The sequence below is a fragment of the Tiliqua scincoides genome, chromosome 8 (assembly GCF_035046505.1).
Source record: "Tiliqua scincoides isolate rTilSci1 chromosome 8, rTilSci1.hap2, whole genome shotgun sequence".
In the NCBI taxonomy this organism is placed as follows: Eukaryota; Metazoa; Chordata; class Lepidosauria; order Squamata; family Scincidae; genus Tiliqua; species Tiliqua scincoides.
In genome coordinates, this window is record NC_089828.1 from 37,360,929 (window position 1) to 37,844,487 (window position 483,559).

At 45.2% G+C, this 483,559-nt stretch overlaps 6 protein-coding genes across 12 annotated transcripts; 3 read left to right on the forward strand and 3 right to left on the reverse strand.

Annotated features, from left to right (window-relative positions):
- The first annotated feature begins 5,403 nt into the window (after positions 1 to 5,403).
- On the forward strand, positions 5,404 to 10,986 carry FEM1A (fem-1 homolog A). The gene has a single exon (XM_066635065.1). The coding sequence runs from the start codon at positions 5,599 to 5,601 to the stop codon at positions 7,591 to 7,593; it is 1,995 nt and encodes a 664-aa protein (XP_066491162.1). The 5' UTR covers positions 5,404 to 5,598; the 3' UTR covers positions 7,594 to 10,986.
- Positions 10,987 to 16,043: 5,057 nt separating this feature from the next.
- Positions 16,044 to 20,754, reverse strand: TICAM1 (TIR domain containing adaptor molecule 1). Of its 4 annotated transcripts, none has more exons than XM_066635949.1 (3): positions 20,355 to 20,519; positions 18,272 to 18,509; positions 16,044 to 17,143 (listed from the first exon to the last, which is right to left on the reverse strand). In XM_066635949.1, exons 2-3 carry the CDS (start codon positions 18,303 to 18,305, stop codon positions 16,173 to 16,175), a joined length of 1,005 nt encoding a protein of 334 aa, XP_066492046.1. In that variant the 5' UTR covers positions 18,306 to 18,509; positions 20,355 to 20,519; the 3' UTR covers positions 16,044 to 16,172. The 4 variants fall into 4 exon arrangements, 3 of the variants coding, with proteins under 3 accessions (XP_066492046.1, XP_066492045.1, XP_066492044.1); XR_010794814.1 differs by lacking the exon at positions 16,044 to 17,143 and adding an exon at positions 17,465 to 17,537 and having other exon boundaries at positions 20,355 to 20,541; XM_066635948.1 differs by lacking the exon at positions 20,355 to 20,519 and adding an exon at positions 20,674 to 20,754 and having other exon boundaries at positions 16,044 to 18,509.
- Positions 20,755 to 25,361: 4,607 nt separating this feature from the next.
- Positions 25,362 to 37,694, reverse strand: LOC136659274 (perilipin-3-like). The gene is made up of 7 exons (XM_066636409.1): positions 37,647 to 37,694; positions 35,076 to 35,271; positions 32,900 to 32,982; positions 31,402 to 31,888; positions 30,989 to 31,188; positions 28,903 to 29,034; positions 25,362 to 26,000 (listed from the first exon to the last, which is right to left on the reverse strand). Exons 1-7 carry the CDS (start codon positions 37,692 to 37,694, stop codon positions 25,362 to 25,364), a joined length of 1,785 nt encoding a protein of 594 aa, XP_066492506.1.
- A 9,770-nt stretch (positions 37,695 to 47,464) lies between these two features.
- ARRDC5 (arrestin domain containing 5) lies at positions 47,465 to 57,693 on the reverse strand. The gene is made up of 3 exons (XM_066636410.1): positions 57,444 to 57,693; positions 50,930 to 51,138; positions 47,465 to 47,944 (listed from the first exon to the last, which is right to left on the reverse strand). Exons 1-3 carry the CDS (start codon positions 57,691 to 57,693, stop codon positions 47,465 to 47,467), a joined length of 939 nt encoding a protein of 312 aa, XP_066492507.1.
- An 8,024-nt stretch (positions 57,694 to 65,717) lies between these two features.
- UHRF1 (ubiquitin like with PHD and ring finger domains 1) lies at positions 65,718 to 126,140 on the forward strand. Its single transcript, XM_066635401.1, has 17 exons — positions 65,718 to 65,827; positions 73,516 to 73,681; positions 94,911 to 95,171; positions 96,897 to 97,072; positions 98,137 to 98,352; positions 106,725 to 106,834; positions 107,285 to 107,471; positions 109,173 to 109,296; positions 112,002 to 112,109; positions 115,989 to 116,093; positions 117,099 to 117,205; positions 119,951 to 120,113; positions 120,243 to 120,380; positions 121,503 to 121,608; positions 121,691 to 121,848; positions 123,424 to 123,522; positions 124,921 to 126,140. The coding sequence occupies exons 2-17, from the start codon at positions 73,529 to 73,531 to the stop codon at positions 125,065 to 125,067; spliced, it is 2,358 nt and encodes a 785-aa protein (XP_066491498.1). The 5' UTR covers positions 65,718 to 65,827; positions 73,516 to 73,528; the 3' UTR covers positions 125,068 to 126,140.
- A 2,071-nt stretch (positions 126,141 to 128,211) lies between these two features.
- Positions 128,212 to 429,854, forward strand: KDM4B (lysine demethylase 4B). Of its 4 annotated transcripts, XM_066634889.1 has the most exons (22): positions 128,212 to 128,395; positions 155,574 to 155,741; positions 158,373 to 158,548; positions 159,791 to 159,905; positions 160,572 to 160,765; positions 221,419 to 221,468; positions 242,576 to 242,679; positions 258,480 to 258,617; positions 327,026 to 327,222; positions 343,759 to 343,952; positions 357,236 to 357,741; positions 384,174 to 384,294; positions 387,226 to 387,404; positions 399,269 to 399,491; positions 408,203 to 408,279; positions 409,113 to 409,168; positions 409,838 to 409,946; positions 418,667 to 418,852; positions 418,945 to 419,109; positions 423,351 to 423,470; positions 423,950 to 424,042; positions 426,519 to 429,854. In XM_066634889.1, the coding sequence occupies exons 2-22, from the start codon at positions 155,598 to 155,600 to the stop codon at positions 426,702 to 426,704; spliced, it is 3,333 nt and encodes a 1,110-aa protein (XP_066490986.1). In that variant the 5' UTR covers positions 128,212 to 128,395; positions 155,574 to 155,597; the 3' UTR covers positions 426,705 to 429,854. The 4 variants fall into 4 exon arrangements, with proteins under 4 accessions (XP_066490986.1, XP_066490988.1, XP_066490987.1 ...); XM_066634891.1 differs by lacking the exons at positions 399,269 to 399,491; positions 409,838 to 409,946; positions 418,667 to 418,852; ... (2 more) ...; positions 423,950 to 424,042; positions 426,519 to 429,854; XM_066634890.1 differs by lacking the exons at positions 399,269 to 399,491; positions 408,203 to 408,279; positions 409,113 to 409,168; ... (4 more) ...; positions 423,950 to 424,042; positions 426,519 to 429,854 and adding an exon at positions 395,708 to 395,790.
- The last annotated feature ends 53,705 nt before the right edge of the window (positions 429,855 to 483,559 follow it).

Here is a 483,559-nt window from a genome sequence, read left to right on the forward strand (position 1 = left end):
GCCCCTGCTAGGGTGGAGATCCAATTCTAATCTGAATTGCAGATGATCTAATAGAGGTGAATCTCCTTGCAGACTGCAGCCCTCTCTTGCCTGCTTCCCCACTGCCCCTTAGTTTTGCCTTTTAAAAAGCTATGGCAACTTTTATACAAGCAAGTTCATTGGGAGATGTCTGCATCCTCAGTTTTTCCTTTTGAGAGGAAGTTTTTTTTTTGCAGCTCTCTCTCTCTCTCTGTGTGTGTGTGAGAGAGAGAGAGTCAAAAGGTGGAATACAAATGCTGCTGTTGTTGTTACTGATTAGATGTTTACTCTTGTTTAGATTCTAAGGCACCTCTGTCGGCCCATCATCTCCGGTGTGGAGGTGAGGGAAGTGGTGAGCTAGTGTCTCCAGTGCTCTAGTCCACCACTCTCACCTCTTCCAATCAAGGGAGTGGAAGGAGCAGACTGGACTGGAACATCCCCAGGTAAGCAAGGAGGAGCATTTGGCATGTCTTTATGGATGCTAGGAGGCCTTGGACTGGCCCTGGAAGTAAGAGCCAGTTTAAACCACAGCAAAAGGAAGATCTTGCAACTCTCTTCTCTCTCCCAGGCCTGGGGGGGGGGGCGGGACGGGACGCCCCAGCCACCTCCAACTCTTGTGTAGCTACAGCATGTAGCATCAAAGCGTTTATCTGGAATTGCACTAGAAGGGTGGGTTTTGAGAAAAAGACGCCGGGGGCAAAGTTAACACTCAGTGCATTAGCAGGGAATCCTTGGAGGCTCTGAGGAAGAACTGCTAATATAGATGTGTTTCCAGGGGACCTCAACAATGAGGGACTCTTCGCTACCTAAGAAAAAGGTGCGGAGGCTGAGAGCTTGAACTGGGGCAGTCTCTGGAGACGGTGGACTCCAGAGATAACCCCAAGATCACTCTATGCTGGATCGCATCATAATCCCGAATGCCATTTTGGAGAGGATTCGGATAGCTGGGTGACTCCCCTCCCCAAGGCCTGTATATAATATGATAACAAATAACAGCTTCAAACTGTGAGTAACCAGCTCATTAAAAGGCTATAAAAAGAACTGCAATCAAGAGGTTGGAAGGAGGAAACGATAACTTTAAGATTATTTATGTTGGCTTTTAGCCACCCAGAGGAGAAGAAAAACTGACTTTGAATTTAAAGAAGCCCCTGCTGGAGTAGCTTTTCTTTTTGTAATAAGGGTGATTGGAAGAAAAGATGATAGACAAGATAAATAAGGGATCACCCTTTTGTAATGGCATGCATGAAAAAGAAATAAACAAGTAAGCTTTAACTGCTGGAAAAATTTTACTTTCATTTTTGTAGCCAGAGGCTTGAATCAGGCTTGAGTCAGGCCTGAGCTTTTAAAGACATACTAACTTGATTTGATATTGTTATTGACTTGAACTGGATTACTGACCCACCCCTTTTGTATATATAAATTTGAGGATTACCCTTGACAAGAAGGGAAGTAAGATAATAAGACTTGGTTGATTCTTTAACTACTGGAACAACTCACCTTCGTTTTTACAGCCAGAAGCTTGAGACAGAGCTCTTAAAGGCATTTTGGCTTGATTTGACATTGGTATTGGCTTGAATTGGATTACTGACCCACCCCTTTTGGATATAAAATATTTGAGATTTTAATTTTGGATTTGAAGAAATTTTGTATAGGGAACTGAGGTAATAGATTCTGTTTTTAGGTTTTTGGAGGAAAAAAAGCAGAAGGGGTCAAGCTATGGCCCAGTGACTCTGACCCTTCTACCTGTTCTCTCTGTGATCCTTGTGGGGTGTGGCCCTAACCCTTTATCCTTCCCTTCTCCTCTGAGCACTTCTTCTTGTCCTCTGACCACCGACCTGTTAAGATGCACACACCAGGGCTCTGATGCCTAGGCCATCTTGAGCACAAGGCATGCAGAGCAAGACAGCTCCAGGGCCTTGCTATCTCTAAGTGTTAGCTGAACCTCTGATCCTAATCAGATGCTGTAAATATACACTCAATGGAACTGATGCAGCCACAACCAGCCCCTTCCCTGGCTGCTCCCTTGCTTGTGCTGCCTGCCACAGGAGGCTCAAAGTAGCCGCTTCTCCCACACGTGGGCATGCAGCTGCTGCCTGCCTCCTCTGATCCTGTGGCACACCTGAGGCAGCCTCGTGGCACACCAGTATTCCATGTCACAGCGGTTGAAAACCACTGCTCTAGAGGCACATGGACACTTTCTAAATGGCACACACAAAGTTGCAATTTTTTAAAAATACATGAAATGCAAAGAAAGCACTGCAGCACTTTTCAGTTTGCTTGATTTCTTTGCTACTCCTTACACAGCACACCCCCAAGTTTCTAATGCTGCAGTAGATGCACTCAGGGTGGCTGTGTCTGCTTGATTTGCTGTGGTTGGAAAATGGAGACAAAGGCAGGAAACAAATGATGGACAGGATGAGAAGGTGGGCAGACAGAGAGGGGCTGGGCTGTGCAGAAGAGCAATGAATGCACCCTATATGGACCTTGGAACAAGTCCTTCTGGGGTTGACTAAAGGACAATGCAGGCAATCTTTGGGCCTCATTAGCAGTCAGCCTTTGGAAAACCCCAAATAGGCATCAGCATGCCTGTGTTACTTACTCTGTAGCTTCTGGCAGAGATATATTACCCTTGAACTTGGAGGCTCTATTTAGTGAAGGTGATGTTAAGGTGGAATAGCACATTCAAGATTCTCTACATAAAAGTGGCACAGGGCATGCTGTGGCTTGGCCATCCCTGCAGTAGGCCAAATAGTAATAGGGGATTACCTAATAGGGATTAGGTAATTATTAGGGTTATTAGGTAATTATGTATTAGGGGATACAATGACAAGGGTGAGGGTGCATTGCAAGAGAGCACTGAGAAAATGTAATGACAGTTCTGCAGTATAGCTATTATCTAGTTTCCCAGGGTGCTTGCATGTTACAGAAGTGCAATCCTAGAGCAGTTGCAAAGCTGATTACAACAGTGCAGTTGAGATGAGTTGATTAATGCTTCCCTGAGGGCTGGGTGTTTGTTTGCTTGCTTGCCTGCCTGCCTGCCATCATCACCCCTGCTATCTGTTTTCTCATATATGGGAGTTGTCCTGCCAAATTCCCTTTCCAAGCTTGTGCTAATGCCCACTTTAAGCTAATGAGTTCCTCTGGCTTAAACACAGCTAGCTCTAGCAGCATACAAAACTGCCACTGTACCCCAGCACCAACAGGAAGGTAACCAGTAGATAAGCTTGTCTGTGGGGCTGCAGGGTACTGCCTCCCAGTCCTCAAAGCAGCAGCTCTTCTAGGTGCAGCAACATCCACTCGGCTCTCCACCACTCAGCAGACTCTGCAGCTAGTTTGCCAGGCAGTCAGTTAGTTCATTAGCCAGTCTGTTTTACTCCCTCTTTCTTCAAGCAATCCTCTTTCTACTACCCACAAACTCTTGCTGCTCCAGGTGCTGCTTTTATCCCTGTAAGTCCTGGCAGCCTCTAGTGGTTCCAGCTGTGCAGCACACCCACTACTAATTAGAGCCCTGGGGTTAAGCCTAGGTTTCCTGGCTGAACTTGAGCAAGGGGCCGCAAGGGGCCACATGGGGGGGGGGGGCTCTTCTGCATTTCCCCCTACAGAAGTTGTCCTAAATTTCTTCTAGGAAAGCAGATGGGGAGAGGGAACTTTGATCTGGGTATATCAGTGGCTATTAACAGTACTAACTGAGTGTGAAAGTATGTCTGTTTTACATCCACAGGTGTTGAAAATGTAAAAAACAGGAGAGAACTTTTAACCATATGCGGTGAACATGTTCTAAAGCAATTTGATGCAGATGCATGGCATACAGTTTATGTAGTTTTTGTATTAATGTTGTTTCTTTCTGTTTTTCTTTTTAATATTATAAAAAATAAATATATCTGTCAAAAAAAAAAAAAACAGTAGTAACTGAATGAAAACTTCATGCATAGAGGCAGGTTGTCTCTGAATATTGGTTGACAGGAAATGGGTCTTGATGAACTTTTGGGGTCGGATCCATCAGCAGGGTGACCAGATATCATAAATTCAAAAGAGGACAAGGCACCCCAAAACATAGGACATCCAAGAAAAATGTAGGACAGGACATAATAAAAGCCAAAAACACATAATGTATATTGATTTCATGTGGTTAATTTAAACACTGTATTTCTTATTATGAAATTTAAAACTATATTACATATAATTTATTACTTACAAGAAGGCTATGAGCTGCCTACAGGGGCTGCTCACAGGGAAAAAGAGAACATTTAAGTTCTTTTCCAGGACATGAGGCTGAAAAAGAGGACATATGGTCTCCTTGTCCATCAGTGCCTAGGATTGAAGACTTAAGGTCCAATCCTATCCAGTTTTCCAGTGCTGGTGCAGCTGTGCCAATGGGGCGTGAGCTACGCTCTGTGGTGGGGAGGCAATCACAGAGGACTCCTCAAGGTAAGGGAACATTTGTTTCCTTACCTTGGGACTGCATTGCAGCTGCACCACTGCTGGAAAGTTAGATAGGATAGGGCCCTTAATTTCTTGAAGACACAAGAGCCTTATAGCCTTAGAGTGTGGATAGGATTGTAGCCTTAGAGCCCAATCCTATGCATATCTACTCAGACATCAGCCCCATTATAGTCAGTGGGGTTTTTTCCCCCAAGAAAGTGTGGATAGGGTTGCAGCCTTAGAGTCCAATCTTATGCATGTCTACTCAGAAGTAAGCCCCATTACAGTCAATGAGGCTTTTTCCCAGTAAAGTGTGGATAGGATTGTAGCCTTAAATAATACATGATGCTCTTGTGTGAAAGAAATTGAGGCTGCAACCCTATGCACGCTTACCTGGGAGTAAATCCTATTCAAGTCAATGAGACTTACTCTTGAGTAGACATGCATAGGATTGGGCTTTCTGTCCAAGGTCCCTGTGAGCTGGAAGTCAGTCTCACCTAACTCAGTGAGACTTACTACAGAGCAGACCCGCGCAGGCAGCCACTAACTGGGCGATCCAGAACTGAAGAGGCTTTTAAAACACGCGCTGCTGTTTTTAAAAAGCAATCACGTAATTTCAATTGTCCTTAATAGCCCATTAGAAGAGCTTACGGACTACATTTCCCATGAGCCTTCAGTAGAAGAGACTTGCTGTTTCCCAGAAACCTTTGCTCCTTTCTCCTCCCTTCTGTGCAGCGCTTGGGTAAACATGCAGTTGCTGGACAACATGTCCCAGAGACCTTGCCTGGAAGCCCCACCTACTGCTATTCTCTAGCTCTCTGGGAAATGTAGTATCTTCTCCAACCGCCGCATTAGAAGCTGCTAAAAGGACCGGAGAGGAAAACTACATTTCCCAGCATGCATAGCCACTTTTTTGCCGGGGGGAACGAGGGAGCAGCCATTTTGTTTCGCCTGATTGCTTAAGATGGCGGTTGGGAGAGCGATGCTGAAGGTTGCCGGTGCAGCTGCGGTCTCCAGGGGAGGAGGAGGGCGGCTCTGTTGCTAGGCTACCGCCTGCCACCCCCTGGGGCCTTTCTGTCTGCACACACGCAGGGGCCGGGGGGAGCCGCGGCTGGCCCATGGGCGCGGGGGGCGGCCCCCGTGGCCAGTGCCGTCACCATGGACCTCCGCATGGCTGTCTACAACGCCGCCCGCGAGGGGAAGCTGCAGCTGCTCCAGAAGCTGCTGGGCAGCAGGAGTCGAGAGGAGCTGGAGGAACTGACGGCGGGCCCCGGGGGCGGGGAGGGGGCCGGTGGCACGCCCTTGCTGGTGGCCTCCCGCTATGGGCACCGCGAGGTGGTGGAGTACCTGCTGGACCACTGCGGCGCCCGCGTGGAGGCGGGGGGCTCCGTCAACTTCGACGGCGAGACCATCGAGGGCGCCCCTCCGCTGTGGGCTGCCTCAGCCGCTGGGCACCTGGACGTGGTGCGCAGCCTCCTGGAGCGGGGCGCCTCGGTGAACCAGACCACGCTGACCAACTCCACCCCGCTGCGGGCCGCCTGCTTTGATGGGCACCTGGAGATCGTGCGCTACTTGGTGGGTGAGCAGGGCGCCGACATGGAGGTGGCCAACCGCCACGGTCACACTTGCTTGATGATATCCTGCTACAAGGGGCACTCGGAGATCGCACGCTATCTTCTGGAGAAGGGGGCCGATGTCAACCGTCGGAGCGTCAAAGGCAACACCGCCCTGCACGACTGTGCTGAGTCCGGCAGCCTGGAAATCCTGCGCCTGTTGTTGGACTCCAGAGCGCGCATGGAGAAGGATGGCTATGGCATGACCCCACTGCTGGCGGCTAGCGTGACTGGCCACACTAATATTGTGGAGTACCTCATAGAGGGAGCGTTGGAAGAGCAGCCGACGGGGCCAAAGGGCAAGAGTGAAGTGAGCGAGATTGCTTGTGGTGGGGTGGGGTGTGATGAAGACCAGGATGGCTGCTTTGCTGCTGCCACCTGTGATGATCAGCCTCGTGTTTACTGTACCCGTGAGGCTGCTGTGGAAGCATTGGAACTTCTTGGAGCCACCTTTGTGGACAAGAAGCGTGACCTGCTTGGGGCTCTCAAGCACTGGCGGAGGGCTATGGACCTCCGACACAAGGGTGGACATTACGTCACCAAACCTGAGCCTCGGCAGCTAGTGCTGGCTTATGACTATTCCCGGGAAGTAAGCACAATGGAGGAGCTGGAATCCTTGGTGACTGACCCAGATGAAATGCGGATGCAAGCTCTCTTGATCCGGGAGCGTATCCTGGGCCCATCCCACCCAGACACCTCATACTACATTCGCTACCGGGGGGCTGTTTATGCAGATTCAGGAAACTTTGAGCGCTGCATTAATCTGTGGAAGTATGCCTTGGAGATGCAGCAAGGCAACTTGGAGCCCTTAAGCCCCATGACTGCAAGCAGCTTCCTCTCTTTTGCTGAGCTTTTCTCTTATGTGCTCCAGGACCGTTCAAAGGGCACCTTGGCGACCCAGCTGGGTTTCTCTGACCTCATGGGAGTTCTGAGCAAAGGAGTCCGTGAGGTTGAAAGGGCCTTGCTACACCGCAAAGACCCTGTGGCAGATTCTGTCCAGTTCTCCAAAGCCCTGGCCATCATTCTTCACTTGGTCTTCCTGTTGGAGAAAGTGGAGTGCACACCTGAGCAGGAACACCAGAAGCGGCAAACTATCTACCGCCTTCTCAAGTGCAACCCACGAGGCAAGAATGGCTTCACCCCTCTGCACATGGCAGTGGACAAGGACACCACCACTGTTGGCCGTTACCCTGTGGGAAAATTCCCCTCGCTCCATGTGGTGAACCTTCTGCTGGAGTGTGGCGCTGACCCCGATGGCCGCGACTATGACAACAACACTCCACTGCATGTGGCAGCTCGGAACAACTGCCCACTCATCATGAGTGCCCTCATGGAGGCGGGAGCTCACATGGATGCAACCAATGCCTTCAAGCAGACGGCATACGAGCTCTTAGATGAGAAGCTCCTCACTAAGGCCATGATGCAGCCTTTCAATTACATCACCTTACAGTGCCTTGCTGCTCGAGCCCTGGACAAACACAAGATACCCTATAAGGGGTTCATCCCAGAAGAGCTGGAAGCATTCATTGAACTCCATTAGAGCTGAAAAGCTGTTGCTGCTCCAGCTAGATCTCCATGGCAGGAGGTGGGGGGGGGGGCAGGCATGAGACTTGCAGTCTCCCTGTGTTCTAAAAACTTCCACTTGCACTAGGCCAGGATATAATCCCTGTCCCTTCCCTCTGTATCCTCACTCACTGCAAAGATATAAAGTTACTCTTTGCCCAGTCCATAGGTGACAGGGTTCTGTGCCAGCTTGCACTGTGAGAGGGTGGCTGAAACAAAAGGTTGGAGTTGTTGCTGCCCTTCATTGTTAACTCATTTTTTTTAAAAAGTACAGTATAACATTTCATTGCTCTAGGTTTATCTGATGCTCTTTTGAAATTTAGCCTGCTGTGTAAGTTTTGAAATAGCTTATTTTTGCAACTTCCTTCCCCTCCTTTTTTGACAATATAGGAACAAAAGTGAGGATTAAAGCAGCCCACAGACATCTCCTAGTCTTAAATTGCTCTTTCTTTTCGCTTAAATTCATAAACTGGAGAGCTAGTTGACTAATCAGCAGAAGGCTATTTAGTGGCTCCTTGTGCAGTTGACAGGCAGGGTGTGGTGCGGATTGGTTCTGGTTTTGTTTTCTTGTTTTTAATGGCCAGGTAGTATTACTAAGAATTTCCTGGCTGCTTTTAGAAGGGTGAAGTCCCCGTCCCCACCACTTGCCCCTCTTCTTTACAATGAAGCAGACACCTTGCTTTTACCAACCCAGGCTGCCAAAACTGCCCCAAACTGGGGTTTAAGATGAACCATCTTTGCCCCAAAAGAGGAATGAGATGGTGTTTCTCTTTATTTGTGGATAAAGATCATTTTCTTTAATTAGTTTTTTTAGGGTCAACCAGCTGTGATGCAGGAGTTCTCTGTGAAACCTCCCCAAAAAGTAACTGTGGAGGAGGCTGCTAGACTGGGGGAGGTTAACTCTTCCCCCCATGAAGATTTGGAAACTTAATTCATCTTCCTCTTACCCTAAGCTCCTGTTACCTGCAAAGGGGGAAGATTTATGGTTACAGTTTTTCCCCTTGTGGCCAATAGCAGCATTGGTGGAGGGAGTTATTTGGACCATGGCATGGGATCAAAGGGTAGAAGCTCCTTTCTCCATACTGCAGCCCAATCCAAATCTCTCAGACACAGCTGGATGTTTTTGTTTGTTTTTAAATTAATGCTGAGAAAATGTCTAATCATGGACCTCCTGCACCCATTCGGTTTGGTCCTGAGTTAAAGATCACCCATTAAGCTTATTGTCAGGATGCTCCTGTCCATGGAGTGTGGACAAGTTTATTTTGGGGGGGGGGGGGCGTTCTCCAGAATGCCTGGCTTGAGAGGCACCTGTCCAATGTGCAACAGATTTTCTACCTAGTAGTAGACTTGGCTGCAGTTGCTCCCTCCTTTGCATGGCTGTTGAAGAGGGTATGGAATGCTGCTTTAAGAAAAAACCAAAGGAGCCAAAGAAAAGTTGTGTTGTGGTGTTGTGAAGTTTTTTGCTTCCTGGTATGAAAGCATGCTATACAGGTCCTCATGGTATGTGGCCCACCAAGCCAAACTGTGCTTGCCAGTTACGGGATTTTGACCTGGCAGATGCTAAGGAGCCACTCTGTCTCTGCCCAGTTTTTGTCATCCCAGGCAGAATGCAAAAGCAGGGGAATTATCAAGCCACTCAGTGGGTTGCCTTTTTCGGTAGGACTATATTGGTTTGGTGGGTCACACCATATGGGAGCCTGCACTGCCCCCATCCTGCTTAGAGAAGTCTCTGCTTAAGTGACTGGCAAAGACCACAGTTCTGAAGTTTAGTTGCAACTCATGCACCCCCATCTACATATGCACTTACCTCCTTGCCCTCCCAACTACAAAAGCCCTGGAAGAAAGAAGCATCTGTATTGTTGGGCTTGAGATTTTATTAAGAGCTGCCACTTTAAGTCTGATCCTCAGATCTGCAGTGAAGAAGGGGATGATGGTGATATATTTTGGGATTTATGTGGTTTATTGAAAGAGAGAGTGCATGGCGCAGTAGTTCAGGAGAAGCTATTAAATAAGATGTGCTAAGGAAGGAATTTGGGGCATGTTGCTTTTTGCTGACAGATATGCATGCACGCACATCCCACTCCAGCATGTGTGGCTAAGCCCCAGCAAACCCCAGAGATGCTGGGGGGCATTGACTCTGTACATTGACTGTATCACAATTGTTAGTTTAGTTTTCAGTGGCTCATTGGGGAGCTAGAAACAGACCTAGGCAACTATAGCTTTTGATTGGGTTCAGTTGTGACTGTTCCAGTCAGTCACAGAAAGGGCTGTCAACTATTGTGTGGCCTGATGAGCTCAGTGTCTCTATGCCTGATGGGAATGGGATGTACCAGAATTGGTTGGTTAGGCCAGCAGTGTTGTACACCAAGTCACAGATCCTCCTATCATCTCTGAATGTATTTTGGTTTTCAATAATGCTTGACTTGTCAAAGTTTGGAACAGTTCAGAGATCCTCCCTCAGGTAGGCTTCAAAGGATGGATTCCAGTGAACAGTGGATTTTCCAGCATGCATGAGCTTTTGCAATTGCCCGTCACTGGGACTGAGTGTATAGGTTAATCCAGTGCATGAGGTTCTCCTCAACCAGTGCCAGCTGGCAAAGCTACAGTTCCAGTACTTGTCTGAGCATGGGGTGTAGAATCTGTCTTACACCAAATCCCCAACTCCAGACAGTCCTCAAAAATGCAACTACCCCAGAATGCAATGTTGATTGAGGATAAGGGCTTTGTCTAAATCCATCTTTCATTCTCTGTTGATAGATGAACAGTACTAGTTGCATAGTACTAGGTGACAGATGGGATGTAAAGGGAGTTTTGCCATCTTTGTTGGTCACCAGTGGCAAATTGAATTTGGTTAGAATCTTAAGCTGCTCAGAAAGATTTCATTATGTGTAGGCAGAAGGTTTATGCAGTAAATAGGTAGAGGGGCCCACTTATGAGAGGGTAACCTAACCACCTGTTTCTCCACCCCGTTCTGCCATCCAAGGCTCTGGGGGTAACTGGGATAATCAGAAATAGAGACTTAACCATACCACTGTGCAGCCAGCTAAGCTGCTTTTCTTTTCTGCTTGGAACTCAACAGTTCCACCAAACAGAAACCTCAGCATTTTTTTTCCTCCAGGTATTTTCAAGCATCCTGTGAACTGGGCCATTTATGGTAGTTCTTGCAGTCTTTAAAAAAAACAAAAAACAAGCAAATATTTGAAGGAAGAAGATTTCAGGGTTTTATTTGTTTGGTGCAAAGAAAAAGTTTAGCAAACTTGGGCAGAAAAACAAGAGACTTGCACAGCAGAAGTGGAATGTGTTACTTTTTTGAGCCAGTGCTCTAACTTGAAATAAATAAACCAACACTTTAAAACAATGCTGCTAAGAACACAGATGTCTCTGACTTGTTATTGCACGTGAAGGTGGGTGGGTTTGCTTTGCAGAGAGAGAGATTTTCAGGCAGAGTAGAAATCTAGTCCTCCGGGGCTTTGTATCCCTAGGTTAAGAGCTGAAGCAGTACTTTGCAAGATTAGACCAAGGAGTCCATCATGTCCAGCATTCTCCTCCTTGCAGTGGCCAGTCAAGTGCCACTGAGAAACCCACAAGCAGGGCATGAAGGCAATAGTATTCTTCTGTGTGTGTGTTCCTGGAAAGTGGCATGTCAAAGTAGATTGCCTCTGAACACTGAAGTTCCATTGTGGTTCCATTGAGCTATTGTAATTGATTTTTTCCTCCATAAATTGATCTACTTCTTAAAAGAATCAGTGATGCATCTTTTAAAGTCTGTTTTCCCCACTACTACCCATGGTCCCAGGGCATGGTTTGAAGGGACAGGATACAGCTGCTTTGATGTAACTAAGCAGTTGTAGACCTGGTCATTGCTTGAATGGGAGGACCACCTTAAGCTTTGTGATGGAAGAAAGGTAGGCTAGAAATCAAAAAATGTAATTTGCATGAGTGTTGCCTTTCTTGTCAGCCTAAACCAGTGGCCTACTGAGTAAGTCAAGAAGTAGAAAGGACAGGAATAGGCACAAGGATTCTGACACCCTGGCCACTTGGTATGTTATACCTGCCTGGCAGGTGGTTCACTGTATTGTTCAATATGGGTTTTTCCCCCGAGTCAAGGGCTTACAGTTGTTTAGATCCATATGGTTATTCCTTGATTTTCATCCTGTGGATGTCCTAGTCATGTGAAGGTATGTCTTCTTTCTGCCTCTCCTAAGTCTGAATAAGCTGTTTGTATATGAATTTAGCTGTAGGTTTCTGAGAAGTTGCAATGGTGCATGGAAAGCCAATTGACTTGTGGCAGACACTATAATCTTACTACCTTAAGCTGTAGTGCAGGAAAAACTTGACTATGGGCCCTCAACTATTCCACACTCGGAAAGGCTCTCTTACCACAGTAAGCAAAGGGGAATACAATTTTTAAAAAAACGTATACTTGCTATATTTTTGTAGCACTGTCCTCCCTTTCTGATGAGCCACCATGGTTAGAATTTATTTTGAGCCTTGCTAGCCCTAGGGCTGCAGGTTGCAAGGTTCTTTGAGCACAGATGTTCTCTGATTCTGCCTATGCAGACAACCCATTGGTTTCTCCTGGCCACTCTTGAGGAGGTGTTTGGCAGCACCTACCTCCTGCTGCTGTTACTGCCTAGCCTCAACTCTGTGGGAGAGTGGCAGTAGGAGAATCTCTTACCCACACTTCTGCTCTTTCCCCCTTGAAACTAACACACACTGAACCCAGCAGACGTTTGAAGAGCAATGTGCCACCATCACAGAGGTGACTGTGACAATGGTGAAGTCCACAAGGGTGGCTGGAAGAAGTGTGGATGAGCCAGGGGGTTAGGTGTGTACAGTATATGTGCATAGGTAAAAGGTATATGCCTAGGTGATTGGGTGGAGAAAAATTCAAAGTTCACTCTCTACTACTTTTCGAGATTTTATGGAAGGGAGTATTCAAAAATGAGATCTCCCAGCTACAACCAGAAGTGGTCCAATTCACCCTGCCACTTTACACTTCATTCTACTGCATGTGTAAACTAGATCTAAGGCCCAGCTTTAGTATCTTTCTCTAATCTTTTCCTCCTCTAGTTATGTTTCCTCTCATCCCTTCTTTCTCTCCCTTCAAAGAACTGTCCCACTGCACGTCACTTACTTATGGGTCTTGACTTTCTAGTTTAAGATGAATGAGCACAGGTTCAGATGGTCTTTCCAATCAGTGCATACAGGGCAGTGATCACAATGAAACGCCTGGTGGTTCAGACCAAAGGTCTACCTTATCTTGCAATGAAGACATAATAAGAGCTAGATCGACCAAGAGTATGATTCTGGGGTATCCATAGATTCATGCTTGAGCACTTGCCAGGTTCAATCTATGATAGCATCTTCAAGTAGGGCTTGCAAAAACCCTCATCTGAAACCCTGAAAAACTGCTGGTCAGTGCAGACAATACTGAGTGAGATTGACCAAGGATCCAGTTCAGTTCAGACCTGGGTTGGAAGTGCCTGGTGTAACCCAGGAAGAAGGGCTCCCTAAGACAGGTCAACACTGTCCTTGACCCTGAGGAACACCCTGCTTAGCTCCAAGCAGGAAGTTCCTCTCTGTTCCAAAAGCTGCATTTGGATACCTTGAGTGCCAGCTATATTGAGTAACAGTCATCATTCGCCTTTGGCAGGGCAAAAGTTAAAAATAGAAAGAGCTACAGATTGGGCCAAGTTGGGAGCCAACAACCAGTAGTATTGTTTGTGTGACAATACGTTCCATGCAGGTTCTGTTTTGAATGAAGGAGGAAGGACTCCAAGTTACCCTTTCTTCCCCCATCCCCCTGCACTTGAGCTTCTGAGAAGTTCTAGCTGTGTGAAGGTTCCACATGAACACTGTCCTCCCAAGTGAATTTGTGCAGGGTAGCAAATAGATACTGCAAAGCTTGCTTGTATACTTAGCATTGATTCCAATGGCAGCTGCCCTTCTGGAGCAAATAGCAGTATCAGGAATCACTAACTAGGCTTAGGCCAGCCACTACCTGTCTCTCAGTTCACCCCCACTAGTGAGAAGTGATGATACCAATTTATGACCATATAAATGCTAAATATTCTTGTTTATTACTGAACAGATATTCTTCCCATTTACCATTGCCTGTCTTCTCCCCCTACTCTGCTGCCTCCTGTGTTGAATTTTAGACCGCAACTTTTAGAAGCAGGGATCAGTCTGCTTGCTCTTTACTCTGTAAAATGCCATGTGCCCTGATGGTGCATAAGAAGCAACTATTACTAATGCAGTAACATGTGATGGTGCAGTGGTGACGAAGGCTCCCAAGTTATGCATTTAGAATTACTAGCAAGGCAGAACTATAAATATTACTGACAGCCCAGGGATGCTGCCAATACCCATGTTCCAATGCTGTACCATATATGAATACTTGCTCATGTAGCAAAACTGTTTTGCACTGTTCTTGGTTGTGATCTTTAAAGCCCTTAAATGGCTTAGAATTAAGGTACTTCAAAGTCTGCCTCCTTCCATACAAACCTTTCTACCCCTTCAGTTCTTCAAGCACCCTACTGTGAGTTCCATTGCCCTCTGGTGTTCGGCTGGTAGTAATACACAAGTAAACTTTGTCAGTGATGGCCTCCTTAATGCGGAACTCACTGGAACTCATTGCCACATGAGATGAAATTGACTTCCTCCTTGCTTGTATTCTGGTGAAGGGTAAAGATGCTGCTCCTTGAAAACGTCTACTTCTCTCAGCATTTTTTGCTACTATTTCACTAATGTTTTAGTTTGTTGCTGTAAGTCAAGCCAGAGTTCTAACACTGACATAAGATAGATTCCATAGCAAGGAAGCAAGTAACAGACTTCTTTCCTTGGCCTTAAATTCTCCTTCATAAGAGGTGAGTGATCAGAGAGCACTCAAAGGTCTGAAAGAATTTTGAAACTGTTACACAGTGGTGAGATACTTCCTCTTTGCCCCTCACTTTCTATGCAACCATACAATATACATGTATATGCTACATTTATATTTTTATAAATAAATATTTTCCTTCTCTAAGATTATGATCACCTCATCAAAATAGAGTTATTTTGAAATAAATAATATCGTTTGTTGGGGCACATTTGTTTTTAAACAGGGTGGCAAACTTTCAAAATTAATTGGTTGCCTGCTGGTATCCACAAAGGTAACTATTAAGGAACACACACAAAATAGTGTTTAAAACACATGCAATGCAATAGTAAAAGGTTCCAAGTCTGATCAGTGCAGGCTGGGACTCAGGAGCCTCTGGTGTAGGAGGTGTCAAGACTCCCTTGCCATACCAAAGGGGGGGGGGGAGAAGGAGGAGGAAGGACATGGAGGGGGGCAGCAAAAAAGAGGAAGGAAACAGCAAGCAGAGAAAGGAAGACCTGGAGGATGGGAAATGGAGCAAGTGGAGATATCTAGAAGAGGGGAAGGAGAAGAGAACCGAAAGTGAAAAGCAGCCTGGAGAAAAGAGAGTGTCTGAGGTGGACAGTGAGGATAGAAGCAAGAAAAGGGCCAGGGAGGAGCATCAAGAGGGTTCAAAGGCAACCCTTTATACAGCAGAGACAGAGGGGAGCCACGCCACCTGAGGCCCAACACAGTACCAACTCACTGGGTTGGGGGAAATGGGTGGTGCACTGACCCACAGGAGCATTTGGGTGAGGACAAAGTAACTCTTGTCTTGAGAACACCTCCAAGCCAGAGCTCTGCCCCAGGGCTAGGAGGAGCCAGTTGCTGAGGACATAGGAACCCATTTGAGTTGCCACATAAGTTGGATTCTTCAGTACCCCAGCAAACCCTTCCAGGATGCTGCATGGAGCCTCTATGTGAGGACAAAAAAAAGCAGACAGGTTGGAGTGACACAGATGCCACCTGGCCCTAAAGAACATGGGAATTGGGAGCTGGAGCCTCTTCTTTCTCTTTATAAGATCCCTTCCCCTTGTTTTGTTAGCTCCAGTAAATGGAACTCACCAAGACCTAGTTGCCCCCACCTCTCTCTCACTTTGTGAAGGCACAGAACTGCCTTGGGACATAGAACTGCTTTCTTGCAAGGAGGGGAAAGGCACTCCAATGATTACAAGACCATAATACAACTTCATATAGTATCATTATAGATCACTGGATCACTGGATCCATGGACCACAAGTGGTTCATGAGACCCTGAGAAGTGGTTTGCAAGGTCTCAGAAAAAAATCACCTTCAATCAGTTCCAATCGCCAAATGAGCACTCCCCCCACAGACCACCAAAGAGGGTGGAGAACTGAAGGCTGCAGCTGTGGGTGGTCCATTTCTCTGTCCTGTCTGGTGGACCATGGGGGAGAACATGCTTAGGGTATACACTTCCCCATGGACCACCAGAGAGGGCAGAGAACGGAGTGTCCGCAGCTGCCGCTGGCAACTAAAATACCAACGTACAAATCTCTATAAATAATAAATCCAACAAATTGTATTAATTTTATTATTGGTGTACAGGAGTGGGGCTGCATGTGGTCCATGACAATTCCAATTTTTACCTCAGTGATCCATAGTCTTCTAAAGGTTGAGAACCATTGTCATTTTAATTTTCATTCCTCTGTTCTGTCCCCTGCACGTTCTCTTTCCAGTACCTGGTTCCTGTCAACCTCTTTGTCAGCTGCGCCGAGTGCTGTGTTAGTCCTCTCCACCTGCATTTGATTGTAGTCTCCAATTTGAACCATTTGAGCATTCTGGATGATGAGGTGGGGCTGAGGTACCCCTGGCGTTAAGCTGGTAGGGCCCAGGGAGAATGAAAAAGGCTGGGACAGGAAAGGCTGAGCAGGAACAGGCTGCGTTTGGGGCATTTCAGGTGCAGAAAATGTTGGTCTAAAAAATTGTTCTGGAATGTGGCCAGGGGGAACATGTTGTAATCCAGGAAAGCCCATCTGTGGTAGTGGAAATGGAATTTGCGTTGGACAGCCAGCAATGTTGATTTCAGACAGGCGCTGTGCCATAAACAGATAATTATGATACTGTTCCTGCAATCTCTTCCTTTTCTGGATCTCCTGCATGTAGTTCCATTCTCTCCTCTTCTCTTCGATCACATCTGAAGTGAAAGTCTTCTTCACCTTCGTAGCAAAAACACGTGAGTTTTCATCCAGTGGCACAAGTGCAGATAGCAGGGTGGGCATCTCCCCTCTCTTTATGGGATTCTCTTTGGGCACAAAAGGGATTACTGAGTTGGTCTTGAGAAAGCGTGTGAAGGAGTCCATCAAAGCAACACTTGTCTGATAGGTACAGATCCGACACTTGAAGTTCTCTGTCAGGAGCAGGAGAGTAAATGCTGAGTTGTCTAGGGCGTTCTGAAAGCAGCTGAGCTGGCAGTGTCCAGGGACCAGGAAGTTCTCACTGAATGTTGCCCCGTTAGAGACACCCATGTCCTCCAGCCGATCCTTTACCCGGCAAGCAATTGCCTCATCTTCGCCAGCATGCAAAACTACAAAACTGAAGAACTGTCTTTCGTCACATTGTAGATCTGTTGAGAGGGATCCTTTTGTAGGAGGAGGAACAACAGGAGAGTCTAAAGATAAGGGATCAGAATCAGTACCTTGTGCTGGAGAATGGGAATCTTCTATAGATATTCTACATTCTTGAGTGGCTGAGCCAGGATGCAATGAAGATGAGACATGCAGATGTGGGGGTGTACTTCCTTCAGGATCTTGTAGCCCTCTTGCCACTATGCTTTGGGCTTCAGTACATTCCATGGGGTGATTAACTCTCTCCTCAAGAGGTGGGGAAGCTCTAAGGGCAGGTGAAACGAACAAACTGCTTTTTGGCTCATCTTGGGCAGAGAATGCAGCTGGGCTCTCAGTCAAGCAACTGGCAGGCAACTTGAGGCTGGCTCCCCCTTCACCAGTCTCTGCTAACTGGCTGGAGGCACTTTCGCAAAGCTTGCTGGACTCAGAGATGCCAGGCTGGTGAACAGAACAAGTAAGAAGTGGCACTGTTAGGGACTGGCTGATCTCTAAGTGGCTGGCAAAGGAGTCCGAGGTGCCTGTGGAACGCAGAGGCTGAGGATCTGGAGGAACTGACACATTCTTAATTGGCAGAGGGCAGCTCCTTGCAGGTGGAACTGTGAATTTCCCTGCACCAGATCTGAGAGCACTGAAGTCATTTACCACTGGAAAATCAAATTCCAGCCCACACTTATCCTGAGCTTCATCTATGAGACTGTTCAGTTTGGCTCCTTCAACACTGTTGCCAGCTTGAGCTGTCTTGATAGCTGCCCTGTAGGCCTCAATTTTGGCCCAGGGATCACACAATTGTTCATCTACCAGAAGCGAGTAGATTTGGGCTACGGTCACTGCCATTGCTGCATCTTGCTTTGGGGAAAGTGGACTGGTGCTGTTTAGCTTAGCACCACCCCTATGGCTTCTGTAAATATGGGCTGCTGTAGCATCATCCCCCAGAGCATCCAAGCTCACCCTGGCCTCCGTTTCTTGCCTCAATGTCAACAGGATCATAGCTTGCAGGAGCTGACAATTCCTCCTGTCTTGCCATGTACAGCTCAGTTTGTGTTTGAACTTCAGTAGCTGGTTTTCTGGGATGCTGGCTAATACCCTGAAGATCCCCTCAATGCTTGGTTGAGCCTTAGTGCTGTGTGCCATCCTATTTAAATGATCCAGGCTGCAATCCTATCCACACTTACCTGGGAGTAAGCCACATTGACTATAATGGGACATGAGTAGATCTGGATAAGATTGGTCTCTCAGTGAAGTAACACTCCGTGGAAGGTGCTCATCATAACCTGCATAAGCACAAAAGAAAGGTTTGCTTCTGCATAGGCATGTTAACAGCTATAAATGATGAATCAGCCTGTTGCCAGAGATATTTCATCTTGTCTTCTTGCTCAGATCTCTTCTGATTCTCTACTTTGCTCTAGAGACCTACAATTAAAAAGTACAAAAATTTAAAGTCATATCTTGCATGGCCTGGCATCCCATGTGCATCCTCATCCAGAGCAGTGGTTCTTAACCTTTTTTAGGTCATGGACCCCTTTAAGCATCTATGGACCCCCTCCACAGAAAAATGCATGTAAGCATTCACAAACCCCTTGAAGTTCACCAGTAGATCCATGGACCCAGGAGAAGAACACCTACTCCAAAGGATGAATTATTCAAGAAATACACACATATAGGAAGCCTTTTCCATGGTGACTCCAAGCAAATCCCTTTTTATTTCTCCAGGATCTTTTATTTTTAACTGTTGCCACCTTTGGAGCCCTTGTCTTAAAGGGCAAGGTGTGCTCCACTTTCTCTTCCCAAGTCATTCCAGAAAGAGACTGCATTACCAGCATTATAGCACAGTTCTAACCCTGTCACTGTGTCCTGTCACCCCCACAGGAAAACCATCAAGTAGGAGCAACAATGACCCTCTTCCGAAGACCACTACAGCACTGGGGCATGTACAGCACCCAGGACTGGCTTTAAGCCAACGGGAGCAATTGCTCTCTATTGGGTTCTGTGCCAGGCTAATCTACTGAAGCCTTCTATGCAATTTTATATTAAAATGTGCTTAGACCCATGTGGCCCATTAACTCATATGCACTTTTTAAGCACACATTTTGATTGCCAGATTCTTCAGGGTTGTGAACCTGGCATGCCCCCCAATGTTTCTAATCGGGGGGCCCCCGCAGCCCTGAAAGCCATCCTGTCCCCTGCTCACTGCCACCATCAGATCTGAGGAGCTGTCAACTAACTCCATAAATACTCGCTGCATTCAGTGAGCTTGGACAAGCCTCTCAGCCTCAGTCCTTCTATCAAACAACCCGGAGCAATAATACCCAGGGGTACCCAGGGGTTCTAAGGATTCCGTCAAACCCCTGAGTGAGCTTAGCACACTCGACAAAGCACCACATAAACATTAAATACAGTAGTATTAGTATGGATAATGGAAAGTCACCTTAAAGCAGTGCTTCCCAACATTTTTTGACTTGTATACCTCTTGGCAGCCTATTTCCATACATTGTACCTCTCATACATTAATCCCGCAAGACATTCTAATGCCTTTTCTGCGGTTATCCAATTCTTTTTCAAGTACCACTGTAGGCTTATACCATAGTCTTTCGAGACTGAAGGTTGCCAACCATTTTCAAGTACCCCTAAAGGTCCTGGCAAGTACCCCTGGGGGTACCAGTACCCCAGGTTAGGAACCACTGCCTTAAAGTAATACACACATGCATAAGCCTATTTAAAAGTAGCATTGGGCTGCCTAATAGTAGATACAACAGGTCGCCTAGCTCAGTGGCGTAGCTAGAAGGGGTGCAAAGCACGAAGTTTTGCAGGCGCCTGAAGCCAGGGGCCCCTCCTCTGGAGTCATTCTGGGCGGGGGGGGGGAACGGAGGCGAATGCCTCGGATGGCTCCGAAGGGGGGGGAGGAGCCCCTTGCACGCTGCGTTCAGGCGCCTGCCAAACTTCGTGCTTTGCACTCCCTCTAGCTACGCCACCGGCCTGGCTCCCTGCAAGCAGCCTTGCTGTGCCACCGGCCCAGCGGCTCACGGCGCGAAGGCGGCAGAGTCCTGGCGGAGGGTTCGGCAGCCCAGCCGAGGCTCCCGTGGCCGCGCGTGCCTGCAATCAGGGCGAGCGCGCTACAGAAAAGAGAAGCGGCTCCTCCTCTCTCCGCACGCGCCCCGGGTGCCTGCACTGAAGCAGCGGACCTGCTGAGCGCTGCTGCTTCGGCCCAAAGGTGCCCCCCACCAGGGCGATCGGCCGCCACCCCGCTGGCAAACCCACCTGGCGCGCAGAAGCCGCCTTGCGAAGAAGGCCCGGGCGCCGCGGAGCTTGCAGGCTCCCAGCCCTGCTGAGGACTTGGCCGAGGAGGAGGAACTGAGAGGCGGAAGTGGGGAGTGGGGCTCCTTTCTCCCAAGCGCAGGCCCTCCTGCTTCCTGGCTGCCAACCACGGGCTCTTTCGGAGCACCGCGCTTTGCAGCACAGCACTGCAAGCACTGGCTGCCCAGAGGCAGTTGCTGCACCGCCACCCACCAAACTGCACTCCGCTGACTGCTCCCCTCCTGCATTCACGTTTCCCTTTCCTTGTGCTGCCTCTGCTCACCTCCGAGGGGTCACGATCTTCTCATTCCCACAGCTGGAGGAGTCAGTCCCAGCCATTAGGCTGATGAAATCACAGTTGGGCTGCAGCCAGGTCCGAGGAGGGCACCAGCACGCAGGTCTCTTGTGTGCTCCCTGTGGTGGGCCACTGAGATACAGGAAGCTCGACTAGCTGGGCCTTTGGCCTGATCCAGTGGGGCTCTTCTTAGGTTCTTATACCAAGAGTACAATCCTAACCCACTTTCTGTGCCAGTGGGGCATGTGCTGCATCCTGCAGATGGGGGGCTTCCTCAAGGTAAGGCAGTGTTTGTTCCCTTACCTGAGAGTTGCATTGCCCTTATGGAAATTGGGTGAGGATTGCACCCAAAGTTTCCTGGGAGTAAGCCCCACTGAACACAATAGGACTTCTATGCCTAGGATTGGGCTGTTGGTGCCGAGAGAGATTAGTATCACTGCCCCCTAATACAGGACGAGACCTTTAAAGCCACCCATCATCATCACTTGGTGGGAGATGATGGTGATGATTTTTTTTTTATCTTAAAATTTTTGTAACCTGCCTTTGCCCTCAGCCTCAAGGTGCCCAAGGCAGCTGACAACGTATTATTAAAAATGCAAACTAGTAAAAACCCAAAGACTACAATACAATGAAAGAGCAGCAGCATAAAATCACTCTCTGTAACAATAACCATAACAAGAGGAGCTAAGCAACAACTAAAAGGGAAAGAAAAGCAAAATGGAAGAGCTTTAAATACCTGCTAGTAGGCTAGCAGGGAGGGTGGATTTCTTAGTTCAAGCAAGAGTTCCAAAGTTGTAGCCCCACCACAGAGAAGGCCCTTCCCTTGTAGCTGCCAACTGAGGGTCCAATCCTATCCAACGGTCCAGCACCGATGCAGCCGCAATGCAGCCCCAAGGTAAGGAAACAAATGTTCCCATACTTTGAAGAGACCTCTGTGACTACCTTCCCAACACAGGAAGCAGTGCATACCCCATTGGCACAGCAGCACCGGCACTGGAAAATTGGATAGGATTGGGCCCTGAGTCTCAGTCAAAGGTGGCACCTGTAGGAAGACCCCCTCAGTTCCCCCAGGGGGAGGATTGTCTGTAATTTAGAATTAAAAAGTCGTATTTTGGACAATACATAACAACGAACAATGAGAGCTGGTGTTGTGTAGTGGTTACACTGAGCTACAAATTGGGAAATCCCAGGTTCAGATGTCACCTTTGTTATGAGCTCATGAAGTGACAGGCAAGTCACTCCCTCTGCGCCTCAGCCTCCATCTGCAATACAAGGCTCTGATAAGGTTGTTGCAAGGCCAGAGGTCTCCCAGCTTTATGGCTGGAGGGCCGTATCATACATCTGGCATGATGCTGAGGGCTGGAAAAACAAATTTAAATAAATACATTAGAGATGGAACTTAGATGAATGAATAAATGGGCTCAAAGTTCCAGGATTTCTCCAAAGTCCAACACACACCACAGAAATATATAACACACTTAATTGGACCCCCAGGCAGCTGTCTTAAATGGAAAGAAATAAGGGTGCAATCGTAACCCCTTATGTCAGTGCTTTCCAGCATTGGCATAGCAGTGTCGATGGGACATGTGCTGAATCCTGTAGTTGGCTGTCACTCACGGAGGCCTCCTCAAAGTAAGAGAATGTTTGTTCCCTTACCTCAGAGCTGCATTGCCCTTATGTCAGTGCTGGAAAGCACTGACATAAGGGTTTAGGATTACACTCTTAGTCTCTCAGAACACAATTCACCAAAGAACAGAGGGGCAAACAACAGAGGATGGATGGAAGCAAGTGGAGGGGGGGAAGGGAAGATTTCTTGAAAAACCAACCCAAAGCACTTTGCTTCCCCTCTCCCAAGTTATTTTCAAAGATCTCCTTACTTGCAGGCCTCTCTTGCAGGCTCTGCACATTGACCCTACAGAGGCAAGGGGAGCTCCGCTCTGCCTGCTGCAGCCTCTGGCCCTCCAAGGGCTTCTGACATTGCTCTTGGGACCCTGTAATCCTCTAGAGGGTATTCTGAGGGCCAGGGAGGTTGTGCACAGCCTCCCTGGCCTTCAGAATGCCTTCTAAGGCCTTTCGGAGGCATTAGAAGGTCTCTTCTGAATTTTCTGGAAACCAGAAGTGATGCTTTAAGGCCTTGAAAGGCCTTTGGAGGACTAGGGAAGCCCTCTGGAAGCCTCCAATGGCCTTAAAACATCACTTCTGGTTTCTGGAAAAATTGGAAGTGACCATCTAAGGCCTCTGGGAAGCCTTAGAAGGCATTCTGACGGCCAGGGAGGCTGTGATGGTGTCCCTGGCCCTCAGAGTACCCTCCAGAGGCGAGGGGAGCAGAGCTGGGGGGCTGTAGGCCAAATTGAAGCTTGTCACAGGCCATGTCTGGCCCATGGGCCAGGGTTTGGGGACCTCAACTTGCATATGATTTTCAGCTTCTAGCACACTCACTACACTGGCAACATTTTCTTTGAGCTCAAAGGTATTAAACATGGAGGCTGTATTGGAATCGTGGAAGATCTGGTGAGGAGGTAGGATGCAGTGTCAGCAGTGGCCTCTTTAAGGGTTAAGGCCTGGGCATTCAGAGGGTGTACCGTACAGCTGCAGCCACTTAAAAGCAATAGGACCCTTAGGCATAAAAGCACCTGATGAAGGGAGAGTGTGGTGTGGGTAGTAGAAGGAAGAAAGTATGAGACTGGATTGATGGACTATAGAACTACTGATAGCTGAATGGACTTTGGAGCAGAAACTGCTGGAGACACTAAGATTGTTGTTTGGCTGCCACACCTAAGACCTGTGGAGAACCAAGGTGGTGTTATAGTGGTGGGAGGAGCTGCTGGCAGGAGAGAGGAGGAAGGAGGATCTCTGCAGGTTGTACAAGTGAGCTACCCTGGTGGTGGGGTCCAGCAGTGCTGCAGGGCTGAAATACAGCCATTGTTGGGGAAAGAAGGGGAGCTAATTAGCTGAAAGTGGGTGTAGGTTCTCTAAGAGGAGCTTTGCCTAGGAATCTGGCAAAACAGTATGAAAGTGCAAAAAAAACCAAACACATAGGGTCCCCTCACCCAGGTGTGTAAATAAACACTTGCCTGTTTGACTATGGATATATTTCCAGGAAATACACACAGAATACTGTACACACAGAAATTTTCTTATTTATAGACCACAGAGGAATCTGTGAAGCACCTGGACTAGCAGATGTTTTTGCTGGCTAATCAGTTTCATAGATCTATCTGCTACATTCTTATAATCACATCTGTAAATATAGTTCAAAAAAAACAAAACTAAACTAAAGTGTGTCAAAAGGACTCAAATACCAGGAAGAGACAAGATTCAGCAACCAGAGTAAGGATAGTTGCATATACTTTATTGTTTCCAAAGACTGAGAGACAAGGAGCCAGGCAGAACTCTTGAATTCCTGCCATGTAGTACATGAAGTTTAGCCCCACACCAAGCTTCCTCCCAGAACACCTCTACAGCACCACTATCATGTCCTTGCCACCTTCAAATCCCATCCCTTCCACAAAAGCTTTAGCATAAAGGTCACATCCACACCTGTTTCCAAGCTAAATTCTGCACCCCATAAGGAATGCAGATTCAGTTTTGTTAAGAAAATACAGATCTGAACCCTATGTCAATTTCTGCACCCAATTTCTTTCTTGCACATTACAATAAGGGATGGATGAAATAATGCAGCCCTGCTGAAAACTTTTGCAATGTGCTTCAGGGAATGGGTGTGTGTGGGAAAATTAGTCCCAAGATTCTCTGAGTTGTATGCTACTGGGTTGTCAACACCCAGATAAGCCCAGATAAGAATGCCTTGCACAAAATGCAGCTAGCCGTATTTCCCAAGCTGAAACATGTTTCTTTTTTGACTGATACTTTTAACTAGTAAAATTACCCTCACCAGAGAGAAACTCGCTCCCAGAGCAGGAACTCATCTTGAGATACAATGGACAGAGGTGCCTCTGCTGCACCTCTGGATTGGAGGGGTGGAATACACGTACTTCAATTGCATCTGAAGAAGCTGATTGGAAGGATGCAAGGCCAGCACAGGATCATGCAGGAATGAAGTTGGCTAGCTCTTCTAGAGCTGGGTCATTTCAATCTACAATTCATTTGTTTGATGGATTTCTTGTTGTACACAAGCTGCTCATTCATGGTACACAGTAAGGGAACAACTGAGATCTACTCTCAGTTTAGAACAGGGGTCTTCAAATTATGGCCTGAGGGCCAAATCCAGGCTGCCAGATTTTATCCAGTCCACAACAACTTTTTTTGGTCAGAGCATTTGCTACTGTTTGATGTTTTTACTCATTATATACGATTTCTCAATTTAATCCCTTTCTGCCCAGCCCAAAGATGTACACATTTTATCCCTGTTGCATATATGCAACATTGGTGCAGAAATGGCTTGAACAAGGCATTGTTTTCTTGTAATTATCACATTTCTCTTTTGTTCCAAGTCACATCATGCTGATTATTAAAGATCCAAATAAAACTTATACTTTTAAATTTCATTCATTAGTTTATAAAACTTATTTTTTTCAGCCCGTGAAAATGTGTAAAATATACGAAGTGGCCCACATATTGAAAACTTGGAGACCCCGGTTTAGAATATTGATTTGAGGCAAGAATCAATGATACAGTCCCTCCTTTTCTTACAATTCCTGCTGAAATGATTCCACAATTTAAGGCTCTTCCTTAGATGCTTCAGATGCCTTATTCAGTGAACTTCTATTTGGCTTCTCCACCTGCTCTGCTTCCTCCTCTCGCAGTTTTGCTTTCTTTGGCTCTTCCACCACCAAGGCCTTGGTGCTTTCTTTGACCTTCTTTGCTTCTACTTTCTTTTTTGCAGATTTGGGTAAAACCCTCACTGGTTTGGATGCCACTATGTTCTCTTTCAGTGCCTCACCTGGCTGTGTCATTGCCTCACCTGCATCCATCTTTGTTGACTCCTGGTTGCTGGGCTTCAACATTTCTATTTCTGTCATCACCACTTCCTTGGTGGCAGGAGCTGGTGATGCTTGGAAGGGTCCCACCACCCAATTCAGGGGTGTGTTTTGGGTGACATATTCCATCAGTGTATCCAGAGCCTCGCGGCCCTGGACAATTTTCTCCTGGCATTGGGTCAGGATGCTGGCGGATAAGTCCTGGAAGGAGGAGGCAGAGGAGAAAGAACCATGAAGCTCAGAGGCGTTGCGGGTGACTTGGTTCAGCCTTTCATAGATATGGCTGGGAAGGCCTTGGATGGTAGAAACAAGCTGCAGGTAGGCTGGTCCCAGGTCTTGGGTGATCACACGAAGCATAGCCAGAGTGCGCGATTCAACCTGCAGAGAGGAAACAAGTCTGTAAAGGACATGAGGTGGAAATATGCATGAACCAACCCAGCAAATGGAATGACAACTAAAATAGCAGCATTGACTCCAAGGCACCAGTGGCATAGCTGGGGGGGTCATCCTGGGTACATCCTGGAGTGTCATGTGAGGGAGTGCCACTGAGGCAAGCCAAGATGTTAGTGTTTTCGGAAGAAGACACTTGGCCCCTGCTTGGAGTGGTCACTTCTTCATGCATTCCCTTCTGGCACCCCCTTCTGATTGAGCCACTCCAAGTGGGTTCTTCATGTTCATGGTGTGGCTCAGCCAGAAGGGGGTGCATGAAGAAGCAAAGAAATGACTTGGGACGAGTGACACAAAGCTGGGACGAGTGACTTTCAGTTTGCATGTGGCCGCCACCCCCTTCCTCCTCCTCTGGAGGCTCTGAACTAGCAGCAGCTTCCTGGCCAACTCTCAGTTTCCTCCAAACCGCTGCAGACCTTCAACACAGCGCTATGCTCGGAGGCCTGCAGTGGCTTGTCAGAAGCCAAAAGTCAGCCAGGAAGCTCTTAGAGACAGACGGAGAGGAAGTAGCCACATCGTGAAGTCACTGCAGCTGTCCTCTTCTGAACTCAGAAGTGACATCGTGGCATTGTGTGAGTGCTGCTAGGCACTCATGTGTCAGTCAGGATACCAGAAAAAGACTTTTTAACCCCTTCCACCCCATTATGAACAGTAGTGGAGGCTTCAGCAGGACCTTCCCCTTATAATTTCATTCAATTGCACATAAGAACATAACAGCCCCACTGGATCAGGCCGTAGGCCCATCTAGTCCAGCTTCCTGTATCTCACCGTGGCCCACCAAATGCCCCAGAGAGACCTGCATCCTGGTGCCCTCCCTTGCATCTGACATAGCCCATTTCTAAAATCAGGAGGTTGCACATTCACATCATGGCTTGTAACCTGTAATGGATTTTTCCTTCAGAAACTTGTCCAATCCCCTTTTAAAGGCATCTAGGCCAGATGCCATCACCACATCCTGTGGCAAGGTGTTCCACAGACCAACCACACGCTGAGTAAAGAAATATTTTCTTTTGTCTGTCCTAACTCTCCCAACACTCAATTTTACTGGATGTCCCCTGGTTTTGGTGTTATGTGAGAGTGTAAAGAGCATCTCTATCCACTTTATCCTTCCCCTGCATAATTTTGTATGTCTGAATCATGTCCCCCCTCAGGCATCTCTTTTCTAGGCTGAAGCACATCAGGGAAAAATCTGGCAGAACCCCTGTTGCTGTTCATAGTGGTAGATGAAACTTAAAAGAAAGAGCCATCTGCCTTTGTCTTGGCATGCATGGGAGAAAGTGGTTAAGGGACATAATAGGCACGTGTGTCCTCAAGATCAGGGACATTGCCGGGGTCTAGACCGAGCCTGCAAGCCTCTTATTCTTAAATTGTGCCATGCTGGTGGTCCAATCAGTCTTGCTAAGCCTTTTTTCAATGGCTAGTGCACAGGCATGTCACAGGGAGGATCATGAGGAAGGCATGATGGGAGAAATCATCATGAGGTTTCTATGCAAGACACTGGAGGGGGTGTTGATCCAGGATTTCCAGCAGTCAGATTCAGAAGCCTTGCTTCCTGCACCACCAGCACTGTTTCCATAGCAAGCCTGATGGACTGAGCTCTGTGCTTGCAGGATGCCACGTAGTCTGCAGTACCAGTCTGCCTGTCAGCTGAACCCCAACAGCCAATCCCTTCCACCAAGTCTATAAACCCCTATCCTCAGTTTCAGCCATTTCAGCCCAACATTGCATATACACTACAGAGATCAAATATGTACACTTGTGAGCTGGGCAGAAACGGGTTAAGCAGCTTGTCTCTTGTGTCACTGCCTGAGTTTTTTTTTCTTCTTGCCTTGGATCATGACCTCTTCCTGACTGTGACCACACACTTGCTTCTGGCCCTCCTGATAATCTCTTGGTGCATTTGAATCCTGACCTTGTAAAGAATTACCCCTTCGTGCAATACATAATTATTCTGTGAATTCATTGCCACAAGATGTGGTGATGGCCACTAGCTTGGATGTTTTTAAAAGGGGATTGGACAAATACATAGAGGACAGGTCTGTTGATGGCCACAAGTCATGATATCTATGCACTACTTCCAGGTGCAATAGTAGCATATCTCTGAATACCAGTTGCAATGACAACTGACTAGCAAGAAGTATGCCTTTGACTCTTGCTTGTCCCCTTCCCAGAGACAACCAATGGGCCATTATGAGAAACGAGATGCTGGATTGAATGGGGTTTTAACCTTATTCAGCAAGGCTCTTATGTTCTTATGGCTCTTATCTCTGATTCTCCTGCCTCTGGTCTGCTTGGACTGACAGCAGGAGCCCCCACCCCTCTGATCCCAGAACCCAGCCACCTGGAGCCAAGCCTTGCTGCAGCCCAAAACTTTGTCTGGGGACAAGAAAAAACTGAAAACAAAACAGCCTTGGCATGTTGTTGGTCCTCTAACTTTCCTTTTTTAACCACACCCATTCAAATGCTGCACTCCTCATCTCTGACTGTGGCTCTCTTTTAGACCCTTAAAAAAACAGAGTGTAATTATCTCATAAAGGAAAATGCTTCTGAGCAAGTACAAATTGCCTTGTTTAAAGCAGTAAGCAATTGCAGCCTTGCTGCCATATCTTTACTTAGGAAGGAGCAGGGCTTCAGCCAGGGCACACAACAGGGCTCCCACACAGATCTGAGCCCTTGCTCCTCTCTTTTTTGACCATCTCCATAGCATTCTTATAACACTGTCCAAATGTGGGTGGTTTGTCTTGTTCTTCTCAAGTTTTCAAAATGTATCATGTAGGAGGACTTCCCATATCATGGCAAAACTTTTATCAAGTGCTACAGGAGCCAGCGTTACCTCTGGTTGCGTGCCTTCTACTGCGGTTTGACTTTCTCCTGGTTGTGTCTGCAGCCATTCTGATAAAAGTTGCTGGAGTTTCTGCAGGCCCTCTTGGAATTGCTGCCCAGTACCCTGTTTCACATTCTCAATCTGCCAAGCCAGGAAAAGACAGAAGGAGGGACTGAAGGTGGGATAACCAAAGGGGTTTGCTTCGATTTCCTGATCAATTTATGAACTGCCTTTCCAAATAAATAGTCAAGGCAATGTAGCAGAGATAAAAACTGATTAAAACAAGAAAATGAAAAAATAAAAAAGATGTAAAATGATAAAGCATATGTAAAAAAACCAAAAATGTCAGTAGTATCTGCCCATGAACAGAAAATAAAAGCCAACCTAAAAATGACCTGCCTGCTGCTAGGGATGGTAGCTTAAGTGATCCTCCATATTTGCAGATAGACTACCTCAGAGTGTGTTATTTTTGGGAGACAAAAAAGAAGTGGAAGGTTGCTGCCTTCATGCTCTATTTGTGGACTTTTATGAGTGACTAGCAACATCTTAGAACAATGGGCTACGTCATGGAATGTTAAAATTGGAAGGGACCTTGGAGGTCTTCTCATCCAACACCCTGCTCATGGCAGTCAGCTACTATAGCCTGGTTGATGGGTGGCCATCTAGCCTCTGTTTGAGATCTAAGGAGGAATGAATTCTTAAGAAAAGCTTTGCTGAATCATCACATGATCTTATGGAGGAAATGTTGCAAGCTATAATAGCTAAATGTGCATGAAGATTCCAATCTCCAAGAAACCCAAAAGCAAGGCATGAAGGCAACAGTCTTCTCCTGTTGTTTGTGCTCAGCACCTAGTATGTAGTAGTGATAGACTACCTCTAGCATTAGTATATGTATATTGTATTAGTATATTGGCAACCTTCAGTCTCGAAAGACTGGTATCGCGCTCTGGATGGTGGTTCTGACACAGCGTCTAGTGTGGCTGAAAAGGCCAATCCGGGAGTGACAATCCCTTCCACACCAGGAGCAAGTGCAGTCTGTCCCTGGTCTGTCTCCCTGGCTATGGGCCTTCCTTCTTTGCCTCTTTGCCTCAGACTGTTGGCCAAGTGTCTCTTCAAACTGGGAAAGGCCATGCTGCACAGCCTGCCTCCAAGCAGGCCGCTCAGAGGCCAGGGTTTCCCACTTGTTGAGGTCCATTCCTAAGGCCTTCAGATCCCTCTTGCAGATGTCCTTGTATCGCAGCTGTGGTCTACCTGTAGGGCGCTTTCCTTGCATGAGTTATCCATAGAGGAGATCCTTTGGGATCTGGCCATCATCCATTCTCACAACATGACCGAGCCAACGCAGGCGTCTCTGTTTCAGCAGTGCATACATACTAGGGATTCCAGCACGTTCCAGGACTGTGTTGTTAGGAACTTTGTCCTGCCAGGTGATGCCGAGAATGCGTCGGAGGCAGCGCATGTGGAAAGCGTTCAGTTTCCTCTCCTGTTGTGAGCGGAGAGTCCATGACTCGCTGCAGTACAGAAGTGTACTCAGGACGCAAGCTCTGTAGACCTGGATCTTGGTATGTTCTGTCAGCTTCTTGTTGGACCAGACTCTCTTTGTGAGTCTGGAAAACGTGGTAGCTGCTTTACTGACGCGTTTGTTTAGCTCGGTATCGAGAGAAAGAGTGTTGGAGATCATTGAGCCAAGGTACACAAAGTCATGGACAACCTGCAGTTCATGCGCAGAGATTGTAATGCTGGGAGGTGAGTCCACATCCTGAACCATGACCTGTGTTTTCTTTAAGCTGATCGTCAGTCCAAAATCTTGGCAGGCCTTGCTAAAAGATTCCACTTAAATATTATACTGATTGCTAGAGGTATTTGTTTCCAGTGAATAAGATAGACTTTTTAAAAATTATTATTTACAAATTTAAACCCCACTTTATCTCTCTGAGGGGCATTCAAAGCAACATGATTACTGCCAAGTCTTTCTGAACACAATGGGCTTTCTTCTAAGTAAATAACACCATTTTCAAACACCTCTACTTAATCGTCAGGAAGGAAAGACAGTTCGAGTGTAAAGCACAAGGAAGAAGGACTAAGTAGTACTTACCAGGTTAATTACCAACTGGAGTTGAGAAAGCATATTCTGAGTTTTTTCCTTTAGGAGTTGAAGCTTATTTACAGACTGCAGGTAGGCCCGATGGCGGACTTTGTGCGAGATGGACCCCAGGCGAATGAAGTAACTTTGCTGCTTCTTCTGCTCCTCCACAGAAGGATCACCAAAGTCCTTAACTTCCATGGACAACTTCACTGCAAAATAGCAAAAGGAGAATGAGAATATATGGGGAAAGAGTTCTAAAGTTGGTCCCTGTCCCTGGTACTGTAGCTACCAACCACATTTGTGTCAAAGGCAGGCCAGAGAGCTAGACCTGAAAGGTCAATTGCAAAGTCCAAGTAGGTTCATATGGGACAGATCAACACAGTTGCTGGTCAACATTACATCACACCAAACCCCAATCTTACCCAACTCCTCCTCCGTTATGGGCAGGTAATGATCCACCAGCTCCTCGGTCTTTTCCAGCATGGCATCCACTCCACTTGACACCATCTGCCTTACGAACCTGGTCATCTCCACACCCTCCTGGATGGCCCCACATCTCTTCCCTACTACTCTGTTCACTTCACCCGTCGCAACATCCTTTGTTCCATGGGCCACTTGGAGGGCCGTGTTGACCACTGACTTGGTCAAGTCAACACTGTCCTTAACAGTCTCTTTGCCCAAATTGACTACATCAACCACCCTATGAGTCATCAGATCCTTGGTCTCGTTGGCTGCATTGACTGTGGATGATACCACTGATTTGGTCAATGTGATGCTGTCCTGGACGATATCCTTGGTGAGGTCCATGGCCTTGGTCACTTTTTCAGTCAGTACGTCTTTGGCCCCCATGGCTGTGGTGACTGTGGAACAAACAACTGTTTTGGTCAAGGTGACACCATCTTCAATCACCTAATAGAGGGAGAACACAGATCATGAAGCAATAGAGAATCATTCAGGTAGAACAGTTTGTTTAATCCAATATCTTGCAGCCAGGGCTGGCTGAAGAGCTCCAGACACCTGGACAGCATGTCAAATGCTGCCCCTCTTTACCTGATATTGCAACAGTTTCTGCTTCCCCCACTCTCCAGTGTTCTCATTCAGTACTTCCCTACCCTCCACATTTCCTCTCTGTGCCCCACTTCCTGTTCCAATCCAGGGAGTGGAAGGAGAAGGATGACCAATGGAGGCTTGTAGGCATACAAAGATGGGCACCCTCTACCAGTCTGTTACCTGAGGCAATCACTTAGTTGGCTGCATGCATGGGCCAGCCCTGCCTTGTAGGATCTGTTAGGCACCAGAGAGCTGAAATGACTGCTGGTATTGTCTGCATGGACTGATGGATTAGAAGCTTTCTCAGAAGGAGCTGGAGATACCAGGTACTGAAACCTGGTCATTTTTCATGTAAGATAGGTACTCTGCTATTGAGCTACAGTATTTTCTTTCCCCCCCCCCCTTATTGCTGAGCAACATGAGTACCTGCCACTTGCCTGCTCTTGGAGTGCCCAGGCTTGGCTTGGCTTTAATGTTGGTTAAAATGGGATAGAAACTCCCATTTTATGGAAAGTGCCATTTTAAAGATTAGGTGTATATTTAGCCAAAATGTGTCATGTACTATAGCTCCTGGAATGTTAGAATTCCTTTCTATAACACAAGGAGTGAACATTCTGCCATACCTCTGACCAGAGGGCACTTGTGGACATGACAGACAAGTTAGAAGGATGAGTCAGAGCAGTTTCATACTAGTTTCATGAGGCATTCCAGCCCCTCTGGTATTGCAACATGGGGTCTGACATTCAAACTGGCACCTCACAGGTTTGGACAAATGTGCCCAATGAGCCCAGACTAGCAAGTTCCAACTTTTACAGGCCAACACAATAAAGCGCTTAAACATCCTTCCTGAGAACATCTAGGCTACATTACCTGATGTGTTGGTTGCTGAAGGAAGGGCAAGGTCTCCTCTAATTTGTCCAGCTTCTGACATGCATATTCATTCACTGCAGCAACTAGGCAGACAAATAGACGATACCAAGTCAGTTTTACAAAGAACTTTGCATTGCTTGGCTTTGTTTCCCCCTCCCCCACCAAGTTTTCATTGCAACAAATGGCACCTTTGGGAATCATAGCAGCTGTGTGGTGGTGCGTGATTTTTGGCAGGAAAACAGCATGGAATTAAAGCGTTAAGCATCTGTGCTGTAATTTGGATCTGGACTGGGCCCCTGGGCAGCTGCTATTTTAAGATAAAACAATGCATGCTAAGTAAGTAGAAAAAAGTATAAAAACAGCTGGACAACAATGCATTGAATCAGAGCCTAGGAGAGGGGGTAAAGGGGGTAATTTGTACCTGGGCCCAGGTCAGAAAGGGGGCCCAGGAGCCAAAGGAGGGGGCCCAGAAATTTTGTAAGATCTTACACTCCAGGCCCAGGAATGCATACATTCCTTAACAGTGCCACTTGTGGGAGGAAACTGACCTGCTACAGTAGCCCTTTGGATCTGTTTACCATGAAGGAGTGTAGAGGAGCTCAGTGACACAGCTGCAGGACTACAGCTGTTGCAGAAACAAGTTTTGGTGGACACTTTCCATTCTAGTGTGAGCCTAAATACAATGACACTCATCTCCTGCAATGATTTTCTATATTTGAAAGATTTTAGAGAGAGTGTGTTTTTAGGGATTTTAGCAGTGTGTTTGGTTTTCCATTTTACTGTATCTAGCTGCCAGCACTGGGCAGGCAGGTAGACCTGAGCTCTTCATTGGGAAGATAATGAAGGCCTGGGCTTCAAAGACCATCCAGCTGTTACTACTTCCCCCTGCCTATTTTGCCCCCATTCTGGTCACTCCCCCACTCTGTTTCACCCCTCCCCCTTTGCAAAGGGGCCCAAAAGAAACTTTGTACCCCCGATAAAATTCTTCTCAGAAGCCCTGCATTGAACATCATATCTAGTTTGGCCATAAATGTTTGAAGCCTGACTCCTGTCAGGTGCAAGAACTTTTCAGTGTGTGACAGTGGCTAATCCCTTTCAATGAGCCAGGTGAAGTCAGCAACTCTGCAACATAAGAACTATAGACATCCATTAAAATAAATCAAGATCTGTTAAATTTAATAGTCAGTGAGATCTTCATTATTCTATGTTGTTTGCTAAAGAGGCTAAGCATTCAAAGCAAGACCTCAGACAACAGCAAGCTCTGCTCTTCAGACAGCATACTTTGGGGAGTGGTAGGGGCAGGCAAAAGGTTGTTTAGGATCTTTAAACCCAAGAATGGTCACTGGGGTTTGAGTCTATCAGGATGCTTCTCCAGTGACTGCACTGGCAACCTATTTCCTTCTGGGCAGAATGCAAGGTGCTGGTTTGAACCTTTAAAGTCATGGGCTGGGATACCTGAGGGACCAACTGCTTCCCTTCTGGCCCTCCTTTTATTCAGTAATCTGAGGGGGCCCTGCAATAAGTGCCTTCCCATTGATGAAACGTATGGGAATGGCAACAAGAAGTAGGATCCTCTGTGGTGGTACTCCGTCCCTTATGATTAAAGAACTGCGTTAGAGACATTATGGCAACTTTTTTTATTTAGGAAAGTGGCTGCATTGATGAGGGTTAATTGGGTGGTTGTGGGTATTGGTTGACTGACTGCTTTACTGGTTTCTTAGACATTCTTTTGACTTTTATGCTGCTACTTATTTATTTATTTTTATGTGGCTGCTTAATTCTGGTTTGATATTTGCTGAGAACACTTATGATCGGTTGTGTATTTTTTATGATTGTGTTGGATTCGATTTTTAAAAAAATCTATTTTGTGTCTGCTTTTTGCAGGAAGTAATTTGCTCCTCCGCCTGCACCACTGTTGTGTACTAGATTCCAGGTAGTGGATCTTGAGATTCAAGTAAAAATTAAGTAGATCCAACATGTCTAAAATCTGCCTCATATACTGACTTTAGTTACCAATAGTAGTATCTAGGAAACATGAATGTGAAAAATTTGGCATTGTGTACCACATTGCAAACACAATCACATTTGAGTGAGCTGTCCTGAACTTTGGTATTCTGTGAAGAGTTTCCACCACCCCCACATCACCTTCTAACCAGCTGTTGGCCTTTATACTTACTCTGGGGCTCCAGTTGGTTTAGAATTGGCTGTGCACCCCCAACAGCACTTCCCACTGCCACAGCAGCCACCATCTCTGCTATGTTGCAGGCAGTGGTGATGTATGGATGAGTCTCTTTAGCGTAGTTGTACAAGGAAGAACACATTTCATATGCAGAGCTGACCAAGGGGAGATTGGTCATCCTAGTCACAACGTTCTGAAGTGGGGAGAATATAAGAGCATCACAATTAGCTAGGACACATAAACTGAGATCTTCCTGCTCCCTAGGCTCCCACAGACTCCATCCAAAGATCTGCCACTGTAGGCCCTGCAGTGTAGTGCTCCAGCTCTATTTCTGACCTAGTCTGAATGTGCTGGAATTTTGAACCTGATGCCTTTTCGGCTGCTTATGGTTCAGTTCTGGCCTGGGTAGCCCAATCCTAACCTGTGCTGGAATAGGCAGGCCAGGTGGCCCTCCCCATATCCAGGGCAGGTTTGGGGCTGCCTGCAGCTCAGAGCAACATGACAGTAGCCCCAATGAGAATACACAGATCTGTGCCACCTAAAGAGATTGTGCAGATCTGAGCAGCCCAGTGCTGTGCCGAGGTACCTGGGAGTAGGGTTAAGATCCGACACAAGAGCTGAATTCTAGCTCTAGAACACCAGGCCCCACCTGCTGCCTGCTCTCCCCTGCCTGGAACCCCCATTCTGCCTTCCCTTCACCCTCTCCAAGCCCCCGTGCTGGCTTGACTCAACCAGTGTGAACCTACCGGTGCGCTGACTCTGCATAGCCCATGTCAGCCTTTGGAGGCTGGTGCACAGACGTGCTGGCATTCCTCCTCTCCCAGTGGCGTGAAAGTGCTTTATGGCATTTTTGCAACACCTCCTGGCCAGCAAGAGGGACCCAAGGGCCAGCTGGACCCAAGGGCCAACACCCAAGGGCCAGCTGAGATTGTGCCCTTATTGAAACAGTTAACTTGAAAAACTTGTACAGCACCTAGAAAATCAGCTGGTATGTAAATTTTTAAGTAGAATCAGGTGGGGTGGGCTAAGGCAAACTGCATAAATATAAATGATATAGTACAAGTTCATACAAATGGTAGAGAAAAACCAAGTTAGAGCAACCAGTTTGTCAGTAATGACCCTGTTCCTCCAGTTTTTTTCTTTAGCAGACAGACACCAAACATGACTTACAGCTCAATTCTATGGTGCTCTGACGCCCACTGGTACAATGGTGCCAAAATGGCAGCTGCTATACTATGGGTCTGGGGCAGCCACTGGAGTCTCCTTGAGGTAAGGGAACAGTTGTTCCTTTACCCCATGTTGAGCTCCACGGTCAACAATGGGTCTCCTCGGAACTGCACTCACTATTTAGCAGGTGCAGAACCAAGGAGACCTGTGTCAGCCTTTCAGGCTTGGAAGGGGGCATAGGATTCAGCAGCAGTCTATGCTGCCGTCTCTGCTCCCCTCCTGCACCTGATCCTTTGTTCGGTCTGCCCTCCCCTTGCCCGAAAAAGCCTCACTGCCAGCTGGCAGGAAACATACCAGTTGGAGCTCCCACAGTACATCTTCCTGGCACTGAAGCCCGGTGCCAACTGGCGCTGGCCTCTATGCCACTGCTGTGGGCTTACCAAGGCAGCCACATGCCTTACAGCACTTGCACAACAGTGTTTGCCAGGCCAGTGCGCTGGCCGCCAGTATTGCTCCAACATAGGATTGAGCCTTTAGGCCATGTTTGAGTTACTGTTTGGCCCTAACATTTACCACTGGGGCTCACCCTTTAATTGCTGAACTTTCCCCCTTTATACTGGGCTCTATCCTGGCACTAGATTTTGCTCCCCATTTTTCAAAGACTGGCAAGGGTTAACAGTCTTGCAGCATTAGCACCTGAGAGTGGCTCTTGATTCTACACTGACCTTTGGGTCAAGCAGCCCTATTGCAGGGCTACTCGGTTTACCCTGGGGAAGGGGATGAAAACCCCCTTCTCCTGAGGAGCCACCGGTGGCTGCCTGGAGCATGTTGGGTGCTGCGGCAGCCATTTTCAGCTGCTCAGGATTGGGCTGCATGTTCCATTGTGTTCAATGGGAATACACGATTGCAGCCTAAGATTTCTTTCATCGGGTGTGGCCCTGAAATTAAGCTAATGCTGATATTGTGTGGTTCATTTGCCTTCAGAGTATCATGGGAAGAGACAAAGGAAACAGTCCCTACTCCCTTAAGCCAGCTTCCTGAAAGTCCCTCTCAACATGGCCAGTGCTGCTATGCTATCCCCATAGCTATAAGAAGCTATTACTTGCTTTTGAGCAAGTATTACTTGCTTTTGAGCAAGTAATGGAACAAAGAGAGCAAAAAAGTCTGAAGTGTACAGAATCAGAACTATAAATAGAATCTGAAAATATAAGCTGTTCTAAATAGATTATCCACAATTTCTATTGCAAGTGGCACCTACCTGTTGAAATTTGTTTGCAACATAGCCTGTGGAGAGCACAAAGTGTTTTATCCCCGAGGTGCGCAGATGAAGTTTTGCTGTTATTCTTTAAAATAAAATAAAAATACTTATGCCATGCAATCAAAGCACAAAGATTTACTCACCTCAGTCTCTGGAGCTTCCTGGCTTTCTCCTTTAACATCAGTGGCCATGGCAAGGTCAAACACAGCTGTAGAGAAAGCCAAAACTCCAAAGCTGAAAACCTGATTTGCAAAGGATTCGTTTTACAAGCAAGCAACATTGGCTCTGGACAAGGTGCTACCTGGAGGCACCTGGAGTAGCTACCTCCAGCAGCTACCTGGAGCGGCAAGAAACAGGGCCTTCTCAGTAGTGGCACCAACATTATGGAACTCCCTTCCCCTTGATTTGAGAATGGCTCCCTCTCTTGAGACATTTCGGCGAGGCATGAAGACCTTTTTGTTTAAACAAGCCTTCTGAGTTCATGGCCTTTTTAAACATCTTTTCTATATCTTTTTAGTATTTTTACAGGCCTGATTCCTCTATGATTTGCTGCATTTTGCTCTTTTTATCTGACTACTGTTTTTATGGGTATCTGTTAATGTGTTTTAATATGTTTTTATTTGTGGTTAAATTATGTTTTTAATATGTTGTAAGCCGCCCTGGGTCCCTTTCGGGGAGAAGTGTGGGATATAAATAAAGTTTATTATTATTATTATTATTATTATTATCTGGTGCTACCTGGAGGCAGCGGAGATCTGGATGAGGGCCAACAAGCTGAGATTCAGAGAGATACTTTTTCCTGTCTGAAGTGGTTCCTTTCAGTTATTACAACTACAATCCATCTCCATCTCTAACTCATTCTAAAAGCTATTTAAATCAGTGGCTATGCCCCCAGTATTCTGTCCTCCTATCCTCCACAACCAAAACTTACTTGCTTCAGGACTCCAGAGTACCTGCTGGGGAAAAACAAATGGGCCTGTGGATTATGAGGCACCTATATTCTCATATTAAAGGGATGAATCATGCCTGAAATAACCCACACAGCCAAATGTTTTACAAAGTCACCAGCCCTGAAAAGTCACCAGACCTCAGTATTTTAATTGAGGGAAAACATTGTTTTGACAGCTGCTGCAGTAACATGTAATTAGTATAATACTTATGTATCTGTCCTCACATTTCACACCCAGAAATGTTGTGCTCTACATTTTACCTATGCAGTCTTTGTAAAAAGAGGAAACCAAACTCATTTGTGCTTCCCTATCCTCATGCCCACACAATGTGTGATGCCGCTGTGAGGCTGAGACATTGGCCAACTGAGCAGTGAGTCCACACAGAGCTGGAGTAGAATCCTAGTAGCCTAAGCCAGGGGTGCCCAAACCCTGGCCCTAGGGCCACTGGCGGCCCTCAGGCACTCCCAATCTGGCCCTCAGGGAGCCCCCAGTCTCCAATGAGCCTCTGGCCCTCCGGAGACTTGCTGGAGCCTGCACTAGCCCAATGCAACTACTCTCAGCGTGACGGCCAACTATTCGACCTCTCGAGTGAGCTGTGAAATGAGGACTCCCCCTACTGCTTGCTGTTTCATGTCTGTGATGCAGCAGCAGCGGCAGCAGTGAAGGAAAGGCTGGCCTTGCTTTGTGCAAGGCCTTTTATAGGCCTTGAGCTATTGCAAGACCTTCATTCATTTACATGTTCCATCTCTACTATATTCATTTGTGTAAATTTATGTAAATTTATTTAAATTTGAAATGTAAAGTAATTCTTTTTTCCCTGGCCCCTGACACAGTGTCAGAGAGATGAGGTGGCCCTCCTGCCAAAAAGTTTGGACAGACCTGTCCTAAGCCATCACTGAATAATGGAGCACCTGTTTTGTATATAGAAGGTCCCAGATTCAATCCTTGCTATCTCCTGTTGAAAAAGGGGATCTCAGGTAGCAAAGCTGGAAAAGATCCCTCTCTGCTAGAGACTTTAAGGATCCAGGCAGAGTAAACAGTACACAACAAGGCAGACAAATGGTCTGAACTGGGGTAAGACAACTTCATATGTTTAGCAAAGAAGCCAAAGGTTCAGTGGTAAAACACCTGCTTTGAATGCAAAATATCTCAGGTTCAGTCCCTGGCATTCCTAAGTAGAAGGCTTGGAAAGGAGCTTGAAGCTTGAGCTTTGCTTGAAGCTTTAGTGTTAGGGCAAATAATAGTGGACTGGACTGACCAATACGCTGACTCAATTGGGTTAGTCACACATTACGTTGTACACAAGTGTCAGTATCTATATATGTGTAGACATTTTTCTGTGAATGACTTTTTCTGGACATGCATTCATTTTCAACCTCCAAGGCATCCCTTGAAAATGTAGAGCAAACTGCATGTACTATGGTAGGGAGCATTGAACATAATGTAAGAATCATTGTATGTGTATGGTTCATGTGTATCTGCACACAAATTGTACATGCTTTAGGAATCAGCCAGATTGCCTCTTGAACCCTCAAGTTCAAGCGTGACATAGGAAGGTGCTATAGAAGGCCCACTGCAGGATATTGCTGCAAGGCTTCTAGCAACTTAGAACTGGTGTGGCATTCACTTAACCTAAACTGTGAACAGCACTCGCTCCAAGTGAACAGGATGAACAAGGCAGCTCCATGTGTCCATTAATTATTCACTGAGTTGCACTATCTCTCAGAGGACAGAACTGTGCTGTTAATCAGTCTGGACATCTGCCTATTGCTTGCTCTCTGAAATATGTCTCTGTTGTCCAATCTGATATGAGTAAGCCTGGGCAAAAATGACCACACAAGAGGTTACATAACCTTGTAATGAGCTTTTACTATCAGGGTGCGACTTATTACAAAGGTGGGAGGATGGTTGGGAAAGTAGAAAAGCACTCAATAGTGCTTTGTGCACATGGATCTTGCCTTAATAACATGTGACCTTCTCATCCAGGCTCCCCACCCATTCCACCCTTGCGATGATCCAGTTGTTCTGATCAGTCATTAGATCTCATTATGGAAGGAGTCAGTCTTTCCAATAGCCTGGACCCAAATCATGGAGGACCTTAAAGCATCAGTTTTCTCTAGGAGAGTCTGCACCACTATAAGTCCTTGTGGGGCTGGGAGGAGGCAGCGGGGAAGGGGGGGAGGCAGCAATGTAATCCCCAGGATTGCACCGCTCAGGAGGACTGCAGGGACTGGGATGCACTCACCAGTCCCTGCAGCAGCCTGTTGGGGGTGTGGGGAGCCTCGCACAAGGGTCTGCAGGTCTCCTCAGCTAGTTAGAAGTGAAAGTGGAGCAATCGTGCTCCACTTTATTTTCCACTTTATTTATCCACTTCCAATTTTGCTCCACTTTAACTTCTGCTGACCTGAGGAGCCCTGCAGATGCTCGAGCAGGGCTCCCCGCACCCCCTGCTGCAGAGACTGGTGAGTGCATCCCAGTCCCTGCAGCCCTCCTGAGCAGTCTGAAAACCATTGCTAGAACTAGCACTAGTGTTAGAACTAGCACTTTGAGTTGGAACTGGAAGCAAATGGGCAGCCAGTGTAGCTGCTGAAGCAGTGGTCCAGCAGAGTCATATCATCTAATTCCTGTAACCACCCAAGCTGCCACAGTCTGCACTAACTGCAGTTTCCAAACTGTTCTAGAGGGTAGCCCCATGTAGAGCATGTTATAGTAGTCCAGTCCAGTCTTGAAGTTACTAAAGCAAGGATTACTGTGGCCAGATCCAAAGGCTCAAGTACGGTCTCAGTTGGTGCACCAGCTGAAGCTGGGTGAACACACTTCTAGCAACTGCTGCCACCTGGTTCTCCAGAGAGGGCTGAGAGTCCAGGAGAACTCCTAACCTGGGCACCTGCTCTTGCAAGGGGAGTGCACCCCCATTTTAAGTGGGTAGATGATTCAGTATCTTGCATAGTGAGACCAGGAGGACTCACTAATAGTCTTCTCTTCCATGAATTTGTCTAATTAACTTTAAATAAGAAGATAATTCTTAAGTTTAATAAGAGCATAATCCTTATTCAGAACATATTTGTGCCCCTGAAGATCCACCTATTCCCCTCCCCGTTATCATTTTGCTGTCTTTGTAGGTTTTTTTTAAATTTGGCATTTGTCATGTATTCAGTCTCAGTTAGAAGTACCTATGTCAGTTATTATTGAACTGTTTTCAGCTGTGGCTTCTCTCTCTCTCATTGATGTTTGTTTTAAATTGATTAATGTAAATTTTAAATGGATTCAGTTTTTAAAAAATTCTCATTGTTGATTGCGTAGGATGCCAAAGGAACTGATTTTAAAACGACTAAAATATTTTAATGAATAACTTAAATAAAATAAGAATGGATCAGACCAAATGTTCATTTACAGCTCAAGCCTATGCATGTCTACTCAGAATTAGTCCCATTGTGTTTAGTGGGGCTTACTCCCAAGGAATTGAGTATAGGATTGCAGTCTTAGCTCAGCATCCTTGGCCCATTGGCCTCACAGATGCTCAAATAGGAAGCCCTCAAGCAAAGCCTAAAGGAGATGGCCTTCTCCTGCTGTTTGTCTGATGCCTTTGAACCCCCAAAGGCATCACCATGATGTGGTATTTCAGAGGCAGACTGCTTCTGAACAGGGAGGCTCCATTTAGTTGTCTTGGCTAACAGCTGTTGACAGACTTCATCTCCATGAGAACAAAAAATAATCCCGGTTGGACCAAACCAAAAGTCCTTCTAGCCCAGCATCCTAGTTCCAGCAGGAGACAACCAGGTACCTCCAGGAAGCCCACAAAGAGGAACAAAGAGAACAAAGAGTGGGTGTCAATGGGCAATTTTCACAATGGAGAGAAGTGAAAAGCGGTGTGCCCCAAGGATCTGTCCTGGGACCAGTGCTTTTCAATCTCTTCATAAATGACCTGGAGACAGGGTTGAGCAGTGAGGTTGCAAAGTTTGCAGAGGACACCAAACTTTGATTCTGAGGAGCTCCAGAAGGATCTCTCCAGACTGGCAGAATGGGCAACAAAATGGCAGATGTGCTTCAATGTCAGTAAGTGTAAAGTCATGCACATTGGGCAAAAAATCAAAACTTTAGATATAGGCTGATGGGTTCTGAGCTGTCTGTGACAGATCAGGAGAGAGATCTTGGGGTGGTGGTGGACAGGTCGATGAAAGTGTCGACCCAGTGTGCGGCAGCAGTAAAGAAGGCCAAATCTATGCTTGGGATCATTAGGAAAGGTATTGAGAACAAAACGGCTAATATTATAATGCCATTGTACAAATCTATGCTAAGGCCACACCTGGAGTATTGTGTCCAGTTCTGGTCACCACATCTCACAAAGGACATAGTGGAAACGGAAAAGGTGCAAAAGAGAGCGACTAAGATGATTACGGGGCTGGGGCACCTTCCTTATGAGGAAAGGCTACAGTGTTTGGGCCTCTTCAGCCTAGAAAAGAGGCGCCTCAGGGGGGACATGATTGAGACATACAAAATTATGCAGGGGATGGACAGAGTGGATAGGGAGATGCTCTTTACACTCTCACGTGACACCAGAACCAGGTGACATCCACTAAAATTGAGTGTTGGGAGAGTTAGAACAGACAAAAGAAAATATTTCTTTACTCAGTGTGTGATTGGTCTGTGGAACTCCTTGCCACAGGATGTGGTGATGACGTCTGGCCTGGATGCCTTTAAAAGGGGATTGGACAAGTTTCTGGAGGAAAAATCCATCATGGGTTATAAGCCATGATGGGTATGTGCAACCTCCTGATTTTAGAAATGGGCTATGTCAGAACGCCAGATGCAAGGGAGGGCACCAGGATGAGGTCTCTTGTTATCTGGTGTGCTCCCTAGGGCATTTGGTGGGCCGCTGTGAGATACAGGAAGCTAGACTAGGTGGGCCTATGGCCTGATCCAGTGGGGCTGTTCTTATGTTCTTAACGAATTGAGATGCATCAAAGCAACCTGCTCCCTATTTCTGGATCAGTTGCTGATCCAGTTGCTAATCCTAAACAAGCTGAGTTATATCCATAGCACCTCTCATATGACTGGAACGTAATGATAGCTTCCAGCTGAGGGAGTTGTCAACAGAGATCAGACCACACTGAAACTGTCTGGAGTTACCATCAGCCACCCACTAATGCATAGTTTATTTCAGTTTTTAATCCTGGAATGTATATTTCATATTTTTTAATGATGCATTCATGACTTGCTCAAAACACTTATCCTCTGAGGTCCCATTCTACAAGTTCCACAAGATGGCTAAATAACTATATAAAAACAAACTACTACAAACATGTTGAAGCAGTAGCGTCACCAAATCAGTAGCACCAGTAGAAACACAACAAATCCACAGAAGGCTTAGTGACTCTGAATTATCTTAAACACTTTCTGAAACAACAATGTCTCAAATGGCTATCTAAACTCCATTAATTTCCATTGGGGTCTTCACCAAGAGGGCCCTGCCTTTTGTAGCCAAAGGAGAGATACAAAGCAGGGTCATCTAAATTGGCTTAGAAGAAAGTCTTGTCCCCCTGTGCTAAAATCCTAAATAGAGTTTTTAGTACAAATGGAATTTAATTATCCTAAAACCCAGGATAGTCTGGAGTTTGATTTAGGAGATTTAGATACAGGTACAGCAAATCCTCACTTAAAGTTATTTCATTCAACAGTGTTGAATGTTAATGAAACTTTCATTTTAAAGTTTGTTAGCAGTTCTCAATCCACAGCTGCACATCATAAGGCTATTGGAAGCCTCTTCAAAGTTGTGCTGGGCCTGCAACCCGTGTCCTTAGCCTTGTCACGTAATACATTCTGAGGCAAGACAATGTGGTGTGGTGCAAAAGGAAAGCACTCAGTGAGCCCATCACTTGAGAGAGTGTTATTGAGCCTGCCTACAGTAAAATTTGTTTCATTATAAATTGTTTCACTTAAAGTTGCAGTTTCCAAGAACCAATCACAACTTTAAGTGAGGACTTGCTGTACTCTGGTACCATTCCTGGTTTCAGTCTGTCCCATTGCTGGCCATTTGGAGAAATGCCTTTTACATTTCTGTTAGAGTCCTTTAAGTTGGGATATCTACAAGATGAATTTCTAAATGAGATGCATCTTCCTCTGGGACACAATTTTGCATTATGAAATATTCCATTACACAGTAAGAGAAAATTACACAGTATGATTCAAATAGACAGGCTACAGTCCCACCACAGCACAATTCATACCAACCTTACCTTCACTCTTCCCTCTTGTTCCTTCCCTTGGCTCCTGTGCAAACTTTGCTGGCTTACCCCTTCTAATATAGGTAATTGCTTAACATGAGACATGTGGAAAAGGAGAAGCCAGCCCAGAAGCTCACCTTCCCTTGCCTGCCCCAATCACAAAGCAGCACAGGAGTGGATGTTGCAATCTCTGTTGAATGACAACAGGGCATTTCAAAACATGTTAGTGTTACCACTATTATTACTTTACTACCTGGACTCTGTAATTAGGTGAGAGGGAACATCTTTCACTTGCCTCCTGTAGGGGGAATCCCTACAAAGAGACTGCCTACAGAGCAAACACAGAATATAAATAGGGGGAGAAAGTGGGGGATTATTAGATTGTGAGCCAGTTTAGGGACAGGGAACCATTTCCCCCCCATTTATTTTGCTATGTAAGCTGCTTTGTGAACTTTTACTGAAAAGTGACACATTAACATTTTTAATAATAATTTATATAATACTAAACATCTACATGGCACCTTATAGCAGCAGGCAACATCAGAATTCCGCTTCTAGTACCTGGAATGTGTTTTATGATTATTATTTTGCCTCTTGTTCTTGCTGCTTTATCTTCAGTGCGTACAGTGGCATCACTAGGATTTGCGTCACCCGGTGCGGGAGGCCTGCGCATCACCTCATGCAGTGGGCAGGGCAACGCCCCAGGTGGTGGGTGTGGTGATGTACCATCACTGGTTTTTTGGCTGTACCTTTTGTTAGAACACAGATATTTCAATGAAATAATAATAATAATAATAATAATAATAATAATAATAATAATAATAATACAGATATTTCTATACTGCCTTTCTTGGTCCTCAGATTTCTCCTTAGACTTTATTCAAGGTGGTTTACATAGGCAGGCAAATTAAATCCCCGTAGGGATTTTTACAATTTGAAAGAAGGTTTCTGTCTTTCAAGAAACCACAACATTCAGATGTTTCTTTCTTGATCTGGTCGCACATTCTGGCCTCCATCCTCCCACGCTCAGAGCAGATGGAATAGCTTGGCTCAGCTTGTCAGCTGCTTCAAGGTTGCACGGTGCTGGTGTCCTCGAACTGGCAACCTTCGGATGTTATCTTCAGGCAAATGGAGGCTCAACCCTCTAGACCAGACCTCCTGCCCCTCAATGTGGATTCTTTCATTGGACCTCAATGTGGACCTCAATGTGGATTCTTTCATTGCATTCTGCATGAAATTATGCATTGATTGATATATAACATGATGGGATTACTCCTCCAAATTCTGATTTTAGTGATTTTGAAAACTTGTAGAGTCTCTCTCACACACACAACCACCTGGTGTCAACTTACCAACACCTTATTACAGCAGTTCTCAAACTTTTAGCACTGGGACCCACTTTTTAGAATGACAGTCTGTCCAGGACCCATTGGAAGTGATGTCATGGCCAGAAGTGACATCATCAGGCAATTAAAATAAATAACTATAAATAAATTGAAATAAAATAATTAAATAAGGGGGAGCCAGTCCTGTTCCACCAAGTGAATCTACTCTGAAGTAAGTCCTATTGTGGTCAATGGGGCTTACTCTCAGGAAAGTGTGGGTAGGATTGCAGCCTGTGAGCCCAAGCCTATGCATGTCTACTCAGAAGTAAGTCCCATAGTGGTCAATGGAGCTTACTCTGTAGTCTGCCTGCAATAACAATCCCCCCCCCCCAAAATCAGTGAGATTTCCAGCCCTCCCCAGTGCCCAGTTTCAAGTTCTTCTATTTCAGGCATATCAAGACAAAGACCCACCTGGCTTTGCAAGTGCAAAACAGAAAACTTTCCCCTCACCATTCAGCCTCTTTTTTGTTCTTTTTAGGGGGGGGGGGGGAGGCTGCTTTCTGTTGCACTCCAGCTCCATCGGATCAGGAACCTTCTGGTGTCCTCACATTCCCCTTTGCCTGGCCTGACCACCAGCCAAGGCATGTCTGCCTATTCATGAGTAAACACGACTGTGAGGCTACTTTGCTTTCCATAGGGAAAGACTGGGAGGGAGGCAGCTGGGAGGGAGGAACCTCCTTCTCCGTGTTTTTGGGGGCTGCACTCATTGGATGAGGACCATTGTGGTGTTGTTGGATTCCTCTCAGCCTGCCCTTTCCGAAGGACTATGGCAAGTGTGCCTATTCGCGAGTAAACGCACACTACCTCTCACTTTCACTTTCCATAGGGCTCCATGCATTTTTTCCTTCTGGATTTTTGGCCATAACATTTGAAGAAAAGGAGCAATTTCAATTCTGTTTTTCCACTGCACTCCGCCGGCCATTCCGCATCCAACGGTGTATGGCATGACGCAGTAGCTCCTAACGCTGCGAAGTTAGCACGTCACCCCCTGGGGCGTCACCTGGTGTGGCCCGCACCCCCCAGCGATGCCAGTGAAGGCACATGTGATGTAATAACAAAGAGTACACTTCTGGCAATGGCCAGAGTGCTTTTCCCATTTCATTACCTAAATTTCACCCAGGGCAAAGCTGGAAATGGTGAAATGGTTAAGTGCGTGCCAGCTGCCTTGATTACTAACAATGACCAGCTCTCAAAGACCAGCTCTCTAGAATCTTGAATTGAACTGCACCCTAAACTGCCCCCAGTTAGTTTGTGCCAGTCTGTAGAGATGGATGCATTTTAAGTGAACTTTAATTTATCCAAACTCTTCCACACTTTCAGATGTCTTTCTTATACCTATATATATATCAGACGAGTCAGAAACCTGTCTAGATAAAAGTGGGAGGAGATGCTCTGTGTTTCTCTATTCATTAAGGGTTGCAGCTTCATTTTGCACAATGATGGGAATCCTAGCCAGCACGGAGTTCATGCACCAGGGGAAATAGATGGTGCTCGTCAGCTCATATGTGATGTCCATGATGTCATCAGACTTTTGAGAGCTGCTGACAGGCATGACCTTGGGCAGCGGGAGGACACTGTGGATCTTGGTGACCTCACAGGCACCCCGATCAATGTTCGATTCCAGGCGTATTAGTTCATCACGTACTTCCAGAGTACGCTTCTCAGACCTGAGGTTGAAGGCCTTGTAGAGGACTATGGAGTACAGTGCAAAGATCACTTTCTTGATGGATTTGCCTGTCTGGTTGGTGATCTGGGTGGTGAAAGTGATGTGGTCACCCGGTGCAAAGATGTTCTTGTTCAAAGAAAGTTTCAAAGAGATGGGTGCGCTCTTGAGGCAGCAGTTATAATTGAGGATCTTCTTGACTTCCACCACCAAGGGGTACTTCAAGGAGAAGGAGGGTGAAAAAGATTACACTCAGTGAAGCTATAAGGGACAGAAGGAATTTCCTTATTTTAAATGTGAGTACAGTGGAGCCTATTTATCTGCGTTAGTTCCGTTCCATGACTCGGTGTGATTAACAAAAAACACATTGTGCTAAATGCCATAGAGTTACGCAAACATGCTGCAGCCTGACACTTCTGGATGGAAGGAAACTAAGGCAGATGTTATCAATCCCCTCCCCTCCGCTCAGTACTCAGCCCTCCTGTTGCCAGCTGTCCTGCTTCTTTCACAGTTGGAATAGTGAGCTTGCTTGGGAAGCCTCATCCTCTGTGTCCCAGGTGGCCTCCCAAAAGCACTGCAGGTTCCCCCCCTCCTCCTCCTCCTCCTTGCTGCTGCCGCTCCTGCAGCCCCCCTGGCCACCATCATGGAAGCTCTTCTGCCCTGGAGCATTCAAGGACTTGTAGTTCAGCTCTCTGCTCACCCTCACCTGCCTCTCCAAGGCTTCCCAAGGCTTGCTTGGAAAGGCTTGCTGGAGCAGGAGAGCCTGCAAAAGGGGGGGGGGTTCAGCAAACACTCCCTGGGTTTTTTAAAGCAATACACTTTCCTCCCCCTTCTGAGCCCACCCCATTGCCAGCTGCCCAGCTTCTTTCACAGGTGGGATACTGAGCTTTTCAGGGTCCAGCCATATATGTTTCTACTCAGAAGTAGGCCCCATTCCAGTCAATGGGGCTTACTCCCAGGAAAGTGTGGAGAGGATAGTAAGCTATATCTCATGCTTTGCTTGGTGGGAAGGCTTGCTTGTGTTGGTGATTGCCTGCATGGGGGGGAGGGGAGTTGGCAAACACTCCCTGGGTTTTTTAAAGCAATCCCCTCTGTTGCTACCACACCTGCCCCTGTGTGTGTGTGAGAGTGAGAGCGAGCGAGCTCCACCTTGCTGCATGTGTTCTGGTCACACAGGGTTTTCTGCCTCCCTCTTTAGCCTCTTTGCTGGCTCAGGGGCTCCAGGAATGTTACTGTTCCTTCAAAAGGGGAACCTCTTCCATGGCTCCAGGGCTATTCCCTGTCTGGGTGAGGCAGAGCCTTTTTGCAGTGTTTTGGGCTGCCTGGAAAGGGAGCAAGACACCATCGCAGGGCAAAGATGTGTGTGACTTTCAGTACCCCACCCCATTCTTGTTGAGACAAATATAAAGAAATCATGGATAAGTAGGCTGCACCTGTACAGGAAAAGATGACGCTGCCTATGGGCAACCCAATCCTAAGCTGCCCAGTGTGTGGGGCTGCCACAGTGCCAAAAATGGCTGCTGCGTTATCCTAAGTGGCTATCCTAAGTTGGGCAGCTGCCAACATTTGTCCCCTTCCCCTGGGTAAGTAGCCCCGCAATGGGGCTATTTGATTCTGGGGCAGCCCAGAATTCTGGTGCAGAATCAGGAGCCTCTGTGTCAGGCTGTGAGACCTGACACAGAGCTCAGGATCTGGTGGAGCTAAGCACCACTGGTTCTGCCCTCCTCCCACCCAGTTCCCACCCTGGCACTGGGCTAGCTCCAGTGCTGAGCTGGTGCTGAAGGTTTGCAAACATGCTTTACGGCACGTTTATGACAGTGCGTGCTGGCAGTGACCCAGCGCACACTATTTAGGATTGGGCTCTGAGTCAGACCATTGTTACATCTAACAGTGTCTATTGCTGTGTCCTCAAATGCCTCATAGCTGAAACATGTATAAGGTTGGAGCATGTTGGGAATTTTTTTAGCATGTGTTAAGAATTTTCTACTCACAGAAAGGTTGCATAATTGAGGAGCTGTAAGTCAGTGGTAGAACACATGCCATTCAGATCACCAGCTGGACAGGCAAATCCATCCAGAAAGTGTAGCACTGGGAAAGGCTTGTGACTGACATCCTGGATAGCTGTTTGCTAGTCAGTGCAGACTATATCCATAGACCTGTAGTCTGGCTTAAGGCAGCTTCATTGGGCTGGTGTGCATGTGCACATGCACACAGGGTAAGGTTGGAACTTTTCTCTCTGTGATGGTAGTTTTCAGTTTGCAGGGGATTTCAATAGGGAAGATCTGAAAAGTGGTATTCCCTCACTGAAGTCTGTCATCCTCATTCTCCTGCATGTAGAAATCTGGCCTACTTTCTTTTGTTTGAGAAGACAGAATGCGTTCCAATCCAATCTTTTCCAGTTTCTCCCATTTTAGAAGACTGTGACCAGAATCCTGGCTCTCTGCACAGAGTTTTGGCCTTTCAAGACTTACTGGCTTCCCCTCTTACAGGGCCTAGGAGAGGGAGGTAAAGGGGGTAATTTGTACCTGGGCCCAGGGTCAGAAAGGGAGCCCAGGAGCCAAAGGAGGGGGACCAGAAATTTCCTGGGATCTTACATTTTCCAATCTCACCCAGAAACACTGCCCATGCGGTGGCAACTACTGCCACAAGCCATACACACCAGGCCCAGGAATGCATACATTCCTTAACAGTATCACATCTGGGAGGAAACAAACCTGCTACAGTTGCTCTTTGCTTGTGGATTCGCTTCCCATGAAGGAATGTAGAGGAGCTCAGGGACACAGCTGCGGGACTACAGCTGCTGCAAAAGTCAGTTTTGGTGCACACAGGACACTTTCCATTCTAGTGTGAGCCTAAACGCAAAGATGCTAATCTCATGCAATTATTTTCTATATTTGAAAGATTTTAGAGAGACATAGGAGTGTGTTTGGTTTTCTGTATTACTGTTATCTAGCTGCCAATGCCAAGAACGCACATAGACCTGAACTCTGCATTGGGAAGACTGGTAGACCTGGGCTCCAAAGACTATTCAGGCTGTTGCCACTTTCCTCCTGCCTGTTTTGCCCCATTCTGCCCACTCCCATTGCCACCCCCTTGTTTCACCCCTCCCTCTTTGGGAAGGGGTCCAAAAGAGACGTTGTAACCCCTGAAAATTCCTCTCAGAGGCCCTGCCCTCTTATTAAAGAAAATGTCTCCAAAGCCTACCTCAGATTCCAAAATGTCAGGGCGGAAGATGGATGTTCCTTGCACCTGCAGGTATTTTGTTTGTTTCGCTAGGATAAGCTCCCGGGTTGCACAGAAAGCCTGCAGGAAGTAGGAGATACGTCCAACTGGACTGGTGAAAGTTGAGGGAACCCTGGGAGGTAAGGTGAAGTGGAAGTCAAAAGTGTGGACACCTGGATCCAAGTAGTTCCCTGCAGGCCAAAAAAGAAATTCTTCTCATTTTTCATGCTTTCTTACATGGATATTTTTGGGTCATATGCCTGGGATGAATCTGGCAATTGTTCATACTCAGTGAATCTGGCAATTGATTGGGATGGAGGGGCCCATTTCTAATTTTAAAAAATCTCTCCTCATTGGGTAGAGCTTGCCATTTTTTGTCAGGTCACAGACAGATATTGGCATATCATGGGGAGGAGCCCATCTCACATCTCTAGGTGTGGGGACATGGAGAAACAAAAATGAACCCCCATGGTATAAATAAACCCATTATTTATGAACCCAAAAATAATGGGTTTGTTAAACAAAACACATGACACTGAATCAGAGACAAAAATACTGAACAGATGGGCAAAATATGTGATGGCTAATAGCTCTCAAAGGGGTATGATAATGCTAAATAGTGCCCTAAACCTCCCTGTCTCCTGGGCCCAGCCCCGGTGACCAAAAGCTCCCCAGGAGCAGGGATCTCCTCTAGGGTAGAGGCCTCCTGGGGGGGGGGGTAAGACCCAAGTGCATCAGGACTGGGGTCCCTGGCAGAACACCTACCTGGGAGTAGGGGCAAGGACCAGCTGGGAACAACAAGCAGGCACGTGGTCAGAAGGGGTGCGGCTAGACCATCCGGGGTTTGGCCTCATAAGAAGCCTGGAGAGGGAAGAGAGGGCAGGCTCCTCTCCAGAGGGAGGGAAGGCCCAAGGGAAACCTGAAGGGGAAGAACACCGGGGGGACTGACTGACTGGGGTGGAGATCTCCCTGGCCCCAGACCAACCTGGCCCCAGAGGGTGACCCTGGAGAGATGGGGTTATTGGGACAGGGGCCAGCTGCCTGGGGGAGAAGCTCAGAGGTATTGGGTCCCCCCTAAAGCCAGCTAGCCTGACCCTGACCAGCTGGGTTGCAGCCCTCAAGAACCCTGACCCCCTGGCCCAGAGACAATGGGTGAAAAGCTTGGGCTGAGGCCGTCAAGGAATGGGAAGGGTCGGGTCTGGAACATACCAGATGATGGCATGTATCAGCATAATGTACTGTGGGCTGTGATGTAACAGTCCACGTGAATGTAAAATGGCTGATGTGATTAAACCACCTGTGTTGAGCAGCTATACCTGCCTCCCATCCCTTAATCCACTGCTGACCTCTGTTCATCTGTTGCACGGTGTCTTCAGGGTTCAAGAACAAACTCAGCAGACTGAAGTTGTGGTGATTTCTAAGCATTTATTCATTGCCAGCAATGGGCTTCTCTCAGTGGTTCAGAATGGGAAACACAGAGAGCTGTGGTCTCTCAATGTTCCAGAGAAAAAGCAACATTCCCTTCTGGGTGTGACCATTTATACCTGTAGGTTCTTTGTCTCGAGAAAACTCCAATCATATTTGTTAGAGCCCATGATGTTAAAAATGGGGATTTTTCATTGGCTATTGCCATATATGGAGCATGCCATATTTAGAGAACTCCTCCCTCCTAGTGCTATCATATTTCCAGAATGCACTGTTCACAGGACCAGTGGGCAGTGTGCCTCTATCCTAATTTTCCTAATCACACTAATCTGGTAATAATCCATTTATTTTAATCCGTGTTTATACTTATTTTATTCACCATTTTATCCTCTTTTCCAATCTAATTTAATATTTTTTGTATCTTTTTCCCACAAGAAGTTATATAGAAATTTCTGATTTCTATAAAATCTCTCTTCCCTGATATAAGTTGCATTTTCAAAAGAAATCTCTAGCTGGAGACCTCCCTCCCACATTCTTGAGGCGTCTTCCTTATCGGATTCTGTCAATTTTGATATGTGTAGTTCCACTAGTTTCATATCTGTTCTGTCAACTTTGAAAATGCACAGACTCTCTGCTAATGAGTCCATGTTTTCCAAGATTAATTAGTCTTATTACTAGAAATATTCTTAAATTCACTATCTATTCTGGCGCCTAGGAAAGTTATTCTCTGTCTGGTCTCCTCCTTAGCTTTCTATCTGTCTTGTGTCTTATCTGTAAACTTATTAACTTTTCTGGAGTCACCTGTCAGACTCTTAATTAACTCCAGGCTGGCTTGTGATTTAAAGCATATCTGAATTTTAGCTATTTTCTCATTTAGCTTTCTAGCTCATTCTATGTTTTAATTTTAACAATTCTAAAAGCTAAAATAAAATCAATTCTAAATACTTTTATATTTGTTACTAGTATTCTTTAATTATTAGGCTGTGAAGAATTCTATCATACATGCTGACTTTTAATTCTTATCTGTGAGATGCAATAAATTTTGACAAGTTCCAAGCTGGCAGGGAGCTAGCTTGTGTCTGCTTTCTACATTCCAAATTAGCTGTGTTGCCTTTATTTTTCAAGCTTCACTTTAAGGCAGACCCAAGTCTTTTCTTATTATTGATTAAAGAATGCATGCAAACATATTGCATTGTGCTTTTGGTGCTATTCTTATTTCTCAATTAGAAGTTTTAATTGAAATATCTAGATCTGGTAATGAAGTTACAGAGCTTCTGGCTTTTGTTAAACTAAGACATTAGGGAACATGAGCTCCTATGGTTAGAAGCTTTTGCTCTCCAATTCCTGAAGCTGTGCAGCTTCTGTGTTGTTTGGTTAAAAGAAACTTTATTTTAAGCCCTGAATGAATACAATTTAGAAATCCAAATTGCTTCTCTCTTGCCTGTGAGGGCTGTCAGCTCCCAGATAATGACTTTATGACCTGAGGCATTAAGTTTTATTGGTTCAGTAGCAGAATCTATAATTGACGGTCTAGCTACTTTTCTGCTTGCCTCAGTCTATAGAATGTCCTGTTTAAGCACTGCTAAGCCTTTCTTTAAATCCACATATTTGTTCTTCTATTCTCTTTGTTCAGGAGCAATTTTGGTAAACTAATCTGTTACTGTTACTTAGAAAGCTTAAAACCAAAAATCTTATTTTCTGCTTTTATGCAGTCTGGTATGCAGAGGGGCCATTGATACCAGCAGCGAGTAGTTTGAACTCCAATACCATAACTCTTGTCAAGAGGGTTCCTTTGAAGCCCGTTATCTAATCAGGTGTCAAATTGTTTTATGACTGGGGAATCTCTTGCAACATTCCATTTTATTACTCCTGCTTGCTACCCCTAGCTCTGATTCTAAGGGTCACACAAAGTTTATTCTGATTTTCCCTTTTGCATTTCCCTCTAAGGCTTCTGGGCAAAATGGATTCAAACTATCTATATTTTTTCTTTATATTACTAAACTTATTGCTTTAAACTAATTCACTTAGGTAACCTTAAGTGTTCCTTACAACTTTGTAATGTTTTTGTACAAACAGCCTCTCCCAGAGAAAGCAAAATTGCTTTTCTGGGCCTGGTTAAACTTCTTGCTGAACCAATGTTTGTGAATTTCTATCCCAAACCGTCTCCCTTAATATAACATCATGGCTATAACTTTGGCATAAGTTTGTTTTGGCCTTTCAAACCTTCATTTGAACAGCATTAGCACATGAACATGTATACAGTTTGGATTACCCCTGCCAGCTTGCCTCACATCGACCGGGTAATCCCCTCGCATTCGGTAGCAACCCCAGGGAAGGGACCTACTCCCGCAATGGACATTACACTCCCATATCTCAGAGATAAGACTTTCAAGATATGGGACATTTCATGGTAATAATGGTGAACTACTCCTATTGTAAGGATAGCTGGAAGGCAAGCTACTGGAACATGGCTACCTCCTCCCTCCCTTTCCCTTTTAACTAGATAAACTGGGAATGAACTGGGAAAAGGTACTTCATGCTGCCACTACCAATGCGAGAAAGTGCAGACAGGAGGAGGTCACCTTGGGAAAACATCAGGTTAACAAAGAGCTGCCAAATTTGGAGCTTCCCTTAAAATCAGACTGTACTAGAGGATGGGCAGTTTCAGCGTCATGGCAACTTGCTCCCTCCCAAATGAATGAAGACTAGGCAAGTAAAGCATACAAAAAAGTATATTTAAAGACTGTAAACCATCCAGAGCAATGGAAGGAAAGGTGCAAGGGATGCAAGGAAGACACGACTGAACTAGCAAGAGGAGGAAAAGTGGGGCAGGGCAAAGGCTGGCAAGGATATTAAAATGCAATTAAAAAATAAAACAAAATCTGATTGTCTGGAATGCTTTCTCACATTCATGTTGGTCTTTGCACCCACTCTTAGCAAAGCAGGCAGGGGAGCCTCTGTGATACTCCTGAGCCTGGGCACAAGTTTTATAACATGGAGGTGTTAGCCAGTTTTCATCTGTGGGATTGTGTACTGGGATCTCATATTACCTGAATATGTCACCTGAATTTTTGTCACCTGAATTTTTGAACTTCCTGCTCCTGGTAATCAGATGGGCTTCACAGACCAATGAGCTGTCTCAAAATCAAGTTCTATTTTTGCAGGTCATTTGGGGAAGAAGAACCTAGCCAGGCCAGGCAATCATCCTATCAGGCCATGATCTCTGACTCGTCTCTGAAATCATGTTTGCTTTTGTGGGGATTAGGAACAGGTTTTTTTCAGTGGTGATGGTGCCTAATCTGTGAAACTCCCTTCTTAGGGAGACATAGCCATCCCTTCTCCCTTGCTCTTAAGCAGGCAAGGAAAAAAGCCCTCCTCTTCTAGAGAGTGTTTAATTGCTGGTTTAAGAAATGCTATCTGATTGGTTCTCTTTTTCTGGCTTGTATTGTATTTATACTGTGATTTTATCTGTTTTATTTCATTGTTGTTCACTAGGAGGATGTATCAAAAAGCAGGTGTGGTTTGCTGCTTCAGGGCTGTGGAATCTACTTTGCATTTTTTATTTGAATCCTGGTCCAGACTTGGAGTGGTGATGATGGGGTGAAGCCAGATGAAAAATGCTAGATCAGAAGAGCCAATGATCTGGGATAATCAAATACAGATCAACCTCATGGGTACTACAGTTTAGAATCCTTACAGTCCAATTTAGGGATAGATATCAGCCTTTAAAGTGCCAGAAGACTCTTGGTTCATAATAATAATAATTAGTCCTTTAACTCATAATTACATATTACAATTATTACTTAAGCACCAGATGACCCAAGACATGGTGGAATATAAATCACACTATGCAATGGAGCCTTGCCTGTAGGTGTATGGTGTAACTTTCTTGAGAGGCAGAGGAATTTGCTTAAAGCGGAGGTGGCAGTTGCACACTATCATTTTTATGTGCACCTCCAACATTTTCCCCAAAGGCAAAATAAAGACACTGCCCAGGGGTGGGCACCAGGAAATGGGTATTATCCCTGGTGACCAGAGATGGTTTGAGTTTATATGGTGCATAGACAACTCCTACAGATATGGTTGGTCTCTCCAAATGGCCTTGAATTGTGTTGCAACCCTTATCATGACTAGTTTGAAGCAGCAAAGCTTACTGAGCATTACTTCTAATTGCTAAAGAGAGAAGTGGTGCAGTTGTTTGAGATCAACCTAAAATGCTGCTTTGCATGCAGAAGATCCCAGATTCCAGTATGATCCATGAAGAAGGCCTCAGGCTTGAGGCTAAAAAACTGAGCAGTTGATCAGGATTTCTCTGGCTTGAATTTCACCCCTGCCCTGAACTCACTAGGTGACCTTAAGTAAACCACTCCCTCTCAGCATCACTCCTTCTACCTCCAATATGGAGATAATAATTACTGTACAGGGTTGTGGTAAGGATTATATCAAGCTAAAATGTGTGAAGCACATTACACACTCAGAAAGCACTATACAATTGCTAAGAGCCAAACTGCATGAACATGTAAGCATGTGCTGCAGAGATGCATTTCCTGCTTTCTTTTTCTGAAATACAGCTGGTGGGGAGCAATCTCTTTTGGAATGAAGATTTGCTCCCAAGGTGAAATTGCCAAATTTCAGGAGCAAATTACTGCTTCAAAGGGGCAATTTTAAGTATAAAAACAGCATGTAGCACCCTATCCACAAACTCTGATTCTGACCAAGATTGCTCCCTCTCTTGACTCTATTTTAGAAAAAAGAGGCAGGCACTTCCAGTTGGACCATATCTCTGCAGCATACATTTGTGTATGTAGTTTGTTCCTAAGCATTATTATTATTATTAAATCAGGCAGCATCTCCAGGCAGGACCGGGAAAGATTCTTACCTAAAATCCTGAAGGTGCACTGCAAATCACTAGAGAATACTGAACTAATGGACCACTGATCTGGTTCAATACAAAGCAGCTTCACATGTTCCAGGACTAGAGTGGAACTTGGTATTAAAGTGATCCTCTAATTTGTCCTGCCCCTCTTCTTAATTGGAATGTTCCAAAAGAATGGGTTCCCTTGCTTCTCACCTTCTATTTTGAATGTTTTTGTCCTGCGGACGTAATCTGCCTTGTTGACACAGGTTGCAGGCCGGCTGTAATCCTTGTCAATGTTGTCCTCTTCAATCCACTCCAGGTAGCCTCTTCCAATCAACTCAACTTTCACCAGAGGATCAATAAGAGTGTTATGTAGGCTTAAAACCAATTGCCCATCCACATTTGAGCCAGAGGTGTACACATCATGCGGGATCACCAGCTCAATGGACTTCACCACAGTCATGAATGAGCAAGAAGCCAGAAGCTGTCCTCTCCAGCCCTGGAATTGCTAAAGGGTTGGTGTGTTAGCACTTTGGGTGATGTCAGAAGGCTTATGACATCACAATGTCTGTTTCAAGAAATGATGGACAAAAGGGAAGTTAGCAGCTGGTAGTTTGGAGCAGATAGGAGGAGTTGTGACCTAGGGTGCCCTGTGCTCCCATCCCACCTCTTCAGTATAGCTGCCCAAGACTGCAGAGTAAGGGGAAGGACCCTTTGGCTCTGCTGCCAACAAGGGCCACTGGAAGCAGGGATTGGCTAACCATGAGGTGACCTGATGAGGCAGATTGTGAGGGAGTGAGTGCCCTTCAGCCTGAGTATGCCACTGCCTCCCACTACAGGCACAAGCTGCATTGATCAGTTTCTCACTTGCTTGAACAAGAAGCTGATCATCCACCTCCTGGATGATGGTGGTGCAGTTCCTTGAAATGGAACTGGCACCACCAGAGGTGGTAGTGTCTGCAATGTTGGGTGTTGTCCAAAGTCATGTCACCCTAACTGGAAGATTGTATCCTCTCCCTCCCCAGGGGGAACACCACAACAGGGAAGAGCAGCCTAACCCAAGACATGAACCAGAGAAGTTGCAGCTGCGGGGCATGTGCTTCCCACATTCCTCTTACTGCCACAAAGAGCTCTGCTCTCATTGGCCAAAGGACCTCCATGAAAGAACATCAACCTCACTCAGTCTGGATATCCATGCTCTATTCCAGACCCCCACTTTGTCCCAGTACCAGCAGTTTGCTTTCCCACCTCTCCCTTTTCTTGCCTGAAAGCAAGTCCAATGTCTGTGTACCAGTTATATACACTGCCTGGTGTGTGTTGCCTTTCTGACTGGCATGAACCTCTTGGGCTGATCATCATCATCTGAAAAATGGGACAAAAATACAGTAAAAACAAGAATAAAAATCATCAGGTCATTCTCTGGAGACTGTAAAATTTTGGAGGGTACTTGTATGCATTGTGTAGTTTTGATATGGATGCTGACAATAATGTACAGAGGATCTCAAACTAAGGCTGCAATCCTAACCACACTTTCCTGAGATTAAGCCCCATTGAACAAAATAGGACTTACTTCTGAGTAGACCTAGTTAGGCTTGTGCCCTATGCTTGCAATTACAGTTCAGTTGGATCATAAGCATGCTGATTGATGCAGGTGAGCTCTGAGCCTGTCAGAACACCTTGAGAAAGAGTTGAAAGGTGTGCTTAGGGAGGTGCCAAGTCAGCAGCCACAGTTGAGATGGCTTTGATAGTTTCCTTGCTGGAGGGGGTCACACTCATGACAAAGAGGTACATCTTCCTACTTAAGATGGAGGAGATTAAGAGGTACATCTTCCTACTTAAGATGGAGGAGAAGAGCCACAGGAATGGTTGGGAGGAGCCAGCTCATTCTGCATTCCAAAATGGAGGAATTCAAAGTGGAGTCTGAAAGAGTTGGACCATCATGCCTAGTGACCCACAGGCGTGCTTCCCATGGTGAGCAGGTAGTGCTTGAAGGAAGGGAGAGTAGCAAAGATGGGAACTCAAGTGACTTGAATCTGGGGCTAATGACCTGGAAAGTGCCATGAATTTGGATGACTTGAGTTGCCCAGACACGATATGCGGGTGCTGCTTGCGTAGTCTGATATTGTACCCAAAAGACCCTGTGTGGTGATCTGGAAGCTGGGCATTCAGATTTGTGTGAGCAGCAAAAACCAGCAGCAGGGTACATTATGTTCAGTCAGGAGGCAGAGACAGGGCTGGGAGTGGAGGGTAATGGTTAATTTTTTTTGTTTGGGTTTAAGGGTATAGGGTTGCAGAAGTAACTAGTTGCAGAAGTAACTAGCTGGGTGCTGCACATGTCCAGAACACAGTGGAGGGAAGTGTTTCTTCTTGTCCCCTGTCCATTGGATAGAGGATGTCCCATAATTTTCTGTCTGGCACAATGAGACTCTTGGAGTTCTGAGCAGAGCTGCAAAGGCGAAGTGGGTGGGTCATAAGCTAACCTCCCAGCTGCTCTGGGCACACAACAAATCACGCCTGCCTGGGGCCGCTTCTGCCCCCTTGTTCACTTGCTTGTGCTGCCCCCATCCAGTGGTGTCACTAGGATTCGCGTCACCGGGTGCGGGAGGCCTGCGCATCACCCCATGCAGGGGGCGGGGCAATGCCCCAGGTGGGCGTGGTGATGTACCATCGCCCCGCCCCCACTGGTTTTTTGGCTGTACCTTTTGTTAGAACATAGATATTTCAATGTGGTTTGTTTCATTGCATTCTGCATGAAATTATGCATTGATTGATATATAACATGATGGGATTATTCCTCCAAATTCTGATTTTAGTGATTCTAAAAACTTGTAGAGTCTCTCTCACACACACAACCACCCGGTGTCAACTTACCAACACCTTATTGCAGCTGTTCTCAAACTTTTAGCACTGGGACCCACTTTTTAGAATGAAAATCTGTCCAGGACTCATTGGAAGTGATGTCATGGCCATAAGTGACATCATCAAGCAATTAAAATAAATAACTAAAAATTATTAAATTAAAATAATTAAATAAGGGGGAGCCAGTCCTGTTCCACCAAGTGAATCTACTCTGAAGTAAGTCCTATTGTGGTCAATGGGGCTTACTCTCAGGAAAGTGTGTGTAGAATTGCAGCCTGTGAGCCCAAGCCTATGCATGTCTACTCTGAAGTAAGTCCCATAGTGGCCAATGGGGCTGCCTCTCAGGAAAGTGTGGGTAGGATTGCAGCCTGTGAGCCCAATCCTATGCCTGTCTACTCAGAAGTGGTCAATGGAGCTTACTCTGTAATCTGCCTGCAGTAACAATCCCCCTCCCAAAAAAAAATATCAGTGAGATTTCCAGCCCGCCCCAGTGCCCAGTTTCAAATTCTTCTATTTCAGGCATATCAAGATAAAGACCCTCCTGGCTTTGCAAGTGCAAAATAGAAAACTTTCCCCTTACCAGTTCAAGCCACTTTTTTGTCCTTTTTAGTGGTGGGGGGGAGGAGGGAGGCAGCCTCTGGACATTTGTTGCACTCCAGCTCCATTGGATCTGGACCATTCTGGTGTCCTCACATTCCGCTTTGCCTGGCCTGACCACCAGCTAAGGCATGTCTGCCTACTCGCGAGTAAAAGCGACATGAGGCTGCTTCATTTTCCATAGGGCTCCATAGACTCACATCTGGGAGGGGGGACCTCCTTCTCCGTGTTTATGGGGGCTGCATTCATTGGATTGGGTCCATTGTGGTGTTGTTGGATTCCTCTCAGCCTGCCCTTTCCGACGGACTATGGCAAATACCCCTACTCGCGAGTAAACGCGCGATATGGCTCACTTTCACTTTCCATAGGGTTCTATGCAATTTTTCCTTCCTTTTTTTGGCCCTAACTTTTGAATGAAAGGAGCTATTTCAATTCTGTTTTTTGCCCTGCACTCCGCCGGCCATTCCGCATCCAACAGTGTAGGGCATGACATGGGCGCGTCAGCCCCGTGCACATCACCTGGTGTGGCCCGCACATCACCTGGTGTGGCCCCGTGCACATCACCTGGTGTGGCCCGCACCCCCCACACCCCCGTAGCGACGCCAGTGCCCCCATCCCTTGGCTGAGCTGGGATGCTTCATCCCTCCCTCCCTGTAGGTCTGCCCGTGATGTGAAGGGGGGTGGGTTTCGTCGCAGATGAGGATTGTACAGAAGGAACTGATCTGCTTGTTCTGCACTGCTGCCTTAACTCGAAGACCAGCAAGCCTTTTGTTTACTGATGGAATGGACATGGACATCAGGGGAGTATTTAAATAAAACTCTGACACACAACACACACCTAGGCAGCAGCTCTTTTTTCCCCCGCGAATCCGCATCTGACTTTCTACAGAAAAGACTTGGGATTTGAATCTTTTAGAATCCCCAAAATGGTCTGGGTGATTTGGAAAGTCTACCTGTTAGGACTTGTTTTCAAGTCGAGTTAAAGGGGATTGAGATTTGTGACTCGACTCAAGTCAAGTCATACTGAATTTCCCCATATCTGGAGAGTAGTGAGTGGAAGCTGTACAGGTTTAAATTCTCAAAAATCTTGGGTTCCCCATGTCTCCAAGTAACAGGGAGTTCCAACAACAACCTTTTTACAAATCTAGTTTCTTTGGGAAGAGTCAGTATTGGATACTCATGGTGCCTCTTTGAATATATTCATGGCCACCCCTAGATCAAACAGCATTAAAGGCAAGGAATGTCTTTGATGCCCCTTCCACTCGTACAACCTTTGAATATCTAATGTTTTTCTTGCACTTTTGTCCCCTTTCATCGCTTTCATAAGTGACCTGCAGGCATGACTGTCCCTGTCATATATGACCACATATTTTCAGTTGTTTTTAGTTAAATTGTGATTGTTATGCTGCTGTTATTGCATTTATTCATTATGTTTTATACAAAAAAAACTTGAACTGGACATCTTGGACATCTTCAACTGGATATCTTGGACTGGACCAGAGGTGCTACCCCCAACACTCCCTTGACCACTGAGGGCCCAATCCTATCCAACTTTCAAGTTCTGGTGTAACCACAATGCAACCCCGAGGTAAGGGAACAAATGTTCCCATACCTTGAGGAGGCCTCTGTGATTGCCTCCCCATCAAAATATGTACTGTGCACCCCATTGGCACAGCTGCACTGGCACTGGAAAATTGGATAGGATTGGGCCCACAGTTATTTAGGCAGGAAAACAGTTTCTCGTTGCTTGAGTTGTATAACCCAGTATGGGCCCAATCCTATCCAATTGTCCAGTACCGGTGTTGCTCTGCTAATGGGGTATGCACTGCTTCCTGTGTTGGGGAGGCAGTCATAAGGATGACCTTGAGTAACATTTGTTCCCTTACCTTGGGGCTGCACTGCGGGTGCACTGGTGCTGGAAAGTTGGATAGGATTGGGCCCTTTGTAAACGTTCTCTTGAAGTGTTGTTTATGAATATTTAATATTAAATAATATTAAATAATAATAATAATTTATTGTATTGGCAACCTTCAGTCTCGAAAGACTATGGTATCGCGCTCTGAAAGGTGGTTCTGGCACAGCGTCTAGTGTGGCTGAAAAGGCCAATCCGGGAGTGACAATTCCTTCCACACCAGGAGCAAGTGCAGTCTGTCCCTGGTCTGTCTCCCTGGCTATGGGCCTTCCTTCTTTGCCTCTTTGCCTCAGACTGCTGGCAAAGTGTCTCTTCAAACTGGGAAAGGCCATGCTGCACAGCCTGCCTCCAAGCGGACCGCTCAGAGGCCAGGGTTTCCCACTTGTTGAGGTCCATCCCTAAGGCCTTCAGATCCCTCTTGCAGATGTCCTTGTATCGCAGCTGTGGTCTACCTGTAGGGCGCTTTCCTTGCACAAGTTCTCCATAGAGGAGATCCTTTGGGATCCGGCCATCATCCATTCTCACAACATGACCGAGCCAACGCAGGCGTCTGTTTCAGTAGTGCATACATGCTAGGGATTCCAGCACGTTCCAGGACTGTGTTATTAGGAACTTTGTCCTGCCAGGTGATGCCGAGAATGCGCTGGAGGCAGCACATGTGGAAAGCGTTCAGTTTCCTCTCCTGTTGTGAGCGGAGAGTCCATGACTCGCTGCAGTACAGAAGTGTACTCAGGACACAAGCTCTGTAGACCTGGATCTTGGTATGTTCTGTCAGCTTCTTGTTGGACCAGACTCTCTTTGTGAGTCTGGAAAACGTGGTAGCTGCTTTACCGATGCGTTTGTTTAGCTCAGTATCGAGCTTAGGTGTAGGTGTAGGTGCAGGTATCGAGCTAAGGTGTAGGTGTAGGTGCAGGTGCAGGTATCGAGCTTAGGTGTAGGTGTAGGTGTAAGGTGAAAGGTGTAGGTGCTGGGGGGAGGGGCATTGTGGGTACCTGGAAATTGGAAAGAGTGATGTGTGAGTGAAATGGAAGGTGCGGGGGCGAAGGGCATTGTGGGTACCTGGAAATTGGAAAGAGTGATGTGTGAGTGAAACGGAGGATCCGGGGTGGGGGGGGGGAAGGCAGCTCATCTAGGAGAAGGAAAACTCTGATCCCAAACCTCCACTGCCTTGTGGCTATATCCAGTTGTGGAAAAGGCTTCAGGAGTCAACCTCGAGGAAAAATCAGGAGCCGGAGTCCCTGAGGCAGTTCGTGGCTGAACACAGTCACGTTCTGGCAACTCCTGCGACGACGCTGGAACCAACCGTATTGGCTTCTGCCTTTCCATTGGACCAATCCAGCGACGTGGAGAGGGGGGCTTTGCTGCATGGGTAATAATAATTAATAAGGAATAAATCCGTAGCTCCTCTTGGATGTATCAGTGGGGTACAAGAACAGTCACCTGTGCAGACACACATAAGCAAAGGCTTTGATGTATCAGCTCCAGCTTGCAAGGTAGCTGTTCTCAGTTCCTTTTTTTGGAGACATTTTGGGTCTTGTATTGCCAAATTTGAAATTTCTTTTGCCTATGTGCTAACTCAGGGTTAATTCGAGGAAATCCATGTCTTCAACCATTCATCTCTCATCCCCTATAGATGCATGGAAATGCCATCCTTGATTTACTATATTTATTTTCAAAGTGTTTATTAATTTACATATTTATACCCATAACTAGAGGTGTTCGTTTCTGGTGAACGAGGGCCCAATCCTATCCAATTTTCCAGTCTTGGGGCAGTTGTGCCACTGTGGTGTGTGCTGCATCCTATAGTGCAGCGACAGTAACTGGGACCTTCTCAATGTATGGGAACATGTGTTTCCTTACCAAGGGGCTGCATTGTGGCTACACCAGAGCTGGAAATTTGGCCTATCCAACTTTCCAGCTCCGGCGTAACCACAATGCAGCCCCGTGGTAAGGGAACACATGTTCCCATACCTTAAGAAGGCCCCAGTGACTACCCCTCAACTACAAAATACACCCCACTGGCATAACTGCACCAGCACTGGAAAAGTGGATAGGATTGGGCCCTAAGATAGGTTTACAGCCTAAGGGCCCAATCCTAACCAATTTTCCAGCACCGGTGCAGCCGCAACGCAGCTCCAAGGTAAGGGAACAAGTGTTCCCATAACTTAAGGAGGCCTCTGTGACTGCCTCCCCACCACAGGATGCAGTGCATGCCCCACTGGCACGGCTCCACTGGAACTGGAAAATTGGATAGGATTGGGCCCTTTCCAGCACTGACATAAGGGCAATGCAACTTATGGGTAAGGGTACAAACATTGCCATACCTTGAGCCTCTGTGACTGCCCCCCAACTGCAGGATGCAGCACATGCCCCACTGGCACAGCTATGGCAGTGCTGGAAAGTTGGTTAGGATTGTGTCCTAAGGGCCCAATCCTATCCAATTTTCTGGTGCCGGTGCAGCTGTGCCAATCGGGTATGGACTGCATTTTGTGGTGGGGTAGCAGTCACAGAGGCCCCCTTAAGGTGGGGGATCGTTTGTCCCCTAACCCTGGGGCTGCACTGCAGCTGCACCTGAGCTGGAAAGTTGAAGGGGGCTGGGCCCCAACAGCGGGGCTGCTGCTGTGCTGGTGCCTCCTGGGGAGAAGGGGGTGTGCATCACCTTCCAGGGGTAAGGGAAGCAGCTCCACCCAGGGGCCCCAAAGAAGCCTCGTGCACCCTGCAGAGCCCCTGAGCTGCCCTGGAAATTTTCTCTGCAGCAGTGGGGCAACTGCAAGAAGCCCTTTCCCCCCGAGGGACTGCTGGAAACCAGCCCCAGAGCCGGATGGAGGCGGATGACCACCTCCACCACCTCCCACGACAACGACCACTGTCTCTAGCGCATGCGCACCGGCGCTCTGACAGCTGGAGAAAGGCGGGGAGTGGAACGGCCGGGCAACGTTGCATATGAGACGCGCGGAAGCCACGCCCCTTCCCCCCAATTCCCGCCACCGCCGGCCAATCAGGGCGCTCCTGGCTCCGCAGCCAGATTTTCCGCGCCAAACTCCAAAGCCGGGAGGCGTAAAAGCTGCTTTTTGCGCGCGCTGCTGCTTCGTCCCGGGTCTGAGCCCTTCGCGGCGGGCTCGAGAGCAGACTCGCGCTCGTCCTCTGCCGCCGGCCGCGTCCAGGCTGCCTCCGAGGGCTGCAGCCGGCGGCGCCTTCTCTCCGCTGCAGGGGTCCGGGAGGGGAAAAGGTGAGTGCCTGTCCAGCCCTTCCGCAGACCGGGCCTGGGGCTTCTGTGCGCAGGAGTGGTTCCCCTGCACGGAAAGTCTCCCCCGCAGCGTCACCTTCCCGGCTTGGAACCCAAAGTCTCCTTGGCTGCCTTCGGGTTGCCCTTTGCGCACTTACTCCCGAGTAAGCCTAGTGGCTTCTGTGTGTTTTGATTCGGGAGAAAGCGCGCCGAGACTGTGTGCCCCCAAGTGCGTAGGATTCCCTGCATTACCGGTTTGGGCCTCGGCTGAGTCAAGAGTGCTTAGGAGCCGGATCCTGTCCACCTTTCCAGCCCAGGTGCAGCTGCATCGTAACCCCTAGGCAAGGGAGCAAGCGTTTCTTGACCTAGTGGAGGCCTCGTTGACTACCCTCCCGCCGCAGGATGCGCTGCACCCCTCTTCGTGCAACTGCATCAGGGGTAGAAAGTTGCGTAGGACTGGGTCCTAATAGTTGCATGGGATTTGGCCACCACAGGATGCAGTGCGCTTCCCGTTGGTGCAGCTGCACCAGGGTTAGAAAGTTGCATAAGATTAGGCCTAAGCCCCTTGACCTCAATGGGCTTAATTAATTGTGTCACTCTGCCTTCGGTTCTGGCGCACATAGGAGTTCCCATCCCATAGGGTGTAAACGCGCATAAATGTTTACATGAATATTAAATAAGTAGGAGTGGTGATGATTTTGGGTGTGTGAGTTTAAGGAGTGTTCTTAGCCAAATGTGGAATATAGACTTCACTTTAGCTGTAGCAAAGCCAACTTCCAGAGGGGCCGCTGTGCTGTCTTGATGCAGCAGCAGCAAGGAAGTCTGATTGCACTTTAAAGAAGGCATAGATAAAGGTTGTGATCCTAAACTAATTCATTAGAGCAGTAAGTCCTATTGAACCCAGTAGGACTTACTTTTGCATCAGCATGCTTAGGATTCGACTCTTAGGCTGCAGTTTTGAACTTGCCCAAGGTGGCTTGTTCAGGATTGGCCATTTGGCATGGGAAAGGCAGGATGCAAGTCTTAAACACACATACTAGGAGGCAACATACACAGGATTCTGCTGTTAGGAAGTCAATGTGGCCTAATGTGTGCTGGATTAGGAGCTGTGAGACCCAGGTTCAGTTCACCACTTGGCAATGAAGCTGACAGGGCTTCTCCCTTCTACTTGTGGAGTTGTGAGGCTAAAGTGGAGGGAGAATGTGCTACTCTGAGCTTCTTGGAAGATGAGGGAATAAAAATAGGATATTGTGGCAGAAGCTTTCTGGACTGTTTTAGAGGTAGGGAATTGTCAGTAGGTAATGGAGAGTAGGTTGTGTAGTTGAGGTGCGTGGGCTGCTGTTGTACTCTTGCAAGTACTTGCCAATTCAGCGGTACCATGTTAGCTTCTTTCTATTCCTCCCCTTGCCTGTACAGTATCTAGCATGTGGTTGGAACTAACCAACCTGATACTTAAGAGTTCCTTTCAAAATGATCAGTAAGCACAAGAATGGCTTGTTAACTTTTTCTGGATCAGAGTAAAACTCCAGTTTCCTGTTGCAAACCTTGGGCAGACAGATATCACTGGCAAGTTCATGAGCAGGGAACGAAGGAAGCTGTCTCTCCACCCCATCTCTTTGCATGTCTCCTAGCAAATGGTATGCAGAAGTACATTGATTCTGAACATGGAATTTCTATCTATCCAAATGATTTATATCCCACCTTTCCCTGTAAGTTAATGGAGTGCTAATAAAGAGTTATTCCATGAAATTGGCTAAGCGTTTTTATTGAAAGCCATCCAGACTGTGGCTGTTGCTGCATCTTGTGGCAGCAAATGGCATGAATTGATGTATGTTATGTGAAGAAATACTGCCTTTTCCCAGACATTATCTGCATGGAGGTCACACCCATGCAATACTTAAGGCCCAAATTGGGGGGGGGGGAGATATCAGCCCGACTATGATAGGTAACTAAATTCTCAGCTAGATCAAGCTGTAGTACAGATGGTTCCCTATTATCTGGAACTGATTTGGTTCTTCAAACCATGTTGTGTTGCTCAAATAAATTTCTTGAGCCTTCTTTCACTATTTTTAGACTGTGTAATGTTGTAGTTCAGGGTTTCTCAAACTTTGAGGAAGCTTTACTGCCTCAGTAAGTTCTTGTGTGGGCTAGGGCTAAGGGTCGCAAGGGGGGAATCTTGTGCCTTACTTTGCATGATGCTGGGCTGCTGCAGGAGGTGCAGGGAGCCCTGCACAGCACTTGCCAATGCTTGGAACCTACAAAAGAAGCAGGCACAAAGCACCTCCTGCAAATTGGAAGTGCTTTGCGCCCGCTTCTTTTGCAGGTTCCAAGCACTGGAGAGCACTGTGCAGGGCTCCCCTCACCTTCTGCAACCTGCTGCAGCCCAGCATCATGCAAAGTAAGGCACAAGCACCCCTACTCACCCCCCTTAGCTACACGATCCCCATGCTACCTCCCTCCCCTTCCCCCGACCCTTAAAGGGACGGGGGAAGTGTTACATGAACTGTTGGGTCATGACCCATCAGTTTGAGAACCACTCCTCTACTTGTTGCTGAATCCAGTACTAATGCTGGTATTTAACCCTCTGATTAGGTGCATTTGAGAGGCTGTGCTGCGTAGTGGATAGAGGCCCACTCAGCCTAGAGGCCCACTCAGCCGTGAAGCTCCCTGTGTGATGTTAGTCTAGTGCAGCCTCCCTTTCAGTCCATCCAGTCTGGTGGGGCTGTTTTAAGGGTAAACATTCCCTATATATGCCACTGTATTCCTCCTGTAAGGAATATGAGGATATACTGTACCAAACTTTTGGTTGCTGTACTTTGGGAAGTGCTGCATAGTGAGAACTTGGTACACACCATCATTGAGAGAGGGTACATGTTGGAATGAGAGGGGAAAAATACAACAGAAGGCTTTCCAAAACTGCATAAATGCCTCTAGTTGGGAGTGGTGAGCACAGGAACTGGTCTTTCCAGGTGCAAGTTGAAACTGACATATACACACTCTTATATGTGGCAACAAGATTATGAACAGGAGGTTTGTAGAATGTGAAGGAATGGCAAATCAATGCAGGAGAGGGTATTTTGTGTTTTCTGCTTAGGGCTGTTGTGACATTTTGAAAATACAGTATGTAATTTAGATCATCTTTGCCAGCTTGCAGGTACAGCTTGCCATCCTGTACACAAGCAGGTGCCTTGTCACTAAGCCTATATAGTTGCTCCTCTGGAACTGATTCCAGATCCCTAAACCAATCTCTGCCACCTTCCAGATAGTACTAGAAAAAAACCCCTTTCTGGCTGACATCTTGGAGAGCAGCTGCAGAGAGTCAGTGTAGGCACAAATGGAATTAAGACACAGCTGTGACTTGGTAGAAGGCAGTTCCCTATCTTAAGTCTGTTATAGAAAACTGAGTCCTGTGGCACCATAAAGACTGTCAGATTTATTGCAGCAGAAGCTTTTGCAGGCCATGAGCTCCCTTTAATTTCAGCCTAATGACCTAAAGCAGGAGAAACACAGGGGGTAGAGCAGCCATTTTCAAGCCACTGGTGTGCCGTGGATGGTCTGCAGGTGTGCCTTGGGACTTTGGGGAGGGTCATTTATTAGTAAGACAGTTGGGGAGTTTGAGGCCCCTACCAGCAGAATGGTGTGCCTTGTCAGTCGTCAAAATATTGATGGTGTGCCTTGACAATTTTAGCACCTTGTCAGTGCACCATGAGATGAAAAAGGTTGAAAATGGCTGGGGTAGAGAAACAAAAAGATGGGGCAGGTGGAGGCTGAAAAATCAAAAGAATGGGTTCAAAAGTATAGAACAGGGGTGTCAATCTTGTTTCAATCAGTGGCTCAAAGAGCATTCATGGCACCTGCCAAGGGCTGGAAATGATATCATTAAGCAGGAAGTGATGTCATTAAACAGATGATGGCCAGAAATAAGCACTTTGTTCTCATATAGAAACTCAGCTGCAAATGACAGAACGTGTGCAAATCTTGATCATATTTTCATGATACGAGAGACCCCCAGTTATGCTGAGAGCCCAATTATCACAAGGGATACCCTTTCAGCAGCACTGCTTCTACCAAGGTATCACTCTGCAGCTCAGCAGCCAAGAGGTGGGCTGCGATGTGATACCTTGGTAGAAGCGATGCTGCTGAAAGGGTGGCCTGCATGATATTTGGGTTTTTCCAGTAACTCAGCAGTAACCCTTTCTCACTCCTCTTGGTCTGCCCCTTTCCTTATAGCGTTCTTTGCCTTCTAAAGCTGCCTTCTGTCTCTCCCTCCCAGAGCCTGAGCAGAAGTGGCACTGCTGAAAGGGAGCTCTGGGAGATTATAATGAGGGGTGGGGGCCGCATCCAGCCCACAGGCCTTATATCTGACACCCCAGTATAGAGTATAAATGAGTATTAGTACAGAATCCAGTCAGGTAAGCATAAGAACCAATCAGTTGTGGGTGTCTGCCATACCAAGGAAAGGTACTGAGATGAACAGGCAAAAACAAAATCAGAAATGTTAACCATTAGGACAATTACCTTCCTGGATATAGCTGGATATTTCCAGAACTGAGACTCACAATCACAGTGCTTTAAGCACCTAGTCCATATTCCCAACAGGAACATTTTATATAGGTGATTTAAGTGATGCCATAATCTTGTTTGGCCAATTCGTTACTGGTCAGGAGTGAATGTTAATTGTGTTCATCTGATTGGATTTTGTTCTTCTGGTAAGAATGCAGACACGTCCACTGCCATCTCTTACACTGCAAATGCTTTCTGTGAGGAGGCTACCCCACCTTAAGCCATTTCTGCCCAATGTTGCATATATGCAACAGGGACCAAATGTGTACACCTGTGGGCTCGGCAAAAATGGGTTTAAGAAGCAGATTTTCAGTTGCATGTGTTTTGCAAAGTTTTTTTTCCAAGGAATTGAACCAACAACTTTTGTAAAGTTAATCTCTTAAAACTGCCACTTGAAAAAAAAAGGACCCTATACTTCTGCTTTAATTTCTGCATCCTGATCCACAGATCTCCCAAAAAGAAGCCTCAATCAATTCATCCACACTTTAATACATATACTTGTAATAAGAGTTACAGCATAACTGTTAATAACAGACTATATACCTAAAATAGGTATATACAGACTAGGTATAAATAGGTATAAAACAAACTATACTACAGTATAACAGTTAATAACAGACTATATACCAAAAATAAATTTTAACATCTAGATTCACAAGCAAATATATTTAAGTCTTATTCACTGCAACAGAGACAAGGAATTTTGGCCAAATATTGCAATTTCAGTCAGTTTGTATTTTTCTGCCAGAAAAATTATGTAAAGGGATGCCTATTTTAGGATGCACTAAAATAAGCTGGCAAAAATGATCTAAATTACATACTGTATTTTCAAAATGTCACAACAACAGCCCTAAGCAGAAAACACAAAATACCCTCTCCTGCATTGATTTGCCATTCCTTCATATTCTACAAACCTCCCGTTCATAATCTTGTTGCCACATATAAGAGTGTGTATATGTCAGTTTCAACTTGCACCTGGAAAGACCAGTTCTTATGCTCACCACTCCCAACTAGAGGCATTTATGCAGTTTTGGAAAGCCTTCTGTGGTTTTTTCCCCTCTCATTCCAATCACTGCGCCCTCTCTCAGTGATGGTGTGTACCAAGTTCTCACTATGCAGCACTTCCCAAAGTACAGCAACCAAAAGTTTGGTATATCCTCATATTCCTTACAGGAGGAATACAGTGGCAATGCACCTCACACGGCGGCGGCGCTGCTTTTCGAAGGACTACGGTAGGGAGCCTCTGTCTCCCCACCCACCGCATGTCCCTGAGAGAATGCAGGGTTCTGGTTGGACCTTTCCGTAGCTCTAATTTGCATAATATCGCGGTGCCTTTCCAAATCTCGTGCCAGAGCGGTTTTTTCAATTTGTGGCGCGCGCCGACTCCGCGAGGACGGGAGACAGAGAATCGGATTCCCCCCCCCCCAGCTTTAGGTAGAGCGCAGTGAAACTTGCTTTGGGGAGGCGGGTCTGTTGTTTAGGAGGAGACCAATGGGGGTCTAAGGTGGCCGTAGCAGGGGCCAATGGGCGGAGGAGGAAGGCAGCTCAGTGTTGGGGGGGAGGAAGGAGGAGTCGGGGTCCGTTGGGAAGCGTTTTTGGGGGGGAGTCAAAGTTAGTGTGAGAGGTCACGTTGATGGGTGACTGGCTTGGGGGGTTCAGTCTGAGGTGAGTGGTGGCCTAAGGGGTTAGATCAGTAGAGGTCTACTTGATGGGGGCCACCTTGGCTTTGGGGGCAAGGTGGGGTGGCCTCTGAAGGTTGTGAAGCTGCTTGTGGGGGGGCCCAAGAGGTTAGGAAGGGGGAAGTGGTTGGAAAGAATGGGGGTGGGGTAAGGTGAGGTGGGGACAAAATGGGGGCAGGGGACAAAATGGGGGGCGAGGGTGTGTGTACCAGAGAGAATGGGGCAAGCGGAGGATTTGGGGGTGATGGGGGTGGGGATTTTGCCTTGAGTTGGGGGGGCAAGGGGCCATCTGTCCTGGGTCTATGGAAGGAAGACTGCACAAAGGGGGAGCCGCGGTGTCAATGGTGGGAGATGGGAATGGGAGAGCGGTGTGGGAGTTTTGTGGGTTTAAATGGGGTCTCGGGTTGGGATGGGCATGGATTTTGGGGGTGGGTGGCAGGAAAAGGGAGAGCATCACTGCATGGAGAATCCCTTACAAACTGTTTCTCAAACTGTGGGTCGTGAGCCCATATCAGCAGGGTCCCCATTCATTTCAATATTTTATTTTTAATATATTAGACTTGATGCTACCATGGTATGTGACTGCATTTGGAGAAATATTACAGATCTGTACTTTTAACAAGCTACTATATATATTCTTTTAACAATGCTAGTGAATGGGACTTACTCCTGGGTAAGTGTGGGTAGGATTGCAGCCTAGGATTGTTAAAAATTGTCCTGCTTAATGATGTCACTTCTGGTCATGACATCACTTCCAGTGGGTCCTGACAGATTCTTATTCTAAAAAGTGGGTTCCGATGCTAAGTGTGTGAGAACCACATCCTTAAAACACAGAGGATGCAAGCAATATACAAAGCAGTTGGTTTTCTTGGATTGTGTTGAGGAATAAGAGCCCAATCTTGTGCGTGTCTACTCAGAAGTCCCATTAGAGTTAATGGGGTTTATTCCCAGGAATGTGTGGATAGGATTGGGTCTCCCCCCACCCAATGCTTTTTGGTGGGGAAGTAATGATATTTGCACACAAGGGCACTCTCATCCTGGAATTGGACAGAAGAACTTAAAAGGGTAGAAATAAATAGTATAATAAGACTTTTAAAACAATTTGTGTGTATAGAATGGTGGTACTGTGGAGTTGAGGGCTAATGTAATAAAATTGAAGCTCTTTTTGTTTGAAGGGATTGAAGGGATAAATGTATTGAGGGACAGGATGGAATATGGATGGGGTATGGGACTGAGGTATCCGTGTGCCTGGGGAAAGAGGAGATGATGGGTGAACGGTGACAAGGAAATGGTGACTGCTTTGAAAGTATACGGGCCTTTATGTGGAACGGTACAGAGAATGAGTGTATCTGCAGATGGGGGGACACGATGGGGAGAATGGGCACGTCTCTTCTGCCCCATGTTCTTTTCTATATTTGTAATCTGCTCTTTGAATTTGCCATTTGTCAGAGTTACCAACACAATGTGGATTCAAGTGCGCACCATGGATGGGAAGGAGACGCGTCGGGTGGACTCCCTTTCTAAGCTTACCAAGGTGGAAGAGCTCCGACAGAGGATACATGAAGTGTTTGGGGTGACACCTGAGAGACAACGGCTCTTCTACAGGGGCAAGCAGGTACCTGTCTCCTGTTCTTCTTTCCTCCTCCAAACACCTACACCTTTTCTCCCCTAGCAGGTCTTTGTGTGTGGTATGAAACAATAAATTGTGTATTTTGTTTAAATTTCATTTATTTATAGTAATAAAGAAAAAGGGAAGGAAAAACACTATAAGAAAAAACAAATATTAAAGATATGTAAAAAAGGAGTACAAAGAATACTTCTAATAGCGTAACACGGGTAAAGTCAAATGTTCTAATTACTTACAGCAGAGGTTCTCAAACTTTTCCAGGCTGCGGCTCCCCTGATCCTTGTGGCTATTGGCCACCGCTCCCCATTACATCACCTCACCTCAGTTACCCCCAAAATTGAGATGAAGGTGTTATATTCTTATTTTGTTGTTATTGTATAATTATAACAGTAGTTTAATTGGTTTAAAAACTGTAGTTTTATTTCCAACAATTATTTCTGAACAACCTTAAACAACACACATTTGATTACACACAAAAAGTCCTAATGAGATGGATGTGCCTGTTTTTCTTTGCACAACTCATCGAATCGTGGTGTTATTTTTGAAATTACCACACGCATTTCTCTTTCACTGTTCACTTTTGATCTATATTTTGATTTAATGACAGCAACAGCAGAAAAACCAGCTTCACAGAGATAAGTAGTGGCAAATGGGATTAAAATACGCAGTGCACTTGTACTTATCTCTGGGTACTCCTCTTTAATCTTGCACCAAAACTCAGGTAGTGACTGAACCTGGAACCTCATTTTCAGTGTCTTGTCTGTTGATATGTCAATGAGTTGTTCCACTTCCTGGTTTGTGAAACGTGGAGGTATCTCAGCACTGAAAGGGTCTCTCACCCATTGCACTGGCTCAACTTCATTATCAGGAAAATACTTTTGGAGATAAATATGCAGTTGGGTCAAATACTGCACAATAACAGTCCTTAGATCCTCCTTTAATACCATCTCATTTTCTTTCAGAAATTGATCCAAAGAAGGGAAATATGTACAGTTGCCGTCACTTATGCTAATTTTCCAGTGAATCAGTTTCTTCTTCAATCCATCAGCTTTATCTGAAAGCTGCAAAATGTTGGTATTGCAGCGTTGCAAGGACTTGTTCAATATATTTAGTTTTTCAAAAATATCACAAAGAACAGCCAGTTGTGCTATAAAATCTGGATCAATAAACTTGTCAGCCAAACAGTGTTCCTCCTCATGCAGATATGAGTAGATTTTGTTCCTCAGCTCATACACTCTATGCAGGGAGTTACCAAGAGATAGCCAGCGAGAACTGCTGTAAAACAAGAGGCATGAGTGTTCAGCACCCATGTCTTCACACATCTTTGCAAAAAATCTTGCTTTCACTGGTCTTGTTTTAACAAAATTTACAACTGTAATGATGGTTTTCATGATACCATGCGGTTCTCCACTGAGGCTTTCTGCTGCCAGCGCTTCCCTGTGTATTATGCAGTGTGTCCACACGGCATGAAGTGTTTTGAATTGTATTCGAACTTGAAGTCCTTTGTAGCATCCTGCCATTGAGCGGCCCCCATCTGTACAAATGCCAACACATTTCTCCTAGTCAATCTGATTCTGCACCATAATATTGTCCACAACCTCAAACAAATCTGCACCAGTAGTTCCTCCTTTTATTTCTTTATAGAACAACAAGTCCTCCACAAATTGTTTTTCATTAGCAAACCTAACATAACAAATAAGATGGATGTCTTTGTTATCTGTAGCTTCATCCAACTGGAGTGCAAACTCCTTGCCTTTCAAAGTACAGATGAGCTGGTTGTTAAATGTCTTCAGCCGTATCCTCTGTCCTCTGGCTTATTGTACTGTCAGAGGCACTTGGAGCAGCTGTTTAGCTGCATCTTCACCAACCATGTAACCATTGTAAAAAAGCAGCAGGCAAAACCAGCTCCTCTACAATAGTGTGGGGTTTCTTGCACTGAGCAACACGGTAGGCCACTTTATAGGAAGACAGAAGCACATCAACATTAATTTTGATTTTTTTGCGTGAAAGTGGACTGTTGTTTGGTTTCTTTAAGCTTCCTTAAAAAAAGTCCCTTGGCTTTCCAACCACACTTGGGTGCAGAGTTTCAATATGACACTTTAGTTTGTTTGGAAGCACTGATGCTGTAGCCAAAATTTTTAGACCGATTACACATTGAGCCGGTCCTCATTCTGAACCTGCACACATGTGAAGCCATAATCTAGATAGCTGTCATCATACTTCCTGCTCTTGGCTCTTCGTTTCCCACCTACTTTTTCCTCAGAAGAACTTTGGACTTCACTTTACTGAGATGGTTGGTGTTAAAAACCTCTTCATCATGTATGTGGAAATTGTTGGAATTTATATGCGCTTGTTGAATGTTGGGGAGAGATCCAAACACTGATCCACACGGCTGTGATCTCTCAAAAAAGAAATACAAAAATTGAATTAGATTTAAAAGTAGTGTGCCTGTGCTAAGGAGAAGCAACAGAGAAAGGCTGCTGCTGCCTCTGTGATTTGTAAGCTTGTCTTTCCTTAGAAAACTGGATGAGATTGGATTTTTGACCAAATACAGCAGGTCACTTCTTATGAACTCACCCTGGTTAACAGCATGACAACCTCTACTGATCTGACACTAAAATGTTCTGTTTACGTTTCTCATGAAAACAGGAGCATTTGAGATGGAGGTTTTGCAGGGATGGTGCCAATGTGTGCCCCACACACATTATTTACTCGTTTACTGGGCAAAGAGGAGGAAAAGAGTCTTAATTGTAACTTAAAGACTGGAATTCCTCCTGAAATAGCCTCTAGTCAAGTGTGTGGGTGATGGGTGGGTCCCACATCGCCCCAAAAGACTCAGGAATAAAAGTGATGAACCTCTCTAGGGGTGAGATGAGCTTGGATTGAGCTTTCATGCACAAGTCTTTTTGCATTGCTATGTGCATCCTGTGACATCTCAGGTGATATAGCATGACAATATTCAAGCAGAAAACCAAATTTTTTAAATCAGAGCAGAGCCCAAACACAAGCTGTAGCTATACTGAGTTTTACAACTTCATTCACAAGCTGCAATACTGCATGCCTTTCTTTGATGTTTCATGGAGGGAGGCTTTGATGAAATACTGGGGCAAGGCAGAGGAAGGGTGACCCTTCTTTTCTTTTCTTCCTTCAGTGATTCTTTTCTTCCTTCAGTGTCTTATGATGCAATCCTATCCTCACTTTCCTGGGAGTAAGCCCTTAGTCTACTAGTTGACATGCATTTGCTTGGACATCTAGCCTTGCAAAACAGCACTGGAAGGGAAGACAGGCAAGTATCCCTGCACTGAGGGACTCCCTATCTTTCTGTGCTGTGACTAGTGGTACGTGGCTGTGAACTTTGCAAACAACCACAGCGGAAGTGAATTTTAAGGCACCTAGAAACAAAAAAACAAGAGAAGTGAAATCTGCAGCCAGCACTCTGAGCACACAATCCTAACCAGGTCTGCTCATAAGTAAGTCCTATTTTGTTTAATGGGGCTTACTCTCAGGAAAGTGTGGTTAGGATGGCAGCCTGAGTGTTAGCAGCACACCTGGAGAGTTTTGGAAAGGGACATTTTTTTCTTGTAAGGGGGGGGGCAAGAAGTGATGAAATTTGCTGGGGGAGGGGAAGACTTTGTTTTGTGTGTATCTGCTAATTGCAAACTGATGCAAACCAAGACCCAGAGACTGTTTGACTGCAATCCTAACCTCACTTTCCTGGGAGAAAGTTCCATTGAACACAATAGGACTTACTTCTGAGTAGACCTAGCTAGGATTGTGCATTTTGTCTTATAATAGCAACAAACATGGGAAATAACCCCCCCCCCAAAAGGAGGCAGGAGGAAAAAGGGGGGTGACTGAAAGGGAATGGGTGTTTTTATTTTTTAAACAATTTTTGGAGACAAAGCCATAAAGAGTGGTTTTTTTCTCTTTTTCTGAAGGGGGAGGAAAAAGAGAAAGGTGAAGATCTTTGTTGCTTAAACTGACACAGACCCCAAGCCTATACCTGTCTACTCAGAAGCAAGTCCCATTTGCGTCAATGGGGCTTACTCCCAGGAAAGTGTGGACAGGATTGCAGCAACACAGAGCAAGATTACAACTCACCCCCAAGTAGATGGGGCTGCTCACACACATGCACCCCAACATGCAGATGCCACCCCTGTTTCCCCCAGGCAAGATGGAGGAATGCAGGCTGGGGCATTTGGACACTAAGAGCAGACTGGGCTCCCTCCTTCCCTGTCTTTACTGGTGGGGCTTTTCTCCCAGTTTGGCGCCTGCCAGGAGGATGACCACAAACAGCAAGTGCCTCCCTTCTGACTGGGAGGGAAATCTAAGTGCAACACCTGATCAGATACAGCACCTCCTCTGCAGCCCAGCCAGCCTTCTCTCAGTTTGGCTTTCTCCTGCTCCAGAGAGGAAGCAGCCAGCAAGAATGTTCAATGCGGGTGGCAAGAGTTGAGCATGCTTGCTGGTAGGTCCTCCCTGGAGCACAAGTGAGATTCAGAGGTGCTGTGCTGCGTGCGTGCATTTCCCTCCAAGCCTTCTCTAGTGTCACAGGATGCTGGAGAGGGCTCAGCTGGTAAGCACACACAGCGCCGCCCAGCCAGCTTCCTCTAGAGTTGGGCTTCTTTCCTGGTATGGAGAAGGCTCGTGCTTGCCAGTCCAGCCTTCTCTGGACTGAGAGGTGATCCCTGGGTTTCCCTCCCAGTCAAGAGAAGGCTTGGCTGGCAAGCACAAGCCTGCTCCTTATTATGAGAGACCAGAGAGGACCTGCCTGGCAAGTGTGCTCAGTGAGGGACCTTGCTTATCCAGTCCTCTCTGACTTCAGGTTTCCTTCCCTGTACAGAGCAGGCTTGTACTTGCCAGCCAAGCTTTCTCCTGACCAAGAGGGAAGCCAGGGACAGTACTACTCTGCACAGCGCTCAGTGCAGTCGCTGGCTGAGCCTTCTCCAGATGGGGAAAGAAGCCCAAGCGCAAGCAGCGCAGGAGGCTGGAATGGCTGGGCTGGCGATCTCTGTCAGCTGGGGAGGCTCCCCCACCTCCCCCCACCATGTTTCACAGCCCTCCCTGCCTCACACTGCCCCACTCACCTCATTCACAGCCAAAGAAATGCAGCAAGTAGGGAGGTGGCACGTGCAGCTGAGCAGAGCGGCCACCTCTCTCCCCAGGATGACTCAGGACGCCCCTGGAAGCTAGCCACACCTCCCTAGACAGCTGGGACCCACAGATTGAATACCTCAGACTTACAGCTTTGTATATTAATAATCTAAATCAGGGGTGCCCAAACCCCGGCTCTGGGGCCACTTGTGGCCCTTGAGGACTCTCAATCTGGCCTTCAGGGAGTCCCCAGTCTTCAATGAGCCTCTGGCCCTCCGGAGACTTGCTGGAGCCCGTGCTGGTCTGATGCAACTGCTCTCAGCATGATGGCCAACTGTTCGAACTCTTGCATGAGCTGTGGGATGAGGGCTCCCTCCACTGTTTGCTGTTTCACATCTGTGTTGCAGCAGCAGCAGAAAAGGAAAGGCTGTCCTTGCTTTGTGCAAGGCCTTTTATAGGCCTTGAGCTATTACAAGACCGCCACTCATTCTTATAAGTTTCATCTGTAATATATTCATTTATGTAAATTTATTCAAATTTGAAATGCAAATGTAAATATAAAAATGTTATTTTTTTCTGCCCCCCCTCTCAGACACAGTGTCAGAGATGATGAGAGATGATGTGGCCCTCCTGCCAAAAAAGTTCCATCTCCCATATATTCATTTATGTAAAAAAAATTTCAATTTGAAATGGAAATTAATTACACAGGCCAACACACATTTTTGCTTCCTTAAATGTTACACCAATTCCTGGGTATATTTGGGGTGCTGATTCCAAAAATGGCATCCGTTTTGCCCTATCACGTCTAGTTTTGGAGATATAGTACAGCCTCTTTAGTGAATGGTTCAAGCAGCTTCCTCATGAGGAAGCCTACACCAACTTGTAGCCTCAGCTTGCTGGCACTGTGAGGCAGACAAATGCATACAAGCAGCACCCTGCTTGGCTGTTTGATCCTCTGCTGCCCTCCTTTCCTCCCTACTTTTCTCTCTCTGTTTCTTCAAAAAGGGAAATGTTTGCATCTCCCTCACAATGGCAACAGACTTTTGGCAGCCATTGATGCTAGTAATGGCAGAAGTAGAAGCAAAGTTTTGTTTGAACACTCCTGGCTTGGCAAACCAGTAAAACGTGAAGGCTGCAGCCAAAGGTAGAAAAAGTGCTTTTATCTCTTGGAGGAGGGGGCAGGGAAGCCTACAGGGTTTCTGTCCCATCTCCCTCCCTATCTGCAAGTCAACATTGTGAGAATGCCTTTATTGCTAGCCAGCACACCAAAAGGGTGAAAGTAAAATAACAGGAGCGGAAGCCTCAGCTGGGCTAGGGCAGGGTCAGTGAACCAAGAAGGGGAGAGAATGCTGCAGTCTCTGGCTCTTCCCCTGAGAATGTTGGCTTTGAGGAAGGGAGGACCTCAAGAGATGGTTCCGTGGTTCCCCTGATTGCTTTCAGAGACTTCCGGTGGAGTCACAGTTGGGGAACCATTGGCTTAATGCTGAGGTATTCAATCTGTGGCTAGCCTCCAGGGCCGTTGCCAGGCATCTAAGGGAGAGAGGTGGCAGCATCTGCTCTGCTGCATGTGCTGCCTCCTGACTTGCTGCTTTTCCGAGGCTGAGAATGAGGTGGGTGGGGCAGTGTGAAACATGGTGGGGGGGAGGTGGGAGAGAAGGCTGGCTGGGCAGGCAGAGGTACCACATCTCATCATGGAGCTATCTCCATGTGCAACCTCGCCGCAGGGACTACATTTCCCAGTGTGTCCCTTACCCCGGGCATCCCGGGATTGGTCAAGGCTGGAGGAGAGAAGAGTGTGGAAGTGCTGCATCTCATCAGAACAGGGGTGCTCCTGGCAGGCTTCAAACTGGGAGGGAAGAGTAAGTACAGGCAGTGCAGTGCTTTTCTCTGCTTGTAGGGGGGGGTGTCCAAATGTCCCTGGCCTGCATCCTTCTGTCTCGCCTGGGGGAACAGGGGTGGCATCTGCATGCTGGGTGTATGTGTGTGAGCAGCCCCCATCTACTTTGGGGTGAGTTGTAATCTTGCTGTATGTGGCTGCAATCCTTTCCACACTTTCCTGGGAGTAAGCCCCATTGACTCAAATGGGGCTTACTACTGAGTAGATCTACATAGGCTTGGGGTCTGTGTCAGCTTAACCCACGATCTTCACCTTTTTCCTTTTCCCCCTTCAAAAAAGAAAAAAAGCCACTCTTGATGGCTTTGTCTCCAAAAATTGATTAAAAATAAAAATCCCCATTCCTTTTTAGCCATTTCCCTTTTTCCTTCTGCCTCATTTTGAGGGGGGGGATACTCTGTTGGCTGCTATTGTAAGACAAAAGGCACAATCCTATCTAGGTCTACTCAGAAGTAAGTCCTATTGTGTTCAATGGGACGTACTCCCAGGAAAGTGGGGTTAGGATTCCAGCCAAACAGTCTCTGCCTCTGAGTTTGCATCGGTTTGCAATTAGCAGATACACACAAAACTTAGCCCTCCCCCAGCAGATTCATCACTTCCCCCCTCCCTTTCCGAAACCCTCCAGGTGTGCTGCTAACAAACTCAGGGCACAATCCTAACCAGATCTACTCAGAAGTAAGTTCTATTTTCTTCAATGGGGCTTACTCTCAGGCAAGTGTGGTTAGGATTGCAGCCTCAGAGTGCTGGCAGCCTTGTTTCTCCTGTATAACACCTTCATCCCTATTTTGGGGGTAACTGAGGTAAGGTGTTGTAATGGGGATCCATGGCCAATGGTTACAATGAAAAGTTAGAACCACTGGCTTAATGTAATGTAAATTGCAGGATGGAAGTAGTGCAGGTTTTCATTCAAGAGCTATCTGTAGTAGCTGCTAGTTGTTGCATGGTGATGAAAACTAAGGATGGGCAAAAAGCAGAATGTAGCTAACTGCATTAACTTTAGTGGCTTAAAGTTAGTGATGTCGTGATTTTGAATGAATGCAAAGTTGAAAAGTCTGGCTAGCAGTGTCTTTGGGGAGGGGTTTGGGTGGATTGATTTGAAAATGTTAAAACTTATTTTTCTTCTAAAAGGAAAAAATATGACTTGCTCTGCCACCTAGTGACTTCATGTAAAAAATATTTATGCTTGTGCATGTTATTTCTTTGGCTCTTGGTGTTATTAGGGTGCTTTAAAAGGTCCTGCATCTTCTGCCAAGGTCCTGTTGATATAAGGGTTTTAATATTAGCTTGATGCTACAGAAAGTTGTTGGTGTTTCAGTCTTAGTAAATGAGACTTAATAAGTAAAGTCTTTATCTTTTATTTAGATGAGTCTGCTATTCTCTTTTATTCCACTTGATGATGTACTATATTCTGTGAATTTCAAAAGCTTATAAGCCTCTTATATTAGAAGTTGCTTAAATACCTGTAACCAGTGTTAGCTCAATAATTTTAGGAATGTTTTCAAAATGAGAACCTGTGGTCTGCTTAGCACAAGTCTACTTTTCCTGTTGACCTGTGTTTTATGATGCATGTGCACTGGAAAGAATGTTGCTGCAAAGACTATAGTAATAGTGTGTTTTCCTCTTCTCATGGACAGAATATGAGGTACTAGGTTTTTTTTTGCGTGGTTGACTTTGACTCAGTGACTTTGTCCTTGCTTGCTTAGACGATTCATATGCTTTTGAAGATCTGACACTGTTGTCTGGAAGTTACCATATTTGTGTCATTGAGATTACTAGGGAATCAAGTGAGGTGTGATAACATTATTCTTTGTCCCTGAAGAATTACAGAATCTGAAGTTGATACTGTTTATAGCTTTTGCAATATCTTTCAAAATGTGTTTTGGTATCTGTTTTTAGCTGTGTAAATTGGATTTGTTAAATATTTACATAGTCTCCTAAGCTTGTAGTAGGGGATAATTTCCTTACCATCCAGTGGTTCACAAATTGTGTTTTGGGGCACAATTTCTTGTGAAGTTTCTTGGAAGCATACTGAAGGTTCCTCAGTAGAAAATATCAGTAATGGTGGGTAGACGTCTCTGAAAGTCATTCACCTCTACCACTGTTTTACTGAAATGTGCAGTTCAGGGAAGTGTTAGGTAAGTTCCAAATGCATAATCAGTTATTGTGAGGCAAAGACCCATGGGAATGGACTGTAAACTTTAGAACAGGGATGTCAAACATAAGGCCTGAGGGCTGGATACCACCTCTTTATCAGACCCAAGGGCTCTCCCAGCACTTCTATCAGCTGCTGAGCTGTGCTGAGGTGTCACTGCTAAAAGGGCAGCCCAAATTATTATTGGGCTTTCCCTTATCTTGAAAATATGGTCAATATTTGTATATTTTTTCTTCTGTCACAGCTGATGAGTTCCTAAGTGAGGAAAACGTGCTTATTTCTGGTCATGACCTGCTTAATGACATCACTTCTGGCCCTCAGCAGGCATCATAAATGCTGTTTGACCCTTTGTATTAAACAAGTTTGACACCCTGCCTTACAACCTTTTACAGCAATAGTGGAGTACAGTGGAAGACGAGTGGGGTCTCTTAGCAGTATGCTCAATATGGAAAGGATCCCTTCTGAAAGAAGCGCATTTGCAAATTGTTGCTTTTTGGGCAAGACATTTTGAAATGTATGTTTTATTGCTAGTATTTTATCTACCCAATTGGAACTTGCTTGAAAAAGCAGTAAAGATCTTAAATCAAAGGAATTGGTCTGTTGATGCAGGTTAGCGGTGAATTTGAGGTGCTTGACTTCATGATAGATGGTAAATGCTTTACTCATGACTAATACTATGTTATTTCCTTGTGTCTGTATAAGTAACTTTTGTGTGACTTACACACTGCTCCACAAAATGTTAGTGTTTTTCAAAATAAGTGGATTTTGAATATTAGTGGACTCCTGGCAGACGTTCCCAGAAATTCTCCAGGGTTTGCCTTACAAACTTCAGGTGATGGGCTGTGAGTTCACCCTGGAGTCTGTGTCACTTGCTGGCTGAGCTGCAGCTGCTGTTCCTGCTGCAGTTGCTGCTCACAGCCCCAAGCCAGGATTGCCAGCCTTGGCATCTGTGCCGCAAGGCCCTCTGAGGCAGATGCCAGAAGACTGGGCAGTTCCTGGCAGTGCACGCTCCTGGAAGAGGTGGGCATGGCTGGAGGCCAGGACCGAAGTGCATCCTCAGTGCTGCCTTGACAGATGCTGGGAAATGCTCCCTACTGGGCAGGGTGGAGGGCAAGACCAGGGGGAGGGGAGGGGGATGCTGAGGGAATTCCTTTTGGAGATGGCTAAACTGAAGGAAGGGCAGACACACAGGGAGCTTGAGAATATGTAAACATCTGCCAGGCCGATAAGGAGAGGCTTAGTGAAAGGATAGTGTCCAGGTCACCCTGGGGTGTGTTGGCCCTTCCTGGAAGTGTACACCCACAAATGGTGCATTTGTGATACTGACAGTACAAAAATGTGTCTAAAATTATGAAACTTGGTCCACTCTTATAAAGGGAGATTTGAGTAAATCTGCTTACACTTGGCTCTGTGGTCTTTTGCTTTCATAGAGTTCTTGAAATTGTAAAATGAAAATGTTTGGTTTGTGAAACAACTATGGTCAACTTCTTCAGTGGGGGGGGGGAGAGGAGTAGGGCTGAACTTATTCCAAGCAATAGTGTCACTACCCCATCTTCCCAAGTAACTTCTGAAGAGACTCTTGCTTATGGAGCCAAAGAACCTGGTGGGTGCGTTTTTTGAGACCCAAGATACAATATGTGTCATTTTTGCCCTGGTCAGTATTGATACTGAAGGAAAACCATTTTTACTTGGGTATCAAGCAAACTAGGGCAAGAGCAGCATACTAAGAAGATTCTCAAGTGGCAGGTGTTTCTTGCATCGCCCTGGATGCCCCTGGGGTGACTGTGAAAATATTGCTGCCTAAGAAACGGTGATTCATACTCCTTCATTTTAGTGTTGTGAATGATGGTTTTCTCTTTTGGGGAAGGAGGTGGAATGACCAAATTCAGCTGATGGTCTTAACAGCTGTTGGTTATTGCTGCATTATAACCAGGTGGGAGAAAAATCTGCCTTTTGATAAAAGAGTTTTGAAAATGTTACAGTGTAAAAGCAACTAGTTTACTGAATTAAGACAGAAATATGACTTGCAAAAAGTACATCTTCCAAATAATTACGCCCCAAAGTGTAACTGTGGATCACTGGAGCTGCCTTGAACAGGTGCTTCACCCCTCAGTTCCTTATATTTTAAAAACCAAAAATTTGGTTGCAGTCTTATGTATTCCTGGGATTAAGCTCCTTTGGGTGTTACTTCTGAGTAGACATGCATAAGATTTCACTGTATGTTATCTGAATATTTAGGTCATAAGGTTCTGTGGGTGGGAATAAGTTTAGCCCATAGCCTGACCCATAGGTGTACACATTTGGTCCCTGTTGCACTAATGCAATGTTGAACAGAAATGGCTTAAGAATCTTTAAGCTGAAAAGAATCTTTATACACAACATTTCTGTAGTATTAACAGTTGCATGAAATCTGTTACAGAAGTAAGTTGAAGATGGGGGCTGAAGTGCCATTAGTATACTGATACTCGGCTCGATCTACATCAGATCTCTGGAAGGTTGTAAAAGCCTGGCCTAATGCAGTGTTTGTGTGCAGTTGTCCACAAATTTAAAGTTAATTAAAAAATAGAAATCCTAATGACTAATATTCTGGCACATAGTGTCAAAAGACTTAAATAGATATCTGCATTGTGTTGCTCTTGGAGTGGAGTTCTAGCTAGATATTGGTGAAAAAGCATTGCTTTAATGCAGGGGTCTCCAAACCCCGGCCCGGGAGCCAGATGCGGCCCACAGTGTGCCTCTATCAGGCTGGTGGCCAGCCTCTGATCCCTTGAGTGCCTCTGGCCCAGATAACCAAACATAACCAGAGTTGTGCTTGTGGGGTGAGGGGAATGGGGTCCATGTAAGTGTGTGCTTTATTTCTTGGGCTGTGTTCATGCTTGGAGAAGTCCTGGACATTTGAATCCATTCATTTATTCATTCATCTAAGTTCCATCTCTAATGTATTTATTTAAATTTTATATTAAATTTTTTCCCCCGACCCTCAATATTGTGCCAGATATTTGATGCGGCCCTTCAGCCAAAAGGTTTAGAGACCCCTACTTTAATGTGCCATGAGCACAGTAGTTCAGTGGTGTAGCTAAGGGGGGGTGGACTCCACGCCAACTCAGAATGTACTTTTCACACCAGTTGGAGTTCCAGCATGAAGTGGCTCCTTTTCTTGCAACCTGGTTCCTCATGGGCTGGGCTTTCCCCACTGCTCTTTGCCTCTCCAACCACCTGCACTATCCAATTGGGCCATTTAAGCCCATTGTGAATACCTAAGCAAAGAGAGGGGATATGACCAGCAAAAAGCTTCTGTTGAAATCTCTGCTGTTTATAGAGAGGCAGGACATTTGACTAAAATTTATTAAAATGAACAGAAAAGCAGGCTTGATTTTAGTGTGTGATTGGTTGTTCTCCCCACATCAAAATAATTCCCCCACTATTGAATTATTTCCTGATTTATGAATTGGTTCCTTGTCTAGGGAGTGAGGAAGCCAGCATGGTGTAGTGTAGTGGTTCTCAAACTTTTAACACTGGAACTCACTTTTTAGAATGAGAATCTGTCAGGACTCACTGGAAGTGATGTCATGATTGGAAGTGACGTCATCAAGCAGGAAGTTTTAACAATCCTAGGCTGCAATCCTACCCTCACTTACCCAAGAGTAAGTCACTCACTGCAATAGCTGAGAAATGTTTCATAGATGTATGTTCTCTGGGGGTGGGAAATAAACATTGTTTACAAACCTTAAAAACCTGTACTATGAAATATAAAGAAATACAAATAGGAGACAAGCTTCTCAGCAGATGGTTTTAACATCATTTGTTTGCTGTCTACCTAACAGTGTATTATCTTGCAAGAGAACATCTCCTTGCCCTGAAATTGCTCAGTTTGCAAATGAAGGGGATAATTCTGATAAATAAAAATAAAACTGGCCAGACAAATATCATCTCCCTTTTTGATTAGGTTACAGGACCATGGGAATGCTGTGCATGTCTTTTAGCTTGACTTCATTAAAATATTTGCCAAGGTTCCACATGACATCCTAATCAGCAAGTTGGTAAAATATGGGCTAGATGACACAATCGTTAGATGAATTTGTAGCTGGTTGGATGGCTGTACATGAAGGGTGTTTGTCAATGGCTTCGCATCAACCTGGAAGACAATTTAAAGTGGGGTGCCCCAGGGCTTTGTCTTGGGTCTGGTTCTCTTTAACATCTTCATCAATGACTTGGACGAGGGCATACATCGACTCAGAAGGGGACCTCATCAAATTTCCAGATGACACCAAGCTGGGAGGAATACCTAATACAGTAGAAGCCTTCAGGAAGACCTAGGCAAAATGGAATCCTAAGCTGAAATGAATAAGATGAAGTTCAACAGGGACAAATGCAAGGTTCTTAGGCAAAAATAACCAAAGACACAGGTATAAAATGGGAGATACCTGGCTTAGCAGCATAGCAAGGGATCTTGGAGTTGTAGTGGATCACAAGATGAACATGAGTCAGCAGTGTGATGCAGCTGCAAAGAAGGCTAATGCAATTTTAGCTTGCATTATTAGAACTGTAGCTTCCAAGTGAGGAATTAGAAGTGTAGCTTCCCCTGGGGGCTGGGGATAAGAATAGGCCCTCAGTTTGGCTGTACTTGTCGTAAGAGGCGACTAAATAGCCACCGGGTAGATGGGACTCGTCAGCCTGGGAAGGCAGCTCATCTGAGAGAAGGAAAACTCTGATCCCAAACCTCCACTGCCTTGTGGCTACATCCAGTTATGGAAAAGGCTTCAGGAGTCAACCTCGAGGCAAAATCTGGAGCTGGAGTCCATGAGCCAGTTCATGGCTGAACACAGTCACGTTCTGGCAACTCCTGCGACGCCGCTGGAACCAACCGTATTGGCCTCTGCCTTTCCATTGGACCATTTCAGCGAAGAGGAGAGGGGGGATTTGCTGCATGGGTAACAGCCTATCCTCCATACCTACTTTACCCAGGCTTCGCGCACTGGAGAGGACACTGTTCCAGAACCACCATTCAGAGTGTGACACCATAGTCTTCCGAGACTGAAGGATGCCAACAACAGCTTCCAAGTCATGAGAAGTTGTGGTTTCGCTTTACTCTGCATTGGTTAGACCAGTGGTTTTCAACCACTGTGACGTGGCAAACTGGTGTGCTGTGGGGCCAAGGAGTCAGGCAGTGGCAGCAGCAGCAGCTGTGTGTGTGGGAGAAGTGGCTGCTCAGAGCTGCGTGTGGCAGCAGGAGAAAAAGGAGCAGCGGCGCAGGGGCTTGGACGCTCCTGCTGTTGCTGGTGCCTGCCCCGTGTGCTAATTGGGCAGCCAGCCAGGCACTAGAGAAGCCTGGAAGAGCAGGCGGGAACATGAAGGGAGTGAGGGCGAGCAGCAAGAGTGAGGAGGGAGTGAGCAAGCCTGAAGGTGGAAGCAGGTAGGAAGGATCCTGGAGAGACCCTATTCCTTGCCTGCAATGCCCCAAAGTGACCCTGCCTGCCTTGCCTCCCCTGGCAAGGCTTTGGCAGGAAGGGAACTGGGCCACAATCCGATCTGCACTTACCTAGGAGTAAGCCCCATTGACTATAATGGGGCTTACTTCTGAGTAGACGTACAGAGGCTTGGTCGCACTCTTTCTTGAATACAAGAGCAGCAAATGATGTTTTTCTTCCCCCACCCACCTCCTCCCCTCCTACACACACATCCCCCCATCATAACTGCAGTTAACCCCCCTTACTGCCCCTCCCCACCCCTCCTTCTTCCCCACCTTACAAAGTTCAAAACTAGTTGCCTCCCATTCTTTCTCTTTTTCTCTCCCCCCACCCCAGTGAATCCTGCACTTGTTTTAGCCACATCTCCTTACTGCCCTTGACTCCTCATCGCCCCCCCCCCTTTCTCCAGTATGCACAATCTCATCTCTCTTTGCCAGCACCTCCTGGCATATCAGAGCATGTCAAGTGATAACAGTTTGAACAGACCTGCTTCAAAACATTGGTCTTCCTTTCCAGAAACCACATACACCTCTCCAAGCCTCTGGGGAATTTCTTTCATTGTCATGTAATGATTTAAGGCTGCAATCCTAACCACACTTTCCGGAGAGTAAGCCCCATTGAACAAAATAGGACTGACTTCTGAGTAGACCTGGTTAGGCTTGTGTCCTTAGTTATATTAATTAAATTAATTGTAACATAATAATGTAATTAAAAACTAGTAGTGTGCCCTGACAACTTTAGTGCCTTGTCAGTGTGCCGTGAGCTGAAAAAGGTTGAAAATGGCTGGGTTAGACCTCACCTGGAGTACTGTGTCCAATTCTAGACACCTCACTTTAAGAAAGATGCAGCCAAAATGGAGCAGAGGAGAGCAACAAGGTTGATCAGAGGGCTGGCGGACAAGCCCTATAAGGAAAGGTTGAGTGAACTTGGTATTTTCAGCCTGGAGAAGAGAAGGTTGAGAGGGGATATGATAGCACTCTTCAAATACCTGAAGGGCTGTCATATGGATGAAGGGACAAATTTGTTCTCAACTGCCTCTGTAAGTTGAACTAGAACTGACAGGTACAAACTGCAAGAGAAGAGATTCTGATTGAATTTCAGGAAAAAATTCCTGATGGTAAGGGTGTTTGGCAGTGGAACAGGTTGCTGAGAGAGGTGGTGGACTCTTCCTCACTGCAGATCTTCAAGCAGAGGCTTGACAAGCACCTGTTGGAGATGCTCTAGGACAGGGGTCGGCAACCTTTAACACTCAAAGAGCCATTTGGACCCATTTTCCGGAGGAAAAAAAACCTCAGGAGCCACAAAACCCTTTTGACATCTAAAATGAAGATAATACTGCATATATAGTTTTTCTTTCACCTTTATGCTCTTATAGGTCCCATTTTTATAATGTAGCCCCCTCTTGTAGCTTTTAGTTAGTTTTGTCATACATTCTTGTCCTGTGTTTTCACATGCCTGGTCCTCTATGGTGTTTTGCCTGATTCCAATGCCATTCTCTGCCTGGAGAATTAGGCCCACTTTAAGCAAATTAGCTCCCCTTCTTTCCTCCAACAAGTGACCCTGGTTCTGCCCTGCAGTCCTGCTGGACCCCACCTCCAGAGTAGCTTGCCTGTTCAACCTGCAGAGGTCCTCTCTCCTGCCAGCAGCCTCCCACCCCTACAGCAGACCCTGGGTCCTCAGCAGGTCTTGGGCACAGCAGCCACACACCAAACTCCAGTGTCTCCAGCAGTCCATTAGGCACAAAGTCAGTCAGAGAGCATCCAGGGCAGAGTCCAAAGTCAATAAGCCAAGTCACAGTCCAAGATCAGATTCCAAAGTCAAGCAGCCAGCCAGGTCACATCTCCTCTCCTCCCTCCAACCTGCACTCCTTCTACAACCCACTCCTTATATCCTTGAGGGCCCTATTGCCTTCAAGTGGCTGCAGCTGTGCAGCACACTCTGCTGGATGCCCAGGCCTTACCCTTAAAGGGGCCACTGCTGACACCACATCTACCTCCTCACCAGATCTTCCAGGATTCCAATACATATGGTGGTTATGACATCTGCTTATCTTACATGGATACTAAAGAACTCCTCCCACCTTCCAGAGGCATCCTGCTGGAAGGAAAAAAGGACACAGACTCCAGAGGTGGGGAAGAGAAGCCAGAGCTGGGGGGGGGGAGAAGGTGGGGGAGGCAACCACAGGCCAGCTTCTTGCCTGCCTGCCTGCCCTCCCTCACTCAGGCTGCAACCCTCTCCACACTATCCTCTGAGTAAGCCCCATTGGCTACAATGGGACTTCTGAGCAGACAAGTTGGTTGGAGCTCTCAGGCTGCAGTCCTCTCCACACTTTCCTGGGAGGAAGCCTCACTGACTACTTGTGAGTAGACCTGCACAGGATGAGGCTGAGGATACAGCTCTCCACACCTTCCTGGGAGTAGCCCAGGGACTACAACGGGGCTTACTCTGGAACAGACCTGCGCGGGCTCCCACTCACCCGTCCTTGCGCTTGGCCTTGAGCAGGCTCCACGGCTGCAATCCCAGGCACCCTTTCCTGGGAGCAAGCTTCATCCACTGTAATGGGGCTTACTCAGTACTTTTTTACTACTACTTTTTTACTACTCAGTAGTAGACACACAGGATGTCTCCTCTGCTGTGGAGGAAAAGCCTCTCCTTGCACTGAGTGGGGACCTGCTCAGGGAAAGGTGGGCTGCAAGGGCTAGCAATGGCTGAGGAGGAGGGTGGCTCAGGATTGGCTGGTGGTCAGCCAGTGAAGGGCCCTGAGCCATTCCAACAGAAAAAGCTAGGAGCCTGCTGGATGCTGATTGGCTGAGCCTGCTGGAGAGTTGGGGAAGGGAAAAACAGGGAGCTTAAGCCTGCAGAGCAGGCAAAATTGAAAAGGGAAACCAATGCGGGGCAGGTGGGGGTGAAGGGAGAGGAGGGAAGCAGCCTGCCCTCCCAACACAGGTGCCTCCTGTCACACTCTTTGCCACTTTCACCTGGAGGAGCCGCAGCAGACAGCTGAGCCGACCCCTGCTCTAGGAGTATTTCCTGCTACAGGCTGAGGGTTGAACTAGATGACCTATTGGTTCCTTCCAACTCTATGATTCTATGATTTGTTGTAACTTAAAAGATAAGAATATAGTGCAGTTGGACTCTCGTATCTGTGGATGCAGCATTTATTTTATTTTTTTATTTATTAGATTTGTATTCCGCCTTTCTCCCTGAAGGGCACCCAAGGCAGCAAACAATCAAGTTAAAATACAAACAAACAAGGATACAAATAAACATTAAAAATACAAAACACTTAAACAATTAAAACAAGATAAAATACATAGCAGTAGATTAAAAGCACACAGTAAAAGACATAATTTATAAATTTATAAAAACAGCCCTTATAGCGCCTTGAAGGCTTTCCTGAATAAAAAAGTCTTCAGGCCCCGCCAGAACGTTAATAACAAGGAAGCTGCCCTCAATTCAAAGGGGAGGGAATTCCATAGTGCAGGTGCCACCACTGAAAAGGCCCTGTTTCTGGCTGCCATTCCCTTCGCCACTCTCAATGATGGCACAACCAGCAGGGTCCCTTCAGATGACCTTGGAGAACAGACCGGATTATATGGAAGAAGGCGGTCTCTCAAATACGCTGGTCCCAAGCCGTTTAGCATCCATGGATTTGACTCATGACAAATGTTAGAGCAGCCATTTTCAACCACTGTGCCGTGGCACACTGCTGTGCCATGAATGGTCTCCAGGTGTGCCGCAGGAATTTGGGAGAACATCATTTATCAATAGGACTATTGGGGGATGTAAGCCCTCATTGACAGCACAGTGTGCCTTGTCAATTGTCAAAAAGCTGATGGTGTACCTTGACCAATTTAGTGCCTTGCCAGTGTGCCACAAGATGAAAAAGGTTGAAAATCACTGTGTTAGAGGATACCGGAGTCCAATTTTAATTGATTTTTTTTTAAAGTGAAAATTTGGGCTCTTACTGCTTTGTGACCAAACTGCCGTTTCCAAGCCTGAGGAGCTTTTTTAGCCCTGAAGGACTCACTTCTGGTTCCTGTGCAGGTTCCTTCCTTCTCTCCCAGGTTCGCCCCAGAATGCAGTGATGAAAATGTTTCCCCAACAATGAGATTTGTTACCATTTTAGTAGTTGTTCTTGGCTGCTGCTCATTTCAGTGCTTTAAGTGTTCTGTCCTTCACTCGCTGCTGGATTGTGGATCGTGTGATTGCATTGATGTAATCATCAGTGAGTAACAACCCTTTTTTAAACAGCAGCATAGTGCTTAATTTTCATTACTTTTCTAGTTTTTTTAGATTTTGTCTATATTTTATACTGCGGGAATAAAGAACTTGCATTGTCACTACAAAATGGTATAATAATCAAGGGTCTTAACTGAATTTCTCTACGACTGTGACAAATGCATGAGGATATCTTTGTCACAAGATGCTAGACAAATGGAAAATGGGTCAGCGAGCTACCTACTGGGAGGCCAATATAAATGAAGGAATTTAAAATGTTGAATCACTGTATAGACTTATGGTGGGTAGGTGAGTGTGAGTTAGTGAGAGGTACTAGACACTTTTAATAGAGCTCTAATAGAAAAAGAGTCTTGCTTTATTGCTTGTAAGTGTCAGAGTGGACTTCTCATTCTGATGCAGCAAAACCAACAGGTTCCTGCAACTCCTCAATTATAGTCACAAAGTGTGGCATAAACTTTTGTGGGTCAGGTACATGCAACAAAGTGGGTTCTAGTTTAGAAGAGTGTAAGCTATAATTTGTTGGGCTTTAAGTTTCCACAAGAATTTGTTTTGTTTAACTTTGAGTTTGGTTGTGTGAGAAAATAAGACTCCTTTTTGTGAAGGGCTGTTCCACCATGAATAGAACTTGGTATTAGAGCATTTCCGAAGTGTCTTGTGTGCATTTACAGTAATACTTTCAGAAATGCTGAACTATTACTGTTCTCACAAATGGGACCCACAACAAAATGTAGCATCTAATCAACCTCAGTCCACTTTCAGGTACTGTAGTTGTTAATTGTCCCCTTGAGACTTTCCCTCTTCTTCCTGTGCCTCCTTTGTATTGTATTGTTACTGCTGCTGATTTTTTTTCTCGAGGGTTTTGGCTTGCTTATACTGCTATTTAATTAAAATTGATCTAGAGCCTCTATGAGTTGAGTGGTGCTTATGTAAGGTTGCTTTTGAATGTTATTGTTGTGAATTTTATCATATTGTATTTTATATTGTATATTTATGATTTTATTCTTTTGTGATGATTGTTAGCCCCTTGAGCTTTTGGAAAGCTCAAGGATATCATTGTTTCTCAACATTTATCCCCCGCTGTACCACTTTGCATGGTTCACCTAATTGAAGTACCACCAGAAGTAACTGGTGATCAGGGTGACCAGAATGCCTATACCTTTAACCATTACAGTGGTGCTGCACCTGCCAAAATACCCTCCTTATACAATGGTTAAAGGTATAGGCATTCTGTCCTCCATTGCATCTGGTCACCGTGCTGACGATGGTGTCATTTCTAGTTACTTCTAGTTTAGGAGGCCAGATACAATGCAACAAACAGTGGTAAGAGGCTCAGGGTGAACAGGAGGGGTTTTTTGAGTGCATGAAATGTGTGTGCTGGAGCTCTGCTTGATGAGCTGAGTTTCCTGCTGTTACTTGTTGCATTGCTAGTCTTGCTGCCAGGTGGTGCAGGGGTTTGGTGATCCCATGCATACCACTGGACACCACCTAAAGTACCACAATTGGTATAAATACCACTGGTTGAAAACACTGCTGTCATTCTTAAAAAAAGAAGTCTCTTGTGAATGTGGAGAAGGAAACCTAATTTGAAATGTTTCTCTGATCTTTAAGCTAAGGGACTAAGCCAGTGGGACTTGATCCTACAATGTGCTTTAATCCATGGCTTAAAGACTCAAGAAACATTTCAAATTGTTTTGAACTCATCCAGCCATGAAAACCTTAGTATGTTTGTAAAAGGAAACCTGTTGCCATTTCTTTTCTGTATTTCTCCTTTGTCCATTTTTATTGTTAGATTTAGAAGTTGTGGAAAAATGTGCAATGAAATTAGTGACCTGAATGCCTGTTTGCTTTCTCAGTCACCATACAAGTTTTTTCAAAAGGAATGAAGCAACTTGCTAGTGATGTTTCTGAAGTTGTTGATAATGGGAGGATATAGTGTGTGAGTGGGAAAAGTAGCCCATTAAACACTCTGATGAATTCCCAGAGAACTAAAAAGAAGGTTGTTGAGAAGTACATGAGAGAAGTGTATGATGGACTTGTTATTCCAGAAGTTGCTTATAAATTGGAAGCTTTTAACTGCATGTATGAATGAAATTGAGCACACCAAGGTGATTAGAACTTTGTTTTAAAAAGTGCTGCCATGAAATCAGAGAGGATATTAATCTAGCAATTAAAACTGAGCAGAGCAAAACACTTTGACCTTTTTATAAATGCAGTGGGACCTTTTTATAAATACAGTAGAACTTTGGTATCCAAAGGGGATAGCTGAATTGTGAATGTGAGAGAGAAAAGTGTACCAATTCATATAAACTTTTAAATCGCTATTAAATGTCTTAAGTGACGTTTGTTCTTCTAATCCTTGTTTTACAGATGGAAGATGGCCATTCCCTTTTTGATTACAGCGTTGGCTTGAATGATATTGTTCAACTGCTGATGAGGCAAAGCCCTGCCATGCCTCTTGTGAACAAAGAAAAGGATTCTGAACTTTCAGACACAGATTCTGGCTGTGGTTCAGGTCAAAGTGAATCAGATAAAAGCTCCAATAATGGGGAGGGAGCTGTGGAAATGGAGGGTCAACCCAGCACAGCTGCTCAGGCTGACCTGGTGGACCCAGGCTTTGGATATTACAAGGTGAGATGACCTTGGATTGATGTTAAAATCCAAAGCTTTTTGCAAATAAGAATGTAGGAGCTATTTTTTTTAAGCAAAAGTGATTAAAAATATTTTTAAACAATATTAAAAAACTACTTAGTCTTTTTAAAGTCTAAATTTAAAACCACTGGACTATGAACACTGGTGTGCCATGGGGCCAGCTGAGGGAGACAGCAACTGCTGGGGAGATGTGGCCGTTCTAAGCCTTGTGTGGCAGCACACGTAGAAGCAGCTGGAAGCAGCCGCTTTGAAGCTCTTGCGTGAGAATGAGGTGGCCAGCCTTTGCCTGTCGTGCACGCTGATTGGGCTACTGAAGACCCTTCCTGTGTTGCCTCCATGGACAGTGTACTTTTTGTCCCTTACAGTAAGGGCATTACTTGTTCTTTCTTTCATACACAGGCAGGCAATGACACATCTCACTTCTCTTCTCCACTCCCTCTCACACAAACAACTCATTCCTTCCCCCATCCTAAAATCAGTTAACATCTCCCTTCCCCTCCCCTCCCCTTGCTCATCCCCACTTTCCAAAGGTCTGGAATCCTTTGCCTCGCATTCTCTGTCTTCCACCCCTGGTTGAATCCCAAATCTTATTTTGATCATGCCACTCCATTGCCTCTCATTCTACATTTCTCCAGTACACTGTTTGCTCAGTCTGACTTCTTTGCCAACAAGTTCTGACACGTCTAATAAAAACTTGACCACCCTGTTTCTAAATATGTTTTTTCTGCTTTCTAGAAATCACATACACTTCCTTCTTCCATTTCTAATTATAGAGTTCCTCAGGCTAACTTTATTAGAAAGATCTATGCAGGTTCAGAGAAGTTTGATTTCATCTTTTTGTGAATTTCTTTGTTGTGCAATGATTTAATTGTATTAATTAAAATGTACTTATTGTAATGTAGTAATTTAATATAACTAAACTGGTGGTGTACCTGAACAATTTTAGCAACTTGTTAGTGTGCTGTGAGCTGAAAGGTTGAAGATCACTGGTCTATACTTTGCAACTTTTAAAGAAAACTTCTGTAAAGAATATGACTATTATGTTCAAGGGCTTGTTCACTGCACACATTTGAGCTTTATACCAATTTAACTATTGTGGTTTCCCAAAGAAATCCTGGAAACTGTGGTTTGTATTCAGATAATTCTCTTTTGGAGAACCCATAAAATTGGGGTTTCCCTGGGCAAGGGAGTGACAAGACAGTTGACTGTATTGTAGATAAATTATGAGATTGACTAAAGAAGCAGTTCCCAAGTTGTGAGTCCAGGACCCACCAGTGGGTTGTAACCCAGTTTTTATGGGGTTGCAATACTGACAGGGCAGGTTAGGCTATATGTATCAAAAGTTACATGCTGCTACTTGGGGCGGGGGAGCACTGGTGCCTAGTTACTATTACAGCCACATCCCTTGGCATTTAACAATCAGACAGCAGCCTCTAGGACCTCTAAAAAGTTTGGTATTCTATGCCACAGGCCTTCCTATTCTTGTCTGGGACAGCCACAGATCTTTGCTGTCCTGTTGCTTGTGGCCATCCTATGATAGAGTATGTGAGATTTTCTTGTGGAGATGTTTCAGCGGAGTTAAAAATGACTGATTTTCTATTATGTGAAAAACAAGCAGATGCAGTGTACCTCTTGTAACTGCTAATTTCATGTTTAGACTTTTGGACAGCAACTGAACAGTTTGACTTTTGGCTTCTGTTTTAGATCAATGAGTTGGTGGATGCTCGTGATACGAGCATGGGAGCTTGGTTTGAAGCTAAGGTTGTCAATGTGACCCAGAAAGGGAAGGCAGCAGAGAAGGCAAGCGAGAGCGATGAGGAATTGGATCTGCAAGAAACCATAGCTGAAGAGGACATTGTATATCATGTGAAATATGAAGAGTGAGTTGTTGGATTTTTCTTAAATAACAACCTAGTTTGATATGCATTTTGCTCCTGAAGCTGGAGTTAAATCTGACATTGTTTTGGTTTTTTTAAAATTTGGATGTGACTGTAGCAGAAAGTTGCAAGCAGCTGAATTCTTCCCCCCGTATCTGTGGGGTTTCTGTTCTGAATCCCCCTGCAGATATCACAAATCTGCAGATACTGGGGGTCTAGTTTAAAAATGTGTAGAAAGTAAAGAAAAAGCCCAAAATAGCTTCCATTTGGCAGCAAGACCGCTGTGTTTTGAGGGCTCCAGGCAGCCTCTTCTGGGTTGTGCAGAGACCACCCCCCTTCACCCAAGCTTGCCCCAGAAAGCATTGTCATTTTCTGCATTGATATCAACAGCTGAAATTCCTTGAGCCAAATCTGTCTTCCCTCATCTGAGGAATGTTACCATGCCCCTCCATGCCAGTCAAATGAGGTGCAAGTGTTATCTGTGGTACCAAACTTTGAAATGGTCCATGTTAGGTAATTTACTCACATATTTGCCTTCCTTCTTCCAAATGGCCCTACCAGGAAAACTAATTGCTGACAAGCTTCTGTTTCAGATGTAGAAAATGCTGTGGGTAAACATACCTGTCATTGTTACAAAACTAGCAGAGTACCTGAAGTAAACAAGCATCTCCTGCAAGTGGTGCCAGTGAAATAACATAATAGCTGTATGCAGTGTGGAGTAAATGGGTCTAATCTGGCCTGTGGTCTCCCACTACAATCTCATTGTAAGATTCCAGTTAGCAGATTATCTTTCAGCACCATTTCAGGATTGGAGCCGAGGTTAATTGAAGGCCACCAGGAAATGTTGATTTTGCATTCTTCCCACATTGTGTTTTGTTTTAAAGGTTGATTCTGTAGCAAAGTTTGAGAACATTTGGTTTAAATAATGTGCTGTTTTTATGTTTCTGGGGCATACATCTGGAATTTTGTGCATTTTAGACTCACTTGATTTGAGGTAGGCTAATTAACTTTTTGTAGGACAACCTTTTTTTATTTTGTTCTAAATCCACTTTTCCCCCTCAATAAAGCTATCCAGAGAATGGCATCATCCAAATGAGCTCCAAAAATGTACGTGCTCGTGCTAGGACGACTCTGAAATGGGAGGAACTACAAATAGGAGACATTGTCATGTTAAATTACAACCCTGATGATCCAAAGGAGAGAGGATTTTGGTATGATGCGGAGATCCTACAAAAGCGAGAAACGAGAACTTACAAGGAATTGATTGCAAAGATAGTTCTTGGGTAAGTGACCCGCTGAGCATGAGTGAAATCAATCCATCAAGTCTTTTCAAAAGAAATGCTACTATGTGGCACCCAAATCCTTATTTGTTGCAGTCCGTGATGGGGGGATGGGATGTGACACAAGAACACCAAATCTTATTCTCTTGACTTATAGAATTATAAGACAAAATTACTGTGTATACTTGCATGTTTATTCTTTTTTATTTCTATCTTACCCTCTTGCAGTTGCTTTATAGCAGTTCACGTAGTAACAGTATAACATACGTAATTAAAACATGAAATGTGCAAAACAGAGACAGATGGGACCAGAACAAATCAACACATTCCAGCGAATATCTGGCCTCAATTTACCAACCAAAAGTTACTTGAAAAGACTTCGGTTCTTTTTCATGCTTTAGGGTGCAAAAATTGAGGCTGTAAGACTACAGACCTGAAATTGTGACTGAAACTATTTAATTTATACCCCACCTTTCTATCCTGCTAAGGACACTCAAGACAACTTACAAATAAAACAATACTAAAACATGCATACAGTCTATACCAGGGGTTGGCAACCTTAAACACTCAAAGAGCCATTTGGACCCATTTTCCAGAGGAAAAAAAACCTCAGGAGCCACAAAACCCTTTTGACATCTAAAATGAAGATAATACTGCATATATAGTTTTTCTTTCACCTTTATGCTCTTATAGGTCCCATTTTTATAATGTAGCCCCCTCTTGTAGCTTTTAGTTAGTTTTGTCATACATTCTTGTCCTGTGTTTTCAGACACCTGGTCCTCTATGGTGTTTTGCCTGATTCCAATGCCATTCTCTGCCTGGAGAATTAGGCCCACTTTAAGCAAATTAGCTCCCCTTCTTTCCTCCAACAAGTGACCATGGTTCTGCCCTGCAGTCCTGCTGGACCCCACCTCCAGGGTAGCTCACCTGTTCAACCTGCAGAGGTCCTCTCTCCTGCCAGCAGCCTCCCACCCCTACAGCAGACCCTGGGTCCTCAGCAGGTCTTGGGCACAGCAGCCACACACCAAACTCCAGTGTCTCCAGCAGTCCATTAGTCACAAAGTCAGTCAGAGCATCCAGGCAGGCAGAGTCCAAAGTCAATAAGCCAAGTCAGTCCAAGATCAGATTCCAAAGTAAATCAGTCAGAGTATCCAAGTCAAAGTCAATAAGCCCAGCCAGCTTCCTCTCCTCCCTCCAACCTGCACTCCTTCTACAACCTGCACCCCCTTCCTCAGGTGCTCCTTATATTCCTGAGGGCCCTATTGCCTTCAGGTGGCTGCAGCTGTGCAGCACACTGCTGGATGCCCAGGCCTTACCCTTAAAGGGGCCACTGCTGACACCACATCTACCTCCTCACCAGATCTTCCAGGATTCCAATACATATGGTGGTTATGACATCTGCTTATCTTACATGGATACTAAAGAACTCCCCCCACCTTCCAGAGGCACCCTGCTGGAAGGAAAAAAGGACTCCAGAGAAGAAGCCAGAGCTGGGGGGGGGGGAAGGTGGGGGGGGGGGAACCACAGGCCCACTTCTGCCCTGCCTGCCTGCCCTCCCTCACTCAGGCTGCAACCCTCTCCACACTATCCTGGGAGTAAGCCCCATTGGCTACAATGGGACTTCTGAGCAGACAAGTTGGTTGGAGCTCTCAGGCTGCAGTTCTCTCCACACTTTCCTGGGAGGAAGCCTCACTGACTACTTGTGAGTAGACCTGTATAGGAGGAGGCTGAGGATACAGCCCTCCACACCTTCCTAGGAGTAGCCCAGGGACTACAACGGGGCTTACTCTGGAACAGACCTGCACAGGCTCCCACTCACCTGTCCTTGCACTTGGCCTTGAGCAGGCTTCAAGGCTGTCATCCCAGGCACCCTTTCCTGGGAGTAAGCTTCATCCTCTGTAATGGGGCTTACAACTGAGTAGACACGCATAGGAGCAGGTGCCAAGGCTGCCATCCCAGGCACCCTTTCCTGGGAGTAAGCTTCATCTGCTGTAATGGGGCTTACAACTGAGTAGACACGCATAGGAGCAGGCTGCAATCCCAGGCACCCTTTCCTGGGAGCAAGCTTCATCCACTGTAATAGGGCTTACTACTGAGTAGACACACAGGATGTCTCCTCTGCTGTGGAGGAAAAGCCTCTCCTTGCATTGAGTGGGGACCTGCTCAGGGAAAGGTGGGCTGCAAGGGCTAGCAATGGCTGAGGAGGAGGAGGGTGGCTCAGGATTGGCTGGTGGTCAGCCAGTGAAGGGCCCTGAGCCATTCCAGCAGAAAAAGCCAGGAGCCTGCTGGATGCTGATTGGCTGAGCCTGCTGGAGAGTTGGGGAAGTTTTCCCTTCCCCAACAGGGAGCTTAAGCCTGCAAAGCGGGCAAAATTGAAAAGGGAAACCAATGCGGGGCAGGTGGGGGTGAAGGGAGAGGAAGGCAGTGAGCTCAGGGAGCGGAGGGAAGCAGCCTGCACTCCCAACACAGGTGCCTCCTGTCACACTCTTTGCCACTTTCACCTGGAGGAGCCACAGCAGACAGCTGAAAGAGCCACATGCAGCTCTAGAGCCGCAGGTTGCCGACCCCGGGTCTATACAATAAACTCAGATTGTGATTAAAATAAGTTTCATAAAAAGCACCTGTTCCCTGGTGTCAGCATACAAAAGCTTCCCTGAATAAAAAGGACTTAAGACTCTGCTGAAAGGACTCCAGTGTTCTCAGTTCCAGGGGGAAGGAATTCCACAGGCAGGGTGCCATCACTGAAAAGACCCTGGTTCTTGCCACCATCACCCTCACCTCTGATGGTGGCTGCATTGTTAGAAGGACTCCCTGTGATGACCTGAGAGGACAGGTTGCTTGTGAATTTTATAAAATTACAAAATAAGAAACAAAATTAATGTTAGTTTTTTAAAAAAGGCAAACATTATCATGAGCAAGTAAAGATACTAAACAGAAGAACTAATAGAGTAACCATTGTGAAATGCAATAAGCAAGGGTAAATAAGCCCAGGATAATTTTCAAAGCAACCAATGCAAATCAAACTGCCCAATACAACATAAACTGAATAACAGTATGTAGCAAACACAGACCTAAATGCCTACTTCCCCTTAACTTAAAGCCACAAACCTTCTAGATTAATTTCAGTCTGCAGTCCTAAACACGTTCCCCAGATAACCAAGTCCCACTGAATACAGGTTGAGTCTTTTAATGCAGTGTCCCTTTGCTCAGCGATTTAAAAACAGCCTTGCTGAGGAGACATGCAGAGACAGAGGAATGCAGAGGTATCAGGCAGACAGTCTCTCTCCAGGGACTTAGAAAGGCTTCACTCTGAGGCAGTAACCCCTTCCTTCACCGGGAGCAGCAGGGCAGGAAAAGAATGGAGGAGGTGATAATCACTTCCACTTTGCATTCTTTCACATACTCCGAGGGAAGGGAGGGGAGTGAAACTGTTCTAAGCGCATGTAGAGAGAATGATTGATGATATGTCTGCTGGCTGCCCTCTTCCACATTAATGAGGTTATTTAACATCTTTTTTCCCCTTTTAAGTTAAAGGGCCCTTCTCATCCTGTTGAGATAAAACTGCCAGTGAAAAATCTGTGGATAATTAGGTTATACCTGTATAGTGGGATCCCTGCCCCAAGCAATCTCATACAGCTGTGGTTCCCGAAGTCTTTTGACCTGTGGCACCCTTGACCTACACTGCTTCCCATTATGTTATGACAGTCAGTAATCCACCAGGTGAAGCTTTCTCCCCAATTAAATAAAAGCTGCATCATTTGAGGCTCTGATTTTTTCACATGGGTACAGAATTCCAGGAGTGGATGGGGGGAATCCCAGGGGAAAAAGTGCAAACTACACTCTCAACAGTTATGAAAAGGAGAGCTCCACCTGTTGAGTGACCAGGTTTCCTCTAGGGCAGGAGCCTCTAACCTGTGACCTGTAGTGGGACAAACATTTTGGGTGTTGCAGTAGTGAAGCCTTACTGTTCTACCCCGCTACCTCCTGTCTTTGCACCTAGTCTTTGTAGCAACTTGCACTGGGCAGCCACTTTCACTGCTGATAGCCTGAGAAGGCTCAGTGCCCCAATTTCTTGGGGGAAGCAGCAAATCAGGAGCAAAGGGGGGTGGTGGTGAGGAGGAACTGCAAGGCTGTGCCACCACTGTGCTGCACCTGAGATGATTTTCTCGGTACGCTGGATCCGGCCCATAGATCCCCAGCTCTAGGGGATCCCTTGCACTGAGGCAATCCTGAGCATTTTGGAGAGGGCACAGGCATGTGTTTACCAGCCAAGCAAGCTATGATAGCAATTCATTTGAGGAGCTGTCCGGTTCTTGGCTCCGCACAGTGGTTGGCTTGAGCTGACTGGGTGATTTGGCTCATGTGCACTTGTGTGCCCACCATGGGTGCCTTTTCTGCCTCTGAACTGCTCTGCAGCCATAAAGATAGCAAGATGCGTGCATCCACCTGCTGGCAATCTCTTTTAACAGAAGAGTACCACGTACCTGCATGCAATTGTCTGAAAGTAGTCTGTGTTCAGTTGAGTGCTGGCTGAGGGTCACAGTGTGTAAAGCTGTGATTATAATGGAGCTGAAAATATTGTGTAGCTGTTTAATATTGTGTAGTTGTGGCCAGTGGGTTGAAACAGGGAACTGAACTCCACTGTTCCCTGTCCTGGTACAGTGTGCAGCACAGGACTGGTGCCCAGAGGAGATGCACTCTCATAGCAGCTCCTGACTTTGAAGGAAGGGGAGAAAAGGGGCAATTCCCAACCCGCAGCACACTGATCACAGTGCAACTTACTGGAAGGGAGAGCCAGCCAGTTGCAGCTGGCAGCCTCATCTTTGCAGCCAATCAGAGCGAGAGAGGCATGCATTCATGGGGAGGGGGCTGTAAAGCCTTAAAGATAGCAAGGTGTATCACTCCATCCCTTGGCTTCTGCATGGTAGAACCTTTATCATTTTGGTATTGGGAGTCATTAGAGTGGGAAACCAGCTCAATTGAAAGCCCAAAGTGCCAAAAGAGACTGTGAAGGGGATATATAATTGCTTGGGTGACTGACTGTTTGCATGAAAAAAGTGAAAGCTCAGCAACCCAGAAGTTTTGGGTGATCAGCATCAAGTGAATGAGAGGATTCTGTAACACCCCTTCTGATTTTGGCAGCTTCCTAGGGAGCAGCAATGCACAGTTTGGGAACCATTGATAAACAGGAATTCCTGATTTAACCCAAATAAGCTGTCCCACTATCTCAAAGGACAATAATAAAACTTATAAGCTACCAGATCTTTTTTGAACTTCTCAAGAGTGGTTGGTGGGAATGGAGAAAACTTCCTGAAGATAGAAAATGAATCCACAAAAGTAGCATAAAAATGAACATAAGTCTACAAAACTAGTTTTTACAACTAGTTATTGAAGAAAAAGGGAAAAGCAAGTGAACACAGAAGTGTGAAAACCAACATCTAAGAGTAATAGAAATCCATAAGATACGTCAGAAAAGAAAAAAATTAAAATTTATCTGATCTTGGAGAAGTTTGGGAAGTGTCAGGCAGAAAAATTAGCAAAAATTAAACAGGAACGAGAGAGAAATTCTGCTTTCTTTCATTATGTACAGGCCCAACCTTGTGATACACTGATTTTTTTTTTTATACATGGATTTGACTCTACATGAATGGCCCCTGCAAATGAGAAGGAATGTGCTGAATCCCTGGAGAAGGGGAAAAATGCATCCCTTTAAAATCACAGTCCTAAAGCCTCCTAATTGGGGGGGGGCAGCTGACAATCTATCATTAATTCTCTCTCTAGCTTCAAGCCAAGGTAAAGTGACCCCTCCCTTCCCCCTGAGCACTTGAAAGAAGGATCACTTTGCTCTGGGTGAAGGGAGGGGTCACTGGCTGGCCTGGAGAGAGACTGATTGATGAATTGTCTGCCTAATAACTGTCTCAACATCACAAAGGTCAGCAAGGCTGTTTGTAAGTCACGCACAAAGGGACTTTGTTTTTTAAATTGATTTGCTTGATTTTTGACATCCACATGAGTTCTGGAACTAAACCCTCATGATTAACAAGACTCAGCCTGTATACAATTTTAATATCTCCTGCTTAAATTTCATGCCCCATTAAGAATTTGTAGATTATGTGAATTTTCCTGGACCAATCCTCCTTCCATATTGTTAGGGGCAGTCTAAAATGGTTTCATTTTTGTGAATGTTGGTGTTATCCTTTAAAAAAAAATACAGCTGAAAGATGTTGTGTTTTTATTCCAAATTTATATTTTAATCAAATCTAAAGCATTTTTATGTAGTCACTGTCATATAGATGGTATATATGTGATTTATGCTTGTAGCTGTTAGCAGACATAGCCACAGGCATAAACACCCCCCTCCCAAAAGAGCACAACTACAAAGATCAGTGGTTCCGAAAGTCCTCCTTTGGAGGAGGTACCCACCTAAGTGCTTGTGGGGGTGATTGCAGGATTGGGCTGCTCCTGGAGAAGGTGGGGGAGGTTCTGGCTTACCTGAAGCCAGTGATGGGATCTGGGGTTTGCGGGAAGCCCTGAGGACACCGCCACAGGGCTACCCAAGCTTGAAAATACAGAAAATTGTGATTGGATATCACTTCTGGTTTTGCAATTGGGGAGCTATGCAGAGGTATCTGTGTTGCTGCAATCCCTCTGCCCTTGTCCCTTAAGGGACCAGACCTAATGCTTCCCTGGTTGGTGAGTTGCGGCCCACCAGTTTGGGAACCACTGGCATAGTCAATTACTTGAATTAAACTTACCGGAGCAGTTTAAAATTTCATGCTACTTGAATGGACAACTACAATGAACCTAATGCTGCCAAACACAAAGAAGAAACATTAAAATATTGAGAAGACAGTAACTCAAACCCACAGAATTGAACATATGTGAATCCATGCTGTGGGGGGGGGGGAAAAAAACTGGTTTTAAGCTGCGGGTAGGAAAAACAAGCGCCCTTTCCATGGTAGGGAGGGTGCCTTCTGGAGTATTTGTTGAGCTTCATACTCATTAGATGTGGACCATTCTGGTGGCCTTGCATTCCCCTGGCCTTCAATTGGAGACATGTTTGCTTAATTGCAAGTAAACTTGAACATGTAGCTATTTTGCTTTCCATAGGGTTCAATGCATTTGTCAGCTTGGAGTGAGGGTTTTTTTTTTTTGGCAGCTTCTGAGCATGCTCAGAAGACTTTACAGTCAGAAGAAAGCAGCAGAGCTGCGTATAGAGTTAGAGGCTTAGTCAGAAGTACTCAGAATGGTCAATAGATGCTTCGCATCAATTTAAGTTTTGATGTTATTTTGTTAATTGAGTAGGTTATTGCATTTTATAAGCCCAATTACATGTTATTTCACATTATTTCTTTTTTGCTGGTTTTAGACTGCCCCTACATATTGTGCATGTTTGTGTTGATCACTTATAGCACACAACATATTTTGGACATAACCTATTTCTTTAAGTGTTACCTTGGGAGCATAGAAAGATTTTTGCCTGGGTGTCTGTTTGGAGAAGTTGGACAATTGTACTCTTTGCTACCTGGTCTCAAAATACCAGAAGGTCTCCTTGTAATGTTCAACTACCATTCCTTTTTCTCTGTGTTTTCTCAATCATCTTTTTGCTATGCTGAAGAAAATACTGAACTATTAAACATAGACAGGTTCATTTGTCTGTCTAGCACCTTGGCTTACTTTTAGGACTTTGGATAATCCTACCTTGCTATGAGCAGACCAGACCTTTCTATGACCAGAGCCTCATGGACATTGGGAGGGAGGGGGAGGGAATGCCACAGCCCAGTGCCCACCACAGAAAACCCTGTCTTGTACGCATATCAATTGAACCTCACTTAGCAAAGGCACACAGGGCAGAGCCTCCGCCAAAATCTTGATGTTGGGACTATCCATCCAGCTGCCATGCCAAAAGAGTCTTATACCTATCCTGACCTGTTCTATCACCATGTTTCTCAAACTGTTGGTCGGGACCCACTAGGTGGGTCATGGGCCCTTTTCAGGTGGGTCCCCATTCATTTCAATATTTTATTTTTAATATATTAGACTTGATGCAACTATGGTATTGTGATTGCTTTTGGGGAAATGTTGCAGATCTGTACTTTTGAACAAGCTACTATGTATATTCTTTTAACAATGATAGTCAGTGAGACTAATTCCTGGTAAGTGTGGGTAGAATTTTAGCCTAGGACTGTTAAAAATTTTCCTGCTTGATGATGTCGCTTATGGTCATGACATCACTTCAGTGGGTCCTGACAGATTCTTATTCTAAAAAGTGGGTCCCGGTGCTAAATGTGTGAGAACCACTTTTCTGTCATATATAGACAATGAGATTTACATGTCTCTTTTGAATAGTTGGCTTTGATATGCTTCCTTTCAAGGGATAATGGGGATACTTTGAATGATTGCCGAATTACTCTTGTGGATGAGATCTACAAGATAGAAGAACCTGGGTGTGCAGTTCCACTTACTGCTGAAAGCCCACTAAAAAGTGAGTACCGTCACTTGCATTTTTTGTAGTTTGTCTCCTCCATTTAGCATTGGAGGACATCCCTTGCTGTGAAAAGAACATGCTATGCTGGGTAATGATAAAGCGGCTTCTTAGTAGTGCACAACCAGACATCCTGAAGAAGCTTGTGGACAGCAGGAAGATGAAAGCTTTTAGTTCTCAGCAGTTGTACCAGGATATACTGCCTCTTAATATGGAAGTTTCTTTTGGTGATTGTGACTAATAGGGGTTGGTAGATTCTTGTGTTCTTATTGCCTCTGGATGTATCTAAGCCTTTTAAAAAAGCCATCTAAGCCAGTGGCCAGTTGCTTCATTCTGTAGTAATTATTTCTATAATTATGTGTTGTGTTGTTTCTGTGCTTCCTCACACATTTCATGGTGTGCTCTTTTTGCCCTGTTCAGCATGATTTGTCTATTTTTGAACTTCTTTAGGGCAGAGTGGACCAGTGTGTAAGCACTGTAAAGACAACCCTAACAAGACCTGCCGGATGTGTGCGTGTCACTTGTGTGGTGGGAAACAGGATCCTGAGAAACAACTAATGTGTGACGAGTGTGACATGGCTTTCCACATCTACTGTCTCAACCCTCCTCTTAGCAGGATACCTGATGATGAAGACTGGTAAGTCATGATGACCGTAGCCCTTACACAGGACCTAGAACAAAATTCTACTTTACCAAGAGGAGCAGCAACTGTAGGCTAAAATCTTTGACCCAAAGCATCCCTATTTTACTCAAGAGCAGTTGGAAAATTATTTCACTGAACTAGACCAGATTGCTTGCTGCCTCCAAAGAATACCCAGGACTTATGAGAAGCAGTGGTAGGATCTGGATCTACAGGTTGTTGAAGATGGCGGTATAGCTAGAGAGGGTCATCTTTGTATTGAATTGGAGGTTCCAGTATGTTTCTAAGAGAGATCTTGTCCCTGTCCTGTTACCTGGGAAATGCTGTGAGTCCAGCTTGATATTTTTCTACATGCAAAGCATTTTTTCTTAACTCTTATCTTTTCATGCATGACCTTGCTAGTTTGAAAAAACTGGGTCTTGTGTCCCTTAGGATAAGCCTTGGCACTTTTATTGTTGGGCAGTGAGCCAGAAGTGCACACAGATGTTGTGTTTTTGGGGATTGAATCACCACCTCATATATTTTGCCAAAGTCTCTACAGCAAGTTTTATAGGCTCTTCCTTGCATCAAATATGGGTTAGTCAATTGCTTTGCGAGTGGTGCACTCAAGAACCGCATTTGGTGTGGTAGATATAATACTGAACATGGATCAGGGAGACTGCTGCAATTGTAGCTCAGCCATGGGTGCCCTTGATTCAATTATTGCTTCTCAGCTTAATCTCTCCAAGGTGGTCATGAGATTAAAATTAGATAAACCCAAGGAAGTTGCCCTGAGTTTCTTTCTGGGCAGAAAAGGTGGGATACAATTGCTCAGCAACTCTGGAACTCCCTTCCCTTTGTAGTGCATCAGAGCCATAGCACATCATTCAATTATATATTGTATATGTAAATGGCTTTCTTCGGGACAAGAATTTAGTGGCTGTTATTTGAGCCAGGTCTGTCTCTTGTTAGGGGTGTGTGTGTGCACATACTGCCAGCTTCTTTATAAACAGGAGGTGAAGGGCCTGTTTCCAGGAGATATGCATACTAGTTGGCCGCACTGTGCAGCAGTGTTGTGATCTTGATCACTAACTGAGTTTTTTGGAACTAATCAAAACATAAATACAGGTTGAGCCTCATTATTTGCATGGGTTCCATTCCCAGAACCCAACTTGAGGATGGTAAAAAAAATGCACTAAAGCAAGTTCATTTAAAAAACAAAGTTTCTTTGCTCTGGTGATTTAAAAACAGCCTTGCTGACCTTTGTGATGTAAGGTAAGAGTCCTTAAGAAGACAATTCATCAATCAGTCCTCCCCCAAGCGCTTAGAAAGTGCTTCACTCAGCTCTTCCCTTCACCAATGCAAAGTATTCACCTTTCTTTCAAGGGGGAAGGGAGGGGTAACCTGGAGGGAGAAGGACTGATAAATTGTCAGCTAGCTGCCCTCTCTCTCTCATTAAGGAGGCTATTGTTAAAGAACTGTTCAGTTTTTTTAAACCTTTAAAGGGATGCATTTTCCCCTTCTCCAGGGATCAGCACATTCCTTCTCACTTGCAGTGGCCGTTCCTGTTGAGTCAAATCCGTATATAAAAAATCTGTGTATAACAAGGCTGGACCTGTACTACAGTACTGTTCGAAACAGTGCTTGGAGTTTTAATGTAAACTTTCTACTATGCAGTTTAAATAACTTTTGCAACCAGTCTTTTCTGTCTAACTTTAGGTATTGCCCTGAATGTCGCAATGATGCTAGTGAGGTGGTTTTGGCTGGTGAAAAGTTGAAAGAAAGCAAAAAGAAAGCTAAAATGGCCTCTGCTAACTCATCTTCTCAGCGGGACTGGGGCAAGGTAGGTGTATCATGGTTTTGTTTGTGTTGCTGTCCTGTATATCAAATTCAAATCCATCAGAATTGTGGGGTGTACAAGCTTCCTGTAAATCAGTGGTCCCCAACCTTTAGGAGCTTGGACCACTAAGGCAAAATTTTGAGACGGTGGGGACCACATGCAACCCCCCACCCTTGCAAATTAAATTTGTAATACATAAGATTATTTAATAATTAATGTGATGGTTGTGCTTGCATTTGCTTCACTAGCTGTGTAAGTCTTGGGTTTACATGGAACATATAATAATTCCCCCCACAACTCAGAGGTTTTCACACCCACTCAATTCAATCCAGTCTCTTTCCCCCCCACACCAGAACACATTACACGCAGCCCTTGCCTCTTTTAAGTGTGGAAAAACACCTCAAAAAGGGAGAGGATAAGCACAAGGGATTATAGACAAGTCATGCAAGGTAGTTAAATGAGCCAACAAAAAGCACACACATTCCTCCACAGTTCATTTTGTTACACAGCCCTGGCCCTGCTCCCCCCCACTTGTGAGTCCAGAGTCCTTAGGAAAGTGTTCACACAATTTAGGCAGGTGGGTCCTGAAGGAGAAGAGACATGTGAAGGAAGCACCAGCTCAGAGAGACATCTCAGAATGGCTGCTGCATATCTCAGGATGAAAAGTCCTTTTGGTGTGCACTGCAAGGTCTTTAGGGGGAAAAAACCTCTCTTCACTTCCTGTTCTAATTGCTGTCATGCTCTAGCTGTGGACTACTTTGGTTGGGTCTAAGAGAGTGTGAGCAAGCTTATAGGTAGGCAGCAGCCACAAAACAACAGCTGCCTACTCTGCCATTAGTCTGTGGAACTCCTTGCCCCAGGATGCGATGATGGTGTCTAGACTAGATGCCTTTAAAAGGGGATTGGAGAAATTTCTGGAGAAGTTCATCACAGCCACAGTGTGACTAACAGCCCCATTCTAGGCATGCCTACTCAGAAGTAAGTCCCATTATAGTCAATGGGGCTTACTCCAAGGTAAGCATGCATAGGATTGCAATCTGAGGAGATAGGGAACTGACCAAGTGTGGGGTGGGGGAGGGCACCCCATGGACAAAGCTGCTGCTGCTCTCTGAGGAGGAAGAGTCAGGGGTTGCACCTGCTGTACTTGGCTATGGTGGTACTTGTTCTGCAAGTTCTGGGATTGCTTCTCCCCCGGTGGTCAGCTTGCAGTAAGACAGCAGAGGTGCTGCCTGTTTCCCTCTCCAAAAGGGGTGTCAAAACCTGGTTCCCTTGCTCCACCCCTGGGTGTTAGAAGAGCACATCCAGGGGCCCCAATCCTGCCGTCTGGAGAGGGGGTACCAGGGCTGGGGGTTGAGCATACTGTTTCTCCCCTCCTGCTGCCAAACTGCCTCCAACTCCCTTCCTCTGTGTTCCCTGACCAGCTGGAGTCCGGACTCCCAGGGAAATCACATTCAGAGAAACCCTCCCCAGCCAGCCAGCCAGCGATACCTTTGGGAGCCTGTTCCTTCTCCTCCTCCTCCTCCTTATTACTCCCATTCCTCCCCTCCTCCAGCCCCCCCACCTCCTCCTCCAGCCTGCCCAAGAGACTTCCCGGGCTGGCTGCAGTCCTGATTTGACTCCTGAAAAACCAGGCTGCCAGGGCTCACCTCAAGGCACAGGGTCAAGGAATGGAGGCAGCAGGCTAGAGGCAGCAGGGCACATCTCCTCTGCATGCAGCTGAGCCAGGAGGCTGCACAAATGCACGCACCTTACAAGGCGCCTGCGCTTCACTTTTTCACTTGTCTGGGCGCTCACAGACAAGGAGGGAAGGGAGGTGGAGGGGAGAGGCAGGAGATGGAGAAAGGTTATACTGTGATTGGCTCTGAGCTGCTCTGATTGGCTGCTGGCGCTGCAGAGGCTTTTTTCTTCCTGGAAGGACATTTTTTTCTTTTTTCACCAGAGAGGTCGCGAACCACCTGGGAGGGCACTGCGGACCACCAGTGGTCCGCGGACCGCGGGTTGGAAACCCTAGCTGTAGATGGTTTGATGCATGCACACAGCTCGGCCAGCATTAAGGACCTGACATGTTTTAGCCTTTGAATAAGTTTGGCTTCTGTGATGTAACATTCTGGAGTGAAAGTCTGTGTCTCAGTATTGTGGCAGCCACAATAGTCTTGTTATCTGAAGGAATGATAATGGGGGATAATGGATAATGATCCATTGCCTTCTGCTGTTATGCTGGTATATGCTCCAGAAGCCTCAAGGCCAAATGTGTTTACATGGTTAATTTGGAAACCTATGCCTTTGAACAGTGTAGGACTGGGACCTGAGAGCAGGTTTGACTTGCCATCATGGAATGTGCAATAGAGAAGGCCTGTAGGCTGCTTCTGTGGTAACCTGAGAGCCAGGGTGGTATAGGGAGGTGGACTTAGACCTGAAAGATCTAGGTTCAAATCTCTCCTCAGCTATGAAGCTTCCTGGGTGACCTTGGGCCAGTCACTTTCTTTCAGCCTCACTTACCTCAGAGGGTTGTTGTGAGAACAAAAGAAGGGGAGCAGCTGTGTACATTGCCCTGAGCTCTTTGGCTGCATAATGGGGTTCTTCATTAGGGCTTTGTAAAGGTTGGTGTGATGTATGGACATGATGTTCAGATTTTTTTCTTATATACACAGTGAACCAGGGGGGTTAATTTATGTTGGTGGTTTATGGCACACTACTTTTTCCTTCAGGGTATGGCATGTGTGGGTCGGACAAGGGAATGTACCATTGTCCCATCTAACCATTACGGACCAATACCAGGAGTTCCAGTTGGCACCATGTGGAAGTTCAGAGTCCAGGTGAGATGCGGCAGCCTTGTTACTGAAAGGGCTGTTTTGTTTTAGGGGGAATTATTACACTACCTTATTGGAACCTCAGGATCGCAGGCTGGATAACAAGATGGCGTAATGCAAAGAAACTCCCTTTAGCTCAAAGAGGCGACTGAGAGAAAGATAACTTTTAATAAAAGATTATAGTTTTATTACAAGAACACAAAGGTAAACATAATGCACATGGAAAAATGATAAGTATATGTTTCTTGGTCCTAGTACTTGAATCTAGCTTTTATGGTGGTTGCATGTGGAGAGTATTTGGTGCATCCTAGGAAATTAGAAAAAGGAAATGTTGTAGGGAAAGATTTTAGGGGTCCCTGGTTTGCCAACTAAAGATGGGCAGAAAAGGGGAGAAAAAAAGGGGGGGAAGAAGGAAAAAAGTTCCAGACGCCAGGTAGTTACCTGTCTTGTAGAGCAGTTGGATGGGGGGGAGTCCTGTGTGGAGGACCCTCTGACACAACACAGATGTGTTGTGTCCTTCGAGGGGGAGCCAGAGAGAGAGAGAGAGAGAGAGAGAGAGAGAGAGAGAGAGAGAGAGAGAGAGAGCGAGCATGTGGCAGGGAAGCCCTCTCTTAAAAAGGGGTTTTTTTTGCGACAGAGCTGAGCTGCATGGTAGCTTCCTTACTACCACACAGCAGGGTAAACATTGAAAAGATCAGGATGTCCCTTATCAGCAAAATTCAGTGGAGTCTAATGGCTGGCTTCCTAGCTGGGGGAACTTAAACAATACATTGAATGGACAACCCAGGAAGGAATTCCCCCAAATGAGGAGGCTGGTTAGAAGGAGGTTGAAAGGGAGGGTAAAAAGAGTCCAATCTCTCCAGAGTGCATGGAGGCTGCTTAAAACAACAGTAATAGAGGCCCAGCAGAGGAGTATACCGCAAAGAAAGAAGGGTTCCACTAAATCCAAGAGGGTGCCCGCATGGCTAACCAGCCAAGTTAGAGAGGCTGTGAAGGGCAAGGAATCTTCCTTCCGTAAATGGAAGTCTTGCCCTAATGAGGAGAGTAAAAAGGAACATAAACTGTGGCAAAAGAAATGTAAGAAGGTGATACGGGAGGCCAAGCGAGACTATGAGGAACGCATGGCCAGCAACATTAAGGGGAATAATAAAAGCTTCTTCAAATGTATTAGAAGCAGGAAACCCGCCAGAGAAGCGGTTGGCCCTCTGGATGGTGAGGGAGGGAAAGGGGAGATAAAAGGAGACTTAGAGATGGCAGAGAAATTAAATGAATTCTTTGCATCTGTCTTCACGGCAGAAGACCTCGGGCAGATACCACTGCCCGAACGGCCCCTCCTGACCGAGGAGTTAAGTCAGATAGAGGTTAAAAGAGAAGATGTTTCAGACCTCATTGATAAATTAAAGATCAATAAGTCACCGGGCCCTGATGGCATCCACCCAAGAGTTATTAAGGAATTGAAGAATGAAGTTGCAGATCTCTTGACTAAGGTATGCAACTTGTCCCTCAAAACGGCCACGGTGCCAGAAGATTGGAGGATAGCAAATGTCACGCCTATTTTTAAAAAGGGAAAGAGGGGGGACCCGGGAAACTCTAGGCCGGTGAGCCTAACATGCATACCGGGTAAGATGGTGGAATGCCTCATCAAAGATATGATCTCAAAACACATAGACAAACAGGCCTTGCTGAGGGAGAGTCAGCATGGCTTCTGTAAGGGTAAGTCTTGCCTCACGAACCTTATAGAATTCTTTGAAAAGGTCAACAGGCATGTGGATGTGGGAGAACCCGTGGACATTATATATCTGGACTTTCAGAAGGCGTTTGACATGGTCACTCACCAAAGGCTACTGAAAAAACTCCACAGTCAGGGAATTAGAGGACAGGTCCTCTTATGGATTGAGAACTGGTTGGAGGCCAGGAAGCAGAGAGTGGGTGTCAATGGGCAATTTTCTCAATGGAGAGAGGTGAAAAGCGGTGTCCCCCAAGGATCTGTCCTGGAACCGGTGCTTTTCAACCTCTTCATAAATGACCTGGAGACAGGGGTTAGCAGTGAAGTGGCTAAGTTTGCAGACGACACCAAACTTTTCTGAGTGGTGAAGAGCAGAAGTGATTGTGAGGAGCTCCAGAAGGATCTCTCCAGACTGGCAGAATGGGCAGCAAAATGGCAGATGCGCTTCAATGTCAGTAAGTGTAAAGTCATGCACATTGGGGCAAAAAAATCAAAACTTTAGATATAGGCTGATGGGTTCTGAGCTGTCTGTGACAGATCAGGAGAGATCTTGGGGTGGTGGTGGACAGGTCGATGAAAGTGTCGACCCAATGTGCGGCGGCAGTGAAGAAGGCCAATTCTATGCTTGGGATCATTAGGAAGGGTATTGAGAACAAAACGGCTAGTATTATAATGCCGTTGTACAAATCGATGGTAAGGCCACACCTGGAGTATTGTGTCCAGTTCTGGTCGCTGCATCTCAAAAAAGACATAGTGGAAATGGAAAAGGTGCAAAAGAGAGCGACTAAGATGATTACGGTGCTGGGGCACCTTCCTTATGAGGAAAGGCTATGGCATTTGGGCCTCTTCAGCCTAGAAAAGAGATGCCTGAGGGGGGACATGATTGAGACATACAAAATTATGCAGGGGATGGACAGAGTGGATAGGGAGATGCTCTTTACACTCTCACATAATACTAGAACCAGGGGACATCCACTAAAATTGAGTGTTGGGCGGGTTAGGACAGACAAAAGAAAATATTTCTTTACTCAGCGCGTGGTCGGTCTGTGGAACTCCTTGCCACAGGATGTGGTGCTGGCGTCTAGCCTAGACGCCTTTAAAAGGGGATTGGACGAGTTTCTGGAGGAAAAATCCATTATGGGGTACAAGCCATGATGTGTATGCGCAACCTCCTGATTTTAGAAATGGGCTATGTCAGAATGCCAGATGCAAGGGAGGGCACCAGGATGAGGTCTCTTGTTATCTGGTGTGCTCCCTGGGGCATTTGGTGGGCCGCTGTGAGATACAGGAAGCTGGACTAGATGGGCCTATGGCCTGATCCAGTGGGGCTGTTCTTATGTTAAGGCAGTTCAAGTTTGCATACGGTACTTAAGCAGTAATTGGGTTAAAACAATACAATGAATAGGAGACACTTAAACAATGATTTACTATGCCAGACTTCTTCCTATAATATGTGAATCCTAGGGAGGTGGCTTTTGTAACCATGAGCTTGTGACTTGACCAGAGTTTTTGGAAAAGTGTGCTGGGAGAAGTGTGGCCTGCATGATGTTTTAGTAACATAACCAGATATAAAATCACAACTAAGGAAAAAGGGGATTTTCACATAACAGCCTGGACAAGCCTTGAAAGAACAGTGGAACCCATGTGGCACTGAACTAGGCTAGTGTTTCTCAACAATGGTATGTTTCCCTCCATTGGTACTTGAGAGGTCGTGCCTGGTGATATTCACGGGACCCTTGGACACCTGCTGCCTGGCAGTGAGACCAGAAACATGACACAACAAACAGGAGCTTGGCAGGCAGAGCTCCAAAGCATGCTTTTCTATGCTTGAAAGAGCCCTCCTGTCCACCCTGAGCTCTTACCAGTGTTTGTTGCCTTGCCTCTGATCTCTTAACCCAGATGTAATTGGCAATGATGTCATCACCAGTTACTTCTGGTGGTACTTCAAACAGATGGACCATGTGAAGTGGTATGGCAGAGGACAAACATTGAGAAATACTGAACTAGGCACTGCAACTATACATAACTCACTGGGTGCTAATGTACAAGAATCGCTTTGAAACTGGAGGGAGGAAGAGCAATTACTGAATATTTCCACATAGATTTGCCTGTACTGAACATTAAGTTCCAAGAACAAATGCCTGACTTTTTCCATTCAGGTGAGCGAATCTGGTGTCCACAGGCCCCACGTGGCAGGAATTCATGGCAGAAGCAATGATGGAGCCTATTCTCTGGTCCTGGCAGGAGGCTATGAAGATGATATAGTAAGTGCCCTTGGTGTGTGCATGTTCATCTCATCTTTCTTTTCCTGAAGTCCAGTCAATAATTAACTTAACTTTTTATTTTAAATGGATACTACTTGTTGGGGGGGGGGAGTAGACAAACACACCCTCTTCACCCCTCAAGTCCAGCCACTTCTGTTCCTTCTTTAAAACCTACTTTAACAAGAAAGCATTTTCTGAACCACCTTCGCCTGTGTTTATCTGCTCCTCCACTACTAATTTGTGTCTTCTGCATTTATCAGCTAATGACTATTCCCCATTTCTCTGTTTCATTTAGCTAATGTCATCTGTATCTTGTATGGATAATTTACAATGTAAACCAGTAATTCCAAAACTGGAGAGTGTCAGTGAAGTACTATGAGAAAAATCAACTGGAGGATTAAAAGGCTGCTTTAAATGAGTCTAAATCATTTCACAGAGCAGGCTGCCCGCTGTGTGTCTGCATGAATAGCTTCTCTGTTTGTGCCTTGGCTCAAATGGCTTCATCAGGTGGTGAAAATTGTCATGTGCCTGCATGTACCTGTACCTGGATAATCCAGTCTCTCCTGGTATAGACATTAAGCAGTTTCTACTTTGAAAAGGATGCCCATTCTTTCAGTCAGTCAGTTTTCCATTTTGGAGTTGGGGTTCAGAACAGCAATTTGCATATGAATACAGGTTGGGTTCTGGCTAACAGGGAAGGAGGCAGGTACTTGAAATGTGAATTGTGCTTCTGGTTTAGCTAGAGGGGAGCAGGGGAAAGGGTCTTAGTTACCTGGGAGCAGAGAAAATGCCACTCCTGTTGTGATTTGAACCCTGCCTGGAACATGTTTCAAAGTTTCTAGGATACGATAATTGACGTATAAAAATAAAATCTTAAATGCAAATTGCTGAGGATAGGCAAATGTGAAGGATTTAGGTGCCAATGTAAATTTTATGTAGGGGTGCAAGTGAACCAGTGATCAAGATTTTTCCAGCCCTGTATTGATCTGTCTGAATATATTTCAGGATCATGGAAATTCTTTCACTTACACGGGAAGTGGAGGCCGTGACCTTTCTGGAAATAAACGCACAGCTGAACAGTCTTGTGATCAGAAACTTACAAATATGAACAGGTGAGGACAACATCTTTGAAAGGATTTGCAGAATGTCAAAAACTGCCAAAGCCTAATTAAGTCTATTAATCTTCTGAGCACATAGTTCTTGTTTTCTTTAAGATATGTCATAAAAGAAACTTCAATTAACAAACCTTCCCTGCTTTGTCTGCACGCATGGCCTTGCAGGTGTGAGGGCAGAGTCTTAGCAGTGTATCATGAAGACATGTCTCTTACCAGGTTCCCAGTCCAGCAGTTTGCTGGGTTTGAATGCCTGTGTGTCTTCCTGAATGGGTGAGACCAGTTTGGGATTCTTTTGGTGTAACAGTCTCCCTACTTGAGCTGGCCGGGGTGATCTTGGTGATGGAGTGTTCCCAGCTGGGGGACTTCAGTGTCCATGCTGAGGTCCGCTGCTGTAGGCACAAGTCAGTATTTCATTGCCTCCATGGCAATCATAGGCCTGTCTCAGTTGAATACAGCCCTGATATATATTGCTGGGCATATGTTAGACCTGGTGTGTCTGTTTATAAATTTCTGTTAAGCTCCCCAAGGCATCTGTTGCTTATGTTTATTTGGGATTCTTTTCAACTTATATGGATGTGGACTGGATCATCTGAAGTATGAAGCTGTCTGCTTGCCCGCTTGAGCCCTTATCCAGTGTGGCTTATAAGATTGGCCCTTAGAAGTCTTACCAAGTTGTTAGTTCATCCTTGGTTAAGGGGATTGTTAATTCATCCTTGGTTAAGGGGTGCTATCAGTGCCTCTAGAGATGGTGGTGGTTTGCCCCCTCCTACCGCATAGTTTGCCACACCATTGACCATGTCATCCTTCTGGTCTGGTTTACACTTGGGGGCAGTGTTTTGCAGTGGTTGTGCTTCTTGGCCAACAGGTCCCAGAAGATGGTTCTGGGGGACATCTGTTCAGCATCCTGGCAATTGGCTCATGGGGTGCTGTGGAATCTGTTCTTTTCCCTATACTTTTTAATGTCTATATGCAACCACTGGGAGAGATCCTCTGGGGATTTGGAGATGGGTGCCATCAATGTGCATGATGACATCCAGCTCTGCTTCTCCTTTCCATCAGGTATTGAGGGAACTGTTGAAGTCCTGGAGGTGGTAGAGTACTGGACAAAACATAAGTCCTCCTGGTTCAGAAATCCACAATGCAGGTATAGGACCTGTTCTGAATGGGGTTGCACTGCCTTTGCAGGAATAGTTTTGCAGCTTGGATCTACAGGTGCTTCTAGATTGTCAGTTGGTGGCAGTGGCAAGGGGACTTCTGCCTAGCTTCAACTGTACCCAAATTGGTCAAACCTGACCAGAGTGGTCCACACTCTGGTGACATCTTGGCTAGATAACTGTTGTAAGAGCCTTTACATGGTGCTGCTCTTGAAGACTGTCCAGCAGCTGCAGTTGCTGGGGTTCAGGAGTTTGACATTATTTAGCGGCTGCACTGGGTATCAATTTGTTTCTGGGCACAATTCAAGGTGATGGTTTTACCCTTTAAAGTACTTTGCCAGTGGTGTACGAAGAGGGTGACTGGGGGGGTCTCCCAGCCCTGGGTGCCAGGCTGCTGGTAGGGTTTCCAAGAGGCTTCCCCAAGATGTTTAAAGAAGATGTTTCTTCTTTTTCAAGAAGAAAATTCACTTCGTTTAAACTTTTTCAATTGTTTATTGTATGATTGTATATACAAAATTACATATAAATATACAAACTTAGAAAACTAATATGTATAGCGATAGATACACGCACACATATATATATACATAGAGTACAACACACGCACAAATTCAATAAAATGTTCACTGTCTGTGCTGACCATTCTTCTCTAGCCATTATTATTCATTTCCTGTCATGACTATTATGGAAAATAATTTTATCATGGGAGGCGGGTGCCAAATTTATGGACCCTGGGTGCCAAACGACCTTGGTACGCTGTTCCCTTACTGTAGTGGTTCTCAAATCGGGGCGTTGTGACGCCCCAACCTGAGGGCCCTGGCTATGCCCCCTTAAGATGTGGGGGCAGGGGGAAGGCAGCAACGCAATCTCCAGGATCGCTTCACTAAGGGGGTGCATGGACTGGCATGCACTCAGCAGTCTCTGCAGCAGCCTCCTGGGGATGTGGGGAGCCCTGCGCGACCCTCCGCAGGGCTTCCTGAGCTTTAGAAAGTGAAAGTGATCGCTCCACTTTTGTTTCAAAAGCCCGAGGAGCCCGAGGAGCCCTGCGCAGTGTCATGCAGGGCACCCCCGGGAGGCTGCTGCAGGGACTGTTAAGCGCATGCCAGTCCCTGCGCCCCCCTTAGCGACATTCCTGGGGATTGTGTTGGTGCCTTCCCGCTGCCTTCACCACTCCCCCACAAGGACTTACAACAATCTCAAGCTATCTGAGAGTTTGAGAACCACTGCCTTACTGTTTGGGTTTAGGGTATCTAAGGAACTGCTCTCTTCAGTACATTCCATTCTACCCCCTAAGATAATCTGAAAGGGCCCTCTTATAAGTGCCATCCCATCAAGGGTTAAGGAAGTGGCAGCAAGAAAGGGGTTGGCTTTTTCTGTGGTGCCAACACAATTCTGGGACTCCCTCTGTGATGATTTAAGAACTGCCTCCTCTTAAGAGTTGTTCTGGCAAAGTTTAAAGGCATTTTTATTTAGAATAGTGTTCTAGTTGTTGGGATGGGTGTTTTGGGGGCTGTTATTTGATGCTTGGCAATAATCAATAGAGAATCAACAAGCAGCCCCCTCCAATACATCTTTGTTATTTCTGCAGGGCTCTGGCACTGAACTGCAGTGCTCCCATCAATGACAAAGAAGGCGCAGAGGCCAAGGATTGGAGGGCTGGGAAGCCAGTTAGGGTGGTGAGGAATGTGAAGGGAGGTAGACACAGCAAATATGCCCCTGTGGATGGCAACCGGTATGATGGCATATACAAGGTAAGGAAGTGTTCTTTTGCATTGGCTTGTACAAACAGAATGCACCATGGATTCAACATTTGGAGAAAGGAAGAGAATCTTGTTCACCCTGCAGCTGTTCTTTTAACTGCTGTACCTCTTTTCTCTAAGGTTGTGAGATATTGGCCTGAAACAGGGAAGTCTGGCTTCTTGGTGTGGCGTTACATGCTCAGGCGAGATGATGAGGAACCCGCCCCTTGGACCAAGGAAGGGAAGGAGAGGATGAAGAAACTTGGCCTAACAATGCAGGTAGAGCAGTGGTTCCCAGGCTGTGAGGCACATTTCTTTGGAATGGCACAGCAAATGCATAAGGGCATCATGGGACACCTGGCAGCAAGCACTCAACACTGAAAAGGCAGTAAGAGTCTTAGCTCGGAGGTCAGGGCTCTGTGCGTGAGTTCACTGCATAAAAAGCCTGCCTGTCTGCTCCAAGCCTTTTATGCCATTTTCAGCATCAGGTCAGGTCCTCACAACCCAGAAGTAAGTGGCAATGATGTAATTGCAATTACTTAGGGGTGCCAAGCTCCGTGCCTGCAGTATGGAGGCCACTGTGATGGAGATATGTTTGGGGAGTACTGCTGTCTAATGTAGGACAGCATAATTCTTTGGAGTACCACTGCAGTGGCTGGTGCATAGTATAACCTTTCTGAGGGAAGCAGTGGAGAACAAAACATATCTGCAGTATGGACACATAGATGTGGCTGGACATGCTGTGTGTCTGTTTCACAGGATCTTTTAGAACTGTAGGATTATGCTGTTATCGCATAGCTTAAAATGGCCTTGTGTCACTTTATCCTGCCATAACATTTTGTGCACAAATGGGCATATTGCTCTCTTGTCTTGTAAATACTTTAACTCCTTGTTTCCAGTAGTCTTAAAACTGAAATCTTCAAATTGAGCAGCTTAATTTCTCCCATGCAACTGTTAACTTAGACTGCCCTAAGTCACTTTTATTTAATTGCTATTTTTTTAGTAGAAAACCATATGGTCATTCTACTGTTGCTACCACAATTCCAGTGGAAAATGTTTAGATTTTGATAGATAATACTGAAAACTTTACACCTGTTCACTGTACAGCCTGGACTTGCATGGGCACTCTGATTTTCTTGGCAGCACTCTTGTTCCTTTTGTCTATTCACAACACCAAGTACTGGTCTTAGTGGCAGTGAGAGCAGTGCTGTGACTGCTTTAAATTTTGTATCTTGGCAGTTGTGTTGGGCATAAGAAGAACCTTGTTGGATCTGACCAAATCTCCATTTCATTTATCATCCTGTTTTCAACAGTGGCTAATACTGGGGAATGATGGTGAAATTTTACAAACAGCATTCCATGGGTCGAATAAAGGCTAACTTTTCCACCTTTCCAATTTAGTATCCTGAAGGGTATTTAGATGCTGTTGCAAGCAAAGATAAAGAAAACAGTAAGAAAATGGAAGAATTTGAAACCCCAGGGCAAGGGAAGAGGAAAAGGAAATCTGGTAGGTATAATTTCTACTGAACTCTTCTGAAGTTTTCCTCTTATTATGCCATCCTTTTATTTATCAGCATTTACTTTTTCAGGAAATGAATTGCAGCAATCTCTTTCTCCTGCTTATACACCAAAAAAGACTAAAGTGGAGATCTACAAGCTCACGTCCCAGCAGAAGGCTCTTATTAAAGATGATGAAGCCAATTCAAAGCTGTGGAATGAAGCTTTAGAAGCCCTCAAGGATGGACCGGTAGGCATGGACTGGGTGGCACTCCCATTTCTGCAGTGTTGGATCATAACCCCATCTAGTGTAGAAGACTCTACACCAGCTATGTTTATTCTACACTCTACACTCAATGTTTATTCTCTGCCATACCACTTCATATGGTCCATCTACTGAAATGCGATGATTTCATCACCAGTTATTTCTGGGTTGGGAGGTCGGATGTAACATGGCAAACACCCAGTAAGAGGCTCAAGGCAAATTTGAGGGTGTTTTTGAGCACATAAAAAGAGCACACTGGAGCTCTGCTCACTGAGATAAGCCTCCTACTGCTGTTTGTCATGTTGCGTTGCTGGCCTCACAGCTGGACGGTACCATCCATTGATCCTGTGCATACCACTGGAACCACTTGAAGTACCACTGATGGTACATGCGCAACTGGTTGAGAAATGTTGCTTCACATTGATTGGCAGAGGGGCTTGTGCAGAGCAAGCTGTCATTGCAGACCTGCAACCCAAGATCCTTTCTAAAATAAGATACTAAGAATTGAAACTAGGATCTTCTGCTTGTAGATGCTCTACAACTGAACTAGAACTTTACCTCTGACTTGATTTAATGCTTTTGATTAGTATTCCCTTTGGTTTAAAGACTTTGTGTATTAAAAATGGTCATTGGCCTGATTGAATAAACCTTTCACCTCATCAGCTTGTGCAGGTGTGCACCTTCTCTCTTCCCAGCCCCTCAAGCTCATTTTTCAAATCTATCCATCATATTGCCTTTGTATGTGGCCTGGTTTCCACGTGGATTAGAAGGGAGTGATAGAGTTCTGTGGTAAAGAGTCCATTATCCAACTTTAGATTGCAGTTGGGAAATGGCCCTTGAAATGCTTTCCCACATTAAAAAAAAATAAAGCAAGCCCAAAATTAAATTCATTCCCTACAAGTAAAAATGTAGCATTTTGGGGCAGGATCTGGAGTTGAGACCCTGCTGAGCTACTTCTATAGTTAAAGGCAATTTTTTACATTAGAGCAGGTTTTTTCAAACTGGGGCATTGCGACGCCCCAGCCGGTGAGCCCTGGCCACTTTCCCCTTAAGGGGCTGGGGCAGGGGAGAGGCAGTGATGTGATCCCCAGGATTGTGTTGCTAAGGGGGCTGCAGGGCCTGGCATGCACTCATCAGTCCCTGCAGCAGCCTGTCAGGGGTGCAGGGAGCCTTGCACGAGTGTCTGCAGGGTTCCCCAGGTCTTAAAAAGTGAAAGCGCAGCAATAGTGCTCTGGTTTTGTGATTGCTCCCCCTGCAAGAACTTACTGCAGTTCAGACTCTCCCTGAGAGTTTGAAAATCTCTGCATTAGTGGTTGACTTGCTGGGAAAGGTCAATTTGGTCCGCCCAGTATGGTCTTTATTTCTCTTCTGTCTCTATGCCTTCCTTGTGCTGCTTTTGATTAGTGTGGTTTTCCTCACTAACCTGCCCTTCAGGCCATTTTAAAATTGTGCCCTTCTAAATAGCACAGCCACATAAAATTTGAATATTTTTGCCAGTAGAAGTGAAGGGAGAATAAAAGTTAGCAGTTCCGTAACTCCTCTGACTGCTTCTCATGGCAGAAATTCCTGAACAAAGTGGAAGAAACCTTTTTATGCATTTGCTGTCAAGAGGTGGTGTTTCAGCCAATCACAACAGTGTGCCAGCACAATGTTTGTAAGGTGAGTAGCTGAGGCTAATCTTCAGGCCTGTCTTGTCTTTTTTTTTTCTATTGTAAATGTCTGAGACCCATGGAGTGGTTTTTGAGAGTACTCTGAAGTGTACAATACCAGTGAAGGTAGGATTTCCCCAATATACAGAGCCCCCAGACTCCACAGGTTCACTGAAAGCAGATTGAAGTAAACAAATGATGTATTTTCATCCAGTTTGAGTTTACTAGACAAAATCCAAAGAGCTTCAGAAGATGCATTTAATGATATGCCTCTGGCCAGTGTCACAAATTCCAGATATGGTTAGTCTGTGATGATGATGTGTTTAAGGGCTTTGCATAGCATCATGTTCTGTAACTGAGTGGGAAGGCTGGCAAGGCCAAGTCAATACCCCAGAGGTTCACAGGGTACTTGTATCTCAGCCCTGAATTTTCTTGGGACAGGGACTGTGAAAGCCCTGATTTAAGTGTTTTTTGTTTTGCTCTTGCTCTCTCACTCTGTGTGTGTGTGCGTGCGTGTGCTGTGTGTGTTGAAGCTGTTATGTAGGCAACCTTCATCTCGAAAGACTATGGTATCGCGCTCTGAATGGTGGTTCTGGAACAGCATCTAGTGTGGCTGAAAAGGCCAATTCAGGAGTGAGAAGCTGTATAAGACCTTGTTTTAAGGGAAATTAAGGGAAAAAATAAAAATCAGATTTGACTTTTGATGACCCAGGGACAGGGTGGAATGTGAAATTTGGCTAATGTAATTAGGAGCTTTTGTTATAAAATTGTTTCAAACCTTGGTATGCAGCAGAGCTTAAGATAGTAGTGAAACAGGAAAGATGGCAGTGTGCTAAAGGAGCTTTACCACTATCACCCTGGGAATTGTCTTATGAAAGGGTTTAGAGATCCATAATAAAGGAGCAGTTTACACAAAAGCTACCCTTCTGATAACATCCCTGAAACATCTATAGATCTCCTGGTTCAAGATGGGTGAAGCAAGGTGAAAGAAGTCATCAGGCAAGAACTGGTGCTTTTGTCTCTTGACTTTTTCCTGGAACAAGTGAGGATGTAAACAGTTGCAAGATGGTGTGGTGAGATCTTGCTGTTTGTGCTACTTTAGTTGGGGGGGGGGCTTGTTTGTAAATTTAAATTTAGGTTTTAAATAGAGATCATTGCAAGCTACCCTGAGCTCTGGAGAAGAGGCATAAGTATGTTTACATACATAAAGTTTGATTCCACTCCATAGTTTGTCAACAAAGATAACTTATATTCACTACTACCATATTTTCTTAGGAAAAATTAAGTGCATTTCAAAGCTACAGTTTCTCAATTTCTTTATATATGAAGAATATTACAATTTGAAGTTTAATAATGGAGTTGTACACAAGTATTGCTATAAAATCTTTCAACTTTTGTTTTCCTCAAGGACTGTCTGGATCGATCCTTCCGAGCAGAAGTGTACACATGCCCAGCTTGCCGTTATGATCTTGGCAAGAACTATACCATGAAAGTAAATAAACCACTGCAGACTCTCTTAAATCAGCTCTTCCCAGGCTATGGCAATGGACGGTGATTCCCAAAGCACTTCAATTTTCCTTAAATTGTTTTCCTTTCAAAAAACTTTATGGGTTTTGGTGGAACTTTATTTAAATAGCCTTTTCAGTAATGCTTCTTACCCTGTTGCCTCCCCCTTAAAAAAAAACTATAGAGGTTAGCAACTTGCTTTGTATTTTTGATAACCCCTGCATAAAAAATATTAACAAGAACACATGTTCTAGGAAATTACAAGTTGCGTAATGTAAATGTGCTACTAAGTTTGACAGAATTCAGTTTCTAATGGGGCAGTGTGTCTTCTGCATTAGAAAATCTAGTACATGGCTTGGTTGCTAGAACAATCTCCTGAAATCTATGGATTTTGGCCATAAAAGCTTAATGCATTTTTTAAATCTTTTGTTAGCATCTTGATGCATGTGTGTGTGTGTAGTTTGAGATGATTCTTGGTTTAGGCCTGCCACTTGTGTTGTCTTATTATGCTATTTTGTAATCTTGTTGAAAGCCTCTCCCTATCAACTGCTTGTCTTTTTAAGGGCCTATATGTAAAGTTACTACCTCAGTCTCTGCATTTGCCTGCCAGGTGCCTCTTTCTAGCCATACCAGGAAAACATGAAAAGCCATTTGGAAGTGCCTTGCCTTTTTCGTCCTTTTTTATGCTGAAAGACTGAGCTTTGAACCATCAATTTAAAAAGCGCACTGAAATGGTCTAAACTGCCAGCAAGATTCTTGTCCTTGGGCTTATGAAACAAAACACTGTAGCTCTAGGTCATCATTAGTGTGGCACCCAGCTGTGGATTTTTCTGCTACTGCATATACTGTATTCTGCTAATTCTGAAATTTCTTCTGCTTAGAATGGATAATTAGACATGTAACTAGTTTTTTAAATGGAAGACTTCCTTGTGTACTCGGTAGTTGGCTGGTTTGGTCTTGCCTCAAAAGAACCAAAACTTTACGGTTCAATACCTCAACAAAAAACAGGGATGATATTAAATCATTTTTCACAATGAACAGACTGGAACAAATGTACTTAATTTTTTTTGTCTCTTTTATAAATGTAATATTGTTTGAGAAAGTAACATTTGTCTTTCTGAATTATGCCACAATTTTTGAACAAACAGAAGTTCTCAAAATAAAATACCTTTTCGTAAAGGAGAGTATGTGCCTTTAAAAAAAATAAATTCTGAAATCCAGCCTTAAGAGTATTAGATCTGTGCATTGGCTGAGTGACACATATCTAATTATTAACCCAGATGTGGTTTCTTTCCTCAACCTTCATTTCAGGAACTGGCAATCTTGTCTTGAAGTAATGGGGGGTGGGGAGAGAGCATGCACACATGTGTTCCTTAGTATTTAAGTGCCAGTTCTTTAGTATTTTCAGAGACCAGATGTTCTGGAAGGCTTTGTTCTTGATTGCATGACTTTGTCTTGGAAGAACTAACTTTAGGGGTGGCTTCTTATGCTGAAGCCATTGAGATATGTGGAGGACAACCAAGATGTCTAGGAGGAGGACAATGTGCAAGTGCATGTTGTACTTTAAATCTTTACTGTTGAAGGTTGATATTTGCCATGCACTGAGACTTTTGCTGGCATTATTGAAGCCAAGGGCTGCAACTCAATGCATGCGTATTTGAAAGTCCCATCCAACCCAATAGGACTTACTGCTGAGTAAGCATGCATAAATATGCTGCAAGAGTGTTATTGGTGTTGAGGACTGTGGACAAGAGCATAGTTGGTCAGCTGTGATCCCCTGAAATTTTCCAGCCTGGTCCTGTTTATTTGGAAGTAAATCTTAATTGGGATTACCCCCCTCCCCAGATTATGGGATCAAGCCCAATTAATCATACAGAAGTTGTTCAGTTCTTTTTGGAACAAAGATTTTTTAATCGGATTTTATATCGCAAGTTAAATTTGTACTATTTGATGGGTGATTGTCTAAGTTTCTGTATTTTTTTTAAAGGACTGCTTTGATTGAGGCAATAGTTTATTTTGCAAAGTCAATACATTAGTTTTTCTCTACCCCTGCACCTTTACATCTCCAACATCGATTACCAACATCGATTACCAACGGAATCTATCAGTGGGTGTGCCACAGCTTCACAGAAACTTCTGCACTTGTGTATACATGCTGCCCTTCAACTTCTAGATGCAAAAATAGTAGGCCTTGCAGGGGGCACACAGTGTTTCCAGACAACCAGCCTTTAAATGCCTCTCAAAAGGCAATTTTATGAATCTTTACTGCAGAGCAAAAACAGCCAAGTGCTGTGGCACCTTTTTGAAAACGAGCATCCTCATGGTGGCCTTCAGCCAGATCACTGGGTGAGAAACAAGAGCCCGCAGCTGTGACTGTCTCTTGGGGAGCCCCAGACTCCCCAGCAGAAAGGCTGTCTCAGCGACTGAAAACCCCTCTCTGCCCTGCCCACAGCTGCACACCCGACCCCGCTGGGCAGAAGCGGCTGCGCCCGCATGGCCTTCGCGTGAGTTCTGCTTTTTGCTGCCGCAAACTTGGGCCAAGGAGCCAGGCAGGCTTGCTGAGTTCAAGGGGAGGTTCTGCAGGGGGCGGGTCCGAGTGGCGACTGTTCACAGGCCCGGCCGAGCAGCTGCAGGCGCTTTTGGAGACACTCGCGGCCCTGCAATTTTCCTGTCTCGCGGGGCTGCGCGTGTCTCGGGAGTGTTGCACGCAGAGGGGGAGGGGCGGCAAAGCAGTTCTGCCCCCTCCCCCCGCCAGGGCCAGGCGCCGCTCCCTGCCCTATTGGTGCGCAGAGCCCTGCAGCCCTCCCCCTCCTTTGCATGGACCCGCGCTGTGCACTTCCTCACGTACGCCTTAGCGATTCAGTCCCTTCAAGGGAGGGGGCATGGCCGTAGCAATCTCCGCCCAGCCCCGCCCCTTCTGTGCCGAGGGGGCGCGTTCCGCCGCCGGCCTCTCAACTTTTCTCATTAGTCGACGGGAGACTGGAAGGGGGCGGGGCGGGCCGACCCACCAGTGCCGGCTGCATAGTTCTCATTGGAGGACGACACTCAGGGGGCGGGATCTCCAGCTTGCGCCCAGACCGCCCCTCCAGACTTGGAGTAGCGAAGAGAAGGTGGCGCCTGGTTGGCCGCGGGGGCTGCCGCTCAAGCTGGAGAGCGAGCCAATCGCGGCGGCGCCGCGGGAAAGGGGGCGGTGGCGGACGGCCGTTGGAGGAGGAAAGAAATTGGAGACGGCTGTTCCCCGGAGCCGCCCCTCCCCCCTCCGCTTCCTTGCACTCGGGCGACCCTCCTCGCAAGGCCGCTCGGCGGCGATCCGCGGCTGGGACCGGGCGCAGCGAAACCGAGCGCCGGTGAAGCTTCGCAGGCCGGGCGGGCGTGCGGTAAGATGCAGAGCGCTGCTCCGGGGCTGAGGGAGGGCCGGGCCTGCGGGGGGAGGGGAGCGACGCTCGCACAGGCCGCCTCCGTCTCCACAGCTGGGGTGGCGGCGGCCGCGTCCTCGGAGGGGGAGGCGGGACGCTTGTTCTCCGCAGCGGGGGTGGAGGCCCTGGGGGGACGCGGACGGGCTCTGGAAGGACGCCCCTGCCCCGGAGACCCCACCGGTGGCTGCGTGGACGCCGCCCGCAGAGTGTCCCGCGCCGAAGGAAGTTTCTCTGGCAGGGGAAGGCCCGGCATGATTCGGGCGCATCTCCAGCGCAACACCAGGGCTGCGGGGGGTGGGAGGCAGGCAGGCGAGGCAGAGCCTCCCCTCCGGAGCCCTCCAGGAAGCGGCACGGCCCTGTGAGGCGCCCACAACCCCCACTCTCTGCGGGTGAGGCAGAGCCTCCCCTCCGGAGCCCTCCAGGAAGCGCCACGGCCCTGTGAGGCGCCCACAACCCCCACTCTCTGCAGGGGAGGCAGAGCCTCCCCACCGGAGCCCTCCAGGAAGCGCCACGGCCCTGTGAGGCGCCCACAATCCCCACTCTCTGCGGGTGAGGCAGAGCCTCCTTTCCGGAGCCCTCCAGGAAGCGCCACGGCCCTGTGAGGCACCCACAACCCCCACTCTCTGCGGGTGAGGCAGAGCCTCCCCTCCGGAGCCCTCCAGGAAGCGCCACGGCCCTGTGAGGCGCCCACAACCCCCACTTTCTGCGGGTGAGGCAGAGCCTCCCCTCCGGAGCCCTCCAGGAAGCGCCATGGCCCTGTGAGGCGCCCACAAGCCCCACTCTCTGCGGGTGAGGCAGAGCCTCCCCTCCGGAGCCCTCCAGGAAGTGCCACGGCCCTGAGAGGTGCCCACAACCCTCACTCTCTGCAGGTGAGGCAGAGCCTCCCCACCGGAGCCCTCCAGGAAGCACCATGGCCCTGAGAGGTGTCCGCAACCCCCCATTCTCTGCAAGTGAGGCAGAGCGTCCCCTCTGGAGCCCTCGAGGAAGTGACCAGCCTAGGGCTGTGCCTCTCCTGCCTCCCCACCCACTGCACATTGCTGATGAGAACTCATGCGTATGTATGTAGTGTTGCTTTCAGTGCACAGTATTAACGGAGAGGTGGGGTATAAATGTTTTGAAATATGACATACACTCCCCTTGCATTTTCCTTTCCCATTTGTGTGAGCTCACAAGCAAGGTTAAAGAAATGCGCATAACCCAAATGCAAGCACAAAGAAAACCTGCTGAAAAACCTGGTTCTTCACAGATGGTTGGGTGGTGGGTATGTACATTGTGGAATTTTCATATTTCATGTTTCACAATTTTACATGCTTTTGGGAACCTTTATGCTTCACTAAATGCAGATTTTTTTTTTATTAATTGAAACAGAACTTAATGCTGACTTCTATACAAAAAACCAGAATTCAAATACCTGCAGTACCAAAAATGTTGTGCTGCGTATACCACAACTGTGACATATCTGCAGTACTATCAGCTTTTAGTACTGTACTATCAGCATTTATTATTCAAAACAAACACAGCACAGTGTCATCTTATTGAACCAACAACTTTTTTGAAGTTCTACCTTTGCTATTACATGATGCCAGGAAGCAATTATGGCCTCAATTAATTGCCTTTTATTTGATGGACTCCTCATTTGTACAAAGTTTGTCCAACAGTGCCACAAATTTTCTGTCAGGTTCAGGACAGGGATGTTTTCTGGTCTGGTCTACAATGGAATGTCCTTTACTGTGAACCACTGTTTGCATACAGCAGTTTCCCTTTATTCATGGTTTTAGAACCCATGGATTCAACCCACTGTGGGTTCTGTATCCACAGCTGGAACTTCACAGAGGATTTCTGGATGTGACTCCAACTTTCCTTTGATTTCATCCAAACTTCCATGACATTTACTGAAATTCTTATGTTTTTCTTTTATTTCTGTTTCTTTACGTTTTGCATGCATTCACATGTGTTGTATAATTACATGTTTTGCTGGCCGAAATAAATTTGCAAATTAAATAAGGCTATGCTTTGACTTTCATCAATTTTTTATAAAAATTTTCATCCCTGCTTTGGTCTCTAACCAGATGAAAGTGCAAGGTATTGCTGTGTTTGTATTTATGCAATTGCCTTTCCATGTTAAAAATGAATTCAAAGCAAACGGATGTAAAAAACAACAACATTGGGTTGTAATAAAAAGACAAAAATTGCTTTTTTCTTTTTCCAAGCAAAATTATTTATAGCTATTTATAGTCCAGTTGAAATTAATGGGATTTTTGGCTTCATTCAGTGGATTTTGGTCATAGTTACTAGGGTAAAAGTCATAGAATAAAACCCTTTCACAGTTAGTGAAACCCTTTCACAGTTAAAATAAAGTATAATAATAAATAAAGTATAATAGTAAAATTAACATTTATTGGCATAGTGCTTAAAATTAGCATGGTACAGAGCTCTTTAAAATAGATATCAATTGTCTGAAGGTTTACAATATATGAAAGGCCAAAAAATCCTGGAAAAGGGTGAGTTGGATAGAAAAAGTATGTAATTTACAAAGCACCTCACTTTTTTAAAAAGGTGAATACTTGTTACAAACCAATCGAAGTTTCTTCTCCCTCACTTACTTTGGTGATTTATTGGGAGGAGGGTCATATATTGAGTGATTATTATTTGGGAGTATGCATGGAAGTGTAACATATGCCCCACTGAATTAGGTCAAAGGTTAATCTAGTCCAGCTTCCTGTTTATGGCCCATCAGATGCCTCAGGGAGCACACAAGATACCTGCCTCCTATTCCCATTCCCTTGCATCTGGCATTTTGAGAGAGACTACTAAATGCTAATAGATAGCCTACCAACATTCTGAGGTAGCCTACCAGGAGATTGCACATATTCATCCTGGTTTGTAACCTGTGATTGACTTTTCTACTAGAAATTTGTCCAGTCTCCTTTTAAAGGTATCTAGGCAGTACATCCTGTGGCAAGGAGTTTTGCAAACTAATTAAATGCCACATAAATAAATATCTTCATTGATCTGTTCTAACTCTCTTGACTTTCAATTTTAGTGGCTGTCCCCTCATTTTGGGGACAAAAATAAGTAGATTCAGAAATACAAGCTGACCCGACAGATAAGTCAAGGGCAGGTTTTGAGTCAACAACCGTGGAATTTTCTATGACCCTCGGATAAGTCGGGGATTAAACTTCGGGGGGTGTCTGACTATAGTTTTGTCTGATTTTATCCGAGGCCAGATCCTGAAAAATAACCTACCACTAATTGTTACCTAAGAACTGTAGTCTCTAATTTATTAAAAACATAATAAAAGATCATAAGATACATTTTTTATTTATTTATCTATCTATCTATTTATTTATTTATTTATTTATTTATTTAATTCTGGTCTTCACCACCTTTTTGTAAACACTATCAGAGTAAGTGCACTGTAAACAACATACCAGTAAAACAGTGGTTCCCAACCTGGTATTCGTGTACTCCCAGGGACACTCAACAGGACCTTTAGGGGTACTTGAAAAAGAATGGAATAATGGCAGAAAAATGCAGGCTGTGCTCCAGAATACCTTGCAAGGCAGGAATGCCTTGCAAGGACCAGCAAGGCTGTGAAAGCCCCACCAATAGCTAGTTTTTGGTCATCAATTCATCTATGAACCAGTGATCGAAAACCAGAACAGTAAAAAAAGGTGAAACATAATAAGGAAAGTGATCAATCACCCAGAATTTCTCAGCACACTTCTGGTGCAAAACAGTGCAAAGGCAGAGTCTTCTGCTCTTCAAACAGATGAAAAGAGAAAATATGTGATGAGTACATGAAGTCTGAGAGGGGATGAGGGCTTGTATTATTACAAACATTTTGCTAATATGAAGGGTACAATTTATGGAAATGGGCTGCCAAGGGATATGCAAGTGCAAAAGGTTGGGAACCACTACAGGAGATCCATGAAACAAATCCACCTTTACGTTGTCTGGTGTGTTAAGCCAGAAGCTCTACATAAAACACACAACCCTTAACACATAACTGAGAGTGTGCAGTTCAGTTCAATTCACAGCAGAGAGATGAGATATTTGCAGCCTTTTTTACTCAGAAGTAGACCCACTGCTTTCCATGGGTGTTATTCTTAAGTAATGATGCACTGAATTGTAGCCTGGGAAGCAGGATCCCATCCTGGTGTTTACAAATAAATACACCTGCTTTGCAAGCATTGGCAAAGCAGAACCAGGCTGCTGCAGAAGGAGGGAGAATAAAAGGTTAACTTTGACTGGAATGTTCCAGGAAAATTACTATAGCAACTAACAGGTGCCTGCCTGAGCTCAGCAGAGAAACTGTTCAGAGTTGAAAAGTTCTGCCCTCTGATTGACCCGGAGGTAAGCCGAAGTGATAATTGGAGCTTGATTACTTGGCAAAAATTTCACCTATGGTATTTATTTAGTTATAAATAATAATAAACAAGAAAGATCCTCAAACATTTCTCCCTATATTTACACAAGCTTGCAGACTTCAAGAGCTCAACTCTTTGCAGGGCAGTTAGCAGCTACCTTGTAAGCTGAGCTCTTTGCAGGGTAATTAGCAACTACAGTATCTGATTTTTGAATAGCCTCAGGGCATGAGACAATTAGTTCCCTGAATTTTTCATCATTCTTTGCACGACCTACCAGAAATCAGGTTGTGACCCAACAGTGGGTCCAGACCTGGGCTAGCTCTAACGCACAAGCCCGTTTCATTGTAAGAGTAAAGGGTTGTTATTGTCATATACTGGGTGAAGGTAATGAAAGCTTTCCAGGTGGCCTGTATGTGTGTTTGTTTATATAGATTAGTGAGCTACTTACGACTTTCTGGGAGATGAAGTGTGTTTTATAGTAATAATTGGTTCAAAAGCCACTATGTTGCTGGTGAGAACACGATGGGCAGCACATATTGTGCTGTTCCTCTGTCAGCTACCAGTTTGATTCTAGTCTCGGCGTAAAGTCTGCAGTTAACCCAAGTTAATCACTAAATCATGGGCATCAAACTGGGTTCATAGAGTGGGCTGACAAGCATTCATGGTGCCTGCTGAGGGTCAGAAGTAACATTAAAAGCAGGTGCCTTGAAAGCTAAGGCTTCGCTTTGCAGGTCAGCAGTGAGAGGTGTTATGCAATGTAATACCTTGGCAAAAGCAGTTCTGCTGAAAGGGTGGCCTGCATGATAATTGGGGTCTTGTAGCACCACTTCTACCCGAACTATTGCATTGGCTGGATAAAGGCTTCCATGGATGGCATCTGGCCCACTGGCCTTATGTTTGACACTCCTGTGTTGAGATCTGCAGATGGTTAGGTCCAACCTGTATTCCAGGTGCAGCCGTACCATTGACTTTTATAGGGACATTGCAATGTTAGCAGTCTTATTCTCCATCCTTTTCCTTAGTGACCCCAGCATGGAATTTGTCTTCTTCACACCTTTTCAGTTGACACTTTTGTTGAGCGCTCCATCATGATCCTAAGGTTTCTTTTCTGATTTGTCACAGATAGCTCATATCCCAGTGATATGTCAAATTGGTCTGTTTTTGGCCCAGTGTGCAGCACTTAGCACTTGTTGACATTAAATTGCATTTGATTACCCATTCATTCAGTTGGTCCCATTGAAAGGACCTGCTTTGGTTGTTAACTTTCTCCATAGTTTGGTGTCATCTGCAAAATTGTCCACTTTTTATCCCTAACTCCATATCATTTATGAACAAGTTAAAAAGCATTGCTTGCTGTACAGATCTTGGGGGATACTTCTTAACTTCCTTCCACTGTGAAAATATCCCATATATTCCTATTTTCTGTTGTCTGTTCTTTAACTGTTGCCTGTTCTGTAACAAAGTTACTGTTTGTTATTGTCATGATTATTGTCATGATTGCTATATTGTCATGATTGCTAAGAACCTTCTGTTAGGGAATTAGTCAAAACCTTTGAAAGTCCAAATCGACAATGTTAATTTGATTGCTACTATCCCCAGGGATACAGAGAAGAATGATGAATGATGCAGGGTGATTCACCCCAGCTCTCTCATCCACCCAGTGGTGTCGCTAGGGGGGTGCGGTCCGCACCTGGTGATGCGCACAAATGGGTGACGCGCACTGGGGGGTGACACGCTAAAATCGCGGTGGTTAGGGGTAACCCCATCATATTATATACTGTTGGATGTGGAATTTCGAGCAGAATGCAATGTGAAATATCTCCTTTCTACCAAAAGTTGTAGCCAAAGAACCAGAGAACAAAAAATGCATGGATCCCTATGGAAAGTGAAAGTGAGTCGTATCGCACGTTTACTTGTGAGTAGGCGAACTTGCCTTAGTTTGTTGGAAAGGGCAGGCTGAGAGGAATCGAACGACATCAGAATGGTCCTGATCCAATGAAAGCAGCCCCCAAAAACATTTGCGAAGGAAGTCCCTCCCTCCAAGCAGATGAATGTATTGAGCCCATGGAAAGCAAAACTAAGCCTCATGGTCACATTTACTCGTGAGTAAGCAAATGTGCCCTGGGTGGTGTGGAAGATCAGGTGAATGGTCCTAATCCTATGCACCTGTGCTACCAGAATGGTCCTGATCCTATGCACCTGCAGCTAAACAAGTACTCCAGAAGGCAGCTCCTTCCCCCCCCCCCCCACACACACTAAAAAGGATCAAAACAGAGGCTTCAACTGATAAGGTGAACCATTTTGAGACTTGCAAAGCCAGGTGGATCCTGACAGTGATCCGGTTTAAACAGAAGTTCTTAAATTGAAGTGGGCACTGGGTAGGGCTGAAAACCTTAGTGATTTTGGAGGGTGGGGTGTTACTGCAGGCAGGCTACAAGGGAAATTCACTTGGAGGGACAGGGCTGGTTTCTGCTTATTCATTTGTTTTATTTTACTTATTTATACTTATTTTAATTTGCCTGATGATGTTACTTCCACCATGACTTCACTTCTGATGGGTCTTGGACAGATTGTCATTCTAAAAAGTGGGTCCCAGTGCTAAAAGTTTGGGAACTGCTGTAATAGTTAGTTGACACCTGGGTGTGTGTGTGTGTGTGTGTGTGTGTGTGTGTGTGACACCACTAGTGACCAAAATCACTGCAATCATAATTTGGAAGAATAATACCATCATGTTATATATCAATCAATGCGTAATTTCATGCAGAATGTGTTCCATCTTTGTTCTATCAAATGGTACAGCCAATAAACCAGTGGGGGCGGAGTGATGGTACATCACCATGCCCACCACATGGGGGGGGGTTATGCACTGGCATCCCACACCGGGTGATGCGAACCCTAGTGATGCCACTGCATCCACCCCCACAATCAGCAGCACTTGCTTGCCTGAAACCAGCGTAGCCACCTCCAGGGATGAAGAGGGCGCTGGTAGCACTGCTGTTAGTAGCAGGAGATGGTGGCTGGCTGGCAGCACCAGGAGGAGCTCCATGGACCCTATCAGGCAGGCTGAATCAAGGGAGGGTGGGAGACAGTATGCTGCTCAGACACAGCAACTGGCAGTTACAGGTAGTAGCTTTGTGTTTCAGGAAGAAAGGAGGGGTGTTGCCCAACTTTCCATGCAGCAGATTAGATACAATGGTGCTACTCCAATGCACACTTGGGCATTTCTGGAAGAAAGGAAGGGTGTTCTTTCCGAGATGGGGAGGGGGCAAAGTACCCACTATCCAGGTATCCAATAACAGCCTAACTGGATGCTGGACATGAGACAACCCTCTGCATGTCAAGCAGGCAGCACACAGGCAGTGGGGAATGGACACCTCAGGTTTGAAAGGTGCTGCTTCACCAGACTCTGAGCTGCCTGGTCAGCATGTGTGTTGTACTGCTCAGAGACACACCTCCAGTCTTAAAGGAATGGTCCGCTGACCTGTAGTCAGGAACGAAGGCAGGGGAGCCAACCTCTCAGTTGCATGGCTCAGACATGCCTTTGGTCTTCCAGGAATGACCGTCTGACCTGTAGAGTGGACCGGAGGTGTCAGAGGGTTGCCACTCCCTGACAACGTTTGTGGTACCACTGAGACATGACTTCGGTCTTCCTAAAATGACATGTGACCTGTATTGTGGACCAGAGACAGGGGAAAGCCAAAGTCCTAGTGGTGTGGCTCAGACATGCCTCTGGTCTTCCAGAAATGACAGGCTGCCTACAATATGATACGATGCGATACGATATGATACAATAGGAAGGAAAGGGTCAATGACAATGACGAGGAGGGCCCAAGGCCATTGGGTCTCCTTCTGCCATCAGCACAGAGTGGTCAGAGAGGTTGCATGAAATGCACCACCGGGGCTGCCAAGTGCACGCATACTGTAGCTGTGCACTGGTGGTCGTCAAGTAACGGCAGGTGAGGTCCTCTGTGAAGGTTGATTGCGGTTCTGTAATACAGGAGGGGTGTGATACGATTCAATACAATACAATAGGAAGGGAAGGGTCAATGGCAAGACCATGATGACGAGGCCCCAAGGCCAGTGGACCTGTGATGGTACACCACAGAGCAGTCTGAGAATGGCAGGATATGGACCTGACCGTGAAGAGAATGTCATGCTTCAAATTTCAAACATACACCTTGTGTGTGTGCTTATGAGGAACAGCAGGTGAAGTCCTAAGTACAGGTTGCATGGTGTTTCTGGAGTACGTGAGAGGTTTGCTAGTATGATTCGATAGAATGGGAAGGGTTGATGATGTGGGCAGACCATGATGGCAGGGCCCCAAGGCCAGTGGGCCTCTGTCTGCCACCAGCACAGGGTGGTGTACAGGACTGTAAGCCCCATGTATTATAATGTTGCCTCCCCTGTCAAGGTGGCTCGACGGCAAGGGCCTGTAGCCAGTGGCCCTGTGGCATCTTATCACATAGCAATCAGATGGGTCCCACATACAGGAGGCTTGGTGTTTCTGGAATACAGGAGGGGTGTGCTAGTACGATTTGATAGGAAAGGAGAGTTGATGAGGTGAGCAGACCATGACAACAAGTTCCCAAAGCCTGTCATTTGTGGACTACATACCGGAGAGGTGTGCAGTGTGCTCTGAAACCACCTGGAGGAGGTGGATAGAGACTCACCCTGAGAAGGGATAGCTCACAACAAACCACAGATCCCTATCAATAATAAACCCCTGGAAAGAGGAGAGGGTGGTGCAATGCTGACTGCCCTCAAGAAAACTCCAAGGAGGGGTCTGACCAAGGCAATGGTGATGGGCTCAGCTTGGTCCGACAAGCAGCAGGTCCTTTCTGGAAAGGCAGGAGGAGTGTCATGCATTCCCTTCCCAAGGGGCAGTTGTGCCCATTGTCGGTTGGGGCTTGGATTGCGTCTACACAATTGTGCAGTCATGCAGACCTGGGCACAGTGAACCAGGCCCACATGGTGACAGCAAGGTTGGATGGATGCCCACTACATGGGGTGGAGGCCCAGGAAGACAGTACAGCAAAAGAGGGCAGTGAGTGAGTGAATGCAGTGGGCCAGTCAGGGAGGGAGTCAGGGAGAACAATGATGACCATGGGCTGGCACCAACTTGTCCATCACAGCAGAGCCCAGTGGAGGAGGAGGACAGAGACCCAGGATGCTCCCTCCTTCCTCAAGTCACTCCCACACTGCCATGGACAGGAAGCCTGTCAGAAATGAGTGAAAATGCTATTGCTGCCAGAACAGTATCATTTACTGAAAATCACAGAACCACTGACTGGTCGTCAGACAAACTTAGTTCCTTTGTACTTGAGGAAGACAATCTTCTCTAGGAGTCTGACCATCAACCTGCTGCGGTGAGGCCTCATCACCAGGCTGCCTTGGCTAAACACCCACTTAACAGAGGCAGAGCTGACAGGAACCAAGAACAGGCTCAGAGAAGCAGTGCTAAGAAGGCAGAAGTCCTGCAGTGACTTCTCCAGAACTCTGCCACCTGGATGGGGCGGCACTTGGTGCTTTGCTTGACCAGGTCACTGTAGAAGAACATCTTGTGCTCAAAACTGACTGTGCTGAAGGAAGTGGCAGAGTGGCGGAATTCTCAGCATTGTGGATGCTTGGATAGTCATAGAGAGAGGAAGAAGAGAAAATGCAGGTTCCTTTTGGGGACTTGGAACCTGGGTATCATGGCATCACTGGTCGTCGCAGGCTGCATAGACCTCTTCACGGTACTTTGTATAACCAGGCTGCAGAACTGCTGCAGTTTGGAGACCACCTTCTCCCTCACCAGGTGGGTGTCTTCCTCTCTGTTGCTAATCTTGCACAGCCACCAGAAGTGGGTATCTAACATGGCAGCCATGAAGTACAGGTACTTGTTGAACTTGAGCAGTTTCTCCCCCAGATCCTGTGACGTGGGCATTAAACTGATAACCACCAGAATGCCACCAAAACGAACTTCCGTACTCCTCTTCAGAGCTGCCACATCTGCGCCAGGTGGACAGGATGCAGACTGTGCAGGTGATGATAGAGTCCCACTATTGAAGGCACCACCACGGAAATTGTCACCTCCCCCTCAGACTGCATGGCCTGTTTGGCCTCTAGAAAGAGTTGGAGAACACTGCTCAGTTTTTTCAGCTCTGAGTATTTCCTGAGGGAAGGTTTCAAGTTGGAGTGATTCACTTCATCGAGCACTGACCTCTGCCACGCTTCCTCCAGAGCCAGGAAGGATTCATGTGGTGCAGGGTGTTATTCCAGTGTGTACTAGTGAGTTGTGCACAAGGCACAACAGCCTCCTCAAAGGGCTGCTTGCGTTTGCGGACTACGCCTGCTGCTTGAGGGGAAAAACCATGTCCTCCACATTGTCTCAGGGGTCTATATTCTCCACTCTGGGACCCCCCCCCCTTCTGGCTCTGGAAGGCCAGCATCGTTGTCCTCGCAGTTGGACCAGTCCTCATGGGAAGGGAAGTTTGTCGTGAACGCTTTCACTATATTGCCTGCCTTGTCTACCACCACATAACTTTTGTGCCAGTATGCTTCATCAGAAATCATTGGCAGGCAAGCAATCTGGTCTTCAGCTCAAAGTTCATGATCATGTGTGCCATCACCCCAAGGAAGCTGCACATTCTGTGGTCTGACGGGATGTCTAGGAGCAGAGCCACATTGCCTGCCTGGGCCAGAGAGCTGCAGACTTCAGCTTTAGCTGAGTACTATTTCACTGCAAACCAGCTTTCCGTTCATCTTTTGACAATGAGGGTCGAGCTCCTCGCAGAAGCATTGAAATTCCTGTCCACCAATGACAGAGGGAGGGAACACCAGCAATTAATTCAGATCAGATCAGATACTTTATTAACGGTCATCTGACCAGCTAGCCACAAATCAACACAACAAAATACACAAAATTAAAACCAACATCCCTTTACACATATATAAAATCATAAAACCATCAGTTTATACTCTCGATTTTCTTTCTTATCAACTGTGCAGCATGGCAGAAACGGGCCACCCTGAGCGATATATCAGGATTAACATCAGATAGCAGAAAAGCAAGCTGCTCCTCCACCTGCATCCCCGTTATAGCGCCAAAAATCGGGGAAATAAATTTAAATCGCAAATCATCATAGTTTGGACATTGCAGAATAATGCGGGCAGTTGTCTCCACCACATTATTACGGCAGGAGCACAGTCTTTCTGAGTAAGGACGCCTTGCATAACGTCCCAAAAGAACTGCTGATAGAAGTGCATTGCACCTGGCTTTAGTAAAAGCAATCCTGAATTTTGGAATAGTGATGTTATCTGGCAGGAGAAAGCATAAAAGCTTGATCCCCAAGAAAAACATATGTAGAAAGTCTGGCTCTCGCAGATCTCAATTCAAGATCCACCAACCTCTGACGCAAAATTTCTTTTGCGTCTCCCGGGCTCATCATCGCTAAAGACTCAGGGGAAAGATAGCAAAAATTAAAGTAGTCCAGGCACCTCTTTTCCCAGGAGCCTATAAAGGAATCCAAAAAGATCAAATGAGTAAAATTACCCTGTCTCGAGAGAATCTTCAAGAAATAATGCAAGGCATTTAGCCACATCGACATCTCTATACTTGGGATGCCGGATTCCAGCCTAACCACAGTATTCGGCACACATTGGGGGACATGCATCAGTTGACGCAAAAATTTGGTCTGGATCACCTCTAAAGATCTGGTGTTTAAATATGGGGTGATCTCAGAACCATAAAGCAATTAAATTTTATTAATTTAACCTGCTCGATGGGTTTCCCATTTAGGAGCCATCGATGGGCCTTATAGCGTCTGGCAAAAACCAACACCTTTTGTTTTATCAGAATTAATGATCAATTTCTCCTGTGAGCTAACCAGGGCTAAATGGCGAAGGGCCCTCCTCATGCTGACCTGTGTTCTTGATAATATAAGTACATCGTCAGCATATGCCAGAACAGGGACGTAACGATCAATAAGCTTTGGAGGATGTAAGGCCAGATCATCAAAGGAGGTAATCAGTGAATTTATATAAAAATTAAATAAAAGGGGGGCAAGAACACAGCCCTGTCTGACCCCTTTATTAACTAAAATTGGTTTCGTTAAATGACCACTAGATGAACACCTAATCCTTATGCCAGAGTTGCTATATAAGCTGACCATAAGCAACAATAATCGACGATCAATAGATGAAACTGCAAACTTATCCCATAGCCTTGATCTAGGGATTAGGTCAAAAGCAGCCTTGAAATCAACAAAGGCTGCAAAAAGTCTTGAGCCCCTAGTGGCCAGATGTTTCTCGACAAGGAATTGCAGCACCAAAGTCTGATCAAGGGGTGATCTTCCGGGGCAAAAGGCTGCCTGAATATCAGCTGGAGGATGTTGCAGGCAGCAGAACGTTCTCCCTGCCGTCTCCAGACTCTGTCACGTCTGTCACATGTGCTCAGTGTGAACCTGCTTTCATCTGGGAAGTGCACAGGGCGCCAGTGGCGAGGTTGCCAATCTTGGTGTTCTCTGGCAAATGCCAAACGTCCTGCACGGTGTCGGGCTGTCAGCACAACCCCCACCTGTGGACATCGGGCCCTCATACCACCCTCATGGAGTCTGTTTCTGACCGTTTGAGCAGACACATGCACATTTGTGGCCTGCTGGAGATCATTTTGCTGGGCTCTGGCAGTGCTCCTCCTGTTCCTCCTGGCACGAAGGCGGAGGTAGCAGTCCTGATGCTGGGTTGTTGCCCTCCTGTGGCCTCCTCCACGTCTCCTGGTGTACTGGCCTGTCTCCTGGTAGCGCCTCCATGCTCTGGACACTACACTGACAGACACAGCAAACCTTCTTGCCACAGCTTGCATTGATGTGCCATCCTGGATGAGCTGCACTACCTGAGCCACTTGTGTGGGTTGCAGACTCTGCCTCATGCTGCCACTAGAGTGACAGCACCGCCAGCATTCAAAGGTCACCCAAACATCAGCCAGAAAGCATAGGGACTGCGAAGTGGTCTGTGGTCACCACCTGCAGAACCACTCCCTTATTGAAGGTGTCTTGTTACTTGCCTATGATTTCCACCTGTTGTCTACTCCATTTGTGCAACAGCATGTGAACTTGATTAATTGGTGTGGCTTCCTAGGTGGACAGTTTGATTTCACAGAAGTGTGATTGACTTGGAGTGACATTGTGTTGTTTAAGTGTTCCCTTTATTGTTTTGAGCAGTGTATATTGAATGATTTGTGGTAATGATATTTGGTAGAGTAATTTGGTGGAGAGCCAGGATTGTGCGGTGTAGTGTAATGGTTCAGACCTGGATGATCCCGGTTCGTATTCCTGCTCAGCCATGAAATGTCCTGGGTGATCTTGGGCCACTCACTACATGGGGCATCCATTCCAGGAACCCCCATGGATACCAAATTCTGCAGATAATGAAAAATGCGGGGGGGGGGGCCATGCTGGCAAGCCAGAAGTGCCTTATAGAAGCATCCTAAAGGTCTCCTGAGGTGCAGGGAGGTTGTATGTATTTGGGAAACACCTACACAATGCATTCTGGCGCAATGCAGGGCCAAGTGAGGGGAGAGGGCCTCTGTGCAATCCAGAGAGTGCTTCCGGAAGCACCACAGACAGCCCTGCAGACCTTGAGTTTGCCATGTTAAGATAAGAGAAGTTTTTTCCACTTTTAAATAACTTGTTCAACTGTTTTTAAAAGGGCATGTATTTTTTAAAACTGTGATGTGATATAACATAGTTTTTTGCATCTGCGGGTGATTCTGGAATGGATCTCTGTGTTGATAACAAAGGTGGACCTATAGTTATATTCTGGGTGTTAAGGGTAGAATTTTTCCTGCTCTTTCATTGTTGTACTGTAGATGGGTGGAAATTTATAACCTGCATTAAATATTTATACAGCAATGCAGAACAGTAGTTAATAGTGCATTCAGAGCAGGAAAGCATGGTCCTTTGTGTAGTTTTACATTTAGCTGCACTGTTACCTAAAGGGGCTAATTTTGTATTTTTTTTTTTTTTCAAATCTGTGTGGCTTTCCAATCCTTATAACAGCAGTACCTTTTAATCATTGCTGTTTTGCATGTAAGAGATTGAAGTAATTAAAGAATGTTTGCCTGTTTTGGGGGGAGGATTTTTGCTAATTTTTTTTAATATGTGTATTTTTTGATACAGTTAAAAGTATATCCTAAAATAGTCTCCTTGGCTGAAGAGGAATTTCTCAAGACGTTTTGAATAATTCTTTCTCCCCCACCCTTGTGCTTTCTGCACTTGCTTATTCTCTCTCTGAGCATTTTCTGGCATTCAACCACAGTGAAATTCTGAATCTGGATCAGTGTGTCACACCCACTGTGGGAGGGCCCTGCAAGCATATCTGTGACCATCAGCACAAATAAGAATTTGAGTTCAGAGAGACAGTACAATAAAGGCCTTTAGACTAGCTTGATGAGTTGAACAGAAGATGGTTGGGTTTGTAGATTATCAAAATGCATAGGGAGAAGTGGATGGATGAATAGTCAAGGAATAGGGTTTCAGGCTTGTAACTGTAGTGGTAGAGGTTACTGGAGGGCTGTTTTTATTCAACACCAGGGACACTGTGATGTCAAACACATGAATAAAACACCACTTCCCTCTGAAATAAAGATGTTGGATAATTACTGTAAAAGTTGTGTTTCCAGTGTATGCTGCTAGCATAGCTAAGGGTGGCTGGGGAGGTACACAGTCCTGGGTGCCACATATTGGGGGGTTACACACCAGCCACTGCTAAGTTGGTGGCGACGAGCGTGCACCCTTCTCCAAGAGTTGCTAGAAGTGCTTTGCTACATCACAGTGGCAGATCCTTGTTTGTAGCAGCTTCTGGCTTCTGTCACCCTCTGGATTGGCCTGCCAGAGAGGTGGAGACCGAAGCAGCCAAAACGAAGGAAAAAAAGGGGATGTGGGAGCACCCAGGAGGAGGGCTGGGATTGGGGACTGCAGTGGAGCAAGCGGGCAAAGATCAGCCATAGTCCATTTTTGCTGCTGCTATCTCCTTCAGTCTCCAGAGGAAAAAAGTGGCACTTTTAAAGTGGTGGGGGAGACCAGGGGGCAGTGGAGCAAGGGGGTGGTGAGCAACCACAGGCCGTTTTTGCTGCTTCTGCCTCCAGTGAAAAAGTGGCACCTTTGCAGCTTTTTTCACTGGAGAGAGACTTACTTAACTGTCCACTTACTGTCCACTTACTGTTCTGCTGGTGAACAAGCCTACCTTGCTGCTGCTGCTGTGCTTTCATTTTTTTTAAAAATGGGATGTGATATCACACCTGGAAGTGATGTCACTTCTGGGTCCCCTGTCACTTCCAGAGGTGACAAATCAAACTGGGCCCTGGGTACGAGGGTGGGTAGCTCTGTCTGAGGTATATGCCCACCTGAAAGGAGAAGGCAGTTGTTGTTAACACTTCTGGGGCCATGATCCTGTATGAGAAGGTGTTCCATGTTTAAAAACTTAATTGAGTCTCTTGCTTTTTGTGGGATTTAAAAATGCTCTTTAATTTTCTGCCTCCCTTTTGGAGTAAATTAACCTTGTAAATCAACAACTGAGTTGTTAATCCAATAGCTAACAACTGACCCCTGCTAACTGAGTAAGAGGCACTTTTTCAAGTAGGTGCTCCTCTTTTATTTAGCAGGGGGAGAGTAACTGGCCCTCCTTACCCCAGCAGTGTCTTTTCTAGTGGCTGCCTGCTGGTGTTTTGCATCTTTTTAGATTGTGAGACTTTTTGGGACAGGGAGCCATTAGTTTTTTAATTTTTCTCTGTAAACTGCTTTGTGAACTTTTTTGTTGAAAAGCGGTATATAAGTACTGTTAACAACAAGAGCAGCAGCAACAACAGCAACAAGGAGTAAATTAACCATATAAATGTTACTGGTGTAGCATAATGACTAAGAGAATGACAGCACGATCCTATACTCAATTTATGCTGGCGGAACGCTGCTCTGCTGGCGCGCACTGTCATAAATGTGCTGTAAAGCACATTGTGACATATGCACTGGTGGGAAGGCCTGCGCCATCTTCCTGGTGCCAGTGCAGGCCTCGATGCTTGCTGGAGCAGGTAAGCTCTGCACTGGGCATCGAGGCAGGGGTAGGGTGGGCAGATTGTGCCCAGGAGGGCGGTGGGATCAGTGGTGCTGGCACATGCCATATCCTATCCACCTTTCTGGGCACCATCTGCTGGCATGGATCCAGCAGTTTAGCAACCGCAGGTCTGATTAGACCTGTTACCATGGCTGGAGTTTTTCCTGGGGCAAAGGAACAAATGCTCTCTTGCCTAGAGGAGACTTCCAGCCTGCAAAGTTCCGCCACAGAATGCAGCATACACCATGTTGGCACTGCTGCATTGGCCCAGTGGAATTTCATTAGGGTTGGGTGTGAGCTGCAGATTAGAAACCCCTCAGTGTTAGTCTTGCCTGTGCTGTGAACTCACTAGGTGACCTTAGACAAGCCATTCCTTTTTGATCTCATATGCAATATGGTTATAGTCATACCTGGCAGGTTTGTTAAGATGAAAGTGAGATAAAATGCATGTGAGACACTTAGAACTCTCAAGTACTATACAAATGCTAAGTATTTTCATAAAGATTTCTCAAAAATTACACCTCTCCCTGCACCCCATATTCTTTAGTCTTCACTGTTGCTTAAAGTGCTCACCTCGGCATCTATATCTATATAGTTCTTTCCTAGTTCCTACTGCCATTTTTCTCTAGCATTAGCACCAACATTTTTTTTTTTTGGCGCAGAATCAGGTTTTCATGACTTGCTGGGACCACAATATTCCTGGCAAAACACTGCAAATACCTTATTCCCTTGCTTCTGAAGGTGGGGGGAATATGAATCAGGTTAATTCTGTTAATTATGCTTTGATCAATTTAGAGTGCAATTCAAAGGAAGTCCCTTGCGCCAGTCTGGGAGGCTCCTAAACATGCCACAAAGCACGTTTGTGCCTCTGAGTCAGCTGGATCAGTGCAGGGGCGCACGCTGGCCTGCAGAAGCCAGATTCAGCCTCTTTTTTGGTAAGTTTTCGCTAGCCAAGCTCGGCCAGCATGGAGAGGAGGTGGGTAGGAGGTGTTTCGGGGTGAGGGGACAGTGGGTGGCAGGAAGACCTGTGGGCGGGCGGTGGGGAGTAGGAGATGGGGCCAGGATTCGGCAGTTATGCTGGATCCTAGTCCCATTCCCGGGTAGTGCAGAGCGGCTTCAGGCTGCTCTGTTCTGCTTAGATCTGCGCCACCTCTTTAGGTGGCGCATATCTGAGTAGACCAATTGGGGCCGCTGCGGCTCCCCGTGGGATATGGGGAATATTTTTCCCTTGCCTTGGGTCAAGCCTCAGCCAGCCTGAAACTTGCACTAGATATAAGCACAGGGCCTTCCAGTGCAAGTTAGGATTGCGCTGTTATTGAACCACCTTTGAATAAATAGATGTTTGCTGTCTGAGCTGATTAGAGTATGTGGCCTATGAAGTATAATAAAAGGTAGCTGTGCTGAAAATTCCAATAGCCCTTATCAGAGAATTTTATTCAATGAATTCTTGATAAATTTGAGGCTGTACATTAGAAAGAGTAAAAAGCTGGACAGTTCTGTAACATCTGTCTCAAATAGGGAGTACAGTGGACTCCTGCTTTACGATGGGAATCTGTTCCAGAGACACCATTTTAATGTGAACCCGATTAACACATGACAGAGAGAAGAAATTGTTCCAAGACCTCACAAGTTGAAGTTTCTGCCACAGAACAATGGTATTTCCCTACTGGTGCCTGCTGTGCTCTCCAGGGGCTCTTTAGGGGCTATTGTTATCAGTTTACACTATGTTGTAATTATAAAACACAAATTATAAGGCTGTATCCTTCCTGCAATACACACAGGCACAATGTTAAAAACAGTGCTATTGACTGAGATGCTGCCAAACACTTGATCATATAGTGAATTTTCTTTTACTATGAACACTCTATTGTAAAGTGATTTGCTTGTAAAGTGAATAATAACTAACTGAATCCACTGTAAAGTGGGGGTCCACTGTACTGTTATATTTCTGGCTTAACGCACACTAGGACTCAATCCTATCCAACTTTGCAGTGCTGATGCAGCCATGCCATTGGGGTATGCGCTATATCCTGTGGTGGTGGGGGTAGTCAGGGAGGCCTCCTGCAGATAAGGGAACATTTGTTTCCTTTCCTCCGGGCTGCACTGTGGCTACATCGGTGCTGGAAAGCTGAATAGGATTGAGCCTTAGACTCTTGAATTGCTAAGTGCTAGAGCAACAATTTTCAATCTTATTCATCTCATGGCACACATCAGTGCAGAATCTGGGGAGTGGCTGGTGGTCACTTGCCTAGCAAGTGCTGCTGGGACTGAGAAGGATTGATGACACTGACTTTGCAGGATCTGCATCCAGACAACACTGCCATGAGACATTCCAATCTGTTTCCTTCCTTTCAGCCAGAGAGAATGGAGTCCTTCTCCTTGTGAGAGGTGGGGGAACTCTCTGAAAAAGAGGAGGTGATGGACCATCAGGACTCAAGCCCATTTTTGCCTGAAATTTTTCCTAAAGTATTGCCCAAGGTGCTCAGAGTCTTGGAGGTCTCCAAAGAACCAGACCAAGGATGGATAGGCAATGGTGTTGAAGCTCAAATATTCAAAGGCAACTTTCCCACAGGGGCATGGGAACCCCTTGATCGTTTCATTCCCAAACTTCTTTGAGAATAAGAGAGTTGATGGCACCAGCAAGGGACAAATTAAATTCAAGTCTTGCTTAGAAGCTCTGCGCTCTTCTGGCAGAAATAACAGAACATGAAGGAGCCCTGCTGGATCAGGCCAAAGGTTCATCTAGTCCAACTTCCTGTATCTCACAGTGTCCCACAAGGTGCTTCAGGGAGCACCCAACAAGACACCTGCATTCTGTTCTCATTCCCTTGAGTTAGCTTGCTTCTAAAACCAAAGAAGCTTAAAACCCCATCTGTTGCTGAGCCAGTGGCTGAAGTAGGGTCCTTGTCAGTCCTGGTGACTGACATGGGTCTCTCTCATGAGGCATGTGACAAGTACATCAAGGCAGCCATGAAGGAATTCAAAGCCCCTCTGGCTGACTTGATGGCCTTGGTAGCCAATTCTTTGTCCTTGAGGGCCATCTTCCCTTGAGCCCTGAACCTGGCCTCTCTTTGCTGACTTAGTTTTCACCAATCTAAAACTATCTGGGTTTGAGTATACAGGCCTGGGGAATCGGCACATAAGTAGCAGGGAATTTGGGTGAGTTGTGTTATGGAAGAAGACCTGGTAAAGTGAGGCTGTGATTGTTCCTGCATTTGTCAAGGAAGAGAGTTGGGTGGCTTTACTAATAACATAGGCCTACAAAAAACAAAACACTTTATAAAAGTTGCTAAGGATGTTTGAACAAATTTAGGATATTTTTATGGCATCATTTTTATGGCATTTTTATGGCATCATTATTCAGCATAAATATACACAAGAATAGGTCTAACTTTTAAGACAACAAAATATGTGTAGACCTATATATCTGTGCTAAAGAAATTGACCTTTTTGCTCAGTCACTTACCAGTTGTTTTTTTTTTTGCATAACATTCAACATTGTGCCAGAAAGAGGCTACAAGTGTTTCCTGGCAGCAGTTCATGGCGCCGACCTGCTGCTTGATCTTCTGCTTTCTGTCCAAAGCTGTTTGGGACTACAGAGAAGGCCTTTTTACAAGTGCCGCCACCTAGGGAGGTACATGGTGCGGCGGCTAGAAATAGGGCCTTCTCAGTAGTGGCACCAACGCTATGGAATTCTCTTCCCCTTGATTTAAGAATGGCTCCCTCTCTTTAGACTTTTCGGCGAGGCCTGAAGAACCTTCTGTTTAAACAAGCCTTCTGAGTTCTCTGCCTTTTTAACATCTTTTCAACATCTTTTAATTTTTTACAGGCCTGATTCTTTTATGACTTGCTGCTCTATGCTCTTTTTACCTTTTTACTACTTGTTATCTGACTACTGTTTTTATGATATGTGTTAAATGCTTTTATCTGTTTTTAAATTATGTTGTTAATCTGTTTTTTAATTATGTTGTTTAATCTGTTTTTAACCTGTTGTAAGCCGCCTTGAGTCCCTTCGGGGAGAAAGGCAGGGTAAAAATAAAGTTTTTACATTAAACTCTGCACTTATTTGTGTACAGCAGTCACTCCCCTGAAGCTGAACTGGAAATTACTGACATCTTGCAAAGTGTAACTAAAAGAAATAAAATGATTTGCGTAGACTGCATGATATGTGAGCAGAAAAAGCCTAAAGAATAGGACAATATGGTGGGATTTAAATTTCTGGAGGTAGTCACTAGGGAAGTGAAAAATTTCAAAGAAATATCAAAAGTGCTACGGAATAATGAGATGGAGGGCCCAATCCTATCCAACTTTTAAGCACTGATGCAACTGTGTTAATGGGGTGTGAACAGCATCCTGAAGTGGAGGGGTTGACAATGCAGCTAGAAAGGGAGCAGTGTTCCCTGCTATGTAAACTTACACCAAACATACATGAAGAACTAACTTTGTAATCAGACTGTTTCTGTTCATGCAGATTGACACATGACCTCCCATCAGTTTATCATAAGCAGGTGTTGTCTTGCTGTGCTTTTTATAATTGAAGTTAGTGAGAATAAGCAGTAACTTTCTCACTCCCTTTTCCTACAGTCATTTCTTTAGTTAACTTTTTAAATGGACGTAAACTGGTTAAACTAATTAATAAACCTCATAGCTAGTATTGTCTGGGGAGCCTGTCAAGAGGTTCTCCTCCAGCGTGAGTCAGGACTTTTCTGAAAGATACAGGTTCTTACCTGCTTGATTTTTGTGCATCTTGATCCAGGAGCTGGGTTGATCGATACTCAGCCTTATTGAATCCTTGCGGCAGTGGTGGCTTCCAGCACTTTAAACCATCTTAATTGTTCTTTTTTTCTTTTCACATGTGTGATGTTTTACTGAGGCAAGAGCGTCTGTGTAGGTGTGGTAACAGTGGTTGGGGTCAGGTTTGTTGGTTAGCCATAATGGTCTTGCATTTTGCAGATCAAACTGGTCAGCTCTTGGTAGCAGTTCTAATGGCACTGGCCCAGCTCTAGGGCTTGATAGTAATCTGTGTGGAATGATGCCCTGAACTGAGTTACACTCGAGGGCAGGAGTAGTTTGACTCCAGTCTTGTGTGGTCTTTTAAAGCCAACTCAAACCTTGAAGAATCTCTACTTAGAATTATGAAAAGGGGCTCATGAAGAGATTGATGGTATAGCAAGTCCTCGCTTAATGTCATAACAAAACAACATTTCATTTTAAAGTTTTTGAGAAAAAAAATTCATTCTCGACTGGGATCACTGTCTGTGTAGAGTTTGCACGTTTCTCTCCATGTCTGTGTGAGGTTTTTTCCAGCCTGGAAAGCTCACATTTATTTCAATGTGAAATATTGAAAATGTGAAAAATGTTTTGGGTCTTTATTTAGAAGTTTTTTTTAGAAGTTTGATTTTTTTTATGACCAGAAATATGCTGTAGGAATTTAACTTGTATGTAGATTGTCTACATACATTGCCCTGAAAGGGCAGAACTGGGAAAACTTAATTATCATGTGGACTGCCTTTTTAGTGGCACAGTTTCTGCTGAGGCACTGGGAGGGACAGGTGAAAGGAAGGCTTCAGAAGGTGAGTAGCAGTACAGGAGAAGGGGCAGACCAAGGGGGTGAGAAATGGCGAAGGGAAGCACTGCTGAGGCATTGAGAGAGCCCAGTCACTTTGTGGGCCCTTTTCTCCAGTGATGCGCTGCTGAACGTTAGGCTCTCCCATATCTTGAAAATATAATCTAGACTTGCATATTTTCTTTTATGCCATTTGGACCTAATAAGTTTCTAGGCAAGAACAAAGTACTTATTTCTCATCATCACCTGCTTAATGACATCATTTCCTGCTTAATGATGTCACTTTCATCCCTCAGAAGTTACCACGAAGCCTATTTGGCCTGCTTTATGTAAATGAGTTTGACACCCTGGGCTTAGTGCAGTGGTTTCCAGACTTTTTTGAATGTCAGCTCCCTTGACCTACTGGACCCTGGTTTTTTTTTGTTAAAAACACAAAACACCACTTTTGTGGTGTTAAAATATCCAAATAAAAATACAAACCAGTGTATTATGGTGTTTTATGATATTTTCCATAAATTAAAATACATGTGGAACCTTTTTATGTGCAGGGGTTTTGTTCCCTGATCCTCTGCAATTGGGAAAATTCGTGTTTGCTAAATCAGACCTGGAAATGAGGTGATTTTACACAAATTGCATAAAGTTATGCAAATTGTGTACAGTTAAGCAAATAGCGCTATAGCTTGACACTTGGGGATGGAAGTAAACTAAGGCAGGGGTTCTCAGTTGTCTCCCCACTCTGCTCCATATTCAGTCCTCCCCATTGCCTGCTGTCCCCACTTCTTTCACAGATGGGATGCTGAGCTTTTAAGTCCAATCCTATGCATTTCTACTCAGAAGAGTAGAAATTGTAGTCAATGGGGCTTACTCCCAAGAAAGTGTGGATAGGATTGTAGCCTTTGAGCCCAGTCCTATGCCTGCCTACTCAGAAGTAAGCCCCATTCTAGTCAACAGGGTTTACTCCCAGGAAAGTGTGTATCGGATTGTAGGCTAAATCTCAAGCTTTAAATTGCTGGGAAGACTTGCTTGCCAGGCTGGTTTTTTGTGTGTAGGCTGGAGCAGAGAGCCTGCACTATCTCAGTCTGAAGGGGGGGGGGATTAGGCAAACACTCTGCAGGTTTTTTAAAAGCAGTCCCCTCTGTTACTACCGCACCTGCCCGTGTGTGTGTGTGTGAGTGAGAGTGAGAGCAAGCGAGCACGCACGCTCCACCTTGCTGCAGCCATTATGGCTACAGAGGTTTTCCCCTTGGCTTCCCCTCCTCAGCCTCTTTGCTGGCTTGGGGTTTATAGGAGTCTTACTGTTTCTTCACAAGGCACACAATCTTCTGGAGCCTCTTCCATGGCTCCAAGGCTATTTTGCTGCCTGTTCAAGGTACAACCTTTTTCCAGTGTTTTGGACTGCCTTGAAACAGAGCAAGACAGCAGCTCGGGGCAAAGGAGCAAAGCTGTGTGTGACTTTGAATTCTCCCCCCCCCCCCATTCACGTTGAAATAAATCTGCAGATAAAAAAATCCATGTATAACTAATAATAATTATATAATAATATAATAACAAGGTTGCACCTGTAGTTTTCTTTTCCATTTAGAAATAATACTGTGGCTGCACCTGCTGATACTATATCTCCTGCCTAGTACATTTTTAAAGCAATTATAATTCATTAAAATGTGCCCTTTGAGTGACTGGGCTAACTTGGCAGCCTGTTTGTTTTTTTTCTTGCAGATAGATTGTGTGGGCAGGGCTTTGGGTGTTGTTATAGGATTGGCTAGGCTAGTGGTTCTCAGAGTTTTTGAGCTGTGGCTCCCTTGACATACTGGCTGGGGCTTCCTTTTTGGGGTGGTGGTGATGGTGGGGTAAGCTCAACCTTGGTAGTACTTCCATTTTTCTCCCTAAAAATAATTGAGATGAAGGGAGCTAGGTGTGTTTGCTTTCTCACTAGAATGTGACTCAAGGCAGCAAGAGCTACTTGCCTCAGTAGCTGTGGAATTTCTTTCCAGGTCTCTGGCTGACAGTCATCAAACCGCTGCTGCTGCTAGAAAGGAAGTGCATGATCGGGTTTTGTTGCAAAGGGAGAAAGGGAGGTGTGTGTGCAAAACAGCCTGAACAAGCACTAACTTGCTCTGTGTCTGCTGCCGATTGAAGCCTCCTTTCTCCCACGAATCAGTTGCTCTCATGTTACAGGGCAGGCTGAAAAAGCAGCTGAACACCCAGTTCTCCTAGCACTTGTAGCCTCAGCTTGGCAGCAATGGCACAGTGAGGCAGACCAATGCATGCAAGCTATGTTTGATCCTCTGCAGCCCTCTGACCCCTTTCTACTTTTTCTCCCTTAGTTTCTACAAAAAAGGAAATGTTTGCGTCCACCTTGCCATGCAAAAGACTTTTGGCAGCCACTGATACCAGTGGCGGTGGGTGCAGAAGCAAAGTTCTGCTCAGATGCTCCTGGCTTGGCAAACAGAAAATCCTGCCTGCAGCCAAAGGAAGAAGTGCTTTGCTCTCGCCTCCTGGAGGAGAGGGTCAAGGGAAGCCATTCAGAATGTCAGTCTTTCGTCTCCCTCCCTTTCCTGTGTTTCACTGTTGTGAGGTTATTACTAACCAGCGCACCAAAAAGGTGAAAGTAAAGTAATAAGAGTGGAAGCCCCAGCTGGACTCAGGTAGCACCAGCAAGCAAGGAGAGACAGTGCTGTGGCCTCTGCCTTTTTCCTCTGAGAAAAGAGTCTTTGAGGAAAGACAGCCTTCAAGGAATGATTCTGTGGTTCCCCTGGCTGCTTTCAGAAACTCCTGGAGGAGCTACGACTCACATTTTGGGAACCACTGGGCTAGGCTATGGTGAATGCAATAATTCCCAAATCCTTTGCTGCCCTCTTATGATTTTGAGAATAATTGCATGCTGCCTTTAAAATACTGTTGCTTGTCAATTTACAGCACTCATTTTGCTAATGCTAATTATGGAAGCCTCTTCTGTCAGGCTAGTGTGCCATGGAGAAAGAGAATCTTGCTTGGAAATTTTAAGGAAATGAGAGAATTGCTTTTCTGACTTATATAGAGAATTTCTGCATGGCATTCTTTCACCTCTGGGATACTGCCATGACCAATGAGTTAATCAGGCTTTGCACAGTGCTCCTTCTGTTACAGGAAAGGATTGGCTTTTTTCTGACTACATGATAGCAACTGTAGAAGCATAGGGAGAAAACAAACTGTTTCTGTACATTTTAAAAGACATCTTTTTCATAGATGTAAGTAAAAGATTGCAGTTGTTGGGGATGAGTTGAGTCTGCCACTGCATACTCTTCACAGATCTCTGCCTTTTCCCACTGAAGAACATAGAAGTTTTACTAATACAATCCCTTATTAACAAATAAAAGGCTGCTTTTATTTTATTCCCTCTCACAAGTTTAGATTCTTTAAACTGGACAGAGCTGGCAAAAGCACTTAAGCAACTTAATACACTGTTCTTATGACAGTTCTTATGACAGTTCTTAAGGCCCTCCACATAAGCATTTCTCTTCTGTTTGGCTCTTTTTTCTTTTTCATCTCATCAGGCTCTTGAACCACAGCATTACTGCCCCTCTGGACAAACTATAACTCTTTCTCTTGTGATATGTTTTATGGGGGTTTGCAAATTACACTGCTGCTTTTTCCTATGTCTGCATGTAGGAAAGAGGCAGCAAATCTCTGTTAAAAATGCTAGGAACCTCATTCTTTAGTTCTGTCTCTGTTCACTTCATTGAATTGCCCTGACCCCCACCGGCTACCTGGGTGATCCAGGGTGAACTGGATCTCAGTCTGCAGTTCAGCCAATTCTGCTTAATGAACAGAAGTGTGACAGAAGGAACACATTTGTTATGGAGAGAGATTGGATAAGAGCTGTTTATATGGAGCAGATATGAATACAAGTCTGTTAGGTCTCAGAAATGGAATTAGGGGAGAGGGCGGCTGATTTTGGAAGCAACTATTTAAACTTTCTAACAAAACTGCAGGAACGTTGAGTGTTTTCCCTAGCCAGATTTAATGCTTTCCCCTTAGATGAGATGAAAGCCAGGTTCAGTGCTCAGCTATCTAGAGCATGTTGTTGTGGTTCAGGTTCTTTTGAGACACTTCCTCAAATTTTACTAAATTGTGATTGTTACTCTGATTCATGGAGCTATTATTTATACCCTCTTTTAAAGTCATTTAACGGATCTGAAATTGACATGGTTAGACAGTTATTAACCAGCAGGAATGAGATTTTATCAATCAGCATGGCAAAGTACCTTTATTGTATTTATACAAGAATTGTTTCAAGAAGTTGAGTCTAATGAATGTGTGATATGGATATTTTTTTCTTGATTAACACTCTGGTTTTATTGTTTATGCCAATAAAGGTTTTAGTTTTGATTTGAATTAGGGGAGAGGTGACAAAGAAGGGCAGTTTCTGTGATACTCAAAAGCTCTTTAAGTGTGACAATATTAAGTGTGATAGTATTTCTGAAAAGGGGGTTGGTATTGACTTCAGAGGTAGAAAACACTGGTTCAGAGCACTGCCAAATGGATTTTGACAGCATCAAATTATGGTTGATCCCTGGAAGCTACAAGAGTTCTGATATGAAATGAAAATAGAGTGAGAAATGTGTTATTTATAACACAGAGTAACTGTCTAACACATATAACAGAGTGATATATAACACATATAACAGAGTGACTGTCAGCACTGATAGCAGTAATTTAAACAGACCACTCAATGGGTGAGTGTGGTCTAGTGTAATAGGCTCTTGGGATTTTATTGAGAAGGGAGTCATGCCAGGCATTGACTCTGAGTTAGAGAGTATTGAATATGAAATACAGATAGATTGCTACCATCCCTTATTTCAGTATTAAAATACTTTACAGCAATTGTAAACTGTTGTTTTAGAATAATATAAAATAATGGATGGTGGCAATCTATCTGTATTTCATATTCCATTGCATAGTCTAATTAGAAGTATTGTTGATATGACTGCAATACTTATTTAATACCTCTTTATAACATTAAGAAAAGATTTTTTTATGCTAATAAAATGTAATTTTCTTTATTATTTAGATAAAAATAAACGAACAGAAAGGTACGTTGCATTCTTTCTTAACTTTGGTTTTCTCTTTTTTGCAGTGCCGGTGTTAGGAACTCACCAGCATGATGGGGTCTGAAAACCCAAGCCCGCAGAATCCCGGCTGCAAAATAATGACTTTCCGTCCAACATTAGAGGAATTCCGGGACTTTGGAAAGTATATTGCTTATATTGAATCCCAGGGAGCTCATAGGGCAGGACTTGCTAAGGTATATTTGTTTCAGGCTTGACTGGTTGGTTTGGGAGGTGCTGTATTAGGGCTGCAAGCTGAAAGAAGTAGGGGTCAACTTCAGTCTACTTCAGGGGTCAACTAGTAGGGGTCAACTTCAGTCAGTAAGAATGGAGAGTCTAAAAGACAGTATGAGAGCAAATGCATACATGTAAGGCAATTTGGGCACTTTAACCAGAAATATATATTTTTTTCTCTTCATTGTTGAAGCTTATTTGCCACAGTATGGCACATGTAACTTTTAATGCAACAACACAGTGCAGCTCCAGCAAGAGATGGAAGTCAAACCATTAAGCCATGAGAGAAAAGGTCTTTATTAAAGTGGGTCAATTACTGCTTCTATTATAATTGCACAGGGGAGTTGGGGTATTGATGAAAGCTTTCCAGGCCATGTTTCCTTGTCTACTCAAGTGTACTAATGAATTTCACTGTGTCTGATTCCTCAGAGGTAGATTATTCTAACTAGCTGTCGGCCAATTCTTGATTGCAGATACAATAACATTTTCCTTTTCCATGGCACCAAGCTCTTAAAGCTGTGTTTGAGGTGCTTCATTCTTGTGTCTCAGCCATCCTTTTTTGGTAGCGAAAAAATCCGTTTTGCAAATAGAGAACACCTTTTTGCCATGGAGAATTTAAACACTGTTTAGATCAGCCTTGCAGACAAGTCTGGTATTTTTAGGCAAGGCTGGTGAATAGTGACTTCTGATCCTGTCCTTCCCAGCATCCAGGGCTGCAGCAGTGCTGAAGTGGTGACTGCTTCATCCTATGGAAATGGGAAGCAGTGTAGCATTAGCTCAGCTGTAAGTATCACAGAGGTGCCTAACAGCATGTTTGTGACATTGTGCACCGGTGCTGAGTGGGCATGAGCCAATTAGAATTGGGTCCTTAGTTGTTTCCCAGACTTCTTGTACATGAGACACTCCTGCACAAGTAAAATTAGAGATATCCTTCACAAAGGTTGTGTATCTTCTTGATAGGTTTCAAGAAAAGTGGGCAGACACCTTACTTGTAACTGCAAGTTAACTAGTTAGTATTGCCTTCTGGCTTCCTCTGTTCTCCTTTGTCCAGCTAGTCAGGGATTTGAGCATACTTTCTGGGCAGTAGGAGTTCTTCTGGGATACCCTTGTGTCTCTCAGCATGGGTTTCATTTTTCTTGCACTAGGGATGTCTGGTGCATCTTTACTATCTCATTTGTGATTATTGGGGATCCACAAATGTGGATGGTTTACTAACCAGCAATTATTTGTGGCTGTCACTAACCCCCTCCTTTCTCCAGAATCTGTGTGCCAGAGAGTTTGTAAGAGAGGTATGGTGCAACCCTAACTTCTTCTTTGTCTGGCCAAAGGTGTCATGAATGTGCCATAAAACTTGTTTGCGTCACCTCAGGAGTAAGCAACACCAGTGGAGTAGCTTGTGCTGCCCTGCTGATGCTAAATCCCAACGATCAGCTGGGCGGCACAAGTAAGGATGTGCCAGATGGCCCAGGGACAGAGTTGTTGGGGAGAGAGTGGAATGAGAGACAGATCAGGCCCAGGAGGAGGATGGGATCGGCAGAGCAGGCCATATCCTAACCCTCTTCCTGGCCTGTCTGGCATTATACTTGGCTTCCCAGATTTGCACCAGCTAAATAGCTTGCATGGACCAAGAAACTCCATAGGTATGGCTGGGGCTTCAGTTGGGATAATATATCCCCTTACCCCAAGGAGACCTCTAGCCGCCTCTTGAGCTGCATTAGCATGTTGGTTAGAATAGCACCGTGGTTAGCATTAACCGGTGTTATTGCCGAACCATAATTAACACCAACAAGGATAGGGAGGAAGATGTTCTCAATAGAAAGGGGTGGTGGGTGTCTGAATGCATTCCCAGTTCACAATTTACCAGCTGTAATTTTCAAGGAGCCAGTGTTTCTGCAATAAAACTGTAAAAACTCAACATTTGCAAGTTTCTCCTTTTTGGAATTTTTTGAGCTTGTGCCTTTTTTTGTCTTGTAAGTTGATGATGAAAAAAATCTATTCCTGACCAGGACTACTGTTTGTGTGGAGTTGCATGTTCTTCCCATGTCTTTGTGGGTTTTCTCTGGCCCAGAAGCTCACATTTATTATCAGTGTTTAATATTAGAAGTCTTTTGGTTCTTTATTTAGAAGTTTGATGATCTTTTTGTGTCCAGCTGTATGCTGTTGGAACATAACTCTTGTTTATGTATACCAATTAGCCAACAGTAAAATTGGTTTTGTTACAAGTTGTTTTGCTTAAAGTTGCAGTTTTCAAGAACCTGTTCACAACTTTTAAGTGAGAACTTGCTGTAGTTAGTTAGTCCAGCAAATAAGCACTCTTCAGTTTAAGAGAGGATGCACTTAGTAGTGTGGTTGGCTTGTTCACTTAGGCTCTTCACAATTGACCTGTATTAAATTCAAAACTTAAACAATTTTTGCTGCTGCTGTTTTACTGTAATATGAGCCTTCTCTGTTTGGAAATTTTAAGTAACTCTGGCTGTTCTTTCAAAAATGATCAGATTTTTTAAAAAGTTTTTTGTGCATTAACTTACTATCATTCCTTATGCTTCTTAATGGTGAGGTCATAATGTTTGGTTTTTCCCTATGCCTTTTTTCAGGTAATTCCTCCCAAGGAGTGGAAGCCACGCAGGACCTATGATGACATTGACAATATGGTTATCCCTGCCCCTATCCAACAGGTGGTGACAGGGCAATCGGGACTCTTCACTCAGTATAATATTCAGAAGAAACCCATGCTGGTTGGAGATTATCGCCATTTGGCCAACAGTGAGAAGTACGTACCAGTTAGGACCAGGATGGAATCATGCTTTAACTGGGTGTGATTCAGCTCCAAGTAATGCAGTTTCTCATTTTGTATTCTTAACGCCACATACTAGCAGTCCAGTGGTCGTGTCTGGTTGTTTTTGTGGCAGGCACAGCCTTAGGAATTGTGGAACCCAATACAAAACATTTTTGCAGCCCCCTTCCACTCACCAGGATGAGCTGCAACAGCGAGGCACGCAGCAGCGGTGCCATTGCCAACTGCTGAGGGGTGTGTGTGTGATTTCAAGCCAATGAGACCCAGGGGCAGGCAGGTGGGAATGGCGTTCTGCAACAATGCTCCGTTCACTGTGCTCTCCTCACAATGCCACAGCATGGAAGATTCTGTGCTAGAGTGTCAGCTACGGAACAAGGTGCCAGTTTTGTCTGCGTGTGCTCTGCCTGCCACTCCAGTGCAGGGGCCCTTCAGGCATGGGACCCAATTTGGCCAAATTGGTCAAATTGCCCTAAGGCTGGCCCTGCATCCTCATTCTCTTTACAGGGTATACACAGACACACCACAATCCCAACTTTCCCCTACTTTGAGAGGCACTGTCACTCCATCATTGATCTTCAAGTCAGCAATGATGCCTCCTTAGCTGCCTCAGTGTGGAGATGGATATGAAGACCACATTTGGCTGCCACTGTCATTAGGCGGGCAATCTGGATTTCTCCCCCATGTTATCTTGCAGTGCTGGGCACATGGATACTGTAGTGTATGTAAAGTATTTGCATCCTGCAGTCATCTTGTTCCCTGCTGTGCCATTCCATGGGGAGAGGAGGCCTCAGCATTCTCCAGTGTACTTGATGTGATCAGTCAGATGGAGCAAAAGTTTTAATAGAAAATACTTGTTTGTGTGCAGCCCATAAGTAGATCAGTGTGGTAAAATGATTAAGAACACCTGCATCATCATCTTCTTGTGCAACAACTACTACAACAACTACTTGCAACAGCTACCTCCCCCCCAAAACCAGGGGGTTACACATTTGTCTCCCTTTGATTTTCCCACATGACTGTCTCCCTGTGATTTTCTATCTGGACCCTGGAAATCCACTTCAGACAGTGCTACAATATATGGACCAATGGTCTAATCCAAATGGTAGTTTCCTGTGTTCCTGCACAGAAGTTGAGATTATGTTTGAAGTATTTGGCCATTGGTTTCTGAACATGTTCATATTATGTCACTTTCTAATCTTGTACCTTCCCCCCCACCAGGTATTGTACCCCCCGTCACCAAGATTTTGATGATCTGGAACGCAAATACTGGAAGAATCTGACTTTTGTGTCTCCTATTTACGGGGCAGATATCAGTGGCTCGCTGTATGATGCAGTAAGTTATGGTGATGTGAAATCAGAGCTCATCCACGCTACAGATTTAGATCTGTTTTGAAATTGGCTTAAATGTAAAGGCAGTTGTGAACATCATAAATTGGTGAGAGTGTTGAAAATTTTGTGAATGAAATTCTAGACCTTTCAACAGAATTGCAGTTTCCTTAGTTTACTGGCTTAAAGTTGCTGTGTAGACAGCTCCTAGTGGCCCCAAAGATCCCAAGACAGTGACCCTTAAGCGGGAACACTGGCACATAATTGTACATGAAACCCATGTTGTATAGACTGCTCTGGCAAAAGAGCTCCAGTTTTGACTCTCCTCATTTATTCTCGGTATAGCCTCTTTCCGGGTATCTGCTTCCTATATTTAGACTTTGAACTGAATCGTTCCTTAAAATGGGAGAGAAGTTCAGATACCTGAGGGTAGCTTTCATAACCCTTTAATGGAATATATTTTAGTCGGCTCTTTCCCTCAGACCTGCTACCTAGTAGGGCCACTATGTATCACACCACAACTGTTCTCAGTGGCTGCTGGCCTATCTTAACCTCACCAGCTGTGTTTTCTTCTGACATTGTCCATGCCTGTGGCCCTTGGTAGTTCATCCTTTCTGAAACAAAAGGAGCTCTTGATTTGCAGTATGTTTAGTAGAGTAATCTTGTCATATAGGATGTGGAAGAGTGGAATATTGGGAATTTGAACACCCTCCTGGACATGGTGGAGCATCAGTGTGGAATTATCATAGAAGGTGTGAACACCCCCTACCTCTACTTTGGGATGTGGAAGACCACCTTTGCATGGCATACAGAAGACATGGATCTCTACAGCATCAACTACCTGCATTTTGGAGAGCCAAAATCTTGGTGAGTACTGGTGAATGTAGTAAGTCTCTAGAATACATCTTTTTCACAGGAGGATCACTAGCGTTTGGTAGTCAGGCTTGCATCCAAATAATAATAATAATAATAACAATAACAACAACAACAACAACAGGTATTTATATACCGCCTTTCTTGGTCTTTATTCAAGACTTATTCAAGGCGGTTTACATAGGCAGGCTTTATTAAATCCCTTATTAAATAGGGATTTTTACAATTTCAAAGAAGGTTCTTTCTTTCAAGAACGACTACATTCAAGGTGTTTCATTCCGATCTGGCTTCACATTCTGGCCTCCATCCTCCCACGCTCAGAGCAGATGGAATTGCTCGGCTTCAGCTTGTCAGCTGCTCCAAGGTCGCACGGTGCTGGTGGCCTCGAACTGGCGACCTTGTGGATGTTATCTTCAGGCAGACGGAGGCTCTACCCTCTAGACCAGACCTCCTGCCAAATACTGCTGCTGAAGTTGTAGCTCATTCTGCAACCTTTACCAAGGAAACTGAGGCAAGAAAATGTTGCATATATAAATTGAAAGAGTCAAAAGATAATGTGGTCCTGTCTCCTACCTCATGGCAGAGCTAAACCAGAGACAAGGAGAGGACCAGATGCCATGTAATGGAAATGTAATAAGATCTGCAGGTGCACATGCACGCACTTTTTAAAGAATTTTTAGGGAAGAGAGGGAAAAGAGAAGGAAAACACAGTAAAAGAGAGAAAAAAGAGAAAAGAAACATTAGAGATACCTAATATATATATGTAAAAAATACAAAGAATTCTTCTAATAATGTAGCATCGGCGATGTTGAATGTTCTAATTACTTACAACTTTATATCCTAATAATCTAACTTTTCCACCCATATTTACGTTACATCTCCAGTAGCCCGTCTTATCTACTCGTTATAAGTATTCCACTTCAGATTATTTATTTGAGAGATTTATGTCCTGCCTTTCCTATGCTAGAGCATATGCCTAGGACATTTTACAAAACTGTATGAATGAGTATGAATGAGTTTTTACAATAATTGTTTTATGGGCAACTCGTAGAATCCTACTCTTCCAGATGGAATCCTTCACAGCGTGATCATCACATCTGGCATCCAGGTATGCCTTCCGGGCTTCCAGCAGGAGCAGTTTCAGGTTGGCCAAGCTGTAAACTGTGACTGTTTTTGGCTTCAGTCTCCCATCTAAAATTCAACCATTACTATTCCTGCTTAGCATTCTTCCAGCAGCTTTCCACTCAACCACCAGGTCACACCTGCTACTATGAACAGTTCAGCTTAATATTCTCTCTAATCTTCAAATCCATAGCTCATTAAGGGCCCAATCCTATCCAATTTTCCAGGGCCGGTGCTGCTGTACCTATGGGGGATACACTGCTTCCTGTGTTGGGGAGGCAGTCTTGGAGGCTTCCTCAGCATATGGGAACATTTGTTCCCTTACCTCAGGGCTGCATTGTGGCTGCCCTGGTGCTGGAAAGTTGGATAGGATTGGGCTCTAACTCATTATTCTCTCTCTCATGCAGAAAGTCAGTAATTGATTTCCAGTTCTTTATGACATTTTCTATTGATTTTAAGTAAAGTTGAAAGTTTCTCCATTTCTGCAAAGTACATAACTTTCATCCACCATTCTTCTATCAACAAAATGTCTGTAGTTTTCAAATATTGTGCATAAAGTATTCTAGCCGCACTTATCATGCATAAAAATAAGATTTTGAATCTTTTCCCCACATATTCCTCTATCATACCCAGCATAAAGACTTCAGGTTTCATTTACACATTTGTTCTTAAAATCAGTTGTATCTGTACATGTATCTGCATCCAATACTTTTTTTGCTTTACTTCATGTCCACCACGTATGGTGAAAAGATCTGTTTTTATATTTCCAACACATATTTTCATACATCTTTGCTAATTTACTTTGTGTCATATACTTATCTATAAATCATCTTATATACATTTTCCTTGATGTTAACACTTAGAGTTAATCTCCTATGCTTTGTCCATTTTTCCATTTAAAGTTCATGACCCACATTTTTAGCCCAATGAATCATATGTTCACCTGTTCATCTTCAGTTTCAAAATTCAACAATTTATAAATCTTAGAGATTATCTGCTGTTCTGATTTTAATTGTTTTTCCAAAATTGACTCTTCCTTTTCAAATCCACATAATTTTTTATTGATTTTAAATCTTTGTGATATTTGTACAAATAAAACCACTGAGAATTAAAACCTTCTTATATTATTTCTTCTCTAGACTTCAACTTGTATTGCCCCTGTGTAAAACTCAGTAGATTTCTATATAGTAACCATTTATCTCCCTGTACTGTATTCAAACCAAAATGTGCTTCCTATGGTAGTCAATAGTGGAATTTTACTGTAAAACCTATTTTTATATCAGTTTTGTATCCTCCACAATGCATGTCTGACACAATGATTCTTAACTTCAACATTTACTTTTATTTTATCATACTGTAAGTATCCATGCCAACCAAATCTTAAATCATGTCCTTTCTAAATTCATCCGTTTTCTATTTTGCAATAACTAATCTTTCATCCAGAGAAAACAATATGATGCATAATAAATTTTCAAATCTGGCAGCTCTAGTTCTCCCCTTTCTTTTGCATTCTGGAAAATCTTAAACTTTACTCTTGGTTTTTTCCCTTCGCCATATAAATTTTGCCATATCTTTCTGCCATTCTTTAAAGGTTATATCAGAGAGTAAACCTAGTATGCAGGTGTAACCTAATTATCCACGAATTTTTCACTCATGGTTTTATCTCAACATGATGAGAAGGCCCTTTAAATTAAAGGGGAAAAATTTTAACAGTAGCCTCATTAATTCTCTCTCTAGGCGCTTAGAACAGCTTCAGACCCAGGTAAATGACCTCTCCGTTCCCCCTGACATATGAAAGAATGCAAAGTGGAAGTAATTCTCACCTTCTCTTTGCAATCTATCCCCATGCTGTGCTCCTGGTGAAGGCAGGGGTCACTAACTCAGAGTGAAGCCTTTCTAAGTGTCTGGAGGGAGAATGATTGATATTTTACTTTTTTCCTCACTGTAAACCCAGTTTTGTTCATCAACTTTACTTGTTCTTGTAGGTTCATGTTCTTAGATCTGAGGTATTCAATCTGTGCATCCTAGGTCCCTAGGGAGGCGTGGCTAACCTTCAGGGGCCTCTTGGAGAGAGAGGTGGCCTTAGCTGCTCAGCTCAGGTGCGCGTGCTACCTCCCTACTTGCTGCTTTTCTGTGGTGGGTGGGGCAGTGTGAGGTGGGGAGGACGTGTGAAACATGGTAGGCGGAGGTGATGGGAGACTCCCCTACAAACTGAGAGAAGGCTGGCTGGGCAGCAGCAGAGGTGCTGCATCTCATCAGCACAGGGCGCGCTCCTGGCAGGCTTCAAACTGGCAGGGAAGCCTGACCTAGAGAGAGCAGAACATCTGCTTTTCTCTGTTTGGGAAGGAGGGAGCCCAGCCTGCTCTTAGGGGGGGGTGTCCAAATGCCACAGCCTGCATTCCTCTGTCTTGCCTGGGGGGGGGAAAGAGGGGTGACATCTGGGTCATTCCATGTCAGGTGGTCTAGGGCTTGGTCTAGAGCACTTTTCAAAAACTAGACCACTTGACATGGAATGACCCATCTGCATTTTGGGGTTTATGTGTGTGAGCATGCCCCCATCTACTTCGGGGGTGAGTTGTAATCTTGCTCTTCGTGGCTGCAATCCTATCCACACTTTCCTGGGAGTAAGTCCCATTGACTCAAATGGGACTTACTTCTGAGTAGACCTACATAGGCTAAGGATGTGTCAGTTTAAGCAAGGATCTTCACCTTTCTCTTTTTCCTCCCCCTTTAAATATTAAAAGAAAGCCGCTCTTGATCAGTCAAGCTTGTCTCCAAAAATTGATTAAAAAATAAAAATACCCATTCCTTTTCAGCCACCCCCCTTTTTCCTCTGGCCTCCCTTAGGGCGGGTGTACTTCCCATGTTGGCTGCTATTATAAGACAAAAGGCACAATCCTAGCTAGTTCTATTCAGAAGTAAGTCCTATTTTGCTCAATGGGACTTACTCCCAGGAAAGTGAGGATTGCAGCCAAACAGTCTCTGGGTCTCAGTTTCACATCAGTTTGCAATTAGTGGATACACACAAAGCAAAGTCTTCCCCTCCCCCAGCAAATTTCAAGAAAGAAAAAAAGTCCCTTTCCAAAACTCTCCAGGTGTGCTGCTAACAAACTCAGGGCACAATTCTAACCAGGTCTACTCAGAAGTAAGTTCTGTTTTGTTCAGTGTGGCTTACTGTCAGGTAAGTGTGGTTAGGATTGCAGCCTCAGAGTGCTGGCAGCTCTGCTTGACTTCTCTTGTTTTTTTGTTTCTAGTGTATAATTATAACACCTTCATCTCCATTTTGGGAGTAACTGAGGTGAGATGATGTAATGGGGAGCGTGGCCAATGGCCACAAGGATCAGGGGAGCTGTGGGCCGGAAAAGTTCGAGTACTTGGATGGTATTTTAGTCTTTTGTTTATTTGTTTTAAAACCTGCAAACAAACCAAATTTCTTCAACTTAACCATCAACAATTCAATATCTTTTAGTGGTCGTTCTACAATCCAAACCATATCATCAGCAAATGCTCTTAATTCAGAATACCTTTATTGGCATAAAGATACAGAAATATGACTTTAAAAAAGTAGATTAAAAAACCTCTGCTATCTTGGGTAACAGTTATTGTAGAACGTACTGTCCTTCTCTGAATAACTAATTTCAAAAATATGGCCACATTCACAGTTAATTCAATATTTACACCCATAAGGAGAAACCGAATTTTTTCTTCATCAGCCCAACCCTTCTTCTTTTTGAGGAGTTCTTTTAAATATACTTGGCGAAGATCTTTATAGAGGGGGCAGTGCAGGATCATATGGTGTAAGATTCAACTACACTCATTGAGCAGCCACTTGTTCTTACCTCCAGGTGAGTTCTTCTAAACCTGCCACATGCTAGTTCAGAAGGTAAAACGTTACATCTTGTGAAAGCAAAGGCTCTGTGCTCATTGGTGCACTTAAAAAAATTAATCAGCCATATGCCTGTATCTAACAGGAAGCTGAAAATATAGGGTTGAGCAGTTCTTATTGGCCAAACACCACAAGTCCTGCTGCTCAGTATCTTGGAGTCTTTGTTTAATCAGATGGAATGCTTGCTCCAGTTGAACTGCACCTATAATATCAGTATCGAGTCTGATAGTTTTAGTTTTTCTTTTAAAGAGAAGCATCTCCCTCAAATGCTCAGGTTCAAGTAAGAGACGATAGAGTAGACCAGTGGTTCTCACCCTTTTCAGCCCGGGACCCACCTCTGAGAATGACAATCTGTCTGGGATCCACCGGAAGTGATGTCATCAACCTAGAAGTGATGTCATGGCCAGAAGTGATATCACTGTGGTGACAGAACCAGAAGTGATGTCATCAAGCAGGAAGTGACATCACTGTTCTTACCTAGGAACTCAAACTGTAAATGACAAGAGAAAATATTCCAGCTCAGAAGCTTCTTACAGTTCTCCCTGCTACCATTACTATCAAGCAAAAAGAATAAAAATAAAACAACATCTGGAACAAAATATTTGTGACATATGCTCAGTACTTACTTTCAGCCCATTTGACGTGCAGCCCTGAAGATCACCAAAATGCTCTCAGCCGAATGCTCTGACCTCGCCTTCAGCCCATTTCACGTACAGCCCTGGAGAAGATCATTAAAATGCTCTCAGCCACATGCTCTGACCTCACTTTCAGTCAATTTCACATACAACCCCAAAGATCACCAAAGTCATGGAATTGGAAGCTACGTAAAAGTTCATCTAGTCCAACCGCCTCTGTAACTTCTCAGACATATTCTCAGTGCAGAAGAGATGGCCAAGGCACTTGGAGAGATACATCATATCCGTATGACTACTTTTAATGGTGTGCATCAGAGAAATGTCGGGGAGCGGTGGAGCATCCCCCTCACTGCTGAAGGAAGAAGATAAGGATGCCCCACTATTCCCTTCCCAGCTGCTAAAAGAAGCCAAAGAGTAGGGTAGCTACTTTGGAAGGGAGCGCTCGCTAGTTGTGGCTGTGAGAGGTGGCGAGGTGGCAATGGTGACAGCATTCTCCTTCATCTTTGCCAGGGTGAGGTGGCCTTCATGACTGGCTGGCTGGCAAGATACAAGCACATGGGGGAATGCACGCCACCCATGCCCATCCCAGGCTTACCTCAGCAGCCAGGCTCCATGCTGAAAAGAGGGCTGAAGAGAGGGAGGAGGGGGCAGGGGGGCAAACCTGCCATGGGGGGGCTGCGCTGCAGTGGGGTCGATTTGGCAGAGGAGGGGTGGGCTGAGGGGCTGCAAAGACCATCACCATCACCAGCAGCAGCAGGCGAGAGGCACCCTGGCACCTGGTGATGAGCGGGAGAGCGCCTGTCCAGCCTCCTCGCCTGCCTGTGCCTGCTGCTACCCGTGGAGCCCATGGGAGGCGAGAGGAAGCCTGAAGCAGAGCCTGCGGGAGGCAGCGGCGGCGGCAGCAGCAGGAGCAGCGGCCACACCTCTCCCTAGCATAGGGACAGTCAGGCAAGAGGGAGCCTGGAGGAGTGCCCTATGCCAGGGAAAGGTATGGATGCTGCCACCGCCTTCCACAGGGTCCACTCCAGGGCGTCCCTCCAGGCTCCCTCTCGCCTCCCATGGGCTCCAAGGGCGACAGCAGTGTGCGCATCTCTCCCAGGCACAGCAGCAGCATCCAAACCTTTCCCTGGCATAGGGCGCTTCTCCAGGCTCCCTCTCGCCTGACTGTCCCTGTGCCAGGCAGAGGTGTGGCTGCTGCCACCACCTCCTGCAGGCTCTACTCCAGGCTTCCTCTCACCTTCCATGGGCGGCAGCAGGCACAGGCAGGCGAGGAGGCTGGACAGACGCTCTCCCGTTCATCACCAGGTGCCAGGGTGCCTCTCGCCTGCTGCTGCTGCTGTTGATGATGGTCCTCACAGCCCCTCAGCCCACCCCTCTCCTTCCTTTTCCGCCAGGCCAATCCGCTGAGGGCTCCCTCTTGCCTGCCTGCAGCCCAATCAGGTCTGCTCACAAGTAAGTCCCACTAGAGTCAATGGGGCTTACTCCCAGGAAAGTATGGATGGGTTTGGGATGTGTACTGGGGGAAGGGTGTGTGGTGCCGCTGCCGCAGGCACACTCACCTAGGAATGAGGCCGGGCAGCAGCATGCTCGCACAGGAAAAGCAGCATGCTGGCTGCTCTGCGCCTGTGCATGCCGCATTTTCTTTTGCTCTGTGCCTGGAGGAAGTCTAAAATGGCAGCACCCAGGCTTTCCCCCTTTCAAAATGGTGTGGCCTGGGTCTCTTGCCCTTTTCCAAGATGGCGGCCACCAGCCTCTCACGACCCACCTGAAATCCTATCATGACCCACTTGGTGGGTCGCAACCCACCATTTGAGAACCTCTGGAATAGACTATTCTGGTCAGGGTTATAGTAAATTTTAAGCCAATATTTAAAGAACCTCAACCAGACCTGCATCTTAAGCCAAGCTAACCCTGCTTCAATGCAAAGCGCAGCATAAGGTGCACATCCTGGCATGCCAAGTATTTTCCATAAGAACATACCCTGGATCTGCTCCAAGGGCACACTGTATAGATTTAGCTCTTAATTTAAAATGTTCATTCTTAATCCTTGCACCCTGTATTCTTTAATCTTTTCTAATATTTCTAAACAAAACTTCCAGAGCAAGTATAAACAGAAATGGTGGTCGAGGACATCCTGCGCAGTTTGTGACATAGAAATTGAATTTTATCCATTTAGTAAAGTTCTCTCCAAAGTTCATCTCTTCTAAGACCTTAATCAGAAAAGTTCAGTCTAGCTTGTTGAACACTTTCTCAGAATCTAAAAATCTCAGTGCTATTCATTTCTCTCTCCTTTTGTCATAATACACCAACAGATCAAGTCCTGTTCTAACATTGTCATTCAAGTGTCTTTTGAGCAGAAAACCACATTGATCTTCATGTATAAAAAAAAATCTTCTTTCCATTTGCTAAAATTGCAGTAAATATCTTATCATTATTTAACAACGAAATAAATCTATAATTTTTGATATCGGTTAAATCTTGCCCTTCTTTAGATATCAATCACATTCCAGGGGTCTGGCATTTTCCGACTAGAATATCATTCATTATATCTAACAAGGGTAGACTTATTTCTTCAGATCCTGGCGCTTTGTTTGTATTCATTTTCTTTATTGCACCTGCAACTTCCCACTGAGTTATTCTGTCATTTAAAATTCTTTTTTGTTTTTTGGATATCTTTGGTAAGTTTCATTTCTCCAAATAACATTTAACTTGTGCTTGATCCATATTTTGACTCTTAGATTAGTTATATTAGTTAACATAGTAACTTGTGATAGTCCAAAGTCCAGCTGAAATGTCTGCGTGACTTCCTCTTTGCCAATGATGCAGCTGTCACTACCCACTCTGCCAAAGTTCTCCAGTAGCTCATGGATCGTTTTAGCAAGGCCTGCCAAGATTTTGGACTGTCGGTCAGCCTTAAGAAAACACAGGTCATGGTTCAGGATGTGGACTCACCCCCCTGCATTACAATCTCTGCGCATGAACTGGAGGTTGTCCATGACTTTGTGTACCTTGGCTCAACGATCTCCGACACTCTTTCTCTCGATACCGAGCTAAACAAACGCATCGGTAAAGCAGCTACCACATTTTCCAGACTCACAAAGAGAGTCTGGTCCAACAAGAAGCTTACGGAACATACCAAGATCCAGGTCTACAGAGCTTGCGTCCTGAGTACACTTCTGTACTGCAGCGAGTCATGGACTCTTCGCTCACAACAGGAGAGGAAACTGAACGCTTTCCACATGCGCTGCCTCCGATGCATCCTGGCAGGACAAAGTTCCAAACAACACAGTCCTGGAATGAGCTGGAATTCCTAGCATGTATGGACTGCTGAAAGAGAGACGCCTGCGTTGGCTCGGTCATGTCGTGAGAATGGATGATGGCCGGATCCCAAAGGATCTCCTCTATGGAGAACTTGTGCAAGGAAAGCGTCCTACAGGTAGACCGCAGCTGTGATACAAGGACATCTGCAAGAGGGATCTGAAGGCCTTAGGAGTGGACCTCAGGAGGTGGGAAACCCTGGCCTCTGAGCGGCCTGCTTGGAGGCAGTCTGTGCAGCATGGCCTTTCCCAGTTTGAAGTGACACTTGGCCAACACTCTGAGGCAAAGAGGCAAAGAAGGAAGGCCCATAGCCAGGGAGACAGACCAGGGACAGACTGCACTTGCTCCCAGTGTGGAAGGGATTGTCACTCCCGAATTGGCCTTTTCAGCCACACTAGACGCTGTTCCAGAACCACCATTCAGAGCACGATAACATAGTCTTTCGAGACTGAAGGTTGCCAACTAATTTGTGATACATGCATACACTTTCCAGGGAGTCCTTTGAGCATAGGTACAACTACTGTTGCAACAAGCCATATAGATCATGGCTTGTTTCTCAAGGTTTGTCCTCCACTGTACTGCTCCACAAAGTCTGTCTATTTGAAATACCACCAGAAGTAACTGGTGATGACATAATAGTGATGATGATAACTGGTTTGGGAGGTCAGATGCGTCATGACAAGTACCAATAAGAGCCTTAGGGTGGACAGGAGGGCTTTTTTTGAGCACAGAAAAGCATATTTTGGAGCTCTGCCCACTGAGCCAAGCCTCCTACCACTGTTTGTTGCGTTCCTGGTCTTACTGCCAGGTGACGTCAGTCCAGGGGTCCTCAAGTACCACTGGTGGTACTCGTACCACTGGTTGAGAAACATTGATGTGTAGACCAAGCCTCATCCTTCATGTACACATCCAGACAATGTGCACTATGTCAGAAGTATCTGCAGTAGAAACAGCTGCAGTAAAAAATCAAAATGAGATTATGAGAAGGATCAAGCCATGTATTTATGAAAACGTGATTTCCCAGTAGTTCTGCAGTTGTCTAGAATGGCAGTACTTGGTGAATGCAAGAGGTACCAGCTGCCCTGGGAAGCTTTCGTGAATGATGTAGGAACACTTTGGAATGGTAGAGGAGGAGGAGGATGCTACAGGTGTTGTACAGTTTTTCAAGATTTAGCTCCAGGATGTTTTGCTTTTAGCCAGAAAGGAATGCTACTCCCAGGCATATCTTTGATTACTGAGTCACACTAGTTTGAATGGAAGATTCTCCACTTCTTCCCCGATTAAAGCATAATCAACACATTTAATACATCTCTTAGTTTGTATCTTATTTTGAAAGCTAGAAAAATCTATAATTTTCTTTCTGACCTCCAGGAGGTGGTGCTAGTGGCACAGACTGGAAGATCCCTCTGTCCTTTGGATACAAGTATATATTCAGTGTTTGGTTGTAATATGTTGGCAGGAGTGGTGCTGGGAATTTGGTAGTATGCCTTTGTTGAGGAATACATGGATTCTAAGAGAGGCTGTTAACAGAGGAAGGGTTACTTTTTTGGTCAGGTTTAATTCCCCCCTCCTGTTTCTAGTTTTCAGTACTGTACAGGTTAAGGGGACAGGAGCAGTGCTTTTCTTTCCTTTACAGTTCTCGTGTTAGATTAGTGTCAGTGAAATTGGAGCCCTCTTTTCACATACAGATTTCTTGGAATGATATTTCATATAAATATTGCAAATAGGTAAAGGTATGTTGTGTGTTTGTTGCATTCTTTTACCTTAGTTCTCCTTTTTTAATCTTCATCGATCTATGGTCTTTCTTCCCAATTGCAAACAAATCAGGAAATTGCTTTACCCCTTATTTCTTCTTCTATATTTAATGCCCATCAGAATATTGGGGAGCAAGTAAAATGAGAAGTACTGGCATTTACTAACCCAGGAATATAGCAAAGGTCTCCAGATAGCTGTCTACTCTACATACCTGGATGACACATGCCTGTGTGAATGGAACACACACTTTTGTTGTGAATCAGAACCACCCTACTAATGAAATGTGCATGCTAAAGAGTATACAATGTGAATTTAAGTCATTTTAAATCTAAGTAATTGTCTTAGCTGCTCCCCCCCCCCCAAAAAAAAATTAACCAACAGCTTGAGAATTGCTGTTTTGTAAGGAGTGCTGATAATTCTTTTGAGAACCTAGGTCTCTTCACTGAGCTATAGTTTGTAGGGTTCCTTGCTTAGAAGCTGCAGCATAAGAACACAACACTGGATGTACCAAATCAGACCAAGTTTTCATCTGGTCCAGTATTCTGTTTCTAATAAGTGGCAGCCAGATACCCCAGGGACATTTTCCAACAGTGCGTTGTAAATGGCTCATGAAGATGATAACCTTTCCTTGCGAACCAAACATGAAGCAAGTTTAAGTCTGTGGCATAAGTCTATGACAGGGCATGAGAGAACACTATTATGGCTTCTCTTGCTTAATTTGTGCTCTGCTTCTGACCAGTGCTTTCCTCTTCAGAGCCCTGCCTGTTCTCTCTCAGATCTGCAGACTCTGCTAGTGAATGCTCTGGTGAAAATTTTTGTTTTGCTTTTCCATAACTGACTTGATTCCATTCAACAGCATATATTCAATTCAGTTTGTCTTGAATCTGGCCCATTCAAGGGATGACTGGAATTAATTGCTTCTGTCCAGAACTCTAGTGAAAGCAGAACAGCTGTCCACTAGTAAATGCTGTGTTAATACTTGGCTGGATGCAGTGCTACTTAGTTCAGCATTAAAGGGATGTCAGAGAAAAACCTCTGAATGCACACACTTTTGATAAGAGAAAACTAATCCTGCTTCCTGACTGGGGTTCTGTAATCAGAAGACCAGTCTAGCAGATGTTGCTTTTGTATTAAGGCCAAAAGCAGTTGGGCTTTCTGGGCAAAGATTTATTAACAGAGATTAGTTGAAACCTCTTCTGGCCAATACAAGAGGGCTTGGGATTTCTAACTCAAGCCTCTGCTGTCCTGAGATTGCTTCCCAAATAAATATAGGCAACAGGTGTCAGTATCTTTGCCAAAGACAGCCACATATTTCTGTAAAGCTGTGGCAGTGCAGATCTGCACACATTAATGTGACTTCTGCCAAGTGACCCCTGCCACTGAGGATAAAAGTAAAGTTTGATGATAAAGATGACATTCTGGACATCAGGTGTTAGTTTGAGGGAGGAAGTGGGTGTTTGGCCTGTGGGGGCTTAAGTTGCTTAGATCAAGTTGTGTGTGTTTCTGCCTATCATGCATTGGTAAAACAGGCAAGTTCCTGCCCATGCAGACTAAGGGCCCAATCCTATCCAACTTTCCAGCACTGGTGCAGCTGCAGTGCAGCCCCAACATAAGGGAAAAAAAAAACATTCCCTGACCTTGAGGAGGCCTCTTTGACTGTCTCCCCACCAAAGGATGCAGCGAAAGCCCCATCAGCATGGCTGCACCAGCACTGGAAAATTGGATAGGATTGGGCCCTAAAGCAGCAGTTCTGCACTGGATTATCATCCTGATTATTCTTAGGGCTTATTCGTACATACATGTTTATCACTGGCTGCACCATGAAGTAGTGACTTACACATGTAAACAGACCACTAAAGCAGTAATGTTTCAAACAGCATAACCTCAAACCAAAACTTTTCAATACAACCAGTTCATACTTTTAGTGGCTGTTTTAAAGTGCTCAATAATCCAAATGCAGAGAAATTTGGTTTTCAAAAAACAACTATCATTCATGACTAAGAAAGTTTGTTTTATAGAGGTCTAGCTGAATGAAATGGGTGGGCCTATATTGGTCCAAATGCTTCAATCTAAATGTTCTGTACAGAAGTAGCATAGGTAGTTGGTGGGGAGATGTACGTAGTTCGCAAAGATGCTATCTCAGTCACAAAGCATCTTGTGTGAGGTGCAGTGTATATGTTTGGTAGTGAGCAATTATGAGTCGTGGTGGCTGAGTGGTTAAAGACATTGGACTGTCAGCTGGAATTCAAGACCCTGGTGCTACAGGTGAGCTCTTGTTACTTGCCTCAGCTCCTGCCAGCCTACCAATTTGAAAGCATGTAAATTCAAGTAGATAAATAGGTGCCAAATAGATAAAACTTGTGTTCTGTGCAATTTGGGATTTAGTCATGCTGGCCACATGACCACAGAAGGTGTCTTCAGACAATGCTGACTTCCTTGGCTTGGAGATGGAGATGAGCACTGCCCCCTATAGTCAGATTTGACTGTGCAGGGGAAACCTTTACCTTTTTTTTTTTTTAACCTAGTGAACTCTTGGACTGATTATAAATTCTGTTGATTTATTGGCCATTCTGCTACTTAGCAGAGTAGGACTTCCTGAGCTGATAGCAGTGGTATCAAAGGAGGTGTTGAAGTCCTCTAGAGCAGGAGTGTCAAACTCATTTCATTGAGCGGGCCAAATAGCTTTCATGATGTCTGCTGAGGGCTGGAAGTGATGTCATTAAGCAGGAGGTGATGTCATTAAGCAGGTCAGGAGCAGAAATAAGCACTTTTTTCAACTTAACTCATTAGCTGCAAATGCCAGAAGATAAAATATGCAAATCTTGATCATAGTTTTAAGATATGGGAGACCACAATTATCACGCCATCCTTTCATCAGTAACACCTCAGAACAGCTCAGCAGCTGAGAGCTGTTGATGGTGCTGGGAGGGTCAGATAAAGCACCTCATGCTAGGAGAGCACAATGGTCAGATAAAGAGCTTCCCTGGGCCACTTCCATCCCTTGAACCTTATGTTTGATCCCCTGCTCTAGAGTTAGGGTCTTAAAACTTCAATCCCTGTTCCAAGACCTCATTCATAGTTGCTGCTCAAGATCACCACTGTCATGACTATTAAAGAGTTGTCTCAATATGTTTTGGTCTAATGTGCATGTCTGGGCAAATCCTTCATCTGCCTTTTTGTACTGGGCAGGTGGAAGAGACAATGATGGCTTCTTTGTTATGTATAGATAACCTGGTGAACTTTGGTTTTCACTAAATTTCACAGGGTGGTCTGCCCTTAAGTAGATGCTTGGTGTTTTTTTTTATAATTTCCCCATCTCACAATAAAGCCCTGTTATAGGTACTACTACCTAGGAAAGCAATAGGAATTTCTCCCAGGCATAGTCCCTTCTCAGGGGTGACTCCTGCTTTGGAGAATTTCTTACAACAGGAATGCTCCTTACACTAGAAAAAAGGAGTTGAAATTTCTTTCTTTTCGTCTTCTCTCAAAATGAGCAACCAAATCCGGGAAGAGGGAATTGTGAGAGGGGGGAAAAGTTAACAAGCACACTATGATTATTCCTTTTGCCAGCCTGATGAACTATGAAAAGTGAAAGCTTGCTCCAGTGTGATATTTCAGGCTGGTTTGTTGCACTGTTGTGATCCTGCTTTCTGCGAGATCAACTTGGCCACCAATTCTTTAATCTTTCTTTCTTGCTCTTACATTTATAAGACCCTATAGGCCAGCAGGGGGAGCTCTTGGATTTCTGAAACCAGAGACTGATGCAACTGGATGCCTTTGTCAGAAGTGACTGTTAATGATGATTCCATGCCTCTCATTCCCTGTCCAGACCTCTGTGGAATTTTCCCAGCTCCCCTCATCCTTTTAATAGACTCTTTGACCCTAGTAGTGATAATCTTAGAAGCAATGCAAGTTACAAACTCCACTAGTTTCAAGGCTATACTGTGCCATAATAGAAGTAGCATTTGTGTTGCATCTATTGGCAGGTGAACACTGAGATGTTGTGCTCCTTTTTACACATGTGCCCTTCTATGCTTTTCAAGTTGTCCCTTCTCCCTTTCTCATGTCAGATTTTTTTCTGATTTAAATAAATGTAAGACCACAAAAGTTTAATCAGGGTAACCAACCAAAGCTTTAGTTAAAAGAGGTGTAATATAATGTGAGAAGGCAAATGGCTTTTCCTTCTTAGAATGTGTGATAACTTTTAAATTGGAAGTTATTTCACATTTACTTTGGGATCTCAAAAAGTTGCATATATTTTGGTAATATGCAGTTCTGTTTAAATATAGGTCATCAATTGGGTAAATGCAGATAGTCAGGTAAACATTCTAAAATCTTGTTAATGGCTCTACACTTTGTTTAGTCTGGAGTGTTGCTTTGGAAAGGTGATCAGCCTACTATTTTTTTTAAAAACAATTTTGGGCACTATTTGTGGATGTTTTGCTTATAGCATTATGTACAGGTGCAACCTATTTATCCACGGATTTTTTTATCTGGGGTGGGGGAACTGAAAGTCGAACACACCTTTGCCCCCTTTGCCCTTCTATGGCCTGCTCCAGGCAGTCCAGAACACTGCAAAAAGTCTCCGCCTTGCACAGGTAGGAAATAGCCTTGGAGCCATGGAAGAGGTTCCCCTTGCCAAGGAACAGTAAAACTCTTGGAGCCCCTGAGGCAGCAGAGAGGCTGAAGAGGGGAAGGGGGGGGAACCTTTGTAGCATGTGCAGCAAGGTGGAGCTCTCTCTCTCTCTCTCTCTCTCTCTCTCTCTCTCTCTCTCTCTCTCTCTCACACACACACACACACACACACACACACACACACACACACACACACACACACACAGTAGCAACAGAGGGGATTGCTTTAAAAACTCAATTCCCCCCCCCCCTTCAGACTGAGATGTTGCAGGCTCTCCATGCTCCAGCCTAGGGAAACAAAACAGCCCAGCAAGCAAGTCTTCACAGCAAGCCAAAGCATGAGATTTAGGCTACAATCCGATCCACACTTTCCTGGGATCCACACTTTCCCCATTGAGTGGGGCTTACTTCTGAGTAGAAACGAATAGGACTGGACTCTTAAAAGCTTGGCATTCCACCTGTGAAAGAAACGGGGAGGGCAATGGGGAGGGCTGAGTACAGAGGGGGGGGGGAGTGGAGTGGAGGGGATTGGTAACAGCTGCCTTAGTTTCCTTGCAGCCCCAAGTGTCAGGTTGCAGCTTATTTGCTTAACTCTATGGAATTTAGCACAGTGTGTTTTTTGTTAATCGAACTGGGTCACAGAACGGAACTAACGCGTATAAATAGGCTCCACCTGTAAGTTCTTTTTCTGGCAGTTTGCCACTAAGTGCTTATGCACAGGTGAGGCTGTGTTGTGGATTTTGCTGGTTTGCCTTGGCCCTGTGTTGCACACAGTATGGAAGTTGCTGCAGTATTTCTGAGGGCAGGCGAATTTTTTGTTGTTGCCAGGCCAAGCTGAGATGGTCACACGAAATATAGTTCTTAACACTTTAACATCAGTGAGCTGAGCAGGAGGACTAGAAGATGGATCCTGAAGGGCAGCAAGGGGAACATACAGCTCTGTTGCCCAGGCAGAAGTCCTGCCAGTCCCAGGGGTTGACTGTTCCCTTCTGAACTTGAAGAGTGCTCCAAGGCATGGACATACAAAGCCTTTCTGATTCTTGCAGGACTTGCTTGAGTCCCAGATGAATTGTCACAGTGTCAGAAGTGTGAAATCAGCAGGGCTTTTCCTTGTCTACCATTGCACAGGAGCCTAAATCTGTGGGGCAGATTATAAAATGGAATTTATGGAAGGAGGGCATGAGACTTTGAAAACCCCGCCATGGGAAATTTTTGTGTTGCTAAGTAATTTTATCGTAAGTGGCCCAAGTAGGGAGCTGCCAAATTGAGCCTGTTGCTTTTCGTGCTTCACTTTCTAATTATAATATATGACTCTTTCATTCTTTGCTGTAATTACTACCTTTTCCCAGCCTGCCCTCAATTTTTGCATTCAGTTGCATTCCATATTGAACCTCTTGTGGTAGGAGATGTGCGTTGTATCAATTAGGTATATTATATATAATTACCCTATATACCGAGATGCAAAGATTAAAATGCAGCAAATTGAGAAATGACATTGCTGGAAAGCTGAACATTTTTTTCTCTTCCTTTTGGGAGACACACACACACCACTGAACTCCTCTCCTCTTTCTCACCCCTTCCCCCAAGAATTGGTCAGAGTAGGCATGTTTGTGTCTTTACGAACTCCTAAATCTTTGGAGGGCCTTAATTATAGTAAGCATAGATAATGTTAGCTGTTCAAGGAGACCAGAATCTTTGAACATTTTTGGTCCAGGGAATGATCAACCCAAACAAGTGATGTAGTGCCTTTTATTTGACCAGTTATTTTTCAGAAATACTGGAAATGGGTCTTGAGTCAACAAAAATAAAAGATGGGAGTATGGAAAAGAGTGGACATACCTGGCCAAAGCAGCAGATGCGACCACTCAAAATATGGGAAGCAATGGTGCCTGGGAGCAGGGTGAAGGAGAAGTAGCCACTAGCAGTCTGCAGCGGTGGAGTGGCTGCTGCAGAGAGCGGAGACTTCACTTTCAGAGCTACAGCTACCTATGCCTTGTAGTGCCTTGAACAGGAAGGGAGTCATTCCAGGATGGTTCTGTTGCCATATTGATAGATTTATTTTCTCTCTCAAAATCGTGGATTCTCTTGTGAGATCAGTAATGGAGGCAGCAAACGGGTATAGCCTTCAGGCTGCACTGCATTCCCCTTGAGGAACCAATTGTAAAGGAGAGAGTTGGGCACTTCTGTAAAAGCAGCTTTAGCGCTCTTTGGGAATAGAGAGATTGTGGGTGACCCCTGTCTCCTAAGGCTCTTGACCTACCTGCCAGCTCCAGGTTTGGTGCCTTTTTGCTTTGCAAGTGCTGTAGGTGCTATGGCTCCATGGTCTGAACTGTGTGATCCAATCCTGTGCTGGGGTTTGCAGGGCTAGTAGGTAGGCAGACCATTTTTTTTTCCATTTGGCTTTGGAAAAAACTGGAAGGCACATATTTTTCCTCTAAGACTCAGTGAGTCTGGCAAAAACTGGAGGATGGAGGGTGGGGGATGTGTTCACCAGTATCAGCGGTTTCATTTAACTGCAGGGGCAGGTTTTCCGGAACTCTTGCTGATATGGGGGAATGCCTGTACTGCTAATGTGTCATGTTGCTTATTGTTTTTGTTTTGTTTATTTTTTATGGAGATCCTATCTTATGCTTTTTTGGAAATTACTTTGTGTACATTTCAATTATTAAAACATTTTTAATAATAATTGAGAGGCATCATCTATAATAATAATAATAATAATAATTAATAATAATAGAGATGACCTTTCAGTCACAGTCATCTTGAATATATGATTAAGAATAGCTTCAGAGAGTGATTTTTAAACTTTCTGGCTGGTGGCTCTCTTCACCTACTGGGCCACTGGCTGTGGCTACTGGCTGTAGCCCTTACGACTACAATCCTATATAGTATTTAATACGTCACCTCTGAAACATTTGCTGTTCGTTAAATCTTTTTAAAATAATTACGTACAGTCAGTTCTCTTTAATGCAAATTTGCTATCTGCGAATTTGATTATACAAAGAAGGCAAAATTTCTACCTCCTCTCATCACCCACACCTCTGTTCCCATTATCTCTCATGTAGGAACCTTCAGAATGGTGCCTGTGACCAGTGCAGATCTTTTTAAAATGACTGGCAGAAGCTTCTACGGGTCATTTTAAAGGGGTCTGCACCAGTTGCAGGTATCATTCTGAAGGTTCCTGCAGTCCTTGGAAGGTTTCTGCAACATTCAGAAATATTTTGGCACTTCCTTCTGCACTCTGCTGGTTTCCTGGGGGTCTTTGCTAGATTCTTCTGAATCTTGTGCCTACCCACTGATTCCATAGGATCAATAGTTACTGCAAATTGGCTATCCACTAGGACAATGGTTTTCAAACATTTAGCACCAGGACCCACTTTTTAGAATGAGAATCTGTCAGGACCCACCGGGAGTGATGTCATGACTGGAAGTGACATCATCAAGCAGGAAAAAAATTTTCACAATCCTAGGCTGCAATCCTACCCACATTTACCCATTTATATCATTGTTAAAAGCATATACATAGTAGCCTGTTAAAAGTACAGATGTGTAGCATTTCCCCAAATGCAGTCACATACTGTGGTAGCATCAAGTCTAAGATATTAAAAATAAAATACTGAAATGGAGACCCACCTGAAATTGGCTTGCGATCTACCTAGTGGGTCCTGATCCACAATAAGAAATACTGCACTAGTGTTTTCAGTAACCTAAGCCAAGCTCAGGGATGTCAAACATAAGGCCCAGGAGGCGGATGCGGCCCTCAGAAGCTTTTTATTTGGCCTTTTGGTTCTGAGCTGCTGAGCAATGCTGAGGTGGCCCACATGATAATTGGACTCTCCCATATCTTGAAATATGATCAAGATCTGTGTATTTTCTCTTCATTCATTTGCAGCTAATGAGTTCCTACACAAGAACAGAGTGCTTATTTCTGGTTTTGACTTGTTTAATTACATCTCTTTCAGCCCTTAGCAGGCATCATGGATGCTATTTGGCCCACTGTATGAAATGAGTTTGACTCCCTTGGCCTAGTGGATAACAAGAATTGAATGTATCTACATGCAGTACAGTACTTTCATCACAATATGTCATCTAGCCTTAAGCAAGTCACCTTAGAAATAAATAGGAGGCTTGTATTTCTCTGGTAACCTAGGCAGGTTATACCTCACTATTGTTGACCTACAGCCCAATCCTGAGCTGCTCAGCACTTGAGGCTGCCGCGGTATCCAACATAGTCTGGGCAGCCTATGGCGGCTCCTCAGGGAAAAGGGGCCATTTATCCTACAATGGGACTACTTGATTCTGTGGTGGTTCTTGAGCTGCCACAGAATCAAGGAGTCCTTTGTTGGGCCGCATGGCCTGACACAGAGCTCTGTCTCCTGTGGAATACCATGTGTCTTATTCTTCATTTCTCCTTTCATTATCTTGCTTTAATCTCTTGTTGACCTGATGCTGCTATGTTAAGCCACCCCATTCCAGCTGTGCCAAACCATTATAGGTAATAACTCACTCCCTTTTCATTACCGCCTTTCTTCCCTATATCTTTCCTTGAATGTAGCCTAAAGCTATTGTGCCAGCGTGAGCTAGACAGCCGTTTTTTGTGAGCCACTTTCAATGTGCCCCCTTATGAGAAAGCAGCTCTTACTTTCTTGTCCTGCTTCTTTTCTTGAATAGTTATGGTACATCCTAGCTCTGGGCTTGCTTCAAAGCCCTTTCCCATCTTTTGAGTTCCACTTGCAACCCAAGAGATCACTTGCTCTTGGCTTGATTCCTGCAATGTGGCACTTGTAAATGAGCAGAGAAAATAATAGATAACTTTGGTCCTTGGTACAGCTTTGCCATCTATTCACAAACTCCCCTCTGTGTCTTGTCTCATGTGCAATTAATCATGTGGATTTATTTTTAACTGTTTTTATTCTGATCCTCCTTCCCTACATCTGTAAAATTATTCCTGCATTTGCACCTTCACCCTTGCCTCCCTCTTCCTTCCCTACCTAAGTACTAAGCTGTGCCATTGGCCACTGCACGTGAGCCTAGCACATGAGGTAGATTTCCCCTGTATGTGCATGTTAATGTGTGTCTGAAAAGCACATCCAGTAACAAGGAATGGGAGACTGAAGGGAGTGCTCAGTACTCCACAGGCCACTTGTGTAGCCTCTCTTATTTTTTTACATTTCTGATGAACTGTGGTATGGTTGACTTTCTTTGCAGGTCCTCAGTGAGAATCTAGCTGACCTGTCTGCTGTATTTCAGGAAGTTCAAGTACACATGCAAGTTATCAAAACTTAACCCTCCCTTCCAAACTACAGATTTTGTGGTGGTAATTCTTTTCATCCTTGCTACCCCCCCCCCCTTTGTTCACATTTACTTCACTAGTACAGAAATAGTCTTTAGTTTCCAGGGAATTGGCTGCATTCTTCACACAGGAGAAATCAGTATGCAGGTGTACTGGGGGTATGTGTTTTCCAATCTTAGGAAGCAACAGTCTGTCAAAGGGGATTTATAGTGGGGGTTGGGGAGGAAAGAAGAGAAGAATATTTAGCAGGAAAGAAACATGAACTGCTTCATCCATTTGCTATGCAATCCCTATATGGTCAGTGTTTTTCCTTGCCCCCCACTCACCTTTTTAAATAATGGCTTTTGAAGAATGGCTCTGCAGTATTGGTTGGAAGGAAGGAAGGAAGATTTATGGTGGTGGTTGACTTATGGCTGAGCCATATCACCATTTGGCAAGCAAGAACTATTTTCAATTGATGAGCTGGTGAAAGGCTGGAGTGACACCTGCTCCTCTTGTTTCTTTTAATAGGCTACAGAGAGGATTTGCTGAACAGTGCTGAGAATCTTATTCATGCCTTTATTTGCTGGCCCAAATGTTCAGGAAAATAATGGTGCTTCTGCATTGTGTGTGGATGGGTGGGTGGGTGGTTCTAGGACTCGCCAGAAGAAATGATGTATAGAGATACAGTGTTTGCATCTTCTAGTAATTTTGTGGTACATGGGAGGGGTGCAGCACTGAGTTATTAATGCAACATTGAGGCTTCATATACTGCAGTCTTAATCAACCTGAACCTGAACCATACCACCACACCTGCTCGTGTTCAAGCAAGCTCTCCTGAATCCAGCAAGATTGTGTTCACGCTGGAGGTGGTGCTGTAGCAATGCTATTTCATGTTCTGGGCCATTGCTGCTTCTGGAAATTAGGAAATCTTGGCAGGAATGCTCATCTCAGAAGGACAGCTAAAGTTTTGAATTGTAATGCATTTAATGGAGCCAAAGCATGGCACATGAGAAGACTTGAGCTTTCTTAATTTTTCTGGGTTTATAGGATCAACAACAGGTGAAATTATGGGGAAAGGGGTGTGTTTAAGAACCATAGATACTCCCTTTGTTACCTAAAATTTTTGCCAAATAATCAAGCTCCAGAGGCTTTCAACTCTGAAAAGTTTCTTGCTAAAGCAGGCTCATTAGAAGCAATGAAGAGATCATTTGTTTCTATAGTAATTTTCCTGGGAAATTCCAGCCAAAGTTAACCTTTTATTCTTTTGCAAATGCTGCTGCAACCTGGTTCCTTTTTGCAAATGCATTTGGCAGAAGTCTTTTTTTTTCAATGCCAGGATGGGATCCTCCTTTCCATTAGAAATAAAGTCCCAGGCTACAATTCAGTTCACCATTACTTAAGAATAACACCCATGGAAAGCACGAGTAAACTTCTGAGCATTACTTTACTTCTGAGTAAAAAGGGTTGCAAATATATGCAGCTGCATCTCTCTGCTGTGAATTGAATTGCACACTCTCAGTTATGTTATAAGTTGTATGTTATATGTAGAGCTTCTGTCATAACACACAATAAACCTTAAAGGTGGATTTGATTCATGGACCTCCTGCAGTGGTTCCCAACCTTTTTCACTTGCATATCCCTTGGCAGCCCATTTCCATAAATTGTACCCTTCATATTAGCAAAATGTTTGTAATAATACAAGCCCTCATCTCCTCCCTATGAAAACCCAGACATCATATATTCATCACATATTTTCTCTTTTAATCTATTTGAAGAACAGAAGACTCTGCCTTTGCACTGTTTTGCACCAGAAGTGTGCTGAGAAATTCTGGGTGATTGATCACTTTCCTTATTATGTTTCAGCTTTTTTACTGTGCTGGTTTTCAATCACTGGTTCACAGATGAATTGATGACCAAAAACTAGCTATTGGTGGGGCTAGTTCACAGCCAACTAGCTATCTTCCTTCCTGCCTTGCTGGCCCTGCAAAGCATTCTGGAGCACGACATGCCTTTTTCTGCCATTATTCCATTCTTTTTCAAGTACCCCTAAAAGTCCTGTTGAGTGTCCCTGGGAGTACACGAATACCGGGTTGGGAACCACTGGTTTACTGGTAGGTTGTTTGCAGTGCACTTACTCTGATAGTGTTTACACAAAGGTGGTGAAGATCAGAATTTGAAAAGAATAAAAATGTATCTTATGATCTTTTACTGTGTTTTTAATAAATTAGAGATTACAGTTCTTAGGTAACAATTAGTGGTAGGTTATTTTTCAGGATCTGGCCTCCGGTAAAATCAGACAAAACTATAGTCAGACACCCTCCTAAGTTTAACCCCCGACTTATCCGAGGGTCATAGAATATTCCATGATTTTTGGCTCAAAACCTGCCCTTGACTTATCTGTGGGATCTGCGGTATGTTTTAGGTTGCTTTCTTTCCCTGGTGTGACTAGATATCCATCCTTTTTTCTACAACTCTGTCTCTAAACTGGTCTTCTGCTCTGGCAGCATGCACATGTATGAGCCATATTCCTTGTTCCTCTGTCCTCCTCCAGTACCGTTGTGTAGTCTGTCAGGAATAACAGATTTTTTTAATAATAACTTTGTTACCAACCTGATTTTCAGGATCATGGAGGCGGGGAAATGTGGGGGCTAATAGTGGGGTGGTGATGGAAGGTTTCTTATGTTGGAAGGAGGGAGATGAGTAGGAGGCAATGGGTGAAAGGATTACTATGGGGGATTATTTAGTGAACTGTGAATTCTGGTTGGAATAGGGACTGGGAATAGGAGGAGGGGTTAGAATAACTCTGTGAGAGTCTAACTATGTAAAGTTTATAATCATAGCAGAAAAAACATTCTCATGGATTTTGCTTATACGCATAGTTTTAAGGCCACACAGAGTCCCTGGAGCTTGCTGAATAGGAAGAAGGGGTTGGAAGTTAATGTTGTGGCTGGGTGTTGGTTTTGGGTAGTGTTGGTATTATTGGTCACTGGCTTAGATGACTTTTAGTGAATTCTAAACATTCATGGTGGACTATAGATCTGTTCATGGGTGTTAACCATGCTGGCTGTATTGTACCTCCAGGTGCAGAGGCAGTATCTCACTGAGTACAACTTGTAAGGGAGCAACGGCTCATTCCTGTTTGTGGGGAAAATGTTCACTGTGTTTATTTTCTGGCCATTGTTCATTTCATGTCATTACTGTTATTGAAAAAAATTCTGTTGTGTATGATTTGGGGGCGTCAAAAATTTATGGGCCCCAGATGTCAAATGATACAGCAGGCATGGTCTGGTGGTTGAGCAGAAGACTGCTGGAAGAATGTTAAGTGGAAACAGTCCTGGTTAAATTTTGGATGGGAGACTAAAAGCAGAGCCAGGAAGAGGCACTGTTTTCAACTTGGCTGACCTGAAACTGCTCCTTCTGGAAGCTCAGAAGGCATACCCAGATGCCGGATGTGATGACCACACCCTGAAGGATTCCATCTGGAGGAGAAGGATTATATGAGGTGCCTGTAGAACAATTATTGAATAAACTCATTTGTACTTTACTATTAAACTTTGTAAGCCGCCTTGGGCATTTGCTTCAACATGGGAAAGGCGGGATATAAATCTCTCAAATAAATAAATAAATAAATAAATAAAATATTTAAAATAAATAAATAAAATAAATATTTATTTATTTATTTATTTAAATAAAATAGTTCAGTGTTTCCCAAACTGTGGGTCACAAGCCGATTTTTTGTGGAAAGCTTTTGAACCATTAAAAAAAACAAAAACTTTGAAAGTACCTTGGCCTGGTTTGCAGAAGAAAATTGTTAGCTAGAGTCAGGGTTGGATCCAGAGTTTGTGTTTGGGGTGGGGCCATGAGCAGTAGTTTAACTCCAGAGCCCAGGTCAACCAAGCTGATAGACCAGCCATTTTGAACCACTGTGCCATGGCACACTGTGTGCTGCAAGTAGTCTGCAGGTGTGCTGCAGGAGTTTGGGGGAGAGTCATTTATTAGTAGGGCCATTGGAGGATGTGATCCTCCCCCACCAACAGCATGGTGTGCCTTGTTAATTGTCAAAAAAACCAATGATATGCATTGATAATTTTAATACCTTGTCAGTGTGCCGTGAAATAAAAAAGGTTGAAAAACACTGAGATAGGCCTGGACAGAGCCCTGATCTACCTGCCAGGTAGACCAGGGATCCCAGTCGAACCTGTGTTCTCCATGGCTGAGATTTGCTATGTGGGTAGACCTGGACTCCCAGTCTGAATGGGCACTCCCTTTTCTCCCAACTTTGCTCCCCATTTCAGTGGGTACCCTTAAATTTACATACAACATAAAGGTGTTTGGGTCCATAGAGTTAGACATACCATTTATCATCATTATAATATGAAATCCATAATGCTCAGAATTGCACATTTACATAGGATACTTTTCAGGGACTAATCACTGCATCCAATCCTGCAAGCCAGTCAAAAAACACCACCTTCTTTTCTGGGGTTCAGCTCCCTATATTTCTAGCTTTACATTTGGCATCAACACAGAATCTTTCCTATGTGAATATGCTCAGAAAAAGACCTTGACCTCATATCATATTTAAATCAGACTTAAAACAAAGGTGAGGCTAATCAATTACAAACTTCCAAACAGGATCATTTAGCCAGATTTCTGCTTCTTCAACAAGCCCATACCATACTTAATGTGGAAAGTGTGCTTTGGAAACTAAATGTTGAAAGCCACAGGTCTCCTGTGCCTTTAATAGTGACATTCTGTGACAGACAAGAATTCAGCAGCTGTTCTTTTTGCACCAAGGAGCAGCTAATCTAATTAAGGGCCCAATCCTATCCAACTTTACAGCACCAGTGAAGCCACAGTGCAGCCCAATGCAACACAATGCATTAAAAGAACACATGTCCCTTTGCAGCCCAATGCAACACAGTGTGTTAAAGGAACACAATTTCCCATATCTTGAGGAGGCCTCAGTGACTGTACCTCCACCACAGGATACATTGGTACAATTGCACAAGTGCTGGAAATTTGAATAGGATTGGGCCCCCAGTTCAAGTAGGAAAGACTGGGATTCTCTCAAAATGTCAAAAGGAACAGAGGAGCACTTCAAGAGCTGCCCCCCTTCCCCCCCCCCCATAGTTTCACCATGAAACATCCTTTATTTTTTCCCTACCCACCCCCCTTTTTGGGGAATGCTTAACATCCAATGTGAGAGTGAACTGAAAAGGAATGTTTGCTCATGCTTTGACTTTTTAGTTGGTTCTAATATGTTTAAGTGTGTGTCCGTGTCCCCTAACAGCTCCAGTTGGCTAATTGCAGTTCTTGCCAGTAGGGATGGGGGCAAGTTCTTGCCTATCAGGGAGGGAACAGATGACTGAGACACACCCAATCCTAGGCATGTCTAACCAGAAGTAAGTCAGTGGGGCTTGCTCCCAGTTAAGTGTGGACAGGAGAGAATTGCAGCCTAGGAGCCCAATCCTCTGCAGGTCTGCTCAGAAGTAAGTCCTATTATACTCCGTGGGGCTTACTCCCATTTAAGTGTGGATAGGATTGCAGCATAAGAGAGCCCAATCCTAGACATGTCTACCCAGAAGTTCCATTATAATCAATGGGACTTGCTCTCAGGTAAACATGGACAGGATCGCACCTGAGACAGCTTGAGAAAAGTCGCTAAGATGTGTGATAGGCAAGCATAGAGCAAGGGAATGGGAGGTGTACTCTGGTCGGTGGCTTACCCGGGTTGATGTCGCAGTTGGAGGGCCCCTGCTCTTTAACACCCAGTTGCCCTGCAGGTTGGGGAAGGTGTAGTTGACTGGCAAGTCTGCCCAGCCCTACTGGGGCTGGAGGAACAGCAGCAAGAGGGGGACTAGGCATGGCTCCAGGCACCCCATGGCTGCACGCAGGAGAGATTACACCAGAAGGCAGCAGGGGAACATGAGGCGGCTCACAGAAAAATCTGAAGAAGCACTGGGCTACCAATGCGACAAAAAAAAGAAAACGGATCCACGCTTTTGCCCTCCGCCACTTTCCCACTAGTGCAACAGCTTGGGGGGGACGACCATGCACCCATTGCCCCCCCCTTGGATCTGCCCCTGGCTAGAATGCTAGTCTGTGGTATGAGATGTTCATACCCCCAAATTAAAATTTACATTTTCCTATGTTCTCTAGTAATTGGCATGACACAGATCACATGTCAATCCAGTTTCAGCCTCGAAGTCCCTAACTGCATGTCTTGCTCTCCTTTTCAGCCTTCTGGATACCTTGGAATGACTTGGTTTTGGGGAACAGTCCTTGAACTCTATTTCTAGGGAGAATCTAGCAAATGTCCACATATACATACTATATGCAAGATCTCTAGCAGCCTTGAGAGCATAGTATCTCATTAGTAATTATTAATTTATTCATTATTAATTAAAATTTAGTTTCTTTCCAGATCTTGTGTGTGTGTGTGTGTGTGTGTGTGTGTGTGTGTACACCTTTGAACCATGTGCTCACCTCTACCAATGTCTATGCACAGAGACAGCTGTAGTGAAATATACATTGCTGCCTGCGCACATTTGCCACAGTTCAGTGTTTGTGTTGGGAAGGGAGCCATAGTCCCATACCACTAGGTAAAGCATCTGCTTTGCATGCATAAGGTCCCAAGTTCAGTCTGCGGCATTTCCATATGCGACTTGGGAAGCCCCTGTTTGAAATGCTGGATGACTGCAACCAGTCAGTGTTTCCCAAATTGAACTAGATGGGCCATTGGTTGGACTCAGCAGAAGATAGCTTTCTGTATGTTTGTAGAACCCTTTCACAGGGTTGGAAATATGAAAATACTGTATGCACATCCAGCTGTACTTTCTGCATTGTTTGCATGAGGTATTTCTATATTTCCTATCCTGTGTACCAGTTGTTGGGCTAGGAATGAAGCAGAATGAAGCCACTTAAAGAAGTGGCTAGCGCTGTGTTGTGAGGGCACTCTGAATTTGTAAGAGCCAGCATTGTAGCTTTAGGCTCTGCCTTGACGCTCAACATTTCAAACTCCTTGATTCTGACAGCAAATATTTGTCCACCTGGAATTTTTCCAGTCTTGGACAAACAGTTGAATGTATTTGCCAGTGGTTTTTTTTTTTTTTTTTTTTTTTTTGCACTGTCTGCCAGGCTACCACAGTGTGCCTGTTGCTATAAATCCATTGCTGTCTCATTTTGTCACTGTGATTGAGTTACACAGACCTGTAGAGGATCCTGGAGCAAGGAGCAAGTTGCTTCTGTAGTGACTGGAATGTTGTGTTAAATGGGAAAGGCAGGCTCACATTCACACTGCTATTAACCCTGGGCAAATCATGTTGCAGTGGTCAGGCACAGTTGTTACTATGAGTTTCTTGGAGGAAGGGTGGGCTACAAATAGAACAAATCCTCTGCACTAGTAAACTCCTAGGTTATGTCACAGCTGGGGTTTTACTTACTTAATAAATTTCTACCCTGCTTTATCTCCCCAAAGGGCATTCAAAACAACTGAATACTGGACAAAGTAAAGGATACTTTACTCATTATCCTACAATGTTTGCCCCAGTAGGTGTTGTATAGAACTGTATAGAAGTGTTAGGTCTGCTGTCCTGAGAACTTGCATGATGAAACATGGGTAACGCTCTGTGTACTGAAAAATTGTCTTAAAGGCATGTATGAGTGTGTCAGCATAAAGACAAGCTTTCTCTTTGCTGAACAGTAGAAATTGATCTTGGGTTGATGTAAGAATAACCAGACAAACTGTCAAACCGCAGAATTGCTTTGGCAGCAGTAATGCTCAGGCAGTATTCAACCCCCTTGAAATGCTGGGTGAGCACTGATTAGTTAGCTTTTATCTATTTGAGGAAGAGGGTTGTGGGAGAAGATGAAAAAGAGGCTGGCAAAATGAGCAGTTTCAGCAAGTCATCGCACTGAACATGTTCTAACCAGCGGCGGACCTCCCCAGCCTCGCGCCCAGGGCTCAGGTCTGTGATGGCACCCCCCTGTGGGCTGTCACCACTCCCTGTGCGAAAATCTACCCCACCCCCACTCACCTGAGGCTCATGGAGCCTCGCATAACCCAGGGCTATGTCAGGGAAGCGTCTCTGAGGTTCCCCAACGCTATAAATTGTACTTCCAGGAAACCGGAAGCACAGTTTCCAACCCCAACAGAACCTCAGAGAGGCTTCTGCGGGGTCCTAGAGGCTCGCAACAGGGGCATTTGCCCCATTGGACTTAATGGCAGGTCCACAATTGGCTCTAACCATGAACCGAGCACTTTTTCAAGTCTTTTTAGCAAGGGGAGAGTAACTGGTCCACCTCACCCCAGCAGTGTCTTTTCTAGTGACTGTCTGCTGGTGTTCTTTTGCATCTTTTTAGATTGTGAGCCCTTTTGGGACAGGGAGCCATTAGTTATTTGATTTTTCTCTGTAAACCGCTTTGTGAACTTTTCACTGAAAAGTGGCATATAAATACTGTTAATAATAATAATATAATATCATCTAATTTGGTTGGACATCCTGTAAACACCTGAAGTCTTTGGGCTTTACGGACAGTGCTTTGACCAAAGTTCCTGTTTTTATTTTAAAAAGGAAGTCTACCTCTAATACTGATGACTTTAGAAATAGCATAAGATATCTTGGCTAGTGTAGATTTGGTGTCCCTGATACTGTAGATTTAGTGTCCCTATCCATGGGGATTCCATTCTAGAACCCCCCCCCCTCGCGGTTAAGTGAAACCACAGATATGGGCGAATACCTCCCCCTTGGAGTCGAGGGGAGCTCTGCTGTCCTCACCTCTGGAGGGTTCTCTGAGCCCAGAACATCCGCAGCCTCTGTCGGGCTCAGACGGAGCTTTAAGTTTAAAAAAAAAGCAACTTCTGTTTCTCCATGAAACTGAAAGTGACGTTTTTAATGCCTTATAAGTAGAAACAGTCTTAAACGGTTATAATTGTTCCTGGATGGTGGTGTAATCAAACCAAAAGGGGGAACTGAAGCGGTGTTATGCCTGTAGCTGTCAAACATAGCCACAGGAATAAAACAGGCATAAAACACATCTCACACATGAACATACCCGAAGAGTGCAGTAATATAGTCAATTACTTGAATTAAACTTACAGAAGTCATTTAAGATTTGCATACTACTTGTATGAACCACTACAATGAACTAATGCTGCCAAACATAAACAAATTAAAACATTGCCAAATTAAAATGTTAAGATAGCAACTTGAACCTACAGAATGGAACATAGCATTGAATTGCTATAGAAACAAACTGGTAAAGTACAGGAAAAATATAGCAAGGAACAATTAAGTCATTTGTGTCCAATGTTGCATATCCACAACAGGGATCAAATGTATACACCTGTGGTTTTGGCAAAAATGGGTTAACAATTTGCTGCCTTGTGAGTAAATGCGACTGTGCAGCTCTGTTTTACTTTGCATAGACTTCAATACATTTATCTGCTTGGAGGAAGGGACTTATTCCTTGAGAGTTTTTGGGACCTGCATTCATAGGATCACAATAATTCTGGTGATGTTGCATTCCTCTCAGCCTGCCCTTTCCAGTGGGCTAAGGCACTGTCACTTACTTATGAGTAAATGTGCACTGTGGCTCAGTTTCACTTTCCATAGGGCTGCATGCATTTGGCAGCTGATGCAGAATAGAAACATCTGTTAGCATATTGCTTTGCCTTTTAGTGGTTCTCTTGACCCCTCCCTCACTATTATATGCCAAGCTTCCACATGTTAATGGCAAACTATGCAAGCTCATTAAATTTGAGAGGTGTCTCTCTTAATCTTTCTAGGCTTCTTGGCAATGCCCAGTGGTTCTTTTAATGCTATTAGTCCGTTGCCCTGTTTAAGCTGGTGCTAGAAAGATAGATCTGTACAGGGCTTCGGAATTGGCAGGCATTTTAAGGTATCTTTACTGGAAGGAAGGGAGTCTTGAGGGAGGGTAAATCTGACCTCCAAAGTCCTGCAGCCGGGACCTTGTCCAGGAGATGAGAGGTGGAAATATGTGGCTTGCGATTGCACGGTTTTATCTAACAGGCGTTCAGTAGCTGATAACACAGGTTGACGTTTTTCATTTTCCCTTGCTAAGAATTTATTAAATTTTCTCTACTGGGACAAAGGAAATAGGATTCTGTGTTAAAACTCTTTGCTCAGATAACTGGATTAATGCTGATTTTGGCAACTAAAAGGGCCAGTGCACACAGGATTCTAGTCTTGGACTTGTTTCTTTCCCTAAACCATTTTTTGTCTTCTATATGACTGTGGCGCAGGGTGGGAGATGGACAAGATTGTGCAGCTAGACTGACAATGAAAGAAGAGTGAGGGGATGGAGGCTTTCCTCATCCCCAGATGGACTCATGATTCTGAAGTACTGTTTGGAAATTCTCTAAGTTCTTAATCACGTCTTTGGAAATTTTGCAACATTTGACAGTCTTACAGCCCAATCCTAAGCTCCCTTGTGCTGTATGGTACAGCGGCGCCAAAATGGCAGCCACTATATCCTGCAGGGCCGGGAAGCTGCCAGAAGTCTCCTGACTTACCTTGAAAACAACTTACCTTGACAACTTGTTGTGCTCCCACAGCTATTGGCAGGAGATCCAGTGCATGATTGTCTTCAATAGCACAGATTTGTGGTCAACAATGGCAGAGTGCTCCAATTCTCAGTCAGAGTATCAAGCACCCTAGTATTATCTTGGACTCAAGGACCTTTTGGTTCTGTCTCTTGAGGGAAAGTCACAGCACAGTCCTGATTTATTGTTCCTGAATACCCCTTAATCAGATACCCTTGTCCTTGCCCAACTATTGGAAATGCTGATGCCACATTCTTCTGTGGGCAAGGTTCAGGTCAGGGCATTTCAACACCACCTACTGCCATAGTAAGACTTCATTTTCAGCAGGATCTGTTGGAAGACACAGATTACCATGTCAGTTTGCTTCAACCTGTTGTGGTGACTCATCAATAACACCTGGCCCAGGGATTGCCTATCCAACATCCTCCTTGGGTCTTGATCTTCCATGATGCCAGCCTCCAGGGATAGGAAGCCCATTGGGCATTTGGCTAAAGACCTATGGTTTGTCTCTGAGTCATCAAGGAGCATCAACCTCCTTGAGCCCCAGACTATGTTTCTCATGCTCTTGTCCTTCCAGTTATAGATCAAATATTAGGACATCCTGATGTATCCAGATAACATCTTAGGCCAGGCAGGTGTGAAGATCTTTCTGCTACCCAGAGAGAAGGAGAGGGGGGTAAAGGGGATAATTTGTGCCTGGACCCAGGGTTAAAAAGGGTTAGAAGCCAAAGGAAGGGGCCCAGAAATTTCCTGGGATCTTACATTTTCCTATCTATTCAGACGTGTTGCCTGCAAGGGATGCTGGGGACACTACTGCAAGCTATGTATGCTTAGGAATGTGTTTGCTTTTCCGTATTACTTTATCTATTTGTTGATGCCACATGGGTTGGTAGACCAGAACTCAGAAGACTTTTCCAGCTGTCTCCACTCTCCCCCATTCTGTTTTGCCCCTCCCTGCCCGCCTATCACCACCATCCCCCTTTGCAAAGGGGTCCCCAAAAAACTTTGTACCCCCTGGTAAAATTCCTCTCCGAGGTCCTGCCAGAGAGAGATCTTCAATCAATCACAGTGTAATGTGCCCTGGGCAGATCAGTACTAAGGCAAACAGGCTCAACAGAGTGGAGATTGGATCCGCTGTATTCATGAATCCAGTTGCATCACCCCCCTCCCCCCCCAATTATTCAGTTTGGAAGTTCTCTAAGAGCAGAGTGATTCAGTTGGTGGGCACTGACGCCCTTCGTTAGTTGTGACCCCCGGGGTCACAACTCCCATCTGATTCTGCAAGCTCTTCAGATATGGGAGGTGCACACAGAGGAGGCAGGGAGAGCCCACTTTCTGGGGTTCCAGCAGTGGAAGCTGCTGGGGAGAGCTAAGCCCCCCAGGTGCATAGATAGAAAGAAATTACTAGAAAGAAACTGTCAGATTATGTTTATTTTATAACCTTGCCAGTGTTATATGCTCTTTAATTGGGCTGGAGCTTAGCTGAGCATGCATACTTGAGGCATTCTGCAGCACCAGCCCCATCTACTAGCCTACTGTATGAGCATCTATAGTAAATGTTTCTGCATTGCACAATCCTTGCTTGCCTATAAGGCAAGAAATTTTACCAGCAAATCCAGTGTAGATTTCTCCTCGTCTTATCTGCGGGTCGCTCAGGGTTAGGGCAATTGCGGCATGTTATGGAAGCAGGCAGAAACCTGGAGGAGCTGTAAAAGTGCCTGTGGAGGGTCTGTGAAGTGTCTGAGGAACATTTTTGAGTGACTGCAGATAGCTTACAAGTCTTTGAGAACACAGGCAGCTGTGCTGCTCCTCCCTTTCTTTGTTTACAATTGTCAGAGGTTGTAGAGTCTTCTGATATTGCTCATTAATTCCAAACCCAGGAGTACCTCTTAAAGTAACAGTGAACAGTATCAAAAGTTGTCAGTCAGTAATGGAAGCAGTGTGTTGTACTGAGGTAAGCTGTTTATGTTGCTTTATATTGGTGGTGCATTTGTTTTGGAAGGTTTTTAAAAGCGCAAATACTTTTGTGAAGTTTTCTTTTTAGCAATTCAATGCAATGTTCAAGTATGTTACTTTAAGGGGAGAAAGGCATACAGTACTGTATAAGCACCTTGTTAATGTCTTCAAAAACAGTGGCATGGCTCACATTCTTTCTCCCCTTTCAGTCAGGCTGCAGCTGCAGCTTCTCCTCACAAGCACCATTCCCTATGTTTTATCCCACCTCCGACTTATCCAAAGGTCATGGAATATTCCATGATTTTTGGCTGAAAACCTGTCCTTGACTTTTCTGTGAGGTTGCCTTATAGGCGAGTATCTGGTGTATTGTTTTCTGCTGCTCAGTTGGAGTTTGTATACCTTTTCCTTTAGAAGTCTTTCAACAAAACCATTTTTCATATAGATTGATCTGCCTTGTTCTGGGATAACAGAGGAATTGTTAGCCTCTTCACTCCGCAGGCGCTACTATAAGAATGAGCTTAATATTCTGAGATCGCAGACTATTCTAGAGGAGGGGTTTTGTTCAGGGAATCCCTCTGGGAACCTGATACCTTGGGCTGGTGGCATCAGATTCAGACTACCAAGGCTTTTCTTCTCTAAGCTGCATATTCAAACTAAGGGGAAGAGTTGGGAATGGGAAGGGAGTGAGTGCTTGGCACTGGGTGTCACTGCCCTGGATCAGCGGGTGGTTGCTGGTTACCCCCCTCTTTCTATGACACCCTCCAAGGAGAGATCTATCTTGGGCTTGTTCTCCATCTGTGTTGGACATGTTTCTGCTCACTGCGTGGAAGTTGAGCAGTAGATTCTGTCCACAATAAGCTATGTGAAAGCAGTGACATCCATTATACTCTTGTCCCAGAGAGCTAACACGAAGAGGGTCTACAATTCAGTGTCGCACATTTTCATCAGATGCTGCCTGGAGAAAGGGGCTCCCGAGGCCCCATTAGTCAAGACCTTGTTGAAGCTCTTTCAGTGTGAGTTGGAAAAGGGATACACTAAGGCAGTGGTTCTCAAACTTATAGCACCAGGACCCACTTTTTAGAATGAAAATCTGTCGGGTCCCACTGGGAGTGATGTCATGACTGGAAGTGACATCATCAAGCAGGAAAATTTTGAACAATCCTAGGCTGCAGTCCTACCCACACTTACTCAGGAGTAAGTTCAATTTATAATTGTTAAAAGAATATACATAGTAGCTTGTTAAAAGTACAGGTCTGTAACATTTCCCCAGATGCAGTCACATACCATGGTAGCATCAAGTCTAATATATTAAAAATAAAATATTGAAATGGATGGGGATCCGCCTGAAATTGGTTCACAACCCACCTTGTGGGTCCCAACTCACAGTTTGAGAAAACACTGCACTAAGGGATATACCAATACGCTAAAGCACCAGGTATCATCCAGTACCTCTGTTCTGAGGTATCCCTAAGGGTGGGATCTACTGTCTTATCTGCATATTCACAGGTTCCTCTGTGGGATGGCACTATTAAAGTCTCCTCCAGTTGATTGGATTCCCTCCTGGGACTCTAGATTGGTGTTAAAAGCCCTCTTGCATACTCCCTTCAAACCCTTTGCTACCTGCCCTTGAACAGAACTAACATTGATAATAGTCCTAGTGTGGGTTTACCTTGTGTGGTTACAATCCTTTTGTTTCCTGTTTGCTTTGAGTCTTTGCAGATACATTCTGTTCCCAGGTTTATGTTGCAGGCTTGAGGGTTGGTGTGCTGTTTTGATTTAAAAAAAACCAAACACCACCACATTGTGTGAAATTATTGACAGTTAATATCAATTAACTGTCATTATTGCTGGTTGAAGATACCTAATTCCACTTTCTGTTGTCCTGCGAAATGATCCATTGAGGATGGATAATCTTGATAACATTCTTTCTTAGACTCTATAGCAAGTTTATAGTTTTTGAAGTTGAGAATTATTAGTCTTTTCAGCATTGGCCAATTCCAAATGATGGCAACAGGTTTCTGGGAAGAAATGTAGACTCTTTCGAAGGCGAGATTGTTGAATGTGTTTCCAGCCCCCCTCCCCCCACAGGAAAGGGGCTGCTGTGGAACTAGTTTTCTCAATTTGGTGAGTTATTCACTCATTCATTTTATTACATTTATATTCTGCTTTTCTCCTGAAAGGGCACTCAAGAAGAGATGTGTAGGATTTGAGATGCCAGAGAAATCCTGTGGGGGGTGGGATCTGAATCTGTATACCCTCTGAGATTTCTAGATTAAAGCAGGAGGTACTCTGTCATTGCACACTTTGGGGAGTGGGGTATTATTAAAGAATTGCAATCAGTCAACTATTTTTTCCTGTATTTTTACAATTATAATTTGGATGCTCTGCTTTGTGTGTAGAAATGTCTTGAACTCTCCTTTGTCAGGGGATGTAGATGATCGGTTTTTAATAGGATGTATTGATTCATAAAAATTGGGGAATGTTGCATTGCTCCTTTCATGTTGCTTATGTGGCAACTGTTTCCACTTTGCTCGCAGGTGTTGGGGTCACACAGTGATTGTCTTTCAAAGTGTGTTGTGTAATTCTGTCCAATTAAATTGCTTATATGGGTTTCTGTCTCTGTGTGTCTTTCTTTTTAAACTGTAATGTTAGTTATTATTCCTAGCCCATTTTAACATAAGCATATTGCAATATGTCTGTTTTCTTATTCCCAGTATCTGGGGCATAAAGTGAAACCTGGAATAGTTTCATCAGATAAGTTGCCTTCCCTTGCTCTGTGCTCTTCTTCTGCCAGAGTAGAGTGGCTGGGGTGTGTGTGTTTTCTGGTTGGCCTTCTGGTATAGGTAGATGTACAGTGGCTTCTTTCATCAGTAACTCTGTTTTGTTGGACCTTGCAGTTCTTGGGGTAATTTTTTTCCAACCATCAAACTCATAAGCATGAATTCCAATGTTCAGGTTATCTTTCCCTGTGCACATTTCCATCTTGCAGAGACTTTTCTGTTCTTGTCACCAAAAGGAGGGCATGCTGGTATTTGTTTTTTAAAGGGTTGGTTTGTTTGGCGTGAGTGAAAGTGCTTTTATAGATACTTAGCCTTACTTACTTTGACTCATGGTCTGTCATTTTAAATGCGGAGCTGCTTATTCTGTTTCTTCTGGTTACTGTTTCTGATTTTTGGTAATTACAGCTTAAAACTACATGGACCCTCTTTTGTCTATGTGCAGGCACTGTGACAACTTTTGTACCTTCTAACATTCGTTGGTTGGAAGTGACATTTTCCAAAGCCTGCCAGGTGAACCCTTTTGCTCTTGGTGTTTGCCCTGTGATGGTAGAAAGCCTGCCATTGAGTGAACTAATTGCCTGCTTAACTGCTGTGTACTTGAAGCTTTGGGCCAAGGGGGGCGGGTAGTGGAGAGAACAAGAGTAGAGGTATAATGGCTTTCTAAAACTGCATTTCCTGTAACTTTCATTAAGAAATTTTCAAGGATGGATGTGCAGAGAACCCACAAAGATGGCAGTAGGCCAACTACTATATGTGGTAAAATCCTGAAGAAGTGTGATGTGTTCAGTATAGGAAGGAAAGAGTGATTTCTTTTTAAAATCTTGTTATTTCTCAAATTTTTGATACTTGGGGCATTGCTTTTTTTCCTATTAGAGATAAGCTTCTTGATGCCCCTGCCTTCAGAAATACACATTTATATTTTATTATTTTATGTATTTTTCACATTTTTATACCACCCTTTCTCCAAGCAAGGTGATACACACAGTCCTCCTCTCCTTTTGTCTTCACAACAACTTCGTAAAGTAGATGAGGCTGGCTGAGCAGGGCTTTGAACCAGGATTTTCCAGATCTAACTCCAACTCTTAAACCACATTATTAGTTACCAGAACTATGGACAAACATCCTCCTTATGACTGCAGAATAGTCCATTTAATAATTTCACTGTTTTGCCCAATTGGTCTGGGGATGGACTTGCACTCTCTGGGCATTGGTGATGCTTCTAGGGTTGCTCCGACATCTTTTAGATGAAACTTGTAAGTTCTGGAAATCCTAGAGAAACCTTACTACCTCCTTTTGATGATATCACCAACCATATATACAGCATGAGACCTTCTTCATCCAACAAGTATAGCCTTGTGTTTGAGGCAGGGGCAGCAATACAACCTCAAATGGGCAGTGTACCTGTAGTCCTGAACAATCTGTTGACATTAATGTAATCAGAGTAGGCTTGTGTCACTCCTCCAAAGTACCTTTGTACTGAGAGAAGTGATTCCTTTATAGAAGGCAGCAGAGAATAGCACCATAATATTCCCCTTATGTGGTTTGGTCTGCTGGTTGTAAAGTGTGTAAACTGGTCAGGATATGTGATCTTCTAAACAGCTGTTACAAGGATTTAGAATACTTTTTCTTTATTCATATGAACAGCACCAAAAGAGAGGCAGGGCTTTACTCGATATTATTATTAACAGTATTTATATACCACTTTTCAGTGAAAAGTTCACAAAGCGGTTTACAGAGAAAAATCAAATAACTAATGGCTCCCTGTCCCAAAAGGGCTCACAATCTAGAAAGATGCAGAAGAACACCAGCAGACAGCCAAGAGAAAAGACACTGCTGGGGTCAGGAGGGCCAGTTATACTCTCCCCCTGCTAAAAAGAGGACACCCACTTGAAAAAGTGCCTCTTACCCAATTAGCAGGGGTAATAAGGGGACAAAAGTCTCCTTCCCCCAGAGAAACCTACAGCCTGCTTTGCATCCAGCACAGGGTATCACAGTGGCTGTTTAGAGCTGCTGCTCCTGTGCTGGATAGGATTGGGCCCTTAGGGGGCCCTTAGGTAACTAGGTCTACTCAGAAGTAAGTCCTATTTTGTTCAGCGGGGCTTACTCAGGAAAGTGTGGTTAGGATTGCAGCTGCAGGGCCCAATTCTATCCAATTTTCCACTGCCATGCCAGTGGGGCGTGTGCTGCATCCTGTGATGGTGGGGCAATCACAGAGGCTTCCTGGAGGTATGGGAACATTTGTTTCCTTACTTTGGGGTGCATTGCAACTGCACCGGTGCTGGAAAATTGGATAGGATTGAGCCCTCAGTCTCCTGTCTAGACGTTCTTCCGGGAGCCACAGAAGAATGTCTAGGCAGGAGACTAAGATCCACCCTGGGTTTTGTAATGCCCCCCTTTCCCCCTCCAGAACATGAATTATCAAGTAAGAAATTTCTTTTATCTTAAGGATGCAGTGTTGAATAAATTGTTTCAAATGGGAACAATTAAGCTTAAACAGAGAACCAGTTGAGTTCATAGGTGTACCCAAGACTGCTGTGCTCTGATGAGAATAAGAATTTAATAGCATTCAGTGCTTGGGAATCAAACAAATTAAACTTTTCCCCCATTGTATGACCCCCTTTAGGTTTACTTCTTGTAATGTAGGCTAGATGAGATGGTCCCTGTAGAGCATTTGTGTCAGTGATGTGTCTGCATTTGTGAATCTTCTGCCTTGCTATCTTTTATAGGTTTTCTGATTCAGTTCTTGTACTCCAAGATGGTTTGTCTGCCTTCCTCATTCTTGACACACTCATTTAATTTTTCAACTCACAGGGCATTTGCTTATTTATTTTCATTGTTCTTGGTAATAATTCTAAGCCGTTAGAGGGGAAAATTGTATTCAAAAATGCTGTTTCACACTTTATTTTTTTGATGATGTGGAGTGATAGAAAATAACACATTTTCTTGCTTTTATAGTCTGATAATTATTCACATCCATCAAGCCATTCCAAGGGAATAAAGAAACACCAGGAAAATTGCAATATTAATAGCATGCAAGAACAAAGGTACAAATGGGGCTCGGTATCCATGGGGGATCTGATCTTGGACCCCTGTTGATACTGAAAATCATGGATAATCAAATCTGCAATTTTTGTCCCCATAAGCCAATGGGGTTTTAAGCTGGTTGCTAGGCAGAAGAAGACCTGAGGCTGTTCATATGTGTTAATTTGTAATCTGGTGTATATAACCTGGGTATGGGTTTACTGAACAAGGCTTAGGTTAGCAGTCCTTGTGCTGGAGTACGTTAGAAGGAATCTTATGTGGCTGACTGTCCTGTGGTATTGGAAACTTATTATCCTGTTAGGTAAGCTAGCTAACCTTTCTTATTTTGTATGCTACTGAAATGCATGATACTAATGTTTATGGAGCAACTAGCGTTCTCTTAAGAGCTAACATTTTCTTACAGTAAAATTCTTCTATTTTGAAGATTAAGTGCAACTCATTTTATTGACTATGGGAATGTATTTCAAAAGAAACTGGGCACCTAATGGTGTTATAAGCGGACCACATTATCCTCAAGGGTTAGGTGGATTAGGCTGGTGATAGAGGGTGTGGGTTGCATTTTATCAGGGTTTGGGAATTCACCCTAATTTCTCCCTGACTCCTTGGGTGATAATTGTGACATGAAGGGCTTTCTGAAGCCCACAGATGCAGCACACATCCACCCGCTGCGTCTGTGGGCTTCAGAATAGTAGTTTTGGCCCAAAAAAGTTACTTCCAGTTTTCATGCCATATAAGGCATTCTGCGGCTTGGGGAAGCCCCTGGAGGGAGCAACAAGGGAGCAGTTTCATCTGTTTATATAACGAAGGAGCAGGGAGAACAGCAGTAGCTTTAAGCCTGATGAGTTGCTGGGGCAATTTGGGAATCTTGACTTGTAAGTTAGTAGCTTTGGAGTTAGGAGCTGACTGGAGACAGCTGAAATCTGAGAGATGAAAAGTAGCTGGTGTTGAAACTGATGAAGGCAAGGAATATCTGGTGCATTTGAAGTAGCTGTGAGAGCAATGAAATTCTTCTTTGCATGCTTTTTTTCTTTGAAAGAGAAGATCTTTTGTGTGGCCTCCTGGATAGCTTGGGCAAGGAAGGAGTTTTCAAAGGAAGGGTGGGAGCAGTGGCAGCCCATATTCAGCCTGTGGACACTGGGTTATTTATCCATCCATCCCACCTTTCCTCTGCCAGAGCAGATGCTGGAGAATCATGGAACTGTGCATTGCTTTGTTAGACATGAGACAGGTGTTTGAAGTTCATGCAGGTGTGCTTTTTTGGAAGAGAGGGTCTTGTGTTTGGTTCCAACTATTGAGACAAGGAATGAGCAAATTTATTTGAAGGGGAGGTTGTTTTAATCTCCTAGAACAAAGCAGTATGTGTTCCCAAGCAATACCTACCATGTTATAATTGCTTTGCTCCACACTACTGTAGAGTGAAATCATCCTTCCTGGTCATGCTGTCCTGGTTCTTAGATTTACCAAAGTGATCTTCTAGTTGTGGAGATAAATACCTGCTGTAACTATTTAACAGTGGCATTCTAAAGGGTGCAGAGTTCTCATAAAGCAGTGTTCTTCAGTCTGTGGGGACCCCAGTGGAGTTGTGAAGCCTTGTTTTGGGAACTGTGGCAAACTTTCAAAGCTTGTGCAGGAGAGGTTTTGGATCCAATCCAATAATGGTTAGTTGGCATCCTTCAGTCTCGGAAGACTATGGTATCGCGCTCTGAATGGTGGTTCTGGAACAGAGTGTCCTCTCCAGTGCGCAAAGCCTGGGTAAAGTAGATATGGAGGATAGACTGTTACCCATGCAGCAAATCCCCCCTCTCCACATCACTGAAATGGTCCAATGGAAAGGCAGAACCCAATATGATTGGTTCCAGCAGCGTGGCAGGAGTTGCCAGAACGTGACTGTGTTCAGCCATGAACTGCCTCAGGGACTCCGGCTCCGGATTTTGCCTCGAGGTTGACTCCTGAAGCCTTTTTCCGTAACTGGATGTAGCCACAAGGCAGTGGAGGTTTGGGATCAGAGTTTTCCTTCTCTCAGATGAGCTGCCTTCCCAGGCTATCGAGTCCCATCTACCTGGTGGCTGTTTAGTTGCCTCTTACGACAAGTACAGCCAAACTGATGGCCTATTCTTATCCCCAGCCCCCAGGGGTACCCCCAGGATACCAATAATGGTACTGCCTTATCAAAAGAGAGTTCTTGATATAATCCTGCACAGCCTCTTTTTGCTGTCTTTTTCTCCAGCTCCTAAGGCTGGCTCTGCTTAGGCTTTACCTCACAGGATTGTTATAAGGATGCAAGAGGTAAGGTGAAATGGGGGAGGGGTGAGCAGTGATGGGGCAGATCAGGTCATGGGAGAGGGTGGGATTGGTTCTGGGTCCCCAGGCCCAAAATTCAGTCACCGCAAACACCCGCCCATAAGTCGACCCCACAGATAAGTCGAGGGCAGGTTTTGAGCCAACGATCATGGAATTTTCTATGACCCTCGGATAAGTCAGGGGTTAAACTTAGGAGGGTGTCTGACTATAGTTTTGACTGATTTTACCCCAGGCCAGATCCTGAAAAATATACCTACCACTAATTGTTACCTAAGAACTGTAGCCTCTAATTTATTAAAAACATAGTAAAAGATCATAAAATACATTTTTATTCTTTTTAAATTCTGGTCTTCACCACCTTTTTGTAAACACTATCAGAGTAAGTGCACTGGTGTTCCTGTACTCCCAGGGACACTCAACAGGACCTTTAGGGGTACTTGAAAAAGAATGGAATAATGGCAGAAAAAGGCAGGTCTTGCTCCAGAATGCCTTGCAAGGACCAGGAAGGGAGGTAGCTAGTTGACTGTGAAAGCCCCACTAATAGCTAGTTTTTGGTCATCAATTCATCTATGAACCAGTGAAAACCAGCACAGTAAAAAAGCTGAAACATAATAAGGAAAGTGATCAGTCACCCAGAATTTCTCAGCACACTTGTGGTCCAAAACAGTGCAGAGTCTGTTGTTCCTTAAACAGATAAAAAGAGAAAACACTGTGATAAATACATGAAGTCTGGGATTTCATATAGAGGAGATGAGGGCTTGTATTATTAATTACAAACATTTTGCTAATATGAAGGGTACAATTTATGGAAATGGGCTGCCAAGGGATATGCAAGTGAAAAAGGTTGGAAACCACTGCAGGAGAACCATGAATCAAATCCACCTTTAAGGTGTCTGGTGTGTTAAGCCAGAAGCTCTACATACAACATACCACCCATAACACATAACTGAGAGTGTGCACTTCAGTTCACAGCAGAGAGATGCAGCTGCATATATTTGCAACCCTTTTTACTCAGAAGTAGACCCACTGCTTTTCATGGGTGTTATTCTTAAGTAATGCTGCATTGAATTGTAGCCTGGGAATTGTTGCTTCAAATGGAAAGGGGGTCCCATCCTGGTGTTGAAAGAAAAAAAAGACCTCTGCCAAATGCAAACCCTTTGCAAAAGGGAATCAGGTTGCAGCAGCAAAAGGGAATGGAGGAGAATAAAAGGTTAACTTTGGCTGGCAAGTCCCAGGAAAGTAACTATAGCAACTAACCAGCTGCCTGCCTAAGCTTAGAGGTGAAAGGAAACTGATCAGAGTTGAAAGACTCTGCCCTTTGATTGACCTGGAGATAAGGAAAAGTGATAATTGGAGCTTGATTACTTGGCAAAAATTTCAGGTACTATACCTGAGTATCTATGCTATTTTTTTATTGGGGTCACAGCATAAAAAAGGTCGAAGACTGCTGTCAGAGAGGGAATGGATGTGTTTACCTTTCCACAGTTCTATTCACTACCTTGCCATGGCCCTTTGCTCTCTGGTGAAAGTGATGAGAGGAGCCCTCCTTCAAAGCCTTGAATTTGAAACTGAGGAGTGGGGGTTGTCTCCATATAACTGTGGAGAAGGTTCCTCTTGCCTTGTCCAGTTCCAAATGGGAGGCAAAGATGCATGCTGAGCAGTGGGCAGTGGCAGTACTGGAGAGTTTTGTTGCTGGTCTCGTTTTTCCTTGCAGCTCCAAATTTGATGCTGGGAGGGGAATAGTCCCCTCCCAGCATCAAATTTGGAGCTGCAAGAAAAACCCTCCTGCAAGGAAAACCCTGCAAGGATAACCCTGATATTGTGCTAAGTTTCCAAAGCCTTCTAGTGCCCAGTGTATCTGATGGGACCATTCCTGATTGTCCCCTAAGGGACAGGGAATTGATGAGGAGGTGCAGTGGACTAAAGCTGCAGTCCTATGCACACTTGCCTGGGAGCAAATCCTAATGAACTAAAAGCCAATCCTAGTTGTGCGGAGTGTTGCCGCTGCAGTTACTGCGCTGGCACTAGGTGTAACAAACATGTCATAAAGCATGTTTTGGGGATGTGTGAGTAAGGAGCATTGGTGGGAAGGCCTGCACTGTCCCAGCAGCACCAAATCCAGGTGCTGAGGAAAGAGGAACAGAGGGCAGGAAGAAGTGGAACAGAGGTGGAGAGGAAGATAAGGCTTGGGGGGGGGGATTAGCCAAGGAGACCTGTACCATATCCTATTCCTCCTCCCAAACCTCTTGCCCCGACTCAGGACTTCTCAGGCTTTCCCTGGCGCAGATCGAAGTACACTGTAGCACCGTTGGGCAGGCTGGACACAAAGTAAAGGAAAAAATGCAGAACAAATGCCAGATCAAATGTTTCCCCAAGGAGATCTCCAGTCTCCTCAAACCCAGTGCTGAATGCAGCATTGGCCGTGTGGCCTCACTGCACCAGCGCTGGATAGGATTGGGCTGTCCATGGAACACTTTCCCAAAAACACACACAAGACTGTGCGGAGGGGGAGGCTCAGGTTTGAGTTCTGGCTACCACAAATTTTGGCTTGGCTATGAAGGCCAGCCAGAAATTCTAGAGATGTGGGCATTTACCATATCCCCTTTTATAGAACATGTTAGTATTGTTGAATAAATGTTTTAGATTTCTTGGTTGCTAGGTGTGATCACAGTGATTGGTGTCTAACTTTTTTGGTCCCAGGTCCTACTGAAACATCTACAATACTATTTCAGACCAATGTTAACATGTGCACTATTAACCTGTGTCCTCAGCTCTTCCCACGACAATGACACTTCAGAACTTGCAAATCATTGAGGAGGCTGGGTGAAAGCATTTTGTTCTTGATGGTATTTATTGTAGTTATACCCTGCTTTATTTCCCCAAAGGGCACTTAAAGTGGCTATGTTAAACAAAGCATTCAAAAATGCAGTTCTTTAAAGGCAAGCATTTTATATGAAGCTTCCTTATGTGATCAGGCCATTGAATCATCTAGCCCAGTCACCTATTATGACTGGCTGTGACTCTCTAAAGTAGTGTTTCTCAAACTGTGGGTTGGGACCCACTAGGTGGGTTGCAAGCCCATGTCAATATTTTATTTTTAATGTATTAGATTTGCTGCTACCATGGTTTGTGATTCCATTTGGGGAAATGTTACAGACCTGTATTTTTAACAGGCTACTATATACAGGTGCGGCCTATTTATCCACTGATTTTTTTTATCTGCTAATTTGTCTCAATGGGGTGGGAGAACTAAAAGTCACACACACCTTTGCCTCCTTTGCCCTGCACTGGCATCTCGCTCTATTTCCAGGCAGCCCAAAACACTGCAAAAAGGCTCTGCCTCACCCAGGCAGGGAATAGCCCTGGAGCCCTGGAAGAGGTTCCCCTTGCAAAGGAACAGTAACAGTAATACTCCTGGAGCCCCTTCAGCCAGCCAGCCAGACTGAAGAGGGGGGCAGAAAATCCTGTGTGACCAGAACACGTGCAGTGAGGTGGAGCTCTCTTTCTCTCACTCACAGATACACAGGGGGCAGGTGTGGTAGCAACATAGGGGATTGCTTTAAAAAACCCAGGGAGTGTTTGCCCAATTTCCCCCCCCCCCCACTGAGATGGTGCAGGCTATCCCTGACACAAGCAAAAAACCCCCACCACCACCATGGTGCAGGCTATCACCTACACAAGCAAGCCTTCCCACCAAGCAAAGCATGAGATTTAGCCTACAATCCTCTCCACACTTTCCTGGGAATAAGCCCCATTGACTGAAATGGGGCTTACTTCTGAGTAGAAACGCATAGGGCTGGACTCTTAAAAGCTCAGCATTCCAACTGTGAAAGAAGCTGGTCAGCTGGCAACGGGGAGGGCTCAGGCAGGGGAGGAGAGGGGATTGCTTTAAAAAACCCAGGGAGTGTTTGCCTAATCCCCCCCCCCCCCATGATGCAGGCTCTCCTGCTCCAGCAAGCCTTCCCAAGCAAGCCTTGGGAAGCCTTGGAGAGACAGGTGAGGGTGAGCAGAGCTGGACTACAAGTCTCAGCATGCTCCGGGGCAGAGGAGCTTCCATGATGGCGGTGGCCAGAAAGGGCGGCAGGGGCGGCAGCAGTGAAGAGGAGGAGGAGAACCTGCGGCGCTGTTGGGAGGCTGCCTGGGACACAGAGGACGAGGCTTCCCAAGCAAGCTCACCATTCCAACTGTGAAAGAAGCAGGACAGCTGGCAACAGGAGGGCTGAGTACTGAGCAGAGGGGAGGGGATTGATAACAGCTGCCTTAGTTTCCTTCCATCCAGAAGTGTCAGGCTGCAGTATTTGCATAACTCTATGGAATTTAGCACATGTTTTTTGTTAATCGCGCTGAGGCACGGAATGGAACTGGTTGAAAAGCAGTATATAAATACTGTTAATTAATAATAATAACTAATGTAGATAAATAGGCTCCAACTGTATATGCTTTTAACAGTTATAGTAAATGGGACTTGCTCCTGGGTAAGTGTGGGTAGGATTGCAGCCTAGGATTGTTAGAAAATGTTCCTACTTGATAATGTCAGTACCGATCATGACATCACTTCTGGTGGGTTGTGACAGATTCGCATTCCAAAAAGTGGGTCCCAGTGTTAAATGTGTGAGAACCACTGCTCTAAAGATTTGAGCAGAGAACTTTACTGTCCTGACTTTCTGAAATCTTTAACTGGAGTTACCACAATTGAACCTGGTAGCTTCTACTTGTGGATGTACCCACCATCTCACCTTCTGGTCAAGAAGGGAAGCCTTCTTGACCAGATGCATACCACTCCTCATCACTGTTGTCACATGGACTGTGGTTTGGAAAAGGTAAGAAGCAGGGATTATCTTTCCTCTCCTAACCCTATCACAAATGTGAGAAATGCCTGATTTTTGGTGGTGGTGGGAATAGGTTTGGTGGTAAGCACAACTAGAAGCTGGCTAGTAAACCAAGCTAATATTTGTGTTGGGGAGTGATCAACTATGGTTTTTCCCATCCCCAAATTATGAAGTGGCGTTATTTTATGGCGAGAGGCCCTACCATATGCTTTTTGCTAGATACATTAGGCAGTTGGCAAACTTCAGTCTCGAAAGACTATGGTATTGCGCTCTGAATTGTGGTTCTGGAACAGCGTCTGGTGTGGCTGAAGAGGCCAATTTGGGAGTGATAATCCCTTCCACACTGGGAGCAAGTGTAGTCTATCCCTGGTCTGTCTCCCTGGATGTGGGGCTTCCTTCGTTGCCTCTTTGCCTCAGTCTGTTGGCCAAGTATCTCTTCAAACTGGGGCAGGCCATGCTACACAGCCTGCCTCCTAGCGGGACGCTCAGAGGCCAGGGTTTCCCACCTGTTGAGGTCCATTCCTAAGGCCTTCAGATCCCTCTTGCAGATATCTTTGTATCACAGTTCTGGTCTACCTGTAGAGCGCTTTCCCTGCACGAGTTCTCCATAGAGGACATCCTTTGGGATCCGGCCATCATCCATTCTCATGACATGACCAAACCAACGCAGGCATTTCTGTTTCAGGCAATTTCAAGTATATACATGCTAGGGATTCCAGCTCGTTCCAGGACTGTGTTGTTTGGAATTTTGTCCTGCCAGGTGATACTGAGGATGCGTCAGAGGCAGCGCATGTGGAAAGCGTTCAGTTTCCTCTCCTGTTGTCTGCAAAGAGTCCATGACTCAGTGCGGTACAGAAGTGTACTCAAGACCCAAGCTCTGTAGACCTTGATCTTGGTATGTTCTGTCAGCTTCTTGTTGGACCATACTCTCTTTGTGAGTCTGGAAAATGTGGTAGCTGCTTTACCGATGTGTTTGTTTAGCTTGGTATTGAGAGAAAGAGTCTTGGAGATCGTTGAGCCAATGTACACAAAGTCATGGACAACCTCCAGTTCATGCGCAGAGATTGTAGTGCAGGGAGGTATAATGCAGGGAACTGGAGGTTGTCCATGACTTTGTGTACCTTGTCTCAACGATCTCCGGCACTCTTTCTCTAGCTAGATACATTAAGCATTGAGAGTTTTGAAATATTTGTTTCAGCGCTCTCTCTGTTTTAAAATAGGAAAGATCTAGGGGACAGAGCCAACACTCGGCGAAGTAGCAGTGAACCTCGGGGGCTCTCGAGGGGACTGCTAAATAGATGTGTTTTCAAGTGCCTGAACAACTAAGGCACGCTTCGTTGCCAGGAAGACGGTACGAAGAGCTGAGAGCTTGAATGGGGGAGTCCTTTGAAATAGGCAATTTCAAGGATTTCTCTCTGTTTGCTCTGTGCTGAATCACATTCTATCCCGGTCGCCATATTGGAGAAGATTCGGAAAGTCGAGCACTCCCCCTCCCACGGCCTAGATACAACAACATCACAGTGAAAAAGCTTAAAAATGTGAGTAAACTTGGCTCATTAATTTAAAGATTATTTATGTTGGCCGCTTGCCACCCAGAGGGGAAATAAGCGAATTTGGATTTCCACTGCTGGAGTAAACATAAGACTATTTTGTTTTATGGTATGCACCGTAGAGAAATAGAAAAGTAATCTTCAACGGAGGAAATAAAGTCTACTTTCGTTTTCCCAGCAAGAAGCCTTGATTCAAGGCTGGTCATTTAAAGGTATACTAACACAATTTGAAAGTGTTAGTAAACACTTGCACACTTGTAAAAAGTGATGCACTTTTGATGCACTTGCAAAAAGTGATGCACACTTTTTGGAAGAAGAGATTTAAGATAAAGATTTGGATGACTCTTGGATTGTTTGATTTGACATTATTGATTGGACTGGGATCATTGATTTATATTTTTTGGACACAAAAACTGGAAATTAGCCCTACAAGAACTGGCTGGATTTGATATGGACAAAAATGGCATTTGAAAACTTAAAGGATGTTAGTAAAAACCAGTCCTTTTTAATGGATTTCTTGATGGATTTTAGAAGTGAAATGGAGCAACAGGTCAGAGAATTATCTGAACAAATCAACCAGACAAACTCCTCCCTGTTAAGCAAGCAGGAACAGATTATAAATAATACACAAGAAAAAAGAATGGATCCAGTATTGGGTGAATCTAAGGAAGTGGAGTACTTTCAAGTGAGACAGGAGATGGAAAAAGCAACTCTCACTATAAAAATTAAGAATTTGAAGGAAGAAAATAGAGGAAACGTCCAGAGAACACGCTGTCTCAGGAAGAGGAAGAACTTTGGGATTAAATTCAAAAAACAGGAGGGGGAAAAAGAGAGGCCAAGAATTTTAAGAGACTTAAGAAAAAAAGAAGTGTTGTGGGAGGAGCAAGAAGGAAAGCACCAAGAAGACAGAGAACAAAACAACTATCAAGACAGAAGTTAAAATGGCTGAATAGCAAGTAGAAAATTTTTTTTTATGTAGCTATTAATGGTTTAAATTTTTTTGTTAGAAATCAAGAGCATTTTATTAATTATATTAAATTAAAGTAGATGAGAATTATTGTGAAAACTAAAGTGGTAATAAGATAAATAAGTAATAAATAAATTAGTATCAAGACAAGTTAAAATGGCTGAACAGCAAGTAGAAAATGGAAATTTGGAATATAAGTATTGTGAAAAACAAAGTGGTATTAAGATAAACAAAAGGGTTATTTTTTGAAAAGAAGTTATAAAATAAATTATAGATGGTAATTTATTTTAGAGAAAATAGTAAAAGTGTATTTTGGGTCATCAAATGTTGGATGAGTAAAGAACTGAGGGAATTTGTTATTATATGTGGTGGATAGGCGAAAAAATAAGAATTTTGGAAAATGATACATAATATAAGAAATATTGAAGTGTGTAATACCATTGTAATTGGAGACATTCCTTTTAGATGTGATATTAGAAGCTAAGAATTAGATAAGAGAGATTTTATTTTAGATATTAGTTTAGTGGTAAGAAGAAGGTATAAGTAAAATTTGAAGCCTTTTTATGATTGGATAGATAAGGTTAGAGAAAAAATATTGATTGTTTAGTTAAATTATTAATCAGTAGATTAATCAGTAGATTAACAATTATGATAAATTTTGTATTTATGAATAATTGTGTTTGGATTAATGTATGTTGTAATCGATGGCCAGTATCCTTGTGTGTGACCTATGTAGTCCTAGCCCTAAGTCTATCCAATGTTTCTTACCTGTATCTGTAATAAATAATTGCAAAAAAATATATAAAAAAAATAGGAAAGATCTATAGAACCTCTTTTCTAGGAAAGAGTATATATTTGGGTGACTGATTCATTAAGGCAAATGATCTAATGAGGAGATATGGGGTAGTACTGCACCTGAGCTTTACTGCCACCATAATGAAAAGGTTTCAGAACATCAGGCAGGAAAGATATTTCTGGTATTTGGACATTTCCCTTTGATTTTGGCACTTCATCTTGAGATTAATCAGTGAACCATTTGATCTTCCCTGACATTTTGACTCTCTCTCTCTCCAAGGACAACTTATTATTACCACTGTCTCTTTCCAAGAATGCGTAAAAAGAAAATAGCGTAAAAAAGAAAATTTAAGCACTGATTGAAAGGAAGGTAGGCCAAGTGCTGGAGAAGTGAGCTGGTTGCCATGAGGGTGAAGGTTTCTGTTGGCAAATTTGATTTCATTATTGTAGCAGAGCTGGTGAGACATGTGGGGATATTTAATTTCCATTTTGGAGGCAGGAGCTGATTTCGAAGAGCAGGGCCAATAACTACCTGAAATTTTGTATGAAAACTAGTATGTAAAGTGGGGGTCCACTGTTTCCGGCCAAAATTTGGTTTCCTGAAAATCTTGGGAGTTAAGGTAGGATAATGTCTGAAAATTCAGTTGGAAACCAGGAAGACCTAGACTTTCATCTCACCTCTGCTATGAACTCTATTTATGTGAAAGAGGCAAGGGGCAGTAGCCCCTTAAGGTCATTGTCTTCCTGCTTCTCTCTCACAAGTATTCAGCAAGATTTCTCAAACTGCAGTGGATCACGGAGCTTTAGCTGATAACTGAGAAGGCAGATAAATGGAGTCCTATGGAAAGTTAAACTGAGCCATATTGCGTGTTTACTAGATGAACATGCCTTAGTCCATCAGGAAGAGCAGACCGAGAGGAATCCAATGCCACCAGAATGGTCCTGATCCAATGAACAAAGCCCACCCCCCAAAAAAACCCGAGAAAGAAGTCCCTCCCTCCAAGCTGATGAGCTCAATAGAAAGCAAAACTAAGCTTCATGTTCATTTATATTTGTGAGTAAGCAAACCTGCTTTGGCTGGTGTTGAAGGTCAGGCAAAGAGGAATGCAAGGTTACCAGAATGGTCCTGATCTGATGAAAGTGGAGCTCAACAAATACTCCAGAAGTCAGCCCCCTTCCCACAAAAAAGGATAAAAACAGGCTTCAGCTGGTAAGATGAATCTTTTTCTTTTTTAGACTTGTAAAGTCATGTGAGTCCTGATAGTCCAAACTTCTCCCCTCCCTCCTGTGAAGCCTAATTTTCTCTCCTCATCACTCTGAGGCTTTAATGCTGTTTAGATGGAATATTGAATATCAATTGGATTGAGTATCAATCTAGCCCAAACAAAACACGCTGAATTTAATACTGATTTCATCCCAAATCTCATCGAACTGGTTTAAATATAAGAACTTAAAATTGAACTGGGGATGGGGTACAACTAAAAATCTTACTGATATTTTTTGGGGGGAGGGGTTTTGAGGTTATTGCAGGCAGGCTGCAGAGATAATTCAGTTGGTGGGATGACTTCCCATCTCACTTCACTTTATTTATTTGTTTTACTTTAATTTTTTACAATTATTTATTTTAATTTTCTTGTTGATGTAAATTCTAGCCATGACATCACTTCTGATGGGTCCTGGACAGATTGTTGTTCTAAAATTGGGTCTTGAGCTAAAAAGTTGGAGAACCACTGATCTGCAATAATGGGACAGTAATACAATTCTTACAGGGCTGTTGTGAAGATTATTGAGAAAATATATGAAGAATTCTTTGAAGTGCTATGCAGAAGCAATTGTCTGCATGATAACTGAGGTATTTTAGTCAGCAGTGCTTAGAATGTTTTTTCCTTTGGATTTAATATAATATTTCAGAGCTCTGTGTTTCTATCGAATAGAACTGTTCAGGGGAAGATCTCCTGAACAATAACTGGCTCCTGAAAAACCAAGATAGCCATTGATACTACATTTTATGCATTTTTTCCCCACCAGATATACATTTTAGTTTTTCTTATTTTCATGGGTAGGAGTAGAGAAGATGGTGAGAGTGCTGTTTTTGCCCTCCCATCCATTTGCACTGCTGGAAAAAATTGGTAGAATCACATTGCTAGGCTCTACTTCTTCCAAAGTCAGGCAGGAACAGTTGGGTGACTCTGTGGCAGTGGGGCCAAATGTCTGTAGTCAAGTACCACCAGTGTAACTCTTTCCACTGGTTGAAAGACACAACACTAAAATATCCTCAGGCTCTGGACTGGTCCAGCCCACTCTTCCTGTTCTGACATTCTCTATATCAGTGGTTCTCGGGCATTTTAGACTGGGACCCACTTTTCATGATGACAATCTGTCCGGGATCCACCGAAAGTGATGTCATTAACCTGAAAGTGATGTCATGCCCAGAAGTGACATCATCAAGCAAGAAGTGAGATCACTGTGATACCAATGCCGGAAGTGAGGTAATTAAGCAGGAAGTGACATCACTTCCAGGTTCTCGCATAGAAACTCATAAACTTCAAATGACAAGAGAAAACATTCCTGCACAGAAGATTTTCCCAATTCTCTTTCCCATGCTACTATTGCTACCAAGCATTCCACCTGTAAAATTCAATATACTTCTTGAAATGAGGTGCGTATGAAGGGTGTGCTTGCTTCTGGCATGGCATTGAGCATGGCATTGATATATTTTGAATATGCCTATCAGTGTTCATGGCACCTTGCTAACTAACTAACTAACTAACTAACCTGAAGCCTCCTACAGACCCAGCAAAACCAGACTTATCTGCACACCTTTAAGACGTGAGTCTTCCATCTCATCTAGCCCCCAGATCACTCACATGCTCAGTCCACTCACCCCAGTTCCCCTACCTCGGATCACCCACATACTCAGTCCATTCACCCCAGTTCCCCCACCCCATCTCACCTAGCCTTCAGATCACCTATATGTTCAGTCCACTCACCCCAATTCCCCCATACCTCCCTCTCCTGGGTGTCTCAGTGCTTTAGTTTCTGTATTTGCTGTGCATCAAAACTTTCACCAAGTGAATCCTTCATTATGGGAGGGAAGATCCTTTTCTGAGCCCTGAATCTTCCCTTCCCAAACTTCAGCAAGAATCTTTTGAAAGGAGCCCATCCGAGGCGGGGGTGGGGGAAAAGGGGCAGCTTCAGACTCACACCTGAAATTCCAAGAGACAGGCTCTGCTCTGCTCCGCTCTGCCATAACCCGCTCACTGGAGAAATGAAACAGGTGCTTCCTCGACCTTTTGTGCCTGCACATGCTGCTGTTTCAGACCCAGAGGAAGAGGAGCTTCTCTCTTTCTGCAGGACTGGTGCAGGCTTGGAAGATAGCAGTGCACATTGCCAGTATCCAAGATGTTGCCGCCCAGTTCATTTTGCCAGTGTCCGAGATGGTGCCACCCAGCTCATTTTGCCAGTATCCAAGATTGCGTTGCCCTGCTTTTTGTGATCCACCCAAAATTGGGTTGTGGCCCACAGTTTGAGAACCACTGCTCTGTATTGGGGGGGTCTCCAAATTTTTTGGCCAAAGGGCTGCATCAACTATCTGGCACAGTGTAGGGGGCCTAGGAAAAAATAAATTTTTAATATAAAATTTAAATAAATAAATACATTAGAGATGGAACTTGGATGGATGAAAGAATGAATGGGCTCAAATTTCCAGGATTTCTCCAAGTACAAACACACACCACAGAAATAAAGCACACACTTATGGACCCCATTTCCCCACCCCATAAGCATAGCTCTGGTTGTGTTTGGTCAACTGAGCCAGAGGCTCTCGGGACAAGAAGCTGGCCATGGGCCAGATAGAGACTCACCACGGGCCACATCTGGCCCCCGGGCCGGGGTTTGGTGACCCCTGCTCTATATGGCAGGCTTGGGCTCAGTTGAGTTTTTTCCATTTTAATTTTGTATTACTTTGAACAAAGGCATACGTAGATGGAAGTAAGCAAAGTGTGCTCTTGACTGGACTCTCTGTTTTGGTAGCTGGGGGGGGGGGTCAGGGCTGCAGAGCTTTTCTTCATCCTCTTCTAATTACAATAATGCAATTGCTGGGTTCCTGTCCAAGCAACTCCCTTTTAATTCTCTCCACGGAATCCCTCTCTAAACTCGGCTCAGTGCCTCTGCAGTGTGCAGGCTCTGATAACACTGTAACCATGTTCCAATGTATTAAACTTTTAACATTCTTAAGATTCAATTAATCTTATCTTAACAACTCCCAATTTTGGGCACTAATTAAGTGAAAGTAGCATAGTAGACGAAGGATGTGGCATTAATCATCAGCTGCCTTATAGCCGTGAATTAGCCTTTTTTTTTTTTCCTAAATCCTTCAGCACATTCCCAGAAGGAATGGAATGGTTTGTTTCCTGTTTTGTTTTTTATAGAAAGTTATTAATCCCACAAAGGAGTGTTTGGATCAGGATTAATTTAGTCATTTGTTTCATGTTAGTGATAAATGGCTTTAAAAAATAAAAAGCAAAAGTAACCCAAGCTTTCTCCAGGAGAAACAAAATTAAATCATTTGATAATTATTTAGTATAAAGGGCCATTATTGCAGCTTTGGTCAAAAGGTTATCAGGGCATGCTAATATACTTTTTTTTTCAAACTGGCTGTTAACAATGTTTTAAATTTCCTGAAAAATTGTTTTTTCTTTCTGTTTTAAAATACCTGTTTGAATCACCTTAGAAGCTAAATCTTGGAGTCCCTGTCTGTATAATTTTTTTCCTTGGGCATCATATTTAGATTATGAGTCTTCAGATCACTTAAGGAGGAGGAAAATCACTTTGGTCTAGAGCAGTACTCCCCAACTTTTTAATAATAATAATAATAATTAATAATCAGTGCTTTTTTGTAAAAATAAAAAAGGTGCAGGAACTCACGAGTTGTTAATCTTTTATTTATTTATTTTTAAATTTATTTAAAATAAAATATTTTATTTAATATATATAAATTTAAAATAAAATAAATCTTTTATTTATTTATTTCATTTATGTATTCATCTCATTTCTCTCTCTTTAAATCCCCATTCCCCAACTACTTAAGAACTAGAAAATGATGGGAGATCTTCAAGAGAGAAGAACAAAAAGAGATGGACCACCTTGGAAGCGCACACCAAGGATTATATCAAGGCTTGTTGCATGTATTTGCAAATATGTAACAACCAAAAAATTTAATTAAAACTTTAAAACATTTAATAAATATTGGTTAAAACAATTGATGAAGGCAAAATATAAAAAATGATTACATTACATCACTCTACAGATTTATTTGAACCCAAATCAATTAGCACACAGGGAGAGGGGGCACAAAAGATGGGTTAATTAATAGATTAATAAACAAGTTATGGATCAAAAATCATGTGGTCACACACCCTCTATTGGCTCAAGACATTGAAACATGATTGGTGCAAAGAAAAGAACATCCCCCTGCCCACTCTATCACCACATCCTGTGGCCAGGAGTTCCACAGGCATTCAGTGTGAGTGGACATCCCCTGGTTCTGGTGTTCTGTGAGGGGGAAAACAGCATCCCCCTATCCACTGTATTTATCACCATGTCCTGAGGCAAGGAGTTCCACAGACACTCAGTGTTCCAACCCCTAAAATTCAGCCACTGAACTGAGGGCAACAGATTCAGAACAGTCCAAAGAAAGTTCTTCTACACACATGTATAGAATTTGCAGCCACAAGCTGTGGTGTTGACCAATCCTAGGCATGTTTACTTAGAAGTCAGTCCCATTGGAGTCAGTGGGGCTTACTCCCAGGAAAGTGTGGACAGGATTGGGCTGATGGGTGGCTGGATGGGTGCAGGAAAGTTGGTTAGGGGCGGGCTTGCCAGGCCAGCACCTGCTGCAGAAACAGACTGGGATAAAGAAGACAAGCAAATCAGCCTGGATGCTGCAGAAGAAAAGTGCATGGAGGGGAAGAAGAACACTGGACAAATGCAGACCAAGAGCCCCAGCCTATGCATGTCTACTCAGGAGCAAGTCCCACTGTAGTCAATGGGGTTTACTCCCAGGAAAGTGAGGACAGGATTGCAGCCTGAAAGTCCGCTCCTATGCATTTCTACTCTGAAGTAAGTCCTACTGTGGTCAATGGGGCTTACTCTCAGGAAAGTGTGGGTAGGATTGCAGCCTGTGAGCCCAATCCTATGCATGTCTACTCAGAAGTAAGTCCCATAGTGGTCAATGGAGCTTACTCTGTAGCCTGCCTGCAGTAACCCCCCCCCCCAAAAGAATCAGTGAGATTTCCAGTCCTCCCCAGTTTAAAGCTATTTCAGGCATATCAGGATAAAGACCCTCCTGGCTTTGTAAGTGCAAAATAGAAAACTTTCCCCTTACCACCAGAAGCCTCTTTTTTGTCCTTTTTAGTGGGGGGGGGGGGGGAGGAGAGGTTGCCTTCTGGAGTATCTCCAACTCCATGGGATCGGGACCATCCTGGTGTCCTCACATTCCCCTTTCCCTGGCCTGGCCAACAGCCAAGGCACGTCTGCCTACTCACGAGTAAATGCGACGTGAGGCTGCTTGCTTTCTATACGGCTCAATAGACTGCAGCTGGGAGGGAGGCAGGGACCACCTTCTTCCTTTTGTGTTTTTGGGGGCTGCATTCATTGGATCAGGACCATGCTGACATCCTTGGAGTCCTCTCAGCTGCCCTTTCCGACGGACTACTAGCGAGTAAACGCGGCCATGTGGCTTCATTTCTGGCTCATGCTCAGACTCGCAGCTGGGAGGGATGGGACCTTCTCCGGTGTTTTTGGGAGGCTGCATTCATTGGATTGGGGCCATTCTGGTGTTGTTGGATTCCTCTCAGCCTGCCCTTTCCGATGGACTATGGCAAGTATGCCTACTCGCGAGTAAACGCGCGCTATGGCTTACTTTCACTTTCCATAGGGCTCCATTCATTTTTTCCTGCAGGGGAGTGGGGGCTGCATAAAAAAGGTGCAGGAACGCTGTTCCGGTGCGTTCCATTAGAAAAAAAGCCCTGATAATAATAATAATAATAAACTTTATTTATACCCCGCCCTTCTCCCCAAAGGGACCCAGGGCAGCTAAGCACCGGAACCCACTTTTTAAAATGGCTGTCTATCATGACCCACTAGACACCCCCCAAAAAGAGATCTTGAAAAAATACTTTATTAATTAATAAATTATTAATTAATAATAGGATCATGAACTGCCTTGACTGCTAGAAACTTATATATAGTATGTGTATAGATATTTGTTAGACTTTCCCTAGAAATTGAGTTCAAGGACTGTTCTCCCAAACCTTTACAATCAGTCCAGGGTACCCAGAAAGCTAAACTGGAGGGCAAGACGTGCAGTTCGGGACTTCTAGGTCAGACAAAAGGCTGAAACCGGTCCCATATGTGATCTATGGCATACCAATTTCTCCAGAAAATGTGACATTTTAATTTGGGAGTATGAAGATTATCTCATACCACAGATTAGCATTCCAGCTAGCAATTTTCTTTTGCAAATCAGGCAAGGGTGCTTGTAAAGATTTTTAATGTTTTGAAAACTTTCCACAATCCACCAGAAGTTGGCTAGCAACCCACTGGTAGGTCCCAACCCACAGTTTAAGAAACACTGGTCTAGAGAGAATTTAGGATACAAGTTCTACAAGTCCTTTCATTTGCAAAAGAGACAACAGCTAAGCTGGGATAAACTGGCTTCCTGTGGTAATGGTGACGGGGCTATGTGTGCTTAGGTATGAAATGGGAATTCATAATTCTGCATCAAGACTGTCAAAATTCTGAATCCTGCAACTTGTATAAATTGCAACAAAGAATCTTCTAGCATCCTCAAAGCTAACCAGTTTTTTTTCAGCCTATGATTTTGTGGACTACAGTCTACTTCATCAGGTGCATGATAAATTGCATATGTTGAAGAGGACCATGAGTCACAGAAGCATATGCTGCAATAAATTAGTCAGTCTTCAAGATGCTACATTTTCTGTGGTGTGTACTGTGACAGACTAATACGGCTACCACTCTAGTTAGTTGATATTATGCAGTGATGCAATTTAAGCACACTTATGTGATTTCATAATTGATTCAGCCGATTTTGCTTTTTGACATCCTTCTGGTTTTGTTAGTTGGTGTGGGGTCAAAGAGCTGTGTCTGACCTTGAAGCACCCCAGCCCTCTGACTGTCTCTTTGGATTTTACCAAGTATTGCCCACACAAGCTTACCTTCACAAGAAACAAACATATTAGAAAAGGTGAAAATTTGCTTAGTAAGTTGGAAATCTGCAAATCTATATGATTTGTGACTTCATGCGCTCCAGTGAAATTGTAGCATACCCTCAACTCTACTTTAACTTCAACTGGGCATTTTCAAAGGACTAGAGGAGAGAACATAAACAAAGGGGTTAAGCAGGGATGCATTTTGGCTCCCATGCTATTTAACCTGTTCCTGAATGATTTAGCCCCAGCCTTGAAGACAGTGGATGGTCACTGCCCGATACTTGGGTCCCATCCAGTGCCGCTATTACTGTATGCGGATGATGCGGTTCTTATTTCTCGAACAAGAATTGACTTAAAACATCTACTTAATCAATCTATAGAGTATTTTACATCCAACAAGTTACAGATTAACTACTCTAAATCTAAAATCATGGTGTTTGCCAACAATTGGAATCCATTTAAATGGTCATTTATGGGCAACAAAATGGAACAGGTAAAGACATTCAGATATTTAGGCATTAATTTCCACTATAAGCATTCGTGGGTTTCTCATCGTAATGCAGTCCTAAATGCATCAAAAATCTCATCCCTTGCAATTTCCTGGGTTTTTTTTAGCCAAGATAACAGATACGTCCCGGCTGCTTTAGAGGTATTCAAGGCTAAGGTACGAGGTATTCAAGGCTTGTACTTTCGCAAGTTCTTTATGGCTGTCCAATCTGGCATAAGGCCTTGAATCATTCAACTGAGAGCATACAGGCCTCCTTCCTGCGGAGGATCTTGGGTTTTCCCAGATGTGTTCCATACTCTGCTATGTGTCTTGAAGTGGGTTTTATTAGACTCAAAACATTGGCTTGGTTGAGATCAGTAAAATTTTGGCTTGCAATCTTCAATGCTGCCCTGTATGGGCTAATGTACCAGCTTCTGGCTGATCCAGTACTGCCTGTGGAGGTTGCGGATTTACTCACCAAGCTTAAATAGATAGGACTAGACACAGCAAGCCTGGGTATGATTGGTTTAAGCGAAGCCTACAGGACTATCAAGGAAAGATTGCTTGATATTGAGCGTCAAGAGCTACTCTGTGCAGCTAACACCATTTGCTCCCCTCTCCATCTGCACATCCCAGTCAGCTTTGGGAAGCTGGCTTCTTTCCTTTATCATCTGCAGTGCCCACAGGCTCGCAGAGCATTCTCCCTTGCGAGATGCAATGCCTTTCCATCAGCTCTGCTAGCGGGCAGGTTTTGTGGCATTCCCTACTCAGAAAGAAGATGTACCTGTGACAGGAATTGTGTGGAGACATTACATCATATATTTTTTACTGCCCACTCCATGATACCCTTCGTAAGATCTATCTGGCTCCACTGCTGAACAAAATGCAGGGCTGGGAGGGTTCATTTAAATTACAAACTCTTCTTTCCATAGAGGAAACTGACTCTCTTGAACAAGGTTGCCAACTTTGTTTCTGGGATTCTGGCAGGATGGAATTCTGGGCCTTCCGCTATATTATGGTGAATGGGGGGAGGGTGTATTGGATGATTACGAGTGTTTTATTTTATTGTGTGTGTGTTCTGAATGTTTAATGTTTGGTTGTTGTTTCGTATTTCCATTATCTATGCCAATAAAGGTCTTATGTATGTATGTATGTATGTATGCATGTATGTATGCATGCATTGCACCCACAACTACGATGGGCATTTTCAAAGGACTAGAGGAGAGAACCACAGGCTGTTCATCTCACCCCAGAGCAACCAACTGTCCACTGAACTTGTTCACCATGTGTTCCTTAAAGGACTATGTACTTCCTTTCCAGAGTCCAATTCTTTTCCTGTTCTCAATTCCTGGATTCTAGCATTTCTAAGGACTGGTAGCCAACCATTGCTGATGCTCAAAGACTCTTCCTTCCATATTGTTCCTTCCAACACCTTATTGTTGTGGCGTTTTTTTATATTTATTGCTTCCTTGTAACTTTAAGTGTGATGTTGGATGGTTGTAGATAATACTTGTGCATGTTGGAGCATAAGAGGCACTATCGGTTGCTACAGGTTAACAAATCAGTGGTGGCTGAGCACATGGCGAAGACAGACCATAGGATGGATTTCCAACATGTACAAGTACAGGTTGTGTCTCATTGTTCACTAGGGTTCCATTCCCAGAACTCACATGGATGGCAAAAAACGCACTAAAGCAAATCAATAAAAAACAAAGTCCCTTTGTTCCAGTGATTGAAAAACAGCTTTGCTGACCTTTTGTAATGCACGCAGAGGCAATCAGTCTCCAGGTGCTTAGGCTTCACTAGGAGACAGCAGTCCCTCCCTTCACCAGGAGCCACAGTGAGGGGAAAGAGGTGGTAAGAATGTAGGAGGTGATAATCACTTCCATTTAGCCGTCTTTCACTTGCCCAGGGGGAAGGGAGGAGTGAAGCCTGGAGACAGAATGATTGCTGGATTGTCAGCAGGCTGCCCTCTCTCACATTATTAAAGGACCGTTTTCCTTTAATTTAAAGCGTACTTCTCATCAGAGATAGAAAAATCTGTGGATAATTGGATTATACCTGCAATCACTTGCGGGACTGTCTCTCTACAACAGTAAAAAGCAGTTTTTTAAACTGTGATTTTAAGGGGATGCATTTTTCCCCTTCCCCAGGGATTTTTCCTCTTCCCCAGGGATCAGCACATTCCTTCTCATTTGCAGTGGCCATTTGTGTCAAATCCATGTATAAAAAATCCATGTATAACAAGGTTGGACCTGTATTTTCTATGACCACTCAATACCACACTCAAATTTACAGGGAAGCAGTGGCAGATGTCCACCTCCATGGTGTGAAGAGTGGAGGAAGGTGTGAACCTGAGACCTGCTTTTAAAAAATAAAAATTTCCTCAGTAAAAATTGCAGGGGTGGAATAGGAAGTAACTTACAAGTAGGTTTTCAATGGATAAGTGTAGTGCTGAGTTTGTCTGTGTTAAAAATGTCAGTATGACTAATGAGGATTTTTGCTTTTCTTGTCAGGTATGCCATTCCCCCAGAACATGGCAAGCGACTGGAGAGACTGGCAAAGGGTAAGCTGTGCTTGTTGTCCTTGCTTAAAACGTTATATTTGTCAAGGCAATATGTGCACAGGGTTATGTTTGAGGATGCATGAGCTAATAACCTTGAGTTGCTTCAGATGGATACGATGCTGAAATGGATAACAGTTCCACCTAGGAAATAGCATGTAACTTGTGTTCATAGTTACTTGATGGTTGCCTGCATGCATTTTGCCTCATTATTGCTGTATACAACAGCTATATATAAAAATTTACCCCGAGTTTTGGCATCTTTCTGAACTTTGAACCAGCTGCATGTCTTGATGTGACCTCCAATAGAGAGGGACCTGGCAGTGGTGTACGAAGGTCATTTGGCACCCAAGGCCTATGAATTGACATCCCCCAATATGACAAAATTAATTAATCTGGGCTGCAAATCCAGGTTGGGTGCCCAGGTCTACCTGCCCAGCAAACCTTGGCCACGGATGTCAAAGTTAAACCCAGAGCCCTGGTCTACCCACCTGGAAGAGGCAGATCCAGAATCAGTCAGAATGGGAGCCCTGGTCTACCCAGCAGGTAGCTCTGAGTTCCAAGTCCAGGTCGAGGGATCCCAGGTCTACCCACCTTGCACTGACAGATAGGCGAGAGATCTTGGGGTGGTGGTGGACAGGTCGATGAAAGTGTCGACCCAATGTGCGGCGGCAGTGAAGAAGGCAAATTCTATGCTTGGGATCATTAGGAAAGTTATTGAGAACAAAATGGCTAATGTTATAATGCCGTTGTACAAATCTATGGTAAGGCCACACCTGGAGTATTGTGTCCAGTTCTGGTCGCCGCATCTCAAAAAAGACATAGTGGAAATGGAAAAGGTGCAAAAGAGAGCGACTAAGATGATTATGGGGCTGGGGCACCTTCCTTATGAGGAAAGGCTACGGCATTTGGGCCTCTTCAGCCTAGAAAAGAGACACCTGAGGGGGGACATGATTGAGACATACAAAATTATGCAGGGGATGGACAGAGTGGATAGGGAGATGCTCTTTACACTCTCACATAACACCAGAACCAGGGGACATCCACTAAAATTGAGTGTTGGGAGAGTTAGAACAGACAAAAGAAAATATTTCTTTACTCAGTGTGTGGTTGGTCTGTGGAACTTTTTGCCACAGGATGTGGTGATGGCGACTGACCTGGACGCCTTTAAAAGGGGATTGGACAAGTTTCTGGAGGAAAAATCCATTACGGGGTACAAGCCATGATGTGTATGCGCAACCTCCTGATTTTAGAAATGGGTTATGTCAGAATGCCAGATGCAAGGGAGGGCACCAGGATGAGGTCTCTTGTTATCTGGTGTGCTCTCTGGGGCATTTGGTGGGCCGCTGTGAGATACAGGAAGCTGGACTAGATGGGCCTATGGCCTGATCCAGTGGGGCTTGTTCTTATGTTCTTATACCTAGCAAACCTCAGCCATAGAGGGTGAAATTCATCAAGGAGTCCAGGTCTACCTGTCTGGTTGACCTAGGCTCTGAAGTTAAGGTAGTGCTCATACGTTCCTGTGACATACTGCCCTGCATCTGGCGGTTCAGTGTAATTATCATGGTTAATAACCACTGATAGACTAGAGTCCACCATAAATGTTTATAATCCACTTTAAAAGTCATCTAACCCAGTGTAGAACACCCAACCTTCCCACCAATGGCATCACTAGGATTGGTTTCACCTGGTCTGATAACTCATGGTGTCACCTCTGTTAAATTTATTTATTTCACTATAGAGCAGTAGAGGTTACCCAACCAATCAGTAACCAACAAAAATACTGACCAGCTTGATGACACTCACACAACTGAATAGGAATTCTAGTGTTCGCTCTGATACATGGAAAAGGCAGCTAACTCATAACATCTTCTTGATTCCATGCTGTGTCATCATCACTTCATTAAATCTCAAAACACTCAGACACATTAGTCAGTTAGGAGTTAAAGAAATCCAATTTTTGTGGCATAAGGCAGTTGTGTTTTTCTTTTCTGGTTATTTGGCTGTAGCTTTTGATAGAACACAGATATTTCAATGCAGTTTGTTTCATTGCATTCTGCTGTATGCATCAAATGGTATAGAACATGGTGGTGGTATTCCTAAAAACCACAATTCCCACAATTTGGTCACTAGTGATGTCACCCCCCCAAGGGGTGTCTCCTTACTAACATTTTATTGGTTCCATTCTGTGTCATAATTGCATCTCATTAGCTCTTCAAACACTCAGTCTCATTGATTCATTTTCTGAGTTAAATGTACTTTTTGTTACATAAGGCAATTGCTTTTTGGGTTTTTTTTGGGTTGTTGTTGTAACCTTTATTGGCATATACATCAAAACAATATATGAATAAAATTCAAAATTTATATAATATCAGAAGATGTCCATAATCCATAAATGCATGTCACACACAGGAAAAATCCAATAGTCAATAGTGTCCCCATTAGCTGATCTCATACAGGGCTAAGCTTCCAGTCTCTTTTCCTGCGTACTTATGACTGTGGTGACAAAACAAGAGATGTTGATAAGAGTTTCTCTCTTTTCTACTGACAAAAGTGCTTGTAGCACATCTGCCTCTGCCCATCCCCAGAAGCGCACTAGGATGGGCATAAGATGTTTCTGATGCTGGGTCTTATGCAAGGGACAGAACAAAAGGATATGTTCAGCTGACTCCACATGGTTCAGATCACAAAGACAGAGCCTTGTGGAAAGAGGTCTCCCTTTAAACTGGCCCCATAGAAGGGCTGAAGGAAGGGCATTACATCTTGCCAGCATGAAGGCTCTTCTTAACTGCGGATTATACAGCTGGGATAAATAAAATGGCATCCTGCCTAACTGGACAGGTACATGTAAGTGCAATGGGGAGCAGGAGGTGTTGGCCAAACTCATTAGCTCTTGACATTCAGTGTCCATGATTCTCTCCCAGACAACTCTATATACTGCTGTTTGACACAACATACTCAGACACTCAATATCGAGACCAATTGATTTTAACTTGGTGTATAAAATGGTGATCCCACAAGGCAGGACTGAGTCTAATACCAATTGGAACATCAAACTGTCATTCACCACATTTGAAAAGGATACCAAGCCAAAACTTTGCAAATCTTAGCCATGCCATTGTGTTCAACCTGACAAGACCTGTCTCAAGGCATAAAACGGAGTACGGGACACATCTCGGCATGCCTAAAATTTTCCTAAGGAAAATACGTAGATTGAATATGCTCCATAGCTAGATTTAATGCCTTGAACCAGACTGGAACACCATATAAAACTTGAGTAACAGTCTTGACTTTGAAAACCTCCGGGGCTGCAGGAACATAACTGTTGCCCTGGGTATGATAAAATTGTGCAATTGCTGACAATGAAAGCTTAGCCAAGTTAAGCACTGAGCTGCGATGGGAAGCCCATGAGTGCCTATAGTGAAATGTAATACCCAAGTATTTAAACTGGTGGACTTGCTCAATCTTATTACCCTTACAGATCCAGCTGTAAGACTGCCAACTCTTTGCAAAGATCATAACTTTGGACTTGGTATAATTAATCTCCAGCTTGTTGGTTGCTAGATATTCAGCACATTTATTAAGCAACCTCAAAAGGCCAACGCGGGTGCAGGATATTAGAACCATGTCATCTGCATATAAAAGCAGTGGCACCCAAAGGTTGCCCAGCTTAGGACAATGGCTGTTAACATTCTCCAAGGCTGGAGTGAGGTCATTCATAAACAGGTTGAACAGTAGGGGTGCCAGGATACAACCCTGTTTGACCCCTTTATTGGTAGTTATTTTCTGGGACAAAGTCCCAGATTGGGGACGCCGCACCTTACAGGATGTGTTGGTGTACAGAGATCTGATTAGAAGCAAAAGTCTTTTATCTATCCCTAGTAAGGTAAGCTTGTTCCAAAGCAATCCTCTATCTATTGAATCAAATAACCCTTTTAAATCAATAAAGGCTACATACAGCATTGCCTTGGATGCCTTAACTTGCTTGTAAATAAGATGCGAGAGAATCAGGCAGTTGTCAATGGTTGATTTACCTTGCCTGAAACCTGCTTGCTCCGGTCCGAGAATGCAGTGGGAGCTAACCCAGGCCCTGAGCTTATTATATAGGTATCTTGCATAAGTTTTGCCGACAGTCGACAATAAACTGATAGGCCTAAAATTGGCCAGGGAGTCAGGATCACCTTTCTTAAAGATTGGGACAATGATTGCGGTCAACCAATCTTGTGGGATTTGTCCCGTTCTGTTAATTTCAGAGAAAAGAGGAGCAAGTAGTTGTGCGCACCAATCAGGATAATTTTTCAGCAATTCAGGGGGTATTGCATCAATTCCAGGGGCCTTCTTACTTTTAAGATGTCCAATTAATTGCCTAACCTGGTTCCACTGGGGCCCACACAGGAAGCCAGATTCAGAAAAATCTACACATCCTTCCTGAGGGAGGTTAATATCCAAGAACATTTTTTTTCAAAGTGTTGTACCCAAAGAGAGAGAGAGAGAGGGATTTGGGCTGAAACACCTCCTTCTAGTCTTAGTGAGCTGTTACAATAGACCAGAAAACTCTGTTATTTTTTAGAGAGAATTGCTTGTAATAACTTCCCCCATTGCTCTTGGTAATACCTCTGTTTCTTCTCCAGTGTTATTTTACCCAGCTGTTTTTTAAGTTCAGAGTACTTAAGCAGGTACCTGGGATTGTTGGATTTTCTAAAATTGCGATATGTTTCTCTAATTTGCTGTTTCACATCCTTCCATTCATAGTCAAACCCCTCCCTTTTGAATCCCGTTCTCTGGGTACCCATCAGCCCCATCTTGCATCCTAATTCCTGACGAAGCCAGCTCACGAGGGATTCGTAAGATCTAATTATAACTATAGAATGAATGAATGAATAAACCTTTATTAGGCATAGATAGAGAAATCATAAAAGCAAACATAATTGGTCCTAGTCCCGTTTATCAAAAACGGAGTTAAGATACTAAATTACTAATAAAACATTTACAGTTCAACATAAAATATCAACATTTTTGACAAATTACATTAAGAAGGCTTGGAAATCACCAAAAGTAAAAATTTAGAAATTCCCCCTAGCACATCTGGTGAGCAGTCATTTAGGAGACACTTCAGTTTTGCCTCATCGGAAAGCCCATTCATTTTGCCGAGAAGTGGAGTCATGTAAGTGTGGCGGGATCTAGTGTGCCGAGGACAATAAAAAAGAATGTGTATGATTGATTCAACATTTCCCAAATTACAAGGGCAGAGGCGTTCTTTATATGGTATTTGCCTATATCTGCCTTCTGTGACCTTGAATGGAAACACATTGAATCTTGCCAAAGAGATTGCACGACGTTCAGAGGGGTTGATCAGAATACTCAGATAAGGAGCCATTTGCCCATACTTTAGCGGGATAGAGAAATTAAGAGGAGAGCAAATTCTAGAAGCAAGTTCAAAGAGGTTTTGTGCCTCAATGTCTAGCATTCTTTGCTTTACTCTTTGATAAACTTCAGGGAATGGATAGAAACTTTAAAAATCCAATGAAAAACCAATTGATTCGATTTTTGATTTAATTTGGCTATACCATTTAGAAGAACCAGACTCAGATAGCATTCTGGATAGGAGACTGCCTGGTTTCACATTATAATGTAATTGGAGCCAATAATGTATGGTTAAAAGCCATGCTCTTGATACTAAGAGCGATTGTCCGGTCTCCAAACATAATGCAGAGTATGGTACAGATTTAGGTAAACCCAGGATAGCCCTCAAAAATTTAGCTTGGATACTCTCAAGGGTGTGATTTATAGAGCTAATCCAGATAGGGCACCCGTACAGGAGCTGTGCCGATACCTTGGCATTAAATACATTGAGAGCAGCTGGTATATAACGATTGCCCTGACTAAAAAAGAATCGATTGGTGCTCTGCAAATTGACACGGGCCAAGTTGGTAACCAATTTTTGATGAGTACCCCAGCAAAGATTGTAGTGGAAGTGAATTCCAAGGTATTTAAAACTTTTGACCTGTTCCAGTTTCTCCCTTCCAATAGACCAAGTACCTGGGCTCCATGATTTTGAAAAGACCATAACTTTGGTTTTCTGAGATAACTATAGTATCCTCCTCTTAAAATATCTGAAAGGTATTTAGTACATTGAGTTCCCATAATTAATTGTTGGAATTTTGCAGGGGAACTACTATCCCACCGTATTTTATAGCTATGTTCCACACTAGCCTAGGTAAAGTCTCTAATGTGGGGACATATAGGTCCAAAGTCATGATAAGAGGCAGGTGGTCACTCATGGTATTATCACCTATGTAGAAATCTGTCACAAAGGGTCTCAGTCCTATAGGGACCAAAATAAAGTCCACCACACTAGCACCCAGGGCCACGAATATGGAAAGTCTTTTAGACCATTTAGCCATACCTTATCAAGGCTGATGCTAAATTTAGCAAAGTCAGTGCCAGCAACATTAAGGTGGCAGTCTTTAGAATGTCTATTAAGCAAGCAGATGGGGGGAGAGGGTTTTTTGGGGGTTTGTTGGCTCCTGAAGCCTAAAAAAGTAAAAAAAAAAATTTTTTTTTAACTTTTTAAGAGGCTTGGGGAGGCTTGGGGGCCCCTGCAGAGGCTTCTGCAGGGCTTGCCATAGCCCAAGAGGCAGGAGCTGGCTCAAGTAAGTGAAAATCAGCCCCAGCAGCAGCAGGATTGTGCTGCTACCTTTCCCTTCCCCTGTTCCTTAAGGGGACAGAGGCAGAGCTTCTCAGGCTGGGGCATCCTGACACCCCAGTTTGAGAACCTCTGTCCTAGCCATTTAGGGCTTTAAAGGTGAGTGCCAGCATTTGGAAACTGGGAGGCAATGTAAGATCACTGTAATATGATTTCTCCCACCAGTTCTAGCCACTGCCACATATTGAACCAGCCACATATTGAACCAGCTGAGATTTCCAGACAGCCTTTAGAAGCAGCCCCATGTAAAGGCATGACTATAGTCTAATTGCATCATAGGGCTGGGAATGCAATCAGAGAGGGGATTACATGTGTACATAGACGCTTATCCCCATGCAAAGTGGGTGCTGGTCTGTGTGCTTTTGGAATGGTGTAGGAGCAGTTGGGCAAGTCTAACATCTTGTTCTCTCTCCTACTGTTTATTGAAATATTAATAACACAGGATACTTTCATGATAAAACATTTTTTTTCCTTCATTTGTTTTGGATCCATTAAGTATAAACACTATTCATATTAATTGCTGGATATTTTTCACTGCAGTTTGTTTAAAAAGTGCCTGCAGGTTCAAAAATTGTGGATGTAGCAAGGCACAATTATTGACGTTCTCTCTTCATGATATATACAGTGAGTTGCATGTTGGTTTAATGGCAATACTGTGGTTGGGATGTTTATTGTGGGGATAATCTTTCTCTCCCCCCCATTCACCCTTTTTGCTTATATTATTGACTTCATAATATCCCACCCATCCATGAATAAACGTAAAAAGCCAGAGTAAAAAATAACTATAGACTTAGTTTTTGAATGAAGGGAAAGGGGTTATAGCAAGAGATCCACACCTTCTAAGTTCTAGTTCCCCCTTTCATCTGCCTTTTGTCATCCGAAGTGGTCTTGTTCTGCCTGCAGTACCCTCTAGGCTTTAGAGCTAGCTGCAGGGAGGGGTTGGTCATTACTTTCAGTCCTCCTCTGCTTGAAGTAGGCCTCTTTGGGAGTGGGGCTTTCAGGGGCTACCCCCACCAGTGGCTTTCTCGGCCTTGGCCCACTTGACATCATCCCTGGCCTGTCCCTTCCTGTCCCATGCCCTCTAGCACCTTCTTCACCTCCTGGCTAGGCCCAGCTCCTTCCCTCCAGGAGGGTCTTACCACGTGTTGATTCTGGCCAGCCTATAGAGACCTGCACCAGGCCAGATCTCCTGCCCTCCCTCTTCTGTGGACCTGCAATGGAATCTTTATATGCAGGTTGGGCATCCCTTATCTGAAGTGCTTGGGACCAGAAGTGTTTTGGATTTCTGATTTTTCCATATTTTGTAATACTTGCATATTCATAGTAGATCTTGGGGATGGGCCACAAGTCTAAACACAGAATTCATTTGTGTTTCATATACCCCTTATACGCATAGCTTGAAGGTAATTTTATACAATACTTTTAATCATTTTGTCACTGAAACAAAGTTTGTGCTTGAAATACAGTTTGTGATTTTATTTCTTTAGGCAAAAAAGTAAAAGAAAAGGCATGTTGGTACTCAAAAATTTCCCTAATTCAGAATGTTTGTTTGTTTAAAGAATTTTTACCACACATTGGGGCACCCAAGGTGGTTTACAACATAAAAACAATACAAGGTAAAAGATTAAAACAGTATTAAAACACTGAAATATAAACAGTTAAACCATAAGAAATATCCTCAAAAGCACTAAATATCCTGACCACTAAAAGACTTTTGGCTTAAAACAGTTGAGAAAAAGCCTTGTTTTATTCAATCTTCTAGCTTTCTCTTTCAGATTTTGACTGATCCCAAACTGATTTCCACTTGGAAGTTCAGAAACCATTGCATTTGCATCTCTAGCCCCTTGAGCTAAAGGCAGTTTGCTCACTTACTCACCCCACAAGGGATAAGCCACCAAGGAGCATTATGAAACTCCAGAAAACAGAGCAGAGCCATTCTTTGTTATTTTATTTCATTGGCATCCTTCAGTCTTGAAAGACTATGGTATCATGCTCTGAAAAGTGGTTCTGGAACAGCATCTGGTGTGGCTGAAGAGGCCAATTCGGGAGTGACAATCCCTACCACACTGGGAGCAAATGTAGTGTGTGTCTGGTGTGTCTTCCTGGCTACGGGCCTTCCTTCTTTGCCTCTTTGCCTCAATCTGTTGGGCAAGTGTCTCTTCAAACTGGGAGAGGCCATGCTACACAGCCTGCCTCCAAGCGGGACGCTCAGAGGCCAGGGTTTACCATTATTAACATTATTAACAGTATTTATATACCGCTTTTCAACTAAAAGTTCACAAAGTGGTTTACAGAGAAAAATCAAATAACTAAATGGCTCCCTGTCCCAAAAGGGCTCACAATCTAAAAAGATGCAAATGAATACCAGCAGACAGCCACTAGAACAGACAGTGCTGGGGTGAGGTGGGCCAGTTACTCTCCCCCTGCTAAAAAAAGGAGCACCCACTTGAAAAAGTGCCTCTTACCCAATCTGTTGAGGTCCATTCCTAAGGCCTTCAGATCCCTCTTGCAGATGTCCTTGTATCGCAGCTGTGGTCTACCTGTAGGATGCTTTCCCTGCACGAGTTCTCCATAGAGGAGATCCTTTGGGATCCGGCCATTGCCCATTATCACGACCTAACCAAGCCAACGAAGGCGTTTCTGTTTCAGCCGTCCATACATGCTAGGGATTCCAGCTCGTTCCAGGACTGTGTTGTTAGGAACTTTGTCCTGCCAGGTGATGCCAAGGATGCGTCAGAGGCAGCACTTGTGGAAAGCGTTCAGTTTCCTCTCCTGTTGCGAGCGAAGAGTCCATGACTCGCTGCAGTACAGAAGTGTACTCAAGCTCTGTAGACCTGGATCTTGATATGTTATTGTCTGTTGAATAGCAGCAGTTCTCCAGTGGTCCAGGCAAGGACCATTCTTGAACGCAGAGCAGATGCTGTACTAGTGGGTTTTGCACTCCCTCCCTCATTGGAGCAAAGCTGCCTAGACCTTTTAGGAAAAAATGCTCAAACTCCATTTCCTTTTCTTGAAGTAATACAGGTGGGGCTTCAGCATCCGCGGGGGATCAGTTCTCAGACTCCCTGCTGATACCAAATTTTGCAGATAATTTCGCATGCAATTTGCCCCATTAACCCCATAGCCCAGAGAGGCAAAAAAACGCCACTTGTGGATTCCTGAGGGCTTCCCCAGACCCTATAATGCCTTAAAACAGTGTTTCTCAAACTGTGGGTCAGGACCAACTAGGTGGGTCCCCATTCATTTCAATATTTTATTTTTAATATGTTAGACTTGATACTACCATGGGATGTGACTGCATTTGGGGACATGTTACAGACCTGTATTTTTTAACAAGCTACTATGTATATTCTTTTAACAATGAGAGTAAATGGGACTTACTCCTGAGTAAGTGTAGATAGGATTGAGCCTATGATCGTTAAAAATTTTCCTGCTTGATGATGTCACTTCCAATTCTGACATCAATTCTGGTGGGTCTTGACAGATTATCATTTTAAAAAGTGGGTCCTGGTGCTAAATGTGTGAGAACCTCTACTTTAAAAGGCAAAAAAGCTTTATTTCTGGTTTCCCTTGGGAAACCGGAAGTGACTTTTCTTCACCCCTTTGGGCTATTCTGAAGTCCAGAGAAGCAGCGAGCAGATGCACACTGCCTCTCCCGACTTCAGAAAGCCCTCCACGGGGGACCGGAATACAGCTCTGGTGGAGCTGAGTCTGGCTTAATGCGAGTCCAGGGGACCCACATTGAGTCAGATTCAAGGATTCAAAATATTCAGAGTGTGATACACAGACTGAAGAAACATGTGAACAGGAGTCTTCCTCTGCCACTAGGAATGTTTTGGAAAGAAGGGTCCCTTCAACCAGAGGAGAAGAGATTTCAGGGGCAGCCTTAGCTCTGCTCCGCCTTGCTCCAAAAACAGCCACCGCTGACCTCCCATGCCTAACCACCTTTCCCAGGAACTATTGTCTTTTTGTTACTCCATCCTCCTCCTTTTGTCTATTTCAAGATCAACTGCTGCTTTGGGTAAATAAACTAGCTGATGTGGGGTAACCATGTGCCCCCTTCTACTCTTTTTTATTTCCAGGATTGCAGGACAAGTGGGGTGGAAGCAAAGTCTCCTTTGCTTTTCTTATAAATATGGGTGGAAGGGAAATCCTTCCCCTTCAAATAATTCTAGCAGGAGGATGAAACCAAGTTTTGTTTAGTAAGACCAAATTACTGCTACTGAGTAGGTGTACTGAGTGCTATCCAGACAACTGTTTTATCACTCTCATTCTCTGCGCTCATAGTATGCTGTATTCATTTTCAGCATATCCATAGTATGCTGTCAAACTTGAACCCTTTTCATCAACATGCCTAACTGACCATTTCCTTTATATGAAAGGGATGAATGAAGGAAGGCTGGCCAGTTATTAGGTTGAAATTACAGTGTCAAGTAAATATAAAAACATATGAGGTGCCTAGATGAAGGAAGCAATTGTCACCTTGTCTCTTGAGGGAGCTGTTCACAGTAGCAGCAACATATAAAATAGAAATAACATATTGAAAACCACTGACTGGAAAATTAGAGCTTCAAAGCAATTTTATATTCATGCTATTTTCAATGGTTCGTATGTCAGGCTTTACAAAAACTACTGTTTCAGCAAGCATAAAACTACAAATCCCCTTTGCCCACAGAGGATATGTGCTTGGTGTCCTCTTTTCTTTTTTTCTTTCAGTAAGTAAATCAAATTTAGGAGTTCTCAACAAATAAACCACATGGAGAACTGATTCCATTTTTCTCCTTATCTCTCACTAGAGTTGAAATCATTTGACAATTGGAACATGGTTTCCTTTATAACTTGGCCATTAACAAACCAATAAAAAGAATTTCAAGAATTTCTGGTCTGGTTGAGATTGAAGGTTTATTTAGGCCAGCACTCAGTGACCAGTTGGATATCGATCGCTCTAACAGGCAAGACAAGTTGCATTTAACCAGCATCTGGTAATTGAACATATCTTGCCTCTTATGAAAAGACCAGGAGAGTTTATAATGAAATATAAGAAAGCTTATGGTCTTTTCATAAGAAAGCTATCACTTCGTCTCTCTCTCCCCAACTCAAAGCAATTTCAAAATTTTTTTATAATGAAGGTAACCAGTATGTCCCTGCTGCTATTCAGGTTTTTCAGTCTAAAATTCTCTCCCATTTGTTTTACGGTGCCCCAATATGGATTAAAGTAATCAACAAGGATATCGATCAGATTGCAGCATCTTTTTTCGTAGAATTTTAGGGATCCCAAATTCAATTTGTGTTTCCACAATTATTTTAGAATTAGGTATACATCTTCCAACAACCACAGCCTGGTTACTTACTTTTAAATTTTGGCTTAAACTGTGTTTAAATTCTCATTCTGGGTCCCTTTTATACGATTTGTTAAGAGACTCTTATTTTTTTTCTTGGTTTCGTTTGATAGACAACAAACTTGCTTCTCTTGATCTTCCATTAGAATCCCTGGCAGATATGAGTCTTTCTAAAGCATATTCATTGATAAAAGGCAAGCTTTTATCATCCGAATTCAATTATCTAAGTAATAACCTTAATCCTACTTGTTCTCCTCTTGGTTTGGCCCCATCTTTCGATCATGCCCCTAATTATTTCTATACATTAACCAACCCGTTACATAGACGAGCCTTTATGTTAGCTCGTTTTAACATTTTCCCTTTGGCAGTCCATTCTGGCCACTTTTTTAATATTCCACAGGAGAAAAGGCTCTGTCCCTTCTGTCACGAGTCTCCTGATTTTTTGTCTCACATTCTCTTTTTTTGTCCAGTACACCTTGATATTCGTAACCATTACCTTACTTCTTGGATTTCCTTTGATCTTACCCCTTCTGATATTACTCTTTCCAAGTTCATGAGTGATGTTTGTGTTTCTCTGACTGCAGCTGTGGCTGGTTATTTATCTGAGATTCTTAAAGTAACGTTGTCAGAATTTAAATAACTTGATATCCTGCTTTTAATTGTCCAGTTTGTTATGCAAATTGTTGTGTCAATTGTAAATTTTAATTGCAAACCGTGTTGACATGCCAGTAACGGTTTCAGAACAGAACAGATATCTTGCCTCTTGATGTGGGAGGTTTGATAGCTCATAACTGCCAGTGAACTTATCCTGTATTTTTATCCTTAAAAATAAATCCCTCTGCTTTTGTTTATTGTTTATTCCACTTTCAAGCTAACATGCTCTGACCAGCTAGTACAATCAATGTTGCATAAAGCAATTACACTAAATCAAAACAAAATAAGGATAAGCATCTTATGACAATTCTTTAAAATATAAAATTTGAGGGGTGACCCATATCCCTGCTGAAGCAATTTATATTCTCTCATGATAGAGCTTGAGAAACTCAGATTCCAGAAAATAACTTTTATCTTACATTCTTAGGCTCTAGCATGAAGTTTTTAGGAGGCTTTCCCCTAATTCTCCTTGTGAATATAAGAGCACTTATACTCTCTGGTAATTACACAGATTAACACTGGTTTGTACATAGAAGTTCATCTGTGGAGAGTAAAAATTGCCTCTAGGTGATCAAGTGGTTTTTTTTTAAAGGAATAGATTCTTGCTTCTTCCCTCAGCCTCTCAGTGATTGATTCACAGATTACTTACATTGGTGTTTGCCCAGTACAATGTTTTGTGAGGTATTTGTTTTGGTGAGCATATTTGAAATGTTAGATTAGTGTATTAAGCCACTTACTATCTAGACTTCCTTATTCTGATTTGGGGGAAAAAAATCCCCTCCAGCATTTGTCATTTAGGGGTGGGTGGGCTTGTTGTTTGCTATGAAGAGCAACAAATAGCATTAACTCTGCACCCCCAATGCATCATCATTACAAAGATATTTTGAACAGAGGAATGAGCTTGCGATTAATATGGAAAATGAATAGCTGAGCTATAAATGGGCTCACTGGGAGAGTTGCAGAGCACATGGAGGAGCTGCTAATGTGTTGCCAAGTTATTGGTGCTAATCACTTAAAATGTGCTCCTTTATTAGTAGCTTTAATGAGAGCCACTTAAACTGTGCATTAAAAAGAGGAACTGCAGAGAAGGAGGATAAGCTGGGTGGCAGGCACTCATCATTCTAATTGAAATGCTTTTAGTATGGGAAAAAAGTTGCCAGAAGCCAATAATTATTTGCTCTTTATAAAAAAAAAAACACACAACCCACCTCTATTATGTAGCATCAATTAGTGTTTTGTTTTTCAAGCCTTGGAATTATAGTTTCCTCCTTTGAATACCTCTTTTTTCCTCCCTTCTCCCCCATCTGTTTAATCAGCAGCATATACAGTAGAAACACTGACTAATATGGAGTCCTTGAGGGTGACTGGGATCAGGAAGGATCCATGCAAAGCTGGAAAAAATAGATTGTGTTCCTGAATGTCACCATTGTGCATCTGTCTTGTGCAGGAATGAGGAAAAAATTTAGTCTTCCTAGAATTTTTCCAAGTTATCCCACTGGGTTTCATCTACCTTGCATGTGTTAAAAGCCAGATTCTATGATGGTATTTACCTTAGGTGCTAGCTTCTTTCCAGTCTTTTATACAGTACATGTACAACCATGTACAGAAGGCACCCTATATAAGTTAGGGTTAGGGACCAGAAAACCAGTCATTATAGCAAAATGACTTATAAAGGGGAATTCATAAGAAATAATGTAAATAGGCATTAATGAGGATTTTACAGGAGCCCAATAAAAGCTTCCCCACATCTTAACTAAAGAGAGGATTTTTCTTCCATAATAAACAATGAAATAAGGTAGGGAAAGGAAATGAAGAGAATGGCCTGTAGTCTTGAACATGTATAAACTAGTACAGGTCCAGCCTATTTATACATGGAATTTTTATACTAGGATTTAACTCAACATGAATGGCCCCTGCAAATGAGAAGGAATGTGCTGATCCCTGGAGAAGGGGAAATGCACCCCTTTAAAATCAGTTTAAAAAACTGAGCAGTCCTTTAACAATAACCTCCTTAATGAGAGAGAGAGAGAGGGCAGCTGGCTGACAATCCATCAATCCTTCTCTCTCCAGTGGACCCCTCCCTTCCCCCTGAGCACTGAAAGAAAGGTGATCATTTTGCTTTGGGCTGAGTGAAGTGCCTTTGTAAGCTCTTGGAAAACGACTGATTGATGGATTGTCTTCTTAATGACTCTTATCTTACATCACAAAGGTCAGCAAGGCTGTTTTTAACTCACTGGAGCAAAGGGACTTTGCTTTTTAAATTGATTTGCTATAGCACATTTTTTGTCATCCACATGAGTGCTTGGAATGGAACCCAGTGAATAATTCGTCTCAACCTGTATGCCTTCCTGAAGAGGCTATTTGTCTGTGATGCAAGTTGAAAAATTCATGTCAGGCAGCAAAATTGGACAAGGTGGCAGGTTGGTGGGAGCACCCTGCACCCATTTGTCACCTCCCCTAGCTTGTGGTCCAGATTGGCTCCACCTCTTTATGCACTGTAGTGTCTCAAAGGAAGACGAACAGGCCTTGCTGAGGGAGAGTCAGCATGGCTTCTGTAAGGGTAAGTCTTGCCTCACAAACCTTATAGAATTCTTTGAAAAGGTCAACAGGCATGTGGATGCGGGAGAACCCGTGGACATTATATATCTGGACTTTCAGAAGGCGTTTGACACGGTCCCTCACCAAAGGCTACTGAAAAAACTCCACAGTCAGGGAATTAGAGGACAGGTCCTCTCGTGGATTGAGAACTGGTTGGAGGCCAGGAAGCAGAGAGTGGGTGTCAATGGGCAATTTTCACAATGGAGAGAGGTGAAAAGCGGTGTGCCCCAAGGATCTGTCCTGGGACCGGTGCTTTTCAACCTCTTCATAAATGACCTGGAGACAGGGTTGAGCAGTGAAGTGGCTAAGTTTGCAGACGACACCAAACTTTTCCGAGTGGTAAAGACCAGAAGTGATTGTGAGGAGCTCCAGAAGGATCTCTCCAGACTGGCAGAATGGGCAGCAAAATGGCAGATGCGCTTCAATGTCAGTAAGTGTAAAGTCATGCACATTGGGGCAAAAAATCAAAACTTTAGATATAGGCTGATGGGTTCTGAGCTGTCTGTGACAGATCAGGAGAGAGATCTTGGGGTGGTGGTGGACAGGTCAATGAAAGTGTCGACCCAATGTGCGGTGGCAGTGAAGAAGGCCAATTCTATGCTTGGGATCATTAGGAAGGGTATTGAGAACAAAACGGCTAGTATTATAATGCCGTTGTACAAATCGATGGTAAGGCCACACCTGGAGTATTGTGTCCAGTTCTGGTCGCTGCATCTCAAAAAAGACATAGTGGAAATGGAAAAGGTGCAAAAGAGAGCGACTAAGATGATTACGGGGCTGGGGCACCTTCCTTATGAGGAAAGGCTACGGCGTTTGGGCCTCTTCAGCCTAGAAAAGAGACGCTTGAGGGGGGACATGATTGAGACATACAAAATTATGCAGGGGATGGACAGAGTGGATAGGGAGATGCTCTTTACACTCTCACATAATACCAGAACCAGGGGACATCCACTAAAATTGAGTGTTGGGCGGGTTAAGACAGACAAAAGAAAATATTTCTTTACTCAGCGCGTGGTCGGTCTGTGGAACTCCTTGCCACAGGATGTGGTGCTGGCGTCTAGCCCTAGACGCCTTTAAAAGGGGATTGGACGAGTTTCTGGAGGAAAAATCCATTATGGGGTACAAGCCAAGATGTGTATGCGCAACCTCCTGATTTTAGGAATGGGTTAAGTCAGAATGCCAGATGTAGGGGAGAGCACCAGGATGAGGTCTCTTGTTATCTGGTGTGCTCCCTGGGGCATTTGGTGGGCCGCTGTGAGATACAGGAAGCTGGACTAGATGGGCCTATGGCCTGATCCAGTGGGGCTGTTCTTATGTTCTTATGTTCTTATGTAAGATGGGCAGGGTTTGTCTGTCTCCTGTGGTGTTCAGTGGCACCATCTCCTTCTCTAATGCCATTGGAGGGAATGCTGGTAGCTCAGCATTCCCTCTACAGCCTTTAGAGAAAGCTGGCAGGAGTGATGCTTGAAGAAGAGAGGTAACCCCCCTAACCCTCCTTGTTTCACCTCCAGTGCCCCCATGCTTCTTTTTTGTCTTCAGAAGGAATATTTGTTTCCCAGCTTTTCCACCAGCCATTGGAGGAGGAGGCAACAGGAGCAGCAGTGATACTGGATACTGAGGGGGAGAGGTAAGCCCTCCTATTCCTCCTCTCAGTGTCCAGTGCTGCTGCCTCTGACTGGCAGAGGGAATGCTGAGAGCCCTGCTGGATGCTGCTGTTTCTGCTGTGCTTTTAAGCTTTAACCCTTTACCAGTGCCAATCATTGTTAAATAGTAGCACAGGAGGAGGAAGGAATTATTGGCACTGGTAAAGGATTAAAGCTCCCCTCACCTTTGCTGAGGTCAGAACTCCCTTCCTCTGGGAGGGGGGAAGCTGTATTTAAAAATAAAAGCCCATGCAGGGCCAAAAAAGGCACTTAATGTTTTCTTGTGTTTGGCTTAAAGAGTGAAGCTGTGGTTGCCAGAATCCTTGATATTTATTTTCATGCATATTAACATTTGAAGGTGCCTTGTATGGAATCAGTCAATTGGTCCATCTAGGTCTGTCTTTTTTTTTTTTTTTTTTTTTTTTACACTGACTGGCAGTGTCTTTCCAAGTTTTCAGACAGAATGTTTTCCACCCTTACCATGATATTTATTGTTATATTAACAATATTTATATACTGCTTTTCAATGAAAAGTTCAGGATATGCCAAAAGTTTAACCCCTGAGGCCTTCTACTTGAAAACATACTGCTTAGATAGGGCCCTTTGTCAAAGGTGGTTTGCTACCACAGGGTCTGTTGAATTCCAACTGAAAAGTAGATGAAAATAAAAAGATTATGCAAAGAAAACATGAGAGAAGTGAGGTACTTTCCTCAATGTTTCAGTGCCTGTGTACTTTTATTAGATGGATAAGGGAATCCTTGAGGCTTCTGCTACCAGTGGATGTTTATATAACTTACCCACAGATTTTGGATCCATGGATTTGGCTTAGTGTGGGTCCTCTGTATCCCAGTTGAGCCAGATTTGGCCTAACCTGAAGCCTCCTGAGGCAACCGGAGCTGTGGTTCGAAAACCAGACTTGCCCTTCTAGGACGTTTGGAGGCCTATCTGGGGCCTGTGGAGGCTGCGCGTGTCCTGCATGGGCCTCAGATAGGCCCCCGAAAGGGTTCAGTGGTGCCCAAAACCTACGTTCAGATCTCAGTGGTGCCCAAAATCTACGTGATTTGGTTTCACACGGAATTTGACATCTGCAAGGAGTCCAGGAATGGAACCCTCCTGGTAACAAGGGTAGTTGATACCCCTCATTGATAAAACAAATTGGACAACTGCAGTGCCCAGATGCTGTAGGAACATTCACTTCACAGCACCTGAAGTCTTTGCTGTACTATGGAAGTGCTATATAGGTCATGGAGTCTCTGCATCAAACAATCATATTCAAAAATTCAAGCAGGGAGAGGTGGCTGTGAGAGAAGCATTCACTGAATTGGAAAGGCATGAGCATTCTTGTAAGGCAGCGGTTCATGTAAACCCCAGCCTGCAGGCCACATCCTGCCTGTGGGATGATTTTATCTGTTCTGTGTGTCATCCTGTAGCCTGAATGATAGGGCTGCCTACTCCAGTTCCTGGAGCATGCGAGGCCTTTCTGCAGTGAGAACTGGTCCTCACAGCAGCCAAGGGCTCACTGCAACATGAGGATCACACACCCAGTGTGGCTAAGAGCAGGCTGCTGGGCACATGCTGGCCCTTGCTCTTGCAGGAGCCAGGAGTTAGATGGCAACCCCAGGGGGCATAGTTTTAGCAGCTGGTGCCAGCCTTAAATGGGACCATCCAGGCTGCTGGAGAGGAAACTCTCACTGGGTGACTTCCAACTCCAGGTTAAAAAATAAAAAAGAGTAGCACTGCTTGAAGGGAGGATGTATGTATGTGGGGGGCGGGGAGTCAAGTGGTGTTTGGAGTATGCTCAGTAGTGGAGTTGTAAGGAGGAGGGACTGGCTGGAGAGGAGGCTTGCTGGTTTCTGGAGTGCTGGGCATCAAGCTTCAAGTGAGGGAGAAAAAACGGTTGCAGCAACTACTGGATGCTTGATTCCATTACTATCTTCCATGTTGGGGGGGGAGTGAGCGAGTGAAGATGCAGGGTGTATGTGTGTGGGGGAGCGGGGGAGCCAGTGGGGTTCAGAATATGCTCAGAAGTGGAGTTGGAAGGAGTAGGGATTTTTCAAAATCCATTCCCCCCTCTTCTGTCTCTAATTTTTTTTTCCTGACCTTCAACTCTATGTCAGGTAGACAATGTGGCCCTTGAGCCAAAAAGTTTGGCGACCCCTGATGTAAGGAATGTAGCTTTTGCTCTACATAGGGAGATATTAAATGCCAACAGCTACTGTCTTCCAGACAGCTTCAGTGGCATGCTTGGGGAGTCCATGGGCGCATGTACTCCAAGGCAGGATAGCTGGGGAGCCTTGCTGCCCCAAGGGCTGCCTGCACCCACTGCACCCTTGTCTGGATGTCATTCTTAGGCCTTTTGAGGGCCTTAAAACGTCACTTCTGGAAAAAATTGAAGTGATGTTTTAAGATGGGAGGTGGTACTTCTAGGCTCGCCCCAGGGCAGCACAGTAGCCAGAACTGCCACTGCTTAGCTTCTGAAGCATATTCTGTTGAGGAAGAAGCTGATGCTCCAGACTAATGGAAGACATTTACACAGTTCATTACAGATGTATGATGAGCCCAGTCTCTGCATTTGTGCATGTGATTAATCAACACACCTAGGATGGTGTGTTGGACCAGTAAGTAGTAGCCTGTGAGTGAGAGGGAAAGCAAACCAAAAACAGATCCCCAGTTCTTATCCAACCATCAACTGTCGAAAATTGATGGAGGTGCTTCTCCAGCTTGAGTTACTGCTTTTACTGCTTTGCTTGATTCTATAACTCAGGATGATATATGCTAAATTGAAGTTCCCTGGTATTTTAAAGAGCCTAGTCACTGGTTTAATTCTACTATGTTTTGTAACCTATCTGTCCCCACATTGTTTAAGAAAAATCAAACTTCGAGGGGGGGGGGTAAATAACTTCAACTTTAAAGTCAAACCTTAAAAGCTTGCTCAGCATACTAACCAGTTAACACCCAATTCCTACTGCAGATGCGTTTGCACAACATTAAAAAACTTGGGTTTTTACAACATTTTCAGGAAACCTCCAAATGCACAACTAGGGTCAATAAGTTAAATTATAAGGTACATTTTCATTCATTAACTTTATCTTCATTTAACACAAAGACAAATTGATACTTTATATTCATAGTGTCACCCAGTGTGGGTGTCAAGTGCCAATTTGTAATAGTATCTGTGTATCATGTGATTTCACTTTTTTACTACTCTTTAGTAAATTTGACTGTAGAGTTTTTGGTAACAATTCCTGTTAAGTTGTTTGATGTGCAGGAATGACTGCCAGCTTTTCCAGGATCTGGCCTCAGTTAAAATCAGACAAAATGATCTAATTCAATGAATTTCATAAATCCTTCAGTTTTATTTATTTAAAAGATTTTTATCCTGCCTTTCCTCTGCCAGAGCAGATGCCCAAGGTGGCTTATAATTTATAGATAAAATATACAATTTATTTTAAAAATGAATAAAATCAGAAACTGGAAGTGCCTTCTAGAGGCTTCTGCATGCCATTCTGAGGCCCACAGAGGCCCTGCACAACATGGAGGAGGCCTCTAGAGCCTTCCATGAGGCATCCCGGCACCCAGTACGTAATTTTCAGTGACCAAATAGCTTAGTAATGGGGTTCGTGGACTATAACTCCATTGTTAAGCAACATTTACCTGTACAGAACAAAATGCAAAATGGTGAAAGCAACTATATTTCTTTACAGGTGCCAGAGCTGTCTCATTTCTGCTGCAGAATCATTCAGGGACTGAGTGCTTGAAAGTACAGTATAAGAAAAGTTTCAGATGTAGAAAACTAATATGACACACAGAGTTTGTGCTTAGTCTGTTTTCAGATACTCAAGTTTTTATTTGCAAGAAATAAAATTTTTGTCAGGGGGTAAGCTTACAGTACTCATCTTCCACCTGCAGTATGAATCTGTGTAGTCTTCCATCCGCAATCTGTGATATCTACCTGGTCAGGTCACACTATTCATGGGTTGCACCTTCACAAGAGTCCTTCTGATTGTGCTGCCTGACCCTCTTTGTGTGCATAATAAATGTGATGTTTGGATAAGTGACAAGCATGCAGTTATTTGTCACTTGCTCTGTGCAGTCAAAGAGATATGTGCATCCCTGAGAATTTTTGTCTGTGGTAGTAATCATTTTTTTTTCTCCTGAATCTTCCTACAGGGTTTTTCCCTGGGAGCTCCCAAGGGTGCGATGCCTTCCTCCGGCACAAGATGACCTTAATTTCACCTTCTATATTGAAGAAATATGGCATTCCCTTTGACCGGGTATGTATGTAGAAAGATGTACCACAGTCCGTCTGCTGGTTGTCAAGGAATGTCAGCCTTTATGTGGAAAGGGCAGGCAGCACCAGGAGATTAATGCTGAATTCTCCAGCTCATTGTTTTGTTAAAACAGTTGCTATTGGTTTAAACCAAATGGGTTTCTGTCCCTCCCCTGCCCCCATAAAAAAGAAGGATTTAGATATAGGATTCTAGTCCTGGCTATGAGATGAATCTTCATGATGCTGAAGTACTCACCCTGGCACATCAACAGAGTCTGCCAAAGTGTTGCTTTTTTTAATCCATCTGAATGACATACCCATCTCAGTTTTGTGGCCACAACATCCTCTTAAAATAGCATTTGGATAATTCAGCAAGTGAAAAATGTGGAGATCTTTGGATAGGGATTAGTGGTAATGTAGGAAGGTCAGAGGTAGGCCTTGTTCTTCCAGATATAATAAACATGTCTGGACCATACCACTGCAGACTGTAGAAGGGGACTTGCATGACTCTATACAGAAAATAAAATCCCTTCACATAGAAAACTAGCATGTGCACGAGAGGGCTATACTGCAGTCTGAAAGTACTCATACCACTGGTAGTACTTGAAGTGGTGTCTGGTGGTACTCGTGGGATCCCCAGACCCCTGCTGCCTGGCAGTGAGGCCAGCAACAAAAAATGGTGGTCAATCACCAAGAATTTCTTAGGACACTTCTGGTGCAAAACAGTACAAATGAGGCAAGGCTAAAGAAAGCTATAAACACAAACATATTATAGTTTAGCTACACTATAGGTGTTTATGGATAAAATGTTCAATTAAACAAATTATTAGTTTAAAATTCCATGTTCACATGCTTGGCAGCTATAGGAAAAAATGGATCTCATTTTGTTCCTCTGTCTGCTTCAAGCAGGTCAGCAAATTGGCTGTTATCTAAGGAATGTGGCAGCCTGCTGGAGAGATGATCCCTCTGGAGAAGTTTAAACAGAAGGCTGAGGCAAAAGCCATAAATCTAAGATGTTTTACTGCTAGGCTGGCACATCATCAGATAAGAATGGGCCTATGCCGTAGCTTCACTTTGAAGTCAGGAATGTAACCCCCAGAGCCTGAATGGCTTGTAGGAAAAACACATAGAAAGAAGGATTTTTGGACAGAAAACATCTTGTATTTTAAATATAATTGAATAAGCTTTCTATAAAACAAATTGAGCACTGGGAAAGGCTATCAGAAAGAAGAGTTTTGTGTATGCATTCTACCAAAAGGTAACATCATGAGGTGTGACTGCATTTAGGAAAGTGTTATAGATCAGTGCTACTAACAGGCTACTGTGCTAAGCCTAATGCCTCTAAGGTCGTAAATTAACGGAGGAAGATATCTGGAAGCTGCTAAAGCCTTAAATGCCAAATAAGTTATAGAGTCAGCATGTATGTTAATATTCTTCATTGCCTTAAATAAATATAAAGTAGGATTAACAATATAAGGAAGAGTGAATTCTAGCTGTTAAAATTAGTTTAATTAAACCATGAAAACACAGAATAGGGGAAGCTAAATTGAAAAGACTTAAGTCTCAGATGTGTCTCTATAGCCTTGAAAATGCAGATACCTAATTAGAAGTTTGACAGGAAGACTCTAGAGAAGTTACAGTTTACTGATAAGAACTCTGTAGACTCAAGTGACAGATCTAAAGACTTATAATTGGAACTAGGAAAATACAAAGAAAGATTAAACACAACGCAGAGTCAGACTATAATTCAAAGACGCCAGACAAGAGAATAAGGGAGTGATCAGACAATTAATGTCTTTCTTCTGGCGCCAGAGGCAGATAGTGGACCCAAGGAGCAGATAGTTAGGTCCAGAAGAGTTAATCCTGTTTGACAGAGCTTGGTAGATACAAGACACCTATAAATCGGCTGGACAAGAACCGATAAGTAAGAGCATCTGGAGAGTATCACTAGAAGCCCAAACTAACAAAAACATTCCAGAGACACAGTCTGCATTCTAAAAGTTAACAGAGAAAGCAGGCTTTAACACAGAGAGAAAGTCACTTGAAAATCCTTGTTTTTAAAGAAGAATTTGGATTGTTTTGTATCAGATTAAGTTAATAGGCATACTGAGAATGATAGAGAATCAAAAGTTCAGTTAATAAAGAGTTTTATATTGTTTGATAAAGAATAATTCAGACTAGATCTGAATAAATGGGTAAACAGTGCCACCTACAGGTTGTTGGAAATCATGCTGTAACCTGAGACTAACCAATCAGATGTCTGAAACTTATAGCCAATCATAAGAAAAGCCCCATTTCTGATGTCACCCACTCTTAGCCAATGACAGAGAGATTTTTCAAACAAAGAAGCCAGAATCCTATATAAACCAAGGATTCCTATTGAAACATTGCTATTCTCTGGAGGGTAATGAGAGTCACCACACAGCTCTCACTACTCTCATCACTTTGAAGGAAGGAGAGGCCCGTTGCTGGCAACGAAAAATAATGAGGCTTGCAGATGAACACCACTCTTGTCTACTGAGTCTGCTTTTGAACCCTGAAGTTACCTTGCAACACAAAGGCTGTTCTTCAAACAGATAAAAAGTTCTTCAAACAGATAAAAACAGAAAATACTGTGATGAATACATGAAGTATGGGTTTTCATATAGTGGAGATGAGGACTTATATTATCAATATTAATTACAAACATTTAGCTAATACGAGGGGTGCAATTTTTGGAAATGGGCTGCCAAGGGGTATGCAAGTAAAAAATGGTTGGGAACCACTGCAGGAGAACCACTAATCAAATCCTTCTTTAAGTTGTGTGGTGTGTTAAGCCAGAGGCTGGCTCTACATATAACATACAACTTATAACACATAACTGGGTGTGTGGAATTCAGTTCACAGCAGAGAGACAAGCAACAAGACAGTGAGCAAGTGCAATTGCACATAGTGGTAACCCATTTACTCAGAAGTAGACCCATTGCTTTCCATGGGTGTTACTCCAAAGTAATGGTGCACTGAATTGTAGCCTGGGACTTTGTTTCAAATGAAAATGAGGATTATATCCTGGTGTTTAAAAAACAGACCTCTGCAAAATGCAAGCATTTGCAAAATGGAATGAGGCTTGCTTGATTTCATTGGATACCTCTAGCCCTTTTCACAAGAGGAGAGTAAAAGGTTAACTTTGACTGGAGTTTGCCAGGGAGGTTACTGTGGGGATTAACAGCCCTCTAATTATGTCTGCATTGCTTCTCTGTGCTCCCAGTTGCTTGAAAAACCCTACCCTCTGAGTGACCTCAGAGATGAGGGGAGGTGATGATCTAAGCTTGATTTATTGGCAGAAATTTCTCACCTTATAGGCCATATAATCTATGATATATGGTATGTATAAATGTTGGTCTTTCTGCTATTTTTCACCGCCTATAGACTAGCAGTGGCAAACTGTGGCTCCCCCCTCTCACACACATGCGCACACTCAAACACAATTAGCTCAGCCTGTGTTTGAAAGTGTCTGCACAGTGGGGAGCTCCTGAGCTCCTCTTCTGCCCTCTGTGATTTTGAGACCCCTGGTGGTGCGAGCAATAGCATGCGGATTAGGAAGGAAGAAGAGCCTGGAGGCAACTCGAGTGGCAGCTCTGCTAGCATCAGGGGCTGGATGGGCAGTGAGGCTGCCGCCTGGTGAAAGGCTTGTCTCTGTTCCCTCCCCCCCTTATCTGTTTGAAGCAAACAACTGGAAGCAGGAGGCGTGGGCGGCAGGACTGTGGGAGAAGAAGAGGACAGTCACAGGATAGGAGGCAAAAGGAACTGGGGAGTTGGAGCTGGGAAGGGGGAGGGGTAAGGCAGAGTTAATGATAGACTTATTGAGTGGGGGTGGACAAGAGGCCAGGGGGTTAATTATGAGGGGCAAAAAAGAAGGGAGGGATTGGTGAAGAAAGCTGCACCTGCTGAAATTCCCTTCAGCATTTTACCTGTTGAAATTTCTTAAGCTCCCCTCTCTTTCTGATTTTTAGTTCGTAGTAAAAATCCTTCTGCTCCGTAAAATGTTTAATTGCTGGCTTTAGTTGACATGTTTTACTGCTATTTTTACTATTTTAACTGTTGGTTTTTGACTGCCCTGTCTTAAGACACAGAGCACAAACATTAAATAAATTACTAACTGGAAAAAAATATCTTTTCACAATAAGGTGAAATTCCCTATATAAATAAATGGGTTGTTGTTTTTTTAATTAAAGTATTTGTTCACATTTTGCAGCTCTCAAACATCTGAAATTTATCATATGTGGCTCTTAGGCTGATCAAGTTTGGCCACCCCATTATACACCCTTGTGAAAAGTCTCCTACTTGTGTTAACTGTGTGGAGAGACAGTCACAGAGTTTTATTTAAGAGCACACAAAGAGAAAGAGTGAAAGCAGATCTGAAGGGTTAGTGAATCTCTAAAGCAGGGGTGCTCAAAGTTTTTGGCAGGAGGGCCACAACATCTCTCTGACACTGTGTCGGGGGCTGGAAAAAAAAGGAATTGATTTACATTTCAAATTTGAATAAATTTACATAAGTGAATATATTAGAGACGGAAAATGAATGAATGAATTCAATCCAGTTTATGCTCACATTCACCCTAAGAAGGGGGGAATCTTCATGCCAGTTTATGCTCACATTCACCCTAAGAAGGGGGGAATCTTCATGCCAGTTTATGCTCACATTCACCCTAAGGAGGGGGGGATCTTCATGCCAGTTTATGCTCACATTCACCCTAAGAAGGGGGGAATCTTCATGCCAGTTTATGCTCACATTCACCCTAAGGAGGGGGGGATCTTCATGCCAGTTTATGCTCACATTCACCCTAAGAAGGGGGGAATCTTCATGCCAGTTTATGCTCACATTCACCCTAAGGAGGGGGGGATCTTCATGCCAGTTTATGCTCACATTCACCCTAAGGAGGGGGGGATCTTCATGCCAGTTTATGCTCACATTCACCCTAAGAAGGGGGGGATCTTCATGCCAGTTTATGCTCACATTCACCCTAAGAAGGGGGGGGGATCTTCATGCCAGTTTATGATCCCATTCACACACACACACACACAAATGGAGGGGGGGATCTTTCACACTTTCACATACCCATATGCTCACCTGCCCCCTCGCACTCCCTCCTTCCCTCGCTTGGGCTGCCTGCCTGCTTGCCCAGCTGTCTGCCTACCTGCCTGCCCATGTGCTGGTGCTGTTGCCTGCCTACCTGGCTGGCTGGCTGGCCAGCCAACCAGCCCTCCCTCCCTCCCTCCGGAGGGAGACGTGCTGCTAGCTGGGCTGGGCTCCCCTCCCTCATGATCTCTCTCTCTCCCCCCTGGCTCAGGTTGCAGGAGGGGAGGGGAAGGGAGCCGAGCAGAGCCAAACAGAGCTGCTCCCAGCCCAGCTCAGCCCAGCCCATGGGTAAGGAAGAAGAGACTAGCAGGCAAGGGCGCAGGGTCTTTTATAGTGGGAAGTAACGAGAGCTGTAAGTCTCACGTTACCTTCCCTCTATAAAAGTCCCTGCACGCCGGCTGGGCTCGTCTTTCCTTCGCTGCCACTGAGCTCAGTGGCAGCGAGGGAGAGCAAGGCGCGGAGCTTGCACAGCGGGCCAGCGCGGGCTGGGGTGAGGGCCAGGTGCCCTTTGGAGGAGGGGGGACCCCCTGGGGGCCAGGTGGGGATCCGCAGCGAGCCGCAAGTGGCCCGCAGGCCGGGGTTTGGGCACCCCTGCTCTAAAGGCTGAACTTTTCTTTTGAAGATAAGGCTATAAATATTCTGAAGGTGTCTGTGGAAAAATGTGAGCCACTGACAAGAAAAGGACATTCCTGCTAGCTACTCCCCTCTTCTCTGTCGCTTTGTGCTTAGTGGTGAGGCAAGTCAGGAGGAAAGGAGCAAGAAAGGCTCAGACCTGAGCAAGCCCCTCCTAACCTTGGACCCAATCCATTTGTACCGTAGTGCCTGTACTGAGCTCCAGCACGGCACTAGGTGTAATAAACACGCTTTGAATCACATTTTTGGCATCGAAGGAGAAGGGAGTGCCTGCACCGAACCAGCCCAAGTTGGTGCTGGGCCCAGTGCTGAAAGGACACCACCCAGAGGTGAGTGAGAGCGCTGGGTGGCAGTGCAAGCTTTTGGGATGGGGGAGGTGTTCTAGGGGAGGAACTGGCTCAGGAGAGGGGGGTGGGACTCTTGCAGAGGCCTCCGCTCCTGGATCTTCTCCTCCATGTTGGGCTGAAAAGCAAAATAGCTGGCGCAGACTTGAGAAGTCCTGTTGCGGGGCCTGCACTTTTACTTAGCGCATGAACGTCCTCTTCCTCGAGGAGGCCTCTGGTGGCTTCCTGGCACCCGCAGGATACAGCAGTAGCTGCTGGGAAGCTTAGGATTAGGCTGCCTAAGCCAGGGGTGCTCAATATGTCGATTGCAAGGCAAAATGAGTCGATCGCAGGCTTCTCTCCCATCCACGCATCCTTGGGAGTGAGCCCCTTTGACTCTACTGGGGCTGACTCGTGAGTAGACCTGGAGAGGAGCCGCTGGCAGGCTTCTCTCCCGTCCACGCATCCCTGGGAGTGAGCCCCGTTGACTCTACTGGGGCTGACTTACCTTTCCCCTGTTTTTGCACTGGTATGTATGGAGAATTGCCCCCCCCCCCAACTTCCATCTGTTGGTTCTGTGTGCAAGGGGTTTTGCACTGGTCTTGCCATGATGTCTATATAGAGATCTTCCCTCCCCCACACCTTTCCCCTGTTTTTGTACTGGTCTGTATAGAGATCTGCTCCCCCCCCCCACTTGTATTGGAATCGAGGAAGATCTGGTGAGGAGATAGATGTGGTGTCAGCAGTGGCCCCTTTAAGGGTAAGGCCTGGGCATCCAGCAGAGTGTGCTGCACAGCTGCAGCCACTTGAAGGCAATAGGGCCCTCAGGGATATAAGAACACCTGAGGCAGGAAGGGCTCCACTTATTTATGTGAGTCAGCCTTTTCCTACATGAAGATCATTAAGTTCCACCATGACTGATGAACATTTGGAAGTGTGCTTGAGGCTGGCTGTCAGCAGCTACTGTCCTGACTATACATCCTTGGCTGATTCACTTCAGTGCAAGTCATCAAAGTAAACTCAAGTAATTACAAAAATGTTTATAGTTAATTATGTTGTGTTGTGCAATATTGGCTCATGTGGTTATGCAAGCTACACCAACATACATTGTACACATAAATGTTAATATGTTATGATGGCGTGAACATTGTAAAAAAACTCTGGTAGATCTCCGGGCCTTGCTGGATTTCAAAGTAGCTCTCGAGCCAAAAAAGTGTGAGCACCCCTGGCCTAAGCAGTAAGGGTGGCCTCAAAGCATGCCACACAAGTCAAATGCCTCTTCTGCTCCTCCCTCTAGAAATGCAGCCTGGAATCCCTTCATCAGAATTCCTGGCAGGCTTCAAAGAGGGCAAATGCCTGGGCGTTTATAAATCCTAGTAGTGGTATTTACTTCTCGAAAGAAATCAGATCAATATCCAAGGTTTTTAATAATTAAAAATGTGTATTTCTGTTATCCGCTATTGATTTTTCCATTTATTCTGTGAAGGCCTTGCAGAAGTCAGTAAATTCAGGGCTTTTCATAGTGAGTGGCAGTTGGTGCTGGCTTTTTCCTCAGTAGTTATTACTTTTCTACACAGGCCTATCCATCAGATGGAGTGCTTTTCTAATTTGTTGGTGGGATAATGTTGACAGCAGTGATGTGAGAAGGATGTGCACTGTGGGGTTTAAAATGAAGACGCTGGGACGTAGATTTTCTGACAGGAGCATAATCTCTCTGTCTGCTTAGCTTAACCATCTGCAACTTCACCTTGATTTATGATTGGGTTCAAATGGAGCTGGACTCTAGAGGCAAAATTTGAGCTCTTCTCGCCTGTAAAGGTGGGAAAATGGAAAGCCTATTGCTGTCTGGTTACTCCCTGAGGAGAATAATAGAGGTCAATGAGTGGGGGCTTAGTTGTCTCTGCTGAATATTCTTTTGATTAGATAGTGAAATTCCTGTGCTTAAGAACGAGACTATGAAACCACATTTCCTGGCACTTTAGTATTTTACATGTGTTGTCATTGGAACCTGATGCTATTTTTTGGGAGGGGTGGGACCACCACCATGATCAGCGGTTATATCTGTGGAGTATGCTGGAACCAGTCATACCAGGAGCATAACTTCTCACCCCCTCACTCATGGCTGGCCCAGGACATTTTGATGCTTAAGGTAGGATCCCCATGGTAGGAACATCTCTGACTCTGTCATGTTTTCTTCTGAAATGGTGTGAGTGCCATGAACAGTACAGGAAGGGATTAGAGGTAGTGATAAGGAGGGAAAGGTTAGGCTGGGCCAGTTAGCAAAGCTCAGCAAATCTGCCATGGATCCTCTTGAGCAGGGGTGCTCAATAGGTGGATCGCGATCTACCGGTAGATCGTGAGGCAAAATGAGTAGATCGCGGAGTGCCGACCCCCCCCCCCTTTCAGGTGCCTCTGGGAGGAAATGCCAGGAGTAAGGCCCATTGTACTCAATGGGGCTTACTCCCAGGTAAGTGTGGCTAGGATTGCAGCCTCACAGCCTAATCCTAGGCATGTCTACTCAGGAGTAAGTCCTGTTATACTCAGTGGGGCTCAAGGTACACCAACATACATTGTACACGTAAATGTTATATGTTATGATGGCGTGAACATTGTAAAAAAAAAACTCTGGTAGATCTCTGGGCCTTGCTGGGTTTCAAAGTAGCTCTCGAGCCAAAAAAGTGTGAGCACCCCTGCTCTTCAGGAACAGATAACAATGTTTAAGCAAATGTTCACATTTCCAGGGACTACGTGGAGATGTCCTGCGTTTGTACTTGGGCCTGTGAATCTCCCATTTCTGTGGAGATATTTGGGAAAGAATCGACTTTTTCTCCCCTTCCCAGTAAATGGTTAGAGAAAATAAACTCTTTCCTTCTTTACTCTGAAATGTATTGTGCCAGATGTTTTAAGACCTTAGCTTCCCGGTTATGTAATAAATAAGGATTAGATTTTTCCCGAACATCTTCATCGGATACATTTATAGTTGTGAGAAAGACTGGTGCCAGATCTTGGACTGTGTATAAATCTAGTTCTGTTGCAAATGTGGAGGATATGAAATTGGTGTTTGATGTTGTGACACCTTAATCTAATTCTGCAGGTGTTTATTTCACTTTATGTTCTTATTTCAATACTTTTGATTTTGATCTCTCATTTATATAATCTAAGGGAAGGGAGAGAAAGTGATTTAGGGGGAAGGAAGAACAGTGTTGTGAACTGTGCAAAAACTTGCAAGTCAAGTTACTGTAGCACACGTCTTTGTGGGTAATTGAAACTACAGTACTTCTCTAGGATTTGATTGTGCTTTTGTTCAAATGCTGTGGTTGTAAGCATGTGTAGTTAGGTTTAATAGGACATGAACCACGTGTGTGCCTGATATCAAGGGACTGGCAATCTTCTGCTGCTTTAAAACAGCACATTACTATTGTATTGGTTCAAAATATAGTGGTGTGCCTCAAAACAGGCACATCATACGGTACATTTTCTGGGATAATATTTTTATTCTGCACATGAAGAGTGCAAACCTCTGGGTTATTGCAGACAGTCCTTTTTCTTACATTAATTAACTGCTTATGACATTGCAGGAGAAATTAGGCATTGCTGCCCATCCCTATGAGACCCTTTTGAGCAGTGCCACCTGGTATCGATCTACCAACTCCCTCCACTTTCCTGACCTGAAGTGGTAGGACTGGGGTACATACATATTGTTATGATTTTATGATAACTTCCTTGCATAAAAAGGGAGAATTAAAAATGCCTAAAATGAGCAATCAAGAAATGGGAGCTGTGGTGAGTGCTCTGGTTTTTTCCTTATTTTTGAACACTTCTAATTACCCAGAAGTGCATGGGCTGGTTCAGCAGTCCAAAAAAAATGCTGGTACATCTTCCTACAGCATTTTTTTTTTCAAATGCTATTATCAGCAACACCATGTGTATTTGTAGATTCAAATAATTCTTCCCTGATTCAATTAGCTAGGTGTCAACAATTGGGCAGCAAAACCTGTCTCTAGGTAAGGGGTGGAGTGGCCCATTGGGCTTCACTCCTTCAGTCAGGTAACTGTATAGCATCATTAAACCTCAGTTACTGAACACAGGGGTGCTTATTTGTGTTTTTCATAGAATCATAGAGTTGGAAGGGATCTAATAGGTCATCTAGTCCAATCCTCTGCCTTAGGCAGGAAATCCTCTTAGAGCTTCTCCAACAGGTGCTTATCGAGCCTCTGCTTGAATATCTCTAGTGAGGGAGAGTCTGCCATCTCTCTCGGCAATCTGTTCCACTGCCAAACCGCCCTGACCGTCAGGAATGTTTTCCTGATGTTTACTCGAAATCTCCTCTCTTGCAGTTTGTAACCTTTGGTTCTAGTTCTACTTTCAGAGACAGATGAGAATAAATTATTCCCTTCTTCAATATGACAGCCCTTTAGGTATGTGAAGAGAGCTGTTGTATCCCTTCTCAGCCTTCTCTTCTCCAGGCTGAACATGCCACGTTCCCTCAACTTTTCCTTGTAGGACTTGTCCTCCAGCCCCCTGATCATCCTCATTGCTCTCCTCTGAACCTGCTCCAGTTTGACTGCATCTTTCTTAAAGTGGGGTGTCCAGAATTGGACACAATACTCCAGGTGAGGTCTAACCAGTGCAGAGTAAAGTGGAACCACAGCTTCTCTGACTTGGAAGCTACGGTTCTGTAAATGCAGGCTAAAATTGCATTTGCCTTCCTTGCAGTTGCATCACACTGCTGACTCATGTTCATCCTATGTTCCACTACAACTCCAGGATCCCACTCGCATGTAGTGCTGCCAAGCTATGTATCTCTCATTTTATACCTGCATCTTTGGTTGTTTTTGCCCAAGTGCAGAACTTTGCATTTATCCTTGTTGAACTTAATCTTATTCATTTCAGCCCAGTATTCCATTTTGTCTAGGTCTTCCTGAAGGCTTCTACTTTCTTCTGTTGTGTTTGCTACTCCTCCCAGTTTGGTGTCATTCACAAATTTGATGAGGCTCCGTTGTATTCCCTCATCCAGGTCATTGATGAAGATATTAAAGACAGAGCCCTGGGGTATCCCACTCAAAACCACCCTCCAGGTTGTCATGAAGTCATTGACAAACACCCACTGTGTATGTCTGTCCAACCAGTTGCGAATCATCTAACGACTGTATCATCGAACCCGTATTTTACCAACTTGCTAATTAGGATGTCATGTGGGACCTTGTCAAATGCTTTACTGAAGTCAAGATATATTACATCTACCGCATTCCCACAGTCCAGTAAGCTAGTAACCCAATCAAAAAAGGGGATGAGATTTGTCTGACAAGATTTATATTTGACAAATCCATGTTGGGTTCTATTGATCACTGAGTTGTTGCCTAGATGTGTGCAAACTGTGTGTTTTATAATCTGTTCTAATATCTTCCCTGGTATTGAAGTCAGACTGACAGGTCTGTAATTTCCCGGGTCTTCTTTTTTCCCCTTTTTAAAGATTGGGACCACATTAGGCCACTTCCAGTCTAGTTGCACTTCCCCTGTCCTCCAGGATTTTTCAAAGATAATTGACAGAGGCTCTGCAAGTACCTTTTGCCATGTTTGCCATGATATTTAATGCTGCTTTGAGGAAGGCATGTCCATGTACTCTCCAGTAGGTGCAAGGGCCAGGACACTGATAAGTAGTTAGTGATAATACAGTTAGATATACTGTAATCTTAGCTAAATGCATTAAAGAATTTATTGTTTTCTTTCATTCCAAGCCAGCTTGGAAACTTCACTGAATGTGTTTGAGTGGTGGTGGTTGTGTGCTTTGCTCTTGGGTAGCACCCTAGCTCTATCTGCCTGGCACTACTAGTTAATGCATCTAATTTGGTCAAGATTTTTTTTGTCCCCATCCAGCCAAGTTTGGGCATTTTCCCAGTTTAGATCTGTCTTCTCATACCACCTCCTTCCATCCCCATTTGATTTAATTCTTTTTCTTCTGGATACTTAATATCTTTTGACTCTTACCTGCTTAGTCCATGTTCATGGATAATTCAGTGGGTTGAGACCTCTGATTGCTATTGTGGTTTTATTTCAGAGCCACCCCTCTCCTTGATCTCAGTAGTTTGGGATGGTGGCAGTGGATGAAAACTACAGCAAGTCTTCACTTTAAAACTTTAAAACTTTAGTTTTAAAATTGGTCAGCAATTCTCAATCTTCTGACCTCCACGTCCTCCACAGCTGCATTTTGTAGGGCTACTGGAAACCTCTCCTGGGTTGCACTGGGCCCACAACCCATTTCCTCTGCCTTGTCACACCCAGAATGCCTTGCTCAAGGCATTCTGGGGTGCAACAATGCTTAGTGACGTGATAGGAAAGTGCTCAGCAAGTCTACCACTTGAGAGAGTGTTATTGAGCCAGCCTACTGTAAAAATGGTTTCGTTATAAGTCATTTTCTTAAAAATTGCAGTTTCCAAGAAGTTATAGACAACTTTAGCTAAGGATTTGCTATACAAGTGTAGTCCTCCATTCAACTGCCGACCCAGTAAAAAAGAGCAGCAGAGAGCAAGAAGAGGTGTGTGAGTACCAGCTGCTCGATGCTGCACCATCCAGTCAGCCTATCTTCGCCCTGTACTATCCCTGAAGAAGCCCTTATGATGAATCAGAGCCCTTTTGCTCCTTGGTAAAAGCCTTTCTTGGGTCCAGAATGGAGTTGTGTGAATAAATTTACATACATTTACATAAATGAATATATTAAATATGAACTTATATGGATGAATGAAGGTCTTGCACAAAGCAAGGCTGGCCTTTCCTTTGTTGCTGATACTGCATCACAGACGTTAAACAGCAAGCAGTGGAGGGAGCCTTCATCCCACAGCTCACGCGAGAGGTCAAACAGTCACCCTCACGCTGAGAGCAGTTGCGTCAGGCCAGTGTGGGCTCCTGCAAATCTCCGGAGGGCCAGAGACTCATTGGAGACTGGGGACTCCCTGAGGGCCGCATTGAGAGGCCTCGAGGGCCACAAGTGGCCCCAGGGCTGGGGTTTAGGCACCCCTGGCTTAGGGAAAACCCTGAAGTTGTTGGGTTTCCTGTCTCCAAACTAGCCAAAAAGAGAGGCTGAACCACAATTCTCCTACACTTCATAAAAAGTAAAATGGGGTCAGGGAAAGTGAGTTCACTTGAAAAAGCAAGGAAAGAAACAAAGTCTAGTCCATCCCTCTGTCACGGTCAAGAGAGGGGCTGCCAGAGACTGCACGCTGACCAGGGCAGTGGTATCTAGTGATTAGCACTTTTATTTCTGTTCTTGATCCCCTATCTTCCCTGTTTGGACTTGCAGTTTACTGAGGGAAAGCCTTGGTAGGTAGACTCTGCCACCAGCCCAGGAGATCAGGGTAGCCAGAGGGGCTCCCCCCAAGCAACATTGAATCTTGGGGGTCTCTATCAAAATCACTCTCACAGTAGTGCAGCCATTGTCAACCACTGTGCCGTGGTGCACTGATGTGCCACGAGTGGGCCACAGGAATTTGGGGGAAGGTCATTTATTAGTAAGTCCAATGGGAGATGTGAGCCTCCCCCCCCCCACCAACAATGGCAGCTTGGTGTGCCTTGTCAATTGTCAAATACCTGGTGGTGTGCCTTGACCATTTTAGTGCCTTGTAAGTGTGCCCTGAGATAGTAAAGGATGAAAATCACTGTAGTAGCGCATGCAGAGTGAGGAGACACGACAATCCACTGAATTTCTCAGAACAAGACAGACTCAAGGTTAACTTTCAAAAATTTATTAATCACCAGCAGTTAATACTGAGCAGTGCAATAACACAGATGGTCAGCAGATTGCGATGAGGCATAGTGTTGTAGCTTAGAGCAACTGCTGAGAGTTCTGAATGAGTTTATAATGCAGATAGTCTTCTTAATATGGCTAGAGAAGACTAGGATGTGCTCAAGTAACTGAACATGAGTCCTGAGTCGAGTCTTGAGTCAACGAGTCATAGCACGTGTCATAGCACACAGCCGTTACAACTTAACCCATGAGAAATGTATAGAGTCTGTCAAGTTGCACACGAGTCAAGGGCTTCCCTGAGCTTGACTTCACAGGAAAAAGGAGGTGATGGTGGAGCGTGTGTGTCGGAGTTGTGATGTTCCCATCCCTTCTGGACTGTCAGCTATGTGTTGAAGTCCTTTGCAAACTAAGCCACGAGGGCTGCAGGTGTTCTTCCTCTATTGCAAAGGTTCTTCCTCCTGGTTTCCCCACTTCCTTTTTCTCCTCTATTCTTCTGCAAACAAAACAAAACTCCAGCCATTTGTTCCTATCACAAGAAGAACCGCTTCCTCCCTAGTCTTTGGGCACCTCCTCCTTCTCTCCCCTCCCCCCTGCAGAAAAAAATAAGCAATTCATGCTATATCTTAAAAGAGAGTCCCTCCCTCTATGTCCTGGCTGCCCCCACTGTTTGGTCTGTGCCACCAGTCTTGTGCAGCAAAAACAAAACAAAAACCTTAAGCCTTCCTCCTCCCCTCAACCTCCCAGCCCCCACCTCCTGGAACCACCTACCTTCCTCCCACCATGTCTACTGCTGCCATCATTCTGAATGTCAGCTTCCAGCTTACTCATGAGGTTTTCAGCATGATGCGGAAGCGGCGTAAAAAGTAAACCCAAATGAACAAACACTCGCACATGCACAAAAGGGCTGGAGTTGAGTCGAGTTACTGGCTGCGAGTCGAGTCAGAGTCAGCACGTCCATGATGCAGCCCAAGTGGTCAAAAGCCATGGGCTTGCGCGACTCAAGTCTAGTCAGTCCGAGTCAAATGCCCACCCCTGGAGAAGACAAACTCTGAAATCAACAAAATGCAAATGATTTCCCACTAAATAACTGTTTTTTCTGATATCACCCGGGTAATGTAACCACTACTCTCCATCTTGCACTTCTCAGGGAGTCTGATAGGATGGATGAAGGAAGAGAGAGTTTCCTGCTGGGGAAAGTGCTTTTTTTCCTTGGCTGGGTTGAGGTCATCCTCCTTGAACCTGCTGACCCAGTTTGACTTAGAAATTGTTTTTGATTTTTTTTGTATTGCGTCTGATTACAAGTATTTCCCTTTTCTTGTAATTGGTGTGGTCAATGGGTTGCTTGCCGACAGGATAAAAGGTTTGAGATGGAGCCTTCCCTCTGAGGGTTAATGTCCCCCCATTGGGGCAAACCAAAGATAGTAGAGTCTAGCTGCTCTGACATGCCTTGGTTTCCTATGAAGAACCAGAGAGTGAATGGAAAGCATGACACTGGGGTGTATCTGTCTCCCCTTCATTGCAATCCTTCTGCTCAGGTTTGCCCCTTCCAGTTATTTCAAGCAATACAAAAGGTGGAATAGAGAGAGAGAGACTGTGGGAAAGTTAGTGGGAGGTGGCTAGACTTAGCAGCAATGAGGGGTGCCTCCCAGCAAAATGACTTTTGCATTTGTTTGCTCTTATGAGAGCTTCAGAGTAAAAACTATGATATAGGAAGTGTTTGCAACCTTGCCTAACTGGTCATGTAAAGATATAAGGGGAATTCTGGAAGGAGTCCTGGTTACATCAGCAGCTCCACATACAAGTTTGAGCACAAATATTTTTCTTTGTGTTTTGTAGTAGAAATATTCCTGTACATTCCTTGTGTAAATGGCACATTGCTGGGAGCAGAGCCATTGAAATAATTTTTCAAAAACTAATTGTGCTGCCTTGATATTGTTTCCTGCCTACTTTGACACTGCATTCTTTTTATCTTTATTCCCCTTTCTCAGATCACCCAAGAGGCTGGAGAATTCATGATTACCTTTCCTTATGGCTACCATGCGGGATTCAACCATGGGTTCAACTGTGCTGAGTCCACCAACTTTGCCACATTGCGGTGGATTGACTATGGCAAGATGGCGACACAAGTAAGTCCTGGCATCTTGTTGCTTAGCTGACTAAATGTAAACTAAACTTGAAGAAAAATGCAAGGATGATATGGTGCAAACACAATGCTGGTTCTTGAAAGTTGGGAGCCGATTGATGCTGCCAACACAAGTAAGCAGCCAGAAGAAAAATCAATTTCCATCTCTCTAGTCCCCTTGAAATGTATTTTATTTTTATACCTTCCATTGCATGAATATAAAACCAGTTGCTTGTCTTGGATCCAACTTACAGCGCAATCCAAACCCCCTCCCCCAAGCCGGCATAAGTCCCTTGTGCTGGTTCCAGAATGTTACAGATGTGCTGTAAAGCACATTTGCACCTACTTGGAAGGAGAGTAGGCCAGAGTACATCTGACCTCACTACACTGGAACAGCACTGGGATGAGCTGAGTTTGTAGATGGGAGAGGGCGGGGGAGGAATGGAGGTGGGGGAAGGGCAGCCTAGGGGAGATCAGGCTTAGGAGGGGGGGGTAGGACTAGCCGCAGCAGCGTGGGCCAGATCCTAACCCCGGCCCGACCAGTATTACGCAGGCTGGTCAGATTTGCACATGCAAATCCAAGTAGCCCCATAGGGCTGCCTGGAGCATTTCTTGGTGTAAGGGGAATAAAATCCCCTTACTCCAAGTTGTGCTCCAGCCTGCACCTACTTTGCACTGGATACAGCACAAGCCTATCTTCCTGCCTGTACCAGTTCACGTTAGGGTTGTGCCCTTACTGTCTTGCCTTTTGGGGGTATCTGTTGCAGTGCTTGCTGCCGCTACAGAGATATTTGCAAACCTGGCATTATCTTGTGCTCTAGCCACTTGGTAGCCTTCAAACTGTGGTTCCCTCTGTTTTACTCTCAGCAAACATTTCGAGAGACCTGTCCACCAAGCTACCTTGCTGACTTCAGAGTGAATTAGTGCTGGCTGATAAGTTTTCTACTTTCTTGATCTATGTCAAATGAATTACATCTCTTCTGCTGTGCTCAGGGGTCTCCTTGCTGAACAAAGATGCAAATACCCCCTTTCTCCTTTCCAATTTGTTCCATAACTCCCTCAACAAATACAGATAGACTGAAAGTAGCATTTACCACAAGAGCAAACCCATCCTTTATAAAGCATGTCCATTTCTGTAGGCGACCAGAAGGTGGGCATCCTGTCTCGTTTGTTTTTCCCCAGTAATTCTCAGCTCTGGGTCTCAGGGGCCCTATTACAAGCTGACAGATTTTTGACATCTGAACTCTCCATGCTTGTTCTAAAATAAATTCCCTTCAATCTTGACAATTTTCTTTCCCATCAACATATCTTGGCAGAGATGTGCATCTGCTTGATAGAAATTCCATTGGGCTTTGACTTGGAGCAGGCAGGATATTAATCTGGCACCCCATTTCAGCTTGCTGCTTTGGAAGACTGGCTTTTCTACCTTTCTGGATCCTCCACCTCCTGGCCTTTCAGGGATACTAAGGATGGGAGGGGGAGTTTTGTGTTGCTATTGTTTGCTGATGTTCCAATAAGATTAATTATTTGTGAAGTTAAACTTGATGCTGAACACCTGGAGCCTCTGCCTTATGTGCTCAAGGATTCTTTTACCCTAGATGGTGCTGTATCAGTTCTGTTTTTGACCACAAAATGAATTTTTACTCTCCTGTAGAAACGGCAACCCTTGTTATTTCAGTTTAACAAATCTTTTGCGTGCTTTGGCCCCCTGGACTTATTTTGCTCAATAAGGAGCGGGAGGATGGATTTCTTGTGTAAAAGAAGTAACTATCCTTAGTTGTGAGTTATTGATTGAAATCAACATACCCAAAGTACAGCTTGCTCTTAGGGCCACAAATTGGAGTTTTAGGAACTGAAGGGTACAAGTAAACATTATATGGAATGAAGAATGTAAGACTTGAGGAGGTGTTGTATAGTAAGACATTGTCTTGCCCCTAGGTGGTCCTGAATGCCAATAACAAGGCTCAGGCCGTCCTGTCAGTCACTCCACTTGCTCCACTCTTGAACTCTGCTTATTTTCCCCAGCATCCTCCTTGGCACTGTATGAGTGGATGAATGAATGAGAGAGAGAACAATGAAGCCTGCTGTGAAAGAAATAAACATTTTTAAATAAATTAAATGAGTCCCAACTACGTATCCAGAGAGAAAACTGCTCAGTGTATCTCTGCATGATGTAGTGATCTAGCCTTGCCACCTTATTATCAGTTTTTTACTAGGGCAGGTAGTTCTGCTTTGTGTCTGTATCAGGTGTAATTGGATCAATCATTTATTCCTGAAGGAAAGATGAAGCAGAATTACTTGCCCTTCTGACAACCTGTTGTAGCTTTGCAGGTGCTGTGGACCTAGGGGTACCTAGAATAAATGAATGAATAAATGGAATAAATAAATGGAAAAAAACTGGGGTAGGCTTTCCTGTGAGCAAGTGAACTTGTGCACAATGTCCTGGTAAATATTTTAAAGTGTAAGAGTAAAGTGTGCCCTCTGGTTTGATTCTTGGGGGGGAAAGTGCCTCCGCTGTCAGATCATTTAGAAAACATGGGTATTAAGCATGCAAGGAGGACCAAAAACCCCAAGATTCAGTCTTGCCATAATACTGAGAGTTTAGAAAAGGCAACAAGTCCTAAATATCTGCACACCTTGGACTTTAAAAACAAAAACAAACAACTTAGCAAATTTTATTAAAGGAGCTACACGGTGATCCTGTCTGTACTGTGACCTTGCACTCCAGGTTTTCAGCACAGCATCTCTCAGTCCATCATTGTGGACCCCAGAAAATGGCAGTCTGTCATAGAAATTCTGACAAGAATCTTAACTACGGCAGTGCCAACAGGCAACTGCTCTAATATTAAAAGCAATTTTGGGCTCAGCCATGTGTTCACAAACAAGTGACATTTGGGAAGTGGCAGCTTTAGATTGAGGCTCTATGCTTACATTGTCGGGCACCATAGCGTGAAATTACTGAACAAGCAATGACAGGGTGAGTTTCTGAGCTATTCGGGCTGAAGAAAGTTGGAGAGTGGAAGGAGATGCCCAGATTTTTTTCCTGTCTTCACTGCAAATGACTGACCTTCTTTGTTGAAGAACTTGCCTTTTCATGTTGACAGTGGCCCCGCGTTGCATGCCTGAAGCTTTGTGGTGGGAATTGTTGTATAGTTTTTCAGACTTTCTAGCTCCAGAGATCCCTGTCTATATCAGCTTTATGAACCTTTGGGCGCAATCCCAAAGGATTGCTACTTCTCCCAGTTTGGTGCCATCCGCAAATTTGATGAGGCTCCCCTGTATCCCATCATCCAAGTCATGGATGAAGATATTTATAATGTCCTGGAGCATTGCCTGGAGGCAGTTTGGATCTGGATGAGGGCAAACAAGCTGAAATTAAATCTGGACAAGACAGAGGTCCTCTTGGTGCAGAAATCCACAGTGCGGGTGCTGGCCTATTGCCCTTCTCTGAATGGGGTTGCACTCCCCTGAAAGAGCAGGTTCACAACTTGGGGGTTCTCCTGGACTCGCAGCTCCTCCTGGATGTCCAGGTGTTGGCTGTGGCTAGGAGCGCCTTTGCCCAGCTTCGGCTGGTGCACCAGCTGTGGCCGTACCTGTCTCTGGCAGATCTGGCCATGGTGGTCTAGGCCATGGTGACATCAAGTTTAGGTTATTGTAATGCGCTTTACATGGGGTTGCTCTGGTGGCTGCACTGGCTGCCAAGTCATTTCTAGGCTGAATTCAAGGTGCTGGTTTTGACCTTTAAAGCCCTAAATGGCTTGAGACCAGTATATTTGAGAGACCACCTTCTTCCATATAGTCTGGTTCATTCTCTGAGGTCATCAGAAGGGGCCCTGTTGGTTGTCCCATCATTGAGAGAGGTGAAGAGGATGGCAGCCAGAAACAGGGCCTTCTTGGTGGTGACACCTGCACTATGGAATTCCCTCCCCTTTGAATTGAGGAGAGCTTCCTCGTTATTAACTTCTTCAGGCAGGGCCTGAAGACTTTTTTTATTTAGGAAAGCCTTAAAGGCCTTATAAGGGCTGCTTTTATAAATTGTCTTTTATTGTGCGTTTTTATTTGCTGACTGATATGTATTTTATCTTGTTTTAATTGTTTTTAATTGTTTTTTATTTTTAATGTTTATTTGTGTTTTACCTTATATTGTATTTTCATCTTGATTGTTAGCCACCTTGGGTGCCCTTCGGGGAGAAAGGCAGAATATAAATCTAATAATAATAATAATAGCATACATACAACAAACCTTTATTAGGCATATAAAATAATAATTAAAGTGAACTGGGCCCAAGACAGAGTCCTGGGGTAACCCACTTGAAACTGGCCTCCAGGTTGACAGGAAGCCATTAACAAATGCCGTCTGAGTACGGCTGTCCAACCAGTTGCAAATCCATCTAATGATTATATTGTCGAACCCGTATTTTACCAACTTGATGAATATATGAAGTATGGGTTTTCATATAGAGGAGTTGAGAACTTATATTATTAATATTAATTACAAACATTTAGCTAATATGAGGGATACAATTTATGGAAATGGGCTGTCAAGGGGTATGCAAGTGAAAAAAGGTTGGGAATCACTGCAGGAGAACCACTAATCAAATCCTTCTTTAAGGTGCCTGGTGTGTTAAGCCAGAGGCTGGTTCTACGTATATAACTTATAACACTGATTGGAGCCTGGGACTTGGTTTCAAACAGAAATGGGGATTACATCCTGGTGTTTAAAAAACAGACCTCTGCAAAATGCAAAATGGAAGGAGGCTGCAGCAGCATTTGCAAAATGAAATGAGGCTTGCTTGATTTCAGTGGAAGCCTTTATCCCTTTCCTCAGGAGGAAAAGAAAAGGTTAACTTTGGCTGGAATTTGCCAGGGAGGTTATTGTGGAGATTAACAGTCCTCTAATTATCTCTTCATTGCTTCTCTAGTGCCCTAACTTACTGAGGGACCTCAGAGATGAGGCGAGGTGATGATCTAAGCTTGATTTATTGGCAGAAATTTCTTGCCCTATAGGCAAGTATCTATGGTACTTTTTCCTGTGTACCCAGTTGGCCAAAACTATGCTATACTCAAGTACTTTTGGGTGCAACAGTTTGCAGCTCTGTCCTTAGCAATGGATAGATTTATAACTATTGTTTTAATAAAACAAAGACATTTATATGCATAAATTTACCAAATAGTACATTTTTATGTGTTTGTGTATAATAAATTACATGTTTTAAAGCAACAAAGTAAATTTAGGGTTGCTGGGAAAGTAAGTATTGCATATATTTCAATTGCCTTTGAAACCTCCGTGTTTTGCTCCTGGGGTGTGTGCGAGTGTGAAGGGAAGGAAAGTGTTTTTCTTTCATTGCTTCAAAATGTCAAGAGTTTGTACATTTCAGCTCCTGCCTGCATTCAGAGCTTCTTTTGTCAGTGTGTGTTCTTGAGTTAGCCACACTTGAGTGATCACACAGAGAAGCTGAAAGCAGGCAGCACTAATAAACTCACTGGGCTGATACTACTGCTAACTGGCAGAACCCAATTGCCTGTGCTCCGGAAATGCATGTAAGGAGAGTTAAATGATCACCTTGTTGGAAGTTGGTTCTGTTGTAATTGTTAAGGAAGCCTTGGAATTAACAGGAAATAATCAAATAAATGATTCTAAGAAATGGGTTCTTCTGTTTTGGGTTGAAAAATGCTGTGTCTATCCAATGTCTACGCTACTGACTTAAATTGGGTGACTGTTAGGGCTTTTCTTCCTTTCTTCTTTCTTTGCTAAGGGATCCCTAAGAATAGTAGTCTAGTGGCTGCTGAGACTTTTGTTAGAGATCACTGTTTCCCTTGCAGAGTGAGTTCTATGGTGGGAGAAGGAAGAGATGCAAATTATTGTAGGTAGCTGCATCACAGGACTAAAGCAGCTTTGTGGGCAGAGTTCAGAGCAAAATGCCAGGTTTTTGCAGACTCGGCCATGAGTGATTTGTCTGTTTCAGGTTGCTGTCTACTTTCCTCAGTTTTTTTTTCTGATAGCGATTTTTAGTGGATCGGAGGCTAGGGGAGCCGTGGGGAGGGCTCCGTGGGGCTCCCTGCACTCCCGAGGACATGGCAGTACCTGCTGGTAAACACACCCTTCTATCCCAGCAGTGGCGCAATCCTGGGGATTGCATCACTGCTGCAGCCCCGCCTCTGCAATGATTTAAATCATTCCCTCCTTCCACAAAGGACTTTGGGAACCACTGCTCTACTGCTATCTAAATGCATATACTTTTATGTGTAACCTTATTTAATATTCGAAATAATGGAAACATATTTCCACCTTCATTTTACTGAATACTGGAAGGACTGTGGGTGTATCTGAATCCGGCCTAACTGTTCAACCTTGCTACCAAAACACTGTCTAAGACCAGAGTCTTACAACTGGGGCTCCTGCCTGCTATAGGATGCCAAAAGCTGAAAGATCTGGGGGAGCCTGTAGGCCTCAGTTTTCTCCAGGACAGATTGGTCTGGCTGCTGTGGAGTGCTGATAGTAAATTTGACTGGCACAGGACTTGATGCTTGAGGAAACCCAGGTCCTCCTGTTAGCAATTGTAGGGAGCGAATTTGTTGGACTTCTGAAATCTAAATATTCATAAATATGCATAAAGAACTGTTACCCTGCTGTCTCTGATTTATTCCCTATCTGAGATAGCGTGGAGAGGTAGAAACTTTTGGGGAATAATAGCCACGTCTTCCAGGAATAATTGGTAAGAGGTTGCTTAGAAATTAATTGGGAAACTGCATGTCTGACCCACTGGAGTGTGATGGCAGTGAGTCAGGAGTGTGCCAGAAACTGTTCAGGTTACAAGATCTGGAAAGGAGTAAGACCCTAGCCTGTGACAAGAGGACTTGAAGCAAACATGTAATTGGGTTCAGGCTGCAGTCAAATTCCGGAGTGTTAGTCAGGTTCAGGCCCAGAGTCAAAAATTACAGTCTAGTTCAATCTGGGATGAAAATCTAGGAAGTCAGTCCAACAGCAGTGTGAGGCAAGGCCATCTGTTTTGTTATTCAGATTGCTGGATTACCTTGGAGGCAAGGATTTTATAAGGATCACAACCTGACTGAGGTAGCTGACTCGATTGGATCTAGCCTGACACTGGCTCATAGATGTCATTCTTCTCTGGAATTTCTTACTGAAGAAACAGGGCAAGAGGTGCTGGAGAGTGATGTAGATAGGCCTGGCGTGAGAGACACATTCCTGGGCACTTAGGGTACGATCCAGAGGGGTCCCTTGCACCAGCCAAAGAGTGTCGCAAAAGTACCGTAAGGCACTTCTGCGATGACTCTGGAGGAGAGAGTATAGCCCAAGTCTGGTTGGCCAATGCAGGGTCTAGAGGGGTGGGTGGGCAGAGGATAGGGAGGTGTTTTGGGGCGGGGGCAGGCAGTGTGGGGCCAGGATCAGGCACTTGTTCTGGATCCTGACCCTGATCCTAGGTAGCCTGGAGCAGCTCTGGGCTGCTTGGATTTGCTCTACCTCTTGAGGTGGTGCGTATCCAAGTAGCCTATTTGGGCTGCTGTGGCTTTACCTGGGATAAGAGGAAGGAATTACCCTTGCCCTGGGCTGAGTTACAGTTGGCTCCCACACTGCTCTGGATGCAGGACACAGCTGGTGGCTTGTCTTCTCCAGGGCAGGTTAGGATTGGGTTGTTAATCACTTTTGTGACTGGCTCTACAGATAAAATACAGCTTAATAACATGTAGCTGGGAGTGTGCAATTCAATTGAGAGCAGAGATGCAAGCAACAAGGAGTGACTGTGAGCAAGTTGCAACAATGGAAATAAGGATTACATCCTGTTTAAAAAAAAAGACCTCTACAAAATGCAAGAATTTGCAAAATGGAACAAGGCTTGCTTGATTTCAATAGAAGCCTTTAGCCCTTTTCTCAGGAGGAGAATAAAAGGTTGGCTAGAGTTTGCCAGGGAGGTTCCCGTGGAGATTAACAGCCCTCTAATTATCTCTGCATTGTTTCTCTGGTGCCTTGACTTACTTGAAAAACTCCAACCCCTGAGCAACCTCGGAGATAAGGCAAGGTGATAATCTTAAGCTTGATTTATTGGCAGAAATTTCTGGCCTTATAGGCGAGTATCTACCTAGATCCTTGTGCTTCCAATCAACTTAGGGTTGGTGGACTAGTTTGCAGGTTTTGGAATTTCATAAATGTCTTGAACAGACAGAATTAATGGTTGCTAAGTTTGGGGTCATTCTCTCTCTCTCCTAAACAACTTGTACATTCATATTGCAGGCAGTGGGTGGGTATTGTTATGTATCTGTCTACAGAGTAGGTTATAAGCAGTTAAGAACATGATCATGTTGTACAACACCAAGTAGCATGTCTATAAAGTGTGTGTAATAGTACTTTACTCAAGAATGCAAGCCGGGCTCTGATCTCTCTGTTGCACAAACTTGCTCTAGTCTTATTTACTCTTGGGATGAAACTTGAGTTCTTAGAATTGATTTCTCACTCCCCAACCCCACAGACTACAGCAGCAGGAGCCCTATCACAAAATTCCTTCTTGCAAAGCAAGCCTGACTCTGTAAGTAACAGGTAATGTTCTCACTGTTTACGCTGTGCTTAATTCTATTTTACTTCAATTCCAAGTGTTGCTTGGAAGTGTTCAATTCCAACAGTTGTTCACGGCTTGCTTGGCTATTATTGAAGACCAAGCAAAGTAGAATGCAAGGGCACCAGGATGGTCCTGATCTGATGAGCATGGAACTCAAGAAATACTCCAGGAGACAGTACCTACCACCAACATAGTAAAAAGGATAAAAACAGAGACTTGAATGGCTGGTGAAGTGATTGGGGGGGGGGAGTTGTCTGGTAAAGCTAGGTGGATCCGGATAGAGTGTTGTTTTTAAAAGTGTATACTGGTGCTAAAAAGTTTGGAAACAGTGTCATAATGTGTTATGAGGATATTCAGTGTCTTGGGAGATTACTTGATGTAACCATATCTAGGCACAGCTGCCTTTTCTTTGTTTTTCTAATAGACACCTTGAGGCACAGTGGGAACTCTGATCCATGTTGACAATACCATATGGAACTAGAGAAGGTAGTTTTTTTTCGATCAGGAAGTTCCTCCCTGGTTTGCCTGGAGTTCCCAAACTGCACCCCCTGCATACTCTGGTTCTGGCCCTAAGAAAGTTAGCACCCAATTTTCTCTAGCCAGGTCTTTTTTACAGATTTCCTTGTGTTCACCACTGTTGCTTCTAGAATATCCAAATTAGTTGTATCTTGGTTTTGTTAATATGGTTACCTTTGGGAACACTATGCAGAGGCCATAACCATGTTTCAATCAGGAAGCTTAACTGGCTAGACTTTCCTGGGAGGGGAAACTCTTCAGTTCACAAGAATAAGATAAAGTGTGGAAGCAAGAGCCTTAAGGTTCGATTGTGAGGTCTTTGCGCCCGCCCTCTGTCAGTGCTGAGTGTTGCAAATGTACTGTAAGGCTGCATCTTTGGTGCAGGGCCATATTTTTAACAGCTCTTCTGAACAGATCCCATTGAGGTGTGCTGTGCTCAGACTGCTAGAATCATGTGAGACACACACCTCCGCTTTCACGGAAGAAACCGGAAATTCTGTCTCTCGCGTGATTGGGGCAGTGTGAGCCTTGTAGAGGCAGCATGCAAACAGGCGCTGCCTCTGGGAAGCTTAGATAAACCTCTATAGAGGTGAGGGGAGCAGAGCTCCTCTTGCCTTCAGAGACTTGGGGCATGTGCCCCACAACAACCATGTGACCAGCGATGGTCATCACATATGTGATCTGGCATTGGCCGGAACATCGCTGAGTGGCACACCCCTGTATATCTCATTCAACCACTAGAGGTGCTGAATGTAATGAAATAATTTCTTTCCATTACATTGCATTACATTTCGCAGCTCTAGTGGCTGAATGTGATATATACCTGGAAGTGCATCTTCTGAGTTATTTTTTGCCCTGAGAGGTTAGGGAACCTCAGGGGCCAGATAAAATCCTCCCGAGGGCCAGAATTGGCCCCTGGGCCAGAGTTTAGAGACCCCTGCTCTTATTGATCCCATAGTGCAAATAAGGTAGCAGGGTAGCTTCAGGCATGACCCTTTTTTATGGGCATATTCCAAACTGGCGTGGGTGAATCCTCTCTACATCACTATGTATGAACACCTGGCATGAGTATTGGCTTGCTACATGTACTGATGTTGTAGGTATAGAAAAATGTATGGTCTTTGGCTATCATTACTTATATGGTTCCTCCATTCCTACACATACGTAAGAAAATGTTCTTTTGTGAAGTGGCCCTTGGCTTAATGAACAAAGTTGTAGTCCATGCTGCAGTTTGATTTCTGGTCATTTTCTTAGGACTGTACTGATGCTTGGGCTCCTGGGATAGTCTAACAAGCATATGTGGGGCACAAAACAGCTCTTTGGATCTTTTGAATTGTGAGTTATCCTTTCATGTGAAAATAGAACCCTCTTTTTTGGAAGACATCAATAAGTTTGTCTGAGCCAGGTTTGTTTGCTGAAGTAGCAGTTCTCTGAAGGAGGAAGGGACTGTCATTCCTGAGTCCTGGGAAGCCCCTCCCCTTTGGGGGCAGAATTGGTCCTCGAAGAAGAATCCTCCTTGTGGGTATCCTCCCCAGAGACTGGTCCTGCCCTCAGGTAACACTGTTGTGTCCCTCAGGTCGAGCCTAGCTTGACTCCAAAACCAGAAAAAGGAAGAACAAGAAGAGAGGAAGGAGAAGAAGAGAGGCTATCTCCAGTCTTGCGCTCATGCAACCTCGTTCTGCTTCGAGGCAGGACTGGGGAGAAGTGTGTGGATCCGCCATCTTCCAGCAGACCCTCCCCTCCTCCCACTAGCACTCCAGCCCAGCCATGTGGAGCACAGAGCTTTGGGTCACAGCAGCAACTGGCAGCAGTGGTGGAGAGCTCCTAACTTAAGCCGGGGTGCCCTTTGGCAGCAGAGGCCATCCCCAGTACCAGGAGCACGGCCACGGAAGAACCAGAGGCCCCAATGGCTGTGACTCCCCTCCAGCAGCAAGTGTGCCCCGGAGTCACGCAGAGGCCCACAAACACAGCAGGGGGGACCCAGACATCGACGGAATGCAGTGAGTGCCCCACGAGCACCAGAAGAGCCACGGCAACAGCAAGAAGGGAGGTGTGGCCCCCCAGTCGAGCGCATGTCCTCATCAGTCTTGTTCTGGGTGCACCAACAACCACCATACTTTCCCCTTGCTTTGGGGGCGCAAAAATCACCCGGTACCATCGCCAGCCGCAGTTGCAGTGAGGCCCCCCACTCATGTGCCCTGCTGCGCGGATGAATGCAGGGGGAGAGCAGCCCCAGCAAGTGCTTCCTCCTTATGAATAGGCGGCAGACTGCGCCCACCTCACTGCGGCAACACAGCTCAGTCAGCCAGATTGACCAGCAACATCCTCCCAGGCAACCATGACTGCACAGGAGCCCAGCTGGTCTTCAGGTACCTTGACTCCAGGGGAGGTCAAGTCCTGTGGGCAGTCCAGTGACGCCAGCTCAGGTGAGCTTAGGTGGAAGGGGCTTTCACCTCAGTCTCAAACCCAAATAGAGGACATCATCGAACAAGTCCTGGCTGAGGGTAGAGGCCAAAATCCAAGTTGGGGGGTAAGCCGGACCGCAAGCAGACCCCCCCACCCTCCTCCTCCTCATCCCACTCAGACTTCAGCAGCCCAGAGAGTGAAACCTGGCACCTGCTAAATGGTTAAGCACAGGCAATACAAGTCATACCATTGTAAGCACTATAAGGTCTCCTCAGCCAGGCACAGGCGACCCTGGAGCAGGGATGGGGGGCTCTCCAAGCCTTGGGAATCTGATACACCAGAGCCATCAGATGACTCCAGGGAGGAGAGGGAACTCGTGGGCAAAGAGGAGGAACCCACTGAGGAAGGGGAAGACAGGCTTTTCCCAATAGATTTGTTCCTTCACATGCTGGGAAAGGCCCACATTGTACCTTCCACCAGAGGGAGAGCCAGCCCCAGCTGAGTCCTCCAGTGCCCGGAAATCAGGTTCCAAGTTCCCTTTTCCCCAGGGCAACTCCAAGCCCACGGTGGTCCCTTTCCCTGAGCCCTTCAAGAATATCATCAAGGCAGAGTAGAAGGCACCCAGCCGGTCCAAGCACATTCCACACTCGGCCACCAAACTCTACTCACTCCTCACCGAGGCCATAGAACTGCTCAGGGTCCCTGGGGTGAATCCCTCCCCCGTGCCAGCCCTGTCATCTCCCACATGCCTACCTTCCAAAGGTGAAGGTGACCCCAAGGACTCCTGTGACAGAAGGGTTGAGGGTGTCCTCAAAAGGTACTTCGAGGCTTCTGCCTTGGCCCTTGGGGCTGCAGCAGTCAACTCCCTGATGGCTTGAGCTCTTTTGGCCTGCATTGAGGACCTAGCTGCTTTGGACCCCAAGCTATCCAGGCCCACTAGAAATACCCTGAAGATGATCTCTCTAGCAACAGCATTTACCACAGATCCCTCTCTTGATGCTATGCAGTTCAGCACCGGGGTGCTGGCGGGAAACGTGGTAGCCAGAAAGAACATCTGGCCGCCACTGGGATGTGGATTAGGGTTCCCAGGCCTGACTAGTAGGGGTTCCCTTCACTGGCTTCAAGCTTTTTGGCCAGGTCCTGGACCCTCTCCTGGTGGAGAACAGAGACAAGCATAAAGTGCTTCCCTCGGCCCTTAAGGACACCAGCAAGTCTACCAGGCCCCCAGCTCCTTTCATGACCACCGCCCTCCTTTTGCCCCAGAGATTCCTCCTCTAGGAGAAGCAAGTGGAATAAGACCAGATACTTCCCCAAGGGCAGGTCCAATGCTGGGGACAAGCCTGCCACCACTGGCAAGCCCCGCAGGTCTGCCCAACTGTCGTAATGCCAGGTCACTTGGGAAGGGGGGATACAGATAGGTGGCTCCCCAGTGGTACAAGATCAGCTCAGATGCCTGGGTCCTGAAGACAGTCTCCAAGGGGTACACGCCAAGTTCAGCGCCAAGCCTCGCAACAGATTCTGGTAAGTGCCAATTTTCAGGAATCCCTAGAAACATCAGCACATGTTAGCGGCTATTCAGCACCTGTGGGACATCAGGTTGATAAAGCCAGTGCCAACCACACAGAAGGGCAGGGAGGCGGTTTTACTCCATCGTGCTGAAGAAGAACAGCGATGTGAGGGTGATTCTCAGTCTCAGGTGGCTCAACAGGTTCCTGCTGAGAAGGACATGCAAGATGGAGACCTGGAAGTTGATAGTGGCAGCCCTGGAGGCTGATGATTAACTGGCGTCGATTGACCTATCGGAAGCTTACCTCCACATCCCCATCCTGCCCAGCCTAGATACTTCCTGCGCTTTTGTTATGGATTTGCCATTTTCAATACCGGGCGTTGCCGTTCAGCTTAATGGTGGTGCCCAGAGTCTTCACCAAGATTCTTGTAGTGTTGGTGGTGCATCTGCACCAAGTGGGTGTGTTCTTTATAACCTTATCTGGACGATGTTCTGATCTGCTCCCCATCCAAACAGCAGGCCGCGAGGGATATGCAAATGACGGTGAGCCTGCAAGAGGCTGGGTTCTTGGTCAACAAGGACATGAGCTGCCTCCTCCCCACCCGCCAGCTGGAACACCTGGGCCTCCTGCTGGACACAAACAGGTTCACCATCTCACTGTGCCAGGACAGACAGGACATGATGCGGGCCCTACTGGGCTAGGTTCTGTTCAAGTAACTATTGAACCTCATGACACTGGCCCACCTGATGAGGATGACAGTTTTCTGCCAGGATATGGTCCTGTAGTCCTGGTTCCACTCCAAATTCCCACAGGGATTCCTCCTTCCTTTCCAAGAGAAGATAGAGACCTGTGTGCGCATAGCCCTGATGCTACCCTGCCAGTAAGGCGGAACCTGAAATGATGGAGGAACCAACTGAGGCTGTCCTCTGGGTTCCCCTTCAGGAATCAGACCTGGACTGTGATCATGACTGATGCCAGCCTTATGGGCTGGGGAGCCTATATCCAGGGGGACTTTGCGCAGGGGACCTGGTCTGCAGAGGAGAGCCGCCTGGAACTCTGAGTCAGCTCAGTCTCCTGGAACTCTGAATGATCTGCATCATCAGGTACTGATCAGGGTGGACACGACCACAGCCAGGGCTTATGTCAACAAGCAGGGAGCCCTGTGCTCCATAGCCCGACACAAGGAAGCTGCAGCCCTAATTGGACTGAATTCCACCTCACCACAATCTGGGCTGATCATCTGACCAGGCTGGACAACATCATAGCAGAGTGGCTCAGCAAGCAGCAGATCTGGGAATCCAAGTGGCAACTGAACCCATGGGTCTTTGCCCTGGTGACAACAAGGTTTGGGACTCCACTGGTGGACCTCTTCACAAGCAGAGAGAATGTGCTGCTGCCAAGGTTCTTTGCAAGAGATCCACAGGAGGGCGCCAAACCCTGGACATTCTCCAGAGCCCCTGGCTGAAGAGACTCTTACACCCCTCCTGATGGCACTGCACCTGTCAGTGCAAGGCCACTGGGTCCTTCCAACCAGAGACAGCCTGCAGGGATCCACAGCCACAGTTCTTCCATCTGACTGCCTGGAGATTGAGCAGGATATGCTTTTGAGCCTGGGCTATTCTAACATACACAGGAAAGTATACAGCTCCACCTAGCACATCGTTACCCAGTAGGTCACCTCCAAGGGTCTAGCACCACTCAGGCCCAAGGTCAGGCACATCCTGGCCTTCCTTCAGGATGTCCTGGACAAAGGCGTTGCAACCAACACCCTGAAAAGGCAGGTGGTGGCCCTAGGCAGCATTTTGGGTGTGTTTTCTGGGGAACATTTTTCTCCCACTCCCACATCAGCTGTTTCCTTGGGGGGGGGGTAGCCCTCCTCAACCCCCCCCCCCGGTGCACAGGTTCCCTAACTGGGACATCAACAAGGTTCTTAGAGGTCCTTATGGGGGTCCCCCTTTGAACCCTTTTCCAAAGCCCCTGTCAAGGAGTTGACTTTAAAGGGCCTCTTCTTGGTGGCCATCACCTCCACAAGAAGGGTGTTTGAGCTGGGGACTCTGTCCATGAACCCCAAGCTCTGCATTTTCCACAAAGACCAGGTGGTCCTCAGGCTAGACCCTATCCCTAAGGTCAGCACTCTATTATTCCATAGGGCCTAGGAGCTCATCCTTCCCTCCTGTTGCCCCAATCCCGTCCACCCTAGAGAGAAGGTGTGGCACACCCTGAATGTGCTCGGGGCACTCTGTTGCTATACAAACAGTTCAGGATGTCAGACTCCCTGTTCGTCCACAGGGAGGATTCTTCTTTGAGGACTGATCCTGCTCCCGAGGGAGTGGGCTTCCCAGGAATTAGGAATGCCACCCCTTTCTCTCCCAGAACAGGAATTCTCAAGGTAAAAAAATTCTGCTTTTTTCCTCTCAAAACTCTTGTGCATCACTTCCCTTCCTTTGTAGGCATGTCAGGCATTCAATTTCTTTTGCAAAGCTTGACTGGAAATCAGAAAGGAGAGCAATTTATTATAGTCTCTATTACATTAATAGTAGCAGACGCTGGGAGATAGCATCTGTGCTGTCTCAGTCTTATATTTTCACGGCTTCGTTTTTATCTCCCATTTGCTCCTAAGAGGCCTTAAAATTATCTAAATATGGAATGGGTCAATTTCCCCTTGCATTGCCTGACGCCCATTTTTATGTGTAAGGTGCAAATAGCGTTTATCCATTCCGTCCCCCACTCCTTTTCTCTTTGACAAGCTCTCTATTACTGATCTCTGTTGTACCTGCTTCAGTTCCAGAACTGATACCTAGCCTATTTCTTTAAAACAAAAAATGTACCTTAAGATTCATGTCAGTAAAACTGTTATTTCATTCTAATAAATATTTAATGCTTTTGAAGCCCTTTGGCATTGTCCCTCGAAGTGGTTGTGTGGTCTCCCAGCAGGATCAACGACTGAAGGCGCAATCCTAACCCCTTTTGTCAGTGCTTTCCAGCACTGGCATAGCGATGCCAATGGGACATGTACTGCATCCTGCAGTTGGGTGTCACTGATGGTGGCCTCCTCAAAGTAAGGGAATGTTTGTTCCCTTACCTCAGAGCTGCATTGCCCTTATGTCAGTGCTGGAAAGATATTCTGAGGTGGGGGGTGGAGAAGAGGTGTGGCAGGGGAGGGAGTGGGGCAGGAGGGGGTCGGGACTGGTGGCAGGGGAGGGAGTGGGGGGAGGCCGGGTGGAGATATTCTGAGGTGGGGGGTGGAGAAGCCCCATGTTGGACTACACAATCCAACACCAGACTCTCTGATTCTGTGCTGCTCAAGAGCTGCCACAGAATCAAGCTGACTCATTGTGGGGCTACTTTCCTTACTTGGGGGAGGGGGATGAAAATCCCCTTCTCCTGTGGAGGTGTCAGTGACTGCCCGGGGTACATTGGATGCCATGGCAGCCCTGTGCTCCGTACAGCTCAGGATTGGGCTGCCCGCTGCACTACCTCCTGTAAATGCTTACCTCGGTATTGCCCAAGAAATGCAAATAGCAGGCAATCGTCACCTTCTATTAGCTAGTTTGCACAGAGTCTGAATGTCAGTTTCTTGGGTCTAAATCAGGGGTCTCCAAACCTCGGCCCGGGGGCCAGATGCAGCCCACGGCAAGCCTCTATCCAGCCCGTGGCCAGTCTGATCCCTGGAGAGCCTCTGGCGCAGTTGACCAAACACAACCAAAGTTGTGCCTGTGGGGTGGTGGAATGGGGGTCCATTTAAGTGTGTGCTTTATTCTTGGGCTGTGTTGGTGCTTGGAGAAATCCTGGACATTTGAACCCATTCATTCATTCATTCATTCATTCATTCATTCATTCATTCATCTAAGTTCCATCTCTAATGTATTTATTTAAATTTTATATTTAATTTTTTTCTGGCCCTCAACACTGTGCCAGATATTTGATGTGGCCCTTTGGCAGAAAAGTTTAGAGAACCCTGGTCTAAATGCTGGAATTCTCGACTTGAGGCCACCCATCATTTTACAAAAATCTAGGAACAGTGTACAAGAGTACAAGTCAGACTCCAGTATCCAAGAAGGCATGAAAATTGGGGCTCTAACTGTTTTGTACCAAAACCATGCTGTTTCCAAGCCTCCACAGCTTTTTAGAGCTGAAAAACTCACTTCCTGATCATAGTGAGGGTCCTTGTTCCTCCCAGGTTCTCCCCAGAATGCATCATTCAGCGTGAAATGGTGCATCGATTTTCACACCTTTTTTGTTGTTCTGCAGGCACCATTAGCATCCATGTTAAATCAAGTGTGCAAATGTACTGTGCTTTTTTTTAACCTTTATTAACATGAACACAGCTTTGATGTTTCTGTTGGGACTATTTGTGTCAGAATGTCTTCATGTCTACAAAATTGCCTCTTTTTATACTATTCTGGCCACAAACCTGCATTTGCCTAAAATTTAAGATTCTTCCAAATCCCCAGCATTACAGTCAGAATAAGTGAAGCAATTTAACACTTATTTCCGAAGTGTGGAATTAGGTGGCGGATACTGGAGAGGAGCACAGAGCCTTGGATCTTCTGAATTAAGCATCCCAGGCAAGTTTAACAAGGGGTATGCTAATTCTCAACCATTTTTTTTTTTTGTTAAGTATTTCACAGAATAAATTTCACAGGTTTGGTTCCACTGCTCTCACAGATTGCTTGCTTCTCTCTGGTTAATCAGTGTGATTGCTTTGGGTGATTACCCAGGCAGGACCCTGGGGAAGTAAAGCACCTCTTCTAAAATGGAAACGACTAGCTCCTGACCCAGTTGAATCTGGAGGTATCCAGGTTGCCATGATCTTTCTTCTCTGCCTCACTAACCATCTGATTTATCAGGCCAAGTGTGGCATGTGCTTTGTGGCTGCAGTAAAGAGCCAACTGAAGAATGACTTGCCTGCAGCTTATTCTCTCTGTGCCTTATTCTCTTGTCCGCTAGTGGGGTGATCTCTTATTTGTCAGGAGCTCAAACACTGCAGAGCTTTAAGGAGGGACAGGACTGGCTGTAGATATGCATCTGAAAGTACGCATCACTTTTGTTTTTTGGGGGAGGGGCATATCTGCATCTGTTGGGTTGTACCTCTCATTAGGTTCAAAAGATTATCCTGATCTCTCCCCCCCTTCTTTTTTCATAGTCTTAGACTGTTCACATGAATGAAATGGGTATTGGCAACCTTCAGTCTCGAAAGACTATGGTATCGCGCTCTGAAAGGTGGTTCTGGCACAGCGTCTAGTGTGGCTGAAAAGGCCAATCCGGGAGTGACAATCCCTTCCACACCGGGAGCAAGTGCAGTCTGTCCCTGGTCTGTCTCCCTGGCTATTGGCCTTCCTTCTTTGCCTCTTTGCCTCAGACTGCTGGCAAAGTGTCTCTCAAACTGGGAAAGGCCATGCTGCATAGCCTGCCTCCAAGCGGACCGCTCAGAGGCCAGGGTTTCCCACTTGTTGAGGTCCATCCCTAAGGCCTTCAGATCCCTCTTGCAGATGTCCTTGTATCGCAGCTGTGGTCTACCTGTAGGGCGCTTTCCTTGCACGAGTTCTCCATAGAGGAGATCCTTTGGGATCCGGCCATCATCCATTCTCACAACATGACCGAGCCAACGCAGGCGTCTCTGTTTCAGCAGTGCATACATGCTAGGGATTCCAGCACGTTCCAGGACTGTGTTGTTAGGAACTTTGTCCTGCCAGGTGATGCCGAGAATGCGCCGGAGGCAGCGCATGTGGAAAGCTTTCAGTTTCCTCTCCTGTTGTGAGCGGAGAGTCCATGACTTGCTGCAGTACAGAAGTGTACTCAGGACGCAAGCTCTGTAGACCTGGATCTTGGTATGTTCTGTCAGCTTCTTATTGGACCAGACTCTCTTTGTGAGTCTGGAAAATGTGGTAGCTGCTTTACCGATGAGTTTGTTTAGCTCAGTATCGAGAGAAAGAGTGTCGGAGATCGTTGAGCCAAGGTACACAAAGTCATGGACAACCTCCAGTTCATGCGCGGAGATTGTAATGCAGGGAGGTGAGTCCACATCCTGAACCATGACCTGTGTTTGAAAATGAATGCAGATAAAGGTGGTGGCTTGATATATGAGGGGCATCCATTCCAGGAGCTCCCCCTGGATATAAAAAAAACCATGGATAAAAAAATCTGGGGTTAGGCACCCCTTAAAGCCTCCGGAGGCTCTTCTGAAGCTTGTGGAAGCCTCTGGGATGCCTTAGAAGGTCACTTCCTGTTTTGTGTCAAAACCAGAAATGACATTTAAAAGCCTTTGGCCTTTGGAGGACTGGGGGTTACAGGCTGTACCTGTAATTTCTACGAGAACATGACCTTAGTCATCGGAGTCTTAGAGGAGATTCCGAAAGAGTATCATAAATTGTTCATGGGATAGATAATACCCACCCCCATCTTGGTTGACAGATCAGGTTGCTGGCCAGCTTGCTCAACAGTTTGCATTACTTCTAGAAAATGTCCTTTCCTGCTGGCAGGTGCTCACTTCCATTTCTCTGTCTCTGGTTGGTATAGGGGAGTGAGAAACAAGTGCATGATGGGAGAGCTCTGTTAGCTCTCCAGCTCCTCTGGGGAGGAGGAGGTTAAAGACTCCTTTGTCTTTGTTACTGGTTTGAGTCTGTGTGCAGAGTCAGTGTTCATGGTGGGCTGGCTCATTTTAAAATATAGTTCTTGTGGCTGAACAGGACGTGTCTTGTTATTGCAGCATTGAGACTAGCCACATTGCATACCCTTCTGGGCACCTCCACTCCTGTGACTTTTTCTCCCAAGTTACAGGGAACTCTGCAGGAGTCTCTGAAATGAATCCAGTGCTACTAAAAACATCTTTGTTGTTTTGTGGCCAACCCACTATGGGTAGAAACAAGTTGGCTGTAGTCTTTTTCACAGTGGGGCCTGGGAAGCAGGCAGCTCTGTCTGTACTTGCTCAGTAGGAAATGTCTGAGGATATCTGAGGGAAGAGGTGGGGAGAGAGTGAGTGGGTGCGTACACGCCTGTCCCTTCAGAGCTGCAAGAGGGCAAATTGAAGAACTCTCTCTGTGCTTCCTTGCAAGTGATAAATGTGTGCATTAAACTGATGTCACTACAGCCAAGACACATGTTCTCCATTTGCAATCCTCTTCCAGCCTTTGTTTAAATCACTTGGCTGCTTAGCCTGACCTCTTGTTTCTCAGCTCCTGTTTTCCTTCCCTCAAGACCCTCAATCCACCAAACAATTCTTACTCCTCCCCTCCTTTGTTAGCAATCTAACTGGCAGTTTTATTGTCAGCTGTCATGTGTGTTGAAATAGGTGCAATTTGGCTGGTGATACTGGAAGACCTTGCAAGGAGAGAGAGAGAGAATGTAACTACTCTGATCCTGCAGTTTCATTGTTGCACAGAGGCTATGCTCTGATTTTCTGGATCTGAGACCCATGCAACTGCAGAAATGCTATTTGTGCCTCTGTAGCAGATCATTGAGTGCAAATAGTTTTGCCCTCCTCCAGCTGGTTTTATTTTTTTCTGAGTTTATTGTTTTTATAATTTGTATATTTTATCTATAAATTGTAAGCCACCTTAGGCATCTGCTCCAGCAGAGGAAAGGCAGGATAAAAATCTTTTAAATAAATAAATACACCTCCACCCACGCACATGACCCCTGCAGAGTTTTGGATGTGATTTTGGATATCTTTGGTTCTGGGTAATTTTGTAGTATGCATTCTCGCACAAAACAATTTCTGAATAGCGGAAGTCTTGTGAAGTGTCATTGTCTATAGAAATTGTTGCTCTGAACAGCTGCACATGCTCTGATTGTTAGGGGAAGAGGCCCTGTCCCTGGAACTCTCTTTCATCCCCTAACTTGCACTTTTAGGTGGTAATTGACACTATCAGGCTAAAATCAGGTATAAAGGAGGCTATGCTGAAATTCCTTTTTCTCTCCCTCCCTGGTTTGTGATGGAAACCCAGTTTCCTAGCAGTTCCCAAAATGGATGCAGTATTATAGAGCTAGCTATCATAGATGTAAGGAACTTGCTTCCTTCTGAGTCAAGTGTACTAGGAAGATTAAAGAGAAAAATAAAAGGGAAACTTTTTCAAGAACAGCAGACAAAAAGGGGTGAAAGTTAGTTACAAACAGATAAAAACAGAAAGATATAGGCAGTGAAAGTCCTAGGCATAGTTCTTATAGTGCACTTACTGGGAGATCTGATGGGACTTTCTAGATTTAATCCCTAATCTTTCTTACTTCTGACAGTAGTTCCCAACTGCCATGGCATTTCTCTTCCAGAAAGATAACTGAAACTCCACAATATACCTGTTACTTGGTCAGAGCTGCGGCCAAGAACATTCTTTGGTTTAACTTTGTATGCTCTTTAGTCAAGTAATGTTATCATACAACCTCACTGGTCAAGTCACAGTCACCTGGGCATTCTTTGGGGAAGGAAGAGGTGGCATTCCAGTCTCTGGGGCTGCCTCTCCCTCAGGGAGGCAGTGTCAGTCCTCCAAGTGGACTTCCCTTGAGGCGCCCCTTCTCTTTCCCAGTCCAGCCCTGCCTTGCAGTAGAATGGTTGTGTCCTCCAGGTCATGCTGAAGTCCGACCATTCAAAAAAAAGAGAAAAGAATAGAAAAAGAAGCAACAGAAGCCAGCAAGGGATCTCCCTACCCAGCTCCCCACTGCAGGCTCCTTGTTTCAGCCAGAATTCAACGTGGCACGAGGAAACACGTTTCCTCTAGCCTCGCAGGTCAAGCAGGCTACTACCATGACGAAGAAGAGGGGAGTCCTTGCCCCTCATCCTGCTCGGATTCCAGCAACCCAGCCCCATGCCAAACGGGTAAAGCTCAAGCATCCCAGGTTCAAATGCTCCAAGACTCATAAGGTTTCCTCAGCATAGTCCAGCAAGCCATGGGGCAGGGACATAATTATCTCAGATCCCTGGGAGTTGGAACTCCCAGTAAAGAAAATATTTATTTACCCAGTGTGTAATTAGTTTGTGGAACTCTTTGCCACAGGAAGTAGTGATGGCATCTTGCCTGGATGCCTTTAAGAGGGAATTGGACAAATTAAGTTCATTATGGGTTACAAGTCATAGTAGGTATGTGCAAGCTCTTGGTTTTAGAGGCAGGCTGCCTCTGATTGGCAGATGCAGGGGAGGGCACCGGGACGCAGGTTGTGTCGGTTGTCTTGTGTGCTCCCTGTGGCATTTGTGGGCCACTGTGAGATACAGGAAGCTCGACTAGATGGGCTTTTGGCTTGATCCAGCAGGGCTCTTCTTATGTTCTTACCTAGTGAGCCATTATCCTTGCACCATCTGCACAAGCCCCAATTGTGAATAAGTAGCAGTGCCTTCCACCAGATTGGTAAATCCCATATACAAGTAGGGGGAAACGGAACTTCTTGCTGCAAGTCATTGACCCGAGTATCATTCAGTATAGATTTATAAAGTGCTGTACAAAGTAGACAGATTTTTTTTTAATCCATGTGCTGAAGCAAGACTGTCAGCAAAGGGAGAGGACTAGATATTTCCCTGGAGTCCCCAAACGTATGGCTCCTTAGAAGGATTGTGTCAGAAATTATGCCTTAATTCCAAATCAGACTTTGACTTAGGAAGAAATGCCAGGGTTCTGCTAAAGTAGATCAGGAGCACTGAGGTCCTGCTCAGAGGTGTTCCAGGAGGAATCTAAGCCTTGATTCAGGTAGCTTGGAGTTGTGTTTTGCAAGCATTTAACAAAAAGGAAAGGGCTGTGGTTTTCATTTTATTTACTTATGTTAAAATAAAATTACAGTACTGAGTGGCTTCCAAGAAAATCTGAATTTTCATGTCATTTCTGGACTTCTCAGAGTTATCTGCTAGTGGAAATGGTATGGTATTTGTTCTTAGATTTGCTTGGTTTTTTTAGCAGAAATTTTGGCCATATAATAACTTGCTTCCCCGCTGGAGGCTGGGGATAAGAATAGGCCCTCGGTTTGGCTGTACTTGTCGTAAGAGGCAACTGAACAGCCACTGGGTAGATGGGACTCGTCAGCCTGGGAAGGCAGCTCATCTGAGAGAAGGAAAACTCTGATCCCAAACCTCCACTGCCTTGTGGCTACATCCAGTTATGGAAAAGGCTTCAGGAGTCAACCTCGAGGCAAAATCCAGAGCCGGAGTCCCTGAGGCAGTTCATGGCTGAACACAGTCACATTCTGGCAACTCCTGCGACGCTGCTGGAACCAACCGTATTGGCTTTTGCCTTTCCATTGGACCATTTCAGCGACGTGGAGAGGGGGGATTTGCTGCATGGGTAACAGCCTGTCCTCCATACCTACTTTACCCAGGCTTCGCGCACTGGAGAGGACACTCTGTTCCAGAGCCACCATTCAGAGCGTGACATCATGGTCATCCGAGACTGAAGGATGCCAACAATAACTTGCTTGCCACGGGATTATATGCTCATTAGTGTTTGCTCAATATGTAACCTATTCCCATGTATTTTTGTTGATAATATGTCCTACTAGATTCAAGAGGGTTTTTTCCCCAGGAAAGGATTGCAGAGGATTGTGGACTTGATTACGCAGGCCTACAAAAAAAACACGGTTTTTTTTTTAATTTGCCAAGGAAGATGGAATAAAATAGGATATTTTTGGGCTGCTGAATCAAAACATGGCATAGTTTTTGCCCAGTTGGCTCAGCATAGCCACCTTATATGCTGATTCAAGCAGCTTCCTCGTGAGGAAGCTGATGCGATGCCGTACCCCCAAAACTAGAGCGAATGAGGCAAAAATGATGCCATTTTTGGATTCAGCAGCCCAAATATACCCAAGAATAGGCCTAACTTTTAAGACAACAAAATGAATGTATTATCAGTGAGTAACAGCATTTACTGATGATCCAGAAAGACACAGCTGTGACAGTGGAGTCTAGACCCAGCAGGCCACTTTCCTGTGCAGCTTACATAATTGGTTCGCCTGCAAAACATGGACACAACTTACAGTTATCCATTCTTGTATTTTGTTGCAGTGACCCATAACTGTATTATTTTCCTAAGATTTAAGTAAGATGACTGTTGATTTTTCCTAGTTTGAGAACTGCTTGGGCATTTGGCAATTAAATTTTAAAATGTTGTTCATATAAGCACATACAGGTGTGTGTTGCTTAGCAATGGGGATATGTTCTCTGAGCCCCATCATTGAACAAAACTGTCCTTGGGAACAGCAGTCTCCTGCATGCTCCAAAAACAAATGGTGCTTATTACTACCAGGCTGGGGGAAGCGGGGAGCAGAGCAGTGGGAGCTTGCCTGGAGAGTCCTGCAAAGCAAGTTTTTTTTTTCTAGAGGCCTTGCAAATCCTTTATGGTTGGTGAAGTGGAATAGCTGAACTCACAGCCTCTTGTCTACCGACCCTCCTGCTGAGTGTGATCATTTGATCTCCCAGATAGGCAGAAGTGAAGTGTCTATGGCTGCCTGTGACCTCTTGCCTCAGTTCTGGAGATCATAGGAGTTTGCTCAGTAGGAGGGTCAGCAGACAAGTGGCTGATATAGCACGAGTTCAGCTGTTCCACTTCAGCAACGGTTAAATGATTTGCAGAGACTCTGAAAGGACTGAAAAAGAAGAAAAACAAAGTTGCATGGGATTTGGGTTACAGGGTATCCAGTCAGTCGTTCTTTATAAGGTCGCTAAGCGACATAGGCCTGTACGTTTGAATTAGTTGGAAGTCTGAATTAAACATTCGTATTTAGATTTTTTACAGGCATGATGTTACCATTATTCAGTTTCTGGCTTCCTTTCCCCCCTCCAGCTCTTGACTTTCTTACCCATGAGTTCCTTGTAGACCCAAAGTATCCACGGGGGATCCATGGGGAAGAGCCTTACCAACAAACCAGAAATGCTTTTTAGAAGCATTCAGGAGACCTTCTGAGGGTGCAAGGAGGCCACATGCGACCTCCCTGCACCTCAGAAGATCTCCTGGAAACTGGAAGTGCCTTTCAGAAGCAACTGGGAGGCCCTCCAGCTATTGGTCAGTATCTGCAGATATTCAAATCCACAGGTGCCAAGTCCACAGATTTGGAGGGCCCACTGTATTTTCCAGCCTGATTTCCTGAGATTTTTTAAACTAATATCTGATATCTGATATCTGATTACCTGATATCTTTTTAACTGGAGATACTAGTGATTTTTAAACTGGTGATGGAACCTTCTGCATGCAAAGCATGTACTCTGTCACTGCGTTATAGCCCCTCCCTGGTGTCACAGCAGGGTTTGAGCCAGATGATCTCCTGGAAAGGAATTGTCACTTACTTTGGGCAATATAAGCCTTTTATGCTCTATCATTCATTGACTTGAATGTAATAGAACACAGCTGTGAATGCCAAGTGTTCTAGGAGGGCAAAACTCAGATTGTGTTGCTTCTAGCACACCCAGCACAAGCACAAAATCAAAACTGGGGAGAACCAGAGAAAGGGGTGTGAGAAGAAACCTAAACTTTGCAAGATGGGCATTTGTGCCCTCTTCTGCCAGTCCTTTGCTCCTAAATATCAGCACTGAACAAGCTCAGAAGCCTCTGGGAGGTTGTGTGCCCTACGGCCAGGACTGAGGGGGTCCTTGGGAAGCTCTGCGTAATTGCTTTGTTTATGAAGCGCTTTGTTGTTTCCAGTGGATTTCCTAATGGACTGGAATGTTGTTGAGACATGCCACAGTGGTGGTAATTACATCAGAGATGGGCTGGTCAGGGCTCATCTTCTTCTGCATAAGCCATCAGCTACCTGCTGGCAAAGGCATAAGCTGCACTTTGTATATTCAGTTTTCCTTAAATTTTTTTGTTCATAATTTAACTTTTCATATATCTCTGATTGTATTGATTTCTCCTCTCTTAATGGCACCTTTCAGTATGTGGGCTCATATTTTTTGCAAACTGTGTTGATCTCTTGGAAATGAGGTCTAAAACTTAAAATCTGAGATCTTAAAATTGGAAGTCTTTTAAATTATTTTAATAGTTTTATTTTAACAATTGATTTTAATGTTTTACCTTTACGTGTTTTGTCTGTTGTACACTGCTTTGGGTTTTTACAAAAGGGGTAAAAATAAATAAAACCTAAGTAAATACTATGGTTGGCAACCTTCAGTCTCGAAAGACTATGGTATAAGCCTACAGGACCCGGTACTCCCAGGCGGTCTCCCATCCAAGTACTAACCAGGCCTGACCCTGCTTAGCTTCCGAGATCAGACAAGATCAGGCATGTGCAGCATAACAGTTGCTGCTAAGTAAATACTGTAGATACTAAAATAAACATGTGCAAACAAAGTGCATTGTTTTTTGAGTTTGTTTGGGTATGCGTGGGCACAATACACAGAGTCTATCTGTGAAAGGGGCATGCCAATCAAAGAAATTATAATCCCAACCATCCAACTAGCTCTTCAGTTTCCTTGCTTTGATTACTGGTTTGCATGTAGTATGGATGACTCCTCTTGTCATATTTAGTAAATACAGAGAGCCAATTACCAAGTGGTAACTTGCTCTAATGTACCTTTACCAGCCCAACCAGGTCTACAGCCTAACAGCAGGTCTGACTCATTGTTACTGCCTTTGCTAGGGAAGGGTGTGTGTGCATGCACCCTTTCCACCAAAAAGAAGCTTCATAGTTCCTCACTTTGCCCCATTCTTGCATAGGGTTTAAAATTTAAAAACTTTAGACTTTAAATCCTGTGTGAGGGCAGAGCTTGGGGAGGGAAGCGGATGATCTAATTCTTGCTCACTTTTATCCGGGCACCCTGAATCCGCTTCCTGCTCACTTCCCCCTCCATCTGCTGATAATGCAAACTGCATCAGCTTGCTTCATGGCTGGGCCAACTATGTCTTTACCTATGTGAGGAGGAGGATTTTTGCACACACTTTCCAGTTATTGGATGTTCAGTGCAAAGGATTGCAGTTTTCTTCATCAAAGTATTAAAGTTTTCTTCTTTATATGAATGGATGCTAGAGGTGAACTGCTTATTTGTGGTTTGATTTATCATTTGATAAATAGGTTGTCTGTATGCAGTGGCCCAGTGGGATAAACCACTGAGTCAACAAGCCTGTTGACCACAAGGTTGGCAGTTCGACTCTGCGCAGTGGGATGAGCTCCCATTGCTTGTCCCACTCCTGCCAATCTAGCAGTTTGAAAGCAAGTAAAAATGCAAGTAGATAAATAGGTACCACCTTGGTGGGAAGGTAATGGCGTTCCGTATACTTAGTCATGCCGGCCACATGACCACGGAAACTGTCTACTGACAACGCTGGCTCTTCAGCTTAGAAACGGAGAGGAGCACTGCCCCTAGAATCGGAATCGACTAGGCTTAATGCCGGGAGGAACCTTTACCTTTTATTCAGCCGTAGTCTTCTGGACTTTCATGGTTAGCTACTTTGAGGTAAAGTAAAAGCTTCTAGCATCTGCTCAGCATTTTCCAAGACTGCAGTTTGATGCTCAGCAATTTGCTGGTGTGGAGCTGCTATGTGCCTGCACAGGTAGGCAAGTGGCAAATCACATTGCACTTGTTAATCTCTGACTGTTTCTGGAACCTGGTGCCAAGTATAAGCCATTTAGGAACAATACTGTATCATTTCACACACTCTAAAGTAAGAGGAGCCATAGCAATGTCCCTTTCTTTCACTTATCTTTAATCTGCTGTTTCTACACTACAATAAATGAGGTTTATGTTACTGAGCAGATAGCAGATTTTGGCTTAATGGTTTATTGTTGAAAAGAGGTTTCACCTTTTGAATAAGAAATTCAGAACTGGGCTTTGCCTTATGTTTTAATGCTATTTTATTACTTATTTTTTAAATAAAAACAAGCCATTGTCCTTCATTACATTGAGGATTATTACCAGGCATAAAATAACAATAAAACGTTGGTGAATTGCTTGCCTTCTACCCACTCTTGAGAGGCATATGAGGGGGAAGAAGCTTCTTGGTTGTGGACAGAATTAATTTGTGTCTTAGCTGATTAGAGAAGCTGAGGAGGTGAAGGAAAGGCTTTGAGGCTCTTTGGGGACAGGTTTATCAGTCTCACATCAAGAAGCAAATATTATATTATTCATTGACTTTCAGTCATACTCTTCTTAATAGTTTAGGACAGTGGTTCTCTCATGTACCTGGGTCACAACACCCCCACAACTTCCTTGCGCAGCCATGTGCCTCCATCTTGCATCTCATAAATGATGAGGATCCAAGATGGTGGCGCCCGGGGGAACAGGTAGGAGGAGCCACTGGGGAAATCCCATGGCTCTCCTGTGAGTGTGTTTGGCTGCGGTTTTCAAAGTCTCAGGGAGTTTGAAAACTGCAGTAAGTCCTTGCAGGGAAGGGGAGGGAGGCGGCAGGGGGGAGGGCAACAATGCGATCCTCAGGTTCTCCAGTGGGATCTCCATGTTCGGGTTTGTTAGACAGATGGGTAGCTCCACTCTCTCAGGTGGGCAAGCCAGAGTCCAGAACTTCCTGAGGGGGAGGGGCTGCCTGGACTTCCCCAGTCTGACCTTAGCCTTTCGGCATTCAGGAAAGAGTTGGGTCAGCCCTGCTGACCCCCCACTGGAGAACACAAGGGGGGTTCTTTATTTTTTCCTGGGAGTATCTCTGCTCTCCCCCCACCTCTCCATCCGTTGTAGCCAGGAGTTCTGTGGCTGGCCACCCATCAGGCTCCCACCTGCCTGGTTTTTTTTTTTTTTTTTTTTTAGTCTGGGCAGCCTGCCTCTAAGGGCAGAGCAGCAACCTTTTAAATTTGTTGCTCTCTCACACCTTGGCCTTGTGCCTCCCCTGACTGGCTGAGGCGCAGCAGGCCCGCCTGTAGGCTCCCTGAGCATGGGGAAGCCAGGAGCAGGCTCTTGCACGGTGGGGCAGCCGCGCCTCCAACCGCATCCCAGCAGATCACCCCCGCCCGCAGGCAGGGGCGATGCCGGGAAGCTGGAGAAGCCTTCCCTGCTGCCGCCGCCACCACCACAGCCACCCGCACACTGAGCTGATTGGCCCCCCCCCGTCCGGCAGGAGCAAAGCAGGAGTCTGCAGGGAAGCTGGAGCAGCCTTTCCCGCCACCATTGCGCATGTGCCAGTCACTCGCCCCCCCACCCAGCTGGGGCGAAGCAGGAGCCTGCAGGGAAGCCAGAGACAGCTTTTCCCGCTGCTGTGCATGTGCGTCAAGCCGCTCACGCCCCCCCCCCCCAGCTGGGGTGAAGCAGGATCCTGCGGGGAAGCCGGAGATAGCCTTTCCTGCTGCCAGGCGTGTGCGCCGAGCCGCTTGCCACCCCCACCTGGCCGGGGTGAAGCAGGCTCCTTTGTGAGCGCTCCGGTTGCCCCTGGCCTCCCAGAGTCGCTCTTCCCCAGCCTCAGCGGGGACCCAGAACCAGCCTCCCTGCCCACCAGTTGATTAGCTCCTGAAGAGTGCAAAGATCATAGCGCGCCCCCCCCAGCGGGCAGGGGTGGTGGAGGCAGGCTCACAACGGCAGCGGCGCTGCACCAGTCGCTGGAGCTGACTCAGCCACCAACAGGAACGGGATCAGAGGGAGAGAGCATGTGTGGTCTCCATCTTGGCCACGTGGCCAGCAGGGACCACGACAGCAGCGCTTTGGTGAGACCCCCCCCCGCCCTAGCAGACGTGCCCTTTTCAGCCATGGCCACCTCTGGTGAGGCCCCTGAGGCACCCCCCCCCCACACTGGACTCAGGACTGGGGGGAACTCTCCAGCACCATTAGCCAGATGGTCCAGGCAAGCGTCTCTGCTGCCATGGAGGCACACCAGTGGCCACGGGAGGGTACCCAGGAGCACCCCCTTTCTGGGCTCCCAGTCTCCATCCCAGAGGAGGAAGAGGATGTAGAAGAGAAGCCCACACTGCCCCCTCCCAAGAAGCATCGGGCTCCCTCAGGGTGCAGTGCCACCTCAGAGCGCACCCCTCCCCAGGATCAGGACCTGGAGGAGGAGGACTCCCGTGCCTCCTCTGTGGAGGAGGAAGAGATATCTGGGGATGAATTTGAGGTCCTAAAGTCCCACCTCTTCTTCCCCCAGCAATTTGATAAGCTGATCTCGGGTGGTGCAGATTCTAGATCTGCAGCCTGACCAAACAACAACTGAAGTCTGTGGCTCCAAGTCCAAGCGGGGGACCCCCTCTGTCTTTCCCAACCCCACAGTGGTTCCCTTTTCCCCACTTCTTCCAGCGACTGGTGGACAAGGAGTGGAGCAACCCAGCCAGGGGTAGGGACTCCAGTAGACCCTCCACTAGGTTCTACAACCTACCCCCCCAGGTCATGGCATGCCTCAAGTCCCCCCTGGTGGATGCCAGGGGGGAACTGGAATGTGGACGCTTCCTCCCAATCCAGGGTTGCCAGCCTCCCCTTCCTGGGAGCCAAGCTCTTTGGGGACTCCTTGAACTCACTCCTTGTGGAATCTAAGGAAAAGAAGAAGGTCCTGCCCACCAGGGAAAGGAACCCAAAACCCACCCAGAGAGTCCAGCACCGGTCCTTTAGTTTCCCAAGGCCCCCTCCCTCCAACCCTGCCTCCTCCTCAGCTCCCTATCAAGGACAGAAGCTTGTGTGGCACCCACAAAAACCAACCCACAAGCCCAGAGGGCAGCGGTCCCAGCGCTTCGGTGCCAAGGGCACCAAGTGATGTCCAGCCGTCCTCGTCCCTCGCCATTGGAGGAATGCTGCAATTCTTTGCTGACAGATGGGACGAGGTCACCACTGACAAGTGGCTGCAGGACACTGTTCACCTGGGGTGCTCCCTGGAGCTCCGCACCATTCCACACGACTGGTTCCAATGGGTCCCCAGACCCAAGTGTCCCCTGTAGCACAAGACCCTCGAGGCGATCTAGCACCTTCTCCTCATTGGGGCAATCAAACCACTCCCAAGGGATCAGCAAGGTTCCGGAGCATCGTTCCACTTCTTCAGTGTGCCCAAGAGGTCCGGCAGCACCAGAGCCATCCTTGATCTCAAGTGGCTCAACATGTGGATGCTCCACCAAAAGTTCAAGATGGAGACCCTGAGATCAGTGTCACCGGAGCGAGGGGCGCTTCACCTTCACCAGACCATCCAGTGCCTCAGACATCATGGCTTTCTTATCAACCTGGAGAGGAGCCACCTGATGCCCTCTTGGACGATAGAGCACCTGAGTGCAGTCATCGACCCCTCCCAGTTCAGGGTCTTCTTGTCACAGAACTGGCGAATCTGGACGGCCAACCTGCTCTCCACTGTTCTCCATTCCCAAGATAGGACGTACTGGTTCTGGCCTGCCTACTCGGCATGTTGACCTCCTGCCAGGACATCATCCCCTGGGCCAGGGCCAGGTCGCTCCAGTGCCTACTGCTACCATTACAGGTCTTCATCGCCAGACAAAGGAGCAGGCATGTCAGGCTGGACCCCCTCATGGTCGTGGACCTCAGATGGTGGACACAGCCACGCAGGCTGGCGCAGGGGTCCCCCATCCAGGTACACCACAGAATCGCGCTCTTCAGGGATGCGAGTTGCCAGGGCTGGGGGGCTTACACCCTCGAGGTGGTAGCTCAGGGCCGCTGGGATTCCAGCGACAGGACGGCTCTCATCAGTCTCCTCAAACTGAGGACCATCCACCTGGCCCTGCAGACCTTCCTTCAGCTTCGAGACAAAGACATCCTCGTGTACACCGACAACATTGCAGCAAGGGCCTACATGAACCGGTAGGGGGGCACCAGGTCATCAGCCCTGCAGACGGATGCATGCAGGCAGATGCTGTGGGCGGAAAAGAACCTCAGCTCCCTCAGGACCAAGCGCATCGCCAGTCTGGACAACATGAAAGCGGATTGGCTGAGCTGTCAGGACCATGACCAGTCAGAGTGGAGGCTCCATCCACAGGTCTTCACGTGGATCAGTCACCAGTTCAGGCCACCAACAATAGACCTGTTTGCCGGCAGTCACAACCATCAGCTGCCGAGGTTCTTTTCCCGCGGAAGCTGTCTGGGCACAGAAGGGATCGACGCCCTCCATCAGAAGTGGCCTCAAGGGGTAATGTATGCTTTTCCCCCCACAAAGCTCCCGCAGAGGGTCCTCACAAAGTTCAGGCTAAAGTGGGCTGACGTCCTCCTTATAGCCCTGAACTAGCCCCGCCAGCCCTGGTATTTGGACCTGTGGGAGCTAGCCACCACCCCACCCATTCATCTTTCCCAGTGGCTGGACCTCCTGTCTCAGGGTCCAGTTCTGCACCCCCAGATAGCCATCCTCCACTTGGCTGCCTGGAGGTTGAGCGGAAGAGGCTAGCCAAGGAGGGCTACCCCCCTTCAGTCTTGGCTACCCTCCTCTCCAATAGGAGGTGGTCCTTACAAGAGGTTCCTGACTCTGATCTACTCCAGATGGTGGTGCCACTCCAGGGCCTTAACCCTCGATGTGCGTTGGGCAGTGAGCTTCTACCTCTCTAGGACCTCAGCCCACCGGCGCTCTGATCTTCTCTGGGACCTCAGCCCACCGGCACTCTGAGGCCTTGTTCGTCTCCTACCGCCCCAGCAACCAGGATAGGAAGGTGTCCCCCTCCACTATCTCCAGATGGGTCAAGGACGCCATAACCAAGACCTACAGGGCCTCTGGTAGGGACCCACTTAGGGGCATCGTGGCTCAATCCCTTAGGGGAGCCGCCACTTCAGCAGCTTTCAGGGCTTACCACTTGGAGCTCGCCCAGTACCTTCATCAAAATTATAAAATAGACGCCTTCGTTTCGGGGGACACGGCCTTGCCAGGCGAGCCCTCCAGAGCGTGGTAGTATAGATACATGGCAGCTCCCACCCTTGAGTACCGCTTGGGCACATCCCATCTGTTGACTAACCCAAACATGGAGATCCCACTGGAGAAAGGGGAGATTTGTACTTACCGTGAATCCCCCTTCTCAGTGGCCTCCATGTTCAGGTTAGTCTGCCCGCCCTCACAGCCGTTAGAAGAGAAGGAAGGGGTAAGGAGACTAGAGCACCAGGAGTCTTCTCAGGTGACAGAGAGACCAGGGCACGCGGGCACACCCTATGTTAGCAAGCCTAGAGTATTAACTGGCCCCATCACAGCACTCACCACTGGGGCCGCAGCACAACTGTGAAGTGCAGCACACCTCAGCAACTCGCATCAGCAAGGCTTCACCGTGGACGTAGCCAGACTCAGCGCAGTCTACCTCGGCATCTGAATCCATCCGACAGGGGACGGGTTCCTCAAACTTGGACAACCTGGGGAAGTCCAGGCAACCCCTCTCCCTCAGGAAGTTCTGAACTCTGGCCTGCCCACCTGAGAGGAAGGAGCTACCCATCTGTCGACTAACCTGAGCATGGAGACCACTGAGAAGGGAAATTCACGGTGAGTACAAAACTCCCCGATCGCGTCCCTCAGGGGGGCTGCAGGGACTGGGTTGCACTCAGCAGTCCCTGCAGCAGCCGTCCTGGTGTGCAGGGAGCCCTGCACGAGCGTCTGCAGGGCTCCCCAGTCTTCCAAAAGTGAAAGCGAAGCAATTGCGGAGTAGGTCTATGAGGGGCAGTGTTGCAAAACCAACCCCCCTTCCCATTCCCTGGGTAGTTCTTGCCTGATTTTATTTTTTTCCCTGACCTCCATGTGTATCTCTCTGACTTCGATCTCGGAGGTATGTGCGAATATGAGGCTGTCTCCCCATGGTGTATGGCCATCCTTAATCTTTCCTTTCCTCCCCCTCCTTGGTAAACTTGTGATCTTTTTGCTTGCCTCCAAAACAAGGGCTGATTGGTTTAATGTCTGCTTCACATCCCAAGCCTGCTTCCCTCTCACTTCAAGCATTCCCCCCTTGTCCTTCACCCCTCCTTCGTCAGACATATGGCTACCTTTGCTGTTGCTAAAGGCAATTTTCAGTTTTCCTTCTCCCCACTGTGGGGTTTTGGGTTTGAGGATTCCACTCCTGCTTTTGATAAATGTTTCTTAAGTTATTGGTATGTATCATCCAAAAGTACTTGGCTATTTGTTCAAGGCTAAATTGACATTGGGTGCAATCCTATTCTGTGCTGGAACAGGCAAACCAAGAGGCTTGCGCTGTATCCAGCGCAGGATAGGGACCATAAGCGACTCATCCAGAGGCAAGGGAAAACATTTCCCCTTACCTCTGGGTAAGGGCCACTGGCCCTATGGGTCTCCTCAAACTTGCACCATCTCTTGAGTTGGCACAAGTCCGAGGAAAGCAGAGTGGCTTGGAGCCTCTCTGTTCTCCCCGGGAATGAGGGGCCGGGATCTGGCATAACTGCCGGATTCCAGCCCCGCATTCCACTCCCCGTCTGCCCACCCTCAGGATTGCCCGCCCTCCCCTTGCCCAGGAATGCCTCCCTCCCGCCTCCTCCCCACCACCCGCCTACCTTAGAACCTTGCGTCGGTGCAGCCATGCTGATGCGAGGCACTTGGAGGAAGCCAGCAAGGAGGCTTCCATCAGCCTCCACAGGCCAGCGCTTCTCTGAGCGCCAGCCCGGCTTTCTCCTGAGGAGGTGCAAACATATGGTATGGCACTTTTGTGACCCTCCTGAGCCGGCCGGCTCAAGGGACTTGCACCGGGCCCATGTCAAGGGCTGGATTGCGCCCATTGTTTGCTAATTGCTGAAGTAAAGCAATCAAATTACTTCATTTTATAAGGAAGCAAGTAGTTATGAAATTCAAATAAACATTCCACAGACCTGGAAAAATTCAAGTCATCCTTCTGGTTTGAGTCCCCCTCTCCCCCTCTCTGTAAGTTCTATGCAAGAACAATAATTTTAAAATAGACAATGTATCTTTAAAAGAAACTTCTCATCATATTAAGAGGATACACAAGTCATTAGCTAGGCTTATTGCTGGGACATTATCTAAGCCAGGGTTTTCTACTGTTGCATCATACCTGGTCCTTGAAGCAGTTTTCCTGACTTGTGGAAGCTTTTCAAATTGTAATCAGGATGCAAAAAAAAAGTTTACTGTATGTAAGAGAGCAAAACAGCAGCATTGGGATGGGACTCAGTGGTTTGTGAGGAGTTCAAACTTTTTTGGTATCAAGATATACCTTTGTCAAGAGAAGAAAGATAATCCTAATAATATAGAACAGCAATTTTCCATTTGCTCCATTAACTCACTTATACTTTTTAAGCACGCATTTTAACATGACATATATGCAAATTTGTATTTACATAAAATGCAAATCCAGCACGACTTGAGTTGAGTCACACATCACTGTCTCCTTCAACTTGCCTCAAAAATAAGTCATAACAGGGGCACCTTCTGATTTGCCAAGTCACCTTTTCAGGACTGTAAAAGACTTGAGTTGAGTCACCCCCTTTAAAAAGCCCGCCATGGCTCTGTGGAAAAAACGAGGCTGCTTCCAGTATGTGTGTGTGAGCTCTCTTTAAACACTCCCCTGCTGCTTGTCCCATTTATAAACAGTGCAGGAGGGGGTGGGACAGACTACAAGAGAGCAGGGACAGAAGTGACAAGAGGGAGGAGGGTTGTGCACAGCAGTTACAAGGCTTACCAGGACGACCCAATCCTTGGCAGCTCGACTCAAAAGTAGTTCCACTGCAGCGGGTCATTCAATGACATGCCCTCCTCCCAAGCAATAGTGGAACTTACAGCAGCCATGCCAAGCAGTTGGCAAGCGTGATTGCTACTAACTGCCCCTCTCCCCTTCCCTGGGCTTCTCCAGCCAGTCATAAGGCAAGAACCCCCTTGGCTCCTCCTTCTGCCCTACCTCAGCCAAAGATCATCTGTTCCTTCCTATCAGAGATGGGCAAGAGAGTCCACTCCTGACTCTCCCCCTCCTGCTCAGATGCAAAAGCAAACATTAACCCTTCCCTGCCTTCTGACTGGAACTTCCCTGCTGCTCACCCAGTCTGAATGATGGCCCCAAAAAGTTTTTCATGCCGCAAATACAGTAAGCAAAGCACACCCATACACCCATACAAAGTCTGTGCGCATGGGGATGAGTGCCAAGTCAAGGGGTCCTTAACTAGAGTGTTTTTTTACACCCACAACCCGAGTGTAAATGACTCAGCAAAAAACGCTGATTTTTACAACCAAGTCGAGTCACCTTACTCAAGTTCCCATCCCTGTAAAATGTTTTATATGGGGGGCGGGGGGGGGCGGGGAAATGTTTCCAATTGGGCCTGTAGCTCCTAATGCTCGCTTTGTCTGAAACAAAATTGATGTAGCAAGCCTGTTGGGACATTGAGTTTGTTGAATGATGCCCTATAACATTCAAATAAGCCAAAACTTTTATCTCATTTATCTTTATGCTTCCATTTTGCACATGGGGAAAAGGTGGTGGGAGATAAGATTGAGGCTGCATGCTATACACACTTTCTTGGGAGTAAGCCTCACAGAACACATTAAGACTTACTTCTGAGTAGACATGCCTAGGATTGCTGTGTGTGACTTGGCTGCCCAGATAGTCCATGATTTAGCTGGGATTTGGACTTGGTTTCCCAGACCCAGTACAGTACCTATTCACTGCACTGGCCCTCCATCCCTCAGCCCCACTGCATTTTTGGAATGCAGTAACCAATGTCCTAACAAAGTAGTTTGATGTTCTTTTTTTATTTTTATTTTATTCTATTACATAAACAGAACAAAACACAAACAAAAAAGAGTATATTACATCGATACATGCTTATGAGTTACTTTTTTTAAAAAAAGGGAAAAAGTATTTATACATATACACGACCAGAGTATTTGCATAGCCACACTTCATGCGTTTCATGTTATTATGTCAGCAATGGCCTCCAGATATCCTCAGATATATCCACATGCAGTTGCCGCCGATACGCCATTCGTTCAAATACGGATAAATGCAAAACATCGTTCTTCCTTTGGGCATATGTAGGTGGGCATCTCTCCTTCCAATGGAGTAATATAAGTGTTTTTGCTACGTGAGGGCACAGAGAGTCCAGGTTTGTCCAGGTGATTTCAGTTGTCCAGGTATGAGTCTCCAGATAACGGGTAGGTAATTAAGAATTACATACATCTCTGTAAAAATTAAAGATTGCTGTAGCACTGTCTTTATAATATTAATTATTTCATCCCAAAAACTTACAATAACAGGACATGACCACAATATATGTGTAAGTGTAGCATTCAAACTAGAGCATCTCCAACATCTAGATTCATTGCCAAGTCCTTTAAGGAATAGCCTCTGTGTTGTCCAGTATATTCTAAAGAGTATTTTTTGCTGTATTAGGCGTAATTTAAGATCTCTCGATATTGCATGTATATTCTTAAGTGCCACATCCCATTGCTCACCCAGGATAGGACATTCCAATTCAGAATTCCATTTAGTTCGGAGTAAATGTGTATCAAACTTAGTACATGACATTAGATATTTATAAACAAATATTACTGGTTTCTTCATATCAACAGACTGCATAAGTATGTCTAGGAGTGGGGGAGTTTGTGAAGCAGATAGTGCAGAGGGACCACATTTAGAAACTAATAAATGTTGCAACTGTAAATATTGCCAGCTAGTGGACTTTGGAAGGTGATACTGTTCACTAAGTCTATCAAATGAGAAAAATTCCTGATCCTGATCAATAAGTTGATCTGATGTAAAAATTGCCCTATCAGTCCAGCTCCTCCATAAAAAAGATTCCCTATTAATCTCTAAAGTTGGATTCATCCATAATGTTAATCTACAGTGGGAATAGGGATCAAATTCAAACTTCTGTGCCATCATATTCCAGACCTAGCTGAGACTACTAGTTTGGTGTTCTTAGGTCTGCAGCTACTCCCATAATCAGAACAAAACCCAGCAGTCCCTGGGTATTTGCTTTATCTCCCTATCTAATTTAGAACTTTATTTGTCCATTACCGCATAGCTACTAGAGTAAAAGGAACAGTGATTTGGCAGTGCACAGTTGCTAGATGTACATGCTGTATCCCTCCCTCCCACAAGAACTAGACTGCAGCTCTAGTTGATCTGTTGGTTGAGGTCTTACCAGCCATTTGGGTTCGTTCAGGGGGTATTCAAGACAGGCAGGAATTCTTCATTTTTTTTTTCTATTCTTGGGTCTATCCCAGGGTTTCTCAACGCTCATCTCCCAACGTATCATTTCCCAAGGTCGAATTATCATATGTACCATTGGAAATAACTGGCGATTACATAATCACCAGTTACTTCTGGGTTGGGAGGCCAGGCATCACATGACAAACAGCAGTAAGAGGCTCAGGGCCAGTGAATGGGCTTTTTCAAAAGCACAAAAACTGTGTGCTGGAGCTCTGCCCGCTGAGCCTCCTACCACTATTAGTTGTGATCTTGCTGCTGAGCAACTGGTGTCTGCAGGTGCTGCACATACCACTGGTGATATGCATTCCACCTCTTGAGAAATTCTGGTTTATCCTATTCTCAGAATTGTGACATTTGATTGGCTTTTTATGATGCTGTGCTCTCCCTCCTCCCTTCTGCCAATTCCCTAAATTTTTAATGCTGGCTGTGTAGTTTTATTCGGTTTTTATAACTTCAAGTTTTGTTGATTTTGTTACTTTTATATATATTGCTTATTTTTATATTGTTGGCCACTTTCAGGATTTGTTGATAAGGTGATATATCAGTCCCCCAAATACACTCAGGGCAAAATCCTATCCATTTCCCAGTGCCAGTGCAGCTGTGCCAATGGGGCATGCACTGCATCCTGTGGTGGAGAGACAGAGGCCTCCTCAAGGTATGGGAACATTTGTTCCCTTATCTTGGGGTTGCATTGCAGTTGCATCAGTGCTGGAAAGTTGGATAGGATTGGGCCCTTACTCCCCTACTTACGAATGTTTGGGTTATAGATGTTGGTCTAGGATCACTTCAGCCTCCCATCCTTGCAGGCATAAGTGCAGACCCAGCAGTGCCAGGGCCACCAAGAATGCTGAAAAAACTTGTTGAAACTTCTACAGCAACCTGTTCATTATCTTTGGAAGGTGACCCCTGAGGCATAGCTAGGTCATAAGAACATAAGAACAGCCCCACTGGATCAGGCCATAGGCCCATCTAGTCCAGCTTCTTGTATCTCACAGCGGCCCACCAAATGCCCCAGGGAGCACACCAGATAACAAGAGACCTCATCCTGGTGCCCTCCCTTGGATCTGGCATTCTGACGTAACCCATTTCTAAAATCAGGAGGTTGCGCATACACATCATGGCTTGTAACCCGTAATGGATTTTTCCTCCAGAAACTTGTCCAATCCCCTTTTAAAGGCATCTAAGCTAGACGCCATCACCACATCCTGTGGCAAGGAGTTCCACAGACCAACCACACACTGAGTAAAGAAATATTTTCTTTTGTCTGTCCTAACTCTCCCAACACTCAGTTTTAGTGGATGTCCCCTGGTTCTGGTATTATGTGAGAGTGTAAAGAGCATCTCCCTATCCACTCTGTCCATCCCCTGCATAATTTTGTATGTCTCAATCATGTCCCCCCTCAAGCGTCTCTTTTCTAGGCTGAAGAGGCCCAAACGCCGTAGCCTTTCCTCATAAGGAAGGTGCCCCAGCCCCGTAATCATCTTAGTCGCTCTCTTTTGCACCTTTTCCATTTCCACTATGTCTTTTTTGAGATGCGGCGACCAGAACTGGACACAATACTCCAGGTGTGGCCTTACCATCAATTTGTACAACGGCATTATAATACTAGCCGTTTTGTTCTCAATACCCTTCCTAATGATCCCAAGCATAGAATTGGCCTTCTTCACTGCCGCCGCACATTGGGTCGACACTTTCATCGACCTGTCCACCACCACCCCAAGATCTCTCTCCTGATCTGTCACAGACAGCTCAGAACCCATCAGCCTATATCTAAAGTTTTGATTTTTTGCCCCAATGTGCATGACTTTACACTTACTGACATTGAAGCGCATCTGCCATTTTGCTGCCCATTCTGCCAGTCTGGAGAGATCCTTCTGGAGCTCCTCACAATCACTTCTGGTCTTCACCACTTGGAAAAGTTTGGTGTCGTCTGCAAACTTAGCCACTTCACTGCTCAACCCTGTCTCCAGGTCATTTATGAAGCGGTTGAAAAGCACCGGTCCCAGGACAGATCCTTGGGGCATACCGCTTTTCACCTCTCTCCATTGTGAAAATTGCCCATTGACACCCACTCTCTGCTTCCTGGCCTCCAACCAGTTCTCAATCCAGGAGAGGACCTGTCCTCTAATTCCCTGACTGTGGAGTTTTTTCAGTAGCCTTTGGTGAGGGACCGTGTCAAACGCCTTCTGAAAGTCCAGATATATAATGTCCACGGGTTCTCCCAAATCCACATGCCTGTTGACCTTTTCAAAAAATTCTATAAGGTTCGTGAGGCAAGACTTACCCTTACAGAAGCCATGCTGACTCTCCCTCAGCAAGGCCTGTTCGTCTATGTGTTTTGAGATCCTATCTTTGATGAGGCATTCCACCATCTTACCCGGTATGCATGTTAGGCTGACCGGCCTATAGTTTCCCGGGTCCCCCCTCTTTCCCTTTTTAAAAATAGGCGTGACATTTGCTATCCTCCAATCTTCTGGCACCGTGGCCGTTTTGAGGGACAAGTTGCATACCTTAGTCAAGAGGTCTGCAACTTCATTCTTCAATTCCTTATTAACTCTTGGGTGGATGCCATCAGGGCCCGGTGACGTATTGATCTTTAATTTATCAATGAGGTCTGAAACATCTTCTCTTTTAACCTCTATCTGACTTAACTCCTCGGTCAGGAGGGGCCGTTCGGGCAGCGGTATCTGCCTGAGGTCTTCTGCCGTGAAGACAGATGCAAAGAACTCATTTAATTTCTCTGCCATCTCTAAGTCTCATTTTATCTCCTCTTTCCCTCCCTCAGCATCCAGAGGGCCAACAGCTTCTCTGGCGGGTTTCCTGCTTCTAACATATTTGAAGAAGCTTTTATTATTCCCCTTAATGTTGCTGGCCATGCGTTCCTCATAGTCTCGCTTGGCCTCCTGTATCACCTTCTTACATTTCTTTTGCCACAGTTTATGTTCCTTTTTACTCTCCTCATTAGGGCAAGACTTCCATTTACGGAAGGAAGCTTCCTTGCCCTTCACAGCCTCTCTAACTTGGCTGGTTAGCCATGCGGGCACTCTCCTGGATTTAGTGGAACCCTTCTTTCTTTGCGGTATACACCTCTGCTGGGCTTCTATTACTGTTGTTTTAAGCAGCCTCCATGCACTCTGGAGAGATTGGACTCTTTTTACCCTCCCTTTCAACCTCCTTCTAACCAGCCTTCTCATTTGGGGGAAGTCTGCCCGTCGGAAGTCAAGGGTTTTTGTTAGAGATTTGCCTGGTATTCTTCCCCCAACGTGCATGTCAAAACTGATCGCAGCATGATCACTGTTCCCCAATGGCTCAGTAACGTTTACATCTCTAACCAGGTCCTGCATACCGCACAATATTAAATCCAGAGTCACCTGTCCTCTGGTGGGCTCTGTGACTAGCTGCTCTAAGCCATAGTCATTTAGCACGTCAAGAAATCCGGTTTCCTTATCGTGACCAGAACACAAATTGACCCAGTCAACATGAGGATAATTGAAGTCCCCCATGATTACAACCCTGTCCCTCCTTGTCACCTCCCTGATCTGTTTCCTCATTTCAAGGTCCCCATCCGATTTCTGGTCTGGAGGACGATAGCACGCCCCCAGTATTACATCGCTGCACAAGCCTGGTAATTTAACCCACAGAGATTCTACAGTGGAGTCGGACCCACCTTCAGTCTCTACTTTGCTGGATTCTATCCCTTCCTTAACATAAACGGCCACCCCACCTCCAACATGCCCCTGCCTGTCCCTCCTGTAGAGTTTATAGTCCGGGATTGCGGTATCCCACTGATTCTCCGCATTCCACCAGGTTTCCGTTATGCCCACTATGTCAATATTTTCCCTTGTCACCAGACATTCCAGTTCTCCCACCTTTGCTCGTAGACTTCGGGCATTCGCATAAAAGCATTTGTTCACGGAATGCCCCAGGATGCGCTGCTTATTCGCTCCTTTGTCCCCGCATCCTCTCATTGTGCCAAACCGTCTATCACATCCCATCACGCTACCTTTCCCAATTTCTTCTCCTACCCTGCTTTTGTCTTGTTGTTCTCTAACCTCCCCATCCTCATCCCATAGGGATGAGGAGTCCCAAACCGGATGCCCCTCGGCTCCTGTCGGCCTTCCCCCAGGGATCAGTTTAAAAGCTGCTCTGCCACCTTTTTAATGTTATGCGCCAGCAGTCTGGTTCCATTCTGGTTCAAGTGGAGCCCGTCCCTCTTGTACAGGCCCCGCTTGTCCCAAAACGTTCCCCAGTGCCTAACGAATCTAAACCCCTCCTCCCTACACCACCGTCTCATCCACGCATTGAGACCCCTAATCTCCGCTTGCCTAGCTGGCCCTGCACGTGGAACAGGTAGCACTTCAGAGAACGCTACCTTTGAGGTCCTGGCTTTCAGCTTTCTGCCTAAAAGCCTAAATTTGGCCTCCAGGACTTCCCAGCCACCCTTGCCCACGTCGTTGGTGCCGACATGCACCAGAGCCGCTACCTCTCCCCCAGCATAGTCTACTAGCCTGTCTAGACGAGAAGTGATGTCCGCAACCTTCGCACCAGGCAGGCAAGTCACCATGCGGTCCTCACATCAGTCACAAACCCCCCTCTCTATGTTTCTAATAATCGAATCCCCCACTACAAGAAGCCCCTGACCCCCCTCCCGCCGAGGAGTATCGCACGTGCGTTCGGATACGGGCCCATCCCCTGGAGAAGGGGTCCTCCCTAGGGGATTGTTTCCCTCCTCTCCAGGATGACGTCCTCCAGTCCCGAGACTTCCCACCCGGGCAGCCGAGGAGCTGCACGCCTGAGGTTGGGACAAAGCCTGATCGTCCCTGGAAGTCTCCCCACGGTCCTCCTCTGCCTGCCTGCGCTTCTCCAGGTCGGCCACCAAGGCTTCAAGGGAGCGGACGCGTTCCCTAAGACCCTGGAGCTCCTTGCACCGAGGACACACCCATGACTTATGCCCCAGAGGCATATAATCATACATGTGGCACTCAATGCAGAACACTGGATAGCCCCCTCCCTGCTGCTGGCTGCCTGACTGCATAGCTTTTTTGTTGTTGTTGTTGTTTTATTTAGGGGTACTTTTATAAACCCTACACTGGTTAGCAGCCCTCTTCTCAAGGGAAGAGGAAGGGCAGTGTATGGGGCCCTGGCTTCCTCGCCCTGCTGCTGAACTCGCCCTGCTGCTAAACTCAGTTTACCTGGCACTTAGGGTTCCCAGAGGCCACACGCTTCTGCAGAGAGCCTCACGCGATGGCAGGCCTAGCTTTATGCTCCTGGCTGGCTCCTCTTCCCTCCTTCCTTCCTGATTGAAAGGGGGGCTGGTCTTCCCAGGTGAGTTTACAAAAGCTCAGGAAGACAAAAGGCTGCTGATGGGCGTAACCTACACTGCAGGCTCCTGAATGGGAATTGCCCCTTACTAGGTTCTTTCCCTCCTAGTTCTGTACTCTTAGGCTGGACTGTTTTGTAACCTCAAGCTAGTTTTTATTTGAGTTTTTAATTATTTATTGCTGTCTAGATCCTGTGTCCCAATTTACTGAACTGTTTAGGCTATGTTCTAACTTAGATTAAGTTTAACTTGGGTTAAGTATAGGGTTAATTTAAAACAAAGTAGAAAAACCTGCTTTCCACTTTATCCTCCTCCCTTCTTTCGATTAGGTGCTACTTTAGGTGCAGCTAACTTTCAACTTTGATTTAAGTGCCTGACCCTTGGGCTCTTACTCACGAGTAGGACTCTGCTCCTGCTCAGAGTAGACCTACGTACCTCCCTTAGGTGCTAACTTTCAGTTTTGCTTTAAGGTTGATTTAAAGTTAAAGTTAAGGTTAAAAGACAGGGAGTTCGAAAGACAAAGAGTTAGAAAGAGTACACTTACCCTCTCGTCGTCTTCCTCCTCTCCTTCTCCAAAACTCACATGCCTTCTCCTTGCCCAGATGCTAAACTCTCAGTTTACCTGGCACTTGGGGTCCCAGAGGCACTTAGGGTTCCCAGAGGCCACACGCGTCTGCAGGTCATTTGACACCCAGGGCCCATAAATTTTTGTCACCCCATATGACATAATTAATTAATTAATTAGGCCGGTCAGCCTAACAGCCATACCGGGTAAGATGGTGGAATGCCTCATCAAAGATAGGATCTCAAAACACATAGACGAACAGGCCTTGCTGAGGGAGAGTCAGCATGGCTTCTGTAAGGGTAAGTCTTGCCTCACCAACCTTATAGAATTCTTTGAAAAGGTCAACAGGCATGTGGATGCGGGAGAACCCGTGGACATTATATATCTGGACTTTCAGAAGGCGTTTGACACGGTCCCTCATCAAAGGCTACTGAAAAAACTCCACAGTCAGGGAATTAGAGGACAGGTCCTCTCCTGGATTGAGAACTGGTTGGAGGCCAGGAAGCAGAGAGTGGGTGTCAATGGGCAATTTTCACAATGGAGAGAGGTGAAAAGCGGTGTGCCCCAAGGATCTGTCCTGGGACCGGTGCTTTTCAACCTCTTCATAAATGACCTGGAGACAGGGTTGAGCAGTGAAGTGGCTAAGTTTGCAGACGACACCAAACTTTTCCGAGTGGTAAAGACCAGAAGTGATTGTGAGGAGCTCCAGAAGGATCTCTCCAGACTGGCAGAATGGGCAGCAAAATGGCAGATGCGCTTCAATGTCAGTAAGTGTAAAGTCATGCACATTGGGGCAAAAAATCAAAACTTTAGATATAGGCTGATGGGTTCTGAGCTGTCTGTGACAGATCAGGAGAGAGATCTTGGGGTGGTGGTGGACAGGTCGATGAAAGTGTCGACCCAATGTGCGGCGGCTGTGAAGAAGGCCAATTCTATGCTTGGGATCATTAGGAAGGGTATTGAGAACAAAACGGCTAGTATTATAATGCCGTTGTACAAATCGATGGTAAGGCCACACCTGGAGTATTGTGTCCAGTTCTGGTCGCCGCATCTCAAAAAAGACATAGTGGAAATGGAAAAGGTGCAAAAGAGAGCGACTAAGATGATTACGGGGCTGGGGCACCTTCCTTATGAGGAAAGGCTACGGCGTTTGGGCCTCTTCAGCCTAGAAAAGAGACGCTTGAGGGGGGACATGATTGAGACATACAAAATTATGCAGGGGATGGACAGAGTGGATAGGGAGATGCTCTTTACACTCTCACATAATACCAGAACCAGGGGACATCCACTAAAATTGAGTGTTGGGAGAGTTAGGACAGACAAAAGAAAATATTTCTTTACTCAGCGCGTGGTCGGTCTGTGGAACTCCTTGCCACAGGATGTGGTGCTGGCGTCTAGCCTAGACGCCTTTAAAAGGGGATTGGACGAGTTTCTGGAGGAAAAATCCATTATGGGGTACAAGCCATGATGTGTATGCGCAACCTCCTGATTTTAGGAATGGGTTAAGTCAGAATGCCAGATGTAGGGGAGAGCACCAGGATGAGGTCTCTTGTTATCTGGTGTGCTCCCTGGGGCATTTGGTGGGCCGCTGTGAGATACAGGAAGCTGGACTAGATGGGCCTATGGCCTGATCCAATGGGGCTGTTCTTATGTTCTAATTAATTAATTATCATTTATTAATTATTGATTGATTAATTAATTCACTTTTTTATACCACCCTTCCTCTAAGCAGCTCAGGGTGATGTACATGGTTCTTCCCCTTATTTTTTCCTCACAACAACCCAGTGAGGTAGGTGAGACAGAGATAGTAATAGTCATGACATGGAATGAATAATAATAATGGCCAGAAAAATAAATGCAGTTAGTATTTCACCACAAGGAATGGATGAAATTCTGCATCAAATAGTATATAACATGATGGTATTATTCCTAAAAGCCACAATTTCCAGAATTTTGTTCACTAGGGTGTCACCCCCCGCCCCGATGTCTCATTGGCCTGTTTTGAGTTAAGGCAGTGGTTCTCAAACTTTTAGCACTGGGACCCACTTGTTAGAATGACAATCTGTCTGGGACCCCCAGAAGTGTCATGGCTGGAAGTGACATCATCAAGCAAAATAAAATAATTATAAATAATTAAAAAAAAAACACAGATAAATAAAGGGAAGCCAACCCTGTTTTACCAAGTGAATTTTCTCTGTAGACTGCCTGCAATAACATTTTCAGCCCTCCCCAGTGCCCACCTTGCCAGCTCAAGCCTCTGTTTTATTCTTTGGGGGGGGGGTTGCGGCCTGCAATAACACGCCCCCACAAATAAATCAGTGAGATTTTCAGCCCTCCCCAATGCCCACCTTACCAGCTCAAGCCTCTGTTTTATTCTTTGGGGGGGGGTGTTGTTGCTGCCTGCAATAACACCCCTCCCCCAAACAAATAAATCAGTGAGATTTTCAGCCTTCCCCAGTGCCCGCCTTACCAGCTCAATCCTCTGGTTTATTCTTTGGGGGAGGGGCTGCCTTCTGGAGCATTTGTTGAGCTGCACTTTCATCAGATGGGGACTATGCAGCTAGCCTTGCATTCCCCTTTGCCTGACTTTACCATGAGCCAAGGCACATTTTGCTTACTCGCAAGTAAATGTGACCGCATAGCTAACTTTTGCTTTCCATGGGGCTCAATACATTCGTCTGCTTGGAGGGAGGGACTTCCTTCTTGGGTGTTTTTTGCGGGCTACTTTCATTGGATAGGAACCATTACAGTGTCACTGGATTCCTCACAGCCTGCCCTTTCCAACAAACTATGGCAAGTTCGTCTACTTGCAAGTAAACGCGCGATATGGTTCAGTTTCATTTTCCATAGGGTTCCATGCATTTTTTTGGTTTCCGTTTTTGGGGCATAACCTTTGATGGAAAGGCGATATTTCAATCTGGTTTATTGCATTGCATTCCGCTGGAAATTCCGCATCCAACGGTATATAGCATGATGGGGTTACTCCTAACCTTTGCGATGTTGGGGTATTTGTGGTGTTACACCCCCCCCAAGGGTGGTACCTGGGGCAGACCACCCCCCACTAGCTATGCCACTGGGTGACCCAATAAATTGTATACCACCTGGCCTTGCTACTTCCAGGCTCCTATCAATTGTTGTGAGGAATCCTGTTGACTTTAAATTGTTTGTTAAATTGGAACTGAGGTCCACATAGAGGAGAAGGTGACACACTCTCCTCTTTGGTGGCTGTCCAGTTGTCCCAAGGAGGGCTACAAATATCATGATAGCACACACATCATACTGCACCAAGTGCTATGTATGCTAGTGGTATCTAGGATCTCAGTATCCTGTGGCAGTGGAGCCAAAAGGCTGATAAAGTCTGTCCAGAGCTTGCTGCCTAAGAGCTGTCATTCATTTTGTTTTCCAGAAGTCAATTAGTTACTGCTCTAGGTCTTTTGATTTCCTATAACTAGAAGCAAACAGCCAACCTTAGAATGCTCATTTCTTTCTCCCCCTCCCCTCTCAATTTGCCAGCTGCTCTTGGGAGCCCTGGCTTATTAATATTCTACTCTTTGATCTGTCACTCTTCTGGGATGTTCAGTGACAGTGATGCTGTTCCTTGACTCTTCAGCATGGCACCCTGGGCACAAAATGAGGAAAGAAAATGGTGAAAGATGCAAAGATGCTTGATTAGGTCCCAGAGTCCCTTAACACCCTAGCTGTAATTTTTTTTTTTTGTTAATCTGTCACTTTTTGATGTGACAAGCATGCAGCCGGCTTGTTGCCTTTTAGTCACGGTGGGGTGCTCTTGGTGACCTTGTCATTCTGAGCCTCTTCTAGGGGTGAAAACCAGGACAAATTTAAACTGAAAGGGGAAATTTGGGGAAAGAAAGGGAGTAAAGGAGATGGAGTGTAGTATTAAATGTAACATGAATTGTAGTGGGAGTGTGTAGGCAGATAGGAGGAGGATCCTAAAGTCTGCTTTGATTTCTGGTATGAATCAAAGGAAGTTTTCTCTCCCTGACTCCTATGCTTCAATCTGGCCTTCTACCCTCTGAGTCAGTGGTTCTCAAACTTTTGGCACCAGGACCCACTTTTTAGAATGAGAATCTGTCAGGGCCCACCAAAAGTGACATCATTAAGCAGGAAAGTTTTTAACAATCATAGGCTGCAATCCTACTGACACTTAGCCAGGAGTAAGTCACACTTACTATCATTGTTAAAAGCATGTACATAGTAGCCTGTTATAAGTACAGATGTGTAACATTTCCCCAAATGCAATCACATACCATGGTAACATCAAGTCTAGTATATTAAAAATAAAATATTGAAATGAATGGGGACCCACAGTTTGAGAAATGCTTCGTATACAACCACAAGGCACTGAGACTGTTTACTTGGGACTGAGTGGCCAGGGAGTGAAAGTTTTGACCCTGGGGAGAGCCTGGTACCATTTCACAAGGCACCTACCATGCTTAAACTAGGAAGCTAGCCTCACAGGGTCCTAAGCTCCTGCTAAGTGGTGAACAGACATGTGCTTGGGCTGGCTGGAAAAGCTGGTGGAGCACAAGTTCCATATGAGTTCTATGTACACAGCAGAAGCTCTACAGATCAAAGTAATTAATGAGGGAAAAGGACTGAGTCAGAATCATGAGTCACAGAAGGGATGGGGGGCTTCTGTCACAGAGGATAGGAAGCTTGAGGTTCAGAGTATGAGAAGCTACTAGCAGTGTTTCTCCAGAACGCGATCCTGACGGGCTTGTGCCAGTCCACCACCGGCATACACTGTCACAAATGTGCCATAAGGCATACCTGCGAAAGTCTACCCCGGTCCAGGCCCGGAGACTGAGACTGTTGACTTAAGACTGAGGTATCTGGCCAGGGAGTGAAAGTTTTGACCCTGGGGAGAAGCTGATACCATTTCACAAGGCTGGTGGACAGGGGACCTCCGCCTGTAGTTCTTAGAGAGCATCAGGTGGCGGAGAAGTAAGTCTTGGCAGGGAGAGAGGTGTTCCAGGGAGGAGGGTGGGGGAAGGCGTGGCAGTGGAGGGAGCAGGGCAGGAGTTCCACCAGATCCATAGCCCGGCAGCAGGCCTTCTGGCCCACCATGGGACTACTTTACTCTGCGTCTGCTGAATAACAGGCGCAGAGTCAAATAGCCCCATTGCAGGGCTTCTTACCTTTCCCCAAGGATTTTGGCGCTGCTGGAGACCTGGGGACCATGCAGCTCAGGAATGGCTGTGTGATACATGTTCATCGGGATTTGATTTGTCTCATGGGAGGTTGATTGGGACCTCTCAGAATAGTCAGTGCTATAGCATTGTTCTCCCTCCTGATGCCTGTTTCAAGATTGTGGGCAACTCACAGGATTAGACTTTAACAGAGGTGTTAGTTGCACTGCAGGTTTAGCTTGATGGACAGAGTTGGAGCAATTGGTTTATGCACAGAGAGACAGTAAGGCCAAAAACACCAGGTGGGGAGGAGAGACAGCAAAGGTGACCAGGAGCCCCCTCTTAAATTTATGTTAATTTAAATAAAAATTTGGGAGTTGATGGACCTCCACAAGTGACCAGGGAAGACAGTTAATGCGAGAGCAACAGACAATTTAGCAGACCTTTCTACCTGACTGAAGAAGAGACAGTTGCCTGCTATTGCCCTCCAGTTTCTTCTCCAGCCTTGTTCCTTCCTACCACTGGCTTCCTAAGCTTATTTTGTCCGTTCCTACTTCACTGCAGCCATTTCCCCTCGCCTTGCTTTTTTGTGCATCATCTCATTCATTTTCGCATTCCTTTCTCCATGTTTGCCAGTTGATCACTTGGAATTCTAATGCTTCCCACTCCCAAATAAGAAAAAAGTAGTCCTTGTTATAGAAAGCTCTCCTTGACCAAACTACTACTTTCTGTGCCATCTTCAAAAGTCTCATTTTCTTTTATTGGTTCCTGATTGTAAAATAGAAAATACCGTGCTTGCTAATTTAGCTATCTGAAAGTCCTGTTTTATCCACTGGTGGATTATGACAGAGGAGCTTTGGAGCCCAATCAGTTGTGCGATGCTGCTGGATGTCTGGGGCTGCCAATTACTTTTCTGTGTCCATCCCTTAGCATGTTAAACAATAATTTAAAATACTCTGAGGCTTTAGAGGGAACCTTTCAAACATTCTCTGCTTCCCGATTTGTTCTAATTTTCTCCTTTTGGAAATGAATGGCAGAGTTAAACCTTTGAGAGCAAGCACCTCTCCTCCTGAAGGAAGGAAAATGGTGAACGTGTGTGCTGGTTTCATAGACTTTGAAATATGCACAAATTAGTAGCTGCAATTAGAGACCCAGCTTGTGTTTTTCAAGAAAACATACTGAAAATGGGGTAGTCTGAGAATGTGGCATTGAATAAATTGTCCAACGATCATGAGAAAGAAAGGCAGTTCCCAGGGAGGAGGATCTGCTGAAGCAAATACATGATATTTTCAGACTGTGTACTGGGAATCTGGGAGGCCTCTGGAAAGCTTATCAAGAGACCCTGAACAAGATCACTAATAGTAGACAAGCCTCCCTGAAAAAGAGCTGCCCCATGGTTATTAATCTTCCCTTGCAACATGAGCTACTGGAAAGTGTTGGCTGTTTTTCTGGATTGCACATTCTCATGTTAGAAATATTTTGGAAGTCTTTAAATGGTAGAAAGGGGATGTTTGTGTGTTTGGGTATTTTTAGGAACAAAGTGAATGTTTGGGGGGGAATAGATATGCAATACAGAGGCACAGCGGCTAAGTGGTTAAAGACATTGGACTGTCAGCTGGAAGGTTGGCAGCCCAGGAATTTGAGACCCCGGTGCTGCGGAACAGCAGCTGTTACTTGCCTCAGCTCCTGCCAACCTAGCCATTCGAAAGCATGTAAATGCAAGTAGTTAAATACAGTAGTTATCACTTTGGTGGGAAGGTAACAGAACAGCGTTCTGTGCGCTTCGGTGTTTAGTCATGCTGGCCGCATGACCATGGAATGGTCCAGGACCATCTTCAGACAATGCTGGCTCCCTTGGCTTGGAGACAGAGATATGCACTGCCCCCTAGAGTCAGACATGACTATGCAGGGGAAACGTTTACCTTTATTTATTTGTCACATTTTTATACTGCCCTTCCTCCAAGGAACTCAGGGCAGTGTACACAGCTACTCCCCTCCTTTTGTCCTCACAACAACCCTGTGAGGTAGGTGAGGCTGAGAGAAAGTGACTGGCCCAAGGTCACCCAGGAAGCTTCGTGGCTGAGGGGGGATTTGAACATGGATCTTCCAGGTCTAAGTCCTTCCAAACCACTGCATCACCCTGGCTCTCTTTACTTTTAGTTATGCAATATATTTAACTTATTTCACTTTAAATAAATATGTTATAGCTAACACACACAAATTGTACTTGTTTAGTATATTCATGAAATGTAATAGTATACATGCTTTTGTTGTACAAAAATAACATTTGTTTTACAAAAACAAATATGCTTCGTTTATGGGATAGAACTGCATCCAAATGTTTTCATTTTTGCAGTTGGACAAAATTGGATGGTGGTGGTTGAAAATAAAATTAGACATTATAGTTAACAAAAAAAATTAATAATCTGGGTTAATAAAATGGTAAGTAAACCTCAAAATTATCATGCAAAATCAAGAAAAAAATGAACACAGTTAAATAGACACCTTTGCAATGTAATAAATGTGAGTATTGTGTTAATACTACAGCAAGCCCTCAGAGTTGCCAGTAAGTTCTTGGAAAATGCAACTTTAAGTGAATTGACTTAAAACTAAACCAATTTTACTGTAGGTTAATTGATACATGTAAAAAAAGAGTTCCAGCAACATATTTCTGGTCACAAAAACACTACCACACCTCCAAATAAAGACCCAAAACACTTCTCATATTAAACATTGGAATGAATATGAGCTTTCCAGTCCAGAGAAAATCCACACATACATAGGAATAACGTGCAAACTCTATACAGACAGTGGCCCTGGCCAGGAATCAATTTTTTTTTCTTATCAACTTTATAACAGCTTTAAATGAGGACTTGCTGTAATGAAGACTACAGGTGAACCCTCGTTATTCGCAAGGGTTCCATTCTTGGAACCCTCATGAATACAGAATTTTGCGTGAAACCAAGTCATGCAAATTTTGGAGTCCACTGAGCTCCAAACACAACCACAGCCTTGTTCTAGTCGTGTCCTGAGCTGTTCTGAGGCCTGTGGAGGCTCCATGCACTGTCCACAGAGCACAGAGTGGCCTCCGGAGGTCGTAGAAGGGCACTTCCGATTTTCAGGTTGGGCCGAATGTATCTCAAAAGAGGTTGGGAGGACCCGCATTGAGCCAAATCTATGAATGGAAAATCTGTGGATAAGTAGGTTCAACCTGTACAGTGCATCAGAAAGTTCTATAGCAACTGTAGGAAGAAAATTTAACGATCCAGTTTAGGTTTTTTGTTTGCACTCCATCTCCATAAAGAATATATCCTTGAAATAAGAATGTAAGGGCACAATCCAAACTGCGTCCTGGGCCATCACAAGTCCCCCATAAGGCATTTCTGTACCACTGGGTGAGTTGGGAGGCACTTTGAATTGTGCCCTTACATTCTTATTCCAATGCAACCCCAGCAGTGCTGGTGGAGGGTGAGTTTCCACCAGTGGGGAAGGCGGGGGAGGTATTGTGGGGACTTTCCAGGGTGGGCAGGCCCATGGGCAGAGCAGGCTGGGAGGCGGGTGGAACCAGGATCTGGCATTTAGGCCGAATTCTAACCCCCCTTCTGGGTAGCCCGGCCTAGTGCCAGGCAGCTTGGATCTACACCACCTATTTAGCCCCAGCCGGCCTGCCTGTTCCAGCGCAGGATAGGATTAGTCTGTAACCATTCACATATTTTCAAAATCAAGATCCGTAACTGTTGATTCTGAATTCGCACTTGGTACTTCATTCATTTCAGAAAAATAGATGATCTGCAAAATCTACAGAAATTCCTCAACTCTTCTTGCAGCTTTGTTTGGTTGCTGATATTATAAGCATCCATCTGTGCGTGTTTGTATATTTAAATTTGAATATGACATCCATTAGTTTCTTCTGAGGAATTTGGAGTAAGAAGGGGTAAGGAGTTGTGCAGCACAAAAGGCCTTGTTTACCCGTTCTGAGATAATTGTGAATTGTTTATATAACAAACTCGCTGCTTGAAAAATGTTACATGTTGCTCGGAAAGAGAAAACGTGTCATGAAGGTAGCTCCCACACACATACACACACACACACACACACTTTCTTCCCAAATGTCAGGATTTTTTAAAATTAAAATGTCAGACCCAAGACTGGGAAAACAGTATTACTTAGCTGTCTTTTTTTCCTTCTTATGTCTTCACACCTCTCTTTCAAGCAGGCCAAGTGTGAAACCCAATAAGACAGATTAATGCCCATGTGAATGGAGTGCCTGGCTCAGGATATTTATTTATTTTCAACCAAATTTCACAATGCTGTTCACATAGCAAAAGAAACACAGAAAATTGTTTCATATCTCAAAGGGTTTAGTTGTCTTTAAAAAATGCAAATGGCGCACCAATAAACAGTCAGTTCCGAGATCAGACGAGATCGGGCGCTTTCAGAGTAGTATGGCCGTAGACCAATAAACAGTCTCTGGAAAAGATGCTGTCCTAGGGTGAATAAAGACAGTCACAACTGTATAAACTCATGTCATAAGTCAAAAAATTTATGCCTTAAAATTGACACTGGAAACCTGGGTCAACAGATACATGGGTCAGTATAGTAAATGAAGCTTCTAAGACCAGCTGCCTGGAGAGGTGGGGATGGGTCTGGGCTGAGAAGCAGGACAGAGGGGTGGCGAAAAAGGAGTAATTTTACTTACCAGTAATTATTCAGAGGCAGCAACAAAAAAAAAAAACAGTAGTGATTTTAGCTTCTCCAACTAGGAAGAGAAGTGAAGGCTCTTATGGGAATTGTATGAGGGCTGCTGCTGTGGAAGTGCAGCACTGTACTCCTCAAAAAGCCAACAACTCCTATAAGCACTCTCATCTCCCTTCCTGCTTGGAAATGAAAGTAAAAGAGCTCCTTTTTGGCTTCTTGCAGTTGCCTCAGAACAATTCCTAGCAAGTCATTTTCAAAGAATTTCACACACCCCTCAGTTTTACCCCCAGCTTATCCAAGGGTCATAGAAGTCCATGCTTTTGCCTCAAAAACTGCCCTCAACCTATCTGCAAGACTGACTTACAGGCAAGTGTCTGCTGTATCTCCTGTTTAAATGGGAACCACCACATAAAAGTTGCCTCTCTTCTGAGTTAGCAAGGAGAGAAGATGCCCCAGAATCCACTGCTTGTGTCCCAGAGTTCTGTCGCAGCAGTGCAAGTGTTCCTTGGCAGGCTGATGTAGAGAGAATTCCTTGAAGATGGAAAAAAGGTTTGAAAAAGCTACATGATGGCTATGTGAAATGGACCAAAAACATAGTGGTGTGCTCCCTTGCATGCACACAGATGGCACCACATACAGAGATTGTCAGTTGCAGACCTGCCATTAGGTCCAGTGGGGTAAATGCCCCAGACATAAGCCTCTAGGACAGCGGTTTTCAACTGGTGTGCTGTGAGGCTACCTCAGGTGTACTACGGGGCCAAGGAGTCAGGCGGTGGTGGTGGCGGCAGCGGCAGCTGCTGCGCACGGGAGAAGCGGTCGCACGGCAGCAAGAGAAAAAGGGGCAGCCCGCGATGGGGCTTTGATGCTCCTGCTCCTGCTGGTGCCTACCCTGCACGCTGTTTGGGCAACTAGGGAAGCCTGGAAGAGCAGGTGGGAACATGGAGGGAGGCGAGCGGCGAGGGCGAGGAGGGAGTGAGAGCGAGCCTGAAGGTGGAAGCAGGTAGGAGCCAGAAGCAGCTGGCTGGAAAGGATCCTGGAGAGACCCTTTTCCTTGCCTGCAATGCCCCAAAGTGACCCTGCCTGCATTGCCTCCTCTGGCAAGGCTTTGGCTTTAGGCTATGGGCCACAATCCTATCCACACTTACCTAGGAGTAAGCCCCTTTTACTATATTGGGGCTTACTTCTGAGTAGACGTACAGAGGCTTGGTCGCACTCTTTCTTGAATACATGAGCAGGCTAGTGATGCTTTTCTTCCCCCCCACCTACTCCCCTGCTGCACACGCATCCCGCATCATAATTGCAGTTAACCCCTCTTACTGCCCCACCCCTCCCTCCTCCCCACCTTCCAAAGTCCAGAGTCAGTTGCTTCCCTCTCTCTTTCTCCCTCCCATCCCAGTGAATCCTGTGCTTGTTTCAGCCACATCTCCTCACTGCCCTCACCCCCCCCCCCGTTTCTCCAGTATGCTCATCTCTTTTGCCAACACCTCGTGGCATATCAGAGCATATCAACTGATAACAGTTTGAACAGACCTCCTTCAAAACATTGTTCTTCCTTTCCAGAAACCACGTACACCTCCCTCTCCAAGCTTCTTGGGAATTTCTTTCATTGTCATGATCTAAGGCTGCAATCCTAACCACACTTTCCTGAGAGTAAGCCTCATTGAACAAAATAGGACTTACTTCTGAGTAGACCTAGTTAGGATTGTGCCCATAGTTATATTAGTTAAATTAATTGTAACATAGTAATGTAATTAAAAATTAGTAGTGTGCCTTGACAACTTAAGTTCCTTGTCAGTGTGCTGTGAGCTGAAAAAGGTTGAAAATGGCTGTTCTAGGACCCCGAAGAAGCCTCTCTGAGGTTCCTGACAGGGTCAGAAACTGCTTCCTGTTTTCCGGAAGTACAGTTTATCAAGTACGGTGGACTCAGGTCATGGAAAGCTCCTTGAGTCTCAGGTGAGTAGGGGGGCAGATTTTTGCATGGGGCTATGGCAACAGCCTGCAGGGGGGTACCATCGAGGACCTTTGCTTCGGGTGGGGGGCCGGGGAGGTCCACCACTACAGGATGAGCTCTAGCTGAGACATAAATCAGGACAACAATATCAGAGCTTTGATTCTGCTCTACATGTTCAGAAAAACATTTAGCAGTTCTCTTGAGATGTTCCACTTCACAGAGGAAGTAAGGAATTCTATGATTGAACGCTCCACAATGGCAATATGAGGCAAATCAGGGAGAGAGGTTTCTGTCCTATTCTTCTCCGTGATGTACTTATTGTGTTTAGTCTCTCCCACAGGAAATACAGAATTGTATGATTCCCCACCTGCATTCTTAAGTAGTTCAGTATCCTGAGGAAACTAGCACCTGCCTTTTCTCTGTAAGAGGGAAGGGGGGCATTCATCACTGATGGGTAGTCCCTCCCACTGCAAGAGGCAGGGCTGAAATGGATTTGGTCTCCCAGGGGGAGGACTTCCCAGTCCCCAGTTTCGGCTCTGCCTTGTACTCAGTAGGCCGTGTGGAAGCTGAGCTCTGTCCAGCTCAGCAGTCTCCTCCGGAATTCTTTAGCGTTTTCGCCTTCCCTCTTGCCTTGTCTGCTTCTCTTCCTCCTTAGCCAGGAACAGGTTCGGCACGGAGAGCTTGGGGCCTACAGGCCTCGGTTTAGCCTACAGGCCTCAATAGCTTCTCAACTGAAGCAGGAGGCCTTTGGACCCTGCAGATGCTCCAGCACAGTTCCACGAACCAGCAGCGGTTCTCGGCAGAGTGAGGCCTTACCGGGAGAGTGTGGACGAGCACCCAAGGGTACGCCGCCACTGCTCAGAGCCTCCCGAGGGTCCGGAGTGGTGGTCAGCCCTGGACATGGACTCAACTGCGCTTCCTGTGGCAGCGGAGCGGCCCACCATTCTGGCGCAGCACTGCGGAAGAGTTCCTGCCCAACACAGTTCCTTCACAGTGTCTTCCAGCCACAACGGATGCAGGTACGAAGCGGGCCAGCAGCAGAGGGAGCAGGGCGGGGGTCTAACCCCCTCCTCCCACCTGGGCTGAGACCCAGAAGTAGTAAGGAGAAGCCTCCTAAGCTGGCAAAATTGGTCAAAGAAGCAGTGGAGGGGGCTTTAGAATTGCGCTCACAGGACATCACTAAAGTATGCCAAGCAGCGCCTGCCCCCCACCGCAAGGCATTTTCTCTAGCCTTCCCTCTAGCCTTGGCCATTCCTCTCCCTCCTTAGCCAGGAACAGGCTTGGCACAGAGGGTTTGGGGCCTACAGGCCTCAGTTTAGGCCTACTGGCCTCAGTTCAGGCCTACTGGCCTCAATAAAGCTTACAGGCCTCAATAGCTTCCCAACTGAAGCAGGAGGCCTGTGGGATGAAGCAGATTCATCCGCTCCCCCCCTAAACTCCCCAGGGGGTGGATGGGGAAAGCCAAGCCTTAGCCCCAAGGCTTTGCATACAAAGTCCAAAAAGAAGGAATGGCCTCTGGACCTCAGCTCCACTCCTTCACCCTCCGACTGGAGGAAGGGGAGTTGCCTGGGGAAAGGGCAGCTGAAGAGAAATCTGAGTCTCATAGTTGACCAAACTGTTCCCCATAGAGATCTTTCCCAGGGTGTGGTCAGAGCCCTTGATCTTAAGCCCTCCAAGCAGGCTCAGCTCAGCAACGCCCTTGTGGAGCTGTATACTGGGCATTATAGCTGACTCTGAGGGGCAGCTACCTCAACAGCATTCGAGGAGTAGGCTCTCTGGGGGACATTTGCTGGGCTATTACCTGGTCCTCCCCAAGTTCTTCTACAAGGCGCTACAGAGTCAATGCTGCTGCTTTGGCCGCAGCGTCCTTCAGCAGAAAGGTCCTGTAGAAGGTGGTGCCATTGCGAGGTGCAGACTGACTTTGCCCTCCCTTAACTTACTGCTCTTTCACATTCCATCAGTGATGAATGCCCCCCATCCCTCTTACAGAGAAAAAGGAATTCCTTACCTGTGAATTTCCTGTTCTGGAAAGAGGGAAGGGGGGCATTCAGCCCACCATTCTATCGTCGGCCTGTCACTGCACCATCAGCACATGCAGGGTGGTAGACTGGACAGCCAGTAATGGGGTAGGCAGCCAGGCCTTTCCCCTGCTACCCATCATTGTTGATTGCCTGTTTTCTCTAAACAATTTTCTCTTTGAGCATTTGACCGCAGGTTTACTGTGGTACTATAGGAAGCAAAGGAGGATTCCTGGTTTGGCTATGCAGACCAGGGACTGGGAAGCCCTCCCCCTGGGAGGAGACCAAATCCATTTCAGTCCTGCCTCTTGCAGTGGGAGGGACTACCCATCAGTGATGAGTGCCCCCCTTCCCTCTTTCCAGAACAGGAGATTTACAGGTAAGGAATTACTTTTTCTCCAGTAGGCTCTCCATGGCAGGTCATTTTGGATGATTGGTTAGGGTAGCTCCTCCTCTCAGGTAGGCAAGTCAGGTAAAAGTCTTCCTGATAGAAGAGGGTTCCCCTGCTTTCCCAGGGAAGCAGGTCAGGTTTTTCTGCTCTGCTGGCCAGCTAACTGACCAGCAAGTTTTTTAGCCTTTGGTTTCTTTTCTGCCTTTGTAGGCTCTTTTGCCCAGGTGTGGGACCCTTCCTGCCCCTTCTTCCTGCTGGAGACTCAAACTGAGGAGTCACTAAGGACCCTTTTGAATTTTGTGCCTTTCCAGCATGATTTCATACCTTCTGGAGCTTTGTGGCGGCTATCTTGGCCATCCCGGGAACACACGCATCTTCATTGCTCCCCCAACTGCCAGTTCCTGCAGGAGCAGGCAAAGGGGAGTGTGTGCACAGCTCTAGGGCCTGCTGCTCTCCCTGGAGGGATCAAGTCATCGCGGGGGGGGGGGGGGGTCTGGCTGCGAGGAGCTCTGTTGCCAGCGTGACACCAACTTCAGAGCTCCGCTGCTTTCTGCCAGCCTGCTGGCCGCATGATGCGCTTCCAGAGGTTGTGTGAATTGGGCTTCTTAGCCCATTGGACAAGCAGCCACATATGCGGCTCCCCTCAGGCTTCACTGGTCAGCCAAGCTGAGGGTCTCTCCAGCAAGGCTCTCAGGAGGACACTGGTTGCAGACAATGCGGAAACCCACCAGCACCTGGCGCCAGCAGCAGCACTTCACTCCTGAGTCTCGTCTACTCTGGTGAATCATCCCTGGCTGCAAGACCCCCCTTTCTTCATCCATCTATCTGTTCGGGTTGTTTTCATAGCCCACCTGTGCACCCAGGGAGTAGCAGTTTTCCCCTACCTTGATGATATCCTTCTGAGAGCCAAGTCAGCTGTGCAAGGACAACAGCATATGAACCAGACCATCTTCTGCCTGATGCAGCAAGGCTTTGTAGTGAACCATGGCAAGAGCTACCTGGTCCCCTCCCAGTCTGTTCCACCTGTGGGCGATCATAGATACCCTGCATCACAAGGTCTTCCTGTCACAGGAGCAATGGACCAAATTCACACAGCAGGCTTCCTCGGTCCTACAGACTGGATGCTGGATGTGGACTCTAGCACACCTCCTTGGCATGTTGACATCCTGCCAGAATATCATCCGATGGGCAAGATTCCAAGCAAGGGCCCTCCAACACTTCCTGCTTCCCTTCCGATACCATATCGGTCTCCAGAGGCACAAGTGTGTTCACCTGGATCCACTCACCCAAACAGACCTTTTGTGGTCTGCACAGATTGAGCCAGGGCTCACCTATCCATGTAGCCAGCAGTGCAGTGATCCACACCTGACACCAGTCTCCTCGGATGGGCAATCCACTTGGAGGGGTTCACAGCCCAGAAAAAGTAATCTCCAAGCCAGGCAAAAAGAAGCATGAATTACCTGGAGCTGCAAACCATTTTCCTGGCTTTGCAGACTTTTCTCCCTCATCTCAGATTGAGCACGTCCTGATGTACACGGACAACATCGTGGCTAGAACCTATGTCAATCGCCAGGGGGAACCAGATTGTTGGCCCTGCAGAGCCAGGCCTATTGGATGTTCCAGTGGGCCAAGAGGAACCTCAGCTCCTTCAGAGCTGAGTACATCCCAAGTGTCAAAAACAACATGACAAACTGGCTGAGCCGAAAGGGCCTTGAACAGTCATGGTAACAGCTTCAGTTTCAGGTCTTCCAGATGTTCAGCAGCTGCTTTGGGCCCATCTCCTTGGATCTGTTTGTGTGCTACCTCAACAGTTAGCTGCCCCATTTCTACTCCAGGAGTCACTGTCCACAGGTGGCAGACTTGGATGCCCTCCATCTAAGGTGTCCCAAGAGCACCCTGTATGCCTTTCCTCCTGTCATACTCATTTCCGGGGTCGTCAGCAAGATCAGGACCGAGGGGGTGGAGGTTCTACCAATAGCACCACACTGGCCTTGCCATCCCTGGTTTGCAGACCTCATGGAGGTCGCCATTGTCCTCCATTCCCGATACCACAGAGACCAGACTTCCTCCTCCTCCACTTTCTTGAGATCCATGTGGTCCTTCCTCCCCCCACAAGACTAACTCAGTTTTCCACCAGTCCTAGGAGGTGGTCCTTCCCTCCTTTTGCCCCAATCCTAAGCACCCCAAGGAATGGGACTGGCACACCTTAGATGTGTACTAGATCCTCCGTTTCTATCAGGACAGGATTTCCAACTTTAGGAAGACTAAGGCCCTGTTTGTTTCTTACAAGCCCAGGAAGCAGGGGTTTAAAGTGTTCCATCCACCCACCATCTCCATGTGAATGCGGAGGCAGTTGCCAAGACCTACAGAGCCTGTAGACTAGACCCTCCCTCCTCCCCCCCAGGCATCTTGGCTCATTCCCTGAGGGGAGCTGCCACTACCATGGCCTTCAAGGCCCATCCATGTCTAGAGCAGGTTTGCAAGGCGATAACCTGGAACATGCCTCATACCTTTATCAAACATCACAAGATAGATTCTTTCACCTCTGGGGATGCAGCCTTCGTCAGGCACATACTACAGAGCATGGTCTCCCACACCTCAGGCAACTCTCACACTTGAAGGGCACAGCTTGGGTATGTTCCAACAATCCAGACTGACCCTGCCATGGAGAGCTCACCGGAGAAAGGGGAGTTTTGCTTACCTGTGAATTCCCCTTCTCGGTGGACTCCATGGCTGGGTCAGTCGATCACCCTCACAGCCTGACGTGGGGGACACTCACTCTCAAAAAACAAAAACAAAAAAAGGAAAAAAGTAGATAAGAGGGACCCCACATGGGGGTAAGGCAGGACAGAGTAGAGAGGGAGGACAGAATCTACTAGGTTGTGACCATTCGTTGCCCTAGTTGTCTGGAGAGGGTCCTCTTCTTCGGTGTCTGCCTTCTCACTCCCTTCTGGAGCGTCCAGCCCACAGTAGTTCGGAACCTGCAGCATTGGAGCAAGCATATTGGATCAGCAGACACTTGATCCGGGGAGCCGGATCTTCCTCTTTACTCTCTCAGTCTTGGAAAGCAGGGGAAGTCCCTCTCAGTCTTGGAAAGTCCCACCCCTCAGGAAGACTTTTACCTGGTCTGCCTACCTGAGAGGAGGAGCTACCCTAACCAACCATCCTAACTGGCCCTGCCATGGAGTCTGCCGAGAAGGGGAATTCACAGGTAAGCTCAAATCTTCTCTTTATGAATCTGTGTTGCAGTCCTTAATAGTACCGTTGTTGATCTCTCAAAACAATCTGCCAGAAGTATCAAAGTGCAAATACTAAATGATTGCTTTGACGCAGTATTTTGAGAACTGGGGAGAGATCATGTTGGCTTGAGAGGTGAGATGTCATGTTTGTTAATGAAGCCCAGTGAACAGTCCCAGAGGAAATAGAGAGTAAGGTTTGCTTGGCTTAGGATCCTGTTGAAAAGCATCTGATGCAGTGAAGGAAAAAGGAAAATCATCCCTTAGTCCCTTATGTCTGTCAGAAGTGCTCTTTTGTGCAGCCGTACCAAGCTGCATGATGCTCCAGATAGGATTTCACAGCTGTGTTGGAGAAAAGCAGGATAGGAAGGGGAGGGGGCAGTTTTTCTTTTTTTTTGCAAGAGGCCTTTGTGGGAATGATAAAGCACAATTGCACAGCGACTGAGGAAATATCACCTGGGTGGAAAGAGGCCCCAGAGGACAGACCGAGTGTAAATTATTGTTGTGCGCCAGTGTGAAAGCAATAAAATTAAAATTGAAGTATAAGCATACATCATGATAGATATCTTATTTGTAAAGAGGAGAGAGAGGAAAATTTGCCTACTGTCAAATTGTGATGTTGCAGAGAGATTGGATAAAGAAATCAGAGAGAGTCTTTGCAGTATAGTAGAGAACAGTAATGGTAAATCAGTTCTGAATGCCCTCCTATGAGGATTATCTGGTTTCCCCATTTATCCTGGAGTCTTCAGGCTCTTGTAGTGTGTATTCAGATGAACAGCTACAAGTTTGTAAGTTCTCTGTTCTTCTTTTCAGAGATGAAATTTTCTTGAACTCCAGGGACCCTCAGCTTAGGAACCAGCAGGGATTTCTACAAGCGAGATAGATTTTCTCTTCCTTTCACAAGCTTCTGCCACAATATGCAGTAGCCTTTAAGTTACAACTAGCCTGTTTTTGTGGTGTTTGCTGCAGCAGACCAACATGGTTGGAAGCGCGACAAATGCAGCAGCTCTGGATCAGGAAACCCTGTTCTCACAGGCTCTGTGGCAGCATCACCCCTCACTACTTGGGGTGGTTCACACACATTTGGAACTGAGGCAGGACAGTTGATCTATGTTGTCCTTTTCGAAGTAGCTCAGCTGAGAGGTTATTTTGTCTCTGGGGTGGGAACAGGACAGTGTTTTAAAGTGACTAATAGTAGAACTCTCTGTGGCTCTTGCAGGGGGTTTTGTGGCTCAACTTGTGGGATCCGCCTAAAATAGGGTGGTGGTTGTGGGCAGTGCATGCCCCTCCTGATTTATGTGCTTTATTGGAACCATTAGTGCCCACAACCAGGCATAGATTAAGGGTGTGAAGACCCCAAGGCGTAGGAAGGAAGAGTCTTAGTATGTACTACATATTAAGCCATTTCTGCCCAATGTTGCATATATGCAACAGGGATCAAATGTGTACACCTGTGGGCTGGGCAGAAATGTGTTAACCATCTGTGAGGAAGCTGAGAATATTTGCCCAAGGCCCCCAGTGGGCTTTGTGGCTGGATGAGCTAGGAAACTGATGACCTTGAAAATATGAGGGCTGAAGGCTATTGCCTTATTACTCCATTATTCTGGCCTTACCTGCAAAGGAAAGGTGTCCTGTTTCAACGGGTGCATGCCTCACTGTCCCTTTCTACTCTTAGGGGATGCACTTTTCTAATTACTTAAAGGTCACTTGATACCAATCTCTTAAACCACTTATTGATGGAGATGCTGGGCAGAGAGCTTCAGCCCAGCCTGGATCCTGACTGGATCTGTGTACCATCTTTGGTTCTGTATTTCGTGGCCAACTCAGCAGTTTCTTTCTTTCTTTCTTTCTTTCTTTCTTTCTTTCTTTCTTTCTTTCTTTCTTTCTTTCTTTCTTTCTTTCTTTCTTTCTTTCTTTCACAATTTTTCATTATGTGCATTGGGTTGGGTTTACTGATTTGCCACTTGGCGCAGGTGGGTTATTACTATTGTGCTTGTTTTTTACATAAATATTATCATGTTTAGGATCAAAAGGAGAGGCAGGCAGGAGACAATATTTGATTGGTTAGTATAAGTCTGTAGCTCTTTGTTTTGCTTCTTTGGTCTCTGAAATATACATTTTTCCTCTCCTTCCTGGTCCTCCAGGCTGTTCTTGCCTATGGACCCATTTCTTGTCAAGCGCCCTCAGCAACCCCGATCTTGAGATTGAATCCTCGCCCCAACCGCCATCCTTCCTTTCTCCTTAGCCCCCTTTTCTCAACTGTTTGAAACCCCAAGTCCTTCTTTCTCTCAGGCCTCTACTTTTTGGCCCTTTGTCTACTTCCGCTATCTATGCTGACTCTGGAACTCTGTCTCTTACTTTTCTGTTGTCTGGACCAGTTTCCCAGTCAGTTTTCTAGCTCTTAATTCTCAGGGTCTCTGAGAGAAATTTTGGTTATCAGGGAGTACAAAGTTTCCTTTCCCAAAGGAGGAGGGGAAGGGCAAAAAGGAGTGGGGGAGGGTGGCAACAGCTGGCAAAGTCTCTGGTTCCTAGGTCTTCCCACCCTCGGTTGGCCTAGTCTCCATCTTTTGCTCTTCACAAGGCCAACTGAGATCCTAGGAAATCTCCAGGTATCAAAACTTACTTCTGCAGCAGCTGTAGTTCCACAGTGGTGTCCCTGAGCTACTATACACTCCTTCATTGTAAGTGGATCCACAAGCCAAAGAGCTGTAGTAGCAGGCCACTTTCCTCCCAGATTTGTTAAGGAGTGTCTTGTATGCATTCCTCAACCCAGCATTTATGGGCTGAGCAGCCCATGGGCAGCACTTATGGGCTGAGCACTTATGTGGCAGCAGTTGCTGCTGTGCGGCCTGCAGTAGTGCCTTGCACAGTGTGCCTTGCTGGAGGCCGGGTCAGAGCATGGTGTTGGCAGCATCAGAGGCCATGAAGTGTGGGATGCAGGGGTTCCATGCAGGCAGCAAGTCCAGGTGAGATCATAAAATGTAAGGTCCCAGGAAATTTCAGGGCCCTTGTCTTTGACTCCAGGGTCCTCGTTTTGACCCTGGGCCTGCATACAAATTATGATGATGATGATATTTTCACTCAGTCAGGTAGATTGATTGCTTTGTTTTATCCAGACATCAAGTCTTTCCCAAGGACCTGGGATGCCTGGTTTTTTTCTTATTTTGCTGTTATAAATATCATCATAAGATGTAAGCTGTTCCCAAAAGCTGTTTTTTGTAGTTGGTGGGTGGTAATTTCTGTGGCCCCTGTGCTGTTCAGGTGCTCTTCAAAGTGTTTTGGAATAGCACCAAAGGCAGCTATCACCACTGGGATCACTTTGTTCTTCTTCTGCCACAGCCTGTCAATTTCTACTTGTAAATCTTTGTATTTTGTTATTTTTTCCAGCTCTGTTTCTTCTATTCTGCTGTCCCCTGGTATTGCTATATTGATGATTTTAGCTTGTTTTTCTTTCTTCTCATCTACAGTTATGTCTGGTGTATTGTGTGATAGGTGTTTGTAGTCTGAAATCCCATAATATTTTGGCATCCATTTTCAGATACTTTTTCAATTTTGTGGCCTCACCGGTTCTTGGCTGCAAGAAGCCAAAATTTTTTATAGATGCTCCATTTTGTGGTCCCACCAGTTTCTGGGTGCAGGTAGCTTGTATTTTTTACAGATGTTCCAGTATATCATTGTTACTACCTTGTCAAGTCTTTGGTTGTAGTCTGTGTGTTCTTTTTACAGCAGCTAGTTAGGTGGTCCATTGTTTGTTACAGAGACGGTACTTGCTGTTTGTTGTTATTTTTTTCTACTTTTGCTTTTATTGCATTTGTTCTTAATGCCTGTTCTTGTGCAGCCATTATTAGACTCCCTGTTTCTTTCTTCAAGTTGTCTTTTTTGAGCCACCGCCAGGTCTTGGTGATGTTTGTTTTTCCAGTAATGTCTCACAAATATTGTCCATGCAGTGGCTTTCTGCTTGGTTCTTTATTTGTTCTTTTTTAAGCCTGCTTTGTTTCGTTGGTATTTAATAATTCCCCATTGTTAACCATTTTAAGTGCATCTTCTTGGCTATCCTTTATATATTCTTCAAGGCCTCTTTTTTCTTCCTCTACTGTTTGATGGACTTGCAGCATTCCTTTTCCACCTGAACTGTGAGGGAGATACAGTCAGGCCACATCAATACGAGGCTGCAGAGCATGGTTGATAGTCATTCTCTTCTTGGTCTTAAGATCTAATGTCTCTAGCTCTGCCTGTGTCCAGTCTACTATTCCTGCAGAATATCTGATGATGGGTATAGCGCAGATGTTCATGGCCTGTATAGGTTCTCACTGTTAAGTTTGGACTTTAGGATTTTTCTGACTCTTCTGATGTATTCACATTCAAGTTTTCTTTTAACTTCAGTATGTTTGATGTTATCTGCCTGAAGTTTGCCCAGATATTTATAATGTTCTTTCTCATCCAAGTGTTTAATATTGTTTCCATTGGGCAATTCTATTTCTTCAGTTTTTATTATTTTCCCTCTATTTATTATTACGGCAGCACACTTACCTAGTCCAAACTCCATTGGTATATCATTACTATAAATACGAATGGTGTTTATTAGTGATTCTACTTCAGATTGGGACTTTCCATACAACTTTAAAACGTCCATGTAGAGGAAATGATTTATTTTATTTGATGTTTGTTATCTGAGGCCTGTTTTATTTAATATTTGTGAAAGTGGAGTCATGGCAATTAAAAAAACAGAGTTGACAGTGGGTTCTTTTGGAAGATGCCTGTCCTGATGTTCACTTGACCGAGAGTCTTGCCATTGTTTGTTAACTGTTAATATGGTCATTGTCTTTTTTACAAATGCCTGAATATTTTTGCTGACCCCTGTTATTTCTAAACATTTTAATATCTGTGCATGAGGCAATGAGTCAAAGGCCTTCTTGTAATTGATCCATGCAACACTTAGATTTGTTTTTCTTTTTGCTATTTTCTAAAATCATTTTGTCAGTTATTATTATTTTATTCTCCTCAAAATGACAACACAGCTGATAACAGTCATATATATACACACAAAAACCACCATATTTACCAAGAGTGGTATACAATACCATACCAAATATATAAATATTCATTATTATTATTATTATTATTATTATTATTATTATTATTATTATTATTATTATTATTATTATTGGTGAGAGCATAAACCAGAAAAAGTTACAGGAAATGAGAGAGTGAATATCTTGTGGGATTTTCGAATACAAACTGATAAAGTTTTGGTGCAATACACAGACATCACAGTAATAGAAAAAAATTAAGTGACTATCATTGTTATAGCAATACCCGGCAATAGTAGAATTGACAAAAAAATTGGGAAATTTTTTTTTAGTAAATATTTATTTATTTATTCATAGAATTTATATCCCACCTTTCTGTCCCAGTAAAGGGCACTCAAGGCGGCTTACAAAAGGAATCATATAAAAACATAAAATATATAAATATGTATAAAATAAAACATTTTTAAACAATAAAACACAATAAAATTTGAAACTCCAAAATATAAATAAATAAAAATAAAAAGCCGTGCCCCCTTGTGTCAGCATTAAAAGACTTCTTAAAATAAAAAGGTCTTAAGCCCCTGCTGAAAGGACTTTAAAGAGGGAGCTGTTCTCAGTTCCAGGGGGACGGAGTTCCACAGATAGGGAGCCACCACCAAGAAGGCCCTCTTTCTTGCTGCCATCCCCCTCACCTCCACTGGTGGCAGCAGAGTCAGAAGGGCCCCTCTGATGACCTGAGAGGACGGGTCGGATTGTATGGAAAGAGGCGGTCCCTCAAATACCCTGGACCTGAGCCATATGGGGCTTTAAAAGTTAAAACTAGCACTTTGAATTCAGTCCAGAAATGAACTGGTTGCCAGTTTAGCTGCCGAAGCTAAGTCGAACCAACGAACCCCAGCAACCACACAGGTGGCTACATTCTGCACTAATTGTAGTTTCTGGACTGTCTTCAGAGGCAGCCCCAAGTAGAGTATATTGCAGTAGTCTAATCTGAATTAGGGCTAGGGCATGGGTCACTGTGGCCAGGTCTGAACAAATCAGGTATGGTCGCAGCTGGCGAATCAGCTGAAGCTGAGCAAAGGCTCCCCTGGCCACAGCAACCACCTGGGAATCCAGGAGCAGTTGCGGATCCAGGATCACCCCCAAGCTGTGGACCTGCTCCTTCAGAGGGAGGAAAAATTGAAATTCAAAGATTATGGCGCAACCAGCAGTGGTTATCCCAGTGGTGATTGGTACACTTGGTGCAGTTCCAAAAACACTTGAACTGCATTTAAAGCATCTGAACATTTACAAAATTACTGTTGGTTAAATTCTAAAAGCTACCCTGCTTGGTTTAGCACACATCATTCACAAATATATTACAAGTCCTAGGCCCCTGGGTGGGGCCCGACTAATAATTAATGCCGTCCTGCTAACGAACCGGCAGCTGTGATATGCAAGATATTATTATTATTATTATTATTATTATTATTATTATTATTATTATTATTATTAAGAATAAGAATAAGAATATTTATATACATCTTTTCAACAAAAAAGTTCACAAAGCAGTTTACAAAGGAAATTAAATAATAAAGAGGGAGCTGTTCTCAGTTCCAGGGGGAGGGAGTTCCACAGACAGGGAGCCACCACCAAGAAGGCCCTCTCTCTTGCCGCCATCCCCTCACCTCCACCTCCAATCCTATCCACACTTTTCTGGGAGTAAGCCCCATTGACTCTAATGGGACTTACTTTTGAGTAGACAGGCATAGGATTGGGCTCTAAGTGGCTCCCTTTTTACTCTCCCCCCCCCCATGGGCCCTGCTTGCTCTTTTGGCAGACTGCATGTCTTCTGGACGAGGTGCTAGCAAGGTCATCCATCCCCTCTTTAACTTACAGTTCATTTACTTCATTGCTTGTCAACAATGGCTGATGCTGGCACTGTTTGCAGTCGATGCTTCTGCACATTCTGTTTTGTAAAAGCATTCAAGGGGAATGGGCTTGGAGAGATGGCAGTCAGCTATGGCAGTGTTTAAACAATGCTTTTGCTACATTTCCTTGTATCCTTTCCCTATCCCCTTTGACAACTACGCTGATGTGTATCTGAAATTCTTTTCTAGTGTACATGCCGAAAGGACATGGTAAAAATCTCTATGGATGTCTTTGTGCGAGTCCTCCAACCTGAACGGTATGAACTATGGAAGCAAGGAAAAGACATCACTGTCTTGGATCACATGAAGCCCACAGCTCTAACCAATCCAGAGCTGGAAGCCTGGAATCAAACAAAGGACGCCTTGAAAGCAAAGATGCTGCGCAGGTAAAGGACTTGTTTGTGCCTTCTTTCCCCTTCCTTGTTTAGAATGTTCTTCTCTGAAGGGAGAGTTAGTGAAAGAAGGCAACAAGAGATGAATGTCCCCTCTACTCCTGAACAGTTGAGCTCATCTGAACTCTGTTGGGGAGAAGTGCTTTCTGCACTTTCTGTCTGGAAGGCCAAACGGAGGAAGGAGATTCTGCTTTGGCTTCAGGAAGCACAGTCCTCCTCTCCTCTGTAGGGTGGGATGGCAGTGGGAAATTTAGCCTTGGACACATTGAGAGTATGTGAATAGTAGAGAGATAAGTTATCTACCTTTCCCCTAATCCAAATGTTCCAAACTGGGGTATTGTGTCGCTCCAGCTGGGGAAGCTCTATCTCTGTCCCTTTAAAGGGTGGGGCAGTGGCAAAGGCAGTGACACAATTGCCACTATCACACCACTGCCAAGGACAAAAGGTTTCTGTTTTTTTTTTAACTTAACCCAAATTGCAGAGAGTTTGGATACTTCTGCCCTCATCTCTCCAGGAGTATCTGTTTATCTGTTTCTGTCTGCTTTTTGTTCATGTGAATGCTGCTAGGCTGCTTTTCATAGTCTTATCATCCAACTGCAGTAGCTTCGTGGTGCCATAGAAAGCCCCCAGCAGTTTTGCAAGGTCCAATACCAGCCTTTTAAGTCTCTATAGTTGATGAGGTTTAATAAAACATGGCTGCCTAATTGAATATTGCTGTCAATTAGATAGCACTCCTTGTGCACTTTCCCTTTCTGGACGAGAACAGGGGCGCTTGGCTTGCATTCCAGGCCTAATTTATGACGATTGAGTGGAGCCTTGATTGCTCTTAGTTACTCCCCAACCTGCCCTCTCTGTATATGAAGACTACTCCTCATTTTACTTCCCCAAGTCCTTCCATAATTTTGAAATATCCTTCTCAGGTAATTTAGCACTGACATGTCTGACTTAAGCTGTGCTCACTCTTGTGTTTTAGGTGGCTGTCATGTGTGAAGCTTACTTGCAACAGCAGATTTATTATACCACTCAGGATTCAGTTTCAGAGTCCTAGTGAGGAGTTCTTGATACAGTCAGGACTGTGTGCGTGATCTCCACTTCTCTAGATTTGATGCAAATATGAATTTTTTAATATATCACAAACCTAAGCGTCTTGACAAGTTTCCCTGCACCTATCTAGTTTAATTGCTTTTCATTTTAAAAATAAATTCCTAGTCTTTACCATTGGAGAGAGAAGAATGTATATGTGCCTTTTGTTTTCGTCTGGTCCCCCTTTGTAAATTTAGATCCTGCTTTATCTCCCTAGTGCAGAGGTTCTCAAACTTTGAGGGAGCTTTACTCCCTCAGTAAGTTCTTACGGGTGAGGGGCTAGGGCAGCAACGCAATCCCCAGGATTGAGTCGCTAAGGGGGGGGCGAGGGGGGGCTTTGCACTTACTTCAAGAAGGCAGGGCTGCAGCAGGGGGTGTGGAGAGCCCTGCACAGTGCTCCCCGAGGCTTGGAACGTTCGCTAAAAGCAGGCACAAAGCACATCCTACAAAACAGAAGTGCTGATCTGGAGGACGATAGTACACCCCCAGTATTACATTGCTCCTCAGGCCTGGCAATTTGTCCCACATAGATTCTATGGTGGAGTCGAACCCGCCCTCAGTCTCTACTGGATTCTATCCCTTCCTTTACGTAAACGGCCACCCCACCTCCAACACGCCCCTCCCTGACCCTCCTGTAGAGTTTATAGCCCAGGATTGCAGTATCCCTCTGATTTTCCACATTCCACCAGGTTTCTGTTATGTCCACTTTTGCAATGTTTTCCCTAGTCACCAGACATTCTAGTTCTCCCATCTTTGCTCGTAGACTTCGTGCATTTGCATAAAAGCGTTAGTACATGGAATGCCCCAGGATGGGCTGCTCATTAGCTCCTTTGTCCCTGCATCCTCTCATTGTGCCAAACTGTCTATCACATCCCATCATGCTACCATTCCCAGTTTCTTCTCCAATCTTTCTTTACCTGGTTGTTCTCTAACCTCCCCATCCTTGTCCCATAGGGATAAGGAGTCCCGAACAGGATGTCCCTCGGCTCCTGTCAGCCTTCCCCCAGGGATCAGTTTAAAAGCTGCTCTGCCACCTTTTTAATGTTATGCGCCAGCAGTCTGGTTCCATTCTGCTTCAAGTGAAGCCAGTCCGTCTTGTTCAGGCCCCGCTTGTCTCAAAACATTCCCCAGTGCCTAACGAATCTAAACCTCTCCTCCGTACACCGCCATCTCATCCACACATTGAGACCCCTGATCTCCGCCTACCTAGCTGGCGCTGTGCATGGAACAGGTAGCACTTCCGAGAACGCTACCTTTGAGGTCCTGGCTTTCAGCTTCCTACCTAATAGCCTAAATTTGGCCTCCAGGACCTCCCGGCTGCACTTCCCCACGTTGTTGGTGCCGACATGCACCACAACCGCTACCTCCTCCCCAGCACTATCTAGCAGCCTGTCTAGACGAGAAGTGATGTCCGCAACCTTCACACCAGGCAGGCAAGTCGCCATGCGGTCCTCACATCCGTCGCAAACCCCCCTCTCTATGTTTCTAATAATCGAATCCCCCACTACAAGAAGCCCCCGACCCCCCTACCGCCAAGGAGTATCCTGAGTGTGTTCAAATACGGGCCTGTCCCCTGGAGAAGGGGTCCCCCCAGGGGATTGTTTCCCTCCTCTCCAGGATGACGTTCTACAGCCCCGAGACTTCCCACCCGGGCAGCTGAGGAGCTGCACGCCTGAGGAGCTGAAGGCAGATCGTCCCCAGAAGTCTCCCCATGGTCCTTCTCTGCCTGCCTCTGCTACTCCAGGTCGCCCACCAAGGCTTCAACGGAGCTGATGCGTTCCATGAGTTCCTGGAGCTCCTTGCACAGAGGACACAACCATGACTTATGCCCTAGAGGCATATAGTCATACATGTGGCACTTGATGCAAAAGACTGGATAGCCCCCACCCTACTGCTGGCTGTCTGACTGCATAGTTTTTTTGTTTTTTTGTTTAGAGGTACTTAAAAACCCTTCACTGGTTTGCTGCCCTCTTCTCAAGAGAAGAGAAAGGGCGGTGTCTGGGGCCCTGGTTTCCTTGCCCTGCTGTTGAACTCGCCCAGAGGCTAAACTTGCTGTGCCTTAGCTGGCATTTTGTTCCCGAGGCACTTGGTTTCCCAGAGGCTATGCCCGCTTCTACAGAGAGGCTAACCCTGGCAGGCTCATGCCCTCCTTGCTGATTAAAAGGGGGCTGGTCTTCCCAGGTGAGATTACAAAAGATCAGCAAGACAAAAGGCTGCTGATGGGCTTAATCTACTCTGCAGGCTCCTGAATTGGATTTGCCTAATAGGGCTCTTATCAACTCTTAAAGGACAATGACTATGTTAAATTGCCCTGGCTGGCTGGGAATGGAATGGAATAAAAAAAATTTATTTTTATTGCCCTCACCTAGCTCCTGTGCCCCAACTTGCAGGACCGTAGACTCCCTCCCTCTGGTTAGATTAGGTGCTAATTTAGGTAAAGCTTAGGTAAAGCTAAGCTAAAGGTAAAGCTAAATTTCAGTGTTGATTTAAGGTTGATTTAAGGTTAGAAGACAAAGAGTTAGAAAGAGTACACATCTTCTCCTGCTCGTCGTCCTCCTCTCCTCTTCACAGAGAGTCCTAGCTCTCCTTCTCCAAAACTCAGAGGTTCACTTGCCTTCTCCTTCTCCTTGCACAGAGGCTAAACTCGCTCTGCCTTACCTGGCACTCTGTTCCCGAGGCATTTGTTTTCCCAGAGACCACGCGTGCTTCTGCAGAGAGAGAGGACATCTTCTGATCTTCTGAGACATCGATCATCTTCTGATGATCAAAGAGGACAAACTGGAATATATAGAAGAAGGCGGTCTCTAAAATAACCTGGTGCCAAGCCACATAGGGCTTTAAAGTTCAAAACCAGCACCTTGAATTGGGTCCAGAAATGAATGGGCAGCCAGTGCAGCCACCAAAGCAGCTGTCCAACAGAGTTGAACTGCCAACCTCCAGTAAGCACACAGGGCTTTTCATGCCCCTTTGCTTCCCCAGCCCAAGAAAATGTACAGCTGTTTTGAGCTGTTGAAGCAATGCACTCTAGGCCTTCATGCCTAGTGAGCAGCACAAACATTATTTTGTGTTATTGCTTACTAAGACACATATTAGCTATACTAATAAATGTCATGGGTACGGGAGGGGGTTAGAGAGGGACTTCCCAATGTGGGGACTTTCTGTTTGAGGTAACTGAACCCTAATCAAGTAAATATAATATACAAAGTAAAATCAGAGGAATAAGGAAACTGCCTGTATCTAAATCAGGCATTTTGTATGAAGTTTTTACCTTTGTCTCACCTATAACTTGTACTTGAAATAACGACTCTCTCAAAATGTCTCAATGATTAAGGAGTGAAATCAGTTTTGCTTATACAATTTGGGGACTCCTCCAGGATTTCAACCCCCAAAATCATGTTCCTGCCAGGGATAGAGGGGAGGATTTTCAACTTACCTTTGCCTGTGCCAGCCTCCAGGAGTGCGTGGAGCCTCTGATGCTTCTTAAGGGCTACCCAAACCTTAGAAGTGTTAAAAATAGCAATCCAAAACTGGATTTTAAAAATTGTTTTTTATTCTGAAACCGGAAGTGGTTTACAGTTGCTATTTTTAACATTTCTAAGACTTGGGGAGCCCTGCAGAGGCATATGCAGGGCTCCCTACACTCCTGGCAGAGGCAGGCAGAGATAAGTTGAAAAACCTCCCTGCTGTTCCTGGCAGTGGCACAGTCCTAGAGATTGAGTCACTGCCTTCTCTGCCTCCCCAACCCTTAAGAGGCCAGGAACAAGTGCTTCCCAGGCTGGTGGGTCACAACCCACCAGTTTGAGAACCACTGACCCAGTGCACTATATTTTGTGTTATACAGGACGTCCCGCATTATCTGCAGGGCTTCCGTTCCAGGATCCCTGTGGACAAGGAAACATGCGGATAAGGAAATTGTGGGTTTTGGGGGCATGTAATCCTCAGGAGGAGATGGGAGCTGTGTTCCTGTCAACACTGGAGGATGTTCTGAAGGTCAGAACACCTTATAAGACCTTCCCGAAGCCTTAGAAACCCTCCCTGGTCCTCCAAAAGTCTTTTAAGGCCTTGAAACATCACTTCTGTTTTTTCTGAAAAACCAGAAGTGACCTTCTAAGGCCCTCCTTAGAAGCATTCTGGGGGCTGGGGAGCTCGCACTCTGTATTGGAATTGTGGAAGATATTACTGAGGAGATAGGGTGTGGTGTCCACAGTGCCCCTTGCTCTGAGTAAATGCAGGATTAAAGCCCAGGTGGTAGCTGGAGGTGTGCTGCACAGCTGCAGCCACTAGAGCATAAGGAGATCCCTCAGGTATATAGGGAGCACCTGAGGCAGAAAGGGTTTGTTGGGTGATAGAAGAAGTGCAGGTTGGAGAGGAGACTAACTTGGCTTATTGAATTGGGAATCAGACTGTGGATTGTGACTGGACTTTGGCTTTGGACTTTGATTTGGATACCCTGACGGATTGGACTGACCTACCTGGAACCTGACTTTGGACTGTAACTTGGCTTATTGGCAACTCTGATTGATTGAACTGGTTTACAAGGCCCAGTGGATTGGGATTTGGCAAAACACACTCTTCCTCAGAATATCCTCTGGAGGGTCCATGTGGGTCCGACTCAAGGGTTCAGGGACCTGCAGGTAATGAAATCTGCCGGTCCAGAATCTGCGGATTCAGCGGGCCCATTGTATTGTTCTACTGTGTGTCTATGGTACTAGTGCATGCAATTACAACCAGCAAGGAGCAGGGGCTACTGGGCCTACTATTCAGTGCTGGCATAGTGGGGCCACTGGGCCTATGGTGTATCCAGTGCTGAAACTGAGCAGGCTAGAGGTCCCCTTGGGATAAGGAAACATTTGTTCCCCTACCTCGTGTAGAACCCCAGCCTCCTCAATGGGGCTACTTGGATCTTGCAACTAAATTGCTGTCGCAGAACAAGTAACCCCATGTAGGGCTTTCAGGCCCGGGGCAGGGGTTAGGATAAGACAGAGGCCTCCTCCACCACCTCCCAGGCCTGAAACGCCCTGAAACAACCCCTCCTCGCCCCTGTTCCACCCTCCACCACTGAGCCCAGCACTGGTGGAAAAAACAATTAATTTACATTTTAAATTTGAATAAATTTATATAAAAGAATACATTACTGACTGAGTTTATATGAATGAATGAATTTTACTGGGCTTATTAATAATAAACACGAGACCTATAATATATGCATGCAAAGAAAACACATGAGAACTATGAATTATTAATATGAGTGGCGCGGCTATTGTCTTGATTCACCAACACATTAATAAAGTCCAGGAATGGGAGGGAAAAAATATCAGAGCCATTTCCTGTTGCTCAGCACCCCCACATCACCCACTACACTAGTAAAATCAAGAAGCACATGGAAACAACCCTATTTCTCTTTCTCTCCACGCCCCCTCCCACCCCTCCATGATGCCTAAGTCACCGCACATTCCTTCCCGCTCAAAAGTCCTGCATCTTCTGCCCTCTCTCCAGCAACATCCCCACAACTCTGCAGTTCCTTCCCATTCAAAAGTACCACGTCTTCTTCCCCTCAGCACTTGCCTGCCCCTGACACAAAGCACTCTCCAGCAGCATTCACCATACCCACGACTTCTCACCTCCACCCGATGCCTGGCCTCAGCTGTGGCCTCCCCAAACTTCTTCTGTTTGCTGAATTGGCAGGGCTTCTGCAGAACACTCACACAAGAGCAGGAGAGCTCTGTAGGGCCAGCTGTTCCCTTGGTGCCACTGCACAGTTGAATTGGGCCAGTGAGGGCTCTGGCAGGTCTCCAGCGGTCCGACTGCCCGTTGGAGATGAAGGGCTCCCTGGGGGCCGGACTGGGGGTCCCTGGGGGCCACAGTGACCCACAGGCTAGGGCTTGCCCACCTCCGGCCTAGTTCCTAAGCAACTAGTCAGGGAAGGTGATGTCCTTCTGGGGAAAGGAGCCAGCTAGCCAGCAGAAGTTCCTAAGCCAGTTGAACTTTGCTTTCTTTCCTTTGTGCTTTCCTTTGGACCGGTCAGGGGTAGTCCACTCTTGGAACTAGAGTTGGATGTTGGGGAGCCCAGCAGTCAGGTATGTAGATAGGACTTAGTACTAGCCAGAAAACCTTCAACGTTGTGTATTATTTGAACTGTCTCTCTATTCTGTGTTTCTTTTACAGTCCTTTGCCTCACCCAGTCGTATGCTGCCCTGGTGCCACACGGTACAGCGGTGCCAAAATGGCTGCTGCTGTATCCTGCAGGGCCAGAGCAGCTGTCAGATGACTCCTTGGGGTTAGGGAACAATGGTTCCCTTATCCCCAAAGTAGAACTCTGGTGGCCCGATGAATCTACTCAGATCTGCACCCGCCACTTAAGTGGTGCAGAACTGAGGAGACCCGTGTTAGGTTCTGCAGCTCCGGAAGGGTGATTGAATTTGGTGGCAGCCTCTACCACCACCATCCCCAGACCTTACCCATCTTCCCCCACCCAGTTTTGAACCCTCTCCACCTCCCCCTCCCCGAAAAGCTTACTTGCCACCCAGCAGGGACACTTACCAGCCAGTGCTTTTCTCCAGTGTCCTGCCAGAGCAGAGGCCCAGCGCTGCCCTCTCTATCAGCACCAGGTGTTCCCCACCAGCTTCAAAGTGCTATGACACTTGTACGACAGCCATTACTGCCACTGCCCCAGCATAGGATTGGTCTGTAAATCTTTTTTCAAACATCCTCATCCTCAAAACATCCTTTTCATCCTCAAAACAAAGGATTTGTTATAAGGAAATTTGCTGAAGGGAGTTTGCCCATCACTGATTTCACTAGTACAGTAGTGACCACTGAAGGGGAATAAATGTCATCTTTTTCTTCTTACCTGGCTCTGTTAGCATATTTTTCCCTCCAAGTCCTATTTATCATCTTGGGAACTCTTTGTTGTGACATTTGTCAATAGACACATTGCCATTTAGCAACATTTGCATTCTGTACAAAGTGAGGGTTTCAGTTCAGGTGCTTTCCTGAGTTAGGCTTATGACTCCTGCCTTTTAGATCAACTTCCTTTTTCTCTCTTCTCCATCCTTCTATGCTCCTTTCCCCCACTCTGTTTTGATAAAAGTGTCCTGTGGTATTAAATTGAAACACATTTTGTTTGCTCAGGCAGGCCTCCACCATGCTAGTAATACCTTTCTTCTAATTGAAAACCCTGTTAACTCTAAATCAGCAATTACATAATGTCTTCTGCTGGCAGCATGGATGATGGCTGATTGAAGATTTTGTTTTTCAGGTTGTTGTTTTGGTTGTAATCTCTCTTTCTATAGTGGGGCACATCAGCCCTTGTGTCAGTTGAACATCATGTACTGGGAACCAGTAAAGTCCCAGGCTGAATTTCTGAATTGCGGGGAGGGCAAAGGGGAGGCGACAGTATTGAACAGTTTTTCCAGCCCTATACAGAGCTGCTTCCTGATGCTACAAGCTTCTAAAAGATACCTGCACACAGGTATCTTCTAAAAGGTTATCTTTGAATTTGAAGTAATTTTTCCGCCTCTGTTCAGAGCCATTTGTCACACTCATCTTGTTTCTTGTTTATGAAGTATATTGCTGATTTTGTTCCCAACGCTGCCTATCTTAGTGAAGCTGTTGTCCTGGCATGATTGTGAGCACAACAGTTAACTGCTTGTGGCTAAAGCTAATTGGACAACAGAGCAGATTGAAAATAGAGAGTTGTGATCCCATTCCACAAAGTTGCATTGAATTAGAAGGTTTTTACCTTCTGTTTTTACCTGTTGTGCCAGGAGAAGCATAACGGGATATCTCCCACCCCAACCTGGCCTTTTAAATAAGAATAAGGGGATAGGTAAAGAATAAGAAAAGGTTCTATGGTAGCTTGTGTAAGAGAGAAGACAAGTCTTTCCATGTGCATTCTCTCTTTTTATCTTCTATTACTACATTCTCACATGACAAAACCTTTCAATAACCTGTCAGTGGGCAGTTTATGCTTAATGTTGGTCCAAAGAGTCACAACAGCTATGCTGGCAGGAACTAAAATCTGGTTGCCTTTTCATGCATTTGATTTGATTTATACCCCACCTTTCCTTTGCCAGAGTAGATGCCCAAGGCGGCTTACAATTTCAAACTTTAAACAAAAACCAACAAAAATACCACAATATATACAAGAGCAATAAGACAATAAATAGAAACAAAATAAGGGCACACAGAGTCACAGGGGGCAGACAGATGACACATCACACACACACACACAAGATCAAATAGAAATATAACCACTTATATGCATTAAACAGTGCATATAAGCACTCCCTCTCTTTCATGATGTGTTGATGAGCTGCAGCATCTGGATCCTGATCCAGGCCTGATCTGGATCCAGCTATTGTCTGTTTTAGAAGTTAAAAGATATACAGGGAGCTGGCCTGATGGCAGTAATATATCCAACAATGAGTTAGGCTGCAATCCTAACCACCCTTTCCTGAGAATAAGCTCAGTTGAACACAATAGGACTTACTTCTGAGTAGACATGCATAGAATTCTGCCCTCAGACTCATTAAATGTATTCAGTAGTGGCTGTTTTACAGTACTATAAAGCAACTGCCACAGCCTGAACAAACAAGCTCTCTGTGGAGCAAGGCAGAAGGGTGGACAGAAACTTGAGACAAGGATGCATAAAGGACCACGAGCTAAGATTCTTTAAGTCAGTGACATGTTGTGCCATTTTTCCATAATAAAACTCAAATGTTGCACATTTAATTCCCACATTGTCTCTCATATAAGTACTGTGCGGTTCCTCCTTCAGCAAAGTTGCTATGCCACATATCTTCATAGTATTTCCTGCAACAGTTAAATTGAACTGCCTTATCAATCAGGGATGGTCTGTGGAAGCCAGTCTGGGAACAGAGGAGATCCTGACTTCTCATCATGTTGGTTTGACAGGAGGTGTTCATGGCTTCTTTGACTTTATGGTATGAATTTTGCAGGGAAGCTGGTTTTACTGATTGAAAGGATCCTGATTTTATCTCAGTATGTTGGTACCCAGTTTACATCTACAAAAGACATATACTTGTACCAAAGGGGTTTTACATGGGAGTCGAATTGCATTTGCCGATATTGCTATTATAATTCTGCTGCTTCTCCGAGAGTCTCGTGACTGGAAATTTTTTTGTGGGGAGGGAGTTTGTTAGCAAGGAGCACTGACCAAATTCACAAGTAGCTTTGCTGCCCACTTTGTTGTGAGATGACATGAGTGTGCAAACTCCTGGATCATAAGTTCTGAAACAACTTTGCAAGGCAATTCGCCCTTCACACGGGTGCTGCCTTTCACTGATGTGTATGCATGTGCGTTTAAACACACTGCCAGATGTCCTGTTTCAGGTAATAATTTTCAAACCAATGTTGTTACTTACTAAAAATAGTATCAACATTCTCTGTAACTGTCATGGCTTCCTTGCCCAATTAGAGAAAGTTTGCCTGTTAATTGGGAGATCATGTCACTTCCTTTCTGATAAGTTCCCTTGGATCTTAGTGAAACAAAATTCCAGCCCTTTTGGATTCTACTGGCACATTCCTGCTAACGAATTGTCTTGTGATTGTGAAGTGAGCATTCACACTTGGAGAGTGACCATATGCATGAAATCTAACAATTAGAAATCCTCTGTTTGTATCTATATTTCTTATTGTTAGTTTTCTGGTTGCAGGGTGTCTTTTGTTTCCCCCTCCACCAATTTGGTTTGTTGTCTCAGTGGCAGATCCTGTTATTTCTGTTTTGCTGGGCCAGAATTTTGTATTGGCAACCTTCAGTCTCGAAAGACTATGGTATCGCGCTCTGAAAGGTGGTTCCGGCACAGCGTCTAGTGTGGCTGAAAAGGCCAATCCGGGAGTGACAATCCCTTCCACACCGGGAGCAAGTGCAGTCTGTCCCTGGTCTGTCTCCCTGGCTATGGGCCTTCCTTCTTTGCCTCTTAGCCTCAGACTGTTGGCAAAGTGTCTCTTCAAACTGGGAAAGGCCATGCTGCACAGCCTGCCTCCAAGCGGACCGCTCAGAGGCCAGGGTTTCCCACTTGTTGAGGTCCATCCCTAAGGCCTTCAGATCCCTCTTGCAGATGTCCTTGTATCGCAGCTGTGGTCTACCTGTAGGGCGCTTTCCTTGCACGAGTTCTCCATAGAGGAGATCCTTTGGGATCCGGCCATCATCCATTCTCACGACATGACCGAGCCAACGCAGGCGTCTCTGTTTCAGCAGTGAATACATGCTAGGGATTCCAGCACATTCCAGGACTGTGTTGTTAGGAACTTTGTCCTGCCAGGTGATGCCAAGAATGCGTCGGAGGCAGCGCATGTGGAAAGCGCTCAGTTTCCTCTCCTGTTGTGAGCAAAGAGTCCATGACTCGCTGCAGTACAGAAGTGTACTCAGGACGCAAGCTCTGTAGACCTGGATCTTGGTATGTTCCGTAAGCTTCTTGTTGGACCAGACTCTCTTTGTGAGTCTGGAAAACGTGGTAGCTGCTTTACCGATGCGCTTGTTTAGCTCGGTATCGAGAGAAAGAGTGTCGGAGATCGTTGAGCCAAGGTACACAAAGTCATGGACAACCTCCAGTTCATGCTCAGAGATTGTAATGCAGGGAGGTGAGTCCACCTCCTGAACCATGCCCTGTGTTTTCTTCAGGCTGATTGTCAGTCCAAAATCTTGGCAGGCCTTGCTAAAACGATCCATGAGCTGCTGGAGATCTTTGGCAGAGTGGGTAGTGACAGCTGCATCGTCGGCAAAGAGGAAGTCACGCAGACATTTCAGCTGGACTTTGGATTTTGCTCTCAGTCTGGAGAGGTTGAAGAGCTTTCCGTCTGATCTGGTCCGGAGATAGATGCCTTCTGTTGCAGTTCCAAAGGCCTGCTTCAGCAGGACAGCGAAGAAAATCCCAAACAAGGTTGGTGCAAGAACACAGCCCTGCTTCGCTCCGCTTCGGATGTCAAAAGGGTCTGATGTGGAGCCATCGAAGACAACAGTGCCCTTCATGTCCTTGTGGAAAGATCTGATGATGCTGAGGAGCCTGGGTGGACATCCGATCTTGGGGAGAATCTTGAAGAGGCCGTCCCTGCTGACCAGGTCGAAAGCCTTCATGAGATCTAGGAAGGCTATAAAGAGTGGCTGTCGTTGTTCCCTGCATTTCTCCTGCAGTTGTCTAAGGGAGAATACCATATCAGTGGTGGACCTGTTGGCTCGGAATCCACACTGCGATTCTGGATAGACGCTCTCTGCAAGTACCTGGAGCCTCTTTAGTGCAACTCGGGCAAACAGCTTTCCTACAACGCTAAGGAGAGAGATGCCGCGGTAGTTGTTGCAGTCACCCCTGTCACCTTTGTTCTTGTACAGCGTGATGATGTTTGCATCCCTCATGTCTTGAGGTACTCCACCTTCTCTCCAGCAGAGACAGAGGATTTCATGCAGCTCAGTGACGATGATCTCTTTGCAGCATTTTAGGACTTCAGCAGGGATGCTGTCTTTTCCAGGTGCCTTGCCAAAGGCAAGGGAGTCCAGGGCCACGTGAAGTTCTTCTAGGGTTGGTTCACTGTCAAGCTCTTCCAGCACAGGCAGGCACTAAATGTTGTTCAGTGCTTCTTCGGTGACTACATTTTCTCTGGAATATAGCTCAGAGTAGTGCTGCACCCAGCGTTCCATCTGCTGCGCCCGATCCTGGATGACCTCGCCTGTGGCAGACTTCAGAGGGGCAATTTTCTTCTGTGTTGGACCTAGGGCCTGCTTGATACCGTCATATATCCCCTTGATGTTGCCCGTGTCAGCTGCTATCTGTATCTCGGAACAGAGCTGGAGCCAGTAGTCGTTAGCACATCTCCTGGCAGTCTGTTGGACTATGCTGCGAGCAGTTCGGAGGACCTGCAGGTTGCGCTCACTGGGACAGACCTTGTATGCTGCTTGAGCTCTCCTCTTTTCCTCAATGACTGGTGTCAACTCCTCAGAGTGGGCTCCAAACCAGTCTGCTGTCTTGTTGGTCTTCTTGCCGAATATGGACAAGGCGGTGTTGTAAACGGCATTCTTGAAATGTTCCCATCTGTTGGATGCGTTTGCGTCGGCCGGGCCTGGAAGAGATTCCTCAAGCACTTGTGCAAATTCCTCCACTTTGGGTAAGCTCTAAAAGACTCAAAGGTAGTCTCTTGGGTGTCACACTTGGTCTTGTACTGCTTCCTTATTCATTGGCAAGTACAAAACCTGGAGGGGGGTAAGGAATGATACCATGTGGGAGCTGCTGCTTCTTTGGGGAAAAAATTGTGTCCCATAAACGATGGAAGACTGCGAACATGAGTATGTTTAATGGACTGAAAGCTGTGCGCAGCAACTCAGTTATTAGTGAAGTAATTGTTCTTCTCACATATCCATAAATCCGTGAGCACATTTGCATAATATTCACAGACAGATGCTGGTAATCTTGCTTCTGGTAATCAGAGAGAAGAATTCCTAAGAGCAGGACTTGGTGTATTAACAACCATAGGATTAATCAGGTGACTCTTTACAAATATCTGGGGGTAATGCTACACTCATTTGGAGCCAGAACCACTCACCATGAGTATATGGCTGAGGTAGTCCAGAAATCTGCTCGAGCAATAGTCAAGTTTATTCGCATTAAAGGTGGCCATTAAATTACATTAAGCGAAAACCTTTTAAAACCTTTATAAAAGTCCCAACTTTTATATGGTACAATTCTAAGCCCTCCTCCCTCTAGCTTTGCCCCTCTGGAACATGTTCAATCCAAGTTCTTCAGATTGTTATTCCAAGTCTAGCTATGTTTTCAACACAAGTCTGCATCTGGATTCTGGCCTTCTAAAGGTTGAGGCCAGGGTTTTTCTAATCTCCTTTAATCTCTGGTTCAACCTAAATTTCAATGCCCAGGGTTTAACATCCTTAATTTTATGTGACAATTTCCAAACAACCTGGCTGAAGGCAGTTCACATGAAGCTAAGACATTTGGGGTTCTCTCCAGAGGCTGTAGTGGCAATGGTTCTGAATCAGACAAGAGCAACCATAAGGCAGAGGTTGATGGACATTGAACGGCAAGGGGATAGCAGCAGAACCCCACAGAGGGCACCAGATATATAGTTGTACCAGCTACCTATCTCTCAATACTTGAGCTTCCAGGGTATAGAAGAGCCCTTGTTCTTAGCCAAATGGAGAGCACTTCCCTCTGCATTTGTCAAGGGTTGCTGTTGAAGAATTCCTATCCCTGAAAGGGTTTGCCCCTGTGGCTCAGGCGAGGTGGAAACAATTGAACATGTTTTGTTTTGATGATCATTTTATCAGAGGATATGTGCTAAATTTATTACTCCCCTGATTAGGAAATTTTCAGGCCTAACCGATGCAGAGATGGCCAAGAAACTCCTTACAGGAACTAATTCACAGTCCACAATGTGGTGCGCAAATTTCTTGGCAGCTGCTTGCAAACCCATAAGGGTATTATTGTTGGATATGAGAGAAAATTTTAATGGTTACCTCTTCTCTGTCTTTCTGTTTTTGGTATGATGTGTATTCAGTTGTTAAAATCTTTCAAATTTTGTTTGATCCATGGCAATGCTGCTGTGTTCTGTTTATACTGGTCTTTGACCGTATTAATTGACTAGCTGACTGAATGGCTTCAGAGAGACGTTTTTGTCATCTTTGGAAGATGTTTGTTACAAGTACAGTTGTGTAGCCCCTTGACTGTCACTGCCTCTGTGTCAGAATTTGGCCTGTCAGAAAACAAACTGCAGAAAAATTGTTTTCCTGAAAACAAACAGGATGTTGGCTCTGCAAGGCTGCAACACAAGGGGGTGGTGAAATGAGAACAGTGATACGGAAAAATGTGAATGTGAACCCTTTGGGCTTGGCATGTCAAAAATTCAGGAAATGCCTAATCTAACAGTGCTGCAGTGTCATCCCCCCCCCAACAAACAAACAATTATCTTTGCTTGGCAGGACTGAGTGGGAGGGAGAAGAGGTGGAAAGCCTTTGGTGGGCTGTCAGCAGCAGCACTGGCTGGCCATATGGCTGGTGCATACCCTGGCATTGAGGTGTAAAGCTCAAGGAGGTCCTTTTCATGCCTTCCCTATGATCTTGAGAGAAGGACCCTTTAAACCTCTCCTTAAATAACCTGGTTACATATTTTCCAGTTTTGTTGTTAACTAAGCCTGATTAACCCCTCTCCAGTCCCGAGAGTTCCCACATAGGATCTGACTGTGGTTCTTCAGGCCCTCACCAGGCCCCCTTCGAACCTATGGCTACCTGTTCTCTCAAACTCACAAGACAGCCTTTCTGGTGGGAATCACCTCCGCCAGAAGCCTTCTCCATTGCCAAGGACCTTTGTCAGGTCCAGGAGGACAAGATAGTTCTCTGCACCGACCCCACCTTCCTTCCCAAGGTGAACTCCTTTTTTCACTGTTCTCAGGAAGTGATTTTGTCCACCTTCTGTCCCAATCCCTCACATCCCAAGGAAAGGGACTGGCACAACTTAGACGTCTGCAGAGCGGTAAGCTTCTACCTCTCCAGGACGGCCAACTTCCGCAAGACGTAGGCTCTGTTCGTGGCCTACAGGCCCAGTGACCAGGGTAGGAAGGTATCACCCTCCTCCATCTCCAGGTGGGTGAGGGAGATCATAGCTGAGGCCTACAGGGCCTTTGATAAGGAACCCCCTAAGGGCATCGTGGCGCACTCCTTGAGGGGAGCCATCACCTCCGCAGCATTCAGAGCTCACCCTTCCCTAGAAGCAGTTTGCAGGGCGGCCACCTGGAGCACGCCCAACACGTTCATTAGACACTATAAGATTGACAACTTCGCCTCAGGAGATGCAGCCTTCACCTGGCGCGTTCTCCAGAGTGTCGTCTCACAGGCTTCCAGCAGCTCCCACCCTTGAGGAGCATGGCTTGGGCATATCCCAAAGGAGGACTAGTTTAAGGCTAGGTAGGACCAGCCCCTGTGAGCACCCTGGTGGCAGGACGACTGCCCTTCATGCCCGGGACGACTGGAGCCATGATTCCATGTCAATTTACGCATCCAGAGCCAGGACTGGCATTCTTCCAGTTATCACCTGCATGTTCGCATCTCTTGGACCACACAGTGAGGAGGGGTCTTCAAGTTTGGATGGCCTGGGGGAGTCCAGGCAGCCCCTCCCCCTCAGGAACTCTGATTCTGCTGGCCTGCCTATCCTGAGAGGGAGGAGCTACCCAAAGGAGGACTAACCCGAACATGGAGACCACTGAGAAGGGGGATTCATGGTAAGTACAAATCTCCCCAGTTTGTCCTCTGCTGTGGCCTGGTGTTTTGTTTAGGGTACCATCTTGGCCATTCTGATGTCTCTTTCCCTGGGTGTCATTCCAGGGGTTCCAACCTGAACCTATGCAAGATATAAACAGTTGCTTTTTTTCCTGAGCCAAGGACTGTTCCTTTTATGAGACATTGAAGTTTCACTCTCATCTCAATTTCAGGGCCAACAGGAAACGAAGCCAGCCACGAAGGCATAAGACACAAGATCAGAAGTCGCTTGGGGATGTCATGGTGATGGAGACAGCCCTGGATGAAGTGAAGATGGAACAGAGGAATATTCCAAACTTGGATGAAGAGGAAAAAAGCAAAGAAGGTACAACCCAAGGCCTGACCCCATGCTTCTGTGTGAATTCAGGTACAGTACTCAACATCCTGAACATCTTTGCTCTCATTGACAAAGTTTGTTGCTTCAGTAATCCTGTAATAATGCCTAGGCATTTATGTAGCAATTTGAAGTTTTCCACGTACTTCTTGCACATTTCATCAACCAGACTTTTAAGGTAGGCCAATAGTATTATCCTCATCCAAAAGTGTTTTGGGGGAGTGAGAATCATTTTTGATTGCATTGTTCCAGCAGAGCAATTTGGCACAAAATACTATACCCTGAAAAATCTCTATTTCCATGGTAAGCAAAACAAACACACACAAGCAGCAGGTGAATAAGCTTCATGACTAAAGGGCCATTATCTTGAAAATGAGTGGCCAAAGTTCTGAAGTTTTTGCATCATAAGGTAACCTAAGGAAGACTTGTTGTGGTCAAGGGGCACAAGTTTTGGAGTCTGAATAATTCTACGACTCCATGTCTAGTAGAAATACAATAAGCAAATTTGCAGGATGTATGCAGGTCACAACATTTGGATTAGAAAAACGTCTTACACAATGTCAGTTTCTTGGTCTTCTAACTCAAGTGTGGTCAACACTAACTGGCAGTGACACCTTCAGAGTTTCAGGGAGGAAATCTTTCTCAGCCCTGCTTGGAGATGCTGCCTGGGGTTGAATCAGAAACCTTCTGATTGAAAAGCAGGTGCCCTACTACTGCACTCTATTCCTGTCCCCAATTTCTGTAGCTAAGGCTCTACAGAAATTCTCCAACTCTGTGTTATAAGAAACTAGTGTCCCATGAGAAATACATTTCATTAAAATGTTCATCTCTTGACTCCAAGGATGGGTAGTTCTTACCTGAAGTCACTGTAAATGTAGGGACTATGAGATGGATGTTTGCTTCCACTTTGGGTTCAAAGACAAAGGGTGACTGATCTGTTGGAGGTTTGGGGAGCACCAATAATGGAGATCCAGCAATAATTCATTTTTCTGCAATTAGTAAATTCTAGCCAGAACCTCCTTTCTGGCAAGTTCACTCAAAAAAGCCAGACAGGAAAGCACAGTTCCCTGAACCCTCCTACTCTTAAATTTTGCTAGGCCAGTTTGTTTTCCACCTCAACACAAATAAAGATGCAGCGAGCCACTGGTGTGTGGTAGAGCAGTTGCACAACCAGAGCAAGTTACTCCCTGCCGCTCCATCTCAAAAAGAGCCAACAGCTCATTGAGCTATATGTGCCTGTCTCCTGTATGAGCCTCAACAGTTAACAGCATGAAATAAATGGCCTGAAAAATACCTACGTCTCTTGGGGGGATGAGAGATAAGTGGCACAAGCAGATTCAAAGATCCTTGAGAAGGGGAGAGATGAATTGCTGCGTTCTAGATGAACAGCTTTTAAATTAGACCTGAGCCCTGCTACTGGCAGCTGCTTAACTGCCAGCATCAGTGGGACTACTGCCTTTTTTTCCAGCCCCATTACTGGAAGTCTGACTTGGTGTCTGAACAGCTTCTGAAGCTGTTTCTGGGATGTTGCTGCTGTCAGCCAGGGCTCAGTTACTTTCTGCAAATGTGAAAACCTTAAAACAAACCTTAAAACAAATGTAATATATTCTTCCTGCATTGTGAAATGGAGATTAGTATTTGTCTGTTGGGCTTTCCATGGCAGGGTCAGTCAGAACAGGTGGGTAGGTTCTCCCTTTCAGGCAGGTAGGTCAAGCAGAAGTCTTCCTGATGGGAGGGGCTTCCCCAGACTGACCTCACCTCTAGGAGAGATAGGTTGGGGTTCGGTGCTGTTGGCCAGCTAAGCTGACCAGTGATTCTTTTTTCCCTTTTCAGAAGAGGCACCCAGCCCCTTCTTTCTACAGGAGTCTATGGGCTTCCTCATCACTAGCACTGTGCTGCCTTGTGACCTTGCGTTCCTTAGTATTTCACTGCAGGGAGCTGGTTGCAGCAGCCATCTTGGCTGCCCAAGGAGCGCACACTTGATTTTGCTGCCCCCCGACTACCATCTGCAGTGGGGCAGGAGACGGGCGCAGCACAGCTGAACATTTTTAGGGCCCCACTCTCCCTGTAGGAATTGAGCAGAGATGGGCTTGGCCACAGGAGAGCTCCAGCCACTGTTAGTGGGCCAGTATATGGAGCTCTCCACCCTTGCCGCCATTGACCAGGCCAAGTGGTGTGCTATCGGGTGGCCATGGGTGGCCCTGTGAGCTGGAAACCGCTGCTGAGAAAGGTTGCAAGATTGCTAGGGGCTCTCTTCAGGCACTGCTGAGCAGCCAAGCTGAAGGTCCCCTCTTCTGAGTGGCCAGGAGGACTGAGGAGGATCGGGGTGCGGGGCTCAACAGCCCTGTACTTTGAACCTCAGGGCCTCCGGTTTCTTCTACTTGGTGTCTCATTCTGGGTAGCAAGCCCTTCATGGCCCCTCCTTTCTCCCCTCAAAAAAACAAAAAAAACAGCCCAACTAAGGAGGCTCCTGCTGTTCCTTCCTTGGCCCTTGGACCTTTCTCTAATAACTGAGACAAGGCCATGCCAGAGCATGGTCCAGACCTCCTTCTCTATAAGCATGGCCATAGCAATTGCCACCATCCAGGGCTTGCTGGCTTCTTCTAGGGCACCCTTTCTTCCATTACCTGACTGCTTTTAACAGCTCATATACATGAAATGGGCTACGCCCTCCAAGGCCAGGGACTCCAACCACACAGCTAACAGGTTTTACAAGATGGACAAGGATGACCTGTACAGATTTATGCTGCCCCTGCTTGATGGTCCTGTAGCAGCACTGGGTTCCCCCTCACCTCCAACAGGGAGAGCCTCCCTAAGGAGCCAGTGGATAAGAGGTTCAAGATTGCTGCCAGATAGGTTTCTGAGGCATCAGCCAGTTTCCTTATGGCTTCTATGCCTTTCTCTGCTCAAGGGCCCTCATGCTCTGCTCATGTTCAATTTGCAGAACAGCACCAGTTCCCTGCTAAGGCACAGTCTGATCTCAGAAAAATGGCTTCAGCTGCCGCCTTCATGGCAGATGCCACAGCTGATTTCATTCAGTTTTTGGCCAGGGCCATGGCAGCAGGGGTGGTCATTCATAGAAACACCTGGCTTTGTAACTAGATCACTGATTCAGCATCCCATGCCAAGATAGTTGCTGTCCCTTTCCATGGGACCAAGCTGTTTGGAGAGGATCTCAACCCCCTCCTTGCTTAGAGTAAAGGGAAGCGAAAGATACTTCCTACCAAATTCAAGTTGTCAAGATCATCTGTCAAGCAACATAAGCGTTCCTTTCATGGCCCAAGAGGTCCCCCATTTGCCTCCTCCTCTGGAAGTTTCTACAGAGGGCAGTGACCCATCTGGCAGTCCAAAAAGCCATCATCCAAGCTACACTCCCAACAGTCTCAGTGCTTCCCCACAAAGAACAGCAAATAACAATGACTACCCGACATTCTCCACTCTCCTGATCAGGGGAAAACTGAGGTTTTTCTCCCACAGATGGGACTCCATTACATCGGACAAGTGGGGCAGGGACACAGTGAGGATACTCTCGAGTTCCATGCATTACCAAGAGGCCTGTTCATCCAGGCTCACAGGCTTGTCTGCCATAATAAAAGTACAATACATCAAAGGAATAAGAGAGAGAGAGAGAGAAAAAAAAGACACATTATAACAAGCCATTGAAACATTAATTTTAACAGCTAAACACTAAAACATTGGAAAAAAGAGAGCGTTAAAACAAAGCAAAAATTCAACACACATTGTCAAACCATTGGGGAGAGGGGAACAAATTAGTCCAGGGAAGCAGTCAAGTCACAGCACTACTACAGAGGCACAGATAGCAACTAGCCACCTAACAGTCAAATACCAGATGAAATAGGTATGTTCTGAGTCCTCACCAAAAAGCCATGAGGGAAGGAGTTGTTCTTAATTCTCCTTAATTCCCAGGGGAAGGGAATTCCATACTTGTGGTTCCACTACAAAGAAGGCCACCAAGCCGCTACCCCTCTAACGGGATAGAGGCAGCACTTGAAGGAGAGCTCTTTCAGATGACCGAAGAGGGCAGTCTGGAATGTATGGAAGAAGGCAATCCTTCAGATAGCCTGGACCCCAATACCAGCACCTTGAATTGGGACCAGAAGCAAATGGGTAGCCGGTGTAGCTGCTGAAGCAGTAGTCCAACAGCATCAAACCATCTAGCCCTGTGACCACCTGGGCTGCTGCTGTCTGCACTAATTGCAGCTTCTAAACTCCTCAAGGATAGTCCCAAGTCTAAGTCACTAAGGTATGGACTACCATGGCCAAGTCTGATTGGCTCAAGTATGGTTGCAGTTGGCGCACCAGTCGAAGCTGGACAAATGCACTCTTAGCCATTGCTGCCACCTGGTTCCCCAGAGAGAGCTGCGAGTCCAGAAGCACTCCTAGACTGCATATCTGTTCTTGAAAGGGGAGTGAGTGTAACACCATTCATAGTGGTTAGTTGACTCAGTCTGTGCATCAATGATTTCCTGACCAGAAGAACTTCAGTCTTTTCTGGGCTCAGTCTCAACCTGTTGGCTTTCATTCAGATCCCAACTACCTCCAGGCTGCTCCCTAGGACTTCCACAGCCTCCCTGGTGCAAGATTGCAAGAAAGATATAGAGTTGGGTGTCATTAGCTTATTGGTGACACCCCATTCAAGATTACTGGATAATCTCCTCCAGCAGTTTCATATAGATGTTAAAAAGCATGGGGGATTGGTGTCCCCTGCTCATTGGTTTTTCCATCATTTGATGACGGTAATATCAAGTGAGCTTGAATGTGTGAGTTCCGTTACAAGGTTTTATTGCCCTCAGTTCTTTTCAGTGGAGGTTGCCATCCAGAGGTGTTCTGAGGCCTACAGAGGTGTCTACAGGCCTCAGAAAGGCCTCCAGATGTGCCAGAAAGGCACTTTCAGAAAAGTAGGTCCAGAAAAACTGGACATACCCTTCTGGCACCTCCAGAGGCCTTTCTGAGGCCTGCAGAGGCCACATGCAACCTATTGGGCCTCAGAAATGCTCCCAGACACAACAGGATAACATCTCCGGTTGTGTCTGGGAGCTCAGGTCCAGCCTCCATCGAAACCATGGGTCCTGAATCCAAGGATGTGGATGCTGCACCTGTTATAGTGTGACTTGCAGGCAGTCTGAATGCTTGAAGAGACTAGTTCAAAAGTTAAGCAGGAAGTTAACTGCTTCCTGTTAATGTTCGATCTAGTCTCTTCAGTTTTGCTGAAGGAGGGGACATAGGAGTGGGCGTTGAACCTTCTGTACCCTACCCAAGTAGACTGAGATTTTAAGGTAGCAAGGTCTAGGTCAGCGATTTCCAACCTTTTTCCTCTCAGGGCACACAGATAAGGTGCTAAAATTGCTAAGGCACACTATCAGCTTTTTTATAATTGACAAGGCATATCACGCTGTTACTTGGGGGCTGACATCCCCCAATGGCCCTAATAATAAATGACCCTTCCCCAAATTCCCATGGCATACCTGCAGACCATTCACTGCACACTAGTATGCCACAGCACACTGGTTGAAAATCGCTGATCTAAATGTTCTTTAAATATATACCCTGCCCTTCTTGCAAATTCGGGGCCATCTACAATATAGAAAAGTTAAGACAAATAGCATAGTTTAAAAAAAATCTATGGGCTGAATTTGGCTCACTGGTTAGACCTTACTTGACTTGAAATACTCCTTTTCCTTTGCAGAACTTGCAAAGCATACTACCTCTTCTGTCTTCATAAAACTTGAAAGCAAAGTCCCGTGTACCACCTGCTGTCAAATGAACCTGTTTAGAAGTTAATAAAGGGGAGTGTATTGTTCTCCTTTTGGTTGCTTGGGGGACTGGGCAGGGTAGTACTTTCCCCCATTGTGCAGAGTGTAAATACAATCTCATATTATATGACCAGGGAAAAATCCAATTTAACTCTTCATTCAATATATTTGTTTCTCTAAGAAAATTCAATATTCCTTTTGGTGTGCCTTGAAAACAGCCTTATGTTGAAGCAATGCTTGCACAACTTCACCCCTAGCAGTTGTGGACTGGATATTGCTACTTTTTAAAAATTTGTTTTACTTTAAATAATTGAGTGCAAATAAGAGTTTTGGAGTACAAACCTAAGAACATAAGAACAGCCCCACTGGATCAGGCCATAGGCCCATTTAGTCCAACTTCCTGTATCTCACAGTGGCCCACCAAATGCCCCAGGGAGCACACAAGACAACAAGAGACCTACATCCTAGTGTCCTTGCATCTGGTATTCTGACAGCCCATTTCTAAAATCAGGATGTTGCACATACACATCGTGGCTTGTAACCCATAATGGATTTTTCCTCCAGAAATTTGTCCAATCCCTTTTAAAGGCATCTAGGCCGGATGCCATCACCACATCCTGTGGCAATGCGTTCCACAGACCAACCACATGCTGAGTAAATAAATATTTTCTTTTGTCTGTCCTAACACTCCCAACATTCAATTTTAGTGGATGTCCCACTTGGGACATTGGAAACATCCACATGGGACATCCACATGGGAAATTGGAAAGAGAGATGTGTGAGTGAAACGGAAGGTGCGGGGGGGAAGGGCATTGTGGGTACCTGGAAATTGGAAAGAGATGTGTGAGTGAAACGGAAGGTGCGGGGGGGGAAGGGCACTGTGGGTACCTGGAAATTGGAAAGAGTGATGTGTGAGTGAAACGGAGGATCCGGGGTGGGAGGGGGGGAAGGCAGCTCATCTAGGAGAAGGAAAACTCTGATCCCAAACCTCCACTGCCTTGTGGCTATATCCAGTTGTGGAAAAGGCTTCAGGAGTAAACCTCAAGGCAAAATCAGGAGCCGGAGTCCCTGAGGCAGTTCATGGCTGAACACAGTCACGTTCTGGCAACTCCTGTGACGCCGCTGGAACCAACTGTATTGGCTTCTGCCTTTCCATTGGACCATTCCAGCGACGTGGAGAGGGGGGATTTGCTGCCTATCCTCCATGCCTTCTTTACCCAGGCTTCGCGCACTGGAGAGGACACTCCAACTTCGCCATACGGCGTCGGCACAACATGGGAAGCAGCAGTTTACCGATTATAAGTCTTCGCTCGATTGGCGTAGAGCGTGACGCCAGGGGCTGCTTCCGACGGTGGGAGAGATCATTGCATCTCATTGGGCAGCTACCGCCCGCCTTAAGCTGGGCAGTCCCCAGTCAGTAAGGTGCTGCCTCGCCATGGTCCGTTAACCTCACGGGGTGCGTGGGGTTTAGGGTGAAAACCGACAAGTGGATCTGCACCATGCAACACAAAACAGAAAACTCCTGCCCTAAAGCTGGGCACCTGGAACGTTAGGACAATGACACCTGGCTTCTCTGATGACGTGCAAGAAATAGACGATGCACGCAAAACAGCTGCCACCGACATGGAGTTGAGCAGACTGCAGATGGACATCGTCGCCCTTCAAGAGATGAGGCTTCCAGATTCCAGATCTGTCAAGGAGAGAAATTTCTCATTTTTCTGGCAGGGAAAACCACCAAACGAAACCAGGGAACATGGTGTTGGCTTTGCAGTCAGAAATTTCCTGCTGAAGTCCATCATCCCACCTACTGTGGGAAGTGAAAGAATTTTGTCTCTGCAGCCCCAGTCATCAGCAGGACCTGTCACTCTCATCAGTGCTTATGCACTGACTTTGTCGTCTCCAGCAGAAGCCAAAGACAAATTCTATGATGACCTGGCCACCACTATCAAGAAGATCCCCGTAAAAGAGCCATTGTTCATCCTCGGCGATTTCAATGCTAGAGTTGGTGCTGATAACAGTTCGTGGCCCACTTGCTTAGGTCAGTTCGACATTGGGAAGATGAACGAGAATGGCCAACGCCTGCTAGATTCTTGCTGTCATCATGGTCTCTGTGTCAGCAATACGTTCTTCAACACGAAGCCCCAACATAGAGTCTCTTGGAGACACCCAAGATCAAAGCATTGGCACCAGCTCGACCTGATTCTCACCGCTCCAGCCTTCCCAGCACCAAGATCACACGCAGCTATCAGAGTGCTGCCTGTGACACTGACCACTCCCTGGTGTGCAGCAGAGTGAAACTGCAAACAAAGTGACTGTATCACACGAAAAAGGAAGGAAGACCTCGCATTGATACCAGCAAGACCCAGGATCAGAGAAAAGTGGAGGAATTTGCACGAGCCCTTGAGGAATCTCTTCCAGGCCCAGTCGCTGCAAACGCATCCAACAGATGGGAACATTTCAAGAATGCCGTTTACATCACCGCCTTGTCCGTATTTGGCAAGAAGACCAACAAGACAGCAGACTGGTTTGGAGCCCACTCTGAGGAGTTGACACCAGTCATTGAGGAAAAGAGGAGAGCTCAAGCAGCATACAAGGCCTGTCCCAGTGAGCGCAACCTGCAGGTCCTCCGAGCTGCTCGCAGCAAAGTCCAGCAGACTGCCAGGAGATGTGCTAACGACTACTGGCTTCAGCTCTGCTCCCAGATACAGGTAGCAGCTGACACGGGCAACATCAAGGGGATGTATGATGGTATCAAGCAGGCCCTAGGTCCAACACAGAAAAAAAATTGCCCCTCTGAAGTCTGCCACTGGCGAGGTCATCCAGGATCGGGCGCAGCAGATGGAACGCTGGGTGCAGCACTACTCTGAGCTATATTCCAGAGAAAATGTAGTCACCGAAGAAGCGCTAAACAACATTGAGTGCCTGCCTTTGCTGGAAGAGCTTGACAGTGAACCAACCCTAGAAGAACTTCACGTGGCCCTGGACTCCCTTGCCTTTGGCAAGGCACCTGGGAAAGACAGCATCCCTGCTGAAGTCCTAAAGTGCTGCAAAGAGATCATCGCTACTGAGCTGCATGAAATCCTCTGTCTCTGCTGGAGAGAAGGTGAAGTACCTCAAGACATGAGGGATGCAAACATCGTCACGCTGTACAAGAACAAAGGTGACAGGGGTGACTGCAACAACTACTGTGGCATCTCTCTCCTTAGCGTTGTAGGAAAGTTGTTTGCCCGAGTTGCACTAAAGAGGCTGCAGGTACTTGCAGAGAGCGTTTATCCAGAATCACAGTGCGGATTCCGAGCCAGCAGGTCCACCACTGATATGGTATTCTCCCTTAGACAACTGCAGGAGAAATGCAGGGAACAACGACAGCCACTCTTTATAGCCTTCCTAGATCTCATGAAGGCTTTCGACCTGGTCAGCAGGGACGGCCTCTTCAAGATTCTCCCCAAGATCGGATGTCCACCCAGGCTCCTCAGCATCATCAGATCTTTCCACAAGGACATGAAGGGCACTGTTGTCTTCGATGGCTCCACATCAGACCCCTTTGACATCCGAAGCGGCGTGAAGCAGGGCTGTGTTCTTGCACCAACCTTGTTTGGGATTTTCTTCGCTGTCCTGCTGAAGCAGGCCTTTGGAATTGCAACAGAAGGCATCTATCTCCGGACCAGATCAGACGGAAAGCTCTTCAACCTCTCCAGACTGAGAGCAAAGTCCAGCTGAAATGTCTGCGTGACTTCCTCTTTGCCGACGATGCAGCTGTCACTACCTACTCTGCCAAAGACCTCCAGCAGCTTATGGATCGTTTTAGCAAGGCCTGCCAAGATTTTGGACTGACAATCAGCCTGAAGAAAACACAGGGCATAGTTCAGGATGTGGACTCACCTCCCTGCATTACAATCTCTGCGCATGAACTGGAGGTTGTCCATGACTTTGTGTACCTTGGCTCAACGATCTCCGACACTCTTTCTCTCGATACTGAGCTAAACAAACGCATCGGTAAAGCAGCTACCACGTTTTCCAGACTCACAAAGAGAGTCTGGTCCAACAAGAAGCTTACGGAACATACCAAGATCCAGGTCTACAGAGCTTGCGTCCTGAGTACACTTCTGTACTGCAGCAAGTCATGGACTCTCCGCTCACAACAAGAGAGGAAACTGAACGCTTTCCACATGCGCTGCCTCCGGCGCATTCTCGGCATCACCTGGCAGGACAAAGTTCCTAACAACACAGTCCTGGAACGTGCTGGAATCCCTAGCATGTATGCACTGCTGAAACAGAGACACCTGCGTTGGCTCGGTCATGTCGTGAGAATGGATGATGGCCGGATCCCAAAGGATCTCCTCTATGGAGAACTCGTGCAAGGAAAGCGCCCTACAGGTAGACCACAGCTGCGATACAAGGACATCTGCAAGAGGGATCTGAAGGCCTTAGGAATGGACCTCAACAAGTGGGAAACCCTGGCCTCTGAGCGGTCCGCTTGGAGGCAGGCTGTGCAGCATGGCCTTTCCCAGTTTGAAGAGACACTTTGCCAGCAGTCTGAGGCAAAGAGGCAAAGAAGGAAGGCCCATAGCCAGGGAGACAGACCAGGGACAGACTGCACTTGCTCCCGGTGCAGAAGGGATTGTCACTCCCGGATTGGCCTTTTCAGCCACACTAGACGCTGTGCCAGAACCACCTTTCAGAGCGCGATACCATAGTCTTTCGAGACTGAAGGTTGCCAATACAATACAAGGATGTCCCAACTTCTGGAAAATGTTGTGATACAGAAATCGCCAACAAAAAAGCTCTTGCAGAGAGTGACTTAACAATCTCATTGCTGGCTTAGGGCCCAATCCTATCCAGTTTTACACTGCCAATGCCATGTGCAGTGCGCATTGTGCCATGCACTGCGTCCTGTGGTGGGGAGGCAGTCGTGGAGACCTCTTCAAGGTAACGGAATGTTTGTTCCCTTACTTTGAGGCTGCATTGCAACTGCACTGGTGCTGGAAAGTTGGATAGGATTAGCCCTCAATCATTCCATAGAGCTTTGTATTATGCTCTGGTTTATCTGATTTCTCTTTCTCCTCTCCTTCCCCCCCCCCCCCATTTGCAATGTGTTAAGCCCTGGCCAATAGGTTTTACAGGTCTTTAATGCCAGCATCTCAGGATTAAAAGGTTAGCTGGTAAATCTTGATGAGGGTTACAATTTCCCCATCTCTCCCCCCTCGCTTTCTCAATCCCCTTCTAGTATTCTATTAGCATTGTCCAGGCATCTTGTAGCTGAAAAACAATCTTAAGAAACAAGGGGGGGGGGGTCTGTCATCTTGTCCATGGAACATCTATTATTTATTGTCCCTTGACTGGACTTGATAACTATTCGTGAAACTTGACAGAGGAGAGAGAATAAAGTTCCATTAATTTAGTACAAATGCAATAAAAGGAAGCAGCATCAAGGCAGCTGCTATCAAGAGCCACTTGAGGGTTGGCAGGGATATCTGCTGTGCTATCTGGAGATGCTGTGTTAGAATGCTCAGAAAACAAATAGTAAAGTAGCAAATGGTGGTGGGAGGAAAGCTCTTTTGTTTTATGGGTGGTCCACTGAGTAGATGGGAAAATATTGGGGCATCTATCTGCTTGAGGAGAACGCATCTAATTGCAGAAGTGCACAGGAGAGTTGACAGCATACAGCTACAATGGATGGTGGTTTTTGAGCGGGGGGGGGAGACTGGGGTGTTGGGCAGGAAGGAGATGATAAGGCAGGATTGGAAAATACACATCACAGTAGTCAATACCGCGATGACATTTTATGATAGACCCTGGTTCGATGCTGGGTTTGATTCATGTGCTGAGCTTGTCTGCCTTCCTCAGAGACATAGCAGGAGAAGCCACTTGGCAGAAAAATAATTTAAGGTGCTTGGTTTTATTTCTCATTTCTCAGATTTGTTGACTGGCTCGCATATAATAGCAGGGCTTGTGAGCTGCAAAACTTGGGCATGGATTGAGTTTTAATTGAGTGACTGCTGGGCATGGATGAGTCAAAGCAGCCTGTTTAACACTAGCCCTTTCCTGAGTTTTTAGATCTTTCTCTACCATAAATGAATGCACAGAACCAAAATTCAGCAATCTGAAAATGGCATCTTTTGTCTTTTTTTTTAAACAAGATAAATTGGAGCACATTTTCACAAAATGTATCTATGGTTTTATATTACTTTTGCGGTGTTCTCTGATACTTCACAAAGACCTGTCTATATCATGGGCAGAGCTGGCTGTGCTTGCTTAACCCAATCCATTGCCGCAGAGTTCTTCAGTGGAAGCTGCATTGTGAGAACAAAGCTTACATTGCATGCAGCAGAATGTAAACTATGAGGATGGTCCCTTGAAGGAGGGTTTGGAATGCATGCCAAGACTACAGGGTGGGGAGGAAAAGAATCTTCTTAATTTATGGAGCATGGCTGGAGCAAAGGGAGAGAGATGGGGTTGTAGCACAGTGGCAGAGCACCAGCTTTGCCTGTTGAAGGTCCCAGGTTCAATCCTTGATGGCATCTGCAGGCAGAACTAGCAAAAACTCCTGGGTCTGAAACCAGTGCAGGTAATTGAATGAGCTGGAGCAAGGGTTTGACTGGGGATAAGTCAACTTTCTGTGAGGCAAGACCAGATCCTGCTGCTCTGGTTCCTGGGCAGAGGAAGGCGGGGTGGGGCAGGGGGAGGGCGGGGAAAGGCGCGGGTGGGGGCAGAGATGGTAGCAGGCCCTGTCACCATATCTTAACCCCCCTCCCAGCCTGTGAGGCCTGATGCAGGTCTCCTCAAATCTGCACCTGCTCAATAGTGGGTGCACATTCAAGGAGATCCATCAGGGCTAGCTAACCATACACGGGGTAAGGGAGCAAAAACTCCCTTACCTTGAGTAACCTTGGCACTCCTTCCCAGCCCCTTGGGATGTGGTGGTAGCCATTTTGGCGTCACTGCAGCCCTGGGTTCTGGGAAGTACAGGATTGGGCTGTTGGACACTTGCTAAAACCAAGCAAAAATAATTAAATGATTATGCCCAGGCAGTCTCCATCTACCATCCATAATTTAGTCAGCTTCCAGAATTCTCTTTGCATTTAGATTGTCTTCACTCTGTATCAGCCGTTTTCAACCACTGTGTCATGGCACACTGGTGTGCCGCAGGAATTTGGGGGGATGTCATTTCTTATTAGGGTCATTGGGGAGTGTGAGCCCCCCACCAACAGCATGGTGTGCCTTGTCAATTATCAAAAAACTGATGGTGTGGCTTAACAGTTTTAGTACCTTGTCAGTGTGCCATGGGACAAAAAAGGTTGAAAATCACTGCTCTATATTCTGATCATATAATCTGCGTGAATATGCATGTTAGGGATTCTGCAAGTGGCCAGCCTTGGAGTTTAAGATGAAAGAGTTTCCTGTGGACTTCAGGAACAATCCTTTATCCTCAGTTTTTTGATTAATGGATGAGAGAGGGGCTATATTCAATGTTTTTTTAAAAAAAATAATTTTTGTAGTACCCTTGTTGTAACTGACTGTCTTCCTTCTTTATCCAAACAGGTGAGTGCAAGCCGAAGATCCGTACTCCAAAAGTTAAAGGGGAAAGGAAGAAGAAACAACAAAATCCTCATCCCTTGTCTCGGCCATCCCAACTCCCATTGCAGCAATGTCTGCCTCCACTGTTGCTACCACAGCCATCTCTCCCAAGGCAGGAGGAGGAGGACCAGCGGCTACAGGTTCCTTCAGAGGAAGAGGGGCTTGAGGCCAAATCTCCAAAGTCCACCTCAGGAGAAGAAAGTATTGCATCCATGCCGGCCCTCAATACCCTACCCCCAGAAGCCCCAGGCGAGGAGGAAGAGTTAAGACTGCGACCCATCATCCCAATGCTCTATGTGGTTCCACGGCCCAAAAAGATATCTTCAGAGAAGAAGCGCATGCCCTGCCAGGAAGTGTTCAAACGCTTCATCACTCATGAGAAGGTTTCCCCCTCAGATCTTGGTGTGAAAGACGAGGAGAGTGGAGAGGGGGAGAATGTGGAAGTGCCTCTTGAGTCAAGCAAATTACAGGTAACTGTCACTGTAGAGTGTCTGATAACTACTTTGGGCAGTGATTAAGCAGCTAGTTCAGTATTATTTTACTGTGAGAAAAAATATTTAAACACTATTTTGAATTTTTTTCTAAAGATTTGTACAGTTAAAAACATGCAGTAAAACATTAATCATATGATTGCAAGATGAGTGCTTAATTAATAGGCCACTTATTTTGAACTGGTTACCAGGTTTTTTTGTTTTTTGTGTGTTTTTTTAATCTCAGGAGATTTGGTTCTGGTTTCAGGCAACCAAAAGGTTTTAGATTTGGATTCCGTTCCATTGAAAAAAGGCTCCTCTTGATGTTTGGGATGGGATGGAGTCTTTGGGTGTTGCTTTGTCAACATTTTCTCCAGTGGAGGAAGGGTGCATTCCTTAGCGTGGGTTTGCCCCTGTGTTGCAAGGAAGAGGCAGGGTCTAATCACGTCATACGACCTTCTGCGCACAGTGGGCTCTCTTGTCCCAGATTGGCCCTGCCTTGCTGATAAGAGGTCGCAAGTCACACCACTCCCTCGTTTGAGGGGGCTATTTCACTCTTCCCCTCTTTTTTCGCTGAGGTAAAATGTTTTTCTTTTTCCGTTTTTCTCCTCCTCCCTCCTTTCCCCTTTAGTGGGGCCAGTCCTTAAGGGATTGGAGGGAAAATGTGGTAAAGCTCCCGCAAGGGCTCTGTTTTGGCAGAGGAGAGCTTAAATTTTTTTATGCTTTCACGCCGGGAGCTTTTCAGCTCCCCTACATTATTTTTCCCCCAAGTCTGTCAAACAGTGAGGGCAGCTACTGTGCAGGAGCCTCAGTCACTGCATCCCCAAGTTAAGAAATCTGAGCAACCACCGTCACCTTCTTCAGACTCTTAGCTCTCCAGCCTTTCAGAGTCAGAGAAATTGTCCCCCAAGCACTATAAATCTTCCTCATTTGTGAGGTCCACCAAGCACAAGGCTCCCTTTCAGAAACATTTCTTGAAGGGGTCTGGGGGTGGACAAGGATGGCTTTGTGAGTTGAACTCCTCAGAGGTCTTCTCCTTGAACTCTTCTCCTATGCGTACAACACCAGTGTGTTTAACAACTTAATCAGGCTCTTTCCTGTGGACATTTTCCCTAGATTATTGTCCAAGGCAACCACAGCTCTTCTTCTGCCACTCTAATAGAGCTGGGTTCAAAGTTTTTGTTTCCTCAGGGCCCTCTCAAGCCAGCAGAGGTTCCCTTCCCTGATGCATTTAAATGTATCATGGACACAGAGTGAGCAGTGCCTGCACAAAAGAAGCAGACCCCAAAATTGATTGGTCAGTTTTATTCTTTACCACAGAAAACTTTGGACACTGCAGATTGCCAAAGTAAATGCACTATCATCCTATGCTGTCATCTCTTTTGAGGGGGAAGGAAGTCCAAAAGACCTGAGTGATAGGAGAGTTGAAGTGGCACTTAGGAGAGTATTTGAAAACTCCTTTGCACTCAAGGCTAGCACTCCTCAGGGCTAGTGCTCCTTTGCACTCAGGCTTTGCTACTAAATAACTAATGACCAAGGCTACTTATTACTGGGCAGAAGAACAACCTAGTGCTGACTCCTCTCTCCCCAAGCCCATGAAGGATACTTTAAAGCAGATAGCTCTATCCACAACCTTCTCAGCTAACACGTCCCTTGATATGCTTCAATTCGATGCACATTGCATGGCTTCTTCCCTAGTAGCCAGGCACAATATCTGACTTGGGCACTGGGACATTGATATAGCATCCCAAGCCAGTCTTGCGGCCCTGCCCTTTATGGGCAGTGAATTCTTTTGTGAAGTTCTTATCCTGTTTTAGTCAAAAACAAGGATAAAAAGTTAGTATTACCAACTTATCTCAAAGAGATCGTTAAACCTTAGCATCAGTCCTTTCGAGGCTAAAGACAGTCTTTCTGCCTCAAAGGACAATATAAATTCAGAGCTCAGTTGAGCAAATTTAGATTAAAGCACCACACAGCAAAGTCCTCCAACTTTCCACCTTCCAGCCAGTTCTGTAAACACAACAAGGGCAGAACTACCTGACACTATTCCGCTCAAAACCCAATGCTGCTGGGGACCTTCTCCCTGAGTTCATGCACTGGTGGTTCTCTGTGTCCTCCAGTGCGTGGATTCAGAAGATGGTTTCTCAAGGTTACTCCCTGGAATTTTCCAAACTGCCCTGGGATCACTTTTGGATGATTTCACCCTCCAATTCCCCTTCCCAAGCACCAGGCTACAATGGAGGCCATCTCTCACCTTCTCAACTTAGGGGCAATAGAACAGGTACTGGCACTCGAGAGAGGCACTGGGGACTACTCAATATTCTTCCTTGTCCTGAAAAAGAATGACAAAACAAGAGCTTTTCTGGATCTCAAGTGATGAAACTGCTTCAGAGTTCACCACAAATTCCATATGAAGACCCTTAAATCAGTTCTAGCTGCCCTGGAGGGGGCAGATTTCCTCTGTTCCATAGACCTTTCAGAAGTGTATCTCCATATTCTAATTGGGAGGGCCCATGGCACTATCTCAGATTTAGTTATAATAGGCATCACTTTCAATACAGAGCACTCCCATAAGGGTTGGTGTTGTCCCCCAGTCTTCACCAAGGTCTTGGTAGCAGTTGTGGTTCACCTGTGCAAACAGGATCTTTTTTCACACCTGTCTGGACAATATCCTGCTCAGGATACCATCTAGGGTTCAAGCACTGAACACATCCTGACCATGATAAAAACCCTGGAATTCCTGGGATTTGTAATCAACCGTCCAGAAAGTTCCCTTGTCCTTTCCCAGATCCTGGAATACCTCAGGGTTCTCATCAGTACAAGATCTTTCAGGCAGCACCATCTCAGGAGTGTTGTCTTCAGGAACTCCTGAAGTTAGTTCTCAGATCCAACTCTTTGGATATGATGCAATTATCCAGGCTGCTAGGAATGCTAGTCTCCCTCCAGGGCCTAGTACCTTGAGCTCAACTTCACACAAGACTGCTTCAAAAAGTCCTCTGGCCCTTTCAGCCACAAATAGAGAACAGGGTACATTTACATATTAAAATTCCCCTGTTTCTCAAACAAAACCTGTGTTGGTGGTTGTGGAAGGAAAGACTCATGAAAGGGGCAAGTCTGGAGGTTTCACACAGAACCATCATAACCTCAGATGCCAGCTTATTAGGGTAGGGTCCTTTTGCTCAGGGCAAATGAACACCCCCGGAGGCACTACAGAGCATAAACCTCCTCCCAGAACTGAGAGCTTTCACAGAGCTCTCAGAGCCTTCTACAGGGTCACCATATAGGGTGACCCTATATGGGTCACCCTACAGGGTCACCATATACTTGTCAGAATAGACAATATATCAGCCAAAGCTTATGTTAATAACTAAGGAGACACCAAGGCTCAAGGCCTGGCTCTAAGCCTCACTCCTCTTCCAGTGGCCAAAACAAATTTACTCTCCCTCTGCACAGAACACCTAGCTGGAATCCAGAACTCAGAGGCAGACTGGCTCAGCTGCCTGAGTTTCAGGGAGGCAGAGTGAAGCTTCAACCCCAGGTTTTCAAAGAAGTGACATTTCACCTGGGTACTCCAGTCTTAGATCTGTTCGCAACAAACGACAATGCCCAACTTCCCAGATTCTTTTCAAGGTATCGGCATCAGGGCACAGAAGTGGTGGATGCCATCCGGAAACATCAAATGGCCCAAGGGTCTTCTATAGGCCTCCTCCTCCCTTTCCACTTTTCCCTCAGGTTCTCAAAGTCATCCGTCTACTACATGCACAAGTCATTCTAGTAGCGCTGAGGTGGTCAAGGAGACCCTGGTTCCCGAATCTTCTCAAGTTATCTAACAGAGATCCTTGGGAATTCTCTCCCAAACAAGATCTTTCCCAGGATCCCCTTCCCATTCACCCACAACCCATGCAGTTCCACCTGACTGTGTAGGGCTTGAGAGGGTAGGTCTGGTTTGTCTTGGCTACTCTGAGAAAGTGATTTCTGCCTTAATGGCATCTAGTCACCACTCCACTCATAAAAGTTATAACTGGAAAACAGAGCTCCACCAGTCCCGCCCTCTCCCTCCCCCAGCACACCACCTCCCCCCCTCTTCCTGTCCTCTCCCCGCCTTCCCCCATGCCTCCACTCACCTCTTCGCCGCCCAGTGATCTGTGCAAGCCGTGGTGCACTGTTGATCCACTGGCACTAGCCCAGCTCTGGCACTGATCTAGCACCATTGCTGAGGCCGCAAGCATGCTTTATGGCATATTTGTGACACTCACCACCAGTGGAGCGAGTTCAGGATTTGGTTCTAAGAGCTTAACATGGTCGTGCAGGCTCTCACTACCCCGCTTTTTGAGCCCCTGGCCAAAATTTCTATGAGAGAACTCTTACAAAGTTCTCTTTCTGGTCGCAATCACTTCTACTCTCACAGTTTCAAAATTGGCTGCCCTGTCCCTTATTGAACCTTTGTGTGTTCCATAAAGAAAAGGTAGTGCTATGTACTGACTCCACTTTTATTCCCAAAGTAAACTCTACTACATAGAGAACAGGAAATCTGTCTTCTCTCCTTTTGCCGCCCCACGTACCTTGTTAGGCGGCGGCACTTGTAAAAAGGCCTTCTCTGATGACCTAAGAGGACGAGCCGGATTATACGTAAGTAGGCGATCTCTAAGATACCCTGGCCCAGAGCAGTATAGGGCTTTAAAGGTCAAAACCAGCACCTTGAATTGGGCCCGGAAACTAATGGGCAGCCAATGCAGCCCCCGGAGAATTGGGCTGGCAGAGTCAAACCGTCTACCTCCAGTGACCACACGGGCTGCCGCATTCTGCACTAATTGCAGTTTCTGAACCATCTTCAGGGGCAGCCCCACATAAAGCGCGTTACAATAATCTAACCTCGATGTCACCGTGGCATGGATCACCGTGGCCAGGTCTGCACGATCCAAGTACGGCCGCAGCTGGCGCACCAGCCGAAGCTGAGCGAAGGCCCCCCTAGCCACAACCACCACCTGGGAATCCATGTGTTATAGAGCATCCGAGGTTTCCAAGCACATTTGGAAAGGGTATCCAAGCACACTTCCTCAGAGGTCCAGCTACCTCAGCCTCTTTCAGAGGGGCCTCTTCACTTCTGTCCACACCTTCACCAAGCATTATAAGATTGGTACTGCTGCTTCTTCAGATGCTTCCTTTGGGAGAAGCGTTCTCCTAAAGGTCCTTAATCTATAAGCAAATGTCCCTATCTTTCATCTAGAGGGTGTCCTGCTCTAGTATATCCCACACAAAGGAATGCACCCTTCCTCCACTGGAGAAATGACAAGTTCCTTACCTGGGAAGTCTTGCTCTCTGTGGAGGAAGGGTGCAGTCTGCCCACTTCCTAAATTTGGGCTGTTTGCTCTGCTTGGGATTTTTTACTAGATGGGAGATAGTCAGGTCCTTTCTCCTCTATTCCCCTCTCTTTTCCTATGCACCATTTACTTGACTCGAAGCTCTCCCTAGTTTTTATTTCTGACTGTGCCTGTAGATTTATTTTCCTATCTGGAGTTTCTGCAGATTGTTTCTTAAGCTCGTCATACCATCTGGGAAATAAGAGCCCTCTGTGCAGAGGAGGTAATGTGACTTGATTAGACCCTGCCTCCTAGCAACACAGGGGAAAACCCATGCTAATGAATGCACCCTTGCTCCACAGAGAACAAGACTTCCCAGGTAAGGAACTTGTCTTTTCCACAGGTCATCACCACCACCACCCAGTCCAGCCCATAAGAGCCCCACAAGCAGAGGAGCATGTGTGCTGACCGGGTTCACTCATGGCTGGCTTTAGGAGCTGTCAGGAGCCCAATGCAAAACATTTTCAAGCCAGTGGGACTCAGGGGTGAGTGGAAGGGCCGTCCAGTGGCAATGCTCCATTCATCACACTTTGCTTGTGACACCTTGGCATGGAAGATTCCATGTTAGAACATGAACTACAGATCTCCACCCACCGTGGGGCCACTCCAGGCATGGGGCCCAATTTGGCCAAATTCCTCAAAATGCCCTCTCACTAAATAAGTATCTCTAGCTGACTCGCAGCATATACTGTGAGCCCATTACTTTCAGCTGTTCTGGGAAAGATGCATGCTTACTTGGAGTTCAAAGAGCCTTACTCCGAGGTAAGCATGCATAGGATTGCAAGTGCAAGCAAGCCATACCACCCTGGGTGAGGGGACCGGAAGTACACCAGGGAATGCATCTCCCAGTTAGTATAGTCTGACTGGGAAAATGTTTTCCAAGCAGTTGGTCAGTGTGATCTAATGCCCTAAATAAAACCCAGCCACCAGGTCATTTTAGGTAATTGGTTCCCAAACAGTGGGTTGAGACCCATCAGTAGGTCATGACCCAATCTTTGGTGCGTTGTGAAACTGACAAGGCAGATTAGGCTATGTGCCTCAAGGGTTAAACGAGTTGCTACTTGTGGGGGGTACACTGTTGCCTAATTACCATTATAGCCACATTCCGTGGCGTTCTTAAATCTTACCTTTAGGGCAAGAAGAACACCATGCCACTGGATTGGTCCAGATCCGCTGAACATAGGCCCCAACAAACTATTGAGAAGGAAGTCCCATCCCCAACTGATGAGGAAAATGCATTGAGCTCTATGGAAAGTGAACTGAGCCACACATGCATGTTCACTCATGAGTAGGCAATGTGCCCTGGTTCTTATCAAAGGTCGGGCAAGGAGAGAATGGAAGACTACCAGAATGATCCCAATTTGAGGAACATGGAGCTCAATAAACCTCCCAGAAAGCAGTCGTTCTCGCCGCCGCGCCCCCCCTCCCCCCCCCGTGGAAAGGATAAAAAGAGGCTTGAGTGGCTGGTAGTGAAAAACTTTGGCTCGTGAACATAGGTGGCTCCCAATAGAGCAGGGGTGTCCAAACTTTATGGCAGGAGGGCCACATCGTCTCTCTGACACTGTGTCGGGGGGGGGGAGAATTAATTTACATTTAGAATTTGAATAAATTTACATAAGTTTACGTAAATGAATATATTAAAGATGAACTTATATGAATGAGTGAAGGTCTTGAAATAGCTTAAGGCCTATAAAAGGCCTTGCACAAAGCAAGGCTGGCCTTTCCTTTGCTGCTGCATCACAGACATGAAACAATAAGCAGTGGAGGGAGCCCTCATCCCACAGGTCGTGCGAGAGGTCGAACAGTCGCCCTCATGCTGAAAGCAGTTGCATCAGGCCATTGTGGGCTCCAACAAATCTCCAGAGGGCTAGAGGCTCATTGGAGACTGGGGGCTCCCTGAGGTCTGCATTGAGAGGCCTCGAGGGCCGCAAGTGGCCCCAGGGCTGGGGTTTGGGCACACCTGCAATAGAGTATCATTTTTAAAAGTTGATCCTGTTGCTAAAAAGTTTGGGAACCATTGTTCTGGGTGAAGCTTCATTCATTTGGTCCTAGGGTACATTGAGCCCAGCAGCTTCTTGTTCTGCACCATGTCAGCCTGGCTTCATTTCTAAGGAAAAACAGGAGTTGTGTGTGCTTGCTTCATATTTTTAAAAATAATTGCCTACCTACTATTTTTTAAAAGACATTATGAACTAATGAGTCCTTCTGTATGATCTGAATAGAAGCTTGTATATGGCTGCTTGAAAGCTACACTTGCATATGGTTCATTGTGACCTAGATACCACTGCACCATACAGTCTCTCATTTCTCTGCCTTGCTGAAGTCTCTGTCAAATAATCTCCCCTTTGTATTTCGTCTCATTCCCTGATAATTGATGTTGACCTTTTTTCTTTGGATAGTGTCAGAAGAGAGTTTGAGGTCTGTTATCCAACCAGTACTTGTTGGGGTTCAAGCAGAAGTTTGCAGAAGAAAATCATTAGCTGGCATGATGCAATCTTCCTAACGCCAAATTAAAATTTTCCAATTTTCTCTCGTAATTGGAGTGCATAGATCATGTGTGAACCCAGTTTCACCCTTTTGTCTGGTCTGGAAGTCCCTAAGCACTTCTTGCTCTCTAGTTCAGCCTTCTAGATACCCTGAAGTGACTGTAAAGCAACTGTTTTCAAACTGGGGGTCCAGGACCCACCAGTGAGTTGTGAGCCAGTTTTTGTTGCTTCGTGAAACTGACAAAGCAGATTAGGCTATGTGCATCAAGGGTAAAACTACTACTGCAGGGGGAGTACTACTGCCCAATCACCATTATAGCCACAAGCCTTGACATTTATAAACCAGGCAGCAGCCTACAGCCTCTAAAAGTCTTGGGAACTACTGTTGTAAAGGTTTGGGGAAACAGTCCATGAACTCCATTTCTAGGAAGAATCTAGCAAACGTACACACACAGAGACATAATAAATGTAAGGTTTCTAGCAGCCTGTGGAATACAGAACCCCAATTATCAGTAATTAAAAATCCTCACTATCAACATCAGTAGGAGTAGTAATAGTAGTAGTTGTAGTAGTAGTATTTATTAATTATAAATAATAATAAATTATGCATTTATTTATTTATTATTGCTAATTTATTAGTATTAGTATTTTTTATTATAAATAATTACTATTATTAACAATAATAGAACAGATATTAAGGACAAATGCAATGAAAGCAAAAGTAGAAAAAATAACAACGAACAGTAAGTTCCATCTCTGTAAAGAAACAGATGAAGTAGTGGACTACCTAATTCGTTGCTGTAAAAAGATCCACAAAGGGACTACAAAGACATGACAAGGTAGCAACAATGATACACTGGAAATCTGTAAAAAGAAAAAAAAAATACAAGCTACTGGCAACAAAAAAACTGGTCAGATCATAAAACTGCAAAAGTCGTTGAAAATGGATGCCAAAATATTATGGGATTTCCAACATCAGACAGATAAACATCTATTGTACAATGCAACAGACATAACTATAGTTAAGAAGAAAGAAAAACAAGTCATTGGTGTAGCAGAGTAGAAAATAGGTGATAGCTGAGTAGAAGAAGAAGAAAACAAAATACAAGGATTTATAAACAGAAATTGAAAGGTTGCAGCAGAAGAAGACCAAAGTGATCCCAGTGGTGATTGGTGCTATTTCAAAACACCTTGAAGAGCAACTGAACACCACAGAAATTACCATCAGTGAACTGCAAAAAGCAGCTTTACTGGGAACAGCTTACATTTTGTGATGGTATTTATGATATCAAAATAGAATAAAAGCCAGGCTTCCCAGGCCTTGGGAAGGACTTGATGTCAGGATAAAACAAACCAGTCGATAACACCAACCTGACTATGCAAAAATCTCCTCTTCCTCCTCCTCCTCATAATGGTAACAGTGGGCCACCTGGTCAGCTGCTGCAAGAAGTTCATGCAGACTGACTAGAAAGAAAGACACAACAAAGTTACAACAATAATTCATTGGAACATGTGTAAGGGCGCAATCCTAACCAACTTTCCAGTGCTGATACAGCCGCGATGCAGCTCTGAAGTAAGGTAACAAACGTGCCCTTACCTTGAGGAGGCCCTCTTGATTGCCTCCCCACTGCAGGATGTCGTGCACACCACAATGGCACAGCTATGTCAGTGCTGGAAAGTTGGTTAGGACTGCGTCCTAAGAAGTATATGCTGCCTGCAAGAAACAACTGGTGGAACCACAAAATTGAAAAAAGTAATAGAGAATGAAGAAGTCAAAGTACTCTGGGATTTTAGAATACAAACTGACAGGCATCTGCCACACAACACACCAGACATAACCATAATTGATAAAGTCTGGGTGTTAGACATTGCAATACCTGGTGACAGCAGAATAAATAGAAGATAAAAGAACTGGAGAAAACCACCAAGTATAAAGACCTGCAAACAGAAATTGAAAAACTGTGGCAGAAGAAAGCAAGAGTAATACCAATTGTTATAGGGATCTTGGGTGCTATCCCTGTCAGGATTATTTGGCTAAATACCCCTGAAGGAAAAATTTACTGTCTGAATAGGGCAAGGCCTTTATGTATGGGCCTGTGTAAGCCCATGTAAATGTATGTGAACCTGTATACAACTTTCTGTGTCCCATGTGACTCCCATGTATCCAATGAAATGTCTGTAAAAGTGCTGAGTCATAATGACTATGCAGCTGCAATGTAAGTGAATGTAAGAGTGTAGCAGGTGCACCATGGGAGCTGATGCAATCAGTCACGAGAGGATGAGGTAATGGGATGAGGTCATCCTAAATATGTTTGGTGCACTGCAGTAAAAAAGGGAGGCAGGCACACCCTACCTTTAACATAAGAACATAAGAACAGCCCCACTGGATCAGGCCGTAGGCCCATCTAGTCCAGCTTCCTGAATCACACAGTGGCCCACCAAATGCCCCAGGGAGCACACCAGATAACAAGAGACCTCATCCTGGTGCCCTCCCTTGCATCTGGCATTCTGACATAACTCATTTCTAAAATCAGTAGGTTGCACATACACATCATGGCTTGTACCCCGTAATGGATTTTTCCTCCAGAAACTTGTCCAATCCCCTTTTAAAGGCATCTAAGCTAGACGCCATCACCACATCCTGTGGCAAGGAGTTCCACAGACCGACCACACGCTGAGTAAAGAAATATTTTCTTTTGTCTGTCCTAACCCGCCCAACACTCCATTTTACTGGATGTCCCCTGGTTCTGGTATTATGTGATCCATCCCCTGCATAATTTTATATGTCTCAATCATGTCCCCCCTCAGGTGTCTCTTTTCTAGGCTGAAGAGGCCCAAACGCCGTAGCCTTTCCTCATAAGGAAGGTGCCCCAGCCCCGTAATCATCTTAGTCGCTCTCTTTTGCACCTTTTCCATTTCCACTATGCCTTTTTTGAGATGCGGCGACCAGAACTGGACACAATACTCCAGGTGTGGCCTTACCATCAATTTGTACAACGGCATTATAATACTAGCCGTTTTGTTCTCAATACCCTTCCTAATGATCCCAAGCATAGAATTGGCCTTCTTCACTGCCGCCGCACATTGGGTCGACACTTTCATCGACCTGTCCACCACCACCCCAAGATCTCTCTCCTGATCTGTCACAGACAGCTCAGAAACCATCAGCCTATATCTAAAGTTTTGATTTTTTGCCCCAATGTGCATGACTTTACACTTACTGACATTGAAGCGCATCTGCCATTTTGCTGCCCATTCTGCCAGTCTGGAGAGATACTTCTGGAGCTCCTCACAATCCCTTCTGGTCTTCACCACTTGGAAAAGTTTGGTGTTATCTGCAAACTTTGCAACCCCACTGCTCAACCCTGTCTCCAGGTCATTTATGAAGCGGTTGAAAAGCACCGGTCCCGGGACAGGTCCTTGGGGCACACCGCTTTTCACTTCTCTCCATTGTGAAAATTGCCCATTGACACCCACTCTCTGTTTCCTGGCCTTCAACCAGTTCTCAATCCACGAGAGGACCTGTCCTCTAATTCCCTGACCTTTGGTGAGGGACCGTGTCAAACGCCTTCTGAAAGTCCAGATATATAATGTCCATGGGTTCTCCCACATCCACATGCCTGTTGACCTTTTCAAAGAATTCTATAAGGTTTGTGAGGCAAGACTTACCCTTACAGAAGCCATGCTGATTCTCCCTCAGCAAGGCCTGTTCATCTATGTGTTCTGAGATCCTATCTTTGATGAGGCATTCCACCATCTTACCCGGTATAGATGTTAGGCTGACCGGCCTATAGTGTCCCGGGTCCCCCCTCTTTCCCTTTTTAAAGATAGGTGTGACATTTGCTATCCTCCAATCTTCTGGCACCATGGCCGTTTTGAGGGACAAGTTGCATATCTTAGTCAAGAGATCTGCAACTTCATTCTTAAATTCCTTAATAACTCTTGGGTGGATGCCATCAGGGCCCGGTGACTTATTGATCTTTAGTTTATCAATGAGGTCTGAAACATCTTCTCTTTTAACCTCCTTTGTGGGTGGTTGTGTGGACTCGGAAGGAGCAGGAGTCTGTGTCAGAGTGTTGGAGATTTGTTGCTGTAGATATGTTTGCTGTTTTGCTGCTGGAGAGACTGCTTATCTCTTGGTGGCAAGAGATAAGCTTATCTCTTGGTAAATACAACTTGGTGGTGGACATCTGCCTTGTCTGTGTTGTTTCTTCCTGGGACTTTCTTGGAGCACTCTTGGAGCCAGCAATCTGCTGCATTCTGCTAGGAGCTGCCACAACACTATCTACATTCCTCAACAAGCCTAAACACCTGGAAAAGTACTTGAAAATCATTGGGATGACCATCAATCAATTACAAAAGGCCACCTAACGCACACATACTTTGGCAATGTTTGTAATGCAACAACATAAAAACAAAAAATAGCTGCCTCCTAGGTCAATAGGAAGGACTCAGTAGGTGGATATATACAAAATCCAGTCAAAAGCAACAGGACTATGTGAAAATAGATGATGATAGTGATATCCCATGGGATGGTACCTTGTGGTGTTGGAGCTTGCATGCTTCAGTGAGGCAGATCACTAAGCTGGACAGGGCCACCCAAACTAGAAAGGCTTCTGCTGAGAAGTCAGACTAAATGTGTCCTAAACCCATTCCTAGTATGGTATGAAAGAACAGGGCCACCCAAACTAGAAAGGCGTCTGCTGAGAAGTCAGACTAAATGTGTCCCAAACCCATTGCTAGTACGGTATGAAAAATGAGTACAAAGTGTATACAGGCTTGGTCATTGCCTGGGTCCTGCCAGGGCCGCGCCAGGTGCTGGAGTTCTTGGGCACCTGGTGATAAGTGGGCTACCGAACTCAGGATCTCCAGTTGAGCAACTAGGACTAGAGACTGAAGGGCTACTAGAAGAAACAAATTCACAAAAAACACCAACAAAGAAGTAATGATATGCTTTTACTAGACCAGCCAGAAGAGGTTATATGAAAAGAATGTACCAAATTTGGTAAATGAAGCATCCGGATACAGAAATAACAGAACAAAGGTTAGCAGATCAGTGAAGATTTGTAACTAGGAATCAAGTATTCAGAGAAGTTGCTCTAGAAGAACTGCAAAGAATAACTCAGGCTCAAGAAATGCAAGAAGAATTTCCACCAAGGAAGAAGGTGCCCAGGCACAGATGGAGGAGGTGTTTGCGATAGAGGATGCCAATAGAGGATTGGTGTTCAGCGCTCTCAAATACAAAATCAGGCAACTTTGCCTTCATCTCAAAAACATGGGTGTAATTTAATAGAAAAGCAACAAGAATTTAAAAAAAATAACTGAGCATACAAACCAAGAAAACACCAGGGTATGACTTCCAGCTCTGAAAACAATTGCAAAAACCCGTCTTGCTCAAAATTAAAAGATGTACATACTGCACTTGTTGAAATAGTAACTAAAATCTGCAAGAAGTAAACCAACTTATGTATAGTGCAACAACAATAACAACACAAGAACTTGGATGTAAGAGCAAAAGACCTGCAAAAAAAGAAGAGGGTGCACCTGATAGTTGCAGGCTTCAATCAGATGCTAACCAATTGAAAGATATGAAAGACAAGAAGTTGAAAAAGGAAAATACCAAACAGCATCTGATCCAAAAACACCATCCAGATTCAAGGAGAACTGCAGATGTATTGGAAATAGTAAAACAGCAGATAGCAACAGTGTAAAAAAAGATTAGCGGTTATGAAGCCAGAATTGCACAGTATAGGCAGAATCTCCAGTTCCAGTCGAATCAAAAATGCTTCTCTCAATGTATAGATGGAGAAACTGCAAGAAATACCCAAACACCAAATAGAGAAGAAACAGTGCAATTCTGGGCAAAATGATGGGACACCTACAAATTACAATGAAAAGGCAGGCTGGATTAAAAAGGTGGAAAAATGTAGTCAACAAATGCAGGATTTAAAAATTACACCCGATTTAATTACACTGAAAAGAGTAAAGAAAATTAAAAATTGGACTGCACCAGGTGATGGTGAACTGCATGGCTTTTGGCGTAAACATCTAACAAGTCTCCATAAGCACCTAGCAAAATAGTTTAATCATACTATTTTGCAAGAAGGCAATATTGAACAATGGTTAACAACTGGCAAATCTCACCTCATAATGAAATATCCCGCAAAAGGTGCAGTTCCAAATAATTATAGACCAAAAATCTGCATACCAACCATGTATAAGTTATTAAATGGTATGATAGCAGATGAAATAATGCAACAGCCGTTAATAAATGAGCAGCTCCCAAATGAGCAGAAAGGAAATTGCCCAAACAGCAGAAGCACGAAAGATCAATTACTGATTGACAAAATGATTTTAGAAAATAGCTGGAAGAGAAAAACAAATCTAAATGTTGCCTGGATTGATTATAAGGAGGCCTTTGACTCATTGCCTCATGCACAGATATTAAAATGTTTAGAAATAACAGGTGTCAGCAAAAATATTCAGGCATTTGTAAAAGAAACTGAGCATTGGTGTAACAATCAATGGCGAGACAATCTTCACACTGACTATCAAGGTCCAACAACTTCTTTGAAATTCTAAGGTTAGGGGGCAACAGCTAGATGCGTGATTAGGCTGAGTTTACTTTAAGAATGCAGCAGTAAAATGGAACTCTAAGCACCTGGAGGGTACTGGTTTTTTTAACTGCTGTTTCTGGTTTGCTCTCTAGCAAATGTGTCCTTTAAAGGTGCATTTTCCCTATGAAGTTCTGAAAAAACAGAATGAAACATTGGACTTTTTTAACAACATGGATTCTAATTCTTTGACGCAACCATGGTCTTCTTATCCGAATAATATATGTTAAATTGTTGGATAATGGCGAGACCCTTGGTTAGGTGAACATCAGGAGAGGCATCTTCCAAGGCACTTTCACCTCTGCTGTTTGATATTGCCATGACTTCACTTTCATAAAAATGAAATATAACAGGCCTTGGATACCAAACATCAAAAACATCAAACAAAATAACTCATTTGCTCTACATAGACTATTTGAAGTTGTATGGGAAGTCCCAGTCTGAAATAGAATCATTAATAAATACAATTCTTATATACAGTATTGATATAGCAATGGAGTTTGGACTAGATAAGTGTGCTGCCATAATAATGAATAGAGGGAAAATAATAAAAAATAAATTACCTAATGGAAACAATATTAAGAACTTGGATGAGAGAGAACATTATAAATATCTGAGCATATTTCAGCCAGATAACATATACTGCAGGAATAGTAGACTGGACATAGGCAGAGAAAGAGATTAGACTGTAAGACCAGGAACATAATGATAATCAACCATGCTCTGCACCCTCACAATGGTGTGGATAGACTATATCTCCCTCACAGTTCAGGTGAAAGAGGAATTCTGAAAGTCCATCAAACAGCAGAGGAAGAAAAAAGAGTCTTTGAAGAATATATAAAGGATAGCCAAGAGGATGCACTTTAAAACGGTTAACAATGAGATATTATTAAATACCAATGAAACAAAGCAGCCTTATAAGAAAGAACAAAAAAGAACCAAGTGGAAAAGTGGGAAAATAAACCACTACATGGACAATATTTGCGAGGCATTACTGGATAAACAAACATCACCAAGACCTGGCAGTGGCTCAAAACAGGCAACTTGAAGAAAGAAACAGAGGCTCTAATAATGGTTGCACAAGAACAGGTGTTAAGAACAAATGCAATAAAAGCAAAAGTAGAAAAAAAAACAGCAAGTGCTATCTTTGTAAAGAAACAGATAAAACAGTGGACCACTTAATTAGTTGCTGTAAAAACATCACACGAACGGACTACAAACAAAGCCATGACAAGGTAGCAACAATAATACGCTGGAGCATCTATAAAAAATTTTGGCTTCTTGCAGCCAAATACTGGTGGGGCCACAAAATTGAAAAAGTCGTTGAAAATGAAGATGCCAAAATTTTATGGGATTTCCAACTTCAGTCAAACATCTATTGTAAAAATCACCAGACATGACTGTAGTTGAGAAGAAAGAAAAACAGGTCAAAATTGTTGCTGTAGCAATGCCAGCTGATAGCAGAGTAGAAGAAAAAGAACTGGAAAACACAACAAAATACAAAGTTTTGCAAATAGAATTTGAAAGGCTGTGGCAGAAGAAGACCAAAGTGATCCCGGTAGTAATCGGCACCCTCAATTTCAAAACACCTTAAAGAGCATCTGAACACCACAGAAATTGCCGTCAATCAACTGCAAAAAGCAGCTTTACTGGGAACAGCTTACATTTTGTGACAGTATTTATAATATCAAAATAGGATAAAAGCCAGGCATTCCAGGCCCTTGGGAAGGCTTGATGTCTAGATAAAACAAACTAGTCAATAACAAGTCAATAATATTTACCTGACTGTGCAAAAATGTCATAATAATAGTAATGCATTATTTCTTTCTAGATCTCTCTTTTTTTGTCTACTGAATTATGATAGATTGTCATGTTTAAAAATGGGTCTGGGTGCTAAAACGTTTTGGGAAGCACTGTGTTAGAGGCTTTTAGTGCTAGATTTGTAATGCTTCAGAAGACTGACTTGCTTCTTTCCTGAAGCAAGTGTTTTCCTCTTCCTCCTCTGAACCTGTCTGTCCTGTCCTTGGAGCTATGGAGAAATTACAGGTGATATCTGTTGGACTATCTCTTCCTTCTCTGTGCCACTTGTATTTGAAATGGAGCAGTGTATGCAGGGAATCCAGCATGCATTGTTGTGTTCATTGCAAAGAGATGTGATATGGAGCAAGGATGCTGCACACTGCACTCCTGGTAAATAAAGGAGTGGGTTGCAGATCACATCTCTGTGCTCCCTTGGTACTTTGTAAGTTGAAAGGAGAGAGATTTAATTCAGAAGAGAATAGGAGTCGGGCAGCCCAATCCTGTGCCTTCCGGGCTACCACAGGAGGCACCTCGGGAGAAGGGGACTTTTGTCCCCTGAGTAAGGTAAGCAGCCCCGCAGTGGGGCTACTCACTTTACCACCGACCTAAAGGTCGGCAGTAAGGTAGAGGCACCTGTGTAGGGTGTGCAGCCCTCAACAAGTGCCCTGGATCCTGCAGAGCAGAGCTCCGCGGACCCGCCCCATCCCTCCCCTAGGCACGCCTCCAACCCGCCCCCTTACCCGCATCACACTTCCCTGTCACGCCTCCTCCCTGCCCTTTCTCCGCCCCCCACTGGCCTCCCCCCTCCACGGAACGCCTCCTCCCCACCCCTGCCTACTGTTCCACAGCTCGGCGGTCTGGGAGACCGCCGAGTCGCGGAAGCTGGGTGACTGCCCTGCGCTAGCCTAGCAACAGCTGGCGCTGGGCTAGCACCAGCGGGAGCCCGGCGGTGAGGCTGGGAAACATGCCTTATGGCACAGGATTGGGCTCTCAGGCTGGACAGCAGTCAGATGGGCAGCTTGACTGTTTTCCCTTCAAGAGTGACTCTCCACTCTTTCAAGTTGTTTCCTGGCAAGATCAGCTCTGATTGGAACAAACAGAATCTGCGATGAGAGATTTCTTCTCTGAATTCCACTTCTTTTTGAAGTTGGGAGCACAGGCAAAACACCAATTTTCTGTTGCATTCAAAGTGGACGAAGTACATTCATACCACACACGTTGTTGGGATACGAGTGGTTTCTGAGTCCATTGCTTTAAACTGTACTGGGGAAGATTATGGCAGGAGCAAATGCTTCTGCTCCATATCCCTGATTCATTCCTAGAGGAATGAATGCTTCCTTACCTCTTAGCTTAATCCAGACTTGAAATCACCCGCTTGCCTGTGCTGATTCCTTCTGAGTGACTGAGGACAGTTTAGTTAGTTCTTTGTCTTATAAATGCACTGGTAAAAATTTTTACTAGTTATGGGCTTGCTTGCAAGAGTGGCTTAAGCATTTTGTCCCAGTGGAGAAGCTGTTTTGTCTTTATATTTGTTAAAACTTAAGTTTGGGCGCAATCCAAAGTGCGCCTTATGCCGGCCCAAGTCCCTTGGGCTGGCATAGGAGTGTCGCAAACGTGCCGTAAAGCATGTTTGAGTCTCCGTGGCTGTGTGCCACATCGGCACATTTACATGCACCGACATGTGGAGGCAGCCAGAAACCTCCGCCACGGCTCCCTCTGGTTTTCCTGTTCATTCCTGCTGTAGTTATGTTCTTTGGCTTGAAAAGGAAGTCTAGAAGCCTTGCAGTAGCACGGCAAAGGTTTTTGTTTTTTTAATATATATATATATAACCAGTTTGCTCATTAGGAAACCACTTTATTTTATCATCCTTCTGTTTTTTAATTCCTTTTAATTTGCCAGTGATACCTCAGATGTTTGGCACAAAATACGTTTCTCGACTAAATGTGAATTCCCTGGTGTTACCTTGGAATGTGCTCAATGGCTGTAGATTTTGTCAGTTGCACCCACATCATGATTGCATAGACAATTGGAATAATGGTATCCTGTTAGTCTTCCATGTGCTTGCAGCCAGTACTATGGAAAAGAGGAGTCATAGCAAGGATCTGCTGAGGATCTGTTTTATGTTGAGATGGGCAGGCTTTTCCTTACCCTTTCTTTATCTTGTTGTGCTGACAAGGTGACCCAGGCTTTTGTCAGCAGACTCAAAACTGTTGGTCTTCAGAGACTGTCTTTCTCTGTCCTCAACTTTGCTTCCCATTATCCTGTTTCTATTTTCTTCCTAACCAGTCAGAAAGGTGTTTACTGCCACCTGTTTTCTGTGCTCACACTGTACTTTATATGGAAACTAAAATTTCTTCAAGGGCCAAGAGAGTTGGTGCTTTCCAGTCAGGTTCAAGGTGAGGTACTACAAGACTCTTTAAGACAATATCTATATAGATACCGTACATGACAAGTAGAAAAGAAGGAAATTCCCCCATCACTTTTGTTGTTCATATGCTCTAAGCCAACCTTCCCCAAAACTATGGGTTGTGGGATCATGCAAGGTGGGTTGTGGACAGGGCCCTCCTGCTTGTCCTTGTGTCCAAATGGCTCCAAATAGGAGCTATTCTGGAGGCATCAGCTCAGGAGGCTTCTTCCAGGTTGCCCCAGGCCAGCAACCCACTTTGTTGGCCTCCATGGGTTTCGGAATGACCTGCAGAAACCTCTGAAAGCCACTTCTTGGCTTTTTTTTTGACAGCTGGCTTTTTGTGACAACTATGGAAGTGGCTTTCATAGGCTTCTGATGGCTACTCTGAGGCCTGTTGAGGCCCGTATAGTGGGTTGCCAACCTGGCGTGACCCAGAGGAGGCCTCCCTGGCACCATCAGGAGCATTGCAACCCTCTGAAGAAGATGAAGACGTTGCGGCGCTGTTAAGATTGGGAACTGCTGCTCTAAGCCATCTCCTGGGAACACCCTTTTTCCTATCTTGCCTTCTCACTGAGGAGACACTGTTGGGGAGACAGAAGAGTAAGGTTGCTATAGTATCAGCCAGCTAGGAACCCAACAGAATGGAATTTTCCCTTCTTCAACTCTAGTCTCCCCTTTGGTGGATGGAGACAGATCAGAGAATGGGTTGAGCTGATTCAGATTTCAGCTAATAGAGTTCCCACTCTCTAAACTGATTTGTGAAAGTCTAACCCATGGTATGAACTTCCAGCATATGGCTACCCATCAACTTCACCTTCCTTAGCCAGACTTCCATGTGTTTGAAATCCTGTGGCATCTTTGGAATAGTACCTAGGTTTAAATACACACGCATACATACACACATAATATAAGTTCTTGCCACTGTGCACTACATTTTCATCTCCAGAAAGATAGACAGGCTGTTGAGACTGGTGGTGTGTGTTGGGCTACGGTATTGAGTGGTTTGGTATGTGATTTTGTGCTAAATGTGGATTTGGTGGGGAGGCATCCATTGCAAATTCCAGTGTAAATAACCCACCTTAACCTGTTGCAGGCAGTCCCACGCTTGGATGATATCACCTTGTGGAGGATTCCTAAAAGGGAAAGGCGGGAGTTGTTCAAGCGCGTTAGCGGCAAGCCAGCGAGATACGCTGCGGCTGTGTTCTCCCGGATGGTCCCCCCGGATGAGCTGCGGAGGTGGCGAGGTGCTGTTAGTTATGATGGGGGCAGAGGCAAGCGTGCTCTGCCACGCAACGTTGTTGCCCGGTTGAGGCATCTTTTGTACAAGCTGTTTTCGGACATAGTGGCGGCTGACTGGAGAAAAATCCGGTTGAAAATCAACAAGATCCTGGGGGCTTAATGGGGCCATCTTTTAGGTGCCTCTGCCTCCTTCCTCCTCCTTCCCACTACTGAATGGCACTGGGACACTTTTGGCTCTTCAAAGTGCCTCCATAAAGACGGAATGTTGACTTCCTTGCCCATGAGTTCTCCGTGGCCCACTGCTCCAGAAACCTCTTAGGAGACCAGACCGTACTGCAACATATTAAGTGCCTTCCACCCAAGGAGAACGGTGTCTGTCTGTATTTGTGCTGCTGGCCAGCACATGAGCAGAGCAGATGCAATGTGACAAACTGTCCAGGCTGTGATGTGTCTATGGCTTGTAGCTGGCAATAAATGCTGTTTTGGTGGTTTTCATTTTCTCTTTCTAAAATGTGATCCATTCTTTGTACCCTTTGGGGTTTTTTGTTATATATCCATGTGATGTAAGATCATTTGGCAAAGCTTTGGAAATACAATTGGCCCTTAATGCTTGACAATCCTAGGTGGAGCGAAGCAGACGTTCAGTGCGAACATAGTCCATGAACCCTGGCCTAAATACCCTCTAGTTCTGTGAAGTTGGAAATGTGTTACCTGGGTTCTCCAATTATGATTCCTATTCAACTTCCTTCTCCCTTAGTGGCCAATATAGTTTCCTGCTTTCAGTGCATTTTGGTGTCCTAGAAGTTTGTCATGTTTTCTATATGGTGGTATTATAAAGAAAACATGAAACAGGCTGTCTTCCTGAAGTAGATGAGAAAGGTGGAAGACAAGAGATAGGGCTTGGTGGGTCTGTGCTGCACAAAACTTGAATAATTGATTTATAAGTTCGAATGGAGGGAGGAGGTTCGGCAGGGCTGGCAGTTGAACTGTGCTGTAGAGATGTTATCTGCCCTACCCATGAATATACAGCAGATTCTTTGTCCTGGAATGTGACCCTGTAGCCAAAGTAGGACAGTTATCTTAGGTGGGCAGAGTCTCCAGTTTCTCAGTTTCCCACTCTCAGGGAGTGGGAGAGTGATCTATGAATGACCTTAATATAATCAACAGGGGTGTGTGGTTGAACCTACTTGACAGGGATGGTTGCCACAGGGTGAAGTTGTCTAGCCTATCATTCTCCTTGCCATTTTAGTTTTCTGTATGCAGCGGGTTTTTTTTTTTGTATGAAGGATAATTCATCAGATGAGCTCCCAAATGCATTCTGAAGTGGTACTACACTTTGTGAGAACAAGACTTCAGTGAGACTGTTTCAAAGCATCCTGGATGAATGAAATTGTTTCTCTGTGTTGAGAATAAACCAGTGCAGTTGACTCCAGATTGCCTGCCTGCCTCAGAGTTAAAAAGTTTTGTTGTTATCTTGTTTATGTGATAAGTCTTTCAGTTCCAGTATACTTCAGCTGCTCTGTTAATGTTCCATTATTCTAGTTCTTCCCATAGTCACTTTTCTACTGAACAATTTCTGTATAAAAACAAAGGGTTTCTTTCCTTTAGTTTGACCCAAAAAATATAGATTAAGAAAATGTACTGCTTTCCTCCCTTGAAATAGAACTTAAATACAGAATTTCCATAAACTCACTCTTTGGAGTTCTTTCAACAGTGTTGCATTTCCATTGTTAGGTAATCCTCCCTCTCTCTGACAAAGTATTTTCCGTGTAATTGGTACCATGTTTTTAACATCCAGTGGAAGTGTGTTTCTCAACCAGTGGTATGGGTACCACCAGAGGTACTGGAGGTGGTGTCTGGTGGTACTTGCGGGACCCCTGCCATCTAGCAGCATGATTAAAATGCAACACAAGAAACAGTGGTAGGAAGTTAGGCTTGGCAGGCAGAGTTCCAAAGCATGTTTTTCCATCCGCCTCTTACTGGTGTTTGTCATGTCACATCTGACCTTCCAACTCAGAAGAAACTGGTGATGATGTCATTGCCAGTTACTTCAGGTGGTAACTGGGTGGACCATGTGAAGTGGTACGGCGGAGGACAAATGTTAAAAAAACACTAGTGTAAATGTATCTCTGAGCAGGTAGGTGTGCACAATGTGCATTTATCACTTCACAATGAAAGCACCTAGAAGCTTGAATATGGTTCAGTGCCTTCAGTAAGGGAAGGAGAAATCCATTGCATGAAATTGGTCAAGAGTCAAAACAGGATGTAAAGTTTGCCTGGTAAATGAAAGTCCTATCTAAATAACAACCATAAGATTCATGAATCTCATCTCCTCAATAAGTAGGAGCTGTCACAGGGCTCCATATGTCATTTAATCCAGCCTCCTGTATTGAAACAGGCAGTGCTATATGTAGATTGGAGGTAGCCAACGCTTGGGTTCAGAGCCTAGATGCTTATTTTAGTTCATAAGCAGACCTACTTGTGGGAAGTTCAGCTGTATAATAGAACTGGCACTATCTAGCTCAGGGGTGTCATAGTTTGTCCTCAGCCCAGGGGCTGCTTTCTGTTCATGGAACCTGGCTGAGGGTTGGTGGTCTGAGAGCCATCCCTGGGCCACTGCCCCCTCCAAACGCAACCAAAGCTGTGCTCCAGTCGTGGCTGGAGGGTGCTGTGAGAGAGGCTATGTGCTGCCTCCCCAGCCCTCAGAATGACGTTCTGAGGCCTCAGAAGGCCTTTAAAATGTCATTTCCAAGATTTTCGTAAGCCTTCCCTGAGCCTCAGAAGGCTTGTAAGGCAGTAAAACATCACATTATGTGCTACATGCAGCCTCCTGAGTCCTCAAAATGTTGTTCTGAGGCCTCAGAAGGCCTCAAAATGTCATTTCCGGTTTCTGGGAAACCATCCCCAGACCTCAGAAGGGCTTATAAAGCCTTAAAACTCCCAAGAAACCGAAAGTGACATCTTAAGGCCTTTCGAGGCCTCAGAATGTCATTCTGAGGGCTGGGGCGGTGGCACACGGCCTTCCTGGCTCACAGAACACCCTCTGAAGCAGTGCTCCGGTCACATTTGGAGGGGGTGGCGGTCAGCCCTGGAATACAGTGGGACACCCAAAGATGTTATGTAGGCCATATGTTCGACACCCCTGATCTAGCTTGCACTATGAACTTAAAAGCTCTGATGGATCTGACTGAAAAGTCTGTCAAGTACCACATTGTTTTCCTCACAGCCAAACAAAATCTTCTGGGAAACTCATAAGAACAGCCCCACTGGATCAGGCACGCCATAGGCCCATCTAGTCCAGCTTCCTGTATCACACAGCGGCCCACCAAATGCCTTAGGGAGCACACCAGATAACAAGAAATCTGCATTCTGGTGCCCTCCCTTGCATCTGGCATTCTGACATAGCCCATTTCTAAAATCAGTAGGTTGCACATACACATCATGGCTTGTAACCCATAATGGATTTTTCCTCCAGAAATGTGTCCAATCCCCTTTTAAAGGCATCTAGGCCAGATGCCATCACCACATCCTGTGGCATTGAGTTCCACAGACCAACCACATGCTGAGTAAAGAAATATTTTCTTTTGTCCTAACTCTCCCAACACTCAATTTGAGTGGATGTCCCCTGGTTCTGGTGTTATGTGGGAGTGTAAAGAGCATCTCTCTATCCACTTTATCCTTCCCATGCATAATTTTGTATGTCTCAATCATGTTCCCCCCCTCAGGCGCCTCTTTTCCAGGCTGAAGAGGCCCAAACGCTGTAGCCTTTCCTCATAAGGAAGGTGCCCCAGCCCAGTAATCCTCTTAGTTGCTCTCTTTTGCACCTTTTCCATTTCCACTATATCCTTTTTGAGATGTGGTGACCGGAACTGAACACAATACTCCAGATGTGGTCTTACGATTGATTTGTACAACGGCATTATAATATTAGTTGTTTTGTTCTCAGTACCTTTTCTAATTATCCCAAGCATCGAACTGGCCTTCTTCACTGCTGCTGCACATTGGGTCGACACTTTCATCAAGCTGTCCACCACCACCCCAAGATCTCTCTCCTGATTTGTCTCAGACAGCTCAGAACCCATTAGCCTATATGTAAAGTTTTGATTCTTTACATGCATTACTTTACACTTACATTTACTTTACATTACTTACACTTAAAATGTATCTGCCATTTTGCTGCCCAGTTTCCCAGTTTGGAGAGATCCTTCTGGAGCTCCTCACAATCGCTTCTGGTCTTCACCACTCGGAAAAGTTTGGTGCCATCTGCAGACTTAGCCACATCACTGTCTGAGGTGTCTCCAGGTCATTTATGAAGAGGTTGAAGAGCACCAGTCCCAGGACAGATCCTTGGGGCACACCGCTTTTCACCTCTCTCCATTGTGAAAATTGCACATTGACACCCACTCTCTGTTTCCTGGTCTTCAACCAGTTCTCAGTCCATGAGAGAACCTGCCCTCTAATTCCCTGACTGTGGAGTTTTTTTAGTAGCCTTTGGTGAGGGACCGTGTCGAACGCCTTCTGAAATTCCAGATGTATAATATCCACAGTTTCCCCCGCATCCAATTGCCTGTTGACCTTTTCAATTCTAAAAGGTTTGTGAGGCAAGACTTACCCTTACAGAAGCCATGCTGATTCTCGCTCAGCAAGGTTTGGTCATCTGTGTGTTTTGAGATTCTATCTTTGATGAGGCATTCCACCGTCTTACCTGGTATAGATGTTAGGCTGACCGGCCTATAGTTTCCCAGAAGGTGGGACTCAGAACTCAGAAGGTGGGACATGTAGACAGTTATCTCTCTCCTACTGTGGCTTCCCAGCAACTGGGATTCAGAGGTAGATTAGCCCTGAATGTAAAAATTTCATGATTTCATATTCATAATTATTAATAGTCTCTGAAAATTTGTCCTGCACAAATTTATCTAATTTTCTTTTCTTGTAGCCATCACTACATTTTGTGGCAGTGAATTCTATAAGGTAGTTGTGCTCTCTTTGAAGAAGTCAGAGCTTTGCAGTTATGGAACACGTACTTGCCTCAACCAATCATTAATTCAGAGATTCTTTTAAAGGGTTAACACACTTTAACACAAGTTCTCTCTCACAATAAGAGAATTTGCCCCCCCCCCACTTCCTTGTGAACATGACCAAACAGGAACTGACCAAGTACTACCTTCTATTAAGTCAGACCGCTGGTCCATTTAGTCCAGTACTATGCACTGGAAGGGTCTTTCCTGACCCTGCTACTTTAGATACTTTCACAGAATTGCCAGTTTTTGCTACTTTGGCCTTCTGAATTCAATATATGTGCTCTTCCACAGAGCTGTGTTCCATCCTCAAGGTGGGAGAAAGAAGAAGTACCCTCAATTAAAAATTGGTAGAGTTACTAACAACCAGATAAACTTACTGTAGTGGGGTGAGAGTACTTGGCATGTGGGCCACCAATTGTTCAACACTGTCCTAGACGACCCCAGTTGTATACTTGTTCAGTATTACTGTGAAAATGTCTCCAAGGAGGATATTCCGCAATCCCTGTAGATCAGGGGTGTCAAGCATAAGGCCCGGGGGCCAGATGCAGCCCACTGAAGCTTTTCATCTGACCCTCAAGCTCTCAGCTGCTGAGCAGTGCTGAGGTGGCACTGCTGAAAGGGCGGCCTGCATGATAATTGGGCTCTCCCATATTTTGAAATATGATCAAGGTTTGTATATTTTTTCTTTTGTCATTTGCAGATAATGAATTCCTAAGTGAGAAAAAAGTGTTTATTCTGGCTATGGCCTGTTTAATAACATCACTTCCTACAAAATGACATCATCTCAGGCCCTCAGCAGGCATTATGAATGCTATTCAGCCCATTGTTTGAAACTGATTTGCCCCCCCCCCCCGCCCTAGATGTTTCATTGTTGCAGTGCTCTTATGGAATTAACAAGCTCTTTCTTTGCTGGTACTTGTCCTGTTCATGCATAATACGTGGTGAAACAATTGCTTTCCTTCTCAGAATTCCTTTTGTGCTGAGTACTTTTATGATCACACTATATAATTATGGAATTCAACCATCTCAGGATCCTTGGCTTTGATATTTTCTGTCTTTTTTTTTTTTTTTTTTTAAGTTTCTAGGTCTAGTGGGTGTAAAGAGAGGTTTGAAAATGTTTAGGCAATTCTTGGGGAAGATTTCACAAATCAGAAGAGGCTGGATAGATCTTCCAGTGTTCTCTTTAGCTCCTTGTACCTCTTTCATGATTTGCAGAATTTTGCAAAAGAAGTACTGTAACATGAAAAGTAAATAGCTTGTGTGATTTTGTTTCCAAAATTCACTTGCCCCAAGATAAAATTTGGTCTTTTGCAATGATAGAGCATTCACTGTTCTAATTATAGCCCTTTTGTTATAACTTGCAGGGTTGTGCCAGCCTGTTCCACTGCATCAGTGTATTGATGACTATCTTGTAGCATTTCACTGTAACATACTCTCACCCTGAGATACCCAAAGCATTTGGCATAATATGTGCATTTTGTTTTGTGTGTGTGCGTTTTCCTAGACAACTTCTACATTCTCTAAACTGAAGATGGAGATTAAGAAAAGCCGCCGGCATCCATTGGGAAAACCACCCATGCGTTCCCCACTGTCTGTTGTGAAACAAGAAGCATCAAGTGATGAGGGTAAGTGTATAGGGCTTGACTACATATGAGAAAAATGGCATACTTTAAGGCAGTGGTTCCTGAACTTTTGACTGGCAGCTCCTAGGCTATTGGCCATGGCTCCCCATTAGGGCAGAGGGTTTTTCATGAGGATTCTTCCGTTCCCCTGGCTGGTTTCCATGGCTCTTTGGGGAGCCACAGCTCACAGTTTGGGAACCAATGCTTTAAGGAATTTGAGGGTTCTTGCCTTTTGCAAGTTGTTGCTGTTTCTTCTGTTCTCTTACAAGGTGCGCAGGTTTTCTCTCTGTCTGAAGGAGAACGCCCAAGAAGGAACAACATCAGGGTTGTTCATTATTTTTCTGACAGGATCTCTGCATTCTTACTGTATCTTTTCCCCTGTTCCATTTTTTTTCTGAGTTCTACCAGTCTACACATTAAGGTTTTCCTGCAATGTGGAAGGATGGCAAAGTTCTGAAAGAGGTGATATTTTTTCTCAACTGCTAGCCTCCGCTGTAATCCGTTTGAGCCTTTGTGCTGTGCACCTGCAGAGGCTGAATTTCACAGACTTGTGGAAGGGAATCGCTCATCCCGCCTCACTTACAGCTCATTTTCATCTGTCCCAGGTGGCAGTATCAAAGAGGCCATTTTCCAAGTTTGGGACATGGTGTTCCTCCTTTTTGTAGATCTAGTTCAGTTCTTCGTACGATGTGTTTTGTTGAGCTTTGTAATTCCCCCTGTTCATATCCTGTCTCAGACGTAAATTGTCTGTGTGGCCTCAGCCTCTCTTTTTGCAACATGGGGCTAATAATAGTGACCTGCCTTACAGTAAAACAGAACTTCATGGTGTTATTCCTGAATGTCTTTTCCCTGGGAAATCTTCAACATCATGCAAATCCTAGGGACTTGACTTTAGGTAGTAATCCTAGCATTGTGGAGAAGCTTGTTTCTCCTCTTTTAGAAGTGGAATAGCCTGCTCAGTCTTATCCTCTTCCACTGTGGTGGCCTTTTTCACACTTGCTCTTTACCCACTGAGCATCATTCTCATCTGCGTGCAGTCTGTCTGCATAACTCCTTGTTGAGAATGAGGAATCCAACAAAATCCTGCAGCTTGCAAGATGTTGAAGCATAAGAAGTGTATTCATCTTAAAGCAGCCTCAGCACTTGAGGGAGTTTGCATTTTAGCACAGCCATGGAATGTAGGAATCAAAGGGCTTGTTGTAGCTCCTGCCATAATCATACAGGAGTCCTGTGTTCATAAAAACATACAGCACCTTGGGGTGCTGCATCCAAGATCCAGACCAACAATTTAGGAGCTTCTCAGAACAAATGCTCTTTTAATACAGAATCCTGTAATAAAACATTTGGCAAATCATTTGTAATTAGTATGTGTTGTCTTTTTCCAGTTGCTGGCCATGTGTAGCTCCCCACTCTCTCTGCTTTCTTGCTGAGTTTGTTCTCTGGGTTTTTCCTCTTCCCCTTGTTCTTTTGAAACACTCCCTTCCCAAGTCCTTCCCTGCTGTTTTCTTGGGCTGGGTCCTGCTTTTCTAGGCCCCACAACTTCTGTACTACTACTTTTCCTAGCCCTCTTCATCTGTTGTACCTCTTTTTAAAGTCAGAGCAGTTCAGTCAAGAGGAGACTGCAACCCTTGTGTCTGCCCTGACTCTTGCTATCTTTAAGGTAACAGTTTCCACACTATCTCTCCAACTCTCTGGGGAGCCGCAGGAACCAACCAGGGGCATCATGGAATTGCTTTGCACCTCCTGTCCTTCCCAACCAACTGGAAGCTCAAGCATGCGCACTCTATTTGAAAATGGGGGGAGGGAGATTTCTGCAGGAGCAGGGACAGCAGGGCAAGAACAGAGCCTTGTCATCCTCTTTACACCCAACTCCTTTTCGGTGTGAATCCAGGCTCCCTAAAGGCTTCACATGTTTCATGTGCACATAAGGGAGGATTGGTGGATGGAGCGCACAGTACTCCAGCAGAAAGACAGGAGGTGGTTGGAGTAAGTGGCACACTACAGTGGGCTCTCAGTTTCTCTCACATCCTTTCCAGGACCTCCCGCAGATACTTGTTTCTGCTGATAATCAAATCCATGGGGGCACCATCCCAGCAAACCCGAAGTGTCTCTCCAAAGCATTTGGGGGACCTTCTGAGGTGCAGGGAGGCAGTGTCTGACCATGCCACGCCACAGAGCACCTCTAGGATGTGACCAGAAGCACTTCCAGTTGTGGCTGGGAGGTCCTTGAGGTGCTCCAGACACAAGCTCAACTCTATGTAGTGCTATGTGCTGAACAATCCACACAGACAGTTTGTCAACCTCTTTTCCTTCTCCTAAACCATGTGCATGTCATAGTGACAGAGCTATTTAGCCACCACATCCACTTCTTAGGTAGACCGGGCAGGATGATTGCTGACAAGGCAGAGATGGTAACCTCTGATGCAGTGAACGGTTGTTTTTTCTTACTTAATCTCTTCACTTCCTATTACCCCTTTGCAAGGCTGGAATAACTCAACACTAGTCTCAGGGTAGAATATAACTTCTTGGGGCTTGCTGAAAAGATTTATCTGGAAAAGTGATGTGATTGTTTTTAAAGTCATCTTTTGCAAGTCCAGTCAGATCCTGAAAGATAGGTGATACATTTTTTAAAATAACTGAAGCGGATTTTTTTCTTGTTAGATTAATTGGTTGGCACAGCATTGCTAAAAAGCCTTCATGCAGTAATTCTTTTGGATTTTGGTCGTTGGTGGGCTTTTGGAAGACTTAGACAGTACTTAAAATACAGGGTATGGCCTGGAAAAATCCTGGCTTCTGAGAAGCACATGACCTGTCTGAGATTGTCCAGGCCATTCCTAGTCACTGCCCCAGACTGGCTGACTATCCCTGATCTATCTCAATCTCTCTCTCTCTCTCTCTCTCTCTCTCTCTCTCTCGGTTTATCTTGCTCTTCAGAAACTCTCCCCTTCTCTGGTGAGGAGGATGTTGGTGATCCCGAGCCCTTGAAGTCCTTGCTTTCCCTCCAATGGAAAAACAAAGTGCCCAACTTCCCAGTGGAGAGGAGATTCAATGCTGCTGCTGCACTGAATGAGCCCTACTGTGCCATCTGTACCCTCTTCTACCCCTATAATCAGGTAATTCTGCAGCTGCAAGAATGAGTAGACATGTACAGCAATGCCTGAGATTCTCCATCTCTAAATTCTTTTGTCCTTGGGAAAGATATATGATATTTTGGGGAGGATGGATGATTTCTCCATAATCATTAGTTAAAAAGCCTTGTTGTGAAATCATACCTACCACCAGCAGGCCTCAAAATTTAAATTTAAAAATGTAGATTGCTATTTCTGGATAAACACTTTGTTCATCTTTATAGCTTAGTTTGAAGAATTGTTAGAATGCAGGTGTCTTATATATAACATAGTTAACATAGTTATGTAACTAGTCCTTTGCTTACATCATCCTTCAGCATGTCCAAGAAACTGAACTATGCAGATAGGAACTGACTTGATTATTAGTGGTCTCCATTACATTCTGTGACTTACAGTTAAAAATAAATAAATAGGATCACCAGGAGCCAGGAAAAATATATGTGAATGCCACCCCCACCAACCCTCCCCTGAAAGCAGTGGCATCACTAGGGGGTGGAGACCCTCGGAGGGTGTGACACCACTACTGGCCAAAATTGTGAAAATCTTGGCATTTTTTAATCATACAGAATCAGAATAACCTTTATTGGCATACACCCCAAAAACAACAACCCAGCAAAAAGCATTGCTAGAAAGATAACAGTCTCTTACAACTATGTCAGGTGACTCGGTTAAATAAAACCTAAACAGTTATCCTTAATAACAGCAAAACATAAAATAAGTAAATTAAGCCTAAAACCTAAAATATCCATCATACATTGCCTAACTACATTTAGCTGGCTATTTCCAAGCCACCAAGTAACGTTAACGCATTATCCTGTGCCACAATTTTGTTTATCACCTCCAAAACAAACTTTGAGACCACCTCCATTTTGTCAGGTGAACAATCATTTAAGAGGTTTATTGTCGCCATGTCTGAGAGACCATCCCTGTTAGTCAGAAAAGGTATCAAATAGATAGATTACAGGGGACAGCAACGATCTTTCTGTCAAACGGATTGATTACAGGGACAGCAACAATCTTGTTAGGGCATCCTGAGATATCTCCCCACCATAACCCTTGAGGGAATTACGTTGAACCTTGCTACAGTTAAAGCACGCCTCTCTGTAGGGTCTGTCATCAAAGACAAGTAGGTTGCCATTTTCCCAAACTGATATGGGATGGAGTGATTTAAGGGAGAGCAGACTTCTGTGGCCCGTTCACAAAGACTTTGAAATTCAGTATCCAGCAATCTATCTACAATTTTCTGATAAGCCCTAGAGTATGAACACGTATAGGTTGAGTCTCATTATTTGCGAGGGTTCTGTTCCCAGAACTCATGTGGATGGCAAAAATCTCATTAAAGCAAATCCATTTAAAAAACAACATCCCTTTGCTAGCCAATTTAAAAACAGCCTTGCTTGCCTTTGTGATGTAAGACGGGTTCACCAGGCAGACAATCCATTAATCAGTTTTTCTCCAGCTGTTTAGAAAGGCTTCACTCCGAGCCAGAGCACAGCACTGGGAAAGAATGCAAAGTGATTATCTTTCTTTCACATGCTCAGGGGGAAGGGAGGGGTCACTTGTGTTGGAGTAAAGCTATTCTAAGTGTCTGGAGAGAGAATGATTGATGGATTGTAAATCAGCTGCCCTCTCTCGCATTAATGAGGCTATTGTCAATCGACTTTTTTCCTTCAATTTAAAGGGCCCTTCTCATTGCATTGAGATAAAACTGTGGGTGAAAAATCCATGGATACCTGTATTCAGGTAGTCCAGGGAGAATAGTAGATAGTGCTGGGGGAGTGCTGGGGGAGAGGTATCGGCTGTGGTGCATGTCGGCACCAACGACGTGGGCAAGTGTAGCTGGGAGGTCCTGGAGGCCAAATTTAGGCTTTTAGGCAGGAAGCTGAAAGCCAGGACCTCAAAGGTAGCGTTCTCTGAAGTGCTACCTGTTCCACGTGCAGGGCCAGCTAGGCAGGCAGAGATCAGGGGTCTCAATGCGTGGATGAGACGGTGGTGTAGGGAGGAGGGGTTTGGATTCATTAGGCACTGGGGAACGTTTTGGGACAAGCGGGGCCTGTACAAGAGGGACGGGCTCCACTTGAACCAGAATGGAACCAGACTGCTGGCGCATAACATTAAAAAGGTGGCAGAGCAGCTTTTAAACTGATCCCTGGGGGAAGGCCGACAGGAGCCGAGGGGCATCCGGTTTGGGACTCCTCATCCCTATGGGATGAGGTTGGGGAGGTTAGAGAACAACAAGACAAAGGCAGAGTAGGAGAAGAAATTGGGAAAGGTAGCGTGATGGGATGTGATAGACGGTTTGGCACAATGAGAGGATGCGGGGACAAAGGAGCGAATAAGCAGCGCATCCTGGGGCATTCCGTGAACAAATGCTTTTATGCGAATGCCCGAAGTCTACGAGCAAAGGTGGGAGAACTGGAATGTCTGGTGACAAGGGAAAATATTGACATAGTGGGCATAACGGAAACCTGGTGGAATGTGGAGAATCAGTGGGATATCGCAATCCCAGGCTATAAACTCTACAGGAGGGACAGGCAGGGGCGTGTTGGAGGTGGGGTGGCCGTTTATGTTAAGGAAGGGATAGAATCCAGCAAAGTAGAGATTGAAGGTGGGTCCGACTCCACCGTAGAATCTCTGTGGGTTAAATTACCAGGCTTGTGCAGCGATGTAATACTGGGGGCGTGCTATCGTCCTCCAGACCAGAAATCGGATGGGGACCTTGAAATGAGGAAACAGATCAGGGAGGTGACAAGGAGGGACAGGGTTGTAATCATGGGGGACTTCAATTATCCTCATATTGACTGGGTCAATTTGTGTTCTGGTCACGATAAGGAAACCGGATTTCTTGAAGTGCTAAATGACTGTGGCTTAGATCAGCTAGTCACGGAGCCCACCAGAGGACAGGTGGCTCTGGATTTAATATTGTGCGGTACACAGGACCTGGTTAGAGATGTAAACGTTACTGAGCCATTGGGGAACAGTGATCATGCTGCGATCCCTTTTGACGTGCACATTGGGGGAAGAATACCAGGCAAATCTCTAACAAAAACCCTTGACTTCCGACGGGCGAACTTCCCTCAAATGAGGAGGCTGGTTAGAAGGAGGTTGAAAGGGAGGGTAAAAAGAGTCCAATCTCTCCAGAGTGCATGGAGGCTGCTTAAAACAACAGTAATAGAGGCCCAGCAGAGGTGTATACCGCAAAGAAAGAAGGATTCCACTAAATCCAGGAGGGTGCCCGCATGGCTAACCAGCCAAGTTAGAGAGGCTGTGAAGGGCAAGGAAGCTTCCTTCCGTAAATGGAAGTCTTGCCCTAATGAGGAGAATAAAAAGGAACATAAACTGTGGCAAAAGAAATGTAAGAAGGTGATACTGGAGGCCAAGCGAGACTATGAGGAACGCATGGCCAGCAACATTAAGGGGAATAATAAAAGCTCCTTCAAATATGTTGGAAGCAGGAAACCCGCCAGAGAAGCAGTTGGCCCTCTGGATGGTGAGGGAGGGAAAGGGGAGATAAAAGGAGACTTAGAGATGGCAGAGAAATTAAATGAGTTCTTTGCATCTGTCTTCACGGCAGAAGACCTCAGGCAGATACCGCTGCCTGAACGGCCCCTCCTGACCGAGGAGTTAAGTCAGATAGAAGTTAAAAGAGAAGATGTTTCAGACCTCATTGATAAATTAAAGATCAATAAGTCACCGGGCCCTGATGGCATCCACCCAAGAGTTATTAAGGAATTGAAGAATGAAGTTGCAGACCTCTTGACTATGGTATGCAACTTGTCCCTCAAAACGGCCACGGTGCCAGAAGATTGGAGGATAGCAAATGTCACGCCTATTTTTAAAAAGGGAAAGAGGGGGGACCCGGGAAACTATAGGCCGGTCAGCCTAATATCCATACCGGGTAAGATGGTGGAATGCCTCATCAAAGATAGGATCTCAAAACACATAGACGAACAGGCCTTGCTGAGGGAGAGTCAGCATGGCTTCTGTAAGGGTAAGTCTTGCCTCACCAACCTTATAGAATTCTTTGAAAAGGTCAACAGGCATGTGGATTTGGGAGAACCCGTGGACATTATATATCTGGACTTTCAGAAGGCGTTTGACACGGTCCCTCACCAAAGGCTACTGAAAAAGCTCCACAGTCAGGGAATTAGAGGACAGGTCCTCTCCTGGATTGAGAACTGGTTGGAGGCCAGGAAGCAGAGAGTGGGTGTCAATGTGCAATTTTCACAATGGAGAGAGGTGAAAAGCGGTGTGCCCCAAGGATCTGTCCTGGGACTGGTGCTTTTCAACCTCTTCATAAATGACCTGGAGATAGGGGTGAGCACTGTGCGGTGGCAGTGAAGAAGGCCAATTCTATGCTTTGGGTCATTAGGAAGGGTATTGAGAACAAAACGGCTAGTATTATAATGCCGTTGTACAAATCGATGGTAAGGCCACACCTGGAGTATTGTGTCCAGTTCTGGTCGCCGCATCTCAAAAAAGACATAGTGGAAATGGAAAAGGTGCAAAAGAGAGCGACTAAGATGATTATGGGGCTGGGGCACCTTCCTTATGAGGAAAGGCTACGGCGTTTGGGCCTCTTCAGCCTAGAAAAGAGACGCCTGAGGGGGGACATGATTCAGACATACAAAATTATGCAGGGGATGGACAGAGTGGATAGGGAGATGCTCTTTACACTCTCACATAATACCAGAACCAGGGGACATCCACTAAAATTGAGTGTTGGGCGGGTTGGGACAGACAAAAGAAAATATTTCTTTACTCAGCGTGTGGTCAGTCTGTGGAACTCCTTGCCACAGGATGTGGTGATGGCGTCTAGCCTGGACGCCTTTAAAAGGGGATTGGACAAGTTTCTGGAGGAAAAATCCATTATGGGGTACAAGCCATGATGTGTATGCGCAACCTCCTGATTTTAGAAATGGGTTATGTCAGAATGCCAGATGCAAGGGAGGGCACCAGGATGAGGTCTCTTGTTATCTGGTGTGCTCCCTGGGGCATTTGGTGGGCCGCTGTGAGATACAGGAAGCTGGACTAGATGGGCCTATGGCCTGATCCAGTGGGGCTGTTCTTATGTAATACAATTTACTCAATTTTCTCCCTTATGAAACTCAACCATTTGGAAAGGCCGAGTTCGCCAAGCATCAAATAAACCAGACTTCCAGGCACAGAATTATAATGTATATACAGCCAATATTGGATATCATTAACCAGGCTCTGATTTGCAAGAGTTTCTGCCCTGTTTCCAAACATGTAGCAGTGTAGGGGACACACCTAGACAAACCCAAAATTGCCCTAATAAATTTTGCCTGAACTCTCTCCAAGGCATAGTTTGCTGCTCTAATCCAAATTGGGATACCTTATAATAGTTGTGTAATTATCTTATCATTAAAGATCTTGACTGTTGCAGGGATAAAACAGTTACCCTGCCTATAAAAAAACCTAATGATGGCTCAGTATGTGGCATGGGCTAAATTAACTGCTAATTTGCAATGAATCCACCAAGATAGATTATGTTGAAAATGAATCCCGAGTTATTTAAAACTCTTTACCTGTTCAATTTTGTCACCTTTAATATTCCAAGTAAGCAGACACCAAGATTTAGAGAACACCAATATCTTAATCTTCTGGGTATTAAACTCCAGTTTATTGTTGGGCAGATAATCAGAGCTTCTATTTAGTAATAGTTTGAGGCCAATTCTTGTTTGGGAAATCAACATAGCATCATCAGCATAAACTAAGACAGGGACATGGGTTAAACCAAGCTTGGAGCAGTGCAATCATACCATCATGTTATGGTAGATACTCACCTATATGAGGATCTCACAGATAAGGCAAGGGCAAGTTTTCAGCCAAAACTCATGTGTTGTTCCATGACTCTTGGATTAGTTGGGGCGGGGAGGTTTAAAACTTAGGAAAATATGCTTGTGAGGAAGATCTGCAGCTTGCCCTGGAGCCTAATTGCCTTGGAACCAGATTGAAAGGGGGGAAAGAATCTGAGATGCGCTTTGGTTTTTGAAGATGTTAACAAGATGCTTATGCAGTACTATGTACCATTTCCCCCATCTGTGCAATGGAACAGCCCAGATGGAGGGAAGGAGGAGAGAGGAAGTGAGGGTATTTTTTTCAATCTACAGTTGAACTGAGTTTGGCAGGTCTTAAGGCCCAGTGGTAGCCTGCCTGCCAAATCATGTGCTAGCTAGTTGCAAAGCATCTCCCTGCAGGTGGGACCTGTTGGTAGAGGTAAGCATGGCCAGCTGGAACGTGATGTTGCACGGCGTGAGCTTGTGCCTGCTGCTTCTCTGGCGTCTCCTGGCTGCCGCAACACCCCTGCCCTGACTCCCTGAGTGACTTGCAGATTGGTCAAAGAGATGGTCTACGCTAGATTTTTTGTTAAAAATTTCTCATCTTATAGGCGAGTATCTATGGTATATATGATTTGATGGGTAACTTCATGCAGAATGTAATGAAACAAACTGCATTGAAAAATCTGTATTTTATCATAGCCAAATAACCAGAAAAAGAAAACACAACTGATTTATATAACAAAAAGTGGATTTGTTTAACTCACAACTGACCAATGAGACTGACTGTTCCAAGAGCCAGTGAGGAGGTGTTATGTCACAACAGGGAGCCAAATAAGTTGTTAGTATGAGTTAGCTCTCGTTACCATGTATCAGAGCTAATGCTAGAACCCTTATTCAGTTGTGTGAATGTCATCAAGTTGGCCAGTGGTTTTTTATTGATTACTAATTTGTTGATTGACCTGTACTGTTATATATTTAAATAAATAATAAAGTTAATGGGGTTCACACAAACCCTAGCGGTGCCACTGGATTTAGGCATATGATATTTTAATTTATTTTGTATTGTCTGGTATTCTGTATGGTCTTCGACCTTCGTATCTCCTGTCATCATGATGCAGATTTTTACAGTAAAATAAGTTTACTATTTATTTTATAATTAAGGCTGGGTCTATGCAGCAACACAGCAAGGTGGTAAAATGGAATGTATCATTTTCGGGTACACGTAAGCCATACCAGTTCTGAGTGATTTGTCAAACAAACCCCTGCCTGTAAACACATTGGGAGGAGAGATTATAGCCCAGTTGTGCTATTTTCTACTTTCAAGAAACTTTTAATGTCAAGAGGCATTCAAAAATTATATCTCCCCACCCTTCAGTCTGAAATGATTCAATACAATCTACTGCTTTATGACTCAACCATCTCATTCTACTGTATAAGTAGACCAAGCCATAGATGTAGCAGTGAAATTACTGGAGCTAAACAGCTGCAACTAGTGTACATTTGCTAGTGTAAGTTCTGTATATCTGACTACAAGTTTGTCAAAGGGACTGCAGTTGGTAGTAGCAATTTAACATGGACTGCTGTCTGCAAGAAGCTACAGCAGTAAGAAAGTATATGAAAGTCATTGTAGGTTCCTAGGTAATAATGAACCTTAAAAATCAATGTTGGTTTTGTATTTTTGAATTGTCAGTAATTTGTTGGGACCTGATCTGATTATCTTCTGGGGCACACACAGCGCTGTGTAGAGTGGTAGCCAGAGAAAGGGAACATAAGGCTCTTCTCAGTGTAATTTAGGTTAATTTTCCAATCATTAGTGTAAATATGTGATAATATTTGCATGTGCTTTCTGGGCACAATCCAGGCTTCTATGATTACCAGAAGGTGCTACTGGGATTTCAAGTTCTGGGAACTTGTGTGCTTGGATGGAAAAAAATGCTAATTTTGTTGGCACTTAATGCACCAAACCTAATTGTTTCTACCTTTTACTTCAAATGTGCATTAGAAATTGGACAACAAACCGCAGTCCTCATCAACATTCTATATAAGATTCTATGCTTCTTAGGTGGTACATCGATAGGAACTGCCAGTCTGCCTCAGAACCTAACATCAGAACAAGCTGGTCTGTTAGCCAGCTGCTTGCGGGAAGCCCATGATGCAGGAAAGACTGTGATAGTTTTTCCCATTTATCTGGAAATCAGTGGTTATTGGTTTTTAAACTTCCTGCCTTCAAGGAATCCATTGCCCAATTATTTGTCTGCCAAGAAACCCCTGTAAGCCTGCTGAAAATCCCTTACTGTGTAGTAGAAAATTCTGGGGAGTGTAGGCACAGACCCAGTTAATATGGGATGTTCACTAGGCCATTTGGGCATCTCCATATTCTCATGTGGATTGTGAAGGAACCACAGGCTACACACACACAATGCTCCCCTGTGGCAGCACATTGTCATGAAGTGTCAGTAGTAATGGGCAAAAATTGCCTTTTAGGGAAATATATCTACCACACCCAGTCTCACTGAAGAACACCTGAAATGATTTTAAGGAATGCAAGGCTTCCCTGGGATACAGCTTGAAATGTACCAGATGCTGAGGGTAAGCAAGATATACTGTGGGCCTAGATATACTGTGCTAGATAGTTCAGGGGTTTCAAACATAAGGCCCACGAGCTGGAGGTGGCCTTGGAAGCTCTTTATCCAGCCTACGTGGTAGTTGGGCACTCCCAGCACCACCATCACCCTTTCTCAGTTGCTGAGCTAAGAAGTGACACATTGGCAGGAGTAACAGTGCTGAAAGGGCTACGCTGGAAGAATCCATTATCATGCAGATTACCCTTTCAGCAGTGCTGACATGTGATAGTTGGGCTCTCCCAGCACTGCCCTTTCAGCAGTGCTGCTTCTGCTGAGGCTCTGGGAGGAAACCCTCAGAAGGCAAGGAACAGAACAGGGAAAGAGGTACACCAGGAGAGGTGAGAAAGGGAGAAGCTATGGATTCACTGAGAGAGCCCAATTGTCATGTTTGCCACCCTTTTCAGCAGCACTGCTTCTGCTGAGACATTGCTTCGATAGAACCTCTCAGCTGCTGAACTGAGAAGTGCCATCTTGGCAGACACAGAGCAACTGAAAAGGCAACCTGCTTTATCTTAAATATATGATCAAGATTTGCTTATTTTCTCTTGTCACTTGCAGTTAATAAGCTCCTAGGTGAGAAAACGTGCTTATTTCTGATAATCATCTGCTTAATGATATCTCTTCCTGCTTATGACATCATTTCCATCCCTCAACAAGCACCATGAATGCTATTCAGCCCTCTGTATGAAATGAGTTTGATACCCCGATTTTGCCCATCAAGGCAATGCATACATTCGTAAGACAGTCAAGGAGTGGATCTTCTCTTCTCTTTCATTATACAGGGGGCCCTCATTATCTGTGGGGGTTCCCATTTCCAGAATCCCATGAATATGGGTATTGAAACCCAGAGTTTTCGGGGGGGAAAGCCCCCACCCTCCAAACCAAACGAGCTGAACACCCAGAGGGTTTTCTGAAGCCCGCAGAGGTCACCTGCAACTGCCTGCAGCTGCTGCAGGCCTCAGAATGCCCCAAAAAGCTACATCTGGTTTTATACAGGCCTCAGAATGCCTTGTAAGGCAATAAAAACCTCACTTCCAGTTTTACTATAAAAACAGAAGTAGCTTGTTCTTGGAGAAGTGGGGCGTTCTGAGGCCCGCAGCAACTGTGGGTGGTCGTATGTGTCCTCAGAAAATACTCTGGGCAGCTCCAGTCAGGCTCAGATGGCATGGAGGAGGGCCATTTGCACCTGCGGATAACAAATCTGCATATGTTGAACCCGTGGATAATGCAGGCCCCTTGTACACTTATGGGATTAATGGGAATATTAATAAATATTAATGGAATAAAACAAGGGATAGTAGTTGCTCTGGGTTGTTAGTGGCAGGAGAGGACTGGTCTTAAAATTGGTCTTAAATGCATTCAAGAGACCATTTTCCACCTGCCGTTCTTGTGTTTACTCATGAAGCTGTCTTTGGACATAACTGAAAAATGTCATTTTAAAAAATCTAGACATCGGGTCTGAGAAGACCTACAAAGCTTGCTGATTTCTTCTGCTGCCTGACAGTTGAGTATTCTCTGATGCTGCAGGATGCTGCTTTGTTTCTCATCTCTGGCTGTTCTACGAGAAACCTGAAGGTGTCCTTCTGGAGCAAGAATCTTACTGAAAGAGCAAGAGAAGATGCCAAGGAGAGTGTCTGTCTCCTTGTGTGGGTCTCTCTTTTTCCTCCCCCCTCTCCAGTACCCCTTATCCCAGTTCTCAAGAGATGTTCTGCAGTTGCTGCATTTTTTGTAATCTTTTGGATTTGGGGAAAGGAAAAGAATTCTTAATACAACCAATGTTGCTCATTACTTCGCTGTTCTTTAGGTTTCGACAGTAGGTGTTTCTCTTCTGCTAACTCCCTTTGCTCTCATTTGCCCTCTGCTAGACTCTTCCAGTGTTTTGAGCAATCTCCCTATTTCTCAAGGACAGAAACCCTAGGTGTCTCAGAACAAATTTGTTACCCTTTGAAGGCATGCACATGAATTCCTGCTTTTGCATGATAAGATCTATAATGGTATTAATTATACAGGGCCCAGTTCTGTCCAAATTTCCAACACCGGGGCAGCCACAATGCAATCCTGAGGTAAGGGAACAAACGTTTCCATATCTTGAAGAGGTCTCTGTGACTGCCTCCCCAACACAGGAAGCAATGCATACCCCATAGGCACAGCAGCACCGGCACTGGAAAATTGGATAGGATTGGGCCCATAGTGTTTTACAGAAAATGAGAAGAAAAATCCTTCTGCTGGGAAATCCTTCTCCAAGGGGCTTACAATCTTGATATTGACAATGGGGAAATGTAGACAGGGAATAAGTGGGAAGATAATTTGCAGTTATGTTTTTCTAGGGCAGTGGTTCTCAAACTGTGGGTTGGGACATGCTTTTTGGAGGATTGCAAAATTGCTAAGGTTAATAGCTGATAAGGAAAATGTATTGAACCGTATGGAAACTGAAACAGAACATCACCTACGTGTTTACTCATGAGTAGACAATATTGACTTGGTCCACTTCAAAAGGCAGCCCAAGGGAATTCAACACCACCAGAATGCTCCTGGTCCAATTAACACAGACCCCAACAAACTCTCGAGAAGGAACTGTCCATTCATCCCTCCAAGCTGAGAAGGAAACTGTATTGAAACCTATGGAAATTGAAACTGAGCCATATGTGCATGTTTACTCATGAGTAGACAAATATGCCTTGGTCCTCTGCAAAGGGGACCACCAGGCCACCAGAATGGTCCTGATCTGATGAACATGGAGCTCAACAGAAGGCAGACCCCCTCCCTCACCATAGTAAAAAGGATAAAAACATGCTTGAGCAGCTGCTCAGGTGAAACTTATTTGTAAAGCTAGGTTGGTTCTGATGGAGTGTTGTTTTAAAAAGTGGGTCCCAGTGCTAAAAAGTTTGGGAACTTTTACTAGGATATTGGAACTAGGAGGTTGTGCCACAGGCTTCCTAGAAAAGATAGGTCTTTATAGAAGGAATTTGTAGGAAGTGAAAGAGAAGACATTATGCAGATGTTCTGGGAGACATAAGGGGCAACAAGAGAATTGTTTGAAGAAACAAGTAATTAAGCAGTAACTGCTGCCCCTGGTTCTGTTGCCAGAAAGAATAGGAATTGTCACATAAATTGACAACTGATACTGCATACAAGGTTAGATTTGAACATGCTGTTAATTTTTATTAGAGCTGTAGATATTTTTTGTACTGGAAGTGTTGCTGATTGGTTATGCAGAAAATGTGATAGATAAACCAATAAATTAGAAGCAGTTGCTCTTGTATCTAGGATACATTTGTGGAAAAGTGAAGGGTCCTGCAACATGGCAGTCCAAGGGGTGAGTTCTTTTGCTCCTGGATAGGCAATTTCTGGATGCTTAGCAACAGTGTTTGCTCTATACAGATCTGGACTTCTTGTTTCTCTTCTCTCCCCACCCTTGAAGACGTTGCAGGTGGAAAAAGAACCCGCCCCCACACCCACTGGAGAGAGCTCCTCATTGCAGCTGCCTTTGAAATGTGGGCAGAAGACCAAGCCTTTGATCCCCGAAATGTGCTTCACTTCAAGTGGTGAAAACACGGAGCCCCTCCCTTCCAACTCCTATATTGGAGAGGATGGGAGCAGCCTATTGATCTCCTGTGCCAAATGCTGCCTGCAGGTTCATGCCAGTAAGTGTGAGATTCCATGCCTAGATGCTGAGTTTATTTGATTGTTCCCTGTCTCGCTTCTCTGTGGCATCCAACCTTCTGTCCAGACGTCTGTCTGTATTGGTTCTCTTATCCCAAAGCAACAACAATGTGTGTCTTGGAGCATTGCTTTGAAAGGAAGGGGCCTTCAGGGTGACCTCCACATACAACTTGATTGTTGCTGAACTTCTTTTAGAATTAGGAATTTATCTCTTTTTTTTCCTATGCCAATGATTTTTAACCTGAGTTTACAATCTTCTCACTTAAAGTCATTGTTTTGTTGACTAATTCTTAACTGATAGTCAAACATAATCGTCACAAAGTCATATGTCATCTTTCTGACATACTTTGTAAAAGCGTATCAACTTTACATGTTTCTCTGCAGTCTTATTTATGATATCACGCTCTGAATAGTGGTTCTGGAACAGAGTGTCCTCTCCTCTCCCCCCCCCCGCGTTGCTGAAATGGTCCAATGGAAAGGCAGAGGCCAAAACAGTTGGTTCCAGCTGCATTGCAGGAGTTGCCAGAACGTGACTGTGTTTAGCCATGAACTCCCTCAGGGACTCCGGCTCCGGATTTTGTCTCGAGGTTGACTCCTGAAGCCTTTTCCATAACTGGATGTAGCCACAAGGCAGTGGAGGTTTGGGATCAGAGTTTTCCTTCTCTCAGATGAGCTGCCTTCCCAGGCTGTTGAGTCCCATCTACCCGGTGGCTGTTTAGTATTTCTAGTATTTCTTTCTAGTATTACAAATACATTGTAAACCATGAAGCTAAAAGTAGCCATGTTATAAACCAATCCTAAGGATTGCTAGCACCAGCTGCAGTACTAGCGCAAGGTGTCACAAATGTGCCATAAAACATATTTGTGATAACTCAGGAGTAGGAAGCACTGTGCCATCCTGCCAGCACTGAACAGCCACCAGCACTGAGTGGCGGAGAGGACAGAATGGCAGCAGGAGGTGGATCAGAAGGGGAGGGGTAGCAGCAGATGCATCTGTCATTACCTAACCCCCTTCCCGGGCCTAGAAGCCCCACATGGGGCTTCTTGGATTTGCATCAGCAATTTCACTGGTGCAGATCCAAGTAGCCCCATTGCGTAGGCTGGAGCTTGATATAGGGTAAGGGAACAAATGTAGAACAAATGTTCTACAAGTGTTACATTGAAACAAGTGTTTCATTTTGGCAATGTGCTAGGGCAGGGGTGCTCAATAGGTAGATCACAATCTACCGGTAGATCGCGAGGCAAAATGAGTAGATCGCAGAGCCCTGTCTCTCCAAACTCTTAATATGTCAGTTTCGTCTACTGACTAGATGAAAGTGACATATTTAGCTGACACTAAACTGACACTGAAACTGACACTTTAGCTGCTCTTCAGGCATGCAGCAACAAAACTGACGAAACTGACTAGACTCTAGTCAGTTTCATCAATTTCGTGGTGCTGCATGCTGGAAGAGCAGGAGCTAAAGTGGGCGGCGGCGGGACGGGGAGCTGGGCTGCACTGGACTGAGGCGCTTCCTGGGGCTCCGTAGGGGAAGGGGGGAGGGGCAGGAGTTCGAGATGGAGTCGCTCTGATGGCGGTTGCCGCGGGAGGCCCCGAGTGACCCTCCCCTTCCCTTCCAGTCAGGTCCGGCCCAACCCAGCCCAGCCATGCCTGGCCCAGCCGCCCCTGTAGGAGCCCAGAGGTAAGTGCTGCGGCCGCTGCTGCTCTCGGTCGGGGCTGACAGGTGAGACGACCCCCCTGGCCCCCCCGCTGCTGCAGGAGGAGGGCCGGTGGGAGCAGTGTCTCCCCCGCCTGCTGCCTGCACACGCAGCCCCTCTCCATGGAAACGGGGAAGCCCCCCACCCCTTCTGAGGAGGACCTGTGACGCCTCCCTCTCCCTGCTGGTCTCGGGGCGCAGCCACAAAGAGTTTGGGGAGGCGGGGAGTGGGGAGCTCCTCCCCCCCATAGTGCAGCAAGGCTGGGCATGTGCCTCTTGGGGGGTCCTGTGGCTGCCCCCAGTATGTGGGGTGGGGAGAGAGGAGAGGCCTCCCGTGTGCTTCCTGAAGCATCTGGTGGGCCACTGTGGGGCACAGGAAGCTGGACTTGGTGACCTGATCCAGCAGGGGCTCCATACATCAAAGGGGGTGTCTGTCAGACGCTTCCTTCCCCCCTGGTAGATCTCCGGGCCTTGCTGGGTTTCAAAGTAGCTCTCGAGCCAAAAAAGTGTGAGCACCCCTGTGCTAGGGTCACACACCTCCCTTATAGGGTAAGGGAACAAATGTAGAACAAATGTTCCCTTACCCCCAGGAAACCTCCAGCCTGCTCAAACCCAGTGCTGGATACAGTATGTGTCATGCAACCCCACTGCACCATCTCAGGTTAGGATTGGGCCATTAATCTGATGGGGGAAAAAATTAGTTCTGTCCACCATAGGAATTTATTTATTATGTATGTAGCACAAAAGACTGAGATGAACAGGCTTACATCCATACTGTTAAGCAAGGATTTGAAGCCAAGTCCAACATTCTGTCATTTCAAATCTAGTACTCCCTATCCACTACAGCATGCCAGTTCTAAAGGCTGTGTCTGATAAGGTATGGAAGTTTGGGAGTTGAACTTAGACCTGGAAGATCCAGGTTCAAATCCCCACTTCCTGGGTGACCTTGGGCCAGTCACCCCACCTACCTCACAGGGTTGTTGTGAGAACAAAAGAAGGGAAGGAACTTTGGAGGAAGGGCGGTATAAAAATGTGAAAAATAAATAAGTATAATCTTACTTGTGAAAATTCATGCCATTCATGCCTTAAGGCCAAATCCTATCCAATAGATGCAGTTATTCCAATGAGGTATGTGCTGCATCCTGCACTGGAGGGGCAGTCACAGAGGCCTCCTCAAGGTAAGGGAACATTTGTTCCCTTGCCTAAGAGCTGCATTGTGGCTATGTAGGTGCTGAAAAGTTGGATAGGATTGGGCCCTCAGTCATTAAAGGTACATTTGTGCTATTATTTTCTTCTGATGAATCCTATAGGACAAAATAGAGGAGAAAGGAGGATAAGTGTGTTTGGATTTTTCAAGACTATGGTGCCTTTAAATATGCAAGTCAGGGACTATGACTTCAGGCTTGAACTGTGACGCTAAAGGTAGTTTAAGGTTGCAATCCTATCTCCACTTACCTGGGAGTATGCCCCATTGACTATAATGGGACTAATTTTTTAGTAGACATGCATAGGATTGGGCTCTAAGTTTTAGTGAAAGGAGTTAAAATGAGAATGGAGTTAGGAACACAAATTTCACTTTTAAAGAGGAATATGTATCCCCCTTCTCTCCTGCATTGTGAGTGGACATTTTCTGTGTGGGGTCCATTCTATTTTTTTCTGTTTTCTGGAAGAGAATTGCTTCTCTGAAAAACAGAGTAGCACAGAGAACACTGGGATATCCTCTTAACTACTCTACTGAACATCACTTTTCTTGTGGGGAATGTGCTCTGATATGTAAAGCATGCGTGATCACTCCAGAGGTGAGGGCCACTTAATATAATAAGCACTACAGGTTTACCCAAATGAAAGCAGCCTAAATCAAACTTCTAAGTAGGGAAAGCAACTGTGACTTTGATTTAACAGCAATCTGGAGAGAAAAAAATAGAGGAGGATAGACCAGATTAGAGCGAGTCTGCTTCTTTTTCCCCAGTCTTGATTTGGAAACATCCCTACAAGAGACCAAAGGGCATTTTTGCAGCAGCATCTCAAGCCTCCATTGGCTCAGCCCCTCTGATGTTTTCTGTTATAGATTGGGCTCCCAGCAAGACAGTATCTATTAGAGGAGAGTCCATTATTTTATTGGGTACTTTTCTCCCTCTGACACATCTATTACGGGTTGGCCTCCTTCGGAGTCCTTCAGCATGAGTGGAATGGTTAATTTGTAGGCTGGGGAAGGTCTGTGAAGGACAAGGAAAAAGTTTCTGAAATGCCTATCCCCATGTAGTTGTTCTTATTAAGACATTCCTTTTAAGAGCCCTTTTCTTGAATGAGAAAGAGATGGGAACCCTTTGGCTAACACTGGTATGTTTTCTGCAAAACAAAACCTTTTTCCCCATTGTTTATCCTTTCTCCAAATATTACTTTACTGAAAGGAGAGATGGACAATTATTAATTACGTACATTATTAATTATGTTTATATTACATTTATATTTCACCTTTCCACCAACAGATGCTTGAAACAAGCCTGAAAACAAGCCAGTCATTTCCCAATAGAATGGCCTTAAAAATATTCCACAGTACCATATAAGTTCCTTAACACTCTTGCATGACCAAGAAATAAACCCAAGATGAGGGCCTGTGCAAAATTCAGACAGTGGCAAGTTTGACTGTTAATGCCGAGATTACCAGTGGCAAGGAGCAGACTTCGCATCAGCAGCATCCTAGGCAACAGCCCCTTAAGTTTTCACATATAAGTGGAAAAGTAAAACACTGCACTTGGGGATACAGTTCTGTGTGTATGCTCCCTCTCCCTGGAAGTTTGATGTATATGAGCACATTCTCCACCCATCATAATGATGGACAGCTCTGCTTCGCTGTATTCTGAATTCTGTGTTTGACTGAAAAGCCCAACACTGAGTCTCTCAAGTCTATGCCGGCAAGATAGCCAGTGCAGACTTGAGAAGCACCATTGTGGGGCTTGGGCTTCCCCCAAGGAGACTCTCAGCAGCTTCCTGGCACTTCCTGGATATAGCAATAGCTGCTTTGGTGTCACTGCTCCAGTGGGCACCGGAAAACCTAGGATTGGGCTGCCCTTCTTCCCCCCCCCCCATTTTTAGAGTGATCAGTCATTTGACATTTGAATTTTCAAGAAGACAACAACCTCCTTCTTCACTCTGGGGTTTTTACCTCTCTGTTAGTAGCTGCCTTTTATATAGCTCAGAGTCTAAACCTGAAGATTTAAATTTTTTCCCCAAGTTTGTGGGAATGATGTATTGGAATACCTCACCCAGTTATTTCACGACTGTAAGTTTTTTTTAATGTACATTAAATGTGGATATTCTGTCACTGGTTGATCATATGAATATGCCTTAGACCAGTGGTTCCAAAACTGGTGGGTTGTGACCCACCAGCCTGGGGAGTGCTGGCCAATGCTTCTTTAAGGGGCGGGGAGGAAGGGAAGGTAGCAAAATGATCCCCAGGATTCAACTGTCAGGAGTGGGGTTTTCTACTTACCTGCATCCAGTGCTGCATTCCTGGGTGGTCAAGGGGGTGCGGAGAGCCCTCTGCAAGGGGTGAAAGTGTAAAAAAAGAAGAAAATGGGCACTTCCCATTCACGACAAATGTTTTTGCCTCCTCCCTCCCTCCCCCCTGCAACATCTCACAGTGCTCCCAACTCCCTTCTAGGGAGGGAAACATGGCAGGGGATGGAGTGGGGCGGGAAGAGGGTGAGACCAGTGGATCCTGAACCCCATGTCGGACCATGCAGTCCAACTTGGGACTCTCTGATTCTGCGCCTGCTCAAGAGCCGTCACAGAATCAAGCAGCCCCCTTGCCTTACCTTACTTGGGGGAAGTGGACAAAAGTAAACTTACCTTACTTGGGGGAAGTGGTTACCTTAAAGTAACTTACCTTACTTGGGGGAAGTGGACAAAAGTTCCCTTCTCCAGAGGAAGCAGCTGCACATTGGATGCCACAACAGCCCCGAACTCTGGGCAGTTTAGTATTGGACTGTTAATCACTTGCCAGTATTTTAAGTTAAATTTTGCTCATCTTTACTCTTCAGATCCACAAAACATCTTATCAGTTTTTTATTTCATATGCACAAAGTCAATGAGTGGTTTCCAATTCTTCATAAAAGCATGAACTTCTCTTTAATTGAAGAAGAGAATTTAATTTAACTTCTCTTTAATTGAAATCGTAAGTTTATCCATTTCTTCTAAGTCCAGAACCTGTATCCACCATTCCTCCATCAAAGGAGGCACCATCTCATGTGGTGAGATCCATAATTGTATTTTCATATCAAATCTATTTTTATATTAATTCCATATCATCAACAAAGCAAGTCTGACATAACAGTTCTTAAATTCAGAGTTTACTTTTAATTTTCATACCATAATAACTCATGCCACCTGAACCAAAGGTGAACCTTCTAAATCTAACAATCTTCTATTTTGTAACAATTGTTCTTTCAACCAAAGTAGGCAGCCTGCTGCATAATATAATTTCAATATAATCCTCCTCTCTCTTTTGCATCCTGCAAAATCTTGTATTTTATTCTTGGCTTTTTACCTTGCTGGATAAAGTTTGAAATGTGTTTCTGCTGGGCTAGCACCGGTAGAAAGCCAGAGTTCTGCCACTGAGTGGTCATTCAAACTGCTGGTCGGCAGAGAGGTAGGTGGAGGTGTAGAGGCAGGGAGGAGACACTTCAGGGCAGGGAGGAGGTGTGCTAGGAGAGGGAGCAGGGCGGGAGGAGGGCAGGACCAGTGGAGCACAGCTCCACCAGATCTTGAGCTCCATGTTGGGCCTAGCGGCCCAACATGGATCTCTCCAATTCTGCAGCAGCTCCAGAGCTACTGTAGAATTGAATTGCCCCATTGTGAGGCTACTCCCTTGAAAGGGGGAAAGGGACAAATGTCCCCTTCTCCCGAGGAGGCAGAGTGGCTGCCCAGGGCATGCTCAGGATTGGGCTTTAAGGGCTCAATCCTATCCAACTTTCATTAAAAAAAACACCAAAGGAATAAACTCCAAAAGGGTTTTATAAAAACTCTTAACATTTCTCTTCTTGACAATCTCAATCCCAGCTGCAAAATCCACCAACTGGGCATTTATACTGTATTCCATAATTTCTTTCCTTTTAACTCTTTATAGTTCTTAATTCTTAGTTCTTTAATTATTTCTTGTTTTGTTACTGTTCGTCCCTCTTATCTTTCAAGTCCAAATATTTCTTTCTCTTTCCCGACTCTGTTCTCCGCTACGTGCCCCAGAAAAATAAAGCTATAGGAAGGGGGGTCAGGCTTACTTTTACGTCCATGACGAAGCTCGATAGCCTCCAACTCCTTCACTCTGAAACTATTTTACACCCAGAGCCTTCGCCCCAGGGAGATAAAACAGGAGCGTCTGGAGTTAATTGTGGTTAATCTCACGCCGTAGCCCCTTTCAGTCCAGGGGTGTTTAAATTAAATCCGACAGACGTATCTGCTGATAAGCAGAGCTTCCAGCAGCCGTCAGCCCACCATGTCTCCCTAACCGGAAGTTCAATCCTATCCAACTTTCCATCACCGGTGCAGCTGCAATGCAGCCCTGAGGGAAGTGAACAAATAATAATAATAATAAAAACTTTATTTTTATCCTGCCCTTCTCCCTAACGGGACCCAGGGCGGCCCCGTTAGGGAGAATAAAGTAAATATTCCCTTACTTTGATGAGGCCTCTGTAACTGTCTCCCTTTATTGTTGGCAACCTTCAGTCTCGGAAGACTATGGTATCGCGCTCTGGATGGTGGTTCTGGCACAGCGTCTAGTGTGACTGAAAAGGCTGATTTGGGAGTGACAATTCCTTCCACGCTCGGAGCAAGTGTAGTGTGTCCCTGGTCTGTCTCCCTGGCTATGGGCCTTCCTTCTTTGCCTCTTTGCCTCAGACTGTTGGCCAAGTGTCTCTTCAAACTGGGAAAGGCCATGCTGCACAGCCTGCCTCCAAGCGGGCCACTCAGAGGCCAGGGTTTCCCACCCGTTGAGGTCCACTCCTAAGGCCTTCAGATCCCTCTTGCAGATGTCCTTGTATCGCAGCTGTGGTCTACCTGTAGGGCGTTTTCCTTGCACGAGTTCTCCATAGAGGAGATCCTTTGGGATCCGGCCATCATCCATTCTCACAACATGACCAAGCCAACGCAGGCGTCTCTGTTTCAGCAGTGCATACATGCTAGGGATTCCAGCTCGTTCCAGGACTGTGTTGTTAGGAACTTTGTCCTGCCAGGTGATGCCAAGGATGCGTCGGAGGCAGCGCATGTGGAATGCGTTCAGTTTCCTCTCCTGTTGTGAGCGAAGAGTCCATGACTCGCTGCAGTACAGAAGTGTACTCAGGACGCAAGCTCTGTAGACCTGGATCTGTCTCCCTACCACAGGATAAAGTGCACACCCCATTGGCACAGCTGCACCAGCACTGGTAAATTGGATAGGATTGGGCCCTAAGTGAGAATGCAGGAATTAAAGCTTGTGAAGGATGTAATGAAGAAACTCATTGGATGAGCATGGCCCAAGAGCCTGCCTCCTTCCTCCATATATCCTGACACAATGGGGAAGGGGCTCAATACCTGTAGAACTCCGTTTCCTTGGAGATATGCCAGAGTCATAGTTTGAGCATCTTATATAGATGTATTATTAAAATGTTTTTCTTTAGGCTAGCATTTGGAGGCCAGGCTTCAGTGTGATATCAGGAAGGAAGCATAACATCCGTTTTTTTGTCTGATTTCTCTGAGAGGATTTTTCATAATTTGTTCTTAGTACCAGATATGAGCAAGTTAGGAAAATGGATAATTCATTAGCTGAGCTTTGGTGAGCATGAGATTCACTTTCCTCTTCTGTCTAAGAACCTATCATTTTACAAAGATGGTTTTCTGTATTTCTCCAATGGCATCAGTCTTCCTCCTTAAAGAGCAAACGTATGAAATATGAACACAGGTTTTTAGCATCTTTTCTTCACCCACCCACGTTCAAATTAGTGCTTTTTGATTTACTGCAGGTTGCTATGGGATACACCCTGACCTCGTGAATGAAGGATGGACCTGTTCCCGGTGCTCAGCCAGTGCATGGGCAGTGGTAAGCAAATCCCCGTCATGGAGGGTCAAAAAGACTAAGGGCGCAATCCTACCATGTGCTGGAACAGGCAAGCCAAGAGGCTTGTGTTGTATCCAGCGCAGGATAGGGGCCCAAAGCGGCTCAGCCAGAGGCAAAGGGAAACTTTTCCCCTTACCTTCAGGTAAGGCGCTTTTGCCCCTATGGGTCTCCTCAGACTTGTGCCACCTCCTGAGGTGGCACAAGTCCAAGGAGAGCGGAGCGGCTTAAAGCCACTCCGAACTCCCCAGGAACGGAGGTTGGGATCCAGCATAAGTGCTGGATCCCAGCCCCACCTCCTGCTCCCCACTCGCCCATCCCTGGGGCTACCCACTGCCTGCCCTCCCCCACCCAGGAATGCCTCCCTCCCACCTCCTCCCTGCCCACCCCAGAGCACCTCCTCCCTGCCCACCCGGAGGCTTGTGTCAGCCTCAGCAGACCAGCACACCTGTGTGCGCCACCCCGACTTACTCCCGAGGAGGCGCAAACATGCTTTGCAGTGAAGTGAAGGGCAATATTGTGCCTTAAATGAATAGGGAAGGTTAGTGTGGATAATCCAACATGCAGAAAGATAGAAAGTGAAAGCTTTTCCTTGATACAAGGCCGTGAAAGAAGAGCACAAGGAACTTTTTAATAGTTAGCAACATGCTCATGCAGTATCCTAAAAGCCTTTTTTTTTTTTTTTTAAAGAAGTGCATTTCTGGTTCTCATGACTATAAAGATAAGTTTGAAATTATGGGAGGAATTATTTTTTGAATCCAGATTGGGAACTGCCTTCTCCTGAAATGCTAACACAAGCTTCAATTTTGTGCTTGTAGGATTGCTGTCTTTGTAATCTCAGGGGAGGAGCCCTTCAAAGGACCACTGATGGAAGGTAAATTGGGTGCGAAAAAATGTAATTTGACTGCATTGTCATTTGTGACCCCTGGCTCTGCTCTGCTATAATTCCTGTGTCTTCCTCGAAAGGACAGCTCTTTTCCACAGGAAGAGACAGTCCTGAAAGCATTACAAACAACTTTTAGGAGGGAGGAGACCCATCTATGTATAAACAATGCAGTGTAGCATTATTTAAGCATTTTATGCTTAGTTGTCATGCTTTTAACTATGACCATTAATTTTTGTTTTTAAATCCCATTTTGCTTTAGGAAGTCTGAGGGCCCAATCCTATCCAACTTTTCAGTGCTCATGCAGCCGCAATGCAGACTTGAGGAAAGGGAACAAATGTTCCCTTACCTGGAGGAGGCCTCCATGATTGCCCTTCCACCACAGGATGCAATATATGCCTCACTGGCATGGTTGCACTGGCACTGGAAAATTGAATAGGATTTGGCCCTCAATGGACTCACATATTGGAATGGGATTTTAACTTTCCCTAGCCCTAGTCTTGCATTCTAACCACTACACTAGACCTCTACTGTTGTATGTCTCTCTGTTTTATGCCTTGTTGATGACATCTTTTTTAAAAAAAAAATTTAATGCTGAAGGGAAGAGAATAGCTCTTCATTTTATTTTATTTTTTCCCCTCCATCTTGATGTTTCACAGGTGGGTCCATGTAATTTGTGCAATTGCTGTCCCAGAGGCCCGCTTCCTTAATGTCATTGAGCGCCACCCTGTAGACATAACTGCCATTCCGGAACAAAGGTGGAAACTGGTAAGAACTGCTTCCAAAATATCAAAGTGAAAATGGATGGCTAGATGAACTTGTTTGAAAAAGCGATGCAGGCCTTAATGTACTGAGAGCTCTAGCAGACCCATGCTTGGAGTTTAGGAGAGATTTACCCTCTCTGGTAATGCAGATTTTGTACTGGCAATGCTGTGGAGGTAAAAAGTGCTCATTACTCAGACGGAGTGACAGCACTGCATTGATACACAAGCGATAAATTGCATGGAGTCAGCTCCTTTATGGATAACCTGACATTTCCAGCACGCCACCCTCTTCATTACCCACGCTGTAACAGTGAATTAAAAATCCTTTTTTTACATGAGACTTGCTTGTACTGCTTAATGGGCCTCCCCGGAGAAATCTGTTAAGTCCTCTGCAGCTGCCAAGAGGCTTTGCAGCTTGTCCCATCTCCGTGCGTGCGCAGTGTTGTTCTGCAGTATTGAGCGGTGGCCTTTATGGGCAGGACTCTGCACATTCCATTTAGTCTGTAGTTCAGACTGTATTGTTTTTCTTCTTGTTTGTACAGGTTGGGCATCCCAAATTCCAAAATGCCAGTATTCCGAAATACGGAACTTCTTTGAGCACCAACATGACTTTTCTTTTTACCTTTTTGCCTCACAAACTATGTTTCATGCCCAAACCTTGTTTCATGCATAAAATTATTAAAAATAATTCAGGCTATGTGTCTAAGGGGTATATGAAACATAAATTTTGTGTTTAGATTTGGGCTCCATCCCCAAGATCTCTCATTATGTATATGGAAATATTGTGAAATACAGAAAAATCCAATATCCAAAATGCTTCTGGTTTCAAGCACTTTGGATAAGGGATGCCCAACCTGTAGTATGTTTCTAACCCTTCTTGTTGTATGCAGCGGACTATTGCAGCGGACTGTATGCAGCGGACTATTCCTCTGTTAAACCAGAGCTTTAAAATAGACAAGAAATGTCATAATGCAAAGTTCAGATGCAAAGAGAGGCAGCTTTTGGGGGAGGCACGACAGGCAATTGGGCTCCAGGAAGGTACGGAAGGCAGGGCAGGATGCTATGAGGACTCTAGAAAAGTAGCAAGGATAAGGAGATGCAAGGAGATTGGAGGGGATCTCTGCCGAGGATCATAGGCTTAAAATGCACATGGGGGTCAGAAGTTAAATTAATTCAACAAAGTGAAAGCAACTCTCCATAAATGTTGTAGTGCAGGATAGTCAGACCATGTGGGCCAGACATATTTCTGCAAACGGAATAACTTCTTGCAGCTCCCCCCAATCCTGGAGTGCAGAGTGAAGATACCAGAAAGACCAGTAATATCTACATGTTGTGTCTGGGCAAGGCATTACATTGAATCACAACCAACAGGGCTTTGAGATCCACAGCTTGTAACTATAACCTGACTACACCAATGATCTACTGAAAGAACTTGTATCTTAATAATAGAGTACATGCTTTCCATGCAGAAGGTCCCAGTTTTGGTTTTTGACATCTCTAGTTAAAATATCTCAGCAGAATTGGAAAACACCCCTGTGTGGCCCATTTCTTTTCTTTTTCTTTTTTTTTTAAATATTTTATTTATTTATTACAGATACTGGTAAGCCCAGATGACTGTGGTCCATTTCTAAGTGGAATTTGGAAATGGGACAAAAACTGTCCCTGTTTTGTGACTCTTAAATAGGTCCTCCCTCCAGCTTGTCTTCACTGCTATAGGTTGCAAGGCATTCTCTTTTAAAATTTTACTTGCTTTAATTTTGCATGAATTGCGAAGAACTCTTCATGCTGTAAAGAAAATGAGCTTTTTACACCATGAAATCTGGAGTGGGTGAAATAGACCAGGCTCAAATTAGTCTCTTGGTGGGAGTGAGAAGCCAGTGATGCATCTTGTGGCAGATGGACACCCTGCTGTAGTGAACTAGTTTTAAGAAATAAAACCTAAACTCGTTACTCCCTTTCGTCCTGTTTTAACTTCAGTGAGAGGTGGTCTTGTGAGAAACGTGTGGGTGAAGCTGCTCTTAAGGAAAGAAAGGAGTTTAATTTCTTAAACTGGGGTGACTGTGGCAGAATGAAGGAGAGGGCCAAAAAGAACATCTTCCTTATGGGCAACAGAGGCTTAGGTTTTTGGTTCTTTTTAGCTTAGAACACATGGGCAGGAAGATATCCTCCATCTTTTCTTGAATGAGCTGTGCTTGAAATATCCCTTGAAGCTAAGAGGGGAAACTGTGCTGTCTTCTCATAGCATTGTTTCTGCCTATTACAGCGCAATCCTAGGTTGCCCTTCAGCCGGTGCAAGTCCCTTGTGCTGGCCCAGGAGAGTCGCAAACATACCATAAAGCAAGCTTGGACCCTCTTGAGAGTTGTCTGGACTGTCGCAGGGACTTGCGCCAGCCCCTAGAGGCTGAATCCAGCCTCCAGGCTGACTCTGAAGGGAGCCTTGCATTGGCCAACGCATTCCGGGGCGGGGGAGGGCAGTCCTGGTGATAGGAGGGTGGGGAAGCAGGAGGCAGGGCTGGGACCCGCAGATATGCCGGATCCTAGCCCCCGTTCCCAAGCAGCGTGGAGCAACTGTAAGCCGCTCTGCTCTCCTCAGACTTGCGCCACCTCCAGAGGTGGCACAAGTCCAAGGAGACCCATTCGGGCTGCAGTGGCTTACCCAAAGGTAAGGGGAAAAGTTTCCCCTTACCTCCGACTGAGTCACTGACCCAATCTTGATCTGGATATAGCGCAAGCCTCCTGGCCTGCCTGTTCCAGCACAAGATAGGATTGCGCTGTTAATTGCTTTTGCAGTAACTGGGCTCCATAGTGAAATAAATCAGGCTATTACTTGTTTGTGATGTCAAAAGATCAGAAGTAATGATACAAATGTATCTTGCTCTAGTCAGACCCACCTGGAATAAGGTGCCCAGTTCTGGGTGCTGCAGTTTTAAGAGGTCAGATTGGAGTGGGTTTAGACAGGAGGGCAGTGGGGCTGGAGACCACGTCTTATGAAGAAAGGTTGAAGGAGTTGGGGGTGTTCAGTTTGGAGAAGAGATGGTTAAAAGGCAACAAGAAAACAATCCCTGAGGGGCTGTTATGTGGAGGATAGAACATATTTGTTCTCAGTTGCTCCAGAGGTCAGGGCCTAGGAGAGGGGGGTAATGGGGGTAATTTGTACATGGGCCCAGGCTCAAAAAGGGGGCCCAGGATCCTAAAGCAGGGGGCCCAGAAATTTCCTGGGCTCTTACATTTTCCTATCTGTTCAGACTTGTTGCCTGCATGGGATGCTGGGGACACTACCACAAGCATTCAGTTGCAGCTACTGCAAGCCATATATGCTTAGCAGTGTATTTGGTTTTCCGTATTACTGTATCAATCTGCCAATGCCACATGGGTGGGTAGACCAGGGCTCCGAAGACTTTTCCAGCTGTCTCCACCCTCCCCCATCCTTTTTTGCCCCTCCCTGCCTCCATTCTGCTTGCCCATCACCACCCTCCCCTGCTCTGTTTCACCCCTTCCCCTTTGCAAAGGGGCTCCAAAGAAACTTCATACCCCCTGATAAAATTTCTCTCAGAGGCCCTGCCAGAGGTAGAAGCAGAACAAATAAGTTTAAATTATGAGATTTTGAGAAAGAACTTCCTGTCAGTACAAAGTGTTCGGCAGTGGGACAGTCTGCCTCAGAAGGTGGTCAACTCTCGGTTGTTGGAGGTGGCAGAGGCTAGATGACCATCTGTCATGGATGTTGTAGTTGTGGGCTGCCTACATCAGTAGGAGTTTGGACTTGATAATCATATTGGTTCCTTCCATCTCTGTGATGCTGTGAGTTGGGCCTGTTGGTTCTACATGAAAGGGAAAGAGAGAAACCCTGACCCAGGGTCATGTGGAGAGCCTTTGGCTGAGCAGAGATACAAACCCCCGTGTATCTATTCCAACTCCCAGCACTGTAGATCACACTCGGTTTTGGTTGATGAAGCCAACATGTGTATACCATCCTTCTTTGTTTACTGGTGGGTAGAATTTGGCCTATGGTCAGCAACAGTTTTTCTCAGAGCGCCACTTAGGACACAATCCTAACTGTGCCTTGGGCCAGCCCAGGAGGGTTGCAAACATGCCATAAAGTTCGTTTGCACCTCCTTGAGAGTCAGCTTGGCCAGTGCAGAGACACACGCTGGCCCATAGAGGCTGAATTCAGCCTCCGTGCAAACTTGGGCAGGGAGGGTAGCATTGGCCGATGCAAGGGTCTGAGGAGGCAGGAGGGAGGCTTTCCAGGGTGGGGGGAGGGCAGGCAGAGGGCGGTCCCAGGTTGGGCAGGTGGGGAGCGGGAGGAGAGGCTGGGACCCAGCTGTTATGCCAGATTCCAACCCCATTCCCTGAGCAGCGCAAAGCGGCTGCAAGCCACTCCACTCTCCTCGGACTTACGCCACCTCTGGAGGTGGTGCAAGTCCAAGGAGACCCATTGGGGCTGTGGTGGCTTACCCAGGGGTAAGGGGAAGAGTATGTCCTTGCCTCCGGCTGAGCTACTTCAGACCCCAATCTCATGCTGGATACAGCACAGGTCTTCTGGCCTGCCTGTTCCAGCGCAAGATAGGATTGTGCTGTTAGATAAAGATGTCCCCTGCCCCTACCATGGACCAGTAATGTGCAGTCAGGGTAGGCAAGACAGGCAGTCACACTTGACCCAGCAAGGAAGAAAAAAAAACTCAGCAAGTAAAAAAAACAACATACTTTTTGGTTTTCCCAAGCTGTTTCTCTCTGCTGCAGCACACAATCCATTTAGCGCGCGCGCACACACACACACACACACACACACACACACACACACACACACACACACAGGGAACAAGGAGAGCTGTCAGCTATGACTTGCAAGGGACAAAACAAGCAGGGATGTCTGTGCAACTAGGAAGAGCTACCTCTATTTAACCAATTATAAAAAAGACAGTGCTTGTTTTATCAGTCTCTAGGGAGGCATAAGGAAGAGTTGCCTCTAGCTGGATAGTTGTATTCTTGCTACAAAAACAAGAAGCAGGACAACTTGCTAGCCAATCAAAAAATAGCAGGACACCTGCATCACTAAGCTCTGAGGAGATCAGCTTGCAAGTTTCAGTTTCAAGATCCACCAACAATCAGGTCACCAACCACAATTTGGGAAACACTGTGCTGGAACATTGGCTTAGAACATTGACTTGGTTGGTTGGTTGATTCGTTCATTGGTTTGGGGTTAAGGCGAGGCAGAATATGAATGCCTTTTGTAGCCATTGTCCCTTGTGGATCGGTTTCTTTTGAACTGTGTTCCTGGGAACCGCGAAGTTGATTCTTGAAAGACAGTTTGCTCTCCATTGCCACTACAGGTGGAGCCTCTTTTTCCACGGATTTTACATCCGTGGATCTGGCTCAGCGTGGTCCCCTGGACTCACATTAAGCCAGACTTAGCTCCACCTGACTCCTTTGAAGGGGACCAGAGCACAGCAGGGAATCTGTTCTCGTACCACCCACCGATACCGAAAACCACAGTTCAGCAAATCCGCAGTTTTCAGCCCCTTAAGCCCTCTGCAGAGATTTCTGAAAACTGCAGAGGCTGCGCATGTCTGGCCACAGTCTCTGCGGGTTTCAGAATGGCCTAAAAACAAACAAAAGAAAGCAACTTCTGGTTTTAGACCAAAAACTGGAAGCCATGTTTTTTTTGAGCTTTTAGGCCATTTTGAAGCTGCAGAGACCACAGGCGGGTACCTGAAGTGGCCTCTGCGGGCTTCAGAAAGCCCTCCACTTAAGGGGCTGAAAATTGCAGATTTGCTGATCTGCTGATTTTGGTATTTGTGGATTGTCCGAGAACGAATCCCTCGCAGGTATCAAGGCACCACCGTGTACTGTGCTGTACCATATACCATGCTGTATGCGGGGCTGCCTTGGAAGACTGTTTGGAAACTGCAGTTAGTTCAGTACACATTAGCAAGCTGCTAACTAGAACTAGTCACAAGGAACATAGCCTGCTGGTGCTTAAAACAGCTGAACTGGCTACTAGTCTGTTTTCAAGCACAGTTTGAAGTCTTCAAAGCCTTACATAGCCCCTTCCCTTACCTGTTCTCGTATAATCCTATCCATACACTGAAGTTATCTTTGGAAACCTCCCTTTTGATTGCCTGTTTCTCCTTGCAAGTGTGGTGAGTGGCAGCTGAGAAAAGGAGAGGGCCTTCTCATCTGTAGCTCCACGCTTGTGGAATTCTCTTCCTAGAGAGTCCTACCTAGTGCCTCTATTACTGCTCATCAGGTGCAGTGCAAAACTCTTTATTATCCCAGGTCTTCTAGAAGTTCCTTGCTTCATTGGTTTGTCTTTTTTTTATTTTAAAAATCTAATATCTGGTCTTTCCACTTTCAGTGATATTCTTAAGACGACTTAACATGTCATTGTGGTAAAATACCACGAAGGCGCATTTCAAAAGAGAAGAAAGTGTTGGACTTGGACTTGGCAATGAACTGTGGCTTAAAATAGAATCACTTTTAATAATCTGTGCTTTTCTGTAATTCTGCAAGCCATGTTCAGATGCCAAAGAAAGGCCCGTTATGAAGTGTGCAGCCCAGGCACAGCCAGGAAAGCCAGACAGTATCAATGAAATTCCATTATTAAATTGTCAGTTTCTAAATTCCTCCCTAACTGATGCATGACACCCCTGATAAGAGTGCCTAGAGGAACTGACCATCTCAGGTCTGAGGCATGTTCTTCCTCTGTTGTAAGAGCTTATTCCCCAGACCAAAAGATGAAGCTGGTGTGTTCCTGACCACATTTGAAAGTGAGCGAAGCATGTTTTTTGTAGAAACATGCTGTGTTTGCATGTTTATATATACTTGGGAGGTGGGGAGAGCACAGTAAAGTTTCTTAGTTTTTTATGCAGGATTTGGAAAGGTTAGGGGCCGTGCCTGGGAAAAGGAGGGCTGGAGTCAGTAGAGGATCAGCTTGGGGGGGTGTGCGCACAAGAGAGACAAAAAAAGAGAATGAAGCAAAGTGTAGTGGCATTTTTACACTCTGCAGGGTGAGAGCTCTGAGCATTTCACATACTTATCTCAGTAACCCATACCACCCTTGTCAGCAAGTAGGTTTGCTGGAATGGCTATACTGAGAAGGAGGTGGCCAAGCCCTGCTTCCTGCTGCTATGTCTGCATCTCCCCAACATGCAACTTTGCCCCAGGGTGGCAATGAGGGATCAGGCATCATGTCTTCAGGGGCTTCCAGTTGCTGATGCTTCCCTTGCAACAACTCTATAAGGTAGGTCCAGCTGTATTATCCCACGATACCCATTGAGGCTGTGGGGTGAGGCTGAGAGAGTAGTGGCTTGCCCAAAGTCAGTTTGTGAATTCATTGTGGTAGTGGTGAAGTGTAAACTTGAGACTTCCCACTCCATACCATTAACCATTAGAATGCCAGGTGCAGGGGTGTGGCACCAGGATACATGTCTCTTGGTGTCTTGTATGCTCCCTGAGGCATCTGATGCGCATCTTCCACAGGACTTCCTGTATCTAGTCCAGATACAGGAAGCTTGACTAAATGGGCCTTTGGCCTGATCCAGTGTGGCTCTTCTTATGTTCTTATGTTCTTATTAACCATTATGCCATACTAGCGCTATTTGCAAAACAAATGCATGCAGGAATTTTAAGTGATCCAAGCTGTGTGTCGCTGGAGAGGTCCTTTGTTGTTGTCTCTGTTATCTCCCAACACCAGTATTCTCAGTTTCTGATGCGGGGGGGGGGGGGGATTCAGCAACCACTAAGACCCAGAAACCCATCCATGGGACTAAAAAGTGGGTTTTTTGGGAGACTGGGGACAGAATACTAGCTCCATGCTACTGTCTAGCATCCTGTCTCTGGTTTTTGTATTGATAACCCAGAATGAAGTGAGGAGACAATGTGATTTCACGTATGGGGGACTGACCCTTTCTCCCCAGATTCCTAGCAAATCACAACTAAGATGTCAGCAAAAAAAGTTCTCAAAATAGCCCCCATCAATATTTTTTTGTTCAGTGAGGTTCATTTTCCCCTCCTACCATATAGTGAATGATGAGGATACCATGCTGAGAATACACTATTAATGTGCTGAGTTAATTTGGTCAGTGTTACCTGTATTCACACACTGATAACACCAGTAGCATGATGGTTCCAGTTAATACTTGATAACTTAAGTATGGAACAATTGTTCTCAGTAACATGATCGCATATCATAAATCAGAGGCTTCTTGTCTTTCTGTACTCTTAGCCTACTGTCAGAAGATGTGGAAAGTGCACTCTTTGCCACCCTCTTAAGTGAATTCTGTGCTCCATTCCTGCAACCCAACTGCAGATAAGAGATAGAATTGTTGCTTGTATGTTTTTTAGAGAAGCATAGATACAGTAAAACTGATCATTTAGGCAGTGACCAAAATTGTAGATGACTTGGAGCATGAACAAAAGACAACTCCCTTGCTGGATGAGACCAGAATCTGTATAGTCCAAAATGCACTTTTGCTTTCAGCAGTGACCAACCAAATCCTCTTGGAAGTTTAGTGTGTGTGGTGGTCTTCCTCTATTATTTGTTCCTTGAGCATCTGAAACATTGTGCTGTGTACTGTACCTAAATATGCATTTTGTATTCAGCTCCTATGGTCAATAGTTTCAGCTAATATGTTCTTTAAAGCCTTGCAGGATTGACTTTGTGCGTTTCTTTTTTGACATTCAGTTCAGCAATTTACTGTAAAGCTATCCTGTGTTTCTTTCCAGAAATGTGTCTATTGCCCGAAGCAGATGAAGAGGGTGTCAGGTGCCTGCATCCAATGTTCCTCTGAGCACTGCTCCACTTCTTTCCATGTTACCTGTGCCCATGCAGCAGGAGTGCCCATCGAACCAGACGATTGGCCCTATGTTGTGTCCATCACCTGCTTCAAACACAAAGCAGCCAGCCGCATTGTAAGTTTCCTCTGTGTCAATCTCATTTCCTTTTTAATTTTTCATGTCTCTCTTCTAAAGCCTCCTGTTTTTTAATGTTCTGTCTTTCATAGGTTCCGTTTTCCAGGGAACTATCACTGGGTCAGACAGTGATTACTAAGAACCGGAATGGCCTCTACTACCGGTGCAAAGTGATTGGCACAACAACGCAGACTTTGTACGAAGTCAACTTTGATGATGGCTCTTACAGCGACAACATTTATCCAGAGAGTGTCATTGTAAGTAGCAAAGGGGCCTCCTTTCTCCATGTCTTTGTATTTGCAGTCAGTTGCATGCTTTATCCCTGCATCCATGACAATTATCCCTGCTGCTGTTACTACTCTCACTAAGACATCCTTTCTGAGAACTAGATTTGTGCTGGGTATTTCACAGAACAAAGGTGGCATGATCCCTTCCACCAAGCTTTGAACAATGTTTCCCAAACATTTCACTCCTGTGGTGAAAAATGTTCCAGATTTAAAATTGAAGTCACAGTTCTTTTTTATGCTCAAAAATGTGTTTGTGCATTCATTTATTCATGTTTGTTCTAACCTGGCTCCCAAATGGGCAAGCTTCCTCCTTGCAATTGTGCCATAGTGCAGTTCATATTGGCACCTGCCTTCCTTTTTTCCAGCTATTTAGAGATGAAATAGTGCTTCCAAAGCAACAATCATTGTTCTGGGATTCATCCATACCAGGGGTCTCTGCCCGGGGGCCAGATGCGGCCTGCGGAGTGCCTTTATCCAGCCCGCAGACAGCCTCTGATCCCCTGAGAGCCTCTGGCTCAGCTGACCAAACAACCAGAGTTGTGCTTGTGGGGTGGGGGAATGTGGATCCATTTAAGTGTGTGCACTTTATTTCTTGGGCTGTGTTGGTGCTTGGAGAAATCCTGGACATTTGAGCCCATTCATTCATTCATTTCAGTCATTCATCTAAGTTCCATCTGTAATGTATTTATTTAAATTTTATATTTAATTTTTTTTTCCGGCACGGTGAAAATTTGGCTGAAAATTTTAGAGACCCCGATCCATACCATCTGAATCACAGTCCTGGTATGCTTTTGCTACTGACATTGCCTGACTGGCAGAGAGTGGAGATAAATGCCTTCCATCCCTTTATGGATGCATTGTGGTGGATGAATACAGCAACATGAAATTCTGCTACACCAATATGCCCTGGTGCACAGTTTGTTAGTTGCTGGCTTTAGAATTCATTCTGCATGGGGATTTGATATGAGTAGCAGGGAAGTTGGGTGTGTTTCAGCAGAAGACCTGGTAAAGTGAGGTATTCCTGTGTTTGGCAAGTAAGGGCACAATCCTAACCCCTTATGTCAGTGTTTTCCAGCACTGATGTAAGGGCAATGAAGCTCCAAGGTAAGGGAACAAACATTTCCTTACTTTGAGGAGGCCTCTGTGAGGCCTCTCTGCGTGACAAACCAACTGCAGGATGCAGCACATGTCCCATTGGTACCACTATGTCAGTGCTGGAAAGCACTGACATAAGGGGTTAGGATTGCACGCTAAGAGAGTTAATTGACTTGACTAACAGCACAGGCATACCAAAAAACCCCATTTTTTTAGTTGCCAAGGGTGTTTGAACGAAGTTAGGATATTTTTGGGGTGCTGAATTCAAAAATAGCATAACTTTTGTCTGATTGGCTCTAGTTTTGGGGGCACGGAATGGTCACCCTATATGCTAAATCAAGGAGCTTCCTCATGAGGAAGACAACGCCATGGCTTCCTCATGAGAAAGCTGCTTAAATCAGCATATAATGTGGCTATGCTGTACTCCCAGAACTAGAGCAAATCAGTAACTGTGCTTCCAGTTTGCCGTAAGCACAGTTCAAAGCATCTTGGAATCTTCAAGAGGCTTCCCCGATGCATCCTGGAGTCGCATGAGGCACTGTGTGCTCCAGGTAAGTGGGGGAGGGGCAGATTTGTGCGTGGGGGTGGCGGCGGCAGCATCCTGCAGGGGCACCATCGCAGACCTTTGCAGTGGGTCTGGGGAGTTTTGCTACTGCTCTGTCAGCTCTTGTCCACACTACAGGTCACCTGTAATTTCTGGACAACCAGAGGCATGTCTGAGCCCTGCCACTGGGACATTGGCTTTTCCCTGCCTCCAGTCCACACTACGGGTCAGCAGACCATTCTGTTCAGACCAAAGCAGCACCATACATGCGCTGTCCAGGCAGCTGTTACAAGGCTGCAGACCTGCTGCAGTTCTTATGGGATGCCTGGATGGATTGGACAGTGGGTAATTATTCTGTCCCCCACCAGAACACCCTTCTGTTCCTACAGAAACATGCCTGGAAAGTAACTGCCAGTCTGTGTGTTTGAGCAGCATGTCCCTCTCCAGCCTCCTTTGATGGAGCCTGCTGCCTGTGCTGCTGTGTCTAGTGGGTTGAATGCCTCACCTCCCCTGGTTTACCTGTGGGCTTCCTCTGGGCCCGTCCTACCCCCTCCTGTCTTGCCTGCAGAAATATTTATCTGAACTGTAAAACATTGCTTTTACTGTCATTCTGCTTCCAACTTCTCAGTGAAGTAACCTGTCAACTTGCCAGAAATGTGGGTTACTGTAATTTGTGTGTTGGGCCATACCAACGTATTAAACAATTCAGTTTTTCTCCTAAGGATTCACTTTCATTTTCCTTTCTCTAGAGGCTTCCTAAAGCCTTGGTTTTCAGACTAGGTTTTCCAAGCAGACTTTCCCAGTCCATACACTCTTGTAAATATAATTCAAGCAAATTTTAATATCACCTACACTTTCCTCTAAGTGGAAAGCTTTCTTGTCATGCTCCTGTTGTTTTTTCAGCTGCATTTTCTATTGCAGAAGGAAGGGAAGGGGTAAGTGCATTTTGCACTGCTGTCTGTCAGGAGGGGTGGAGATGGGGACAGTGGGGGAGCGATGTATATCACCAACACTTTTCTCCAAGTCTCTATTGGCAGAGTTTTCTTGTCTTCCTCCTGCTGTTTTTTTAGTTGCATTTTCTGTGACAGAAGAAAGGAAAGGGGTCAGCGTGTTCTGCACTGCTGCCTAACAGGTGGAGAGGTGTTGGGGACAGGAGCGGAATGTTTAAAAGGAATGCCAAGACACGCCTACAGCCTGGTGAAGCCCTGTTTTCCTCTGCAGAGCTGTGGCAGGCTTTTTCTCACTTGCTCAACTCACGCTGCTTCCACCCCGCACCCTCCCACCTGGCTGAGCTGGGATGCACCCTTGCTTCCTGCCATGCCTGTGAAGTGAAGGGGGGGGGGGTTTCCTTCATTGTGGTCAGGGTGAAATCACATGAGGGAAGAAAAGGGGTCAGCGCATTCCACGCTGCTGTCATACATTGGAGTGGGTGGCGATGGCAGGGGAGAGTTGAAAGGGAACTCCGAAGCACACACACAGCTTAGCAGCAGCCCCATTTCTCTCCGCAGAGCCATGGCAGGCTTTTTAAAGGGGGTGACTCGTTTTCGAGTCGCGGCTTGAGTCAAGTTGCACCACACTGGACTTTCCCATCCCTGGTTCTGGTCACTACATCTCAAAAAGGATATAGTGGAACTGGAAAAGGTGCAGAAGAAGGCGATCAAAATGATTAGTGAGCTGGGGGAAGAAAAATGTTTGGGGCTCATCAGTCTAGAAAAAAGGTATATGGTATATGATCAGTTTTATTGATGATAAAATTATGCATGGGATGGATAGCGTGGATAGGGGATGTTCTTTTGCCTATTGTACAACACCAGAACCAGAGGAAATCCACAAAAATTGAGGGTCAGGAGAGTTTTACCCTGAGTGTGTAATCTGTGGAACTACTTGCCACAGGATGTGATGATGACACCTGGCTTAGATGCCTTTAAAAAGAATTGAACCAATTTGTGGAGGAAAAGTCCATTATGGATTGCAAGTCATGATGGGTATATGCAACCTCCTGGTCTTAGAAGTAGACTATCTCAGAATGCCAGGTGCAAGGGAGTGGCAACAGACTGCAGGTATCTTTTGTCCCTGAGACATCTGGTGGTCACTGTGAGATATAGAAAGCTGGCCTTTGGCCTGATCCAGTGGGGCTCTTGTTATGTTCTTATGACACCATTTTTGTTCTACATTGAACAACCCAGTTAAGACATGATTCCTAGCTCTTCCTCATGAAGGTGCCATGAGTCAAGGACAGGTTAATGTTGCTGTAATTGAAAATGGATACACAGTGATATGTACAGAGCAGGAAAGTCCACAAAGCACACAGTAAAAATGCTCCTAATGAGCTAGAACTCTGGGAGAACTCTTGGGGCACTGTTGCTTGTTGAACATGGCATGCAGTCTGCATCTTCCTTTGAAACTTATTGTTTACACAGACTTAGGGTGTTAAACCTATCTTACTCAACAGAAACAACCACTTCTAGTAATGTACCTTCCACAGCTTTCTTGCAGAAAGCAAGTATTGGTCATTTTAGTTTGCTTTCCCTCCTGCCATTTTTCTGACCAACTTCCTTGACTTGCTATTTAGAGCAGAGACTGTGCTAAGATGGGACCTCCTGCAGAGGGCGAGTTGGTTCACCTGCAGTGGACTGATGGCGCCACGAATAAGGCCAAATTCATTGCTGCCCAGATCAACCAAATATTTCAGGTGAGAGCTAAACGCCCCCTCTTCCTCATCCCCAGAAATTCTTGTTATAAAGAACAATCTTGATCATACTTTTGAAACTGAAAGATGAACTGATGCCTCCTTGTGGAATGCGGTTCTCTGACATCTTGACTAAGCAGGTAAGCAAATCACCCTTATAAGTAAGGACACAAAAAACGGGTCTGAAAGGCTTGAAAAGATAATAAATTATCTGTCTCTGCTGGCAGATCAGTTTGTAGATTGGGAAACAGCAAGCTTCCTTGATGTACCCTCTCACTATTTCCCCCAGTTAACTCATAACTTAAGGAATGCAGCACATGCTGCCTGTGACTGAACTGAATGGGGAAATAGGGCTATTTTCCTGGGTATAAACTGTCATCTTTGGGGCTTGGAAGGAACTGTGGCAAACTGATCATAATAAGATTGCAATTCATAAGTGGGAGGTGAGTTTGCTTGATGGCCACTTTTGCTCATTCCCACAGGTGGAATTTGAAGATGGCTCTCAGCTGATGGTCAAGCGAAATGAGATCTACACCCTGGAGGAGGAGCTTCCTAAGAGAGTAAAATCACGCCTGGTAGGTATCTAAGGGCTACTTTTGTGTGGAACCCAAGGCTCCTGTTTTTGTTTCCTATGTTACCTGTGTTGTTGAAGGTAAGTTGCCACTTGCCAAAAATTGAGTTGTGTTTGTACAGATAATTTTAAAAGCTGGCCAGATGGGATTGTCACCCAAGGATGAAATGCCTTGGAATGTTCACAGATGTCCTCACTGTACAGTGGAAAGATGTCAATGTTAGAATGTAGGCAGCAGTGCAGCTTCTGTGAAGGAATTGAAATCACTTTGCTCAGGAAAGAAAAACCTCATGTAGGGATTAGGACCCATAGGCCACACAGCCAAGTAGCCAGTGATGCTAGGGGGATTAAATTATTAGAACTATCAAACTACTAGTAGTAATAGTAATTGTTTCCAGTGCTTCAAATATTAAGCTTTTTACAGTTATTTTTCAAAGAGAGAAATTAAGCACCAAACGTAAAGGTGTTGTTAAAACTCTCCTTTTAAACCACTGGTTCCCAATCTGTGGTCCATGGACCACAGGTAGTCCACGAGACCCTGAGAAGTGCTCCGCGAGGTCTCAGGAAAGATCACTTCCAGTGTCACACCAAGCAAGCAATCTCCCGTAGACCACTGATGAGGGCAGAGAGTGGACTGCCCACAGCTATAACCACTGAAGTGTCAGCTATAGCTGCGGGCAGTCCGTTCTCTGTCGTCTCTGATAGTCTGTGGGGGAGTGTTGGGGGACAGACCACCAGAGTGGGTAGAGACCCCACAGCTACCTGTGGTCCATGATTATTCCAATTTTTGCCCCAGTGGTCCGTGGGTGCCTAAAGGTTGGGAACCACTGTTTTAAACATTCTTTAAATTGATCCCCCCACATCAAATCTGTTGTGGCGAGTGGAGAATGGCTCAAGCTGGGCATGGCTGCATGTTGCTAAATGCAACAGCTTTTCAGCAGAAGTTCAGAGGGTGGAATGGATAGGAATGCAGTTAGGGTATCATTGCTGATGAGGAATGGCCTTCAGGCTATAAGACATTTTGCAGAGAGATCAGTAGGACTCCAGAGCTTTTTGGAGTGATGTCAAGAGCCCATAGTGTGAATATTTTTGTGTGTATTTTTGTCTGTTGTAGAGTATAAAATATGCAAAGTGCTGTGCCACACAGACAACCCAGTCCTAAGCTGTGCTGGCACAGCAGGGCCACATGGCCGCCCCTGTATCCAACGTAGTTTAGGAACAGGCTGGAGGTCACCTCAGTTTAAGGGGATATTTTTCCTCTTACCCTGAGTGATGCCCCAACCTGCCCTATGGGGCTACTCAGATCTGCACCTGTTAAATTGCAGATGCAAGTCTGAGTAGCCCAGAAAGGGGGTTAGGATATGGTGGAGGCCTGCTCCACTGGTTCTGTCCCCAGCCCAGACCTGGTCTGTCCTCTGTTCCTCCCTCCCCCACTTGAAACACCTCTGTTCCACTCTACCACTGGCCCTCTGCCACCTGGAAGGCCTGGATCCTGCATCAGCAGGGCAGCACAGGCCTCCCTGCCAGCACTGCATACTCTTCTGGTGCGCAGATGTGCCTTATGGCATGTTTGCAACACTCTCTGTGAGCGCAGGGACCACTGCACCTTTCTGCAAATTGGAGCTTGAACTGGAGGAACTTTTGTTAATTGTAGGAGCAGTATCATAGCCTGAACAAGGTGTACCTTCAGGATGTGAAATCTCCTTCATTGCAGGTTCCTGAAAGTGTGTGAGCAGCACCAAAAATGGTAGAGCAACTGAATAACACTTTGGAAGAGTGCAAAACAGAGAAAGTGAACAATATGGTTCACTAATATGAAAGAAGAGCTGCTGAGCATAAGAAAATCTTACTAGATCATTCAAGCATCCTGTTTCCAACAGTGACCATTTAGAGGCTTCCAGGAAATCCATAAGCTATAGGCCCTCCGTGCTGGTCTTCCCCAGCAATTGGTGCTTGGAAGCAGCATACCTCCAAAGTTCTTGTGGCTGACTGCTTTGACTGACCCTGTCATCCTGGAGTAAGACTAATCATTTAAAAAAGGAAGGAAGAAAAACATGAAACCACCACAATCCTTTGTTAATACAGAAAGATGTGTGAATTAATAGGAACTCTTGCTTAGTCAAACAGATTGCATGCTGATGATCTGCCTCTGATCGCATATTAGTTGGTGTGGTAAATAATGAAACAAAAAATTGTGGTGTTATAACCCTGGGGTATGATGGGAGAAAAATTAAAATGTGAATAAAGACTATGTACCCAGTTTTAATTTTTAAGTTTTGATTCTGGTGGGTATGTTTTAGGTATAGAACCATCCATCACAGGACACGAAGTTAGACTTGTTAGCCTGATGGGACTCCTTCCAAGTCAATGTTGTTTGGTCAGTCAGTCGGTTGGTCGTCTGCTTATCCAGAGAGCTGCTGCCAGAGAGGGCAACGAACTTTTCAACTAATGTGCTTTCTGTTTTTCCCCCTTGTACCTAGTCTCTCAGCACTGGGGCTCCGCAGGAAGACACATTCTCAGGAGATGACTCGAAAGCAGCCAAGCGCCCTCGGGTGGGCAGTGCCAAGATCCCTGAGGACTGCAGGCCTAGCCCTGACTACTTCGCTATGATGGATACCTTGATGCAGAGTCCATTTCAGCCAGGAGCCCAGAGCACCATGTTCTAAACCAGAACAAACAATGGTTTGATTAAAAACAGCCGAACGGAGCCCCAACTGTGACACTTTGACAACCCTGCGAAAAAGTAATTTAAGAAGAAAACTGTGGAGTGAGAGGCCCAGCTTTGTGCAATAACTTGTGATGAATTCCTTTCTTTTGTTCTTGGCTTGGACATGGAGAAGAGTTTGTCCTGCTCTGGCCTACCTCTGTTCTTCCGGTTGATGGACATGAGTGAACAAAACCTTCCTTGTCCATAGAAACTTTGGAAGAATATGTGCTGATGCAGCTCTGTGTGTGTGTGTGTGTGTGTGTGTGTGTGAGTGAGTGTGTGTGTGAGAGAGAGAACTTTCACATTTCTGTTTTGTTTTGTTCCTTGGTAAAAAATGTGGAAGTGTTCCAAATTTAAAATGACTCCAGTTTTTAAATCTCAGCTCTCTCTCGCTCTCTCTCTCTTGAGAAGGTGCTATTTCGCTGACTACTGAAACAGCCTTTTTGAATTAGTGAGGCATGTGTGTATAGATATTAAAATGGCCTTTGGCATTTTCTATTTAAAAACGTGTTTTTAAAAAAAACAAAAAAATACAACTTATGACAAAGTGTAGAGTATCCACAATTTTGTTCTAGAACATGGCTTTAAAACAATTAAATTCTCTTTCTGATGCTCTGAAGAGAATTGTTGCCATGTTGGAGAGAGGAGAGCAGGTTTCTTTAAGTAGCTTGTGGGGGAGGATGCAGGGTTAATGTTTGAGATAAGTAAAGGAAATTTCCCTCAGATAAATGGTGATGTAATAAAATGGAGACCATCACAATAGTTGATGGTTGGGATTCAGTGTTACCCTTCTAGAAAAGCAAACATTTGAGTAGATGCTAGGGAGGACTGGCCCCAATGCTTGCATTTTGCACCCCCATCCTCAGGAATTGTGTTTTGGTATTGGTGACCCAAAGAACCCTGTAAACATTGATTTCAATTAAGAGGCATCTGTCAACGTGATCCTTGCTTTTGGTGTTCAGTGGAGAAGGGTGGGAGGGTTCTGACCTCAGTGCAGAGGAGGTTATGAGCTAATAGGAATATTTAGGATAGGCGCATCAAGGCACAATGCCTTGCCCTTCTATCAGCTTTTATTCTGCTGGATTTCTGACAATTGCTGACTACACAAGTCAACACACTTGTTTCAAGGAGAAGAGGGCAGTCTGAATTCAATTTTCAAGTCTGCCACATCCTTTGGGATGACTCCTTTTTATGAATGTGAAAAAGTCTTTTGTTATACAGTAATTCTTGTGTGTGCATTTAGCACATTAAAAATGTGCATTGAGAAGCTCTTGCTCATCTGGGAGAAGGGCATAAATGCTGAGATATAAATGCTTGTAATTTATATTAAAGACATTTCTCATCTGCCCTTATTGTTGCTTAGCCAAAGGCAGTAACTACAGTCAACTTTGCTTAACAAGTTGAGACAAAAGCCATGAACTTGCTTTGGGGTTGGGAGCTGAAACAGTGGTCTAATATGTTGTCCTCTGCAGATGTTCTATCCATATATGGGAGGGAAGGAGGTGTTGAGGTCACCCTGTCCCCATCTCCCATGGGGTGCCCAACCCTGTCTACCTTTCAGTGTGTTCAGTTTACCAGAACTGAAAGTAAGTAGGTATGATTTGGTGCACCTTGATTTTGCAGTGTGTACAGATCATGAAGGTTGGGTTCTACACTTTCAAGTCTCCTACGGAAATGTTAAATTCATTGTGCAAAGGGAAAGTAGGAGCAGGAAAGCACAGTGGGAGCCAGTACAATCCACCACCACCCCGGTGTGTACATGTCAATTGAATGTTTGAACATGGCTTGTATTATCAAAGAAGCAAATCTTGAAGTATTAAAGAGAAAATTTCACCATGGGCTCATCTCAGCATGCAGGAAAGAATCTCTGTACAGGATGCATTTTGTGATGGGTCCTGATGAGGCTGTCTGCAGAATTAGTAAAGTGGGAACAAGCAGAGAAGCACACTTGACCCCTACTTACTGTTCCCAGGTCAGGTTTGAGGGAAGGGGAGAGGGATCTTGGGCCAGAGGAACATTTGTGGGTGACTTTTAAAATAGCAAGCCCTCTAGCTTCCACCCACAAATTTCTCTTTTTTTTTCTCATCCCACACCACATCTACTGACAGATCACACAAGGTGTTTATGTTCAACTCTCCTCCTTTTTGCTTCCACTCCTTGCTGCCTGAAATAATGGTTCACAGCAAAGTCTGGTAAGTGAGATAAATCTAGCTTACCAACTGATGTGTTAGAACACCACTTGTTTAGCTGGGTTTAGCTGAGAACATGGTAAAGTGGGTGGCATTTCTAAGAAACTAGTACATAGCAAACGTAGCATGTAAACAAGCCAGATTTTCATGCCAGGGTTTCTCCAGCTCTCTCTCCTCATGAAAAGTAACACCACAAGGAACGAAGACTTAATATCTCTTGTTCAGAGAGCTCCAAACAATTTTTTTTATCTCTCAACTTTCTTCAAAGGTGTGTGTGTGTGTGTGTGTGTGTGTGTGTGTGTGTGTGTGTGTGTGTGTGTGTGTGTGTGTGTGTGTTTCCTGCTTTATTTTTCCCCATAAATGTGCCTGGTACAGAAAAAAAATTTTACAGGACAAATTGGATCTTGCCGTGCAGAATTTCTAAACCCATTGTCAACTTACCAACAAGAATTAGAATACAGATGAAGCCTGCATATCTTCTCTACCCACCCCCTGCAACAGCAGCCTTCTTTTAGAGCCACCCCGTGCAATTGTTTCCTTTCTATGGTATATAGGAAATTGCTTAGAGGGTAATTTTTGCTTGTTTTAAAATAAAATGAAATGAAATCTAGTTTTGCTTTTCTCATGCTACAGAGAAACAGACAAAAGTGTTTAAACAGGAGAATTTAGAACTGGAAATTGCTTTTTCTTATTAACATCTGATGGTGGGGATGATAGGTGTGGGATGGGGCTGAAAAAGGAAAGGGGGCGTTCCACTGCATGGATAAATACCGACTGAAGTATCGCCATTGCTGTCATTCTTGTGTATATTTATACTGTAAAAAGAAAAGAACGTGTTCTCCCACCCACAATGGTTCAGATGGTGAACTTGGTTTTGTTGATGCCCTAAACCCGGCATGAACAGTAGAACATGGATCTTTTGTTGTTGTAGTTTTGAATTTTTCTTTTCTTTTCTAATACACTTAACAGTTTGAGAATGATTTTCCTTATCTCTTTGAAAAGGGGCACTCTGGAAAAGGGTCTAGGAAATCACTCCCTCCCATTCTTTCTCCTCCTCCTCCTTTCCAATTCCTCTGATGACTTTATATTTGTGTCTACTTAATGACTTACTTGTGTCCCCCTTTAAAAAAAGGGGTTTTGTTTCCTCTTACACAATGTGGTTTTGTTTTCTTTTACATCCTCTCTCTTCCCCTCTCTCACCTCTGTTTGCAAACTCAAGGATTGCAAAAATAGGAATTAACTTGGGGAATGCAGAGGCTGCTAATTTTGAAGAGAAAAAACTCTCCTAGGGAAGAGGTAGGGGAAAACTAACAAATCACACTCTCTCAGGTGACAAATCTGGTATTTTGTGTTGACCCACTGAGTTTGAGACTACAAAACCACGATACACCCTCCACCACTCGCAGGCTCAAGGCCAAGGAGAGGAGGAAAGGTGTTATAATCCAGTGTCTGGATCTGTTTGACACTGATTATTCTCTGAACCTTACCAGTCCAGAGACCTGGATTCTGTGGTCAGGGGTAGGACTCCCCTGAAAGAGGCTTCCAGGGAGGTTGAAGAATTGCCAGGTTCCAAATTTGAGAGGCTCAACTCAGACTCTTTGATTGGACTGTTCAAATCTGCATACCCATTGGCCAAGGGTATCCAAAGCAATCCAAAACCACTTAGTAGTTTTTCAGTGCCAGAATGCTCCCCTTTTAAATTCTCTATAACTTCACACTTTGGCTACATGTTACCTTGCTACAGCTCAGTTAAACTCTGGACTCTTGTCAAGGCAATATCTGCTTTTTGAGGGAGTTCTCCCAGGTTCTGTAGAGTCCGTCCTTTGCTGCCTGGAACTTGTTAACTGGCTTCTGCTGCTAAATGACTTCTGATTCTCAACTTCCTGTGACATTGTGCCAGGCTGGAACAAGATGGTTACATTGACCTGCTGCCATATTTTCATGTCAGCTGGGTGAGCATGTGTGAAATGAATAAGATTTTTTTAAAAAACACAATAATGCATTTCTTTCAATAATCCTTATAACCATCTTGTAAGGTAGGTATTATCCTACCTATTTGTAGATGGGAGGAGGAGTGAGGCAATAACACAGGCCTACAAAATTGAGGGTCAGAAAAGTTTTTTCCAAACTTTATGATGGCTTGATATGGATTGGGGTGCCAATTCCAAAAATGGCATCTGTTTTGCCCTGTCACGCCTAGTTTTAGAGATATAGTATAGCTTCATTAGTGAATGGTTCAAGCAGCTTCCTCATTAGGAAGCCATGGTGTAGGCTTCCTCATGAGGAAGCTGCTTGAACCATTCACTAAAGAGGCTATGCCGTGTCTCCAAAACTAGACATGATAGGGCAAAATGGATGCCATTTTTGGAATCAGCACCCCAAATATACCCAGGAATTGGTGTAACATTTAAGGAAGCAAAATGTGTGTTGGCCTGTGTAATTGTGAGCACATACCTGAGGCTGGGTTTGAGTTAACAAACTGCTTGATTCTTGCACTGCTTTCTTCCTAACTAATTTTCTTAGCTTCACACATTCCCTTTTCAACTCTCCTTCCTCTGTGTGTGTGTGTGTGTGTGTGTCTACATAGCATCTTCTCTGCCTTGCACCCTGGCCTAGGAAATTAGTTTGCCCTTCCAAGCTGCTTGGTGAAGATGTCCTGTCACTATCCCCTCAAGGGAGGGAGGAACGGGCTGTCAACTCGCCTTGTCACTCTACATCACCTCACTCTGATGTGTTGCCATTTACTGCCATAATCAGAACCCCCTGAAAGGGAGAGACGTAGCCACCTACTATTAAATATAATTGTCATTGTGACAGGCCCACTGTGGAATGGAAAATTTGTGCCTTTCACAGCTGCCTGTGTGATAAAGAGCAGCAGTAAAATCAAAAATTAATCCCCTGGCAAGAGAATGACATAGTTATCGCTCGATTGCCGCTAACAACTTACTCAAGACACCTCTTGAAACTCTTCCCCACCATCAGCATTGCCGATCTTTTTCTAGGTAGCAGAGGGCCCTAGCTTATTTCTATTCTCTCTTCTTCATCTCTCCCTGCCAGTCCAATCCGAACATAACATCAGTTTTATTTTGTTCATAGGTGCTAGACCTATGTTCAGGGAGTGCAAGCAAAGAGTCCTTTTATGCTGTCTGTATCTGGAATTGGGAACAGGAGTGCTCTGTGCCCTTAGGCCAGTCTCTGAGGGATGGCTGGCAAATCCTCTGACAGCTCTACCTAGCATTCCTGGAACTGAGAATGGCTGCTGCTTCATCAATATAAAAGCAAAAGAAACCTTGAGTAAAACAACCTCCCTCCCCTCTGCCCATTTTTCTCAGAGTGTTTCTTCCTTATATGGACTGCAGCTACCAAGGAAGATGGGCCTTTGCTGACTGTAAGATGCAATGGTGGCTTCAAATACCTGGGCAATCCTTGCCCCTTCTAGTTAGACCAAGATGTATCTTGAAATGGTGGTTCTCTTAGATTTAGCAGACAGCAATTGTCCCTAATCACCCAGCATAAAGTCCTTTCCAGTGGCTGTTTTCTGGTATCTCTTCTGTATCTTTTTAAAGATCATGAAACCCAGGGAAGCATCTTCTCATTCCTTGCTATGTAAACTGCTTTGATAGCTTTTTAAATAACTTTTTGTTGTTATTGTTGAAAAGCAGTAAATAAATATTCTAAATAAATAAGCCCCAGACTTTTCACCAGACAGACAAGGCCAAGTTGAAACAACTTCCAAGGAAGGGACTAATTTTCAAACAAGCTCTCTTTGAGTGCAAGAATTGGAATTACTAATTAAAATTTGATTTATTAATTTTTGGCAAAAATTACTTTCCTATTCATCAGTGTGGTTGGATTTAGATGTCTTGGGGGGGCAGGGAGGAAACACCTGCTATAAAACAGTGACATTGGAGAGTTAATCCTTAACACTTTTTATCTTTAAAATGTTATGGTGGCAGTAGGCATGGCAGAGTTTACCTTCCATATGAGCTTGACCTGCAGCAAAAAAGCTTTAATCTTTTGGAACCTTAAGACTTGTTGGTTTTTCCCTCAAAGGCAAATCTTGTGAACTATGTTTACAAGGTGATAAAAACCAACCTGCCCAGGGCTTTGCTAATTCATCTGTTCTCTGGGAGAGGAAGGTTGGCATTCTACTTGTGGGTAGCCCCTCCCCTCCAAAGGCAGGGTCAGTCTTGGAACCTTCCCTGGGCATCCCTTCCCCAGACTGGTCCTGCCTCCCAGGAAACACGGTCACATTTTGAATCGCTGAACATAGCTCAGCTCTTTTTTTACTTTACTCTCTTCCTCCCCTGCCTTTTAGCCAGGGCATGGGCTCCTTTTGTATGTGGGAGGCAGAGCAACCAACATCAGGAGTAGCTGGGAGCCAGTGGCAGCCTCACTACTGTGCAAGCTCCCAGATATGCACTAGCTGCATGAGCCTGCAGGTCACCCACCCCCCCACACACGGCGATGCAATCCTGCAAGGAGTGTGCTCTCCCCAGCTGTTCTCTACCTCCTCCACCATGCAAGGGAACAGATGTCTTGCCAGAGCCACTCCTTCAGAAGCAGATACAGAGTGCGAAGGGGAGGCCAGGTCACAGGGCAGCTCTAGCAGGGCAGAGGCTGCAGGTGCCTCCAATCCTGGGGTTTGCTATCACAGGTGCAGATGGATGTGCTGGTGAAGAGAGTGTTTGTGGAGGTCAGGGCTTCCAACCAGCAGGCCCAGCACGCCCTCAAACATTGACCCCCACTGAGGGAGGGCAGGAGGGCAGCTAGTAAGTTCCCTGCTCCATTACCGACTCCAGCAGCCCCCAAAGGAACCTGCCCCCCCCCAAGAAGCGGGCACAGCTCTCTAAAGGGTAAAGGCAAGTGTCCTCCAATTCGATCCCTTTAAGTGGGTAAGAAGAAAATGAAGTAGCTCAAGGCAGTAATCCCCCCAATCCTTGGGAATCCAAGGCTCCTGAACCCTCAGATGAGTCCAGAGAAGGGGGAATTGACTGGGGAGTACCCTGGAGAAAACTGTCTTTTCTCAATAGAGATTTTCCCATGATTCCTACCATCCAAACCCTGGATCTTTCCAGTACATCTGACACAGAGACCAAGGAGCCACCAGGTTCAGGAGAGATCCCTATAAAGTTAGCTATAACTCTATGTCTGAGGCTATTCCAATCTCCTCAAAGTGCCCAGTGTGGATCAGCCTGTAGCTGCACTCTCATCTTCAGTCATTATTCCTTCCAAGGGAGGGGGGCCCAAGGATCCCTGTGACTGCAGAGCTGAGGCAGCCCAAAAGAGGGATTTCAAAGCATCCCAAGTGTCGCAGCCAACTCAGTCATTGCATGTGCCATGTTGGCTTGGATAGAGGAACTAGAATCCTCAGACACAAAACTCCCCTGTGCCACACACAACGTACTAAAGCAGTGTTTCTCAAATTATTGGTCAGGACCCACTAGGTGGGTCGTGAACCAATTTCAAGTGGGTCCCCCTTCATTTCAATATTTTATTTTTAATATATTAGACTTTATGCTACCCTGGTAAGTGACTGCATTTGGGGGAATGTCACAGACCTGTATGTTTAGCAGGCTACTATGAAGATGCTTTTAACAATGATAGTCAATGGGACTTACTCCTGGGAAAGTGTGGGTAGGATTGCAGCTAGGATTGTGAAAAAATTTTCTGCTTGATGATGTCACTTCCGGTCATGACATCACTTCTGATGTATCCTGACAGATTCTCATTCTAAAAAGTGGGTCCCGGTGCGAAAAGAATGAGAACCACTGCACTAAAGAAAATCTTCCTAGCCGCTGCCTAGGCAGACTGGCTAGGCAGACTCCTCTTTGGATGCTTTACAATTCAACACCAAGGCCCTAGCCTCCAATGTGGTGGCCAGGAGGAACATCAGGCTTAGGGCCCAATCCTATCCAACTTTCCAGTGCAGGTGCATCTGCAATGCAGCCTTGAGAAAAGGCAACAAACATTCCCTTACCTGGAGGAGGCCTCCAAGATTGCCCCTTCACTGCAGGATGCAGTGCATGTCCCATTAGCATAGGATTTGGCCCTTACACACTAGAAAGTGGACCAAGGCTCCCAGACTGGTTACTCTTCCTTTCTCTGGTTCCAAGCTTTTCAGAGAGGCTTGACCCTTCTCATAGAAAACAGGGACAAGTGCAAGGTTCTCCCTACCACCAAGATACACTAGCCATCCTCCTTTTGAGGACAGAGCACCAATTTTCACTCTAAAGAAGGAGCCTCACAAAAATCCACCTGGAACAGGGGAAGTTATGTCCCCAAATGCAGGCCCTTTGCAGGAGGAGACAGCTTCAACCTCCTCCAGTAAGCAGAAAGGATCCTGTCCCTCCTGACGCCAGCCCCCCCCCCCATCAGACCAGACAGGGATGCCTCCAGGACTTTGCCTGCCACCTTTGTCAGGTGGACACACATAACCACCAATTCATGAGTCCTGGAGGACTACTCCCTGGAACTCAGGGAGTTCTCCCTGTCAGAGGAGTCTCCCTGTCAGAGGACTACTCCCTGGAACTGCAACAAAGGCCCTGGAACAGATCCTGGAAGGTCCCCACCTCCAAGAACTCTGTGAAACACAAGCAGATGCTGGCAGCCATCCAGCACCTGGTGGAGATCAAGGCCATAGATCCTGTACCCCCCCCCCCAGACACCAAGGGACCAGCCTATACTGCATCTTCTTTCTAATTCCAAAGAAGAACGGAGATGTGAGAGCTATTTAAGACCTGAAATGGCTGAATCGCTTCCCAGCCCAGCAAAATGGAAACATGGAGGTTGATAGTATCAGCCCATGAACCAGGAGACTTCCTAACCTCAATCGACCTATTTGAGGCATACCTTTCAATACCGATCATAAGAACAGCCCCGCTGGATCAAGGACGTTCAGGCTTCCTGTATCTCAGTGGCCCACCAGATGCCTCAGAGAGCACACAAGACAACAAGAGACCTACATCCTAGTGCCCTTGCATCTGGCATTCTGAGGTAACGCACTTCTAAAATCAGGAGGTTGCACATACACTTCATGGCTTGCAACCCATGATTGTAACCCAGTAATTGCTAGGCATGATGGTCCCATGCCAGGATGCACTTTTCCTCCATGAATTTGTCCAATCCCCTTGTGCAGGGGTGCCCAAACCCCGGCCCTGGGGCCACATGCGGCCCTCGAGGCCTCTCAATGCGGCCCTCAGGGAGCCCCCAGTCTCCAATGAGCCTCTGGCCCTCCAGAAATTTGTTGGAGCCCACACTGGCCCGACGCAACTGCTCTCAGCATGTGGGCGACTGTTTGACCTCTTGTGTGAGCTGTGGGATGAGGGCTTCCTCCACTGCTTGCTGTTTCACGTCAGTGATGCAGCAGCAAGGAAAGGCCAACCTTGCTTGAGTTATTGCAAGACCTTCATTCATTTATTCATTCATACAAGTTCATCTTTAATATATTCATTTATGTAAACTTATGTAAATTTATTAAAATTTTAAATGTGAAATTTTTCCCCGGCCCCCGACACAGTGTCAGAGAGATGATGTGGCCTTCCTGCCAAAAACTTTGGACACCCCTGCCCTTTTGTAAAGGCATCTAAGCCAGATGCCATTACCACATCCTGAGTTCCACAGATTAACTACACGCTGAGAAAAGAAATATTTTCTTTTGTCTGTCCTAACTCTCCCAAACATTCAATTTTAGTGGATGTCCCCTGGTTCTGGTGTTGAGCGATACAGAAAAGCATCTCTCTACCCATCCCCTGCATGATTTTTTATGCCTCAATCATGTTGTTCCCCCAGGCACCTCTTTTCTAGACTGCAGAGCCCCAAACACTAGCATTTCCTCATAAGGGAAGTACCCCATCCCAGTAATTATTTTGGTTGCTCTCTGCTGCACCTTTTCCATTTCCACTATATCCTTTTTGAGATGTGGCAACCAAAACTGGGCAATACTGCAGGTGTGGCCTTACCATCTACTACTACTACTACTCAATAACTTTTCCAATGACTCCAAGCATGGAATTAGCCTTCTTCATTGCCCCTGCACATTAGATTGACACTCTCATCAAGTTGTTCACCAACACCCCGGGATCCCTCTCCTGATTTGTCACAGATAACGCAGAACCCATTAGCCTATATGTGAAGTTTTGATTTTTTTTCCCCCCAATATGCATTTGGGGAAAATTTGCACTTACTTACATTGAAATGCATCTGCAATTTTGCTGCCTGTTCTCCCAGTTTGGAGAGATCCTTCTAGTCTTCACCACTTGGAAAAGTTTGGTGTCCTCTGCAAACTTGGCCAACTTGCTGCTTAACCCTATCTCCAAGTCATTTATGTTGAAAAGCACCAGTCCCAGGACAGATCCTTGAGGCATTCTGCTTTTCATTTTTCCCCATTGTGAAAATTGCCCATTGACACCAACTTTCTGTTTCCTGATCCTCAACCAGTTCCTAATCTATGAGAGGACTTGTCCTCTAATTCCCTGCCTGTGGAGTTTCCTTGGCAGCCTTGATGACTATGTTAAACATCTTCTGAAAGTCCAGATCATCATCTGATAAGAGTTCCTTTGTCTGCAAAGATACTTTGCTCTCTGATTGGCTCCCTCTTTGGTACCTATCCTCTCTTATCACTGTAGCACATTAACACATTCCTTTCTAATTGCCTACTTTCTCACAGTTGCAAAGAACTGGTGCTGCTAATCGCTTGGTACAGACCTAGGCCTAGATTTAATCTGTTTGTGACAGCCCTACAGAATTTCCACAGTCTCCTTCAGAACAGGCACATTCTGGTTCGAACAGACAATGTGATGGCCAAAGCATACATCAACAAATGGGGGTCACAAGATCTAGCAGGCGCAAGGAGGCACAGTGGCTACTAGAATGGGTGGAGGCCCATCTTCAAGCCATCATAGTGAAGCATCTAGCAGGTGTGGCCAGCACCATGGCAGACTGGCTCAGCAGACATTGAGTAAGGGAGACTGAGTGGCAGCCTCCACCAGTGTTGGTTTCTTGGATCCTCCACATTCCCCAGCCCAGGTAAGTCAGCACAGGGGGCGGAATAGAATGGGGAGAAAGAACGGAGGAGATGGGGCAGAAAAGGGGCTGGAAGGCAGAAAAATCACTGGTGCAAATCTGAGTAGATCTAGGCCTTAATCCTCTTTCCCAGGTCCACTTGGACTTGCACCAGCAAAATTACTGGTGCAAGTCTAAGTAATAATAATAATAAACTTTATTTATACCCTGCCCTTCTCCCTAACAGGACCCAGGGCGACTTACAACATATTAAAAACAGATTAAAACATAATTTACCAAACAGATAAAAACATATTAAAAAACACATTAACAGATACCATAAAAAACAGTAGTCAGATAAAAAGAGCATAAAGCAGCAGATCATAGAGGAATCAGGCCTGTAAAAAATACTAAAAGATGTTAAAAAGATGTTTAAAAGGCCATGAACTCAGAAGGCTTGTTTAAACAGAAGGGTCTTCAGGCCTCGCCGAAAAGTCTCAAGAGAGGGAACCATTCTCAAGTCAAGGGGAAGGGAGTTCCATAACGTTGGTGCCACTACTGAGAAGGCCCTATTTCTTGCCGCCGCCCCACGTACCCCCTTAGGCGGCGGCACTTGCAAAAAGGCCTTCTCTAAGAGGATGAGGCGGATTGTGCAGAAGAAGGCGATCTCTAAGATATCCTGGCCCAGAGCAGTATAGGGCTTTAAAGGTCAAAACCAGCACCTTGAATTGGGCCTGGAAATGAATGTAGACCCATTGTAGTACTGGAGGCTCACTCCTGGGTAAATTAACTAATGTTCTCATACTTGGAGGAGACCTCTGGGACTGCCCCTCCTTGCAGGATGCAGGATGTTCTCCAGTGGCGCAGCTGAATCAGCAGGGGAGGGAAAGGATAGAATTGGGCCTTAAAGACCATTGTGGGTTTTCAGACTGATCAGGCTAGGGGGTTATATAACAGCTGATAAGGCACAAGATTGGTGTATGTACAAGAGGCAGGTGTGTAATCATAAAACGTTTGCATAAAACAAAACAGTTATCTGTGTCGAAGTATACATGTAATGTTTGATTTCAAGCAAGTTCTCTGTCATAGGGCTGAAGACAGACTGAAAACCTCAGCTACTGGGGCATTAGAATACCTCAGCATTAGGAAACTAAAACTAACAGACCTCAGGTATTCCAACTGGTCTCCCAGAATTCAGCCTACCACTAGGGGACCTGTTTGCTTCTGCAGAAAACAAACAGCTGCCCAGGTATTTTTACAAGGGAAAAACAAGGGAGAGCAGAGGCAGTGGACGTGCTCAGCTCACCCTGGCAGGCCTCCTGTAAGCCTTTCTGCATTTCTTCTGATTCCCTGGGTCCTCCAAGGGGTCAAGAAGTCTAAGAGCGGACATTGTCCTCATCGTGCTGAGGTGGCCCCGCTGGCCTTGGTTTCTGAAACAGTTTCACCTGTTGGTGCAGATGCATGGACACTTCTGCTAAGGGATGACCTCCAACTGCAAGGGCCATCAGTTCACTCCCAGCCTCCTGACAGCATGGAGGTTGAGTGGGGCATGCTGCACAAGCTAAGCTATTCCACCAAAGGCATAGACACCCTGCTCACCCCCCATAGGGATTCTACCAGAAAGGTGTACAGTTTGACCTGGCAGACCTTTGTCTCATGGGCCAAAGCCAGAGGGTTGGTGGCAGTCAATTGCTGGTAAGAAATTCCTGCTGTCTGCATCATTGTTTTTTCTTACCCCATCAGTTCACAGGAGTTGGAAATATTGTTAGCTAATTCACAGAGACTGGTAAGGTAGGGCATGTGCTTTGGCTACAGAAGGTCTCAGGCTGAGATCCTACCACTAAAGTTAAAGAACTCTAAGTGGCAGGGCTAGGAATGGTCATGGTGTGTGGTCTTGAGGGCACATGGTGCAGCCACCTCACTGAACAAGTCTAGGTTTGGTCAGTGTCTGCATGGGAAACCTCACATACTCTGCCTTGAGTTCCTGCCTGCCATGCCTCCTGCCATGATGGAAGGAAATGAAAGATTTAAAAACATAATTTAAAATGTTGCTTTAGTCATTAAGCCACAAATTAAAATGCATTGTAGGATCTAGTCCCAATGTTTCACTTTCAACTGTGGAAAGCATCTTCAGGAGTTACAAAGAATTTGTATTCTCCCATCTATTAACTGGCTACTACCTTAACTGCCACTTCCTGCTTGAATTTTCAAAGGCATACTAACACTTTTGCCTGTTCATCATTACCACAATTTCTAATATAGGTTTCTCCTCAAAGTTTGTTATTCTAATATATAGAGTGCTATTATCCAGGCATTACTGAGAGTCTTTTAGAACTTTTATTGGCATAGAAAGACAAACAGACATCTAGAAACATCCTTGGGGACCCCAATCCAACCTGTGGGGAGCCCACAGTTGCCAAGGAGCCTCATTCATATAAGAGAGACCTTCATATAAGTGAGACCTTCATTCATATAAGTTCCATCTCTAATATATTCATTTATGCAAATTAATGTAAATTTATTCAAATTTTAATGTAAATTAATTATTTTTCCCCAGCCCCCAACGCAGTGTCAGAGTGATTATTTGGCCCTCCTGCCAAAAAGTTTGGACACCCCTGCTTTAAGCAGTGGTGGTGTTTATATTCCTTTACTCTAGTAAGCAAGCTCTTATTCCTACGTAGCAAGTTCCTACGTATGTTCCTTTACTCTAGTAAGCAAGCTTTATGTTCCTTTACTCTTTATAAAGACTTTACAAGTCTTTATGTTCCTTTACTCTAGTAAGCAAGCTCTTATTCCTACGTAGCAAGTTCCTATGTAGACTTTCCTACACTCCCAAGGAATACGATATACACCAGCTGTGGAAAGTGCTGGTCTTTCATGGTCTTCATGGACCACATGTGGTCTTCATGGACCACAACACCTGAGATATCTTTATGGTAGGTCTATAGATGGGTCTGAGGTTGGTTTTTTCCAAAATCCCCCCAGTCTTACCCCCCCCCCAGTCTTACATATGTTCCAGATATAAGGCAAAAATACTTTTGTTCTCATGTCATCTTCTTGTGCAGTTAGTTTTTGTCTGGATCGCAATGCTCTATAAATTTCTCATTCTGTGTATTCATTTTGTTGTAAGGCTCTGTATACATGTGCATATTCTCCAAGTAAATATTGAGGCTCTAAGATAAACCTAGCTCTGGTGATTGGGGGCCCAGTCCTATCCAACTTTCCAGCACTGGTGCAGCCACAATGCAGCCTTGAGGTAAGGTAACAAATGTCCCCAGACCTTGAGGAGACCTCTGTGATTGCTTCCCCACCACAGAAAGTAGTGCATTGGCACAGCAGCACCAGAAAATTAGATAGGATTGGAGGTCTGCTCTAGAGGGTAGAGCCTCTGTTTGCCTGAAGATAACAGCTGAAGGTCACCAGTTCGAGGCCACTGGCACCGGTGAACGGCAAGACCTTGAAGCAGCTGACAAACCGAGCAGAGTTTTTCCATCTGCTCTTTGGCCGCCCTTCAAGTGAGATATGAAGGATTGTCAGCTTGCGTGGGAGGAAACTGGAGGCCAGAATGTGATACCAGATCATAAAAGGATCCATCTGAAATGTTGTAGTTCTTGAAAGACAGAACCTTCTTCAATTGTAAAAAAAATCCCTATAGGGATTTAGTATAGCCTGCCTGTGTAAACCGCTTTGAAATAAAGTCTGAGGAGAAATCTGACAACCATGAAAGGCGGTATATAAATACCTGTATTATTATTATTGGGCCCTAAGATTAGTCCTCTTTCTTTGCCCAGGATTATGTTGGAACTAGATCCTACAATGTGTTTTAATCTGTGGTTTAAAGACTCAAGCAACATTTTAAATTATGTTTTAAACTCTTCCAACCTTAGTATGGAAGAGCCTTAGTATGTTTCTGAAATGAAAGATCTTTGCTTGAAACCTTGGAGAGTCACTTCCAGTCCTCTGTTAGTGAACCAATGGTAGACGTTTGCTGTATGACTTTGTAAAGGATTGTAAACTGGTGTTGAGCAATTGATACTGAGCCTGAAACCTAAGTATCAATGCAGTATGATACAACGCAGTATGATATGAGACCTAAGTATCAACACAACTAAGTATCAGCGTAGTATGTATGATGTTCCTAAAAGTGTCGTTTTTTGCAAATCTGATGGTGTTAGTTCAGTAAGCTACAGTTGTTTAAAGTAGTTCGCAAAACTTTTTGAGGTTGTTCCAAGTGCCCTGATGACAATGAGGTCCATGTTTTGTCCATAGTCATGTGATTTTAATGGCCAGGTCTCGGTATTTTGTCAATTTTTCTAGCTCTTTTTCATCGACTCTGGCATCTTCAGGAATTTTAATATCAAGTAGCCAGACATTCTGATTTTCTATTGTTATTATATCTGGTGTACTAGTTCAACGTGTTGGTCCATTTGAATTTTAAAATCCCACAGGATCTTGACTTGTTCGTTCTCCAACATCTTCTCAATCTGATGTTCCCAAATATTTTTTGATGCTGGCAGAATGTACATAATGACCAATGGATTACTTTTGCAACTCCATCATTAACAGCAGCAGCAACAACAAGAACAACAGTATTTATATATCACTTTTCAATGAAAAGTTCACAAAACAGTTTACAGAGGAAAACTTGACCTGATCCTTCTTGATCCAAGTCCAATGCCCCGTCTGCAGGGCCAGTGAGTGAGGATTTACTTTGGGGTGCCCCACTCCACTAACACTCTGGCTCTCACCATTATGGCTAAGAGATTGAACTGCCAAATGGAAATTCCCCAATTCAAATCCTGCCTGTGCCATGTATTCTCTTAGTGGCATTGGAGGCAACAGTCTGTCAGCCTTCCATCTACAAAATGGGGGAAATCATACTAGTCCTTGGCAAGGTTGTTGTAAAAGACGGTACGACTTACTTTCATTTAACTGCACTTTGCTTAACTGCACCATATCACGGTTCAAGTATCTTTATTGCGACATGTGGGCCTACAAGTGCCTGAGGATGTGAAGTCTTTCAAACAAAGTTTGAAAAAGAGAAAAGGATTGTCCTTGGAGTTCTTGGAAGACTTTTCAGGGGGCTCTTCAATGGAAAGAACATTAATGGTGGGCCAACTTTTAAGCAAAGCTGAATCTCTTCCCCTTGCCCCTAATGTGTGGCAGTGGCTGGGGTGTGTTCCAGAGTGCCCTCTGTGTGCCTTGGAATCCTCTCCAGAGCCCTGGGGCTCCTTGAGAGACCATTTTGATCCTGCACAGTTTCTCTGAAAGATGGAACTTTGAAAAATAATTGTTTCACGAGGCAATAATTATTGGGGGGAAGTTGCAGCCCCTCCTTCCCACCCTCACACATGCACAGTTTTCTCCCCCTTTCCCAATTCAATCAGATAACTTATAAATTAGAGGAGTACCAGCAGTAAAAAATCTGGCAGGATCTGATAACAAAATCTGTTTGGAACAGCTGCCTGGTGACAAGTCTAATAAACTGTATTAATGGTGTCATTATTATCTCCTAATTAAGAGCTAATAACTAAGAGTTAATTGCCTTTAAAAGATGAAGCAGCACCCAGCAATGGCATGGATTTATCTCTGTTTTGCTTTGCCCGCCTGGCTGTGCTGATATTTCTAAGGATAATTTACTAAATCAAATCTTACAGGAAGCATCTCTCTGGTGTTGGTTCAGACACTTGGACTTAAAAGGTGTGTGTATGGGAAGGGGTAGCCCTTCCAGAGAATTCCTTGTGATTTCAGGTGAGAGGTATGAACATGTGATATTCATCTTATTTTAATCGTCCTTTTTGTGTGTGTTTCTCTTAATATATCTTAATATATCAGCATCACTTCTTGTACACATGTGAGAGAAGGTGAGACATCTTTGGGTAGGCAATTGGGGTCAGATGGAAACTCAAAGGCATCAGAAACAAAGCTGCTAATATTTTAATGCCCTTATTCAAATCTACAGTATGGCCACATTTGGAATGCTGTGTTGGTCCTGATTACCAAATCTAAGGGAGAAAAAAAGATGCAAAAAAAGGACATCCCAAATCCACACCATTTGGATTTCTTTTTTAAAAAAAGGAACTTGAAGGGGAGACATGTTTGAACCATATCAAATGTGAAGAAAGTGGATGGAGAGATGTTCTTCTCTGTCTCTCACAGCCCTGGAACCAGTGGTTCTCCAATGAAACTTGTGAGAAACTCTTGAAGGAGCAAAGCAGGTGCATAATTAATCTATGAAATTTATGAGTGCAAGAAGCACTGATGCTTAGTCAAATATATTTATAAGGGGATTAGACAAAAGCATAGGAGACAAATCCATCAATCACTTCTACTAGTTGTGCATTCCCACCAGTTTGGGGGTAGTATACCTCTGGATATCAGTACCAAGAAAGCAATGGTGGAGAGAAGGATGCCTTTCTCTGCTGCTAATGGGTTTTTCAGAGGCAGCTGGTGGAACACTAGGATGCTGGATTGGATGGACCTTTGACCTGATCCACAAGACTGCTCTTAGGTTTTTATGGGTGGCTAAGGAAAGCTTTCATCATCTGCAGAATAAAATAGCTTTTTAGCAGCGTCTACAGCTTTTAAAAAAAAGGATTAGTTGACACAGGGCACAGTCCTAACCAGTCCTACTCGGAGTAAGTCCTATTTTGTTCAATGGGGCTTACTCTCGGGAAAGTGTGGTTAGTATTGCAGCCATAGACAGTGATCTGATTCAGTAGAAAATAGCTTTGTATGCTGCTTTGGAAATGGGGCTGTAACTCAGTAGATCCCCTGTTGGTATGCAGAAGTACCCAGGTTCAAACCCTGGTAGTGTCACCAAGCCCCAGAAAGACTGAAACTCTGAAACCCTGGAGCAGGGTTGTCAAACAAGTTTCAGACTTGTTTCACTGGCTGAACACCATTCTGCTGGGGGCCAGAAATAAGTACTTTTTTCCTCACTTAGTAACTAATTAGCTGCAAATGACAGAAGAAAAAATGTGCAAATCTTGATAATATTTTCAAGAAAAGGGAGAGCCCAATTATTATGCAGGCGGCTCTTACAGCAGTGATACTTCAGCACAGCTCAGCAGATTATGGTAGTTGCTGGGAGAGCTTGAGGCTTTTACGGGCCACTTATTTGACACACGTGCCCTGAAGAGAGCCGGCAGGTCAGTGTAGCTAATACTGAACTAGATGGACCAGTGATCTGACTCTGTACAAGGCAGCTTCCTATGTGGGAGGCTTTCCAACCCACTCCCAATACCACAGCAGACAAAACTCAGCATCCTTCACCAATTCCAGCATGAGAAAAAGCTGTTACTCTCTCACCCTTTGGTTGTAAATAATCCCTCCGGTTGCATTATTTCTCCAAAACAAGATAAAACTCAGACTTTATTTTCTTCCCTTTATGATTTTATCTGTGGAAGGAAGAAACTGGAGAGGAGAAAAAATAGAGCCACCCCAGGGATTTTCCTCTTCGGATGTTGACTTAATCTAAAAACTTTGGCAGTCAATGAGTCATCATCCCATTGCTATCGACTGAATATCTGAATATTTTATCTTGCGGGCAGGAAGTTGCACAGACCATTTCTAATGGCGGCAGGTTGCAACAAATGGAGGTGAGCTCAATGTAGGGACCAGCAAGGCCCTCTAAGATTGATGGGGATTCAGAAAGATGGTGCCCCCCCTTTTTCTTGCCATGTCATGTAGCCCAGTACCACAAGGACTGTGTGTATGTGTGTGCATGTACAGCAGAGGGCAGCTGGCACCCTTTAGCTCTTCCAGCCACAAGCTCCAGTGCTGCAGGATGTGTAGATCAGTGGGCTACCACAGGCTAGAGGAAAGATATGAGGTGTGAAGCCTGAAAACTCACTTCTGGAAGCTGCTAATGGGTTCAGACAAAGTATAGCAATGACAGCCAGGAAAGCTTGCTGTGGTGTGTCTGTCTCCACATGACTAACACAAGAGTGCAGGGGAAGCATGAGGCATGTGATGGTTTGTGATTCATCATCACATGGCAGCACAAAAAATATCTACATCAGATGTGAATTGGGTCACTTAGGGCACAATCCTAAGTGTGTCCTCGGCCGGCATGAGTCCCTTGTGTCGGCCTGGGAGGTCACAAATGTGCTGTTAAGCATGTTTGCACCTCCCTCAGAGTAAGCCGTGCCGGTCCACAGGCCTGTGAAGGCCAGATCCAGCCTCCGCGGCGGTGGCAGCAGGTGAGTTAGTGCCAGCCAAGCTTGGCTGGCATGGGGATCTGGGGGGGCATGGGGAGGGCGGGGAAGTGGCATTTCAGGGTGGGTGGTGGATGGGTCCTAGCCCTGTTTCCGGGCGGCATGGAGCAGCTTCAGGCTGCTCTGTTCTGCTTGGATCGGCGCCACCTCTTTAAGTGGCGCAGATCTGAGTAGACCCATCAGGGCCGCTGCAACTCTCCCCGGGGGTAAGGTGATTTTTTCCCCTTGCCCTGGACCGAGCCTCAGCCAGCCCCAAACTTGCGCTGGATATAGCACGGACCCACTGGCCTGCCTGTTACAGTGCAAGTTAGAATTGCACTGTTAATTATTCCCAAAGCAAAACAGAGAGCCAAACTATCTACTTCAGAGAAGGCTGCCCAATGTACAGCTGCATGAGTCACTGCTGTGATCTTCTTTCCAAGCACACTCTGAAGAAGATGTCCTGTGTCTGCATCATTGGCAGTGTCCTGTGCATTGGCATAGCTAAGGGGGTGCAAGGGGTAGCAGTTGCACCGGGCATCAAGTTGAGCTTGACACTAGTGACCAAAATTGTGATTATCACAATTCATAATTATTCATATTATCTGTATTATATCAAAAGTTATGGTGAATTAAGCAGAAAATGAAAACACAATTGCCTTATGGAACAAAAAATAGATTTTCTTAACTCAAAACTAACCTGTTCTGAGAGCCAGTGATATATTATCTTGTTATTGACATGTTGCAGTGACATGTTATCATGATACAGCATGAAACCAATAAGGTTTAATAATATGAGTCAGCTCTCATTTCCATGTATTACAATACAGTCACCACTGCTAACTAGGTAAAAGGCACTTTTTCAAGTGGTGCCCCTCTTATATTTAGCAAGGGGAGAATAACCATCACCCCAGCACAGTGTCTTGTGAACCTATCAGGGGCACACTTTTTATTTATTTACTTACTTAACTTGATTTTGTCTGGGGGAAGGGGGGCTACAAATCTTCTTTCACCCCAGAGAGCAGATAGATGCCTTAGCTATGCCACTGGCTGGGGGAGGCAGCAGAGCAATTAGTTGGCAAGCTGCTGGGGGGAAGAGGTGAGTTCCTCCCAATTGTCACTTTTAAAAAAGCCCACTTTTTAAAAGTGATGCCACTTCCGGTTGTGATGTCACTTCCAGGGCAAAATTTTGAGCTTGGCACTGGGCTACATGATCATTAGCTACACCACTGATCAGGTGTGATATTAGCTTCTGAGGAAGCTGCCTGTTGCATTTCTGGCTATCATAAGTTTGAGACACTAACCTAATATGTTAAGTTAGGATATGGTTGTTTCAACAAAGATTGAACTGCAGGAAGATTGGACTGCAGGAAAGTTCCAGTTTAACACCCTAAGGCTGTTTTTGGAGTTTCTGGAGAACTCATGAATGTCAAGGTAGATCAAACTCTGTTTTGTTGCTATTATGCCAACAATGTACTATAAGGACAGTGTAAAGATCTCTGCTTCCAAGTAGCTTACAGTTTGAGTTTCAACATAGAGGAAGACCAAGGCTGAGAAAAACCAGAAAAGTTTCTGGCTCAGACAAGAATGAGTATGGGTAGTAATATGTGCTCAGAGCTTCCTTCAGTATCATGTATTGGTTATGTATTGGATCTACATATTCCCCTCTTGAGGACTATCAGAACTGCATCCAGTGTAATGGAATGCTCTGAGCATTCCCAGGACCCAGATCCGCCAGGTGCCACCCCCGCCAAGTGCCGCCCTTTATCCCAATCTGGCGGCCTTTGGAGAGGCTGTATGCTGCCTCCCTGGCCCGCCAAATGCCTTCTGAGACCTCCAGAAGGCTGGAAATCGCTTCTTCTATGATATGCGGGCATGAATGTGGTCTGCACAGTCCCTCTTTGAGTGTGACAAGAATGTGAGCATTTCTTAAGTGGCATCCTGAGATGCTCTCAGAGTTATTGTAGTTGTTTGAAATTCAGCCCAGTCTGAGTTCAGAGAAATTTTGCCTTGTCCTCTAGTTCCAGAATATATGAAGTCTTGCACTCCCACCCTCCATGTGTCCAAATTACCATCTGGCTGGTAGACGTTAAAGTAAAGGATACCAAATGTTATGTTTGGAAAATTCACTTTATCAGCATTAAATTGTGTAGGCAGGTCTAATTTCATTAAAGGTCCCAGCAGAGCAAACTACAGAATTTGTTTAGTGACCAACTCAAACTGTAAGCCTTCCTTCCTCCACATAAAAAAGGGAAAAGATTAGAAATCTTCTGGGGGGGGGGGTCTGTGATAATTAAAAAGAAGATGCTCCAACATAATTCTTAATTAAACCATAATGAGATAAGAATTTGTGTAGTCTGTTCTTTGTCTGTTGGCGAGATGTGCAAACTCCCACTCTAATTATGTGATTTATGATCTAACACGCCAAGATGTAATTAGTTATATTTTCCTTGCTCCTCCCTTCCCCCTTTTCAAAATTTAAATATTATTTAAATTAGACAATTGCTGTGATCCAACGTGGTGATGTTTTCCCTGTTGAGAATGATTTTTTAAAAGATGGTAGTACAGGGAAAACCACATTCTGTGTGCAGGAAGGTTAGTTTTCCAAAAAGCAAACTGGAGGAGAATGAGGGAGAACAAACAGAAAGACTTAAGTAATGAATGAAGAATGAGATTAGTGAAAGGCTTTCTAGGTGAGGGAGTCTTTCATATGGGGAAGGAAAGGGACAATGTGCTTTAAAAAAAAAAAACCCAAAAGAACAAGACCTTCTGTAGAGAACAATGTCTCAAAAGCAATGACCTGGGCCAGCCCCTCATGGCACAGCCCAAAGGCCTAACATCAAGCAGGAAGTTGGGGAAAGTGGTGAAATGATAAGGGATGGTGCCCCAGATGGTGATCTTCCATCCTGCTGAGGTCAGTACTCTGATCCATCTTCTCAAAGTGAACAGGAAGAGGATATGGACAGCAGAAGCTGTCATCTAGGAAGTGGGAGGGGTAACTGTGGCTGTAGCTGCCTCTCCATCTCTTCATCTCCAGCCACTTATGAAAGCAGCTGACAGATGGAGAGGCAGAGCCTCTGGCCCCATCCCTAACCCATCAGTTTTGTCTGCCTGGGTGCAACTTCCTTGCTCAGCCTGAGTTCCGCTTAAAATGATCCAGCACATACTGCTGTTTCAGGTCATTTCATACAGGATCTAGGCAGAGTGAGGAAACTGCACCCAGGGTAGATGAAGCTGGAAAGGGGTGAGAGACTTCCATGGTTCAGCTCTGTCCCCATCTTCCCTCCATCTACCTGCAGAGTGGGCAGACGTGTGCAATGTGTGTGCAAGATTTTTTTTAAAAATAATTTGAGGGGAACCATGTGCGAAGGGAAGGTGGCATTTTATGTGGCTGGTTCGGGCACTGTGGGAGCATTGGCTGAACCTTGCAAGGAGGCACTCTAATTCGAAAGGTTTCCTTTGAAACAAGTCCCACTGAGTTCTGAAGTTTTGGGTAAAAATTTTTCCCGCAGTGACCAACCTGATGCTCCTGGGAAGCCGAGCAAGAGTGAAAGAAATAGCCTTCTGCATTGGTTTCCTGCAGCTGGTTTTCAGAGGTACACTGTGTCTCTGAACCTGGGGCTCTGAACTTAAAAAAATCTTGGTTCCTAGCCATTGACTCATATGCCATAAATTTGTCTAATTGTCTTGGAAATCATCTAATCTAGTGAAAATATGAAGTCTTGCTGCTCTTGCTAGAAGTCCCTCTAGATCAGCATCGTGGTGGCCACCTGCATGCCACTAGGAAGTACACAAGCAGGAGGGGAAGGCAACAATCACCCTCTTAGCAACCAGTACTGTATTCATAAGAATACTACCTCTGCATCTGGAGGTTCCATTTATCTATCATGGCTAACAGTCATTAAAAGAGCTCTGCTAGATCAGACCAAAGATCAAACCTGTCCAATGTTGGTCAAATCAGGGCCAGCCAGGCCATGAAGCAGCCTGATGTGGCTTGTGGTAGAGGGCACAAATGGTAGAGGGCAGTGGCAGATTGAGGGTTCCTTTCATCCTGCATTGTTGGCCTCCAGACTACCATGGCCGTGAGCCAACTCTTAGGACTATATCAGTGTTATTCAAACTGTGCAGCACGGCTCTTTAGGGAGGCGCCAGGAACTCAAAGGGGAGGCGCAGGATGTCCTCTCCCAGCGATACAGTCACATGAGCCTGTCGTCTGTGCTTTTTTTTTTAAAGCAGAAGAAACGGGAGTTTCTCAGCTGCAAGAGTGGCTGCTGCCACCCCGCCCTCTTCTCCCTCCACTCTGAGGCTGCCGCCTTCTGTGTTCATTGCATGTTGTTTCCAAAGCTCTTCACTCCAACCCCCATCTGGCAAGTACCGAGCATACTCAGCTTGCAGTCCTTAACCTTGTCTGGTTGGTTCCTAGTTCCCAGCCTGGGATTGCTTCTCATCAAAGTGAAATCTCTCTATTCAACCTCTTCCACTCCCCCCTTTCGATCTCCAAACCTTCCCGCTTTCCTCCCCCTCCCCAAATAATTTTACCAGTTACCAGGGGTCTTAAAGTTGTTTCCATGCAGTTGGCAAAGGGGGGGGGGAGAGAGAGAGGCACACACTTTACTTGGCCAGGAGCAGAAAAAGGGTACTGTTTTTAAAGTGATTTATTAATCTTGTTGTTTGACTGAAGAGGAAAGGCTGTATTTTTAAAGTGATGAATCTTGCTATTTGAAAGAAGCACTTATCAGCCATTGATGAAGTGATTGCCAGCCCAATCCTATCCACACTTTCCTGGGAGTAAGCCCCATTGACTCTAATGGTACTTACTTCTGAGTAGACATGCATAGGCTTGAGCTGTGCATCTTCTAGTATAGGAGACAAATCAGCTTCCTAACCAAACCCTTATCAGCTCTGATATATTTTCATAGTCTATTTTTGTTTTCCTCACCAGCCGCTGGAAAAATTTAATTTCATTAAATTAATAAAGGGTTCAATCCTATCCAAGGAGAATGGGAGAAATGACTAATTGGATTGGGGTCCACAGGGGTGTGTGTGTGTGTGTGTGTGTGAGAGAGAGAGAGAGAGAGAGAGAGAGAGAGATGTTGGTCAGACTGGTTGTTCACATAGTTCATTTGATAAAACAATTCTATTGGTATGCTTACAAAGTTTAAAAAAATGAGTCCTCCTGGACCACACAAAATCTACCTACTCCAGCATCCTGTCTCCAACAGTGATCAGCAGCTGTATATTGCTGTGTATTAATAATATATTTTTAAGATCTGCATTTAATTAATGATGTGTTGACATCCTTCAGTCTCGGAAGACTATGGTGTCACGCTCTGAATGGTGGTTCTGGAACAGTGTCCTCTCCAGTGCGCGAAGCCTGGGTAAAGTAGGTATGGAGGATAGGCTGTTACCCATGCAGCAAGTCCCCCCTCTCCACGTCGCTGAAATGGTCCAATGGAAAGGCAGAGGCCAATACGGTTGGTTCCAGCGGCGTCGCAGGAGTTGCCAGAACGTGACTGTGTTTAGCCATGAACTGCTTCAGAGACTCCGGCTCCGGATTTTGCCTCGGATTTTGACTCCTTTTCCATAACTGGATGTAGCCACAAGGCAGTGGAGGTTTGGGATCAGAGTTTTCCTTCTCTCAGATGAGCTGCCTTCCCAGGCTGACGAGTCCCCTCTTACGACAAGTACAGCCAAACTGAGGGCCTATTCTTATCCCCAGCCCCCAGGGGAAATGATATGAATTAATATGAATTAATGATATGATTAATATAATTAATATTATATAGTTTTAATTAATTTAATATAGTTAATATTTTTGGCCACTTCCTGTTTAATGATGTCACTTCCAGCCCTCAGGAAGTGGCCAACAAGGGAGTCACTGACCAGAAAGGTTTGAGTACCACTGCACTATATGAATGAAAGAGCTCCTTTGTTTGTGCAGTCCCTTTTTAAATTTATTATTTAAGAGAGTTATACTCTGTGTTTCCACCGTGCTTAAGGGCCCTCAAGGTGGCTTACAAACAATATTTCAATACAATTAAAAACAGTAAAACAATTAAAACAACAAAAACGATAAAACACAATTAGATTACCGATTAAAAGATTTCGTAAAAAACACTAGCCCCACCCGCAATCTCAGCATTTAAAAGCTTCCGTGAACAAAAAGGTTTTGAGGCCCTGCAGAAAGGACTCCAAAGAGGGGTTGGACTCAATTCCAAAGGGAGGGAATTCCACAGACAGGATGCCACAACTGAGAAGGTCCTATTTCTTACTGCCATCCCCCTCACCTCTACTGGTGGTGGCAACCTGGACAGGGAAGGAGGCTCGGGAATCAAAAGATTGTCACTCCTAGGCCCTGGAACAAGTGCCCTGTCCCTGCTTGCTTGGAGGCACCCCCCTCCTGTTGCAAGGTCAAAGCAAAGTTCAAAAGCAAACTCAGTAGGCAAGAGTGGTGATTGTCTGCAAGCTTTATTTCATTGCCAGCAACGGGCTTCTCAGGGACTCCTGTCCAAAGCGAAGAGAACAACGAGAGCCATGTGGGAGCTCCCAAAGCCCTCAGAGAAAAGTGATTTTCCAGTGTGAGCCTCTCACTTATATTTGATTCTGGCTCCTTTGTTTGAGGAGTCTTACATTTCTCATTGGCTGGTGTGTGACATCAGAAATGGGGCTTTCTCAGGATTGGCCACAGATAACTTTATAAACATTTGATTGATTGGTTTCAAGCTACAAGCTCCAAAAAAGGCAAAAATTTACATTAAGACATATAGAAAACATTGTTTCCAACAACCACTAGATGGCACTCTTTACTCAATTATTATTCAGGACTTGTTTTTGGTATGTCCTTTGCAATTATCTTTTGCCATTCCTCACTGGCCTGACCTTGGCATGAGCTACTAGTACTATCCTTCTAAAGTCCTTTCTGTCTGATCTCATCAATCACTGTGGGCTTTCTGCTAACCTCTGTTTAAACTAAACCTTTTGGTTTTTTCCCTTTATTTCATGTGTAATTCTCTATATGTGATCTGTATAGTGGTGTAATTTCATTTATTTAATACAGGACAAACTAAATTCTTATTGTAAAAAGGATTTTAAGAGACTTTTCTTATTTAAAACAAATCTCATTTCCCTCTGTGTCAGCTTAGAGTCTCTCATTATGTTTTGGCTTAATTAGGGGACTTTCACTGGAATGTTCCTGCTTATCTGTTCTTGTCTGGCTGGTGTCTGTATCTTAGATAACTCTGTCTGTTAAACAAGATAAACTTTCTGCTTAGATCTCCTCATTAAAAATGCTTCTAACCTGTGTATAACCTTTAATTTTCTCGCTTCTTGCAATAATTTATTATTACAAGTGCCAAGAGAGATATAACTCTTCCTAATTAACTGTTGCAAGGGCATCCTGCTTCCTGGCTCCTCCCTATTTGCTATCTAAATCTGTCTCTCTTTGAGTCTACAGAGATATACAGAGTTCTTATCTTGTGAGGGGTAACTTTTCTTAGAGTCTCCTTGTTAGACTCTCTTAATTAACTTTGCCAGACATCTGCCTCTTCAAGGTTACATTTGAATTACAGTTTCAAACTTGTGGCTTTAAGCCTCTTAATAGTTTTTCACCTTTCTGTGTATTTTATGCTTTGATCAAACTATTTTAACAGCCAAAATTTACTTTAAACTACTATATATTGCTACTCACATTAATTTACACTTTTAAGCAATAACTATTAAGTAAACAAGCATTGTGATCTCTTTGACATGAAAACTCTGGTTAGTACCCTTTAAACACCTCACTTAGTGCTCAACATATTGTTAGAAATTTTAGGGGTTAACCTAACTTCTCTCAGAGGAGGAACATTAGGAAAAAACATGACTCGTGTTTTCTGTTAAAAACAAGGTAGAAAATGTCAAGATGACCTGCAGAGAAAAACATGTGTGTCATAGCTTTCCCAAAAGGAACATTCCAGGGTGTTGTGAAATCAAAGTTGCAGGCCAGAACTTCCATACATGGCTCCCAGTGAGGGCTGGAACCATGCACCAGTATGCCAAATAAGGAGAGGGAAGTGACATGTATATCACATGGGTCACTTGTTGTCCATAGAGTACAAGTACTGGAGTTTTAAGTGTGGTTCGGGGAAGAAATCAAAGATCCACCATGGGGTAACTTAAAACCTGTATCCAACCAAATCTATTCTTAATCTGTAAATAGCATGTAAATAAATTTTCTATATGCTTATAAAGAAGTCTATGTCTGCTTAGCAATTTGACCCAGAGACCAAGTCCCAGAAATCTCTCTATCAGCTGGCAACCCAGATGGGACTCTGGTTGTTCTCTGCTAAGCAGTTAAGAAAAAACAAGCAACTTAAATTGGAAAAGACATGGGATACAGGTTCTCCCTGTACATGATGATTTCTCCCCTGATTGCACATGATGTCTAATGGTGTGAGTGGTGCAAGCAGGTAAGTATGTGTTTAAGTGTTGTCTAAGTGTTTGTTTGTCTGGTCGACCAGAGTGGAGTGCAGTGGAGCTGCAGTGGAGTTGCTGCAGTGGAGTTGCTGCATGAGGGTGTGGACCTCAAAGTAAGTACAGGGTACAGAAGTACAGTAATGTACAAGGTACCTACCACAAGGAAGAAAGAGTACAATAGGAGCAGGTGTCCTTGTCCTGGGTACCTTTTCCTTGGTACCTTAAGTAAACCTTGTTGGGTAAATAAGGGCCCTTAGGGACAAGTGTGTATATCCCCGGTGACTGTCTGGGTAAGACAGGTTCCAGTTCTGGGTGGCCAGAACTGCGGTGAAACAAGTAAAAACAAAAAAAAACAAAAAACAAAAAAACATTGTCTGGACCCTTGTGTGTGGTAGACATACCTGTAGGAAAGTTAGTAAGCAATCTTTAATTAGTGCTCACTGTCCTTTTAGAGACAGAGAAAGATTTTAAATTTGTAAATATTAGAGTGACTCAAGCAGTTTCTGTAGTTAAAAATTCGCTTTAGCAGCGTAGCAACTTGGCAATTCTTCTAAAAATAGTCAGTGAATCTGCTTCCTGTCTAAGGCTGTGTTTTTTTAAGCTAAAGTGAGTTAATAGTTTTAACAGAGCTGTGTGCTTTTATGTGCTGGTTTAAAAAAAATATGGGCCAAAGTAAGAATTTAGGAGGAGCGAATACGAGGAAAGTTAAGAAAAAAATTAAAAAGACACTGTGCCCATTGTTGATTCAACAATGAAATCTAACAGAAGTTAGTACCTGAAGTAGTAAGGCTGTCGTGGCATGAAGAGAAGAGAGGTAAGATTGTATTGTAAGTGCTTTCAGTGTTGGAAACCTCGGAATAGAGAGAAGTCTGAAGTAAGTATGAAATGTTTAATTTTTTTGCATGTACATTAGAGCTGTAAATTATAAGCATGTGTAATGTGAAATATGCTATTTATAAGTGCAGATGTGTATAGAGTGAGTAATGTGTTTGGATTGTTTGAAGTCCATGGACATGTGTGAAGTGTGAGAATGAGAGTGATAAAGTAAATATAATATATGCTATAGTATTATGAAGTGCTCTTTGTCAAAGTTCTTCCCTCACAGGAATTGCTAATTGTTATGCAAACGTTAGTAAGCGTCACTTCCAAAGTGACTGTGAACTTAAGTAATGAACTCATTATGATTTTGACTCTATGCTGCCTGTTTATTTCATGTTTCTGTGTTTCATGTTGTCTAGCACATGTGTCTTATCTCCTATTGTCTAAATAGGGTATGTAAACTTCTTTAATTCCTCTAGTTGCAATTAGTGCTTCTAGTTGACTGGTGAAGTCAGCTAACGGCAGTGATTTTGTTTACAGTGGAGTGAAGTCACTCCAGTTTTCAGCCTGGCCAGGCGAGGGAAATCTGAGTTTCCCTAGTTTATACATGTTTTTAGGACTTTAAAAAGTCACTTTCTTTACAGTTTCCTTTACAGTTTCCTTAAAACTTTCCTGAGTTTTTTCAGTTTAAATGTAGAAAGAAAAAGTTTTCCTGCTTGTGCTCTTAGCAAGAGTTAAGCTAAGATTGTCTGTCTAGGTGTTCACCAGTTGTTTGGCAACTTCCCAGACTGGTTGCGTAAGCTCCCTGTTGCAGCTATTTTTAACTGTGATCTGCTCGGTTCGAGTAAGAATTTTTCCTTTCTGCGCAGTCATGTGTAAAAAAAAAAAATTGAAAAGATTTTACTTGCAAGTAAAATAATGTGTGAAATGATTGTTTTAAAGGCTGCACCTCAAGGTACTAGTCCACAAAGAAGATTTTAGTAGCTTGCTGAACGGCAAGGCAAGATTCTGAACTTATGTTCCCAATAAACAATGAACCAACATGGCAAAAGGATTTTTACAGTTGATGGAGTTGATAGAGTTGATGGCAGCAGTTGATGGAGTGTCTAAAACCCTTGAAGACAAAGTCTTCCCTCAGTAGGGCTAAAAGCAAGTTGCAAAACTATCCCCTTGGTTTCCCCTTCCCATTGGAAGTCTACAGTTGCATTCCACTCTGGTAGGTTCCTGGCAGTCTACGGAAGTGCCACCTTGTCACCTTCTGTGGGTTGTAAGTTCCTTGCAGCTAGGAATGCAAGCCCTTCTGTGTTGTTAGGTTACTTTAGGTCAAGCTTTGCAATGCTGCTAAGTCTAAACCGTACATATTCATGACACCCTCCTCTGCTGACTGAACCTGAATGAATCTCATAGTTGTTTGCAGTGCTGCAATAAGATCTGTCTTATTTTCACCTTGGAACGCAGACTGTTGTAGCCCCTGCCTGCTTTGCAAGTGGCTGTATCTCTTCTGGCTTTCCTACAACCGTGATCTTGGATAGGAAGTGTCAGTGTTACTTAGCTATGTTGCTGGGTGAGTGATAGTGCTAGTTTCCTTTCATCCTATGCTAGATACATCTTTGTACCTAGCCTAGTTATTAATAGGATTTAGAGCTGCAGTGCATGCCAGTGAGTCTGTATTCTGGGAGAGCCCGATGTGCAATTGCACACCTCTTTGTAGTGAAGTATCCACATTTTGATAGAAAAAATGCTAGTCCCCTAAAGTTGGTTAGCTTAGCTAGCTCAGCTGATGTTTCTCAGTCCCAACCTCTGCCCTGTTATTTCTGTGCCAGAACTGTCCCCTCATACCCTGGTCCTCAAACCTAGATTTTTCTACAGCGTCACTGTCATGGGCGCAGCAGCAGCCAGAGCTGTGGTAGCAGATTGCTAGCAAGTTCTTGTAGATGGCTTTTGCTGTAAAGCAAGGTGAAGCCAGCCACCAGCAGTGCAACTGATGCAATATTGTACAAGTAGGCTGTACAGTAATATGCCTGAGTGTGCAGAAACTTAGAATGACATAGGAATCCAAAATCTCACCAAGATCCCTGCAAAGAGCAGGATGGCCCCAAAGGTGACCCCACCAAAAGGAGGTTGAAGAGTCCCACCAGTAGATTCTGGACTAGGACCATCATCGCACATGCCCAGCTGTCCAGAGACCCTTGTAGCTCCAAAGCCCTTTCTTAGCATAAGGAGGAAGTGGCAGTGAGGAGACCTCTGGAACGCCTTTGTGCTCCAGGAACCCTGAATCGATCCTTTCAGAGCGTGTGTCTAATTCCATGGCAGCTTCTTTTTTAGCTGCACTTCGAACCTGAGTTCTGTACCCAGTCCCCAAGGATAGTCCAACTTTCTTTCTTATCCCTTGGAATTTTTATCCCTTAATTTCTAGGTTGTGTTTCTGTTGTGTGTATCCTTGCTGAATCAGCCCCACATCTAGTCTTTGCCAGTTGCTCAGGTGCTGATTTCAGAAGGGGTGAATTAATTTGTGTGCATTTAAATAAGAAAGCTAATGTTGCAAAATGCAAGGCTCAAATAGTTTGTATGTTTAGTTACTACTATAGCAACCTTCAGTCTTGAAAGACTATGATATCTCATTCTGAAGGGTGGTTCTAGAACAGTGTCTAGTGTGACCAAGAAGCCAATTCGAGAGTGGCTGTCCCTTTCACACTAGGAGCAAGTGTAGTCTGTCCTTGGTCTGTCTCCCTGACTATAAGTCTTCCTTCTTTGTCTTTTTGCCTCAGTCTGTTGGCAAAGTGTCTCTTCAAACTAGAAAAGACCATGCTAGGTAGCCTGTCTCCAAGCGGGCCACTTGGAAGCCAGGGTTTCCCATGTATTAAGGTCTATTCCTAAAGTTTTAAATCCCTTTTGCAATTTCTATCAAAAGTTACCTTTGTGTTGAAAGTGCACAACAGTATAAATATGTGTTAACAGTGTCTGTGTAAGCTAACTACAGGAAATTTTTTTTTAGAGCACATTCAAATTGTGAATTGAAATAATAATTAGAAAGGTAATAATCTCTTGAAGAAAAAATTTCCTTGCTATGCTACTTTATTGTCATCTTAAAGTTCGAATTATAACCCCTTCCAGTTCTCTTCTGGTACCGGGGTGGCCTATTCTATTAGTGTGCCACTGTGCTGTTATGTTGTTCATGATGCTGCCATCAGAAGGACGCTTCTGCTGTTGATTAAGAGTTGATTAAGAGTTGATTAAGTATAAAGTTAATTAAGTATTACATGAAGTAATTAATTTTGCTGTGTTTTGCCATTTGGCATATGTGTGTTTTCGTTTGTATTTTCTTTTATTTTCTACCATGTATAGTAACCTGCTTATCAAGTATGTACAAGAAAGTTAAAGAAATTTGCAAATGCAGGAGCAAAGTGATTTGAGTGAATAATCCTTAAAATAATGGGGAAAAAAAAAAGAACCTCAACGTTCCAAGTTTTATGATCTAAGTTCTGTGCTGAAGTTCTAGGAAATAAGCCAAAAGTTTCTGGGAAGTTGACCAAGATCGTTCAAAGAAAAGAAAAAAAAAATGAGTTCCTTTTCGTTTCAAAGTTTAAACTAAAGCCTGCAAAGCCATACAGAAACAAGTAAAATGTTTTCTGTCTTTTGATAATTTGTCAAATTTGTTGTTTTGTATACAAACTTGTTAATTTGTATAGAGCTTATTCTTTTCCAGGTAAACCAAGTGCTTATGTTTAAAGAAATAATCATAAAGCGTGGGAGCTATCCATTTGGAATGAACTACTACCTGCACACAAAGAAAAAAATGAAATGGACTTTGTGACTTTGTTTGGAAAGAAGGATTACTAAAACAGTTAATGTCCTATGGAGCAATACTTTGAACTTTTCCAACGAACTATTTTAAAACATGGACTTTTCCAAAAGATTTCTTAATGGACTCTTTCTTTAATGATTATAACTGTGTTTATATTTTGTTGTGATGTGATGTTCTGCGAAATGTTTTTTACTGTTCCAACATTTTTCACATTTCATATTTCATAATTGTTCATTATGTTGATTTGTATTATGTTTTGCAATGTTGTTGTTTTCTTATTGATAAATGAATGTGTAAGAGTTAAGTTGTATGAGGAATGCCTGAAGTGTAACCAAGTTGTTATTGTTTGATTTTAATCAATCAAAAGAGCAATAAAAAGAAAATAAGCTAAGAAAACATAAACATAGTTAACCTATTGCACACCTATTACACCTAGTTAGAAGTAATGAAATCCAAAGACACTGCAAGTGTAGGTAAATGTAAGTAAAAAGAAAAGCTCTTAAGACATGTTTCCCTATTTCCCAGAGAGAAGTGTTTTGCAGGACATTCCTTATTGGTTGAGTGTGAGTAAAGTAATTAAGGTCTAGCTGTAGTAAGACATAAGTAGTATAACCTAAGTTTTAAAAGGTTAAGCTATACAAAGGTATGAGTTTCTTTTCATAAAGTCCTATAAGGTTTTTTCTAAAGTTAGTAAACACAGAGTATCTCTACAAAAGTTTCATATAGCTTTAGTTAGGTACACTATTCACAAATAAAGTGGTCTGTCCTTAGTATTATTTAAAGTTAAAAGAATAGATTTGCAAAGTCTAAAGTACTTCTTTTACAGAATATTACTCTTTTAAAGAGTTGTATAGTGTGCATTTGAGCATTGTGTCGGCCATAAAATGAGCTAGCTTCTAACTGAGGCACTGATCTAAGACAACTTATGTCTAAAGAGACTTGGGTTGGCTTAGATAACAAGGCCTTTAAAGTATAGGCAGCCATAGATGCACAGCATCAGGTGACACGGATGCTCGTTGCATGAGCAAAATCTGCATTGTGTAACAAATGTAGAAGTACTACTAAATTAAGTGTTAAAATTACATATTGATTCACTAAGGATATTGCACTTTATGCAAGAAAACATGTGTTTAAACACATATCTCAGTTACTGCTATCAATAGCAGCTTTGCATGTTACAAAAGACTTCCTAAAAGTTGCGTTGTATTCTTTAAGCTACACCACTGATATAGCAACTCTCTTTCTTGCTATAGTTTCTGTCATCATAACCAGTTCTCTTTCACAGTTAGTCTCCCAAGTATCAAGAATATATCTTTCCAAGGCAATGCAAGACACTAGAGTTAGTAAGGCTTCAATGCCAAGAAGTTAAGGTGTACTTAGGAAAGTGTAGTTAAAACTCATTGTTTTAGTTAAATATACATACAGCTGCATACAAAGGCCTAGCAAAAGAGTTCAACCAAACACGTATGTCCCTAAATCAGTAGTATAAAAGTGTGACCAAGATAAACACCGAGATGTTTATTTTGGTCAAGAAAAAAACGAAGGATTGTTAGAAATTTTAGGGGTTAACCTAACTTCTCTCAGAGGAGGAACATTAGGAAAAAACATGACTCGTGTTTTCTGTTAAAAACAAGGTAGAAAATGTCAAGATGACCTGCAGAGAAAAACATATGTGTCATAGCTTTCCCAAAAGGAACATTCCAGGGTGTTGTGAAATCAAAGTTGCAGGCCAGAACTTCCATACATGGCTCCCAGTGAGGGCTGGAACCATGCACCAGTATGCCAAATAAGGAGAGGGAAGTGACATGTATATCACATGGGTCACTTGTTGTCCATAGAGTACAAGTACTGGAGTTTTAGGTGTGGTTCGGGGAAGAAATCAAAGATCCACCATGGGGTAACTTAAAACCTGTATCCAACCAAATCTATTCTTAATCTGTAAATAGCATGTAAATAAATTTTCTATATGCTTATAAAGAAGTCTATGTCTGCTTAGCAATTTGACCCAGAGACCAAGTCCCAGAAATCTCTCTATCAATATGTATATCCAGACTGTATTTTTGATTTAAAGAGAAGCCTATTGTTTAAAAACCTAAAAAGCCTTTTCTTGCCATGGTTTTCATGGTTCTGTTTCATTTTCATTTGTCATTCTTGCAATTAAGTTGAGATGGAAATTCCAACTTCAGAGTCCCTTTTTGAACCTTATCAGATGTCCTTGACAGTTTGCCAAAAGACATTCCTTAAGACTAATTTACAGCCCTTGCAATTTGCAGTTTCAGGCAAAGACCAGAAATATGCTTTTTGGTACTGAACATATAAGCATTGCTAAGCAAAGAAACACTTTTCCTTATTTCCTAAACATATAAACCAATAATTTGTTTTAAACTAATTTAACTATAAACACCCTTAACATAGCATTAACATTTGGTTCATTAAGCTTGTTTGTTAGCTTTTATGGCCTTGTCTCACTCCCAGAAGAAAGCCTCCTCCATTTGGGGTATTTTTCTCTTCTGGAATCCAGAATTTTGCAGTCCTGCCTTGCTGCTCAGGAAGGACTTCACACTCAAACTTCGCAGCAGACTAGGGTAGGTGATTCCCCCCTTTTCCGATTTTCATAGCATTTCTCACTCTCCCCCCTCCCAAGCTTACTCTCTCCAATTAAATCCTAATGTCCATGCGCAGCTCTCTCTTACCGTTTTTAAGCTCTGTAACTGATTTTTTAAGTAAAAAGTACCTGAAATTAAATGTGCCTTTTACTGGAACCATATTTCTAATAAACTCTGAAAAAGCTCTGTGGTTCCTATTAACCTAATTTTGAGGCACTTTGAGAGTGTTTGCACTGCTCATCCACGTCAACAATCCAAAACATTGTCACACTGCTGAATTTGACCTCTCTCTTGCTAATTTCCCCAGTTTCAGTTATTTGTGTGTGTACACATGACATGCGCATACATGTGAATGAGCAATGTTGACAACAGCACACAAGCTGGAACATTGTCAGTGGTGGAGATGTGATGGTTGAGCTCTCTTACAGTGCCTCACTTGCACCATCAGTGTGTGTTTTGTGCTACAGTAGCAACTCTAGCTTTCTGGCCTTGAAACCAGCTTGATTTTCTCTGGTCCTAGTTCAGCATTTTGCAAATCTGGAGAAAACAAAACAACCAAACAAGTGGTTGTGTGTGTTTTATTTTAACATCAAATCCCAAACTCCCAAACTCATGAGGCATGAGTTTTGCGCTCTCTAATGCTTCTTCTCTAATGTCTCTCCATTTCATCCTTCCTCCAACTGCTTTGTATACCTTGACTGCAGTCTGTAGCCTAGGGACCAATTTGGATAAATGTTTGAATTCTCTTCTCCCACCCCACGTCTCCCTAGGTAATTGCTTTTGTATCATTTTACCATAATATACTTGTTTTTTTTCTGAGTTAAGAGTGGTCAGAGAAATAGATATTAGAAGATTGTGTATTAAACTTCCTTGCTGCCTCTTCCGTTTGTTTAGAGATGGTATGGATGAATGCGTGGGTAGAAAAGCTTGTATTAAAAATCTGAGTGGAATACAGCCATTGGAATGTGTCATGTTGTGCTGTTAAATGGATCAGCTGGAAATACACACCAGTTCAATTTGGGGAAAAAACAACTCAGGTGCTGGAGCATTCAGGGGGGCAGCTCAATACCAACTAAAAGGTACTCTGCATATGTTCAGGGAACATTCTCTTCATTGTTAATTCTTTTGTTCCAGGCATCAAAGCAAGATGCATATCATTGTTTTTTTAAGGAGCAGCTATGTTGAAAAGGAGAGATGGTTGGCAAGGAGATTAAAATGCAAGCATCAAAATAAATCCATTCGCTGGCACAGTTAACTGAATACTGCAGTCTTTGCATCACTCAATACTGCACACCTCTTTGTGCATGTCCTTAAAAAAATCTAGTTGGATTTTGTATGTACATCTGATTGGATGGTTTATTATCCCCAGGACACGTGCACTTGGATGTCCAATCAGCTGTTGCATTCCATTCCTAGCAGGGAACTAAGTCCTGTTGGAGGGGACAGCAGTCCACAAAATAGCCTGTTCACCCTGCCAATTGGCCTTTCTGGATTGGTATTGAATGTAAAGAGTCTCAGGGAAACATCCCAGGACAACGGCTCTTGCAAGCTGCAAGCTTCTTTTAGGGGAGACATCACAGAAGCCTAGAACGAGTATGTGGTGTGTGAGTAAGCAGCAGGAATGAGCCAACACTCAGATGACTCGGACTCGAGTTGCCAAAACACTCATTTTTACCAACTTGTACACACTTGAGTTACACATATCTTTGAACCCGGGAGTGACTTTTGACTTGTGTATTTTTTCAGAACCAAGTTTTGACTTGAGTTTCTTGACCTGCGTGTTGGACTCACTCTGCTGTGTGTGGCTGCTTGCTTATTTTTTGCTTTTTGCTGCTTTTGTGCCCTGAAAGACCTTATGGCACAATCCAAAAGCTGGCATCCAAACCAGTGTGAGCAGCAGGCTTGTGAGGAGTACAGGGTGACCACAGAGTGATTTGTAGGGACGTACAGGCTTTGTCTGCCCTCAGGCAGCTGCCAGGGTAGGAAGTCGCAGGGCTAGAGGCCTGTATCCAAGAAGATCTGAAGAGTCATCCACATAGCACACTCTGCCTCTAGTCACCATTTAACCAAACACACTCTTCCTCTAGACACACCAAACACACCAAACACACTCTTCCTCTAGACAGCTTTTAACCCAAAAAGCACACTCTGCATCTAGACACCATTTAACCCACCAAGTACACTCTGCTTCTAGACACCATTTAACCCAGTAGTTCTCTGCATCTAGTCACCATTTAATCCAACAAGCATATTCTGCCTTTAGATTTGTTAGGCACTGGGGAACATTTTGGGATAAGTGGGGCCTGTACAAGAGAGTCAGGCTCCACTTGAACCAAAATGGAACCAGACTGCTGGCGCTTAACCAGCAGACTGCTAGCGCAGAGCAGCTTTTAAGCTGAACCAGGGAACATCTGGTTCAGGACTCCTTATCCCTATGGAATGAGGACGGGGAGGTTAGATAACTGTTGTTCGATTCGTAGGGACAGAGTAGGAGTAGGAATTGGGAGTGGAAGCAAAATGGAATGTGATATCCCATCCAGCAAAATGAGAGACTGCAAGGATAAAGGAGCGAATAAACTGCCCATCTTGGGGGATTTTGTATACAAGTGTTTTTAGCTAATGCCTGAAGTCTCTGAGCAAAGATGGGAGATCTGGAATGTTTGGTGACTAGAGAAAACTTTGATATAGTGGGCATAACGGAAACTTGGTGGAATGCTGAGAACCAATGGGATTAGTTATATAGCAATCCCAGGCTATAAACTCTATAGGAGGGACAGAGAGGGGTATGTTGGCGATGGGGTGGCCATGTTAAAGAAGGGGAGGAATCCAGTAAAGTAAAGATTGAAGGCAGAGATTGAATTACCAGGTTGGAGGAGTGATGTAATTCTGGGCGCATGCTGTCGTCCTCCGAACCAGAAACCTGAAGGGGACCTTGAAATGAGGAAACAGATCAGGGAGGTGTCAAGGAGGGACAGGGCTGTAATCATGGAGGACTTCAATTATCTTTATATCAACTGGGGTCAATTTGTACTCTGGTCATGAAAGAGAGACCGGTTTTCTTGATATGCTAAATGACTGTGCTTTAGAGCAGCTAGTCAGCCCAACAGATGACTCTGGATTTAATATTGTGCGATACTCAGGACTTGGTTAGAGAGGTAAATGCTACTGAGCCATTGGGGAACAGTGACCAGACTGCGATCCGTTTTGACATGCATGTCGGGGGAAGAATACCAGGCAAATCTGTCACAAAAACTCTTGACTTCCAACAAGTGGACTTCATTCAAATGAGGAGGCTGGTTAGAAGGAGATTGAAAGGTGAGGTAACAAGAGTCCAATCTCTCCAGAGTGCTTGGAGGCTGCTTAAAACAACAGTAATAGAGGCCCAGTAGAAGTGTATACTGCAAAGAAGGGCTTGACTAAGTCCAGGAGGGTGCCTGCTTGACTAACAAGCCAAGTTAGAGAGGCCGTAAAGGGCAAGGAAGCTTCCTTCCATAAATGGAAGTCTTGCCCTAATGAGGAGAATAAAAAGGAACATAAACTGTGGCAAAAGAAATGTAAGAAGGTGATATGGGAGGCCAAGAGAGACTATGAGGAACACATGGCCAGAAACATTAAGGGGATCTTAATGCTTCAAAAGCTTCTTCAAATATGTTAGAACCAGGAAACCCGCCAGAGAAGTGGTTGGCCGTCTGAATGGTGAGGGAGGGAAAGGGGAGATAAAAGGAGACTTAGAGATGGCAGAGAAATTAAATGAGTTCTTTGCATCTGTCTTCACCGCTGCCCGAATGGCCCCTCCTGACCAAGGAATTAAGTCAGATAGAGGTTAAAAGAGAAGATGTTTCAGACCTCATTGATAAATTAAAGATCAATAAAATGAAAGACCGGGCCCAGATGGCATCCACCCAAGAGTTATTAAGGAACTGAAGAATGAAGTTGCTGATCTCTTGACTAAAATATGCAATTTGTCCCTTAAAATGGCCACGGTGCCAGAAGCAGTGGCATTGCTGGGGGGGGGTGCGGGCTGCACCGGGTGAAGCGCTGGGGGGTGACATGCCCTGGGGTAATGATGTGCTAAAATCACGTCATTAGGGGCGACCCTATCATGCCATACCCCAGTAGATGCGGAATGTCCAGCAGAATGCAATGCAAAACACAGAATTGAAATAGCTCCTTTCCTTCAAAAGTTATGGCCAAAAACCTGGAAAGAAAAATGAATGAATCCCTATGGAAAGTGAAAGTGAGCCATATCATGCATTTACTTGCAAGTAGGCATACTTGCCATAGTTCTGCAGAAAGGGCAGGTTGAGAGGAATCCAATGACACCAGAATGGTCCCAATCCAATGAATGCAGCCACCAAAAAACACCCAAGAAGTTCCCTCCCTCCCAGCTGCTTGAGCCTGAAATGAAGCCACGTTTACTCGCAAGTAGGTGAACTTGCCTTGGTCCGTCGGAAAGGGCAGGCTGAGAGGAATCCAATGACACCAGAATGGTCCTGATCCAATGAATGCAGCCCAAAAAAACACCCAAGAAGGAGGTCCATCCCTCCCAGCTGCGAGTCTATTGAGCCCTACGGAAAGCGAAGCAGCCTCACGGTTGCGTTTTCTCGCAAGTAGGCAGACATGTCTTGGCTGGTGGTCAGGTCAGGTAAAGGGGAATGTGAGGACACCAGAATGGTCCCGATCCGATGGAGCTGGAGTGCAACAAATGTTGTCCTCCCACTAAAAAGGACAAAAAAAGAGGCTTGAACTGGTAAGGGGCATGTTTTCTATTTTGCACTTGTAAAGCCAGGAGGGTCTTTATCTTGATGTGCCTGAAATAGAAGAACTTTAAACTGGGCACTGGGGAGCGCTGGAAATCTCACTGATTCTTTTTGGAAGGGTGTTATTGCAGGCAGACTACAGAGTAAGCTCCATTGACCACTATGGGACTTACTTCTGAGTAGACATGCATAGGCTTGACCTGTGAGGTCAATCCTACCCACACTTTCCTGAAAGTAAGCCCCATTGACCACAATAGGACTTACTTCAGAGTAGATGCACTTGCTGGAACAGAACTGGCTCCCCCTTATTTAATTATTTCTTTTATTTTAATTTAATTATTTATTGTTATTTATTTTAATTTGCTTGATGATGTCACTGCTGGCAATGGCATCACTTCCAATGGGTCCTTGAAAGATTGTCATTCTAAAAAGTGGGTCCCAGCGCTAAAAGTTTGAGAACTGCTGCAATAAGGTGTTAGTAAGTTGACATGGATGTGTGTGTGTGACTCTACAAGTTTTCAAATTCACTAAAATCAGAGTTTGGAGGAATAATACCATCATGCAGAATGCAATGAAACAAACCACATTGAAATATCTGTGTTCTAACAAAAGGTACAGCCAAAAAAACCCAGTAGGGGGCGGGACGATGGTACATCACCACACCCACCACCTGGGATGTTGCCCCACCCATTGCACGGGGTGATGTGCAGGCCTCCCGCACTGGGTGACGCAAATCCTAGTGACTCCACTGGCCAGAAGACTGGCAAACGTCACACTGATCTTTAAAAAGGGAAGGAGAGGGGACCTAGGTAATTATAGGCCAGTCAGCCTAACGCCTGTTCCAGGTAAGATGGTGGAATGCCTCATCAAAGATAGAATCTCAAAACACAGAGACGAACAAGCCTTGCAGAGGGAGAATCAGCATGGCTTCTGTAAGGGTAAGTGTTGCCTCACGAACCTTTTAGAATTCTTTGAAAAGGTCAACAGGCCTTGACCTTTTCAAGAAACAGGATGTGGGGGAACCTGTGGATATTATATATCTGGACTTTCAGAAGGCATTTGACACAGTCCCTCACCAAAGGCTGCTAAGAAAACTCCACAGTCAGGGAATTAGAGGGCAGGTCCTCTCCTGAATTAGGAACTGGTTGAGGACCAGGAAGCAGAGAGTGGTTGTCAATGGGCAATTTTCACAATGGAGAGCGGTAAAAAGCGGAGTACCCCAAGGATCTGTCCTGAGACCAGTGCTTTTCAACCTATTCTTAAATGATCTGGAGACAGGGCTAAGCAGCAAGGTGGCCAAGTTTGCAGATGACACCAAACTTTTCTGAGTTGTGAAGACCAGAAGAGATTGTGAAGAGCTCCAGAAGGATCTCTTCAAACTGGGAGAATGGGCAGCAAAATGGCAGATGTGTTTCAATGCAAGTAAATGTAAAGTCATGCACATTGGGGCAAAGAACTTTACATATAAGCTAATAGGTTCTCAGCTGTCTGTGACAGATCAGGAGAGAGATCTTGGGGTGGTGGTGGTCAGGTCGATGAAAGTGTTGACCCAATGTACTGCGGCGGCAGTGAAGAAGGTCAATTCTATGCTTGGGATCATTAGGAAAAGTATTGAGAATAAGACAGCTAATATTATAATGCCGTTGTACAAACCAATGGTAAGACCACATCTGGAGTATTGCGTCCAGTTCTGGTCACCACATCTCAAAAAGGATATAGTGGAAATTGAAAAGGTGCAGAAGAAAGCAACTAAAATGCTTACTGGGCTGGGGCACCTTCCCTATGAGGAAAGGCTGCAACGTTTGGGCCTGTTCAGCCTAGAAAAGAGGCGCCTAAGGGAGGACATGATTGAGACAAACAAAATTATGCAGGGGCTGAATAGAGAGATGCTCTTTTCTCTCTCACATAACACCAGAACCAGGGGACATCCACTAAAGTTGAGTGTAGGGAGAATTAGACTAGACAAAAGAAATTATTTCTTTACCCAACTATTTCTTTACTTTAGTCTGTGGATCTCCTTGCTACAGGAAGTAGTGACAGCATCTTGCCTAGAAGAGGGGATTGGATAAATTTCTGGACGAAAAGTTTATCATGGGTTACAAGTCATTGTAGGTATGTGCAAGGTAGAGGTCGGCTGCCTCTGATTGCCAGAAGTAGGGGAAGGCACCAGGATGTAGGTTGTGTCGGTTGTCTAGTGTGTTCCCTGAAGCATTTAGTGGGCCACTGTGAGATACAGGAAGCTGGACTAGATTGGCCTGATCCAGCGGAACTCTTCTTATGTTCTTATTGGTTGGTTCTTATTGGTTGGCTCCAGGAAGTGGGGGATGTGGGGGAGGAGGCTGGCTGGTTGGCTGCATGAGGCTTGGGTAAGGAACCAGAAGAAAGTGGGCCAGCCTGGATGGGGGGCGGGCTCTGTTGTCCATCTTGGAAGGAACAGGCAATCGATCAAACGGTGTCTGTTTGGACAAGGGAGGGGAGACTGAATGAATGAATGACCTGGGAGGAAGCCCCATCAACAGCAATGAGACTCAGACTTCTGAGTAGAGCTGGCTGCCTCCCGGCTGCTGTGGGCGACCTTCTCTCCTGCCTGCTGCTTCTGTCTGCTTGTGCTGCCAATCCCCTCCTGCTTTGCTGAGCTTGGGCGCATCCCTCCCTGTTAGTCAGTTCATGGTGTGCTGCTCACTGCTCTTTCTGAGGGTGGAATCAGGAGTCGTGATGTGAAGAGGGGGGTTGTTGCTGGGGTCATACAGGAATAATCACTTTTCTGCACTGCTGCATTCACACATCCAGGGAGTGTTAAATGAGAACTCTGACATGCCCATCCGCCAGCACCTCCTTTTGTGACACTAACTCAAATCAAAGGCACCTCTGGACGGGTCCCAACTTGTTTCAAGTCAAGGGGTGGGACCAGACTTAAGATTCAGGGTTGTGGCTCTGGCACATTCCTGATGAGAAGGGTACAAAAATAAGAGAAAATCTGGGGTTTTCACCACACAGTGTAATGTTAGAAAAGCATACTGTATATACCAATTTATGATTTTTATTAACTATTTTCTCTTTTGCATTCCAAAGTGTAGCATTCCGGATAGCATGAGAATAAAAGGGTGAAAACCTTACTGGATTGGATCAACAGCCATCTAATTTCATTTCTAGCAGTGGCCAGCCAGATGCCAGAGAAGCCACAAGCAGGATCCGTTGTTTGATCCAGGTTTCTAGTATTTAGAAGTAGACTGCTCCTGAAGGAGGAGGTTCCATTTTCTTATTATAATGGCAGTTGATAGACCCACTTGCATGAAATGTTCTAGTCCAGTGATGGCGAACCTTTTAGAGACCGAGTGCCCAAATTGCAACCCAAAACCCACTTATTTATCGCAAAGTGCCAACAAGGCAATTTAACCTGAATACTGATGTTTTAGTTTAGAAAAAACAACTCATACATTAACATCTTTTACCTACTATTACTTGTATCCAGTAATGAACTTTTCCTCTAGAAATTTGTCCAATCCCTTCTTAAAGGCATCCAGGCAAGTTGTCATCACTGCTTCCTGTGGCAAAGAGTTCCACAGACTAATTGCATGCTGGGTAAAGAAATATTGGCAGGGAGGGGGTGGCTGCAAGACTGCTCATTTTATCAAACAAGAAAATATATATATTTTTTTAAAGCCTCACCCACAGAAGTGGGTGCAATCCACTGCCACTCTGGAGTGGACCACACACTCCAGACGCGTGTGGCCTCTGGGAACCAAGTGCCTCGGGAACTAAGTGCCAGGTAAGGCACGAGAGTTTAGCATCTGGGCGAGTTCAGCAGCAGGGCGAGGAGGCCAGGGCCCCATACACTGCCCTTCTCTTCCCTTGAGAAGAGGGCTGCTATACAGTGTAGGGTTTATAAAAGGACCCCTAAATAAAACAACAACAACAACAAAAAAGCTATGCAGTCAGACAGCCAGCAGCAGGGTGGGGGCTATCCAGTGTTCTGCATCGAGTGCCACATGTATGATTATATGCCTCTGGGGCATAAGTCATGGGTGTGTCCTCGGTGCAAGGAGCTCCAGGGTCTCAGGGAATGCGTCCGCTCCCTTGAAGCCTTGGTGGCCGACCTGGAGAAGCGCAGGCAGGCAGAGGAGGACCATGGGGAGACTTCCGGGGATGATCAGGCTTCGTCCCAACCTCAGGCGTGCAGCTCTTCAGCTGCCCGGGTGGGAAGTCTCGGGGCTGGAGGACGTCATCATGGAGAGGAGGGAAACAATCCCCTAGGGGGGACCCCTTCTCCAGGGGATGGGCCCGTATCCAAAAGCACTCGGGATACTCCTCGGCGGGAGGGGGGTTGGGGGCTTCTTGTAGTGGGGGATTCAATTATTAGAAACATAGAGAGGGGGGTTTGCGACGGATGTGAGGACCGCATGGTGACTTGCCTGCCTGGTGCGAAGGTTGCGGACATTACTTCTTGTCTAGACAGGCTAGTAGACAGTGCTGGGGGAGAGGTAGCGGCTCTGGTGCATGTCGGCACCAACGACGTGGGCAAGTGTGGCTGGGAGGTCCTGGAGGCCAAATTTAGGCTTTTAGGCAGGAAGCTGAAAGCCAGGACCTCAAAGGTAGCGTTCTCTGAAGTGCTACCTGTTCCACGTGCAGGGCCAGCTAGGCAGGCAGAGATCAGGGGTCTCAATGCGTGGATGAGATGGTGGTGTAGGGAGGAGGGGTTTAGATTCGTTAGGCACTGGGGAACTTTTTGGGACAAGCGGGGCCTGTACAAGAGGGACGGGCTCCACTTGAACCAGAATGGAACCAGACTGCTGGCGCATAACATTAAAAAGGTGGCAGAGCAGCTTTTAAACTGATCCCTGGGGGAAGGCCGACAGGAGCCGAGGGGCATCCGGTTCGGGACTCCTCATCCCTATGGGATGAGGATGGGGAGGATAGAGAACAACAAGACAAAGGCAGAGTAGGAGAAGAAATTGGGAAAGGTAGCGTGATGGGATGTGATAGACGGTTTGGCACAATGAGAGGATGCGGGGACAAAGGAGCGGATAAGCAGCGCATCCTGGGGCATTCCGTGTACAAATGCTTTTATGCGAATGCCCAAAGTCTACGAGCAAAGGTGGGAGAACTGGAATGTCTGGTGACAAGGGAAAATATTGACATAGTGGGCATAACGGAAACCTGGTGGAATGTGGAGAATCAGTGGGATACTGCAATTCCGGGCTATAAACTCTACAGGAGGGACAGGCAGGGGCATGTTGGAGGTGGGGTGGCCGTTTATGTTAAGGAAGGGATAGAATCCAGCAAAGTAGAGATTGAAGGTGGGTCCGACTCCACTGTAGAATCTCTGTGGGTTAAATTACCAGGCTTGTGCAGCGATGTAATACTGGGGGCGTGCTATCGTCCTCCAGACTAGAAATCGGATGGGGACCTTGAAATGAGGAAACAGATCAGGGAGGTGACAAGGAGGGACAGGGTTGTAATCATGGGGGACTTCAATTATCCTCATATTGACTGGGTCAATTTGTGTTCTGGTCACGATAAGGAAACCGGATTTCTTGACGTGCTAAATGACTGTGGCTTAGATCAGCTAGTCACGGAGCCCACCAGAGGACAGGTGGCTCTGGATTTCATATTGTGCGGTACGCAGGACCTGGTTAGAGATGTAAACGTTACTGAGCCATTGGGGAACAGTGATCATGCTGCGATCCGTTTTGACATGCACATTGGGGGAAGAATACCAGGCAAATCTCTAACAAAAACCCTTGACTTCCGACGGGCGGACTTCCCTCAAATGAGGAGGCTGGTTAGAAGGAGGTTGAAAGGGAGGGTAAAAAGAGTCCAATCTCTCCAGAGTGCATGGAGGCTGCTTAAAACAACAGTAATAGAGGCCCAGCAGAGGTGTATACCGCAAAGAAAGAAGGGTTCCACTAAATCCAGGAGGGTGCCCGCATGGCTAACCAGCCAAGTTAGAGAGGCTGTGAAGGGCAAGGAAGCTTCCTTCTGTAAATGGAAGTCTTGCCCTAATGAGGAGAATAAAAAGGAACATAAACTGTGGCAAAAGAAATGTAAGAAGGTGATACTGGAGGCCAAGCGAGACTATGAGCAACATTAAGGGGAATAATAAAAGCTTCTTCAAATATGTTAGAAGCAGGAAACCCGCCAGAGAAGCGGTTGGCCCTCTGGATGGTGAGGGAGGGAAAGGGGAGATAAAAGGAGACTTAGAGATGGCAGAGAAATTATATGAGTTCTTTGTATCTGTCTTCACGGCAGAAGACCTCGGGCAGATACCGCTGCCCGAACGGCCCCTCCTAACCGAGGAGTTAAGTCAGATAGAGGTTAAAAGAGAAGATGTTTCAGACCTCATTGATAAATTAAAGATCAATAAGTCACCGGGCCCTGATGGCATCCACCCAAGAGTTATTAAGGAATTGAAGAATGAAGTTGCAGATCTCTTGACTAAGGTATGCAACTTGTCCCTCAAAACGGCCATGGTGCCAGAAGATTGGAGGATAGCAAATGTCACGCCTATTTTTAAAAAGGGAAAGAGGGGGGACCCGGGAAACTATAGGCCGGTCAGCCTAACATCCATACCGGGTAAGATGGTGGAATGCCTCATCAAAGATAGGATCTTAAAACACATAGACGAACAGGCCTTGCTGAGGGAGAGTCAGCATGGCTTCTGTAAGGGTAAGTCTTGCTTCACGAACCTTATAGAATTCTTTGAAAAGGTCAACAGGCATGTGGATGCGGGAGAACCCGTGGACATTATATATCTGGACTTTCAGAAGGCGTTTGACACGGTCCCTCACCAAAGACTACTGAAAAAACTCCACAGTCAGGGAATTAGAGGACAGGTCCTCTCGTGGATTGAGAACTGGTTGGAGGCCAGGAAGCAGAGAGTGGGTGTCAATGTGCAATTTTCACAATGGAGAGAGGTGAAAAGCGGTGTGCCCCAAGGATCTGTCCTGGGACTGGTGCTTTTCAACCTCTTCATAAATGACCTGGAGACAGGGTTGAGCAGTGAAGTGGCTAAGTTTGCAGACGACACCAAACTTTTCCGAGTGGTGAAGACCAGAAGTGATTGTGAGGAGCTCCAGAAGGATCTCTCCAGACTGGCAGAATGGGCAGCAAAATGGCAGATGCGCTTCAATGTCAGTAAGTGTAAAGTCATGCACATTGGGGCAAAAAATCAAAACTTTAGATATAGGCTGATGGGTTCTGAGCTGTCTGTGACAGATCAGGAGAGAGATCTTGGGGTGGTGGTGGACAGGTCGATGAAAGTGTTGACCCAATGTGCGGTGGCAGTGAAGAAGGCCAATTCTATGCTTGGGATCATTAGGAAGGGTATTGAGAACAAAACGGCTAGTATTATAATGCCATTGTACAAATCGATGGTAAGGCCACACCTGGAGTATTGTGTCCAGTTCTGGTCGCCGCATCTCAAAAAAGGCATAGTGGAAATGGAAAAGGTGCAAAAGAGAGTGACTAAGATGATTACGGGGCTGGGGCACCTTCCTTATGAGGAAAGGCTATGGCGTTTGGGCCTCTTTAGCCTAGAAAGGAGACGCCTGAGGGGGGACATGATTCAGACATACAAAATTATGCAGGGGATGGATAGGGAGATGCTCTTTACACTCTCACATAATACCAGAACCAGGGGACATCCACTAAAATTGAGTGTTGGGCAGGTTAGGACAGACAAAAGAAAATATTTCTTTACTCAGCGTGTGGTTGGTCTGTGGAACTCCTTGCCACAGGATGTGGTGATGGCGTCTAGCCTGGACGCCTTTAAAAGGGGATTGGACAAGTTTCTGGAGGAAAAATCCATTATGGGGTACAAGCCATGATGTGTATGCGCAACCTCCTGATTTTAGAAATGGGTTATGTCAGAATGCCAGATGCAAGGGAGGGCACCAGGATGAGGTCTCTTGTTATCTGGTGTGCTCCCTGGGGCATTTGGTGGGCCGCTGTAAGATACAGGAAGCGGGACTAGATGGGCCTATGGCCTGATCCAGTGGGGCTGTTCTTATGTTCTTATGTTCTTTCCTAGGAGTAAGCCTTATTGACTCTAATGGAGCTTACTTCTGAGTAGGCACACACAGGAGCAGGCTCCAAGGCTGCAATTCCAGCCACTCTTTCCTGGGAGTAAGCCTCATCCACTGTAATGGGGCTTACTTCTGAGTAGACACACAGAGGAGCAGGCTCCAATCCCAGGCACTCCTTCCTGGGAGTAAGCCTTATCCACTGTAATGGGGCTTACTGCTGAGTAGTAAGTACACAGGACTTGTCTCTGGCTGCGTTGCTCACCCCCAGCTGTACCTCTACTGTGGAGGAGAAGCCTCTCCTGGAGCTGTGGGGAGCTGCTCAGGAAAGGCAGGCTGCAAAGGCTCACAATGGCTGAGAAGGAGGGCGGCTCAGGATTGGCTGGTGGTCAGCCAGTGAAGGGCCCTGAGTCATTCCAACAGAAAAAGCCAGGAGCCTGCTGGAGACTTGGGGAAAGGAAAAAACGGACCTTAAGCCTGCAGAATGGGTAAAATTTAAAAGGGAAACAAAGGCAGGGCAGGTGGGGGCAGCAACAGAGCCAAGGGACAGGAGGGCAGTGAGGGGGCAGAGGGAAGCAGCCTGCCCTCCCCACACAGGCTGGGAAAAAGCCTCCCTTTTCTTAAAATGACACATGCAGCTTCAGCGCCCCTCTCCAGGCTGCCTGGCTCAGCGAGTGCCCACAGAGACGGCTCTGAGTGCCCCCTCTGGCACACGTGCCATAGGTTCGCCACCACTGTCTAGTCCCTTTTCATAGTTGTTTAACAGTGTAATCCTACGCATGTCCTCTCAGAAAGAATTACTATTGAGTTTAATGGGACTGTCTCCCAGGTGGACTTCAACCTGTGGGTCGGGGCCCCGAAATGGCAGTCTCATTTTTGGGGTTGCAGCAGACTTTCAAAGCCTGGACAAGAGAGGGCTTGGATCCGATTCAATAAGTACTGCCTTATCAAACTGAGTTCTTATCAAACTGAGCCTCTGCTTGCTGTCTTGCCCTGCAGCTTCTAAGGCTGGCCCTGCTTAGGCTGCTACCTTGCAGAGTTGTTACGAAGATGCAAGAGGTAGGGGGAACTGGGGCAGGGGTGGGCAGCAATGGGGCAGATCAGGTCCTGGGAGGGGGGCGGGATCGGCAGTGGGTCCTCAGGCTCATACTTCATTTATTTATTTATTGGTTGATTGCGGTACCAAAAAGGTTGACGACCACAGTTTTGCAGCCTAAGGGCACAAACCAAACCTGCGCTGGAGCAGGCAAGCCAGGAGGCTTGCGCTGCATCCAATGCAGGTTTGTTGGCTGCAGCGGCTCAGCCAGGGGCAAGGGCTCTTCCCCTTACCTCTGGAACTGGCTCAAGTTCAAGTTCGTTCTCCGTGGGGACAGGGGTTGGGATCCGGCATAACTGCCCAGTCCCAGCCCCGTCCCCGGCTCCCCGCGCACCCACCCTCCTCCCGCCCGTCACCCGCCCATCACCCACCCTCCTCCCGCCCAGAAACGCCCCCTCCCCGCCCCCACGCCTACCTTTGCTGCTTGTGTCAGTGCGGGTGCGCCGACACAAACGGTGGCAAGGAAGCTGCCGCAGAGGCTTCTCATAGCCTCCGCGCGTCGGCACATCTAGATACGCCAACGTGGCTTCCTCCCACAGAGGTACAAATGTGCTTTAGCAAACGCACAGTTAGGATTGCGCCCTAAGTTACTCACCATTGTTTTGTGGTAGGGAATTTCCTAAGTTAATGTTCATTCTGCCTAACAGTGGAGGATGTGAGAGGGAATTAGGGTGATTTTGCTGTTGTGGACAAAGGGCCTAGAGTCAAGCTGCAGATAGCCGTGTCATCTGCTTCTGGACAGAGGGTACTTAGCATTGTTGTTAATCTGGTCCTTAAATAGGTTTTTAACAAACAGCATCTAAAGCTGATTAGTTACCTTTATGCTGTACAAGAAGAGGGTTTATATGCTTAATCAATTATGAACATGTGTGGTCACATGTGTTTACTGGCACACAATTTCATGTGCATGTCTGTCTCAGTGGGCAGATGAACTGCTCACAGCAGTATCCATTAATCTTATATGTAGCCGCTCTGTTTGATCCAGAGAGGGATTTCAGGGTTCTGCTCTGGACCAAGATTAGCTCGTGCCAACTGGATTTCATCCATGTATTTATTGCAATGGGGTCACGAAAGAATCAGTTTGTGATTGGTAGATAAAAGAGAGAGGTCAGGAAAGCAGCCAGGTAATTAAGAGGCCTGGGAAGAGAAGGGTCAGCCAGGTGGTTCGCAGAGGAGTCATAAAAAAGAGGTAGATGCAGGACTTCTGCTCTGTGCCTCTGGCTCTGTCCATTCACTTTATATTGATGGAGCGGCACCTACCTAAGAACTACCCTGCTGGGTCAGTCAACCTGATTACAACAGCAGCCAGAAGGATACCCCTTGGAAGGTCACAAGCAAGATGTCTCTGTTCCTCTGAGGTGTCCTGCCTCTGAACATGGAGGATCAATTAGCCTTTGTCACTAATAGCTAATAGCTGTTCACAGACCTCCTCTATAAATGTTCTAGGTTTTTTTAAACTTAAAATAATTTGTTCTAGCAGTTTAGGTCGCTGCCTTCAGTGGCAGTGAATTTCACAAATTAATTATCTGTTGTCTTTTCTGAGCTGACAGGAGAGCTAACACAGCTGTGGGCAACAGGCAGCTCTTCTTCCCATTCTAAGCCAAAACTTGCTCCAGGCGGAATCCAGCTTTTTGGGGTCAGTCTGAGTTCTGCTATCATGAGCGATGATATCCTTTCAATTTCATTCTATCTACTCTCCCTATGTTCTTTTAAAACAAATCAGCAAAAAACTTCTAACACATCCACATAATTTGGTACTAACCAGGTTTCTTGGGCATGTTGGAAGTTTTTTTGTGTTTTTTTTAAATGGGAAAAGTAGATAGAATGAAAAGAAAAGACCAAGAGGAAGACCAAAGAAAAGATAACAGAATTTAAAATTTTCAAAATGTGGTTTGCCAGCTGCAACACAACTTTGTCAAGGTGGCACAGGATGGCTTAATATCATTGAGGACACTGCTGTGTTGTTCCAATGGAAACTTGTTTTATAACATGGCCGTTGACAATATGTGGAGGGGGGGAGGCGTGTAGAGAACTTTCTGTTAGCATAAAAGTCAATAGCTTTGCATGCAGAAGGTGGCATCCCTAGTTAGTAGGATTTCTATTCTCAGGGAGGAGAAAGATCTTTACCTGAGATCCTGGAGAGCTGGTGTCACTTTTAGGCATCCTGGCCTAATGATCTGACTGGGGGGATCCATGAACCAACAAAGGGCCTGGGGCTCTATGGAGAAGAAGCCTATGGAGAAGATTCCAGGTTCAAGTCCATTCATCCCCACTTGAAAGGATCTCAGATGAGGTGCTTTCTACTGAGTCAGTCTATTGCTCCACCTAAGGGTGCAATCCTACCCCACACTGGAAGAGGCAGGCCAAGAGGCTTGCACTGTATACTGTGCAGGATAGGGGCCCAAGGACAGGGTAAGGCGTCTTCTCCCGATGGGTCTCCTTGGATGTGCGCCACCTCCTGAGGTGGCACACGTCCAAGGAGACTGTAGCGGCTTAAAGCCGCTCCGAGCTCCCCAGGAACAGGGGTTGGGATCCAGCATGAGTGGAATGGGATCCCATCCCCACCTTCTGCTCTTCACCTGCCCACCCCCTGCCCTCCCTCTGCCCAGGAATGCCTCCCTCCTGTCTCCTCCCTACCCAGCCCGGCTGGGCCAACGCAAGCCTTGGTGAGGAAGCCTCGGTTACTCCAGAGGAGACACAAACATGACTTACAGCATGTTTGTGACTCTCCTGGGCCAGTGCAAGGGACTTGCGCCGGCCCAAGTGAAGGGCAGGATTGTGCCCTAAGACAGTATTGTCTGCACTGACAGGTCGCTGCTTTCCATGGTCCTAGGTAGGAGTCTTTCCCAGATCTACATGGAAACACTGCCAAGGATCTAGGACTTTCTGCATGCAAAGGACGGTCTTTTTTCCATCATATGGGTCCTTCCCCACTTTTGAAGCTGCTTTATACAAAGTCAGCCCATTGGTCCAAACCCTGTTGTCTCTGCTGTCTCCGGTCCATTTTCTCCATTGCCCTGCAGCTGCGCCCCCGATTTTTAGATATAACTTTGTCTCTGCCCTGTCTGGAGATTACCTCGAAGACCCTCTGCATGCAAAGTAAGTGCTGTGTGTATAGAGCTATTGTCCCTCCCTATAGCAGGACTGGGAAATACCCCCCCCCCCCGGGTTGACTATAAGCCAATTTGATCAATTTGATGGATTTGGGCCCTGCTCCTAATGGGGGTCCCATACTAGGCTGGTGGAACTGACACATGCCTGAGTGTAAGGGGCTCACTTTCAGGCAGCACTGCATCAAGCCGGCAAAAGAGACGCTGCCTGGACCGAGCAAGTGCTTGCAAAGCCCACGTGTCTCGCCTGGCCCCAGCGTTCACCCTTTCTGCTTTTGCTTGCCCAGGCAATTGGAAGCTTTGCAGGCTGCAGCACATAGTGCTCAGTGTAAACAGGATTTGATAGACACATGTTGCTGCCATGCTTACTTCTGCAGCAGCATCCATACGCCATCCTTTTCTTCTCTAGCCAAGTACTGCTTGGTGGTGCAATTTACTACAGCAGCTCTGCACAATCACATTCGCTTGTTGTGCACATGCTGCCTCCTTCCCCCCTGAAGCAGCCTGAGCAGCCATGGAATGTGTCTCAGTAAGTACGCCCCTGCTCTGAGCAGGAGGAGCAACCGCTCCGTAGTTATGTCCCTGTAGCACCCCCCTCCCCGATTCTGCCACAAATCTTCAATAACTGGAAAGGCAGGGGGGTTCCTTCCTCCCCCCCCCCCCATGTTTTAGGCTAGCAAGAGTAGCGAAAGGTGTGAAGTGGTTCTGAAACACAGCATTGTAATCATGAATTGTCACCTTAAGAACATAAGAACACTGGATCAGGCCATAGGCTTCCTGACTTCTAGGCCAGCTTCCTGTATCTCACAGTGGCCCACCATATGCGTCAGGGACAAGACAAGTGAGGTCATGCTGGTGCCATCTCTTGACTCTGGTTTTCTGAGCTAGCCTATTTCTAAAATCAGGAGGTTGCACATACCCATCATGGCTTGTAACCCATGATGAACTTTTCCTCCAGAAATTTGTCCAATCCCCTTTTAAAAGCATCTAGGCCAGATGTCATCACCACATCCTGTGGCAAAGAGTTCCACAGACTAACTAAGGTAAATGTAAAGGTTCCCCACCCCCAGCATTAAGCCTAGTCAAGTTTGTTTCTAAGCTGAAGAGGTGGTGTTTGAGACAGTTTCTGTGGTCATGTGGCCGGCATGACTAGATGCCTAAGCACATGGAACACCGTTACCTTTCCACCGAGGTGGTACCTATTTATCTATTCTCATTTACATGCTTTCAAACCGCTAGGTTGGCAGGAGCAGGGACAAGCAAGCAAATTCATCTTTGAGGAGGTAGCATTAAAGCAGGTGGTGGGTCACCCCCCTCCTGAAAAAGCCCTCTCTGGACCCCTCTATATTGGATAACTATTGGCCAGTCTTGAACCTCCCATTTCTGGGCAAAGTGATCGATTGGGTGGTGGCGTCTCAGCTCCAGAGGATCCCGGATGAAGTGGATTATCTGGAGCCCTGTCAGTCTGGTTTCAGGCCCGACTTCGGTATGGAGACAACCTTGGTTGCCTTGGTGGATGACCTATGCCAAGGGCTGTATGGAGGGAGTGCATTGACACCATCAAATATTGTGTCCTTCTGGCCGAGATGGGTATTGGGTGCACTGATTTGCAGTGGTTCTGATCTGACAGGTCCCAGATGGTGGTACTGGGAGACTCATGCTCGGCCCCCTGGCCCTTGAAGTGTGGGGTGCTGCAGGGATCTATATTGTCCCCTGTGTTGTTTAATATGTACATGAAACTGCTGGGAGAGGTCATCCAGGGATTTGGAGCTGGGTGCCATCACAGTATGTGGATGACACCCAGTTCTTTCCTCTCCTTTCCACCGGACTCCAGCGTGACTGTCTCTGTTACCTGGAGGCAGTTGGAATCTGGATGAGGGCAAACACACTGAGGTTAAATCCGGACAAGACAGAGTTCTTGCTTGTGCAGAAATCCACAATGCGGGTGCTGAATGGGGTTGCACTCCCCCTGAAAGAGCAGGTTCGCAGCTTGGGGGTTCTCCTGGACTCGCAGCTCCTCCTGGATGCCCAGGTGTCCGCTGTGGCCAGGAGCGACTTTGCCTAGTTTTGGTTGGTGTGCCACCTGCGGCCGTACCTGCCTCAGTGAGAGCTGGCCATGGTGGGCCATGCCATGGTGACATCAAGATTAGACTATTGCAACACACTCTACACAGAGCTGCCCCTGAAGATGGTTCAGAAGTTGCAGCTAGTGCAGAATGAGGTGGCTTGTGTGGTTGCAGGAAGTCGGTGGTCTGCCACACTGCTGCTCTGACGGCTACGCTGGGTGCCCGTTTGTTTCTGGGCCCAATTCAAGGTGCTGGTTTTGATCTTTAAAGCCCTTGGGACCAGTGTATTTGAGAGACTGCCTACTTCCATATATTCTGGTCCATTCTCTGAGGTCATTAGAGGAAACCCTGTTGGTTGTGCTGCCATTAAGAAAGGTGAGGGGGTGGGCCAGAAACAGGGCCTTCTCGGTGATGGCACCTGTTTTATGGAATTCTCTCTCCTTTGTATTGAGGACAGTCTCCTCACTATTAATTTTCTGGTGGGGCCTGAAGACTTTTTTTATTTAGGAAAGCCTTTGAGACTTTATAATAGCTGTTTTTATTAATCAATATTTTTACTGTGCGTTTTTTTATTGCTCACTGTGGTGTATTTTATATTGTTTGTTTTTATAATATTTTTATTTGTATTTTATATTATATTTTAATGACTTGTTTGGTGCCCTTCGGGGAGAAAGGCGGAGTATAAATAAATCAAATAAATAAAAAGGGAGCTCACGCCGTTGCACGGATTTGAACTGCCAATCTTGCGGTCAATAGCCTTGTCGGCCGCACAAACGCATCCTACAGACTAACTACATGCTTGGGTAAAGAAATATTTTCTTTTGTATGTCCTAACTCTCCCAATCAATTTTTGTGGACGTTCCCTGGTTCTGGCATTGCGTGACAGGGAAAAGCATCTCTCTATCCACTCTATCCATCCCCTGCATGATTTTTTATGTCTTAATCTTATCACCCCCCAGGCGTCTCTTTTCTAGAGTGAAGAGCCCTAAACTATGTAGCCTTTTCCTCATAAGGGAGGTTAAATAAGCCCAGTCACTCTCAATTTTGGTCACTCTCTTCTGCACCTTTTCAATTTTCACTATATCTTTTTTGAGATGTGGTGACCACAACTGGACGCAATACTCCAGATGTGGTCTTACCATTGATTTGTACAATGGCATTATAATATTAGCTGTCTTATTCTCAATACTTTTCCTAATGATCCCAAGCATAGAATTGGCCTTCTTCACTGCCGCCGCAGTACATTGGGTCGACACTTTCATCGACCTGACCACCACCACCCCAAGATCTCTCTCCTGATCTGTCACAGACAGCTCAGAACCTATTAGCTTATATGTAAAGTTCTTTGCCCCAATGTGCATGTCTTTACATTTACTTGCATTGAAACACATCTGCCATTTTGCTGCCCATTCTGCCAGTTTGAAGAGATCCTTCTGAAGCTCTTCACAATCTCTTCTGGCCTTCACAACTCAGAAAAGTTTGGTGTCATCCGCAAACTTGGCCACCTCGCTGCTTAGCCCTGTCTTCAGATCATTTAAGAATAGGTTGAAAAGCACTGGTCTCAGGACAGATCCTTGGGGTAATCCACTTTTTACCGCTCTCCATTGTGAAAATTGCCCATTGACACCCACTCTCTGCACCACTCCTTTATTATTACTGCACCAACCTTTATTAGGCATAGATAAAGAAATCATAAAAGCAAACATAATCAGTCCTAATCCCATTTATCAAAAACGGAGTTAAGATACTAAATTACTAATATACATTTACAGTTCAACATAAAATATCAATATTTTTGACAAATTACATTAAGAAGGCTTAGACATCGCTAAAAGTAAAAATTTAGAAACTCCCTCTAGCACATCTGGTGAGCAGTCATTTAGGAGACTGAAGGACACTTCAGTTTTGCCTCATCCGAAAGCCCATTCCTTTTACTGAGAAGTGGAGTCATGTAAGTGTGGTGGGATCTAGTGTGCCGAGGACAATAAAAAAGAATGTGTATGATTGATTCAACATTTCCCAAATTATTGGGCAGAGGCGTTCTTTATATGGTATTTGCCTATATCTGCCTTCTGTGACCTTGGATGGAAACACATTGAATCTTGCCAAGGAGATTGCACGACGTTCAGAAGGGTTGATCAGAATACTCAGATAAGGAGCCATTTGCCCATACTTAAGCGGGATAGAGAAATTAAGAGGGGAGCAAATTCTAGAAGCAAGTTCAAAGAGGTTTTGTGTCTCAATGTCTAGCATTCTTTGCTTTACCCTTTGATAAACTCCAGGGAATGGATAGAAACTTTAAAAATCCAATGAAAAACCAATTGATTCAATTTTTGATTTAATTTGGCTATACCATTTAGAAGAACCAGACATTTATTATTATTTATTATATTATTATTATTATTATTATTATTATTATTATTATTATTATTATTATTATTATTATTATTATTATTGCTGGCCATGCATTCCTCAAAGTTTTTCTTGGCCTCCCATATCACCTTCTTACATTTCTTTTGCCAGTTTATGTTTTCTTTTATTTTCCTCATTCGGGCAAGGAATGAGGAAGCTTCCTTTCCCTTTACAGCCTCTCTAACTTTGCATGTTAGCCATGTGGGCAACTCACTTCTGTTCTACTACTGTTGTTTTAAACAGCTTCCACACATTCTGGTGAGATTGGACTCTTT

Excerpts from the sequence above, each read along its gene's own strand:
- KDM4B (XM_066634889.1), top strand. The coding sequence starts at position 155,598 with ATGATGGGGTCTGAAAACCCAAGCCCGCAGAATCCCGGCTGCAAAATA. Across the intron at positions 160,766-221,418 it reads TTTGGAGAGCCAAAATCTTG|GTATGCCATTCCCCCAGAAC; the intron begins GTGAGTACTGGT and ends TTTTCTTGTCAG. Across the intron at positions 384,295-387,225 it reads AGAAGCATCAAGTGATGAGG|AAACTCTCCCCTTCTCTGGT; the intron begins GTAAGTGTATAG and ends CTTGCTCTTCAG.
- ARRDC5 (XM_066636410.1), bottom strand. The coding sequence starts at position 57,693 with ATGACTGTGGTGAAGTCCATTGAGCTGGTGATCCCGCATGATGTGTAC. Across the intron at positions 51,139-57,443 it reads AAAAACATTCAAAATAGAAG|GGAACTACTTGGATCCAGGT; the intron begins GTGAGAAGCAAG and ends TTTGGCCTGCAG. Across the intron at positions 47,945-50,929 it reads CTGACATTTTGGAATCTGAG|TACCCCTTGGTGGTGGAAGT; the intron begins GTAGGCTTTGGA and ends TTCTCCTTGAAG.
- FEM1A (XM_066635065.1), top strand. The coding sequence starts at position 5,599 with ATGGACCTCCGCATGGCTGTCTACAACGCCGCCCGCGAGGGGAAGCTG.
- UHRF1 (XM_066635401.1), top strand. The coding sequence starts at position 73,529 with ATGTGGATTCAAGTGCGCACCATGGATGGGAAGGAGACGCGTCGGGTG. Across the intron at positions 97,073-98,136 it reads TATCATGTGAAATATGAAGA|CTATCCAGAGAATGGCATCA; the intron begins GTGAGTTGTTGG and ends CCCTCAATAAAG. Across the intron at positions 106,835-107,284 it reads TGCTGAAAGCCCACTAAAAA|GGCAGAGTGGACCAGTGTGT; the intron begins GTGAGTACCGTC and ends GAACTTCTTTAG.
- TICAM1 (XM_066635948.1), bottom strand. The coding sequence starts at position 18,230 with ATGGCACACAGCACTAAGGCTCAACCAAGCATTGAGGGGATCTTCAGG.
- LOC136659274 (XM_066636409.1), bottom strand. The coding sequence starts at position 37,694 with ATGGCCACTGATGTTAAAGGAGAAAGCCAGGAAGCTCCAGAGACTGAG. Across the intron at positions 35,272-37,646 it reads AGGAAGCTCCAGAGACTGAG|AACGTTGTGACTAGGATGAC; the intron begins GTGAGTAAATCT and ends TCCCCACTTCAG. Across the intron at positions 29,035-30,988 it reads TCCAGTTGGTAATTAACCTG|ATTGAGAATGTGAAACAGGG; the intron begins GTAAGTACTACT and ends CTGGCTTGGCAG.